Source organism: Scyliorhinus torazame, chromosome 2 (genome assembly GCF_047496885.1).
Source record: "Scyliorhinus torazame isolate Kashiwa2021f chromosome 2, sScyTor2.1, whole genome shotgun sequence".
Lineage (NCBI taxonomy): Eukaryota > Metazoa > Chordata > Chondrichthyes > Carcharhiniformes > Scyliorhinidae > Scyliorhinus > Scyliorhinus torazame.
Window position 1 is genome coordinate 389,311,708 of NC_092708.1, and position 576,716 is coordinate 389,888,423.

The following is a 576,716-nucleotide window of genomic DNA, read 5'->3' on the forward strand; positions in this document are numbered from 1 at the left end:
TCAGGATAATGCGATCGATCATTTAGGATTGAGATGAGGGGAAATTCCTTCACTCAAAACATTGTGAATCTTTGGAATTCTCTATCCCAGAGGATTGTGGGATCTCTGTCATTGAACACATTTAAGGTTGGGATAGACGGATTTTTGGCCTCTCAAGGAATTGAGGGATATGGGGAACAGGTGGGAAAATGGAGTTGAAGCCCACGATTAGTCGTGATTGTGCGAATGGCGGACCAGGCTTGGTGGGTCAAACGGTCTCCTCCTGTTCCTACTTCTGGGGTTTTTGAATGGTCTATCCATGTTTTGTGACTTTTGTATTAAAATGTAAACTGCAGAGTCAAAGCAAACAGGCAGTTGGTAATTTGTGCGATTCACGCAATGTAATCATGGATCAAATTGCTCAGTCCATAGAGACAAGAGAAGGGGTAGGTTTGAAAATTCATAACTTTCCCACATTGGACATCTTTTTTGCTCATTAACTGGAGGTCAACATTGACATGTGGGCTCCTCAGAGAGCCGGACATTTACCAATCTTGCAGTTTACCAATCAGTCAGTGGGGAGTGTGGGAAATCTACATCTGCACCTCGTATTGTACGATTGAAAGGTTGGGATCTACCAAGCTCTGTCAACTGAATAGTCCCAAATTTTACAGCAACAGAAATGCAAAAAACATTATGCTGCTACAGTAGAGAATCAGATCCCAAGATAATAGAAACACAATTCCATTTTTTCCAACTTGCATTTTGTAATATAACTTCCATTCTCCAAGTTAGATAAAATGGGAAAAGCAGGAGGAAGTTATTTACGGAAGCTCCAAGGAAAGAGGCCAACATTTTTACTGTTTGAAAATAAAACTTTACCGTAAACTTGTTTTAACATAGCAAAGGCAATTGGACTGAAGCCATTGCAATAAGTTTGGAGGATGATGAAAGAGTTGCAAAGACCGCCAATCCCCACATTCCTTGATTCTCTTAATAAAATCTCAGTAAAAATGATGGCTTGTGGTGCAGTGAGTAAAGTCCCTGGGCGGCATTCTCCCTTGGCAGATGTTGGAATCGGCAAAGGCGGTTGGGTGGAGAAGCGTGGGTGAGGCCAAAATTGTGGCGGGATATTTCATCAGCTGAAGCCGTGGGGTGGGGGCATCCAGGTACGGACCACCATTGTCACCACCTGCAAGGCGGGCATCTTGCTGCCCACCCCCCCTGACCGCCTACCGTGGCCTGTGGTTGTACAGAGTGACACGAGCCGTATGGGTGCCTCCACCCCACCACCACCGCACCCAGCCCCCACCCTCCACCACTGCACTCCACCCTCAACCCCAACACCACTCCTCCCCCCCCTCCACCGCTGGCAGGGCAGCACCCGGCCCACCCAAGGGCAACACCCACAGCAGCCCCTGGAGGAGGTCATTGGACGGAGTCCGCAGAGCCAACAGTACCCTGGCAGACACCATTGGGCCAGGGGTGCAGAGAGCAGGGTGCCGGGGAAACGGCTGGGCTGGGTTTTGAGATGGGAGAGGAACATGGGGGGGGGGGGCATGCGGGGCATGGTCTGCAGTGAAGGTCAGGGTCACTGTGCAGCCTGGTGGACCTGATTGGGCATGGGGGTACGCACCATGCTACATCATGTCTGCCTTTTACCCCCTGCAGGCAAGGGACTTCGGAATTCAACCAGGAATGACGGAATTCATCCTCATCGCCACAGCTCTGAGGGATGGACTGAGGCTGGAGTTGCTCGAGGAGGAATCTGCAGCAACGGAGCCTGCCCCAGAGAACAGCAGGCAACCGCTGAGGATGGAGAGTTGGCTGCTCAACAGGCTGAGGAGGAGGTCAGAAGGAGGCACCATATCAGGCCTCGTGGTGTTCCTGCAGCGCCTGTTGTTCAAGGACCTGCCGGACCGGCTGAAGACTCCGGCTAAGCCGGGGGACAGTGCAACACACCTGCCAGATGTGTCTACACAAAGCATAAGGGATTCCACTTGGTGAAGAGCTTGTGTGTGACCATGAGATGTCTGATACCCGGGCAATGTACATGATGCCTTCATCCTGGCACTTGACAGTTCCTCACCTCTTCAAGGCGCACACCCAGCTGAGGGGTTGACTCTTGGGTGACAGGGGTTATCCGCTGCAGTCTTGGCTGATGACGCCTATCCGGAGGCCACAGACCGCTACAACGACGCCTATGCTGCAACCAGGAACATGATCGAATGGTGCTTCTTCCTGAAGATGCGATTCAGGTGCCTGGACCAGTCCGGAGGGATCCCCCAGTATAGCGCTAGGGAGGGTCTCCCACACCGTGGTGGCCTGCTGCGTCCTATACAACATCGTGCAGCAGAGGGGCGATGTGTTGGAGGTGGAGGCCTCATCCAACGAGGAGGGCGCAGGATGGGCAGGACTTGGGGACCCGGGCAGGCACAAGAGGCCGCACAAAGTACGCACCTGCAATCGCTTCCAGACTCACCAATTAAGTGGCCTGGCCAGGGGCACAAACAACCCATCCCACCCCCACAACCCCCTGCCGACCATCCCTTCCCATGAATGCCCTCCCTGCGGGGGAGTGGGGGTTGGGGGGGGGGGGGAGGAAATGGGGTGGAGAGGGTCACTAGAGCAGTGAGCGCTGGGTGAAATGCGGTCCCTGAACCAAGCCCACCCCCAATGTCTGCCATCTCCCCCCACCCCCAGCATCCCCTCTACAGCCAGCCCAGCCGAGCCCATCCCTCACACCGTTCTGACAGAGTACCGAGGCAGGTTGAAACGTTGTGAACAGCTGTTTATTGTGATGCTATACTGCTGCACCGTGCCAGTGCAACTAGTGTATATTTTTCTGGCCTTACGGGCCTTAATGCCACGCCCACGTGTAGGGCAAAAACAACAAGATGCTTGTTTTACTCAGCACTGGATACTCCTCGGATAAGCTACTCCAGAATGCGGACAGTCTCATGGACTTGTGCCGTGTTTTTAATGTGCTGTCATAGGTGAGGTGCAAAAGTTCAGTCGCTTCATTTGGAGTCAGCTGTAAGTTAATTGACTCTGGGGTCTCGAACTCAAAGTGTTTCTTCACTCACCTCTTCTCTCTCAAAGTCTGAAACATCTCAGGAAAGTAGCGACAAAAACTGTTGATCAGCACAACTAGATGCGACTGAATGAGACTTGCCAGTCTATTGATGGTCTAAATCCCAAGGCTTTTTACACGTACATAAAAAGCAAGAGGGTAGCCAGGGAAAGGATTGGCCCACTGAAGGACAGGGGAGGGAATCTATGTGTGGAGTCAGAGGAAATGGGCGAGGTACTAAATGAATACTTTGCATCAGTATTCACCAAAGAGAAGGAATTGGTTGATGTTGAGTCTGGAGAAGGGTGTGTAGATAGCCTGGGTCACATTGAGATCCAAAAAGACGAGGTGTTGAGCATCTTGAAAAATATTAAGGTGGATAAGTCCCCAGGGCCTGATGGGATCTACCCCAGAATACTGAAGGAGGCAAGAGAGGAAATTGCTGAGGCCTTGACAGAAATCTTTGGATCCTCACTGTCTTCAGGTGATGTCCCGGAGGACTGGAGAATAGCCAATGTTGTTCCTTTGTTTCTGAAGGATAGCAAGGATAATCCAGGGAACTACAGGCCGGTGAGCCTTACGTCAGTGATAAGGAAATTACTGTAGAGAATTCTTTGAGACAGGATCTACTCCCATTTGGAAGCAAGTGGACGTATTAGCGAGATACAGCACAGATTTGTGAAGGGGAGGTCGTGTCTCATTAACCTGATAGAGTTTTTCGAGGAGGTCACAAAGATGATTGATGCAGGTAGGGCAGTGGATGTTGTCTATATGGACTTCAGTAAGGCCTTTGACACGGTCCCTCATGGCAGACTGGTACAAGAGGTGAAGTCACACAGGATCAGAGGTGAGCTGGCAAGATGGATACAGAACTAGCTAGGTCACAGATGGCAGAGAATAGCAATAGATGGGTCTTCTGATTGGAAGGCTGTGACTCGGGGTATTCCGCAGGGTTCAGTGCTGGGATCTTTGCTGTTCGTGGTATATCTAAATGATTTGGAGGAAAATGTAACTGGTCTGATTAGTAAGTTTGCGGACGACACAAAGGTTGGTGTAATTGCGGATAGCGATGAGGACTGTCAGAGGATACAGCAGGATTTAGATTGTTTGGAGACTTGGGCGGAGAGATGGCAGATGGAGATTAATCCGGACAAATGTGAGGTAATGCATTTTGGAAGGTCTAATACAGGTAGGGAATATACAATGAATGGTGGAACCCTCAAGAGTATTTACAGTCAGAGAGATCTAGGTGTACAGGTCCACAGGTCAATGAAAGGGGCAACACAGGAGAAGAATGGAGTCAAGAAGGTATACATCATGCTTGCCTTCATTGGCCGAGGCATTGAGTATAAAAATTGGCAAGTCATGTTGCAGCTGTATAGAACCTTAGTTAGGCCACACTTGGAGTATAGTGTTCAATTCTGGTCGCCACACTACCAGAAGGATGTGGAGGCTTTAGAGAGGGTGCAGAAGAGATTTACCAGGATGCTGCCTGGTATGGAGGGCATTAGCTATGAGGAGAGATTGAATAAACTTGGCTTGTTCTCACTGGAACGACAGAGGTTGAGGTGCGACCTGATAGAGGTCTACAAAATTATGAGGGGCATAGACAGAGTGGATAGTCAGAGACTTTTTCCCAGGGTAGAGGGGTCAATTAATAGGGGGCATAGGTTTAAGGTGCATGGGGCAAGGTGTAGAGGAGATGTACGAGGCAGTTTTTTTTTTACACAGAGGGTAGTGGGTGGCAGGAACCCGCTGCTGGAGAAGGTGGTGAAAGCAGGGACGATAGTGACGTTTCCAGGGCATCGTGCCATGAATAGGATGGGAATAGAGGGATACGAACCCCGGAAGTGTAGAAGATTTTAGATTAGACGGGCAGCATGGTCAGTGCAGCTTGGAGGGCCAAAGGGCCTGTCCCTGTGCTGTACTTTTCTTTGTTCTTTGTTACCAAAGGCTACGTTAGTTTGCCCACAATGGAGTTGTGTAGCAGGGGCGGTGGCTACAGAGATGGTCCAGGTGTCGGTTTAACGCCGGGTCCTGTATGCGGACTGGATATGGCATCGGCCGCACAACTCCCGGAACCCAGGTACCCCATCGCCAAAGTTTTGGACGTGGACCGTGTCCACAGGTGTGAATTGTCGGAGTAGCGTGCGTCCGCCAGAACCATGTTCCAACTGCTCCTGTCCATGGTGAACCTTCCCGCCGATATCGGCAAATACTGAGGCAAGTCAGTAGCCCATGGCCCATGGGCAACTCTACTGGCACGACACACGTGGTGGTTTGAGATGTGATCCGGTAAAAACGTGCCAACCGTGTATCGAGGGACCTTGCTGTCGGCTTCCACATCCCACATTTGAATGTTTGGCCGCTCGCTTGGTCAATCCATTGGACGCAGGGTGGTATGGAGCGGTGCAAATGTGGCGGACCCCATTTGTTTGCATAAAACCCCAAACTCCACACTGGTAAAAGGTGTCCCGTTATCCAGAGTTAAAACCTCTGGAATGCTGTGGATGCTGAAGGAGATTCGAAGTTTTTCAATCATTGCTTTGGAGGTGTTGGACGCCATACAGTGTGTGTCCGGCAACATTGAGTGGGTGTCGACGTGGATAAAGAACATCGATCTTAGGAAAGGGCTGGCAAAGTCCGCATGGAGACGAGGCCATGGGCACCCTGGACATTCCCACGGGTGTAGGGGCACTGCAGCGGGAGCTTCTGCTGCTCTCGGCACAGACTGCAGTGCTGGGTGAGCCGTTCAATCGCCCCATCTATGCCCGGCTACAACACGTAGCTGCGGGCAGACATTTTCATCTTCGGCACCCCGGGGTGCCGTTATGGAGGTCCGCCAGGATGGGATACTGTCCCTTCCTTGGAAGTCTGAAATTGTGTCCTCAGGTTCTAGCTTTCCCTACAAGTGGAAACATCCTCTCCACGTCCACTCTATCCAGGCCTCGCAGTACCTGTAAGTTTCAATAAGCTCCCCCCCTCATCCTTCTAAACTCCAACAAGTACAGACCCAGAGTCCTCAACCGTTCCTCATACAACAAGCTCTCCATTCCATTTTTGTGTACCTCCTCTGGACCCTTTCCAAGGCCAGTACATCCTTCCTTAGATACGGGGCCCAAAACTGCTCACAATACTCCAAATGGGGTCTGACCAGAGCCTTATACAGCCTCAGAAGTACATTCTGGTTCATCCTCTCGACATGAATGCTAACATTGCATTTACCTTCCTGACTGACTGAAACTGCACATTAACCTAAGAGAATCGGGAACAAGGTCTCCCAAGTCCGTGAACCTACGTCTGTAGACATATTGATGAAACTTATTAATGGCAAACACCTCGGTTTAACCCTCCTTTTCAATCATACCTGCGACCTATCATGTGAGAGTACCTTTAAGAAATGGGTGTTTATTACTGCAGTGATGTCAGAGTGTGGGTGGAGCTGGGCTGTCTGTCAGCTTTTTACTTTCGTTTTAGGCTGTTTGCTGCAGGGTGTGTTTTAGTTTAGTTTTCAGAATTGGATAGCTGCAGTCACAGCCAGAATGTGTATGAGTCTCTCTGTAATCTAAAGACTTTAATCGATCCTTTGGTGATTTAAAACTAATAACTGCTCTCAATAGTGACTTTAACCTGATGTGTTTCTGTTTAAAGATTTTTCCTAAGTCCTATGGATGCTAAAAGGACAGCTTAAGGATTGAAATGAAAAATGAAAACCGCTTATTGTCACAAGTAGGCTTGAAATGAAGTTATTGTGAGAAGCCCCTAGTCCCCACATTCCGGTGCCTGTTCGGGGAGGCTGATACGTGAATTGAACCGTGCTGCTGGCCTGCCTCGGTCTGCTTTAAAAGCCAGCAATTTAGCCCAGTGTGCTAAACCAGCCCCAGATTACTTTGTGTTATATTCTTTGGGGGTTGTATTTGAATTAATGGTTGCTAAGATGTTCACTGTATGTTTTAAAAAGGTTAACTTGAGTTCATAGAATAAACATTGTCTTGCTTTAAAAAATACTTTTCCATTTCTGCTGTACCGCACCTGTAGAGTGGGCCGTGTGCTCCCCATACAACCAGTATACTACTAGTAAAAGTTGTGGGTCAGGTGAACTCTATGATACACTTTGGGGTTCTCTAAACCCTGGCCCATTACAGACCGGGTAAAGGCCATCCCGGTCCACATGATAGCCAAGGTTAGTCGCCTCTCGGACGTGGAACATGCATTTATCCTGACGGAGACGGACATCTGCGGCTGTGAAGCACCTTGTCCAATGGAGCACCTTGTCCAAGGTTGGCCAGGTTCTCTTGGTCCAATGTCCTGGTGACCAGTACTTGATCTCAGTAAACCGCTATATGTGCAGGCCCCATAAATGTTCTCCATTACGCGCTGAAATACGCCGCAAGCCAACGGCACCCCAAAAGGCAACTGAATGTACTTGTACAACCCCCGGTGGGTGTTCACCGCCACGTACCTCCGAGACTCTGGATCCATCGCCAGCTGGAGGCACACGTGACTCATATCAAGTTTCATAAAAGAAAACCCCTCTGAGCTTCGAGTAGAGGTCCTCGCACCTAGACACGGGCAACATGCAAACTCAGTACATGCTATGCCCTGAAGGGACTCCGGCCCACACCCGGGCTGGGGTTTTTAATATCCGGGTTAATCCTTCTCTTGAAGGAAGCCCTGCCCCCTCCAGCTGGGAAATTCATATTCTTCGAGGGTCACGGGGAACCTGATCGTCACGGTCCTGTGACCCTCGGATACGTTCTGACAGATAGGCGACGTAAGTTGGCATGATGGTTGAACAGTGAGTGAGGGGAAGAGCATCATTAAACACTTTACCACCACTGGTTCGATTTGCCTCACACTGTTGTCCATGGGTGGGAAGGTTTGGCTGGGGCAAGGTCTTCCGTTGTCATGGTTTTGGTGGTGGGGGGGGATGGTGGAGGGGGTTCAGGTCGCATCGGACCCATGGACATCCCACAGGCACCCTCGCCAAGAAATGACAGTCATGGGAGCTTCAATGTGAGACAGCCTAGTATGACAGTATTCCCGGTCTATGACCCCAAAGCTTGCTCCATCTCCCCCCTCCCCAAAAATCGTATAATCGGGGATCATCCAGGCAGACAGTGGTATGTTATCTAAAGGACAAGAGTCAGACTTTGTCAGTAGGAGGAGCATCACAGCTCATCGCACCGTGAGTTGTCATCATCCTCCGTCCCCCAGACACGACCTGCTGATACCCGCTAACCCAAACCCAACACCATGTGGTGACGCTGCGATGACCCTCGGTCATGTGAAGGGGTGAAAGGCTAAGGGGAAAATGGAGAGGTGGCTATGAGACAAGAGGTAGTGAGGGCAAGATTTGGGTGGGGAGCGGGGGGGGTGTCGGCCATAGCGACGGAGCTGCCGGGCTTCGGCCTCCTAGTTGGTGACTCGGGAGTTCACCCTGGTTCAACAGCCGTGTCGGACTCATTCTCTGACCTGCCGAGTCAGCTTCAGTTCTTCGCCTGGCTCTTCCTGGACACTATCCTCATCCCACTATCCTTTTTCGAGGCCTGCCAATTGTAGCCACCTGGGTTGGCCACTTCCCGACTTAAAATGGAGATCTGCAAAGAATGCAGGGAAATTCAGTCAAGCCAGGAAAAACTAGCAGGTGCAAAGTTTCCTGTGTATTAGACTTTGCAGAAACCCAGACAGCACTGAAACCAGCAGCCATCTGCATATTAATGAGCGATCCCCGGGAACAATTGGAAACATTTAAGGTAAACAAGGCCAAGCCAGACTCCTCGGCGCCAGCAGGAGCCAAGACAAAGGAAGGCCAACGGACACCTAGGGACCGCCCAGAGATCAGGGAACGGCTCCAGTATTGGAGAAATCGATCCAAGTGATCGGAACGTAATCCAATCACTTGGAACTAGATACGGGGTCCGCCCCGAACGGCGCGAAGCCCCTGGGGACTATAAAGTAGAGTCCCCAAGTTCAATTCGTCCTTCTTGGCAGGGTCACTCAACAGCGAATCAACCCTTGACAGTGACCTGCCTAGCTGCTACATCAACCAAGTAAGTCTCCAGTCAACGCACGCTACGAGATAGGCACTCCTAGCTACCAGTCCATACCAGCTTTGAATCCTGCAGACTCAGAATCGAACGAAAGGCCATTTGTTCCCCTGACCTGGTGGGCCAGTTCCAAAGCTAAGTATAGGCCTTTTAGTGTTAGAGATAGTCTAGTAAGTGGAGTTTTATACATGAGTAGTGATTGACTGTGTATAATAAATGTGTTTTGATTTGAAACTTACTAACTGGTGTATTGAGATATTGATCAGTACTTGAACTTGAACCTCGTGGTGGTATCATAAAGATACCTGGCGACTCTAGAGCAAAGGTTATAGAAACAGAGCAAATTAAGTAAAGACACAACGGGCAACATTTAAGAGCCAACCAAAAGTTAGCAACACAATCTTCCCCCTGCTCCAGCATGTTGCCTTACTGCTGCACGTTATTGGGCAGGACGCAGCAGGCTACCACAACGTGTGTGACCATCTGGGAACTGTATTGCAGAGCCCGACCAGAGCAGTCCAGGCAGCAGAGGTGCACCTTGAGGCGACCGATTCACCACTTGATGATGCTCCTGGCTGCCGAGAGATGTCGTTATAACGACGCTCCGCCTCCGAGCTTGTATGTAGTTAACATGCAATGGAACTCACAGACATGGAAATAGTGGTTTGGGGTGGGGGGGGGGGGGGGGGGGGGTGTGAAAGAGGTCTCAAGACTGAATTTTTCTTTCCAATGGAAGGACATGGTGTCTGTACATTTGGATGATAACCAATTTTTTAAAGAAAGTCAAATGTTCACCTTGGAACTTTCAACCAACCGGCCTCTTCCCAGAAATCGCCTGCCCTTTCTGGAAGTTCTGGTTGTTTATTTTGAACAGCAACCACTTTAATTGAGGGGGGAGGAAACCAGAAAGGGCAAAAGGTAACTTGCTGGATTTGGCCAACGTGACTCCCTTATTTTAGAACACATGCCAGGAAATTTTGAGTAACCACAGACTGTTTAGTTTAAGATAATTGTTGGGTTTTAAAAACAATCAGAAAAAACATCAACTGTCTGAGCAGCAGTTTGAGTTAATTAAGGAGAAGCAGCAAATTGTGTTTGACTAATCTGATTGAAGCATTTGATGACTAACAGAGAAGGTTCATGAAGAGAACGGAATGGACGTTGTCTTCGTGGATTTTACGAGGACCTTCGACAATGCAAATTGGCATGGGCCACGAGATAGTGAGTTGTGGTAAATGGTTATTATCCAGACTAGAGGGTGCTGACATGCTCCCAAAGTTTGCCGATGATACCAAACCTGGAAGAATAGCAAACAATGAGATTAATAATAATACGTGGTAACAGGACAGAAATAGGTTGGATGGTTGGGCAGACAAGTGGCAGATGGAGTTTAATACATGTAGGTGTTAGCTGATGCACTTTGGCAGAAGCAATCGAGGGATCTGGGCGTAGTGCAGAGATCTTTGAAGGTGGCAGGACATATCGAGGCTGTGGTTAGTAAAGCATTTTAGATCTGTCATAAATAAAGGTGTTTAGTACAAAAGCAGGGAAGTTATGCTGAACCTTTATAAAGCTCTGGTTGGATTTCAACTGCAGTATTCCTTCCAGCCCTTGTCACCACACTTCAGGAAGGATGGGAGGGTCCTCGAGAGGGTGCAGAGGAGACTTACCAGAGTGGCTCTAAAAATGAGGGATTTGAACTGGAGAAGAGGGGTTGTTCCCACTGGAGAGAAGGAGAATGGGGAGAGATTTGATAGAGGTGGACAGGATTATGGCAGGTTTGAATAAGGTAGACAAAGAAAATCTCTTCCCATTAGTTAATGGCACAAGGAATAGGGGGCACGGATTGAAGAGTTTGGGCGTAAGCTACAGGATGGATGTGGGGAGGAACAGAGTGGGCGGTAGCTGGGACACTGCCAATGAGGGTGGTGGCAACAGAAACGATGAATTAATTGAAAATGAAATTGAATGGCTCATGCGGGAAAGAAAACTGCGGGGCTATGGGGATAGAGAGTGAGAGAATGAGACTGCCTGGATTTCTCTACAGAGGGCTAGTGTGGACTCAATGGGCCAAAAGGCCTCCTGTACTGCAGTGGTTGTATGACTCTACAACAACAATATATTTAGATGGTGCCTTTCTTGTAATGAAATGTCCCAAGGTGCATTGTATAATAATGTATGACCGCTCCATATACAGAGAATTAGGTCAACTGACCAAAAACCGGGTTGAAGAGGTAGGTTTTAGGAAGAGTCTGAGAAGAGGAAAGGCAGGCAGAAAGGGGTAGACATGACCACCAACAGTGAAGCGATTAGAAACGGGAGCAAACGAGAGGCCAGAATCAGAGAGCACAGCGATGTAAAGGTTGTGGGGTTGGAGAAAACGATAAAAACAGGGGGGGGGGGGGGGGGGGGGGGGCCATGGAGGGTTTGAAAACAAGGATGAGTTTTAAGACATTACTTGATTGGGTGGTAATGTACAGGGATCCAGCGAGCACAGGGATGATAGGGACCAGGCTCGCTGTGGGTTAAGACATGGCAGAAGAGTTTTCGATGACTTCAAGATTGGAATGTGGGAAACCAGCCAGAAGTCCATTGGAATAGTCAGGTTTAAAGGCAACTAAGGCATAAATAAAGATTTCAGCAGGGGGCGAGTTGAGACAGAACCGAAGTTGATGATGCTATGGAAGTGGAAATAGGCAGTCTTTATGAGAACATGTATATGAGTCAGTATCAAGTGTGCCACCAAGGTTCCAAAGAGACTGGCTTAATCTCGGCAAGGAGATGGATTAAATAGAGTTTGGAGAAGGGTCTGAAAATGGCTTCATTCTTCCCAGTATTTAATTGGAAGAAATGTATTTTCATCCCGTTCTAGGTGTGAGGTAAGCAATCTGATGATTTAATAGCATTGGAGGAGCCGAGACGCGGTGATGAGATAGAGCTGGGCGTCATCAGTGTACATGCGAAAATTAATGCTGTCGCCAAGGGGCGGCATAGAAATGGGCAGCATGGTAGCACAGTGGTTAGCACTGTTGCTTCACAGTGCCAGGGTCCCAGGTTCGATTCCCGGCTTGGGTCACTGTCCCTGTGGAGTCTGCACGTTCTCCCCGTGTCTGCGTGGGTTTCCTCCGGGTGCTCCAGTATCCTCCTAAGTCCTGAAAGAGGTGCTGTCAGGTAATTTCGACATTCTAAATTCTCCCTCAGTGTACCCGAACAGCCGCCGCAGTGTTAATGTAAGCTTACTTGTGTTATGGGCGAGGCGTTTTCAGAACCCCAAAATGTATCATGGAGTTCAACCAACCTCTCCCTTTAATGGATTTGTTGCTTTTCCTAGCACACGGCTTTTTCCCTCGGTGTGGGATTACAATTATGAACATGTGGGTTTTTAAACACAAAACACTGTCTATTCCATGAACTCAACTTAATATCTTAAATAAACATTGGATCTCTTAACACCCCTAACTTCAAAGATAACTCAGAAAATATTGCAACAGTAAATAATTCCTTAAAATGTTCCTTCAAACTTCCAAGAGACTAAACAAAAACATTTAAACAAAATCACATCAGGTTAAAGGCTTCACTATTATAAATTTAAATCACCCAAATAATCCAGAGATGGTCTTTCATGGCAGAGATCCAGCTCACTGCAAAAAACAGACACACACCCAGCTCTTTTCAAAACTGCAAAACTAAACTGCAAAATGGCTGACCTGACCTAAGCTCCACCCACTCTCTGACATCACTGTTTTCTTAAAGGTACATTGCTTAAACATCCATGTCTTAAAGGTACTCTCACATGACACTTGTGACAATAAAGATTATTATTATAGAAACAGGAAGGGACCCAGGGTGGTTCCTTGGGGGATAGCAGAGGTAATGGTACAGGAACAGGAGACAAACCACTGTAATTTCCTGGCTACAATGAATGAAAATGGAACCAGTTGGAAGCAGTTCCACCTTGCTGGATGACAGTGGGGAGGCATTGGAGGAAGATGGCATTCTCAACCATTGTCACAACTGTATAAGGTTTGAAAGCAGGAGTGAGAAGTAAAGAGCAAGGAAGATATAAGGAGGGAATTCCAGAATTTGTGATCTCGGAAACTGAAGATATGGCCAATAATAGCACGACAAAGGAAATCGGGGATGCAGAAGAATCCAGAATTGGAGGAATGTAAACTCCTTAGACTGATATCGGGCTGGAGGAGGGTACAGAGATAACGAGGGGCAGAAAATTGGAAGAATCTGAACACAAAGATGGGATTCTAAAATTCTGAAGAACTTCACTAACATTAGAAGGCAATTGTTTTCTTGTCAGACCTCCAAGAACAACAAGTTGCATTCTTGTGGTACCTTCAACATAAATGTCGTGTTAGGTACACTGGTCTAACACTGGCTGCAACTGGATGCAGCTTAGATCACAAAGATACTCCAGACCTTGAAGTTCAATCAGGTTTACTGAACTAATAGCACAGTTAGCACAGTTCTCTGTGAGTTCGACTCTCTGCTAACGTAAGTGTGGTTACTCTGTCTGACTGAACTAGACTAGCTCTTAGCCACATGGTGGAGGTGTGAGATTGTAACAACACCCTTGACTGACTCTCTAGATATTCATCAGTGGAAAGAGGCGGAGTATGAGTGCCTCGCGTCTTTTATAGTCAGATCCCACCCGAGTGTCCTGCCTGCTGATTGGTCATGTCCTGTTCTGTGTCCATTAGCTGCTTGTCTGTATATCATTGTGTGTGTATCTGCATATCATGACAATAAAGACCCTAAAGGCACGAGGAAGGTCACTGAACAAAACAGCTGATCAGAATCTCATGCTGTTTAAGGCTCACCTCAAGATCAAGAGTTGATCTTCATCCACATAACCTCTCTCAGCTCGCAAGACTCTTCCCTCCACCCTCCCCCAGGTTTGAACAGTCCTGACTGCATCTAATTCCATTGCCATAAACTCACTCTATAAGTAGGAATGATGACCTAATTCTCAAATTCCCCTAGTTTTCCATTCAGGTTTTTTGTGGTTTTGTTTCGATCTGACAAAGAATTAACTGATGAAATGAGCTGGTGGGCATTCGAGCATTACATGTGCTTTGTGTGCAATATTAACCCTGTGGTATGTTTTGTTTGATATCTGCAGGCAGTGATACTAGTCACTATTTTCAATTCCTCCACACCGCTAGACGATTAGTCACTACATTTGAAGACAGAAACTCAACAAAACAAAACACACACCAGATGTCAATTTATCCTTTCCTAAGACTTAAATGTTGGTGGTTACTTATCCAGTCATTGCAGGCAGGATTATAAGGTGGCAGAGGAGTAGAAAGTTATCCAGCCCCTCAAGTCTCCTTCCACCATTCAATCACAGCTGCACCTCAACTCCACATCCCTCTCCAACCATGCCAATCACAAAAACCTACCCATCTCAGTTTGGAAATTTTCCATCTAAGCACAGCTTAGAGAGATTTGTGAGCGAGACCTTTTGCTGGAGTGCCTTTTGACATCACCTCCGAATAGTCTGACTCTTGTTCTACGCTTGAGCCCTGTTGTTCTGAATTCCTCCACCAGAAGAGGAGCATTTAAAGCTGAATGTTTCTTTTTCGAACTGGTAGGGGCTGTTTCCCCAATTATGAGAACCACAGCTATTTCCGATATGTATCAATAACATGGATCTGGAAGTATAGGGCACAATTCACAAATATGACACAAAACCTGGAAGTATACGAAACAATAGACTTCAAGAGAATATAAGACAGACTAGTAAAGTACGCAGACACATAGAACATAGAACAGTGCAGCACAGAACAGGCCCTTCGGCCCTTGATGTTGTGCCGAGCATTGTCAGAAATCAAGATCAAGCTATCCCACTCCCTGTCAGTCTGGTGTGCTCCATGTGCCGATCCAATAACCGCTTGAAAGTTCCTAAAATGGCAGATATTTCAATGCAGAAAAGTGTGAAAGCTTTGGAGAGGGTGCAGAAAAAATTTAGGAGAATGGTTCCAGCGTCAAGGAACTTCAGTAATGAGAACAGATTGGAGGAGAAGTGGGGTTGTTCTCCTTGGAGATGATTGAGAGCAGATTTGACAGAGATGTCCAAAATCATGAGGGCTCTGGACAGTGTAGATAGAGAGTAACAATTCCCATTGGTGGAAGGATTGAAAATCAGAGGACACAGATTCAAGGTGAATGGCAAAAGAGCAAGCAGCGATGTGAGAAACATTTTGTTTTTACACAGCCAGTGGTTAGGATCGGCAATGCACTGTCTGAAGCCGAGGGGAGGCAGATTCAATCAAGACTTTCAAAAGGAAATTGGATAATTGCCTGAAGAGAAAACAATATACCAGGTTGTGGAAGGGAAATTAATGAAACTTAGAAGCATGCTGGGAATGCTTGACGATATAGTTTAACATTGCTTTTGAATGAAAATAAGTAGGTCAGGTAGCATAAACGAAATACTGCTTAATATTTTGGTCTCGGCCTTATTATGATAACACATTGTCCTCCGAAAGATAACAAAATGTGTACTCGAGTTGTTTCTAGCCAAGGGCAAGAACATACGTACTACGTATTTCATCTTACGTACTTTCCAAGGTCTATTTAATATAAACATGGCTGTTTACTTCTAGCTGTTATTTCAGACTATAAAGATATGCTTCCAGAGTGCAGTGCACTAGCTATGCAGCCAGAACACACACTCTCCACAGTATATTTGTGTAAATAAATTTCCTAAATCGAACCTCGAGGAATTTGTCTTTATTACAATTTCCGCGACAAATTGGCATAGTCGTTGCAGTTTCCCTAATTTAACGGGACGTGAACCCCGAAAGTACTCTATAAATAGGACTCTCTCAGCTTAAAGGGAGAGAGCCATAGCGCGACCCCAGCTGAATGGCGCTCGGCAGCCTTAATTACTGGCTGGTGACTCATGCTAGGATGAGTTATCTTAATTAATAAATTAACAATAGCGGCATGGGAAGATAAAAGGTGCCTTAGAGACTAAAATTTTGTTTTTAAAGACTTTGAGGTTCATGAAAGGGTAAACACTGGTGTTCGCTCTCTGTAGTATTTGTAAATTATTTCCGCAGTCGTTGTTATTGTTACATATATGTTCGAAAGTATTTTGCAGAAGGAACGATGAGCAATAAACTCGACGCCCCATCACAGGTTGCCCCGAAGCCTCGGTAAAGACATCCGGAGAAAGAAGGTGAATTCCTTAAAGAAAACAGATAAGGGAGTCAAAATGTGTAAGAAAATGAAAAGGATCAATCGTAAAGCAACGGAATGAGGTAGGAAAACCTATATGTTCCCCCATAGGAATCTAATGAAGCTGACCCCCTCTCGAAAAAAAAACTGGGGAGTAAAAGTAAATAGAGGATTAAGGTAAAAATGTAACAGATGGGTTTCTGTCCAAAATGGAATTCAGATTTGTCTGAACTGTTAACTGTGATATTTGTGAGCTGTGAGAATGTGTGTGTTTTGTTTTAACCAATTAATTTTAGTCAAAGCATGAAGTGCTAAGTGGGTTGTATTTTTGTCGTCTGTCATTGTGTGTCCAAGATTATAACTTGTGTTGAGATTTCTCTAATGCACTGAAACATTGGAAATTAAAATCAGTTTAAAAGAAAGAAAATGCCTTTACGAATAAAAGTAATTGAACATGAATAAGTTTTTAGATTACGTGAAAAGACGTAAATGGCATCATTCCAAGTTCTCCGCCCCCTTAGGTTCTGCAGGAAACATTAACCATTTCAGCAGACAGTTGACCTTTTCTGAATTGACAAAGAAAAATATAGGTCTCTAAGAATAGCTAATGCCTATAAAATCAATCATTGGAAATTGACTTAAATGTATGGTATTTATAGCCCCATCCCAGGGGATATTTTGCTGCTTCTAAAATACTCTTATGGTGCATCTTGGCCAGCTTTGAAGGATGGGATTGCAGTCCCACCCGGCATAAATGGGGGCTGGGTTCCCAATAATGATAATCATTTGAATGAAGGAAATGAGTCCCTTGAACACTGGTTAGCAAATAGAGGGAAAGAGGCTATCATGCATGGGGCCAAGAAGCATTTAACCCCCAGGAAGGATGTACCCCACCTAGCGTTACCTTCCCCTATTAGGCAGACAGACACTCTGCAAAGTAGGAGCGGTAATACATTGCATTGATAATGGAATGTTTATAGAACTGCCTCAAATATGAGCTAACCAGCTGCAAAATTTAATAACTTCTGAGCCTGCGCCCGATCGCTCTGTGTCTGTGTTGTATGCTGGCAGCTGAACGTTAACCCTTACAGTACCACTGTTAAAAAAAAAAATGTTAAACTGCAAGAAGCCTTACAAAAAATTAATGACCCTTGGGCACAACTATTAAAACACTTGATAGAGTCCAGACGAGCGAATATAGTGACCCATTGCACGGCTTGGTATGCTCATGAGGATGAGCAGGCATACAATTTACAAGCGCAATGTCACTTAGGAAAGCAGACATCATTGCATGTCACTCCCTTTTCGGTGTTGTGGGATTAGGAATGTTAGTACAGTCGATCCATAGTCAGAGGGACCTTTTTAGGATGGGTTTAATGTATCTGCTTCCACAATCTCCCCTGGCAAAGCTTTCCAGGCACTCACTACCCTCTGTAAAAAAACCTGCCTTGTACATCTCCTCTAAACTTTGCCCCATGGACCTTAAACATATGCCCCCTAGTGACTGGCCCCTCCACCCTGGGAAAGAGTGCCTGCCCAACCACTCTATCCATGCCCCTCATAATCTTGTAGACCTCTTAACAGGTCACTCCCCAACCTCCGCCGTTCTAGTGAAACAGTCTGAGTTTATTCAGCCTCTCCGCATAGCTAACACCCTGTAGACCAGGCAACATCCTGGTAAACCTTCTCTGCACCCACTCCAAAGCCTCCACATCCTTCTGGTAGTGTAGTGAACAGAATTGTGCGCAATATTCCAAGTGCGGCCTTACCAAGGTTCTATACAACTGGAGCATGACTTGCCAGTTTTTATACTCTATGCCCCATCCAATGAAGGCAAGCATTCAAAATGCTTTCTTGACTACCTTGTCCACTTGTGTTGCCATTTTCAAAGATCCGTGAACCTGTACGCCTAGATTTCTCTGACTTTCTATATTCCGAAGAGTTTTGCCATTTACTGTATATTTCCCCTCTTTGTGAGACATACCAAAATGCAATACTTCACATTTGTCCAGATTAAACTCCATTTGCCATTTCTCTGCCCAAGTCTCCAACCTATAAATGTGCTGCTGCATCCTCTGACAATCCTCAACACTATCTGCCACTCCACCAACCTTGGTGTCATCCGCAAACTTACTAATCAGACCAGCTACATTTTCCTTCAAATCGTTTATGTATATTACAGGCGGTGCCACATTAGCTATTCTCCAGCTAAGTATTCATTTAGTACCTTGCCCATTTCCTCTGGATCACCACAGAGACTCCCCCCCCCCACTATCCTTAAGTGGTCCAATCCTTTCCCTGGCCACCCTCTTGCTTTTTACATATGAATAAAAAGCTTTGAGATTCATCTTAATCCTACTTGCCAAGGACTTTTCATGACCCCCTCCTAGCCTCCTAATCTCCCGCTTCAGTACCTTACTACTTTCTTTATACCACAAGGGTTTTGACTGTTCCCACTCTTCTAGACCGGACAAAAGCCTTCTTTTTCTTTTTGACGAGGTTCACAATATCCCTCATTATCCAAGGCTCCCTAAACTTCCCATACTAATCCTTCATTCTCACGGGAAAGTGATTTTCCTGAATCCTAATCAGCTGTCACTTGAAAGACTCCCACATGTCCGATGTTGATTTACCATCCAACAGCCACACAAATCCAAATTCTTCATTCCTGTCTAATGTTATTGTAATTTGCCTTTCCGCAGTTTAGCACCTTACCCTCATCCCTATCTAAAAGTACCCTAAATTTACGGAATTACGGTCACTACTCCCAAAATGTTCCCCTACTAAAACCACAACCACCTGTCCAGGTTAATTCCCCAATACCAGGTCCAGTACTGCCCCTTCCCTAGTTGGACTATCTACATATTACATCAAGTAATCTTCCTGGATATACGATACAAACTCTGTCCCATCCAAGCCCTTAGCACTAAGTGAGTCCCAGTCAATATAGGGGAAGTTAAAATCCCCTACCACAAGAACCAAAGAGTCAATTTCAGCAGGAGCTGAGAAATTTATTTTATTTTTTTTTTTAAATTAGTGTTTTAGGCGGGAACAGGAAGTCGACCCGCGGACGTCTGGGAAGACCCTCACCAATAAATTCTGGTGGAGAGGAAACCCGAGACACTACACGTATAGTGTCTCCCACCCACCCTCCTCCTCTAACCTAATAATAAAACCCATTGGTCTGAGGTAAGTACCATATTTTATTATATTATTATTTTTTATAAAAAATTTAATTTAGTTGTTAGCCAGATCTTGGTAGAAAGTTAGAGGAATGGCAGGGAAGGGAGTGCAATGTTCCTCCTGCAGGATGTTTGAGGTGAGGGATGCAGTTAGTGTCCCTGCTGATTTTACCTGCAGGAAGTGCTGCCATCTCCAGCTCCTCCAAGACCGAGTTAGGGAACTGGAGCTGGAGTTGGAAGAACTTCGGATCATTCGGGAGGCAGAAGGGGTCATAGATAGCAGCTTCAGGGAATTAGTTACACCAAAGATTGGAGATAGGTGGGTAACTGTAAGAGGGACTGGGAAAAAGCAGTCAGTGCAGGGATCCCCTGCGGTCGTTCCCCTGAGAAACAAGTATACCGCTTTGGATACTTGTGGGGGGGACGACTTACCAGGGGTAAGCCATGGGGTACGGGCCTCTGGCACGGAGTCTGTCCCTGTTGCTCAGAAGGGAAGGGGGGAAGAGGAGCAGAGCATTAGTAATTGGGGACTCTATAGTCAGGGGCACAGATAGGAGATTTTGTGGGAGCGTGAGAGACTCACGTTTGGTATGTTGCCTCCCAGGTGCAAGGGTACGTGATGTCTCGGATCGTGTTTTCCGGGTCCTTAGGGGGAGGGGGAGCAGCCCCAAGTCGTGGTCCACATTGGCACTAACGACATAGGTAGGAAAGGGGGCAAGGATGTCAGGCAGGCTTTCAGGGAGCTAGGATGGAAGCTCAGAACTAGAACAAACAGAGTTGTTATCTCTGGGTTGTTGCCCGTGCCACGTGATAGTGAGATGAGGAATAGGGAGAGCGAGCATTTAAACACGTGGCTACAGGGATGGTGCAGGCGGGAGGGATTCAGGTTTCAGGATAACTGGGGCTCTTTCTGGGGAAGGTGGGACCTCTACAGACAGGATGGTCTACATCTGAACCTGAGGGGCACAAATATCCTGGGGGGGAGATTTGTTAGTGCTCTTTGGGGGGGTTTAAACTAATGCAGCAGGGGCATGGGAACCTGGATTGTAGTTTTAGGGTAAGGGAGAATGAGAGTATAGAGGTCAGGAGCACAGATTTGCCGTCGCAGGAGGGGGCCAGTGTTCAGGTAGGTGGTTTGAAGTGTGTCTACTTCAATGCCAGGAGTATACGAAACAAGGTAGGGGAACTGGCAGCATGGGTTGGTACCTGGGACTTCGATGTTGTGGCCATTTCGGAGACATGGATAGAGCAGGGACAGGAATGGATGTTGCAGGTTCCGGGGTTTAGGTGTTTTAGTAAGCTCAGAGAAGGAGGCAAAAGAGGGGGAGGTGTGGCGCTGCTGGTCAAGAGCAGTATTACGGTGGCGGAGAGGATGCTAGATGGGGACTCTTCTTCCGAGGTAGTATGGGCTGAAGTTAGAAACAGGAAAGGAGAGGTCACCCTGTTGGGAGTTTTTTATAGGCCTCCTAATAGTTCTAGGGATGTAGAGGAAAGGATGGCGAAGATGATTCTGGATAAGAGCGAAAGTAACAGGGTAGTTATTATGGGAGACTTTAACTTTCCAAATATTGACTGGAAAAGATATAGTTCGAGAACAATAGATGGGTCGTTTTTTGTACAGTGTGTGCAGGAGGGTTTCCTGAAACAATATGTTGACAGGCCAACAAGAGGCGAGGCCACGTTGGATTTGGTTTTGGGTAATGAACCAGGCCAGGTGTTGGATTTGGAGGTAGGAGAGCACTTTGGGGACAGTGACCACAATTCGGTGACGTTTACGTTAAGGATGGAAAGGGATAAGTATACACCGCAGGGCAAGAGTTATAGCTGGGGGAAGGGCAATTATGATGCCATTAGACATGACTTGGGGGGGATAAGGTGGAGAAGTAGGCTGCAAGTGTTGGGCACACTGGATAAGTGGGGCTTGTTCAAGGATCAGCTACTGCGTGTTCTTGATAAGTATGTACCGGTCAGACAGGGAGGAAGGCGTCGAGCGAGGGAACCGTGGTTTACCAAGGAAGTGGAATCTCTTGTTAAGAGGAAGGAGGAGGCCTATGTGAAGATGAGGTGTGAAGTTTCGGTTGGGGCGATGGATAGTTACAAGGTAGCGAGGAAGGATCTAAAGAGAGAGCTAAGACGAGCAAGGAGGGGACATGAGAAGTATTTGGCAGGAAGGATCAAGGAAAACCCAAAAGCTTTCTATAGGTATGTCAGGAATAAGCGAATGACTAGGGAAAGAGTAGGACCAGTCAAGGACAGGGATGGGAAGTTGTGTGTGGAGTCTGAAGAGATAGGCGAGATACTAAATGAATATTTTTCATCAGTATTCACTCAGGAAAAAGATAATGTTGTGGAGGAGAATGCTGAGCCCCAGGCTAATAGAATAGATGGCATTGAGGTACGTAGGGAAGAGGTGTTGGCAATTCTGGACAGGCTGAAAATAGATAAGTCCCCAGGACCTGATGGGATTTATCCTAGGATTCTCTGGGAGGCCAGGGAAGAGATTGCTGGACCTTTGGCTTTGATTTTTATGTCATCATTGGCTACAGGAATAGTGCCAGAGGACTGGAGGACAGCAAATGTGGTCCCTTTGTTCAAAAAGGGGAGCAGAGACAACCCCGGCAACTATAGACCGGTGAGCCTCACGTCTGTAGTGGGTAAAGTCTTGGAGGGGATTATAAGAGACAAGATTTATAATCATCTAGATAGGAATAATATGATCAGGGATAGTCAGCATGGCTTTGTGAAGGGTAGGTCATGCCTCACAAACCTTATCGAGTTCTTTGAGAAGGTGACTGAACAGGTAGCCGAGGGTAGAGCAGTTGATGTGGTGTATATGGATTTCAGCAAAGCGTTTGATAAGGTTCCCCACGGTAGGCTATTGCAAAAAATACGGAGGCTGGGGATTGAGGGTGATTTAGAGATGTGGATCAGAAATTGGCTAGCTGAAAGAAGACAGAGGGTGGTGGTTGATGGGAAATGTTCAGAATGGAGTACAGTCACAAGTGGAGTACCACAAGGATCTGTTCTGGGGCCGTTGCTGTTTGTCATTTTTATCAATGACCTAGAGGAAGGCGCAGAAGGGTGGGTGAGTAAATTTGCAGACGATACTAAAGTCGGTGGTGTTGTCGATAGCGTGGAAGGATGTAGCAGGTTACAGAGGGATATAGATAAGCTGCAGAGCTGGGCTGAGAGGTGGCAAATGGAGTTTAATGTAGAGAAGTGTGAGGTGATTCACTTTGGAAGGAATAACAGGAATGCGGAATATTTGGCTAATGGTAAAGTTCTTGGAAGTGTGGATGAGCAGAGGGATCTAGGTGTCCATGTATATAGATCCCTGAAAGTTGCCACCCAGGTTGATAGGGTTGTGAAGAAGGCCTATGGAGTGTTGGCCTTTATTGGCGGAGGGATTGAGTTCAGGAGTCATGAGGTCATGTTGCAGCTGTACAAAACTCTGGCACGGCCGCATTTGGAGTATTGCGTACAGTTCTGGTCACCGCATTATAGGAAGGATGTGGAAGCTTTGGAGCGGGTGCAGAGGAGATTTACCAGGATGTTGCCTGGTATGGAGGGAAAATCTTATGAGGAAAGGCTGATGGACTTGAGGTTGTTTTCGTTGGAGAGAAGAAGGTTAAGAGGAGACTTAATAGAGGCATACAAAATGATCAGGGGGTTGGATAGGGTGGACAGTGAGAGCCTTCTCCCGCGGATGGATATGGCTGGCACGAGGGGACATAACTTTAAACTGAGGGGTAATAGATATAGGACAGAGGTCAGAGGTAGGTTCTTTACGCAGAGTAGTGAGGCCGTGGAATGCCCTACCTGCTACAGTAGTGAACTCGCCAACATTGAGGGCATTTAAAAGTTTATTGGATAAACATATGGATGATAATGGCATAGTGTAGGTTAGATGGCTTTTGTTTCGGTGCAACATCGTGGGCCGAAAGGCCTGTACTGCGCTGTATTGTTCTATGTTCTAACCGTTACTTTTGCACCTATCCAAAATCTCTCTACCTATCTGCTCCTCTATCTCTTGCTGGCAGTTGGGGGGGCCTGTAATAAACACCCAACATTGTGATTGCCCCTTCCTGTTCCTGAGCTCTACCCAGATTGCCTCATTGTATGAGCCCTCCGACGTGTCCTCCCGCAGTACGTCTATAATATTCTCCTTAACCAGTAATGCTACTCCCCCAGCCCATTTACATTCCCCTTCTATCTCCCCTGACACATCTATATCCTCCAATGTTCAGATGCCAATCCTGCCCTTCCTTTAACCACGTTTCTGTGATAGCCTCAACATCATAGCTCCAAGTACTAATAAGTTCACCTGCCTTACCTGCTATACTTTTCTTTTTTCAAAAAAACATTTTGAGTACCCAATTCTTTTTTTTCCAATTAAGGGGCAATTTAACGTGGCCAATCCGCCAACCCTGCACATCTTTGGGTTGTGGGGGCGAAACTCACACAAATAAGGGGGGGGAATGTGCAAACTCCACACGGGCAGTGACCCAGAGTCAGGATCGAACCTGGGACCTTGGTGCCGTGAGGCAGCAGTGCTATCCACTGCGTCACCCTGCTGCCACTACCTGCTATACTTCTGGTATTGAAACAAATACTCGTCAGACTACTGCGTTTGAGCAGACAGGTTGTTGTTCTCTTATTTGTGTTCTCTATTTCTCCTTCAGTTATTACACCTTCTAAGCTAACGCTCTGGTTCCTACCCCCCAAACTAGTTTAAATCTTCCCAAGTAAATCTAGCAAACCTCCCAGCCAGGATATTGGTGCCTCTCCAGTTTAGATAAACCCGTCCTTCTTCTACAGGACCCACCTGCCTCAGAAGAGATCCCAATGGTCCAGAAATCTGAAACCCTCCCTCCTGCACCACCAGTTTAGCCACGTATTTAGCTGCACTATCTTCCTATTTCTAGCCTCACTGGCCGTGGCACAGGGAGTAATCCTGAGATTACAACCCGAGATGTCCTGCTTTTTAGCTTACTGCCCAACTCGCTGAACTCCTTCTGCAGGACCTCATCGCTCTTTCTGCCCATGTCGTTAGTACCTATGTGTACTACGACTTCTGGATATTCACCCTTCAGGATGTCCCATGTTCTTTCAGAGACATCCTTGACCCTGGCACCAGGGAGGTAACATACCGTCCTGTAGTCTCTTTCACGTCCACAGAAGTGCCTACCTGTGCCCCTTACTATAGGGTTCCCTATAACTATCACTCTCCTTCACTTTGCCCTCCCCTGCTGAGCAAGAGCGAGTTCTGGTGCCACTGTTCTGGCTTTTGTTTTCCCCTCTTACAGTATCCAAAAAGGTTAGAGAGGGGGACAGCCACAGGGGATTCCTGTATTGACTGCCTGCCTTTTCTAGTGGTCACCCATCTGACTGACTGCCTACACCTTGGGTGTGACCACGTCTCTATAACTCCTATCTATGATGTTTTCCACCACCTGCATACTCCTAAGTGCATCCAACTGCTGCTCCACGCGGTCTGGGAGGAGCTGCCATTGGTTATACTCCCTGTAGACGTAGTCGACCAGAATGCTGGAAACGTGCCAGATCTCCAACATCTCACAGTTAGAGCACTGCACCTCGCTGAGTGACATTTAAGCACTAATTAACTTAAAATAAATACTTATTAAATTGTTATTAGATTAAGTTAGTTAACTATATGGTTCCTGGCGCTAGATTTCTACATGTAAAATTAAATGCTAAATACTAATCTCCGCGTCAGGTTTAGTTACTCCTCTACCTAGTTAATTAGTTTAATCCCTTCTCAGTTCCCCCCCACAATTGAAACGCAGAGAGACACACAGACACAGAGTACCACTTACTCTCCCAGACAACACTCTGGATTTGCCCCACTCAGCTCCGCTCCCGATGTGAAGGATTTACCTGCCTTACCAATCAGCTCTCTCCCTTGTAGTCACCTGTAGCAGGAGGGCAAGGCCACTCACTGGAAATTTGAGTAACAAAGCAAGGGATAAAAACCACCTCCTCCCACCAATACTCGAATTCCCACCTAGCTTCAAATTCCCAGCTCCCAAACTCACTCTTCGGTATGCCTCACTCTGGATGCGTCCTCTCTCTTATTATCATTTGTATCCTTTATAGTGAAGATTGATGCAAAATACCTGTTCAGTTGACCTGTCATCTCCTTGTTTTCCATTATCAATTCTCACGACTCCCTTTCTGCAGATTTAATGAGGTGCCGCACAAAAGGCTACTTAATAAGATAAGCCAATGGTGTTGGGGGTTGTATATTAGCATGGATAGAGGATTGGCTAACTGATAGAAGCCAGAGAGTTGGGATACGAGAGGCATTTTCAGGATGGCCACCTGTAACTTGTGGCGTGCCACATGGATCAGTTCTGGGGTCACAATTATTCACAATATATATTGATGACTTGGACGAGGGAAGTGAATGAACTATTGTCAAGTTTGCAGGGGACACTAAAATAAGTGGGAAGACAAATGGTGAGGATGACACCAAGAGTCTGCAGAGGGACATAGACAGGTTAGGTGAGTTGGGCAAAAACTTGGCAGCTGGAATATAATGTAGGAAAATGTGAAGGTATGCACTTCGGTAGGAAGAATAAAGGAATAAAGAATGAGCTGAATATTCTTTAAATGGAGGAAGACTGCAGGGATTTGTTTTTTTTCCTTTATTCGTTCATGGCATGTGGCCGCCATTGGCTGGGCCAGCATTTGTTGCCCACCCCTGAGGGCGTAGAGTCAACCACATTGCTGTGGGTCTGGAGTCACATGTAGGCCAGACCAGGTAAAGACGGCAGATTTCTTTCCCTAAATGACATTAGTGAACCAGATGGGTTTTTACAACAATTGACAATGGTTTCATGGTCGTGAGAAGACTTTTAATTCCGAATTTAAAAAAAAAAAATTGAATTCAAATTCCACCATCTCCCCTGGTGGGATTCGAACCCATGTCCCCAGAGCATTATCCTGGGTCTCTGGATTACTAGTCCAGTGACAATACCATTACGACACTGCCTCCTGCATAAATCATAAAACCTAGCATGCAATTTCAGTTGGCAATTGGGAAGGCAAATGGAATGTTGCTCTTTATTTTAAAGGGAATGGAGTATATAAACGGAGAGGTTTTGCTATACAGAAACTATACAGGATTCTAGTTAGGTCACACCTGGAATGTTATGAACAGTTTGGGTCTCCTTATCGAAGGAAAGACGTGAAGCAAGAATACCCCCAGCAGTGGGAGGCTTTGTGATCCATAGCCCCAAAGTCTTCAGCTCATCCCAAATATTTATCGTGTCATGTCTCAAATTCCTTGGGAGGAAATTTGCCATCTGCGACTATGTAACATGGGGAGGGGTGAGAATGTTCAGGCCGGTGGGAAACCATGCTATATCTTCTGGTCCCAACACCGTTACTTTTATAACTGGGGGGGGTTTGCATATATTCCATGGCGGGGAGGGCATGTTGGCCCGCGACCCGCCATCATATCTGGGTGTCATATTGAAAAGGCGCCCAACATCGTAATAATATAATAATGTTTACTATCACAAGTAGGCTTACATTAACACTGCAATGAAGTTACTGTGAAAATTCCCCAGTCGCCACATTCCGGCGCATATTCGGGTACACAGAGGGAGAATTCAGAATGTCCAAATTACCCAACAGCGCATCTTTCGGGAGGAAACCAGAGCAACCGGAGGAAACCCACGCAGACACGGGGACAACGTGCAGACTCCACACAGACAGTGACCCAAGCCGGGAATCAAACCTGGGACCCTGGAGCTGTGAAGCAATAGTGCTAACCACCGTGTTACCATGTGGCCCGTTTCTCGCCACGCTACAGCGAGATCCAGGTTTCACCTACGGGAAAATCATTGACCCACCATTGAAGGAAGGGGGGCTAGTTTAGCTCAGTTGGCTAGACAGCTGCATTGTGATGCAGAGCAATGCTAGCAGCGCAGGTTCAATTCCCATACCGGCTGAGGTTATTCATGAAGGCCTTCTCAACCTTACGGCGCCTTTACTTGCTTTTACTATTAGCCGGATGCAAATCAGTCTCACGCCGGCCTCCTGCGGGTTTCCCGATTCACCATCATGGGCACCAGCAGAAGATCCTACAGCAAATTCATGGCAGCGTACAACATTTTTGGATTCCTGTCAAATTCTCCCCTCCGCTTGCCATTGAACCAGCCGGCGGGGCCATGGGAGAATTCTGCCCCTTATAAACCACGTACATGAGGCTGGTTAATGCTAAGTTTAGGATTTTTAAAGCCTTTACAGAGAACAGACTGAGGGAAGGGTGGAGCTCAATAGCTTTCAGCTTCTGGTAAACACTGATTGAGAGGAGTCAACATAACAAGGTCCAGTCTCAACGTTCAGGTCATTTGGCTTGCTTAGAAATGGAGAGCTGCATGTTGTTGTAGAATGATTTCTCAAATGTTTATTACAAACAATTAAATGTTAGTTCAAAAATTACATTTTCAATTTGTGTCATCAAGCTTTATCCCCAAGGACAGTAAATATTGACAAAATAAATTACATCAAGGTTCATCTTTCAAACCTTGTCTACAAAAGGAAATGTACAACAGAACAACCATTTTCTGTTCCTCAGAGAGCTCAAAACTCAGTGGATTCTTACAACGTGCAAGGATATTTCATCAATCATTCATCATTCCCTTTCAATAAGCAAGGAAGTCCTGCTTCCAAAGTACACTGGGGCTTTTTTATTCAAAAGGAAGGGACAGGAACCAACATGATAAATTTGCCCTGTTGCTTTTCCAGTGATCCTATTTAATCCCAAATTTGGTCCGCAAGTAAATTACCAAAAAAAAAGTCACTTGGGCAATCAGTTCGGAAAAAAACCCACACTTGGAAGTTTCCTTTCCCAGAGTAAAAATGCAAAACTTAAATGGAAGGAAAACCAGGACAACACAAGATATAATCAAGGAGTGTCACCAATTACAGACAGACTGCTTGTGGCAGAAACCCAAGATTACAGCATTGGTTCCAGTTACTATGTACAGAGAGAACAGCTCTGAGTTGTGCATATTATATTCAATCACTAAGTGAAAACAAATATCGTGCAGGATTTCAGATTAAACAATGCAAGAAAAAAATCTGATGTTGGTGCCAATGCATTCTCTCCATTTACATTTATTTACAGGATGTAGAAACAGAAATACATGCTTGAGTATATACAGGGCAGCAAAGTGGCAATATGTGCAGTGTTTGAAAAGCAAAGTCTCCCCTCTGTGATTTTCCTGGAATGGATGATTTGTGCCCTGTGGGCATTCTCTGCTTCCTGAACTGGGAAGGTGGTTGGTTGGCTGCTTTTGAAGGACAGGATATGGTGGGTTGTACATTTTTGGAACCATCTAGTGCTCTGTCCCAACCAGTATCGTTCTTCCGAACACTCCTGACCTCGGTGCCGGAGTGGAGTGGATTGACTGTGTCCATGCCGGTCCGTGTCGGTCTACCTGCATTGGTTGCAATCTGTTCTGTGGGTTTGCTGTGAACTCACCCCCTCTTAGCCACGGATTGAGTGCAAACGTGTTTTTGAGAGAAAAGGAGGTTTTGGCAGTGGAAATAATGAGAAATAATTTCCACTGGCTGAAGGGCAGTCACCAGAGGACACAGATTTAGTGTAACTGACGAAAGAACCATTTTTGGGGGTGGGGGGGGGGATAGTTGTGCTTTGGAATATTCTGCCTGAAAAAATAGTGAAAGTAGGTTCAGTGGGAATGTTCAAAAGGGGAAAGGATGAATTCTTGAAAAGGAAACATTTACAAGATTACAGGGAAAGAGTTCTTCCAAAGGGTTGGCACACTATAATGGGCCAAATGGCCTCCTTCTGTGATATTCTGGGAAAGAATTTGGAGCAAAGTGAAAGATATTTTCCTTGAAGCTAAACTCTTCAAATATTAAGAGTGTGAATGCTTTGTACAAAATTCCTTTGTTGCCTATTTTAATAAACGGTAACCAGTGTAAAATAGAACCAGTTAATAACTCTGTTAAACAGTGAAGAAAGGAATGAAATACAAACACATTAACAGTCACGCACACAATCCAAGTTGTGAGGCATTTGTTCGGAACCTCCTTGTGCTGTCCAGCTTCCCAAGGTGGTTTTACTTAACTGAATCTCAAAAGCGAATTTTCAAAAAAACCAAATTATTCTGATCCAAACCCGATTGTAGATTATTTTTGTATTCACCTGTTTGAATAAACCCATTTTCTGCCCTTTTGGATGTTGGAAAGTGCAGAGGGTTTTTAGGTGTGAATGATCCTGTGGAACAGTGCGAGCTGTTTTTATACACATCCATACTCGTACCACACAGTCTGCTGATCACCACTGGCTTCCGGAGATGCTGCTGCACTTTTGGCTCCCCCATTACTTCTTTTACTCGGGTCCTCTGTGCCAGTTACGGCGTTGCCATATTCGGGTGATTTGTTAGTGTCCAAATCTTCGCACAGCCTATGACCCCGACCTGTCTGCTCATCGCTTTGATGAGAAACTGCCCGCACGGGAGACACCAAGGCCACCTCTCCGCAGCGGGCCGCAGGCTTGCGATCGCCGGGGGGCTGGGTCAGCGTGCAGTGTGAGCCGGAAGCAGGGAGTTTGTCCAGTTGGGCGTTTGGGCTGACAGGCGAGGAGCCTGGGCCTCCGTTGCTTCTGAGGCTGCTGAGAGAGTGCTGTGGGATTGGGAGGCATTTCTCATCCTTTGGGGGAGCCAGGGAGAGACGCCTGGGATCTAGGGACCGGCAGCTGATGTTGACCATTGGATTGGAGCTCAGCACCCGAGCTGACTGTGGCCTCTCGTGCAGCACAGACTGTGTCCCACCACTTCTGCAATCACTGGTAGATTTCCAGCCACTCTTTCCATTGTCCCTGCTCAGCGAAGAAGTGTCCATCCCCAGCTTGTGCTGAGTCTCCTGCCTGTCGGGGCCATTGAGTCTCAGCAAATCAGCCGATGCCAGGCTGAACGCTCGAGTGAGTGAACAGCTTCTAGTGTTCCCAAGAGGTGGTTGCTGGGGTTGTGCTGCTTTCTCCCTTGGCTTGGGCACCTTGGGAGCGCTACTGTGACTGGGAGCTGTCAGCCGGGGAGAGGAGCCAGACTGTGCATGAGCCACTGTCGGACGAGGGTTCGGTCTCACGTACTGCCCAGGCTTGGGGACTTTCCCATCCACAGAGTCAAAAGTGCTCTTTGCAATAGGGGACACATAATTAGTCGGCATTTTTGCAGTTTCTTTTCTGTTAGGGTGCTCGCTAATCATGGATGGCTCACTCTTCTTCCTGAAGTAATCACTCAGTAAGTCATCCCGAATGCTGACCTGCAACCAAAAGAAAACCACAAAGAATGGGTTTAAAATGTGCAATCATTTTCTGGCAAGAAGGACAATATATTATCTCCAAGTCTGCTCCACTATTTACTAAGATAAGTAGTAAATACTTATTCAGCTCCAACTTCCTGCCCTCTCCCCAAATCCCAGGATTTCATTAATGTCTCAAACACCGTCTTGAATATACTCAACAACTGAAGATCCACAGCCCACAGGGTAGAGAATTCCAAAGATTCACAACCTGCTGAATGAACAAACAAAGAACAACAAAGAAAAGTACAGCACAGGAACAGGCCCTTCGGCCCTCCAAGCCTGTGCCGACCATACTGCCCATCTAAGCTAAAATCTTCTGCACTTCTGGGGTCCGTATCCCTCTATTCCCAGCCTATTCATGTGTTTGTCAAGATGCCCCTTAAACGTCACTTATTGACCCTGCTTCCACCACCTCCTCCGGCAGCGAGTTCCAGGCACCCACTACCCTCTGCATAAAAAACTTGCCTCGTACATCTCCTCTAAACCTTGCTCCTCGCACCTTAAACCTATGCCCCCTAGTAATTGACTCCTCTACTCTGGGAAAAACCTCTGACTATCCACTCTGTCTATGCCCCTCATAATTTTGTAGACTTCTATCAGGTCACCCCTCAACCTCTGTCGTTCCAGTGAGAACAAACCAAGTTTATCCAACCTCTCCTCATAGCTAATGCCCTCCATACCAGGCAGCATCCTGGTAAATCTCTTCTGCACCCTCTCCAAAGCCTCCACATCCTTCTGGTAGTGTGGCGACCAGAATTGAACGCTATACTCCCAAGTGTGGCCTAACTAAGGTACTATACAGTGCAACATGACTTGCCAATTTTTATACTCAATGCACCGGCCAATCAAGGCAAGCATGCCATATGTCTTCTTGACTACCTTCTCCACCTGTGTTGCCCCCTTCAGTGACCTGTGCACCTAGATCTCTCTGACTGTCAATACTCGAGGGTTCTACCATTCACTGTCTTTTCCCTACCTGCATTAGACCTTCCAAAATGCATTACCTTAAATTTGTCCGGATTAAACGCCATCTGCCATCTCTCCGCCCAAGTCTCCAAACAATCTAAATCCCGCTGTATCCTCTGACAGTCCTCATCGCTATCCACAATTCCACCAACCTTTGTGTCGTCTGCAAACTTACTAATCAGACCAGTTACATTTTCCTCCAAATAATTTATATATACTATGAACAGCAAAGGTCCCAGCACTGATCCCTGTGGAACACCACTAGTCACAGCCCTCCAATCAGAAAAGCACCCTTCCATTGCTACTCTCTGCCTTCTATGACTTAGCCAGTTCTGTATCCATCTTGCCAGCTCACCCCTGATCCCGTTGACTTCACCTTTTGTACCAGTCTGCCATGAGGGACCTTGTCAAAGGCCGTACTGAAGTCCATATAGACAACATCCACTGCCCTACCTGCAACAATCATCTTTGTGACCTCCTCGAAAAACTCTATTAAGTTAGTGAGACACGACCTCTCCTTCACAAAACCGTGCTGCCTCACGCTAATACGTCCATTTGCTTCCAAATGGGAGTAGATCCTGTCTCGAAGAATTCTCTCCAGTAATTTCCCTACCACTGACGTAAGGCTCACCGGCCTGTATTTCTCTGGATTATCCTTACTACCCTTCTTAAACAAAGGAACAACATTGGATATTCTCCAGTTCTCCAGGATGTCACCTGAAGACAGTGAGGATCCAAAGATTTCAGTCAAGGCCGCAGCAATTTCCTCTCCAGCCTCCTTCAGTATTCTGGAGTAGATCCCATCAGGCCCTGGGGACTTATCTACCGTAATATTTTTCAAGACCTTGAAAAACATCTTGTCTTTTTGGATCTCAATGTGACCCAGGCTGTACTACACACCCTTCTCCAGACTCAACATCCACCAATTCCTTCTCTTTGGTGAATATGAATGAAGAAATTTCTCCTCATCTCGGTCCTTAATGGCCTGGCCCTAATCTTGAGACTGTGACCCTGCATTCAGGACTCTCCCGCTAGGAGAAATAGCCTTTCTGAATTGAATCTATTAATATCTCTAACGCAGAAAAAGGTTGCATTTAAATAGCACCTTTCAGGACTCATAATGCCACTGTATTGGTCACGTGAGTTGGGAGGATGTGTAGATTCATCAATTATATGTGAATTGTGCATTTAAGTTCCTGGAGTGGGACTTGAACTCACAACCATTTTGATTTGATTTAAATTTGTCACTTGTACAGAGATACAGTGAAAAATATTGTTCTGCATCCAGTCCAGGCAGATCGCTCCATATGTGAAAACATAGGATAAACGATAAATACACAATGTAAATACATAGACATTGGGGTAAAGCACATGAGTGTAGTACTACTCAGGAGAGACGATGTGTAAAGAGATCAGTTTAGTCCACAAAAGGGTCATTCAGGAGTCTGGTAACAGCGGGGAAGAAGCTGTTTTTGAACCTATTATTGTGTGTTCTCAGACTTTTGTATCTCCTGCCCAATTGCAGAAGTTGGAAGAGTAAGCCGGGTGGGAGGGGTCTTTGATTATGCTGCCCGCTTTCCCAACGCAGCAGGAGGTGTAGTTCGAGTCAGTGGATGGGAGGCGGGTTTGTGTGATGGACTGTGCGGTGTTCTCGACTCTCTGGAGTTTCTTACGGTCTTGGGCCGACCAGTTGCCATGCCAGGCTGTGATGCAGCCAGACATGAAGCTTTCTATGGTGCATCTGTAAAAATTGATAAGAGTCAATGTGGACATGCCGAATTGTGTCAGTTTCCTGAGGTAGTGTAGGCGCTATTGCGCTTTCTTGGTCGTAGCGTCGATGTGGGGTACCATCTGGGCCACAGACGAGAGTGCCACGCACTGGGCTGTAGCTGGCACTAATGGGGCAGAGAGCAAGCTACGTGGTACAAGGTCCTGACGCAGGCTGGTGTGAGACAGTGAACTTCAGGCAGAAGATTGAGGGGAAGGTCCAAAGCACATTTGGAAAAGTTACTCGGCATATTTATTCTAAACATGCACCTACCAACAATCATTTTGTCATTCATTCTCCGAAACTGAAAACTTAACTGAAAACATGGAATTAAATCCTATTTTAAATACTGATTAACTGCTCTCGGGTGTCGAAGGTTAAATGTTTACATTTTCTTAGCTTTATTCCTGGGTCATTGATCTCACCCATGCCGTGTGAGGCCCACTGTCCTACACTGGAACACACCAGAGCCCCACTGTCCTACACTGGAACACACCAGAGCCCCACTGTCCTACACTGGAACACACCAGAGCTCCACTGTCCTACACTGGAACACACCAGAGCCCCACTGTCCTACACTGGAACACACCAGAGCCCCACTGTCCTACACTGGAACACACCAGAGCCCCACCCTCCTACACTGGAACACACCAGAGCCCCACTGTCCCACACTGGAACACACCAGAGCCCCACTGTCCTAAACTGGAACACACCAGAGCCCCACTGTCCTACACTGGAACACACCAGAGCCCCACTGTCCCACACTGGAACACACCAGAGCCCCACCCTCCTACACTGGAACACACCAGAGCCGCACTGTGCCACACTGGAACACACCAGAGCCCCACCCTCCTACACTGGAACACACCAGAGCCGCACTGTCCCACACTGGAACACACCAGAGCCCCACTGTCCTACACTGGAACACACCAGAGCCCCACTGTCCTACACTGGAACACACCAGAGCTCCACTGTCCCACACTGGAACACACCAGAGCCCCACTGTCCTACACTGGAACACACCAGAGCCCCACTGTCCTAATCTGGAACACACCAGAGCCCCACTGTCCCACACTGGAACACACCAGAGCCCCACCGTCCTACACTGGAACACACCAGAGCCCCACTGTCCTAATCTGGAACACACCAGAGCTCCACTGTCCTACACTGGAACACACCAGAGCTCCACTGTCCCACACAGGAACACACCAGAGCTCCACTGTCCCACACAGGAACACACCAGAGCCCCACTGTCCTACACTGGAACACACCAGAGCCCCACTGTCCTACACTGGAACACACCAGAGCTCCACTGTCCCACACAGGAACACACCAGAGCCCCACCCCCCTACACTGGAACACACCAGAGCCCCACTGTCCTACACTGGAACACACCAGAGCCCCACCGTCCTACACTGGAACACACCAGAGCCCCACTGTCCTAATCTGGAACACACCAGAGCTCCACTGTCCCACACTGGAACACACCAGAGCCCCACTGTCATAATCTGGAACACACCAGAGCCCCACTGTCCCACACTGGAACACACCAGAGCCCCACCGTCCTACACTGGAACACACCAGAGCCCCACTGTCCTAATCTGGAACACACCAGAGCTCCACTGTCCTACACTGGAACACACCAGAGCCCCACTGTCCCACACAGGAACACACCAGAGCTCCACTGTCCTACACTGGAACACACCAGAGCCCCACCGCCCTACACTGGAACACACCAGAGCCCCACTGTCCTACACTGGAACACACCAGAGCCCCACTGTCCTACACTGGAACACACCAGAGCCCCACTGTCCTACACTGGAACACACCAGAGCCCCACTGTCCTACACTGGAACACACCAGAGCCCCACTGTCCCACACTGGAACACACCAGAGCCCCACCCTCCTACACTGGAACACACCAGAGCCGCACTGTCCCACACTGGAACACACCAGAGCCCCACTGTCCTACACTGGAACACACCAGAGCCCCACTGTCCTACACTGGAACACACCAGAGCCCCACTGTCCTACACTGGAACTCACCAGAGCCCCACTGTCCTACACTGGAACACACCAGAGCCCCACTGTCCTACACTGGAACACAGCAGAGCCCCACTGTCCCACACTGGAACACACCAGAGCCCCACTGTCCTACACTGGAACACACCAGAGCCCCACTGTTCCACACTGAATGTAATTTACATTGAGTGATCGAGGCATGAATGTGTGCGGATGACCAGTAAGTTCACAGATGACACGGGAATTGGTGGTGTGGTAAATAAGAGGAGGAAAGCCTTAGATTACAGGACAATATGGACGGGCTGGTCAGATAGGCATAACAGCGACAAATGGAATTTAACCCTGAAAAGTGCGAGGTGGTGCGTTTTTGGAAGACTAACAAGGCAAGGGTATACACAGTGAATGGTAGGATGCTGGGATCAGAGGCACCTTGGGTGCCAAAGATCCCCAAAGGCAGCAGGACAGGTGGATCAGGTGGTTAAGAAGGCACATGGGATACTTGCCTTTATTAGCTGAGGGATAGAATACAAGAGCAGGGAGGTTATGATGGAGCTGTCCAAAATGCTGGTTAGGCCACAATGAGAGTACTGTGCGCAGTTCTGGTCACCACACTAAAGGAAGGATGTGATTGCACCAGAAAAGGGCGCAGAAAACATTCACCAGGATGTTGTCTGCGCTGGAGAATTTCAGCGATGAAGAGAGGTTGGGGTTGTTTTCCTTAGAGCAGAGAATGCAGGGGCGGGAGGGGGGGGGGGGGGGGGGGCGCCTGACTGAGATGTGCAAAATTATGAAGGACATAGATAGGTTGGGTAGGGAGAAACTTTTCCCCTTAGCAGAGGGACCAATATCCAGGGGGAATAGATCAATGGAGTGTCATTGCTGCTATACTGTAGGAAACACAGCAGCCAATTTGGCACAAAAAAAATCTCCCACAAAATACAATTCAATACCCAGCCTGAGACTTTGATCTTTTGTGATGTTAGATGAGTGATAAGTAAGGCCCAGGACACTGGGGAAAAAGCCACCCTACACACCTGCGCGCCACCCCCCCCCCCCCCCGCAACCCACCCTACACCCCTCTTCACCTCCCTGCCCCCCAACCCACCCTACACCTCAAAGTTCCCTCAGCCCCGACCCATCATGGGATCTTTGATGCCCACCCGAGAGGGGGGACAGAGTCCCGGACTAACTCCTCATCAAGGCAGAGGTGTTGTTGCAAGAACGAAGGCATCTCAGAGGGGTACGTCCCTGTGGAAAAGGCTGGGGAAGGGAGGGGGGGGTAACATGATCTGTGCAGGGGCTAGAGACAAAGTAAAAGCTGAGCCACAGGAAATGGGCCAGACACAATCGAGAGCCTGTCAATAGAAAGCTAGACAGCAGTAACTGGAAGTGAAAACAGAAGCTCTATTGTGGAGCTTCATTGGGAAAGGTGCAAGAATGACAAAGAAATGACAGGGGAAATGTGGAGTGTTACATGAAGTGTGTACGAGGAAGTAGCTGTCTGGTTCTAATTATAGAACATTGCCACATGTCTCTGTATCACTTTTCTGCTGATACATAGCACTGATCTGTGATTAAAGGGGCTGATCAGGGGGGTTGTAAGCTGCAGTACCTGATTAACCGATAGTTGGGGTTAGGTGAACAAGAATTCCCATGTCGCTATAATTGAATTGGGCTGGCCAGTCACAGAAAAGCTCCATAAGGGTTAATTAAAACAAAATAAAGTGATTTGGTGAGACGAGACCATTCTCCAGGATTTACAGAAGGTAAACCATACCCGAGAAATCGGAGGGGGTTTAGACTGTAAACCTTGCAGTGGATTTCGATCAAAAAGCATTCAACAAGGTTCTACACAAGAGGCAATGACACAGAATTAGGGTTCACAGGGTTGGGGTTAATGGATTAACAAGGATTTAGGAGAAGTTAATTGGCTGAAAACAGAGAATAGGAATAAATGGTTCACTTTCAGATTGGATGGCTCAGTGTAGATATCCTGCCTCCATCCTGACTCTCCCAATTCAGCTCCGAGCGAGAAGGGTGGAGCGAGAGATTACCATCCAGAGACGGATTGTGAACCTTCAGCAGGTTGCCACAATACTGAATTAGGCCTGTCAAGGTCTGTCCAATCACAGCAAGGCTCCATCAGGTTAACTTACCAAATCTTGACATTCTGCTTTGAGTTTAGAGCAGGGCTGGGGGCGGGGTTGTTAGGGAAGGGGGTGGGGTTGTTAGGGAAGGGGGTGGGGTTGTTAGGGAAGGGGCGGGGTTGTTAGGGAAGGGGGCGGGGTTGTTAGGGAAGGGGGCGGGGTTGTTAGGGAAGGGGGCGGGGTTGTTAGGGAAGGGGGCGGGGTTGTTAGGGAAGGGGGCGGGGTTGTTAGGGAAGGGGGCAGGGAGGGAGCGAGGGGGCAGGGAGGGAGCGAGGGGGCAGGGAGGGAGCGAGGGGGCAGGGAGGGAGCGAGGGGGCAGGGAGGGAGCGAGGGGGCAGGGAGGGAGCGAGGGGGCAGGCAGGAGGCGAGGGGGCAGGGAGGGGGCGAGGGGGCAGGGAGGGAGCGAGGGGGCAGGGAAGGAGCAGGGAGGGACGAGGGGGCAGGGTGGGAGCGAGGGGGCGGGAGGGAGCGAGGGGGCAGGGAAGGAGCAGGGAGGGACGAGGGGGCAGGGTGGGAGCGAGGGGGCAGGGTGGGAGCGAGAGGGGAGGGTGGGAGCGAGAGGGAAGGGTGGGAGCGAGAGGGGAGGGTGGGAGCGAGAGGGGAGGGTGGGAGCGAGAGGGGAGGGTGGGAGCGAGAGGGGAGGGTGGGAGCGAGAGGGGAGGGTGGGAGCGAGAGGGGAGGGTGGGAGCGAGAGGGCAGGGTGGGAGCGAGGGGGCAGGGTGGGAGCGAGGGGGCAGGGTGGGAGCGAGGGGGCAGGGTGGGAGCGAGGGGGCAGGGTGGGAGCGAGGGGGCAGGGTGGGAGCGAGGGGGCAGGGTGGGAGCGAGGGGGCAGGGTGGGAGCGAGGGGGCAGGGTGGGAGCGAGGGGGCAGGGTGGGAGCGAGGGGGCAGGGTGGGAGCGAGGGGGCAGGGTGGGAGCGAGGGGGCAGGGTGGGAGCGAGGGGGCAGGGAGGGAGCGAGGGGGCAGGGAGGGAGCGAGGGGGCAGGGAGGGAGCGAGGGGGCAGGGAGGGAGCGAGGGGGCAGGGAGGGAGCGAGGGGGCAGGGAGGGAGCGAGGGGGCAGGGAGGGAGCGAGGGGGCAGGGAGGGAGCGAGGGAGCAGGGAGGGAGCGAGGGGGTCGGAGGGAGGGAGGGAGCGAGGGTGTGGGAGGGAGGGAGGGAGCGAGGGGGTGGGGAGGGAGGGAGCGAGGGGGTGGGAGGGGTCGGCGAGTGGGAGGGTGGGAGCGAGGGGACGGGAGGGACCGAGAGGGGGCAGGGAGGGAGCGAGGGGGGAGGGAGGGAGGGAGCGAGGGGGGAGGGAGGGAGAGAGCGAGGGGGGGAGGGAGGGAGAGAGCGAGGGGGGGAGAGAGCGAGGGGGGGAGAGAGCGAGGGGGGGGAGAGAGCGAGGGGGGGAGAGAGCGAGGGGGGGAGAGAGCGAGGGGGGAGAGAGCGAGGGGGGAGAGAGCGAGGGGGAGGGAGGGAGCGAGGGGGAGGGAGGGAGCGAGGGGGAGGGAGGGAGCGAGGGGGAGGGAGGGAGCGAGGGGGAGGGAGGGAGCGAGGGGGAGGGAGGGAGCGAGGGGGAGGGAGGGAGCGAGGGGGAGGGAGGGAGCGAGGTGGAGGGAGGGAGCGAGGGGGAGGGAGGGAGCGAGGGGGAGGGAGGGAGCGAGGGGGAGGGAGGGAGCGAGGGGGTGGGAGGGAGGGAGGGAGCGAGGGGGTGGGAGTGAGGGAGGGAGCGAGGGGGTGGGAGGGAGGGAGCGAGGGGGTGGGAGGGAGGGAGCGAGGGGGTGGGAGGGAGGGAGCGAGGGGGTGGGAGGGAGGGAGCGAGGGGGTGGGAGGGGGGAGCGAGTGGGAGGGTGGGAGCGAGGGGGCGGGAGGGACCGAGAGGGGGCAGGGAGGGAGCGAGGGGGGAGGGAGGGAGAGAGCGAGGGGGGGAGAGAGCGAGGGGGGGGGAGAGAGCGAGGGGGGGAGAGAGCGAGGGGGGGAGAGAGCGAGGGGGGGAGAGAGCGAGGGGGGGAGAGAGCGAGGGGGGGAGAGAGCGAGGGGGGGAGAGAGCGAGGGGGGGAGAGAGCGAGGGGGGGAGAGAGCGAGGGGGGGAGAGAGCGAGGGGGGGAGAGAGCGAGGGGGGGAGAGAGCGAGGGGGGAGGGAGTGAGGGTGGGAGGGAGCGAGGGGGGGGAGGGAGGGAGCGAGGGGGGGAGGGAGGGAGCGAGGGGGGGAGGGAGGGAGCGAGGGGGGGGAGGGAGGGAGTTAGGGGGCGGGAGGGAGGGAGGCAGTTAGGGGGCGGGAGGGAGGGAGGCAGTTAGGGGGCGGGAGGGAGGGAGGCAGTTAGGGGGCGGGAGGGAGGGAGGGAGGGGGTGGGAGGGAGGGAGGGAGGGAGGGAGGGAGGGAGGGGGTGGGAGGGAGCGAGGGGGTGGGGGGAGGGAGCGACGGGGTGGGAGGGGGGAGCGAGTGGGAGGGAGGGAGCGAGGGGGCGGGAGGGACCGAGAGGGGGCAGGGAGGGAGCGAGGGGGGAGGGAGGGAGAGAGCGAGGGGGGGAGAGAGCGAGGGGGGGGGAGAGAGCGAGGAGGGGGGACAGAGCGAGGGGGGGAGAGAGCGAGTGGGGGAGAGAGTGAGGGTGGGAGAGAGTGAGGGTGGGAGGGAGCGAGGGGGGGGAGGGAGGGAGCGAGGGGGGGGAGGGAGGGAGTTAGGGGGCGGGAGGGAGGGAGGGAGTTAGGGGGCGGGAGGGAGGGAGGGAGTTAGGGGGCGGGAGGGAGGGAGGCAGTTAGGGGGCGGGAGGGAGGGAGGCAGTTAGGGGGCGGGAGGGAGGGAGGCAGTTAGGGGGAGGGAGGGAGGCAGTTAGGGGGAGGGAGGGAGGCAGTTAGGGGGCGGGAGGGAGGGAGGCAGTTAGGGGGCGGGAGGGAGGGAGGCAGTTAGGGGGCGGGAGGGAGGGAGGCAGTTAGGGGGCGGGAGGGAGGGAGGGAGGGGGTGGGAGGGAGGGAGGGAGGGAGGGAGGGAGGGAGGGAGGGAGGGGGTGGGAGGGAGCGAGGGGGTGGGGGGAGGGAGCGAGGGGGTGGGGGGAGGGAGCGAGGGGGTGGGGGGAGGGAGCGAGGGGGTGGGAGGGGGGAGCGAGTGGGAGGGAGGGAGCGAGGGGGCGGGAGGGACCGAGAGGGGGCAGGGAGGGAACGAGGGGGGAGGGAGGGAGAGAGCGAGGGGGGGAGAGAGCGAGGGGGGGGAGAGAGCGAGGGGGGGAGAGAGCGAGTGGGGGAGAGAGTGAGGGTGGGAGGGAGAGAGTGAGGGTGGGAGGGAGAGAGTGAGGGTGGGAGGGAGCGAGGGGGGGAGGGAGGGAGCGAGGGGGGGAGGGAGGGAGTTAGGGGGCGGGAGGGAGGGAGTTAGGGGGCGGGAGGGAGGGAGGCAGTTAGGGGGCGGGAGGGAGGGAGGCAGTTAGGGGGAGGGAGGGAGGCAGTTAGGGGGAGGGAGGGAGGCAGTTAGGGGGCGGGAGGGAGGGAGGGAGGGAGGGAGGGAGCGAGGGGGTGGGAGGGAGGGAGCAAGGGGGTGGGAGGGAGGGAGCAAGGGGGTGGGAGGGAGGGAGCGTGGGGGTGGGAGGGAGGGAGCGTGGGGGTGGGAGGGAGGGAGCGTGGGGGTGGGAGGGAGGGAGCGTGGGGGTGGGAGGGAGGGAGCGTGGGGGTGGGAGGGAGGGAGCGTGGGGGTGGGAGGGAGGGAGCGTGGGGGTGGGAGGGAGGGAGCGTGGGGGTGGGAGGGAGGGAGCGTGGGGGTGGGAGGGAGGGAGCAAGAGGGAGGGACCGGGAGGAAGCGAGCGGGATGGAGCGAGAGGGAACGAGGGGGTGGGAGTGAGAGGGTGGGAGGGAGGGAGCGAGGGGGAGGGAGCGAGGGGGAGGGAGGGAGCAAGGGGGTGGGAGGGGGAGGGAGGGAGGGGGAGGGAGGGAGGGAGGGAGGGGGAGGGAGGGAGCGAGGGGGAGGGAGGGAGCGAGGGGGAGGGAGGGAGCGAGGGGGAGGGAGGGAGCGAGGGGGAGGGAGGGAGCGAGGGGGAGGGAGGGAGCAAGGGGGAGGGAGGGAGCAAGGGGGAGGAAGGGAGCAAGGGGGAGGGAGGGAGCAAGGGGGAGGGAGGGAGCAAGGGGGAGGGAGGGAGCAAGGGGGAGGGAGGGGGAGGGAGGGAGCAAGGGGGAGGGAGGGGGAGGGAGGGAGCGAGGGGGAGGGAGGGAGCGAGGGGGAGGGAGGGAGCGAGGGGGAGGGAGGGAGCGAGGGGGAGGGAGGGAGCGAGGGGGAGGGAGGGAGCGAGGGGGAGGGAGGGAGCGAGGGGGAGGGAGGGAGCAAAGGGGGGAGGGAGGGAGGGAGGGAGCGAGCGAGGGGGAGGGAGGGAGGGAGCGAGGGGGAGGGAGGGAGCGAGGGGGAGGGAGGGAGCGAGGGGGAGGGAGGGAGCGAGGGGGAGGGAGGGAGCGAGGGGGAGGGAGGGAGCGAGGGGGAGGGAGGGAGCGAGGGGGAGGGAGGGAGCGAGGGGGAGGGAGGAAGGGAGGGGGAGGGAGGGAGCGAGGGGGAGGGAGGGAGCGAGGGGGAGGGAGGGAGGGAGAGAGGGGGAGGGAGGGAGCGAGGGGGAGGGAGGGAGAGAGCGAGGGGGGGAGAGAGCGAGGGGGGGAGAGAGCGAGGGTGGGAGGGAGCGAGGGGGGGAGGGAGGGAGCGAGGGGGGGGAGGGAGGGAGTTAGGGGGCGGGAGGGAGGGAGTTAGGGGGCGGGAGGGAGGGAGGCAGTTAGGGGGCGGGAGGGAGGGAGGCAGTTAGGGGGCGGGAGGGAGGGAGGCAGTTAGGGGGCGGGAGGGAGGGAGGCAGTTAGGGGGCGGGAGGGAGGGAGGCAGTTAGGGGGCGGGAGGGAGGGAGGCAGTTAGGGGGCGGGAGGGAGGGAGGCAGTTAGGGGGAGGGAGGGAGGCAGTTAGGGGGCGGGAGGGAGGGAGGGAGGGGGTGGGAGGGAGGGGGGGTGGGAGGGAGGGGGGGTGGGAGGGAGGGAGGGAGGGGGAGGGAGGGAGGGAGGGAGGGGGTGGGAGGGAGGGAGCGAGGGGGTGGGAGGGAGGGAGCAAGGGGGTGGGAGGGAGGGAGCAAGGGGGTGGGAGGGAGGGAGCAAGGGGGTGGGAGGGAGGGAGCAAGGGGGTGGGAGGGAGGGAGCAAGGGGGTGGGAGGGAGGGAGCAAGGGGGTGGGAGGGAGGGAGCGTGGGGGTGGGAGGGAGGGAGCGTGGGGGTGGGAGGGAGGGAGCGTGGGGGTGGGAGGGAGGGAGCGTGGGGGTGGGAGGGAGGGAGCGTGGGGGTGGGAGGGAGGGAGCAAGAGGGAGGGACCGGGAGGAAGCGAGCGGGATGGAGCGAGAGGGAACGAGGGGGTGGGAGGGAGTGAGAGGGTGGGAGGGAGGGAGCGAGGGGGAGGGAGCGAGGGGGAGGGAGGGAGCAAGGGGGTGGGAGGGGGAGGGAGGGAGGGGGAGGGAGGGAGGGAGGGAGGGGGAGGGAGGGAGCGAGGGGGAGGGAGGGAGCGAGGGGGAGGGAGGGAGCGAGGGGGAGGGAGGGAGCGAGGGGGGAGGGAGGGAGCGAGGGGGAGGGAGGGAGGGAGGGGGAGGGAGGGAGGGAGGGGGAGGGAGGGAGCGAGGGGGAGGGAGGGAGCGAGGGGGAGGGAGGGAGAGAGGGGGAGGGAGGGAGCGAGGGGGAGGGAGGGAGAGAGCGAGGGGGGGAGAGAGCGAGGGGGGGAGAGAGCGAGGGTGGGAGGGAGCGAGGGGGGGAGGGAGGGAGCGAGGGGGGGGAGGGAGGGAGTTAGGGGGCGGGAGGGAGGGAGTTAGGGGGCGGGAGGGAGGGAGGCAGTTAGGGGGCGGGAGGGAGGGAGGCAGTTAGGGGGCGGGAGGGAGGGAGGCAGTTAGGGGGCGGGAGGGAGGGAGGCAGTTAGGGGGCGGGAGGGAGGGAGGCAGTTAGGGGGCGGGAGGGAGGGAGGCAGTTAGGGGGCGGGAGGGAGGGAGGCAGTTAGGGGGAGGGAGGGAGGCAGTTAGGGGGCGGGAGGGAGGGAGGGAGGGGGTGGGAGGGAGGGGGGGTGGGAGGGAGGGGGGGTGGGAGGGAGGGAGGGAGGGGGGAGGGAGGGAGGGAGGGAGGGGGTGGGAGGGAGGGAGCGAGGGGGTGGGAGGGAGGGAGCAAGGGGGTGGGAGGGAGGGAGCAAGGGGGTGGGAGGGAGGGAGCAAGGGGGTGGGAGGGAGGGAGCAAGGGGGTGGGAGGGAGGGAGCAAGGGGGTGGGAGGGAGGGAGCAAGGGGGTGGGAGGGAGGGAGCGTGGGGGTGGGAGGGAGGGAGCGTGGGGGTGGGAGGGAGGGAGCGTGGGGGTGGGAGGGAGGGAGCGTGGGGGGTGGGAGGGAGGGAGCAAGAGGGAGGGACCGGGAGGAAGCGAGCGGGATGGAGCGAGAGGGAACGAGGGGGTGGGAGGGAGTGAGAGGGTGGGAGGGAGGGAGCGAGGGGGAGGGAGCGAGGGGGAGGGAGGGAGCAAGGGGGTGGGAGGGGGAGGGAGGGAGGGGGAGGGAGGGAGGGAGGGAGGGGGAGGGAGGGAGCGAGGGGGAGGGAGGGAGCGAGGGGGAGGGAGGGAGCGAGGGGGAGGGAGGGAGCGAGGGGGAGGGAGGGAGCGAGGGGGAGGGAGGGAGCGAGGGGGAGGGAGGGAGCAAGGGGGAGGGAGGGAGCAAGGGGGAGGGAGGGAGCAAGGGGGAGGGAGGGAGCAAGGGGGAGGGAGGGAGCAAGGGGGAGGGAGGGAGCAAGGGGGAGGGAGGGAGCAAGGGGGAGGGAGGGAGCAAGGGGGGAGGGAGGGGGAGGGAGGGAGCAAGGGGGAGGGAGGGGGAGGGAGGGAGCGAGGGGGAGGGAGGGAGCGAGGGGGAGGGAGGGAGCGAGGGGGAGGGAGGGAGCGAGGGGGAGGGAGGGAGCAAGGGGGGGAGGGAGGGAGGGAGGGAGCGAGGGGGAGGGAGGGAGGGAGGGAGGGGGAGGGAGGGAGGGAGGGGGAGGGAGGGAGCGAGGGGGAGGGAGGGAGCGAGGGGGAGGGAGGGAGCGAGGGGGAGGGAGGGAGCGAGGGGGAGGGAGGAAGGGAGGGGGAGGGAGGGAGCGAGGGGGAGGGAGGGAGCGAGGGGGAGGGAGGGAGGGAGAGAGGGGGAGGGAGGGAGCGAGGGGGAGGGAGGGAGCGAGGGGGTGGGAGGGAGGGAGCGAGGGGGTGGGAGGGAGGGAGCGAGGGGGTGGGAGGGAGGGAGCGAGGGGGTGGGAGGGAGGGAGCGAGGGGGTGGGAGGGAGGGAGCGAGGGGGTGGGAGGGAGGGAGCGAGGGGGTGGGAGGGAGGGAGCGAGGGGGTGGGAGGGAGGGAGCGAGGGGGGTGGGAGGGAGGATGGGAGGGAGGGAGGGAGCGAGGGGGAGGGAGGGAGGGAGGGAGGGGGAGGGAAGGAGGGAGGGAGCGAGGGGGAGGGAGTGATGGGGAGGGAGGGAGCGAGGGGGAGGGAGAGGGAGGGAGGGAGGGTGAGGGAGGGAGGGTGAGGGAGGGAGGGGGAGGGAGGGAGCGAGGGGGAGGGAGGGAGCGAGGGGGAGGGAGGGAGCGAGGGGGTGGGAGGGAGGGAGGGAGGGAGCGAGGGGGAGGGAGGGAGCGAGGGGGAGGGAGGGAGCAAGGGGGAGGGAGGGAGGGAGGGAGCGAGCGAGGGGGAGGGAGGGAGGGCGCGAGGGGGAGGGAGGGAGGGCGCGAGGGGGAGGGAGGGCGCGAGGGGGAGGGAGGGCGCGAGGGGGAGGGAGGGCGCGAGGGGGAGGGAGGGAGCGAGGGGGAGGGAGGGAGCGAGGGGGAGGGAGGGAGCGAGGGGGAGGGAGGGAGCGAGGGGGAGGGAGGGAGCGAGGGGGAGGGAGGGAGCGAGGGGGAGGGAGGGAGCGAGGGGGAGGGAGGGAGCGAGGGGGAGGGAGGGAGCGAGGGGGAGGGAGGGAGCGAGGGGGAGGGAGGGAGCGAGGGGGAGGGAGGGAGCGAGGGGGAGGGAGGGAGCGAGGGGGAGGGAGGGAGCGAGGGGGAGGGAGGGAGCGAGGGGGAGGGAGGGAGCGAGGGGGAGGGAGGGAGCGAGGGGGAGGGAGGGAGCGAGGGGGAGGGAGGGAGCGAGGGGGGGGGAGGGAGCGAGGGGAGGGAGGGAGCGAGGGGGAGGGAGGGAGGGAGGGGGGAGGGAGGGGGGAGGGAGGGAGGGGGGAGGGAGGGAGGGAGCGAGGGGGAGGGAGGGAGCGAGGGGGACGGGGGGAGGGAGGGAGGGAGGGAGCTAGGGGAGGGAGGGAGCGAGGGGAGGGAGGGAGCGAGGGGGAGGGAGGGAGCGAGGGGGAGGGAGCGAGGGGGAGGGAGGGAGCGAGGGGGAGGGAGGGAGCGAGGGGGAGGGAGGGAGCGAGGGGGAGGGAGGGAGCGAGGGGGAGGGAGGGAGCGAGGGGGAGGGAGGGAGCGAGGGGGAGGGAGGGAGCGAGGGGGAGGGAGGGAGCGAGGGGGAGGGAGGGAGCGAGGGGGAGGGAGGGAGCGAGGGTTGGGAGGGAGCGAGGGGGAGGTAGGGAGCGAGGGGGAGGGAGGGAGGGAGGGGGTGGGAGGGAGCGGGGGGTGGGAGGGAGGGAGCGAGGGGGTGGGAGGGAAGGTGGGAGGGAGCGAGGGGGTGGGAGGGAGCGAGGGGGTGGGAGGGAGCGAGGGGGTGGGAGGGAGCGAGGGGGGTGGGAGGGAGCGAGGGGGTGGGAGGGAGGGGGAGGGAGGGAGGGAGCGAGGGGGTGGGAGGGAGCGAGGGGGTGGGAGGGAGGGAGGGAGGGAGCGGGAGGGAGGGAGGGAGCGAGGGGGAGGGAGTGATGGGGAGGGAGGGAGCGAGGGGGAGGGAGGGAGCAAGGGGAGGGAGGGAGCGAGGGGGAGGGAGGGAGCGAGGGGGAGGGAGGGAGCGAGGGGGAGGGAGGGAGCGAGGGGGAGGGAGGGAGCGAGGGGGAGGGAGGGAGCGAGGGGGAGGGAGGGAGCGAGGGGAGGGAGGGAGCGAGGGGGAGGGAGGGAGCGAGGGAGCGAGGGGGAGGGAGGGAGCGAGGGGGAGGGAGGGAGCGAGGGGGAGGGAGGGAGCGAGGGGGAGGGAGGGAGTGAGGGCGAGGGAGCGAGGGGGAGGGAGGGAGCGAGGGGGAGGGAGGGAGCGAGGGGGAGGGAGGGAGGGAGCGAGGGGGAGGGAGGGAGGGAGCGAGGGGGAGGGAGGGAGGGAGGGAGGGGGAGGGAGGGAGGGAGGGGGAGGGAGGGGGAGGGAGGGGGAGGGAGGGAGGGAGGGGGAGGGAGGGAGCGAGGGGGAGGGAGGGAGCGAGGGGGAAGGAGGGAGCGAGGGGGAGGGAGGGAGCGAGGGGGAGGGAGGGAGCGAGGGGGAGGGAGGGAGCGAGGGGGTGGGAGGGAGGGAGCGAGGGGGTGGGAGGGAGGAAGCGAGGGGGTGGGAGGGAGGGAGCGAGGGGGTGGGAGGGAGGGAGCGAGGGGGTGGGAGGGAGGGAGCGAGGGGGTGGGAGGGAGGGAGCGAGGGGGTGGGAGGGAGGGAGCGAGGGGGTGGGAGGGAGGGAGCGAGGGGGTGGGAGGGAGGGAGGGAGGGAGGGAGGGAGGGTGGGAGGGAGGAAGCGAGGGGGAGGGAGGGAGGGAGGGAGCGAGGGGGAGGGAGTGATGGGGAGGGAGGGAGCGAGGGGGAGGGAGGGAGGGTGAGGGAGGGTGAGGGAGGGTGAGGGAGGGTGAGGGAGGGAGGGAGGGAGGGAGGGAGGGAGGGAGGGGGAGAGAGGGAGGGAGGGGGAGGGAGGGAGGGGGAGGGAGGGGGAGGGAGGGAGCGAGGGGGAGGGAGGGAGCGAGGGGGAGGGAGGGAGCGAGGGGGAGGGAGGGAGCGAGGGGGAGGGAGGGAGCGAGGGGGTGGGAGGGAGGGAGGGAGGGAGCGAGGGGGAGGGAGTGATGGGGAGGGAGGGAGCGAGGGGGAGGGAGGGAGCGAGGGGGAGGGAGGGAGCGAGGGGGGAGGGAGGGAGCGAGGGGGAGGGAGGGCGCGAGGGGGAGGGAGGGCGCGAGGGGGAGGGAGGGCGCGAGGGGGAGGGAGGGCGCGAGGGGGGAGGGAGTGCGCGAGGGGGAGGGAGTGCGCGAGGGGGAGGGAGGGAGCGAGGGGGAGGGAGGGAGCGAGGGGGAGGGAGGGCGCGAGGGGGAGGGAGGGAGCGAGGGGGAGGGATGGAGCGAGGGGGAGGGAGGGAGCGAGGGGGAGGGAGGGAGCGAGGGGGAGGGAGGGAGCGAGGGGGAGGGAGGGAGCGAGGGGGAGGGAGGGAGCGAGGGGGGAGGGAGGGAGCGAGGGGGAGGGAGGGAGCGAGGGGGAGGGAGGGAGCGAGGGGGAGGGAGGGAGCGAGGAGGGGGAGGGAGGGAGCGAGGGGGAGGGAGGGAGCGAGGGGGAGGGAGGGAGCGAGGGGGAGGGAGGGAGCGAGGGGGAGGGAGGGAGCGAGGGGGAGGGAGGGAGCGAGGGGGAGGGAGGGAGCGAGGGGGGGGAGTGAGCGAGGGGGGGGAGGGAGGGAGCGAGGGGGAGGGAGCGAGGGAGCGAGGGGGAGGGAGCGAGGGGGAGGGAGCGAGGGGGAGGGAGCGAGGGGGGAGGGAGCGAGGGGGAGGGAGGGAGCGAGGGGGAGGGAGGGAGGGAGGGAGCGAGGGGGAGGGAGGGAGCGAGGGGCAGGGAGGGAGCGAGGGGGCAGGGAGGGAGCGAGGGGGCAGGGAGGGAGCGAGGGGGCAGGGAGGGAGCGAGGGGGCAGGGAGGGAGCGAGGGGGCAGGGAGGGAGCGAGGGGGAGGGAGGGAGCGAGGGGGAGGGAGGGAGCGAGGGGGAGGGAGGGAGCGAGGGGGAGGGAGGGAGCGAGGGGGAGGGAGGGAGCGAGGGGAGGGAGGGAGCGAGGGGGAGGGGGAGGGAGGGAGCGAGGGGGAGGGAGGGAGGGAGGGAGGGGGAGGGAGGGAGGGAGGGGGGAGGGAGGGAGGGGGAGGGACGGAGGGAGGGGGAGGGAGCGAGGGGGTGGGAGGGAGCGAGGGGGTGGGAGGGAGCGAGGGGGTGGGAGGGAGCGAGGGGGGTGGGAGGGAGGGAGGGAGCGAGGGGGTGGGAGGGAGGGAGCGAGGGGGTGGGAGGAGGGAGCGAGGGGGTGGAGGGGGGGAGCGAGTGGGAGGGTGGGAGCGAGGGGGCGGGAGGGACCGAGAGGGGGCAGGGAGGGAGCGAGGGGGGAGGGAGGGAGGGAGAGAATGAGGGGGGGGAGAGAGCGATGGGGGGAGAGAGCGAGGGGGGGAGAGAGCGAGGGGGGGGAGAGAGCGAGGGGGGGAGAGAGCGAGGGGGGGGAGAGAGCGAGGGGGGGAGAGAGCGAGGGGGGGAGAGAGCGAGGGGGGGAGAGAGCGAGGGGGGGGAGAGAGCGAGGGGGGGAGAGAGCGAGGGGGGGAAGAGAGCGAGGGGGGGAGAGAGTGAGGGGTGGGAGGGAGCGAGGGGGGAGGGAGGGAGCGAGGGGGGGGAGGGAGGGAGCGAGGGGGGGGGGAGGGAGGGAGCGAGGGGGGGAGGGAGGGAGCGAGGGGGGGAGGGAGGGAGTGAGGGGGCGGGAGGGAGGGAGGCAGTTAGGGGGCGGGAGGGAGGGAGGCAGTTAGGGGGCGGGAGGGAGGGAGGGAGGGGGCGGGAGGGAGGGAGGGAGGGGGCGGGAGGGAGGGAGGGGGCGGGAGGGAGGGAGGGGGCGGGAGGGAGGGAGGGGGCGGGAGGGAGGGAGGGGGCGGGAGGGAGGGAGGGAGGGAGGGAGGGAGGGGGTGGGAGGGAGCGAGGGGGTGGGAGGGAGGGAGCGAGGGGGTGGGAGGGGGGAGCGAGTGGGTGGGAGGGGGGGAGCGAGTGGGAGGGAGGGAGCGAGGGGGCGGGAGGGACCGAGAGGGGGCAGGGAGGGAGCGAGGGGGGGAGGGAGGGAGAGAGCGAGGGGGGGGGGGAGGGAGGGAGAGAGCGAGGGGGGGGGAGAGAGCGAGGGGGGGAGAGAGCGAGGGGGGGGAGAGAGCGAGGGGGGGAGAGAGCGAGGGGGGGAGAGAGCGAGGGGGGGAGAGAGCGAGGGGGGGAGAGAGCGAGGGGGGGAGAGAGCGAGGGGGGGAGAGAGCGAGGGGGGGGAGAGAGCGAGGGGGGGGGAGAGAGCGAGGGGGGGGGAGAGAGCGAGGGGGGGAGAGAGTGAGGGTGGGAGGGAGCGAGGGGGGGGAGGGAGGGAGTTAGGGGGCGGGAGGGAGGGAGGCAGTTAGGGGGCGGGAGGGAGGGAGGCAGTTAGGGGGAGGGAGGGAGGCAGTTAGGGGGCGGGAGGGAGGGAGGGAGGGGGTGGGAGGGAGCGGGGGTGGGAGGGGGGTGGGAGGGAGGGGGGGTGGGAGGGAGGGAGGGAGGGAGGGGGTGGGAGGGAGGGAGGGAGGGAGGGGGGTGGGAGGGAGGGAGCGAGGGGGGGGAGGGAGGGAGCGAGGGGGAGGAAGCGAGGGGGAGGGAGGGAGGGAGGGGGAGGGAGGGAGGGAGGGGGAGGGAGGGAGGGAGGGGGAGGGAGGGAGGGAGGGGGAGGGAGGGAGGGGGAGGGAGCGAGGGGGAGGGAGGGAGCGAGGGGGAGGGAGGGAGCGAGGGGGAGGGAGGGAGCGAGGGGGAGGGAGGGAGCGAGGGGGAGGGAGGGAGCGAGGGGGAGGGAGGGAGCGAGGGGGAGGGAGGGAGCGAGGGGGAGGGAGGGAGCGAGGGGGAGGGAGGGAGCGAGGGGGAGGGAGGGAGCGAGGGGGAGGGGGGAGGGAGGGAGGGAGGGAGCGGGGGGAGGGAGGGAGGGAGGGAGCGAGGGGAGGGGGGGAGGGAGGGAGGGAGGGAGCGAGGGGAGGGAGGGAGCGAGGGGAGGGAGGGAGCGAGGGGGGAGGGAGGGAGCGAGGGGGAGGGAGCGAGCGAGGGGGAGGGAGGGAGCGAGGGGGAGGGAGGGAGCGAGGGGGAGGGAGGGAGCGAGGGGGAGGGAGGGAGCGAGGGGGAGGGAGGGAGCGAGGGGGAGGGAGGGAGCGAGGGGGAGGGAGGGAGCGAGGGGGAGGGAGGGAGCGAGGGGGAGGGAGGGAGCGAGGGGGAGGGAGGGAGCGAGGGGGAGGGAGGGAGCGAGGGGGAGGGAGGGAGCGAGGGGGGTGGAAGGGAGCGGGGGGGTGGGAGGGAGGGAGCGAGGGGGTGGGAGGGAAGGTGGGAGGGAGCGAGGGGGTGGAGGGAAGGTGGGAGGGAGGGAGGGAGGGAGGGAGCGAGGGGGAGGGAGTGATGGGGAGGGAGGGAGCGAGGGGGAGGGAAGGAGCGAGGGGGAGGGAGGGAGCGAGGGTGAGGGAGGGAGGGAGGGTGAGGGAGGGAGGGTGAGGGAGGGAGGGGGATGGAGGGAGGGAGGGGGATGGAGGGAGCGAGGGGGAGGGAGGGAGGGGGAGGGAGGGAGGGGGAGGGAGGGAGGGAGGGGGAGGGAGGGAGCGAGGGGGTGGGAGGGAGCGAGGGAGGGAGTGATGGGGAGGGAGGGAGTGATGGGGAGGGAGGGAGCGAGGGGGAGGGAGGGAGCGAGGGGAGGGAGGGAGCGAGGGGGAGGGAGGGAGCGAGGGGGAGGGAGGGAGCGAGGGGGAGGGAGGGAGCGAGGGGGAGGGAGGGAGCAAGGGGGAGGGAGGGAGCAAGGGGAGGGAGGGAGCAAGGGGGAGGGAGGGAGCAAGGGGGAGGAAGGGAGCGAGGGGGAGGGAGGGAGCGAGGGGGAGGGAGGGAGCGAGGGGGAGGGAGGGAGCGAGGGGGAGGGAGGGAGCGAGAGGGAGGGAGGGAGGGAGGGGGAGGGAGGGAGGGAGGGGGAGGGAGGGAGGGAGGGGGAGGGAGGGAGGGAGGGGGAGGGAGGGAGCGAGGGGGAGGGAGGGAGCGAGGGGGAGGGAGGGAGCGAGGGGGAGGGAGGGAGCGAGGGGGAGGGAGGGAGCGAGGGGGATGGAGGGAGCGAGGGGGAGGGAGGGAGCGAGGGGGATGCAGGGAGCGAGGGGGTGGGAGGGAGGGAGCGAGGGGGTGGGAGGGAGGGAGCGAGGGGGGTGGGAGGGAGGGAGCGCGGGGGTGGGAGGGAGGGAGCGCGGGGGTGGGAGGGAGGGAGCGCGGGGGTGGGAGGGAGGGAGCGCGGGGGTGGGAGGGAGGGAGCGCGGGGGTGGGAGGGAGGGAGCGCGGGGGGTGGGAGGGAGGGAGCGCGGGGGTGGGAGGGAGGGAGCGCGGGGGTGGGAGGGAGGGAGCGCGGGGGTGGGAGGGAGGGAGCGCGGGGTTGGGAGGGAGGGAGCGCGGGGGTGGGAGGGAGGGAGCGCGGGGGTGGGAGGGAGGGAGCGCGGGGGTGGGAGGGAGGGAACGAGGGGGTGGGAGGGAGGGAACGAGGGGGTGGGAGGGAGGGAGCGAGGGGGAGGGAGCGAGGGGGAGGGAGCAAGGGGGAGGGAGCAAGGGGGAGGGAGGGAGGGAGCGAGGGGGAGAGGGGGAGGGAGGGAGGGAGGGAGGGAGGGAGCTAGGGGGAGAGGCAAGGAGGGAGAGACGGAGGGGGGAAGGAAAGGGTGAGGGACAGAGTGCAAAAGTCTGGCTTATTCTCAGTCTCAGGTTTCCGAGGTTCCCCTTCGGAATCAGCGGTAAAATATCCCAGCAAACTCTTCAAAGGTTGATGTCCTAATGAACACTTGGCACTGCTCAAAGGAAAGCAGGGCATTTTAAGATCCCATGACAGTATTTGATAAGCGGGGGTTCTCATGAAGCCCTGGCCAAGAACCCTCTTTGTTCAAATGCTTCAGTACGCACTGCATCACAAAACTCTCACAGTGAGATAACAGAATACAAAAACACAAGAAATAGGAGTTGGACTCGACCCTATGAGCCCTTATCTTGTCTATTAACATTTTGTGCGTCACTGTCACTGAGTTGCGACACAAATGCAAGTCTCTTCCTTGCATCGGGATAGCAAGAAGGAAAATGGAGGCAGACTCACATGGGAAGCAGGGAAACTATTTTCAGCTATTTGGAAGAGGGCCAAGGATGGACATGAGCAGGGCACAAGGTTGAGAGCTCCGGAGGGTTACTTACATTGTTTGGTGACTGCCCACTTTCCTGCAGGAACTCCTCCAATGTCACCATTTCACTGCCAGGCGAGGATGCCCCAGTGCGGCTGGAAGGATGACTTTCCTTCACCCTCTGTAGCGTGCTGTAGGATCCTGGGCTCCGCCGTGATATCATCGGGTCTGATTTACTGCCAGCAAGCAAGGCCAAACTGGAACGATAAGGATAGATTTCTTTGGATCCTGTTCCAACGTCTTGACTAGGCACAATGTCATCACTCCCGTGACTCTCCAGTCCGCTCTCAATAGGATCTGTAGAACCTATAAAACAAGTTACATAAGCACGTAAGAAATAGCACGTAAGACTAATGGAATAACTCAGTCAGCACAGCTACAATGTACTGAATGGCCTCTTTCCACACGGTACCTTGCCCTGATCCTAAATTTGAAGCTGGAGTCAGTTAAAGTGAATTTGAAGTTGTCAGATTGTTGCAAGACCATGTTAGGAAAACAAAGGTAGTTTTAAGGGATTTATATTTGTATTGGTAAACATTAGAAATAAGGTATAGATTTAGATGGGTTTAATTTAATGCTTCTGTGTCTGGAAGGGACCTATAGTTAGATTCATGCTGGACGAAGGTGTTTGTATGTGTGGCGAGGGTTGATCAAAATCTTGAAACTCCCTCCCTAACAGCACTGTGGGTGTACCTACATCTCAGGGACTGTAGCGGTTCAAGAGGACATCTCACCATCACCTTCTGAAGGGCAACTAGGGATAGGATACAAATGCTGGCCTAACCAGTGACACCCACATTCCATAAATGATGTTTAAAAAGAGAGCTAGGTGTGAACTAGAGGCCATTGTAAGAAAAAAAAGATTTCCTTTGTTCTTTAGTTTCAGAGAAGAACATCTCTCTCAGCTTTGCTAGAAGAAAAGCCATACAATGGAGTAATGGTTAAAAAGCCAGTGTCAGAATGCTAACGGACAGCTACTTAAGGAAACTAGAGAAATGAAGAGTAGTTTCCAGGAGCCTGAAGTTACAGGAACAAAGAGGAACAGAACAGGGTATTGTTCATTTGGCTAGTGAGAAGTCAGAGGTAGGGATGTTGCCCACTGCGCCACAAGACCTCCCTGGTATCAACAACAGATCCCATTAAAATCCAGGTACAAGTCAGAATCCTTATAAAAAGCTAGATTCTACTTGATGCTGTTCTCACGAACCCACAACTCTGTCTCCCTCTCATCATGTACAGCAGACCCATATGAAGAGGGTAGTGTATTGTGTTAAGAGACTGAAGGTCTGAAAATGCACAGCTTACTGATGTGTAGCGATAGCTCTGAAGTTCCAAAAGGTCACATCATTATTGCAAACTGGGAACCAGTAAGAGGACAAACCAGCAAAGACCCCCAACCAACTGAAACAAAAGTGTTTTTTTTACAGATAGATGTGTACATTACAATGGGATTAATGGGGACTATTTTCAGGGCAGCAAGTGAATAAACTTGCAGACAATTTGAAGACTTATTTATATTAGCTGTTCAGTTACAATGAGCACTTTGGCACGGAGACCAGGCTGGAACAGTTTCAGCTGTTCTCCAAACACCAAGCTCAACAAGAGAAATTAACTGGTTGCTTTGATCCTCAGTCAAGCACAACACAGTCACAGCTCAAACCAATCACTACTTCCAGGCACTCTCACCTCCAATTTAGGAGAACTTGGATTCAAGTCCTACCCAAGAGACTTGAGCACATAATCTAGATTGATCATTTCAGTGCAGTACTAGGGAGTGTCAGGGTTACTGTCTTGGTGAGACACGGTCTGTCTTGTCAGGTTGAATTAGAATCGATGGAATAGCAGGACTCTCCCCAGGGTTGTGGGGCCGATTTTTAACATTCAGCCAACATCAACAAAAACAGATCAGATCATTGGCACGTTGCTGCTTGTGGGAGCCTTCTGTCTGCAAATTGGCTGCCATACTTGCTACATTACACCAGTGACAACATGTCATTGGCTGTTTTGCACCAAGATCTTGAATGGTGCTGGAGAAATGCAAGTCTTTCTCGCACCAGAGATGGGGCGAGTATGAGCAGATCCCCTGGGTCTGTAATCATTTGGACTTCAGAATGACATTCGCCATGACGACCCCCCCCACCCCCGGCGACTGCGGCAAACCAGAACTTGATTGCTTTAAAACGAGACTTCCGCTCTATCTCGGGAGGAAGTACCACCTTAAAGAGCTGGCTGCCAGCTGTATACAGTCCCAGCTGCACCAGGTCAGAATGTTGGCCACTGCTGGGATTACAGCCACTCCCAAATAGGAGAAATCTGCAATCACAGGGTCAGGCTGGCAAGTCCCAGAGGGGGTGGGAAAATAAAGGGGTAAATATGACCTTGGCGATGGTGCCTCTGAAGGGCCCGCAAAGGAGGTCCCCCCCCCCGCCCCCCCGGCAGCAGAGTATCAAATCCAGCCCACAGTCCGAAGCTGCTTATGTTAGTTAAATAAGGCAACAGAATTTCAGATGCACACGATGACCTCAAACACTTTACTCCACAAGAATGGCAACCAGTTAAGCCTGGTTAATTAGCATTGGGCAAAGTACAGCAGGAAAATCTCTACCTTGGCTTGTGTTCCTGTTATTGGGAAGCTCCACTTCAAGTGACTGTGTCCGGAGGTCGTCATCAGAGTTAAAACCTATTGGACCAGAATTGTGACAAAAAGTATGAGAGAAGTAATCAGTTGTTGACCTTGCTTCACCCATGTCAGCAAATACTGTACATGTTTCTATTTATAAGACTATTCTATCCTTTACAAAATTGAACTGTGCTATTGGCACCAATGTCAGCCAACACATTGGAAGTGGAGTGGAATTTACAGCAGATCTTGCAGTAAACAGTCGACTTCGACAGTCGAGTCTATTTATTCTTAGCACACAGGTATTTAAAAAAGAGCTTTTAAAAATTCATTCCTGGGATGTGGGCATCGTGGCTCGGCCAGCATTTATTGCCCATCCCAAGCTGCCTTGCGAAAGGTGGTGGTGAGCTGCCTTCTTGAATCGCTGCAGTCCTTGAGGTGTAGGTACACCCACTGTGCTGTTAGGGAGTTCCAGGATTTCACCCCAGCGACAGTGAAGGAACAGGGATATATTTCCAAGTCAGGGTGATGAGGGACTTGGAGGGGAGCCTCCAGGTGGTGGGGTTATCTGCTGCTCTTGTCCTTCTAGATGGTAGTGATCGTGGGTTTGGAAGGTTCTGTCTAAGGAACCTTGGTGTTTTACTGTAGTGCATCTCGTCGATGGTACACACGGCTGCCACTGTTTGTCGGTGGTAGAGGGTTTGAATGCTTGTGGAAGGAGGAGCAATCAAGCAGGGCTGCTTTGTCCTGGGTGGTGTCGAGCTCCTTGAGTGTTGTTGGAGCTGCACTCATCCAAGCAAGTGGAGAGTATTCCATTACACACCTGACTTGTGCCTTGTAGATGGTGGACAGGCTTTGGGATGTCAGGAGGTGAGTTACTAGTCATAGGATTCCTAGCCTTTGACCTGCTTTGGTAGCCACAGTATTAATGTGACTAGTCCAGTTCAGTTTCTGATCAATGGTAACCCCGAGGATGTTGATTGTGGGGGATTCAGCGATGGTAATGTCATTGAATGTCAAGGGCCGGTGGTTAGATCCTCTCTTGTTGGAGATGGTCATTGCCTGGCACTTGTGTGGTGCGAATGTAACTTGCCACTTGTCAGCCCGAGCCTGGATATTGTCCAGGTCTTGCTGCATTTGGACATGGACTGCCTCATTATCTGAGGAGTCACAAATAGGGCTGAAAATTGTGCAATCATCTGCGTACTTCCCCACTTCTGACCGTATGAAGGAAGGAAGGTCACTGATGAAGCAGCTGAAGATGGTTGGGCCGAGGACACTACCCTGAGGAACTCCTGCAGTGATGTCCTGGAGCTGTGATGATTGACCTCCAACCACCACAACCATCTTCCTTTGTGCCGGGTATGACTCCAACCAGCAGAGAGTTTTCCCCTCGATTCCCACTGACTCCAGTTTAGCTAGGGCTCTTTGATGCCATACTCGATCAAATGCTGCCTTGATGTGAAGGGCAGTCACTCTCACCTCACCTCTGGCATTCAACTCTTTTTGTCCATGTTTGAACCAAGGCTGTGATGAAGTCAGGAGCTGGGTGACCCTGGCGGAACCCAAACTGAGCATCCGTGAGCAGGTTATTGCTGAGTAAGTGCCATTTGATAGCATTGCTGATGACTCCTTCCATCATTCTGATGGAGAGTAGACTGATAGGGTGGCATTGGCTGGGTTGGATTTGTCCTGTTTCTTGAGTACAGGACACACAGGGGTAATTTTTGACATTGCCGGGTAGATGCCTGTCTTGCAGCTGTACAGAACAGCTGCGGCAAGTCTTCATTACGATTGCTGGAGTATTGTCAGAACCCAAAGCCTTTGCAGTATCCAATGCCTTCAGCTGTTTCTTGATATCACGTGGAGTGAATCGTATTGGCTGAAGACTGACATCTGTGATGCTGGGGACCTCCCGAGGAGACCGAGATGGATCATCCACTCGGCACGTCTGGCTGAAGATTGTTGCGAGTATCTCAGCCTCGCCTTTTGCACATATGAGCTGGGCTCCTTCATCATTGAGGATGGGGATATTTGTGGAGCCCCCTCCTCCAGTGAGTTGTTTAATTGTCCACCACCATTCACAGCTGAATGTGGCAGGGCTACAGAGCTTAGATTTGATGCGTTCATTGTGCAATCGCTTAGCTCTGTCTATTACTTGCTGCTAATGCTGATTGCCACACAAGTAGTCCTGTGTTGAAGCTTCACCAGGTCGAAACCTCATTTTTCTGTACGCCAGATGTTGCTCCTGGCATGCTCTCCTGCATTCTTCATTGAACTAGGGGTGATCCCCTGGCTGGGTGGTAATGGTAGAGTGGGGGATATGCTGGGCCATGAGGTTGCAGATTGTGGTTGAATACAATTCTGCTGCTGCTGATGGCCCACAGCGCCTCATGGATGCCCAGTCTTGAGTTGCTAGATCCCATTTAGCACAGTGGTAGTGCCACACAACACGATGGAGGGTATCTCAGTGTGAAGACAGGACTGTGTCTCCACCAGGACTGTGTGGTGGCCACTCCGACCGATACTGTCATGGACAGATGCATCTGCAGCAGGCAGATTGGTGAGGATGAGGTCAAGTATATTTTTCCCTCTTGTTGGTTCCCTCACCACCAGCTGCAGTCCCGGTCTAGCAGCTCTGTCCTTTAGGACCTGGCCAGCTTGGTCTGTGGTGGTACTACCGAGCCACTCTTGGTGATGGACACTGAAATCCTCCACCCAGTGCATAATCTGCACCTTTGCCACCCTCAGTGCTTCCTCCAAGTGGTGTTCAACATGGAGGGGTACTGATTCATCAGCTGATGGTGGACGGTATGTGGTAATCAGCGGGAGCTTTCCTTGCCTATGTTTAACCTGAAGCCATGAGACTTCATGGGGTCCAAAGTCGATGTTGAGGACTCCCTCCCGTATAACACTGTGCTGCTACCTCTGCTGGGTTTGTCCTGCTGATGAGCAGGACATACCCAGGAATGGTGATAATGGTGTCTGGGACATTGTCTGTAAGGTACGATTCTGTGAGAATGACTGTCAGGCTGTTGCTTAACTAGTCTTGTGAAACAGCTCTCCCAATTTTGGCACAAGGCTGGATTTGCCGTTGTTGTTTCTGGTGCCTTGGTCAATGCAGTGCGGTCCGTCCAGTTTCATTCCTTCTTTGTGTTTTTGTAGCGGCTGAATAAAACGGAGTGGCTTGCTGGGCCATTTCAGAGGGCATTGCTGTGGATCTGGAGTCACATGTAGACCAGGCGAGGGTGGTAGATTTTCTTCCCTAAAGGATAGTAGTGAACCGGATGGGTTTTTAACGACAATTGACAATGGTTTCATGGTCATCATTAGACTTTTAATTCCAGATATCTCGTAGAGTTTAAATTCCATCACCTGCCGTTGTGGGATTCAAACCCGGGTCCCCAGATCAGAATTGAATCTGCAGCAAAATCTTCTGATAAAAGCAAGAATATTTCTGGAACAAAATGCAGTGAGTGGGCGGCACGGTGGCTATCCTTGTTGCCTCAGAGCGCCAGGGGCCTGGGTTCGATTCCAACCTTGGGTGACAGTCGGTGTGGAGTTTGCACTTTCTCCCCGTGTCTGCGTGGGGTTTCCTCTGGGTGCTCCGGTTTCCTCCCACAGTCCAAAGATGTGCAGGTTAGGTGAATTGGCCATGATCAATTGCCCCTTCGTGTCCAAAAGGTTAGGTGGGGTTACGGGGATAGGATGAGGGCATGGGCCTAGGTAGAGTGCTGTTGCGGAGGGTTGGTGCAGACTTGATGGGCCAAATGGCCTCCTTCTGCACTGTAGTGATTCTATGTGAAATGACGTAGGAAAACCAGTCCCAATCATTTCCTGCTGTGGATTAACAAGGGAGATTAATCAACCATCTGTTTTGTGGTTTCTTTTAGGCAGCTGAACAAAATTTCATGTATTTCTGTTCATTCTGTCTGAGGAATCTTCATCTCCTCTCCTCATGTATTTATACAGGGGGAGCGTTCTTGCCCCTGAATGTTGCAGTTTTCACAATGCAGTGTTTAGGAGGCCCATCCTATTGGACAATGGTGGCCAGGCATTCAGCTGCCTGCCCACAAGACCCGCTCGCTAAACCTTCCCACTCCTTGTCCTCACATCCATAAAACCTCCCATGACAAAGCTTTTTAATCATCTGATCTCGTATCTCAATTTTGTTTGTTGGTGGCCCATGTGAAGCAGCTTGCAACGTCTTACAACATTAAAAGGTGCCACATAGAAACAAGTTGTAGTTGTTGAAGGTTTCACAGGTTTCAACTCTTTGTGTCTTTATAGAAAATATTTTATGAAAGCATTTGCCCCTCTTACAGCTGACATTCAGTTTTCCTTGAAGAAGTCGATGAACGGCTGCCATATCCGGGCGAATCCCCGAGTTGATCCTCTCAAGCCGAACATAATTTCTTGCAGGCTGAGAAACCCTGTCATATTGCTGACCCACACTCCTGCCTTCGGGGGCACCGAGTCCCTCCATCCCAGCAAAATCCATCTCCGGGCCACCAGGGAGGAGAAGGTGAGGACATCCCCCCCCCCCCGGCCCCTGGATCTGCCAATACCCCAACTATTGCCAGTTCTGGACTCGGAGTTATCCTCCCTTCCAGGACTTCTGACCTAGCGTCCGCAAATCCCTGCCAGAATCCCAACTTCAGACATGCCCAGAACATATGCACATGGTTCGCTGGGCTACCCCCACACCGCCCACATCTGTCCTCCACCTCCTCAAAGAACCTGCTCATCTGGGATAGTGTCATGTGGGCCCTGTGGACCACCTTGAACTGGATCAAGCCAAGTCTGGCACACGACGAGAATAAATTGACCATCTTCAAGGCTTTTTCCCACCGTTCAATTTCCAGCTCTCCTCCCAGCTCCTCTTCCCACTTCCTCTTCACCTCTCTGATAGGGGCCCCTTCCCACTCCACCAACTCGTTGTATATCTCCGAAATCCTCCCTTCTCGAACCCCTGTTTTTGACACCACCTTGTCCTGTAGTCCCCTCAGGGCGAGGCGAGAAAAGCTTGGAACTTGCCTCCGTACAAAGTTCTGCACCTGAAGGTACCAAAACCCGTTCCCACACGGGAACTCAAACTCCTCCTCTAGTGCCCCCAAGGTTGGAAAGCACTCCTGGATGAATAGATCCCCAAAACTCTCAATCCCTGCTCGCTGCCATCTCTTAAAGCCCCATCCAACCCCCCCGGGGCAAACCGATGTGTTGTGTTATGCTGTTTCGGATTACACAGGCTGCTACTTGATGCAGTCTTAATTAAAGGATGCTCCAGACTATGAAATGAGTTCAACATGTTTATTGAACTTTTAACACAGCTCTCAAATGAGTTTGACTCTCTGCTAATCTAACTGCAGTAACTCAGTCTAACTGTAGCAGCTTGCTCGAAGCCACGTGCTGGGGTGTGATGCTGCTGATCAACCCTGTCTAACTCTCTAGATATCTGTCTGTGGAAGAGGCAGGGTGTGAGTGCCTCATCCCTTTTATAGTGTTTATGTCATGCCCCCTTGTGGTGATGCCACCTCTGAGTGTCCTGACTGCCCATTGGTTGTGTCCTATTCGGAGTGTTCATTGGTTGCATGTTTGCATATCATGACACGGTGGTTGTCATAAATCGGTGACCACACTGACGCCCTCTCCAGTCTCATGTGCTGCCTCCATTGCCCCCACACCCTTCGGGCTGCCACCACCACAGGGCTTGTAGAGTACCGAGCCGGCGAGAATGGCAGAGGCACCGTTAGTAAAGCCTCCAAACTCATACCCTTGCAGGATGCCGCTTCCACTCGCACAAAAAACCAACCCCTTCCCCACTACCTGTGATAGCGTTGGGGGAAGCAGCCCCAGTAGCCCAGAAAACATTTTTAAAAATTCCACTGGGAATCCATCAGGTCCCGGGGCCTTGCCTGATTGCTCGCCCCCAATCTGTCTATCACCTCCCCAAGCCCAATTGAGCCCACCACGACTTCCACCAGCTCCTGTTCTACCTTCAGGAACTCTAGCCTCTCCAGGAATTGATTCATACCCCCCCCCTCGTCTGCCGGAGGTTCCGACTCATATAGTCAACTATAGAATTCACAGAACACGTCGTTAACCGCCCCCCCGGGTCCATCACTACCTTCCCCCTCATATCCTTGATTTTCCCTATTTCTCTCGCCGCCTCCTGCTTCCTCAGCTGATGTGCCAGCATCCTGCTAGCTTTCTCCCCATATTCGTATATTGCCCTTTTTACCCTCCTCAGCTGTCCCTCTGCCTGACCCGTGGAAAGGAGCCCAAATTCCATTTGGAGTCTCTGACATTCCTTCAGGAGCTCCTCATTCGGAGACTCCGCATATCTTCTGTCCACCTGCAGGATTTCTCCTACCAACCTGTCCAGCACCGCCCATTCAGTCTTCTCCCTACGGGCCCGAATCGAAATACATTCCCCTCTAATAACCGCCTTCAATGCCTTCCACATCACCCCAGCCGCGGTCTCTCCCGTGTCGTTGTTCTTTATCGACCACCGAATCGTCTCCCTCACTCGCTGACAGATCTCGTCGTCCGCTAACAGCCCTGCATCTAATCTCCACTGCGGGTGCTGGGACTTTCCTGGGCTTACCTGCAGGTCTATCCAATGTGGTGCGTGGTCTGACACCACAATTGCCAAGTACTCCGTGACCTCCACCCCCGCTAACGGTGTTTTATCCAGTACAAAGAGATCTCTCATAGAACAATACAGCGCAGTACAGGCCCTTCGGCCCACGATGTTGCACCGAAACAAAAGCCATCTAACCTACACTATGCCATTATCATCCATATGTTTATCCAATAAACTTTTAAATGCCCTCAATGTTGGCGAGTTCACTACTGTAGCAGGTAGGGCATTCCACGGCCTCACTACTCTTTGCGTAAAGAACCTACCTCTGACCTCTGTCCTATATCTATTACCCCTCAGTTTAAAGTTATGTCCCCTCGTGCCAGCCATATCCATCCGCGGGAGAAGGCTCTCACTGTCCACCCTATCCAACCCCCTGATCATTTTGTATGCCTCTATTAAGTCTCCTCTTAACCTTCTTCTCTCCAACGAAAACAACCTCAAGTCCGTCAGCCTTTCCTCATAAGATTTTCCCTCCATACCAGGCAACATCCTGGTAAATCTCCTCTGCACCCGCTCCAAAGCCTCCACGTCCTTCCTATAATGCGGTGACCAGAACTGTGCGCAATACTCCAAATGCGGCCGGACCAGAGTTCTGTACAGCTGCAACATGACCTCCCGACTCCGGAACTCAATCCCTCTACCAATAAAGGCCAACACTCCATAGGCCTTCTTCACAACCCTATCAACCTGGGTGGCAACTTTCAGGGATCTATGTACATGGACACCTAGATCCCTCTGCTCAGCCACACTTTCAAGAACTTTACCATTAGCCAAATATTCCGCATTCCTGTTATTCCTTCCAAAGTGAATCACCTCACACTTCTCTACATTAAACTCCATTTGCCACCTCTCAGCCCAGCTCTGCAGCTTATCTATATCCCTCTGTAACCTGCTACATCCTTCCACACTATCGACAACACCACCGACTTTAGTATCGTCTGCAAATTTACTCACCCACCCTTCTGCGCCTTCCTCTAGGTCATTGATAAAAATGACAAACAGCAACGGCCCCAGAACAGATCCTTGTGGTACTCCACTTGTGACTGTACTCCATTCTGAACATTTCCCATCAACCACCACCCTCTGTCTTCTTTCAGCTAGCCAATTTCTGATCCACATCTCTAAATCACCCTCAATCCCCAGCCTCCGTATTTTTTGCAATAGCCTACCGTGGGGAACCTTATCAAACGCTTTGCTGAAATCCATATACACCACATCAACTGCTCTACCCTCGTCTACCTGTTCAGTCACCTTCTCAAAGAACTCAATAAGGTTTGTGAGGCATGACCTACCCTTCACAAAGCCATGCTGACTATCCCTGATCATATTATTCCTATCTAGATGATTATAAATCTTGTCCCTTATAATCCCCTCCAAGACTTTACCCACTACAGACGTGAGGCTCACCGGTCTATAGTTGCCGGGGTTGTCTCTGCTCCCCTTTTTGAACAAAGGGACCACATTTGCTGTCCTCCAGTCCTCTGGCACTATTCCTGTAGCCAATGATGACATAAAAATCAAAGCCAAAGGTCCAGCAATCTCTTCCCTGGCCTCCCATAGAATCCTAGGATAAATCCCATCAGGTCCCGGGGACTCATCTATTTTAAGCCTGTCCAGAATTGCCAACACCTCTTCCCTACGTACCTCAATGCCATCTATTCTATTAGCCTGGGGCTCAGCATTCTCCTCCACAACATTATCTTTTTCCTGAGTGAATACTGACGAAAAATATTCATTTAGTATCTCGCCTAGCTCTTCAGACTCCACACACAATTTCCCATCCCTGTCCTTGACTGGTCCTACTCTTTCCCTAGTCATTCGCTTATTCCTGACATACCTATAGAAAGCTTTTGGGTTTTCCTTGATCCTTCCTGCCAAATACTTCTCATGTCCCCTCCTTGCTCGTCTTAGCTCTCTCTTTAGATCCTTCCTCGCTACCTTGTAACTATCCATCGCCCCAACCGAAACTTCACACTTCATCTTCACATAGGCCTTCTTCTTCCTCTTAACAAGAGATTCCACTTCCTTGGTAAACCACGGTTCCCTCGCTCGACGCCTTCCTCCCTGTCTGACCGGTACATACTTATCAAGAACACGCAGTAGCTGATCCTTGAACAAGCCCCACTTATCCAGTGTGCCCAACACTTGCAGCCTACTTCTCCACCTTATCCCCCCCAAGTCACGTCTAATGGCATCATAATTGCCCTTCCCCCAGCTATAACTCTTGCCCTGCGGTGTATACTTATCCCTTTCCATCATTAACGTAAACGTCACCGAATTGTGGTCACTGTCCCCAAAGTGCTCTCCTACCTCCAAATCCAACACCTGGCCTGGTTCATTACCCAAAACCAAATCCAACGTGGCCTCGCCTCTTGTTGGCCTGTCAACATATTGTTTCAGGAAACCCTCCTGCACACACTGTACAAAAAACGACCCATCTATTGTACTCGAACTATATATTTTCCAGTCAATATTTGGAAAGTTAAAGTCTCCCATAATAACTACCCTGTTACTTTCGCTCATATCCAGAATCATCTTCGCCATCCTTTCCTCTACATCCCTAGAACTATTAGGAGGCCTATAAAAAACTCCCAACAGGGTGACCTCTCCTTTCCTGTTTCTAACTTCAGCCAATACTACCTCGGAAGAAAAGTCCCCATCTAGCATCCTCTCCGCCACCGTAATACTGATCTTGACTAGCAGCGCCACACCTCCCCCTCTTTTGCCTCCTTCTCTGAGCTTACTAAAACACCTAAACCCCGGAACCTGCAACATCCATTCCTGTCCCTGCTCTATCCATGTCTCCGAAATGGCCACAACATCGAAGTCCCAGGTACCAACCCACGCTGCCAGTTCCCCTACCTTGTTTCGTATACTCCTGGCATTGAAGTAGACACACTTCAAACCACCTACCTGAACACTGGCCCCCTCCTGCGACGTCAAATCTGTGCTCCTGACCTCTATACTCTCATTCTCCCTTACCCTAAAACTACAATCCAGGTTCCCATGCCCCTGCTGCATTAGTTTAAACCCCCCCAAAGAGCACTAACAAATCTCCCCCCCAGGATATTTGTGCCCCTCAGGTTCAGATGTAGACCATCCTGTCTGTAGAGGTCCCACCTTCCCCAGAAAGAGCCCCAGTTATCCAAAAATCTGAAACCCTCTCCTGGAGTATGCCTTGCACACGAGAGTAGAATGAATATTCCTTGCTCCTTGGCCTCTCGAATCACCACGGATAAACCTACTGTTCCTCCCCCTGCGCTCCATGAATCCCCGCAGTTCCTTCGCCATTGCTGATACTGTCCCTGACCTAGAACACGACCGGTCCATCCTCGGATCTAGGGCCGTGTTGAAGTCACCCCCCATAACCAACCGGTGCGAGTCAAGGTCCGGGATCTTTCCCAGCACCTTCCTGACAAACGCGACATCAGTGGTTTAAGAAGGTGAGATGACCACCACTCACTCAAGGGCAATTAGGGTTTGCCAGGGACTTTCACATCCCATGGATGAATTTTAAAAAGTGTATAATCTCACTCACATTCTCGCCCCTTCATGCTTCAATCAAGGACATGTGTGACAGAGAGGAGGAACAACCTCTCTACCCACTCTTTCCATTCCGAGGTTTCTTAGCAATATTCTGAGGGAGCTGATTCTTGGTCAATAATGCTGCAACTATGCATCCACAATTATGTCCCAAGTATTCACCCTTTGACCAGAAAAATATTTGTATGATTAATGGCACTTCAATTGATGATGATATAGAACAAATGTCTTGAAGCTGGGCAATCTCTTTAGCATGTCACCAACTGGCATTCCACATTCCTCCCCCCCCCCCCTCTCTCACCAATGATGCAGGACACTGACGCAGATACAATGTCCCTACTGCTACTGGAGTTAAACTAATCCGGTGTTGTCCAGTACTATTGCTAGTAGTCACAAGGGACTAAACTGGTAATCCAAATGTGGCTGATTGTATTTCTGGTTCATAAATAAAAAGTAAGCAGTGGTCACTTGTCTTTGGGGCTGTGATCTCAGTATACATATTCACATGGCGTGGAGAACTTATGTTTCCAAAACCCTTTCCATCTCAAAGCATTTGAAAACTAATTACGTGCCTTCTGAAGCATTGTTACTGTTGTAATGTGAGGAAATGCGTCAGTCAATATGTACACAGAAAGCTCCCAGAATCGGCAATGAGATGAATACCCAGACAATCTGATTTTGTACCAATGTTGGTGAACATTAACCTTTGCACATTTGTTAGTTGAACGCTAAAAGGAAAAGCAGATTTTGCAAATGTCTTTCCCCTCCTCTGAATGTTCTCCTTCCTTGGTTAGTGAATGGCGTGGGAGGTTTGTTAAGCACACATAACGGAGCAAAGTGCATTTACCTATATCGATGTATCACTTTCAACCAAACCGCAACCTGGTGTCACTGTGGCCTAACCAGTGGTCTAGTCAGCGATTTCCATTAGACAACAGTGTATACTAAAGCTAAGTTTTATGCCAAGATTGTCAGTACCAGAACGATTTCCTGGACCAAAAACTCTTCAGCACTCCAATTTCTAACGAGTGATGAGAGAAGGTGCATAATAACATTTACAAGGCTGATATCAGAACAGTGTGGCTGTGCCCATTATGAATGATTAAACAGGCTGAGGCTCTTTTCTCCAGAAAATGGAAGGGTAGATATAGAGAAGATGTTTCCACTTGTGGGGAATCTAAAAGACAACATGCCATAAATATGAATAACTTAAAAAAAAAGGAAATTTAGGAGAAACGTCTTTAGACAGAGAGGGTGATTAGAGAGTGGTTGAGGTAATAACATAGATGTACTTCATATGACGGAGTGCGGAAGAGAAGGATATGGTGATAGGGTGAGATTAAGTAAGGTAGGAGGAGACTCGTATTGGGTATAAATACCAGCAAAGACCTGTTGGACTGAACGGCATGTTTCTGGAAACTTTATGAAACCCGTACCTTTGGTTTGGACTTGTCGTCTGCAGCTGAACGTGGGGGTGGAGTTTGAGGCGGTGAGGTGGATGGCGGAGGTGGAATACGCCATGGCTCCCAGCTCAACACGACGGCGTTGGGTCGCAGCAGCGCCCTCTGGACTTGGGGTCTTGGAGTGGCCTGCACTCCCCAAGAGCTCTCTCTGCTTCTGCACATCACTGGCGACTGGAAGAAAAAAAGACGCAAGAGCCAAGCACGATTATTATTCCCCTGATCGTAACCAAAACGGGCGCTCGATGCCACGAGGAGTAGCGGGTGACAAAAACCTTGAAGCACAAACTCAGCAGCTGAACTAGGCTCCAAATGCTTGGCTTTGCAGTAATTAATAGAGGCGTGACAGTACCAAGTGGGACTCACAGGGGCAAGGGGGCAATGGAATCAAGTAACCAACAGCGAATACTTTCGAGTGAGCAGCCTCAAAGAGGGAATGAAAGAACCAATCAGTGCTCGGATCAGAAAGATAGGGTTTCAGCACGGATAACGGTCGTCAACTCTGCAGAATTGCCCTGGAGCCGCCAGGAATTGGTGATTAATCTCCAAGACGACAGAGTGAGGAGAAAACGCAGAGGAGGCAATAAAACAAAATTGTCTTTTAAAAGGTGACATTTTGGATACCTTTGCTCATTAGTTAGAAAACACATTGGAGATGCTCAGTGAAAGGTTGCTTGGCAAAGACCAAGAATCACCCAACTGGCTAATGTGAAGAGTCTGCTTGCTACCTGATTGGCCAAAGGAAGGCAGGGCACCATGACGATGGGCGACCAATGGCGTGAGTGTGGGGGTGGGGCAGTTGGAGGCAAGAGTTAATGTGATGACACCTCCCAAAATATGTCTGACCTGAACGGCCAAGCCCAGTTACAAGTGGCCCCAATTCTGATCATAGGATTATTGTCCAAAACATCTTTTTCAGCGACTGAGTGACCCTGTGCATTTCCAGAAGCCCCCCGTGTTCCTCTCTGGCTGCCAGAATCCTCTATTGCACCGTTCTGGGATGGGGAGTGGGGCATGATATTTCAAAAAATTACTGAGCTCAGTATCCATTAGCTATAGGAAGAGAGCAAAAATAAACAGCCAGTTTGTCCAAGGTAATTCTGGCCAGAAAATGCACATTGGAAGGTTTGGAGAGAACAGGGTCAGTCCGGAGGCAACGATTGAATAGCCTGCTGGCATTCTCTGTTGGCAAGCTACAGTGATGTGAGTCAGCTCCAGGAGAGTGGACAGAAAACCAAAAGACCCACATGCGGAGAATTGTTGCTCAACGGTTTCGAAATCCTGTGCTGTTCATTTCACAGAGCAGATCGTTTCAACGGGTGAAATGGACTACAGCGTCACCTACTGGTAACGCGACAGGGCAGCAGCTTAGCCCACGGGAGAAAAATAAACCCTCTGGTGTTTGGGTTAGGACAGCTAAATAAAAATGCCATTTATCAACATTTCTCTTCACTGGAAGGTTTTATAGTGCGCTGGAAACACAACACATGGTGTTTCGGCACTAGTTTCCGCAGCCAGTCTAGAAAACGTTGCCCTTCAGGTGAAAGATGGTGATTAGAGGCCAACATGCAGGCATAAACCCTAATAGTTTTCTGTATGTAATATATATTATATATCTTATATCTGAATACTCATTACAAATTCCTAAACCCACATTTATAACATGAACAACCCATGTAAACTCATACTATTGTGGCTCCAGTTTTATTAGGGTTTATTTACAGCCCGACCTGCTTACATTGGAAATTTTGATTATAAATGTGGATGTAAGGATATATATGACTGGGAAAGGTGCCAGATGCTAGATTTAGAAATTATTGAAATTGATCAACACCATCCTTGCAATCAGATAAGGCCTGGATTTTAAATCATTTTCCATTTGAAAAATAAACAGTATGAGGTGGGTAATAATCCTTCTGGAGCCCAGTTCAACTACTGTGAACAATTAGCAATACTCAGAATAACATGAGGACTGAGAGCTGTGAGCAGAGTCAACAAGACAGGCACTTGCATTACTAAAGATCCAGGGAGTAAGGATAAATAAGCTTTCTCACCTTCCTTCTATTGACTATTGTCCAATCCCAATGGTGCTGGTCACTCACTCTCAAGTAGCTATTTGTAACGATAAGTCCTCAGCCAATGAGAATCAGTATTATCCTGGTTAACCATGGGGAGGTTGCAGCAAAGTCTTGCCGTCAGTCAATGACTGCACACTCTTCTTTAACATTAGTTACTGAGGAGTGCTCAGAAGTGAGAATCTGGTCCATTTCCTTTCTGGCTGTAACATTCCACCCAAACAATGGGCGGGATTCTCCGACCCTCCGCGCCGAAATCGAGCTCTGGCAACCGGAGAATCGCCGGCAGTCGCGCTCGCACGGTCGACGTGGCGCCGATCGGGGGCTGTTGAAAGCGGCCCCCGCGGCAATACTCCGCGCTCGACGGGCCACGTGCCCGCCAAGTTCCACTGGCGTGGTTCACATGTTCGGTGTTCTGGCTGCGGGGGCCATCCTGGGGGGGGGGGGGGGGGGGGCTCTGACTCTGGCGAGTGGTGGGGTGGGGCTCCACGGTGGCCGGGCCCGCGATCGGTGGGCACGCTCATTCCGGGGGGGGCCTATGTTCCTCAGCACTGGGCCCCTGTAGGGCGCCGCCATGTTGTGCAGGGGCCGGCGCGAAGATGTCGGCCGTGCGGGCGTAACTGCACGGCCCAGCCAGCAGCAGGAGCTGCAGGACTCCGGGGCCCTGTTGGCCACCTTGAGGACGGAGAATCACCCTGGACTTTCTAGGAAAAAGTCCGGAGTGATTCCCGCCCGTTTTCTGGCGGATGTGGGGACTTAGTTCCCAGAAGAGAGAATCCCACCCAATAACCTTTTTAAATTTGAAATTTAGAGTACCCAATTCTTTTTATTTTCAATGAAGGGGCAATTTAGCATGGCCATTCCACCAACCCTGCACATCTTTTGCATTGTGGGGGTGAGATCCACGCAGACACGGGGAGAATGTGCAAACTCTACACGGACAGTGACCCGGAACCTGGATCGAACCCGGGTCCTGGGCGGCGTGAGGCAGTAGTGCTAACCAATGCTGCAAACAATAACTTGATCGAGATCTAACACAGTACAGGCCTCGTTCTGAAGCTGGGACATTCTTGAGCTGCTCACTAAATCCATTGGGGAAGCTCCCAGAATATTGAACCCTTCATAGAAAATGGCTGGAAGGCACAATGTATCCTGAAATACCTATTACCTCCATCACCAAGAACTAGTGTAGCAGTTGCATGGGAACATCACCACCTCCGTGTTGTTCTCTAAGTCACACACACCATCCTGACTTTGACAATGGGAGTTAAATTCCTGGAACTCCCTCTCCAATGACAATGCAGGAGCACCTTCACCACACAGGCTGGTGTGGCTCAAGGTAGTTGCTCACTAGCACTAGGGATGGGCAATAAATGTCAGCCATGCCAGTGATGCTCCCATCCCATCATTGATCTTTTAGAGGTCTGGAACTGGTTACTTCCCACATGGAACTGTCCTGTCCACTAGAACCCCCGCCACACCACTAAATCGTCACCGAATACATACCAAAAAGGTTGGCAGCATTTAATTAAAATTCTCCCCGACCAGCTTGAGTGGGGAGTCAAACACTGAATGACAGGCTGTTTGGTGACCTGCTGGAAAGAAAGTAAAGCTGTACAGGGGTAGTAGGGAAAGCGTAGTAGGGCACGACGAAAGCAGCAGACTGATGGGGTAGGCGAGGGAGACGGGGGTCAATCCTGAGGCACACACACAACCCGCTGAAGGGGGTTGAAGAAAGGCGGGCACAAGGCAGGCAGCTTTAGGGGGCAACATTCATCGCACAGCAGCTGATCACCGATAAACAAATGTTTAATAAGCTGAAGCAATACAGTCTGAATTACTCACATACAGTGAAGCCTGTAAGTCACGGAGATTTTAGAGAATGCGTCAGCTGTCTTTTTTCTCTGCAGGTGGCCTCATTATCCAAACGATCCTTTATGTCAAGAGAATTTCTATAGTCCAATGGGGAGTACAGAGATACCCACTCTAAACCTAGGTCAGGACCTTTCAAAAGCATTCCATTCCAGAGATGGAGCCATTTCTCTGCCACTGTGCATGCTGGGTAAAAAGTTCCCCATTGCACTAAAGTCATCTCCTTCGTATAAGGAGAAACGGGAATTTATAATGGGGAACAAAGAAATGGCTGACCAACTAAATACATACCTCACAAAGGGGGGCACAAATAACATTTCAGAAATGTTGGGGAAAACCGGGTTTAGTGAGAGGGAGGAACTGAAGGAGATCGGTATTGGTAGAGAAATGCTATTGGGGAAATTGATGGGATTGAAGGCCAATAAATCCCAGGGTCTGATAATCTCCATCCCAGAGTACTTAAAGAAGTGGCCCTAGAAATAGTGGGTGCATTGGTGGTCATCTACCAAGATTCTATAGATTCTGGAACAGTTCCTGCAGATTGGAGGGTAGCTAATGTAACCCCACTATTTAAAAAGGGACGAAGAGAGAAAACAGGGAATTATAGACCAGTCAGCCTGATGTTGGTGGTAGGGAAAATTCTATAATCAAAGATTCATATCAGAGCACTTGGAAAACAGTTGCAGGATCAGACAAAGTCAGCACGGATTTACAAAGGGGAATCTACTGGAATTCTTTGAAGATGTAACAAGTGGAGTTGATGAAGGGGAGCCAGTGGATGTGGTTTCTTTGGACTTTCAGAAAGCTTTGTAGTCCCACATAAGAGATTAATGTGTAAAATTAAAGCGTAGTGTATTGAGATGGATAGAAAACTGGTTGGCAGACAGGAAACAAAGAGGAGGGACAAACAGATCTTTTTCCAAATGGCAGGCAGTGACGAGTGGGGTACCGCAGGGATCGGTGCTGGGACCCAGCTATTCACAATATATATTAATGTTTTAGATGAGGGAACAAAATGTAATATCTTGAACTTCCGGGTGCGGCGATGACCAGCTGAGTCGCACGTTTCGGCAGCTCCCGGTGGAACGGACTTTTGGGCTCTTAATAAGAGCCCCAACGGCAATTTTAACGGCTAAAAGTACTGTGCGGTGAACCAGAAGGGAATCCCCCCTGGATACGGATGAAAAAAGGAGAGGAAGGTGGCCGGATTGCAGTGGATCCTTTAGAGCAGTGGCAAGGAAGGCAAGCAAAAACCAAGATGGCGTCGGAAGGTGGCAGTTTAATATGGGGCCCTGAGCAACACGAGTTTTTGAAACGCTGCGTGGAAGAACTCAAAAAGGAAATGAAGAAGGAGCTGTTGGCCCCGATATTACAGGCGATCAAAGGGCTAAAGGAGGAGCAAAAGACCCAGGAGCGGGAGCTTCGGGTCGTGAAGGCAAAGGCTGCCGAGAATGAGGACGACATACAGGGCCTGGTGGTGAAGACGGAGATGCACGAGGCACACCATAAACGATGTGTGGAAAGGCTGGAGGCGCTGGAGAACAACGCGAGGAGGAACAACCTAAGGATTCTTGGTCTTCCTGAAGGTGTGGAGGGAGCGGACGTCGGCGCATATGTGAGGACGATGCTGCACTCGTTAATGGGAGCGGAGGCCCAGGCGGGTCCGCTGGAGGTGGAGGGAGCATACCGAGTGATGGCGCGAGGACCGAGAGCAGGCGAAATGCCTAGAGCCATAGTGGTGAGATTCCTCCGTTTTAAGGATAGAGAGATGGTCCTTAGATGGGCAAAGAAAACTCGGAGCAGTAAGTGGGAGAACGCGGTGATCCGCGTATACCAAGACTGGAGTGCGGAGGTGGCGAGAAGGAGGGCGAGCTTTAATCGGGCCAAGGCGGTGCTTCACAAAAAGAAGATAAAATTCGGAATGCTGCAACCGGCAAGACTGTGGGTCACATATCAAGGGAGGCACCACTACTTTGAGACGGCGGATGAGGCGTGGACTTTTATCGTGGAAGAAAAATTGGAATGAGCGGGTTATTAAAAAAAAGAACGTTTGAAACAAAGTGGTGGGGCGAGTATGGGGGGGCGAAGAGGGGGGTAAAAAGGGGGGAAAGAGGAGTTTTATGTTATTAATCCTGCGATGTGGTAACTTTTCTCTCTTCCACAGGAGGTGGTGGGGGGAGGAAAGGAGGTGGAGGAGATGGGGCGTTGGCCATTGGGGGCGGGGCCAAGGGGGAAGCGCGGGCTCTGTTACCGCGCTATGATAATCATGGCGGGAATAGGGAAGCAGGAAGGAGGGGGCGTCGCACGGTGCGAGCCGAGGTCACGGGGGGAAGCCGAGGTCGGCCAGAGTTTGCTGACTTCTGGGAGCAACATGGGGGGTGTAACTACGCTACTGGGGGATCTAGCGGGGGGGTGTGGGAGGGGGGAATTATTGGGCTGCTGCTGCTGGGGAGAGGGGGGAGCTGGCATGGGGTGGGATGGGCGGGGGGGGGCACCGCCTGGGGGGGACACAGCTGCGTGGGAACCGGGTGAGGAGCTGGAAAAAGGGGATGGCTAATCGACAAGGGGGGGGGGGGGGTAAAAAGCCCCCCAACCCGGCTGATCACGTGGAATGTGAAAGGGCTGAACGGGCCGATAAAGAGGGCACAAGTACTCGCATACCTTAAGAAACTTAAGGCAGACGTGGTTATGTTACAGGAAACGCACTTGAAACTGATAGACCAGGTGAGACTACGCAAAGGTTGGGTGGGGCAGGTGTTCCATTCGGGGCTAGATGCGAAAAACAGGGGGGTGGCTATATTAGTGGGGAAGCGGATGTTTGAGGCAAAGACTATAGTGGCGGATAGCGAGGGCAGATACGTGATGGTGAGTGGCAAACTACAGGGGGAGACGGTGGTTTTGGTAAACGTATATGCCCCGAACTGGGATGATTCCAATTTTATGAGGCGTATGCTAGGACGCATCCCGGACCTAGAGGTGGGAAAGTTGGTAATGGGGGGAGATTTCAATACGGTGTTGGAACCAGGGCTGGACAGGTCGAGGTCCAGGACTGGAAGGAGGCCGGCAGCAGCCAAGGTGCTTAAAGATTTTATGGAGCAGATGGGAGGAGTAGACCCGTGGAGATTTAGCAGACCTAGGAGTAAGGAGTTTTCGTTTTTCTCCTATGTCCACAAAGTCTATTCGCGAATAGACTTTTTTGTTTTGGGAAGGGCGTTGATCCCGAAGGTGAGGGGAACGGAGTATACGGCCATAGCCATTTCGGATCACGCTCCACATTGGGTGGACTTGGAGATAGGGGAGGAAACAGGAGGGCGCCCACCCTGGAGAATGGACATGGGACTAATGGCAGATGAGGGGGTGTGTCTAAGGGTGAGGGGGTGCATTGAAAAGTACTTGGAACTCAATGATAATGGGGAGGTCCAGGTGGGAGTGGTCTGGGAGGCGCTGAAGGCGCGTTAGGGGGGAGCTGATATCAATAAGGGCACATAAAGGAAAGCAGGAGAGTAGGGAACGGGAGCGGGTGCTGCAAGAACTTCTGAGGGTGGACAGGCAATATGCGGAGGCACCGGAGGAGGGACTGTACAGGGAAAGGCAAAGGCTACACGTAGAATTCGACTTGCTGACAATGGGTACTGCAGAGGCACAGTGGAGGAAGGCACAGGGTGTACAGTACGAATATGGGGAGAAGGCGAGCAGGTTGCTGGCCCACCAATTGAGGAAAAGGGGGGCAAGCGAGGGAAATAGGGGGAGTGAGGGATGAGGAAGGAGATGGAGCGGGGAGCGGAGAGAGTGAATGGAGTGTTCAAGGCATTTTATAAAAAATTATACGAAGCTCAACCCCCGGATGGGAGGGAGAGAATGATGGGCTTTCTGGACCGGCTGGAATTACACTGAGTGCTGAATTTGGTGCATTTGAGTGCGATAGTGAGAGTTTGGTGACCGAGGGAGTTAGGTGAGGAGGGAGTAAGGTGCTCCTTTCATTTTGTTTCCGACATTTCCGCAAAGAGTGAGAAGAGAGCCAGGAGTTTACAGAAAGTGTAGCTGACTGGGAGCAGAGTCTGAGGGCGGAGATCTAGTTAGTCCACACAGCAGCTATATTCTGTAAGGTAAGAGGGGATGGAGGCTAGGCCAGTTACATGCTCCTCCTGTAGGATGTGGGTGGTGAGGGATAACACCGGTGTCCCCGCTGACTATACCTGCGGGAAGTGCACCCAACTCCAGCTCCTCAGAGACGGTGTTAGGGAACTGGAGCTGGAACTGGATGAACTTCGGATCATCCGGGAGGCAGAGGGGGTGATTGAGAAGAGTTACAGGGAGGTAACCACACCCAAGGCACAGGACAAGAATAGCTGGGTTACAGTCAGGGGGAAAAAAACAAACAGGCAGACAGTGCAGGGATCCCTCGTGGCCGTTCCCCTTCAAAACAAGTATACCGTTTTGGATGCTGTTGGGGGGGATGACCTACCGGGGGAAGGCCCTAGCGGCCAGGTCTCTAGCACTGAGTCTGGCTCTGGGGCTCAGAAGGGAAGGGGGGAGAATAGAAAAGCAATAGTTGTAGGAGATTCAATGGTTAGGGGAATAGATAGGAGATTCTGTGGTCGCGAGCGAGACTCCCGGAAGGTATGTTGCCTCCCGGGTGCCAGGGCCAGGGATGTCTCGGATCGTGTCTTCAGGATCCTTAAGGAGGAGGGTGAGCAGCCAGAAGTCGTGGTGCACATTGGTACCAACGACATAGGTAGGAAAAGGGGTGTGGAGGTAATAAACAAGTTTAGGGAGTTAGGCTGGAAGTTAAAAGCCAGGACAGACAGAGTTGTCATCTCTGGTTTGTTGCCAGTGCCACGTGATAGCGAAGCTAGGAATAGGGAGAGAGTGCAGTTGAACACGTGGCTGCAGGAATGGTGTAGGAGGGAGGGCTTCAGGTATTTGGATAATTGGAGCGCATTCTGGGGAAGGTGGGACCTGTACAAGCAGAACGGGTTGCATCTGAACCAGAGGGGCACCAATATCCTGGGAGGGAGGTTTTCTAGTACTCTTCGGGAGGGTTTAAACTAATTTGGCAGGGGAATGGGAACCGGATTTGTAGTCCAGCAACTAAGGTAGCCGATATTCAGGACGCCAAAGCGTGTAATGAGGCAGTGGGGAAGGGAACACTGACAAAGGAGAGTACTTGCAGGCACGGAGATGGGTTGAAGTGTGTATACTTCAATGCAAGAAGCATCAGGAATAAGGTGGGTGAACTTAAGGCATGGATCGGTACTTGGGACTACGATGTGGTGACCATCACGGAAACTTGGATAGAAGAGGGGCAGAAATGGTTGTTGGAGGTCCCTGGTTATAGATGTTTCAATAAGATTAGGGAGGGTGGTAAAAGAGGTGGGGGGGTGGCATTATTAATTAGAGATAGTATAACAGCTGCAGAAAGGCAGTTCGAGGAGTATCACCCTATTGAGGTAGTATGGGTTAAAGTCAGAAATAGGAAAGGAGCAGTCACCTTGTTAGGAGTTTTCTATAGGCCCCCCCAATAGTAGCAGAGATGTGGAGGAACAGATTGGGAAACAGATTTTGGAAAGGTGCAGAAGTCATAGGGTAGTAGTCATGGGCGACTTTAACTTCCCAAATATTGAGTGGAAACTCTTTAGATCAAATAGTTTGGATGGGGTGGTGTTTGTGCAGTGTGTCCAGGAAGCTTTTCTAACACAGTATGTGGATTGTCCGACCAGAGGAGGGGCAATATTGGATTTAGTACTGGGTAATGAGCCAGGGCAAGTGATAGATTTGTTAGTGGGGGAGCATTTTGGAGATAGTGACTACAATTCTGTGACTTTCACTTTAGTAATGGAGAGGGATAGGTACGTGCAACAGGGCAAGGTTTACAATTGGGGGAAGGGTAAATACGATGTTGTCAGACAAGAATTGATGTGCATAAGTTGGGAACATAGGCTGGCAGGGAAGGACACAAGTGAAATGTGGAACTTGTTCAAGGAACAGGTGCTACGTGTCCTTGATATGCATGTCCCTGTCAGGCAGGGAAGAGATGGTCGAGTGAGGGAACCATGGTTGACAAGAGAGGTTGAATGTCTTGTTAAGAGGAAAAAGGTGACTTATGTAAGGCTGAGGAAACAAGGTTCAGACAGGGCATTGGAGGGATACAAGATAGCCAGGAGGGAACTGAAGAAAGGGATTAGGAGAGCTAAGAGAGGGCATGAACAATCTTTGGCGGGTAGGATCAAGGAAAACCCCAAGGCCTTTTACACATATGTGAGAAATATGAGAATGACTAGAGCGAGGGTAGGTCCGATCAAGGACAGTAGCGGGAGATTGTGTATTGAGTCTGAAGAGATAGGAGAGGTCTTGAACGAGTACTTTTCTTCTGTATTTACAAATGAGAGGGGCGATATTGTTGGAGAGGACAGTGTGAAACAGATTGGTAAGCTCGAGGAAATACTTGTTAGGAAGGAAGATGTGTTGGGCATTTTGAAAAACTTGAGGATAGACAAGTCCCCCGGGCCTGACGGGATATATCCAAGGATTGTATGGGAAGCAAGAGATGAAATTGCAGAGCCGTTGGCAATGATCTTTTCGTCCTCACTGTCAACAGGGGTGGTACCAGGGGATTGGAGAGTGGCGAATGTCGTGCCCCTGTTCAAAAAAGGGACTAGGGATAACCCTGGGAATTACAGGCCAGTTAGTCTTACTTCGGTGGTAGGCAAAGTAATGGAAAGGGTACTGAAGGATAGGATTTCTGAGCATCTGGAAAGACACTGCTTGATTAGGGATAGTCAGCACGGATTTGTGAGGGGTAGGTCTTGCCTTACAAATCTTATTGAATTCTTTGAGGAGGTGACCAAGCATGTGGATGAAGGTAAAGCAGTGGATGTAGTGTACATGGATTTTAGTAAGGCATTTGATAAAGTTCCCCATGGTAGGCTTATGCAGAAAGTAAGGAGGCATGGGATAGTGGGAAATTTGGCCAGTTGGATAACAAACTGGCTAACCGATAGAAGTCAGAGAGTGGTGGTGGATGGCAAATATTCAGCCTGGATCCCAGTTACCAGTGGCGTACCGCAGGGATCAGTTCTGGGTCCTCTGCTGTTTGTGATTTTCATTAATGACTTGGATGAGGGAGTTGAAGGGTGGGTCAGTAAATTTGCAGACGATACGAAGATTAGTGGAGTTGTGGATAGTAAGGAGGGCTGTTGTCGGCTGCAAAGAGACATAGATAGGATGCAGAGCTGGGCTGAGAAGTGGCAGATGGAGTTTAACCCTGAAAAGTGTGAGGTTGTCCATTTTGGAAGGACAAATATGAATGCGGAATACAGGGTTAACGGTAGAGTTCTTGGCAATGTGGAGGAGCAGAGAGATCTTGGGGTCTATGTTCATACATCTTTGAAAGTTGCCACTCAAGTGGATAGAGCTGTGAAGAAGGCCTATGGTGTGCTCGCGTTCATTAACAGAGGGATTGAATTTAAGAGCCGTGAGGTGATGATGCAGCTGTACTAAACTTTGGTAAGGCCACATTTGGAGTATTGTGTACAGTTTTGGTCGCCTCATTTTAGGAAGGATGTGGAAGCTTTGGAAAAGGTGCAAAGAAGATTTACCAGGATGTTGCCTGGAATGGAGAGTAGGTCTTACGAGGAAAGGTTGAGGGTGCTAGGCCTTTTCTCATTAGAACGGAGAAGGATGAGGGGCGACTTGATAGAGGTTTATAAGATGATCAGGGGAATAGATAGAGTAGACAGTCAGAGACTTTTTCCCCGGGTGGAACAAACCATTACAAGGGGACATAAATTTAAGGTGAAAGATAATAGGAGGGATATCAGAGGTAGGTTCTTTACCCAGAGAGTAGTGGGGGCATGGAATGCACTGCCTGTGGAAGTAGTTGAGTCGGAAACATTAGGGACCTTCAAGCAGCTATTGGATAGGTACATGGATTACGGTAAAATGATATAGTGTAGATTTATTTGTTCTCAAGGGCAGCACGGTAGCATTGTGGATAGCACAATTGCTTCACAGCTCCAGGGTCCCAGGTTCGATTCCGGCTTGGGTCACTGTCTGTGCGGAGTCTGCACATCCTCCCCGTGTCTGCGTGGGTTTCCTCCAGGTGCTCCGGTTTCCTCCCACAGTCCAAAGATGTGCGGGTTAGGTGAATTGACCAATGATAAATTGCCCTTAATGTCCAAATTGCCCTTGGTGTTGGGTGGAGGTGTTGAGTTTGGGTAGGGTGCTCTTTCCAAGAGCCGGTGCAGACTCAAAGGGCCGAATGGCCTCCTTCTGCACTGTAAATTCAATGATAATCTATGATTAATCTAGGACAAAGGTTCGGCACAACATCGTGGGCCGAAGGGCCTGTTCTGTGCTGTATTTTGTATGTTCTATGTTCCCAAGGTGGAGGAGCAGGAAAGGGTGGGACTGGGAGCACAGATTGAAATAGAGGAAGTAGTGAAAGGAATTAGGAGCATGCAGGCAGGGAAGGCTCCGGGACCGGATGGATTCCCAGTTGAATTTTACAGGAAATATGTGGACTTGCTCGCCCCGCTACTGATGAGGACCTTTAATGAGGCAAAGGAAAGGGGACAGCTGCCCCCGACTATGTCTGAGGCAACGATATCGCTTCTCCTAAAGAAGGAAAAGGACCCGCTGCAATGCGGGTCCTGTAGACCTATTTCCCTCCTAAATGTAGACGCTAAGATTCTGGCCAAGGTAATGGCAATGAGGATAGAGGATTGTTTCCCGAGGGTGGTCCATGAGGACCAAACTGGGTTTGTGAAGGGGAGACAGCTGAATATGAATATACGGTGGCTGCTAGGGGTAATGATGATGCCCCCACCAGAGGGGGAAGCGGAGATAGTGGTGGCGATGGATGCAGAGAAAGCATTTGATAGAGTGGAGTGGGATTATCTGTGGGAGGTGCTGAGGAGATTTGGTTTTGGAGATGTGTATGTTGGATGGGTGCAGCTGTTGTATAGGGCCCCAGTGGCGAGTGTGGTCACGAATGGACGGGGATCTGCATACTTTCGGCTCCATAGAGGGACAAGGCAGGGATGCCCTCTGTCCCCATTATTGTTTGCACTGGCGATTGAGCCCCTGGCAATAGCATTGAGGGGTTCCAAGAAGTGGAGGGGAGTACTTAGAGGAGGAGAAGAACACCGGGTATCTCTGTATGCGGATGATTTGTTGTTATATGTAGCGGACCCGGCGGAGGGGATGCCAGAGATAATGCGGACACTTCGGGAGTTTGGAGAATTCTCAGGATATAAACTGAACATGGGGAAAAGTAAGTTGTTTGTGGTGCATCCAGGGGAGCAGAGCAGAGAAATAGAGGACTTTCCGCTGAGGAAGGTAACAAGGGACTTTCGTTACTTGGGGATCCAGATAGCCAAGAATTGGGGTACATTGCATAGGTTAAATTTAATGCGATTGGTGGAACAAATGGAGGAGGACTTCAAGAGATGGGACATGGTATCCCTGTCACTGGCAGGGAGGGTGCAGGCGGTTAAAATGGTAGTCCTCCCGAGATTCCTCTTTGTGTTTCAGTGCCTCCCGATGGTGATCACGAAGGCTTTTTTCAAAAGGATCGAAAAGAGTATCATGAGTTTTGTGTGGGCCGGGAAGACCCCGAGAGTGAGGAAGGGATTCTTACAGCGTAGTAGGGATGGGGGGGGGCTGGCACTACCGAGCCTAAGTGAGTACTACTGGGCCGCCAATATCTCAATGGTGAGTCAGTGGATGGGAGAAGAGGAGGGAGCGGCGTGGAAGAGATTGGAGAGGGCGTCCTGTAGGGGGACTAGCCTACAAGCTATGGTGACGGCCCCATTGCCGTTCTCACCGAAGAAATACACCACAAGCCCGGTGGTGGTGGCGACTTTGAAAATTTGGGGGCAGTGGAGATGGCATAGGGGAAAGACGGGAGCCTTGGTGGGGTCCCCGCTAAGAAATAACCATAGGTTTGCCCCGGGGAGAATGGATCGGGGATTTGGAATATGGCAAAGAGCAGGAATAATGCAACTGAAAGATCTGTTTGTGGATGGGAAGTTCGCAAGTCTGGGAGCGCTGACCGAGAAATATGGGTTGCCCCAAGGGAATGCATTCCGGTATATGCAACTGAGGGCTTTTGCGAGGCAACAGGTGAGGGAATTCCCGCAGCTCCCGACGCATGAAGTGCAGGATAGAGTGATCTCAAAGACATGGGTGGGGGACGGTAAGGTGTCAGATATATATAGGGAAATGAGGGACGAGGGGGAGATTATGGTAGATGAGTTGAAAGGGAAATGGGAAGAAGAGCTGGGGGAGGAGATTGAGGAGGGGCTGTGGGCGGATGCCCTAAGTAGGGTAAACTCATTGTCCTCGTGTGCCAGGCTAAGCCTGATTCAATTTAAGGTGTTACACAGGGCGCATATGACTGGAGCACGGCTCAGTAAATTTTTGGGGGTAGAGGATAGGTGTGCGAGATGCTCGAGAAGCCCAGCGAATCACACCCACATGTTCTGGTCATGTCCGGCACTACAGGGGTTCTGGGTGGGGGTGACAAAGGTGCTTTCGAAGGTGGTGGGGGTCCAGGTCGTACCAAGCTGGGGGTTGGCTATATTCGGGGTTGCAGAAGAGCCGGGAGTGCAGGAGGCGAAAGAGGCTGATGTTTTGGCCTTTGCGTCCCTAGTAGCCCGACGCAGGATACTGTTGATGTGGAAGGAAGCCAAGCCCCCGGGGGTGGAGACCTGGATAAATGACATGGCAGGGTTTATAAAGCTGGAACGGATTAAGTTCGTCCTAAGGGGATCGGTCAAGGGTTCACCAGGCGGTGGCAACCGTTCGTCGAATACCTCACAGAAAGATAGAGGGAATGGAAAAGAAGAAGGCAGCAGCAACAGCCCGGGGGGGGGGGGGGGGGGGGGACCAGAAGGACTCTCAGGGTTGTTAATATATATGTATAATATGTATAGGTCGTTGCTATAAATAATTGTATATTGGACTGTTAAATCATATTTTTGGAGAGTGTTTATCTGAGACAAGGCAGTTGCCATTTAGTTTTAGATTTTGTTATATATTATTTATTCTTTGTTTATAAAACAGGTCATTGTTATTTATACTGTTATATTATTGTGTAAAGGATACACAATGTACTGTGATGGTTGACCAAAAATTTTCAATAAAATATTTAATTAAAAAAAAAATGTAATATCTTCAAATTTGCAGGTGGCACAAATCTGGGTGGGAGGGTGAGCTGTGAGGAGGATGCAGAGATGCTTCAGTGTGATTTGGACAAGCTGAGAGTGTGAGCAAATGCATGGTTGATACAGTATGACCTCAATAAATGTGAGTTTATCTACTTTGGTCGCAAAAACGGGAAGGCAGATTATCATCTGAATGATCATAGGTTAGGAGAGGGGAATGTGTAATGAGTCCTGGGCGGCCTGGTACACGAGTTGCTGAAGGTAAGCATGCAGGTGAAGCAGCAAATGGTATGTTGGCTTTCATTGCGAGAGGATTCAACATTATGGATGTTTTGCTGCAACTATACAGGGCCTTGGTGAGGCCACGCCTGGAGTATTGTGTGCAGTTATAGTCTCCTTATCTGAGGAAGGGATGTTCTTTCTATAGAGGGAGTGCAGCGAAGGTTTACCAGACTTATTCCTGGGATGGCAGGACTGACACATGGAGAGATTGAGTCAGTTAGGGTGATATTCGCAGGAGTTCAGAAGAATGAGGGGGGGGACTCACAGAAACCAATAACAGGACTAGACAGGGGAGGTGCAAGAAGGATGTTCCCGATGGTGGGGGTGATCAAAACCAGGGGTCACGGTCTGAGGATACGAGGGGGGAGGAATCATTTAGGACTGAGATGAGGAGAAATGTCTTCACCCAAAGTGTGGTCGGCCTGTGGAATTCACTGACACAGAACGTAGTTGAGGCCAAAATACTGGGGCCAGGGTTCTCTCTCAAGTCAGCCTCGCTCCCATTGCCAGCTAGAAAGCAGATCTTGGCACTCAGCCAAATCTCCATTCACTGCAGAAAGACCTGAGAAGCCTCCCCCCCCAGCGTGAAGGAACAGAGAATATCGCCTTGTATATTTTCAAGAAGCAGTTAGATGTAGCACTTGGGGCAAAAGGGATCAAAAAATATGGGGGGTGGGGTGGAGGCAGGATCTGGCTATCGAATTGGATGATCAGCCATAATCATTTTGAATGGCGGAGCAGGCTCGAAGGGCCGAATGGCCTCCTCCTGCTCCTATTTTCCATGTTATGCATGGCCCATGATTTGTGTTTGGTGCAACTGAGAGCGGTCCATCGTTTGTAATTTGTCAGCGCCCGTGGTCCCGGAATGTCTCTTGTAGATGCAACTTACTCCCATCCTGCAGTAAGTGATTGTGTTTGGTTGGTCATAAAGTCGGGGTGTCCGCTTATACAGGCTTCACCGTTTAGTAAAAATGCCGAAACATAGGCAACTGTTAAAAGTAAGATGTCCCCACCCCCACTTCCTTTACTGGGACTGGATGAGTTTCCAATATTTTCTTTGGTAACAGGATGAATTTGAATATGGCTTTTTAAATGAAATAAAAGATTGCAGTTGAATGCGTAACAGCACAGACGGACATTACTACTTACGATTGAAGTGTCTGGAGACCCAAATTGTGGTTTTTTTAGCGGTTGAACAGTCAAAAATGATGGGAGAAAGGATCAGCATTAAAACGTCAGGTGTCTCAGGTGTAGTCTTTCAATTTCTTTTTTTTTTTCAAATTAACTTTAATTGGTTTACATATTTGGGATCAGCATCAGAATCAACATCGCAACAATGTGAGAGGCAACTATGGCCCGAGGTCGGTCACGGCAGAGGGTCCGTTTATGTGACAGACGGGGATAACGGTGGGACATGACAGGCAGAGGAGGGAGAAAACCCTGACTCGGGGAGCTGAGGGGAAGAGTCGTTGACGGAATCCGACATGTCACTGGACGACCATAACCGCAGGCGCTGGGACAGCATTTGGCGTTGGTTGTCCGGTGTCGATTTGGTCTTGAGCTTTTCTTTGCTCTTTCTCTTCAGAAATGCAAACCTTTTCCGGGTGGACACTTAATAGAAAATCAGAAAGGAGAAAACACCACCCCAAGAGTTGGGGAGCAGAGAGAGAATAAAAAAGGGAGAGATGAAACTTTTAAAATAAAACACGATGTAAACCAAAGTACATGCAATTAAAGAGCGCTCACTCCCCACCACCAAGGATAAAGGGCGCACAAAGTTAGAATCACCACAGAAAGAAAAACAGGATTCAGTTCATCATTTCTGCAACAGTGGGGAGAACAGTGTAGATTATTCAAAAATATTAATTCCTAAGGAATGTATTCCTTAGCACCTCTCTGCATTATTACAAAAAAGGTTAAAATTTGGACATGTGTCAATATTTCACGATGCAAGTGCAGATCGCCAGGCTGGAATACATGCTCTAGAGTCCCTGAGTGGCATTTCCAACCCACAACCTTCTGACTAACTGATGAGAAAGTGTAATTATCGAGCCACAGCTGACACCCACAATTAAACCATTTTCTGACAACAGATATGAGTGAAGGGTTGTTGCCTTATTATCAATTACAGCAGAAAGGCTCACACCTTATATTCACAATAGTCCAGTGGATCATAGAATCATATAATAGAATCATAGAATGACTACGGTGCCGAAGGGGCCATTCGGCCCATCGAGTCTCTGCTGACCCTCTGAAAGAGCACCCTGCCTATCGCCGTAACCCAGTAACCTCACCTAATCTTTCAGGACCCGAAGGGACAATTTAGCATGGCCAATCCACCTAGCCTGCACACCTTTGGACTGTGGGAGGAAAACGGAGCAGCTGTAGGAAGCCCACACACACTACACGGAGGGGCGGGGAAAGTGCAAACCCCACAAAGACAGTCACCCGAGGCTGGATTGAAACCGGGTGCCTGGCGCTGTGAGGCAGCAGTGCTAACCTCCGTGTCACCGTGCTGGATAAATTCGAAAAATGTTGAATAAGCACAAGCCATTAGCTGTCAAGTCTATTCCTTTCACAGTGAATGAACACCATCCGTCTCACATTCCAACAGAATATTCTGCAGAAATACTCACTATTCTGTGAAGACATGTTCACCCATCTAACAATTATTGCACCAGCCAAAAACCACCATGCAAGTCACCAGCACCCCACAAAAACTCAACTACTTGATTAATTTTCTTCTGGAGAGCGAACATTTGCACATCCTCTACCTGCTCTTCAGTCCCACGTTGCACAACTGACTCTTAAAGCCCTGGGAGACAAACAAAAATAATCAATGACCGCATTCCAAAACAAGTCAAACATGGACAGTTAAGACCGAGCTGAAGATGACCAATCGGGTAAGTTCTCCTCATAAATCACACACCGAGAAGTCGAACAAATCAACAATCCAAAAGGTTTGAGAGGCAAGTGAGCACAGACCAATGAAACAGCTCCAGGCCAACAACCTCTAGGTCTGGCCAATTCAGATGGCTGGACTGCTTTGGAGTAGACTCTCTGGACGTGTTTACCTTGACTGGTTGGGCTCAGGCCATTTTCCTCGAATGAATTGGATCCCAGCGAGGAGTTGTCAAGACTCGCTCTCTGTGCCCGAGGAGGAGGCAATGCTGCTGTCACTTCTGTCGACTCCAGTTGGTGAACTTGGCTCTCTGGCACAAGTTTCTGCCGCTCCTTGGCACTCTCCTTCCTGGGTTTCATAAATTTCACAAGGGCCTTTGCAGTCACCCAGTTACTCTTTCTGTGACAAAGTACAGTTAACAGTTTTGAATGACCGTCGCAATGTAAATAGTGCTTCTTTTTTAAATTTATCTGCTCTCAGGATATGGGCGTTGCTGTCTAGACCAGCGTCTATTACCCATCCCTAATTGCCCTCGAGAAGGTGGTGGCGAGTTGCCTTCTTGAACTGCTGCAGTCCATGCGATGTAGGTACACCCCTCGTGCCGTTAGGGGTGGAGTTGAGCCAGTGAAAGTGAAGGAACAGCGATATATTTGCAAGTCAGAATGGTGTGTAGCTCGAGGAGAACTTGCAGGTGGTGAATTGCTGCCTTGTCCTTCTAGATGGTAGAGGTCGCAGGTCTGGAAGGTGCGGCCTAAGGAGCCCAGGAGAGTTGCTACAGTTCATTCTGTAGATTGTGGACACTCCTTCCACTTTGCGTCAGTGAATGTTTAAGTTGGTGGATGGGGCGGCAATCAGGCACGGCTGCTTTGTCCTGAATGGTGTTGAGCTTCTTCAGAGTTGATGGAGCTGCACTCATCCAGGCAAGTGGAGCGAACATGTTCACTCACTGTCCCTGGAGCAAAATCCTGCAACTCCAATCCTAACAGCACATTGGGTGCACCTACACCGCATGGACTGCAGCGGTTCAAGAAGGCAACTCACCACCACCTTCTCAAGGGCAGTTAGGGATGGGCAATAAATGCTGGGCTAGCCAGTCATGCCCACATTCCGTAAATTAATTTTTTTTTGACTTGTGTCTTGGAGATGGTGGTCAGGCTTTGGGGAGTCAAGAGATGAGTTACTTGCCTCAGAATTGCCAGCGTCTGACCTGTTCTTGCAGCCACAGTATTTATTTATTTATTTTAAAATAAATTTAGAGTACCCAATTCATTTTTTCCAATTAAGGGGCAATTTAGCGTGGCCAATCCACCTACCCTGCACATCTTTAGGTTGCGGGGGCAAAACCCACGCAAACACGGGGAGAATGTGCAAACTCCACATGGACAGTGACCCAGAGCCGGGATCGAACCTGGGACCTCAGCGCCGTGAGGCAGCAGTGCTAACCACTGTTCCACCATGCTTAGCCACAGTATGTATGTGGCTAGGGATGGTCAATAAATACTGGCCTAACCAACGACGCCCACATCACATAAATTAATTTTTAAAATTATATTTATATTGTGCCTTTTGCAGTATTCCAAAGCGCCTTCCAGCCAATTAAAAACTGCAGCCGCGCATACACATTACACTCCCCACACACACAAGATGATGGGTCGGCCGGGGCCAGAAGGCTTCGAGGGGGGTGGCCTGGGGGGGGGGGAACACCTATCCGACACACTGTTCTAAGTGGACTGTTAGCGGCGTGCACAGAGGCATGGCTGCCTTGCCGGTTGCGGTAATGGTGTTCCGTGCCCGCCCACGCCGACCCCACAGCCACCACCCCCCCCCCCCCACCCCCGGCAGAAGCCCCCCAGCCAATGGTACAACGGTTAGCAAACTATGGCGATGTTGGACACCTTCTGTGCCCCTTCTCTCCCTCAGCAGCCACAATGCTGATACTTGCAATTTGGCGTCAAATTGGTGCCCGCCATACTTTTACCGTTGAACCTATTCTCCGCCCAATCATGTTTCACGATTTCTGCGTCAGCCGACAGAGAACCTGCCCATAGCCCTTGGAGCTAAAGGGATCAGAGGGCATGGGGGGAAAGCGGGAACAGGTTATAGAGTTGGATGACAAGACAAGGTCATAATAAATGTTAGAGCGAGCTCGAAGGGTTCAATAGACTCCTCCTGCTCCTATTTTCTATGTTTCTAACAGAGTATTTTCCACAGCTCTGGACTTCATACAACAAAAAAAGATATAGATGCACTGCAGAACTTTCAAAAAGCATTTACTTAACTGATACAGTAACGGAGGGATTATCGTTACAGGAAAGATTTAAGATGACTTTTCTGCAGGAAAGAGAAAGCTGAGGGCTAATCAGGTGGAGGTCTCTGAGGTTATTAAAGGGTTTGATCAGGGAAGTGCAGATTTCCTAGGAAAGCAGAACTCAGGAGCAGAAATATAAGATAGTCATCGAAAAAACCAATAAGGAATTCAAAAGAAACCTCTTTAACCAGAGAGTAGAATGTGGAACTCACTACCACAAGGAATGCTCAAGGTAAATAGCATAGAGGAAGCAGAGGATATATACATGATGCAGGCTCGAAGGTGATGCCATTGAGATTAGACAGATGTGGTAAGGCAGGGGGGCCATGTGGACGATAAACACTAGCATGGAGCTGCTGGGTTCAGACTGAGATGTAAATACTTGACTAATTTGTCCTTCAAAAAATAACCAGGTACACAGGGAATTCTCACTGACTTTGTCAAAAAGCTTAATCATAAGTAGATGTTTATTTTCAAGGTCAAAAGAAGAGTTGTTTTTGCTTTTCTACCTGTCTTGGTACAGAGTGCTAACAGTGCACTGTACAGTGGGGTACAGAGTGCTAATGGTGGACTGTACAGAGTGTGAACGGTGCACTGTACAGTGGTAACGGAGCACTGTACTGTACCAACGGTGCACTGTGCAGTGGTACAGAGTGCTAACGGTGCACTGTACAGTGGTACAGAGTGCTAACAGTGCACTGTACAGTGGGGTACAGAGTGCTAACAGTGCACTGTACAGTGGGGTACAGAGTGCTAACAGTGCACTGTACAGTGGGGTACAGAGTGCTAACAGTGCACTGTACAGAGTGTGAATGGTGCACTGTACAGTGGTAACGGAGCACTGTACTGTACCAACAGTGCACTGTACAGTGGTACAGAGTGCTAACGGAACACTGTACAGTGGTACAGAGTGCTAACGGTGCACTGTACATTGTTACAAATTCCTCAAGAAGAGTGATGGCCTAATAAAGGTCTTTACAATTATTGAGGGACTTCACAGGGTATGAAAGTAGAGAAAATGCTTCCACTTGCAGATAATTCAAAACAAGAGTTGATAAATATAAGATCATCGCTAATGAATCCAATAAGGAATTCAGGTGCAATTTCCTTCACTAACTGTGGTTAGGATTTTGAACTTGCTACCACCTGGAATTGTTTAGGTGAACGCGAGAGATTCATCTAAGGTGGCAAGAACGCAGGGAAAAAGGAAGAGGATGATATGTTAACAAAGTTTGATGAAGTGGGTGGGCTGGGGAGAGCTCACACAGGGACATAACCACCAGAATAGCCGCTTTGGGCTGAATGTCTGTCGGCTGTGTTGTCTATGTCACTCTCTGTATAGGAATTGCACAATTCAGCGATCACTTTGTACACAAGATGGTTTTGTTTCTACCTTCTGAGTTGGAAGCAGTGAATGAAATATCCCAAGTGGTAGATGCAGTTAACTAAAAACTGATTCAATGAGGGTTTAATTTGCAAAGTAAGAGACAGTACCTTTTAGGAGTTGGTTCGTAGAATTTGTACTGGTCCATTATTTTGTCTTCCAATTTCTCTTTCTGCCTTCGAAGGGAATTTAACTTGTCACTAAGGAAGAAAATGAAAGCAAGAAGCCTGATCAGTATTGGATTTCAAAAAGTGATATATCAGATCTGAATGAGGGGCTACGGATACAAATTTACTTTCATTCATTACTGCGGTGTGGGCATCGTTGCCCATTTCTAATTGCCCCGAGATTCTACTTGAATCCACTACCCTCAATGTGGTGAAGCTGCAAGGGGGGGAGACCCAGGTGTTGCACCCAGTGCCAGTGAGGGAACAGCAGGTATATGTCCCAATTGGGATGCTCTGGGACATGGCGAGGAAATTGGAGGTGATGGTGCTGCCATGTATAATACCACACCGTTGTCGAACGCAAGACCACAGGAAATCGGAGGAGGTCATTCTGCACAACAATCCTGCTCCGCCATTCAATATGATATTGGCTGATTTGAAGCCTCAACTCCATTTCCCTCCTGCTCCCCGTATCCCTCAATTCACTGAGAGTCTGAAAATCTGCCTATCCCAGTCGTAAATATATTAAAAGATGGATAGAGAATTCCAAGATTCACAACCGGGGCTGTGGTCTATACATGTGTCTGTGCATGTGTGGATACGTGTGCATGTGCGTGTACATGTGCGCGCGTCTCCATGCATTTAACTGTGTGAGTATGGATGTGCGCATGTTCATGAAGAAGACAACAAACATCAGCCAGGATTCCTGCCCCCGATTGCTATGTAATTGGACCATGTTGAGTTGAAGTTGCTGATTTGACATTAAAGGGCCCCCTTCATTGTGAATGACTAACATCCCAAAGTTAAATCCCAATTTAAACACAAGGGAACGGAAGGTGAACCTGACCAAGAGCTAAAGCCAGAAAAAGAGCATGACAGAAAATCCAACCTGATCTCAGTACAATTATATTTGAAATGAGTTTGCAGGAAGCCAGCGAAACCCAACGTTGTGGAATGAAATAACTCAAATTGTTCATTACCAATTCCAAAACGTCGGCGGAATCTCCCCCCCCCCCCGCAGGATCTTCTAGTCCCACAGTTGTCAACGGAATTTCCCATTGAAAATACGCCCCCCGGTTGGGAAATCCGCGGCGGGGGTTGTCGTCGGCAGAACCGGCACGAACAGCCATATGATCCTGCCCAGTGACTCTCATTACACGCAAACGAAACACAAGAAATGGGAGCAGAAAAGGACCAAATGGGCCCTTGAGCATGTCCAGTCAGTAATGGCCAATTTCCTACAACTCCAGTCCCACTGTATCCCCAAATCTCTAGTACCCACAGATTCAGTCTTGAACATATTGAGCAAATCGGCATAGACAGTGCTCTGAGGGAGGATAATCCAAAAATCCCATACATGTAGAAACTTCTCAACGTTCCTTATCCTGCGGCTCTGTTCACTTGTCCCAGACTATCAGGCTGGGGATACAGCCCCTCAGCATCCACCCCGTCGAGCCTTCAGGGAACAAATGTGTGATGGTGGCAGCACAGGGCCTTTGTAGCTGTAATCCAGCACAGTAGGGATGGGCAGAAGGGCCGTCACTATTGTCCATTGGCTATGCAGCTCCTCACTCACATATACTGCTTCTGTTCCTCGTGGTAGTGTTCCTTGCTCTCCATGGACTGCTCGAGCAGGTTTTGGTTTTGCTGGTTCAACATCTGAACCTGACTCAGCAAATAATGGTTCTCTTCCTCCAGGTTTCCCTTCAGCTGCGTCAGAAGCTTTCGTGACAGAGAAACAAAAAGAACAGAGTGAGGATCGGCAGGTGGGATTGTTATGACTGAACGCGCCAATGGTTTAAACGGACGGCTCCAACAGACACTGAAAGACACTCAACAAAGATGGGAAAATGGAGTTTGCAGAACAGTTGAGAAGAATTACATCGATACATTTGAGGAGAAGCAAGATGGCTTGGTAGTGCAGAGCTTGAATGTTGCTGAAAAAAGAGACGTGTTGCCAAAGTTTTTCTTCCGGCACTCATCAGACAAACAAGAATTGTAAATTTCAAATGATCACAACAATTTATACTGCAGGAGAAAAGGAATATTTTCAAGGATTGTGCTTGTTTTGAACTACCCAGAAGTTTGGGGAGCCATTGCTTTCTCCATGGCCACACCTCGACCAGAGATGACTTGCCAACCAATCAGCACCCTTTCCTCCTGTAGTAGAAATTGTTGAGATTGTTTGAAATTTGGCATTCTTGCATTTGCCCTGATGAGTGCGAAATGAAAACCTTCGGCAATACGTCCCTCCTCAGTGTTAAAGAGAAACACGAGGGAGACAATAACAGAAGAAATGAAGTAGGGTGGGAGGAGTATCATGTGGAACATCAGCACTAGCAGAGACCAGTTGTGGTGAATGACCGGTTCCTGTGCTGTACATTCTACAAAACAATTCATTTTTACCATGGGTTTCCCCGGTCCGCTCACTGCTGCACAATGAAAGGCTAAACGAGCGACACCATAGGAACCATTTAAGGGGTAAAACACACTTGGATTTTTAAACATAGAATTGTTGCGAGCTCCGATCGAGATTTACTGGAAAGGTATTGGGATGGAGAAGTTCAGCTATGTGGAGAGGTTGGAGAAACATGGGTTGTTCTCCTGAGAGCGAAGGAGGTTCAGGGGAGATTTAATCGAGGTTCAAAATTATGAATGATTCTGATGGTGTTAGTCAGGAGAGAACAGTTTCCACTGGCAGGAGAGTTGGTAACAATGGGGAGCAAATTTAAGATGGGAAGATGTTATTTTTTTTTAAACGCAGTGAGTTGTAACAGTCTGGAACAGGCTGCCTGAGAGGGCGGCAGGAACAGATTCAATCGGAACTTTCAGAAGGGTTCATGCTGGAATGTTGACTTTATTACAATGGGGATGGAGTATAAAAGCAGGGAAGACTTGCTACAATAGTGCAGGTGAGATAGCACTGGAGCCACTGTGTACACTTTTGGTCTCCTTACTTAAGAAGGGATATCCTTGCATCGGAGGCAGTTCAGAGTCGGGTCACTGGGCTGATTCCTGGGATGGCCTTATGAGGAAATGTTGAGCAGGTTATACCTGTACTCATTGGAGTTTAGCCTGCGGAATCACAGACACAGGCGCTGCGGAATAACAGACACAGACGCTGCTGAATCGCAGACACAGACGCTGCGGAATCGCAGACACAGACGCTGCGGAATCGCAGACACAGACGCTGCGGAATCGCAGACACAGACGCTGCGGAATCGCAGACACAGACGCTGCGGAATCGCAGACACAGACGCTGCGGAATCGCAGACACAGACGCTGCGGAATCACAGACACAGACGCTGCGGAATCACAGACACAGACGCTGCGGAATCACAGACACAGACGCTGCGGAATCACAGACACAGACGCTGCGGAATCACAGACACGGACGCTGCGGAATCACAGGCACAGTAGAATCACAGACACAGACGCCGTGGAATCACAGACACAGGCGCCGTGGAATCACAGGCACAGACGCTGCGGAATCACAGACGCTGCGGAATCACAGACACAGACGCTGCTGAATCGCAGACACAGACGCTGCGGAATCGCAGACACAGACGCTGCGGAATCGCAGACACAGACGCTGCGGAATCACAGACACAGACGCTGCGGAATCACAGACACAGACGCTGCGGAATCGCAGACACAGGCGCTGCGGAATCGCAGACACAGACGCTGCGGAATCGCAGACACAGACGCTGCGGAATCGCAGACACAGACGCTGCGGAATCGCAGACACAGGCGCTGCGGAATCGCAGACACAGGCGCTGCGGAATCGCAGACACAGACGCTGCGGAATCACAGACACAGACGCTGCGGAATCACAGACACAGACACTGCGGAATCACAGGCACAGTGGAATCACAGACACAGACGCTGCGGAATCACAGGCACAGACGCTGCGGAATCGCAGGCACAGACGCTGCGGAATCGCAGGCACAGACGCTGCGGAATCGCAGACACAGGCGCTGCGGAATCGCAGACACAGGCGCTGCGGAATCGCAGACACAGACGCTGCGGAATCGCAGACACAGACGCTGCGGAATCGCAGACACAGACGCTGCGGAATCGCAGACACAGACGCTGCGGAATCGCAGACACAGACGCTGCGGAATCACAGACACAGACGCTGCGGAATCACAGACACGGACGCTGCGGAATCACAGGCACAGTAGAATCACAGACACAGACGCCGTGGAATCACAGACACAGGCGCCGTGGAATCACAGGCACAGACGCTGCGGAATCACAGACGCTGCGGAATCACAGACACAGACGCTGCTGAATCGCAGACACAGACGCTGCGGAATCGCAGACACAGACGCTGCGGAATCGCAGACACAGACGCTGCGGAATCACAGACACAGACGCTGCGGAATCACAGACACAGACGCTGCGGAATCGCAGACACAGGCGCTGCGGAATCGCAGACACAGACGCTGCGGAATCGCAGACACAGACGCTGCGGAATCGCAGACACAGACGCTGCGGAATCGCAGACACAGGCGCTGCGGAATCGCAGACACAGGCGCTGCGGAATCGCAGACACAGACGCTGCGGAATCACAGACACAGACGCTGCGGAATCACAGACACAGACACTGCGGAATCACAGGCACAGTGGAATCACAGACACAGACGCTGCGGAATCACAGGCACAGACGCTGCGGAATCGCAGGCACAGACGCTGCGGAATCGCAGGCACAGACGCTGCGGAATCGCAGACACAGGCGCTGCGGAATCGCAGACACAGGCGCTGCGGAATCGCAGACACAGACGCTGCGGAATCACAGACACAGACGCTGCGGAATCACAGACACAGACGCTGCGGAATCACAGACACAGACACTGCGGAATCACAGGCACAGTGGAATCACAGACACAGACGCTGCGGAATCACAGGCACAGACGCTGCGGAATCACAGACACAGATGCTGCGGAATCACAGACACAGACGCTGCGGAATCACAGACACAGACGCTGCGGAATCACAGGCACAGTGGAATCACAGACACAGACGCTGCGGAATCACAGGCACAGACGCTGCGGAATCACAGACACAGATGCTGCGGAATCACAGACACAGACGCTGCGGAATCACAGACACAGACGCTGCGGAATCACAGACACAGACGCTGCGGAATCACAGACACAGACGCTGCGGAATCACAGACACAGACGCTGCGGAATCACAGACACAGACGCTGCGGAATCACAGACACAGACGCTGCGGAATCACAGACACAGACGCTGCGGAATCACAGGCACAGTGGAATCACAGACACAGACGCTGCGGAATCACAGGCACAGACGCTGCGGAATCACAGACGCTGCGGAATCACAGACACAGACGCTGCGGAATCACAGACACAGACCCCGTGGAATCAGACACAGACGCCGTGGAATCACAGGCACAGACGCTGTGGAATCACAGACACTGTGGAATCACAGACACAGACGCTGTGGAATCACAGACGCTGTGGAATCACAGACACAGACATTGCGGAATCACAAACACAGATCACTGCAACCTGCAGAATTGCTGATAATTGCCCTTAAGCAAAACATGAATTGAGATTGCAAGGGATAGTTTGATCCTCACTCACCCCGCGAGACACAACACTAGGGACGTTTTGCTGCTTTAAAGGTGCTATATAAATTTTAAGTTGTTGTTGAAGTCACACAATACAGGTGAGGCTGCCCTGTTTATATCAGAATGTCTCTGCCTCCAGACCTTACACTACAACCTGTCAGACTCCCTCAGAATCTTAACTTTCAATCAGGTCACCATTCATTCTTCTAAACTCCAATGTGTACAGGCATAACCTGCTCAACATTTCCACATATTGACCACAGCAGTCACCTACATACCCACCAGAACCCTACCAAACATCATAGATAATGAAGGCCAAACAAGAACATGGCTGGGATTCTCCCCTACCCGGCGGGGCAGGGGAATCTGGCGTAATGGAGTGGTGTGAACCACACCGGCGTCGGGCCGCCCCAAAGGTGCGGAATTCTTCGCACCTTTAGGGGCCAAGCCCTCACCCTGACGGGCCAGGCCTGCGCCGGAGTGATTTCCGCCCCGCCGGCTGGTGGGAAAGGCCTTTGGCGCCTCGCCAGCCGGCGCCAAAAGGACTACACCGGGCGACGCATGCGCGGGAGCGTCAGCGGCCGCTCATGGCATCCCCGCGAATGCTCAGTAGAGGGGGTCTCTTCCACCTCCGCCATAGTGAAGACCATGGCGAAGGCGGAAGAAAAAGACTGCCCCCACGGCACAGGCCCGCCCGCCGATCGGAGAGACCTGATCCCGGGCCAGACCACCGTGGGGGCACCCCCCGGGGCCAGATCGCCCCGCGTTCCCCCCAGGACCGCGGAGCCCGCCCGCGCAGTCTGCTCCCGCCGGTAAGGTAGGTGGTTCAATCCACGCCGGCTGGCGAGGGTTGACAGCGGCAGGACTTCGGCCCATCGTGGGCCGGAGAATCGCCGGGGGGGAGCCCGCCGACCGGCGTGGCGCGATTCCCCCTCCCGCCGAATCTCTGGTGGCGGAGAATTTGGGACATGGCGGGGGCAGGATTCACGCCAGCTCCCGGCGATTCTCCGACCCGGTGGGGGGTCGGAGAATTGCGCCCCATGTATTTGACAAAGAGTCATCCAGACTCGAAACGTTGACTCTGTTCTCTCTCCACAGATACTGTCAGGCCTGCTGAGATTGTCCAGTATTTTCCATTTTTGTTTCAGATTCCGGGAGCTGCAGTAATTTGCTTTTATCTTAAGGACATGTATTCATTGTTTTGTATGAGTCTCCTATCTCTCCTTACATAGAACATACAGTACAGAAGGAGGCCATTCGGCCCATCGAGTCTGCACTGACCCACTTAAGCTCTCACTTTCACCCTATCCCCGTAACCCAATAACCCCTCCTAACCTTTTTTTTGGTCACTAAGGTCAATTTAGCATGGCCAATCCACCTAACCTGCACGTCTTTGGATTGTGGGAGGAAACCGGAGCACCTGGAGGAAACCCACGCAGACACGGGGAGAATGTGCAGACTCCGCACAGACAGTGACCCAGCGGGGAATCGAACCTGGGACCCTGGCGCTGTGAAGCCACAGTGCTAATCACTTGTGTTACTATGCTAAAAGAAGCAAATTACTGCGGATGCTGGAATCTGAAACGAAAGAGAAAATGCTGGAGGATCTCAGCAAGTCTGGCAGCATCTGTAGGGAGAGAAAAGAGCTAACGTCTCGAGTCCGATGACTCTTTGTCAAAGCTAGGCAATGGGCTCCTAGCCGCTCGGCATACTCCGCGAAAACGCCGATCCCCGGGTCCCGGAGAATCGCCGGACCGACGCCGGGCTCGATTTCGGCGTGAAAGTTGATTCTCCGCCCCAGCGCCAACGCGATTTTGGCATGTGGCTGCTGAGAATCCAGCCTCATATCTTTGTTACATGGCACCAAATTTTAAAGAAGATTAATTTGTATTGTCGGGTTTTCCTTAAAACTGCAACTTATAATTATACAGCACCTTCAACATAGTGACGTAGTCCAGGCCGGTTCACTGGAGAATTACAAAACAGAATTTGACACCAAATCAATAAAGAAATATTGGAACAGATACCCACAGTTTGGTCAAGATTATGAGGTGCCTGTTAGAAGATAAGAGGGAGGTAGAGAGGTGCAGGGAAAGAACTCCAGAGCTGAGCGAGCTAAAGGCACAGCCACAGTAACTGGGAATTCTCAACAGACCAGATACAGAGGAGCGCAGAGATCTCAGAGAGTTGTTGTAGAATTAAGGGTTAACTCTAATATTAGCCACTGAGGATGTGCAGAAGGAGCTATGTAATAATGATGTGAGTCAGGAGAGGGATGAGGAGAATCTGAGAGAACAGCAGTGGCTCTGTCCTCGTGCTTTGTAGTCCTGCACATGGTTAAAAAGGATCAGTGCCTCCGGCCACCTCTCTTGACAAGAGCAAGACATCCAACATCTTCCAAGCTGACCAATGGCAATAATAACATTGTGAGCAACCACAGCCCCGACAACAACAGAGCTGGGAGGCGAGAAGAGGTCACAGGGATAAGGAGGGGTGAGGGTAGGGAAGGATATTAAACAAAAGATGAGAATCTTTAAATGTGGCGTTGCCCAGGCACGGGCCAGCGTAGCTCAGCGATTACAAGGGTGGTGGGTTAATGGGAATTAGTGTGAGTTAGGACTCGGGTAACAGAATTTTAAATGACCTTGAGTTTATACATTAATGAAAAGAGCTTTTTAAAAAAAAAAGCTTCCACAAGTACCTCACAGTGATTGTCCATTTTGGTGTGCGAGATATCTAGAGTTTGGTGCTGCTCTTTTAAGCCGTGGTATTCAGCTTGCCACCTCGCCAGTTCCAATTCTGTGGTGTTCAGGGTGCTCTTGAACTCCTTGGTGTGGGTCTGCAGTCCATCGTACTCCTCTTTCAACTGTGCATTCATCGATCTCAACCTAAAACACACAGGTTTTACGTTGTGTGAATCATCAGCATCAAAAGACTTCTCTTTAGTAAGACAAGAAACCGAAGTAGGAGTAGGCCAAAGGGTAGAGCAGCATGGTGGCACTGTGGTTAGCACTGCCGCCTCACAGTACCAGGGACCTGGGTTAAATTCCAGCCGTGGGCGACTGTCCGCGTGGAGTTGCAGTTTCGCCCCGCATCTGCGTGGGATTTCTCCGGGTGCTCCGGTTTCCTCCCACAGTCCAAAGATGTTCAGGTTAGGTGGATTGGCCGTGATAAATTACCCCCGAGTGTATAGAGATGTTGAGGTTAGGGTACGGAGATGCAGGGATAAGGCAGGGGAGAGGTCACAGGTAGATTGCTCTTTCAGAGGGAGGGTGCAGACTCGGTGGGCCAAATGGCCTCCTTCTGCACTGTAGGATTCTGCTCGGTCATTCAGTTAAAACAGATCAAATTCTTTGCAAGCTTTGACAGATGAGAGACTGTTTCCGCCTGGCTGGAGAATGCAGAAGCAGAGATCAGAGCCTCAGGATAAGAGGGCAGCCATTTAGGACTGGGATGAGGGTTAGGGCCATGGTTAAAAATGTCTTCTCTCAAGAGGATTGGGAATCTTTGGCATTCTCTGCCCCAGAGGGCTGTGCATGCTCAGTCACTGAGAATACTGAAGACAAAGAATGATACAGTCATGGGGAACTAAGGGAATCAAAGGATATGGCGAGAGGGCAGCAAAGTGGGGTTCAGACAGAAGACTAGCCATTCTTATTGAACGGAGAAGCAACCTCAAGGTCTACTGCTACACCTATTTTCTATGCGATTTTGTATTGTTCCTCTGTAGTAATTAAGGCAGCTAATGGAATACTTTATTATGAGATGAATTGAACATAAAATGATGTTATGCTTCAATTATACAGGACATTGGTGAGAACATATCTCAAATACTGCGTGCAGTTATGGTCTTATTAAGGAAGGATGTAAATGCGTTGGAGGCAGGTCAGAGGAGGTTTATTAGAATCTGTACAGTACAGAAAGAGGCCATTCGGCCCATCAAGCCTGCACTGACACTCCAAAAACGCCAATCACCTAACCCGCACACATCTTTGGGAGGAAACTGGAGCACCCGGGGGAAACCCATCAGACACGGGGAGAACGTGCAAACTCCACACAGTCACCCAAGGCCAGAATTGAACCCAAGTCCCTGTGCCACCATGCTGTCTTCAGATTGATACCTGGAATGAATAGGCTGTCTTATGAATAAAGGTTGGACAGACTGAGCTTGTTTCCACTGGAGTTTTGTAGAGTAAGGGGGGGGGGGGGGGGCGGGGTGCGGGGTGACTTGATGAAGTATATAAGATTCTGAACGTTGCTGACAAGATCGATGGGAAAAGGATGTTTCCTCTTCTGGGCAACTCCAGAACTAGGAGCACGGTTTTAAAATGAGGAGTTGCCCTTTTGGGGCAGAGATGAGGAGAATTTCTTTCTCTGGGGGTTGTGCGACTTTGGAACTCTGCCTCAGAAGCTGGTGGAGGCGGTGCGAAGGTCATTGAATATTTTTAAGAGGCATGTGGTTAGATTCTTGATAGGCAAGAAAATCAGGGGTTATCGGGTTAGATTGGAATGTAGAATTCAAAATACAAACAGGTCAGCCATGATCTTATCGAATGGCGGAGCAGGTTCGAGGGGCTGAGTGGCCTGGTTCGGCTCTTATTTCTATGTTTGTATCCATTTCCACCTGGGGTTGTTGTAGGCACCTTCCTCCAGTCTGGCCTACACTCCGCTGCGGTAGTAGAATGGGAAGTGTGTGCCTGTAGCCACCTCAACAGGCTTCTAACATCCTCAAGAAAGATTGTTTTTAAAGTGGGCATCACGGAGAAGGCCAGCATTTATTGCCCTTCCTAACTGACCCCCGAGACTAGCCGAATGCGCTTGTTCTGTCGCAGGTGCCATCTTTCGGATGATATGTTAACCCAAGGCCCTATCTTCGCTCTCAGATGGATGTAGAAGACCCATGGTACTATTCTGAAAGAGCAACAGAGGGTTCTGCATGGTGTCCTGGCCAATATTTATCACTTCACCAACATCTGGTCATTATTACAGTGCTGAGTGGGAACTTGCTGTATGCAAATTGGTTTCCATGTTTCCTTCATTGTAAAAGTCACATTGTAAAAGGGGCTGGTTTAGCACACTGGGCTAAATCGCTGGCTTTTAAAGCAGACCAAGGCAGGCCAGCAGCACGGTTCAATTCCCGTACCAGCCTCCCTGAACAGGCGCCGGAATGTGGTGACTAGGGGCTTTTCACAGTAACTTCATTTGAAGCCTACTTGTGACAAGCGATTTTCATTCATTTTTCATTTCACAAGGACTGAATTGGTTTTGAAGCATTTTAAAGATGATTTAAGGTTGGGAAAGTATTTATTGTACTTTTCTTGGAAAGTTCTAGTGACATACTTCCCGATTCCGAAACATAAATTGATGAGAGCCGAGGAATATATGTCCGTTGCTCCAGTCTGCACTGCTGAATCCTGAGCTGCTGCATTCTTTCATGGTCCACGCGCTTGCAGGCCCGTGCTTGCAGACTCCCCCTCGCTGAGCTGCTCACAGGATATCTCACCTGTCCAGGTCAGCCTGCAGCTGTCGGTTCTCCTCCGCAACAGCCGCACTCCTCTTGGTCTCGCGCTGCAGCTTCTCTTGCTGGGCTCGGAATGTGCAGTCCAGCTCCTCCATCTCCCTTTTCTGCTTCAGCAGTCCCATGTACCTGTCAGTGGAAGGACAGAAAAGGACATTACTGCATCAGAACACTCGTGCGCGCGTGCGCGCACTCACACACACAAAGTGAGGGACAAAGACACCAGGAGCCCAACACTCAACCAACCCAAGTTATACTACAGTGAAGGGGAGGGATTAACCAGGAACTAGTGGTCTTGCCAACAGCTTGTGCATCGCAACCACCACCAATCAATGACAGGGAACCAGGTTCATGGTAAAAGCAGAAAGACAACAGATTATTTGTAACTTTTTTTTAAAAATCCCAATTAAGGGGCAATTTAGCGTGGCACATCTTTGGGTTGTGGGGGTGAGACCCACGCAGACACGGGGAGAATGTGCAAACTCCACATGGGCAGTGACCCGGAGCCGGGATCGAAACCGGGTCTTCGGCGCTGTGAGGCAGCAGTGCTTCTAATGTGATTATATCCCCTCTGAAATAATGAGCCAAAACTATACACAGTTATTGGGGGCGGCAGCAGAAAAGTGGAATCGAGGCCACAGCTAGATCGACCATGATCTTATTGAATGAAGGAACAGAGTCCAGAGGTGAATAGCCTACGCTGGCCCCTATCACTCTCATTTCACAGGGTTGATTTCCCCTGGTGGGTGGAGCTGGAGAAATACAGAACTAGGACCAAATCTGGAAACAATTCTCCACACATTCTGGAACGTTCTTCCCCTAAAAGCCTGTGGATGCTGCGGCTCAATGACTGTGCGGTCGATGGACCTTTGTTGCGCATCACTCTGTGGTGAGGGGAGTCTTTGTCCCTTCCAAAAATCCCTTCCTGAATAAATCAGGAGTTTCCAATTTATAAACTTGGAAGATGCGTTCCCTTGAGAGGGGAGTTTGGGATGCCAATTGGAAAGAATAGCAATATTCAGCTTATTCCCTTTGGAAAAGCAGAGATCCCAAGCTGCCTGAAGACTGTGAACAAGGTTAAAAAAAAATTCAGGAAGCAAGTATGTTGGAAGATCAGACAGAACCTTTTGCATTCATGACTAATGAGTGTTATGGTCGAGTGAAGGCCTTTGAGGCATGTGGGTTAACACGGCAATTAGATATGCTCTCCTTTCCACCCACTTCCACCTCATCCACCTCCAACCCTGATTCAAAGAACAAAGAAAATATAGCACAGCAACAGGCCCTTCAGCCCTCCAAGCCTGCGCCGACCATGCTGTCTGTCTAACCTAAAACCTTCTACACTTTCGGGGTCTGTATCCCTCTATTCCCATCCTACTCATGCATTTGTCAAGACGCCCCTCAAATGTCACTATAGTCCCTGCTTCCACCACCTCCTCCAGCAGCGAGTTCTAGGCACCCACTATCCTCTGTGTCAAACACTTCCCTCGAACATCTCCTATAAACATTTCCCCTCGGACCTTACACCTATGTCGCCTAGTAATTAACTCTTCCACCCTGGGAAAAAGCTTCTGACTATCCATTCTGTCCATGACCCTCAGAATCATGTAGACCTCTATCAGCATCAAGCCCTTGCCTAAAATCCCATCCCGGTCTTTAATACCTCCACCTGTTCTAATCCTCCCACTGACCACATTTTTCAGGTATCCACTTATCCTAAATCTTTGCTTCCCCCATCCTATCTTGCGCCAAATTCTGTTCACCCACCCATCACCTCCTGCCCCCTGTCAACGCCTGCAATTTCAAACTCTCATCACGGTGTTGTCAACAAAGAACAAAGAACAAAGAAATGTACAGCACAGGAACAGGCCCTTCGGCCCTCCAAGCCCGTGCCGACCATACTGCCCGACTAAACTACAATCTTCTACACTTCCTGGGTCCGTATCCTTCTATTCCCATCCTATTCATATATTTGTCAAGATGCCCCTTAAATGTCACTATCCTCCCTGCTTCCACTACCTCCTCCGGTAGTGAGTTCCAGGCACCCACTATCCTCTGTGTAAAAAACTTGCCTCGTACATCTACTCTAAACCTTGCCCCTCTCACCTTAAACCTATGCCCCCTAGTAATTGACCCCTCTACCCTGGGGAAAAGCCTCTGACTATCCACTCTGTCTATGCCCCTCATAATTTTGTATACCTCTATCAGGTCGCCCCTCAACCTCCTTCGTTCCAGTGAGAACAAACCGAGTTTATTCAATCGCTCCTCATAGCTTATGCCCTCCATACCAGGCAACATTCTGGTCAAGTATTGATTTCAGCCGTACCTCAGTCTGTGACTCCCTCCAGCCTCACAACCTGTCCAGAAAAACTGTGAACCTTCTACTTCCTGAGCGTTCCCACACCCTTTGCATCAACTAGGGTGGTACAGTACTGCTGCCTCATAGCAACTGGACTCAACTTTGGCCTCGGGTGACTGTGTGGAGTCTGCATGTTCTCCCCTGTCCGCGTGGGTTTCCGGTTTCCTCCCACAGTCCATTGGTGTGCAGGTTACATGAATTGGCCATAATCAATTGCCTTAGTGTCCAAAGATGTGCCGATTTGGGATTACAGGGATAGGCGGGTAGGTAAGGTGCTTTTTCAGAGGGTTGGTGCAGAATCAATGGCTTCTTTCTGCACTGCAGTGATTCAATGGATCTTTCCCGAGTCGTTACCCAACAAGGCCGGAAGCTCTAGAATCTACAAGGGTGTCCAGGGTTATAGGTGGGAGAGGTTCTGGCAGGAAAGTGGATTTAAGGCCATAATCTGATCGGCCATGGCTATAGTGAATGGCAGAGCAGATTCAATGGGTCGAATAGCTTATCCATGCTCCTACTCCTCTGAATCTAACTCTGTGAACCTCTTCACCTCTCTCCCTTCTTGAAAATCCAATCCAAAACCCATTCACTGACTGATCTTTCCGTCATCCTGTCTGACATTTGCTTCTCGATGGCATGCCAAATGTAACCCCGCTATTCAAAAAGGGAGGTAGAGTGAAAACAGGGAACTATAGACTAGTGAGCTGGTAGTAGGGAAGTTGCTGGAGTCCATTATTAAGGATTCCAAGCACAGCATTTGGAAAGCAGGGGTGTAATCAAACAAAGTCAGCAAGGATTTACAGAAGGAAAATCATACTTGACAAATCTACTGGAATTCTTTGAAGATGTAACGTGCAGAGTTGACCAGGGAGACCCGGTGGATGTGATTTATTTGGACTTTCAGAAGACTTTCGACAAGGTCTCACATAGCAGATTACTGTGTGGTTAAAGTGCATGGGATTACTGGTAGTGTCTTGAGATGGATAGAAAGTTGGTTAGCAGACAGGAAGCAGAGAGTAGGAATAAATGGGTCTTTTTCTGATTGGCAGGCAGTGACTAGTTGGGTACCGCAGGGATCTGTGCTCAGACCACATGATTTGGACAAGGGAACGAAATGCATTGTCTCCAAATTTGCAGATGATACAAAGTTGGGTGGGAGGATGAGTTGTGAGGATGAGTTGTGAGGAGGATGCAGAGATCCTTCAGTGGGATTTGGAAAGGCTGAATGGATAAATGGGAGGTTATCCACTTCGGTAGCAAAAATTGGAAGGCAGATTATTATTTGAATGGGTGTAAATTGAGAGAGGTGGATATTAAGCGATACCTTGGTGTCCTCGTGCATCACTCGCTGAAAGTAAGCTCGCAGGTACAACGGGCAGTAAAGAAGGCAAATGGTATGCTGGCCTTCATAGCAAGAGGATTGGAGTATAGGAATAGAGATGTTTTACTGCAATTGTATCGGGCATTGGTGAGGCCACACATGGAATATTGTGGGCAGTTTTGGTGTCCTTATCTGAGGAAGAATGTTCTTGCTATGGAGGGAGTGCTGATTCCTGGGATGGCAGGACAGTCATATGAGGATTATATTCATTGGAGATTAGAAGAGTGAGAGGGGATCTCATAGAAACTTATAAACTTCTAACAGGATTAGACAGGGTAGATTCAGAAAGAATGTTCCCGATTGTGGGGGAGTCCAGAACTAGGGGTCATAGTTTGAGAATTAGGGTTAATCCTTTTAGAACTGAAGTGAGGAGAAATTTCTGCTGAGTTTTAACTATTTTCTATTCTTGCATCCTTTCCCTGGTGTTACCTTGCCTCAACCAAGCTTTTAAAGAGAGACGCACAGATCAAATGAGTTGGAACCAAATCTGTGCCAGTACAGCCCTAGGGTATTGGCGATCTTAAAGACATAATAACGAGGCCACAACCCTTTTTGCCCATTATGACTCAATTGGTAACAACCTCTCACCTCAGTGCCACTTCAGAGACTTGAACTCAAAACCAAGGCTGATGAGAGTACAGCACAGAGGGGGTGTGGTGCTGTCAGGGGGGGCACACCGCGTTGTCGGGGGGGGGCACACCGCGTTGTCGGGGGGGGGCACACCGCGTTGCCAGGGGGGGCACACCGCGTTGCCAAGGGGGGCACACCGCGTTGCCAGGGGGGGGCACACCGCGTTGCCAGGGGGGGCACACCGCGTTGCCGGGGGGGCACACCGCGTTGCCCAGGGGGGCACACCGCGTTATCAGGGTAGGGGGCGCACTGTCAGGGGGGGGGCGCACTGTCAGGGGGGGCGCGCACTGTCAGGGGGGGGCGCGCACTGTCAGGGGGGGCGCGCACTGTCAGGGGGGGCGCGCACTGTCAGGGGGGGGCGCGCACTGTCAGGGGGGGGCGCGCACTGTCAGGGGGGCGCCGCACTGTCAGGGGGGCCGCCGCACTGTCAGGGGGGGCGCGCACTGTCAGGGGGGGGCGCGCACTGTCAGGGGGGGGCGCGCACTGTCAGGGGGGGCGCGCACTGTCAGGGGGGGGGCGCGCACTGTCAGGGGGGGCGCGCACTGTCAGGGGGGGGCCGCACTGTCAGGGGGGGCGCGCACTGTCAGGGGGGGCTGCGCACTGTCAGGGGGGGCGCCTGCGGGGGGGCGCACTGTCGGGGCGGCGCGCACTGTCAGGGGGGGGCGCGCACTGTCGGGGGGCGCGCACTGTCAGGGGGGGGCGCGCACTGTCGGGGGGGCGCGCACTGTCGGGGGGGGGCGCGCGCTGTCGGGGGGGGGCGCGCGCTGTCGGGGGGGCGGCGCGCTCGTCGGGGGGCGGTGGGGGGCGCGCTGTCGGGGGGGGGGCGCGCTGTCGGGGGGGGCGCGCTGTCGGGGGGGGGGCGCGCTGTCGGGGGGGGCGCGCTGTCGGGGGGGGCGCGCTGTCGGGGGGGGCGCGCTGTCGGGGGGGGGGCGCGCTGTCGGGGGGGGGCGCGCTGTCGGGGGGGCGCGCTGTCGGGGGGGCGCGCTGTCGGGGGGGCGCGCTGTCGGGGGGGGGCGCTGTCGGGGGGGGGCGCGCTGTCGGGGGGGGGCGCGCTGTCGGGGGGGGCCGCTGTCGGGGGGGCGCGCTGTCGGGGGGCTGTCGGGGGGGCGCGCTGTTCGGGGGGGGGCGCGCTGTCGGGGGGGGCGCGCTGTCGGGGGGGGGCGCGCTGTCCGGGGGGGGGCGCGCTGTCGGGGGGGGCGCGCTGTCGGGGGGGGCGCGCTGTCGGGGGGGGGCGCGCTGTCGGGGGGGGGCGCGCTGTCGGGGGGGGGGGCGCGCTGTCGGGGGGGGCGCGCTGTCGGGGGGGGCGCGCTGTCGGGGGGGGGGCGCGCTGTCGGGGGGGGGGGTGCTGTCGGGGGGGTGCGCTGTCGGGGGGGGGGCGCGCTGTCGGGGGGGCGCGCTGTCGGGGGGGCGCGCTGTCGGGGGGGGGGCGCGCTGTCGGGGGGGGCGCGCTGTCGGGGGGGGGCCGCACTGTCGGGGAGGGGCGCGTTGTCGGGGGGGGGGCACGCTGTCGGGGGGGGGCGCGCTGTCGGGGGGGGGCGCGCTGTCGGGGGGGGCGCGCTGTCGGGGGGGCGCGCTGTCGGGGGGGGCGTGCTGTCGGGGGGCGTGCTGTCGGGGGGGCGTGCTGTCGGGGGGGCGTGCTGTCGGGGTGGGGGCGCTGTCGGGGGGGGCGCTGTCGGGGGGGGGCGCGCTGTCAGGGGGGGGGGGCACGCTGTCAGGGGGGGGGCACGCTGTCAGGGGGGGGGGCACGCTGTTTGTGAGCGTTTGCTGTGTGCAGATTGGTTGTTGTGTTTCCCACACTGTGGCTACACCACATTGGCTCTGAAGCAGTTTGGGAAATCCTGAGCGCTTGTGGATGGTGCTATGGAAATGCAAAGTTTCATTAAAAAATAACAGACATGTTCGGCAAACAGCCCATCTCCTAAAGAGAGAATTTCCATTCAGCTGCTGGCTGTGAAGGATTCTATAACCCACCTGAACATTGCTCAAACAGAGAATGAGAGTTTACACAGAGGGTGATGGATGCATGGGCTGGGCTGCCAAGGGAGGCGACTGTCTCCAGCAAATTCAGCAGGGGTTGGGGAAGGAGCAGGTTTCCCCCCCTCACAGGCAGAATACCAGCTCCACAATGAGGACAAAACTGATAAGTGTCCTTGCTCATCAAAGCTCGAAATTCACTCTTGGCTTTTGGTGAAGGGAATTATTGGATGAAGCCTAAAATCAGGAATTTAATTTAAAAAAATAAAAATTTAGGGTTCCCAATTCAATTTTTCCAATTAAGGGGCAATTTAGCGCGGCCAATCCACCTACGCTGCACATCTTTGGGTTGTGGGGGGTGAGACACACGCAGACACGGGGAGAATGGGCAAACTCCACACGGACAGTGACCCAGAGCTGGGATCGAACGAACCTGGGACCTCGGCGTTGAGAGGCAGTAATGCTAACCACTGCGCCACCGTGCTGCCCCTCGGAATTTAATTTCCTGCAGTCTTGGGCAGAGCAGGTTCCAAGAGAACAGACCAGGAAGCTGGAAACGCGTGGAGTGGCAGAATGATAGGCAAGGTGCTGGATCTGTTCATTTCAGTCACAGGAAGTTCTTGGAGGATTTAATGGGTCCATGCTCCATCTAGTGGTAAAACTGGAATAGTGCACGGCTGAAGGGTTTCTTCCTCCAATTGCTACAAGGATAAATTTCACAACCGTCACTCCATGAGTTATGTCTGAGTAGCTGATCTGTACAGAAGATCCCTGCTGGGAGCTCAGACACGGTGAATTTATCTTGGAATTTATCTGGATTGGATTGGATTAGATTTGTTTATTGTCACGCGTACCGAGGGTGAAAAGTATTTTTCTGTGAGCAGCTGAAACAAATCATTTAGTACATGAAATAAGATAAAATAAAAAGAAAATACATAATAGGGCAACACAAGGTCCACAATGTAAACACATAGACACCAGCATTGGGTGAAGCATACAGGGGTGTAGTATTAATCAGGTCAGCCCATAAGAGGGTCGTTTAGGAGTCTGGTAACAGCGGAGATCAGCTGTTTTTGAATCTGTTAGCACGTGCTCTCAGACTTTTCCTGCTATCTCCTGCCCGATGGAAGAAGTTGGAAGAGTGAGTAAGCCAGGTGGGAGGGGTCTTTGATTATGCTGCCCGCTTTCCCCAGGCAGCGGGAGGTGTAGATGGAGTCAATGGATAGAAGGCAGGTTCGTGTGATGGACTGGGCGGTGTTCACGACTCTCTGAAGGTTCTTGGGCCGAGCAGTTGCCACACCAGACTGTGATGCAGACAAATAGGATGCTTTCTATGGTGTACCTGTAAAAGTTGGTAAGTGTGGACAAGCCGAATTTCCTTAGTTTCCTGAGGAAGTATAGGCGCTGTTCGGCTTTCTAGCTGATAGCGTCAACATGGGTGGACCAGGGCAGATGTTTGATTTGATTTATTGTCACATGTATTAGTATACAGTGAAAAGTATTGTTTCTTGCATGCTGTACAAACAATGCATACCGTACATAGGGAAGGACAGAGAGACTGCAGAATGTAATGTTACAGTTATAGCAAGGTGTAGAGAAAAGATCAACTTAATACGAGGTAGGCCCATTCAAAAGTCTGATGGCAGTGGGAATAAGCTGTTCTTGAGTCGGTTGGTACGTGACCTCAAACTTTGGTATCTTTTTCCTGACAAGAAGGTGGAAGAGAGTATGTCCGGGGTGCGTGCGGTCCTTAATTATGCTGGCTGCCTTTCTGAGGCAGCGGGAATTGTGGACAGAGTCAATGGATGGGAGGCTGGTTTGCGTGATGGACTGGGCTACATTCACAACCTTTTGTAGTTTCCTGCAGTCTTGGGCAGAGCAGGTTCCATACCAAGCTGTGATATAACCAGAAAGAATGCTTTCTATGGTGCATCTGTAGAAGTTGGTGAGGGTCGTAGCTGACATGCCAAATTTCCTTAGTCTTTTGAGAAAAAGTCGTTGGTGGGCTTTCTTAACTATAGTGTCGGCATGTGGGGCCAGGACAGGCTGTTGGAGATCTGTACACCTAAAAACTTGAAGCTCTCGACCCTTTCTACTTGGTTCCCATTGATGTAGACAGGGACTCCTTCATTTTGTTGACATTGAGGGAGAGATTATTGTCGTCGCACCAGTTCACCAGATTCTCTATCTCATTCCTGTACTCTGTCTTGTCATTGTTTGAAATCCGACCCACTACGGTGGTGTCATCAGCAAATTTGAAAATTGAGTTGGAGGGGAATTTGGCCACAGAATCATAGGTGTATAAGGAGTATAGTAGGGGGCTGAGGACACAGCCGTGTGGGGCGCTGGTGTAGAGGATGATCGTGGAGGAGGTGTTGTTCCCTATCTTTACTGATTGTGGCCTGTGGGTTAGAAAGTTCAGGATCCAGTCGCAGAGGGAGGAGCAGAGGTGATGTCCACTCCGAGGAATTTGAAGCTGTTAACCATCTCTATGTATCTGACAAAAGGCCATACTCTACATCTCCCCCTCAACCCCCCCGAATGCTTCTAAATATCCCTCAGTTAAGGCCAGACAAAGGCACACACTGCAACGAGTAACTTGCATTTTACAAAGAATTTCTCAGTTGGAACATCTCAGAAAGAGGAGGAGAAAATATTGTAGAACAGGAAATGAGACATTTAAAAAATCCCTGGGCACTGCTTTGAGGAAAGCAAGGGGAGTTCTCCACATTGTCCTAACCAATACTCACTCATTTAACATCACAAAAACAGATCATCAGGTCACTGTCTCAATGCTGCTCGTCTCTCGCAATGCGCAACCTGGCTGTTGCCTTTCCAATGGTTACAACAGTCGAAATTACATCATTGGCAGTAAAGGGCAAGCACTACTGCCTCACAGCACCAGGGACCTCGGTTCGATTCCGATCTCGGTGACTGTGTGGAGTTTAGTACTTTCTGCCAGTTTCCTCCCACAGTCCAAAGATGTGCAGATTGGGTGGATTGGCCATGCTAAATTGCCCCTTAGTGTCCAACGGTTAGGTGGCGTTTCGGGGATAGGGCCGAGGTTAGGGTGCTCTTTCGGAGGGCCAGTGCAGGCTCAACGGGCTGAATGGCCTCCTTCTGCATTGTAGGGATTCTATGAAAATGCTTTAAGGAGTGTCTGGTGGAAAGGTGGAAGGTGAAAAGAGGATGAGAATTCAGGGGCATTGTGAAAAGGTTAGTGTAGTGTATGCTCTCCAGAGGTATTAGCAGATAGGGGCTGAGCTGGCAAAGGGAGATGGCACTGATAGAGCTGAGACTACCTATTGGGAAAGGCTGTAGCACGCATCAGAAGACAGACACAAAGGACACGGAGCAGGAGTAGGCCATTCTGCCCGTCGAGTTTGGTCCGTAAGTTCATAGCAAGTCTGATTTTAGCCTCAACTCCACTTTCCAGCCCAGTCCCAAAGTCCTCAAGACCAACCTGTCACCCTCAGCCTTGAACACATTCAATGGCCCAGCCTCCACAACGCCCTGGGCTAGAGAGTACCAAAGATGAACAACCTGCTGAGAGAAGAAATTCCACCTCATTCCCTTCTTTTGAAACTGTTCTCCCTAGTTCTAGATTCCCTCACGAGCAGAAACATCCTCGAAGCCTCTCCTCTGTCAATCCCGCCTCAAAATCCTATCGAGGGGAGGTGATGGTAGAGTGGTCACAACACTGGACTAATAATCCAGAACGCCAGGCTAGCCCTGGGGTCATGGGTTCAAATCTCACTGTAGGAGCTGGTGGAATTTAAATTTGGTTAATAAAATCTGGAATTGATAATATATATATATATATATCAATAAAAAAAATTAAATAGGATAACTGGTAGTGGAATTGAAAGTTAGTCAGGATAGCGGTCATCGATTGTCATAAAAACCTGGCTGGTTCATTAATGCCCTTTAGGGAAGGAAATCTGCCATTCCTACCCAGTCTGGCCTCCGTGTGACTCGAAACCCACAGCAATGTGCTTGGTTGACTCTTAAAGGACCCTCTGAAATGGCGAATAGGGTGGGTAATAAACACTGGTCTTGCCAGACACGCCCACATCCCAGGAACGAATAAAGGTAAATGAAAACACATCTTCACTCTTCCGAACTTTAATGGGTACGAGGAGTGCAATAGTTCTCTCGGGACAACCCTCGCACACACCGGAGAGAAGAGAATGAGTTACCTTTCCTCCAGCTTTTTGTGCTGGGACTCCAGGTTCCTGTACGCTGCCTTCACGCCTGCCTGCTGGCCGATTAGCGTCTCGCACTCGGCAGACTGCCGCTCATTCAGCGCAATCAGCCGTTCGTGGTCCAGGAGCAGCGAGTCGTACGTGGCCTTCTGCTCTTCCTTCTGCCGGCTCAGGCTTTCGTTCTCCGCCTCCAGGCTGGACTGCAGGTTCTGCAGCAAAGCGTTCTGGCCCATCAGAGACGCACCCTGGGAATTCAACGTCGAATTCTCCACCTGCACAACAGGGAAACCCCAACCCCCGTCACTCCAAAAATTATACATTGGAGCTGTTTCATTAGCAAAGCTCAAAGATCTGCGGCTAAAGTGGCAGCAGCCACATCACCCAGACAGTCCCTATCGAGTCCATTTCTCAATCTGCCATATACCCACACAGCGCCTTGACTGGTCCTTACTTGGGAGGGCTACGAATAGAGGCACGATTAACCGATGGGTTAATTGTTAAGGAGTGCACAGGGACCTGGGGGCACACGTGAATAAACCATTAAAGGCAGCAGGGCAGGTTGAGACAGCAGTTAAAAGACATACGGGGCCCTCAGCCTGAGGGGCGGAGGAGGGACAGCCGAGGGGCGGAGGGGGGGAAACCGAGGGGCGGAGGGGGGGAAACCGAGGGGCGGAGGGGGGGAAACCGAGGGGCGGAGGGGGGGAAACCGAGGGGCGGAGGGGGGGAAACCGAGAGGCGGAGGGGGGAAACCGAGGGGCGGAGGGGGGAAACCGAGGGGCGGAGGGGGGAAACCGAGGGGCGGAGGGGGGAAACCGAGGGGCGGAGGGGGGAAACCGAGGGGCGGAGGGGGGAAACCGAGGGGCGGAGGGGGGAAACCGAGGGGCGGAGGGGGGAAACCGAGGGGCGGAGGGGGGAAACCTAGGGGCGGAGGGGGGAAACCTAGGGACGGAGGGGGAGAAACCTAGGGACGGAGGGGGAGAAACCGAGGGGCGGAGGGGGGAAACCGAGGGGCGGAGGGGGGAAACCGAGGGGCGGAGGGGAGAGTAGAATCGATGACAGGTGAGGGGTGCAGTGGGGGGAGGCAGAGAGAGAGTAGATGTATTTACCTGAAGTTTGGCATTCTGAATCTGGAGAGTGGTGCTTTGTTCCTGCAGGGATATAGTCTGTCGCTGCAAGGTGACTATCTGGGAGTTGACAGCACTGTTCTGTGCTTCCAGCTGCTTCAGCTGATCCTTCAGTAGTTCTTTTTCCGCCTGTAATGCTGCGTTCTGCCAACAGAACAAGCAGCAAATTAGAATTGACTTCAGGTACAGAGCAAGAAGATAATGACTGAATTATATTTTAAAAGCTGGGATTTTCAATCCCGGGCACCAGAGAAGTGGAGTTAAGAAACTTCTCAACTTCACAAACCCAACCAGGGAGAAAGGCCCCCACGCACCTCCTCACCACTGCCCCTGTTGCCACACAAATGTTCTAATTTTTGTTCTGGGGTAGCAGCGGGGGGCGCTGGTTAACGGGGGTTTGGCTCATCACTGCGGAGCCAGCCACAGGTGCCCTGGTGAAAATGGCAGGTGCTGAGTTTAGGGAGGCAACTTCCAGAATCGGGGTTTCATCGCTATTTGACTGAGCCAGACGACCCTCTCCGTCCGTGAGAAACATCAGGCCAAGTGTCAGAATGAACTGAAATCTGTGTGGCTTTCAGACGCAAACAATTTATATCACAGTGCTGCTACATTTACAATAGCGACGACACTGCAGGTGTACACTCATTGACTGAATGCTTTGAGATACTGGCCATGAAAGGCGCTATATAAATGCAAGACTTTCTTTTCAAGTGATGGAATATTAGAAGATCGATTCCAAAAATGATCAAAGTTTGGCTGTGTCCAAAAGAGAGCTGCATTTCTGGAGCAGCTGTCACAGCCTTGAAGCATTCTAGCCAATTAAGCACTTGACGTTTGGTCACTAATTAAATATCGGAAACATGGCAGCGTGTACACAGTAAGCTCCCACTAATCGAAACGTGACCACGATGAGATCATGTGTTTTTTGATCGTCACTGATTGAGGGATGTACACGGAGCAGGAACATTCTTCTGAAAAATGCAAGCCACGGGATCTTTTAATGTCGTAACAGTGTTTGTGAGCCGAGGTTCAGCTGGCAGCACTCCCACTGCTGAGTCACAAAGCTCTGGGTTCAAGTCCCACTCCAGGGCCAGAGTACAAAAGTGAAGGCTGACACTCCGGTGCAGTACTGAGGGAGTGCTGCACTGTCAGAGGTACTGCCTTTTGGATGGGGCGCAAAAACGGCAGGCCCACCTGCCTCTCCGTATCGTGGCTAATATTTTGAAGAAGAGCAGGGGGGTTATCCTGTCCTCTGACCAATACTCATCCCTCAATCAACAGGGGGAATTCCCCGGCTGAGATGCACCCGGCGTAATGCTCCTCACACCCTGCAGCTGATGTAATTTGGGTCTTCACCGGCCTCCGGGCATTTACCCCCCCCACCCCCCCCCAATGTGAAGCTGGCAGGAAACACAGCAGGTCTTCACCACCAGAGACCAGGCGTGATGACCATGCATTGGAGCCAGGTCCATCTGAAAAGTCAGTCAGTCCTGGAACTCTAATCTGGACAGAGGTGTTTTAGTTTGGCCCTGAAAGATGTTCTCTCCAAAGATTCTGCTCCGAGAAAAGCAAGTAAAACTCTGGTTATTAACTTTATTCATGATTGGTATTTAATATATATATTGGTTTTCTTAATTAGAATATAGTGGCAGATTTAGGATGTATTCTCAGGTTCCTTCTTTTGCTAAAAAACTTGAGCAACTGTTAACTAAAGCTATTTCCTTGCTGCCCATGTGGTTAATTCTGTATGCTGTAACATAAAAGATATGTATTGGTCAGTGTTAACACTCCTGTGGGGCATACATTTCCTCACAGTTTTACAAATTGAATTAGTGATACACCCAAGCCCCCCATGGCGCCCACTGGAAATCTGGAGTCAGGGAAAAGACCTTTAAAACTGTCCAGTACCAGGGCACCTTGGCTGCCTCCGCAGCAGTTCTAGCGGTGAGGGTGGGGGGCTGGGTGGGGGGGGGGCCTTTCTCCCTGGTTGGGTTTGTGAAGTTGAGAAGTTTCTTAACTCCACTATTACTATCAGTCACTATCTTCTTGCTCTGTAACTGAAGGGGGGGGGGGCTCTGAGGATAGTGGAGCCCCTAGGTGATCTGGGAAGTGGCAGGGCAGTATCATGGCACTGCCAGGTTGGCACTGCCAAGGGGTGGAGCCTGAAAGGGATGGGACCCGATGCCGGTGAGGATGGTGGTGTTGGGGAGTAGAGGCACTGAAGTCCTGATGTCGGCGATGCTGTGGGCGCTTTACTATTACTTTGAGGTCCAGGTGCCCTTTAAAAACGACACTCCGAATTCTATGGAGCTGGGCTTGCTGGCTTGTTTAGGCTCCACCTAATCCTCATTTGCGGAAACCTGTCCAGCCTTACAAGAAATTTCAACGTTGTTTTACACATTTGACATTGCCAAACACTATTTTCATTTTATGTACGCCAAAATTTTATATGTAAACACATAAAATACTGTCCGCGGGATCTTTTAATGCCGTAATCGTGTGTCAGCCGTGGTTCAGCTCTGGGTTCAAGTTCCACTCCAGGACCCAAGTACAAAAATCAAGGCTGACACTCCGGTGCAGCAGAAGATCGCGACGTTGTCACATTGCTATTTGTGGGATCTTGTTAATATTACAGCTATTGTGTTGCTAAGGTTAATGATAAACAGCTGGAGGGTATTGATGGGATTAAGTATCTTGAGCACATATAAAGCGGGACTGATGGGGAGGCGGAGGCATAGTAGCATTGCCACTGGACTAGTAATCCATCACGCCCAGGGTAATGCACTGGGGTCCTGCGTTCAAATCTGACCACAGCAGATGGTGACATTTTAATTCAAGCATCGTTTCTGTGGTGTAGTGACTATCACGTTTGCTTTACACACAAAAGGTCCCCAGTTCAAAACCAGATAGAAACATTATAACGCGGGCTGACCCTGTATTCATGGCCAAGTGGTTAAGGATTTGATAATCCATTGGGGGGGGGGTCTCCCAACTTAAACTCAGGTCCTGCCAAGAACGCTTTTTCATCATTCCAGATTTCCAGTGGGCGCCATGGGGGGCTTGGGTATATCATCAATTCAATTTGTAAAACTGTGAGGAAATGTATGCCCCACAGGAGTGATAAAACTGACCAATAGATATCTTTTATGTTACAGCATACAGAATTAACCACATGGGCAGCAAGGAAATAGCTTTAGTTAACAGTTGCTCAAGTTTTTTTTAGCAAAAGAAGGAACCTGAGCATACATCCTAAATCTGCCACTATATTCCAATTAAGAAAACCAATATATATTAAATACCAATCATGAATAAAGTTAATAACCAGAGTTTTACTTGCTTTTCTCAGAGCAGAATCTTTGGAGAGAACACCTTTCAGGGCCAAACTGAAACACCTCTGTTCAAATTAGAGTTCCAGGACTGACTGACTCTTCAGATAGACCTGGCTCCTCCCATCAAGCATAAGGCATTCTTTTGTCTCTTCTTACAAAATGTCCCTTGATGTGTTGAACCAGGACCAAACACAATACTTCTCGTAAATTATCTACACCACTTTGGGGCAGCACGGTAGCATTGTGGATAGCACAATTGCTTCACAGCTCCAGGGTCCCAGGTTAGATTCCGGCTTGGGTCACTGTCTGTGCGGAGTCTGCACATCCTCCCCGTGCGTGTGTGGGTTTCCTCCCACACTCCAAAGATGTGCAGGTTAGGTGGATCGGCCATGATAAATTGCCCTTAGTGTCCAAAATTGCCCTTAGAGTTGGGTGGAGTTACTGGGTTATGGGGATAGGGTGGAGGTGTTGACCTTGGGTAGGGTGCTCGTTCCAAGAGCCGGTGCAGACTCAATGGGCCGAATGGCCTCCTTCTGCACTGTAAATTCTATGATAATCTATGACCTCAGTTGCCCTTAAACAATATTCCATTATTTACTTACCTACCTGTAAACGAGTAAATGGTTCTCAAGATCAATTAGCAGAACACTTCATCTGCAAATCAATAATTATCTCACTTTTACAACATCTTAATGACTGCTCGAGCAGTCATACTGTCTGTATGCATCTTAACCCGGGTTTTAATAACATAGCAGCATGGTAATAACGTAGGGCAGCACAGTAGCACAAGTGGATAGCATTGTGGCTTCACAGCGCCAGGGTCCCAGGTTCGATTCCCCGCTGGGTCAGTGTCTGTGTGGAATCTGCAAGTTCTCCCCGTGTCTGCGTGGGTTTCCTCCGGGTGCTCCGGTTTCCTCCCACAATCCAAAGACGTGCAGGTTAGGTGGATTGGCCATGGTAAATGGCCCTTAGTGACCAAAAAGGTTAGGAAGGGTTATTGGGTTACGGGGATAGGGTGGAAGTGAGGGCTTAAGTGGGTCGGTGCAGACTCGATGGGCCAAATGGCCTCCTTCTGCACTGTATGTTTTATGTTCTTAATCAGAATGTTCTATGTTACTGCAAAAAATATAAAATATGACAACTTATTTCATTCATTGCAAATTTAATTACTTGAATTTCCTTTTCATGTTTCTTTTAGTTACAGAGCCCCATCAGGGACCGTCACCCCTGTCATTTTTGTTTAATTTATTGATGGTTGTTTTATTCAAAAAGAGTATAAAGAGGAACTTCCACTGACACTTCAGGCCTTCTGTGATCAGTGGGCACCGCGGGGGCTGGGGTGCATTGTTAACACTTGGGAATGACATTTCAATTTAATTAGTTACGTTTCCTTTTGACGTTTTGTGTTAGTTGCAGTGCCCCATCAAGGGCTGTTGCCACTTACATATTTGTTTCATTTATTGATCTCTGTGTTTTATTTAAAAGAACAGATAGAGGGTTCGACCTTTAAAAAGGGTTATTCATTTTTGTTTAATGTTACTTTAAGAGTGTAAAGAAAGACTGCTGGGACACTGGGTTCGCAGGCGTATGTAATGCTGGATTATGTAAATAAATGAGATTTTATACTTCACCACCTAATTTGGGACTTATTTACCATTGCTGTGCTGTCACATTTTCTACATTATAACAGTGACTACACTGCTAACATACTCCCATTGACCGTAAAACATTTCAGGACATCCAGTGCTGATGGAAGACGCAGTATAAACACTCACATTCCGCTCCACCTCGATAATGTTGTCCTTTACTCTCAGCAGCTCCAAGGTGGTCTCCCTGTTTTCCTTCTCCCACTTTTCTTTCTCCGTGCTTTCAGGCCGGGAATGATGGAGACAGTTTGGGACAGGGTTAGGTGCTAGCCTTTCTTCATCCTGACGCTGCAGCAGAGACTCCAGATTCCACTTTACCTGAAAAACGGAGGGAGGGAATTAATGCACGACGGGGATGGGAATGTTCGAGCAAAACGTGCCGCGGAAACAGCGACAACAATCGCAGCAGCATAAAGATAACCATCGTAACGAGCAACAGAACCGAACATAGATTGGGGGCTCGGAACTTAGGGACTGAAATTCTTGTCATTTCTGCTGGGGAATATTCTCTCTTGTTCCACGGCTTTCCATGGAGAATTCCGTATATATACCTCTCACCCGGAAACCATCAATTTAACTAACTCAATCTGACAGCATAATCTGTGGACTTTAATACAAGGCCCGCCAGTCTATCAGACCTTTCATTTTTATTCTGTAAATTAAAGATACCTGCATTTTACAGCATATTGTAATTATTTGTATAATTAAATGCTATTAATTGTGCAATTCTTTTATTATATCCGACTTATTTTTATTTAAATGATTGTCTGTAACTACGTTATGAATGATGATTATTTGTATCATCTCATTTTAGCACCTGTCAAAATAAACCAATTTGCTTTTCTCCTTCTTCAGGGACTGTGGTCCTGAGAGGGTGTTGGCGACCGTGGACTCCCATTGGATCGGTCCATGATTACGCTTCGCAAAATATGGCAGTGGCTGCCGCTTCCTTTACAATAAGGCTGACCAAGAAACTCTCCCACTCTTATCACCTGCCAACAGGTGTATTGGAATGTTTGCAGGCTGATAATTGACCACAAAGTGAACGCACCTTCCACAGCCTTGTGTGGGACTTGAACCTGGAGCTTCTGGTGCATTGGCAGGGACAATACCCATTGTGCTACAAGACCTCCAATTATCTATCTATCAAGTACCTTAGGCATGCTAGAAATCTAATTTTGCACAAAGCTTGTCGTGTTGCATATCCTCCAACTGCAACAGCAACTTGCATTTATATAATGCCTTTAAACCAGTAAAATGCCCCGAGGCATTACATAAGAGGAGTTATCGGACAACAGATGCCACCGCACCAGAGGAGATATTAGGGCGGCTGACTAGCCACTATCGGACATTTTAAAAGAGGAGAGAGAGAAAGAGGTTTAGTGAACCAATAAGGTTTTTTAAAACCCGTCAGTTTTGTAGCCAGTTTCTAACCACACTGTGGGTGTACCTACACCACATGGACTGCAGCGGTTCAAGGAGGTGGTTCTTGGGGATGGACAATAAACTCTGGTCTAGTCAGCGACGTATACATCTCATGAATGAATAAAGAGAAGGTTTTACTGCTAATTTCCAGACTTTTAAAAATTGAATTCAAACTCTCAATTTCCAATGAACTAATGTTCTGGAGATAATTAGTCCAATATCATCACCACTTCATTGGCATTCAGGCCTGTCTTTGCGGAGTTCCTACTGGTCACACAGGTACAGGCCAAAAACCTGGCAATAGCTGGGCACTGCCAGCAATCTCACCCAAGAAACACAAGGATAGAAGTATCAAACTTGTACATTGTGGGCAGAGATACACAATTGACACAGAATTACACAGGAACTGCTAGAGGTGAAATGACCTGCTACCATTCCAGTAGTCACACGATACAGTGACAATGGAGTTCTTGACTAATCCTAACATCAATCAGTCAATAAGAGACTCGGATATGAGACAATAAAAACTCCCAGTCATGGGGATCTTTTGGAATCATAGGTCAAAGTCAACCCACTCCTCCCAAGCGTGTTGCACCCGCCACATACCAGAACTCAAGTTACTTGTATCCCAAGATGTTACTTTTTGAAAATAAATCTATTCAATTTGCATTTGAATGAATCAACACTAATTTCTCCCACTGTCTGCTCAGGGATACCTGTTCTGCAGAGTGACCACTGGCTTCTACCAGAGTGGCCACTGGAAATCTGCCAGAGCAGCAACTTGGCTCGCACCAGAGCGGCCACTGGCTCGCACCAGAGCGGCCACTGGCTCGCACCAGAGCGGCCACTGGCTCGCACCAGAGCGGCCACTGGCTTTCACAGATTGACACTGCCTCTTACCGTGCACAGCTCAGTGCGCAGTTGCTGGTTTAGGTTGCTAGACTCGACCAGTCGAGATTCCAACGCCTGAATCTTCTCCTCTTTAATCTCTAGTGTTTTCTTCAGCGTTGATTCAATCTTGGTCTCCAGGATCTTGTATTTGCTGAAAAATAAGAAAAATCAGCGTGTTTTTGTTTTGAAGTTCAGACCTCAACAATTCTTTGGTTAAGTTCAGAACCACGCCATGCTGGGGAGACAGGAGTTTTCTTTCCCTCAGCCTCATGGGAACCCGTTCCTCCTGCTCCCCCCCGCGCAAGGTCAGTAAACCCAGGACAAGGAGTTGGATTACGATCAAAATGATTAAACTCAAGACTATGATCAATGTCCTGTGCAGATTGCGCAGTGTGGTAAATAAGATTGGCGAGGGCAGATAGCCGTGTGTGAATATGATGCAGTGGGGGTAATGGCGACCCGGTCAGCAAAGGGCAGGATGGGGTATTAAATATTCCTGGGTACAAGATGTTCCGAGGTGGAAACGGCAGGAAAGGGGGTGGATTAATTAGAATTGCAGTGCTGACCAGAGAGAGGATATCGCAGGGTGCAAAGGTGCAATCGCATTTAAACTCATGTTCAATTGAAAGAGAGAAGTTTACTCATTATAAAACAGTGAGTGCCTTCCAAACAACTGTTGAGGTAATTTTTGATCACTTTGGGGCATGGCCAGTAGATGGCAGGCTTCACTCCATCATGGGCACTCCAATCTCAGCCAGTCTGCTCCACACACCTGATCAAGGAGCAACACAGACGCCAATTGCAGCTCGATGACCCACGGGTCAAGCTGGCCCAGCCCGTGGGCAGCTGCAGCCCAGCTGACAGCTAGTGGCTTCAGAGGACACATCACAGCCTCATCACCACACTCACTCTCGCAAAACAACATATTTTTCACTCTTACGCTCATACACAGGGACTTGTTCCCTGCGAACAAAAGGGGGTGGGATTCTCCGTTTCTGAGACTAAGTGTTCACGCCAACGGAGAACCCGTGGATTCTTACGACAGAAAAACCGGTGCCGCATCTTGACCTAGTCAGCAACCGCTGAGGGGCTAGCACCAGTGCCGCGTGGAACACAATCGATTCCAATGAAAAATGGTGCAGGATATGGCGGGTCCATGATGGACACTCGCAGGGCTGACAAGCTGTAGCCGCACATACACATCACACTCGCACGCAAAAAAGGTAGCACTGGTTGTGATGGAGCACACCCATACAGCTGTGGGTCGTCTGGAACGAGAGGGCACCCCCAGGGGGACACTGATATGACCCGTGGCACCAGGTTCAAAGCAGGCTGTTAGCAGTGTGCGCAACTGCATGACAGCCTTGCCGGCTGCGGCAATGGTGCTCCGTGTCCGTCCACCCTGGCCACCCCCCACTGCTCCCCCCAGCCCTGGCAGAAGCCCCCTGGCCAGCGGCACAACTGTCAGCAAACTATGGCCATGTTGGACATTTTCCGTGCCCCCTCTCTCTCCCTCAGCAGCCGCCACGCCGGTTTCACGATTTATAAAAGCACCAGTGAAGCACATCATCTGGAACTCAGCCCATCGGAGGCGGATAATCACGGAGGCCCTGGAGAGTACCGGGCCGGGCGAGCTAACGATATGCAAACAGTGACTACTGTACGTGCGGAGTGAAATGCATTGACGCCTTTTTCGAGGTGACAGAGAATCGCGATTGCGCGGTTTTGACAGTGGAAACTAATCCCCGCCAAATCGCACTTCCCGGTTTTGCTGTCGGCTAACGGAGAATCTTGCCCAAGGAATATGTTCAAACCTTGCTGCTTTTTTGAATTACCCGGAAGCTTGGGGAGCCTATAGTTCTCCATTGCAACACTGTGGCCAATTAGAATTGAGTTGCCAACCAATGAACACCCCCTTATCTCCTACAGTTCAAACTGTTGTGATTGTTTGAAATTTGGTATTCTTGCCTTTGTCCTGATGAGGGTGAAATGAAAAGCTTCAGCAGCATGCCTCTCTTTTCAGTAATACTCAACAAATTCTTTGTAAGACAGCAATGAAGCTGAGAAGAGAAGCCAGGGACATCTCAGTGAAAGAGGGGCAAGTGGAAGAAAGAAAAAGTAAAAGATCCTGTATTTATGCAGCACCTTGCATGCCCTCAGTTTTATAGCCAGTGGAGATACGTCTGAAATATGCGGGGTAATTTAATCCAGGTGACGGGGTCTTGCCTGCCTGCCACAGAGCCAGTGAGAGTCCTCATCTCTTCATCACAGGAGTGGGTCGAGTGAACCTTCTCTGAACTGCTGCTAAAGCAATTATATCTTTTTCTTAAATAAAGAAACTAAAGCCACACGCAGTACTCCGGATGTGGTCTCACCAAGGTCCTGTACAGCTGCAGTAAAGCTTCCCAGCTTTTATATTCCATTCCCCTTGCAATAAACACCAACATTCCATTTGTCTTCTTCGTCACTTCCTGTACCTGCAGACTAACCTGTTGTGATTCATGTACCAGGACGCCCCGATCCCTCTGTACCTCTGAGTATTACAATCTGTTTCCATTTAAATAATATACTGCTTTCCTAATCTTCCTGCCAAAGTGAACAAGTTCACATTTATCCTCGCTATACTCCATCTGCCAGATTTTTGTCCACTCACTTAACCCGCCTATATCCCCTTGCAAACTCTCGACCTCCTCTTGGTAACTTACTTTCCTATTTTGATGTCATTGGCAAATCTAACCACCATACATTTACTCCCTTCATCCAAGTCATTGATATAGATTTTAAATAGTTGAGGACTCTTAATTTTTCACTCTGTAAATAAATGTCAGACTGAGTAATTATTGGCTCCAATTCTATCCTTCACTAATTTTCTTTCTTTGAAAAGGAACGAGTTGACCCAGAAGTACACATTCAATAGGCTCTGTGGTGACTTATGAACCATTACATGCATGGCAGATAATGGAGGACAGACTCGAGGACGTATTCTTCTGTATTCTTGTATAATCAGATGACTCCAATAGAATGAGGTGTCTTACTTATCATCGTTGTTGTGTTCCTCTTGTAGAAGTCTTTCTGTGGTGAGACCAATTTTCTCCAACTCCTGGTTAAGCTTTTCCAATTCATTGGACAGCTGCTGGCTCTTGAGTTTCTCATGGACAAGTTCCTGGGACACAGACGGACAGATTAGGTCAGATCAACGTTAAAAGTTCACCAACATTAACGCACTGGTAATCCACATAATCAGAGAAGTCGAGAGAAAATAACCCAGAGCAGGTTCTGGTTCCCAAGAGGCACTTGTAGAGTACAATGTACATATAAAAGAGAAGGTGGAGGATGCAGAAAAGATTCATGAGGATGATACCAGAACAGCGGGGCTACACCTATCACAAGAGGATAAACAGACTGGGTCTCTTTTCCCTCGAAAAGTGAAGGCTGAGGGGTGACCTGATAGCGACTCTTAAAATTGTGAAAGGTTTTATAGAACAGGCACAGAGTGTTTCTACTTGTGAGCAGAGTAAAACTAGAAGCATCAGTATAAAATATTCAACAAAAAAATCCACTTGGGAGTAGTGAGAATGTGAAACTCACCACCACAAGGAGTAGTCGCGGTGAACAGCATTAGATACGTTTAAGGGGAAGGTTGCTAAACATGTGAGGGAAAAGGGAACAGAGGGTTACGCTGGTCGGGTTTTTAAAATTCATTTACGGGATGTGGGTGTCGCTGGTTAGGCCAGTATTTATCGCCCATTCCTGGCTGCCTTCTAGAGAAGGTGCCGGTGAGCTGCCTTCTTGAACTGCTGCAGTCCATGATGTGTAGGTACACCCATTGAGCTGTTAGGGAGGGGGCTCCAGGAAGCTGCCCCAGTGACAGTGAAAGAACGGCAATATATTTCCAAGTCGGGATGGTGAGTGACTTGGAGGGGAACCTCCAGGTAGTGGGGTTCCCTGGTATCTGCTGCCATTGTCCTTCATTGTCCTCCATTGTAGTGGTCATGGGGTTGGAAGGTGTTGTCGAAGGAGCCTTGGTGAGTCCCTGCAGAGCATCATGTATATGGCACCCACAGCTGCCAGTATTCATCGGTGGCGCAGGGAGTGAATGTTTGTGAAAGGGGTGCCAATCAAGCGAGGCTGTTTAGCTTCTTGAGTGGTGTTGGAGCTGCACTCATCCAGGCAAGTGGGGAATGTTCCATCACACTCCTGACTTGGCCTTGTGGATGGTGGCCAGTTTGGGGAATCAGGAGGTGAGTTACCCACCGCAGAGTTCCTAGCCTCTGACCTGCTCTTGTAGCCACTGTATTTATATGCCTTATCTAGGGGCTCAGCAAGTTCTGGAGCACAAGTCTTCAGTACTATTGCCGGAATGTTGTCAGGGCAGTATCCAGTGCCTTCAGCCGTTTCTTGATATCATGTGGAGTAAATTGAATTGGCTGAAGACTGGCATCTGTGATGCTGGGGACCCCAGGAGGAGGCCGGAATAGATCGTCCACTCGGCATTTCTGGTTGAAGATTTTTGCAAATGCTTCAGCCTTATCTTTTGCACTGATGTGTTCGCCTCCTTCATCATTGAGGATGGGGATATTTGCGGAGCCTCCAGCTCCAGTGAATTGTTTAACTGTCCACCACCATTCATAGTTGGATGCAGAGTTTAGATCTGATCTGATGGTTGTGGAATTGCAAAGATGTGCAGGTTAGGTGGATTGGCCATGTTAAATTGCCCCTTATTGTCCAAAGATGTGCAGGTTAGGTGGGGGTACAGGGATAGGGTGGGGGAGTGGGCCTAGGTGGGGTGTTCTTTCAGAGGGTAAGTGCAGATTCAATGGGCCGAATTGCCTCCTACTGCACTGTCAGAATTCTATGGTCTGCTAGGGATGTGGATTATATATCCGTCTAAATCAACAACAAACATTGACACTCCTCTTAGACGTTAAGTTCATGTGTCAACCACTCTCTATCAAGATGTTCTTCACGTATCAGCCCAACCCTTGGTAATTCTGGAGTTGTCTTTCCTACATGGAGTATCTCATACATACAAGGTTCCTTCTCAATCAACTGCTTTTCAGCTACAGAACCAAAATTTTTTTTAATCCTCTATATTACCTCTCAGGTTCGAATGGTTTTGATAACAAAGATGGACATGGTACTCCAGGTTTGGCCTGGCCAAGCATAGACCTCCTCTAACTCTTACCCTGACCCACACGTTTCTGCTTTATCTCAATAGTTCAACATTCTGTTCATTGTTGCTCACTGTGGCTGAACATGTTACAACACTGCAGTCTCCGAAAGTTTTCTGGATCTCTGAATTACATTTCCACCCACTCATGGGGCATGCTGCCTGTTTTTCCTTCCTTCTTTATATATACCAGCATTGAATTTCATCTGCTATTGTTCGACTGACTTGGGTGTTACCAAGTTCATTCTGTGCATCCTCAATACCAACTGCCTTGCTCCACACGTTTATTAAGAATTTCACCAGTTTGAGCTTCTGAATACAGAACTTTACCAAGGTCCCAGCTTCAATTGCTGGCAGGCTGTCTAGCTCCTTGACCTCCCCTCCTACACCTAGAACAGTGTGTCTATAAATGGGAGGCATGATTAAATGTTATCATTCCAGTCAAGCTTGCCTGCCAAATAAACCAGCTTTAAAGTCAAAAATTCCAAACAAAAAATGGTCTCCTTCCTTCTATCTCTTATTTCTTTGCCTCGCTTACTCCAGGTCGGCCCTTCACAAACCCTCCAAAGATTTCAACACTTTAGATATAAAATAATTGCCATAGTCCCAGATGACCGTAGGCTGCTTTCCCCTTTGAAAGGTGGCGATTTAACCGGAGGGTCACCAAACCTCAGGTGAGGGGCAAGGTTGAGAAGGCGGGGCCTTGATGAATAAACTCTACCGGTACGGGAATTGAACCCGTGCTGCTGCCTCACTCTGCATCACGAACCAGCTGTCCAACCAACTGAGCTAAACCGACAGTCTCATTTTGAACTGTTCATATTCACCTCAGAGATTTTCTGCCCCTTTCCCCCCCCTTTCCTATTCTCTCCTCCTGCTGCAATGAGAACATGGGGTTGGGTTAACTCTGGCAATCTTCTCTCAATATTCATGCAGAGGGTCAAGAGTGATACTGGCAGGATTATCAAAGATAAATCCCACTCCAGTCTTGTCCTTCACCGACTGAAATTGGCATCCGAGGATCACTTTTTACATGTACATGGTCTATCTGCCTCAGTGCCATAGTGGCTAAATCAGGAAACCAGAAGCAAGACAAATCAACACTTGCCACATTTGGGGATCGGTACAAGAAGGTGTGGACCCTGGGGCGTAATAGTTTGTGTTCTTGTCTCTGAACCAGAAGCTCCAGGTTAGAGTCCCACTCCAGGACTTAATGGCCAAGGGTGCCAACATGGCCAAAGAAGTTAAGTATCTCATGTCAATCCTTCCACCACCTGCTAATGGCAGGCGATATGGGAGAGATTCCTGGCCAGCCGTGAGATGGAAAGAAATTGAAACCTCTACTATCCCATAGCTGCCAACCACAGTGCAACACGCGTGTAAAAGTGTTCACCACCACTGAAACTCAGACTCCGAGTGAACTGGAACACACCACCACAAGAAGGTGCCTGCATTTACTCCCGTGAAAGAGATCTAATCAAATTGAGGGATCATTCAGCATCAGTAAAGGCCGCTTATCACCAACCTCTCTCAGCGTCACCAGTGTCCTCTTATTAATTGTAGCTTGCTTGAACAGTTCTTTATTGTCAACTTCCAGTTCCTTCACCTTGCTTGTGGTTTCCTTGTATTTGCCCACTTCCTTTTCCAGTGTTCTCTTTTCCTTCTCCATGCTCGATAGTTTTAGACTATTCTCGTCCAAGATGGCATCTTTCAGTTCCACCTGCTGCCACAAGCGTTTGTTCTCTTTGTCCAACGTCTTCTTGTCCTTTTCCAGTTGTGCAGCTTCGTGCTCCATCACCTTGTTGTCCTTTTCTAGTTTCTCCAGTCTTTTGCTGGATATCTTCAACTCATCCAAACTCTTCTGTAGAATGTGATTCTCGTTCTCGGTCTCCTGCAGCTCCTTCTCCAGTTGCTGGATCTTTGTGTTGGTGTTATCCAGGGACTGTTGCAGTCTCTGGTTTTCCGAATCCAGGCTTTGATAGCTAATCTCCAACCGTTCCGATTTCCGAGTCGAAGCCCTCAACAGTTCCACATTTTTCCTCAATTCGTCCTTCTCCTTTTCCAGTTCTCGGTTCTCCATTTCCACTTTGATTAGTTTTGTTCTCGTGAACTTTAATGTCTCCACCATCCTCCTCAACTCCAAGTTCTCCTCATCTAACTGCTTATTGTCATTCTCTACACTTTCCAACTTGATCGACACGTTCTGCAAACTATTGAGAGACTTCCTGAGTTTGCTGTTCTCCAACTCGAGGTTGGAATTCTCTTGCTCAAGGAGCCCAACGTTCTCGCTGGTGATCTTCAAGGAAGCCACATGCTTCTGAAGTTGCTCATTCACTTGCTCAAGTTTGTGAACATCTTTCTCCAGTTCTTCTGCCTTTTCCTCCTTCTCTTGGTAGTGTAGGAGCTCCTTGTGAGCTTGTTTCTTTTCAAACTCCAGTTTGGCCAGCTTGCCACTCGTCTCTGTGACAGTCTCATGAAGGATTTTGTTCTCCTTCTCTACGTTCTTTACTCGAGCATCTGCGTTGATTTGGGAACGTTCCCGGAGAGAACAGACCGTCTGCTTCAAGTGTTCATTCTCTTCCTCCAGCTCCTTCACCTGGAGAGAAAGGATCAGAGAAAGTGTCAGAAATAGTCACAGAGACCGAAGAAAATTAAAATTGTGAGGAGTCAAGTGTCAGAATAAAGGTCAGAATCATGGTCCTAACCCCTGGGATTTTACTTTCCCCACACAGAGAGTTGGCATGAACTGGAACTCGTTACATGAAAGTTTGATGGATTCGGATTCCACAGGAAATTCCAAAAGGCAACTAGACTTGTATTTAAATTTGACTGATTAGTGGGGTAATGAGGGAAAAAGCTGGGGGCATGTGATTAAATTGGATAGCTCTCTCAAGGGGCCAACACAGGCATGATGGGCTAAATGGTCTCTTTCCTTGTTATGAAGTTCTATGACTCAAGGGCGGCACGGTGACACAGTAGTTAGCGCTTCTGCCTCATGGCGCCGAGGACCCAGGTTCGATCTCAGTTCCATGTCATTGTCCATGTGGAGTTTGCACATTCTCTCCGTGTCTGCGTGGGTCTCACCCCCTTAACCCCAAAAGATGTGCAGGGTAGGTGAATTGGCCACACTAAATTGCCCCTTAATTGGAAAGAAAGAATTGGGTATAAAAATAAAATTCTATGACCCTGAGGTGAGAGCAAAAAGCAAGTCAACAGGAGGCACTGTACCTCCAGAGCAATGGAACTTTAGTACTTGAAGGTGACCCAACATACACTACTTTTGTACCTCCTCTAAGGAGCAGTTAGAAAAACATGAGAGTAGATTATTGGCCAGATATCTTTCGAATGAACAATGGGGGAATACGTCTTCTTTGTCAATCAATATCAGTCAAATATCTATTCCAGAAAAATCAGGTGCTTTTAAAAGTCAACATTGTCTATCAGATTCTGCTTGTGCAAGGGATGAATGAATTTTGGATTTTGTGCCACTATAGAATAAAGTTTTCATCCACGATAACACTTGGTCAGAGCAGTTTGGCTTCCCTATCCTCTCAATGCTGCCGCCCTTCAAGGAGCTTCCTCGTTGAAACACAGTGTCATAATATTATGGTGGATTCGCCGTTTTGTACTTTCACACACACTTTCCACCCCTTGGGGAATAGTGGGGGAAGTGCTGGAAGGTTTAGCAGGGTGATTAGCACGCTTTTAAACGACATCAGGAATGCTCCTTCTGTCACCAATAAGTCCTGGGCCGAGACTTGAACCTAGAACTTTGGTTCTAGCACTCCACCCCCTGCAGCTAGACAATCAACAACTCAAGGTGTTCTACAGAAGCATAATCAAACAAACCTCGGCACTGAGTCACGCAAGTCACTCGTTTCTAAAAGGAGGAAAGGGGTGGGAAGGTGCAGGGAGAGAATTCCACAGCTTAGGGTCTAGTCAGCTGGAGGCATGGCTATTAATGATGAAGCCATTTTCTAAAATGTGTTCATTCACAGCAAGTGAGGCATTGGTGCCTCGGCCAACCCTAATTGCCCTTGAGAAGGTGGTGGGCGGCCACCTTCTAGAACCGCTGCAGCCCATGTGGTGTAGGAACACCCAGAGTGCTGTTAGGGAGAAAGTTCCAGGACCGTGAACTAGAAATAATAAAGGAACGTTGATATATTTCCAAGTCAGGGTGGTGTATGGCTTAAAACAAAAAAACAAAGGGAAGTACAGCGCAGGAACAGGCCCTTCGGCCCACCAAGCCTGCACCGACCATGCTGCCCGTCTAACCTAAAACCTTTTACACTTGCGGGGTCGGTGTCCCTCTATTCCCATGAAATTAATTTTTGTCAAGACGCCTCTTAAATGTCACTATTGTACCTGCTTCCACCACCTCCACCTCCTTCGTTAGCAAGTTCCAGGTACCCACTACCCTCTGTAAAAAAAACTTCCCTCGCACATCTCCTCAAAACTTTGCCCCTCACACCTTAAACCTATGTCCCCTGGTAATTGGCTCTTTCACCCTAGGAAAAAGCTTCTGACTATCCACTCGGTCCATGCCCCTCATCATTTTGTAGACTTCTATCAGGTCGCCCCTCAACATCCGACGTTCCAGTGAGAACAAACCAAATTTATCCAACCTCTCCTCATAGCTAATGCCCTCCAGGCAACATCCTGGTAAACCTCTTCTGTACCCTCTCCAAAGCCTCCACATCCTTCTGGTAGTGTGCTGACCAGAATTGAACACCATAATCCAAGTGTGGCCTAACTAATGTTCTATACAGCTGCAGCATGACTTGTCAATTTTTAAACTCAATGCCCTGACCGATGAAGGCAAGCATGCCGTGTGCCTTTTTGACTACCTTCTCCACCCGCATTGCAACTTTGTGACCCGAGTACATGTATACCCAGATCCCTCTGCCCGTCAATACTCTTAAGGGTTCAGCCATTTACTGTCTATTTCCCATCTGTATTAGATCTTCCAAAATGCATTGCCTCATATTTGTCCGGATTAAACTACACACATTTCTGCGTAATCAAAGGTCCACCTTTTTTTAGATACAAATCATTACACGTGACACCTACTTTCCTTTTAATTGAAAATGTGTACAAAGCATTGTGAAATTTGAAAACCTCCACATTAAAGGAATTTGAAAAGAGTGTTGGTTTCGATAGGTATGAGGTGGAAGGCACATAACAGAAAAAGATTTTCCTGCAATCTATTCCTTGGCCCAAACATTTTTTTCCCAATTCATTCATAGAATTTGGATGTCACTGGAAATTCAATAACTTATTGCCCATCTCTAATTGTCCTTGAGAAGAAGGTGACAAGTGTCTTCTCAACGACGGAGTGGTTTGCTAGGCCATTTCAGAGGCAGTTAAAAGTTAACGACATTGCTGCGGGTCTGGAGTCAGACATAGGCAAGAATGGTACGGATGGAAAGTTTCCCTCCCTAAAAGGCTTGATGGGGAACTTGCAGATGGTGGTGCGATTGCCCTAGGTGGTAGAAGATGTGGGTTTGGAAGGTGCTAAAGGAGCCCTGTTGAGTTGCTCCAGTGCATCTTGAAGACAGTACATCACTCAATGGTGGAGGGGGAGCCAATCAAGCTAGCTGCTTTGTCCTGGATGGTGTCGATCCTCTTGAGTGTTGTTGGAGCTGCACTCACCCAGGCAAGTGGAGAGTATTCCATCATACTCCTGACTTGTGCCTTGTCGATGGTGTACAGGCTTTGAGGAGTCAGGAAGTGAGTTAATCACTGCAGAATTGGCAGCCTCTGACCTGCTCTTGTAACCACTATTTATATGGCTAGTCAGTTTCTGATCAATGGTAACCCCCAGGGTGTTGATAGTGGGGGATTCAGAGATATAATGCCATAAGACCGTAAGACATAGGAGCGGAAGTAAGGCCATTCGGCCCATCGAGTCCACTCCACCATTCAATCATGGCTGATTTCAACTCCATTTACCCACTCTCTCTCCTTGTCCTTAATTCCTCGAGAAATCAAGAATTTATCAACTTCTGTCTTAAAGACACTCAACGTCCCGACCTCCACCGCCCTCTGTGGCAATGAATTCCACAGACCCACCACTCTCTGGCTGAAGAAATTTCTCCTCATCTCTGTTCTAAAGTGACTCCCTTTTATTCTAAGGCTGTGCCCCCGGGTCCTAGTCTCCCCTGCTAATGGAAACAACTTCCCTATGTCCACCCTATCTAAGCCATTCATTATCTTGTAAGTTTCTATTAGATCTCCCCTCAACCTCCTAAACTCCAATGAATATAATCCCAGGATCCTCAGCCGTTCATCGTATGTTAGGCCTACCATTCCTGGGATCATCCGTGTGAATCTTCGCTGGACCCGCTCCAGTGCCAGTATGTCCTTCCTGAGGTATGGGGCCCAAAATTGCTCACGGTATTCTAAATGGGGCCTAACTAATACTTTATAAAGCTTCAGAAGTACATCCCTGCTTTTATATTCCAAGCCTCTTGAGATAAATGACAACATTGCATTTGCTTTCTTAATTACGGACTCAACCTGCAAGTTTACCTTTAGAGAATCCTGGACTAGGACTCCCAAGTCCCTTTGCACTTCAGCATTATGAATTTTGTCACCGTTTAGAAAATAGTCCATGCCTCTATTCTTTTTTCCCCAAAGTGCAAGACCTCGCACTTGCCCACGTTGAATTTCATTAGTCATTTCTTGGACCACTCTCCTAAACTGTCTAAATCTTTCTGCAGCCTCCCCACCTCCTCCATACTACCTGCCCCTCCACCTATCTTTGTATCATTGGCAAACTTAGCCAGAATGCCCCCAGTCCTGCCATCTAGATTGTTAATATATAAAGAGAACAGCTGTGGCCCCAACACGGAACATTAAGGGGTAATGGTTAGATTCTCTCCTGTTGGAGATGGTCATTGTTTAGCACTTGTATGGCACGAGTGTCAAGGAAGCACAAGAGGCCAGAATAGGAGCTGCAGGGATTTGGGTGGCTTGCGATTACTGGGATAGGGAGGGGCGAGGTCCGCTTTCACTGTAACTATCTACTATTTGTTTTTGCCTACAGTGTACGTAGTGTGTACGTTTCCTTAGCCGCAGAAAAATACTTTTCACTGTACTTCAGTACATGTGACAATAAATTAATCAAATGAAAGCAAAATCAAGAGAGTTTGGAAATCGAGGTGTTGTCAGAGAGACAATTATAGATTGGCGAGCACAGTGGTGGTAGGTGTATGGGATTGGTGGGGGCTAAGATGCGCTTACGTTTATTGTAAGGAGGGAAACAGAAGCAAAATGCATTTCAGAGTGGCGCAGCTGTTAGTATAACTGCCTTTAATGATCACTGCAGCTGCTTATTGATGTTGTTCCGTTTTACCTGTCTCTCTTTTTCAGCTCGGAGAGTCTCCATACGTCCCTTTAACTGGCTTTTGTCTTGCAGAAGTTCCTCACTCAGGGTGCCCATGTCTTGGTTACTCTGTTTCTCCTGGTCGAGTTCGGACTGAAGTTGCCGCAACTGAAAAGAAAGTCGCGATCAGAAACAGATTTGGTCAACATGGAAGAAAGGTTGGCAATTCTATAGCACCTTTCACTACCCCAGGACAGTCTAAAGCACTTTACAACCGACTAAGTGCTTTTCAACTGCTGTTGCAATGTAGGCTGTCAACTTGTGCACAGCAGGATTGCACGCACAGTAATGTGTTGAAGATTAGAAGCTCTGGTTTTAGTGCCAGTGGTTGAGGAATAAATGTTGGCCAAGGCACTGGGTAGAACTCCCTGGCTCTTCTGTGAACTGGCGCCATGGCATCTTTCAGTTCCACCCAAGAGGGTAGGTAGGGCCTCAGTTTGACTGTGTCATCAAAGGATGACGCCCCTGACATTGCAGCACTCTCCCGGTACTGCACTGAACCATCTGCCTGGATTAAGCGTACAAGTTCCGACTGTGCAACTTAAACCCATGACCTTCAGATTCAAAGGCGAGTGTGCTACCAGCTTGCCTGTGAGTGAGAATGGAAAGGCACTGATCCAATAGAGTACGTAAAAGTTCATATGCCCCAGTGCAATCTCTTATGGTGGGGTGGGGTCGGGTGGGAGGGAAACAGATACTTTTGGCTACAGCAACATTCAAAAGCAGCCTGAAATTAATATTCACTGAATTGCTTGGCTCAATAATGATTGGTGTGCCCAAGGCTTCCTAGACTGCATGTCCATAATGTCCAGATTCCTGTTTCAACCTTAAATATTGCTGAAAAGAGAGATGTGTTGCTGAAGCTTTACAACTTGCACTCAAAAGGTCAAATTCAAGAATACCAAATTTCAAATGATCACGACAATTTACATTACAGGAGGAAATAGTGCTGATTGGTTGGCAAATCAAACGATGGTCAGAGCGTTGCCATGGAGAAAGCAACGAGGAACATTTGGCTCCCCAAGATCCTGGGTAATTCAAAAAGGCTTGAACATATTCATTTTGTTTGTAGAGAACGGGTCCCTGCATATAAATGTGCCATTTCCCAAAAGCATAAATGAGCCACATCACAAACTCAACTGATTATCTTAAGAATAACAACTTTGTTATTGTAGATATTGACACACTCAGGATTGTTCAACAAATGCTGCTCAAGGTCATCACGGTGGCGCAGCGAGTCGCACTGCTGCCTCACGGCGCTGAGGTCCCGGGTTCGATCCCGGCTCTGGGTCACTGGCCGTGTGGAGTTTGCACATCCTCCCCGTGTTTGCGTGGGTCTCGCCCCCACAACCCAAAGATGTGCAGGGTAGGTGGATTGACCACGCTAAATTGCCCCTTAATTGGAAAAAATGAATTGGGCACACTAAATTTATACAAAAAAACAAATGCTGCTCAATCACAGAACCACATCTACCAGTAGACATTTTGCATACGCGGGCTGGTTTAGTACAGTCTGTACTCTGCAAACAACCAAAACAAACTTGCTGTTTGATTCAATCAACCGATATTTCAAACCTTTATGGTGAGAAGCTCGCGCTCTTTCTCCACCTCCACAATTCTGGCATTGCTTTCTTCCACTGCCAGTAAACTTTGCTGGAGCTTCTGAACGTCGTGTTCCAGACTCTGGTTCTCCATCTCCAGCTTCAGGATCCGGCTCGATGCCGACTCATTCATCTCGAGAACAAATGACTTGCGACTAGCTGCAAAAAGATAAAATACAAAGGGGAGACTTATTAGAGACGTTTAAAAATGAGCAGCAGCAGCATCGATAAAGGAAATAATGAGGAGCTGTTTCCACACCAATAACCAGGGGGCTCAGATTTAAGGTAATCGGAATAACAATCAGAGGGGAGGGGAGGAGGATATTTTTATGCAGCGAATTATTATGATCTGGAATGCATTGTCTGAAAGGGCAGCGGAAGTAACCTCAATAGTAATGTTCAAAGGGGAATTAATAAATACTTTGAGGACAAATATTTACAGGGCTACGGGGAAAAGGAAAGGGAATACAACTAATTGGAGAGCTCTTTCAAAGAGTTAACATAGGTATGATGGGTTGAATAGCTTTTTTTATCTGTGCTACAAAATTCTATGGTTCTGAGGAGAGGGCAGAGAAAGACAGTCAAAATGAGACACCATGATTTCGCCCAGCGCGACAGATCAGAAGTACACTAAAATTAAACAATACGAGATCTGTTGGTATATAGTGTTTCAACATGTAGATGGAGCATTTAGTGGTAATGTTGCTGGACTAGTATTCCAGAGGCCCAGGCTTATGTTCTGGGGACGTGGGTTCAAATCCCACCATGGCAGCTGTTGAATTTAATTCAACTAATAATTCATGGGCGCAATTCCCCCAAGAGGGAACACAGTCCCCTAGCAGGCGCGTTTAGCCGCGTGTTTATCCCGGAGTGCGCAGTGCATGCAGCTGGGTTCCTCTGAGATCCTGGTAGACCCCCACGAGTGCTGTTCCTGATCCTCTTTTGTGGGGGCCAGTGCTGAATGGCACTCACCTGAGGTTTTTGAGGCAAAGGGGATGAATCCCAAAGCCTCGGGTATCTGCACATTAGAGTGAGAATGACTGCCTCGCTCTAATATGCAGATTTGCCAAAAAGTGACCCCGCCCATTGTGGGCGGGATTTACATCGCAACGTCTCGCGAGGTCACGTTGGATTCCGCAAGGCGTTATGAACCGGGTATATCCCGGGGAGGGGGTCTCCTGGTTTTCATTGGTCAGGCTTCGCTGTGACAAGCTGCTTTTCTGGCGCAGCGTGGCCATTGGATGGCGCCCCGTGTCTCCAGCTCCATAGCTAAGTAAACCCACCTGTTCTATCACTTCTCGTCTGACTTTATTAAACAAACCGGCAGGGGGGTGGGGGCATAAGAATGGCATTTTTTATTCTGACGATCTCCACAGTCCAGCTTGTTTACGTTACGTTTACCCCTTTTTTATGGTTAAACTTTAATCCCTGAAACCAAAATCTATGCTCCAAAACACATGGACCACGAACTAGATATTCACAACACTTTGAACGGAAAGGGAACTAGGTCGTTCCATTCCGAAGGAGCTTTTTGTTGCAGGATTTAAAGAGCTCAGTTGCTTTCAGGGCTACGAGAAGACCCTTTGTTAGAAATCTAAGCTCCGATTAGGAGCTTGTTAACGGGGATTGCTGAAGGGAATGTTTGTTCGATCGTCAATTCATTTCTCATCCATTCTACAAGCAGTTGTTCAGTGTTGGAATAAAAGATTTTTATCCATCAAGGGGTTGTGCACATTATAAGAATTCTAATGAATTCCCTCTTGATTGAAATCACTGCCGCAGGTCAACATGCCAATGGAGTTCTGAGTAAAAGTTTCATTTTCAAATTAATCCTTTTTAAAATTTTACTCCATTCTCAGGATGTTTGCAAAGTTACAGGACGCGATCGAACGTCCACGTCGCACCTGACTCGCGAAGCAACAAGGCCGTTAGATCTCGCGAGTGGCCTCCTGTGAGATTTGCGACGCTGGGGATGCCTCACGGGATCTTGTTGGACCTTGGACCCCGTCGCGATCTGGATTTCACCCTCACTGGACGGGATCCAGATTGGCAGATTTAAGTGAGCAGTTCGGCAGTCTCACTCACATGTCTGTGCCAGAGTCTCCCAAGGCCCAGGATAGAACCCCTTTACACAGGAGGCCTTGCCATGGCGATGTTTGGTACTGGTGCACATAAACGTGGACCAGGTGTAACGGCGCCTGGAGGGTTCTCCCAGGCCATCACAGGCCCCCAGGTGGTCGGGCTCTGGGCAGGGTGGTACCCCGGCATTCCCACTGCCACCTGGGCCCTCCCTGGCAGTGTCACATGGCACTGCCAGGCTACCAATGCAAAGGTGACTGGGTGCCAGGTTGACACTGCCAGGGATCGGGTCCACGAGTATCCGGCCATTATGAGGTAGGGAGAGGTAAACTGGGGCATGGGGGGGGGGGGTTCCGGAAGCTGTGGTGGAGAGTCCGAGTGGGTCCTGAGATCAGCGGTACCCTGATCTCTTCCTGCATTGTTGATGAGCTCAGCTCAGTTTGTCGATGCAGGAAATGAAGTCAAGTGCGGCCTCGGTGGTGCGTTCCTCAGGAGGCCAAAAAAAAGAGGCCCCTTTGACACAAGATCGTTTTTGGTGCTCCAGGTGCCGTGAAACGCACCGCTACATGAGCCCAAAACAGGGTTTTTTCCCCCCGTTAAATTGTGCCCGTAAATTTTAGCGTCCTGCCCCTAGAGCATTTGTGACACAATTGGCTTTTTGGAGGGCAGTTAAGAGTCAACCATTTTGGTGCGGGACTGGAGTCACATTTAGGCCAGACCAGGTTTCCACCGCTAAAAACAAGGACGAGGGTAGCAGTTACAAGGTGAACACCACCACCTGCAAGTTCCCCTCCAAGTCGTGCAACATCCTCACTTGGAAATATATCTCTGTTGTTGGATCAAAATCTTGGAACTCCCTCCCCTAATATCACCGTGGGTGTAGCAACTCCACATGGACTGCAGTGGTTCAAGAAGGTAACTCAGCACCACTTTCTCACAGGCAATTAGGAATGGGTAATAAGTGCTGGCCTATCCAGCAATGCCCATTCCCTGTGAAAGAATTGTTAGAAAGAAAGTTGGGAAGCAGCCACGCTTTTGTGACAATCCGAAAGTTTCCATGGCCATTTTCATTGTCACCAGCTTTTTAAAACTGATTTCAAAGTCCCAAATTGTCACAGATTCACAGATGCACATGAACTCTCATCCATAGTTCTTATCTCTGAATCACTCGCACCACAAACTAATCGCTACACTGCTGGACTCTGCTTTCTTAAACACCACCCCCAGCATTATAGCATTAGAGTTCAATGACCTCTAGCCGCCATTTAATCAATGATTGAACAACTCAGTTACTCAAGCATTAAGTGAAACATACCATCCAGGAGGTCAGTGCTCTTTGACATCTGCTCGAGCTCCCAGCCCAGATGTGCAGACTCATTCATGCTCTGTTTCTTCTCAATTTCCAGCACCATGTTCTCCTCCAGAAGCTCTTCAATGCGTTTCCGATCGGTCTCCCGATCCTGCAAAACAGGGAAGGTGAACACAAGGACCTTAGGAGCACACCAGAATGCCAGGGAGTGGGATAGCTTGATCTTGGTTTCAGACAATGCTCGGCACAACATCGAGGGGCGAAGGGCCTGTTCTGTGCTGTACTGTTCCATGTCTGGAACTTGAGCCTTCAGCCAGAGCACAAGTGTCAGGTGGGTAACAGCAGACAATACCCAGCCACCTCCCAGCACATCCAACCATCAACCAATGAAAGCACCCATCACCAGGTCCACGCGGATGAGTGCGGTTCCACACTCAGTTAGCCAATCTCAGCTGGAGGGCTGTGACAATGGCTCACGGTTCCTGTTTGTAACCGGTCCACCTGGGTGATGCAAGTGTGAGCTCCCAGTGCGGAACATTGGAACAGGAGAGCCCATTCAGCCTAACCAGCTCATTCCACAATTCAATTAGATCATGGCTGATCCCTATCTAAACTACATCCACCCGCCCTGGTTCTGTAATCCGTGCCGAGGGAAAATCACAGGGGCTGTTTAGCACAGGGCTAAATCGCTGGCTTTGAAAGCAGACCAAGGCAGGCCAGCAGCACGGTTCAATTCCCGTAACAGCCTCCTCGACAGGCGCCGGAATGTGGCGACTAGGGGCTTTTCACAGTAACTTCATTGAAGCCTACTTGTGACAATAAGCGATTTTCATTAATTTCATTTTTTCATTCATGTGGAACTGGAGTCATATATAGTGCAGAACGAGCAGACATCAGGATAATCACAGAGTGAAGACCAGCGACTCACCACAGAACATAAATCCTCAAGAATACCCATGCATCTTTTAAGAACATCATAATCAAGAACCTCAATACTGAGATGTTAACACATTGTTGGCCTTTAATAATAGCTAGTCCAGTGTAACGGAAGAATTACCATCAGGTCCCGTGAGAATGTTGGGCAGCACTTACCATTTCAAGGTCCTGTAGTTTGGATTTGAGTTGCAGGTTCTCCTTCTCCAAGTCGTGCAGCTTGTCACATCGAGCTCGTGCTATGATCAGCTGCTCTTCCAGCATAGTCTTGGTCTCGATTAACACCATATTGTCTTCGCGAAGTTCCTACAAGAGAAATTCCGTTTAAAGTCCCTGTTGAGATATTCTCTAAGCTTTCCCCCATTCCCAAGTAAATTAAAATACTGCATTTTTGGAGCATTTCTGTACTGACTCGCTACTCAGTCTGAACGCAGTGACCTGTATAACTGTTCTGGTATCCATCATGCACGAGCCTGGTCACCAAGGGAATAATTTTACCCAAACCAGCCAGTAGGAAAGTGATGGATTTGGATCATCCACCCTCTCACACACTCCTCGAGTTTACTTTCTGTTAACTTCAATGGAGTGTAAAGCGGGGAGGGTGTAAACAGGAGGCTGAACTGCCGATCCCTATTTTGCCATGGCAGGAACATTAACACCCACCACCCCACTCCGTCCTTTAACAGTACCTTTGAGTGATTCAGCTATCAGCGGACATCTGAGAGTTGTACCAAAACTTTGCATTATTTACAATGGGTGGAATCTTGTATAGCCAATGGGGGTCTCGGCCATTGACTGGAAGCCGGTGAGAGCCCTGCGTTGCATCTTTGAGGAAGACCTGCCACATCTTACCTGGTCTGGCTTGCCTGCAAGTCCAAACCCACAACAATATGGTTGGTTGACTCTTAACTGCCCTTTCAAATGACCTAACAAGCCATTCGATTCAAGGACAATTAGGGATCTACAATAGATGCTAATCATGCCGATGACAACCACATCCCATTCAAAAATCAGGAAGCCAAAACTTGGTGTGTGTGTGCATGCACGCGTGCCCGTGCAGCCTGAGTGCACCCACGTGCGCGTGCAGTCCGTGGTGCGCGCACGTGCGCGTGTAGTCCGTGGTGCGCGCACGTGCGCGTGCAGTCCGTGGTGCGGGCGCGTGCAGTCCGTGGTGCGCGCACGTGCAGTCCGTGGTGCGCGCACACGCACGTGCAGTCCGTGGTGCGCAATCACGCGCGTGCAGTCTGTGGTGCGCGTGCAGTCTGTGGTGCGCGCAGGCGCACGTGCAGTCTGTGGTGTGTGGGGTGAGCGCGTGTGCGGGGTAAGCGGGGGGGGGGGGGCAAGCAGCTAAGTCCATCGATCAGGCACTGCTCCTCCCGCCACTCCCCAGTAAGAAACCAAACCCTGCCCGGGTTTGCTCGTCACGTTTCTCACATGATGAGTTAACACTAGCAGCTGCAGGGAAGCCCTTAAGTGGGCATTAATTACCCAATTAAGGGCCTCAATTGATGGCAAAGTGGGAAGTCCGCCACTGGGCCTTGCTGCCATGGATTGAATCGAGATAGAGACAGGGAAACCCCGCCACAAAACGTGCCGTGGTGGAGGGCACAGAATTCTGCCCACTGTTTTTCCTGGTTAGTCGTGTTTCTGTTAGTCCAGTACGGGCTGAAGGCAGAATATTGGCCAGGATATAGGGAGATCTCCTTACTGCTTTGTTAACAATAGTTTGTTACTCGGCAGGCTGGATGGAATTTGTGCTGACGACGGGTGGGATTTAGCATGCTACCCACCGCGTGCTTCGCAGCGGCGGGCCACGGCCTGCCATTGGCAAGTGGCAGCATCTTCTGGTCCGGCCACTGTCAACGGGGTTTCCCGCTGAATGCACCCCTCGTCGGGATGATCCCACCAGTGTGAACAATCAGAAATTGACAATGTAGCACACGCTCCCCACTACACTGACCTGGTTTGTAGATTCAAATTTCAGCTAAAACCGCAACAGTGGATATTACGGCCAATTTTAACTTTTGGTGCTGATGATTTCGACCACCATCAACCCACCCAATGTCCCCACCTTTTGAAGTCAGAGGAAGGGATATCATTATGTGTTGTTAGTCTGTGACCACTCATTATACATCAGCACCGAGTGTTAAAATCAGTTCCACTATTTCAACTCGGAAACTAAATTTGCTCTCAAGTTCAATCGGGAATTCAGGAAAACGGTCTTTACCAAGAGAGTGATTAGAATGTAGAGCAACACTGGCACAAGGAGTTGTTGGGGTGAATTTCATTATTATACAAGGGGAAGCTGAATAAACACATGAGAGAGAAAGCAAGAGAATGGTTCCTGGCAGGGTGTAATGAAGGATGAGAGGAGCTCATGAGGAGTTTAAACACCAGCAGAGCCCAGCTGGCCAGTTTCTACACAGCAGATTCCATACACAACAAATGCATTTGTACACTCACACACGTGCAGACACCATTTTTAATTTACACTGTGCCCTCTCTCTTAAAGGCAGCAGCAGCTAACTACTTATTATTTAGCTTGGCATAGAGCCAGTTGATAATGGCGCTGTCAGACTATCGACAACAAAGATGGGAACACTGCACAAACATTCTATATCTGCTTATGTCACCATGCAACCCGAGGAGGGACAGCTCTCCACCCAGACAGTCTCACATGACTATTAGCACTGACTTGCCCCATTTCAAGAGGGAGAGTCTTTTATGAAGACAGGGGCAGTCCACACCGAATTGTATTAAATGAAACAAAGGTTTATTTACATGGTTTAAGGTGCACTGCACCTGGTGGTACCCAACTGGGTCTGAGCAGCCTGGTCCATAACTGGCTGAATTTATATGCAATCTTAGTTTAGCTTCCCCCAACCCCTGAGTGAGGAAACCCGTATTCCACAAGGGACACGAGAAATGCAGATCCCACCCTGAAAGTCCAGTGCAGTGCAGGTTAAGACAGTCAATTATTTAATCAGGGGCACTATCCCCTCAATCTCACTGTTTAATCAGTGACCCTCCCTCAATCTCATTGTTTAATCAGTGACCCTCCCTCAAATCTCATTGTTTAATCAGTGACCCTCCCTCAATCTCATTGTTCAATCAGTGACCCTCCCTCAATTTCACTGTTTAATCAGTGACTCTCCCTCAATCTCAATGATTAATCAGTGACCCTCCCTCAATCTCAGTTTAATCAGTGACCCTCCCTCAATCTCACTGTTTAATCAGTGACCCTCCCTCAATCTCACTGTTTAATCAGTGCCCCTCCCTCAATCTCACTGTTCAATCAGTGGACCCTCCCTCATTCTCACTGTTTAATCAGTGACCTTCCCTCAATCTCACTGTTTAATCAGTGACCCTCCCTCAATCTCACTGTTTAATCGTGCCCCTCCCTCAATCTCACTGTGTAATTGTGCCCCTCCCTCAATCTCACTGTTTAATCAGTGCCGCTCCCTCAATCTCACTGTTTAATCAGTGCCCCTCCCTCAATCTCACTGTTCAATCAGTGACCCTCCCCCAATCTCACTGTTTAATCAGTGACCCTCCCTCAATCTCAGAGTTTAATCAGTGACCCTCCCTCAATCTCACTGTTTAATCAGTGACCCTCCCTCAATCTCACTGTTTAATCAGTGACCCTCCCTCAATCTCACTGTTTAATCAGTGACCCTCCCTCAATCTCACTGTTTAATCAGTGAACCTCCCTCAATCTCAGTTTAATCAGTGCCCCTCCCTCAATCTCACTGTTTAATCAGTGACCCTCCCTCAATCTCACTATTTAATCAGTGACCCTCCCTCAATCTCACTGTTTAATCAGTGACCCTCCCTCAATCTCACTGTTTAATCAGTGACCCTCCCTCAATCTCACTGTTTAATCAGTGAACCTCCCTCAATCTCAGTTTAATCAGTGACCCTCCCTCAATCTCACTGTTTAATCAGTGACCCTCCCTCAATCGCACTGTTTAATCAGTGACCCTCCCTCAATCTCACTGTTCAATCAGTGACCCTCCCTCAATCACACTGTTTAATCAGTGACCCTCCCTCAATCGCACTGTTTAATCAGTGACCCTCTCTCAATCTCACTGTTTAATCAGTGACCCTCCCTCAATCGCACTGTTTAATCAGTGACCCTCCCTCAATCGCACTGTTTAATCGTGCCCCTCCCTCAATCGCACTGTTTAATCGTGCCCCTCCCTCAATCTCACTGTTTAATCAGTGACCCTCCTCAATCTCACTGTTTAATCAGTGACCCTCCCTCAATCTCACTGTTTAATCAGTGACCTTCCCTCAATCTCACTGTTTAATCAGTGGCCCTCCCTCAATCTCACTGTTTAATCGTGCCCCTCCCTCAATCTCACTGTTTAATCAGTGACCCTCAATCGCACTGTTTAATCGTGCCCCTCCCTCAATCTCACTGTTTAATCAGTGACCCTCCTCAATCTCACTGTTTAATCAGTGACCCTCCCTCAATCTCACTGTTTAATCAGTGACCCTCCCTCAATCTCACTGTTTAATCAGTGACCCTCCTCAATCTCACTGTTTAATCAGTGACCCTCCCCCAATCTCACTGTTTAATCAGTGCCCCTCCCTCAATCTCACTGTTTAATCGTGCCCCTCCCTCAATCGCACTGTTTAATCAGTGCCCCTCCCTCAATCGCACTGTTTAATCAGTGACCCTCCCTCAATCTCACTGTTTAATCGTGCCCCTCCCTCAATCGCACTGTTTAATCAGTGACCCTCCCTCAATCGCAAGGTTTAATCAGTGACCCTCCCTCAATCTCACTGTTTAATCGTGCCCCTCCCTCAATCGCACTGTTTAATCGTGCCCCTCCCTCAATCTCACTGTTTAATCAGTGACCCTCCTCAATCGCACTGTTTAATCAGTGACCCTCCCTCAATCTCACTGTTTAATCGTGCCCCTCCCTCAATCGCACTGTTTAATCGTGCCCCTCCCTCAATCTCACTGTTTAATCAGTGACCCTCCCTCAATCTCACTGTTTAATCAGTGACCCTCCCTCAATCTCACTGTTTAATCAGTGCCCCTCCCTCAATCTCACTGTTCAATCAGTGAACCCTCCCTCAATCGCACTGTTTAATCAGTGACCCTCCTCAATCTCACTGTTTAATCAGTGCCCCTCCCTCAATCGTACTGTTTAATCAGTGACCCTCCCTCAATCTCACTGTTTAATCAGTGCCCCTCCCTCAATCTCACTGTTCAATCAGTGACCCTCCCTCAATCTCACTATTTAATCAGTGACCCTCCCTCAATCTCACTGTTTAATCAGTGACCCTCCGCAATCTCACTGTTTAATCAGTGACCCTCCCTCAATCTCACTGTTTAATCAGTGACCCTCCCTCAATCGCACTGTTTAATCAGTGACCCTCCCTCAATCTCACTGTTTAATCAGTGACCCTCCCTCAATCGCACTGTTTAATCAGTGACCCTCCCTCAATCGCACTGTTTAATCGTGCCCCTCCCTCAATCGCACTGTTTAATCGTGCCCCTCCCTCAATCGCACTGTTTAATCGTGCCCCTCCCCTCAATCGCACGACGCGGTGTGAGACACCACACTTTGTTTCTGATTGAATGAAATTGGCAGGTTCTTTCTGGTCGTGCAGTTGCCAAATTAATGTCATTCATTTTGTTGCTGCTGAGCACAGCTGTGCCAAGCAGACACTCCGCTGTGTTTGGATCCATTAGGACCTGTTTTTTTTTCTTGTGTCCTCCACTTACTGCTTATTTCACAAATATTTGGTTCAATAATCGAAAAGTGAGCAGTCGGTGCCTTAATTTCTCATTTGTACAACTTGTTTTACATGACCCTGTTTTGCTGCTCACTATCTGCCCAGAATAGTCTCTCCTCTGATGAAAAATATAAACCCAAGCCATATTTTGTTTTAGAAAAAGGATCGCATCCTCGAGACAACTAACATATTGATGTAAGTGGAAATCCCGCCGAATAGAAAACAGTCGAAGAATGTGGAATGTGTGTGCACACTCAAACTGCAGGTGGCAAGCTCCGCCCAATCATTAATGCTGCCACATTTCAAAGGGAGTTTTAAAATGCCTCCAACTTGTCCATCAAGCTGTGAGCCCAAACTCCTTAATGCCCAGGCAGGGTGGAGGCAGAGAAGACGAAACGAGAAGGAGGCCATTCCTGCAGTCCGGATTGCACTACCTTGTGGGGTGTCCTGCCCAGAAACGTAGCACAAACCGGATGTGTATAATATATGCAAATTTATAATGTATTTATTGCTTGCAAAGATAATAAACAAATGTCTTTAAACTATCCAGAGATGATATATGCCTTGAATTCCTTTCCCTATGGAATGTAGATAGCTTCCAATATTGAATTTGTGGGTCGAGAGTCGGCCTGACCAGTCACATGAAGACTCATGGTAGAAAGGCGTGACCCCGAGCAGACGTCACCCTCGAATGGAGGGACAGACAACAACGATGACCCAACAAATTAAGGCGAGTGATTTGATAAGATCTCGCACCACTAATTTATACATTTATCACCGTTACATAGTGGAGACAGGCGAAATGAACAATTACGAATCACCTGCTCTGATCGTAACGAGAGAATGCCAAATGTTTTGTCATTATTACGATGTGGATGTCGCTGGCCCGGTTCCGCCCCATCACTGGCTTGTCTCAAACTAAAGCAGCTCGATGCAGTTGAGGGCAATTATGGGCCAGCCGCATCAGTGGGAGGACTGAAGTCACACTCAGCCAGCTCTGACATTCATCAGTGGACTAGCTGAGGTTTTGCCATCGCCGTTAAACTTCTCTGTAGGGGGAAGACGTGCAAGGGGCCGCTCCCGGCAAAGGACTAAACTTTCTGGGGTTTTCTTTTGTTTGTTTAGTCCGGGGGGGCTTTGTTTTTCTTTTTTATTCTTGTGCTTTTTTTTGTGTGAATATTTTTTAAAAAGAACTCACCCGAAGGTACGAGCAGGGGAAAAAAACAAAAGCCGCAAGGGACCGGACCGACGGTAAGCTGAGGCCTGTGGGAGGAAAAGAAAGTGTGCGAGAGGAGCCGGAGAGTCAGAAACGGCCGAGGAGAGTCGCGTCCAGAACAGAGCTAGCGCCTAAGAGCGCAAGCCTGCCTGACCGAGCCCACCCCCCCCCACGGCACAGCAGGGCATGGGCGGCAGAAGAGAAGAGGCACCAAAGCGGAGACCGAGAGACCGAGCCAGCAGGAACGACCGACGACCCCCCCCCCCCCCCCCCCCACGGCAGCAGAACGCAGGGCAGGACGAGCGGCGGCCCAAACCAAAGCGGGGACCCCACAGCTTACGTGGCCAAGATGCTGGGCAACTTACTGGGGAGGAAAACCTTGCCCAACCCATCAGAAATGGACAGAGCACACAGTTTGCTGCGCCCAAAGACCAGGGCAGGGGACCACTCGAGGGCAGTTATAGCTAAACTGCACCGATGCCAAGACAAGGAAACAATCCTGCGCTGGGCCAGGAAAAACAGAACCTGCAAATGGCAAGGACACTTCATTAGAGTTTACGAGGACATTAAGGCAGACCGCGCCAGGAGACGGGCCGAATTCAATTGAGCGAAAGCAGCTCTTCACAAGAACGAAGTGCGTTTTGGTCCCCCCGCGCTGAAGCAAACAAGTTTATCGAGGAACACGGGCTGGAAAACTAACAGCTAAGGTAGAAAAAAGGGGTCCCTGGCAAGGGGCAACGTCAGGCCCCCCCCCCGTCCCAACCCCGGCGAACACACCCTGAACAAAAACCAAACCACTACCCGAGGGACTGCTTCAGGTGGGAGGCCAGGCCCCAGCACGAGGGAACGAGAGTAGCAGAGAAGGGAGAGCAAGCGAGAGGAGCGGCGGGTAGGATGGGGGAAGAGCGGACGGAAAACCGCAGAGGTCGGGCAAGGGAGAAGTGAGACAGTAACTCCCGAGAGAGGGGACACTGCACCAGCAGGAAAGCTAGGGCCGGGGACATGCAACAAAGCAGGGCCGCAGCGCGCCCCCAACAGGGGTTGGGGGGGGGGGGGGTTGGCGCCAGGCGGGGACACACACACACATCACTAAACAGAGGCGGGAGTGCAAACGGGGATAGGAACAGGGGAAAGAGGGACAAAGGAGGGGTATATGGGAGAGGGGGGAAAAAGGGAGGGAAGGGAGGGACGGGGGGGTAGGGAAGGAGGGACAAACAAGGCTAGAAAAGGAATAGCAATAGGGCTACAAAGTGCCACAAGCAAGGACTCGGAACAAGGAATCGCTGCAAGTATCCATCCAGTACGGTCTCTGGGCGAAGGGAGACCCCTGAATGCAGGGGGCTACCCGCGTGGCGGACGCACAATGGGCGGCCATGTCGGGTGCCCCCTGGACAAAGGGAAACCCCGGAGCGCTGGGGCCCGACCACATGGAGAGAACAGTGACAGCGGCCATCCTGGACGGCCCCCTAACAAAGGGAAACCCCGGAGGGCAGGGGCGCGTCCACCAGGTAATATGGTTAATCCCACAGGAGCGAGGGGACAGAAGCCCCCCACCAGGATAGTCACTTGGAACGTAAGGGAACTCAACGGCCCAGTGAAAAGATCCAGAGTCCTCACCCACCAGCTGGTTTAGCACAAGGCTAAATCGCTGGCTTTTAAAGCAGACCAAGGCAGGCCAGCAGCGCGGGTTCAATTCCCGTACCAGCCTCCCCGAACAGGCGCCAGAATGTGGCGACTGGGGGCTTTTCACAATAACTTCATTTGAAGCCTACTTGTGACAATAAGCGATTTTCATTTCAATATGAAGGCTGACATAGTCTTCCTCCAAGAGACACACCTGAGAGAGCAGGACCGACTACGGATATGAAAGGGCTGGGTGGGACAGACCTACTATTCCTGTTACGGGACGAGGACCAGGGGGGGTGGCAATACTGATCAGCAAAAAGACGTTATTTAGGGCGACAAGGACGGTTATGGACCCATGGTACCTCATGGTCAGCGGATGAGGCACCGGGAGTACTACTTAACGTGTACGCACCCAACTGGGACGACACAAGCTTGATCAAGACCACCATGGCAGAAATCCCTGACATAGCGACGCACCAACTAATCATGGGGGGCGAGGGGGGGGAACGAGGGACGACACACGACTCCAACTGTGTACAGGATCCAACGACTGACAGATCAAACCCCAAAACGGGGAAAACCTCAAGCATGGCAAGGGAACTCGGTCACTTTATGGAACAGACGGGAGTGGTGGACCCCTGGAGGTTCACCCACCCAGGGGAGGAGTTCTCCTTCTTCTCCCAGTACACAACGTATATACCAAATAGCACATGACTGGAAAGGGATCAACAAATGGAACCTCACCAGTCTAATAGAGGAAGTAAAAAAGGACCTACAAAGATGGAACACACTCCCACTCTCCCTCGCAGGGAGAGTCCAGAAGATCAAAAAGAACGTGCTGCCCAGGTGCCTCTTCCTACTCAGATCCATTCCGATCTACATCCCCAAGGTCTTTTTCAGAGCACTAGACAAACTAATCATGGCGTTCATATGGGGGGGGGGGGGGGGGGGGGGGAAGAATGCTAGGATCCCAAAGAAGGTCCTACAAAAAACAAAATCCAAGGGGGGGGGGGCTAGCCCTCCCAAACCTACAACTTTACCACTGGGCGGCGACGGCCGAGCGAATAAGGGGATGGATCAAGGAGCCAGAAGCCGAATGGGTGCGGGGGGACCTCCCTCCGGGCCCTCGCCACGGCAGCACTCCCATCCCCACCCAAAAAACACTCCAGCAGCCCAGTGGTGATAGCCACCCTCCAATCCTGGAACCAACTATGTCGAACAAAGCTCCCATCTGCAACAACCATAGGTTCACACCAGCGCTGACTGACCCACCTTCAAAAGGTGGGGACAGGGCGAAGGGACACCGACAGTCAGGGACCTCTTCACAGACGGCAGGATTGCAACACTGGACAAACTGACAGAGAAATTCCAACTAGCCAGGGGGAATGAGCTAAGGTACTTGCAACTCAAAGAACTTGCTATAAAAGGAGACAAGGACGTACCCACAAACTCCACAACAGACATTACTGGAAGAGTTACTGCACGCAAGCATACTAGATAAAGGAATCTGTAGCAACATGTATGATCGACTGGTAGAAAGGGCAGACACCGTACTGGATGCAACAGGAAAGAAATGGGAGGAGGACCTGGGGATTGAAATAGGGTGGGGACTCTGGAGCGAAGCACTGCATAGGGTCAACTCCACTTCCACAAGGCTCAGCCTGACGCAACTAAAAGTGATACATAGAGCCCACTTAACAAGAACCCGTATGAGTAGGTTCTTCCCGGAGGTGGAGGACAGATGTGAACGGTGCCAAGGAGGCCGGCCAACCATGCCCACATGTCCTGGTCTTGCCCCAAACTTGCAGGGTACTGGATAGCCTTCTTCGAGGCAATGTCCAAAGTGGTAGGGGTGAGGGTGGAGCCATGCCCGAAAGTGGCGGTCTTAGGGGTTTCAGACCAGCCACATCTATTCCTGGGGAGGAGGGCGGACGCCCTTGCCTTTGCCTCCCTGATCCTCTGCCGCAGAATCCTGTTCGGCTGGTGGTCAGCAGCACCACCCAAAGCTGCAGACTGGCTGTCCGGCCTCTCGGAATCTCTCCAAAAGGAGAAAATCCAATTCACCATCCGAGGGTCAGACGGCAGCTTCCACAGAACGTGGGAGCCATTCACCCAATTGTTCCGGGACCTGTTTGTGGCCAACGAACAAGCAGAAGAATAGCCAGGTAGCCAAGAATCAGGGGAAAGTAGCCAAGGCATGAGAGGGAGAGATAGACCGGGAAAGGGGGGGGGGGGGCAGCTAAACCCAAGAGGAAAGAAAGGCGAACCACAGGAGTGGGGGGAGGAAGAGGGAAGAGACAGAGAACAATAGAGGAGAACCAGGGAGGTTGGGGGTGGGGGGAGGCAGGGAAATGATAACAAACTTGGCATCTAGAGGAACAGAGGAAAAGGAGAATCCAGGCTGGAGACAGCAGCAAAATCTGTCTGGAAGAAGCAAGTGCCAACACCAACACCAGACCCATTCGAGTATTGCCCTCTGTAATTGTTTCTCCGGCACCCAAATGTATATCTAACCCCCAGTCTCCACACCCCCCCCAAACAGATGCCTACTTATGTGTTGTAAATAATTTTGCCAAGTGTACAATACCATACCAGTTTCTTTATCTGATTTTATATTTCTTTCTTATTACTACTTTTTTGTGATATGTTTGTGTGTGCCCTTCTCTTCTATATATCATATCCTGTGTACATAACGGCAAATATACTCTGTTCAAAAACCCAATAAAAAATAATTTATTTAAAAAAAAAAATTCTAGGCTCATTTAAAAATTGGAAAACTGCCACGTGGGAATTTGAACACTGAACATTTGCTGGAGAAGGGATTCGGTAACAAACGGGAGCCAACAGCAGTCACCAGTCGATCCAACAGGAGTTACTTCTTTAGCCAGCGCATCGTTCGAATGTGGAACTCACGCCCACAAGGAGTAACTGAAGTAAATAGCATGGATACATTGAAGAGGAACTGGATACGTGCATGAGGGATAAGGGAACAGAGAGAGTTAGATTTTTAAAATGCGGCGCATAAATAAATGGTCTGTTACGGTGATGTAGAATCTGTGACCAGGATTTTATGGCCCCTCCCAGCCGTCAGGATATTAATGTTGCGCAGAACAAGATTTAACTGGCAAGCCCCATTGGGGGGGGGGGGGAGCACAGGGGCCTGTAAATTCCCGGCCTATGCAACTACTGTACCCATCCACACAAAGTCGTGAAGTGAATAGATATGAACTCCATATTGTGTCCCATTTGATCTACTGAGAGAAAACTTTGGAGCTTCGATTTCCTGATTCCACCCTCGACCCTGTCAAAACAAGTCTCTGAGCGAGAGCGTTGAAGGTGTTATATTATCAAGATGTTGCTGAAGCAGTTTTAGATTTGATACAGGCATTCACCCAGCTCCCGCTACCCACAAAACAACAAGATGCAACATAAAAAGGGGATTTTCATTGCAAGTTATTCTTCAATTTTCTAATTAATGTTCTGGAAATAGAAAGGGGAGGTTTTATGGTAGTTTGGTCGGTATGGTGGTGTCCCAAGTACACAAACCAGTGTGCAGAGAGATGTGGCGTAACAGAAATTAACTGCGCTGAATTTATTTGGAACTAACGAACTGTAAAAAAAAAATCAGTACTAAAATGTCTTGACCATAAAAGCAAAATACTGTAGATGCAGAGAATCTGAAATAAAAATAGAATGTGCTGAAAATATACAGCACGTCTGGCAGCATGTGTGGAGTGAGAAATAGAATTAACATTTTGAGTCAAATCTGACTTTCCAGAACTGGAGGTAGAATTTCTAGCAGGGATGCTAGTGAGTGAGTTGCACAGTAATATGTGGGAGATGGGGCAGGATTCACAGCAGGAACCAGAACGAACAGTCAATTTGATAGCAAACAAAGTCTGTTCAAACAGTCTACAGAGTCGATTTCAAGAGGGTTTCAACAAACCGCAGCAAATGGAACACATGATCAAAACTGCAGTAACTTCTGATAAAAGCAGGGTGATTTCTCCAACAATGTGCGCAGTAAGTGGAGGATAGTTACACAGGGTGTGTAAAACCCAATCTCAGCCACGTCCAGCAGTGATGGGACTGGGAAATTACCCAATCATCTACAATGTGTCTGGGAACAGTGCTCTCACCCTCCTCTGCCATGAATGAAAGTGATTAAGAGGGGCAGCTCACCTCCATTCTGGCCTTGTAGAAATCCACATCGTGTAGCCTCTCCCTGCACCGAATGAGCTCGTTCTCCAGCCTGTCGACCCGGCTTGCTTTCTCTCTTAGTGAGTCCAGCTCATCCCGATACGCTCTAACTGAGCGGGCCTCTGTACTCAACTGCATGTTCTGTGCAAGATCCAAAAGAATTTGCTTTTAATCCATATTCCCCTTCCTTTTCCACCTTGGAGGACAATGAGAATCCAAACACGATAATTATAAAGTAAACTTACGTGGTACATTTCACATTCTATAGCCAGAGAGTGGTTAGAATGCAGAACCCACTATCACGTGGTTAAGGAGAAGTTAAGGAAGCAGGGAATAGGAGAGTATCTTGATAGGGCGAGACAAAATAGGGGAAGGAGGAGACTCGTGTGGAGCTTAAACATTGAAATGGACCAAGTTGAATAGCTTGTGGTGTAAATAGTGAAATGTTTCAAGGTGTATCACAGTGTAACTGTACACCAAGAAATAGTTAGAACAGGGAGGTGGGTGGCACTGCTACCTCACAGAGCCAGGGATCCGTGTTCAATTTCGGCCTCGGGTGACTGTCTGCATGTTCTCCCCATGTCTCCGTGGGTTTCCTCTGGATGCTCCGGTTTCCTCCCACTGTCCAAAGATGTGCAGGTTAGGTGGATTGGCCATGATCAATTACCCCTTAGTGTCCAAAAGGTTAGGTGGGTTTACGGGGGGGGCCTAACCCTAGGTGGGGTGCTCGTTACGAGGGCAGACATGATGGGCCGAATGGCCTCCTTCCGCACTGTAGTGATTCTGTGGTTGGCTGAAGGGAAGGTCAAAGAGACAAGTTTTCAGACAGTTTTGAAGCTGGTGGGGAGGGGAGTGAGAAAGTTCATTGGGGCAGCAGAAAGGGGCGAGGTGTATTGGGTGTTATGGAAAAGGACTCCAGTATAGGATGTTACAGACTGTATATTGCATCATAATAAAATCTGACATTCACCTTGGTTTTTCTTTATTGAAGTCAGTCAACTCAGAGTATGGACTTCAAGAGCAGCATTGCTGGGTCATGGGTCAACAGGCATCAGCAGCTCCCTTAACAACTTTCACACATTGGCGATATTCATGATTTGAGTCGACATGTTGGAAAGCTCATTGATTCTCTGAGCAGTGACACCAGAGCCCCTTATCCAACGGAAATGTCCGGACAGACACCTTGTCCAATTTCCTCCCCAACACTAACATCACAGAGCTGAGACCGACCAGCTCACAGTAGAGTGAGGCATTGAAGCAAAGATGTTCTGGTCTTTGTTTTTTAAATTTAGAGTTCCCAATTCTTTTTTTTCCCAATTAAGCGGCAATCGGGTGCAATTTAGCGTGGCCAATCCACCTACCCTGCACATCTTTGGCTTGTGGGGATGAGACCATGCAGACACGGGGAGAATGTGCAAACTCCATGCGGACATTGAGCCGGGGCCGGGATCAAACCCGGGTCCTCGGTGTTGTGAGGCAGCAGTGCTAACCACTGTGCCGCCCCAGATGTTCTGGTCTTAATGCTCAGCAGCAGTCTGAGTAATGAAAAAGACAACTTGCATTTCTATAGCGCCTTTCACAATCTCAGGACATCCCAAAGTATCTTACAGCCATGAGAGTATTTTAGAAATGTAATCACTGCCATTACGTACAGATCTCAGCGGCCAATTTACACACATCGGTGAGACTGACCAGATAACGAGGTTGGTGAGGGATAAATATTGATTAACGCATCAAGAAAAAGTAGCTTTGAAATAGGAATTTTTTACATCCGGGGAAAAATGACGGGACTCGATTTACTGCTCATACAAAAGATGTCACCTCTGACAGTGTGGCACTCCGTCAGTACTGCACTAGAAATGCCAGTGGATTTTGGGGTTCAATTGTCTGCGGTGGGACCTGCGTGCACAAACTACTGACTCAGAGGCGAGAGTAAGAGCCACTGTGCGTCCACACCTGGAGCCAAGGGGGCCCGGGGCAGCTCTCCTTACCTCTTGCCGTAACCTCTGTAACTCCAGGTCAAGCCGTTCCACCTCGTGCTTGGAGTCTACGAGCTGCTCGGCCTTTTCTTCCCTGGGATACATTTCAGGAGAAAGGAAACACGTTTGTGAATAGAGAAAGCATTTTGTGTTTAAGATCGCGTCATGTCAAGTGTGCCAGATGCGCCGGTAGGCCGGCTAATCACGTGCACATGTTCTGGTCGTGCCCTAAACTCGGGGGGTACTGGCAGGGATTCGCGGACATCATGTCCCGGGTTTTGAAAACTGGGGTGGTAATGAGTCCCAAGGTGGCAATCTTTGGGGTATGGAGGACCCGGGAGTCCAGGAGGAGAAGGAGGCCGACATCTTGGCCTTTGCTTCCCTGGTAGCTTGGCGATGAATACTGTTGACATGGAGGGACTCAAAGCCCCCGAAGACCGAAGTATGGCTATCGGACATGGCAAGCTTTCTTGGTCTAGAGGAAGTTAAGTTCGCCTTAAGAGGTTCACTATTGGGGTTTGCCCAGAGGTGGCAGCCATTTCATTGACTTCTTCGCGGAAAATTAATCGTCAGCAGGGGGGGGGGGGGGGGCTAGGGTAGAGTAGAGTAGGGGGTGGTTTAGGCAGGTCCTTGCGAGAATGGAGTTGGGGGTTGTACTATATGTTATTTGCTTTTCTTTTTGTATAGTACTATACAATGTCATTGTTTTATATGCCAAAAATACCTCAGTAAAATAGTTTATAAAACGAGAAGATCGCGTCGTGCATTGTGAAATGTCATCTGCCTTGCAGACAACTCCCGCCAAAATCCTTCATCATGCCTTTGAGACGTATGCACAGATTTGCCTGTATGGCAACTCCACCACAGTGGACAATGACCAGTGAGCAGGTGCAGGCTCGATAACAGTAGTGTTCACTGTGCAATGATTAGTTGATTACTTTAAGAGCACATGTGGCTGTTTGAAAAGGAGAGTTTGGCAATTCAGCACCTTGCATGGGCAATCAGGAATGTCTAAATTATGGCTCTTGCTGCATTTGCAATGTCTTTGTAATGAAGTGAACAGAAGCTGTGCTTCTTGTGTGGGTTTCGCTGCAGTCCTCAGCCAATAGAAACTGGACATCATAAATACCTGTAACCCAATACCGTAAATACTGAACATCAGACAATTGAACATCAATGAGGGAGCCAAACCTCTGACTCAACATTATAATTATCAAGGTGCCAGCTTTAATGCGCTGTTTATATCGAGTAGTCTCCGGAACCTGTATTGCAATATTAATGAGGACAAGATCCATGAGAGTAGGAGCTTGCATTTGTATAGCACCTTAAACGCCAGGGGCTGGTTTAGCTCACTGGGCTAAATCGCTGGCTTTGAAAGCAGACCAAGGCAGGCCAGCAGCACGGTTCAATTCCCGTACCAGCCTCCCCGAACAGGCGCCGGAATGTGGCGACGAGGGGCTTCTCACAGTAACTTCATTGAAGCCTACTTGTGGCAATAAGCGATTTTCATTTCATTTCATTTCATACCAAAGTTACTTTTGCAGCTATTACAAAAAGGAAAATATTATAGATCCTGGAAACCTGGAATAAAACGGGGAATGCTGGAAATACCTGGGAGGCCTGGCAGCAACTGTGGAGAGAGAACGTTAAGAGTTTTAGGTCGCTGACCTTTCGTCAGAACGTCATTGACCTGAATCGTTAGCTCTGTTTCTTTCTGCATTTGTGCTGTCTGACCTGCTGAGTGTTTGGGGCACTGTGGAGGAATCACCTCATCTTAGTCATACAATAGAATCATAGAATCCCTACAGTGTAGAAGGAGGCCATTCAGCCCATCGAGTCTACACCAGCCCTTGGGAAGAGCACCCTACTTAGGCCCATGTCTGCACCCTATACCCGCAACCCCACCTAACCTTTTGGGCATGAAGGGCAATTCAGCATGGCCAATCCACCTCACCTGCACATCTTTGGACTGTGGGAGGAAACCGGAGCACCCGGAGGAAACCCACGCATAATTGGGGAGAACCTGCAAACTCCACACTGTCACCCAAGGCTGGAATTGAACCCGAGACCCTGGAGCTGTGAGGCAGTAGAGCTAACCACTGTGTCACTGTGCTGAGAATACTGTTGCATGTCTACCCACCTGGGAGGGCGAACTGAGGCCTCCTCATAACACCCCCATCTGAAAGACGGCACTTCTGACAGTACAGCACTCCCTCGGTACAAAAGGAACTGCAGGAAACAGGGGTAGTGGCAATGTGATAACTTAGGTTTTGAGCTCAAGTCTCTGGAATGAGACTTGAACCCCCGACTTTCTGATGAAGAGGTGCGAGTGCTACCCCTGAGCTATGCCATGCCCCGGGTGTATAACTGAAGCAAATCCTCGTGGATACTAACAGTTCTTGTCTGATCCTCCTGAGTTTTGCCTTGGTGTCCGCCAAGTCCACCGCAAGGTGCTGCTTCTCTTCTTTGCTGAGTTTCCCATTGGGACTAGTTGAATAGTCAGGACTCGAGGACTTGACGGGACTTGGGAGTTGTTGTTGAACCTGTAGGTAGTCCCGCTCTTGGGTGAGCTCCACAATCGCCTGCCAAAGCAGAAAGAAAACATTAGCAAGGATCACAATTGTTTCTTCTCATTGGTGAAAAAGTTCTAGAAACGATAATATGGGACAAAATTAACAGGCACTTGGGACAAGTGTAGATTAATTAAGGAAAGCCAACCTGGATTTGTTAAAGGCAAACTGTGTTTAACTGATTTGAATAAGTATTTGCAGGAAGCAACAGAGGGTTGATTACGATAATGTATTTGATGTGGTATACATGGATTTCAAAAAGGCATTTGCCAAAGTGCCACATGGTAACCTTGTCAGTAAAGCTGATGCCCATGGGGTAAATGGGGCAGTGGCAGCTTGTATATGAAGTTGGTTGAGTGACAGGAAACAGGTTACTGTTGAAGAGTTGGATTTCAGTCTGGAGGTAGGTAGATACTGGGGCTCCTCAGGGGTCAGTATTAGGGCCAGTATTTTGCTTGACCTATAAGGCACCCTGGATTCTGACCTTCGTGAATAGGGGCATAGCGTAGAAAGAGCAAGGAAGTTATGGCGACTCTTTATAAAACGCTGGTTTGGCCTCAACTGGAGTATTGCGCCCAATCCTTTCGGGAGGACATAAAAGCAATGGAGAAAGTATAGAAAAGATTTACAAGAATGGTTCCAGGAATGAGAAACTTCCGCGACATTGTTAGATTGGAGAAGCTGGGGCTGTTCTGCTTTGAGGTTGTGGGGAATTTTGATAGAGGTGTTAAAATCATGAGGGGACTGGACGGAGTAGATAGAAGGGAGTTGTTCCCAATGGTAGAAAGGTAGAGAACCAGAGGGCAGTGAAAAATGGTAAAGAAACCAGAGACAACATAAAGAAAAATATTTTTTTTAAAGCAAAGTACATGGTTAGATTGTCCAATGTACAATTTAAACAAACTTTATTACTAACACGGTATTACTAACTTTACCATAAAGACAATGGGCGGGATTCTCCGTTACCCAGCGTCAAAATTGGGAATGGCCATTGGGCGGAGAATGGCTCCCGACGTCTAAATTGCAGGTTTGACGCCTGGTCGCAATGCTCTGTCCACTCCAAATTGGCGTCATCGAGATGCACAGTCTCAACCCGTTTGAATATTATTGGGCCCACCCGCGATGCCCTGTCTCCGATGGGCTGTGTTCGCAACGGCGCGGGCCATATTTGGTCTCAGCAGTCGTGTGCCTGGCGTGGCGCTGCAGAGAGAGAGTGAGGGCGAACGGGCAGTGTCCAGCACCGCCATACTCCGCCAAGAGTCGTGCCGCAGGCCGGGGGGGGGGGGGCTTCTGCCGGGGCTGGGGGTAGTAGTGGGGGTTATCCAGGAGGTGGGCTGTGGGGCTGGGGTGGACACGTCCAGCACAACCGGCGCCATCTTTTCAAATGCGGAATCTCTGGCTGCTTTTTTCAGAAACCATCTCACCTCACCTTCTTGCCAAAATTAAACTCTGCCTGCCTGCTAGAGACCTGGTATAGCTCCAGCTCCTCCCACACAATGTCACTAATTTTCTACTACCCAGGGAACCCTCTTTCCATAAACAAAGTCCCACTAGCCCAAGTTTAGCAAACAATATCCATGGCTGAAATGAATTATGATCTTACTTCGATGATGCTTTCATTTCATTGCTGTCTCCAAAAAGTGAATGCTGTCTTTCAAACCAGGATTTTAAAAAACATGACTGCAGCAGTCACACACTAACCCAGGCTTTTAACTCTTACTGCACCAAATACAATATATCTGAAATTCCTACATCCAGGCCGAAGGGCCTGTTCCTGTGCTGTACATTTCTTTGTTCTTTGTTTGTTTTGTTATTACAAGGGCGAGGGGCAAATAGGGCCACAGTACAAAGAGAAGTTATGATTAAAAATAGCAAAAAGGCAAGCTCAAAGACTTTGCACCTTAATGCATGAAGCATTCGGAATAAGGTAGATGAACTGACGTCGCAAATTTGGTAAATGGATATGATCTCATAACCTTTACAGAGATATGGTTACAAGGCGATCAAAACTGGGATCTTAATATTCAGCCTTTTTGATCTTTCGGAAAGACGGGGAGGTAAGGGTGGTGGGGCAGCATTGCTAAGAAGAGATGAAATGAAGACAGTTGTGAGAGGCGATCTAGACTCAGATGATGTAGAGTCTATTTGGGGGTAAAAAACAGCAATGGAAAGAAGACATTGGTAGGAGTAGTAGCCACACTATAGGAAAGAGTATAAATCAACAAATAATAGGAGCATGTAAAAAAGAATAGTCCAATAATTATGAGTGACTTTAATCTTCATGTTGATTAGGTTAATTAAGTTTGAAAGGATGTGCGGCGTGGTGACGCAGTGGTTAGCACTGCTGCCTAAGGCACTGAGGACCCAGGTTCGATCCCGGCCCTGGGTCACTGCGTGTGTGGAGTTTGCACATTCCCCCCATGTCTGCATGTGTTTCAGCCCCACAACCCAAAGATGTGCAGGTTAGGTGGATTGGCCACGCTAAATTGCCCCTTAATTGGAAAAAAATAATTGGGTACTCGCACAGCAGCACCGTGGTTAGCACTGTTGCTTCACAGCTCCAGCGTTCCAAGTTCGATTCCCGGCTTGGGTCACTGTCTGTGCGGAGTCTGCATGTTCTCCCCGTGTGTGAGTGGGTTTCCTCCGGGTGCTCCGGTTTCCTCCCACAGTCCAGAAATGTGCAGGTTAGGTGGATTGGCCATGCTAAAGTGCCCTTAGGTTAGGTGGGGTTACTGGGTTACAGGGACAGGGTGAAGTTGTGGGCTGAAGTAGGGTGCTCTTTCCAAGGGCTGGTGCAGACTCGATGGGCTGATTGGCCTCCTTCTGTACTGTAAATTCTATGATTCGATTCTAAATTTTAAAAAAAGGAAAAAGTTTGAAAGGATAATCAAGGGTGTTACGATCCCGGACCAGAGTGCATTAAGGGATTGTTTCCTGGGAACAGGCCATCTTGGATCCAGTAATGGGTAATGAGGCAGGTTTAATAAATGATCCAAGTAAAAGATCCCTGAGGAAGTAGTGATCATAACATGATAGAAATTCATATTCAATTTGAGAGCAAGAAACTTTGGTCAGAAACAACTGTGTTTAACTTAAATAAAGGGAATAACAATTAAATGAGGATGGAACTGACTAAAATGGATTGGGCAGATAAATTAGCAGGAAAGACAGTAAACAAAGTGGCAATATTTAATTCATGAATATCCCAGTATGGAGGAAAGATTCAAAAAGAGGGAAAAACCAAGCATGACCAACCAAGGATGTTAAGAAGAGTATCAAGTTGAAAAAAAGCAAGGGCTACCCTGGCATTCCTGCTGGCACTTGGGCACCTTGGCACTGCCACCTGGGCAATGTCGCCCATGGCAGTGCCAGGGTGCCCAGGTGGCACTGCCATGGTGCCAGGCCGGCAGTGCCAAAGTGCCTGTGCCACGGGAGGTCCTGGGGATGCCTTGCCCATATGAGGTGGGGTGAGGGGAGGGTTTGAAGATCCTAGAAGAGGTAGGTTGGTTGCAGTGGGGGGGAGGCAGAGGCAGAGGCCACAGTAAGTCGCTGAGGGGGGTTGAAATATCCACCTCAATCCGTGGGTTGTCTTCCTGCACTGGTGAGGAAGTGACGCAAGTGCAGCCTCGGCGGAGCATTCCATGCTGAGCAAAAAACACGGCAAAGTGCCATTGGATAGCGGGGTCATTCACAGCACATGAAACCCGACTTAGAAATGTGCAGTTGAATTGCGCCCATTATTTCATTGGAGGCGGTTCAGAGAAGGTTCACCAGGATGATCCCAGGGATAGAGGGATTGTCCGATGAACAAAGGTTAAACAGGTTGGGGCTCTACTCATTGGAATTTCGAAGAATGGGAGGTGATCTCATTGAAACATATAGCATTCTTAAGGCTTGGCAGGGTAAATACTGAGAGGATGTTCCTCCTCATGAGAGAATCTAGGACCAGAGGGCATAGTCTCAGAATAAAAGGATGCCAATTTGACTCTGAGACGAGGAGGAATTTCTTCTCTCAGAGTTTGAAAGTCTTTGGAACACATTGCCACAGAAAGCTATGGGGGCTGAGTTGTTGTATATTTAAAGTTGAGATAGATAGATTTGTGATCAGTAAGAGAATCAAGGGTTATAGGGAAAGGGCAAGAAAGTGGACGCGAGGCATTCGGATCCGCCATGATCCTATTGAATGGTGGAGAAAGCTGAAGGGGACAAATGGCCTCCTCCTGGTCCTATTTCGTATGGTTGATTTGATTGAAATTTTCCAGATATTAAGGCAAACATATTCTATTGATTGTGGGAATCTAAAACTAGGGGGCAGAGTCTAAACATTAGAGGCAGGCATTTCAGAAGTGAAATTGAGAAACACTTGCTCAATTGGCGAGAGAAGTTTAGAACTTGCTTCCTCAGACAGCTTTTGATGTTGGGTCAATCATTAATCTGAAATCTGAGATTGATTGATCGACAGAGTAGATAGGGAGAAACTTCCCCTTGGGACAGGATCGAGGATGAGAGGACACAGATTTAAAGTAATTAGTATAAAAGACAATAGTGATAAGAGGAACAACTTTTTTCACGCAGCGAATGGTTAGGGTCTGTAACGTACTGACCGAGAGTGTGGTGGAACATTCAAAAGGGAATTCGACTGTTATCTGATAAGGAAGAACGTGTCGGGTTACAGGAAGGAGGAGGAGAATGGGACTAGGTGAGATGCTCATTCAGAAAGCTAGTGCAGACACAAGGGGCCAAATGCTTCCCGTCCGTTCCATAACAATTCTGTGATTTCTGTTAACCATAGATAGGAATGGCAACAATGCAGGCCTAGCTAGTGGCATCACATCCCATGAAATAATAATTACATATTTAAAATCTCGTTAAATTGTGGGTCAAGGACGGCATGTGGTGCAGTGGTTAGCACTGGGACTGCGATGCTGAGGACCCGGGTTCGAATCCCGGCCCTGGGTCACTGTCCGTGTGGAGTTTGCACATTCTCCCCATGTCTGTGTGGGTTTCACCCCCATAACCCAAAGATGTGCAAGTTAGGTGGATTGGCCACGCTAAATTGCTCCTTTATTGGAAAAAGAAATAATTGGGTACTCTAAATTTATAAAAGAAAAAAATTGTGGGACCAGCTTGGGAAAATGGGGTGGTGGGGTGGGAGGGATGAAGGGTCTGTGATAGGGTGGAGGATACGATAGACAAAAGGATGATTGTACAATACAAAATTAGATAACAGTAACATAGGAACAAGAGTTGGTCATTTTGGCCCTCGAGCTTGTTCCAACGTTAAATGACTGATCCAGAACTAACTCCATGTATCCCCATATCTTTTCCCCATATCCCTTAATACCTACGGTGAACAAAAAATGTAGTAATTCCGGATTTAAAATGAAGTGATCTAGCGTCAATTGTCATTTAAGGAAGAGAGTTTCAAACTTCTACCACCCATTTTGTGTGTAAACGGTTTTCCAATTTCATTCCGGAAAGCTCCCCCCTCTGACCATCAGCTCAATTCAATTCACTTTTATTATCCGTTTGTTTGTTTCGGGTCATTGTTTGTTCATTGAAACCAAACAAGTGAATAACAATAAAAGGAAAATCACCCCGTCAGAAAGTTCTAACTTTAATTAAATATGTATTTAAAACTATTCCAATGCATTACAATAATCAGTCAGTGAGTCCCCCTCACATTTGCCTACACTGCGACCCATTTGCCAGTTTGACGAGACCAGTACAGAGACTCTTGCTAACGCAAGGTGTAGTTGAGGTGAATAACTTGGATGGGTTTAAGAGGAAATTAGGTAAACAGGTTTTCAGCGTCTAAAGCATTTTCTTTTTGTACTGCGGAGCTGGTGGATTAGAGCAGCAGATTACGGACTCTGCCACAGAGAGCTTCAACTCGGCTTTGAACTTTCATCAACCTGGAGGGGGGTACATGAGAGATTTACTGGAATAGTCCCAGGACAGACATTGCCATGAACAGGCTGAGGAAGCTTGGGAGGTTGCAAAGAGCAGAGAGAAATAATGACAAAACTAAACCACTGTAAACACTCAGCAGGTCAAGCATTATATGTGGAGAATGGAACCAAGTTCACTTTTCAGGTCATTAACCCAGCTAGAGTTTAGCTAGAGTAAATAAAGGGAAACGGTTTCCAATCTCGATAAACAGAGAGCACAGATTTAAGTTGATTGGCAAATGAAGAGGATGCAATGAGGAAAATATTGTTCATGCAGCTAATTGTTAGGTGTGTTGCCTGGTGGAGGGTTGGATACAGTTTCAATAGCAGCCTTCAAAAGGGAATTTGATAAACACTCACAGGAGAAAACCTTCCAGGGTCATGGAGTGGAACTGATATAGATTGCTCTTCAAAAGATTACTCTCCTGTGCTGTACCGTCCTGTGATTCCGGGACTACGTTATCTTGACGTCACCTCTACACATTGATATCCTCCACACTTCCCTCTCCCAAAGTAGCACAGTCATTAATTGCTATCATAGTTTTGCACTTCACAATCGTTGGTGAGAATGTTCTTAAGAGGTGCTACAGCCTTCCTCGGACAAGTGGAATCATTACACAATCAACTCAACTCCTGTTCGTTAAAAATTTCCCGCACCATTAGCTTGTCCCTCTCTTCTCCATCCCATTGTTTTGTCCTTGAGCACTGGTCCCCATCAACCTCTTTCAGGTTACCAATGATGCAGAGACATGTTGTTAAGTTACAAATTACAGTGCATGCATAAAAAATATATTCTGTATTTATTTGGCATATTACTGATGATTCCCACTGGCAAGGAGTGTTGTAGAAGTCAGCTGCAAAGCGACAGCCCTGTTAACTCAAGGCAGCTTGAAAGAAAAAGCGCAGATTAGTGTACCTTAAACATCTGTTATTTAAAAGAAACATTTAGAGTACCCAATTCTTTTTTTTCCAATTAAAGGGCAATTTAGCGTGGCCAATCCACCTAGCCTGCACATCTTTTTGGGTTGTGGGGGTGAGGCCCACGCAAACACGGGGAGACTGTGCAAACTTCACAAGGACAGTGACCCGGGGCCGGGATCGAACCCGGGGGGGGGGGGGGGGGTCCTCTGCGTCGTGAAGCATAACCACGCATTATTATTTGTTATGTGCTTAGAGTGGACTCTCTATCCCTGTAGCAATGGAAAGGATCTCCAGAAAAAGCTTTTCAGAGCGAGGTGATTAATTCCTTCAAAAGAAAGAAAAACAAAAGAAAAAAACTGGCTAAATTCCAACTGGGAACAGGACTGCTGATGACAGGGAGAGGTGTAGAGGGATGATCACAGAGAGAAGGGTTTCTGTACTGTTGGGGCCACGGCTGGGAAAATGTGGAGTGCTGCAGGTCAGTGCTGAACAGTAGAGAGAGGGGGACAGCTAAATACTCCAGAGGTTTGTTGAGTTTCTTTGGGGCAGGGACAAGTCGAATGGGTCTGGACGCAGTTGTGCAGAACCTGATGTTAGAAAAGAGGTGGTTGGAGTCCAGGCAAGTCATGGCCTATAGGTGGATGGGTGTTCATCAGCTAAACAGCCTCTTTTCTTGGCCCCTATTTCGAGATTTAGGAAGTGTATCCAACAGTCATGTCCTTATCAGGGAAAGAATTAAAATATTCTTAAAAGCCTGAAGGAGCTAAGTCAATAATAACACCATTAGTGGGTCGCCGCTACACACTCCTCTTGAGAATGGTGTGTTAACGTGAGTGAGAGGTTCATCAAACTGAACGATGGCCGTAGTTGGAGTCGTCAATGGTTTGAGTGAATATTCTCACCTCTGAGTAATCATCCCGGTCTTCAAGAAGTCTCTTCAGATGGAAGACCATTGACCTAGATAGAGTCTCCAGATCTTCTGTAGGCATCTCAGTCAGTTCCATCCACTGAAGGTCAAACACGTTCTCCTGGTTGTGAGTAATCTGCAAGGGTGAGGCAGAAAGTTACATCAAGTCATTACAATAATGGAGCAGGGTATTCCACCCAAATGGTCTCTCTCGTGAGTTTATCTAGCTTTCCCATAAGTACACCCTGCTCAGGGCAGCATGGTGGCGCAGTGGGTTAGCCCTGCTGCCTCACAGCGCCGAGGTCCCAGGTTCGATCCCGGCTCTGGTCACTGTCCGTGTGGAGTTTGCACATTCTCCCCATGTTTACATAGAATTTACAGTGCAGGAGGAGGCCATTTGGCCAATCAAGTCTGCACCAGCTCTTGGAAAGAGCACCCTACCCAAGGTCAACACCTCCACCCTATCCCCATAACCCAGTAACCCCACCCAACATTAAGGGCAACTTTGGACACTAAGGGCAATTTATCATGGCCAATCCACCTAACCTGCACATCTTTGGACTGTGGGAGGAAACCGGAGCACCCGGAGGAAACCCACGCACACACGGGGAGGATGTGCAGACTCCGCACAGACAGTGACACAAGCCGGAATCGAACCTGGGACCCTGGAGCTGTGAAGCAATTGTGCTATCCACAATGCTGCCCCGTGTTTGTGTGGGTTTCGCCCCCACAACCCAAAGATGTGCAGGGTAAGTGGATTGGCCACGCTAAATTACCCCTTAATTGGAAAAAATGAATTGGGCACTCTAAATTTAAAAAAAAAAAGAAAAAAGTACACCCTGCTCAACTACCCCTTGTCATAGTGAGTTCCACATTCTAATCAGTCTTTGGGTAGTGAAGTTTCTTTTTTGTAATTAATTCATGGGATGTGGGCTTCGCTGGCTGGGCCAGCATTTATTGACCATCCCTAATTGCCCTTCAACTGATTGGCTTGCTGGGCGTTTCAGAGGGCATTTAAGAGTCAACCACATTGCTGTGGATCTGGAGTCAACATGTCAACCAGACCGGGTAAGGGTGGCAGATGTCCTTCTCTAAAGGACATCGGTGAACCAGATGGGTTTTTAACAGCAATAGTCATCTTTAGACGTTTAATTCCAGACTTATTTTAAATTCAAATTTCACCACCTGCCGTCCCCAGGCATTACCTTGGGTCTTTGGAATACTAGTCTGGTGGTAATGCCACTATACCATCACCTCCCATTCCAACTACAAGAGTTTACCTTTTGTCTTATTTAAAAAGTTATTTCATATACAAATATAGTCATTTATAAAGTACTATATTTAAACTTGAAGGGTACAATGCTTTAATGTTGGAAAGGATCCTACTGAACGGAATTCAAACTTTTACATCGGTTATAATGGGAAAATCTGATTAGTTTACCCTTATTTAATTTAAAGTTGCACTTTTCAGGAATGTCAACAAAGAACAGTGCAGCACAGGTACAGGCCCTTCGGCCCTCCACGCCTGCCTGTCTAAACTAAAACCTTCTGCACTTCCGGGGTCTGTATCCTTCTATTCCCATCCTATTCATATATTCGTCAAGATGCCTCTTAGTCATTGCTATCGTATCTGCTGCCACAACCACCCCGCAAAAGCGAGTTCTAGGCACTCACCACCCTGAGTAAAAAACATGCCTCGCACATCTCCTCTAAACTTTGCCCCTTGCACCTTAAACCTATGCCCCCTGGTGACTGATCCCTCCACCTTAGGAAAAAGTTTCTGACAATCCATTCTGTCCATAATTTTGTAAACTTCTATCAGGTCGCCCCTCAACCTCTGTCGCTCCAGTGAAAACAATCCAAGTTTGTTCAACCTCTCCAAATAGCTAACACCCTCCAGGCCAGGCAACATCCTGGTAAACCTCTTCTGCACTCTCTCCAAAGCCTCCATATCCTTCCGGTAGTGTGGCGACCAGGCAATCCTAGGAAGCATGCTGAGTCCAACCGAGTTTTAAGTCAAAAGCTAGACCACAAACTACAACAAAAAGCACTTGAGCACTTCGGTCATCATTCGGGTTCGGTAGCTGGGGCAATACAAGATAGGGTTGCCAATACTCCGGGATTGGCCAGCAGTCTCCAGGAATTGGGGATCAATCTCCGGGACACTTCTCTGTGCAACGCTGGAGAAATATCATAGCGACATTAAAAAAGATGTTTTTAAAAAATATTTTCTTTGAGCATTTTTCTCTACCAGAATGGGCAGCACGGTAGCATTGTGGATAGCACAATTGCTTCACAGCTCCAGGGTCCCAGGTTAGATTCCGGCTTGGGTCACTGTCTGTGCGGAGTCTGCACATCCTCCCCGTGTGTGCGTGGGTTTCCTCCGGGTGCTCCGGTTTCCTCCCACAGTCCAAAGATGTGCAGGTTTTGTGGATTGGCCGTGATAAATTGCCCTTAGTGTCCAAAATTGCCCTTAGTGTTGGGTGGGGTTACTGGGTTATGGGAATCGGGTGAAGGTGTTGACCTTGGGTAGGGTGCTCTTTCCAAGAGCCGCTGCTGTCTCGATGGGCCGAATAGCCTCCTTCTGCACTGTAAATTCTATGTTAATCTATGTATATGAAAATATTGAAAATGGGAAAATAGGCAAGCATCATCCAATTGATGAATGAGTCTTTTTGCTTTCCAATTGGAAACATCAATGACCGATGTGTTGGCCGACGAATGGCTGGAGCCTGTGTTGAAATCTTCAGCAATATATTTATCCACAATTGTCAACCCTACTCCAAAATCATAGACGGTTTACAATCAGGGAGTGATGATTTTTTTTGTAAATTCCTTTACATTGTAGGAGGAAGATAAAGTTAAATAAAAGCAGAAAATGCCGGAAATGCTCAGCAGGAAATACTCTGGCAGCATCTGTGGAAAGAGGGAGGGGTAACGTTTCAGGTTGTGTCCTGTGGGAGATGGGTTTCCCAGACTGGGATGCTGGTGAAGAATGAGGTGGTACCTAGGCAGGTGATGGAAGCAAATCAAATAGTGACTTGCAGAAAGTAATTGGACGTATACCTGAAAAAGAAAAACTGTATTGACCCTGAGAAAAGAACAGGGGTGTGCTGCTCAAGGAATCAATAAGAAAAGAGACAGCACAGTACAGAGAGGCTGAATGGCCTCTTTGTACGCTGCAGGAATTTATAACTCTGAGTATGGGTCAGTGGCGTGAACTTCGATGTGAAGACAGATGTAGTAAGGAGTTAGACTGCACAAGGTATGGGTACAGCAACATTAACGTGTTAATGGTGGGGTGGGGAAGACAGGTGCGTGAATGGGACACCAGAGGTGACAGAAGTTGCATTTTCTCTTCTTTGGAAGCTGTTTTTTTAAAAACAGATCAGTCCACACATGCTGACTGGCTATTTATTTTCACATTCTGGTTTTGCAATCTGATACTGCTGATTGGTATCTACTCTACATTGCCAATGATATACAGGATCTGATGTTTAAACCATAGCTCTCAGCAAAATCTCACTGCAGGGAAAACACACACACCACAATACCTTTCAGAGACGAAAACTAAAAGATCAGATAGGGGGAAAAAAAAACAGCTGTAAATTTGCAAACTGCCCAATAGCAAACTATTGAATTAAAAGATAATTTTAGCGAAAGGCAGACAAGCAGGGGAGACAGTGGTGTACTCGTTGTACAGGAAGACAGTTCCGCACACATCAATGAGATGAGGGCCAGATTATGACTAAATCTCTGGAGTGGAACTTGAACTCACCATCTTGGGCAGTGGAAATGTATTTTAAGGAGAAGAGAACAAGCAAATAATCCTGTTACAAAAATCAAGAAAGGAGAAAAAGTTACAAACAACAACTTGGAAATAAGGGAATGACTACCAAGAAAGAAATAGACTTGTATTTGTATCACCTTTTCCATAACCATTGGATCTTCTCAAAGTGCTTTACAGCCAGTGAAATATTGACCGGGATTCTCCAGTTGTTCTGATTCAATTTTCTCACCGTCAGCGCACCCTCGCCAGCGGGCTTTGTGGCGACGTGGGGTGTGGGGGGGGGGGGGTTTACAATGGAAAATCCCACTGATAGTGGAATCCCACTGCCAATGAACAGCACAATGAAGCTGCCCGTTATTGAAGTAGTCACTGTTGTAATGGAGACTAAAAAGAGTGGCGCCAGTGGAGGAGGTATCGATTCAAGGAGGTTTCCCACCACCACCTTCTCAAGCAGCAAAGGATAGGCATTCATTGTCAGCCTTGCCAGTGATGGCCACATCCCTGTAATTATCTTCCCTTCCAGCAGAAAACTGGCATGTTATTTGCCCTCCCCCCACTGGGCACTTGCTTAGTGTTTTTCATGGTCCACTGGCCCATTATAGAATCAATCAGAGGTTTTCACACTGACTCACCTCTTGGATGTGAGTAACAATGGCTGTCTGAGTTGTAATGTCCAGTTGCTTGATCTTTTCGATGAATTCCTCCTTTCGCTCACACTGTGGAGTGGGTGAGTACATTTGCATTACTGGGATAGAAATTCACATCAACACTTCAAACATTTAATACAAATAAAATGGAACTGAGTGGTGGGTCCTCTATTGACTAGTCTGTAACTGTTCACACACAGGAGTTCTCAAGAAGATTCCTGTTCTTCATCTTCAGCCAGGTACAAACACTTCAACCATCTCCGCTACCCTGATCGAGGAACGGGACAAGAAATCCTGACCCACCCCAAATATCCTATCGTGCTGCCCTACTTACCACAGATCTCCTTTGCATCTGAACCTCCCTTCTTGCATTGCACAGTGTAATCCCATCCAAAACATGTGAGACAGTACGTCAGGCAGGCTGTAGCATCATGAAACAGAGTACATCCTGAAAGCAGATGGGAGCTTGTCCAGGGAGGTCTGGTCCCTCTGTCTGGATGTGCCTATTGTCATTAGAGAGTACCCTTTAAGAAATGGGTGTTTAAGAAATGTACCTTTAAGAAATGTTTAGCTGCCCATGTTACTGGAATGATGTCAGAGTGTGGGTGGAGCTGAGCTCTACTTCTGCTTTTTAGTTTCAGTTTGAGGAAGAGCTTGGGTGTGTCTGTGTTTTTCAGTGAGCTGCATCTGAAGGTGAGCTCTGCCATCCAAAGACTATCTATGGATCATTTTGCGAACTCAGAATTGTAAAAAGGTCTCAGTATTAAATGTAAACCTAATGTGCTCCTGTTTGAAGGTTTATTAAGTCTTTTGGGTGTAAAAGGACAGCATACAGGTTACTTAGTGTTGTATTCTTTGGGGGGTGTATTTGATTTACTGGTTGCTAAGATATTCACTGTTTGTTTTAAAAAGGTTAACTTGAGTTCATAGAATAAACATGGTTTTGTTTTAAAAACCACTGGTCTATTTTCTGCTGTACCATACCTGTAGAGTGAGCCGTGTGCTCCCCATACCACAATCTTAAAAGTTGTGGGTCAGGTGAATCTCCATGATACACTTTGGGATTCTCTAAACCCTGGCCGATAACACTATCCAGCTAGTCCTGTTCAGCGGCTACCACATTATTGAGGCAAGTATCACAAAGCAGCAAGGGGAACATCACTATCTGGAAGTTACCATCCATGTCACTGACCACCGACTTGGAAATATTAGGGCAGCATGGTGGTGCGGTGGCTAGCATTGCTGCCTATGGCACTGAGGACCCGGGTTCGATCCTGGCGCCGAGTCACTGTCCGTGTGACGTTTGCACATTCTCCCCGTGTTTGCATGGGTCTCACCCCCACAACCCAAAGATGTGCAGGTTAGATGGATTGGCCACGCTAAATTGGACCTTAATTGGAAAAAAAATAATTGGGTACTCTAAAAAAAAATTTTTAAGACTTGGAAACGTATCGCCGTCCTTTCATTTTTGCTGGGTCAAGATCCTAGAACTCCCTCCCTAACAGCACTGTGGGTGTACCTACACCTCAGGGGCTGCAGCAGTTCAAGAAAGCAGCTCACCACCACTCTCTCAAGGTCAACTAGGGATGGGCAATAAACGCTGGCCTAACCAGCCATGCCCACATCTCGGAAATGAATGAAGAAAGAGCAGGTGGAGTGGAACTGATTGGATAGCTCTTTCAAAGAGCTGAACAGTCTCATTCTCCGATATAAGACACGACGATCCAGTGGAACCAAATTAAAAGTTGCTGCAGAAATACTGGTGTGGCTTAGATACAATTGGAAACCGTACAGAGTCCCGTCTTTCAGAAGTTCACAGCAGGCTTCGAATCGGTTCCCAGAATTTTTTTAATAATAAATTTAGATTACCCAATTCATTTTTTCCAATTAAGGGACAATTTAGCGTGGCCATCTAGCCTGCACATCTTTGGGTTGTGGGGGCGAAACCCACGCAAACACAGGGGGAATGTGCAAACTCCACTCGGACAGTGACCCAGAGCCGGGATCAAACCTGGGACCTCGGCGCCGTGAGGCAGCTGTGCTAACCACTGTGCCGCCGTGCTGCCCAAACGTTTCCCAGAATTAAGCTCCTATTAGGATTTAGGTTCCTCCGGACACTTTTTTTTAATCCTAACAGATGAGAAATAATCAACGAGAATGCCATCCACCAATTTCCTTCTTATACTTCATGTCACAGCTTAAGGATCAATACAGTAGTGACTCTCAAACCCGACTGACCAAAAACCGAATATTTTTAAGAACATGCAAAGCGACTTCCGATGAAGACGGGCGGGCGGGAGGCAGCCGTACACTGGAGGGCTCCCGTTCAGGATCAGAATTTTCGGGGTCTTAACGCCCGGTCCCAGGGGCAATGGAGGCTGCAAAAGCAGTAAAAAGGCACAGTGAGGTGAAATGTCCAAGTTGGGGAAAAAAACGGCCGTGAAAAAAGTGATTAATGAAAGTCCGCCGGGGAGTGGAAAGGTCAGCATGGGAACTGCAAGGAAAGCGGAGGCTGGGGCACTAGGGGAGGCCACATTGCTCAAGGCAGAAGAAATTACCAAGGTGATGGCCGTGGAACTTGAAAAACAGTTCACAAAGCACATGGAAGCGATGAAGGAGGAGATGGGGGAGGTACTGAAAGTGCTGGTGGAGGAGGCGATTTCCCCGGTGAGGGCGGCGGTATCGAGCGCAGTGGCGGAGGCGCGGGAGCAAGGTGAGACACTGAAGGAAGTGGAAGAGGCATTATCGCAGCACAGTGATCAACTCACCTCGATGGTGAAGGAGCTGCGGAAGGTGATAGAGACCAACAAGGGTCTGCGAGCCAAAATGGAAGACCTGGAAAACAGATTCAGGCGACAGAATCTGAGGATTGTGGGGCTGCCCGAAGGGGTGGAAGGCCCGAGGCCGACGGGGTATTTTGCCACGATGTTGGCAAATCTATTGGGGGAGGGGGACGATCCCTCCCAATATGAACTGGATCGGGCTCATCGGTCGTGGAGGCCTACACCAAAGGCGAGTGAGCCGCCAAGAGTACTGACTCTGTGTTTCCGGAGGTACAGCATTAAAGAGAAGGTCCTGTGCTGGGCAAAGCAGAAGCGGGTGGTGCAGTGGGCTGGAGCTGTTATACGCATATACCAGGACTTTACAGTGGAGCTGGCGAGGAGGCGTTCTGCCTTCAGCCGGGTGAAGGCACTGTACATCAGCAAGGTGCAGTGCGGCATAGTGTATCCAGCTAAGTTGAGGTTGACCTACAAATTCAAGGACTTTTATTTTGGGACGGCAGACGCAGTGGAGGAGTTTGCAAAGGCAGAAGAACTGTGGCAGAATTGAGAAATGGTCATGTACCGATGTAGCCTCATGTAACTTTATTTTTTCACTGCGTGTTGATGTATGTACCAAATGAGTCAACGCTGTATATATTTGGACAAGGGAAGAGATGGGACTTTCATTTGCAATTATGGTTCTTTGGGGCTTGGGTGTGTATGCGGGGGGTTGTGTGCTAAAGGGGATTTCTCTACAATTCATGGGTGTCATTCACGGTACTCTTTCGAGGATTGGATGGCATCGAATATTAGCCATGGTGTGGAGATGCTGGCGTTGGACTGGGGTGAGCACAGTAAGAAGTCTTACAACACCAGGTTAAAGTCCAACAGGTTTGTTTCGAACACTAGCTTTCGGAGCGCTGCTCCTTTCACCTGAGGAAGGAGCAGTGCTCCGAAAGCTAGTGTTTGAAACAAACCTGTTGGACTTTAACCTGGTGTTGTAGGACTTCTTATTGAATATTAGGGGGAGGGTTGGGGGGTGGACTCTATACGTCAATGGTGACCATAGGCAATTCCTGATTCCTTTTTCCTTTTTTTTCCCCACCATGTGAGGGTTTGTTTTATTTGATGCTTATATTGCCAGGTGGGCCGTTGTTTGGGGTGGTGGGAGAATGGGATCGTTGTTGTTGAGAAGGGGATTGACATTGTATTTGTTACCGTTTACTGTTTGTTGGTGGGGTGTAAACTCTTGACGAAAATGTGAAAATGGAGAATAAAAATATTTTAAATTTTTTTTAAAAGAACATGCAAAGCATCATATGATCGTAGGAGAAGTAGTTCATTCGGTCCCTCAAGCAGATCTGTTTGTGTTTCAATTTCTATGTTTCCATCTGCCCCAAACATTTGATTCCCTTGCCTAACAAGAATCTATCCACCTCCACCTTAAAAATATTCAATGACCTCCACCTCCATCGTCTCTCTGAGGCAGAGTTTCAAAGTCACACAACCTTCAGAGAAAGAAATTCTCCTCAACTTTGTCCTAAAAGAGCGACCCCTAATTTTAAACGAGTGACCCCAGTTCTAAACTCACCCATGAGAGGGAAACATCCTTTCCACATCCATCTCGTCACTGCCATTCAAGATATTGGGCGCGAATCAACTGAAAGGGAACAAATTCCCATAGCGAGCGCGTTTAGCCACGTGTTTCCTGGTGTTCACAGCAGCGGTAAACACAGGGCTACAGTAAGGGGCCTCGGTGGGGCAAGCATGACCGTCCATACAAAGCCCCCTTTTCTACAGCAAGGAGTTCCGCTCGCCGGAATGCCTCAGTATAGTGAGAGATAGGGGCGGTACATGGCACAATGGTTAGCACTGGGACTACGGCGCTGAGGACACGGGTTCGAATCCCTGCCCTGGGTCACTATCCGTGTGGAGTTTGCACATTCTCTCCGTGTCTGCGTGGGATTCACCCCCAACAACCCAAAGATGTGCTGTTTAGGTGGATTGGCCATGCTAAATTGCCCCTTAATTGAAAAAACTAAATAATTGGGTACTCTAAATTTATATTATAATTTTTTTTTTTTAAAGTATAGCAAGAGGGCTGCCCCCAATCACCCACCCCCAACACAGTATGGGAGGGTCTCTGATCCCCCTTGCACTCTTTCCCCCCCCAAAACATCTGCACAGGGCATCCCTGGCCCGATCACCTGAACACAAAATGCCAGCTTGGCACCTTGGCAGTGCCCCCGAGTTCCACCTGGTACCTTGGAAATGCCAGGCTGGCACACAGAAAATACAGAGGCATGGGATTCAGGGTGATTTAGCAGTTTGGATCAGAAATTGGCTAGCTGGAAGAAGACAAAGGGTGGTGGTTGATGGGAAATGTTCAGACTGGAGCCCAGTTACTAGTGGTGTACCACAAGGATCTGTTTTGGGGCCACTGCGGTTTGTCATTTTTATAAATTACCTGGAGGAGGGCGTAGAAGAATGGGGGAGTAAATTTGCAGATGACACTAAAGTCGGAGTTGTGGATAGTGCGGAAGGATGTTACAAGTTACAGAGGGACATAGATAAGCTGCAGCGCTGGGCTGAGAGGTGGCAAATGGAGTTTAATGCAGAAAAGTGTGAGGTGATTCATTTTGGAAGGAATAACAGGAAGTCAGAGTACTGGGCTAATGGTAAGATTCTTGGCAGTGCGGATGAGCAGAGAGATCTCGGTGTCCATGTACATAGATCCCTGAAAGTTGCCACCCAGGTTGAGAGGGTTGTTAAGAAGGCGCACGGTGTTAGCTTTTATTGGTAGAGGGATTGAGTTTCGGAGCCATGAGGTCACGTTGCAGCTGTATAAAACTCTGGTGCGGCCGCATTTGGAGTATTGCGTGCAATTCTGGTCGCCGCATTATAGGAAGGATGTGGAAGCATTGGAAAGGGTGCAGAGGAGATTTACCAGAATGTTGCCTGGTATGGAGGGAAGATCTTATGAGGAAAGGCTGAGGGACTTGAGGCTGTTTTCGTTAGAGAGAAGAAAGTTAAGAGGTGACTTAATTGAGGCATACAAGATGATCAGAGGATTGGATAGGGTGGACAGTGAGAGCCTTTTTCCTTGGATGGTGATGTCTAGCGCGAGGGGACATAGCTTTAAATTGAGGGGAGATAGATATAGGACAGATGTCAGCGATAGGTTCTTTACTCAGAGAGTAGTAAGGGTGTGGAATGCCCTGCCTGCAACAGTAGTGGACTCGCCAACACTAAGGACATTCAAATGGTCATTGGATAGACATATGGACGATAAGGGAATAGTGTAGATGGGTTTTAGAGTGGTTTCACAGGTCAGCGCAACATCGAGGGCCGAAGGGCCTGTACTGCGCTGTAATGTTCTATGGTCTATGGTCTAAGTGCCAGGGGACCACCCTGCCAAAACAGTATGCACCCGAGGGCTTCTGATCCCCTGGGAGACCCCCACGAGTGCCGTTCCATCTGGTCCCTGATGTGGGGACCAGTGCTGAACAGCACTCGCCCAAGGTCTACGAGACCAAGGGGATAGATCCTAACACCTTGGTTGCCTTGGGAAGCTGCACATTAAAGTGAGACTAGCTGTCCCACTTTAATATGCAGATTTGATAAAACAAGTGATCCCACCATTTACATCGTAATGTCTCGCAAACTCACGTTAGATCTCACGAGGCATTGCGAGCCGGGTAGATCCCGGTAAGTGGGGTCTTCTGGTTTTTAACCGGCCACGCTGCACCGCGGGTGAGCTTCCTTTGGGGCGTAGCGTGGTCATTGGATCACGCCCATTACGTCAATCAACTCATCTATCACTCTTCTAAACTCCAGAAGAAATAAGCCAGTATCCTCATCAGTCAATTTCTTTTTATTTTACTCAATTTTAACTGAGTAAATTAACTTACCAGGACAGTTTGGGTGCCACATCAGCGCAGTGTGGTGCCGAATTGCGCCCCAGTCTATTCCCATGCTCTGAGTGACCTTTAACCCTACACCTGGCCTCGCTTGACCCAAGCCACCCGACACGAAATTTGGAAAAATCTGAAATCCGGCCTCGATCCTGGGATTGCTGGATTTGAGACTCTAATTGCACGTCGCAGGTGCAGAAGACCCATCACTGAGCTCAGAAACACACTGGAGTCAGAACTCAATTTTGTCGCATATCTCCAAGTTTATTAGGACGAGACGTTACTATTTACCTGAACAGCACATCCCAGCATGAGTAACAGCACCTTCTTCATCTCATCCATACTCTTTCCTGCAGCAAACATGAAGGGGAGAAAGCTTTAGTATGGGACACTTAACCAAAACAACACCGCAAATTTGTATGTTTCAGCTTTGTCAAAGTAACAGTGAAATTTCAAACCAGATTACTGCCCAGTGACTTTAGATTGAAAACAAATACACAACTATCAGCCGGGTAAAAGATTCAATCATGGCTCAGCGGATAAATAAAGTCTTGCATTTATATAGAGCCTTTCATAATCTTGGTTGAATCTCTACAACCAATAAAGTGCTTTGTGAAATGCAGTCACTTTTTTGCACTGCAAGCTCGCACAAACAGCAACGAGATCATCTATTCTCTGTGATGTTGGTTGAGGAATAAATATTGACCAGGACCCCGCTCCCGCTATTCTTTGAATCGTGCCATGGGATCCTTTACAACCTCTCTTTACAAGGGGCAGACAGGGCCTCAGTTTAATATGTCCACCGAAAATGATCTGCCAATCGAGCCATGCCCAACACTAGCACTCTCGCCCCTTTGGGTCTGAAGGTCGTGGGCTTGTGTCCCATTTCAGAAACCTAAGGAACAGCGGGTGGGAATTTCCTGCCCCGCCCCACGGTGCTTTCCTAAGAAGAGTAATCGCGGAAACAGATTAACCGATCCTTCATTTCATTGCTGCCTGTGGGATACTGCCGTGCACTAATTGACAGCTGCATTTCCCTCATTATTTAAAAAGGAGTAGGTGGTGGTGTTGAGGTGGTGCTATACTAATGCAAGTTTTTTAAATAATGAATCTGCAACAATGTTTTGAGAGTGAGAAATCAAAAGCCTTTAAGTAACAAGTTTTCAGCAATCAGTTAAGTTGGTCGGTCTAGTTCAGTTGACAGAATAGAGTTTTTGATGAACTATAATGCGCTCCAGTCAGTTGCCGTCTGGATCACAGCTGAAGCCCACACCCATCTTTCACACTGCACGTGACAAGTTATTAAAACCACTTCCTCTGCAATATCAGACACATTGTCTTTTTATTAGTTAATTAACACCGCAAGCTTCTATACTCCCATCGCTAATCTAACGGCCTACAATGTGGTGGTGAATCGGTCATTTACTGCGTCTTTATAGATTGGCGCTATTGACTGCTCTTTGGTATTTTCAGTGCAGGTGAGCCTGGGTTGGAAGAGGAGAGAAATAACTGTGAGCGAAGGAGACTATACAGACTGTTCAGAATCGATTAGATAAAAGCGAGAGACTCGTTTGCAAACCTTCTCTCGCCCCCTAATAGCCTTCACTTGGTCCAAAGCACTCAGTAGTTGTTGGTGAGCAAAAAAGCTTGATGCATGGCAAGATCATATAAGCAATATTGTGGTCAGTTGCTGTAATTGTTCAACGCGTTAGAAAAGTTAAGAACAAAACTATTCTTTAAATTTGTACCGTGGTGTCTTGAGCAGCCGCTTGAACCCCCGGAACAGGCGGACTCAGGCCTCCGCTCCAATGTCATCAGCAAGGACCTTAGTGGATACCGCTCGTCTCTGAAGAGCCAACCCGTCACCCTGGGGTGGTCCTCGAAGACACCTCAGAGTGACCCAGGATGCAGCTGTCATGCACACTCCCTGGGTAGCGGGCACACACATGAATGATACGGAGTGGTGGTCGCAACCAATCTGATCATTCAGGGAGTGAAACCCCTTCCTGTTAATGAAGGCTGTCCGATACTCCGGTGCGCACAAGGTAACATGTGTGCCACCTTTTGCCCCCTGGACCTGGGACATCCCGGCGATGGCAAAGAATCCTGCAGCCCGGGCATCTTGGTGGGCCTGATCCAGTTCAATGATGTAGTTGGATGCCCGGGCATACAGGGCATCCATAACGCCCTGGATGCACCTGTGAACTATAGTTTGAGAAATGCTGTCCGGCATCTCATCAAAAGATCAACGACACCTGTACACCGTGGGCTGTCGCTGGCCTCCCCCTCGGAGTTCCTCCCCGGCCTGATGGGTGGCCAGGTCTCCAGGGTGCTTGGCGGCCCCCTGTACATGGGGTGCCATCTCCAGCCCGTGTCATCGCTGATGCCGCCTTCTCCAGCGCCTGCCTGCCTAGGCTGTGACAGCAACATAAGGGCAGCCTCTGCGGAATCCACACAAGTAAACATTTTTAATCTGGAAGGAATTAGAGTAGGAGAGAGGTTGACAATCCATTAGGGCTTCCAACCCGTGACCCCACCTTTATCATGTCTCTCCTGCCTTCACTCGGAGTGCCAACCAGTGAGATAGTTGTACTGGCAAACCTTGCTCTGCACACTCACCCCAGGCCACAGCAGGAAGCCCGAGACCAGAGACCTCTGCCGGGAACATTATTGAGACCATGCTCAGGTGCCCATCCCTAATACACACATTTAACCTTTGGCAGCGAGAGGGTCTTCAGTGCTGAAGGCCTACTTTTCAGTGTTTGATTGTTGCCAGCTAGCTCTCTGGTGCTGATGCTCCTAGAGTTCAGGCAGTGTTCAGACTTCAAAGTTTCCTTGAGATGCTCTGCACCAATTCTCCTCCGAGACATGGCACATGTACCCTGGAATAGGCACTTGAGAGCTGAGAATATTTTGTTTATTAAACAGTAACAGAGATTTGAAAATCAATTAGGTAACATTCCACATATCACACTAACCATTAAATAACAAGGAAATGTCACCATTTCGTATTGGTACCAATACAAAGCTATATCAGCTCATTTTCACAGAAAGCCCAAATACACAGCATCACCCCTCGCAGGTTCCTCAACAGAAATGGAGGATAAGCCTGAGAATGTGTTATCATGTCCAGAAATTTGTCATAGAAATGATCTGTCCATCAATGTGTTGCTTCCACGTACCAGTGCCAATTTCCTTCCAGAAGTCGCAGCTGTGCAGGCCCCTCCCACACAGCCCAATCTCACCGGATCCAAATCCTGGCATCTACATATTCCACTGGCGCTCAAGGTGCAGTTGAACATTCTTGACTTCCAGCGTGTTTAACCCGTGGTGACATGCCAGTTACACGCAGCACTCACCACACCAGCAACAAGAGCAACAACAATCTGTGAAAGCATTTCTTCAACAGCGTCATCAGGTTCAGATCAATGTCGCGCACCAGGTCGTGCAGCATCTTCTTGCTTCAAACCGGATTGCCTTCCGGACTCATGCATACCATTGAGCCCGATGTTCCAGGACCCAGGTATCTCAGAAAAGATAGCTCTTCTTTCTGGCTACATAAAAGGATGGAAACAGCAACAGAAGCCTCCAGGCATCCGCAGCCACCAGCAGGAGCAGGCAACAAACACAACCTGCAGCTGTGAAGTGCTCTCACAACTAACCAGGCTAATTCATCATTTGCAGCCTTCGGCTGTGAAGCTAGAGACTGCTCACAGTCAAAGGGAGTGAAACTGACTTTCAGCATTGAAAGAACAGCAAGGCTCTGTCCTGGAAGTGTTTGGTGGGACAGACAGGCTACAGCTTGCCCTTGTTATGCGTCTCTGCAATATTTAAAGATGGCTTGAAGGCCTTATAGATGCAAAGACCCTAACCTCCCTCTGCCGCCCCCAGCCCAGGGGCGACCCTGACCTGGAACGCTTCAGTTCCCCAACCAAGCCCAACTCCCAAGGGTGCCCTTCACACCAAGCACTAGGCCAGCAGCTCCGGTGCCCTTGAGCCATTTGCCAGAAAATGGAAATGGCTACTCACCTCTTCACTTCCCATCAGCAGCCATTGCGCCAGCTTCACATTTTTGACAAGGAGTACGAAACGACGCCCAAGTGATTTCTCACTGGGGAGATGATTAATTCAATCTTCATTCAATCTTGCGAATGAGATTGAAATGAATGCAAATGAGGGTTAATTAGATTCTCACCATCTTTGGGCGAGTTCTGGACCTTACCATCGAGAGCAAGCTGGGTGATTGCAAACTGGTTCGTGCCTGGCATGAGTCTGGATTTTGGCCTTTCCCACTATTAACCCAGCGCACGCAGATGTGCGCCGGGCGCACTGTGATGGTTGAATTATAGAATTTCATAGAATTTACAGTGCAGAAGGTGGTCATTCGGCCCATTGGGGTCTGCACCGGCGCTTGAAAAGAGCACCCTTCCTAAGCCCTCACCTCCACCTTATCCCCGAAACCCAGCCCAATCTTTTTGGACAGTAAGGGCAATTTTGCATGGCCAGTCCAACTAACCTGCACACCTTTGGACTGTGGGAGGAAACCGGAGCACCCGGAGGAAACTCACGCAGACACGGGGAGGACGTGCAGACTCCGCACAGACAGTGACCCAAGCCGGGAATCGAACAGGAGACCCTGGAGCTGTGAAGCAACTGTGCTAACCACTGTGCTACCGTGCCTGCCTACATGTCATCGCGCCCATTAACTCGGTTTCTCTTTCCACAGATACTACCAGGCCTCCTGAGTTTATCCAGCACTTTCTATTTTTATTTGAGATTTTCAGTATCCGCAGTATTTTACTTCTATTAAATCACTTCACGTTTAGTTGTCACAGGACGTGGTCATTTCAGAAGGTTAACAACTGACTGACGAAATTTTCCTACTATTTCGATTAAATCCAACGTCTACAAAAAGAAAACGGTAGAGCCAGTGTTAAACTAACAAAAACATTCACAGCCCCATTGAGGTCCCTCACATCACAAACACTTCAATGTTTCAAAGGGCTCCCACCCCACAAAAACTATTAAACCCTTGCGGATCTGAAATAAAGTACAGCCAGTTCGGTAAACTGACTTATTTGGTCTTCTAATGAGGAAAGGAAATGTTTCGATGTATCAAATAATCTCCTAAATCTGCTCCCAAACTCACAAAGGAAGGTTTGGCCTTGTGCACAGACAAGGTCATTCAAACCCAGCAGTCTGTGCAGTGTGGAAAAATACATGAGTTCACTTTCAAGCTCAAACAAAGTTATTTTAGAGAACACTGTTGGATAAATCAAGTCATTGTTGGCACCCATTTAAGGGCTGGGATCGTTTGTGTTAAGTTTTAATAAAAGGAAACATTTCAACATGACAGTTAGCAAAATCGAAGAGGCTTCCTGCAGAGGTCAAACAACATGTGTATCTTACAGCAAAGGTCAAGGGACCCTTTGATTCATATCAGAAGTGCCATTTCCTTTTCTGTGCTTGAAAATTTGCAACCTGCAGTTGCTGATTCAAGCTCAACATCCAACCAATACATTCTTTCTAGTGGTTTGATGCAACTGAGCGTCTTACGAGGACACTTTTAACGAGTCAACCATGCTGCTATACGACTAGAGTTACATACAGTCCCAGACTGGCTAATAACAGAAGATTTCCTTCCCTAAAGGAGATGAGTAAAGCAGTTGGGTTTTTACAAACATGGTCTTTTTTTTTCTCCATTTACAAATTTTGTCGTACAAAATTATCGAATTACCAGGGTGGACTTCAAACTACACGAAGGATCATAGGAAGTAGGAGCAGGAATACACCTCACGGCTTCTGGAGCCTGCTCCACCATTCAATATAAACATGGCTGATCTTCTACCTCAATGCTACTTTCCTGTCCTGTCCCCCAATTCCCTTTTGTTCAGGCATCTGGACTACTATTCCAGTAACATAGCGACGACAAATGGCCAATGATTACCTTCCCAGGAAACTAGGGATGGGCCATGAACATCAGGCCTCACAATTCCTCAAAAATAAATACAACGAGTAATCAGACTGGTAGAAAATAAATCCATGTTTTAAGGAATAAACTGCAATTTCAACAAGACCCCCCCAAACAGGATTATGGATCTCAATTCACAGTCAGCAACATTTTGACATTGATCCAGTTCAAAACAACCGGAAACATAGGAAGGCAGGAACATAGGAACAGCAGGAGATCTTGCATTTCAGCCTCTTGCACTCCTCAATTAGATCATAGCTGATCTGTATATCCACGCTTGGTTCCATATTCATTAACTGTTGGACGAACAGAAATCTCAAATTTATGCCCCCTTGTTCTAGACTCCACCCCCCCAGGAAAAAGTTACCCCTTTCTACCCCATGAACTATAATTAAGTAGCTGAATTAACCATCTACAGTCAAGGAAACGGTCCTGATGCTGCCAGAGGTGGTTTCCAATGAGTGGGTTGCATGGCCTAATGGACAGGGGTCTGACTTTGATGTAATCTGTGATGTAATCAGGGATTGCAGGTTCAAGCTCTGTTTGCCCGGTTTCTGTGGTGTAGTGGTTATCATGTTTGCTTTACAGGCAAAATGGTCCTCGGTTCGAAACCAGGCAGAAACATTGCCAAAGCCCATTCTTCATGTACGAGGAAATGTTACAACCCTAGACCGGAGTTCAAACGAGGAAGTCAATAGGTCAATTGGGTAGTTCACGCGATATAGAGTTGCTCGGAGAGCACGGTGGCACAGTGGTTAGCACTGTTGCTTCATGGCACCAGGGACCCAGGTTCAATTCCCGGCTCGAGACACTGTCTGTGCGGAGTCTGCATGTTCTCCCTGTGTCTGCGTGGGTTTCCTCCGGGTGCTCCGGTTTCCCACAAGTCCCGAAAGACGTGCTGTTAGGTGAATTGGACATTCTGAATTCTCCCTCAATGTACCCTCACAGGCGCCAGAATGTGGCGATTAGGTGCTTTTCACAGTAGCTTCATTGCAGTGTCAATGTAAGCCTACTTGTGACAGTAATAAAGATTATTATTTAAGTTTCGCAGGAATGCCAGCTGTGGGAATAACATGGGAATGAAGTTGGCCAAAATTCGGCAAGTAGAACAAAATTACCTCTAGGAAGGCCCTTTGCATTTGTAACAGAGACAATGGGTTGGTGGTGGGGGTGCAAGGTGCATACTGTTCTAAGCCCACTGACATTTAAAACAAATTTATAACTCGACACAGTCTAAACGAACAGAAGAATCCATATCCAAACAAAGATTTAAATTATATTTGACCTTCGTTGTCAGATATACAATCTTCATTGAAATCTAGGTAAGGCACATTTCACTTACTGACACAAAGAAATTAGGAGGATAGGGGATCTATTTATAGACGGGAGCTTCCCCAGCTTGAAAGCCTTGGAGGGTAAATTTGAATTGCCAGCAGGGAATGCGTTTAGGTATTTGCAGGTGCGAGACTTCTTGAGAAGGCAGGTTCCAGCCTTCCCACTGCTGCTGCCATGGGGGATACAGGACAGAGTAGTCTCCAGTACCTGGGTGGGAGAGGGGAAGCTATCAGATATTTACCAGGAGCTTTTGGATGCGGAGGAAATTCCAGTGGAGGAGCTTACGGGCAAGTGGGATGACGAGCTACGAGGAGGGATAGAGGCGGGTCTGTGGGCGGATGCCCTAAGCAGGGTTAATACATCCTCATCATGTGCCAGGCTTAGCCCGATACAATTCAAGGTGGTCCACCGGGCACACATGACAGTGGCCCGGATGAGCAAGTTTTCCGAGGTAGAGGTAAGCGAGGTGCGCAGGAAGCCCAGCAAATCATGTCCACATGTTTTGGGAATGCCCAAAGCTTAGAGGGTTTTGGCAGGGTTTCGCTAAGGCAATGTCCACGGTACTCAAAACCCGGGTGGTGCTGAGTCCGGAGGTGGCGATCTTTGGAGTGTCGGAAGAGACAGGAGTTCAGGGGCGAAAGAGGCCGACGTCTTCGCCTTTGCCTCCCTGGTAGCCCGGAGACGGATCTTATTAATGTGGAGGGACTCGAAGCCCCCCCCCCCCCGCCGAGTGTAGAGACCTGGGTTAGTGACATGGCTGGGTTTCTCAGTTTCAAGAAAATAAAGTTCGCCTTAAGAAGGTCAATGGTTGGGTTCACCCGGAGGTGGCAGCCATTCGTCGACTTTCTCGGGGAAAATTAAAATGTCAGCAGAAGCAGAATTCCAAAGGGGGGGGGGGAGAAAGAGGGCCAGACTGTCGCTGAGGTGTGAAGATTATGATGGGGCGGAAATGTTTATTGTACCATGTTTATGTCGCTGTTATTGTTATTATTATAAAAACTTGTAAATACCCTTATAAAAATATATATTTTTTAAAGACTGAACGGTGACGTTAATACAGGTCTTTAAAATGATGAAGGGAGTTGATAAGATAGAAGTGGAGAAGATGTTTCCACGTAGAGGAATCTGGAGCCAAGGGCTACAAATATAAGATCCCATTCCATTCGCCCTCTGCCCTAAGGCAGGTTCCTTGGCATATTGTCGGCTGGTGCTGCATAGTCTTGGCAGTTTGCCACAGACGCCCTCTCTCGGGGGCAGAGCAAGGAGACTAGTCCCAGGTCTGCCTCAGTCAGAAAGAAAAACATATAATAGTCACTAATAAATCCAACAGGGAACTGAGAGTAAACTATTTACCGGATAGGCTGGTGAGAACATAGAACATAGAACAATACAGCGCAGTACAGGCCCTTCGGCCCACGATGTTGCACCGAAACAAAAGCCATCTAACCTACACTATGCCATTATCATCCATATGTTTATCCAATAAACTTTTAAATGCCCCCAATGTTGGCGAGTTCAATACTGTTGCAGGTAGGGCATTCCACGGCCTCACTACTCTTTGCGTAAAGAACTTACCTCTGACCTCTGTCCTATATCTATTACCCCTCAGTTTAAAGCTATGTCCCCTCGTGCCAGCCATTCCATCCGCGGGAGAAGGCTCTCACTGTCCACCCTATCCAACCCCCTGATCATTTTGTATGCCTCTATAAAGTCTCCTCTTAACCTTCTTCTCTCCTACGAAAACAACCTCAAGTCCATCAACCTTTCCTCATAAGATTTTCCCTCCATACCAGGCAACATCCTGGTAAATCTCCTCTGCACCCGCTCCAAAGCCTCCACGTCCTTCCTATAATGCGGTGACCAGAACTGTACGCAATACTCCAAATGCGGCCGTACCAGAGTTCTGTACAGCTGCAACATGACCTCCTGATTCCGGAACTCAATCCCTCTACCAATAAAGGCCAACACTCCATAGGCCTTCTTCACAACCCTATCAACCTGGGTGGCAACTTTCAGGGATCTATGTACATGGACACCTAGATCCCTCTGCTCATCCACACTTTCAAGAACTTTACCATTAGCCAAATATTCCGCATTCCTGTTATTCCTTCCAAAGTGAATCACCTCACACTTCTCTACATTAAACTCCATTTGCCACCTCTCAGCCCAGCTCTGCAGCTTATCTATATCCCTCTGTAACCTGCTACATCCTTCCACACTATTGACAACACCACCGACTTTAGTATCGTCTGCAAATTTACTCACCCACCCTTCTGCGCCTTCCTCTAGGTCATTGATAAAAATGACAAACAGCAACGGCCCCAGAACAGATCCTTGTGGTACTCCACTTGTGACTGAACTCCATTCTGAACATTACCATCAACCACCACCCTCTGTCTTCTTCCAGCAAGCCAATTTCTGATCCACATCTCTAAATCACCCTCAATCCCCAGCCTCCGTATTTTCTTTTTTTTTTTACAAATATTTTATTGAAAATTTTTGGTCAACCAACACAGTACATTCTGCATCCTTTACACAATATTATAACAACACAAATAACAATGACCTATTTTATAAACAAAAAAAAAACAAAAAAATGAATAAATAATAAATAACAAAAATGAAAACTAACCCTAATTGGCAACTGCCTTATCACGAGTAACACTCTCCAAAAATATAATTTAACAGTCCAATATATAATTATCTGTAGCAACGACCTATACATATTATACAGTATATATTAACAACCCTGAGAGTCCTTCTGGTTCCCCCTCCCCCCCCCCCCCCCCCCCCCACGATCCTGGGCTGCTGCTGCCTTCTTTTTTCCATTCCATCTATCTTTCTGCGAGGTATTCGACGAACGGTTGCCACCGCCTGGTGAACGCTTGAGCCGACCCCCTTAGAACGAACTTAATCCGCTCTAGCTTCATAAACCCTGCCATGTCATTTATCCAGGTCTCCACCCCCGGGGGCTTGGCTTCTTTCCACATTAACAAAATCCTGCGCCGGGCTACTAGGGACGCAAAGGCCAAAACATCGGCCTCTCTCGCCTCCTGCACTCCCGGCTCTTGTGCAACCCCAAATATAGCCAACCCCCAGCTTGGTTCGACCCGGACCCCCACTACTTTTGAAAGCACCTTTGTCACCCCCATCCAAAACCCCTGTAGTGCCGGGCATGACCAAAACATATGGGTATGATTCGCTGGGCTTCTCGAGCACCTCGCACACCTATCCTCCACCCCAAAAAATTTACTGAGCCGTGCTCCAGTCATATGCACCCTGTGTAATACCTTAAACTGAATCAGGCTTAGCCTGGCACACGAGGACGAGTTTACCCTGCTTAGGGCACCTGCCCACAGCCCCTCCTCGATCTCCTCCCCCAGCTCTTCTTCCCATTTCCCTTTTAGTTCTTCTACCATAGTCTCCCCTTCGTCCCTCATTTCCCTATATATATCTGACACCTTACCATCCCCCACCCATGTCTTTGAGATCACTCTGTCCTGCACCTCTTGTGTCGGGAGCTGCGGGAATTCCCTCACCTGTTGCCTCGCAAAAGCCCTCAGTTGCATATACCTGAATGCATTCCCTTGGGGCAACCCATATTTCTCGGTCAGCGCTCCCAGACTCGCGAACTTCCCATCCACAAACAGATCTTTCAGTTGCGTTATTCCTGCTCTTTGCCACATTCCATATCCCCCATCCATTCCCCCCGGGGCAAACCTATGGTTGTTTCTTATCGGGGACCCCCCCAAGGCTCCAGTCTTTCCCCTATGCCGTCTCCACTGTCCCCAAATCTTCAGTGTAGCCACCACCACCGGGCTTGTGGTGTAGTTCCTCGGTGAGAACGGCAATGGGGCTGTCACCATAGCCTGTAGGCTAGTCCCCCTACAGGACGCCCTCTCTAATCTCTTCCACGCCGCTCCCTCCTCCTCTCCCATCCACTTACTCACCATTGAAATATTAGCGGCCCAATAATACTCACTTAGGCTCGGTAGTGCCAGCCCCCCCCCTATCCCCGCTACGCTGTAAGAATCCCTTCCTCACTCTCGGGGTCTTCCCGGCCCACACAAAACCCATGATGCTCTTTTCAATCCTTTTAAAAAAAGCCTTCGTGATCACCACCGGGAGGCACTGAAACACAGAGGAATCTCGGGAGGACCACCATCTTAACCGCCAGCACCCTCCCTGCCAGTGACAGGGATACCATATCCCATCTCTTGAAATCCTCCTCCATTTGTTCCACCAACCGCGTTAAATTTAACCTATGCAATGTGCCCCAATTCTTGGCTATCTGGATCCCCAGGTAACGAAAGTCCCTTGGTACCTTCCTCAACGGTAGGTCCTCTATTTCTCTACTCTGCTCCCCTGGATGCACCACAAACAACTCACTTTTCCCCATGTTCAATTTATACCCTGAAAAATCCCCAAACTCCCCAAGTATCCGCATTATTTCTGGCATCCCCTCCGCCGGGTCTGCCACGTATAGTAGCAAATCGTCCGCATACAAAGATACCCGGTGTTCTTCTCCTCCTCTAAGTACTCCCCTCCACTTCTTGGAACCCCTCAACGCTATCGCCAGGGGCTCAATCGCCAGTGCAAACAATAATGGGGACAGAGGGCATCCCTGCCTTGTCCCTCTATGGAGCCGAAAATATGCAGATCCCCGTCCATTCGTGACCACGCTCGCCATCGGGGCCCTATACAACAGCTGCACCCATCTAACATACCCCTCTCCAAAACCAAATCTCCTCAACACCTCCCACAAATAATCCCACTCCACTCTATCAAATGCTTTCTCGGCATCCATCGCCACTACTATCTCCGTTTCCCCCTCTGGTGGGGCCATCATCATTACCCCTAACAGCCTCCGTATATTCGTGTTCAGCTGTCTCCCCTTCACAAACCCAGTTTGGTCCTCGTGGACCACCCCCGGGACACATTCCTCTATTCTCATTGCCATTACCTTGGCCAGGATCTTGGCATCTACATTTAGGAGGGAAATAGGTCTATAGGACCCGCATTGTAGCAGGTCCTTTTCCTTCTTTAAGAGAAGCGATATCGTTGCTTCAGACATAGTCGGGGGCAGTTGTCCCCTTTCCTTTGCCTCATTAAAGGTCCTCGTCAATACCGGGGCGAGCAAGTCCACATATTTTCTATAGAATTCGACTGGGAATCCATCCGGTCCCGGGGCCTTTCCCGCCTGCATGCTCCTAATTCCTTTCACCACTTCTTCTACCTCGATCTGTGCTCCCAGTCCCACCCTTTCCTGCTCTTCCACCTTGGGAAATTCCAGCCGATCCAAAAAGCCCATCATTCTCTCCCTCCCATCCGGGGGTTGCGCTTCATATAATTTTTTATAAAATGTCTTGAACACTCCATTCACTCTCTCCGCTCCCCGCTCCATCTCCTTCCTCATCCCTCACTCCCCCTATTTCCCTCGCTGCTCCCCTTTTCCTCAATTGGTGTGCCAGCAACCTGCTCACCTTCTCCCCATATTCGTACTGTACACCCTGTGCCTTCCTCCATTGTGCCTCTGCAGTGCCCGTAGTCAGCAAGTCAAATTCTACATGTAGCCTTTGCCTTTCCCTGTACAGTCCCTCCTCCGGTGCTTCCGCATATTGTCTGTCCACCCTCAAAGGTTCTTGCAGCAACCGCTCCCGTTCCTTACTCTCCTGCTTCCCTTTATGTGCCCTTATTGATATCAGCTCCCCTCTAACCACCGCCTTCAACGCCTCCCAGACCACTCCCACCTGGACCTCCCCATTATCATTGAGTTCCAAGTACTTTTCAATGCACCCCCTCACCCTTAGACACACCCCCTCATCTGCCATTAGTCCCATGTCCATTCTCCAGGGTGGGCGCCCTCCTGTTTCCTCCCCTATCTCCAAGTCTACCCAGTATGGAGCGTGATCCGAAATGGCTATAGCCGTATACTCCGTTCCCCTCACCTTCGGGATCAACGCCCTTCCCAGCACAAAAAAGTCTATTCGCGAGTAGACTTTATGGACATAGGAGAAAAACGAGAACTCCTTACTCCTAGGACTGCTAAATCTCCACGGGTCTACACCTCCCATCTGCTCCATAAAATCTTTAAGTACCTTGGCTGCTGCCGGCCTCCTTCCAGTCCTGGACTTCGACCTATCCAGCCCTGGTTCCAACACCGTATTAAAATCTCCCCCCATTATCAGCTTTCCCATCTCTAGGTCCGGAATGCGTCCTAGCATCCGCCTCATAAAATTGGCATCATCCCAGTTCGGGGCATATACGTTTACCAAAACCACCGTCTCCCCCTGTAGTTTGCCACTCACCATCACGTATCTGCCCCCGTTATCCGCCACTATAGTCTTTGCCTCGAACATTACCCGCTTCCCCACTAATATAGCCACCCCCCTGTTTTTCGCATCTAGCCCCGAATGGAACACCTGCCCCACCCATCCTTTGCGTAGCCTAACCTGGTCTATCAGTTTCAGGTGCGTTTCCTGTAACATAACCACATCTGCCTTAAGTTTCTTAAGGTGTGCGAGTACCCGTGCCCTCTTTATCGGCCCGTTCAGCCCTCTCACGTTCCACGTGATCAGCCGGGTTGGGGGGCTTCCTAACCCCCCCCCTTGTCGATTAGCCATCCCGTTTTTCCAGCTCCTCACCCGGTTCCCACGCAGCTGTATCTCCCCCAGGCGGTGCCCCCCCGCCCATCCCCTCCCATACCAGCTCCCCCCTCTCCCCAGCAGCAGCAGCCCAGTAATTCCCCCCTCCCACCCCCCCCGCTAGATCCCCCGCTAGCGTAATTACTCCCCCCATGTTGCTCCCATTCTGGCCGACCTCGGCTTCCCCCCGTGACCTCGGCTCGCACCGTGCGACGCCCCCTCCTTCCTGCTTCTCTATTCCCGCCATGATTATCATACCGCGGGAACCAAGCCCGCGCTTCTCCCTTGGCCCCGCCCCCAATGGCCAACGCCCCATCTCCTCCACCTCCCCTCCTCCCCCCATCACCACCTGTGGAAGAGAGAAAAGTTACCACATCGCAGGATTAGTACATAAAACTCCTCTTTCCCCCCTTTTTAACCCCCCTCTTCGCCCCCCACATTCGCCCCACCACTTTGTTCAAACGTTCTTTTTAATAACCCGCTCATTCCAGTTTTTCTTCCACAATAAAAGTCCATGCTTCATCCGCCGTCTCAAAGTCTCAAAGCCTCCCTCGATATGTGACCCACAGTCTTGCCGGTTGCAGCATTCCAAATTTTATCTTCTTTTTATGAAGCACCGCCTTGGCCCGATTAAAGCTCGCCCTCCTGCTCGCCACCTCCGCACTCCAGTCTTGATAAACGCGGATCACCGTGTTCTCCCATTTACTGCTCCGAGTTTTCTTTGCCCATCTAAGGACCATTTCTCCATCCTTAAAACGGAGGAATCTCACCACTATGGCTCTGGGAATTTCTCCTGCTCTCGGTCCTCGCGCCATCACTCGGTATGCTCCCTCCACCTCCAACGGACCCACCGGGGCCTCCGCTCCCATTAACGAGTGCAGCATCGTGCTCACATATTCCCACCGTCCGCTCCCTCCGCACCTTCAGGAAGACCAAGAATCCTCAGGTTGTTCCTCCTTGCGTTGTTGTCCAGTGCCTCCAACCTTTCCACACATCGTTTCTGATGTGCCTCATGCGTCTCCGTCTTCACCACCAGGCCCTGTATGTCGTCCTCATTCTCGGCTGCCTTTGCCTTCACGACCCGAAGCTCCCGCTCCTGGGTCTTTTGCTCCTCCTTTAGCCCTTCGATCGCCTGTAGTATCGGGGCCAACAGCTCTTTCTTTATTTCCTTTTTGAGCTCTTCCACACAGCATTTCAAGAACTCTTGTTGTTCAGGGCCCCATGTTAAACTGCCACTTTCCAACACCATCTTGGTTTTTGCTTGCCTTCCTTGCCGCTGTTCTAAAGGATCCACTGCAATCCGGCCACTTTCTCCTCCTTTTTTCATCCGTATCCAGGGGGCATTCCCTTCTGATTTACCGCACAGTGTTTTTAGCCGTCAAAATTGCCGTTGGGGCTCCTATCAAGAGCCCAAAAGTCCGTTTCACCGGGAGCTGCCGAAACATGCGACTCAGCTGGTCATCGCCGCACCCGGAAGTCCAGCCTCCGTTTTCTGCAATAGCCTACCGTGGGGAACCTTATCAAACGCTGAAATCCATATACACCACATCAACTGCTCTACCCTCGTCTACCTGTTCAGTCACCTTCTCAAAGAACTTAATAAGGTTTGTGAGGCATGACCTACCCTTCACAAAGCCATGCTGACTATCCCTGATCATATTATTCCTATCTAGATGATTATAAATCTTGTCTCTTATAATCCCCTCCAAGACTTTACCCACTACAGACGTGAGGCTCACCGGTCTATAGTTGCCGGGGCTGTCTCTGCTCCCCTTTTTGAACAAAGGGACCACATTTGCTATCCTCCAGTCCTCTGGCACTATTCCTGTAGCCAATGATGACATAAAAATCAAAGCCAAAGGTCCAGCAATCTCTTCCCTGGCCTCCCAGAGAATCCTAGGAAAAATCCCATCAGGTCCTGGGGACTTATCTATTTTCAGCCTGTCCAGAATTGCCAACACCTCTTCCCTACGGACCTCAATGCCATCTAATCTATTAGCCTGGGGCTCAGCATTCTCCTCCACAACATTATCTTTTTCCTGAGTAAGTACTGACAAAAAATATTCATTTAGTATCTCGCCTATCTCTTCAGACTCCACACACAATTTCCCATCCCTGTCCTTGACTGGTCCTACTCTTTCCCTAGTCATTCGCTTATTCCTGACATACCTATAGAAAGCTTTTGGGTTTTCCTTGATCCTTCCTGCCAAATACTTCTCATGTCCCCTCCTTGCTCGTCTTAGCTCTCTCTTTAGATCCTTCCTCGCTACCTTGTAACTATCCATCGCCCCAACTGAAACTTCACACCTCATCTTCACATAGGCCTCCTTCTTCCTCTTAACAAGAGATTCCACTTCTTTGGTAAACCACGGTTCCCTCGCTCGGCGCCTTCCTCCCTGTCTGACCGGTACATACTTATCAAGAACACGCAGTAGCTGATCCTTTAACAAGCTCCACTTATCCAGTGTGCCCAACACTTGCAGCCTACTTCTCCACCTTATCCCCCCCAAGTCACGTCTAATGGCATCATAATTGCCCTTCCCCCAGCTATAACTCTTGCCCTGCGGTGTATACTTATCCCTTTCCATCATTAACGTAAACGTCACCGAATTGTGGTCACTGTCCACAAAGTGCTCTCCTACCTCCAAATCCAACACCTGGCCTGGTTCATTACCTGGGATTGGCTGGGATTGTTTTCCTTGGAGCAGAGAAGGCTGAGGGGGGACCTGATTGAAGTGTACAAAATTATGAGGGACATAAATAGGGTAGTTAGGAAGGAACCTTTCCCCTTAGTAGATGGTCAATAACCAGGGGCCACAGATTTATAACTATATCTAGGTTTCAGGATACATCATTGGTCTTCCTGCTGCCAGGTTACAGACCCCAGCAAGGGTGGGAAAGTGCGCGGGCATCTTGACAGAGTTGGGGTGGGAGGGGAAGATGGAAATGTTAGGGGTAATATTTTGAGGAACCTCCGATTGGCACAGGGAATCCTTGCCCAGTACATCACATCTCACTGGGCGGGCTGTAAAATCCAACCCCTTACAGTGCCATCTCTGGGCCAGAAACTCCAGGTTCGAGTCTCACTTCAGGACTTCATGGCCAAGAAAGGAGTGTTGGTGATGTGACCAAACAGGTTGCTGGCCTGCCTGTAAATCTCTTCCAAAATGTCTGATGTCAGGCGTGAGTTTCCTGGTCAGCCATACTGCAGAGGGCAATGGTAAACCCACTGCACTTTGTCCAGCATAATCATGGGACAATCCAATGAAGTCCGTGGCCACCAACCCCTGGGTAGGACCTGGTACTGGAGGAGGAGGATGTAATGTAACAGTAATGTAATGTACTGGAGGTTAAAAATCAAACACCAGGCCTGGTGAATATTTCCAGCATTTTCTATTTTCACTTAAGGTTTCCAGCAACTGCAGTATTTTGCTTTCATCTCAGCCTCTGGCCTGCCCGTACAGCCACAGTGCTTATATGACTGGCCTGGTTAAGGGTCTGGTCAATGCAAGTCCCAGGATGTCGATGGTGGGCAACACAGCGATGGCGATGCCATTGAATGTCATGGGGCAGTAGTTGACTTTCTCCTGTTATAAACCAAGATAGTCCGGAATTTGTATGGTGCAAATATTACTTGCCACAAGAACACACGAAATAGGAGCAGGCATAGACCATATTGGCACATCAAGCTTGTTCGACCATTCAATATGTTCATGACCAATCTTGTGTTTCATTCCACATTCCAACCAACACCCCATATACCTCGGTTCCCCAGAAGACAAAATTCGATCTCCCCCAGTCTTTATTACATTCAATGATGGAGCATTTCAACCCTCGCAGCAACTCCAAAGATTCACAACCCTTGGAGGGAAGTAACTTTTCCTCATCTCAGCACAAAATCATCAACCTCTTATCCGGAGACTGTAACTCGAGTGTTTTAGATTTCCCCGACCGATTTTGAAAGTAGACCAGATCTAGCTGCCTGTGGGTGCAGTCTGCTTCATCATTTGAGGAGTTGGTAATGGAACTGAAGACTGCACAATTATCGTCAAACATCCTCATGATGGAGGGAAGGTCACTGACGAAGCAGCTGAAGATGGTTACGCTGAGGATAATACCCTGAAGCGTTCCTGCAGTGATGCCCTGGAGCCAAGGTGATTGACCTCCAACAACCACAAGCATCTCCCTTTGTGCCAGGTATGACTCCAACCAATGGAGAGTTTTCCCCCTGGTTCACATTGACTCTAATTTTGCCAGGGATCCGTGATGTCACACGGTCAAATGCTGCCTTAATGTCAAAGGCAGTTATTTACTTTCACCTCCGGAATCAGGCTCGTTTATCCATGTTTGGACCAAGGTCAAGAGCTGAGTGGTGGAACCTAAACTGAGCACGGTCAGGCAGGTCATTCCTCAGTAAGTACCATTTGATGGGCCTGTCGATATCTTCCACACTTTGCTGATGATCGAAAGTCAAACGATGGGACAGTAACTGGCCAGATTGGATAGTTCTGAGTTTTGTGGACAAAACATAACTGAGCAATTTTCCCCATTGTCGCCAATGTTGCAGCTGTACTATAACAGCTAGGCTCGAGATGGGGCTCGTACCACTCTTCAGCACAACACCTGGATGTTATTGTCTGTCTCCAGTACTTTCAGCCATTTCTTGAGATGATGTGAGTAAATCGAAATGGCTAAAGAGCTGGCTGACCGTGCCATATTCCCGAGCCCCGGCCTCATTAATTATGCAACTGGGTGTGTTAGGCTGTATTCCGTGGCGGAATGGACATGATGACACGCAGCTCACCGTCTTATCTGGTCTGGGTGCCATATTGAAAGGGCGTCCAACATCTCTGACCCACTATTGAAGAAAGATGATGGACCTCCTGAAAAAGAGGGATCTCCAGGAGCACTCTGAGGCTGGAAAAGCAATTCCTTAATGACAGTTAATGTGGAAAATTCACCTGTAGATGTCCCCGTCCCCGTCCCCCCCCCCCCCCCCCCCCCCCCCCCCACTGCTGTGGTATTCCGGGGTCCAGGGTTGCCAGCGGCCACCTTTCCAAACTCTGGAAGCAGCCTCAGGCATTGTCCAGGCAAGTCTCAACATCTACACGCCACTTTGTTCTAGACGTGTTTTGCACTGGCGTTGATTCCTGCTGCCGTCCTGGAGAATCAGGCGTGGTTAGAAGATTCTTATCGGGCCTTCATCTGCACCCCATTAGCAGGATACAAATCACTTTCATGCCAGTCTACAGCCAGATTCCTGGATCACCATGAAGATCCCGCAGGAAATTCATGCCGACGTGAAACAGATTTTTGCACTCCAGCCACATTCTAGACATTTTGGACCATTGAAACCACTGTCTTTTTTTGTCCAGCATATCCTAGTCCACCGCCATCATTCTGGTAGCCATGTGATACAGCAATAATGGAGTTGTTGACTAATCCTAGCAATCAATCTCTATCAACGAGTCTATGACAGATGCAGACACAAGGTGAGGTAAACCCCCAGTAGTGGAAAGCTCATAGTTAGATCATTAGCTGTGGTCCAATAGGGGTTGTAGACATCGCTCTCTATTAGAGAGAGCTGCAGGAAAGGATGTCCCGAAGCGTGGTACATTGGCGAGACCATGCAGACGCTGCGACAACGAATGAACAGACATCGCGCAACAATCACCAGGCAGGAATGCTCCCTTCCAGTCGGGGAACACTTCAGCAGTCAAGGGCATTCAGCCTCTGATCTCCGGGTAAGCGTTCTCCAAGGCGGCCTTCAGGACGCGAGACAACGCAGAATCGCCGAGCAGAAACTTATAGCCAAGTTCCGCACACGAGTGCGGCCTTAACCGGGACCTGGGATTCATATCGCATTACATTCATCCCCCACCATCTGGCCTGCGAAATCCTACCAACTGTCCTGGCTTGATACAATTCACACCTCTTTAACCTGGGGTTACCCCATCTCTGAATCTGTAAAGATTTAATCACCTGCTAATGGTCGCATTCCAAGCATTGTTTGGCATCTTTGAATTTGTCTATATATGTGTTTCTGGAAGAGACCTCTTCATTCACCTGAGGAAGGAGCAGCGCTCCGAAAGCTAGTGACATCGAAACAAACCTGTTGGACTTTAACCTGGTGTTGTAAGACTTCGTACTGTATTAGAGAGAGGCAATTGGTTATATAGTTTGAGCGGACACCACTCAGCATTGGGGAGGCAAGGAGGCAGGTCCCAAATCCATTTTAGCAAGCTGGGAATTGAACCTGCGCTGCTGGCATTCTAAACCACATGCCGACTATCTGGACAACTTCACTAACTGGCTGCACTCACCTTATCTCAAACTATATACTGTTATTTTCTGTTGAAAATGCATGGCTGTTAATTCAGAGATGGATCAAGATTATCTGAATAATATTCGATGTTTGGATCCCTCATTGACTCTGAACATTCCCAGGCTCACTCATTAAGGATGAACAACTTGTGCAAGAGGCCAAAAGGTGTCCGGAGTCAGTTACCCCCAGTGTGAGCAATACAGGCCCAGAGAGAGAGAGAGGAAACAAAACCAGACCTCGCACTGAACCCATCGTTGGTTAAGGATTGAACTCACTCACCTGAGAGGGGATCTTTTGCAATCATTAGCACATTTGGCAAAGTCATTACCACCAATTGCTGCAGACACTCCTGTTAATAAAACAAACAGTACAATTCCTGGATTACTTTCAAAGGAGTGAACTTCCTGTCAATATATTCACAATCAAATATCCAAATTCGCCAATTTCATCGCCTATTTCATCCCCCATTTTAATGACTCTGGACTCTATCCTTAAAGGCGATGGAAAGTTACTGAATGAAAAGGGGAAGATGAACACTTTCCCCAGTGGAAACACCCAGTTCCTCCATTGCGTCGCACAACCCTGTTAAAGAAAAATATTGTTTTTGCTGAAGTATCTGGACATTAGATGCAGAGCCCCAAGGTTCATCAGTCAACGTGTCATCAATTAATTAGGTGGGAGGAGGAGTGAGCGGGTTGGTGATGAGCGTCTGTCTTGTTCCTGATAAATATATTACCAGTCACCCTCTCTCTTAAAATGTACAGGTTCTGGGGTTTTGTTACAGCTCAAACTAAATAATGCACATCATCTTTTCCATCAATGGGAGCTTTCCTTCCACATGGAGCGTGTTGGGGGGGGGGGGGGGGGGGGGGGGGGTAAAAGGAATCTGAAGCATTGCTGCTACATTACTGTGGTGTTTTGAAGGCAGCACTGTAACATAATGCAGTATTCATAGAATCATAGAATTTACAGTGCAGAAGGAGGCCATTCGGCCCATTGAGTCTGCACCGGCTCTTGGGAAGAGTACCCTGCCCAAGGTCCATACCTCCACCCTACACCCATACCCAGTAACCCCACCCAACACTAAGGGCAATTTTGGACACTATGGGCAATTTAGCATAGCCAATCCACCTAACCCGCATCTCTTTGGACTGTGGGAGGAAACCGGAGCACCCGGAGGAAACCCACGCACACGCGGGGGGAATGTGCAGACTCCGCACAGTGGCCCAAGCCGGGAATCGAACCTGGGACCCTGGAGCTGTGAAGCAATTGTGCGATCCACAATGCTACCGTGCTGCCCCAAAACCTTTTCTTATGCGAAGGAGTTCCCTATATTGAAGGTTTCCCTCTCATAGCCAGAGCAAGAGTACTGAATTTTTAAAAAATTCGATTCACAGGATGTGGGCATCACTGGTGACTCTGGTATTATTGTCCATCCCTAACTGCCTTCGAGTAGGTCAGATCCCTTCTTGAACCGCAGCAGTGAACATGGTCCCCTTATCCTGGCTGATCGAGGTTGGCCCCCAGCCACCATCACATCCAATTTGAAATTATCCTCATGGCCCTATTTATATTACTGCCCAAATCACCCACCGTTCCACAATCTTCTCCAGGAAAAATCTCAACTCTTGAGCATCTCCCGTCCCTTCGTGCAACGTTACCATTGGCTGCTGCACCCTCAGCTGTCTGGCCCCACACTCAGAAATTCTCCACTAAATGTCTCCACCTCTCTGCATTCATCTCCTTCTTTAAAACCCTTCTTAAAACACACCTCCTTGTCCAAGTTCTAAGTCACTCCCTTCTAATACATCTGTTTGGGCTTGGTGTCCATTTTATCTGATTATGTCTCTGCACAGTACATTGCGTTTATTTTCATAATAAAGACGTTGGGTGGGATTTAACCAAACGGGAACTATGACCCATAGCGAGCGCATTTAGCTGGGTGTTTCCTAATGCTCGCAGTGCCTGGAAACACACCGCTATCTAACGTGACTCCGGTTAGATATGGGGCCTCAGCAGGGAACACGCGGCCAAAGCCGCACTTAGTCCCATTTCCTGCACGGAGGAGCCCTGCTCACCGACGCTCCTCAGTGCAGGGAGGGATTGGAACTGGCAGTGCCAGGCTGCCACCCAGGTGGCACTAGCAGTGCCAGGGTACCATCCTGCCCAGAGGGCATGCACCTGGGGGCCTCCAATCCCCAAGGAGACCCCCATGAGTGCCGTTCGTCTGGTCCCCGTTTGTGGAGGCCAATTTTTTAAAAAAATTATTTCAAAAAATATACTTTATTCATAAAATCTATCATAAACATTACAGAACATTTCGAATTGTCTTGACTGTACATTTCCATCAGAGTTACACATTCCCTTGACTTTCTTCCATTCAATTTTGATAACCTTACACACATATCGCTCTTTACGTTACAGTCGCTCTTTATGCTACAATTCCTTCTTCAATATTTACATTGTCATGTTTCTTTTATACATTGGAGTATTAATGACCCAGACCGAGGGGGATTTACACTGTTACCCGCCCCTTGGTGTACATTTGCTGGTAAGACCTTACACAGTGGTCTTTCCCCATTGCACCTTGGCGGCAGCTGTGGAGGCCAATACTGAACGGTGCTCGCCCGAGGTCTCCAAGGTGGAGTGGATAGATCCCAACGCCTTGGTTACCTCAGGGAACTGCATATTAGAGCGAGACTAGCTGCCTCGCCCTAATATGCCGATTTGCTGAAATGTGATCTCACAAAGCGTGGCGAGCGGGCAAATCCTGGGAGCAATGTCTCCTGTTATTTACCCGCCATGTTGCACCGCAATGCGATGCTTTTCGGGCGCAGCGTGGCCAGTGGATTGCGCTCGTTATATTAATGCACAAAATTGTAAACCTTGCGACACTACATTGGAACACTTCACCCAATTCTAAAATGCAAAAGACTCAATACCATGGAAACTTTAGCAAACTCCTGCCTTTCTTTCTAGCCTACTGTCTTTGAATTTGTTTATAAATGATACGTTATCCTTCACTCGGCTCAGTGGATACCAGTCCTTCCTTTAGTTGTGGGATCAAGTCCCACTCCACAGATAATTCAGAATGCCAATCCCAGTGCAGTACGGAGGGAGTGCTGCTGCAATGCCAGAGCTATCATAGGAACATAGTCATCTTTTGCATGAGGCATTAAACCAGGGCCTCTTCCCATCAATACGATCCATGCCACTATTACGAAGAGGAGCTGGTTATTCTTCTTGGTGCCCTGACCAATTTATCCCTCAACCACACCTAAAACAGATTACCAGGTCATTCATCACATTGCTGCTGATGGAAGCTTGCTGTGCGCAAATGAACCACTGTGCTTTCTTCAACAGTGACTAAACTTAATTGGCTTAGGAAGTCCAAATGGTAATGACAGGCACTACGTAAATGCAGGTAATTCCATCCAAATAATTTTTAGGACTCTTGTATTTTAATAAACTCATTGTGCACAAAGTCTCCAGCGCAGATGCACACACTAGTAGAACCAAGTTATGGGGAGTTCCAGTACTTCAGTTATACTTTAGCCTGTGTTGTTTGTCGGTTGCTGTAGCATAGCAACGTGACCATTACCATATACCCAATGCCAACTGAAAAGATCTGGTGCTTGACAAATAAGATCATGCAAAACGATAGCAGTAGTAAAAGAACAATCAACACTTTGATCTCAACAACATCTACCAAAGTAATAGCAAAGGAAGACTGGTTTTCATGCCCTCGGGACATTTCACAAACTACACAGTATGGTCATTGTTGTAATAAAGGCAAACTCAACACCAATTGGTGCTCACCAAGATGCCACAAGCCGCAGTGAGAATAAATGATCAGTTAATCGGTATCTAGAGGTGTCACCTCTATTTTTAATAAATTTAGAGTACCCAATTTTTTTGTCCCAATTAAGGGGCAATTTAACATGACCAATCCACCTACCCTGCACATCTTTGGGTTGTGGGGGTGAGACCCACGCAAACACGGGGAGAATGTGCAAACTCCACACAGACAGTGACCCGGATTCGAACCCGGGTCCTCGGTGCCGTGAGGCAGCAGTGCTAACCACAGCACCACCGTGCTGCCCTTAGTGGTATCACCTCACGCGCAGAATTCCCTCGGTATGGAATTGGAATGGCAGGGTGAATTTTATGCTCGAATTTCTGGAGTGCGACTGGGACTGACGACTCCCTTGCTCAAGAGAGTGTGTGCAATGGAGCAAAGCTGACATGACCACAGTGGGAATACTATGTACAGAGCATTCCATACAAACAAAAGTTCAGAGACTTAATCAGCCTGCTCATTCGGTAGCTCTGAAACATCATAATGAAATGAAATTTAATGAAAATCGCTTATTGTCACAAGTAGGCTTCAAATGAAGTTACTGTGAAAAGCCCCTAGTTGCCACATTCCGGTGCCTGTTCGGGGAGGCTGTTACGGGAATCGAACCGCGCTGCTGGCCTGCCTTGGTCTGCTTTCAAAGCCAGCGATTTAGCCCTGTGCTAATGACGAACCCTAGATTTATCAAAGCTCTCATCAGTTCCAGTGGCTGGCAATCCTTTCAGATGCTGGTCGCACCTCTTTGTTTGACTGAATTTCATGGTGTCCGTTCTACCTTCGGGTCCTCTCGCTGGTGGAATTTGGCGTTCAGCGAGTTGCGTTACCCAAACGGCAGAAATATCAACCGTCATCATTACTACTCTTTCACCTACGCCTGGGCAGCACAGTGGCACTGTGGTTAGCACTGCTGTCTCACAGCTCCAGGGACCCGGGTTCAATTCCGGCCTCAGGTGACTGTGTGGAGTTTCCACTTTCTCCCTGTGTCTGCGTGGGTTTCCTCCGGGTGCTCCGGTTTCCTCCCACAGTCCAAAGATGTGCAGGTTAGGTGGATTGGCCATGATCAATTGCCCCTTGGTCCAAAAGGTTAGGTGGGGTTACTGGGATAGGGTGGAGGAGAGGGCTTAAGTAGGGTGCGCTTTCCAAGGACTGGTGCAGACTTGATGGGCTGACTGGCCTCCTTCTGCACTGTAAATTCCATGATTCTATGGCCCCATAGGTCTGGAACTTTGCTCTCAATTTTCCCGTCCTTTAAAGATGTTCCTTAAATCCTCTTGAACCAGGTTTTTCTTCCTCTGTCCAAATGTCATCCTTTGGTGTCAAATTCAGTCTGTTTTGTGCTGCTGTGAAGCACCATGGGACATTTTACTACACTAGAGGCACAACATAAATGCACCTTGTTGTTATCCCAAATCCCTGCCATTAGCAAGGATGACAACGAGTGCGATATCGGGTGGCCATTGCTGACAGGCACACCACTCCAGCAAGGAGTCAACATCTTCAAGGGAGGAAAGAAACAAAAAATAATTTTTGAAATAATATTAGACTTGAAGAAACATTTCAGACGGTATTATGTGCATGGCAGAAGATTTATACTCAAGATTTAGGATTTCAGCTGGTTGATTAATTAGTGCTTTGAAAATCATGCCATTTACTTATTATCCTTTACTAATTGATCTCATGTGGTGTTACACAAAGAGTGAAGACAATTGGAGCTTTCAGATGGAATCAGGGATTTGCCTCAATAGCCATGCTATCGTTATTTATTCGCTCCTTATTTTGCTATTTCTAATCTAAAAACTTACATAGGTGTTTACATAGTCATAGATGTTTACAGCATGAAAACAGGCCCTTGGGCCGAGCTTGTCCAAGCCGAACATATTTATAATGAAAGCTACCTATGTTAACTTGTGGTGTCGTAATCGCACAAGCCTTCCCGGCCCTCCCCCTTATAATCTCCACTTCCCTTCCTGCCCTACCCCCTTCATAACCTCACCACGCCAGCAAAGGCCAGATGGTGCAAGTGGCCTGTTACCACGGGGTTACTCGATGTAACCCAACTTCAGAATCAACTCTCCCACTTGGGTTCCAAGGACTTTCGAAAGCGCTATGTAAATGCAGTTTTGTACAATGTGAAAGATAGGGTGGGTTAGGTTAGAACGAGAGAGAGATGGGAGGGGGCATATTTAAGTGGTCTCCACTCTGTGTGCTGAGCCTTATAAACTGTGACCCCTTTGTCTGTGTTCAGATACCGTGAATTCTTCTGACAGTTTGAAATTTGACCCTTGCAAATCAACTCACTCAAAGGCAAAAGCAATAAAAGTCGAGACTGTGCAAGTCAGCACATGCTCACAGGAGCCCAACCCCCATCACCAAACAAAGCTCCATCAATGCTGCTGTCTCCATACTGGTGCTCCCACCGCTTCGCAACTTGATTTGGGTCAATTAGGAAACTAAAAAGTAACAACAGACAAAGAGTGAAAGGCAATAACTAAGTATCGGACACAACTTTTCAATCTCTCCTTTCCTCTGAACCTTCATTGCTCCAATTTTCTTCACTCTTCTGAGGACGGGTTTCTTAGAAATAGCTAAGGACATGAATTGAAGTTAATGGATTTATTTTATCTCCTGACAGAAACTGGAAAATGCTTCCGATTTAATCATGTTAACATATATTTATATAGCACCATTGGTTGATAAACTGCTCCGACGGGCTTCACAGGATTATTTTAATACTAATGAGGACACTGAGTCATAAAAGATAATTATTAAGACAGGTGAAACTTTTGATTAAGACAGTAAATTTTAAAGAGTGTCTTAAAGTAGGAAACTAGTTATAGAGAAAGACGGAGAGGTGTAGGGAGGGAATTTCAGAGCTTGGGGCCCAGACAGCTGAAGTCACAGCCGCCAATGATAGAATGAATGAAATCAGGGATGACCCCAGATGGTTGGAGAGCTGGGAGATTACAGATAGGGAGGGGGCGATGGGTGTGGAGGGATTAACCGGGAGCCAATGTAGGGCAGCAAGCACAACGGGCAGTGGGTGAATGGAATTTTGATTTGGCTTTGAGCAATTTACATCTTGGCAAAACTGATGGGCCTTTTTTTTGGCCCATCCACCAGCATTAGCCACAGTCTCCAATAAACCCCAGCACCCGGGGGTTTCACCTCCAAGCCACTCACCGTCCTGACTGGGAATATATCGGCGTTCCTTCACTGTCGCTGGGTTTTAATCCTGGAACTCCCTCCCTAACAGCACTGTGGGTGTACCTATATCACATGGACTGCAGCGGTTCAGGAAGGCCGCTCACCACCACCTTCTCAAGGGCAATTAGGGATGGGTGACAAAGGCTAGCCTTGCCAGCAATGCTCATATCACAAGAATACAGAAAAAGCCCCAAGGTGTTTCCCAGGAGTGTGATCGAGTAAAGTCACATAGGGGGATATTAGGTGACCAAAAGCTCGGTTACTTGTTTCCGAATCCCCAGATTCTAACCTGCTCTTGTAACCACAGTATTTATAGGGCTGATCCAGTTCAGTTTTTAGTCAATGGTTAAACACCCCCCCCCCTCCCACCATCCGAGATATAGGCAGTGGGGGACTGAGCAATGATAATGCAACTGAATGTCAAGGGGAGTTGGTTAGATTCCCTATTGTGGGAGATGGTTAGTGCCTGGCATTTGTGTGGCGCGAATAGGAACATTGGAAATAAGAGGAAGTGGCCATTTAGCTCCTCAAGCCTGCTCCACCATTTAACGAGATCATGGCTGATCTCCTCAATGTCATTTTCCTGCACTATCCCCAGATCCCTTCATATCTTTACCATCTAGAAGTCGGTCAGTCTCTATTTTTAACATACTCAATGACTCGGCCTCCGGGACCCTCTGGGGTAAAACATTCCAAAGATTCACCACCCTCAGAGTGAAGGAATTCCGTCTCATCTCAGTCCTAGATGGCTCACCCTTTATTCGGAGACCTTGGCTCCCACCTCTCCCCCCAGCCAGGTGAAACATCCTTCCTCCATCTACCTTGTCGATCCCTGGAGGACAAGGACCTTAAAATCAGAGTGAGGCCATTCAGGAGAGAAGTTAGGAAACTCTCCTTCATGCAAAGTGTACTAAAAATGTGAAACTTCCTCCTACAAAAAGCTCAATTATTAATTTTCCATCGGAGAGCATTAGATCTTTGCTGGCGTTGAGTATTCCAGGAAATGGAGCCAAGGTGAGTGGATAGAGTAAATGTACAGAGCAGTCATTGATTGGTGGAGAGGCTGGTGGGGCCGAATTGACCTCCTCCTGCTCCAATGATAGCAAGATACCGAGGTGAGATTCCAAAAGTCTGCAGGTGGTTAGGAGATGGGTGAGGAACTTCCTTTAGTCCTCGACAGTTGTCTATTGCCACTTTAAGATGTAAAACATGCAAACATGTGACGTGGTGCTTTTTTAACGTCTCCCACACACACTGGCTGCCACAGCTGCTTATTTTATCGAGAGAACAAAGTAACCAAAACTTACTGATGTGAAAAGGATGCTGGATCTGATCCAACATGCCAGCCAAGAAGGTTACAATCGGCGAGGAGCCCAAATGGAAAACAAGTTAAATTTACATAGGGAACATCCCATATTTGTAACTTCGAAATTCATATTAACATTTCTTATTTCAACAAACTCATGAGGGCCCAAGCAGTGGGTATGGTCGATGGAGGGGTTACGAGACCCTGTTAGTAATTCAAATCACAAATTGTCAACAAGTTGAGAATTTGAATTCAATGGGCGCACTAAGAGGACTAAATTAGAGATCAGCTTGGATAAGCTGATAGCCCATTCGGCAATTCTGGTCCCGATACGTTAATATGCGCAGAGGATGTAGCGAGGGACAGCACTGCGTGCCAACCTGCACGCTGACAAGAGCCGATGCCTTCAGGGGGGGAATTGGAAAATTGGGGCTTAGTGGAGCTGGCTGCAGAGGTGAAAAGAGAAAGAGAGGGGCAGAGAAGGATATTAAATCAACCCCCAGGCTCATCCACAAAACCCAGCTACACAGTAAAGCTCACACAAGTCGACAACCTATCAGTACTGAGGTGGAGCAAAATGTAGGCACTAAGAGAGAAACTGAATATACAGGGAATATATATAGGGAATATACAGTGAATGGTAGAACCCCCAAGAGTATTGACAGTCAGAGAGATCATGGTGTACAGGTCCACAGGTGACTGAAAGGGGCAACACCGGTGGAAAAGGTAGTCAAGAAGGCATACGGCATGCTTGCCTTCATTGGCCGGGGCATTGAGTATAAAAATTGGCAAGTCATGTTGCAGCTGTATATAACCTTAGTTAGGCCACACTTGGAGTATAGTGTAAATTCTGGTCGCCACACTACCAGAAGGATATGGAGGCTTTAGAGAGAGTGCAGAAGAGATTTACCAGGATGTTGCCTGGTATGGAGGGCATTAGCTATGAAGAGAGGTTGAATAAACGGTTTATTCTCACTGGAACGACGGAGGTTGAGGGGCGACCTGATAGAGGTCTACAAAATTATGAGGAGTATAGACAGAGTGGATAGTCAGAGACTTTTTCCCCAGGGTAGAGGGGTCAATTACTAGGGGGCATAGGTTTAAGGTGTGAGGGGCAAGGTTTAGAGGAGATGTAAGAGGTAAGTTTTTTTTTTTTTTATTACAGAGGGTAGTGGGTGCCTGGAACTCGCTGCCGGAGGAGGTGGTGGAAGCAGGGACGATAGTGACGCTTAGAGGGCCAAAGGGCCTGTTCCTGTGCTGTACTTTTCTTTGTTCTTTGTAGTAAGAAAGGACACACTATGTTAACATGCTACAGTAGAATGATGCAGTGTACACAACGCTGAATACACAACAGGACCCGTGAGCTTCATTGCTACTGCTAAATGGTAAAAGAATTCCGGCTTCAACAGTTCATTACAAATGGTTCCAGTGATATTAGCATGTTAATTATATTTTAATTAAGTTAATTGTATTATTAAGGTGCACAGGTGAAGGGCATTGTTTAACTAAGTGCTGAGAGCATTTGTAAAGAGAGACTGCTAGGACCCTAGGTTTGAAGGTAGGAGCTTGACATATGTAATGCTGCATGTTGTAAAGAAATAAACCATCAAGAAAAGGATTTGCGGGGGCAGCATGGTGGCGCAGTGGGTTAGCCCTGCTGCCTCACGGCGCCGAGGTCCCATGTTCGATCCCGGCTCCTGGTCACTGTCCGTGTGGAGTTTGCACATTCTCCGTGTTTGCGTGGGTTTCACCCCCACAACCCAAAGATGTGCAGGGTAGGTGAATTGATCATGCTAAATTGCCCTTAATTGGAAAAAATAGTCTTTCAATTAAGGAATAAATCTGGGATTGGCATTACATGCTTCACTTCCCCCGGGATACTCAACAAAAATTAATAAGCTCAACCACACCTTCTGGTGTTTCGTGCTCCAAAGATCACAGATCTGAGCTTCCATTCCTGAGGTTGCCCAGAACCTGAAGCAGTGGGAACTTGTTTGGGAAGGGAGACAGACAGAGCAAAAGCAAATAAAAAATGGATTGGGTATTCTAATAAAAAATGTAATCCAACGTTAACCATAGGCTGACTGCACACAGGGTCCCTCGGACCAGCACTTACTGGTGCATTCAAATCTTCAAGCAGATGTTTAGAGAAAGTGCTGCAACGTGTCCGGGAATTCCACTGTGTGCTGCAAAGGGTTACAGAAATGAAACCCAAGCAATGATGCTTGATTTCATCAGAATACTGAAATTCTGCCCATATGATAAGTCAATTTCTCATCCGATTGGAAGATTCAAGCCTGGGCATCCTAATTAGTTATTTTAAGGCAGGAATGCGTGAAGGCATCCATCGCCTTTGTATAACTGTCAGTCCGTTACAAACCCATAACTGTCCTGTCTGCACTGATCTAAATTATGGGTTTGTGTTGGCTGAAGTCAGTGAGACTCACCCTTGCTTCTGGATCAGAAATCTGTGTGCAAGCCAGAATTCAACCATGTTTTTAAAAATTCGCGCACAGGATGTGGGTGTCGCTGGCTAGGCCTGCATTTATTGCCCATCCCCAATTGGTCTTGAGAAGGTGGTGGTGGCGAGTTCAATAATGATGCTCACAGGGTGTAGGTAGATGGGCTGGGTCCTGCACTGCCTGAGGTCGGCAGAGAGATACGCGATAGGGCGGAGAATCTAGTGTCATCGGGGGTCAAGGGGTAAGTCTTTAATGTTTAATAAAACATTTTCTTGTGTCAAAACTAATTAGTGGTCCTGTGAATCTATTCCTCCAGGTTTTATTAAAAACAAGTCAAAGTTACGACATTGAGGCAGGGTTCCATTCTGGGATCTTCCTGTCCAGGTATAACATCAACTGGGATCCTAACACAAAACTTGGTCAATAAACGTAGTTTTGATTACAATCATGGGCAGATCACAAAGCAGCCACTGCTTTATACAGTACATGTCAGAGTAGCAGTGCAGCACAACTACAGTTTAAAATACAATGCAGGTATTCCAGCCAGTTTTTTATTAGTTCATGGGATGTGGGCATCGCTGCCCATCCCTAATTGCCCTTGTACCGAGGGGTTTGCTCGGCCATTTCAGAGGGCTTTTAAAAGACAACCACATTGCTGTGAGTCTGGAGTCACATGTAGACCAGACCAGGAGGCGGTGGCGTACGGGCATTGTCACTGGACTAGTAATGTAGAGACCCAGGATAATGCTGTGGGGACCCAGGTCCAAATCCCACCGCTGGAGATGGTGAAATTTGAATTCAATAAAAATCTGAAATTAAAAGTCTAATGATGACCATGAAACCATTGTCAATTGTTGTAAAAAGAACCATGGGCTGGATTCTCCATTCCTGCGGCTACGTGCCGATGCCAGCGTGCCCGTGGTGTTTCACAACCGGACGCCAGCGTTCCCAGCTGGGCTTACGTTTGTATCCCGAGAAGGCTCCGAACTCCCTCAGGAGTTCCATTATCTCACCCATCCTGACTAGGGGGGTTTAAGCAAAAGCAACTTTTGTGTTTTGCTGGCCAATAAAACTCGACCATCGGCAACAGCAACCAAACAGCCTCACTGGCACCCAACTCCCAATCCTCAGCAAAACCTCAGCACTAACAAAAAGGATTTTTGACACTGGAGAACTCACTTTTCGGCACCTTGCAATTGATTCAGAACGTGCTGACTGCCCAATACCTTCAAAGAAAGCACACAAACCGTCGGAGGCACTGATTTGTGACCCCAAAGCAAATCTGCTCGCCCACTATTACAGTTAGTTTAAGATAATCAAGATGGGTTGGAGTTAATGTCCGTCGCAGCCTCAATATGTGGGACAGTGATTCAATTGGAAAATACTGGTCTTATACAAAGGAGACCCTCTCCCCTCCCCACTAATTCAATTCAGAGTAAGAGGCCTGGGGGAAAGGTGGAGACCATGAATCACATGACCCAAATGTGTCAGCTGTAAGCCAAGTCCTCAGTGTGTGCTGGAAGCAGTTTGAGGGGATCTGGCCGTACCTCCCAATTTGCAGAGAAAGACCTCCCAGCCATACTCGTCAGCCATGATGATCTGTTGACATTTGCTTCAGCGTGTACACATCTATATAGAATCGACAGTGCAGAAGGAGGCCATTTGGTCCATTGAGCCATCACCGGCCGTTGGAAAGAACACCCTACCGAAGCCCAAACCTCCACCCTATTCTCACACCTTCACCCTATCCCCGTAACCCCACCCTAAACATTTCCACCAAGGACAATTTAGCACAGCCAATCCACCTAACCTGCACATCTTTGGACTGTGGGAGGAAACCGGAGCACCCGGAGGAAACCCACGCACACACGGGGAGAACGTGCAGACTCCGCTCAGACAGTGACCCAAGCCGGGAATCGAACCTGGGGCCCTGGAGCTGTGAAGCAACTGTGCTAACCACTGTGCTGCCCAAACTATTTTAATGTTTGGTTAGATCTATCTGATGGGAGGTCTTGAGGAACAGTGGGCAGTGGTCCTGCCTCTGGGTTCAAGTCCCGCTCCAGAACTTGACAGCCATGGGAGGTGTGTGGCCACGCAGGTCATCAACCTGCAGACCCTTCCAAAAAGCCTATGCCAGGTGATAACTGTGGGACAGTCTCCTGCTCAGCCCTGCCTGATGTGGAGAGGTGCCCCTCCAGCTGTAGTTTCTTTTATTTTTATTTTTTAAATAAATGTAGAGTACCCAATTCATTTTTTCCAATTAAGGAGCAATTTAGTGTGGCCAATCCACCTACCCTGCTACAACTGTGTGTTGTGGGGGCGAACCCATGCAAACACGGGGAGAATGTGCAAACTCCACACGGACAGTGACCCAGAGCTGGGATCGAACCTGGGACCTTGCCGCTGTGAGGCAGCTGCGCTACTTCCCCAGCTGTAGTTTCTGGTGACCGCAAGTTGTAGAAACAGATTTTGTCTGTCTTTGTGCATCTCAGATGGGAAGCTTTCAGAGTCTAAATCTGTCTGAACGTGAATCTTCACGTTGCCTATCCTTTTGGGTAGAAGACGTCTGCTGCAAACGATGGGAGTAATTGGGTCAGGTTCAAAACACACATAATGAGAACAGAGATAGTCTGACTGCTTTGTGTCGTTAGAGTAACCCCCAGTACAGTCTGCCACAATGTTATATGGTAGAGACTGAAAACATTGAAAGGTCTAGTGAAATAATTTAAAGAGTCAGTAGGTTGAGAATTGATTACAACCACAATTGATCAGATATACTGAAAACGGCCTCCTCAACATTCTGTTGGAAAACAGCGTTTGGCAACACTTCATGAAATCATAAAATAACTTGGGAGTCAAACAACTTTAACTTGGTGTCCAATTTTGTTTGATTACGCTCCTGTGAAGCACCTGGGGACAATTTACCACATTAACAGCACCAAATAAATGCAAGTTGTTGTTGCTCCTCCAATCCGAGTGAACTCAGAACAGCTGTAAACAGCTGGCTCGGTTAAGTTAATCATGGTGGAACAGACAGGTCAAAGGGCTGGCCCATAAACATCTCCGCTCACTGACCTGTGACACCCTGTCCACTCTTACACCTTGTTCACTCTCACACCCTGCTCATACACAAGAGACGTTGTAACAGTCAACGACTCCCCCAAGAGCGCTCCACTCCGAAGCGACGGACAGCTTCCAGGTCACCGCACATTCTTGGGTCACTTTGCCCCTTGAGACAATTTCAGATCCAGCTGGTGACCTTTGCTCGGTTTTGTTCGCACTGACTCACATCTGGCCGGTAGACCATGTTTTACCTGCCACTCTCTCTGCTGCTGCCCAGCATGTGCAGCAGCGCCTGAGTGAACGGACATAATCAGGAAAAGAATGCTGGTTCAGTGAGTGAAAGGAGAAAATCAGGAATGATCGCTGGTGGAATTAGGTACAATTATCACATTCGGCAATCGCTCATCTGCATTACACCAGTAAAGTCACTTTGAAATGAATTCTCGACAAAATGCTTGGCATGTTTTGAGATCGCAAAAGGCGCTATAGTGGTGCTTCCCAAATCTTTTCCTGATGTGGCCCATTTTAATGCCTCAGACATGATGTGGCCCAGGCAGGGGTGTTTTAGCTCCTGAACATGTTGCCGGGGGGGCGGGGTCGTGTTCAACGCATCTAACATCCCAAGAGGCTTTTTTTGCTGCAGCAATCAGGCCTCAAAGGCCTGTCCGTTAGGTCATGCCCACCAATGGGAAACAAGGATTTAAAGGGGCTTCTAAGCTGTTAGCATTCAGTCCGAGCTCCATGGCAGCCGTCGCGGTCTTGGAAGTCGTGACCCCAATCTCATCAGTTTGGGAAGCTCTGTGTCGGTCTTTCTTCCCAATCAATGAGAAGCTGCCTCACCTGATTAGTTTGTTCAAGCTGCAATTACAATGAGAGGAATTCAGCCGACTGCAGATGTACCATTCTCCTTATCCTAAACTCCCAGAGCATAAACAGTAATAGCAGCATCTATACATGAAAATCTACTCAGCTTCCTGCAAAGCAAAGCCAAGGAGAAAAGGCTGAGAAGCGAGTCGATGTAAAATCTGTAAAATTCTGAAGGGGTTTTATAGGGTAGACATAGAGATGTTTCCATCTCTAGGCCTAAACCAGAGGCCGGGGGCTGGATTCTCCATTATTATCCCCCACGCCGGCGTAAAAACGGTGGAGTTTTACTCCTAAAATTCCTGCAAAAAAGTGAAACGAATTCATAGCCCTGCAGGGGCTAGCAGGGACCCGGAATGAATCTCGCAGCTTTTGCTGCAGATACGGGCCAGAGGCCGCGCATGCACACGGCGGCGACCTCCAGCGCCGCACCGTGCTCCATGGCAGACTCAGACCGCGAAGCCAGACCGAAGGAAGAGACCCCCCCACCCAATCGGCCGTGCGCCTGGCCCTCAACCCCCTCATATTAAATCCCCGGCCGCCTATAAGGCACTCCTCAGATCTCCGATCCGCCCGCCCCCGACCAGGGCAGCCACGGACTGAGTCCGCAGCCGCCACGCAAGCAATCCGACCGACAATAGCAGGTTTGTTCCACGCCGTCGAGAACTCGGCCGGTCGGGAGCGGAGGTTTGCTGAGCGGGCCTCTGACAATGGCCCCCCGGCGGCGTAGCGTACACCACGATGATGCCAATTTTCGGTGTCGAGAGAATCGCCGAACCCATGCTGGGCCCGATTATGGCATCAAACTGGATTCTCCGCCCCACGTCGGCCGCAATTCTCGGCGTCGGGGTGTGGAGAATCCAGCCCCATAAATTTAACATAGTTACTAATAAATTTAGGAGGAAGTTCAGGAGAGGCTGCCTCACTCAAGAGTGGCTAGAATATGGAACTTGCTACCACATGGAATGATTGAGACAAATAGTATGGAGGTATTTCAGGATAAATGCACTCGGGAAAAGGAAGAGAGGATATGTTGATGAAATGGGATCGCACAGGCCAGCTGACTAACCTGTTCCAGTTCTGTAAAATTCTATGCAATTCAAACCTGTTTTTTTAAAGGAAACATAGATAAGCCATAAATGTTAATTAAATAGGGTTGCCGGTTTCTGTAGAAAAGGTTCTGCATGGTCTGATTACATAGATTTATTGTGGTATCGTTTGGCTAATTAGATCAGTTGGTTAGGCTACCTTCCCCACCCAACAGTCCCACCTTTACCAAACTTCAAGCTTTTAAACCACAAACATGAGGTCACCTAATTGGCTCAGTTGGTAGCAGTGTACCTTCTCAAGCAGGAAGCAGTGAACTCGAGTCTCATGCTGGGACACCGATGCACAATGTAGGCCAACCTGCGAGTGCACATTGAGGGAATTCAGCATGTCCATTGAACGGGACAGAAAAGGAGTCTCCTGTCAGTCATGAATGTCAAAGATCCCCGTGTCACATTTAAAAGAGCGAGTGGGAGGTCTCCTCTGAGTGCCTTGATCAAAAGCTGTTCTCTTAACTGCAACACCAATCCCCTTGCTGTTTGTGGCAGCTTGCTGAGCATAAACCTGCTGCATTACAATGGTGGCTACATCGAAAAAGCACTTTGTTGACTTTAGTGCTTTGGGATATCTGGACAATGAGAACATGGTTATGTAAATGCAATATTTCCTTCAATAAAGAATTGTTATGTCAATGTATTTTACTCTTGCGTTTATCAGCTAGGTACAGTCATAAAATCTCAATTGTTTGAAGACATAACTGAACAAAGGATTGAATCCACATCTAACCAGAGGGGGAAGGCTACGTAATGCAATGAATTTAAAGCAACTGAATCAAGGACAAATGTCTTACAACAAGAAACTCTGAGGCTGTTAACAGTAAAACAACTGTGCTGCATCTGTGTGTAAGACTTGCAGTTATTTCAATTTGCATCGCTTACAACCTCAGCATGGCCCAAAGCACTTTACAGTCAATGAGGTATAGTCATTGTTGTAATGTAGGGAACGTGCAAGGCGACTTGGTGACAACACGGCTTTCAAATTACACACACACACACACACACACACACACAGAGACTGCACCTCTGGCGGTGAAGCACTACCTAGGAGTTGGTCAGAATTGTGTTGAAAAAGGAATGGTGGGCAGAAATAGCTGGGGAGTAAATGTTAATGCAGAAGCAGTCCCCACTCACTGATCCCCACCCGCTTGTCAGCTGTTACAGTCTCTGACTGGGGAAATGGAGGGGGTGGGTTCAGCAGACTGGATAGGGGGTGGTGGGTGTGGGGTTTGTGCCGGGGTGATTTGCAGAGGATGGTCCTTGGTCTTTCCAGTGGTGACACTATCAAATCTCCCATCTATAGAAGGTGGACGTTCAGCTGTAAGTTAACGTTGTCTTCAAACTTAGGGACTAGAATTAATATCCTGGGAGTCCTGGGTTCTAGGGAATAGGAATTCTATTCTCAGTTTCATGGCAGGATCTGTTGTTTCTGTCTATACTGTACAGGAGGAACAAAGGGATTAGTTATCGGCTGCTCTGTCTGGACAGCAGGCACTGAGTGTGTCCCCAGTTGCTCAGTCTGGACCTGTAAAGACCTAATTACCTGCAACGACTCGCATTCAAAGTATCATCTTGCATCGTTGACTTTGTCAATATATGTTTCTGGAACCTTTTCATTCACCTAAGGAAAGAGCAGCGCTCCGAAAGCTAGTGAATCGAAACAAACCTATTGGACTTTAACCTGGTGTGCAAGACTTCTTACTGTTCTCACCCCAGTCCAACGCCGGCATCTCCACATCATCTGCAAAGGATGGCAGTCCAGTGTCTTGGTGGAGCCCAGTCCTGGTTTTGTTTTACACGGGGAGTTTCGCGCCACTTTACACCTCTTTGTATGTAAAATAAATCTCCTGTACTACAGGACACTGCATTGGGTGTCATTGGAATTTAGATCCAGCCATGGCAGAGAGCAATAATCAGCCTGGTGTGGATCACTCTGAGTGGCGATCACTGTACTGATAGGCACAAATTAAAACAAGTTATTTTACTATCAACTTTCCTTGTAACTGCCTGGCTGACAGAGGGGCTGTGTATATTGTGGTTTGGTCACTCTCAATGCTTTTTAAAGGAAAGTTAAGTGTCTTGATCTTTAATGTCACAGGATTGAGCGACAATGGACGGCTATAGAACCGACAGCTACCCTAACTTGAAAGGAGCTGGGGCCAAATACTACAGGGGAATGAAAATATAGATCTCAAAAGTTTAAGACTTAAAAAATACTTCCATGTGCAGCATAAAGAGTTGGGCTAAAGTTGCATTGCTGCCTCACGGTGACAAGGACCCGGGTTTGATCCCAGCCCCGGGTCACTGCTGCTTGGAGTTTGCACATTTTCCCAATGTCTGTGTGGGTCTCACCCCCACAACCCAAAATGATGTGCTGGGTAGATGGTCTGCCCACGATAAATTGCCCCCAAATTGGAAAGTAAGAATTGGGCACTTTAAATGTTAAAAAAGAGTTGAGCTGAAGGACTTCTGTGCTTTATGTTCCGTGTACTTCAAAATAAAATGAGAATGGGCAGCACGGTAGCACAAGTGGATAGTACTGTGGCTACACAGCGCCAGGGTCCCAGGTTAGATTCCCCGCTGGGTCACTGTGCGGAGTCTGCATGTCCTCCCCGTGTTTGCGTGGGTTTCCTCCGGGTGCTCCGGTTTCCTCCCACAGTCCAAAGATGTGCAGGTTAGGTGGATTGGCCATGATAAATTGCCATTAGTGACCAAAAAGGTTAGGAGGGGTTATTAGGTTGCAGGGGTAGGGTGGAAGTGAGGGCTTAAGTGAGTCAGTGCAGACTCGATGGGCCGAATGGCCTCCTTCTGCACTGTATGTATGTTCGAAGTAATAGGGCAAGGGGACACGAGGTCAATCCGGCAACAGTCAAGTTTTGGTCAGATATCAGGAAACTCTTCTCCAAAACAGGTGAAGTAACACCTGGGGTGGGCTTCATAGATCATAGAAGATCACACAAACCTACCTCCCATCCATTGACTCCATCCACACCTCCTGCTGCCTGGGGAAAGTGGGAAGCATAATCAAAGATCTCTCCCACCCGGCTTACTCACTCTTTCAACTTCTTCCATCGGGCAGGAGATACAGAAGTCTGAGAACACGCACGAACAGACTCAAAAACAGCTTCTTCCCCGCTGTTACCAGACTCCTAAATGACCCTCTTATGGACTGACCTCATTAATACTACACCCCTGTATGCTTCATCCGATGCCAGTGCTTATGTAGTTACATTGTATACCTTGTGTTGCCCTATTATGTATTTTCTTTTATTCCCTTTTCTGTCCATGTACTTAATGATCTGTTGAGCTGCTCGCAGAAAAATACTTTTCACTGTACCTCGATTCACGTGACAATAAACAAATCCCATCCAATCCAATCTATAGAATTTACAGTGCAGAAGGAGGCCATTCGGCCCATCGAGTCTGCACCTACCCCTGGAAAGAGTACCCCACTGAAGCCCATGCCTCCACCCTAACCTCAGAACCTCAGCTAATTTTTTTGGACACCAAGAGCAATTTAGCATGGCCAATCCACCTAACCCGCACATCTTTGGACTGTGGGAGGAAACCCACGCAGGCACGGGGAGAAAGTGCAGACTCCACACAGACAGTCGCCCTAAGCCAGGAATTGAACCTGGGACCCTGGAGCTATGAAGCAACTGTGCTACCGGGCTTGCATAGGATGCTGCAATTATGGATGGCAGGTTCTTACTGGAATGATGATTTAATATTTCTGATCCATGTTTATCCTGATCAACGTTCCAGTTAGCATGAAGAATATATTTTGATACCATTTTGCAGTCTTACCATGGAGTCTGAAGAACGTAGGTCCCAACCCCTATTTCATAACTTGTACACATAACACACTGAAATGGTACAGTACATTTAAATAGGGGCACAAGTGTGCATTAAAGCCTGTCCTTTGTTCTCACTTCGATATCTGACTTCTCCCACACGGCTAGCCAACGTCTCACAGCTAGTGAATTGATTAAACCAAGGCACAAAAGGAATTTAATATTTCATTAACTTGCTGCTGTCCAGCTCATATTTTATTTAGCAAGCAGGTCCGGGAGAGGGGGGGGGTCAGCTTCCACATGCACCTGTGGTTCAATATCGGTGCCCCTTGGGAATATTCCATGTGAGGGGTGGAGATGGGGCAAAATGCAACTGAATTTTTGCCAAGAATTTACCAGCTATTCAGCTGCCTTAAAGAAAGGGAATTTGTGCGCAGTCGCCTTGTGTGTGACTGGTGCCAATAACCAAGACTCCATTCCGGTAATCTCCACCGTCAGTTTATAATCCTCAGGTATATGTGCAATATGATTAACGCTGAATTTACGTAATAAATTGTACGTCATTTAGAAGGATTGTGTAGTAGTTTAGTCATCTCCTCGTATTAGTCTGGTAGTAATAATTACAACTAATGCCCTTCCTCGGTCAGTCTCCGGTTTCTGTCACTGCTCATTTGTCATCGGTGAAAGTGCACACCTGTACATGACACACAAGCAAACTGTCCGCTCCACCACATTATTTCCCATACTTCAAGTGGTCCAACAGCAGCATCCTCTCTCAGGCCAACTTGACCAGCACTGTGGCACTAATCACATGTCGTTTGTATACCTGGCTCCAGGGGCAACTGTTCTACCCGAAACTCAGTCAGGGCAGGAGGCTCTCAGGACTACAGAAATTTTTTAGGGACGTCCTCAAAGCAACCCCAAAGAGGTTAAACACGTCCACTAACTCACAGGGATCCCTGTCCAAAATGGAGAAGCTTTGTGCAGGAAGGCATTTAACACAGAGATTTTGTTGGGGACTTGAAGAGGTGAAGTCAAGGATCGGAGGAGAGGGGGGGGGGGGGCGCGCACGAACCTCAACTACCCACCTACCCCATCCTTCCAGCACAGCCTGCCCCATACGTACTGGAGTCTGCAGATCACCCACTGGACTCATCAGCCACCTCAGAAACCCATCAGATGAAAAAGGAAGCATACATAAGATCTAGGCGACTTAAAACTGATGAAGCTTTGGAGGAATATCGGGAAAGTAGGACAAATCTCAAACGCGCAATAAAGAGGGCTAAAAGGGGTCATGAAATCTCTTTGGCTAACAGGGTTAAGGAAAATCCCAAAGATAAAAAATTAACAGATATCTTTGCAGCATCTTTGAGCACGGGTGAGATCCCAGAGGACTGGAGAATTGCTAAAGTTGTCCCTTTGTTTAAGAAGGGTTGCAGGGATAATCTAGAGAATTATAGACCTGTGAGCTTGACGTCAGTGGTAGGAAAACTGTTGGAGAAGATACTGAGGGATAGGATCTATTCACATTTGGAAGAAATTAGACTTATCAGTGATAGGCAGCATGGTTTTGTGCAGGGAAGGTCATGTCTTACAAACCTAATAGAATTAGTTGAGGAAGTGACAAAATTAATTGATGAGGGAAGGGCTGTAGATGTCATATACATGGACTTCAGTAAGGCGTTTGATAAGGTTTCCCATGGCAGGTTGATGGAAAAAGTGAAGTCGCATGGGGTTCAGGGTGTATGAGCTAGATGGATAAAGAACTGGCTGGGCAACAGGAGACAGAGAGTAGTGGTGGAAGGGAGTGTCTCAAAATGGAGAAAGGTGACTAGTGGTGTTCGACAGAGATCTGTGCTCGGACCACTGTTGTTTGTGACATACATAAATGATCTGGACGAAGGTATAGGTGGTCTGATTAGCAAGTTTGCAGATGATACTAAGATTGGTGGAGTTGCAGATAGCGAGGGGGACTGTCAAGAGAATACAGCAAAATATAGATAGATTGGAGAGTTGGGTAGAGAAATGGCAGATGGAGTTCAATCCAGGCAAATGCGAGGTGATGCATTTTGGAAGATCCAATTCAAGAGCGGACTATACAGTCAATGGAAGAGTCCTGGGAAAATTGTTGTACAGGGAGATCTGGGAGTTCAGGTCCATTGTACCCTGAAGGTGGCAACGCAGGTCAATGAGTGGTCAAGAAGGCATACAGCATGCTTGCCTTCATTGGACGGGGTATTGAGTACAAGAGTCGGCAGGTCATGTTACAGTTGTATAGGACTTTGGTTAGGCCACATTTGAAATACTGCGTGCAGTTCTGGTCGCCACATTACCAGAAGAATGTGGGTTCTTTAGAGAGGGTGCAGAGGAGGTTCACCAGGATGTTGCCTGGTATGGAGGGTGCTAGCTATGAAGAAAGGTTGTGTAGATTAGGATTGTTTTCGTTGGAAAGACAGAGGTTGAGGGGGGGGGGGGGGGGAGACCTGATTGAGGCATGGACAGGGTGGATAGCAACAAGCTTTTTCCAAGCGTGGGGGTGTCAATTACAAGGGGTCACGATTTCAAGGCGAAAGGGGGAAAGTTTAAGGGAGATGTGCGTGGAAAGTTTTTTTACGCAGAGGATGGTGGGTGCTTGGAACGCATTGCCAGCGGAGGTGGTAGCACGGGGCACGATAGCATCATTTAAGATGCATCTAGACAGATACATGAACAGGCGGGGAACAGAGGGAAGTGGATCCTTAGAAAATAGGCGACAGGTTTAGATAAAGGATCTGGATCGGCGCAGGCTGGGAGGGCCAAAGGGCCTGTTCCTGTGCGGTAATTTTCTTTGTTCTTTGACCAGAGGGGAAGCAAGTCACCCTCGAACTGGAGAGACTGCCCAATCAGAAAGACTACCTACTCCCACACTTTGGGAATTATATACAGTACCGACCCTTGGGATACAAGTTAGATTTACCAGAATTAAACCATCGTTAAAAGCATTAAAATGGAATTCAAAACCAAAGGGCCTTAAAATTAGGATGTTCAGAGGTGATGTCAGGAAGCATTTTGTTTACACAAAGAGTGAGGAAAACTCGCTCCCAAAAAGGTGTGGGTGCTGGAGAACAATTGGAACTTTCAAGATGGTGTTATGGGCCAGGGTTTAGAGAACCCCAAAGTGTATCATGGAGTTCACCTGGCCCACAACTTTTAATAGATTGGGAGCACACGGCCCACTCTACAGAGTTGGTACAGCAGAAATGGAAAAGTATTTTTTAAAAGCAAAACAGTGTTTATTCTGTGAACTCAAGTTAACCTTTTTAAAACATAGTGAACATCTTAGCAACCATTAATTCAAATACAATCCCCAAAGAATACAACACTAAGTATTCCTTTAAGCTTTCCTTTTAACATCCATAAGACTTAAAACACCTTTTATCAGAAGCACATTAGGTTTACATTCACTACTGAGAACATTTATAATTCTCAATTCACCAAATAATCAAGAGATAGTCTTTTGATGGCAGAGAGAACAGCAGTACACCTGCTTGGTCTGGCTTCAGCTCCAACACTGAAAATGAAACTATTAAACACCCTGCAGCCTGCTCAAAAAGGAAAGTAAAAAGCTGACAGACAGCCCAACTCCACCCACTCTGACATCACTGCAGTAATAAACACCCATTTCTTAAAGGTACTCTCACTACAGATATTTATATACTGTAGCCAGTTAAAACGGCTAACTCCCGATTTAGAATGGCTAACCCCGATTTAAAATGGTGAACGGCAAAGGCTGATGGGAAAATCAGCCAACAGGACTAAAACAAGCAGCTACAGGTAGACTGTGTATTCACCTCTGGGAAGGCCAGACAAGATCGATACCTGTAGCCATCAGCACAACAAAACACCAGCCATTTGAATACTAATGAGCAATTCCCAGGAACAATGTGCAACAGTTTAGACACACAAAGCCAACCCAGACTCTTCGGCGCCAACAGAAGCTTACACAAAGGGAGGTGAACAACCACCTCAAGACCGCCCATCGATCAAGGAATCGCTCCAACATTGGAGAATATCGAACCAAGTGAAAGTCCAATCACTTGGAACCAGGTACAGGGTCCGCCCCGAAAGGCGGGAAGCCCCTGGGGACTATAAGAGTAGAGTCCAAGTTCAAATCGACCCTTCTGCCACCCTTCCGCACCCTTCCGCTAGCCTTCTGCACTCTTAAACAGCCACTCAAATCATAAGTCTTACTTCAACGCTCGCTACGAGATAGGCGCTCCCAGCTATCAATCTGTACCAACTTCGAATCCTGCAGGCTCAGAACCCGAACGAAAGGCCATTGTTTCCCTGACCTGGTGGGCAATTTCCAAGTTAAGTATTGGCCTGTTAGTTGTAGGAAGTAGCTTAGACGTAGAATTTATGCATGAGTATTGATTACTGCATACAATAAATGTGCTTTGATTTAACTTTTATTAAGCGGTGTATTGGATTATTGATCATTACTCGGACTTGAACCACGTGGCAGTATCAGAAAGATACCTGGCGACTCAAGAGCAAAGGTGATAGAACAGAGTAATTAAACCAAGGCTAAAGTTAGCAACAACAATACACACCCATTTATAAACACCCATTTCTTAAAGGTACTCTCACATGACAACGGAGTGTGATGAGATATCTTTACGTAAGTGTGTCAAAGACTAGAGTAAAAGATGAGTAAACAGACTTGAGGTACAAATCAGTAATGATCTAGTTGAATGGTAACACTTGTCCAATGTGCTCAATGGCCACCTCCTGCTCTTACATTCCTTATAATTTAGTACATTAAATCTGAATTTAAAGGAACTAACTCCTGTGCCGGCCCACTGTACTTGCATGCCAGGAGAGAAATAGAAAATAGTTCACGCCATCTCAGCTAATCTGATAGTTGGGAACCGATGTGTGCACAGAATCCTAACAGTGTAGAAGGAGCCCATTCAGCCCATCTGGTCTGTATCGACCCTCCGAAAGAGCACCCTACTTAGGCCCATGCCTCCATCCTATCCCCTTAACCCCACCTGACCTTTTGGACACTAAAGGGAGATTTAGCAGTTGACCCTCCATTCAGAAAGAAGTTGTGCAACGCAATGTTTTACTAACTGCCTGGTAGGGCTCCCTCTGCCCCCAGCCATTGTGATGGGTCAGGGTTTAGAGAATCCCAAAGTGTATCATGGAGTTCACCTGACCCACAACTTTTAATAGATTGTGGTATGGGGAACACACGGCTCACTCTACAGGTGTGGTACAGCAGAACTGGGCCAGTATTTTTTTTTAAACAAAACAATGTTTATTCTATGAACTCAAGTTAACCTTTTCAAAACAAACAGTGAATATCTTAGCAACCATTAATTCAAAGATAACCCCCAAAGAATACAACACTAAGTAACCTGCATGCTGTCCTTTTACACCCAAAAGACTTAACAAACCTTTAAACAGAAGCACATCAGAGTTTACATTCAATACTGAAAACATTTATAATTCTGAATTCACCAAATGATTAAGAGAGTCCTTCATGGCAGAGAGCTCAGCAGTACAGCTGCTTTGGCTGACTTCAACTGCAACACACTGAAAAACAAAACCAAAAAGACAGACACACCCAAGCTTTTCTCAAAGTGAAACTAAAAAGCAGAACCAGAGCTCAGCTCCACCCACACTCTGACATCACTGCATTAACATGAGTAGCCAAACATTTCTTAAAGGTACTCTCACATGACACCATCAGTCGTCATTTGCTGGGTTCAAAGCTCAGGGCCCATCGATCAAGTGTGGGGAAGGTGGGTACAAACGGTTATAGGTTCACTTTCCATCGGAAAGCCCTTGTTCACAGGGAATGGAGTGAACCAGTCTCACCTGGTACAATTGCTCCAGGATAAGAAAAGGGAAAATTAAACATAAATCACCTTGAATTGAACAAGAAAAAAGACAGATTGGAAAAGGCAATTAAAAATATAACAGGACAGTAAAGGTATCAAACAAAATTATCTTAAGAGGTCAAGAATGAAATTAAGAATACTGCTGGAAAGAGAGACCTGTTGCCAAAGTTTTACATCTTGCACTCATCAGGACAAATGTAACAATGTCAAATTTCAAACAACCACACCAACTTGTACCACAGAAGAAAGGATTATTTGGCTGATAAGGTGACTCTGATTGCAGAGAATGGGTCACTGCATATGAATTCATGTCGATTTTAACAAGTGAGCAACATTACTGGCTTGACTGATTATCTTAGATTCAGTTAGTGTAGCTATTAGCGCACTCAGGATTGTTCAGCAAGTGCTGTCCAGTTGCGATATCACATCTAACAGTAGACGTTTTGTTTTTGGGTTTTGCAACCATGGGCTGGTTGAGCCCAGTCTGTACTCTGCCTAGGATGGGTAGTTCACACAGATCTCATGGTCAAGACTTAATCTCATTGTATTTAGGTAATAGAACCTGGTCCGACCACTTATGCCAAAACCCCAATGGTACAGATGCGGTTGTGCTTACAGGACAGGACTGGCCAAGATGGCTTCAAATCTGGAGAACAGTGTCCCCGAACCCCGAGGGTGAATAATATCCAACATATTGCTGAAAAGACTGTGTCATCTATTGCATCTTTTCACCTTGCAATCATCAGGACTGACCCAAGGTTTGTTTATTCTTTTGAAGGATGTGAGTGTTGTTGGCAAGGCCAGCATTTGTTGCCCAAAACTAATTGCCCTTTGAACTTAATGGCTTGCTGGGGCCATTTCCGAGGCAGTTAAGAGTAAATGCTGGGCCCCTGGGCTACTAGCCCAGTGACATGACCACTTCGCCACTGTCTCAAAATGTCAAATTTCAAAGTGAACAACAATGCATATCCAAATGAGAAAAAGGTGCTGATTGGTTAGCGAGTTGACTCTGATCAAAGTGATGTCAACCAATCAGCATCCTTTTATCAGCATCCTTTTCTCAGGCAGCATAAATTGTTACTCCGTTTGAAATTTGGTATTCTTGCCTGTCCTGATGAGTGCAAGATAACAAACTTTGACAGTATAATACTATAATAATCACTTTAATATAAAAATAATTTTTTCAGCAATACTCAAAACCTGTACTACTTAGGGACTATTAATATCCATTTATGGGACAGCATTTCTTTAGTTAATTGGAAAGAGAATGCAAATTCCTCCATTTAGTCCAATATTAGTTACAGAACTGTGGGCTTTCCATTGCAGGGAGACTGCACAAGTCAACAAACGGCAGCATCAGGCTGACCCACTGACCCTTGTGGGGCTCTAACACAGGCCGACTTGTGGAGGACGAAGCTCAGAGCTGCATCATCAGCCTCTTTTACAACTCAAGCAAAGAAATTTCACACATCCAGCACTTCACACGACTGGAATCACAGCCATGTCCTCTGGCCCTGCGCAATTTTTCAAGAGCCGGTGCAGACTCGATGGGCCGAATGGCCTCCTTCTGCACTGTAAATTCTATGAATTAGAAGTGGCACAGGTTCCTATTAAAACCCACTCAGCGATGATTCAATCTCCAGCAACCTGGGGATGAGCAAAAGCCAGAGGCGGAAATTATTACAACCTGGAAATTTGTCAACTTAACTACACTGAATCAAAATGCACTTTTAAAACTTTCAATGCACATTAAAGGATTTAATCAATTTATTTGAAACATTGATTTATCTCTGATAAACTCATTAACCCTCTCAATTAAGGAAATTCTGAGTTAACCGTTCTGTACATCCAATGTCTGTGGTTAGATTAAATAAAAATCACAAAATGAAGTGGAGAGTGTCTCAACACAACCATCGTCATTGGCACCCTTCACCAGGACACAGCTCACACACATTCTCGCAAATCTCCCTCGAGACAGGGCACTAGAAATCAAGTTAAGGAGCGAGGGAAAGAGGGGGAGAGTGAGAGAGAGTGAGCGAGAGCGTGAGAGACAGAGAGAGAGTGTGAGAGACAGAGACAGTGAGACAGACAGAGAGACAGAGAGAGAGGGGGGGGAGGCGGGGGGGGGGGGGAGGCGGGGACGGGAGGGCGGCGGGGGGGGGGGGGGAGGCGGGGGGGGGGAGGCGGGGGGGGGGGGGCGGCGGGGGGGGGGGGGGGGAGGCGGGGACGGAGGGCGGCGGGGCCGGGGGGGGGGGGGAGCGGCGGGGACGGGGGGGGGCGGCGGGGACGGGGGGGGCGGCGGGGACGGGGGGGGGCGGGGCCGGGGGGGGGGGGAGCGGCGGGGGGGGGGCGGCGGGGACGGGGGGGGGCGGCGGGGACGGGGGGGGGCGGCGGGGACGGGGGGGGGCGGCGGGGACGGGGGGGGGGGGGCGGGGTGGGGACGGAGGGGGCGGCGGGGACGGAGGGCGGCGGGGACGGAGGGCGGCGGGGACGGAGGGCGGCGGGGACGGAGGGCGGCGGGGACGGAGGGCGGCGGGGACGGAGACGGAGGGCGGCGGGGACGGAGACGGAGGGCGGCGGGGACGGAGACGGAGGGCGGCGGGGACGGAGACGGAGGGCGGCGGGGACGGAGACGGAGGGCGGCGGGGACGGGGACGGAGGGCGGCGGGGACGGAGGGCGGCGGGGACGGAGGGCGGCGGGGACGGAGGGCGGCGGGGACGGAGGGCGGCGGGGACGGAGGGCGACGGGGACGGAGGGCGGCGGGGACGGAGGGCGGCGGGGACGGAGGGCGGCGGGGACGGAGGGCGGCGGGGACGGAGGGCGGCGGGGACGGAGGGCGGCGGGGACGGAGGGCGGCGGCGACGGAGGGGGTGAGGGAGGGAGAGGGAAAGGGAGAGTGAGTGAGAGGGAGAGGGAGGGAGTGAGAGGGAGTGAAAGGGAGTGAGAGGGAGTGAAAGGGAGTGAGAGGGAGTGAGAGGGAGTGCGAGGGAGTGCGAGGGAGTGCGAGGGAGTGCGAGGGAGGGAGACGGAGAGAGAGAGGGAGACGGAGGGCGAGGGAGACGGAGGGCGAGGGAGACGGAGGGCGAGGGAAATGGAGGGCGAGGGAAATGGAGGGCGAGGGAGACGGAGGGCGAGGGAGACGGAGGGCGAGGGAGGGCGAGGGCGAGGGCGGGCGAGGGCGAGGGAGGGCGAGGGAGGGCGAGGGAGGGCGAGGGAGGGCGAGGGAGGGCGAGGGAGGGCGAGGGAGGGCGAGGGAGGGCGAGGGAGGGCGAGGGAGACGGAGGGCGAGGGCGAGGGAGGGCGAGGGCGAGGGAGACGGAGGGCGAGGGAGACGGAGGGCGAGGGAGACGGAGGGCGAGGGAGACGGAGGGCGAGGGAGACGGAGGGCGAGGGAGGCGGAGGGCGAGGGAGGCGGAGGGCGAGGGAGGCGGAGGGCGAGGGAGGCGGAGGGCGAGGGAGAGGGAGGGCGAGGGAGAGGGAGGGCGAGGGCGAGGGAGAGGGAGGGCGAGGGAGACGGAGGGCGAGGGAGACGGAGGGCGAGGGAGACGGAGGGCGAGGGAGACGGAGGGCGAGGGAGACGGAGGGCGAGGGAGACGGAGGGCGAGGGAGACGGAGGGCGAGGCAGACGGAGGGCGAGGCAGACGGAGGGCGAGGGAGACGGAGGGCGAGGGAGACGGAGGGCGAGGGAGACGGAGGGCGAGGGAGACGGAGGGCGAGGGAGACGGAGGGCGAGGGAGACGGAGGGCGAGGGAGACGGAGGGCGAGGGAGACGGAGGGCGAGGGAGACGGAGGGCGAGGGAGACGGAGGGCGAGGGAGACGGAGGGCGAGGGAGACGGAGGGCGAGGGAGACGGAGGGCGAGGGAGACGGAGGGCGAGGGAGGCGGAGGGCGAGGGAGACGGAGGGCGAGGGAGACGGAGGGCGAGGGAGACGGAGGGCGAGGGAGACGGAGGGCGAGGGAGACGGAGGGCGAGGGAGATGGAGGGCGAGGGAGACGGAGGGCGAGGGAGACGGAGGGCGAGGGAGACGGAGGGCGAGGGAGACGGAGGGCGAGGGAGACGGAGGGCGAGGGAGACGGAGGGCGAGGGAGACGGAGGGCGAGGGAGACGGAGGGCGAGGGAGGGAGAGGGTGACGGAGGGGAGAGGGAGACGGAGGGAGAGGGAGACGGAGGGAGAGGGAGAGGGAGACGGAGGGAGAGGGAGAGGGAGAGGGAGGGAGAGGGAGAGGGAGAGGGAGAGGGAGAGGGAGAGGGAGAGGGAGGGAGAGGGAGAGGGAGAGGGAGAGGGAGGGAGAGGGAGAGGGAGAGGGAGACAGAGGGAGAGGGAGACAGAGGGAGAGGGAGACAGAGGGAGAGGGAGACAGAGGGAGAGGGAGACAGAGGGAGAGGGAGACAGAGGGAGAGGGAGACGGAGGGAGAGGGAGAGGGAGACGGAGGGAGAGGGAGAGGGAGAGGGAGGGAGAGGGAGAGGGAGAGGGAGAGGGAGAGGGAGGGAGAGGGAGAGGGAGAGGGAGAGGGAGGGAGAGGGAGAGGGAGACAGAGGGAGAGGGAGACAGAGGGAGAGGGAGACAGAGGGAGAGGGAGACAGAGGGAGAGGGAGACAGAGGGAGAGGGAGACAGAGGGAGAGGGAGACAGAGGGAGAGGGAGACAGAGGGAGAGGGAGACAGAGGGAGAGGGAGACAGAGGGAGAGGGAGGGCGAGGGAGACGGAGGGCGAGGGAGACGGAGGGCGAGGGAGACGGAGGGCGAGGGAGACGGAGGGCGAGGGAGACGGAGGGCGAGGGAGACGGAGGGCGAGGGAGACGGAGGGCGAGGGAGACGGAGGGCGAGGGAGACGGAGGGCGAGGGAGACGGAGGGCGAGGGAGACGGAGGGCGAGGGAGACGGAGGGCGAGGGAGACGGAGGGCGAGGGAGACGGAGGGCGAGGGAGACGGAGGGCGAGGGAGACGGAGGGCGAGGGAGACGGAGGGCGAGGGAGACGGAGGGCGAGGGAGACGGAGGGCGAGGGAGACGGAGGGAGAGGGTGACGGAGGGAGAGGGTGACGGAGGGAGAGGGTGACGGAGGGAGAGGGTGACGGAGGGAGAGGGAGACGGAGGGAGAGGGAGACGGAGGGAGAGGGAGACGGAGGGAGAGGGAGACGGAGGGAGAGGGAGACGGAGGGAGAGGGAGACGGAGGGAGAGGGAGACGGAGGGAGACGGAGGGAGAGGGAGACGGAGGGAGAGGGAGACGGAGGGAGAGGGAGACGGAGGGAGAGGGAGACGGAGGGAGAGGGAGACGGAGGGAGAGGGAGACGGAGGGAGAGGGAGACGGAGGGAGAGGGAGAAGGAGGGAGAGGGAGACGGAGGGAGAGGGAGACAGAGGGAGAGGGAGACAGAGGGAGAGGGAGACAGAGGGAGAGGGAGACAGAGGGAGAGGGAGACGGAGGGAGAGGGGGACGGAGGGAGAGGGAGACAGAGGGAGAGGGAGGGAGAGGGAGACGGAGGGCGAGGGAGACGGAGGGCGAGGGAGACGGAGGGCGAGGGAGACGGAGGGCGAGGGAGACGGAGGGCGAGGGAGACGGAGGGCGAGGGAGACGGAGGGCGAGGGAGACGGAGGGCGAGGGAGACGGAGGGCGAGGGAGACGGAGGGCGAGGGTGACGGAGGGCGAGGGTGACGGAGGGCGAGGGTGACGGAGGGCGAGGGTGACGGAGGGCGAGGGTGACGGAGGGCGAGGGTGACGGAGGGCGAGGGTGACGGAGGGCGAGGGTGACGGAGGGCGAGGGTGACGGAGGGCGAGGGTGACGGAGGGAGAGGGAGACGGAGGGAGACGGAGGGAGAGGGAGACGGAGGGAGACGGAGGGAGAGGGAGACGGAGGGCGAGGGAGAGGGAGGGCGAGGGAGGGGGAGGGCGAGGGAGAGGGAGGGCGAGGGAGGGCGAGGGCGAGGGAGGGGGCGGGCGAGGGAGAGGGCGGGCGAGGGAGAGGGAGAGGGAGGGCGAGGGAGAGGGAGAGGGAGGGCGAGGGAGAGGGAGGGCGAGGGAGAGGGAGGGCGAGGGAGAGGGAGGGCGAGGGAGAGGGAGGGCGAGGGAGAGGGAGGGCGAGGGAGAGGGAGGGCGAGGGAGAGGGAGGGCGAGGGAGAGGGAGGGCGAGGGAGAGGGAGGGCGAGGGAGAGGGAGGGGGAGGGCGAGGGAGGGGGAGGGCGAGGGAGAGGGAGGGCGAGGGAGAGGGAGGGGGAGGGCGAGGGAGAGGGCGGGCGAGGGAGAGGGAGAGGGAGGGCGAGGGAGGGCGAGGGAGAGGGAGGGCGAGGGAGAGGGAGGGCGAGGGAGGGGGAGGGCGAGGGAGAGGGAGGGCGAGGGAGGGCGAGGGCGAGGGAGGGGGAGGGCGAGGGAGAGGGCGGGCGAGGGACAGGGAGAGGGAGGGCGAGGGAGAGGGAGAGGGAGGGCGAGGGAGAGGGAGAGGGAGGGCGAGGGAGAGGGAGGGCGAGGGAGAGGGAGGGCGAGGGAGAGGGAGGGCGAGGGAGAGGGAGGGCGAGGGAGAGGGAGGGCGAGGGAGAGGGAGGGCGAGGGAGAGGGAGGGCGAGGGAGAGGGAGGGCGAGGGAGACGGAGGGCGAGGGAGACGGAGGGCGAGGGAGAAGGAGGGCGAGGGAGACGGAGGGCGAGGGAGACGGAGGGCGAGGGAGACGGAGGGCGAGGGAGACGGAGGGCGAGGGAGACGGAGGGCGAGGGAGACGGAGGGCGAGGGAGACGGAGGGCGAGGGAGACGGAGGGCGAGGGAGACGGAGGGCGAGGGAGACGGAGGGCGAGGGAGACGGAGGGCGAGGGAGACGGAGGGCGAGGGAGGGCGAGGGCGAGGGAGGGCGAGGGCGGGCGAGGGCGAGTGAGGGCGAGGGAGGGCGAGGGAGGGCGAGGGAGGGCGAGGGCGAGGGAGGGCGAGGGAGACGGAGGGCGAAGGCGAGGGAGGGCGAGGGCGAGGGAGGGCGAGGGAGGGCGAGGGAGACGGAGGGCGAGGGAGACGGAGGGCGAGGGAGACGGAGGGCGAGGGAGACGGAGGGCGAGGGAGACGGAGGGCGAGGGAGACGGAGGGCGAGGGAGATGGAGGGCGAGGGAGACGGAGGGCGAGGGCGAGGGAGGGCGAGGGAGGGCGAGGGCGAGGGAGGGCGAGGGCGGGCGAGGGCGAGTGAGGGTGAGGGAGGGCGAGGGCGAGTGAGGGCGAGGGAGGGCGAGGGAGGGCGAGGGCGAGGGAGGGCGAGGGAGACGGAGGGCGAGGGAGACGGAGGGCGAGGGAGACGGAGGGCGAGGGAGACGGAGGGCGAGGGAGACGGAGGGCGAGGGAGACGGAGGGCGAGGGAGACGGAGGGCGAGGGAGGGCGAGGGAGGGCGAGGGCGAGGGAGGGCGAGGGCGAGGGAGGGCGAGGGAGACGGAGGGCGAGGGAGACGGAGGGCGAGGGAGGGCGAGGGCGAGGGAGGGCGAGGGCGAGGGCGAGGGAGGGCGAGGGAGGGCGAGGGAGGGCGAGGGAGGGCGAGGGAGGGCGAGGGAGGGCGAGCGAGGGCGAGCGAGGGCGAGGGCGAGGGAGGGCGTGGGCGAGGGAGACGGAGGGCGAGGGAGGGCGAGGGAGACGGAGGGAGACGGAGGGCGAGGGAGACGGAGGGCGAGGGAGACGGAGGGCGAGGGAGACGGAGGGCGAGGGAGACGGAGGGCGAGGGAGACGGAGGGCGAGGGAGACGGAGGGCGAGGGAGACGGAGGGCGAGGGAGACGGAGGGCGAGGGAGACGGAGTGCGAGGGAGACGGAGTGCGAGGGAGACGGAGGGCGAGGGAGACGGAGGGCGAGGGAGACGGAGGGCGAGGGAGACGGAGGGCGAGGGAGAGCGAGGGCGAGGGAGAGCGAGGGCGAGGGAGGGAGAGGGCGAGGGAGGGAGAGGGCGAGGGAGGGAGAGGGAGAGGGAGAGGGAGGGAGAGCGAGGGCGAGGGAGAGGGAGAGGGAGGGAAAGGGAGGGCGAGGGAGGGTGAGGGAGGGTGAGGGAGGGTGAGGGAGGGTGAGGGAGGGCGAGGGAGGGCGAGGGAGGGCGAGGGAGGGCGAGGGAGGGCGAGGGAGGGCGAGGGCGAGGGCGAGGGCGAGGGAGGGCGAGGGCGAGGGCGAGGGCGAGGGAGGGCGAGGGGGAGGGGGAGGGGGAGGGGGAGGGGGAGGGGGAGGGGGAGGGGGAGGGGGAGGGGGAGGGCGAGGGAGAGGGAGAGGGAGAGGGAGAGGGAGAGGGAGAGGGCGAGGGAGGGAGAGGGAGAGGGAGGGCGAGGGAGAGGGAGAGGGAGGGCGAGGGAGAGGGCGAGGGATGGCGAGGGAGGGTGAGGGAGGGCGAGGGCGAGGGAGGGCGAGGGCGAGGGAGGGCGAGGGCGAGGGAGGGCGAGGGCGAGCGAGGGCGAGGGCGAGGGAGGGCGAGGGCGAGGGCGAGGGCGAGGGCGAGGGCGAGGGAGAGGGAGGGCGAGGGAGGAGGGAGAGGGAGAGGGAGGGCAAGGTAGAGGGAGGGCGAGGGAGGGCGAGGGAGAGGGCGAGGGAGGGCGAGGGAGGGCGAGGGAGAGGGAGAGGGAGGGCGAGGGAGAGGGAGGGCGAGGGAGAGGGAGGGCGAGGGAGGCGGAGGGCGAGGGAGGCGGAGGGCGAGGGAGGCGGAGGGCGAGGGAGGCGGAGGGCGAGGGAGGCGGAGGGCGAGGGAGGCGGAGGGCGAGGGAGTCGGAGGGCGAGGGAGACGGAGGGCGAGGGAGACGGAGGGCGAGGGAGACGGAGGGCGAGGGAGACGGAGGGCGAGGGAGACGGAGGGCGAGGGAGACGGAGGGCGAGGGAGACGGAGGGCGAGAGAGACGGAGGGCGAGGGAGGGAGAGGGAGAGGGCGGGAGAGGGTGACGGAGGGAGAGGGTGACGGAGGGAGAGGGTGACGGAGGGAGAGGGTGACGGAGGGAGAGGGTGACGGAGGGAGGGCGAGGGAGAGGGCGAGGGAGGGCGAGGGAGAGGGCGAGGGAGGGCGAGGGAGAGGGCGAGGGAAGGCGAGGGAGAGGGCGAGGGAGGGCGAGGGAGAGGGCGAGGGAGGGCGAGGGAGGCGGAGGGCGAGGGAGGCGGAGGGCGAGGGAGGCGGAGGGCGAGGGAGGCGGAGGGCGAGGGAGGCGGAGGGCGAGGGAGGCGGAGGGCGAGGGAGACGGAGGGCGAGGGAGACGGAGGGCGAGGGAGACGGAGGGCGAGGGAGACAGAGGGCGCGGGAGGGAGAGGGCGCGGGAGGGAGAGGGAGAGAGCGGGAGAGGGTGACGGAGGGAGAGGGTGACGGAGGGAGAGGGTGACGGAGGGAGAGGGTGACGGAGGGAGAGGGTGACGGAGGGAGAGGGAGACGGAGGGAGAGGGAGAGGGAGGGAGAGGGAGACGGAGGGAGAGGGAGACGGAGGGAGAGGGAGAGGGAGAGGGAGGGAGAGGGAGACGGAGGGAGAGGGAGACAGAGGGAGAGGGAGGGAGAGGGAGACAGAGGGAGAGGGAGACAGAGGGAGAGGGAGACAGAGGGAGAGGGAGACAGAGGGAGAGGGAGACAGAGGGAGAGGGAGGGAGAGGGAGAGGGAGGGAGAGGGTGACGGAGGGCGAGGGAGACGGAGGGCGAGGGAGACGGAGGGCGAGGGAGACGGAGGGCGAGGGAGACCGAGGGCGAGGGAGACCGAGGGCGAGGGAGACAGAGGGAGAGGGAGACAGAGGGAGAGGGAGACAGAGGGAGAGGGAGACGGAGGGAGAGGGAGACGGAGGGAGAGGGAGAGGGAGGGCGAGGGAGACGGAGGGCGAGGGAGACGGAGGGAGAGGGAGGGCGAGGGAGAGGGAGGGCGAGGGAGACGGAGGGCGAGGGAGACGGAGGGCGAGGGAGACGGAGGGCGAGGGAGACGGAGGGCGAAGGAGACGGAGGGCGAGGGAGACGGAGGGCGAGGGAGACGGAGGGCGAGGGAGACGGAGGGCGAGGGAGACGGAGGGCGAGGGAGACGGAGGGCGAGGGAGACGGAGGGCGAGGGAGACGGAGGGCGAGGGAGACGGAGGGCGAGGGAGACGGAGGGCGAGGGAGACGGAGGGAGAGGGAGACGGAGGGAGAGGGGGAGGGGGAGGGAGAGGGAGAGGGAAAGGGAGGGAGAGGGAGGGAGAGGGAGGGAGATGGAGGGAGAGGGAGGGAGAGGGAGGGAGAGGGAGGGAGAGGGAGAGGGAGAGGGAGACGGAGGGAGACGGAGGGAGACGGAGGGAGAGGGAGACGGAGGGAGAGGGAGACGGAGGGCGAGGGAGACGGAGGGCGAGGGAGACGGAGGGCGAGGGAGAGGGAGACAGAGGGAGAGGGAGACAGAGGGAGAGGGAGACAGAGGGAGAGGGAGACAGAGGGAGAGGGAGACAGAGGGAGAGGGAGACAGAGGGAGAGGGAGGGAGAGGGAGACGGAGGGAGAGGGAGACGGAGGGAGAGGGAGACGGAGGGCGAGGGAGACGGAGGGCGAGGGAGACGGAGGGCGAGGGAGACGGAGGGCGAGGGAGACGGAGGGCGAGGGAGACGGAGGGCGAGGGAGACGGAGGGCGAGGGAGACGGAGGGCGAGGGAGACGGAGGGCGAGGGTGACGGAGGGAGAGGGTGACGGAGGGAGAGGGTGACGGAGGGAGAGGGAGACGGAGGGAGAGGGAGACGGAGGGAGAGGGAGACGGAGGGAGAGGGAGACGGAGGGAGAGGGAGACAGAGGGAGAGGGAGACAGAGGGAGAGGGAGACAGAGGGAGAGGGAGACGGAGGGAGAGGGAGACGGAGGGAGAGGGAGACAGAGGGAGAGGGAGACGGAGGGAGAGGGAGACGGAGGGAGAGGGAGACGGAGGGAGAGGGAGAGGGAGACGGAGGGAGAGGGAGACGGAGGGCGAGGGAGAGGGAGACGGAGGGAGAGGGAGACGGAGGGAGAGGGAGACGGAGGGAAAGGGAGACGGAGGGAGAGGGAGACGGAGGGAGAGGGAGACGGAGGGAGAGGGAGACGGAGGGAGAGGGAGACGGAGGGAGAGGGAGACGGAGGGAGAGGGAGACGGAGGGAGAGGGAGACGGAGGGAGAGGGAGACAGAGGGAGAGGGAGACAGAGGGAGAGGGAGACAGAGGGAGAGGGAGAGGGAGACGGAGGGAGAGGGAGGGAGAGGGCGAGGGAGGGAGAGGGAGACGGAGGGCGAGGGAGAGGGAGACGGAGGGAGAGGGAGGGAGAGGGAGAGGGAGGGAGAGGGAGACGGAGGGCGAGGGAGACGGAGGGCGAGGGAGACGGAGGGCGAGGGAGACGGAGGGCGAGGGAGACGGAGGGCGAGGGAGACGGAGGGCGAGGGAGACGGAGGGCGAGGGAGACGGAGGGCGAGGGAGACGGAGGGCGAGGGAGACGGAGGGCGAGGGAGACGGAGGGAGAGGGGGAGGGGGAGGGAGAGGGAGAGGGAGAGGGAGGGAGAGGGAGGGAGAGGGAGGGAGAGGGAGGGAGAGGGAGAGGGAGAGGGAGAGGGAGACGGAGGGAGACGGAGGGAGACGGAGGGAGACGGAGGGAGACGGAGGGAGAGGGAGACGGAGGGAGAGGGAGACGGAGGGAGAGGGAGACGGAGGGAGAGGGAGACGGAGGGAGAGGGAGACGGAGGGCGAGGGAGACGGAGGGCGAGGGAGACGGAGGGCGAGGGGGACGGAGGGCGAGGGAGACGGAGGGCGAGGGAGACGGAGGGCGAGGGAGACGGAGGGCGAGGGAGACGGAGGGCGAGGGAGACGGAGGGCGAGGGAGACGGAGGGCGAGGGAGACGGAGGGCGAGGGAGACGGAGGGAGAGGGAGACGGAGGAAGAGGGAGACGGAGGGAGAGGGGGAGGGGGAGGGAGAGGGAGAGGGAAAGGGAGGGAGAGGGAGGGAGAGGGAGGGAGAGGGAGGGAGAGGGAGGGAGAGGGAGAGGGAGAGGGAGAGGGAGACGGAGGGAGACGGAGGGAGAGGGAGACGGAGGGAGAGGGAGACGGAGGGAGAGGGAGACGGAGGGAGAGGGAGACGGAGGGAGAGGGAGACGGAGGGAGAGGGAGACGGAGGGAGAGGGAGGGCGAGTGGGAGGGCGAGGGCGACGGAGGGAGAGGGCGACGGAGGGAGAGGGAGACGGAGGGAGAGGGAGAGGGAGAGGGAGAGGGAGGGAGAGGGAGGGGGAGGGAGAGGGAGGGAGAGGGAGGGCGAGGGAGAGGGAGGGCGAGGGAGAGGGAGGGCGAGGGAGAGGGAGGGCGAGGGAGACGGAGGGCGAGGGAGACGGAGGGCGAGGGAGACGGAGGGCGAGGGAGACGGAGGGCGAGGGAGACGGAGGGCGAGGGAGACGGAGGGCGAGGGAGACGGAGGGCGAGGGAGACGGAGGGCGAGGGAGACGGAGGGCGAGGGAGACGGAGGGCGAGGGAGACGGAGGGCGAGGGAGACGGAGGGCGAGGGAGACGGAGGGCGAGGGAGACGGAGGGCGAGGGAGACGGAGGGCGAGGGAGACGGAGGGCGAGGGAGACGGAGGGCGAGGGAGACGGAGGGAGAGGGAGACGGAGGGAGAGGGAGACGGAGGGAGAGGGAGACGGAGGGAGAGGGAGACGGAGGGAGAGGGAGACGGAGGGAGAGGGAGACGGAGGGAGAGGGAGACGGAGGGAGAGGGAGACGGAGGGAGAGGGAGACGGAGGGAGAGGGAGACGGAGGGAGAGGGAGACGGAGGGAGAGGGAGACGGAGGAGGGAGAGGGAGACGGAGGAGGGAGAGGGAGGAGGGAGAGAGACGGAGGGGGGAGGGAGAGGGAGGGGGAGGGAGAGGGAGAGGGAGGGGGAGGGAGAGGGAGAGGGGGAGGGAGAGGGAGAGGGAGAGGGAGAGGGAGAGGGAGAGGGACAGGGAGAGGGAGAGGGAGAGGGACAGGGAGAGGGAGAGGGAGAGGGAGAGGAAGTGAGAGGGAGACGGAGGGAGACGGAGACGGAGACGGAGGGAGACGGAGACGGAGGCAGACGGAGACGGAGGCAGACGGAGACGGAGGCAGCCGGAGACGGAGGCAGACGGAGACGAAGGGGGAGACGGAGGGAGACGGTGACGGACAGACAAGACAGACAGACAGACAGACAGAGAGACGGAGACAGACAGACAGAGACGGAGACAGACAGACAGAGACGGAGACAGACAGACAGAGACGGAGACAGACAGACAGGGAGACGGAGACAGACAGACAGGGAGATGGAGACAGACAGACAGGGAGATGGAGACAGACAGACAGGGAGATGGAGACAGACAGGGAGACGGAGACAGACAGGGAGAGGGAGACAGACAGGGAGAGGGAGACAGACAGGGAGAGGGAGACAGACAGAGAGAGAGACGGAGACAGACAGAGAGAGAGACGGAGACAGACAGACAGAGAGACGGAGACAGACAGACAGACAGAGAGACGGAGACAGACAGACAGAGAGACGGAGACAGACAGAGACAGACAGAGAGAGAGACGGAGACAGACAGAGAGAGACGGAGACAGACAGACAGAGAGACGGAGACAGACAGACAGAGAGACGGAGACAGACAGAGAGACGGAGACTGACAGAGAGAGACGGAGACTGACAGACAGAGAGAGAGAGACAGACAGGGACAGAGAGAGGAGGGGGTCTGGGAGCCGGGTGGGTCTGGGAGCCGGGTTCAATGGAGAAATCCATTGACCTTGGGCGGGATTCTCCGATCGCCAGGTGGACACGGCCAGAGAATCCTGCCTGGAGAGCGAGAGCAAGAGAGAGAGAAATAGATTTAATCGATCCTATCTGTCAGTATACAAAGCCCAAGACATCATTATGGTTGGTGTTTGGACGACTGCTTTGCTTGGTGTTGATTAGTGACCTCGGCCGGGATTTCGCAGCTTCGCTGTGGCAGTTCGCGCAGTGGCAATGCAGCGAGCCAGCAAAAAGTCCATTGATTTCCGAGGGACCAGAAGATCCCGCTGGCGAGCGGCACAGGAAGATCCCAGCTCCAGACCTGGGCGTTCAGGGCACAATTTAAAAACGCAGCTGACACAAATCATGGAAGGATTGTGAGCCATGAGAATGGTGATAGACTTCACGAGAACATGGACAGGCTGGTGGAATGGGTGGAAACGTAATAATTGAAAGTGAAAGCAGGGAACGGTGAGTGGTACATTTAGTAGGAAGAGGAGGAGAAGTAATATCCATTCAGGATCGAGATTGGGGAGTGCAATTATTAATATAAAGGGAGTTTAGAAGAGATGGAGGTGGGGGTATTCAAATTATTGAAGGCGACAGAGCAGGTCGAGAAGGTAGTTGAAAAGACACACCGGATCAGAGTCCTTCTAAATAGAGAGGGAGAAAGTCAAGTGACAAGCTCTGCAGGAATGCATTTAATCATAGTTGGCAACCCGATTGCAAAGGGAGCCTGAAGGAAAAAAATTGTAAGGCTATGGCAAAAGGGAGGGGAGTGGGACTGTGTTACTCGTGCAGAAAGCTGGCACAGACACAATGGGCTGAATGGTGTCCTGCGCTGTAACCATTCTGTGAAGTTGTTGTGTTTATCTGCCATCTGCACAAACACTTCTCTTGTACTGGCAGCTCCTCAAACCAAACTAACAAACTCCACAAATCTTATGCAATTGAATTAAATCAGGAAATCTGAATGGGAGCAAAGTGGTTGTCTTCCCAGATTAGTAATCCAGAGAGCTGGACTAATGAACCACAAGTTCAATTCCCACTCCAGCAGATGGGGAATGGTCCAAATGCACCCGCTTCGAACATTAGCAACTTTCTATTACCTTCCCGAGGGCCATTCTTCGCCCCCAAAGCTTGGCAACTGGCTTTAGTCTAGGGAGGTGTGACAGACAAGCCCGGCCTGCCCTTACTTTCTGCCAGTGTAATGTACTTTCCAACAGGATCTTCAGATAGTGAGACAAAGCAGGGGTGTGTGGTTGTCTCCCTCCTCCTCAAGCAGGTGTAATGAGACAGTAAAGGTGCACATTCCACCATGAAACAAATCAACTCACCCAACCACATATTGGCTCGCCCGAGTCAAGCAGTCATGCGTTCAAACCCTACTCCAATTAAATGAAAGCAAAATCAAGGCCGACACTTCCAGTGCAAAACGGAGGCAGTGCCGCACTGTAGGTTGGGTGAGATGTTAAAACCTGCTCTCTCACTCGTACAAGATCGGACGGCATTGCTTCAAAGAGCTGTGGCATTTCCCCTGGTATCTTGGACAATATTTACCCCTCCCCCCAATCAACACCATTAAAAAATAACCATCTTCTTGTCATCGCATTGCTGTTTGTGGGACCTTGCTTGTTGGACACCAGTTAGCAGAGAATCATTCCAACTGAGTAACTCTGCCATGTCCTGAAAGACTGGTATCGGTGGCGTTGCCATGGCGAAGTCTGCCGTCGGAGACACAGTCGTCCTTTCAAGCAGACAAGACTTCAGTGTTGGGATAAATGGAGACACAGGATGTAAATATACCAAAAGCATTTTAAATATTTCAATGCAGGCTGCTTAGAAAAATGTGTGGTGCACCAGTTATGAAAAAAATGCTTCTATTGCATACACCCGTCTTTGAAGCTAGCAGAACAAGTCGACAAAACACACGGGATTGTGGGCTTTGTTTGTAGAGGCACACAGTACAAAAGCAAGGAAGTTATGTAAAATATTTATTTAATCACAGGTTAGGCCTCAGCTGGGATATTGGGCTGGCTTTTAGGCTGCAGGACCGGCTTAACCGTCAGGAGCCACCTCATCAAGTCTCCCAGTGGGAACAAAGTCTCCCCTGATAGTCAGGGGACATCGCCCGCCAGCAGTGGGTTATCAGTTCAGCTCATTAATGAGCCACCTGATACCCACTGTAATTTAATAGTGGCTCCGGGATTAAATGTAAGCCACATGCCTTTTGCACCCTCAAAAGGCCACCCTTTTCTGTCCAGCATCAGGTCAGGTAGGGAGGAGGAGGGTGAGGGGATGGCTGCTGAAAGACGCCTCCTACACCCCCACCCGCCTCTTGCCCTCGCCTCCGACACTCCCCGTCCCATCCTCATTCACTTCGGTCTGGGTCCCTCGACAATCCTGGATCTCAGGGTGCAGTACCGCCAGTCGCCACCACTCCCACTGGCGGCAATGGCGAGATGCCAGCCGAGATGAAAGTTACTGATGAGAATCCATTTCCTCCCCACAAGATTTTCTCCCCACCTTTACTTCGCTTCCTTTGCCAAATTTCTGAAACCTCCGGTTACCGACTGTCCTGCCAGTGAAAACAGTTTCTCCTTGTTTACTCCATCAGAACCTTGCACGATTTTGAACACCTCTTTTGACCTCCCCTTAACCTGCTCTGCTTTAAGACCAATCCCGGATTCTCTAGTTTGTCCACATTACTGCAGTCCTTCATCCCTGGCACTGTTACAGTAAATACAGCAAATATAAGTGGGTGGCAAGGTGGCACAGTGGCAAACACTGTTGTTCCACAGATCCAGGATTCCATGTTGATTCCCGGCTTGGGTCGCTGTCTGCGTGGAGTCTGTACGTTCTCCCAATGTGTGCGTGGGTTTCCTCCGGGTGTTCTAGTTTCCTCCCACAGCCCAAAGATGTGCAGGTTAAGTGGATTGGCCATGCTAAATTGCCCCCGAGTGTCCAGGGATGTGCAGGTTAGGTAGGGTTACGGGGATAGGGCAGGGGAATGGGCCTAGGTAGGGTGCTCTTTCAGAGAGTCAGTGCAGGCTTGATGGGCCGAATGGTCTCCCTCCTGCACTGTCAAGGTTCTACGATTCTATTTTAAATATAAGGATTTGAAGGTTGAGGCATTGCTGGACTACAAGCCAATGTCAGTCAGCAAACACAGGAGAGCTAACTATGTTTGCTGCAAATTGAGTGACGAGCAGCAGAGGTTGGGATGTGCTCAAGTTAACGGACGGCATCCATTGGGGTCGGTAATGGAGAAGGGGAACAGTTGCGTCTGAAGGTTCCGACGGAACGGATGACGGTTTTCAGCAGACGAGCGGAGACATGCAGGAGATTCCCATGGATATGAATCTGGAAGCCCAGCTCAGGGTCAAATAGGATGTCTCAGAGAAGACCCAGCAAGCCACTGAGTTCAAGGGCAATTAGAAATGCTGGCCCTGCCAGCGACACCCGTGTAAGAATAAAGGAAGAAAAAGACAATGGCTGGGGAGGGGAATGGAGTCGGGGGGCTAGTGAAGGAAGTTTGTGCCTGGGACTGAACAATCCAAACAAGCACTGGCATCAAAACCTTTGCTGCAACCCAGGAACCAAATTACACCACTGCATCAAAATAAAAGCAAAGTTGCCACAGTCCCAGATGACCACAGGCTGCTTTTCCCTTTGAGGGGGAGAGCTGATTGGTGGTGATTTAACCGGGCGATCGCCACCCCTCAAGCGAGGGTCAACTATATTACACCAACTCTGGATATATACCTGCAGGATACACTGCCAATCCGGTTCCAACTAACGTTTATTCACAAAAGTTTCTATTTGCAAAACGAACTAGTCAAATTTTGATGCAAATTCAAACAGTCAGAGTCTAATTTTCCTATGCAGTCTGAGTTTAGGTTAAGTTTGCGGAGTTGAATCGATACATTTTACCCAAGCAAGAGTTAACATTGCTACTCCTTGATCAATGCCCAAGAACTAATGCTTACAAGTAATTTGGTGAATTGAGTAACTACTTTCCCACCGGAAACACCCAGTTAATCACACATGTTATGGGACACTTGCCGTTCGGGTAGATCGCACCCCTGGTCACTATTGCAGTGTAGGAAACACACGGCAAGATCTAACAAACAGCGATGATCGGATAATTGGTTTTCCTGATAATGGTTCAGTGATGACTATTAGTCAGGACATTAGGGAGAAGCTCACTGCTTTCGTAGAATTTACAGTGCAGAAGGAGGCCATTCGGCCCATCGAGTCTGCACCGGCTCTTGGAAAGAGCACCCTACCCAAGGTCAACACCAGCACCCTATCCCCATAACCCAGCAACCCCACCCAACACTAAGGGCAATTTATCATGGCCAATCCACCTAACCCGCACATCTTTGGACTGTGGGAGGAAACCGGAGCACCCGGAGGAAACCCACGCACACACGGGGAGGATGTGCAGACTCCGCACAGACAGTGACCCAAGCTGGAATCAAACCTGGGGCCCTGGAGCTGTGAAGCAATTGTGCTATCCACAAGGCTATCGTGCAGTTTCTGGATGGTGTGATAGGACCATTTCACCCACCCAAGAGGCTAGATAGAGCCCTGTTTTTTTTTTTATAAAAGATATTTTATTCCAAACATACACAATATCAACAAAATACAAACAAAACGCACAGTCCAATAAAATGTGTACAATTCCCCCCCCCCCCCGATGAACAATTCCTCAAATAAAGTCATGAATGGCACTTCAAAACCTTCTTCTGACCCTTCAGAGCGAACTTAATATTCTCTAGACAGGGAAAGTCGTGCAAGTCCCCTTGCCAGGCCTCCACCCCCCGGTGGCGTATCCAACCTCCGCTGCGGCTCCTCCGAAACCCCAAAGGTCCCCACCATCGGGTCTGGCCTGACCTCAGCCCCCACCATCCCGGATAACCTCCCAAACACCTACCAACTTCTCGCAGCCTCAGAACATGAGTGTTCACACCCATCGGTCACCCCCTGGAAGAACCCACTCATCTGCATGCTGTGTGTCTCTTTGAACTATGCATCGGCCACACCACAGTCCTCAACTCATCTCCCTCCCCAACTCCTCCTCCCACTTACGCTTTATTCCTACCACCTGTGCCTTGCCCTGCTCTCCCATTCACCCATATATATCCCCAATCCTACCCTCCCCAAATCATCAGGTGTCAGCAGTTGATCCAACAACGTGTACTCCGGTAACTGGGGGGGGGGGGGGGGGAGAAGAGTCAGCAATTCCTTTTGCACAAAGTTCCGCACCTGCATGTACCTAAACTTACTGCCCCTCGGCAGCTCAAACCTCTCCCGCAGCTCATCCAATCCAGCAAACCTCCCCTTCGAGAAGATATTCCGAACCCGCTCCCGCCACCTCCCATCCATCTTCCCCAGCTTAAATCTCTGGTTCCCATACAGTGGCGTCAACACCAACATTTTATCCAACTTAAAGTGCCTGCTCAACTGGTTCCATATCCCTTTTTTTTTTAAATTTAGAGTACCCAATTATTTATCTTTCCAATTAGGGGGCAATTTGGTGTGGCCAATCCACCTACCCTGCACATATTTGGGCTGTGGGGGTGAAACCCACGCAGACACGGGGAGAATGTGCAAACTCCACACGGACAGTGACCCAGAGCCGGGATTCGAACCCGAATCCTCAGCGCCGTAGGCAGTTGTGCTAATCACTGCACCACCGTGCTGCCCCTGACTGGTTCCATATCCTAATAGACTCCATGTATTGGGCCCCGGTTTTTAATGTCATGTCTGAAAGATAGCAACCCGCCCCCCGACAAGGCAGCACTCTCTCAACACAGACACAGGGAGAGTCAGCTTAGAACTTCAGTGCTCAAGCTTCTGATGCGGGACGGCTACCTACCAAGCCACGCTGTGTGTTTGTTAGAAAACTGCAACAGGGACTTCCGGGTGCGGCGATGACCAGCTAAGTCGCATGTTTCGGCAGCTCCCGGTGGAAAGGACGTTTGGGCTCTTGATAGGAGCCCCAACGGCAATTTTAACGGCTAAAAACACTGTGCGGTAAACCAGAAGGGAATCCCCCCTGGACACGGATGGAAAAAGGAGAGGAAAGTGGCCGGATTGCAGTGGATCCTCTAGAGCAGCGGCAAGGAAGGCAAGCACAAAGCAAGATGGCGTCGGAAGGAGGGAGTTTAATATGGGGCCCTGACCAACAAGAGTTCCTGCGGCGTTGCGTGGAAGAACTTAAAAAGGAGATGAAGAAGGAGCTGTTGGCCCTGATATTACAGGCGATTGAAGGGCTAAAGGAGGAGCAATCGGACGGACTCTTAGGGATGTTATTGTATATGTATAGGCACTTGTTTTAGGTAATGTATATTGGACTGTTGGATTGTATCTTTGGAGAGTATTTATTTTTGACAAGGCAGTTGCCATTTAGTTTGGTTTTTGTTTATATATTATTTATTTGTTTAAAACTGGCCACTGTTATTTATATTGCTTTGTTGTTGTTTAAAAGAAACACTACGTACTGTTTTGTTTGGCCAAAAAATCTTGAATAAAATATATATTTTTTTTAAAAAAGAAAACTGCAACAGCATCCCCCCCCCCCCCCCACCCCAAACTCATGCCAGCTAACTCCAAACTGAAGAAAAGACCACCAGAGCTCGCAAGATTTTCAAAACCAACAGGGCCGAGGTGAGAAACGGCATAATCGCGGGGGCCAAATGCTGAGCAGGAAAAGTGTTAAGGCCGTGACCTTGCAACTTTCTTTCTGATCCAGAGGTTTAACATACAAGGAGTTGAGTTAACATTGACTTTTCACAAGCTTTTCTGCCATCCCAGCACGACCGACTCTGGCAGCCACCGAGTTCTTTCCCGAGGTTTTTCCCAAGAGTAAAGTTTCAAGGAGGGGCAGCATACATTAATTACGGAATCGGCAATTTTGTTAAACACTGGATCTTTCCTCTGTTGATCAGTGCCTCGCTCAAGACGGTGAGGTTCATAGGGTTTGATTCGCTGTTTGTGTTAAATTAACTGCTCTCTGTCTCCGCTGATTAAAGGCTGCAACACTATGATTAAACTTCTGGGCCAAGAAGGAAAACAAATAAAAAAACCTGCCAGGAGCTCTAGGATTTAGTTTGAACTCTCTTGATTCACTGCCACAATTAAGTCATCAAATTACACAATGCAGAAGGCCATTCGGCCCATCGTGCCTGTACAGAAACTTTGAAGGAGTTATCCAATTAGCCATGATGTGGAAATGCCGGCGTTGGACTGGGGTGAGCACAGTGAGCACTGGGGTGATTCACCTAAAGGAGGAGCGATGCTCCAAAAGCTAGTGTTTGAAACAAACCTGTTGGACTTTAACCTGGTGTTGTGAGACTTCTTATTATCCAATTAGCACCCCTCCCTTGTACTTTATCCGTTGCCCTGCCATTATTTTCTTTTCCAAGTGTACATATACATCTTAAAACCTATCTTTCACCTTTCCTATGAGGCTTGGTCATCTCCGATCTTCTGAAGTACTTTAGGACATTTTAAAGGTGCTAAATGAATGGAAGTCCTTCTCCTCGGTTCGCGCACAGCGATAAATTTTCAATGGACACATCTGGAGAGTTGACAACCCTCTGCTTGGGGTAGAGCATTCCACCAATGACCCTCCTGAGAGAAGAAATTCCTCCTCGTCTCGGTCTTAAATGGGAGTTCCTTATTCTGCGACTGGGCTCCCTGGTTCTGGCTTTCCCCCACCCTGGCACGACTTCCTCACAGTCTTAGATACTTCAATAAGAGAGTTGTCAACTCCCCAGAACTGCCCAAAAGTCTCTGGCTGTGACAAGGCCAAGGAGAAAAAAAGAAACGCTTTATTCACTTGGGGCTCTTTCATTTGTCAAATAAAAAATGTTGAAGATGGAGGAAACGTTTCTTTGATTGAGAGTCAATCATCCAAAAGCAGCCACTTGCATTTACAAAGCAGTTTTAACATCGATAAACATTCAAAATAATTTGGCACTAGGCCAAGAAAGGGAACATTAGGACAGGTGATGTAAAGTTTGCACAAAGAGGTAGGTTTTTAAGGAGCATCTCAAAGGCGAAACAGGAAGTAGAGAGGCTTTAGGGAAGGAATTCCAGAGTGTTTTTGGATTGGCATGGGGAGGCAGCATGATTTTCACAGTGACTTCATTGCAGTGTTATTAACGTAATCCTACTTGTGACATTAAGGTTATTGTTATGAGGATGAACAATGTGGGCAGCCAATAGCGCAGGCAGGCAGGTCACATAATGAAACCGCCAAGCGGGGAAACCCAAGGCACTGATTAAATAAAATTGGGATAAATTACTCTCTCATCACTGTGGAATTAAAAGCGCCAGCGTGTTGTGGTTAAACAAAAGGTCAATTTAGCCAGAACATTTGGTGGTCAGATCACAGAACCTTCTGGAATCTTCTGACACTCTCCAGTGAAAACTTACACCACATCCAGTATTCTAAAGGCAGCCAGCTTGCACAGAATGGAACGAGGGAACAGGGAGACAGTCAAAACGGACTGTTCGTTTGTGTCTGAAGCTTCTCGACCGCATCAGTCCGCACCCTCAGGCAAAGGGTAGCCAAGGCACAGTGCACTCAATTCATGTTTCAAACATTAGTTAGCACTCAATAGGTGGGCAGAGAGCATGGAACACTCAACTGATAGCACACAAAGCAGCGAGGCCTGGGGGATCTCCCGTGTATAACAGCAGATGCTACCAGGAAATTCCTTTTTTCTTCTGCCTCGCGCCCATCCCCCAGCCAGCCGCAGTGCCATCTGCTGCCACCCTGCTGTGCTTCAACTGGCCAGGGACGTAAACACTCAATTAAAAACATGGGGGCTGATCTCCGGGGCTGGGCTAGTGATGGGGTGGGGCTAGTGACCGGACTGGGCTGTGGAATGTTTTGCGCTGTTTGTGGAGGTATTTTTGCCCCCCCCCCCCATCCCCATCCTTCCATTTCATTGATCCGCAGGCCACCAGCAATTGGCCCATCCAGCCAACAGGATGCCCTGTGAAGGGGCACAAGATTCTCATTAAAAAAGAGGAAAGCACCAATATGTCAGCACTCTGGGACAGTTTAGGGAGTGGGATGGGGTGGCAAATGGGAACACACTCAATTCCACATTCGACTAGTCCACCTGCCGTTTGATCGGGTGGAGTGGAGTTATTTGATAGTGGGAGTGGAGTTATTTGATAGCGGTACTGAAGAAATTTGGGACTGGGCCGAAGTTTGTGGCGTGGATGCAGCTGGTTTATAAGGAGCCCAGGGCGAGCATGCGCACAAAGAGTATGAACTCAGAGCATTTTGCATTACATCGGATAAGAGGCAGGGATGACCCATGTCCCATCTTCTGTTTGCATTGGCTATGGAGCCCTTGGCTTTTGCACTGAGGAGCTTGGTGTTGTGGAAGGGGATAATGGCCGGGGTGGGGGGGGGGTTCTTATATGTAGATGATTTGTTGCTGTTTATTGCAGAGCCAAGCACGGTGGCGAGTATAACAGGGTTGCTTTAGAGATTTGGGACGTTTTCAGGGTACAAACTGAATTTAGGGTAAGGTGAGTATTTTGTGGTTTCCCCTCCGGGAGTGGGAACAGGGCTAGGGGGGCTGCCATTCCGCCTGGCGGCATCTCATTTTAGGTATTTGAGGGTGCTGGTCGCTGGAATTGGGTAGGGCTTCGCAAGTTGAACTTCACTAACTTGGTGAGGGTGAAGGCTAATTTGCTGACTGGGACAATCTCCCTCCTGTCTTTGGCGAGCAAAGTGCAGGCAGTCAAGAGGAATGGCTTGTTGCGATTCCGGTGTTTATTTCAATGTCTGCCGATCTTACCGTCCAAGGCATTTTTCAGGAGGTGGACAGGTTGATCTCCTTGGTTGTTTGGGTGAGGAAGGTGGGCAGGATTATGAGGGGGATACTGCCGAGGAGACGTCAGGCCAGGGGCGGGGATTTAGGCCTCCCAAATTTGCTGCATTATTTTTGGGCAGCGAATGCAGAGAAGGTACGTGGTTGGAGCAGGGAGGGGGCTGCTCAGTGGGCGAGGATGGAGGCAGGCACTTGTAGGGAGTCGGGGATGTGGGTGCTGGCAATGGCCCTCTTCCATTGGCCCCAGGGAAGTATTCGGTGAGCCCGGTGGTGGTAGCCTCATTGAAGATTTGGAGACAGTTTAGACAACAGGCTGGGGGCCAGGTCCAGGGGGGGCGGGGGGGGGCGGATTTTGGAAGAGGACGGGGTGTCCTGGGGCGGGGGAGGGGGGGGGGTTTAAAGGCGAAATGGGAGGAAGAGTTGGGGGTCGTGCTGGGAGGTCTGTGGTGTGAGGTGTTGCAGAGGGTGAATGGCTAGAGTTAGTGGGCGAGGCTGGGGATGATACAGCTGAAGGCCGTGTACAGGGAGCACCTCACAAAGTCTAGGATGAGCCAACTGTTGGAGGGGGTGGAGAATGTCGGTGAGCGGTGTGGGAGGGGCCCTGCGAACCATGTGCATATGTTTTGGTCCTGCCCAAAGCTGGAAAGGTTTTGGAGGGCGGCATTCCGTACAATCTCGGGGGTCTTGCATGTGGATGGGGAGCCCGGTCCCCTAGAAGTCGTATTTGGGGTGTCAGACCGGCCAGACCTGCAGGCGGGTGCGGGGCAGATGTCTCAGCCTTCGCCTCGCTGATTGCTCGTGGGCAGGTCATGTTGGGGTGGAAGTCGGCTTCTCCACCCTGTGCCCTGGCGTGGCAGAGGGACCTGCTGGAGTTTCTGACCCTGGAGAAGGTGACCTTCACGTTGAGGAGGGAGAGTGTTGAGTTCTACAATTGTTGGGGTTTGTTGATCATGCGTTTTTGGGAGTTGTTTACCGTTGACTGTTGAGGGAGGGGGGGCTAGGGGGGGTTTTGTGGGGTTGTTTTGTATTGTAAAATTGTTGAAAAGTTGCTGAATAAAAATACTTTAAAAAGAACCAGATGAGAAAGAAAACAATGAGTTGACAATTAGTTCAATGACCTTCCACCAGAGTTCTAATGAAAGGTCATATGGACCCTGTTGTTTTACTCTCTGCAGATGCTGCCTGACTTGCTAACTATTTCTGTCACTGTCATTTGACATTTTTATATTTTACATTTCTTATTTCTCGCATCTGCAGTTATTTTCTTTTGTAAAGATATATTGGACAGGTGATTAAAAGTTTGGTTAAAGAGGCAGGTTTTAACAAACGTCTTCAAAGAGGAGAGAGGTAGAGAGGGTTTTTTTTTTTTATTCGTTCATGGGACGGGGGCATCGCAGGCTGGGCCAGTATTTATTGCACATCTCTAATTGTCTTTGAGGGGGCAGTTAAGAGTCAACCACATGGCTGTGGGTCTGGAGTCACATTTAGGCCAGGCCAGGAAAGGACGGCGACGGGATATTTCCTTTGCTAAAGGACATTAGTGAACTAGATGGGTTTTACTACAATCAACAATGGTTCCATGGCCATCATTAGACTTTTAATTCTGGATTTTTATTGAATTCAAATTTCACCATCTACAGCGGTGGGATTTGAACCTGGGTCCACAGAGCATTACTCTGGCTCTCTGGTTTACTAGTCCAGTGACAATACCACTGGAGGGAATTCAAAACTGGGACCCACGCAGCTCAGGGTGGGGCAAAGAAAATCGATGATGCACAAGAGGCCAGGATTGGAGAAGGAGCTGGACTGTAGCACTGAGCTGGACTGTAGCACTTCCCTGCTGTTACCAAACTCCTAAATGACCCTCTTATGGACTGACCTCATTAACACTACACCCTGTATGCTTCATCCGATGCTGGTGCTTATGTAGTTACATTGTATACCTTGTGTTGCCCTATTATGTATTTTCTTTTCTTCCCTTTTCTTCCCATGTACTTAATGATCTGTTGAGCTCCTCGCAGAAAAATACTTTTCACTGTTCCTCGGTACACATGACAATAAACAAATCCAATCCAGCAGGTTACATGAAGTGTGTAAGGAACTTTATTAAGGAAAACTTCAGAGATACATGTATATAGATCCCAAAGAGCCCACACAATCTGGTGAAGTTACTCAGTAATCTCGGAGGCCACATTTCTGACGTAAATTGTCTTTATGCAGATAGGTGGGGAGTGTCTGTTTTCCTCTGTGAATAACACGTTGCTAATGAAATCCAACAATTTGTTCCGCAGTATTGTACATCAAGTCACTAATACATCACAAATTACGTCAGTAAAACACAAATCTGATTCCAGTTGTCCACCAGCCACAGGGGGGGGCGGGGGGTCACAGGATGGGTAGGCAGGGCGAGGTGTGGGAATGGGCGTGGGCAGCAGGCAGGGCGTGGGCAGCAGGCAGGGCGTGGGCAGCAGGCAGGGCGTGGGCAGCAGGCAGGGCGTGGACAGCAGGCAGGGCGTGGACAGCAGGCAGGGCGTGGACAGCAGGCAGGGCGTGGACAGCAGGCAGGGCGTGGACAGCAGGCAGGGCGTGGACAGCAGGCAGGGCAAGGTGCGGGAATGGGCATGGACAGCAGGCAGGGCAAGGTGCGGGAATGGGCATGAACAGCAGGCATGGCAAGGTGCGGGACAGGGCATGGACAGCAGGCATGGCGAGGTGCAGGAACGGGCATGGACAGCAGGCAGGGCGAGGTGCGGGACAGGGCATGGACAGCAGCAGGCAGGGCGAGGTGCGGGACAGGGCATGGACAGCAGAGTTGGGGTTAAGTTTTTTTTTTAAATTTTGAGTATCCAATTTATTTTTTCCAATTAAGGGGCAATTTAGCGTGGCCAATCCACCTAGCCTGCACATCTTTTGGGTTGAGGGGGAGAAACCCACGCAAACATGGGGAGAATGTGCAAACTCCACACGGACAGTGACCCAGAGCCGGTATCGAACCTGTGATCACAGCGGCGTGAGGCAGCAGGGCTAACCCACTCGCCACTGTGCTGCCCTGAGTTGGGGTTAAGTTGATATTTGCACGTTGCGGAGGGTGGGAATTGGTCAAGAGAACAATCATGGAGTCTGGAAGGGGCAGATACACCAATGGGGAGTTTCGGCAGCTGGGCTGGGACAGAGGCGGAGAGGGACGACGTTGTGCAGGAACTTGGGCAGTATTTGCAATGGAGGCGGCATGGGTTTGGAAATGCTTTTGAAGTGTAGTCACTCGTGTAATGTCGCAACGGTGGTGGCCATTTAGTGCATTTGGAGATCCCAAATGTGCTCAAACCGCAGAGGGGGGCTTCAGACTCGGAGATAATGAAGCAATCACCGACCCTAGGAGGGACTTAAACCCCAAGCTATCAAAATTATGGAAAGTTAGGACAGTTTTTAGTCCACTTCTAGTTGGTGAATGCTTGTGCTGTAACATTATCATGCCTTACATCATACTATCTGTGACTGTTAAGATTCATACAAGGCTTCAAAGCACTGTAATTTACCTGTAAGGTGTACTAAAGAATGACATTTTTTTTTAAAACAACATCTCGGTGAATAGTTTATTGGAAATTGGACACCTCTGAGAATCAGGACATTTCTGTGGAGAGCCAGCAAAGCTAAAGGTCGCACTCATTAATTTACCGGCTCAATTAATTTAACACTTTCAGAACCATAGTGCTCACTTGCACCAGTTAACAAATATATGTCACTCGGGTAATAGTGTCGTTTTGGTCACCACCGTGAACATTTTATCCAGAAAGGTTCCTATCTCTGCCAAGATAATGAATGATGTTTGGGAAGAAGGTCCACAACAGTCCATCAGCATCCAGGGGTCACCATTGACCAGAAACTAAACTGGACTAGCCATATAAATACTGTGGCTACAAGAGCAGATCAGAGGCTAGGAATCCTGCAGCAAGTAACTCACCTCCTGACCCCCAAAGTCTGTCCACCACCTACAAAGCACAAGTCAGGAGTGCGACGGAATACTCTCCACTTGCCTGGATGAGTGCAGCTTCAACAATACTAATGACGCTCAACACCATCCAGGACAAAGCCCCGCTTGATTGCCACCCCATCCACCAAACATTCGCTCCCTCCATCCTGACACACAGTGGCAGCCGTGTGGACCATCTACACTTACCACAGTTTCTTCAGCACCACTTTCCACACCCATGGCTTCCACAATCCAGAAGAACAAGGGCAGCAGATTCTGGGGAACATCACCTGGAGGTTCCCCTCCAAGTCACTCACCACCCTGACAAGGAAATATGTCGCCGTTCCTTCACTGTCGCTGGGTCAAAATCCTGGAACACCCTCCCTATCAGCACTGTGGATGTACCTACACCTCAGGGACTGCAGCAGTTCAAGGCAGCAGCTCACCACCAGAGGGCATTTAGGGATGGGCAATCAACGCTGGCCTAACCAGCCACGCCCACATCCAATTAAGGAATACATTTTTGAAAGTTCAGCCCTCAAGTATTTCTCTCAAATAATAAACATTTTTGTGCACAAATAAGGAACTTATCCATATTAATGTAATTTACATACAAGGCTCAGCAAAAAGAACAGTCAAAAGTTCATCCTGAAAACAACAATTTGCATTCCCGTAGCACAAAGTGTTCCAAGGCACTTCACAGGAGGGTCTTCAGATAAAAAGGTCACAGAGTCACACAAGGAAATGTTAGAACAAGTGACCCAAGGGGTTGGTCAATGAGGTAGATTTTAGCAAGGGAATTCTGAGTTTAGGGCCCAGTCAGGTGAAAGTACAAGCACTATGGTAGGGATGAAAGAAATCTGGGATGATCAACAGGCTGGAATTGGAAGAATGAAAACACCTCAGCGAGCTTCGGATTAGAGTAGGTTTCAGAGATAGAGAGGGGCGAAGCGATGGAGGGATTTGAACATTAGGACGAGAATTTGGGACTGGGACTTAGTTGAGTAATGATATGGGCAGCAGAGATCAAGATTAAAAATGAATTACTGCTATGGGGAAGTGCATCCTTTAATTGTCAAAATGATGATAATAATAATCTTTATTGTCACAAGTAGGCTTACATTAACACTGTAATGAAGTTACTGTGAAAAGCCCCGAGTCGCAACATTCCGGCGCCTGTTCGGGCACACAGAGGGAGAATTCAGAATGTACAATTCACCTAACAGCACGTCTTTCAGGACCTTTGGGAGGAAACCGGAGCACCCGGAGGAAACCCACGCAGACATGGGGAGAACGTGCAAACTCCGCACAGACAGTGACCTAAGCTGGGAATGGAACCTGGGACCCTGGAGCTGTGAAGCAACAGTGTTAACCACAGTGCTACCATACCGTGCGCACACACTCGCAAGCATACACACTCGCAAGTATGCACACTCAAGTACACACACACACACCACACACAGGTGTACAGACACACACACTCAGATGTACAGACACACACTCACACATACTCACATGTGTACAGCCACACACACATACTCACAGGTGTACACACACACACACACAAACACTCACAGGTGTACAGACACACACAAACACTCACAGGTGTACAGACACACACACACAGGTGTACAGACACACAAGCACACACACAGGTGTACAGACACACACAAACACACACACAGGTGTACAGACACACACAAACACACACACAGGTGTACAGACACACAAACACACACACAAGTGTACAGGCACACACAAACACAGTGTACAGACACACACACATACAGGTGTACAGACACACACGCACATACTCGCAGGTGTACACACACACACACAGGTGTACAGACACACACACATACTCACAGGTGTACACACACACTCACAGGTGTACAGACACACACAAACACACACACAGATGTACAGACACGTACAGACACACACAGATGTACAGACACGTACAGACACACACACAGATGTCAGACACACACACATACTCGGTGTACACACACACACACACACATTCTCACAGGTGTACAGACACACACACACACATACACAGGTGTACAGACACACATATACTCACAGGTGTACAAACACACATACTCACAGGTGTACAGACACACACACGTACTCACAGGTGTACAGACACACACACGTACTCACAGGTGTACAGACACACATACTCACAGGTGTACAGACACACACACGTACTCACAGGTGTACAGACACACACACATACTCACAGGTGTACAGACACACACGTACTCACAGGTGTACAGACACACACACGTACTCACAGGTGTACAGACACACACGTACTCACAGGTGTACAGACACACATACTCACAGGTGTACAGACACACACACGTACTCACAGGTGTACAGACACACACACATACTCACAGGTGTACAGACACACACGTACTCACAGGTGTACAGACACACACACGTACTCACAGGTGTACAGACACACACGTACTCACAGGTGTACAGACACACACACGTACTCACAGGTGTACAGACACACACACGTACTCACAGGTGTACAGACACACACACATACTCACAGGTGTACAGACACACACACATACTCACAGGTGTACAGACACACACACACATATACTCACAGGTGTACAGACACTGACACACACATACTCACTGGTGTACAGACACACATACTCACTGGTGTACAGACACACATACTCACTGGTGTACAGACACACATTCTCACTGGCGTACAGACACGTACTCACTGGCGTACAGACACGTACTCACTGGCGTACAGACACGTACTCACTGGCGTACAGACACGTACTCACTGGCGTACAGACACGTACTCACTGGCGTACAGACACGTACTCACTGGCGTACAGACACGTACTCACTGGCGTACAGACACGTACTCACTGGCGTACAGACACGTACTCACTGGCGTACAGACACGTACTCACTGGCGTACAGACACGTACTCACTGGCGTACAGACACGTACTCACTGGCGTACAGACACGTACTCACTGGCGTACAGACACGTACTCACTGGCGTACAGACACGTACTCACTGGCGTACAGACACGTACTCACTGGCGTACAGACACGTACTCACTGGCGTACAGACACGTACTCACTGGCGTACAGACACGTACTCACTGGCGTACAGACACGTACTCACTGTACACAGGTGTACAGACACACATATACTCACAGGTGTACAGACACACACATACTCACAGGTGTACAGACACACACATACTCACAGGTGTACAGACACACACATACTCACAGGTGTACAGACACACACATACTCACAGGTGTACAGACACACACATACTCACAGGTGTACAGACACACATACTCACAGGTGTACAGACACACACATACTCACAGGTGTACAGACACACACATACTCACAGGTGTACAGACACACACATACTCACAGGTGTACAGACACACACATACTCACAGGTGTACAGACACACACATACTCACAGGTGTACAGACACACATACTCACAGGTGTACAGACACACACATACTCACAGGTGTACAGACACACACATACTCACAGGTGTACAGACACACACATACTCACAGGTGTACAGACACACACATACTCACAGGTGTACAGACACACACATACTCACAGGTGTACAGACACACATACTCACAGGTGTACAGACACACACATACTCACAGGTGTACAGACACACACATACTCACAGGTGTACAGACACACACATACTCACAGGTGTACAGACACACACATACTCACAGGTGTACAGACACACACATACTCACAGGTGTACAGACACACATACTCACAGGTGTACAGACACACACATACTCACAGGTGTACAGACACACACATACTCACAGGTGTACAGACACACACATACTCACAGGTGTACAGACACACACATACTCACAGGTATACAGACACACACACAACACACTCATACACACGGGTATGCGTACACATACACACACTCGCACACACAGTAAGGACAGAAAAACTACAAAGCAAAACTCTTATCTGAAAGAGAAACAGAAGTTTGCAAATTCTCCCTTTCTGCTTTATGATGCTAAATGGTTTGGGAAGTTAAGCAAGAGCAAAATCCCCCTCAGAAAAAAATTAGCCCCAGCACAAAATTAAATTACTTCACCAAAGCAGAGAGTTTTATAAAGAAATTAAAACAACAATTGGTACATGAGCCTTTATGACACACGGATTGGAGAAGACTGGAGAAGTTTTATTGCAATCGTAAAGGTATAGGGCCTTGGTAAAACTACACCTGGAAAAGGGTGTAACAGTTTTAGTTTCCTTATCTCAGGAAGGATATATTTTATGTAAAGGGCGTGTAATAAAGGTTCATTGTACTGATTCCTGGAATTTGAAAATCATCCTATGAACAGGCAAGGCCAATATTCTATGGGGATCTGAAGAATCAGAAGCGAGCTCATTGAAACATCGAACATTCTGAAACATCGAACATTCTGAAGAGTGTTAACAGAATAGATGCTGGGGATTATTTCCCTGGCTGGGGAACACTAGAACAAGGAGTCACAATCTCAGAATAAGGAGTTGACCAGTTAGGACTGAGATGAGGAGAAATGTCTTCACTCAAAGAGTTGTGAATCTTTGGAATTCTTTACCCCAGAGAGCTGTTCAAGACAGAGATGAATAGGTTTTTGGACATGAAGAGAATCAAGGAATATAATGGGGAGGTGGCAGTGTCGTGGGATTTTCACTAGTAATAACCCAGACATCTAGGGTAATGCTCTGGGGACAGGGGTTCGAATCCCACCACGGCAGATGGTGAAATCGGAATTGCATAAAAATCGGGAATTAAAAATTCTAATGATGACTATGAAAACATTGTCCATCGTTGTAAATTCCTGGTAGGGGTTGGTTTAGCACAGTGGGCTAAACAGCTGACTTGTAATGCAGAATAATGGCAGCAGCGCGGGTTCAATTCCCGTACCGGCCTCCACGAACAGGCGCCGGAATGTGGCGACTCGGAGCTTTTCACAGTAACTGCATTGAAGCCTACCTGTGACAATAAGTGATAATTATTATAAAACCGCTCTGGTTCACGGATGTCCTTCAGGGAAGGAAATCTGCCACCCTTACCTGGCCTGCCCTACATGTGACTCCAGACCCACTGCAATGTGGTTGACTCTTACTGCCCTCTGAAATGGCCCAGCAAGCCACCCAGTTTAAGGGCAATTAGAGATGGGCAATAAATGCTGGCACAGCCAGCGACACCCACATCCCACAAATTGATTTATAAAAATGAAAGTGCAGGAAGGTGGAGTTGAGGAAAATCGTCCATGATTTTGTTAAATGGTGGCGTAGGATCGAAGAGCTAGAAGGCCTCCTGCTCTTATTTCTTTCGCATCATAAGCAAAACATCTCAGATGATGGCTCAGGGAATGGACTCAATATTACTTTTCAAACTTTCTCCACAGTTCTGTTTTCTCAGCGTCAATTTATTTTCTTTCCCTAAGGGGTGGCACAGTGGTCATCACTGCTGACTCACAGCGCCAGGGTCCCAGGTTCGGTTCCCGACTTGGGTCACTGTCTGTGTGGAGTCTGCACGTTCTCCCCGTGTCTGCGTGGGTTTCCTCCGGGTGCTCCGGTTTCCTCCCAGTGCTAAATCGTCCTTGAGTGTCCAAAAATGATAGCTGGGGTTACTGGGTTACGGAGATAGGGTGGAGTTTTGGGCTTAAGTAGAGTGCTCTTTCCAGGGGCCGATGCAGACTCGATGGGCCGAATGGCCTCCTTCTGCACTGTAAATTCTATGATTCTATGAATGGGGTGCTCTTTCAGAGGGTCGGTGCAGACTTGATAGGTCAAATGGTCTCCTTCTGCACTGTAGGGATTCTATGGACAGAGATTTCAGGAATTCTGCCCTTTACAATTTGTGTTGTGTTTGGAGAGTCTGGGGAGAGTATTCGCTACTGGGAGAGCTATTTGTTCCTGGTGGCAATCGTTTTTGAATGATGAAATTTGAAGGGGGGGGGGGGGTGGAGATTAAGATGCATTCAAATTTACTTATTAATCCAGTTTCTATCATCATTCTCCCATCCAATTAGAAACAGTTTTGACAACCAGCTACCTCCTACACCACCGCTGGGTTCTGGTGAACAACGCTGGAGATACAATGACTGTCGATTGCAAACCCGGACTCCTTGAATTTAATTTGAAGTCTCGGGTGTCTTTAAAGAGAGATTCGCTGAGGGAAATGTTGACCAGCCTATGAAATTGTTGGTTACCTGAACACTGCCAAACTCGGGGCAGCACGGTGGCGCAGTGGGTTAGCCCTGCTGCCTCACGGCGCTGAGGCCCCAGGTTCGATCCCGGCTCTGGGTCACTGTCCGTGTGGAGTTTGCACATTCTCCCCGTGTTTGCGTGGGTTTCGCCCCCACAACCCAAAGATGTGCAGGCTAGGTGGATTGGCCACGTTAAATTGCCCTTAATTGGAAAAAATTAATTGGGTACACTAAATTTATATTTAAAAAAAACACTGCCAAACTCTCCGCTCGAGTTGGGCAGCCAAGGGGAGGCAGAACCAGCCATCGCCTGTAGAAATGGTTTTGAAAGTTCCAGATGACATTCAGAGGTCATTTTCAAATTGGCAGGCAGTGACTAGTGGAGTACCGCCGGGATCGGTACTCAGACCCCAGCTATTCACAATATATATTAATGATTGAGATAAGGGAACAAAATGTTATCTCCAAATTTGCAGATGACACCAAGTTGGGTGGGAGGGTGAGCTGTGAGGAGGATGCAGAGATCCTTCAAGATGATTTGGACAAGTTGAGTGGGTGGGCAAATGAATTGAAGATGAAGTATAATTTGGATAAATGCGAGGTTACCCATTTTGGTAGCAAAAATGAGGCGGCAGACTATTATCTGAATGGCCATAAATTAGGAGAAGGGAATGTGCAACGAGACCAGGCTGTCCTGGTACACCCGTCACTGAAGGTAAGCATGCAGGTGCAGCAAGAGGTAGAGAAGGCAAAGGGTGTGTTGGGCTTCATTGCGAGAGCATTAGAGTACAGGAGCAGGGATGTCTTGCTGCAATTATACAGGGCTTTGGTGAGCCACAGCTGGAGTATTGTGTGCAGTTTTGCCTCCTTATCTGAGGAAGGATGTTCTTGTTGTAGAGGGAGTGCAGCGAAGGTTTACCAGGCTGATTCCTGGGATGGAGGGACTGACGTATGAGGAGAGATTGAGTCGGTTAGGATTGTATTCGCTGGAGTTCAGAAGAATGGGGGGGAGGGGGGGGGGGGGTGGTCATAGAGACCTATAAAATTCTAACAGCGCTGGACAGGGTAGATGCAGGAAGGGAGGGAAAGCAGGTTAGGCAGATGGATTGGATGATCAGCCATGATCATAATGAATGGCGGAGCAAGCTCAAAGGGCCGAATGGCCTCCTCCTGCTCCAATGTGTCATGGGCCAAACTGCCTGGTGACCATCAGCAAAACCATACTTTGTTAGCATGGTGTTACGTAGTGTTGGTTTAAAATATAACTATTGCTGTAGAGCATTGATGTGAATGCACTGCAAACATGTGGTGGTGTCTTTGACTCAATGTCACTCCTTTACTGATGTATAGAGGTGAAATGAAGCTGTCTCGGAAGGTGACGGAGAGTCTATAGTTAGAGACTTACTCCAGGCAGAGCCAAACCTTGGAACTCAAACACAAACTGCTTGTGCTGTTGCCAGTGTAGACCCAGTGGGTGAAATTCTCCATTTGGGAGTGTAAGGGCGGGATTCTCCAGCCACACCCGCCCGGTGACCGGAAATTTCCGCCGAATGGAACTTTACATGGTCCGCGTCCCGGCCGTGGCGATCTTGCGGCAGGCGGGGCGGAAGAATCCATTCCCAAGTGTCAACGCCGGGACTGAATTAGATGCAGTTTGCATTCCCGTTGGGGGAGCTATTTCTGGAACAATTCAGGACATGTTAATGGAGCAGAACTCTGCTGGAGTCAATTGCGAGCAATTCCTGTCCAGCATGCAATCTAACCACTGGGGCCAGAATTAGCGCCAAAGAGCCTGGCGGCCAGAGCTGTTTTTAAGCGCTCAGAGAAGACCTGCCCGCCAAGGTCAGGAGCCCGAGGTGGACCCACAGCTCCATGTAAATGAGGAGGGGAGGGATACCTTCTCCAGCGTGATCTACAGACTCAAGCCTGCCTTCTGAACACTGCCTGGGAGGTGGTGACAGAGGCAGTCAGCACTGCCAGTTTCACTGGGAGGGGACAGCTGGTGATCATGAGGGGTGGGGATCACTAGTGAGCCCTTTGCCCTGAAAAGGGCAGAAAACCAGGGGAGGCCGCAATCCGGGTGTCCTCTGATTGGGTTGATCTCTGCTGATCTCCTGCTTCCTCTGCACTGGGCAGCGCTTCCGAGGAGTGCCAACACCGGGTGGGCCCCTGAATGAGCTTGGCTCATGATGATACAGCTGGGGTACGAGGGTGTCCAGAGGGGCAGCATTGGTGGGATGACCAGAGGCCCTCTCAGCATTTAAAGGACACAGGCAGCCCTCAGCAGTGTGAGCAGCCAGGAGCCTGTAAGAAGCACCAAAGGAGTGCGTTTAAAAGACAGACTGCAGCAATGGTGGTCTGAGCCAGGCCACCCCGATCACGGGGGGACCTCAATTTTGGTTGGACGCCCGATTCTCCACCTGACCGCAATTCGTCTTGGTGGCGTTGTGAGGCGGAGAATTTCACCCATATTTGTGAATTCTATCAGAGACCATGTTTATCGACTCCACTTCTGCCCAGTGCAACAGGACGTTTCTCATTTTTAAACCAACATATAAAGTAGAAAATAAATCCAACATATCGCTCATCGGTCCCACTTCCTGCTGGCCCGTTAACTTGCTATTTTAAAAATGGTTCCAGCATCAGTTTCAACAAAGCCACCCAATGCTTGAAACTCCCGTGATGTGCATTAGCTTTACATATTTGCAGGTACCAAAGATAAAAAGATGTTCAAATAGAGTCTTCAATGCCCAGATCATTAATGTCCACTTAGAATGAAAACAGAAACTGCACGCAGGGAGATAGACAATGGTTAAACACAGAAACAGACTGACATTTTGAAAAGAAAATTCCTCAGAATAAATATTTTAAATAGCACAGACTTGTACATTCAAGAAAACAGGGAGTGGAAAGTAGAAAGCGGTGTTGATCAGTTTTGTACAACTGACAGAATTAAAAATGTAGATTAACCTGATGTTTAATACATTATAATCAAACCTTCAGACGACCCAAGGGAGATAACCTAATTAAACAAAACTAGGTGCAACAAACCATTGGGAATATATTCTCTAATCCGATTTAAAATGGCCCATTACTGAGATCAAAGTCCAGAATCCAAAGATAATTACATTTTAAAGTATTCATGGCACGAGGGTAATCACATTAATTTCCATCCTCCAGGTCACCAATCACAAAGGCTTTTAACGTCTTAAGCATCTGGATCGCACCGTCATTAATGTCACTCAATGTCAGCCTGCCTACCTTGGATGCCCCCCTCTTGTATTCTGGGGTCAGAAAGTGGCCAAATAAAAGTTCACTCCCAAAATTCATGTGCAGCAATGCAGCACTCCCTCACCACTGCAGCAGCCCAACGCTTTCCTTCACGTCCTCGAGCAGGGTCTCAATCCACAACATACTGACTCAAGAATAGAGGAGACAGTCAGTGTGTGTATTTTGTGCGCGTGTGTGTGTGTGTTTGCGTTTGGGGCGGGGGGGGGGGGGGGGGAACAAACCAATTGTGTAAAGACAAATTTATACCTCAATGGTCAATGTGCTGTTAAAAATGTACGGGTCCTTCCTGTTATTTCCTTTGTTCCCATTATCTTTTCTTTGGTCCGTGGACTAATAATCGGAATGTGCCTTTAAGCAGTGGACTCGAGCTGAAGCAGCCTGCTCGTCAGGACAGTGTGTCCCAGGTTTTGTTTTCTGGAGAGGTGAAACGGACTCATCGGGACCGGGTGAATCCCAAGGACCAGCTTCGGATTAATTTGGTTCGATTACCCAGCTGGCAACCTGTCAGTTGGCCAGGGACAGTGTTCTGCCTGACAACAGTGGTGCCTCCGAGAGAGCTGGGCAGAAGGGTTTAGACCTTGAAAGTGAAAGGGACAATCTTTCTCTCTCTTGGTGCTGAAGTAAGGAACTGCTTTATTGTTCTAAAACCAGTTGAGTGCCTGGCACGTCTTTGCTGTAAACTTGAAATGATCTTGAATCTACAGAGTAAGTAGACAAACTTTCCAGAGTAAACCTTCTCAAGCCTAGAAGGAAGTACCACCAAAACAAAAGCTTGAACTCCAGAAAGACATACAGAGATACATAGAAGATAGGAGGAGGAGGAGGCCTTTTGGCCCTTCGAGCCTGCTCCGCCATTCATCACGATCATGGCTGATCATCCAACTCAATAGCCTAATCCTGCTTTCTCCCCATAACCTTTGGTCCCATTCTCCCCAAGTGCGATATCCAGCTGCCTCTTGAATATATTCAAAGTTTTAGCATCAACTACTTCCTGTGGTAATGAATTCCACAGGCTCACCACTCTTTGTGTGAAGAAGTGTCTCCTTATCTCTGTCCGAAACGGTTTACCCTGAATCCTCAGACTGTGACCCCTGGTTCTGGACACACCCATCAGTGGGAACATCTTCCCTGCATCTACCCTGTCTAGTCCTGTTAGAATTTTATAAGTCTCCATGAGAGCCCCCTTCATTCTTCTGAACTCCAGCGAGAACAATCCCAACTCCTCATATGACAATCCGGCCATCCCTGGAATCAGTCTGGTAAACCTTTGCTGCACTCCCTCGAGAGCAAGAACACCCTTCCTCAGAAAAGGAAACCAAACTGCACACAATATTTTAGGTGTGGCCTCACCAAGGCCCTGTACAATTGCAGCAACACATCCCTGCTTCTATACTCGAAACCTCTTGCAATGAAGGCCAACATACCATTAGCCTTCTTTACCGCCTGTTGCACCTGCATGCTTAACTTCAGCGAATGGTGCACAAGGACACCCAGGTCCCGCTGCACACTCCCCTCTCCCAATTTACAACCTTTCAGGTAGTAATCTGCCTTCCTGTTTTTGCTTCCAAAATAAATAACCTCACACTTATCCAAATTATACTGCACCTGCCATTGGTTTGCCCACTTGCCCAACCTGCCCAGATCTTGCTGTAGGATCCCTGCATCCTCGTCACAATTCACCCTCCCACCTAATTTGGTATCATCTGCAAACTTTGCCAATTTGAAATGGACCTATTAATCCCTACTCTTTGTTTCCTCTCTGCCAACCAGTTTTCTATCCACCTCAATACACTTCCCCCCAATCCCATGCGCTTTAATATTTGCACAATAATCTCTTATGCGAGACTTTGTCAAACGCCTTCTGAAAGTCCAAATATACCACTTCGACTGGCTCCCCCTTGTTGACTGTACTGGTTACCTCTTCAAAGAATTCTAACAGATTTGTCAAGCATGATTTTCCCTTCATAAATCCATGTTGACTCTGACTGATCCTGCCACTGCTTTCTAAATGCTCTGCTATAAAGTCCTTGATAATGGATTCAAGCATTTTCCCCACTACCGATGTTAGGCTTACTGGTCTATAATTCCCTTTCTCTCAGCCTCCCTTTTTGAATATCGGAGTGACAGGAACTGCCCTCCAATCTGCAGGGACAGTTCCAGAGACATGAACTGGAAGCCATCCGACTGCAAAGATCCTTTATCCTTTTATTTTATTGATTATATATATATATATATATATATATATATATATTTATTGGGAAAAGGCAGTATTGTCAGTTTAATTATATTACTGTTGAATAAGAAAAAGGTTATTTGTTTTTAAATTGCAGTTTATTAACTGCAGTTTATTGGGTTCAGCCAAGGTTCTCGGTTATTTTAAAATAACATCTCATTTCACTAGTGTTATGACTCCAGGTCAAGTGGAGCTGGAATTGACCACGCACTAGCCCAGGAGGTCGTGACAAAGGCAGATGCTGGGAATATTCTTAGGGAGGTATCTCAATTGGTCCTGGCCTCCAGAAGGTTGACGGAAACTCCATATAGGCGCACAAATGGGTTTTCCCCAAGTTATACCTGCCAAATGAGATACTGGTTTCGAAAAGCTGAAGAAATGCACACCCAAGGAGGACTCAGGTTTTCCAATCTCTTCCTCCTGGAGCTCCATGGGTTGCAAGTGAGGTGCTAATGGGAATCATGTGACACGGAGGACATTGGCCATTTTTACTCACACACTTGTTAAAAATCACATCGGCTGATCCTTCATCTATAACTTGCAGGTTTCTGATTCAAGAGTGCAGAGCCACTTAAACAGATGAACACCTGTGGGCAGAGCCCAGTGAGTGTGTCCCCAGGACCCGGGTTGAAGCCCACCATAATGTAAACATCATCTGTAGCTCAAGTGGATATACGTTCAAAAGTATCATGTAAAGTCCCCAACACCTGAGTACAGCCCATCCGGTCTCGTGTCACCAGATGTAGTGAAAGGCTAGTAGAGCACAGAGGCACAGTGGACAACTGGTTCATGATGCAGAGTGAGGCCAGCAGCCCGGCTTCAATTCGCTTCCCGGCTGAGGTTATTCATGAAGGCTCCGCCTTCTCAACTTTACCCCTCACCTGAGGCATAGTGACCCTCAGGTTAAATCACCACCAGTCAGTTCTCCCCTCAAAGGGGAAAGCAGATCCTCTGGGACTGTGGTGACATTTACATTTTTTGCATGCAGCTGCATTGGCCGTCCCATTGCGACCCCATCAGTACAGCGATTTATGTCGAAAACTTAAATACCTTTGCACCACTTCTAATGATTCTTGTGAAATGTCTGCAATGTTTCTTTGACTGTACTGAAGCATCTCAAGAGTGATGTGTGTAGAGAACCTGAATATTGTTGGCCATTTTGAAATGTTCTTTCAGGCATTTTATGAATAAAGTATATTTTTGCAACAAACAAAAAGATTGCCACTCGGAGAGATTCACACCAGGCTGCTTATTGCTCTCTGCCATGGCTGGATCTAAATTCCAATGTCACCGAATGCAATGTCCTGTAGTACAGGAAATTTATTTTACATACAGAGAGGTGCAAAGTGGCACAAAGCTACCAGTGTAAAACAAAACCAGAGCTAGGCTCCACCAAGACACTGGACTGCCATCCTTTGCAGTCACGCTCAGTGCCTGCTGTCCAGACAGACCAGCCGATAACTAATCCCTTTGTTCCTCATGTACAGTATAGACAGAAACAACAGATCCTGGCATGAAACTGAGAATAGAATCCATATTCCCTAGAACCCAGTTCTCCCAGGATACTAGTTCCAGTTATCAAAATGAAGACAATGCTAACTTTTAGCTGAACATGCATCTATAGGAGTAAAGATTATCTAGAGCCTTGGTGAGACCACACCTGGTTTTGGTCTCCTTATCCAATGAAAGATAGACTTGCCATTGAGGGAGTGCAACAGACTAATTCCTGGGATGGAGAGATCATCCCATGAGGAAAGGTTAAATAGACTTGGTCTTTATTCACTGGAGTTTAGAAGAATGAGCAGAGATCTCATTCAAACATACAAAATACTTACAGGGCCCGACAAGGTTGTTGAAGGGTGTTTCTCCTGGGTGAGGGGCTGGGGATACAGTCTCAGAATAAGGAACCGCCCATTTAGGACTGAGATGAGGAGGAATGTCTTCACTCACTTTGGAATTCTCTGAACCAGAGGGCTGTGGAGGCTCAGTCACTAGTATGTCCAAGTCAGAGATGGATAGATTTCTACATATTAAAAATATCAATGGACACGGGGACAGTGCCGGAAAACGGTGAAGTAGAAGATTAGCCGTGATCTCATTGAATAGCAGAGTGGACTCGAAGGGCCACATGACCTACTCCTGCTTCTACTTCTTGCATTCCACAGTTAGGAAATGTACATGCTGCCAACACTCAAGCCAAGTGTTTAATATCAACCCTGACACCACCCTCACATTCCCCCTCAGAATAAGCTGAGGGAGGGGGGAATCAGGGACAAATTGAATGCTACTTAATACATTTATTTCCTGTAAGTGCTGTCAACCATTTCTTCTGAAGGTGACCATGCTGCAAAAGGTACATAATGCAGTCGAACTCTCCGAGCGCAGTACTGAAGGAGCACTGCACTGTTGGAGGTGCTGTCTTTCAGATGAGGTGTCGAACCACGGCCTCATCTTCCCTCTTGAGGTGGATGTAAAAGCCCCCCACGGCACTATCCTGAAGAAGGGGGGGGGGGGGAAGGAGAAAAAGAGTTATCCCTCATGTCATGGCCAATATTCATTCCTCAACCAACATTAGCAAAACCAATCATTTTCTCAATGCTGTGTGTGGAAGCTTGCAGACTGGTACACCCGATTGCTACTCATGGTCTAATAAAGGGGTAGTGAATGTCAGACGAGGCTTTGCTCCAGGAAATCTTTGGTGAGTGATAGAATTTTGGATATTGTTCATGCTCAGGATGTGGGTGACGCTGGCTAGATTGCGATTATTGATTAGTTTACTCCATACAGTGTCAATCAGAGTTCGCCACACAGTCACGTGAAGACTGGGCCAGGTAAAGGTGACAGCTTGTACATTTTTATTCATACTCCAAAAATCCTGTAATTGGGAGGTGCTGGATTAAACCCAATAAAAACAGGTGCCAGGCTGACATGAGACTGTCTGCCTGGTTTATAATAAAAGTAGTTAAGCTCTAGGCCCCTCCTGCGATCTCATTTAATGCTCTGGTATTTATAGCATAAATCAAGATATGGAATGTCATAAAGGAAGCCCGGGCCATTTTATACAGCATCAATAATGCAGGACTTTGTCTCCCAACTGCGGTATCGCAACTTCAGATCTTTCACTTCAAAAACGCTCTCTGCTTCACCCTTTCACCCTCAAACAATCCCGCAGCTGCTATGCAGCACCTGGGGGAGGGGGAGGAAAGGTGCAACTCCTCGACAGTGAAGCTGTCCTACTGCTGTTGCTGGGGAGGCCCAGATATTCCTGGCAGTTTATTCCTGCCAGCGTGGCATTCAGAAAGGGGTGGAGAAGGGAAAATCGATCAGCAGCAATTCCTATTTATATAGCACTGATGGAATGGTACAAAGGAAGGGGAGAGACCTGGGGGGGGAATTTCAGAGTTGAGTTTCAAGGCAGCTGAAGACACCAGTGGTGGAATAATTAAAATCGGTGCTCACGTGGCCAGAATCGCAGGTACTACTGGGATTGGGCAGGTTACAGAGAGTGGGCGGTGGTGAGGGGGGGGGGGGGGGGGGGGGGGGGGTTGTACTCCCCGGTATGTGGCCTACTGGAAAAGACATGGGGCGTCCACGTGTCCCCTCCACCCGGGATCCCCACAGGCTCCCTCTGCCCACCATGGTCTCCCTCTGGCCCAGAGCCCCCACACGTTCCTTCCACCAACGTGTTTTGACAAGAAAGACACCGCTCTCTTTTCCTAGTGGGTCGCTGGGTCAACAGTGGAGCTGTCTGCAGCTCTGGGCGCAAGAGGTAAAATAAAGGAGCTAACAGACAAAATAATGACCCAGACTTGAGCAGGCAATCTGCTCCAGCCAAAGGAACCTTTCCATTGGGTTATGGGGATAGGGTTATGGTTATGGGGATAGGGTGGAAGTGAGGGCTTAACTGGGTCGGTGCAGACTCGATGGGCCAAATGGCCTCCTTCTGTACTGTATGTTCTATGTTCTATATGTCCTATTACTGCAAATGGGTGCCTCAAAAGATTGGGTCCAGGATCCTGTCAAAAGTCATTAGTGCTAATTAATTAATAAGTGAAAGACAAAAATGGTCTGTTGTCCCTAATCACATCAGCAGACCATACAATGAGGGGGAAGTATGTGGGTGAGGTTAATTTATTTTTTCTAGCACATCATTCACTTTGTTTCAGAGTGTGGAGTGAATTGTAGACCAGCCTCTATAACCCCTCCCCCAAAGCCAAAGCAACTTCGAGATTCACAGTGATAATAAATCACTTGCTCTAATGATAACCCACCACATTAATAACTGACCATCGAGGCCCCCGGGGATAATGACTGATGTAGTCAGCTCCCGGTAGCTACAGTGATGTCTCCCATCCATTTAGATCCGTGACATGGGTTCATATTACCCCATCAACCAGATCCTTCCCATTAAAGTATCAGTTCATCCTTCAGAATAGATTGAAGGATCCCCAACTTGGAACAAATCCTGTTTACCCAACACCCCCCCTTGTCCTCACTGACCTACTTAACCAACTCTTGCTTAAGCAGCGGCTTGATTATAAAATTCTCGTCCTTGTTTTCAGTTCTGCCCAACCACTACCCCTCACCTCCCACAAAGCCCCGTCCCTCCCTTTCTCAGTAATCTCCTCCAGTCCTTCAAACTTCACATATCTGCAACCTCTCCAATTCTGGCCTCTTGTGCATCCCCCAATTTTAATCACCCCACCATCGGCAGCCGAAACTCAGGAATCCTCTACCGAAACCTCTTCAACTCTCCCTCGGTTTTGAAGGTGCTCCCTAAAACCTACTCCTCTGATCAAACATTTGCTCGTCTTTTCTAATTTCACTTGGGGTTCAGTGTCAAACTTTGTTCCTGTCTCCTCGGGATATTTTATCATGTTCAATACAGTGCCAGGGACACAGGTTCGATGGCATTATACTGCAATGCCACTGATTTGTGAAACACCAATAACACGCTGGCTACATGGGAGGCAGTAATGCCATTGGACTAGTAACCCAGAGGCTTGGGGAACACGGGCTCAACCCCCCCCCCCCAGGGCGATTAAGGACGGACAACAAATTGCCCACATCCCATGAAAGAATAAAGAAAAACAAAATGTGCTGGTCTGTTGTTTACTGATCAGGATCTGAAGGCGGCCTGGGGCAGGTGTGGCTGCCATGCAAGTCACCAAATCTCCTCTTGCTATTCGGTCACTCGTTCCCAGTGGCGAGGATAATCACACTCGAGGTTTCTACGGGTAGGTTCAGCCCAAGGGCAGCTACATTTACTCGAGGGAAGGCCGAAAGGCACCAGGAACATCGAACTGCCTCATGCTCAGGGCATCAGCACTTCTCGTTAGCATCAACAATCGCTAGAGAAAGCACACATTCTGGGAGCACACATTAAAGAGAAATTATAAACCCCATGGATCAGTCCAGTACTAATTTTGTTCTCATATAAAAATGGAAATAATGAATGTTCAAAATAGAATCTCCCAACTTTAACGCATAATGTAGGATGACAGTCCCTGTGCAGTACTGAGGGAGTGCAGCATTGTCATAGCTGCCATCTTAAACAAGGCCCCTGTCTGCCCTTTCAGGTGGATGTAAAAGATCACAGAGCACTACTTTGAAAAGAGCAAGGGGAGTCCTCTCGGGTGTCCTGGTTGGTATTTACCCCGGAATGTCAGAAAAACAGGTTATCTGGTCATTCACGTGTCCTCTGCCTGAAGGCAGGCTCCTTGGCGGATTGACAGACAATAAACGCTGGCCATGCACATCCCCCGAATGTATTTTTAAAATTGCCATAGAAACCAAAGTGATTCACTGCAAGAATAATTTTCCATTCAGATAGCATCCTTAACGTAGTGAGGTGCCTCACGGAGAAGTGGGATTTGCCAAACTGGGAACAAATACCATTCCATATCTCGAATTAACATTGAAGCTTTAAAAAGTGCACCACTGTGTTGAGAGCACACCAACCCAGACGACAAAATGCAGGACTAGCAGTCAGGAACGGAATCCCGGCTGAAGCTGTTTCAGGAACCAGCCAGAGGAAAACCACTGAACAACAAACAAACAATACATTTTCTTTGTCCTTCTCCCTCAAGCTAACTTTAATATGATTGCGTTGTGTACATTCCCCCCATCAAGGTGCAATCTTGATGCTGCAAGTCCAGTCTTGTTTCCCATCTTCCCTTGAGCAAGGTTCATTCCACCTTGATTCAAGAGCCAGGGTCCATTAGGATGGCACACAGCCCATAATGTATACACAGATCTTTCACTTAAATCGCTCTCCTGATGTGTGGCAAGGCCAGCATTTATTGCCTGTCCCTCACTGTCTTAGAAACAAATGTGAGGCTTGTTTCTGGCCATTTCAGAGCGCAGTCAAGAGGTTTTCATTCCCTCACTTGAAAGGACTTTACAACAACAACCTAGCGAAGGAAACCTGCTGTCTGACCTCCGTGTGACTCCAGACCCACAGCAATGTGTGTTTGCTCTTAATTGCCTTCAGCAGGCCAAAGGTAATTAGGGATGGGCAATGTGCTGGCCTTGTCAGTGACAAATGTAAGAATACATTTTTGAAAATTGTAAAGTTCTTAGCAACATGTTAAAGATGCTACGTAAATACATATTGTTGCATCGAATCAGTTGGGTTTTGCTGATTCATTCAAGCAAAGCGAGTGTTGGTGGCAAGGCCAATACTTATTGCCCGTCGCTAATTTCTCTAGAGAAGGTGGTGGTGATCTGCCCTTTGAATCATAGAATCTACACTGCAGAAGGAGGCTATTCCACCCAACGAGTCTGCACCAGCCCTTGTAAAGAGCACCGTACTTAAGCCACACAATGCAGAGGCTCACTGGGCCATTTCAGAGGGCCGTTAAGAGTCTGGAGCCACATATTTACACAAGGCCGGGTAAGGACGGCAGACTACCTATTCTAAATGGCTCGCAGCTTCAATTTGACCCCTATCAGATTTTCTTTCCAGATTTTTGTTAAAGAACTGAATTCAAAATTCTCAAGCTGCCATGGTGCGCTTTGAGTTCTTGCTCTCTGAACTCATTATTCCAGTATCATAATCACCACATGTGCCCTATACCCATCCTGACCGTACCTGCCTGGGAGGCCCAACGTGACAGGTTTCCCAAAGCTTCTAGTGAATGATGGAAGAAATAACTCTGCTAATGTAAGCGCAAATTAACCACAATCAGAAATTTAAGGCTTCATTATATAGAAAAGCTGAGGCAGAGCGAGGGAAAATCAATAGGTTCATGAATATCATAGTTGCAGTTCATCACTGCAAAACGGCCCAACTTTAAAGTTGACACATAATGATTCTCTGTCACGTTAAACTAATGCACTCTGGCATGCTTCAGTGCAAAGGACAAAAATAACCTCAAAAACTTCAAAGCGAAGAGTCCCCAGGGAATCAACTGGCTACGAAAGCAAAACTCATCAGAAGCTGGAAATCTGAAAGAGCTCAATAATTTCAGGGCACAGCTACTCCTCCCATCTTTATTCAGACAGCTGCTGCCATTTCTGCCTCCTCTCTGCTCATCTTTTCAAAGTACCTTCCCACTCTTACCAATCACCCTATCACAGGGCAAAATCCTGGAACTCTCCCTGACAGCACTGTGGGTGCACCTACACCACATGGGTTGCAGCGGTGCAAGGCAGCAGCTCACCATCACCTTCTCAAGGGCAATTAGGGAAGGGCAATAAATGCTGGCCGAGCCAGCAAAGCCCACATCACATAAAAGAATTAAAAAAGACCTGCCCTTTTTCTCTTCCTCCACTCCCCCCAACCTCACCTCACTCCTGTTCTCTTCCTTTAAAGTCTGCAATGTTTTGCTCTCTCTCTACACTGCCTGACCTGGCGAGTGTTTTCCATCATTTTCACTTTCTACATCAGTTGATTACCAGATTGAAACCTTTATGGTCCCCGAGGGGTATTGACAGGGTGGATATGGAGAGGACATTTCCTCTTTCGGGAGAATCTGCAACTAGGGGGTCACTGTTTAAAAATAAGGCACCGTCCATTTAAGACAAAGGTTAGGAAATCAGAGGGTTGTGAGTCTTTGGAACTCCCTTCCTCAAAAGGCAGTGGGAAGCAGAATCTTTAAATGATTTTAAAGCGGAGGTAGACAGATTCTCGCTAAACAAAGGGGTGAAAGGGTGTTGGAGGTAGGCAGGGGGTTACAATCAGGTCAGTCATGGTCTTATTGAATGGAGGAACAGGCTCGAGGGGCTGAGTGGCCTCCTCCTGATTGGTAAGTTATGTTTGTGTGGTATGCTGGGTCAGCCACTGTTTGAGTTGATAACCGTTGGAGGCAGAAGGTTGTGGGGGTCAAGTCCCAGTCTAGAGACTCAAGTGCAAAATCCAGACCCTCCCAGACATCCACAATCAATATCTATAGACGCCCATACATGATATTTAAGCCATGCTTAAAGAGGAAGTCTTAAAACCAGAACAAACTAAACTAGCCCAATAAAGAGAGCTTGAAGGGCAGCACGGTGGCGCAGTGGTTAGCATTGCTGCCTCACGACGCCGAGGTCCCAGGTTCGACCCCGGCTCTGGGTCACTGTCCGTGTGGAGTTTGCACATTCTCCCGTGTTTGGGTGGGTTTCGCCCTCACAGCCCAGAGATGTGCAGAGTAGGTGGATTGGCCACACTAAATTGCCCCTTAATTGGAAAATATGAATTGGGTACTCTAAATTTATATTTTAAAAAAAGAGAGCTTGGAAGGCAGAACAAACTAAACTAGCCCAATAAAGATCGCAGCTACACATTTCAGAACATCATCTCCTGGAAAGTGCCATTCAATTCTACACTTGCTCATGAACCATCGGACTATTGGTTTATTGAGACAACATGCTCCCAATTATATTATACAACTCATTTCCCATTAATTTATTTTGTAACTGAACCTCTCTTTCAATAAAGACATGATACCTCCAACCTTTAAAAACGTACTGATAACCTCAACGATTTACCCGCCAGATAACACAAAGTAAAACATTTAAAGTACTCTAAAGATGTAACCGCTAATCATTTTCTAGCTTGTGCAAAGATTTCAATTGCTACACAAGGGTGGCACAAATAAACCTTTACGGTCTCGTAATGTTGCACTCTCGAGAGCCTAAATAACTGGCAGTGGCAAGTTATACTGCTGCCTCTGCTTTGCTCTGCACTTAACAGAAACTCAGCTACTCTCATCTGTCCCACTCTAAACACTCGAGTCTAGACCAGGGTTTTTCAAAGTGCGGGTCGTGACCCACGGGTGGGTCATGGAGCGATTCGTCGCGGCATCTCTGCGGTGGTCCAAATTTCTGGAGAAGCTCCCAATAGCTGCTACCGGCATTTCTATTGAGAATGACGGCCGCTGCCGCCTTTTCAATAAGAAAAGATTAGTCTGTGTGCAGCCTTCCAGCCAAAAGGGGCAGCAATGAGCGGGGCACGCACCCTGCATGTACATTTGACGTCAAGCGTCCTCCGTCTAAGTGCTTCTGGCGCCAAATCACAGAAGAGAGCTCCTTCCAATTTCTAGCTGCTGGAAAGCAAGACAAGAGGACCGTGAAGATGAATCGTTTTCTTTCAAGTAAGAGACGGCCAGAGACACAAAGAGGCAGTGTACCTACTGGACAGGATCTCACAATGAATCTGCTGGAGAGAGCCGGCATGGGTCCCGAAGGTTGGCTAAAGTGGGCCCAAGGAACAAAAGGCTTGAAGAACACTGGTCACGACGGATACTTCAGAGCAAAGCTGCTCTGCTGGAGGTGACCTCCCTCCGATGGAGGGTTACACTGGAGGTTCCACAAACCCTCTGTGCAGGTGGCAGTGAAAGATTCCGTGGGGTGGCTCTCGTCTGTGCCCTGGGCAATATTTATCCCACAACCAACAACAGGACAACAGATTAACTGAAATGATAACAGAAAATGCTGGAAAAACCAGCAGCATCTGTGGAGAGAGAAACAGAGTTCACATTTAGAGTCCAATGTGACTCTTCTACAGATCAAACAGATTATCTGGTTGTCGAGAACAAATTGCTTGTTGCGTTTCAGAGATGACCACGCTTCAAAAGAACAGCGGCTGTGCAGTGTTTCAGGGGCATCCTGAGATTGTGGGCGGTGCTATATAAATACAAGTATTTCTTTCTAGCTGAGCTCAGAGGAATCCAGCAAGCCACTGCTAACACCAGAATATCCAAGGGGTTTCTAATCGGTCAGACGGACTCTTCCTGAATTAACTTCAAGGTTTCTATGTTACCAAAGCCAGTGTGAAGCCCCCTGTTGGGGAAGTGTACCCTCACGGTGATCCTTTCTCAGGAAACCATGTTGTGCTGTTGGATTAATTTATGACCACAGGGTTTGCACCAACATGAAAGTGAGAACTGAACTGAATCAAAGCAGGAATTCCGTCCTGACTGGGCCATTAATCTGAATGATAACTGTGGGAATGAACACAACCAGCTACCCCGCCCCATCCTTTACCCCCACAGGAGATCCAGGCTCCAACCTCTGAACCAGCTTCCAACAGACCTACTTCGGAGCAACAACAACCCACATTTATGTAGCCCCTGATTATAGCAAAACATCCCAAGGTGTTTCACAAGAGTCGCAAGATTAATCAACTTAATCAGAGCCTAGGTGGTGAAATAAGTCCCCCCAAATTTCAGTGACCAAAACGAGTCCAAAATTGCAGCACTTTCTCAAAGCCATCAGGAGCTATTGGGAATGTTACAATAGACTTCGACTAAAGGATAACTGGGCAGCTCTTTCCAACAACTGACACAGCCATGATGGGCCAAGTGGCCATCTTCTGTGCTGTACGTTTTCAAGGGGAGGAAAGTACAAGTGAAACATGACTCCTGCTCCTAATCAGAATCTAGTGAGAGGAATGAGCGGAGCGGGCGAGTGAGCGAGCGGAGCGGGCGAGTGAGCGAGCGGAGCGGGCGAGTGAGCGAGCGGAGCGGGCGAGTGAGCGAGCGGAGCGGGCGAGTGAGCGAGCGGAGCGGGCGAGTGAGCGAGCGGAGCGGGCGAGTGAGCGAGCGGAGCGGGCGAGTGAGCGAGCGGAGCGGGCGAGTGAGCGAGCGGAGCGGGCGAGTGAGCGAGCGGAGCGGGCGAGTGAGCGAGCGGAGCGGGCGAGTGAGCGAGCGGAGCGGGCGAGTGAGCGAGCGGAGCGGGCGAGTGAGCGAGCGGAGCGGGCGAGTGAGCGAGCGGAGCGGGCGAGTGAGCGAGCGGAGCGGGCGAGTGAGCGAGCGGAGCGGGCGAGTGAGCGAGCGGAGCGGGCGAGTGAGCGAGCGGAGCGGGCGAGTGAGCGAGCGGAGCGGGCGAGTGAGCGAGCGGAGCGGGCGAGTGAGCGAGCGGAGCGGGCGAGTGAGCGAGCGGAGCGGGCGAGTGAGCGAGCGGAGCGGGCGAGTGAGCGAGCGGAGCGGGCGAGTGAGCGAGCGGAGCGGGCGAGTGAGCGAGCGGAGCGGGCGAGTGAGCGAGCGGAGCGGGCGAGTGAGCGAGCGGAGCGGGCGAGTGAGCGAGCGGAGCGGGCGAGTGAGCGAGCGGAGCGGGCGAGTGAGCGAGCGGAGCGGGCGAGTGAGCGAGCGGAGCGGGCGAGTGAGCGCGCGGAGCGGGCGAGTGAGCGCGCGGAGCGGGCGAGTGAGCGCGCGGAGCGGGCGAGTGAGCGAGCGGAGCGGGCGAGTGAGCGAGCGGAGCGGGCGAGTGAGCGAGCGGAGCGGGCGAGTGAGCGAGCGGAGCGGGCGAGGGAGCGAGCGGAGCGGGCGAGGGAGCGAGCGGAGCGGGCGAGTGATGCGGAGCGGGCGAGTGAGCGAGCGGAGCGGGCGAGTGAGCGAGCGGAGCGGGCGAGTGAGCGAGCGGAGCGGGCGAGTGAGCGAGCGGAGCGGGCGAGTGAGCGAGCGGAGCGGGCGAGTGAGCGAGCGGAGCGGGCGAGTGAGCGAGAGGAGCGGCCGAGTGAGCGAGCGGAGCGGGCGAGTGAGCGAGCGGAGCGGGCGAGTGAGCGAGCGGAGCGGGCGAGTGAACGAGCGGAGCGGGCGAGTGAGCGAGCGGAGCGGGCGAGTGAGCGAGCGGAGCGGGCGAGTGAGCGAGCGGAGCGGGCGAGTGAGCGAGCGGAGCGGGCGAGTGAGCGAGCGGAGCGGGCGAGTGAGCGAGCGGAGCGGGCGAGTGAGCGCGCGGAGCGGGCGAGTGAGCGCGCGGAGCGGGCGAGTGAGCGAGCGGAGCGGGCGAGTGAGCGAGCGGAGCGGGCGAGTGAGCGAGCGGAGCGGGCGAGTGAGCGCGCGGAGCGGGCGAGTGAGCGCGCGGAGCGGGCGAGTGAGCGCGCGGAGCAGGCGAGCGAGCGAGCGAGCGGAGCGGGCGAGGGAGCGAGCGGAGCGGGCGAGTGATGCGGAGCGGGCGAGTGAGCGAGCGGAGCGGGCGAGTGAGCGAGCGGAGCGGGCGAGTGAGCGAGCGGAGCGGGCGAGTGAGCGAGCGGAGCGGGCGAGTGAGCGAGAGGAGCGGGCGAGTGAGCGAGCGGAGCGGGCGAGTGAGCGAGCGGAGCGGGCGAGTGAGCGAGCGGAGCGGGCGAGTGAGCGAGCGGAGCGGGCGAGTGAGCGCGCGGAGCGGGCGAGTGAGCGAGCGGAGCGGGCGAGTGAGCGAGCGGAGCGGGCGAGTGAGCGAGCGGAGCGGGCGAGTGAGCGCGCGGAGCGGGCGAGTGAGCGCGCGGAGCGGGCGAGTGAGCGCGCGGAGCGGGCGAGTGAGCGAGCGGAGCGGGCGAGTGAGCGAGCGGAGCGGGCGAGTGAGCGAGCGGAGCGGGCGAGTGAGCGAGCGGAGCGGGCGAGGGAGCGGGCGAGCGGAGCGGGCGAGGGAGCGGGCGAGCGAGCGAGCGGAGCGGGCGAGTGAGCGAGCGAGCGGAGCGGGCCAGGGAGCGAGCGGAGCGGGCGAGTGATGCGGAGCGGGCGAGTGAGCGAGCGGAGCGGGCGAGTGAGCGAGCGGAGCGGGCGAGTGAGCGAGCTGAGCGGGCGAGCGGAGCGGGCGAGTGAGCGAGCGGAGCGGGCGAGTGAGCGAGCGGAGCGGGCGAGTGAGCGAGCGGAGCGGGCGAGCGAGCGAGCGAGCGGAGCGGGCGAGCGGAGCGGGCGAGTGAGCGAGCGGAGCGGGCGAGTGAGTGAGCGGAGCGGGCGAGTGAGTGAGCGGAGCGGGCGAGTGAGTGAGCGGGCGAGTGAGTGAGTGGAGCGGGCGAGTGAATGAGTGGAGCGGGCGAGTGAGTGAGTGGAGCGGGCGAGTGAGTGAGTGGAGCGGGCGAGTGAGTGAGTGGAGCGGGCGAGTGAGTGAGTGGAGCGGGCGATTGAGTGAGTGGAGCGGGCGATTGAGTGAGTGGAGCGGGCGATAGAGTGAGTGGAGCGGGCGATAGAGTGAGTGGAGCGGGCGATAGAGTGAGTGGAGCGGGCGAGTGAGTGAGTGGAGCGGGCGAGTGAGTGAGTGGAGCGGGCAATTGAGTGAGTGGAGCGGGCGATTGAGTGAGTGGAGCGGGCGATTGAGTGAGTGGAGCGGGCGATTGAGTGAGTGGAGCGGGCGATTGAGTGACTGGAGCGGGCGATTGAGTGACTGGAGCGGGCGATTGAGTGACTGGAGCGGGCGATTGAGTGAGTGGAGCGGGCGATTGAGTGAGTGGATCGGGCGATTGAGTGAGTGGAGCGGGCGATTGAGTGAGTGGAGCGAGTGAGTGAGTGGAGCGGGTAGAGTTATGGGGAGAAGGCAGGAGAATGGGGATGAGAAAATATCAGCAATGATTGAATGGGCTGAGTGGCCTAATTCTGCTCCTTGGTCTTATGGAGAGAGGTGAGTGAGGTGAACGAGCAAGCAGAGGGGAGCCAGCGAGGGGAGTGAACGAGGGAGGGGAGTGAGCGAGTGAGGGAGGGGAGTGAGCGAGTGAGGGAGGGGAGTGAGCGAGTGAGGGAGGGGAGTGAGCGAGTGAGGGAGGGGAGTGAGCGAGTGAGGGAGGGGAGTGAGGGAGGGGAGTGAGGGAGGGGAGTGAGCGAGTGAGGGAGGGGAGTGAGCGAGGGGAGAGAGCGAGCGAGGGAGGGGAGTGAGTGAGCGAGGGAGGGAGGGGAGTGAGCGAGGGAGGGAGGGGAGTGAGCGAGGGAGGGAGGGGAGTGAGCGAGGGAGGGAGGGGAGTGAGCGAGGGAGGGAGGGGAGTGAGCGAGGGAGGGAGGGGAGTGAGCGAGGGAGGGAGGGGAGTGAGCGAGGGGAGAGAGCGAGCGAGGGAGGGGAGTGAGTGAGCGAGTGGAGTGAGCATGTATGTGTGCTCAAGCACCGAGTTCAGCTGTGATGCTTTCCTGAGTCAAATATCCTTCCTGCTGACCGTCACCATTAAGGATCACACACAAAAAGAAAGCCAAATGTGGATTTGGGTGATAGGTCAATGGAGCAAAACATAATAACCAGTGGAGCTACTGTCACATCGCACTGAACCTGCACTGGGCAAAACATTGGGAGAGATGCTGGAAATCTAAGTGAACCATGACTCCTGCTCCTGATCAGAATCTAGTGGCCCACGACTGGAGGGAGAGGAGGCGGGTGAACGAGGCGAATGAGCCAGGCGGGTGGTCGCGGGGAGTGGTCAGGGAGGGGAGAGGTCAGGGAGGGGAGAGGTCAGGGAGGGGAGAGGTCAGGGAGGGGAGAGGTCAGGGAGGGGAGAGAGTGAGGGAGGGGAGAGAGTGAGGGAGGGGAGAGAGTGAGGGAGGGGGGGAAGTGAGGGAGGGGGCAGGTGAGGGAGGGGGCAGGTGAGGGAGGGGGAAGTGAGGGAGGGGGGAAGTGAGGGAGGGGGGAAGTGAGGGAGGGGGGAAGTGAGGGAGGGGGGAAGTGAGGGAGGGGGGAAGTGAGGGAGGGGGGAAGTGAGGGAGGGGGGAAGTGAGGGAGGGGGGTGAGTGAGGGAGGGGGGAGAGTGAGGGAGGGGGGGAGTGAGGGAGGGGGGGAGCGAGCGAGTGAGGTGGGGGGTGAGCGAGTAAGGTGGGGGAGTGAGTGAGTGAGGTAGGGGAGTGAGTGAGTGAGGTAGGCGAACGAGCGAGCGGAGCGGGCGAGGGAGCGAGCGGAGCGGGCGAGTGAGCGAGCGGAGCGGGCGAGTGAGCGAGCGGAGCGGGCGAGTGAGCGAGCGGAGCGGGCGAGTGAGCGAGCGGAGCGGGCGAGTGAGCGAGCGGAGCGGGCGAGGGAGCGGGCGAGCGAGCGAGCGGAGCGGGCGAGTGAGCGAGCGAGCGGAGCGGGCGAGTGAGCGAGCGGAGCGGGCGAGTGAGCGAGCGGAGCGGGCGAGTGAGCGAGCGGAGCGGGCGAGTGAGCGAGCGGAGCGGGCGAGTGAGCGCGCGGAGCGGGCGAGTGAGCGCGCGGAGCGGGCGAGTGAGCGCGCGGAGCGGGCGAGTGAGCGCGCGGAGCGGGCGAGTGAGCGCGCGGAGCGGGCGAGTGAGCGAGCGGAGCGGGCGAGTGAGCGAGCGGAGCGGGCGAGTGAGCGAGCGGAGCGGGCGAGGGAGCGGGCGAGTGAGCGAGCGGAGCGGGCGAGTGAGCGAGCGAGCGAGCGGAGCGGGCGAGGGAGCGAGCGGAGCGGGCGAGTGAGCGAGCGAGCGGAGCGGGCGAGTGATGCGGAGCGGGCGAGTGAGCGAGCGGAGCGGGCGAGCGAGCGAGCGGAGCGGGCGAGCGGAGCGGGCGAGCGAGCGAGCGGAGCGGGCGAGCGGAGCGGGCGAGCGGAGCGGGCGAGCGGGCGAGCGGAGCGGGCGAGTGAGCGAGCGGAGCGGGCGAGTGAGTGAGCGGAGCGGGCGAGTGAGTGAGCGGAGCGGGCGAGTGAGTGGAGCGGGCGAGTGAATGAGTGGAGCGGGCGAGTGAGTGAGTGGAGCGGGCGAGTGAGTGAGTGGAGCGGGCGAGTGAGTGAGTGGAGCGGGCGATTGAGTGAGTGGAGCGGGCGATTGAGTGAGTGGAGCGGGCGATAGAGTGAGTGGAGCGGGCGATAGAGTGAGTGGAGCGGGCGATAGAGTGAGTGGAGCGGGCGAGTGAGTGAGTGGAGCGGGCGATTGAGTGAGTGGAGCGGGCGATTGAGTGAGTGGAGCGGGCGATTGAGTGAGTGGAGCGGGCGATTGAGTGAGTGGAGCGGGCGATTGAGTGAGTGGAGCGGGCGATTGAGTGACTGGAGCGGGCGATTGAGTGAGTGGAGCGGGCGATTGAGTGAGTGGAGCGGGCGATTGAGTGAGTGGATCGGGCGATTGAGTGAGTGGAGCGGGCGATTGAGTGAGTGGAGCGAGTGAGTGAGTGGAGCGGGTAGAGTTATGGGGAGAAGGCAGGAGAATGGGGATGAGAAAATATCAGCAATGATTGAATGGGCTGAGTGGCCTAATTCTGCTCCTTGGTCTTATGGAGAGAGGTGAGTGAGGTGAACGAGCAAGCAGAGGGGAGCCAGCGAGGGGAGTGAACGAGGGAGGGGAGTGAGCGAGTGAGGGAGGGGAGTGAGCGAGTGAGGGAGGGGAGTGAGCGAGTGAGGGAGGGGAGTGAGCGAGTGAGGGAGGGGAGTGAGCGAGTGAGGGAGGGGAGTGAGCGAGTGAGGGAGGGGAGTGAGGGAGGGGAGTGAGGGAGGGGAGTGAGCGAGTGAGGGAGGGGAGTGAGCGAGGGGAGAGAGCGAGCGAGGGAGGGGAGTGAGTGAGCGAGGGAGGGAGGGGAGTGAGCGAGGGAGGGAGGGGAGTGAGCGAGGGAGGGAGGGGAGTGAGCGAGGGAGGGAGGGGAGTGAGCGAGGGAGGGAGGGGAGTGAGCGAGGGAGGGAGGGGAGTGAGCGAGGGAGGGAGGGGAGTGAGCGAGGGAGGGAGGGGAGTGAGCGAGGGAGGGAGGGGAGTGAGCGAGGGGAGAGAGCGAGCGAGGGAGGGGAGTGAGTGAGCGAGTGGAGTGAGCATGTATGTGTGCTCAAGCACCGAGTTCAGCTGTGATGCTTTCCTGAGTCAAATATCCTTCCTGCTGACCGTCACCATTAAGGATCACACACAAAAAGAAAGCCAAATGTGGATTTGGGTGATAGGTCAATGGAGCAAAACATAATAACCAGTGGAGCTACTGTCACATCGCACTGAACCTGCACTGGGCAAAACATTGGGAGAGATGCTGGAAATCTAAGTGAACCATGACTCCTGCTCCTGATCAGAATCTAGTGGCCCACGACTGGAGGGAGAGGAGGCGGGTGAACGAGGCGAATGAGCCAGGCGGGTGGTCGCGGGGAGTGGTCAGGGAGGGGAGAGGTCAGGGAGGGGAGAGGTCAGGGAGGGGAGAGGTCAGGGAGGGGAGAGGTCAGGGAGGGGAGAGGTCAGGGAGGGGAGAGAGTGAGGGAGGGGAGTGAGGGAGGGGGGGAAGTGAGGGAGGGGAGAGGTCAGGGAGGGGGCAGGTGAGGGAGGGGGAAGTGAGGGAGGGGGGAAGTGAGGGAGGGGGGAAGTGAGGGAGGGGGGAAGTGAGGGAGGGGGGAAGTGAGGGAGGGGGGAAGTGAGGGAGGGGGGAAGTGAGGGAGGGGGGAAGTGAGGGAGGGGGGTGAGTGAGGGAGGGGGGAGAGTGAGGGAGGGGGGGAGTGAGGGAGGGGGGGAGTGAGCGAGTGAGGTGGGGGGTGAGCGAGTAAGGTGGGGGAGTGAGTGAGTGAGGTAGGGGAGTGAGTGAGTGAGGTAGGCGAACGAGCGAGGGGAGTGAGCGAGCACCGAGTTCAGGTGTGATGCTCTCCTGAGTCAAATATCCTTGCTGCTGACCTTCACCAGTAAGGATCATATATGGAAAGAAAGCCAAATGTGGATTTGGGTGATGGGTAAATGGAGCAAAATATAATAACCAGTGGAGCTACTGTCACATCGCACTGAACCTGCACTGGGCAAAACATTGGGAGAGATGCGGGAAATCTAAACTAGCAGAATTTGTTCGCAGCCTCCCAATTCCATCGGCAGAGAAACCGTTCATCTCTTGCAAATGTGCAACAGCAAAACTCCCTGAAGAGCTACCTCCATGAAAGCAGAACAATAACAGCTGCTTCCAATAAAGCAGCCAATAACTAAAGGAACCACCCTGACTGCCACTCAGTCACTTTCACACAAAGCCACACGACACCAAGTGTCAGAGTCAACCCGTTAAATAGTCAGCTCACTGAGCCTCCTCTTCCAATTCTATACATTACTTCAGCTCCGTCAATGCTGCCAGCAGACGGATTAAGTATACAACATCAACATTAAAAATTGGAATTTATACATTACCTTTAATCAGGGGAAACCAAGGAATTTCTGAGGAGTGAACCCAGACCAAGTTTGACATTGAGCGAATCACAGAGGATAGTAAAGCACAGAAAGAGGCCATTTAGCCGAATGGGTCGGACGCAACTCTTCAAAGAGTAATCCACTCAGTCCTACTCCTGCACACTTGTCCCATATCCCATTTTCTTCTTGAAGTATTTACCCAGTTCCCTTGATGAATCCGAACCATCCATCCTCCTCAAGCCATGTCTATTTCTTTCACCACTCATTAACTCTGTGTCCTCTGTTGGGGGCAGTGGAGGCGGCATGGGGGGGGGGGAAGGAAATTGGAACCTTGGCGTGGACCCCATTACGGGGGAACCACTGGTTCACCCCAGGAAGAACAGGTGGAGGGTTTTCGGGGTGGCACAGGGCAGGGATACGAAAGTTGGGGGACCGGTTTGTGGACGGGAAGTTCGCAAGCTTGGGTGAGCTGGAGGAGAAGTACGGGCTCCCCCCGGGGAACACCTTCAGGTACTTACAGGTAAGGGCGTTTGCCAGACGGCAGGTGGTGAAGTGGGAGGAGGAGTTGGGAGAGGAGATTGAAGAGGGGACGTGGGCAAATGCCCTAGGGAGGGTGAATTCTTCCTCTTCGTGCGCGAGGCTCAGTCTCATACAGTTTAAGGTGCTGCACAGGGCACACATGACCGGGACAAGGATGAGCCGGTTCTTTGGGGGTGAGGACAGGTGTGTTAGGTGCTCAGGGAGCCCAGCAAACCACACCCATATGCCCAGCGCTGGAGGAATTTTGGAAGGGCGTAGCGAGGACGGTGTCGAGGGTGGTAGGATCCAGGGTCAAACCGGGCTGGGGGCTCGCAATATTTGGGGTGGCAGAGGAGCCGGGAGTGCAGGAGGCGAAAGAGGCCGGAATTCTGGCCTTTGCGACCCTGGTAGCCCGGCGAAGGATTCTCCTTCAGTGGAAAGATGCGAGGCCCCCAAGCGTGGAATCCTGGATCAGCGATATGGCAGGGTTCATTAAATTGGAGAGGGTGAAATTCACCTTGAGAGGGTCGGTACAAGGGTTCTTTAGGCGGTGGCAACCGTTCTTAGACTTTCTAGCAGAACGATAGACATTGGTCAATGGCAGCAGCAGCTCGGGGGGGGGGGGGGGGTGGGTTTACTTTATTTTTGTTTATGTTATTTACACTGGAGGGGTGTATACACCTGTTGTCTTAAGTCGGGGTGTTAATGTTAATTTATTATTTATGAACGGGGGGGGGGGGGGTTTGGGGGGGTTGCTTTTTTAGATTGTGTTTAGTACTTTACCCTGTTGGGTTCTTTTTTCTTTCTCATTTTGTTATTGATATTTTATGAAAACCTTTACTAAAATTTTTTTTTTTTTTTTTTTTTAAAAGTCTGTGTCCTCTGGTTATTGTCCCTTCAGCCAATGAGAGAAAATGTGGTGGGCGCACATACACAAATGCATGCTTAAGGCCTTATAGAATTTACAGTGCAGGAGGCCATTCGGCCCATCGAGTCTGCACCGGCTCTTGGAAAGAGCACCCTCCACCCTAACCCCGTAACCCAGTAACCCCAGCTAACCTTTTTGGACACTAAGGGCAATTTAGCATGGCCAATCCACCTAAAGTGCACATCTTTGGACTGTGGGAGGAAACCGGAGCACCCGGTGGAAACTCACGCACACACGGGGAGAACGTGCAGGCTCCGCACAGACAGTGACCCAAGCCAGGAATCGAAACTTAGAACCTGGAGCTGTGAAGCATCTGTGCTAACCACTGTGCTACCATGCTGTCATCTATTAAGTACTCGGGCCATTGTCACATCGATCGTTGTGTGAAGCAGCTTTTGCAAAGATAGGTCTTCTGATGAAGCTATCAGCCGCATACCACTTCCTGGCTCTCTTTCCCAACGGGAAAGTTTCTGATCGGAGGCATCTTCAATGGAAATGGAGCAGAGGCAAGGGTCAGTCATCATCTAATCGAGCAGTGGAGCAGGCCCTGAATGGCCCACTTCTGTAACTCTGCATGTAATAGAGACTGGCACCGTGCTGGCAAGTGAGATGCAGGAAGAATTAATTAGCAGTGCTCAGATAACGGTTAGGGAGCTGGTTTGATTGATTGATTTTTATTGTCACATGTACCGAAGTACAGTGAAAAGTATTTTTCTGCGGCCAAGGGATCGTGGTCCGATGGGAGAAGATAAACATCAAAGGGAATGCCAGCATTCAAGATCAGGGGCGTCATTCTCCGACCCCCCGCCGGGTTGGAGAATCGCCGGGGGCTGCCGTGAATCCCGCCCCCGCCGGTTGCCGAAGTCTCCGGCACCAGATATTCGTCGGGAATCGGGCCGCGCCGGTTGGCGGGCCCCCCCGCTCGATTCTCCGGCCCGGATGGGCCGAAGTCCTGCCGATAAATTGCCTGTCCCGCCGGCAACCACCTTTTGAACGGCGGGACAGGGCGGCGTGGGCAGGGTCCTGGGGGGGGCGCGGGGCGATCTGGCCCCGGGAGGGTGCCCCCACGGTGGCCTGGCCCGCGATCGGGGCCCACCGATCCGCGGGCAGGCCTGTGCCATGGGGGCACTCTTTCCCTTCCGCCTCCGCCACGGTCTCCACCATGGCGGAGGCGGAAGAGACTCCCTCCACTGCGCATGCGTGGGAAACTGTCAGCGGCCGCTGACGTTCCCGCGCATGCGCCACCCGGGAATGTCATTTCCGCGCCAGCTGGCGGGGCAACAAAGGCCGTTTCCGCCAGCTGGCGGGGCGGAAATTCCTCCGGCATCGACCTAGCCCCTCAATGTTGTGGCTCGGCCCCCAAAGATGCGGAGCATTCCCGTCTGATTGGCGCCGTTTTGGGCGGCAGTCGGCGGACATCGCGCCATTTCGGGAGAATTTCGCCCCAGATCAGGGATGTGAGAAAAGGGTGGGCAAATGTGACGAACACTATTCGTTCACATGAAAGATAGACATTTGCTGCACAGAAAGGAGGGCAACCTGCCCATCGTGGCTGGGCCAACCACAAAAGAGCTATCCAGACCAACCCTACTTCACAGCTCTTGATCTGTATGTCACCTTGTGGTTCTCACAGCACCAACACGGACTTCTGGGGCCAGATGGCCTATTTGTATGTTGTAATCTCTGGGCCAAATTAAGACATTAAGGTAAACAGCAGAAGAGTGTTTTTCTGAATGGAAGGTTGTGACTAATGGTGTTCCACAGGGTGCTGAGACCTCTGTTGTTTGGAGTACACATTTTAAAAAATAAATTGTGTACCCAATTCATTTTTTCCAATTAAGGGGCAATTGAGTGTGGCCAATCCAACTACCCTGTGCATCTTTGGTTTGTGGGGGTGAAACCCACGCAAACACGGGGAGAATGTGCAAACTCCATACGGACAGTGACCTGGAGCCAGGATCGAACCTGGGATCTCAGCACCGCGAGGCAGCAGTGCTAACCATGCTGCCGTTTGTAGTATACATAAACGATTTGAAGGAAAATGTAGCTGGTCTGATTAGTAAGTTCGCGGATGACACCAAGGTTGGTGGAGTGGCAGATAGTGTTGAGGATTGTCAGAGGATACAGCAGGACATAGTTGGAGACTTGGGCAGAGAAATGGCAAATGGAGTTTCATCCAGACAAATGTGAGGTAATGCATTTTTTGGTAGGTCTAACACAGAGTGGAAATATACAGTAAATGACAAAACTCTTAGGAATATAGAAAGTCAAGAGAGATAGGAGCGTGCAGGTCCACAGATCTTTGAAAGTGGCAACACAAGTGGACAAGGTAGTCAAGAAAGCATACGTAATGCTTGCCTTCATTGGACGGGGCATCGAGTATAAAAACTGGCAAGTCATGCTGTAGTTGTATAGAGCCTTGGTTATTGCGCACAATTCTGGTCGTCACACTAGGATGTGGAGGCTTTTGGAAAGGGTGCAGAGGAGGTTTACCAGGATGTTGCCTGGTCTGGAGAGTGTTAGCTATGTGGAGAGGCTGAATAGACTAGGACAATTTTCATTAGAACAACAGAGGTTGAGGGGTGACCCGATAGAGGTCTACAAGACTATGAGGGGCATTGATAGAGTGGATGGGCAGGCATTTGTTCCCAGGGTGGAGGCGTCAGTCACCAGGGGGCATAGGTTTAAGGTCCATGGGCCAAAGTTTAGAGATGTGCGAGGCAGGTTTTTTTTTTTTTTTTACACAGAGGGTGGTGACTGCCTGGAACGCGTTGCCAGGGGAGGTTGTGGAAGCAGATACATTAATGGTGTTCAAAAAGCATCTTGACAAACACACAGATAGGATGGGTATAGAGGGATACGGCACAAGGAAATGTTGAGGGTTTTGGCCAAGGTTAGTGTCATGACCGGTACATGCTTGGAGGGCCGAAGGGCCTGCTCCTGTGCTGTATTGTTCTTTGATCTTTGTATTACTCCTGTTAACGAACAGCCTTTAGCTGTCCGGACGACAGTGGTAGTATATTCACCCGAATGTAAAATGGCACCAATTCTCCAATTCCCTTTTTCAATAAAAAAAAGAGCTGGTTTTCTGAACTGGTCAATTTGAGAAAGGGAATGTGTGAGAAATCAGATGAGCCATTGAATGGCGTAGCAGGCTTGAGGGGCCGAGTGGCCTACTCCTGCTCCTAATCGGTATGTCCGTATGTAGGTTCAGTTCGTAAACATCAGAAACCTGCAGGAGAATTATATTTACATGCAAAACAAAAGTGCAAAAGAAAACGGGCAGTTCAGGCGCTGCAGTGGGTTATAAAAGCTCCAGTCATGAGAGTATTTCACATCTTGTACAGCTGCTTGTGGTCCTGTGTGAACCTTTAACTTGGATTTCCCCAGTCCCGACTCTGGGTGGTGATCAGCTCCCATCCGGTAATTTAAATGATTCGGCTTTAAAATCCACCTTGCTACAAAAATAAACAGCACAGCCTGACCTGGGCCTCAGCAGAGGACCTATTACTTTCTCTTCAAATAACAGGATGTTCCACAATGTTTTGTCAGAGGTTATTTTTTGCCTTTTTACATTAGACAGAATGGGTTAGCCGCACAGCGTGTTTATGTACAACGTAAAATTCGGCAACTCTGCAAAATCAGGACTGGTCTGGCAGCAGCGAACATCTGATTCACCCGGTTTCTATTTATTTATTCTTTCATGGGATGTGGGCCAGACCAGGTAAGGACAGCAGGTTTCCTTCCCTAAAGGGCAGATGGGATTTTCCAACAATCGACGATGGTTTCACGGTCACCATTCCAGATGGTTTTCTTTTAATGAAATTTAAGTTCTACCAGCTGCCTGGGTGGGATTTGATCCCTTGTGCCCAGAACACTAACCTGGTCTTCTGAAAATGAAATGAAATGCGCTTATTGTCACAAGTAGGCTTCAAATGAGGTTACTGTGAAAAGCCCTTAGTCGCCACATTCCGGCGCCTGTTCGGGGAGGCTGGTACGGGAATTGAACCGTGCTGCTGGCCTGCCTTGGTCTGCTTTCAAAGCCAGCGATTTAGCCCTGTGCTAAAACAGCCCCTTGATTACTACTGCAGTGACATCACCACTACTCCACTGCTCCCCCCAAAATGGACATCCTCGTGTATCAATGATATCTAGCACAATAACCGTTATCACTTGAATAAACAGAAGAACTTGCATTTTAAGCAGCACCCTCGGACATGGTAAAGCCTAACTTGTGTAGGAAACTTGACAGCTGACTTGCGCACAAGGTGCCACAAGCCGCAACTAGATAATGACCGGATAATCTACGGGTTTTGCAAGCGATTCAAGTTTAGGTATAAACATAGAGCCAAGACCCCGGGGAAAACTCTCTGCTCCTCTTTGAGCGGCGCCATGAGGTCTCACCAAGACTTAAAACTCACCACCTTCTGACTCAGAGTGCTGCCCACTGTACCATGGACAACACCAGTAAAACCACAAATCCCAGTGCAATTCCTCACCAGTCATTGTGTGGGACAAATAAGTCACAAAAATAGCTGCATGATGACATTTCCAGAGTCACTGAGAAACAAAAACAGTGCTCATTTCAGAGGCATAACCTCTGGGGTGAGAGAGATGAAGACACTTAGGGAGAGATACAGAAAACTCCAGTTAATTTTCTGATATGACGGCATGTTAACTAGTTATTCAACAGATTTGCCAGCAAAAATTCAAAATGGTACCAATTAGACAGATTGATTGCTTGGAGTGAGATTAGTTTGAGGATTAATTATTCCCAACAGTAATTTAATATTTGATGATAACGGGCGGTCATAAAATCTGTGTCCGCAGAGAATGTAAGACAGAACTGACTGCTGTAAATAAGCAGCTGACATAGCTGCATTCACTGAGCCAGCCTGGCCAGCACCGCAGGTCAGTGGCTGGGTAACTTGTAACAAGCCGCTCACGTCCTGACGTCCCAAATTCTTCAGCCATCTGCAAAGCTCAAGCCAGTCGTGTGGCGGAATACCGATCACTCAACTGGATTGATGCAGCAGCAACATTCAACATTCCACTGCCCATTCAGCAAGTGGACCCCACCCCCCCCAACCATTTGGGGAAAGACACTGGGGAGAGTGATACCCATTTAATGTGCTCATCTCCAACTCTCGTTCGATTAACTTTGGTTTTACAGAGGAATATCTTACAAGTATTCCAAAATTGACCTAAAAGAGTTTTCACTGGGATAATTTTACCTCTCTCAGATTGCATGTTTTTTTAAAATAAATTTAGAGTATCCAATTCATTTTTCCAATTAAGGGGCAATTTAGCGTGGCCAATACACACACCTTGGTTGTGGGGGTGAAACCCATGCAGACACGGGGAGAATGTGCAAACTCCACACGGACAGTGACCCAGAGCCAGGATTGAACTGGGACCTCAGCGCCGTGAGTCAGCAGTGCTAACCACTGCACCACCCCCAGATTGCATGGTTGATTGATGGTGGCACGGTAGGGGTTGCAGGCCTGTAAAAGTCGTACTATTCCAGTGTATGCCAACGCCAGTGCACGCCCACGGCCAATGCACGCCCACGGCCAATGCACGCCCACGGCCAATGCACACCCACGCCCAATGCACACCCACGCCCAATGCACACCCACGCCCAATGCACACCCACGCCCAATGCACACCCACGCCCAATGCACAGCTGGATTTCACTGCCCCGCCTGCTTCACGAATTTCTGTGTCTCAAAAACCAAGATGCTACCAACATCCAAACTGATGCAACTCGTTGAAAATAGAACAGTCCTGCAGCTTAACATTAACACTTAAGTACTTAGACCAGCTGGTATCTATGCCAGTCATTTCTGCAGAGGTCTGACTGGGACATTCCAACAGCAAGAGGGAAGAGTTAATCAGAAAACAAACTTGCGAGATGTGAAGGAGACAGTCTTGGGATTCACTTTGTGTTGGATGGATCCATAATAAATGCAATGTCCCATTTACACTCATATCTGGGCAACAAAAGTAACTTTAAAAGAGCCACCACAATCAGTTTCTCACAATATCCAGTCCAAACGGGGATGGTCCTGTGGACTGGTGTTAATCCAAGGTAGCAAGTGGAAGCTCATATCCCCTCACACCCCCTCCCAACACTCACCGCTATTGATATCCTTTATTTTTCTGTGTAAGAGAGCAGTAAAATAATTGACCATCATCAATTGTGGAACCTGACAATACCGAAGGAGTCCATTTGGCCCATTGTGCATGTATCGACTTCGAAAGAGCCCTCATTTAGCCCTACGTAGCCACGCTCTTTCCCCAGAGCCACGCTCTTTCCCCAGAGCCACGCTCTTTCCCCAGAGCCACGCTCTTTCCCCAGAGCCACGCTCTTTCCCCAGAGCCATTCAAATGTTTCATTTTCAGTGTTCATCCAACTCTTGTTTTTGATAATCTAATGAACCCCCCCCCCGACTACCTTGTAAATCAGAAATCTGTCTAACACAACTTGGAATATATTCAATGACCCATCCTCCACTGCCCTCCCGGGAAGAGATTTCCAAAGACGAACCACCCACTGAGGGCAGTAATCCCCCATCCCCATCTTAAATGGGAGACCCCTTCATTTTACACTGTGCCCCATGTTCTAGATTTCTCCTCTCATTATCGTCCCCGTCAAGCACCCTCACTATCGACCCTGTCAAGCCCCTTCACTATCGACCCCGTCAAGCCCCCTCACTATCGACCCCGTCAAGCCCCCTCACTATCGATCCCGTCAAGCCTCCTCACTATCGACCCCGTCAAGCCCCCTCACTATCGACCCCGTCAAGCACCCTCACTATCGTCCCCGTCAAGCCCCCTCACTATCGTCCCCGTCAAGCCCCCTCACTATCGTCCCCGTCAAGCCCCCTCACTATCGACCCCGTCAAGCCCCCTCACTATCGACCCCGTCAAGCCCCCTCACTATCGACCCCGTCAAGCCCCCTCACTATCGACCCCGTCAAGCCCCCTCACTATCGACCCCGTCATGCCCCCTCACTATCGTCCCCGTCAAGCCCCCTCACTATCGACCCCGTCAAGCTCCCTCACTATCGACCCCGTCAAGCACCCTCACTATCGACCCCGTCAAGTCCCCTCACTATCGTCCCCGTCAAGCCCCCTCACTATCGTCCCCGTCAAGCCCCCTCACTATCGTCCCCGTCAAACCCCCTCACTATCGTCCCCGTCAAGCCCCCTCACTATTGCCCCCGTCAAGCCCCCTCACTATCGACCCTGTCAAGCCTCCTCACTATCGACCCCGTCAAGCCCCCTCACTATCAACCCCGTCAAGCCCCCTCACTATCGATCCCGTCAAGCCCCCTCACTATCGACCCCGTCAAGCCCCCTCACTATCGACCCTGTCAAGCCCCCTCACTATCGTCCCAGTCAAGCCCCCTCACTATCGTCCCAGTCAAGCCCCCTCACTATCGTCCCCGTCAAGCCCCCTCACTATCGCCCCGTCAAGCCCCCTCACTATCGACCCCGTCAAGCCGCCTCACAACTTTATAGTTTCAATAAGATCACCTCTCAGTCTCCTGAACTTTTTCTGACAGTTTTTCTTCTAAACAGGTTCTGTTTATTTACTCCACAAGTCCCTCAATTATAAACAGTTTTGTTACATCTTCTCCTATGCTTCCCTCCTCCAAGGAGAACAATCCCAGCTTCTTCAGTCACTCCACACAACGGAAGTCTCTCAAACCTCCTTGTGTTGCTGGTACCATTCTGGTAAATCGCCTCCCCATGTCGTTGACACCCTTCCTAAAGCGGGGCACCGGGAATTAATTAGAAAACTCCAGCCAAGGCCTAATATTAACACTTACATACTTAGACCAGCCGGTCTCTATGCCAGTAATTTCCACAGCGGTCTGACTGGGACATTTCAACAGCAAGGGGGAAGAGTTCATCAGAAAACAAACTTGCGAGAAGCGAAGGAGGCAGTCCTGGGATTCACTTTGTGTTAAATGGATCAATAATAACCAACGCAATGTCCCATTTACCAGTGATTCAGAAAATGTTTGAAGACATTTATATAAGACACTAGTTGGGCCTCATCTGGGGCACTGCGTCCAGTTCTGAGTGTCATATTTGGAAGGCACGGTAGCACAGTAATTAGCACTGTTGCTTCACAGCGCCAGGGTCCCCAGGTTCGATTCACGGCTTAGGTCCCACAAGTCCCGAAAGGCTTGCTGTTAGGTAATTTGGGCATTCTGAATTCTCCCTCCATGTACCCGAACAGGCGCCGGAATGTGGCGACTAGGGGCTTTTCACAGTAACTTCATTGCGGTGTTAATGTAAGCCTATTTGTGACAATAATAAAGATTATTATTATTAGGATGTGAAGGCATTGAGAGGGTACAGAGGAGATTCACAGAAATAATCCCAGGGATAGTTAGGAGGATGGATTGGAGAGGTTGGGTCAGTATTCCTTGGAGAAAAGAAGGCCGAGTGGAGACTTGATAGAGGTATTCAAGGTCCGGAGGGGTATGGACAAGGTAAATAGTGAGAAACTGCCCCCTCTCAAGAGAGCATCAAGAACTAGAGGGCATAGATTCAAAATAATTGGCAAAAGGAGTAGAAGTGATGCGAGAAAGGTTTCCTTCACCCAGAAGATGGTTAGAGTCTGGAACGAGCTTCCTGAGAGGGTGGTGGAGCAGGTTCGATTGAGGTAATCTAAAAGGAATTCAATTGTTGTCTGAAGAGAAAGAATGTGCAAGGTTACAGGGATAGTGGGACTAGGTAGAATGCTCCTTCAGAGAACCACTACAGACTCGATGGGCCGAATGGCCTCCTCCTGCACTGTCTGTTTTAGTTTAGCAGAAACCATTTCTCTGACGTACAACTTTCACCACGACGGGGAAACTGTCCATTTTACACTTAGAAAATGAAGTCATCTGGGGTCTCTGAAGTCAAGGTCCTCGACTTACTGATGATGTTACTGGTCACAGACAAGACATCTCTTCATTCTCCCATGCCATCTAATCAATAAAGCTACCAGCAATCCTATAGCGCTTTCTGAACAATGTTTAACCAATTGTCTTTATTAACTATTGGGCATTGATCTGATTACAATCCTCTCCCTTCTCATCCCCTCCAGTCAATATCCTCATGAATAGAGAGCCCTTTCAGTACCTGAGCCAATAGTCTAGGCTTCACATCAGTGCACTGCTGAGGGAGCACTGCATTCTCAGAGGGTGCAGACACTCATATGAGACATTAAACCGAGATCCATCTGCCTGCTCAGGTAGAAGTAAAAGATTTCATGACATTATTGACAATACACCAGGGCATTCTCCCAGTGTCCGAGCCAAAATTCATCCCTCAAGCAACACTATTTGAAAATAATAAATACATGCATTTATATTGTGTTTTTCACTGGACATCTCCAAGCACTTTACAGCAAATGAAATGCTTTTCGAAATTCACTGTTGTAATGTAGGAAACACAGCATTTTCCAAACCTACGATCACTACCATCTAGAAGGACAAGAGCAGCAGGTACCTGGGAACCCCACCACCTGGAGGTTCCCCTCCAAGTCACACACGACCCTGACTTGGAAATATATCGCCATTCCTTCACCGTCGCTGGGGCAACATTCTGGAACACCCTCCCTAACAGTTCAGTGGGTGTACCTACGCCTCAGGGACTGCAGCTATTCAAAAAGGCAACTCACCACCACCTTCTGGAGGGCAACTAGGGATGGACAATCAATGCTGACCTAACCAGCAATGCCCATAAAGAACATAGTGCAGAAGGAGGCCATTCGGCCCATCGAGACTGCACCGACCCACTGGAGGTCAGAGATTTCTGACCCCGCCCTGGCAGGACTCACCACGGGGATGAGGCGGACCAGCCGCAACTCCACTGACTTTCAGTGGGACCTGGTGATGGGCAGGACCGAAAAATCCCAGCGTTCAGGTGGGACTGCAACCCAGAACCTTGTTACTGTTAGGAAAACAAAGGCAGTTTTCAGGGATTTGTATTTGGATTGCTAAACATTAGAAATAAGGTATGGTTTTAAGTGGGTTTCTGTGCCTGGAAAGGTAAAACCTATTGTTAGATTCATGCTGGACAAAGGTGTTTATACATGTGGGGGTTCGGGCAAGTTCTAAATGGGTTTCTATTGTGCTTAGAGAGGGCTACAGTGTGAAAAATAAATAAAAGGCATAAACATGCGACCATTGCTTAGCAACAGGGGGTACTTGTAAGGCAAAATTGTTTTTAAGTTGTTTAGGTAATTTGAGAGCAGTTGAAATCAGGTCACTGAGGTGTGAACATCTCTCAACTCTACCAGAAGCTGAACAGGACAAGGGCGTTGAAAAAAGATGCAGGCTTCCTAAGGAACAAGATACAATCCAGATGACCAGGGAGTTGGGACAGAAAGACTGTCTAATAAGTTTGGAGTTATGTGAACAGAGACCAAAGTATTGTTCAGAAGAATACAACAAAGAGTAAACAAAGTGTTCGGAGTTAAAGAGACAATTGCAGTAAATAGGTTTAAAGTAGGACAGCGGACACCAGACATAGATGAAACGTTAGTTATCAGTTTAATACAGCCTCGGAGTCTAGAGTTAAAACAATTTGAGCCGTTTGCACAACAGCCAAGATCAAGAAATCCTACAGCAGTTGGTGTGAAATCCTGGACTGTTAAAAGTGGAGCAGAAGCTTTGTTTGACAGTTTCATTTGTAGAACCTGAACTGGACTTCGGAATACAAACACCCAGTGGAAAGCATTATTATGAGCGAATAATTGAAAGCATGTTTTTGGGAGTGGAGTTTGCAAACTCTGATGTGACAATCATCTGGGGGATTCGGAGGAGAAAACCAGAGACACTAACTTGGGTTTAGAGCGGAGTGTGTGTTTGACCACAGTAATCTGGTGCGCTTAAAGGGGCCCTTTTTCAGTTAATAAGACCAATGTAGCATAAATTGTAGTTTGCAATCCATGTTAATCTTTAAATCTGTGTATTTGTTAAGCTAAATGGGAATTGTATTACAATCCAACTTTTAATGTTAAATAAATGTTTTTTCTTGCCGTTAAAAGTAATTAGCAAAACAGATGATCCGGTCATGATCATGCTGCTGTTCGTGGATTCTTGCTTTGGGCAAACAGGCTACCAGGTTTCCTACTTTACAACACTGACTGCACTGCATTTAGCTGCAAAGCACTTTGGGATATCCAGTGGCTGTCCATGGTGCTACGTAAATGCAGGTTTTTTCTTCGTCGCTCTGAGAGATTTTTCTACTGTCAGTAAGCAATAGCCTTATTGCTTGGCATCACAAGGTGAGATCAGAAGTTTGATCTCCGATTTTAATGACATGAATGAACCAAGGTAGTTGACTACACGTCTAATATAGCTGTTAACTACAGATCACATGTGGGTGTTATTCTAATTGAGGTCAGCATAGAAGTAGAAGGTTTAATCTTTTATCACACTCAATATTTCCTCCAATGTATCAGAATTCTAGTGGGATCAAGGGCAGCACGGTGGCGCAGTGGATAGCACAGCTGCCTCACGACGCCAAGGTCCCAGGTTTGATCCTGGCTCTGGGTCACTGTCGTGTGGAGATTGCACAAGTAGAGCACCTCTGTTATCAGGAAAGCAGGAGCATGTTTAACGGGAGGAGGCCATTCAGCCCCATTAACTGGTTCTGCCATTCAATCATGTCATGCCTGATCTGTATCTCAACTTCACCCTTTGCTTCATTTCCTTTGCCTAACAAAAATCAATCAATTTCATTCTTTAACACTCAGCTGTTTTTGTTCTTTATTATTTCATGTGGGCATCGCTGGCAAGGTCAGAATTTGTTGCCCTGATTACCCTTGAGCGCAGTGTCTTGCTCAGCTAGCACAGTGGTTAGCACAGTTGCTTCACAGCTCCAGGGTCCCAGGTTCGATTCCCGGCTTGGGTCACTGCCTGTGCGGAGTCTGCATGTTCTCCCAGTGTCTGTGTGGGTTCCCTCCGGGTGCTCCGGTTTCCTCCCACAGTCCAAAGATGTGCAGGTTAGGTGAATTGGCAACGCTAAATAGCCCTTAGTGTCCATAAAGCTTTAGTGGGGTTACTGGGTTATGGGGACAGGGTGAAGGTATGGGGTGTTCTTTCAAAGGGTCGGTGCAGACTCAATGGGCCAAATGGCCTCCTTCTGCACTGTAAATTCTATGTCTATGTCTAACCCCAACATCCATAGTCTTTTGGGGGTGGGTGGGGGGGGGGGGGGGGGGGGGGGGGAGTATCAAGAGAATTTCAGATCACAGTTATCCTTGGCCTTCTCTGCTCTGGCTCGGAGTAGGAAGGAGTTGGGAAATCTTTCATCAACACATTGAATTATATCAAGTCTAGGGCACAGAAACAGGCCAACTGGTCAATGGCAGCGTTACTACTACACAAGACTCGTCAATACAGTCAGTTCAAGACATACTTAACCATTTAGTGACCTGCACAGAGTAGGGTTCTGCAGATTTTCTATTTCAAATTAATTGCAAATAGGGCCTGTAAACTCTTCACTTAATATCCAGTTTATGTAGAAACCAGCAGCTTTAGCTGCTTCCCTGCAATTACAGCATTGTCCCCTTACAGCCCTGGAGAATAGGTCAGTTCATTATCACAGTGCATGTCGCTGTCTACTCAAGAGTCAGACTCTGATCTGGTCTAATTTTGCACTATGTAATGAAGATTCTTCTTGTAACTTAAGCTGGTGACACACATTTCCAACAATTTCAGAGGAAAAGTGAGCACACACCAAACTGCTCCATTAGTTCAGCAAGAATAACAGCCGACAATTGATTCTGAAATCAAGTTAGGTCACTGGCAGCCTGCTCGAGAATCTACACGTACAGAGGCCTTTACCGTCAAATTATTGGGACGGGAGGAAAAGAGAAAGAAATAGAGAGAGTGAGAAAAAGAAAGAGTGAGAAAAAGAAAGAGTGAGAAAAAGAAAGAGTGAGAAAAAGAAAGAGTGAGAAAAAGAAAGAGTGAGAAAAAGAAAGAGTGAGAAAAAGAAAGAGTGAGAAAAAGAAAGAGTGAGAAAAAGAAAGAGTGAGAAAAAGAAAGAGTGAGAAAAAGAAAGAGTGAGAAAAAGAAAGAGAGAGAAAAAGAAAGAGAGAGAAAAAGAAAGAGAGAGAAAAAGAAAGAGAGAGAAAAAGAAAGAGAGAAAAAGAAAGAGAGAAAAAGAAAGAGTGAGAAAAAGAAAGAGTGAGAAAAAGAAAGAGTGAGAAAAAGAAAGAGTGAGAAAAAGAAAGAGTGAGAAAAAGAAAGAGTGAGAAAAAGAAAGAGTGAGAAAAAGAAAGAGTGAGAAAAAGAAAGAGTGAGAAAAAGAAAGAGTGAGAAAAAGAAAGAGTGAGAAAAAGAAAGAGTGAGAAAAAGAAAGAGTGAGAAAAAGAAAGAGTGAGAAAAAGAAAGAGTGAGAAAAAGAAAGAGTGAGAAAAAGAAAGAGTGAGAAAAAGAAAGAGTGAGAAAAAGAAAGAGTGAGAAAAAGAAAGAGTGAGAAAAAGAAAGAGTGAGAAAAAGAAAGAGTGAGAAAAAGAAAGAGTGAGAAAAAGAAAGAGTGAGAAAAAGAAAGAGTGAGAAAAAGAAAGAGTGAGAAAAAGAAAGAGTGAGAAAAAGAAAGAGTGAGAAAAAGAAAGAGTGAGAAAAAGAAAGAGTGAGAAAAAGAAAGAGTGAGAAAAAGGAAGAGTGAGAAAAAGAAGTGAGAAAAAGGAGTGAGAAAAAGGAGTGAGAAAAAGGAGTGAGAAAAAGGAGTGAGAAAAAAGAAAGAGTGAGAAAAAGAAAGAGTGAGAAAAAGAAAGAGTGAGAAAAAGAAAGAGTGAGAAAAAGAAAGAGTGAGAAAAAGAAAGAGTGAGAAAAAGAAAGAGTGAGAAAAAGAAAGTGAGAAAAAGAAAGAGTGAGAAAAAGAAAGTGAGAAAAAGAAAGTGTGAGAAAAAGAAAGAGTGAGAAAAAGAAAGAGTGAGAAAAAGAAAGAGAGAAAAAGAAAGAGAGAAAAAGAAAGAGAGAAAAAGAAAGAGAGAAAAAGAAAGAGAGAAAAAGAAAGAGAGAAAAAGAAAGAGAGAAAAAGAAAGAGTGAGAAAAAGAAAGAGTGAGAAAGAGAAAGAGTGAGAAAGAGAAAGAGTGAGAAAGAGAAAGAGTGAGAAAGAGAAAGAGTGAGAAAGAGAAAGAGAGAGAAAGAGAGAGAAAGAGTGAGAAAGAGTGAGAAAGAGTGAAGAGAGAGAGAGAGAGAGAGAGAGAGAGAGAGAGAGAGAGAGAGAGAGAGAGAGAAAGAGAGAGAAAGAGAGAGAAAGAGAGAGAAAGAGAGAGAAAGAGTGAGAAAGAGTGAGAAAGAGTGAGAAAGAGTGAGAAAGAGCGAGAAAGAGCGAGAAAGAGTGAGAAAGAGTGACAGAGAGACAGAGAGACAGAGAGACAGAGTGACAGAGAGACAGAGAGACAGAGAGACAGAGAGACAGACAGACAGACAGACAGACAGACAGACAGACAGACAGACAGACAGACAGACAGACAGAAAGAAAAAGAAAGAAAGACAGACAGAAAGAAAAAGAAAGGACAGAAAGAAAGGGAAGGGGACGAAAAAGAGTTCAATTTTTAAAAATGGTGTCATAGTCATGGAAACGTTTGTAATGATGTTAGTGGCATTTGGTAGGTTGCAAATCAACCTGGATTCAGATTCCAATCCTGAGATTTTAGGACTGGGACTGGCAGGTGGTCTGGTAATCCTTCTGCAATTATAGGAAGTAGGAGGGAGAAGGAAATGTTTAGTTTTGTAAAACTCCTCCCAGGCTCTCACAGCATCCCCAAGGATTTCATTTATTACTTTCAAAAGTGCTGTGGGAACAAGGAGTGTTCAGCAGTCGCTCAATCAAGGATTCGGGCATCTGAGCTTTGTACCAGTTCAAATTTGCAGAGGGTGTAAGATGGGAGGCTGGACAGGGCAGGACTGCAAAAGTCGAATCTGGAGATAACAAAGTGATGGATGAGGGTCTCACCAGCAGATGGACTGGGGCAGGAGCAGAAACGGAAAAGTTTATTGTCACGGTCTTATTGTTGGGAGTGGATAAGTGGCCAGTCAGGACATCAAGGGCGTGAACTGGCTGGTTCAATGATCAGGGAAGTGATGATGCCTAGGGAACGGAGTTTGAAACGGGCTCTGTTCTTCCAATATTTAACTGGCTGACCCAGTTCTGGATGCGGGATAGCAGTCTAACAAATAGAAAGATGGTGCTGGGCATCATTGGCCTACATCTGAAGACCAACATGAGGGGGCAGCATTTAGACATTAACAGGAAAGGGCCAAGGATCGATCCTTGGGAATTCCATGGGTAATGATGTGAAACAGGGAGAGAAACCATTGAAGGTGTTTCTCTGGCCACAACTGGAGGAAAGAGGGCCGTTCCACTCAGCTGGACAATGGAGGGGAGTCATTGGAAGAGGATGATGTTGCCAACTACGTCAAAAAGTGAAGACAGGTTGAGGAGGTTAGTTTGCCACAGTAACTAGCATGACTACTATTGCTTTGATGAGGGCTGTTTCTGTGCTGTGGCAAGGGCAAACACAATCAGAGGGATTTAAACATGGAATTGCGGGAAAGACGGGCACAGAATTGGAATGGGACAACAAGATCAAGGACTGAGCAGAAAGTGAGGTTGGGTTCGATGTGTAGCTCGCAAGGATAGAGGAGCCAAGTGTGGCATTACAGCCAATCACATACATCTGAAGTGTAGTCAGGGCTGTAGTTTAGGAAACATACAGCAAGGCGGCACAAACAGAGAAGTGATAATGGACAGGTGATCTGTCTCACCAGTGTTGGCTGAGGGGACACCAGAGAGAACTCTCAAGTTCTTCTTCAAAGTGGTGCCATGGAGCTTTTCACATTCAATTGGAACAGGGCCTCAAAGTCACATCGGAAAGACATGAGGACCCTCCAACAGTGTAGCACTCCCTCAGTACTTGCCTAGATTTTGCACTCCAGCCTCGAGTGGGGTTTGAACCCATGATCTTCTGACTCATCAGTCCACTCTCTCAGGACCCACTTGTGACATGAAACATGCTTTTCAAACTCCTCTGAGGAAAGGTAAAAGTCACTCAACATGAATGAAAGCTACATTAAAAGCTTACGTGGTTCCAAACCTCTGATGTCAGACCTACTTTGATAAGAATCTAGTGAGGTGGAGCTTCGTTGTACCATTAAATGCCCTTTCATCCCAGACCATTTGTGTTCCTTATGCATGAGGCAATGCAGCTTGATACCTTCATTCTTCACACTAATCCTGCCCATTCAAAAAAGGATCAGGCACCAATTTTGCTGGCAGCCAACGGCACTAAGGCCTTTTAGAGATTAAAGAGTGAGTACCGAGATAGCGTGAGTCAGTTATGTTTTGTGTGTAATTAATTCCATTTGACCCGAGAGGTAGCAAGACAATTCTGCAAATCTGCACAAAACAATCTCACTCACCCTGAAAGGGAGAGCTCACGAGTGGTTAATGAGTGAATCCATCTGGACCCGCCATTTATAAGAGAGTAAACCTCAGCCATGAGCTGATTGCTCGTTCCTGATGCAGTACTATATATTCAAAACATCCCCATTCATATTATATATATATATATATATATATATATATATATATATATTATATATAAAATATTTACTTATACAATATATACAAACTCAGAAATTCGTGCAATGGAGTTCAGCTTTAATGACACTCTGTGCACCTAAATAGATAGCATTGCCACAGGATCCCCTCTAGGTCCAGCTCTCACTAAAATCTTTTGTTGGTTTCCACAAGGAACACGTCTTCGATGCAGTAACATCCAACTTCCTATCCCTTGCATATTTCCAATACAGTGATGATTAGTTTGCTATATTTGAATTCACAGCTGTATGTAAGGGTTTCCTTAGACACCTCATCAGGCTCCATCATAGTCACCTTTAAAATGGAGTGATCAAACAAGCTCCCTTTCCTTGACATGCTAGTGGAGAAATCTGCAAATGGGTTCTCCACGACGGTCTACCTTCACTGGTCAGTTGGGATGGGCAGCAAGGGGCGGCATGGTGGCGCAGTGGTTAGCACTGCTGCCGCACGGCGCCGAGGACCCGGGTTCGATCCCGGCTCGGGTTACTGTCCGTGTGGAGTTTGCACATTCTCCCCGCGTCTGCATGGGTCTCACCCCCACAATCCAAAGATGTGCAGGGTGGGTGGATTGGCCACGCTAAATTGCCCCTTAATTGGAAAAAAAGAATTGGGTACTCTAAATTTATTTATTTTGTTTTTAAAAGGATGCGCAGCAAGGTGGCACAATGCTGCCTCACAGCGCCTCGGGCCTGGGTTTGAATCCGATCCTGGGTGACTGTGTGGAGTTTGCACAGTCTCCCCATGTCTGCGTGGGTTTCCTCCGGGTGCTCCGGTTTCCTCCCACAGTCCAAGGCTGTGCAGGTTAGGTGGATTGGCCATTCATAGAATTTACAGTGCAGAAGGAGGCCATTCGGCCCATCGAATCTGCACCGGCTCTTGGAAAGAGCTCCCTACCCAAGGTCCACACCTCCCCCCTATCCCCATAACCCAGCAACCCCACCCAACACTATGGGCAATTTTGGACACCAAGGGCAATTTATCATGGCCAATCCACCTAACCCGCACATCTTTGGACTGTGGGAGGAAACCGGAGCACCCGGAGGAAACCCACGCACACACGGGGAGGATGTGCAGACTCCGCACAGAGAGTGACCCAAGCCGGAATTGAACCTGGGACCCTGGAGCTGTGAAGCAATTGTGCTATCCACAATGCTACCGTGCTGCCCTTAATTGTCCCTTAATGTCCAGGGAACAAAGAACAAAGAAAAGTACAGCACAGGAACAGGCCCTTTGGCCCTCCAAGCCTGTGCCGACCATGTTGCCCGTCTAAACTAAAATCTTCTACACTTCCGGGGTCCATATCCCTCTATTTCCATCTTCATGTATTTGTCAAGATGCCCCTTAAACGTCACTATCGTCCCTGCTTCCACCACCTCCTCCGGTTCCAGGCACCCACTACCCTCTGTGTAAAAAGACTTGACTCGTACATCTCCTCTAAACCTTGCCCCTCGCACCTTAAACCTATGCCCCCTTGTGATTGACCTCTCTACCCTGCGAAAAAGTCTCTGACTATCCACCCTGTCTATGCCCCTCATAATTTTGTAGACCTCTATCAGGTCCCCCCTCAACCTCCGTCGTTCCAGTAAGAACAAACCGAGTTTATTCAACCTCTCCACATAGCTAATACCCTCCATACCAGGCAACAGCCTGTTTAATCTCTTCTGCATCCTCTCTAAAGCCTCCACATCCTTCTAGCATTGGGGCGACCAGAATTGAACAGTATGCTCCAAGTGTGGCCTAACTAAGGTACTATACAGCTGCAACATGACTTGCCAATACTTATACTCAATGCCCCGGCCAATGAAGGCAAGCATGCCATATGCCTTCTTGACTACCTTCTCCACCTGTGTTGCCCCCTTCTGTGACCTGTGGACCTGTACACCTAGAGCTCCCTGACTGTCAATACTCTTGAGGGTTCTACCATTCACTGTATATTCCCTACCTGCATTAGACCTTCCAAAATGCATTACCTCACATTTGTCCGGATTAAACTCCATCTGCCATCTCTCCGCCCAAGTCTCCAAACGATCTGTGCAATTAAGTGGGATTACGGAGATGAGACGAGAGAGTGGGCTCTTTCGGAAGGCCAGCCCAGACTTGATGGGCCAAATAGCCTCCTTCTGCACTGTAGGGATTCTGTGCTCAAAAGCTACAAGATTGGCCTCATCTGCAACCTCGTAAATAGGGTCAATTTCTCCTTGTGCAAGCTTAATGCTGAAATAGAGTACAGAGCACATCAAAGATATACTGGGGGAATGAGCAGCATGGTGACACAGTGGTTAGCACTGCTGCCTCACGGCACCAAGGACCCGAGTTTGATCCCGGCCCTGGGTCACTGTCCGTGTGGAGATTGCACATTTTCCCCATGTCTGCGTGGGTCTCACCCCCACAACCCAAAGATGTGCAGGGGATTGGATTGGCCACACTAAATTGCCCCTTAACTGGAATATTTTCTAATCAGGGTAATGGCTACCCTGATTGGATCACTGCTCGTTATAATATTTTTTATTCTCCCCCTTTTTCACACTTTCTCCCAAACTTACACCCACTAACAATAAATAATAATCAGTAACAAATATGTCAATCCCCAAATCAATCACAACAATCCCATCCTCCCACCAAACCCCAAACATTAGCCCGCATGTTCACATAAACAAATGACAAAAAGGAATCAGGAACCACCCATAGTCACCATCAACACACACCACCCCCCCCCCCCCCCCCCCCAACTAATGTTCGATGTTATCCAGTTCTGTAAAGTGCATGATGAACAATGCCCATGAATTGTAGAACCCGTCCATCCTTCCCCTCAGTTCAAACTTAACCTTCTCAAGAGTCAAGAATTCCAACAGGCGTGGCGCCAGGGCACAGGGTGGAGAGGCTGCTCTCCAACCCATCAGGATCTGCCTTCGGGCAATCAACGAGGCGACGTAGTAAGGGCGTGGAATGCCCTGCCTGCAGCAGTAGTGGACTCGCCAACACTAAGGGCATTCAAATGGTCATTGGATAGACATATGGATGATAAGGGAATAGTGTAGATGGGCTTTAGAGTAGTTTCACAGGTTGGTGCCACATCGAGGGCCGAATGGTGTGAGGTGCTCCGCAGAGTGAATGTCTCCACCTCGTGCGCGAGGTTGCGCTATTATGTTCTATGGGGAGCTGCAGTAAAGCTGACGTCCGACACCCCGAATATGGCCACCCGGGGGCCCCGGGTCCAGTTTCACGTGCACCACTTTAGAAATTCCACTAAAAACCTCCTTCCAGTAATCCTCTAGCATTGGACAGAACCAAAACATATGAACGTGATTAGCGCCATCCTCCTCCTCTCCCTGCCCCCCCCCCCCCCCCCCCCCCCCCCCCCCCGCAATGTTCACACACATCTTCTACTCCTTCAAAGAATCGGCTTATCCTCGCCCTCGTGAGGTGTGCTCTGTATACCACCTTCAGCTGTATCAGCCCCAACCTCGCGCACGAGGTGGAGACATTCACTCTGCGGAGCACCTCACACCAGAACCCCTCCTCCATATTCTCTCCCACCTCTTCCTCCCACTTTGCTTTGATCCCTTTCAGTGGTGCGTTCTCCTCTTCCAAAATAGCTCCGTAAACCGCTGACACTACCCCCTTTTCCAGTCCCCCTGGCGTCAGCACCTCCTCCAGCAATGTGGAGGTTGGCTCCACCGGGAAGCCCTGTATCTCCTTTCTGGCAAAATCTCGAACCTGCATGTATCTAAACATTTCCCCCTCTCCAGCCCATACTTCGCTTCCAGCTCCTTCAGTCCTGCAAACCGACCCCTACGAAACAAATCTTTTAGTGTCTTAATCCCCTTCTCCTCCCATTTCCGCAAATTTCCATCCCACCTCCCTGGCTCAAATCTGTGGTTCGATTATTGCTCGTTTATATCGCGCAAACTCCTGAATGGGTCTAAGGCTGCTACTCTCGGGTCTAGAATGGGCTCGGTCTACTTCAGATTTCCCTGGAAGTGTAAGGTGTCTCAAACATTTGAGAAACAGGTGAAGCTATCTGTTTCACGCTGTTACTGTGCAGTAGCAACACGAGTGGTATTTGTTACTAACAGGATGCTGCCATCAAGCCAAAAAGACGTGCTGCCTATCACAGAAATGAGAAATGTGGCATATGAATTTCAGTGCTGGTGTGATGCCAGGTATGTGGGCTGTACTTCCCAAAGACTGGCTGATCGTATCAAACAGCATGTCCCTTCGGCGGCTTGTAACTGGCAAATTACTAGCTGTACCCAACCAGCCTGTGCTTGCAAAATTCAAAACATAATGTTCACCATTAGGTGTGATTCCATGATTGGACAGCACTTATTAATCAATCCTGAGTGTGATAAGAATTACATTGCCAACCAATTTAAGATTATCAGTTGGGTTTGCAGAGTCAACCTGCCTGGTTTGAATTTAAACAAAAGCTTGGTAGTTAACTGTGCATTTTCCATGGCAACATTTCTACCAATTAGAGTGCACTTGCCAACCAATCAGCAATCTCCTTTTTTAAAAAAAAAATAATTTTTATTAAAGGTTTTCATAAAATATCAATAACAAAATAAGAAAAAAGAACCCAACAGGGTTAAGTACAAAACACAACCTAAAAAAGCAACCCCCCAAACCCCTCCCCCCTGTACCTAAATAATAAATTAACATTCTAACCCCGACTTAAGACAACAGGTGTATACACCCCCTCAGACCCTTCCAGTGTAAATAACATAAACAAAAATAAAGTAGCCCCCCACCCCCAACCGCTGCTGCCATTGACCAATGTCTATCGTTCTGCCAGAAAGTCTGAGAACGGTTGTCACCGCCTAAAGAACCCTTGTACCGACCCTCTCAAGGCGAATTTCACCCTCTCCAATTTAATGAACCCTGCCATATCGTTGATCCAGGATTCCACGCTTGGGGGCCTCGTATCTTTCCACTGAAGGAGAACCCTTCGCCGGGCTACCAGGGATGCAAAGGCCAGAATTCCAGCCTCTTTCGCCTCCTGCACTCCCGGCTCCTCTGTCACCCCAAATATTGCGAGCTCCCAGCCAGTTTGACCCTGGATCCTACCACCCTCGACACCGTCCTCGATACGCCCTTCCAAAATTCCTCCAGCGCTGGGCATGCCCAGAACATATGGGTGTGATTTGCTGGGCTCCCTGAGCACTTAACACACCTGTCCTCACCCCCAAAGAACCTGCTCATCCTTGTCCTGGTCATGTGTGTCCTGTGCAGCACCTGAAACTGGATGAGGCTGAGCCTCGTGCATGAAGAGGAAGGGTTCACCCTCCCTCGGGCATCTGCCCACGTCCCCTCTTCGATCTACTCTCCCAACTCCTCCTCCCACTTACCTTTCAACTCCACCACCGAGGCCTCCTCCTCCTCCTGCGTCACTTGGTAAGTTTCCGAGATCTTCCCCACTCCCACCCACTCCCCCGAGAGCACCCTGTCCTGTACTGTGTGTGGCAGTAGCCGTGGGAATTCCACCACCTGCCGTCTGGCAAATGCCCTTACCTGTAAGTACCTGAAGGTGTTTCCCCGGGGGGAGCCCGTACTTCTCCTCCAGCTCACCCAAGCTCGTGAACTTCCCGTCCACAAACAGGTCCCCCAACTTTCGTATCCCTGCCCTGTGCCACCCCGAAAACCCTCCACCTGTTCTTCCTGGGGCGAACCGGTGGTTCCCCCGTAATGGGGTCCACGCCGAGGCCCTAACTTCCCCCCTATGCCGCCTCCACTGCCCCCAAATTTTGAGGGCCGCCACCACCACCGGGCTCGTGGTATACCTCCTTGGAGGGAGCGGCAGCGGCGCCGTTGCCAGCGCCCCCAGACACGTACCCACACAGGACGCCGTCTTCAGCCTCTTCCATGAAGCCCCCTCCCCCTCCATCACCCACTTGCGCACCATTGTCGCATTGGTGGCCCAGTAGTACCCACAGAGGTTGGGCAGCGCCAGCCCCCCCTATCTCTACTCCGCTCCAGGAACACCCTTCTCACCCTTGGAGTCCCTCGCGCCCACACAAACCCCATTATACTCCTGTTAACCCGCCTGAAAAAAGCCTTCGGGATAAACATGGGGAGGCACTGGAACAGGAACAAAAACCTTGGGAGCACCGTCATTTTGATTGACTGCACCCTACCCGCCAGGGACAGCGGCAACGCGTCCCACCTCTTTAACTCCTCCTCCATTTGCTCCACGAGCCTTGTAAAGTTAAGCCTATGCAGGGCCCCCCAGCTCCTGGCCACCTGGACCCCCAAATATCTGAAACTCCTCTCCGCCCTTTTTAGTGGGAGCTCGCCAATCCCCCTCTCCTGGTCCCCTAGCTGAACTACGAACAGCTCGCTCTTCCCCATATTGAGCTTGTACCCCGAAAAGACCCCAAATTCCCCAAGGATCCTCATTACCTCTGGCATTCCTCCCACCGGGTCCGCCACATACAGCAGCAGGTCGTCCGCATAAAGCGACACCCTATGCTCCTCCCCACCCCGCACCAACCCACTCGAGTTCCTCGACTCTCTCAGTGCCATAGCCAGGGGTTCAATCGCCAGTGCGAAGAGCAGAGGGGACAGGGGACACCCCTGTCTCGTCCCTCGGTGCAACCGAAAGTACTCGGACCTCCTCCTATTTGTGGCCACACTCGCCATCGGGACCTCATACAACAGCCTAACACACCTGACAAACCCCTCCCCAAACCCGAATCTCTTCAGCACCTCCCACAGGTACCCCCACTCTACCCTATTGAAGGCTTTCTCAGCGTCCATCGCCACCACTATCTCCGCCTCCCCCTCCCTCGCCGGCATCATGATAACATTCAAAAGCCTCCGCACATTCGCGTTCAACTGCCTCCCCTTCACAAACCCCGTCTGGTCTTCATGGATGATCTGCGGCACACAATCCTCAATCCTCGTGGCTAAGACCTTCGCCAGCACCTTGGCATCTAAATTTAGCAAGGAAATCGGTCTGTAAGACCCACATTGCAGGGGATCCTTGTCCCGCTTCAGGATCAAGGAGATCAGTGCCCGGGACATCGTCGGGGGTAAAGCCCCCCCCTCCCTTGCCTCATTGAAGGTCCTAACTAACAGCAGGCCCAACAGGTCCATATATTTTTTATAGAACTCGACCGGGAAACCGTCCGGCCCCGGTGCCATCCCCGCCTGCATGCTTCCTATCCCTTTGATCAGCTCCTCCAGCCCAATCGGGGCCCCCAGTCCCGCCACCAGTCCCTCTTCCACCTTTGGAAACCTCAATTGGTCCAGGAAACGGCCCATCCCTCCCTCCTCCCGTGGGTGCTCGGATCAGTACAATTCCTCATGGAAGTCCCTGAAGACCCCATTGATGCCAACCCCACTCCGCACCACGCTCCCTCCCCTGTACTTAACTCCCCCGATCTCCCTAGCTGCGTCCCGCTTCCGAAGCTGATGCGCCAGCATCCGGCTTGCCTTTTCCCCATACTCGTACACTACCCCCTGGGCCTGCCTCCACTGCACCTCCGCCTTCCTGGTGGTGAGCAGGTCAAATTCGGCCTGGAGGTTGCGCCTCTTCCTCAACAATCCTTCCTCAGGTTCTTCCGCATACCTCCCCCACCAGCCTCTCCCTCTCCCCCCGCTCCCTCCGCTCCTTGTGGGCCCTGATGGAGATCAGCTCTCCCCTCACCACCGCCTTCAGTGCCTCCCATACCATCCCCACTCGGACCTCCCCGTTGTCGTTGGTCTCCAAAGTACCTCTCTATACTTCCTCGGACCCGCTCGCTCACCTCCTCGTCCGCCAACAGCCCCACCTCCAAGCGCCACAGCGGGCGCTGGTCCCTCTCCTCCCCCATCTCCAAGTCCACCCAATGCAGGGAGTGGTCCGAAATGGCTATTGCCGAATACTCGGTATCCTCTACTCTCGCTATCAGCGCCCTACTCAAAATGAAAAAGTCGATTCGAGAATAAGCCTTATGGACATGTGAGAAGAATGAAAATTCCCTAGCCCCCGGCCTTGCAAATCTCCAAGGGTCCACCCCTCCCATTTGGTCCATAAATCCCCTCAACACTCTAGCCGCCGCCGGCTTCCTACCCGTCCTAGACCTGGAGTGGTATCCAGTGCAGGATCCAGCACCGTGTTAAAGTCTCCCCCCATTATCAGGCCCCCACTTCCAAGTCTGGGATCCGACCCAACAGACGCCGCATAAAACCCGCATCGTCCCAGTTCGGAGCATACACATTGACCAGTACCACCCTCTCTCCCTGCAAAGAACAAAGAAATGTACAGCACAGGAACAGGCCCTTCGGCCCTCCAAGCCCGTGCCGACCATGCTGCCCGACTAAGCTACAATCTTCTACACTTCCTGGGTCCGTATCCTTCTATTCCCATCCTATTCATATATTTGTCAAGATGCCCCTTAAATGTCACTATCGTCCCTGCTTCCACTACCTCCTCCGGTAGAGAGTTCCAGGCACCCACTACCCTCTGCGTAAAAAACTTGCCTCGTACATCTACTCTAAACCTTGCCCCTCTCACCTTAAACCTATGCCCCCTAGTAATTGACCCCTCTACCCTGGGGAAAAGCCTCTGACTATCCATAACTTACCACTTACCATTATGTACCTACCGCCATTATTTGCCACAATGCTCGACTCTACGAATAACACCTCCTTTCCCACCAAGATCGCCACCCCTCGATTTTTGGCATCTAGCCCAGAGTGAAACACCTGACCTACTCACCCTTTCCTCAGTCTTACCTGGTCTGCCACCTTCAGGTGTGTCTCCTGGAGCATAACCACATCCGCCTTGAGCCCCTTCAGGTGCGCGAACACGAGGGCCCGCTTAACCGGCCCATTCAGTCCCCTTACATTCCAGGTTATCAGCCGGATCAGGGGGCTACCCGCCCCCCTCCCCCGCCGACTAGCCATGACCCCTCCTCGGCCAGCCACGCGCCCGCACCCCACACCCAGCCCGTTCCCCACAGCAGCATACCCCCGTCTCGACCCACCCCACTCGCTCCAGCTCCTCCTTGATCTTAGCAGCAGCAACTCGATCCCACCCCCCCTGGGCTAGGACCCATCCTAGCTGGTTTACTCCCCCCATTGCACTTCCGCAAGTCAGCTGACTCCTGCTGACCCCAGCCACTCCCGCCTCCCCTTCGACTCCTCCCATTGTGTGGCACACCCTCCTCTCCCGCTCCCCATTCACAGGCTCTCCCCCTCCGTTCTAAGCGCGGGAAACAATCCTCGCTCCCCCCCCCCCCCACACCCAGTCTTCGGCACGGGAAAAAAGCCCGCACTCTCCACCTACCAGGCCCCGCCACCAACCAAAACAGTGCCCAACCCGCCCCATCCACCCTCCCCAACCCGAAAGAGAAAAAGAAACACAAAACAAAGCCTCCCCCCCCCCCCCCCCCCCACCCCGAACCAAAATTAGGCATAACATATCCACCGCAGTCCCCAATCGCCCATCCCGACCCTCAGTCTGTGTCCAGCTTCTCGGCCTGAACAAAGGCCCACGCCTCCTCCGGAGACTCAAAATAATGGTGCCGGTCCTTGTAGGTAACCCACAGTCGCGCCGGCTGCAACATGCCAAACTTCACCCCCTTCCTGTGCAGCACCTCCTTCGCTCGATTGTACCCGGCCCTCCTCTTCGCCACCTCCGCACTCCAGTCCTGATATATCCGAACCTCCGCGTTCTCCCACCTGCTGCCCCTTTCCTTCTTGGCCCACCTGAGCACACACTCCCGATCGACGAACCGATGGAACCGCACCAGCACCGCCCACGGAGGCTCGTTAGCCTTGGGCCTCCTCGCCAACACTCTATGGGTCCCTTCCAGCTCCAGGGGCCCCTGGAAGGACCCCGCTCCCATCAGCGAGTTTAACATGGTGACCACATGGGCCCCCGCGCCCGGCCCCTCCAGCCCCTCCGGGAGACCCAGATTCCGCAGATTCTCCATCTCCTCGAACCACTCCTGTCATTTTGTTGTGGAGCACCTCGTGCGCCTCCACCTTTACCGCCAGGACTAAGATCTCGTCCTCATTGTCAGAGATTTTTTGTTGAGTCTCTCGGATCGCCAACCCCTGGGCCGTCTGTGTCTCTAGCAGCTTATCAATAGAAGCCTTCATCGGCTCTAGCAGGTCCGTTTTAATCTCTGAGGCAGCGCTGGATACCCTCCTGTTGCTCCTCCGCCCACTGCATCCACGCTGCCTGGTCTCCGCCCGGCGCCATTTTGTCCTTCTTCCCTCCCTTCTTCTGGTCCACCACCACCTTTTTTGTTGCCCCGTTCCTAGTTAAAGCCGTATACTGACGGGGAGCTATTATTAACTCCTTCCCACAGCGGAAAAGTCGAAAAAGTGCCCTTGGGGGCCCTGAAAAGAGTCCAAAAGTCCGTTTTTGCGGGAGCCGCCGAATGTGCGACTTAGCTCCGCATAGCCGCAGGGTGAATGTAAAAGTGCATTTTCCACAGCAACCGTCACTACGGTCAGCCAGGAAAATGATCATGAATCGTCAGTGGGCTATCATGAAACTACCATTGGTTCACTGCTAACCATCCAGGTAAAGACACTACTGACCTTACCTGCTCTGGTCTAGTCTTCACGTGGCTCTAATCTGCCACCTTGCCAGCCAAGCAAGAAAAAAGATATTTGGCCAATAGTCTTCTGCCATCTTGACAGGTTTGCGACAAAGAAAACTTATTCGGGTTGGCTGAAGCACTTGCTTCTCATTTTCTTTGAAGTTGGAGATCAATGCTGGCTTTACTTTGTGTCAGCGAAAAGGAAGAAGCTGGAAGACTACTGCACAGGAGGTCTTTTAAAGGGAGAGTACAGAGATAGCAGGAGCTGGCTAAGTTTTATGTGTAACAAAGTCCATTTGACCTGGGTGCAAAGCTCAGAAGGGAATGTCCGAAGACATTTAGCAGTCGATGAACAGAGATCACTGAAGTGTACTGGTCACGTATACAAAATAATCATAAGAACATAAGAACTAGGAGCAGGAGTAGGCCATCTGGCCCCTCGAGCCTGCTCCGCCATTCAATGAGATCATGGCTGATCTTTTGTGGACTCAGCTCCACTTTTCCGGCCGGAACAGCATAACCCTTAATCCCTTTATTCTTCAAAAAACTATCTCTCTCGACATTATCGAGTGCAATATCCATGTAAGTAAACGGTCTTCTAACAGCAGTTTCAGTAGCTGAACTATCTTATAGGCAAAGCTAATATTTACATGGAATTAAAATGTTTTTTGGGTTTCACTCAACTCTCTCTCTCTCTCTCTCCTGTTGTTTGCGACAACAGCTATTATTAATTTAAATCAGCTTTTTAAAAAAAATAAGAGCAGTACACTGAATCACAAGGTGATCGAGTGGAGTCGTAGTGTCTCTTCCTCTGAACCAAAAGTTCCAGGTTCAAATCCCATTCCAGAACCTGAAGCCCACAGAAGGTGCTTTCATAATGCAGTCAAACAAGTTGACTATCAATCAGTCTGCAAATCCTTCCAATATGCCTAATGGCAGGAGACAAGGAGCGGAAGAGTTTCCTGGTTGGCCACGCAGCAGAAGGCAATGGAAAACTACTGCAGTACTTTGCCAAGTGTGATCATGGACAAATCCAAAGGACATCCATGGTGACCAACACCCTCCTAAGGGCACGGCACCTGATCTATCGGCATTCACTTATACAGTGAATGGTAGAACCCTCAAGAGTATTGAAAGTCAGAAAGATCTAGGTGTACAGGTCCACAGGTCACTGAAAGGGGCATCACAGGTGGAGAAGGTAGTCAAGAAGGCATATGGCATGCTTGCCTTCATTGGCCGGGGCATTGAGTATAAGAATTGGCAAGTCATGTTGCAGCTGTCTAGAACCTTAGTTAGGCCACACTTGGAGTATAGTGTTCAAGTCTGGTTACCACACTACCAGAAGGATGTGGAGGCTTTAGGGAAGGTGCAGAAAAGATTTACCAGAATGTTGCCTGGTATGGAGGGCATTAGCTATGAGGAGCGGTTGATTAAACTCAGTTTGTTCTCACTGGAACAACAGAGGTTGAGGGGCGACCTGATAAGAGGTCTACAAAATTATGAGGGGCATAGACAGAGTGGATAGTCAGAGGCTTTTCCCCAGGGTAGAGGGGTCAATTACAAGGGGGCATAGGTTTAAGGTGCGAGGGCAAGGTTTAGAGTAGATGTACGAGGCAAGTTTTTTTTACACAGAGGGCAGTGGGTGCCTGGAACTCGCTACCGGAGGAGGTGGTGGAAGCAGGGACGATAGTGACATTTAAGGGGCATCTTGACAAATACATGAATAGGATGGGAATAGAGGGATACAGACCCAGGAAGTGTAGAAGATTGTAGTTTAGTCGGGCAGCATGGTCGGCACGGGCTTGGAGGGCCGAAGGGCCTGTTCCTGTGCTGTACTTTTCTTTGTTCTTTGTGGAGGTTGCTGAATCACAATTAAACTAGGGCAACTCAGTAACCTCTGATCAAGAGCACTTGGCACATCTTTTCTCTGCCAACTCCAGCATCTCAGGCAGAATTCCAAAGATACAGAACAGGAGGCAACTAGTAAACATACCAAGGTGCTTCACAGCAGCATTCTCAGTTGACATTTGGCACCTTGCCAGATCAGGAGATATTAGGCCACGTAACTGAAAGCTTTGTTGAGGAGTTAAATTTTCAGGAGGAAGAAGAGGCGAAGAAACTGAACCTCAAGCTTAAAGTCTAGCTAACTGACTTTGCCCCAGGGACACATTACACTGATCAAAATCTCATATTCATAACACTATAAAACCGAAAGAGAAACTACATAATAGTGAAAAAGAAAACCTCCACTATGTGCTCCATTTTGAGTGGGTGACACCGTTTATACGAACTTACTTCCTTTGCATGACCTTTAGCAGCACCCAACGATAAACTGAAGATGGAACTGGCAATCCATGAACAGTGTTAGGCAGATGCGTGACCATACACTCCATTTATCTCTCAGTTTTAATGTATTGATGGCAGCTTTTCTGCAGTATCCCAGAGACATTACCAATTCCGCGCGCATCTGCTCTTTCCGCTGAAGCAGTTACCCAAGATTATGACAGAACAATTATGTACCTTCCAGGCAGCCTCGAACCGAACCCCTCATAAAAAAACATTGGACCCTCCAGTTAGGAGGCCATTCAGCCCATCAAGCTTGTGCTGGCCCTTTAAGAAGAGCTATCCCATTAATCTCCCTGATCTTTCAAAAGCACAAACTCAGTGATTCTGATCTTTTTTTTTTAAATTTAGAGTACCCAATTCATTTTTTTCCAAATAAGGGGCAATTTAGAGTGGCCACTCCACCTAGCCTGCACATCACGGGGAGAATGTGCAAACTCCACACTGACAGTGATCCAGAGCCGGGGTCAAACCTGAGACCTCGGCGCCGTGAGGCAGCAGGGCGAACCCACTGCGCCACCGTGCTGCCCTTGATTCTGATCTTTAACTATATTCTGTCTAGACTAATTTTGAACAGTGCGCAAAACACAAAGAACATCTGAGGGACTGCCTTTTATGTATATAAAGTAGCCAGGTGAGGGAATGTCAGCTTCTGACCCCTTCATCTCTCTGTTGCACGTTGCCATGGTTATAGCTTCAGTGGCCTGAATATTTAACCATTGATAACAGCAGGCAAATTCTCCCCCAGCCACCCCACACTTCCCCACCCCAATGCCCAATCTAAAACATCATACATCGCAGGAGAATAGTCAATGGCACATGGGGGAGAGGGAAGAAATCCCTTTGCCTGTGTAAGGTGGAGAGGGGATTAAAATGAGGTTGAGAAATGGTTTCTGTCAGTAGCATAACACAGGCTCATAAGTAAAAAGACTGCCACATCTTCAATGCAAAATGTGTTAGAGACCAGAAAACAAATTCTTTACCTGCGCTTTTGTAAACCCAGAACAAAGTATTGCCAATAAATTGTGCTACTGTTCTCCGTAGTATTCTCAAAGGTTAAGAGAACACCTCGAGGCTCCTTGTTCGCTTTGTACCTGGTGTATTCTGATGCAAACTTAACTAGCATGCAGTGGCCAAGGCCGTTACTGCCCCCATTTTTGTATGTAGAGCTGGATGTACCAACGAGGAACTGTGCCAAACTGCAAACACAGTGGCTAACAATTCAGAAGCTGAAATTTCCTCTCTGACAACAGTTTTGTAATCAAAGTAACAGTCCCATTAAAGACTTCCAGAATGCAAATCAGCCATTGAAGCTTCAGGTCACATGCAGGCATGGCTAAACACTGAGGCTTTGTTGCTGTTACTCATTCCTAACTCCATATCATGTAGCAGGATTGCTCCAGAGAAAGTTATCACCCATTCACTTTAACACATTCGGAGCGATGTTCACTGTCATTGCGTCCTTTATAGAAGGAACGTGCATTTTAAAATCATCTTTCAAACACGGAACATCCCCAAACGAGTGTAGAATTTTTAAGTGTAGCGACTGAAGAATAGGGCACGGAAGGAGCCGGGAGCAATCGAGTTGATACCACTCCAAAGCATTTTTCCCAGATCCCTGCAAATCTTTCCTCCTTCAAGTTTTCATCCAATTCCCTTTAGAAAGCTGGAATCTGCAGCAACCACCTCACCAGGCCGATCATTCCAAATCCTACTCACTCACTGGGCTAAGGTTTTCCTCACGGTTCTTTTTGCCAATCAGCTTAAATCTGTACCTGTTTTTTTTTAAATTTACCCATTGCCTATTTGACACAGTCTCTCTTTATTTCAAATCGTGAAGGGTTTGGATGGAATAACTCCAGCCGATTTAACTTCTCTGTTCCAAGGAAAACAATCACCAGCTTCTCCAGTCTATCCGAATAACTGGAAAACTCTTCATTCCCTGGAACCATGGTAGTTAAATATCTTGTGTCCCCTCTCCAAAGCCTTCATGTTCTTCCTAAATACTCAAGCTGGGTCTGAACCAGTGTTCTATAAAGGATTAGCATAACTACCTGGTTTTGTACTCTATGGGCAGGATTCTCCCATTCGGCGGCAGAGTGTCCATGCCGTCGGAAACACGACACGGACCGCTGGGAGTACCGATTCTGGCCCCTACAGGGGGCCAGCACGGCACTGGAGCGGTTCACGCCGCACCAGCATCCCATCCCGGCGCAAACTGTGCGCCGCGCCAACCCGTGCATGCACGGTGGCCTCCCTCAACGTGCCGGCCCTGATGCAACATGGCGCAGGAGTTCAGGGGCCGGCGCGTAAGAAAATAGGCCCGGGGAGTGAGAGGCCGGCCATCCGATTGGTGGGCCCCCCCCCGGGGTCGGAGCCCCCCCCCCACAGGCCATCCCCCTGACCCTGCAGAGTTCCCCTGGCTGCGGCCAGGTGTGGACGGCGCCAGCGGGACGCTGCCTTTGCTTGGCCCATCCAGGTCGGAGAATCGGCGACCTGGCTGCATACAGCGGCCTGCAACCGGCACCGCACCAAACGTGCCGGCGCCATTGAATCGCATGCCGGCGTCGGAGTGTGGTTGTGGGGCTTCTCCGGCCCGGCGCGGTGCTGGAAGAATCTCGCCCCCTGACTCTAATGATGAAGCCCAGGAACCTCTCTGCTTTTTAAAACGGTTCTTTCCCCTTCACTGATTTCTGCCCAAATATCCCCAGGGTCTCTTTTTCTTTGCGTCCCCGGTGCAGCAGCCAATTTACACACAGCAAGCCACCCCCCCCCCCCCCGTGATGTCAGCCGTGATGTAACAATTCACTCGCACTCCTGTGATTGGCTGTGGTGTCAGCTCTGATGTAACAATTCACTACTAGCAGTCCTGTGATTGGCTGTGATGTCAGCCCTGATGTAACAATTCAACAGCACTCCTGTGATCGGGAAAATTCAGGATTCTTAGTCCCGATCACAATTCCAGTGAGCAAACCCTGCCCCTCACCACCTCCAATGGAAAATTGTAAAAAATATTGGGAAATGCTTTGATAATTTGTCACCATGAGTCGAACTGGATCATGACCCTCCTGTTGAGCTTTTCATTGGGTGAAAGGCCCCTTGGGTGAGGTACAGCTGTGACTATTGGTTCTTTGGCCCCGAGAGGACACGGTAGGGGAGGAAGGACCGATCTGTCCCATAAATAAAATCTTTTCAAAATGCTTACACATTTTACACCACAATTTAATAAAACATGCACTTGTAGAGTTTGGGTGATAAATTTGGAGGGCTTTAAAAGAATGCCATCACCTTGTTCAAAGAATAAGTTTTACAGCACAAAGGGGCCCTTCGGCCCACCAGGTCAGAGCAGAGCAAAGACACACAAGTCTGAATTTGAGGCAGTTCACTCAGCACAACAGGAAGCGGTGATGTGGGGGGAGGGGGGGGGGGGGTTGGGCAGTAGTAGAAGTGTGTGAAAGAGAACAGAAATATCGCTTACATCTGGCACTGCAGTCCCTTAAAAAGACAAACCACAAGAGGCAGGAAATTGGGTGCACTAATGGAGGACGTACCTGGTAGTAACTCTTTATATGTCTGACTAATATGGTCAGGTTCTGAACACGCAAGTTGACATCATTGTTGACGTGTTTGTTGACTCTTTGATTTGTTGGCCTTGGGTCTCTAAATAAAAGAAAAAGCAGAAAGAACGTGAAGAGTAACGGAATCAATTTCTGCCCTTCCTGCCAAGTCGTTTTCTTTGAGGGGTATTATCTGCTTTATTTTATCGCCCTACACAATCGGAGGCTGAGAGCAGAGGCTCCCGGACACAAGCCAGCGCTCGATTTTGATCTTGTCACTGGGTTATTTCACACCCTATTAGAAGTTGCAATTGTCCCACCACAACCAATTTCCAGTAGAAATGTGTCTGGGAACCAACCAGCCAGTATGAGACCCAACGTCAGGGTTTTTAAACATTTGTAAATTTTCCTCCAAAACAAGTTTTGTTCAAGGAGCAAGAAAGTTTGGGAGTTGCAGGTCAATCTTAAAAAGAAAAATAACAAAACCTGCAGCACAGAAGGTGGCCATTCGGCCCATCATACTTGTGCCAGCCCTTTAAAAGAGCAGGCCAAGAGTCCCACAATCCCATCCGTTTAAAAGCACAAACTTGTGATTCTGCACATTAAAAACATCAAAGGATGTGGGGATAGTTCAGGAAAATGGTGCTGGAAGTAGAAAATCAGCTGTGATCGGATTGAATGGTGCAGCGGGCTCGAAGGGCTGAATGTTTACTCCCGCTTCTATTTCTTAAATTATGATCTGGATAGAACTTTTAATTGATCCGGATGTAACTGGAACAGCACAAAATGCACGAAGGAGCTGCTATTTTTCATAAATAAAGAACAAGTTGAAGGGAGGCCATGAAATGTTATCTTCTCGCTCTCATCAAGTTTCTGCTAAACGTTCGAATGGTCATCATTTCAGTGACCTGAATATTTAATTATTGATAGAAGCAGCAAGTGAAATACAGTTCCCACAGCCCCCTGCCCTCTCCGCACCCACAGTATTTTGTCTCTCTCTGTTTAGCAACGCTGATTCACTAATATTGATTCTCCAATTTACACTCTGTGCTTGGATCTTCACACGACACAGAAGAGTTCAAATGTGAGAGCACAATTCCCTATGCAGCAAGGTAATCACGGTACAAGTGTTTGTGGAGCATCTATGGAGACCAAGAGGAGAAATCTGCTCGTCTTAGTTCACCAAAAGGTCCATGAAAGCACAGGCCGGTTTTGCTTCACAGCTACCGTGTGCTGGGTGCTACTTATTAACTTTCCTGCTCCCAATGACTAGCCTGTGCCACAGCTCAAGGCCGCTGTATGTTGCAGTTCTAAATTCAGAATCCAATTTCCATTTCTGACCTGATTTCAAAGGACTCACTTGCTAAGGCTTCCTTTAACTGAATCAATTATCAAAACCCCTCCAACAATCTGTCAACTAAATGCACTTAAGTTTCAGAGGGCGCTGCTATTAGTCGAGAACTCACCCCGACCCAGCTTCTCACAGCCTGCAGGTTTATTTATTTATTTATTTTTAAATTTAGAGTACCCAATTATTTTTTTTTCCAATTAAGGGGCAATTTAGCGTGACCAACCCACCTAACCTGCACATCTTTGGGTTGTGGGCGGGTGAAACCCACACAGACATGGGGAGAATGTGCAAACTCCACACGGACAGTGACCCAGGGCCGGGATTCGAACCCGGGTCCGCAGCACCGTAGTCCCAGTGCTAACCACTGAGCCACGTGCCTCCCCTAGCCTGCAGGTTTAAGACCTGATTTTGGTGTCAATGAGCTACTAATTCTTGATGGATCACATTTTCCATTTACTTTAAATTCATTGAGATGGAAGGATTGTAAATCTACACCTATAGTGGGGGGGGGACAATATGTGGATGAGGAACTTACAGGGTTACAGACACAAAGCAAGACGTGGGAGCAAGTACAACTGCTGTCAAAACACCAACATGGATGCGATGGGCCGAATGGAATCCTTCTGTGCTGAATATCTGTGTCATTACGCCTGTGCGCCATGGTGCAGTTTATGGGATCTTGCAGTGCACACATTTGCTGCCATATCTCTTACATTACAACACTTGGAAAGTATTTTATCAGCTGCACGGTGCTCTGGGATGTGCCACGGTAGTGAAAGCCGCTATGTAAATGTGCCTTTCTCTTCACATCACATGTCCAACTTGGGATATATCCAGTTATTTAAAGGAAGCTGCAGTCAGCCTGGATTGAAAATAAATGAAGCAGGAACAGCCCAACAAGTGACGTGCCTCACATTTCCATCCCGGTGCACCAATGGCCACACGCAACCTGCGTTCAATTCACCAAATGTGAATGATTTAATTTGGGCAAAAAAGCAACACAGCTGGAGAAACCATTGACTGAAAAGCAGGTCTGATTAAAAACACAAGCAGTACTTCCACTGTTACCCCATTTTCAATGCGTAGCTAGTATCAGGAACAAAACAGTTTTCATTTCAACGGGAACAATAAACCCACCCTACTCAGTCCCTGTGTCCGTTGAGAGACTAAATACACTGTCTGAATAGCAGTCTGCCACAACGTCGCCAAGTTTCTTTGCATTAATCCTGCTGGTCTGGCTCCCTTCCACCTGCTTCCCAAAGACCACTCAATTCAGCAAGCCAACGTCACCATTGTTGTTAGCCACCATTCCTCAAACATCTCCATATTCCTAAAGCTTCACTTTCCAAGATAGTGTGTATCACAATTAAACACCACAAATTAATTCTACACAATGACCTTTTGGGGAGTGGAGTTCCAGCTCACAGCCCTACTGTGGTTTGAAGATGCTTCTCCCGAGTTCAATTCACAGGTTGATATTTGGTGTTGGTTTGAATTCGCCTGTTGGAAAAGGACAATGTTGTCCAACTAACCATTCCCTTCATGAGAGACATGCCCAATCACATCAATGCTCGAGTACCCGGTGCAGAGGGCAGCGGCAAGGGAGGAGGACCTGGGGAGGAGGGCCTGGGCCTGGCCAGCTATTAATACGTCCAGACAGCCAGTAAAGAGGGTCTTTCACTCCGACCGTCTGTCCCTCTTTGGCGACTATATGTGCTGCCGGGTGTCCCTGGGAAGCGAGGACACGGTGTCTGCCAGCCCCTCGAGGCTTTTCATGCCCAGTGGGCACCGTGGGGACTGGAGTGTTTTTTTGGCCCCGTCAATCACATGGTTTAAGTTTCCTTTGAAAGTTACCCAAAAGAAGCACACCAACACCCCACCTGCTCAGCCACCGAATTTCTGGCTCTCGAGGCACTAGAACCAGATTGTTAACCTAGCCCAGGAGAGCGAGGGTTAACTGAGGATCAGGTAGGGAGTATATCCCTATACATTTAATAGATGATACACATGACTGTGCACGATCAAACAAAGGCATGTAATCAACTCCAGACTAAGAATTTGAGCACGCCACATACAATCAGACAATGTTAATCACTGACCCGTGTGTTACGTAAGTGACCAGCAGTGTGTTGAAGTCTAAAGCCAAAACTGCAATTCCCATGAACTATTTATTTTTTTAAACATCACTGAGTTAACACTGAACACATTTGCGAACGGCACCAAATTTTCAGTGACCACTAATGATTCAGTGTACTTTCTCAAAAAGCTAAACCATTTTTCCTACATTGAATGTCGCGAGTAGAGGAAGAGTGGGTGGAACATACAACCAGGAACCTTCTAACCATTTGCCCCATTTACCCACCTTTAGCACCATTACCCGAAACACCCTGAACAAAACCACCAATCACAGTCGTTTTTTAAAAAAATATATTTTATTGAAAATTTTTGGTCAACCAACACAGTACATTGTGCATCCTTTACACAATATTATAACAACACAAATAACAATGACCTATTTTATAAACAGAAAATGAATAAATAATAAATAATAAAAATGAAAACTAACCCTAATTGGCAACTGCCTTATCACAAGTAACACTCTCCAAAAATATAATTTAACAGTCCAATATATAATTATCTGTAGCAACGACCTATACATATTATACAGTATATATTAACAACCCTGCGAGTCCTTCTGGTTCCCCCTCCCCCCCCCTCCTCCTTCCTCCTCCCCCACCACCTCCTCCCCCCCTCCTCCTCCTCTCCCCCCTCCTCCTTCCACCCCCCCTCCTCCTCTCCCCCCCTCCTCCTTCCACCCCCCCTCCTCCTCCCCCCCCACCTCCTCCTCCCCCACCACCTCCTCCTACCCCCTCCTCCTCCTCCCCCCCTCCTCCTCCTCCTCCCCCACCACCTCCTCCTCCCCCCCTCCTCCTCCTCCTCCCCCCTCCTCCTCCTCCTCCTCCCCTCCTCCTCCTCCCCCCCTCCTCCTCCTCCTCCTCCCCCCCCTCCTCCTCTCCTCCCCTCCTCCTCCTCCTCCTCCTCCCCCCCTCCTCCTCCCCCCCTCCTCCTCCCCCCTCCCCCTCATCCTCCTCCCCCCTCCCCCTCATCCTCCTCCCCCTCCTCCTCCTCCCCCCCTCCTCCTCCTCCCCCCCTCCTCCTCCTCCCCCCCTCCTCCTCCTCCTCCCCCCCTCCTCCTCCCCCCCTCCTCCTCCTCCTCCTCCCCCCCTCCTCCTCCCCCCCTCCTCCTCCTCCCCCCCTCCTCCTCTCCTCCTCCTCCTCCCCCCTCCCCCTCCTCCTCCCCCCTCCCCCTCCTCCTCCTCCTCCCCCCTCCTCCTCCTCCCCCCTCCTCCTCCTCCTCCTCCTCCCCCCTCCTCCTCCTCCCTCCTCCTCCTCCTCCCCCCTCCTCCTCCTCCTCCTCCTCCTCCCCCCCTCCTCCTCCTCCCCTCCTCCTCCTCCTCCTCCTCCTCCTCCCCCCTCCTCCTCCTCCCCCCCTCCTCCTCCTCCCCTCCTCCTCCTCCTCCTCCTCCTCCTCCTCCTCCCCCCCTCCTCCTCCTCCTCCTCCTCCCCCTCCTCCTCCTCCTCCCCCCCCTCCTCCTCCTCCCCTCCTCCTCCTCCTCCTCCTCCTCCCCCCCTCCTCCTCCTCCTCCTCCTCCTCCTCCTCCCCCTCCTCCTCCTCCCCCCCTCCTCCTCCTCCCCCCCTCCTCCTCCTCCCCCCCTCCTCCTCCTCCCCCCCTCCCCCTCCTCCTCCTCCTCCCCCCCTCCCCCTCCTCCTCCTCCTCCCCCCCTCCTCCTCCTCCTCCCCCCCTCCTCCTCCTCCCCCCCTCCTCCTCCTCTCCCCCCCTCCTCCTCCTCCTCCCCCCTCCTCCTCCTCCTCCCCCCTCCTCCTCCTCCTCCTCCCCTCCTCCTCCTCCTCCCTCCTCCTCCTCCTCCTCCTCCCCTCCTCCTCCTCCTCCCTCCTCCTCCTCCTCCTCCTCCTCCTCCTCCTCCCCTCCTCCTCCTCCTCCCCCCCCTCCTCCTCCTCCTCCTCCTCCTCCCCCTCCTCCCCCCTCCTCCTCCTCCCCCCTCCTCCTCCTCCCCCCTCCTCCTCCTCCCCCCTCCTCCTCCTCCCCCCTCCTCCTCCTCCTCCTCCTCCTCCTCCCCCCCTCCTCCCCCCCTCCTCCTCCCCCCTCCTCCTCCTCGCCCCCCCCTCCTCCTCCTATAGCCATATACTCCGTTCCCCTTGCCTTCGGGATCAACGCCCTTCCCAGCACAAAAAAGTCTATTCGCGAGTAGACTTTATGGACATAGGAGAAAAACGAGAACTCCTTACTCCTAGGCCTGCTAAATCTCCACGGGTCTACACCTCCCATCTGCTCCATAAAGTCTTTAAGTACCTTGGCTGCTGCCGGCCTCCTTCCAGTCCTGGACTTCGACCTATCCAGCCCAGGTTCCAACACCGTATTAAAATCTCCCCCCATTATCAGCTTTCCCATCTCTAGGTCCGGAATGCGTCCTAGCATCCGCCTCATAAAATTGGCATCATCCCAGTTCGGGGCATATACGTTTACCAAAACCACCGGCTCCCCCTGTAGTTTGCCACTCACCATCACGTATCTGCCCCCGTTATCCGCCACTGTAGTCTTTGCCTCGAACATTACCCGCTTCCCCACTAATATAGCCACCCCCCTGTTTTTTGCATCTAGCCCCGAATGGAACACCTGCCCCACCCATCCTTTGCGTAGCCTAACCTGGTCTATCAGTTTCAGGTGCGTTTCCTGTAACATAACCACATCTGCCTTAAGTTTCTTAAGGTGTGCGAGTACCCGTGCCCTCTTTATCGGCCCGTTCAGCCCTCTCTCGTTCCACGTGATCAGCCGAGTTGGGGGGCTTCCTACCCCCCCCCCCTTGTCGATTAGCCATCCCCTTTTTCCAGCTCCTCACCCGGTTCCCACGCAGCTGTATCTCCCCCAGGCGGTGCCCCCCCGCCCATCCCCTCCCATACCAGCTCCCCCCTCTCCCCAGCAGCAGCAACCCAGTAATTCCCCCCTCCCACCCCCCCCCCCCACTAGATCCCCCGCTAGCGTAATTACTCCCCCCATGTTGCTCTCAGATGTCAGCAAACTCTGGCCGACCTCGGCTTCCCCCCGTGACCTCGGCTCGCACCGTGCGACGCCCCCTCCTTCCTGCTTCTCTATTCCCGCCATGATTATCATAGCGCGGGAACCAAGCCCGCGCTTCTCCCTTGGCCCCGCCCCCAATGGCCAACGCCCCATCTCCTCCACCTCCCCTCCTCCCCCCATCACCACCTGTGGAAGAGAGAAAAGTTACCACATCGCAGGATTAGTACATAAAACTCCTCTTTCCCCCCTTTTTAACCCCCCTGTTCGCCCCACCACTTTGTTCAAATGTTCTTTTTAATAACCCGCTCATTCCAGTTTTTCTTCCACAATAAAAGTCCACGCTTCATCCGCCGTCTCAAAGTAGTGGTGCCTTCCTCGATATGTGACCCACAGTCTTGCCGGTTGCAGCATTCCAAATTTTATCTTCTTTTTATGAAGCACCGCCTTGGCCCGATTAAAGCTCGCCCTCCACCTCCGCACTCCGGTCTTGATAAACGCGGATCACCGCGTTCTCCCATTTACTGCTCCGAGTTTTCTTTGCCCATCTAAGGACCATTTCTCTATCCTTAAAACGGAGGAATCTCACCACTATGGCTCTGGGAATTTCTTCTGCTCTCGGTCCTCGTGCCATCACTCGGTATGCTCCCTCCACCTCCAACGGACCCGCCGGGGTCTCCGCTCCCATTAACGAGTGCAGCATCGTGCTCACATATGCCCCGACGTCCGCTCCCTCCACACCTTCAGGAAGACCAAGAATCCTCAGGTTGTTCCTCCTTGCATTGTTCTCCAGTGCCTCCAACCTTTCCACACATCGTTTCTGATGTGCCTCATGCATCGCCATCTTCACCACCAGGCCCTGTATGTCGTCCTCATTCCCGGCTGCCTTTGCCTTCACGACCCGAAGCTCCCGCTCCTGGGTCTTTTGTTCCTCCTTTAGCCCTTCGATCGCCTGTAGTATTGGGGCCAACAGCTCTTTCTTCATTTCCTTTTTGAGCTCTTCCACACAGCATTTCAAGAACTCTTGTTGTTCAGGGCCCCATGTTAAACTGCCACCTTCCGACGCCATCTTGGTTTTTGCTTGCCTTCCTTGCCGCTGTTCTAAAGGATCCACTGCAATCCGGCAACTTTCTCCTCCTTTTTTCATCCGTATCCAGGGGGGATTCCCTTCTGGTTTACCGCACAGTGTTTTTAGCCGTCAAAATTGCCGTTGGGGCTCCTATCAAGAGCCCAAAAGTCCGTTTCACCGGGAGCTGCCGAAACGTGCGACTCAGCTGGTCATCGCCGCACCCGGAAGTCCACCAATCACAGTCCTGAAAGCGCCAAATGACCCCCAGTGTCCACAACCTTTTGGGGGAGGAAAGTTACAGAATTCCCCCTATCCTTTGTGCGATGAAGTGCTTCCTGAAATCATTCCTGAAATGACCTGCCTCTAATTTTCAGGTTTCTGGCTGCTCATTCTGGATTGAAAATAATAATAATCTTTATTATTGTCACAAGTAGGCTTACATTAACACCGCGATGAAGTTACTGTGAAAAGCCCCTAGTCACCACACTCCGGCGCCTGTTCGGGTGCATGGAGGGAGAGTTCAGAATGTCCAAATTACCTGACAGCACGTCTTTCAGGACTTGTGGGAGGAAACCGGAGCACCCGCTGGAAACCCACGCGGACACAGGGAGAACATGCAGACTCTGCACAGACGAGGCGCAGTGAAGCAACAGTGCTAACCACTGTGCTACCGTGCCCCCCCCAATTGTTCCGCTCCCCCCCACCCCCACCCCCACAAGACCCTAATTAATTCCTTTTGACGTTCTACTTGGATTGTTCAGATTACCCCTCAATATTCCCAACACAGGGGAGTACAAGCAAGGGTTTATGAAACCTGTTCCCATAAGCTAACCCAGTACAGTATTACACTGAAACAAATTAGGCAGTCCTGGAGCTTTATCGAAGCCTTTCACAGCTTTGTGTTTTGATTCACCAGGCAATGCTCTCTGTGCTCTTCTCCCTACAGAGATTTGTCACTTAACAATGTTGACAGAGTTAAGCAACACATGAAGGTAAATTGATGGGAACGCAGCCTGTCATTAGCTGACAGTACTCTCTGAGGAACACACTGTACGCAGGAAGACTAGTCAGTGCTGGGAGAGACGAGAATCAGATTGTCAGATTGATACATCAGCCAATTAGCAATCCCGATGAAACACAGTTCCTGTACCAACCGATTCTCCAAAAAGCTCCTCGACCATAGCCAAGGCAGAGGTGATTCTGATGAATTTATATTGCAAAGTTGCAATTTTTGCAAGTCTTGAGAAGGACAGGGGGGAGATTTCTCTCAGCCTCCCCCCCCCCCCTTCACAATGCCAGGTCACTCGATTAGGCACCGAGTCCCTTTGAATGAGGGAGGGAGCACCGACAGACATTTTTGGGCTTCCCGTGTGGCAAGTCCCCATCCCACCGTCAGCGGCATTGAGATGAATCCCCAAAGTTGCCATAAACGATCCGCTTAAGGGCCTCAATTGATAATGGGGTGGAGTAGGGTAGGGGGATAGTCATCCACAGACTCCCTGCAATGGACCCAATATGGGGCAAGAACGGGAAAAGTGGCAAGGTTCCATCCCACCCGTGGGCTTGATTAAATGCCCCACCCACCCCCCCTCCTTCCACTCCTAAAGCTGCCTCAGGGTAGGGCATTAAATTCTGCCCCTAGAGTTCAAAGGTACTTCGTTCAGCCTAGCCAAGAGGCCACTTGATTTTACAAAGTTGGAGCTTGGGGCTTTTTCTTTATTCTTTCAGGCGTCTCTGGCAAGGCCAGCATTTGTTACCCGTCCCTAATTGGCAGGTCAGAGGGCAGTTAAGAGGCAGCCACATGTGGGTCACACCATGTGGAGGAGGGCAGATCCTTCCCTATAGGACATTAGTGAATACATTTTTACACAATCAGCAAATGGACCCATTTACACATGGGTCAGCATTAGAGACAAGTTTTCAATTCCAGATTTATTAATTGAATTTAAATTCCACCAGCGGTCACGGTGGGATTTGAACCCACGTCCTCAGAAACATTAGTCTTGGCCTCTGAATGACTCGTCCAGCAACTACGCCGCTGTCTTCCTCAGCTGTGCATTGCTCCAAATGGGGTCTGAACAAGGCTCCGTATAACTGAATCACTTCTTCTTTGTATTTCAGTCCCCTCGAGATAAAGGCTAATACTCCATTAGCCTTTGATTGTGTTTTTGTACCTGTACAACTGGCTTTTAATGATTTGTCAACTTGGGACACACAAATCTCCCAGTTCAGAGTTTCTCACCATTTAGAAAATACTCCAATTTGTCTTTCTTGGATACAAAGTGCAGGACTGCGTAAAACTAATCTTTCAGGAAGCAATGGATGGCCTGAGTTCCATTCACAAGACAACTGCCATTAATTCTCTCAACTGCTTATGAATTGCCAACCAGTCTCCGAGGAATAGGTCCACAACACCAAGCATCGGACAATACGCCTTCTGTATCATGAGGAGCATTATTTACAAAGCTGTTCTCGTAGATAAACCCACCATTCACACGACAAACAAATACAACTCAACACAGTTTATCATCACACAGTCTCCCCACTTGATATTTCACTTCCACTGAGATCAGAGTCATACTCGGCGCATTTATACAAATGAAATATTTGTATCTACAAATGCAAAACACTTGGGAGGTGCTTGGCTTTTTCACCACAACAGTGACTGGACATCCAAGGGACTTCACTGACTGGAAAGCACCCAGAGTCGTCCCAAGGTTGCGAACATGGACCATAGGAACAGGAGTGGACCATTCAGCCCATTGAGCCTGCTCTGCTATTAAGTGTGATCATGGCTGATCATCCACTTCAATGCCCTATTTCCCACACTATCTCCATATCCCAATCTATCAATCTCGGCTATGAACGTACACAATGACTGACCTTCCATAGCCCTCGGGAGTAGAGAATTCCAAAGATTAAACATCCTCTGAGTAAAACAGATTCTCCTCATCACAGTCCTAAGTGACTTCCCTCTTATATTGAAATTGTGTCCCCGGTTCCAGACTCCCCAGCCAGACGAAACATCACACCTGCATTTTTAAAATTTCATTTACAGGATGTGGGCATCGCTAGTTCGGCCAGCACTTATTGCCCATCCCGAGTTGCCCTACAGAAGGTGGTGGTGAGCTGCCTTCTTGAACCGCTGCAGTCCCGGAGGTGTAGGTACACCCACAGTGCTGTTGGGGAAGGGGGTTCCAGGACGTTGCCCCAGCGACAGTGAAGGAATAGCGATATATTTCCAAGTCAGGGTGGTGAGTGACTTGGAGGGAACCTCCAGGTGGTGGGGTTCCCAGGTATCTGCTGCTCTTGTCCTTCTAGATGGTAGTGGTCGTGGATTTGGAAGGTGCTGCCTAAGGAACCTTGGTGAGTTACTGCAGTGCATCTTGTAGATGGTTTACACGGCTGCCACTGTTCGTCGGTGGTGGAGGGTTTGAATGTTTGTGGAAGGAGGAGCAATCAAGCGAGCTGCTTTGTTCTGGATGATGTCGAGCTTCTTGAGTGTTGTTGGAGCTGCACTCATCCAGGTATGTGGAGAGTATTCCATCACACTCCTGACTTGTGCCTTGTAGATGGTGGACAGGTTTTGGGGTGTCTGGAGGTGAGTTACTCACCGTAGGATTCCTCGTCTTTGTCCTGCTCTGGTAACCACAGCATTACTGTGGCTAGTTCAGTTCGGTTTCAGATCAATAGTGAACCCCAGGATGTTGATTGTGGGGGAATTCAGTGATGGCAATGTCATTGAATGTCATGGGGCGATGGTTAGATCCTCTCCTGTAGGAGATGGTCATTGCCTGGCACTAGTGTGGCACGAATGTAACTTGCCACTTATCAGCCCAAGCCTGGATATTATCCAGGTCTTGCTGCATTTGGACATGGACTGCTTCAGTATCTAAAGAGTCGCAAATGGTGCAAAACAGTGTACAGTCATCCGCAAACATCCCCACTTCTGACCTTATGATGGAAGGGATGTCATTAATGAAGCAGCTGAAGATATTTGGGCCGAGGGTACTGCCCTGACGAACTCCTGTCTATTCCTTTAATATTTTGTGGGTTTCAATGAGATCACCTTTTATTCTTCGAAACTCTAGTAAGAATACTGGCCCAGTTAGGGCAGCATGGTGGCAGTGGTTAGCATTGTTGCCTACGGCGCTGAGGACTCGGGTTCGAATCCCGGCCCTGGGTCACTGTCCGCGTGGAGTCTGCACATTCTCCCAGTGTCGGCGTGGGTGTCGCCCCCACAACCCAAAAGATGTGCAGGATAGGTGGATTGACCACGCTAAATCGCCCCTTAATTGGAAAAAATAATTGGGTACTCTAAATTCATTGTTTTTAAAAAGAATACTGGCCCAGTTTAATATCGCCAGTGAAAGGATGTGATTGTACTGGAGGGCGCAGAGGGGATTCTCCAGGATGCTGCCTGGGCTGAAGGGTCCGAGTTATCAGGCAAGATTGGGTAAGCTGGGGCTGTTTTTCTCCGAGAAGCAAAGGTTGAGAGGGGCCTTGATAGAGGTGTCTAAGATTAGGAGGAGCAAAAACAGGTTAAATATGAAGGCATTTTTTTCCATTAGTAGAGGGGTCAATAACTAGGGTCGTAGATTTAAGGTAAGAGGCAGATGGCTAAGAGGGGAGTTGAGGAGATACTCTCTCACCCAGAGGGTGGTGGGAGTCTGGAACTCGCTGCCTGAAAGGGTGGCGGAGGCAGAAACTCGCGTAACATTTAGGCAGTATTTAGATATTCACTTGTGCTACCATAACCTCCAGGATTATGGATCAAGCGCAGGAAAATGAGATCAGTGTAGTCAGATCTTTGTTAACCAGCGTGGACATGTGGCCTCCTTCTGTGCTGTAAACATCTCTGCGTCTATGAAGTGAATGGGTTGTCGAAATCAGTCATTTATAACATTTTTGCCTATTTCATAACCGTCTTGGGAGTGTTTGATGGGGACAGTGTAGCGGGAGCTTTACTCTGTATCTAACCCCGTGCTGTACCTGTCCTGGGAGTGTTTGATGGGGACAGTGTAGAGGGAGCTTTACTCTGTATCTAACCCCGTGTTGTACCTGTCCTGGGAGTGTTTGATGGGGACAGTGTAGAGGGAGCTTTACTCTGTATCTAACCCCGTGCTGTACCTGTCCTGGGAGTGTTTGATGGGGACAGTGTAGAGGGAGCTTTACTTTGTATCTAACCCCGTGCTGTACCTGTCCTGGGAGTGTTTGATGGGGACAGTGTAGAGGGAGCTTTACTTTGTATCTAACCCCGTGCTGTACCTGTCCTGGGAGTGTTTGATGGGGACAGTGTAGAGGGAGCTTTACTCTGTATCTAACCCCGTGCTGTACCTGTCCTGGGAGTGTTTGATGGGGACAGTATAGAGGGAGCTTTACTCTGTATCTAACCCCGGGCTCTGCCTGTCCTGGAGTGTTTGATGGGGACAGTGTAGCGGGAGCTTTACTCTGTATCTAACCCCGTGCTGTACCTGTCCTGGGAGTGTTTGGTGGGGACAGTGTAGAAGGAGCTTTACTCTGTATCTAACCCAGGACTGTACCTGTCCTGGGAGTGTTTGATAGGGACAGTGTAGAGGGAGCTTTACTCTGTATCTAACCTGTGCTGTACCTGTCCTATAAAGTTTGATAGGGACAGTGTCGTATTCCAATCCCAGACCAGACCCCAACAGTGCCTAGGATACTGGATTGATATCCCAACATTTTATTTTTATTTTCTAAGACTGTGAGGAAAGGATACTTTGCTCCAGGAGTGATTGCACAAAGAAATAGGGATATGGTATATTAAAACAAACTGTATTATTAACACAGTATTAAAATATTTAATATATCTCTAGAAAATAACTTACTATTAACCTTTAAACAATGCTAATCAATACAGTGAATACACTACCCTTAATTGCTAACTGTATTCCCAAACAAACAACAAGAAATCCATCTCAGCTCTCAATCCACTTTAATTACCATTAGCCCCCAGGAATACCTACTGTACAGAAATGTTCTATGAGAAAGAGAGATCTTTGGCACTGCTTTAAAGACCATGCAGAAACTCTGGTTATATTTCTGAAGCCGCTGCTTCTGTTCATCTTTCAATCAGGCAAGTCTGAACTGCTTTGAAAGATTACTAATCTTCTACAGACATATCTTTTAACTGAACAGCAGAGAGAAAACAGCTTGACTTCTGTTAACAGCTTCATCTAGAACTCCACTGACCTGCTTTCTGTTTTTTTATAAATTTAGAGTACCCAATTATTTTTTCCAATTAAGGGGCAATTTAACGTGGCCAATTCACCTATCCTGCACTTCTTTTGGGTTGTGGGGGCGAAACCCACGCAGACACGGGGAGAATGTGCAAACTCCACACGGTCAGTGACCCAGGGCTGGGATTCAAACCCGGGTCCTCAGTGCCGTAGGCAACAATGCTAATCACTGTGCCACCGTGCTGCCCTCCGACTTGCTTTCTTTACTGACTGCTAGATATCTTAGCTCTACTGAGCAACGACATCATTTTACCAAGCTGAAATCAAATTAACTCCACAGGGAATCACTTTAATCCAAACAAAACTGCGTTAGCCCAATCTTTTTTACAATGGTCTAAATGCACCCCCGGCTTCCAAAATCTTTGTCGTCTTTCAAACAAGGATTTATTTTAAAACATGACCGCAGTAGTCGAACACTACCTTGGGCTTTTAACCCTCACTGCACAAAATACCGAGAATTCAATACACCAGAGAGGGAGCTTCACTCTGTATCTAACCCACTGCACCAAATACCGAGAATTCAATACACCCGAGAGGGAGCTTCACTCTGAATCTAACCCAGTGTACACACCCCTCTCTGCATCAATGGTGGTGAGGTGGAGATGGTTGACAGCTTCAAATTCTGAGGTGTGCACATCACCAACAATCTGCCCTGGTCCACCCACGTTGGCGCTACGACCAAGAAAGCACAACAGCGCCTATACTTCCTCAGGGAACTATCGAAATTCGGCATGTCCACATTGACTCTCACCATAGAAAGCATCCTATCTGGCTGCATCACAGCCTGGTATGGCAACTGCTCGGCCCAAGACCGTAAGAAACTACAGAGAGTTGTGAACACAGCCATCACACAAACCTGCCTCCCATCCATTGACTCAGTCTACACCTCCCGCTGCCTTGGGAAAGCGGGCAGCATAATCAAAGACCCCTCCGACCTGGCTTACCCATTCTTCCAACCTCTTCCATCGGGCAGGAGATAGAAAAGTCTGAGGACATGCACGAACAGACTCAAAAACAGCTTCTTCCCCGGTGTTACCAGACACCAGAATTTTCCAAAAATAAATTTGAAGTACCCAATTCTTTTTTCCAATTAAGGGGTAATTTCGTGTGGCCAACTCACCTACCCTGCACACCTTTGGGTTGTGGGGTGAGAACCACGCAGACATGGGGAGAATGTGCAAACTCCACATGGACAGTGACCCGGGGCCAGCATCAAACCCTCCTAAATGACCATCTTATGAACTGAACTGATCTCTGCACACACCTTCTCCACCGAATCCTTTTTTGGATTTCGGCGGCAGCGGTGCGCAGGGGCCTTCTTGGAGGTGAGTAGTGAATTTAAAAGCACTTACCTTTACAGGAGCAGCCCTTTGGATTTCGGCGGCAGCGGTGCGCAGGGGCCTTCTGGGAGGTGAGTAGTTAGTTTAAAAGCACTTACCCTTACAGGAGCAGCCCTTTGGATTTCGGCGGCAGCGGTGCGCAGGGGCCTTCTTGGAGGTGAGTAGTGAATTTAAAAGCACTTACCTTTACAGGAGCAGCCCTTTGGATTTCGGCGGCAGCGGTGCGCAGGGGCCTTCTTGGAGGTGAGTAGTGAATTTAAAAGCACTTACCTTTACAGGAGCAGCCCTTTGGATTTCGGCGGCAGCGGTGCGCAGGGGCCTTCTTGGAGGTGAGTAGTGAATTTAAAAGCACTTACCTTTACAGGAGCAGCCCTTTGGATTTCGGCGGCAGCGGTGCGCAGGGGCCTTCTTGGAGGTGAGTAGTGAATTTAAAAGCACTTACCTTTACAGGAGCAGCCCTTTGGATTTCGGCGGGAACCGGAAGTTCGACTTGAGGACTTCTGGCAAGTCCCCCCCCCCCAACCAATAAATTCTGGTGGAGAGGAAACCCGAGACACTACACGTGTAGTGTCTCCCACCCGCCCTCCTCCTCTAACCTAATAATAAGACCCATTGGTGTAAGGTAAGTGCCATATTATATTATTATATTATTAGCATTGTGCAGGTCAAGGATTGGAGGTGGAGGAGCAGTCTCTGTCAGCGAGAGAACCTGAGAACATCTCAGAAGGTAAGCAAGTGATTTTTACTTTTATACCTGTTTTTCAAATTGTGTGTGTCGGGGGGAAACTGAAGTGACATCACAGAAAAGCTGTGACCTGAGTGGCTGGTTGGGATTCTAACCTAAATTTTTTTGAGTATTTGGGAACTAATTAAACATAATAACTTAATTATAATTTAGAGGATATCTAAGCCAGAGATCGGAGAATATTATAGTTGGCTATCGCATTTCTATTAGAAATCTAGTGCTAGGAAACAGATAGTTGACAGTAACTTTGAAATTTAAAAAAAGTATTTAAAAAAAAAAAGACAAATTTTAATTTTAATTAATTGACGCAATGTCAGTTAGAGGGGTGCTGTGCTCTGACTGTGAGATGTGGCAGGTCCGGGAGGCTTCCAGCGTCCCGGATGGCTTCATCTGCAGAAAGTGCACCCAACTGCAGCTCCTCACAGACCGCATGGTTCGGTTGGAGCAGCAATTGGATGCACTTAGGAGCATGCAGGTGGCGGAAAGCGTCATAGATCGCAGTTATGTAAGTGTGGTCACACCCAAGGTGCAGGCAGAGAAATGGGTGACCACCAGAAAGGGCAGGCAGTCAGTGCAGGAATCCCCTGTGGTTGTCCCCCTCTCGAACAGATATACCCCTTTGGATACTGTCGGGGGGGATAGCCTATCAGGGGAAAACAGCAGCAGCCAGAGCAGTGGCACCACGGCTGGCTCTGATGTTCAGAAGGGAGGGTCAAAGCGCAGAAGAGTAATAGTTATAGGGGACTCTATAGTCAGGGGCACAGATAGGCGCTTCTGTGGACGTGAAAGAGACTCCAGGATGGTATGTTGCCTCCCTGGTGCCAGGGTCCAGGATGTCTCCGAACGGGTAGAGGGAATCCTGAAGGGGGAGGGCAAACAGGCAGAGGTCGTTGTACATATTGGTACTAACGACATAGGCAGGAAGGTGCATGAGGTCCTGCAGCAGGAGTTCAGGGAGCTAGGCAGAAAGTTAAAAGACAGGACCTCGAGGGTTGTAATCTCGGGATTACTCCCTGTGCCACGTGCCAGTGAGGCTAGAAATAGGAAGATAGAGCAGACAAACACGTGGCTAAACAGCTGGTGTAGGAGGGAGGGTTTCTGTTATCTGGACCACTGGGAGCTCTTCCGGGGCAGGTGTGACCTGTATAAGATGGACGGGTTGCATCTAAACCGGAGAGGCATAAATATCCTGGCCGCGAGGTTTGCTAGTGTCACACGGGAGGGTTTAAACTAGTATGGCAGGGGGGTGGGCACGGGAGCAATAGGTCAGAAGGTGAGAGCATTGAGGGAGAACTAGGGAATAGGGACAGTGTGGCTCTGAGGCAGCGCAGACGGGGAGAAGTTGCTGAACACAGCGGGTCTGGTGGCCTGAAGTGCATATGTTTTAATGCAAGGAGCATTACGGGTAAGGCAGATGAACTTAGAGCTTGGATTACTACTTGGAACTATGATGTTGTTGCCATTACAGAGACCTGGTTGAGGGAAGGGCAGGATTGGCAGCTAAACGTTCCAGGATTTAGATGTTTCAGGCGGGATAGAGGGGGATGTAAAAGGGGAGGCGGAGTTGCGCTACTTGTTCAGGAGAGTATCACAGCTATACAGCGAGAGGACACCTCAGAGGGCAGTGAGGCTATATGGGTAGAGATCAGGAATAAGAAGGGTGCAGTCACAATGTTGGGGGTATACTACAGGCCTCCCAACAGCCAGCGGGAGATAGAGGAGCAGATAGGTAGACAGATTTTGGAAAAGAGTAAAAACAACAGGGTTGTGGTGATGGGAGACTTCAACTTCCCCAATATTGACTGGGACTCACTTAGTGCCAGGGGCTTAGACGGGGCAGAGTTTGTAAGGAGCATCCAGGAGGGCTTCTTAAAACAATATGTAAACAGTCCAACTAGGGAAGGGGCGGTACTGGACCTGGTATTGGGGAATGAGCCCGGCCAGGTGGTAGATGTTTCAGTAGGGGAGCATTTCGGTAACAGTGACCACAATTCAGTAAGTTTTAAAGTACTGGTGGACAAGGATAAGAGTGGTCCGAGGATGAATGTGCTAAATTGGGGGAAGGCTAATTATAACAATATTAGGCGGGAACTGAAGAACATAGATTGGGGGCGGATGTTTGAGGGCAAATCAACATCTGACATGTGGGAGGCTTTCAAGTGTCAGTTGAAAGGAATACAGGACAGGCATGTTCCTGAGAGGAAGAAAGATAAATACGGCAATTTTCGGGAACCTTGGATGACGAGTGATATTGTAGGCCTCGTCAAAAAGAAAAAGGAGGCATTTGTCAGGGCTAAAAGGCTGGGAACAGACGAAGCCTGTGTGGCATATAAGGAAAGTAGGAAGGAACTTAAGCAAGGAGTCAGGAGGGCTAGAAGGGGTCATGAAAAGTCATTGGCAAATAGGGTTAAGGAAAATCCCAAGGCTTTTTACACTTACATAAAAAGCAAGAGGGTAGCCAGGGAAAGGGTTGGCCCACTGAAGGATAGGCAAGGGAATCTATGTGTGGAGCCAGAGGAAATGGGCGAGGTACTAAATGAATACTTTGCATCAGTATTCACCAAAGAGAAGGAATTGGTAGATGTTGAGTCTGGAGAAGGGGGTGTAGATAGCCTGGGTCACATTGTGATCCAAAAAGACGAGGTGTTGGGTGTCTTAAAAAATATTAAGGTAGATAAGTCCCCAGGGCCGGATGGGATCTACCCCAGAATACTGAAGGAGGCTGGAGAGGAAATTGCTGAGGCCTTGACAGAAATCTTTGGATCCTCGCTGTCTTCAGGGGATGTCCCGGAGGACTGGAGAATAGCCAATGTTGTTCCTCTGTTTAAGAAGGGTGGCAGGGATAATCCCAGGAACTACAGGCCGGTGAGCCTTACTTCAGTGGTAGGGAAATTACTGGAGAGAATTCTTCGAGACAGGATCTACTCCCATTTGGAAGCAAATGGACGTATTAGTGAGAGGCAGCACGGTTTTGTGAAGGGGAGGTCGTGTCTCACTAACTTGATAGAGTTTTTCGAGGAGGTCACTAAGATGATTGATGCAGGTAGGGCAGTAGATGTTGTCTATATGGACTTCAGTAAGGCCTTTGACAAGGTCCCTCATGGTAGACTAGTACAAAAGGTGAAGTCACACGGGATCAGGGGTGAACTGGCAAGGTGGATACAGAACTGGCTAGGCCATAGAAGGCAGAGGGTAGCAATGGAGGGATGCTTTTCTCATTGGAGGGCTGTGACCAGTGGTGTTCCACAGGGATCAGTGCTGGGACCTTTGCTCTTTGTAGTATATATAAATGATTTGGAGGAAAATGTAACTGGTCTGATTAGTAAGTTTGCAGACGACACAAAGGTTGGTGGAATTGCGGATAGCGATGAGGACTGTCTGAGGATACAGCAGGATTTAGATTGTCTGGAGACTTGGGCGGAGAGATGGCAGATGGAGTTTAACCTGGACAAATGTGAGGTAATGCATTTTGGAAGGGCTAATGCAGGTAGGGAATATACAGTGAATGGTAGAACCCTCAAGAGTATTGAAAGTCAAAGAGATCTAGGAGTACAGGTCCACAGATCACTGAAAGGGGCTACACAGGTGGAGAAGGTAGTCAAGAAGGCATACGGCATGCTTGCCTTCATTGGCCGGGGCATTGAGTATAAGAATTGGCAAGTCATGTTGCAGCTGTATAGAACCTTAGTTAGGCCACACTTGGAGTATAGTGTTCAATTCTGGTCGCCACACTACCAGAAGGATGTGGAGTCTTTAGAGAGGGTGCAGAAGAGATTTACCAGAATGTTGCCTGGTATGGAGGGCATAAGCTATGAGGAGCGATTGAATAAACTCGGTTTGTTCTCACTGGAACGAAGGAGGTTGAGGGGCGACCTGATAGAGGTATACAAAATTATGAGGGGCATAGACAGAGTGGATAGTCAGAGGCTTTTCCCCAGGGTAGAGGGGTCAATTACTAGGGGGCATAGGTTTAAGGTGAGAGGGGCAAAGTTTAGAGTAGATGTACGAGGCAAGTTTTTTACGCAGAGGGTAGTGGGTGCCTGGAACTCACTACCGGAGGAGGTAGTGGAGGCAGGGACGATAGGGACATTTAAGGGGCATCTTGACAAATATATGAATAGGATGGGAATAGAAGGATACGGACCCAGGAAGTGTAGAAGATTGTAGTTTAGTCGGGCAGTATGGTCGGCACGGGCTTGGAGGGCCGAAGGGCCTGTTCCTGTGCTGTACATTTCTTTGTTCTTTGTTCTTTGTACTTTGCCCGAAGTCTGTGTCTATGTATTTACATTGTGTATTTATCATAGGACCTGTGTATTTCATGTAAGGAGCGATCTGTCTGGACTGTACACAGAACAATACTTTCACTGTGCCTCGGTACATGTGGCAATAAATCAAATACAAATCCAAGTTCGGACCACTTGATGTCGATACTCGTGTGCAAATATATTCCAGTCCTCACTTCAAAGGCACAAAAAGCAGCTCCCTTGTGGTAAAACGAGTCAAGAAACTACACAATTCAGAAGACTAATCCTGCTGATGGAAGCACATCAGAACACTCCACAACACTGCAGTAAACCATTTCCTTCGGATTGCATTCGTTCAGATCATTGCAAAAACTCCCAACACATTAAAGATTTAGTTCACGGTCCTAGCAACTAAAGCTCTACAACATCCAAGAGGTTAGTCGCCACTCAAGTTTAATGAGGTGTTGGATAATTAAAGGGGACTCTGAAAAGTCCACATTCTAAACTGCTCCCAATCCCCAAAATAAAATACGGAGTATCACAAGCATCCTCTCCTAGAAGCAGGTAGACATAAAATAATGGAAGATCAATCCCGATCACTGAACTCGCTCACCCCAATCTCAGGAACCAGCCTCAATACTCCCAAAAACCACAGCATCCAGGATTCCTGTGAAACTGACATCCCTGTGAAACTGGCATCACTGCAAAAGTTGCACGTTGCACTTCCACTTGGCTATGGAACAAGTGATGAACCTTTGTTGAATAAATCTGAATGGATTCTGAAAGTCCTATTTTTACTATTCCTGCCTTTCTTAAACACAGGATCCAGTCTTGAATTTTAATCTCAATCACCAGCTCAACTCCAGCACTTGGCTCCTGCAGTCAGTCAGCTCCAGGTGCCACCCCTACAACGAGCTCACTCACCAGTGCCCTGTCCAAGGTTTCTATCTTAACAGATGCAACAAGGTTACAGAAAACAGCCTGAGAAAATGTGACAAGAATTCAGAATAGTTGACACACACATGACGACACAGAAACATTATACCAGTGTTTATACTGCACACTGCCCCTCACCCACTCTAATTAATCTCTTAACACCCTGTTCTATATCCCCCCCTTCGAGACTCTCAAATGCATCGAGGTCTCTGCTTCAGCCATTCAATGAGGAAGTGAGATTTTCTTAAAGACAGCAGAGAGCATGTAACCATTTAGAACCCTTTATTCAGTTTTTGCTTTATACTTTAACGATTCTCTCCTCATTCCTTCTCAGGTAGTCTCCCCATCAAATCCATTGTCTGAGTTACACTCGTCAGGTTAACTTCAGTCTCGCTGTGAAGGTTTCACATTTCAGTGACGCTTCGTAAGTGACCGCCTGGTTACAGGACTGGGCTGGTACAGGAAAGCAAGAGGCCATTCGGCCCATTTTGCCTGCGGCAACACTTTAAAAGATCTACCCAATGAACCCAACGCCCCTCCCCCTGGCTCTTTCCCCTTAGCCCTTTTTTCCTGAAAAGTATTTATCCCATTTCCCTTTTGAAGGTGATTATTGAACAGGCTTTCATTGCCCTTTCAGGCTGTGCATTCCAGATCACAACAACTCGCTGCTTAAAGAAAATCTTCTCTCATGTTGCCTCTGGTGTGTTGCCAATCTCCTCCATTGTGCCTCATATTCTTTGAGGGAGATGATTAATTAGGCAGCAACTTTGCCAACACCCTGTGGGGACTGGGCTAAGAGTGTCAATGCTCATTTCACATTAAACTCTACAGGCAGTCCGACACAGCACCTTGCATTTATATCCCATCTTTAAAATAGGAAACTGCCCCTGAAACATCAAACTTCATTAGGGGCCAAGCCACAGTGTGACAGGTGACCAAAAGCTGGGTCGAAGGGGTGGGTGAGAAGAGTTTAAACGAGGAGGTGCAAAAGGTTAGGGGAGGGAATTCCATCGAGCTGAAAGCACGGCTGCCAGTGACGGGCTGAAGGACGCGTGGTATTCAGAAGAAACCAGGAGTTGGTGGCCTCAGTTCTTGAAATGTCCTAAGGCTGGAGAAGGAGGTTACAGAGATAGGGAAGGATCGAGGCCATGGAGGGATTTCCATCTTACCAGCACCGACTGGAGTTAAATGCAACATGAGAGCTCGAAGCTCAACATGCCGAGTCCCCAAGCAAACAGACACGGAGCAATGAAATGAAATTAAATAACAAAATGAAAATTGCTTATTGTCACGAGTAGGCTTCAATGAAGTTACTGTGAAAAGCCCCTAGTCGCCACATTCCGGCGCCTGTTTGGGGAGGCTGTTACGGGAACAGCCCAGCTTCAAATAACACCAGCTCCCACCAAAAAATCTGAAGTAGCATGTTCTCCCAGTGTCCTGGTTTTCCACAAGGATTATGAGTAGGGTAGGCCATTTGGCCCTTCCAGTCTGCTGTGCCATTCAATAAGATTGTGGCCTTCTTTAGCAAGAATACATCTAGCTACGTAAACAATATTCAAAGATTCTGCTTCCACTGCCTTTTGAGGGAATCCCAAAGACTTACCACCCTCGAGAAAAAAAAAAATTCATCCGTCTGTAATGGGCGACCCTCTATTTTTAAACAGTGACCCCAAGTTCTAGATTCTCCCGCAAGAGGAAATATCCTCTCACATCCACCCTGTCAATCCCCTCCCAAGGTTCCAATCAGTACCCTGTGTTGTACACTTCTCAGTTCCTAGTTAAGGTTGTGGAACAAGGACATCTGCTTTTATGTGGTCTTGTGGTTTATAAGCGAACCCAATATACGTTTTATCAGTTAGAGCCAGCCAGAGGGTCAGCCTTAATCACTTCTGGTAAAATTCACAAGATCCCAGACAATTAAACGCATAATGAACCACTGAATATTAATAAAACCCTTCAATTATACAAGCACCGTATTTAATTACTGTAAAGACTGCTGCCGAGCCATTGTCCTATTCACAGGTGCCATTTCACTCCAGCGAGCATTGAAACAAGGGAAACCCATCACTCGATAGTCAGCACTGGTCCCTGCAGGGGTGAAGAAGGCTATTCAACCCATCAAACCTGTGCTGGTTCTTTGAAAGCATTATCAAATTTCTCCCACTTCCCTGCTCTTATGGGGCGGTTTAGCACAGGGCTAAATCGCTGGCTTTGATAGCAGACCAAGGCAGGCCAGCAGCACGGTTGAATTCCCTTAACAGCCTCCCCGGACAGGCGCTGGAATGTGGCGACTAGGGGCTTTTCACAGTAACTTCATTTGAAGCCTACTTGTGACAATAAGCGATTTTCACTTTTCACATTTCACTTCCCCGGGGCCCTGCCAATTTTTCACCCTGTCGATGTATCTTCTTTTGAAAATGATTATTGAATCTGCTCCCATTGCTCCTGCAAATCACAACCCACTGCATTAAAATAATTCTTAATTTGTCTCACTCATTCGTCATCTGCAACCTCTGGTCATCAATTCTTGTGCAAACAATTTCCCCTTATACGGTATCAAAGCCATTCATGATTTTGAACACTTTTATTCAATCCCCTGTTAACCATCTCTGCTCCAAGAATAATAATCCCAGGCTCTCAACCCAGATCACAGGAATCATTTCCGGTTTGTCCACCCCCCACCCCCCCCGGCACCCTCTCAAAGTCCTGGACTTTATTCCAAAAGTGCGGTGCCCAAAATGAGACATAATACTCCACGATTCCAACAGCAGCCTTGAATCCCAAAGTTGATCCGTATGCAGACTTGCAACCATCTCCACTGTTGACTTCTTTACGTCACCCTCTGAACATCAGCAATCAACTCGGACTTCATTTCCAATCCAAAACAACTGACAGTCCCCATCCACACATGGCATCCCTTATCAATATCAATATGAAACCAATCTGAAATAATCAAGGCTTATTCAGAAAGCAGAGGAAAAGACTCACGTTTTATTACCACCTTTCACATGTCGGAATGTCCCAGTTAGGCACTGTTATAACGCAGGAACCACAGTACCCAATTTCAGCACAGCAAGCTCCCGCAAACAACAACCTCTTAAGCGATGCCAGTTGAGGGGCAAATATCAGCTAAGATATTGGGTAACACTTTCCTCTTTTTCAGTGTTGGGCATCTTTTACTGGAGGCGGAACTCTGTTCAATGTTCCAGCTTAAAGACGGCAGCCCGATAATGCAACACTCTGTTTGGAATCTGGGTGTGCGTGCGTGAGTGGGACTTCAACACAAGACTGCTACAGACTTAACTAAATTCAACACTTTTGTGAGCAGCACGGTAGCACTGTGGCTTCACAGCGCCAGGGTCCCAGGTTCGATTCCCCGCTGGGTCACTGTCTGTGCGGAGTCTGCACATCCTCCCCGTGTCTGCGTGGGTTTTCCTCCGGGTGCTCCGGTTTCCTCCCACAGTCCAAAGACGTGCAGGTTAGGTGGATTGGCCATGATGAATTGTCCTTAGTGACCAAAAAAGGTTAGGTGGGGTTATTGGGTTACGGGGATAGGGTGGAAGTGAGGGCTTAAGTGGGTCGGTGCAGACTCGATGGGCCGTATGGCCTCCTTCTGCACTGTATGGTCTATGTTCTAACACATTAGAGAAGATTTTAAAATAACACACAATACATACACCTGAATTTTACTCAGTGTGGTGGGGGGGGGGGAAATAAAAAGGTGGGTCTAGATGAGGTGTAAACAGGAATAGCAGAATCTAACAGCTGCTGTTCTAGAAAAAGGGCTGAGGTTATGCTCTCGAGTGACTGAATTCAATGTTGATTCTAGAAGTCGTAAAACACCTAGTCCAAAGATATGGTGCTGTTCCTCAAGTTTACTCTGAGCTTCACTGGACTAGTGCTGGAGGCGTAGACAGAGGGGTCAGAATGGGAATGGGTCGGAGGATTAAAGCGACAGGCAATCTAAAGCTTGGGAATCACACATGCGGACTAAACAGGCTGCTCTTCCCCAATGCGGAGGAAGGGCAATGTGGCTAGTTTTGCCACTTTGAGGTGGTGTTTTGGGAGGGGGGGGCTTCACCTTTGGTGGCCGTGCCTTCAGCTGCTTCGGCCTGAAACTCTGGAATTCCGTCCCCTCACCTCCGCCCCCAAATCCTCAGCCTCCTCCAGGGGATTGATGCTCCTCGAAACTTGCCTCTTCAACTGAACTTTCACCTGTCTTAATATCTCCCCTTGTGGCTCAGTATCAAACTATGTCTGATAATCTCTCCTATTAATAGCCTCGGCAGATTGAGAGAAAAGCACTAAAAATCACAGTTGCCTTGGTTGTCGAGCCGGAGGAGGTTACAATTAGAAAAGGGTCGAGGTTATCTGAGAATCTGGTAACAACCATTGGATTTGCAGCCTGAAATAATTCAACAACATGAATCACATTGGCTGGATATTTTTTTTAAAAACTATTCTTTGACTTCCTTGAAGTACCTTGGAACGTTCCAATCTGTTGCAGGCGCTAGACAAATGCAAGTTGCTGTTCGCCCTTTATTAATTTGCACTGCGGGTAGATGGAGGTTGTTTATATCACCATTTTCTCATGTCTCTGACACACTAACAATGTCTTTCGGCGGGTGGGACAGACAGCAGCAACCCTTTTTCCACCACACATTACCAGCAGCTTTCCACCCAACTACACCAGCGCCCAGCCCTTCCTGAGGATCTCTCCCCTTCATCCCACTTCCTGCCCTGTCCAACAGCCCAGCAGTCACCTCAAAGCAGCGAGACAACTGATAAACACTCCACAGTAAAGCCAGTTTCTCTCTCTCCTTCTGAGATACGGAGGATTCTCACAGCATTGTCTGTTTGCCTTTCAAACCAGTCTGATTTAGGGGATATTACAATCAGAATTGACCCAGTGAACGTGGGGGGGGGGGGGCTCCCGAAACCAAACTCTCCGAATCATTTACTCAGCTTCAGAGCTGTTGAGGATGTGATTTCAAAATGATCAAACTTGCTTTGAAGCCGTTAAAATAGTAATATTGAAAACAACAGAAAAGTCAGACAAACTCACATTTGTAACATGATTTTATGTAGGAACACTCCATCCACGAGATCCATGAATACGCTCACTTTCTCACTGTTCTTTCCGCCCACTGGTCCAAAGGTTTTTACCTGAAATACGATTTTTAAAAGAAAATATTGGTACCATGTGCCATTTGTTTGTTAAATGTGACAATTTCACCGGCAGCATCTGAACTGCTTGTAAAGTGTCCACCACCAGCAACCAGACACCAGGAAAAGTTACAGTGGCAGTTTGCTGTTTACAGGAGCAGGCGCGCGCGCGCACACACAGGCACACACACACACACACAGGCGCACGCACACACACACAGGCGCACGCACACACACAGGCGCACGCACACACACACACAGGCGCTCGCACACACACACACAGGCGCGCGCACACACACACACAGGCGCGCGCACACACACACACAGGCGCGCGCACACACACACAGGCGCGCACACACACACAGGCGCGCACACACACACAGGCGCGCACACACACACAGGCGCGCACACACACACAGGCGCGCACACACACACAGGCGCACACACACACACAGGCGCACACACACACACAGGCGCACACACACACAGGCGCGCACACACACACAGGCGCGCACACACACACAGGCGCGCACACACACACAGGCGCGCACACACACACAGGCGCGCACACACACACAGGCGCGCACACACACAGGCGCGCACACACACACAGGCGCGCACACACACACAGGCGCGCACACACACACAGGCGCGCACACACACACAGGCGCGCACACACACACAGGCGCGCACACACACACAGGCGCGCACACACACACAGGCGCGCACACACACACAGGCGCGCACACACACACAGGCGCGCACACACACACAGGCGCGCACACACACACAGGCGCGCACACACACACAGGCGCGCACACACACACAGGCGCGCACACACACACAGGCGCGCACACACACACAGGCGCGCACACACACACAGGCGCACACACACACACAGGCGCACACACACACACAGGCGCACACACACACACAGGCGCACACACACACACAGGCGCACACACACACACAGGCGCACACACACACACAGGCGCACACACACACACAGGCGCACACACACACACAGGCGCACACACACACACAGGCGCACACACACACACAGGCGCACACACACACACAGGCGCACACACACACACAGGCGCACACACACACACAGGCGCACACACACACACAGGCGCACACACACACACAGGCGCACACACACACACAGGCGCACACACACACACAGGCGCACACACACACACAGGCGCACACACACACACAGGCGCACACACACACACAGGCGCACACACACACACAGGCGCACACACACACACAGGCGCACACACACACACAGGCGCACACACACACACAGGCGCACACACACACACAGGCGCACACACACACACAGGCGCACACACACACACAGGCGCACACACACACACAGGCGCACACACACACACAGGCGCACACACACACACAGGCGCACACACACACACAGGCGCACACACACACACAGGCGCACACACACACACAGGCGCACACACACACACAGGCGCACACACACACACAGGCGCACACACACACACAGGCGCACACACACACACAGGCGCACACACACACACAGGCGCACACACACACAGGCGCACACACACACACAGGCGCACACACACACAGGCGCACACACACACACAGGCGCACACACACACACAGGCGCACACACACACACAGGCGCACACACACACACAGGCGCACACACACACACAGGCGCACACACACACACAGGCGCACACACACACACAGGCGCACACACACACACAGGCGCACACACACACACAGGCGCACACACACACACAGGCGCACACACACACACAGGCGCACACACACACACAGGCGCACACTGTCACTCACTGCCATACACACTCACATTGTCACTCACACTACCATACAAACACTGTCACATTGTCACACAATACATACTGCCATACACACTCACTGCCATACACACTCACTGCCATACACACTCACTGCCATACACACTCACTGCCATTGTCACACTCACACTGCCAGTCTCACTCACTGCCATACACACACATTGTCACACACGCTCACATTGTCACACACGCTCACATTGTCACACACGCTCACATTGTCACACACGCTCACATTGTCACACAGTGCCAAACACACACACGTCACTCAATGCCATACACACACATACACCGTCACATTCAATGCCATACATACATACACACATTTTACACACTGCTATACACACACACGCATATTGTCACACTCACACTGCCATACATGTGGAGATGTTGCCGTTGGACTGGGGTTTGCACAGTAAGAAGCCTTACAACACCAGGTTAAAGTCCAACAGGTTTGTTTCAAATCACTAGCTTTCGGAGAGCTGCTCCTTCCTCGGGTGAATGGGGAAGAGAGGCTGTGTGCATGGGGCTGTGTGTGTGTGTGTGCGTGTGAGTGGGGAGGGGGGGGGGAAACTCACCTGAGAAAGGAGCAGTGCTCCGAACGTTAGTGATTCAAAACAAACCCACATGGCCCCACACTCTCTCTCACACAGCCCCACACTCATTCACTCTCACAGGATTTAAATCTACTATAATCGGGCACACGCTCACCCAGGTCACCAGCGGGCTCTCCAGAAACTGCTCCATCAGTTCAGAAATGGTCACATCCATGGTTCGCATTGGCCAGGACAGAGCCGTGGAGGGAGGGTTTTGAGGGAGAGAGCGAGGGTCTGGAGGGGGAGGGGGTTGCTGAGGGAGGGAGGGAGGGGGTTGCTGAGGGAGGGAGGGAGGGGGTTGCTGAGGGAGGGAGGGAGGGGGTTGCTGAGGGAGGGAGGGAGGGGGTTGCTGAGGGAGGGAGGGAGGGGGTTGCTGAGGGAGGGAGGGAGGGGGTTGCTGAGGGAGGGAGGGAGGGGGTTGCTGAGGGAGGGAGGGAGGGGGTTGCTGAGGGAGGGAGGGAGGGAGGGGGTTGCTGAGGGAGGGAGGGAGGGGGTTGCTGAGGGAGGGAGGGAGGGGGTTGCTGAGGGAGGGAGAGAGGGGGTTGCTGAGGGAGGGAGGGAGGGAGGGGGTTGCTGAGGGGGGGTTGCTGAGGGAGGGGGTTGCTGAGGGAGCTGAGGGAGGGGGTTGCTGAGGGAGGGGGTTGCTGAGGGAGGGGGTTGCTGAGGGAGGGGGTTGCTGAGGGAGGGGGTTGCTGAGGGAGGGGGTTGCTGAGGGAGGGGGTTGCTGAGGGAGGGAGGGGGTTGCTGAGGGAGGGAGGGGGTTGCTGAGGGAGGGAGGGGGTTGCTGAGGGAGGGGGGGGGTTGCTGAGGGAGGGGGGGGGTTGCTGAGGGAGGGGGGGGGTTGCTGAGGGAGGGGGGGGGTTGCTGAGGGAGGGGGGGGGGTTGCTGAGGGAGGGGGGGGGTTGCTGAGGGAGGGGGGGGGTTGCTGAGGGAGGGGGGGGGTTGCTGAGGGAGGGGGGGGGTTGCTGAGGGAGGGGGGGGTTGCTGAGGGAGGGAGGGAGGGAGGGGGTTGCTGAGGGAGGGAGGGAGGGAGGGGGTTGCTGAGGGAGGGAGGGAGGGAGGGAGGGAGGGGGTTGCTGAGGGAGGGAGGGGGTTGCTGAGGGAGGGAGGGGGGGGGTTGCTGAGGGAGGGAGGGGGGGGGTTGCTGAGGGAGGGAGGGGGGGGGTTGCTGAGGGAGGGAGGGGGGGGGTTGCTGAGGGAGGGAGGGGGGGGGTTGCTGAGGGAGGGAGGGGGGGGGTTGCTGAGGGAGGGAGGGAGGGGGGGGGGTTGCTGAGGGAGGGAGGGAGGGGGGGGGTTGCTGAGGGAGGGAGGGAGGGGGGGGGTTGCTGAGGGAGGGAGGGAGGGGGGGGGTTGCTGAGGGAGGGAGGGGGGGGGTTGCTGAGGGAGGGAGGGGGGGGGTTGCTGAGGGAGGGAGGGAGGGGGTTGCTGAGGGAGGGAGGGAGGGGGTTGCTGAGGGAGGGAGGGAGGGGGTTGCTGAGGGAGGGAGGGAGGGGGTTGCTGAGGGAGGGAGGGAGGGGGTTGCTGAGGGAGGGAGGGAGGGGGTTGCTGAGGGAGGGAGGGAGGGGGTTGCTGAGGGAGGGAGGGAGGGGGTTGCTGAGGGAGGGAGGGAGGGGGTTGCTGAGGGAGGGAGGGAGGGGGTTGCTGAGGGAGGGAGGGAGGGGGTTGCTGAGGGAGGGAGGGAGGGGGTTGCTGAGGGAGGGAGGGAGGGGGTTGCTGAGGGAGGGAGGGAGGGGGTTGCTGAGGGAGGGAGGGAGGGGGTTGCTGAGGGAGGGAGGGAGGGGGTTGCTGAGGGAGGGAGGGAGGGGGTTGCTGAGGGAGGGAGGGAGGGGGTTGCTGAGGGAGGGAGGGGGTTGCTGAGGGAGGGAGGGGGTTGCTGAGGGAGGGAGGGGGTTGCTGAGGGAGGGAGGGAGGGGGTTGCTGAGGGAGGGAGGGAGGGGGTTGCTGAGGGAGGGAGGGAGGGGGTTGCTGAGGGAGGGAGGGAGGGGGTTGCTGAGGGAGGGAGGGAGGGGGTTGCTGAGGGAGGGAGGGAGGGGGTTGCTGAGGGAGGGAGGGAGGGGGTTGCTGAGGGAGGGAGGGAGGGGGTTGCTGAGGGAGGGAGGGAGGGGGTTGCTGAGGGAGGGAGGGAGGGGGTTGCTGAGGGAGGGAGGGAGGGGGTTGCTGAGGGAGGGAGGGAGGGGGTTGCTGAGGGAGGGAGGGAGGGGGTTGCTGAGGGAGGGAGGGAGGGGGTTGCTGAGGGAGGGAGGGAGGGGGTTGCTGAGGGAGGGAGGGAGGGGGTTGCTGAGGGAGGGAGGGAGGGGGTTGCTGAGGGAGGGAGGGAGGGGGTTGCTGAGGGAGGGAGGGAGGGGGTTGCTGAGGGAGGGAGGGAGGGGGTTGCTGAGGGAGGGAGGGAGGGGGTTGCTGAGGGAGGGAGGGAGGGGGTTGCTGAGGGAGGGAGGGAGGGAGGGGGTTGCTGAGGGAGGGAGGGAGGGAGGGGGTTGCTGAGGGAGGGAGGGAGGGAGGGGGTTGCTGAGGGAGGGAGGGAGGGAGGGGGTTGCTGAGGGAGGGAGGGAGGGAGGGGGTTGCTGAGGGAGGGAGGGAGGGAGGGGGTTGCTGAGGGAGGGAGGGAGGGGGTTGCTGAGGGAGGGAGGGAGGGGGTTGCTGAGGGAGGGAGGGAGGGGGTTGCTGAGGGAGGGAGGGAGGGGGTTGCTGAGGGAGGGAGGGAGGGGGTTGCTGAGGGAGGGAGGGAGGGGGTTGCTGAGGGAGGGAGGGAGGGGGTTGCTGAGGGAGGGAGGGAGGGGGTTGCTGAGGGAGGGAGGGAGGGGGTTGCTGAGGGAGGGAGGGAGGGGGTTGCTGAGGGAGGGAGGGAGGGGGTTGCTGAGGGAGGGAGGGAGGGGGTTGCTGAGGGAGGGAGGGAGGGGGTTGCTGAGGGAGGGAGGGAGGGGGTTGCTGAGGGAGGGAGGGAGGGGGTTGCTGAGGGAGGGAGGGGGTTGCTGAGGGAGCTGAGGGAGGGAGCTGAGGGAGGGGGTTGCTGAGGGAGGGTTGCTGAGGGAGGGTTGCTGAGGGGGTTGCTGAGGGAGGGGTTGCTGAGGGAGGGTTGCTGAGGGGGTTGCTGAGGGAGGGGTTGCTGAGGGGGGAGCTGAGGGAAGCTGCCCCAGGCCGGCTCTCTGTGCCCCGGGGACAGATGCTCACATCCCAGAGCCGCTTCCCCGGGATTCCGCCAAAGACCAACAGCAAAAAAAGTTTAAGCCGACTCCGGGGGCACCATGGCAACGGGGCTGAGCTTCCCGCTCTCACTCCGGTGCAGGGGGGGCGAACTCCTCACTTCCTCCGGGACGGACCCCGCCGGGGACACTCGCTCGGGATGCTGCCGGGCCGGGGAACAAAGCGGCGCTGCCCCGGCAGCAGCTCGAGAACCGGTAACCAGCAGCAACCAGCCAGCCTAACTGATTGACAGCGCGGACGGCCAATCACAGCGCGGAGTCTGTCTGACGGACAGCGGGAAAGGCCAATCACAGCGCGGAGAGACTGACTGACTGACAGGAGGAAGGACCTGTCACAGCGCGGAGAGGCTGACTGACAGGGTGGAGAGCAAATCCGACCACAGGTCAGCCCGGCAAACCCCCCCATTGGCTGCTCCTGATTCACACAGCCAATCACCGCTGGACTAAGACGGGGCTTCTGCAACATGTGGCTCCCATGGATGTGAAATAACCATGAAGGCACCCCCTGAGGACACACTTATAACTGCGGAGAATTATACAGGAGCGCCCCCTGAGGACACACACTGTAACTGCAGAGAATTATACAGGAGCGCCCCCTGAGGACACACACTGTAACTGCGGGGAATTATACAGGAGCGCCCCCTGAGGACACACACTGTAACTGCGGGGAATTATACAGGAGCGCCCCCTGAGGACACACACTGTAACTGCGGGGAATTATACAGGAGCGCCCCCTGAGGACACACACTGTAACTGCGGGGAATTATACAGGAGCGCCCCCTGAGGACACACACTGTAACTGCGGGGAATTATAGAGGAGCGCCCCCTGAGGACACATACTGTAACTGCGGGGAATTATACAAGAGCGCACCCTGAAGACACACACTGTAACTGCATGGCATTCTATAGGAGCGCCCCCTGAGGATACATACTGTATCTGCGGGAAATTATACAGGAGCTCCCCATGTGTGACGCAATGCAACTGCAGGAAATTATACAGGAGCGCCCTTGAGGTCACACACTGTAACTGTCGGGAATTATATCGGAGCGCCCCCTGAGGTCACACACTGTAATTGCGGGGATTTCTACAGGCGCGCCCCCTGAGGACACACACTGTAACTGTCGGGAATTATATCGGAGAGCCCCCTGAGGACACACATTGTAACTGCAGGAAATTACACAGGAGCGTCCCTTTGTGACTTTTGTGAGGGCCACGAAGAATCCAGCACGAGTTTCAAGGATACAAAGAAATAACATTTATTTACAATAACATATATATATATAGACACACAACAGCAACAACCTCACTTGCTGCTTACTTCTTCCTGCTGGTTCCAAACTGGCCTGCTTTATTTATACAGGGAGTCTGCTAATGGTTTCCCTGCCCCCCTCATTGGGGAAGCTCATACTCCCACAGGATTGTGGGATTGTCATTAGTCCCCAGCCAATGGTAAACAGGCAGGTTATACATCCCTCCCCCCCAAAGTCCAAGGAATCCACCGAAGACCCTGGCGAAGGAGGGCGTCAGACTCGTTTTGCCGCAGGCCGGACACCATTTGCACGAGGCGCTGGATCGGACTGCGTGTAATGAGACGGAGACCGGCGCTTCTGTGATGAACGGCGTAATGGTTATACATCCACAGCTCGTGGGCCCGAGGATTCCCCCTCTGATGCACCCTGTGTCTCCATCTTGGAGTCAGAGTCTGCTGCCTCTGTCATCTCGGCGTCTCTATCTCCGCGCGGTTCTGTAACGACCTGCGCAGGCTTCGAGTGAGGCACCAGAGGAAGATTGTGAGGACTACTTTCCATTGTCTCTGCTCTCTGTGGCTGTAGAAATGAGCTCTGGGGGCGGGGAATCTTTGGAAGGGATAGTCTTCTGGACCGAACGTGGTCTACATGTTTGCGCTGGAGGCGACCCTGGGCTTGCACCTGGTAAGATATAGGGCCTGTTTGGTGAAAGATTACACCAGGGAGCCACTGGACACCACCAACAAAATTCTGAAGGAACATTGGGTCACCGGGCGCAAACTGCCGAATCAGCCGATGCCGAGAAAAACCCTGTCACTGCCGTTCTTGAGTGCGGCGTACTTTTGCGCCAATGTCCGGGAAAACCATACTAAGGCGGGTGCGAAGTCTCCGGCCCATTAGGAGTTCTGCGGGAGCTACCTCAGTCACCGCATGGGGGGTGGTCCTATACGAAAACAAAAAGTGAGCCAGTCTCATGTCCATTGACCCAGAAGACTGCTTCTTTCGGCCTCGTTTGAATGTCTGCACTGCGTGCTCTGCCAACCCATTTGAAGCCGGGTGGTAAGAGGCAGTGCGGATATGGCGGATGCTGTTCATCTTCATGAACCTCGCAAATTCCTCACTGGTGAATGGAGTGCCGTTATCCATGAACAGAACCTCAGGGAGGCCATGCGTACTAAAAGACAAACGCATCTTCTCAATTGTTGCGCAGGACGTTTTCCCCTGCATCTCATGCACCTCTAGCCACTTAGACTGGGCGTCGATTAATAGAAGGAACATGGATCCTTGAAAAGGGCCTGTGAAATCTGCATGCAATCGTGCCCAAGACCGCCCTGGCCATTCCCAGTGACGTAGGGGCGCAGCCGGAGGAAGCTCCTGATGCTCCTGACAAATGGAGCAGTTTTGGGCCACCTTCTCAATGTCGGCATCGAGGCCTGGCCACCAAACATAACTCCGGGCCAATTTCATTTTGGTCACACCTGGATGCCCATTGTGCAAGTCTCTTAGTATCAGCTCCTGTCCTTTTTCCGGGACAATCACACGCGTCCCCCACAAGAGGATGCCGTCTTCCACGCTGAATTCTGACAGCTTGGAGGAAAATGCCCGCAACTCGCCTGGGAACTGTCTATGCTGCCCACCATACAGGACTATGTGTCAAACCTCTGACAGGACTGGCTCCGTCTGGGTCCACTCACAGATCTGTGATGACGTGACAGGCAAGGTGTCCATAAAATTTAGGGTTGCAACCACCTCACCGGTCGTGGGGGTCGACATGGGGCCGGTCGATAAAGGCAATCGGCTCAGTGCGTCGGCATTTGCTATCTGCGTTCCTGGTTTGTGCTCCAGAGAATACTCTTATGCAGCAAACAACAAAGCCCAGCGCTGGATCCGTGCGGAAGCAATGGGCGGTATTGGTTTATCCTCTCTGAAAAGTCCCAGCAGAGGCTTATGATCAGTCACGATAGTGAAGTGGCAGCCATACACGTACTGGTGGAAACATTTCACCGCAAAGACCACTGCCAGGCCCTCCTTCTCGATCTGCACGTACTTTTTCTCCGCTGCAGTCAATGTGCGGGAGGCGAAAGCTATCGGCCGCTCAGCCCCGCTCTCCATCTTGTGGGACAGGACGGCCCCAATACCATACGGGGATGCATCACACGTGACGAGCAAAGGCTTTCCAGGATCCTAGTGGGTTGGTAACCCAGACGACGACAATTGTTGTTTTTATGCCGGAAAGCGGTTTCTTGCGGCTGGCCCCAAACCCAGGTGTGATTTTTCTTTGGCAGAAGATGCAACGGGGCCAGATTGGGGAGGAACATCCCGGAATAGTTTACGAGGCCGAGAAAAGAACGAAGATGCGAAGTGTCAGTCGGGGCGGGGGCCTGTTGAATCGCGCGCACCTTCACTGCGACGGGGTGCAAACCTTCGTGGTCCACCCGATAACCCAGGTAGACTACTTCCTTTGCCTTAAAGACCCATTTTGTGCGACGTAAACGGACTCCAGCCTCTGAAAAGCATCTAAGGACAGCTTCCAGATTTTCCAAATGTCCCTGCTCCGATGTCCAGGTGATCAAAACGTCATCGAAGTAGACAGCGACACGCGGTAAACCTCTCAAAATGCCCTCCATAACGCGTTCAAAAATAGCGCAGGCAGAGGATACTCCAAAGGGCAAACATGTATATTCATACAGGCCCCGGTGTGTATTAATCATTACATATGGTCGGGAGGCAGGGTCCAGCTCAAACTGTAGGTAGGCGTGACTCATATCTAATTTTGTGAACGAGAGTCCACCTGCAAGCTTTGCGTAGAGATCCTCGATGCGAGGCATTGGATATCGGTCGAGTCGGAAAACCGTATTCACTGTAAGTTTATAGTCACCGCATAAGTGAACTGTGGCATCTGGCTTCATTACAGGTACAATTGGTGCTGCCCAGTCAGCGAAACGGACGGGCCTGATAATACACAAAATTTCCAAACGAGTGAGCTCCCCTTCTACCTTCTCGAGCAAGGAGTAAGGCAACGGGCTCGCCCGGAAATAGCGCGGCGTGGCTCCTGGTTAGACTTCTACGGCCCCTTTTATTTTCCCCAAACCGGGTTGGAATACATCTGGGTATCGTCCTAGCACCTCAGTCAACCCTCCAGAAACTGTTTGGAGGATGTGCTGCCACTGCAACCGCAAATGGCGCAACCAGTCCCAACCCAACAGGCTGGGCCCATGGCCACGCACCACGATAAGTGGGAAACACCCCTCCTGGCGTCCATAAACAACAGGGGTCATTGTAGTTCCTGCCGTGTAGGTGGCCAACCTGGCCTGTGAGTCGGTTAATGTAAGGGTCTGTATACCCTGCTTGATGAGGTCGAATGTCCTCTGGGCGATCACGAAGACCGCTGCGCCAGTGTCCAACTCCATCTCAAGCGGGTGACCATTGACCCGTACTGTCACCTTAATGGGGGCCACACGGGGAGCTGCCACACAATGCAGCTGCAGGCAGTCGTCCTCCGTCTCCACGTCCTCAGGAATAGTCACCGCAGGTTCATCCACATGGAAGGTACGGCCCCTGGACTGGTCCCAGTTTCGGTCGGAAAGACGGCGCCTCTGGCGCCCCCAGGACTGGCGTCCGCGACGGGGTCGGCGCCTACAAGTCTGACACGGACATGGCTCCTCATCCATTGGTTCTGGAGAAGGCTCCCTTTGGGGAGGAATGTCCGACGGCCACTGGCGTCGATCCGGACGTCATCTCACCCAAGATACCGCAGGAGTGCGGGGGGACGTTTTCGGATGGAAGGGGTTGCGCCCCAAGGCATGCACTTCCATTCCCTGTAGCTCCTGCACTCCTCGTACTGCGCTCTCTCGGGCCAATACTATTTGAATGGCCTGTTGAAAAGTCAATGTTGGCTCCGCTAACAACTTTCTCTGGGTCGCCACATTGTTAATAGCGCAAACCAAACGGTCGCGAAACATTTCTGACAAGGTCTCACCATAGTCACAGTACTCCGCAATCCTGCGTAGCCTGGATAGAAAGTTGGCAAGGGATTCTCCTGGGGTCCTCTCAGCGGTATTAAACCAGTAACGTTGGACTATCGTGGACGGGGTTGGGTTAAAATGTTGCCCCACTAAATTCACAAGTTCATCAAACGTTTTGGTGTCCGGCGCAGCTGGGTACGTAAGGCTCCTAATCACCCCAAACGTATGCGGGCCGCAGGCGGTGAGCAATATGACCACCTGGCGCTCGTTTTCGATGATATTGTTTGCCCGGAAATAGTAACGCATCCGTTGTGCGTACTGGTTCCAGCTAGTCCCCAGCCAATGGTAAACAGGCAGGTTATAACAGTGACACACTATTAATGGGTATTTGTACAGCAGAGCTCCCTCAGGACACACGTTGTAACTGCAGGAAATTGTACAGGAGCTCGCTTGAGGAGACACACTGTAAATGCAGGAAATCATACAGTAGTGCCCCCTGAGGAGACACACTGTAACTGCAGGGAATTTACAGGAGCACCCCCTGAGGACATACACTGTATCTGCAGAGAATTATACAGGAGCGCCCCTGTGTGACACACACTATAACTGCGGGAAATTATACAGGAGCTCCCGCTGTGTGACACACTGTAACTGTAGGAAATTATCCAGGGGCGATCCCTGAGGACACAGACTGTAACTGCGGGGAATTATACAGAAGCGCCCTCTGAGGACACACACTGTAACTGCGGGGAATTATACAGGAACGCCCCCTGAGGTCTAACACTGTAACTGCAGGAAATTTGACTGGAGTGTCCACTGCGAGACATTCTGCCACGACAGGAAATTATGCAGTAGCGCCCCCTGAGGACACACTGTAATTGCGGGGAATTTTACAGGCGCTCCACTTGAGGACACACACTGTAACTGCAGGAAAGTACACAGGAGCGTCCCCTTTGTGACACAGGGGGGCGGGCACGGGAGCAATAGGTCAGAAGGTGAGAGCATTGAGGGAGAACTAGGGAATAGGGACAGTGGGGCTCTGAGGCAGAGCAGACAGGGAGAAGTTGCTGAACACAGCGGGTCTGGTGGCCTGAAGTGCATATGTTTTAATGCAAGAAGTATTACGGGTAAGGCAGATGAACTTAGAGCTTGGATTAGTACTTGGAACTATGATGTTGTTGCCATTACAGAGACCTGGTTGAGGGAAGGGCAGGATTGGCAGCTAAACGTTCCAGGATTTAGATGTTTCAGGCGGGAGAGAGGGGGATGTAAAAGGGGAGGGGGAGGTGCGCTACTGGTTAGGGAGAATATCACAGCTGTACTGCAGGAGGACACCTCAGAGGGCAGTGAGGCTATATGGGTAGAGATCAGGAATAAGAAGGGTGCAGTCACAATGTTGGGGGTTTACTACAGGCCTCCCAACAGCCAGCGGGAGATAGAGGAGCAGATAGGTAGACAGATTTTGGAAAAGAGTAAAAACAACAGGGTTGTTGTGATGAGAGACTTCAACTTCCCCAATATTGACTGGGACTCACTTAGTGCCAGGGGCTTAGACGGGGCGGAGTTTGTAAGGAGCATCCAGGAAGGCTTCTTAAAACAATATGTAGACAGTCCAACTAGGGAAGGGGCGGTACTGGACCTGGTATTGGGGAATGAGCCCGGCCAGGTGGTAGATGTTTCAGTAGGGGAGCATTTCGGTAACAGTGACCACAATTCAGTAAGTTTTAAAGTACTGGTGGACAAGGATAAGAGTGGTCCTAGGATGAATGTGCTAAATTGGGGGAAGGCTAATTATAACAATATTAGGCGGGAACTATCATAGAATTTACAGTGCAGAAGGAGGCCATTCGGCCCATCAAGTCCGCACCGGCTCCCGGAAAGAGCACCCTACCCAAGCCCACATCTCCGCCCTATCCCCACAACCCAGTTACCCCACCCAACACTAAGGGCAATTTTGGACACTAAGGGCAATTTAGCATGGCCAATCCACCTAACCTGCACATCTTTGTACTGTTGGAGGAAACCGGAGCGCCCAGAGGAAACCCACGCACACACGGGGAGAACGTGCAGACTCCGCACAGACAGCGAACCAAGCCGGGAATCGAACCTGGGACCCTGGAGGTGTGAAGCAATTGTGCTATCCACAATGCTACCGTGCTGCCCCACTGAAGAACTGAAGAACACAGATTGGGGGCGGATGTTTGAGGGCAAATCAACATCTGACATGTGGGAGGCTTTCAAGTGTCAGTTGAAAGGAATTCAGGACCGGCATGTTCCTGTGAGGAAGAAGGATAAATACGGCAATTTTCGGGAACCTTGGATAACGAGAGATATTGTAGGCCTCGTCAAAAAGAAAAAGGAGGCGTTTGTCAGGGCTAAAAGGCTGGGAACAGACGAAGCCTGTGTGGCATATAAGGAAAGTAGGAAGGAACTTAAGCAAGGAGTCAGGAGGGCTAGAAGGGGTCACGAAAAGTCATTGGCAAATAGGGTTAAGGAAAATGCCAAGGCTTTTTACACGTACATAAAAAGCAAGAGGGTAGCCAGGGAAAGGGTTGGCCCACTGAAGGATAGGCAAGGGAATCTATGTGTGGAGCCAGAGGAAATGGGCGAGGTACTAAATGAATACTTTGCATCAGTATTCACCAAAGAGAAGAAATTGGTAGATGTTGAGTCTGGAGAAGGGTGTGTAGATAGCCTGGGTCACATTGAGATCCAAAAAGACGAGGTGTTGGTTGTCTTAAAAAATATTAAGGTAGATAAGTCCCCAGGGCCTGATGGGATTTTGCTGTTTTTCAGTTAAACGTGCAGTGTAGATTAGTGTCTGATTGGCTGAAGCTGCCCCCACCCTAATTGCTGAGAGGCAGTTATCTGGCAGTCACCTGAGGCCTGTTAAGGGGCACAAAGGTACACATTGTATTCTTCTCTTTGAAGTTTTAGTGTGAGTCATCCTAAAGTCTGTATAAAAGACAGACAGAAAGCACACATTAGTAAGCATTGCGCAGGTCAAGGACACACAGCCTGAGTGAGAGAGATACAGACTGAGTGAGAATTTGGTAATTTGGTGCAGTGAGGTAATTCGGTGAAGAGTGGGAGAAGGTGCTTTTTCCCTACTGTTTTGTTCTCTCTCTTTCTTCGGGCCTAATTTCGGGAGCCGTTCGGAGGAGGAGGAGCAGTCTCTGTGAGTATAAAAACCTAACAGAAACTTCCTGTTTTCCAGTTTTTTCCACAAAAGTGACGTCAGAAGGAAGCTGTGATCTGAGTGGTTGATAGCAAATCTGCCCCAAATTTAAAAAAAAAACGCAGTTAAACTCATAAACTTAAATTAAACAAATTAATTAATTAGTGATGGCTGGTCAGGTGATGTGCTTGAGCTGCTTGATGTGGGAGCTGGCAGATCCCATTGCGAGCTGCAGCGACCACACCTGCAGTAAGTGTTGGCTGCTCGAAGAGCTCTGGCTCAGAGTTGATGAGCTGGAGTCTGAGCTTCAAACACTGAGGCACATCCGGGAGGGGGAGACTTACCTGGACACTGTGTTTCAGGAGGCAGTCACACCTGTCAGAGTAAGTAGTTTAAATCCTGCCAGTGGCCAGGGACAGCAGGGTGTGACTGCAAGTCAGGCAGGTAAAGGGAACCAGCAGTCAGGAACTCAGGAGCCTCAGCCCTTGACTCTGTCCAACAGGTATGAGGCACTTGCTCCCTGTGTGGATGGCGAACAGGGCTGCAGGAAGGATGAGTCAGCTGACCAAGGCACCATGGTTCAGCAGGCCATTCAAGGGGAGAGAGTAAATAGGCAAGTTGTAGTTGTAGGGGATTCTATTATCAGGGGGATAGATAGTATCCTTTGTGAGCAGGATAAAGAGTCCCGCATGGTATGTTGCCTGCCCGGTGCTAGGGTGCGGGACATCTCTGACCAGCTTGAAAGGATACTGGAGAGGGAGGGGGAGGATCCAGTTGTTGTGGTCCATGTCGGTACGAACAACATAGGCAAGTCTAGGAAAGAGGACCTGTTTAGAGATTATAAAGAGCTAGGATTCAAATTAAAAAACAGGTCCTCAAGGGTCATAATCTCCGGATTACTGCCCGAGCCACGTGCAAATTGGCATAGGAAGGCAAGAATAAGGGAAGTTAACACGTGGCTGAAAGAGTGGTGTGGGAAAGAGGGGTTCCTTTTCTAGGGACACTGGCATCAGTTTTGGGACAGGGGGGACCTATACCGTTGGGATGGTCTCCACCTGAACCGAGCTGGGACCAGTGTTCTGGCAAAAAGAATAAATAGGGTGGTCAATAGGACTTTAAACTAAAGATTGGGGGGGAAGGGAAAGTCAGGGAACCAAGAGGTGAAGTAATCAGTGGGAAGCGTAGCTGCTTAGGAATACAAAAAAGCACGAAAAGACAAAACTCAGGAGAGGTTACGATAGTCCCATCCCACAAAATATGACACAGTGTATGGAAAGGCTCAGTAAACCAAGGTCCACCACACTAAGAAAACAAAAAGGGACGGTCAATAGAGAATTAAAGGTGCTATATTTAAATGCGCGCAGTGTACGGAACAAGGTAGATGAGCTTGTGGCCCAGATTGTGACTGGCAGGTATGATGTGGTAGGCATCACAGAGTCATGGTTGCAGGGGGTTCAGGACTGGCATTTAAACATCCAGGGATTCACAACCTATCGAAAAGACAGGGAGGTGGGCAGAGGGGGCGGGGTTGCCTTGTTAATTAGGAATGAAATTAAATCAATAGCACTAAATGACATAGGGTCAGATGATGTGGAGTCTGTGTGGGTAGAGTTGAGGAACCACAAAGGCAAAAAAACCATAATGGGAGTTATGTACAGGCCTCCTAACAGTGGTCAGGACCGGGGGCACAAAATGCACCACGAAATAGAAAGTGAATGTCAGAAAGGAAAGGTCACAGTGATCATGGGGGACTTCAATATGCAGGTGGACTGGGTAAATAATGCTGCCAGTGGACCCAAGGAAAGGGAATTCATTGAATGTTTACAGGAGGGCTTTTTGGAACAGCTTGTGATGGAGCCCACGAGGGAACAGGCCATTCTGGACTTAGTGTTATGTAATGAGCCAGACTTGATTAAAGATCTTAAAGTAAGGGAGCACTTAGGAGGCAGTGATCATAATATGGTAGAATTCAATCTCCAATTTGAAAGAAAGAAGGTAGAATCAGATGTAAAGGTGTTACAGTTAAATAAAGGTAACTACAGGGGCATGAGGGAGGAACTGACGAAAATCGACTGGGAGCAGAGCCTAGTGGGAAAGACAGTCGAACAGCAATGGCAGGAGTTTCTGGGAGTAATTGAGGACACAGTGCAGAGGTTCATCCCAAAGAAAAGAAAGGTTATCAGAGGGGGGATTAGGCAGCCATGGCTGACAAAGGAAGTTAGGGAATGCATCAAAGCAAAAGAGAAAGCCTATAATGTGGCAAAGAGTAGTGGGAAGTCAGAAGATTGGGAAGGCTACAAAAACAAACAGAGGATAACAAAGAGAGAAATAAGGAAAGAGAGGATCAAATATGAAGGTAGGCTAGCCAGTAACATTAGGAATGATAGTAAAAGTTTCTTTAAATACATTAAAAACAAACGGGAGGCAAAAGTTGACATTGGGCCGCTCCAAAATGACGCTGGTAATTTTGTGATGGGAGACAAGGAAATAGCTGAGGAACTAAATAAGTACTTTGCGTCAGTCTTCACAGTAGAAGACATGAGTAATATCCCACCAATTCCGGAGAGTCAGGGGGCAGAGTTGAATATGGTAGCCATCACAAAGGAGAAAGTGCTAGAGAAACTAAGAGGTCTTAAAATTGTTAAATCTCCGGGCCCAGATGGACTACATCCTAGAGTTCTAAAGGAGATAGCTGAAGAAATAGTGGAGGCGTTAGTTATGATCTTTCAAAAGTCACTGGAGTCAGGGAAAATCCCAGAGGATTGGAAAATCGCTGTTGTAACCCCCCTGTTCAAGAAGGGAACAAGGAAAAAGATGGAAAATTATAGGCCAATTAGCCTAACCTCGGTTGTTGGCAAGATTCTAGAATCCATTGTTAAGGATGAGATTTCTAAATTCTTGGAAGTGCAGGGTCAGATTAGGACAAGTCAGCATGGATTTAGTAAGGGGAGGTCGTGCCTGACAAACCTGTTAGAGTTCTTTGAAGAGATAACAAATAGGTTAGACCAAGGAGAGCCAATGGATGTTATCTATCTTGACTTCCAAAAGGCCTTTGATAAGGTGCCTCACGGGAGACTGCTGAGTAAAATAAGGGCCCATGGTATTCGAGGCAAGGTACTAACATGGATTGACGATTGGCTGTCAGGCAGAAGGCAGAGAGTTGGGATAAAAGGTTCTTTTTCGGAATGGCAACCGGTGATGAGTGGTGTCCCGCAGGGTTCAGTGTTGGGGCCACAGCTGTTCTCTTTATATATTAACGATCTAGATGACGGGACTGGGGGCATTCTGGCTAAGTTTGCCGATGATACAAAGATAGGTGGAGGGGCAGGTAGTATGGAGGAGGTGGGGAGGCTGCAGAAAGATTTAGACAGTTTAGGAGAGTGGTCCAAGAAATGGCTGATGAAATTCAACGTGGGCAAGTGCGAGGTCTTGCACTTTGGAAAAAAGAATAGAGGCATGGACTATTTTCTAAACGGTGACAAAATTCATAATGCTGAAGTGCAAAGGGACTTGGGAGTCCTAGTCCAGGATTCTCTAAAGGTAAACTTGCAGGTTGAGTCCGTAATTAAGAAAGCAAATGCAATGTTGTCATTCATCTCAAGAGGCTTGGAATATAAAAGCAGGGATGTACTTCTGAAGCTTTATAAAGCATTAGTTAGGCCCCATTTAGAATACTGTGAGCAATTTTGGGCCCCACACCTCAGGAAGGACATACTGGCATTGGAGCGGGTACAGCGGAGATTCACACGGATGATCCCAGGAATGGTAGGCCTAACATGCGATGAACGTCTGAGGATCCTGGGATTATATTCATTGGAGTTTAGGAGGTTGAGGGGAGATCTAATAGAAACTTACAAGATAATGAATGGCTTAGATAGGGTAGATGTAGGGAAGTTGTTTCCATTAGCAGGGGAGACTAGGACCCGGGGGCACAGCCTTAGAATAAAAGGGAGTCACTTTAGAACAGAGATGAGGAGAAATTTCTTCAGCCAGAGAGTGGTGGGTCTGTGGAATTCATTGCCACAGAGGGTGGTGGAGGCCGGGACATTGAGTGTCTTTAAGACAGAAGTTGATAAATTCTTGATTTCTCGAGGAATTAAGGGCTATGGAGAGAGAGCGGGTAAATGGAGTTGAAATCAGCCATGATTGAATGGCGGAGTGGACTCGATGGGCTGAATGGCCTTACTTCCGCTCCTATGTCTTATGGTCTTATGGATCTACCCCAGAATACTGAAGGAGGCTGGAGAGGAAATTGCTAAGGCCTTGACAGAAATCTTTGGATCCTCACTGTCTTCAGGGATGTCCCGGAGGACTGGAGAATAGCCAATGTTGTTCCTCTGTTTAAGAAGGGTAGCAAGGATAATCCAGGGAACTACAGGCCGGTGAGCCTTACTTCAGTGGTAGGGAGATTACTGGAGAGAATTCTTCGAGACAGGATCTACTCCCATTTGGAAGCAAATGGACGTATTAGTGAGAGGCAGCATGGTTTTGTGAAGGGGAGGTCGTGTCTCACTAACTTGATAGAGTTTTTCGAGGAGGTCACTAAGATGATTGATGCAGGTAGGGCAGTGGATGTTGTCTATATGGACTTTAGTAAGTCCTTTGACAAGGTCCCTCATGGTAGACTAGTACAAAAGGTGAAGTCACACGGGATCAGGGGTGAGCTGGCAAGGTGGATACAGAACTGGCTAGGTCATAGAAGGCAGAGAGTAGCAATGGAAGGATGCTTTTCTAATTGGAGGGCTGTGACCAGTGGTGTTCCACAGGGATCACTGCTGGGACTTTTGCTGTTTGTAGTATATATAAATGATTGAGGAAAATGTAACTGGTCTGATTAGTAAGTTTGCAGACGACACAAAGGTTGGTGGAATTGCGGATAGCGATGAGGCCTGTCAGAGGATACAGCAGGATTTAGATTGTTTGGAGACTTGGGTGGAGAGATGGCAGATGGAGTTTAATTCGGATAAATGTGAGGTAATGCATTTTGGAAGGTCTAATGCAGGTAGGGAATATACAGTGAATGGTAGAACCCTCAAGAGTATTGAAAGTCAAAGAGATCTAGGAGCACAGGTCCACAGGTCACTGAAAGGGGCAACACAGGTGGAGAAGGTGGTCAAGAAGGCATATGGCATGCTTGCCTTCATTGGCCGGGGCATTGAGTATAAGAATTGGCAAGTCATGTTGCAGCTGTATAGAACCTTAGTTAGGCCACACTTGGAGTATAGTGTTCATGTCTGGTCACCACACTACCAGAAGGATGTGGAGGCTTTAGAGAGGGTGCAGAAGAGATTTACCAGAATGTTGCCTGGTATGGAGGGCATTAGCTATGAGGAGCGGTTGAATAAACTCGGTTTGTTCTCACTGGAACGAAGGAGGTTGAGGGGCGACCTGATAGAGGTCTACAAAATTATGAGGGGCATAGACAGAGTGGATAGTCAGAGGCTTTTCCCCGGGGTAGAGGGGTCAATTACTAGGGGGCATAGGTTTAAGGTGAGAGGGGCAAGGTTTAGAGTAGCTGTATGAGGCATGTTTTTTACGCAGAGGGTAGTGGGTGACTGGAACTCGCTACCGGAGGAGGTGGTGGAAGCAGGGACGATAGTGACATTTAAGGGGCATCTTGACAAATACATGAATAGGATGGGAATAGAGGGATACGGACCCAGGAAGTGTAGAAGATTGTAGTTTAGTCGGGCAGCATGGTCGGCACGGGCTTGGAGGGCCTGTGCTGTACATTTCTTTGTACATACAGTAAATGGGTATTTGTACAGCAGAGCTCCGAGGACACACGGTGTAACTGCAGGAAATTGTACAGGTGCTCCCGAGGAGACACACTGTAAATGCAGGAAATCATACAGTAGTGCCCTCTGAGGAGACACACTGTAACTGCAGGGAATTTACAGGAGCACGCCCTGAGGACATACACTGTGTCTGCAGGGAATTATACAGGAGCGCCCCCGAGGACACAAACTGTAACTGCGGGGAATTATACAAGAGCGACCCCTAAGGAGACAGACTGTAAAAGACTGGTATTATACTGGAGCTTCCCCTGTGTGGCACCCTGTAACTGCAGGAAATTATACTGGAGTACCGCCCCCAAAGGACACACACTGTAATTGCGGGAAATTATACAGGAGCGGCCCTGTGAGACACGCACTGCAAATACTGGGAATTATACATGTGCGCCTCCTGAGAACACACACTGTAACTGCAGCAAATTATACAGGAGCCTCTATCTGAGGCGAGACACTGTAACTGCTGGAAATTATACAGTAGCGTCCCCCGAGGACACACACTGTAGCAGTCGGGAATTATATAGGAGCGCCCCCTGAGGACACACATTGTAATTGCGGGGAATTACACAGGAGCGTCCCCTGGGTGACACACACTGTAAATGGGAAATTATACAGCAGAGCCCCCCTGTGGACACAGTGTTACTGCAGGAAATTATACAGGTGCGTCCCCTGAAGACACACACTGTAACTGCAGGAAATTTTACAGGAGTGCCCCCTGTGTGTCGCATACTGTACCTGCAGGAAATTATACTGGCGTATCCCCTGTGCGAGACACACTGTAACTGCAGGAAATTATACAGGAGCGCCCTCTGAGGATACACATTGTAATTGCGGGAAATTACACAGGAGCGTCCCCTGGGGTACACACAGTGTAAATGGGAAATTATACAGCAGAGCTCCCTGTGGACACACAGTGTAACTGTGGGGAATTTTACAGGAGCGCCCCCGTGAGGACTCACACTGTAACTGCGGGGTATTATACAGGAGCCACTCCCAGAGAACACACCCAGTAACTGCTGGAAATTATACAGGTGCGCCCCCTGAGGACACACGCTGTAACTGTGGGGAATCATACAGGAGTGCCCCCTGAGGACACACACTGTAACTGCGAGAAATTATACACGCGGCCCCTGCGTGACACACACTGTAACTGCAGGGAATTGTACAGGAGCGCCCCCCGAGGACTAACACAGTAACTGCAGGGAATTATACAGGAGAGCCCCCTGAGGACACACACTGTATCTGCAGGAAATTATACAGGTGCGCCCCTGCGTGACACATACTGTAACTGCGGGAAATTTTCATAGATTATCATAGAATTTACAGTGCAGAAGGAGGCTTATTCGGCCCATCGAATCTGCACCGGCTCTTGGAAAGAGCACCCTACCCAAGGTCAACACCTCCACCCTATCCCCATAACCCAGTAACCCCACCCAGCACTAAGGGCAATTTTGGACACTAAGGGCAATTTATCACGGCCAATCCACCTAACCTGCATATCTTTGGACTGTGGGAGGAAACGGGAGGAAACTCACGCACACACGGGGAGGATGAGCAGACTCCACACAGACAGTGACCCAAGCCGGAATCGAACCTGGGACCCTGGAGCTGTGAAGCAATTGTGCTATCCACAATGCTACCGTGCTGCCCATTATACAGGAGATCCCCCTGTGTGACTCACTATAACGCCAGGAAATTATACAGGAGCGCCACTGAGGACACACACTGTAATTGCAGGGAATTATTCAAGAGCGCCCCCTGAGGACACACACTGTAGCTGCGGGATATTATACAGGAGCTCCCCCCCCCCTGTGTGACATATTGTAACTGCCAGGAATTGTACTGGACCGCCCCCCCAAGGACAGACACTGTAACGGTGGAAAATTATACAGGAGCACCCCAATACACTGCAAATGTAGGAAATTATACAACAGCACCCCCTGTGTGACTCACACTTCAATTACAGGGAATTATACATGTGCACCTCCTGAGGACACACACTGTAACTACAGGAAATTATACATTACACAGGATGTCCCCGTGTGACACACACTGTAACTGCGGGGAATTATACAGGAGCCACCCCCTTAGGACACACCCTGTAACTGCTGGAAATTATACAGTAGCGCCCCCTGAGGACACATCTGTAATTGCGGGGAATTATACAGGAGCGCCCACTGAGGAGACACACTGTAACTGCAGGGTATTATACAGTGACACACACTGCGGGGAATTATACATGAGCCATGCTCTGACGGCACACCCTTTTACTGCTGGAAATTATACAGTAGCGCCCCCCGAGGTCACGCACTGGAACTGCGGGGAATTATACAGGAGCGCCCCCTGAAGACACACACTGTAACTGCGGGGTATTATACAGGAGCGCCCCCTGAGGACGAACACCGTAACTGCAGGAAATTATACAGGTGCGCCCCCTGTGTGATACACACTGTAACTGCAGGGAATTATACAGTAGCGCCCCGTGTGTCACATACTGTACCTGCAGGAAATTATACTGGAGTGTCCCCTGTGCGAGACACACTGTAACTGCAGGAAATTATATATGAGCGCCCTGAGGACACACATTGTTATTGCGGTTAATTTTATAGGCTCGCCACTTGAGGACACGCACTGTAACTGCAGGAAGTTACACAGGAGCATCCCCTGTGTGACACATACTGTAACTGGGAAATTATACAGCAGTGCCCCCCTGAGGACACACGTTGTAACTGCAGGATATTATTCAGGAGCTCCCCTGAGGAGACACACTGTAACTGCAGGAAATTACACAGGAGTGCCCCCTGAGGACACACAATATAGACGCAGGAAATTATACAGGAGTGCCCCCCGAGGCCACACACTGTAACTGCAGAAAATTATACAAGTGCGCCTCTGAGGGACACACACTGTAACTGTGGGAAATTATACAGGAGTGATCCCTGTGGACACACACTGTAACTGCAGGAAACTATGCAGGAGCGGCCCCTGAGGGACACACACTGTAACTGACGAAAATTATGCAGGAGTACCACCTGAAGACAAACAATGTAACTGCAGGAAATTACACAGGAGTGCCCCCCCGAGGACACACAGTGTAACTGTGGGAAAATATACAGTAGCGCTCCCCGAGGAGAAACAGTGTGAAATTATACAGGAGTACCCCTATAGGAGTCACACTGAGGCAATTGGAAATTCTAAAGGTGTGCCCCCCCATGAGGAATACAGATTGAAATTACAGGAAATTTTAATGGGAATGACCCTTATGGGACGAGCACTGTAACTGCATGAATGTATGTATGGGCACCTCCTGTAGGACACTCATTGTTACTGCAGGGAAATTACATTAAGAGCACCCCCGGGAGGAGAGGGGAGATGACATCGGAGCACTTAATGCAGGAATTAAAACACCCACTGGGGATATTGGAAAATTGCATCTGCTCGAGACAGATAAATGTTGAAAGAGAACTAGATTATATCAAAGTAAAGAGGAATTCACATGCTTATTATATGCTCCACCTTTTCAACAATTAAATTAACTTATTAGCCTTGGAGGACTGTGGATAGTTATTAGAACATAGAACAGTACAGCACAGAACAGGCCCTTCGGCCCTCGATGTTGTGCCGAGCTTTGTCCGAAACCAAGATCAGCTATCCCACTCCCTGTCATTCTGGTGTGCTCCATGTGCCTATCCAATAACCGCTTGAAAGTTCCTAAAGTGTCCGACTCCACTATCACAGCAGGCAGTCCATTCCACACCCTAACCACTCTCTGAGTAAAGAACCTACCTCGGACATCCCCCACCCTGAATCTTATAATTATGCCCCCTTGTAACATCTACATCCACCCGAGGAAATAGTCTCTGAACATTCACTCTATCTATCCCCCTCATTATCTTATAAACTTTTATTAAGTCGCCTCTCATCCTCCTCCACTCCAAAGAGAAAAGCCCTAGCTCCCTCAACCTTTCCTTATAAAACCTATCCTGCAAACCAGGCAGCATCCTGGTAAATCTCCTTTGCACCCTTTCCAATGTTTCCACATCCTTCCTATAATGAGGTGACCAGAACTGCACACAATACTCCAAATGTGGTCTCACCAGGGTCATGTATAGTTGCAGCATAACCCCGCGGCTCTTAAACTCAAGCCCCCGGTTAATAAACGCTAACACACTATAAGCCTTCTTCACGGCTCTATCCACTTGAGTGGCAACCTCCAGAGAGGGGTGGTACCAGGGGATTGGAGAGTGGCGAATGTCATGTCTCTGTTCAAAAAAGGGAATAGGGATAACTCTGGGAATTACAGGCCAGTTAGTCTTACTTCGGTGGTAGGCAAAGTGATGGAAAGGGTACTGAGGGATAGGATTTCTGAGCATCTGGAAAGGCATTGCTTGCTTAGGGATAGTCAGCACGGATTTGTGAGAGGTAGGTCTTGCCTTCCAAGTCTTATTGAATTCTTTGAGGAGGTGACCAAGCATGTGGATGAAGGTAAAGCAGTGGATGTAGTTTACATGGATTTTAGTAAGGCATTTGATAACGTTCCCCATGTTAGGCTTATGCAGAAAGTAAGGAGGCATGGGATAGTGGGAAATTTGGTCAGTTGGATAACAAACTGGCTAACCGATAGAAGTCAGAGAGTGGTAGTGGATGGCAAATATTCAGCCTGGATCCCAGTTACCAGTGGCGTACCGCAGGGATCAGTTCTGGGTCTTCTGCTGTTTGTGATTTTCATTAATGACTTGGATGAGGGAGTTGAATGGTGGGTTAGTAAATTTGCAGACGATACGAAGATTGGAGGAGTTGTGGATAGTAAGGAGGGCTGTTGCCGGCTGCAAAGAGACATAGATAGGATGCAGAGCTGGGCTGAGAAGTGGCAGATGGAGTTTAACCCTGAAAAGTGTGAGGTTGTCCATTTTGGAAGGACAAATATGAATGCGGAATACAGGGATAACGGTAGGGTTCTTGGCAATGTGGAGGAGCAGAGAGATCTTGGGGTCTATGTTCATACATCTTTGAAAGTTGCCACTCAAGTGGATAGAGCTGTGAAGAAGGCCTATGGTGTGCTAGCGTTCATTAACAGAGGGATTGAACTTAAGAGCCGTGAGGTGATGATGCAGCTGTACAAAACCTTGGTAAGGCCACATTTGGAGTACTGTGTACAGTTATGGTCGCCTCATTTTAGGAAGGATGTGGAAGCTTTGGAAAAGGTGCAAAGGAGATTTACCAGGATGTTGCCTGGAATGGAGAGTAGGTCTTACGAGGAAAGGTTGAGGGTGCTAGGCCTTTTCTCATTAGAACGGAGAAGAATGAGGGGCGACTTGATAGAGGTTTATAAGATGATCAGGGGAATAGATAGAGTAGACAGTCAGAGACTTTTTCCCCGGGTGGAACAAACCATTACAAGGGGACATAAATTTAAGGTGAATGGTGGAAGATATAGGGAGCATGTCAGAGGTCTTTACCCAGAGAGTAGTGGGGGCATGGAAAGCACTGCCTGTGGAAGCAGTTGAGTCGGAAACATTAGGGACCTTCAAGCAGCTATTGGATAGGTACATGGATTACGGTAGAATGATATAGTGTAGATTAATTTGTTCTTAAGGGCAGCATGGTAGCATTGTGGATAGCACAATTGCTTCACAGCCCCAGGTCCCAGGTTCGATTCCGGCTTGGGTCACTGTGCGGAGTCTGCACATCCTACCCGTGTGTGCGTAGGTTTCCTCCGGGTGCTCCGGTTTCCTCCCACAGTCCAAAGATGTGCAGGTTAGGTGGATTGGCCATCATAAATTATCCTTAGTGTCCAAAATTGCCCTTAGTGTTGGGTGGGGTTACTGGGTTATGGGGATAGGGTGGAGGTGTTGACCTTGGGTAGGGTGCAGACTCGATGGGCTGAATGGCCTACTTCTGCACTGTAAATTCTATGATAATCTGATTAATCTAGGACAAAGGTTCGGCACAACATCGTGGGACGAAGGGCCTGTTCTGTGCTGTATTTTTCTGTGTTCTATGTTCTATCTGTGGACATGAACACCAAGATCTCTGTTCCTCCACATTCCTCAGAACCCTGCCGTTGACCCTGTAATCCGCATTCAAATTTTTTCTCCCAAAATGAATCACCTCGCACTTATCAGGGTTGTTATGGACGAGGCGTTTTCAGAACCCCAAAAGGTATCATGGAGTTCAACCAACCTCTTCCTTTAATGGATTTGTTGCTTTTCCTAGCACACGGCTTTTTCCCTAGATGTGGGATTACAATTATGGACACGTGGGTTTTTAAACACAAAACACTGTTTATTCCATTAACTCAACTTAACATCTTAAATAAACATTGCATCTCTTAACACCCCTTACTTCAAAGATAACTCAGAAAATATTGCAACAGTAAATAATTCCTTAAAATGTTCCTTCAAACTTCCAAGAGACTTAACGCCTTTAAACAGTATCGCATCAGGTTAAAGGATATGTATATATTTTCTGTAGAATGGCAGAGATATATTAGCTTGGTTGACTTCAGCTCCAGCACCTTGCTTTCTTCCTGCAGCTCTCTGGACACACACAGACACACCCAAGCTGCTTTCTCAAACCTGGCTTTCTCCCTTCAAACAGATCACAGCAAACCAGAACTTCTCAGGCTGCTGTCTCAAACTGGCTTTCTACTTTTAGACTGCTCTCAGCAAAACCAGCCAGGCACTTTTTAATTGGAACTTCAAAACGGCTGAACTGAGCTGAGCTCCAACCACTCTATGACATCACTGTTTTCTTAAAGGTACATTGCTTAAACATCCAGTTCTTAAAGGTACTCTCACATGACACCTCCCCCCCCCCCCCAAGAAAAAAAATAAACCATCAACTTCAAGATGGTTTCATTTTTCACTTTTGCACCATCCACTAAGAAATGTACACAGTAAAAATACTTTTACATTTAAAAAAAAAACAACACACGCAAACAGGCATAATAATATAGTCCATTTTTCTTTGCTCTTCTTCCTCCAACCGAAATCCTTCTTGATTGACAGTCTCTTTGAACAAAGTCCCTGCATGATCCATCCGTTCCTCTACACCTTGGCATTTCTCTTTAGAATCAGATACTTTAGTTCAATCTGACCACAGAGCCCCTTGCAATTCTCCAATACAGGAGCATTGGTGATCACAGTTTTCAGGCAGTCAAATGCCTGTTGAACGTCCGCTGTCCATTGAAATTTTTTAGGTTTCTTTAGCAAGTCCATCAGTGGAGTAATCACACCACAAAACGTTTGCACAACTGTTCGATCAAAGCCATTCATGCTAAGAAATTGCATTATTTCCCTTCGTCTTGAGGATAATGGAAACTCTGCAAGGAAAGTGATTCGGGCTTCTCCAAATTCACGTTCGGTTAGGTTCATCACCAAACCCGCCTCCTGAAGTCGATCAAAGAACTCCATACGATGTTTTAAATGTTCTTTCCATGTCTGGAAGTTGGAAATAAAAGCAGATTGTCCCAATTCCTCAATGCAATCCCTCAAATATGGGATAGGATAAGAGTCCGTTCTTGTAACTGCATTCACCGTTCGATAGTCCACACACAACCATTGGGTACTGTCTGGTTTAGGTACCATCACTATGGGTGAGCTCCATTGACTGCAACCCATTTCAATTATGCCATTTTTAAGCATACTTTCAATCTCTCTGTTAACCTGTGCCAATTTTAAAGGATTGATAGGAACAGCATTTCCCACATCTACATCATGTATCGCCATTTTAGTACTTCCCAATTTATCTCTACAAACTTGCCCATGTGATATCAATAACTCTTTCAGGTCAGTTCGTTTTTCCTCTGGAAGGTAACTTAACAATTCATCCCAATTTTTAAGAACATCCTCATTTTCCAATTTAATTTGAGGTATGTCAAATTCACAGTCATCTGGATTTGGTTTGTCACTTTGAGTTAGAATCATTAAAACCTCCTTTTTCTCTCCTTCCCTTTCAAAGTACCTATTAAGCATATTCACATGACATACTCGGTGAGTTTTCCTTCTATCTGGTGTTTTTACCACATAATTCACCTCACTTAATTTCCCTTCAATCTGATATGGTCCACAAAATCTAGCTTTTAAAGGCTCCCCTACCACTGGTAACAGCACGAAAACTTTATCCCCACTGGCAAAACTACAAACGTTGGATTTCTTGTCCACTACCCGTTTCATTACATTTTGTGCAACTTTCAAATGTTGTCTAGCCAATTCACCTGCTCTAATTAATCGTTCCCTAAAATTTGATACGTAATCCAATCGTGTAATTTCTGATTTCTCACCCACCAATTTTTCCTTAATCAATTTAAGTGGTCCTCTTACCTCATGACCAAAAATTAGTTCAATAGGACTAAATTTGGTAGACTCATTAGGTGCATCCCTAATTGCAAACAATACAAATGGGATTCCTTTATCCCAATCCTCTGGATAATCTTGACAATACACCCTCAACATTGTCTTTAGTGTCTGATGCCACCTCTCTAACGCTCCCTGCGATTCTGGATGGTACGCAGTTGATTTAAATTGTTTTATTCCTGAGCTATCCATAACTTCTTTGAATAACTTTGAAGTAAAATTTGTTCCTTGATCTGATTGAATTTCTGATGGGTAGTCCATATCTAGTAAAGAATTTAAGTAACTCCTCCACAATCCTTTTAGCTGTAATATTACGTACTGGAATGGCCTCTGGAAACCTAGTAGACACACCCATTATAGTCAAAAGATATTGATTCCCACTTTTTGTTTTAGGAAGCGGCCCTACACAATCGATTATGACCCTCGCAAAAGGTTCCTCAAATGCTGGAATGGGTATTAAGGGCGCTGGTTTTATCACTGCTTGAGGTTTCCCCATCACTTGACCCGTGTGACATGATTGACAAAATTTAACTATATCTTTATGTAGTCCAGGCCAATAAAAATGTTTCTGGATTTCAGCTTGAGTTTTCCTTATTCCCAAATGACCTCCCACTGGTACCTCATGTGCAACTCGCAACACCTCCTTTCTATACCGTACCGGCAATACTACTTGATGAATTTCTGCCCACTTTTCATCCGCCTGCATATGTACAGGTCTCCATTTTCTCATCAAGACATCATTTTTATGGTAATAACACTCTGGGATACTCTCAGATTCCTCTTCCGTATATGCTTTCTGATATATCCGTTTTATTTCTACGTCTTTCTGTTGTAACTCCGCCAATCTTCCTGAACTAAAAATATCCGCCTCATCCTCCACCTGTTCTTGTTCTTTTTCAACCATCTGATCAAAAATCGTTTCTGATAATTGCACTTCAACTTCATCTTCACTCTTCGATTTCTCCTCTTGCCTTAACCTGTGACTTTGCGACCTTGTTACTACATAATCCGGAAAAATCCCAGGATATTCGTCCTTCAACACTTCAGTTGACTGATTTTCCACTGGCTTATCAACCACAGTAGGCCCCTACTCCCACCTACGATCCAGGCAAATTATTACCCAAGGTAAACTGTATTCCTGGACAAGATAGTTTATCTATTACTCCTACTACCACTTCACCACTCTTCACTGGACTGTCCAACCTTACCTTATATAATGGAATGCTACTCCTCTCACCCTGAATTCCACATATCACCACCTTTTCTGGCAACATTCTTCCCAAACTACATAATTCCTCATCTCTTACCATTAAAGATTAACTAGCCCCTGTATCTCTTAAAATTGTGACTTCCTTACCTGCTCCTCCTGATACACACGAGTAAACTTTACCCACACAAGTAAATTCTTTTTTTTAAAAAAATTTTTATTGAAGGTTTTCATAAAATATCAATAACAAAATGAGAAAGAAAAAAGAACCCAACAGGGTTAAGTACAAAACACAATCTAAAAAAGCAACCCCCCAAACCCATCCCCCCCCCATGCCTAAATAATAAATTAACATTAACACGCCGACTTAAGACAACAGGTGTATACACCCCCTCAGACACTTCCAGTGTAAATAACATAAACAAAAATAAAGTTAATCCGCCCCCCCCACCCCTCGAGCTGCTGCTGCCATTGACCAATGTCTATCGTTCTGCCAGGAAGTCTAAGAACGGTTGCCACCGCCTAAAGAACCCTTGTACCGACCCTCTCAAGGCGAATTTCACCCTCTCCAATTTAATGAACCCTGCCATATCGTTATCCAGGATTCCACGCTTGAGGGCCTCGTATCTTTCCACTGAAGGAGAACCCTTCGCCGGGCTACCAGGGATGCAAAGGCCAGAATACCGGTCTCTTTCGCCTCCTGCACTCCCGGCTCCTCTGCCACCCCAAATATTGCGAGCCCCCAGCACAGTTTGACCCTGGATCCGACCACCCTCGACACCGTCCTCGCTATGCCCTTCCAAAAGTCCTCCCACACTGGGCATGCCCAGAACATATGGGTGTGATTTGCTGGGCTCCCTGAGCACCTAACACACCTGTCCTCACCCCCAAAGAACCTGCTCATCCTTGTCCTGGTCATGTGTGCCCTGTGCAGCACCTTAAACTGTATGAGGCTGAGCCTCGTGCATGAAGAGGAAGGGTTCACCCTCCCTAGGGCATCTGCCCACGTCCCCTCTTCGATCTCCTCTCCCAACTCCTCCTCCCACTTACCTTTCAACTCCACCACCGAGGCCTCCTCCTCCTCCTGCATCACCTGGTAAGTTTCCGAGATCTTCCCCACTCCCACCCCCCCCCCCCCCCCCCCCCCCCCCCCCCCGAGAGCACCCTGTCCTGTACTGTGTGTGGCAGTAGCCGTGGGAATTCCACCACCTGCCGTCTGGCAAACGCCCTTACCTGTAAGTACCTGAAGGTGTTCCCCTGGGGGAGCCCATACTTCTCCTCCAGCTCACCCAAGCTCGCGAACTTCCCGTCCACAAACAGGTCCCCCAACTTTCGTATCCCTGTCCTGTGCCACCCCGAAAACCCTCCACCTGTTCTTCCTGGGGCGAACCAGTGGTTCCCCCGTAATGGGGTCCACGCCGAGGCCCTAACTTCCCCCCTATGCCACCTCCACTGCCCCCAAATTTTGAGGGCTGCCACCACCACCGGGCTCGTGGTATACCTCCTTGGAGGGAGCGGCAGCGGCGCCGATGCCAGCGCCCCCAGACTCGTACCCACACAGGACGCCGTCTCCAGCCTCTTCCATGCAGCCCCCTCCCCCTCCATCACCCAGTTGCGCACCATTGTTGCATTGGCGGCCCAGTAGTACCCACAGAAATTGGGCAGCGCCAGCCCCCCCTATCTCTACTCCACTCCAGGAACACCCTTCTCACCCTCGGAGTCCCTCGCGCCCACACAAACCCCATTATACTCCTGTTAACCCGCCTGAAAAAAGCCTTCGGGATAAACACGGGGAGGCACTGGAACAGGAACAAAAACCTTGGGAGCACCGTCATTTTGATTGACTGCACCCATCTGCCACAATGCTCGACGTCTCGAATAACACCTTCTTTCCCACCAAGATCGCCACCCCTCGATTTTTGGCATCTAGCCCCGAGTGAAACACCTGACCTACCCACCCTTTCCTCAGTCTTACCTGGTCTGCCACCTTCAGGTGTGTCTCCTGGAGCATAACCACATCCGCCTTGAGCCCCTTCAGGTGCATGAACACGCGGGTCCGCTTAACCGGCCCATTCAGTCCCCTTACATTCCAGGTTATCAGCCGGATTAGGGGGCTACCCGCCCCCCTCCCCCGCCGACTAGCCATGACCCCTCCTCGGCCAGCCACATGCCCGCACCCCACACCCGGCCCGTTCACCACAGCGGCATAACCCCGTCTCGACCCACCCCACTCGCTCCAGCTCCTCCTTGATCTTAGCAGCAGCAACCCGATTCCCCCCCCCACCCCACCCCCCCGGCTAAGACCCATCCTAGCTGGTTTACTCCCCCCATTGCACTTCCGCAAGTCAGCTGACTCCTGCTGACCCCGGCCACTCCCGCCTCCCCTTCGACTCCTCCCATTGTGTGGCACACCCTCCTCTCCCGCTCCCCATACACAGGCTCTCCCCCTCCGTTCTAAGCGCGGGAAACAATCCTCGCTTCCCCGCCCCGGTCCCGCCCCCCACAGTCTTCGGCGCGGGAAATAAATCCACCGATCTCCACCTACCAGGCCCCGCCACCAACCAAAACAGTGCCCAACCCGCCCCATCCACCCTCCCCAACCCGAAAGAGAAAAACACAGAGAAAAAGAAACCCAAAACAATGCAGAGGCGCCCCCCCCGAACCAAAAATAGGCATAACATATCCACCGCAGTCCCCAATCGCCCATCCCGACCCTCAGTCTATGTCCAGCTTCTCGGCCTGAACAAAGGCCCACGCCTCCTCCGGAGACTCAAAATAATGGTGCCGGTCCTTGTAGGTAACCCACAGTCGCGCCGGCTGCAACATACCAAACTTCACCCCCTTCCTGTGCAGCACCGCCTTCGCTCGATTGTACCCGGCCCTCCTCTTCGCCACCTCCGCACTCCAGTCCTGATATATCCGAACCTCCGCGTTCTCCCACCTGCTGCTCCTCTCCTTCTTGGCCCGCCTGAGCACACACTCCCGATCGACGAACCGAGGAACCGCACCAGCACCGCCCACGGAGACTTGTTAGCCTTGGGCTTCCTCGCCAACACTCTATGGGCCCCTTCCAGCTCCAGGGGCCCCTGGAAGGACCCCGCTCCCATCAGCGAGTTTAACATGGTGACCACATAGGCCCCCACGTCCGGCCCCTCCGGGAGGCCCAGAATCCGCAGATTCTTCCGCCTCGACCGATTCTCCATCTCCTCGAACCGCTCCTGCCATTTCTTGTGGAGCGCAACGTGCGCCTCCACCTTTACCGCCAGGACTAAGATCTCGTCCTCATTGTCAGAGATCTTTTGTTGTGCCTCTCGGATTGCCACCCCCTGGGCCGTCTGTGTCTCCAGCAGCTTATCAATAGAAGCCTTCATCGGCTCTAGCAAGTCCGTTTTAATCTCTTTGAGGCAGCGCTGGATACCCTCCTGTTGCTCCTCCGCCCACTGCCTCCGCCCGCCGCCATTTTGTCCTTCTTCCCTCCCTTCTTCTGGTCCACCACCACCTTTTTTGTCACCCCGCTCCTAGTTAAAGCCATATACTGACGGGGAGCTATTATTAACTCCTTTCCACACCAGGAAACGTCGAGAAAGTGCCCTTAGGGTCCCTGAAAAGAACCCAAAAGTCTGTTTTTGCGGGAGCCACCGAATGTGCGACTTAGCTCCGCATAGCCGCGACCGGAAGTCTCGAGAGGGAATCCTTTTGGCAGTGTTCGCTTCACCAATCTACCCCAAAATGTCTGTGGAAACTCCTGAAAAAGGTCTAAGTGTCCGTTCCAGACGGGAGCTGTCGAATGCGCGACCTACTCCTCCATGGCCGCCACCAGAAGCCCCGTCCCCGCTTCTTCAGTGGCCTTGGTGAGATCTTTTCACAGTTGTTCCCTCTGCTGTTAGAATTCAACTTTTGATACAGGCCCTCAGGTTAGTTTGCAGCTTTAAGCTTGCCCTTCCCCCGCCTGCATGCTGGAAGAGGCCCTGTTTATCCTGTTGCAGCCAAATCTTTTACTGTTTCTGCCGGGTCTGGTAGCCAAAAGACATAAAATTCCTGGGCGACACTGTCAGGGGAATGTTGCAGTCTTCCTGCCACACCGGGAAATGTCAAACAAATGCCGTGGGGGTCCTGTAAAAGAGCCCAAAAGTCCGTTCCAAGCGGGAGCTGCCGAATATGCGACCTAGCTCTGCATAGCCGCACACGGAAGTCCCCTAAATTCTTTAAAGACTGTAGCGCACAATGACTTACGAGAGACGAATAGAGATGAAGTCGATGAGGCTTTATTAAGTGTGACTTGTTCCCCGCAGTTCAGCAACAGACTGGAGCTGCGGGGAGAACTCCTGGTTCTTATACTCCGCCTTCAGGGCGGCACGAGAGATCAACAGCCAACCAGGACCCGGGATCTGTCAGCCAATTGCATCACGGCTTCACAGTCCCACATGACCCCTAATGCATACTACCACATTCACCCCTTGTTAAAAATGAACCCGGCGGGGTGGTGCTTCACATGGTGGTAGGGGTTTACAAGGCTGGTCCTGGGAGGAAAAAAACTTTTTGCATGTCATTACAGTGCCCTACACTTTGCCCTACACTGGGCTATGTACAGGGTTTGTGAACTATTTACAATATTCGTAAGAAGAAAAAAGAACATTCTCGTTAAAGTCCACAACATTCTTGTGTTACACCGATGCCACGAGTCGAGCGGGCGGTCTGGTCTTCCTGGTCGATCGCCTCAGCCCCGGTGGTGGTGCAGGTGCTTGTTCAAGTGTTGTCGTCTCCGGGAGCTTTACGGTGTCTGCTTCTGCTTCACTCCTGGTCGGACATGGGAGGAGGACCGATCCTCCCGGGAAGGGGGCGGTCGCGGGGTGCGCCGGTGGCAGGGAGGGGGTGATTGGTGTCGGGGGGTGTGCGTGTTGCCGGCGGGCGCCAGGTCTCGCAGGGAGACCGTGTCCTGTCGGCCGTCGGGGTACGCCACGTAGGCGTACTGCGGGTTCGCGTGGAGAAGGTGAACCCTCTCGACCAACGGGTCCGACCTGTGCGCCCGCACATGTTTCCGGAGTAAGATGGGTCCTGGGGCCGCCAGCCAGGTCGGCAGCGACGTCCCAGAGGAGGACTTCCTGGGGAAGACAAGGAGGCGCTTCAGTCTGTTGCTGAACTGCGGGGAACAAATCACGCTTAATAAATTGTAGCGCACAATGACTTACGAGAGACGAATAGAGATGAGGTCGATGAGGCTTTATTAAGCGTGACTTGTTCCCCGCAGTTCAGCAACAGACTGGAGCTGCGGGGAGAACTCCTGGTTCTTATACTCCGCCTTCAGGGCGGCGCTAGAGATCAACAGCCAACCAGGACCCGGGATCTGTCAGCCAATGGCATCACGGCTTCACAGTCCCACATGACCCCTAATGCATACTACCACAAAGACATCTGGCACCTTCTTAACAATTACTTCTTGAACAGGCTGTACAATCGTTTGCACCTCCTTCGCTTCCCTTGGGCTTTCCTTTACCACTCTAACAAACCCCACTGTCTTATCCTGTTTTACCACATCAGCCTTCCCAGTGCTTTTCTTCAACCACCAACACTGACTTTACATGGCCTAGCTTATTACAGTGAAAACATCTGAAACTTTTCATTTCTTTTACACCCTCCTGGATTTCTTTTTTAATCTGAGGTACACTCTCTTGATTGTCTCCCATCAGATCACCTTTACCACTTGAGTATTTCTCATGTCCCCAGTGTCTATCCCTCACCGGCTGAAACTGATGTCGGAAATCAATCTTTGATTTATGAACTAATTCATAATCATGTGCCATTTCCGCTGCTAATCTCGCAGTTTTAACCCTCTGTTCTTCCACATATGAGTTCTCACTACATCAGGAATTGAATTTTTAAACTCCAAAAGTATAATTTCTCCGAGAGCTTCATACGTTTGGTCTATTTTCAAAGCCCTTATCCACCTATCAAAATTACTCTGTTTGAGCCTTTCAACCTCCATGTATGTTGACCAAATTCTTTCCTTAAATTTCTAAACCTTTGTCTGTAAGCTTCAGGCACTAGCTCGTATGCACTTGAGATGGATTTCTTCACCTCCTCATACGTTCCACATACCTCCTCTGGTAGTGATGCAAACACTTCACTAGCTCTACCTATCAGCTTTGTTTGAATCAGTAACACCCACATGTCCTGTGGCCATTTCATTTGTTTAGTTACCTTCTCAAATGAAATGAAAAAGGCTTCCACTTCCTTCTCGTCAAACCTTGGCAATGCTTGGACATATTTAAATAGTTTCCTGCCAAGCCTTCGACTATGATGCTCTTTCTCACTATCCTCATTACTATCATCCAACTGTACGTTTCCCTTTACGTCTGCCAATTTTAACTGATTGTCATGTTTCATGGCCATTTTCTGAAGTTCAAACTTACTCTCTTTACCTTTTTCCCTGATCTGTATCTCCCTTTCTCTTCTCTTTTTGTTCTGCTCGGGCTATTCTTTCTTTTTTTCCTTTCTTCTTCCTCTCTCTCTCTCTCTTTCTTTTTCCTCTCTCTCGCTTTCTTTTTCCTCGCTCACTCTTTCTCTTTCCTCTCTCTCTCTTTCTTTTTCCTCTCTCTTTCGTATTCCAGCCGCTTTAATTCTTTCTCATGTTCCATTTGTTTAATTTGCAACTGAATTTTTGCCATTTCCAATGAATCAATCTGTATCTCAGGCAACTTTAAATGCTTAGCCACCGCCATAATTACCTCATCTTTTCGCATTTTGTCAGGAAGTGTTGACTGCAATGTTCTTGCCAAATCTAACAGTCTGCTTTTCGTTTCTGTCCGTAAAGTACTACGTGTGACCTTCTCCACCCCAAAACCTTCTGAGCCTCTGAAAGAGCCATTGTTCACAACACTCTCCCCACTTAAGCTAAAATACCACACTGGAAAAGCAACAATCCTTCACTGTCTTTAAGTTCACAAAAGCCAATCCAATAGATAGACTTTTATCCCTCTCGAGCCCCCAATTGTTATGGGCGAGGCGTTTTCAGAACCCCAAAATGTATCATGGAGTTCAACCAACATCTCCCTTTAATGGATTTGTTGCTTTTCCTAGCACACGGCTTTTTCCCTAGGTGTGGGATTACAATTATGGACACGTGGGTTTTTAAACACTGGGTATTCCATGAACTCAACTTAACATCTTAAATAAACATTGGATCTCTTAACACCCCTTACTTCAAAGATAACTCAGAAAATATTGCAACAGTAAGTAATTCCTTAAAATGTTCCTTCAAACTTGCAAGAGACTTAACACCTTTAAACAGTATCACGTCAGGTTAAAGGATATATATATTTTCTGTAGAATGGCAGAGATATATTAGCTTGGTTGACTTCAGCTCCAGCACCTTGCTTTCTTCCTGCAGCTCTCTTGACACACAGACACACCCAAGCTGCTTTCTCAAACCTGGCTTTCTCCCCTCAAGCAGATCACAGCAAACCAGAACTTCTCAAGCTGCTGTCTCAAACTGGCTTTCTACTTTTAAACTGCTCTCAGCAAAACCAGCCAGGCACTTTTTAACTGAAACTTAAAATGGCTGAACTGTGCTGATCTCTACCCACTCTATGACATAAAGGTTATGTACATTGCTTAAACATCCAGTTCTTAAAGGTACTCTCACATGACAAGGTTAAACTCCATCTGCCATTTTTTGGCCCAGCTCTGCATCCTATCAATGTCTCTTTGCAGCCTACAACAGCCCTCCACCTCATCCACTTCTCCACCAATCTTGGTGTCATCAGCAAATTTACTGACCCACCCTTCAGCCCCCTCCTCCAAGTCATTGATAAAAATCACAAATAGCAGAGGACCCAGCACTGATCCCTGTGGTACACCGCTGGTAACTGGTCTCCAGTCTGAAAATGTTCCATCCACCACCACCCTCTGTCTTCTATGTGATAGCCAGTTATTTATCCAATTGGCCAAATTTCCCTCTATCCCACACCTCCTTACTTTCTTCATGAGCCGCCCATGGGGAACCTTATCAAACGTCTTACTAAAATCCATGTATACGACATCAACTGCTCTACCTTCATCTACACACTTAGTTACCTCCTCAAAGAATTCAATCAAATTTGTGAGGCAAGACCTACCCTTCACAAATCCGTGTTGACTATCCCAGATTAAGCTGCATCTTTCCAAATGGTCATAAATCCTATCCTTCAGGACCTTTTCCATTAACATCCCGACCACCGAAGTAAGACTATCTGGCCTATAATTACCAGGGTCATTCCTATTCCCTTTCTTGAACAGAGGAACAACATTCGCCACTCTCCAGTTCTCTGGCACTATCCACGTGGACAGCGAAGACCCAAAAATCAAAGCCAAAGGCTCTGCAAGCTCATCCCTTGCCTCCCAAAGAATCCTTGGGTATATCCCATCTGGCCCAGGGGACTTGTCGACCCTCAGGTTTTTCAAAATTGCTAATACATCCTTCCTCAGAACATCTACTTCCTCCAGCCTACTCGCCTGAATCACACACACATCCTCAAAAACCCTCTCCTTTGTGAACACTGAAGAAAAGTATTCATTCAACGCCTCTCCTATTTCTTCTGACTCCATGCACAAGTTTCCACTACACCGTTCCTCGACCGGCCCTCCCCTCACCCTGGTCATTCTTTTATTTCTCACGTAAGAGTAAAAAGCCTTGGGGTTTTCCTTGATCCGACCCACCAAGGACTTCTCATGCCCCCTCCTAGCTCTCCTAAGCCCTTTTTTCAGCTCATTCCTTGCTACCTTGTAACCCTCAAGCGACCCTACTGAACCTGGTTTTCTCATCCTTACATACTCTTCCTTTTTCCTCTTGACAAGACATTCAACCTCTTGTGAACCATGGTTCCCTCACACGGCCATTTCCTCCCTGCCTGACAGGGACATGCCTATCAAGGACACACAGTACTTGCTCCTTGAACAAGCTCCACTTTTCATTTGTGCCTTTCCCTGACAGTTTCTGTTCCCATCTTATGCTCCCTAATTCTTGCCTAATCGCATCATAATTACCCCTCCCCCAATTATAAACCTTGCCCTGCCGTATGGCCCTATCCCTCTCCATTTCAATAGTGAAAGACACTGAATTGTGGTCACTATCTCCAAAGTGCTCTCCCACAATCTTGGCCCGGTTCATTACCCAGTACCAAATCCAATGTGGCCCCCCTCTTGTCGGCCTATCCACATTATGTCAGGAAACCCTCCTGCACACACTGTACAAAAACTGCCCCATCTGAACTGTTCGACCTATAGAGGTTCCAATCAATATTTGGAAAGTTAAAGTCACCCATGACAACTACCCTGAGACCTCCACACCTATCCATAATCTGTTTTGTAATTTCTTCCTCCACATCTCTATTACTATTTGGGGGCCTATAGAAAACTCCTAACAATGTGACCGCTCCATTCCTATTTCTAACTTCGGCCCATATTACCTCAGTAGGCAGATCCCCTTCAAACTGCCTTTCTGCAGCCGTTAAACTATCCTCGATTAACAATGCTACTCCTCCAACTCTTTTACCACCTTCCCTACTCTTACTGAAACATTTATACCCCAGAACCGCCAACAACCATTCCTGTCCCTGTTCTAACCATGTCCCAGTAATGGCCACAACATCGTAGTCCCAAATACCATTCCACGCTCCAAGTTCACCTACCTGATTCTGGATGCTCCTTGCATTGAAGTAGACACACTTCAACCCACCTTTCTGTCTGCCGGTACACTCCTGCGACCTTGGTACCCGCCTCAGTAACTCACTACTCTCGACACTGGCTACTGGAACACAGCTCGCTTTCCCAGTTATTAGGACAGAACTAAACACTTAATTATATTTAAAATAACAATTTCAAGCCAGGAGTAAGGAAATAGAATGTCATTTTAGAAACGCAGGGACTTGAATCTATACAGTCCTTGTTACAGAGGAACAACAGGGCAGCTTGAGCCCATGGAGTGCACATTCTGCTCCACATGGGAGAACCATTTGTGCAGGAATTGTCATCAGTTGGATGATCCTTAGCTCCACGTTTCTTGAGCAGCATCTGGCATTACTGCGGCACATCTGTAAGGTTGAGATCTTCGTGGATAGCATGCTTTTAGATGTGGTCAACCCACAGCTTAAGGCTATGCAAGCAGAGAGGTGTGACTGCCAGGCAGCCAAGAAGGACCAGGCATATAGTGCAGGAATCCCCTCAGTGAATCCCACTGCCCAGGCAGTATCCAGTTCTGGTAAATGTGATGGTTCATGTGGGGAGTGCAGCCAGAGCTGAACGCATGGTACCAAGGCTGTACGAGGGGGAATGAGGTAGATTGGAAAGGCATAATTTTAGGAGAACAGGCAGGCATTTTTACACCTGCAGATGTAAATCCGGGATGCCAGGGTCGAGAGTGTCACCGAGCAGCTGCAGAACACCCTGACAGGTGAACAACCAGCAGGCGTGGAGCCCATTGGTATGAATGACATTGGCAGAAAGAGGGATGCACTCCTGCAGTCAGAATTTAGAGAGCTAGGTAGGAAATTAGCACACAGGACCTCAGGGCATAATGGTAGCACAGTGGTTAGCACTGTTGCTTCACAGGGCCAGGGATCTGGGTTTGATTCCCGGCTTGGGTCACTATCTGTGCGTCTGCCCGTGTCTGCGTAGGTTTCCTCCGGGTGCTCCTTGGTGGTTAGGTGATTTGGACATTCTGAATTCTCCCTCTGTGTACCCGAACAGGCGCTGTCGGGTGGTGACTAGGGGCTTTTCACAGTAACTTCATTGCGGTGTTAATGTAAGCCTACTTGCGACAATAATAATGATTATTATTATTAAAAGTCGTGATCTCCAGATTACTGTCAATACCAATTCCGAATGAGTACAGAAATAGGAGGATAAAGGAGATGAAAGCGTGACTGGAAAGTTGGTGCAGGAGAAAGGTTTTTAAGGTTCTTGTTGTTTTGGAATCTTCAAATTTATTCAGAACTATTTGCAAAGATCTCAGAGTAAGCACATGGTTTTCAGGAGACAGACTGTTCTGTGTCTCACTCTCCTGAAGCCTCTGGGTCATCTGGCTTCTGATGTTACAGTTACATCATTAACATCATCATGGTCTCATTAGCAGATCCATTAACCCATTATTCCACATCTCCACCCAGCATGATCTCAAACTGTTACATTCTTTTGTTAAATTATTTACAATACATTTTCCTGTAAACTTCCTGAACTCTTTACGGTTCCATTTAACTCCTATTCCCCCCCCCCAAATATGTGGACATATGCAGCCGCTGGTTTTTCCTGGAAAAGAAACACACAGGCCGAGTGGGATCTTTAGGAATGCTGGCATATGGGCTGTGCTGTCTACAGTAACCCATCCAATGAAAGACAGAGACAAGAGAGACCTAGGGGCATGGACAATTGCATCTCTTGAATACTAAGGGGACATACTAACATTCGCTCTGGAATCTCTTTTCCCACTGGGGAAAGGCACGAGGGGCATGAAGCATCTCCGACTTGGGTGAAGAATCTCACCGCTGTCGCATTCACTGCTGCACGAACGATGAAGGTGGTATTAATGTCTGGGATTTGAATAAATCTGGAAGATGAGAAGAAGAATGGCAAACATTCTGAAGACGTTGAAGAAAAAACTTCCCCACCATCCTTAGGGTACGACATGCACTTTCTGTTGGTAGTGGTGACATTACCACTCTTGTTTCAGCGGGAGGCCGCTCCGCTGTCGGCAATGGGATGACGATGTCAGAATAAGAAGGTAAGACCACACCATCTCCAACAATGGAATTAAATGGGTCCAGACAAATTTCTGTTCAGGACTCTTCAGCTGTAGAAGTTCTGTCATGATTTTTTTCAATTAAGGGGCAATTTAGTGTGGCCAATCCTTTGGGTTGTGGGGGTGAGACCCATGCAGACACGGGGGGAATGTGCAAACACCACACGGACAGTGACCCGGGGCCAAGATCAAATCCAGGTCCTCAGCGTCGTGAGTCAGCAGTGCTAACCACTGCGCCACCCTGCCGTTCCCGATGCTCTGCAGTCTATGTCTCTGCTTCTGCACCAAGAGGAAGATTTAAGTCTAAAAGTGTGACTTGCTGATGAGATTTAAGTGTAGGCTGTAACTTACTTTCACACAACGTGGGGCAAGCTCTACATTTCCCCCAGTAAGCTTGAACCAACTTGGAATGACACATTTATTTCTCCCTGGATAGTTCACTGTGGTCAACCAGTTATTTATGATGCATCTCATTGGTGGGTTCAACAGCTTCTTCAACTGACTCCTTAAAAGAAATGACAGAGGGCAGCATGGTGGCGCAGTGGGTTAGCCCTGCTGCCTCACGGCACCGAGGTCCCAGGTTCGATCCCGGCTCTGGGTCACTGTCCGTGTGGAGTTTGCACATTCTCCCATGTCTGCGTGGGTTTCACCCCCACAACCCAAAGGTGTGCAGGGTAGGTGGATTGGCCACGCTAAATTGCCCCTTAATTGGAAAAAATGAATTGGGTACTCTAAATTTTTTTTTTAAATGACAGAGATTTTATCTGGATTGGCAGTGGAGTCAAGGAGCGTAACATGATCCAAGAAAAATGAAATGAAATGAAAATCACTTATTGTCACAAGTAGGCTTCAAATGAAGTTACTGTGAAAAGCCCCGAGTCGCCACTTTCCGGTGCCTGTTCGGGGAGCTGGTCTTCCAAAACATTGTCTCCTTTTCATGAACTCTGTCAGGAAAGAGCCAGCAAACGTCTAGAAGGAAACAGTCACCGTCTTTTTCAGTGCCTTCTGTTTCCACACCTTCTAGCCCGTCTACGAAAAGTAGAGAGAGATCTGCAATGTCCTCCTGTGGTCCAGTGAAGGGTTCTTTTACTATAAAATGTGATTCACTGTGCAATGACTGACTTTCACAAGCTGCTGCTGAAGCAAAGTCTGTTTGTTGCTCCTTGAAACAACTTTGCAAATTTTTCCATGAATGTTATTTTACTGCCCTCTACTGCCACTTGTCGTGATATCATGGTTGTGTTGTAATTCCCCAGCTGACCACTAGGAGTCTCACTAGTATATAAGTGAATGTTAAAGTCAGCTGAACCCTCAGTCTGGCTGGAGGAAGTCAGAGAGTCTGCTTGTGCGTGATTTTACTGTTTTTTCATCTGTTCTCTTGTATATAGTTTACCCACACTTAATGTTAATAAACCGGTTATAGCTTTAACTACGTGTTCTTGTAATAAGAACATAAGAACTAGCAGGAGTCTGGCCCCTCGAGCCTGCTCCGCCATTCAAAGAGATCATGGCTGATCATTTGTGGACTCAGCTCCACTTTCCGGCCCGAGCACCATAACCCTTAATCTCTTTATTCTTCAAAAAACTACCCATCTTTATCTTAAAAACATTTAATGAAGGAGCCTCAACTGCTTCACTGGGCAAGGAATTCCATAGATTCACAACCCTTTGGGTGAAGAAGTTCCTCCTAAGCTCAGTCCTAAATCTACTTCCCCTTATTTTGAGGCTATGCCCCCTAGTTCTGCTTTCACCCGCCAGTGGAAACAACCTACCCACATCTATCCTATCTATTCCCTTCATAATCTTATATGTTTCTATAAGATCCCCCCCGCATCCTTCTAAATTCCAACGAGTACAGTCCCAGTCTACTCAACCTCTCCTCATAATCCAACCCCTTCAGCTCTGGGATTAACCTAGTGAATTTCCTCTGCACACCCTCTGGCGCCAGTACGTCCTTTCTCAGGTAAGGAGACCAAAACTGAACACAATACTCCAGGTGTGGCCTCACTAACACCGTATACAATTGCAGCATAACCTCCCTAGTCTTAAACTCCACCCCTCTAGCAATGAAAAACAAAATTCAATTTGCCTTCTTAATCACCTGTTGCACCTGTAAACAAACTTTTTGTGACTCATGCACTAGCACACCCAGGTCTCTTTGCACAGCAGCATGTTTTAATATTTTATCATTTAAATAATAATCCCTTTTGCTGTTATTCCTACCCAAATGGATAACCTCACATTTGTCAACATTGTATTCCATCTGCCAGACCCTAGCCCATTCGCTTAACCTATCCAAATCCCTCTGCAGACTTACGGTATCGTCTGCACTTTTTGCTTTACCACTCATCTTAGGGTCGTCTGCAAACTTGGAGACATTGCACTTGGTCCCCAACTCCAAATCATCTATGCAAATGGTGTACAATTGTGGTCCCAACACTGATCCCTGAGGGACACCACTAGCTACTGATTGCCAACCAGAGAAACACCCATTTATCCCCACTCTTTGCTTTCTGTTAATTAACCAATCCTCTATCCATGCTACTACTTTACCCTTAATGCCATGCATCCATTGGCTCCCCTTTATCTACCGCACTGATAATGTCCTCAAAAAATTCCACTAAATTAGTTAGGCATGACCTGACCTTTATGAACCCATTCTGCATCTGCCCAATGGGACAATTTCCATCCAGATGCCTCGCTATTTCTTCTTTGATGATAGATTCCAGCATCTTCCCTACTACCGAAGTTAAGCTAACTGGCCTATAATTACCCGCTTTCTGCCTACATCCTTTTTTAAACAGTGGTGTCACGTTTGCTAATTTCCAATCCGCCGAGACCACCCCAGAGTCTAGTGAATTTTGGTAAATTATAACTAGTGCATTTGCAATTTCCCTAGCCATCTCTTTTAGCATTCTGGGATGCATTCTATCAGGGCCAGGAGACTAGTCTACCTTTAGCCCTATTAGCTTGCCCATCACTACCTCCATAGTGATAACAATCATCTCAAGATCCTCACCTGTCATAGCCTCATTTCCATTTGTCACTGGCATGTTATTTGTGTCTTCCACTGTGAAGACCGACCCAACAAACCTGTTCAGTTCCTCGGCCATTTCCTCATCTCACATTATTAAATCTCCCTTCTCATCCTCTAAAGGACCAATATTTACCTTAGCCACTCTTTTTTGTAGAAACTTTTACTATCTGTTTCTATATTCTGAGCAAGTTTACTCTCATAGTCTATCTTACTCTTCTTTATAGCTTTTTTAGTAGCTTTCTGTTGCCCCCTAAAGATTTCCCATTCTTCTAGTCTCCCACTAATCTTTGCCACTTTGTATGCTTTTTCCTTCAATTTGATACTCTCCCAAGACCCTGTTGAACATCTGTACAAGACGAAAATTGATTCTGTAAAATATAGAGAGTTTTGTTGATTATTTTTTCTTCTTGACAAAGGGTGTTGGTGAACTGACCCTACACTTGGAGGTTAGTGCCTCCAGGCTCTTATAGCTTTAAATCAGATGAATTTTGACCTCTTTAACCAGTCCAATCTGTTGATAAGACAAAGACTGCCGCGCCAGTGCTAATTTTAAAATCCATCTGCAGCCTTGAACTCTCAACCTCACAAACCAGAACTGTTCATCCGTTTCTTTGATCTACCAAGAAATCATCAGGTTGGAAAGGTAGATCACCTCTTTCTTGAACCTTAAACAAACTGGGAACATATTCTAATCTTCTGCCCTAGAATGTTGTCATTGATTTGCAAAACTGTTTTATTTATTTGTTTTTAAAAATCAATTTTTTTTTTTCCAATTAAGGAGCAATTTAGCATGGCCAATCCACCTAATCTGCACAGCTTTGGGTTGTGGGGGTGATACCACACAGACACAGGGAGAATGTGCAAACTCCACACGGACAGTGACCCAGGGCTGGGATTTGAACCCGGGTCCTCAGTGCTTTGGCAGCAGTGCTAACCACTGTGCCACATGCCGCCCCTTCAAAACGGTTTTAAAATGACAATCCAGCAACAGAGAAAGCATTCTGCTCCCCCTGCTGGGCAGTCTTCACAGTGCCGTTCTCTGTTAGCACCTGGAGTATTTGAATGCACATTAAAGAGTTCTCCCTGCCCCTTTGATGATTTTGGCATCTTTTCCTTGGGCTTTTTAGTGGGTGAGGCTCTTGACTTTTAGACAGGTGTTTTTGCAGGGCTTTTTTGGTGGTTTTGCTGGCCGTTTCGGTGAACGGATTCTGATCCTGAGCCTAGGTACTGAGTCAACTCCTGAACCTCAACATCGCCCACGTTACGCCCAATTTTGGCATTGAAACTCAGCCTATCATGGTCTGTTCAGCCATCTTGATAGTCAAATTCTGTTCATACTGTAAAAGTTCCGATGGCTCGTCATCAATCAATGATGCTGTGCGAATGAATGTGTTTAAGGTATTTAACCATGGGTTTGTTCCTTACGATATTAATCATTAATAAAGGAATCAATGGATTCACCCGACCTTTAGCTCCTCTGATTGAATTTTGCTCTTTTTAAACCAAATTGTTCTTGGGGCTGGAGTATATATCTCAAAGGCCCCCATAATCTGGCTGTGTTGGGTTATAGTTAATCTTTTCATGTTTAATATATTTTATACTTTTTTGTATAAAATTAATTGGTAGTCCTGTGACTCGTTCCTCCCAGTCTCTAAACAAAAAAATAAAAGTTACGGTCTCCTGAGTTAGGCTTCAATTCTGGAACCTGACTGTCCAATAGTAACATCAGCTGGGGCGGCATGTTGCGCATTGGTTGGCACTGGCACTGCGGCGCTGAGGACCCAGGTTCGAATCCCAGCCCTGGGTCACTGTCCGTGTGGCGTTTGCACATTCACCCCATGTCTGCGTGGGTTTCACCCCCACAACCCAAAGATGTGCAGGTTAGGTGGAATGTCACCGCAAAGCAACTTTTTGTGAAATGATCTGAATTTCAGACAATCACAACAATTGATACTGGAGGAGAAAAGAATTCTGATTAGTTGGCAAGTCAACTGTGATTGGCTGAAGCATTGCTTTGGAACTAATAGAATAGTAGACACTCAATGTATATCGAGGTTTCTTGCCTATAGACTTCTGCAATAGCAAGAGAGAACAGGCATTTGACTTAAAAATATATTTAATGCAATGAACATAATTTTCCGCAGTATTAAAAATAAATCAAATTTAGGAACATTGGAATTAGGAGCAGATGTGGGCAATTCAGCACTTCGAGCCTGCTCAGTCATTCAATTGAATCATGGCTGATCTCTAGCTCAGTGGGCGAAACAGCTGGTTTGTGATGCAGAACAAGGCCAGCAGCACGGGTTCAATTGCCGTACCAGCTGAGAATTCTGAATTTTCCCTCGGTGTATCCGAACAGGAGCCGAAATGTGGCGACTAGGGGCTTTTCACAATAACTTCATTGCAGTGTTAATGTAAGCCTACTTGTGACAATAAAGATTATTTATTTACAAATCCACCTCCCTCCCTATTCCCCATATCCCTTTAACCCGTTTTTAGAAATCAGAAATATATCTACCTCCTTCTTGAAACCATTCAATGATTCGGACTCCACCGCACTAGGGGGCATCGAGTTCCACAAATTCATCAACCTCTGCGAGAAGTAGTGCCTCCTCATCTCAGTTTTAAATCTACCGTTTCTCAACCTATATCGGTGACCTCTTGTTCTAGATTGCCCCACAAGAGGAACATTTGGTCTACATTTACTTTATCAATTCCTTTTATATACATCGATCAGATCCCCTCTCATCCTTCCAAACTCCAGCGGGTATAAGCCCAAACTGTTTAATCCCTGCTCATACGTCAACTTCTTCATCCCGGAATCAATCTGGTGAACCTCCTCTGAACTGCTTCCAATGCCACCACATCCTTCCTCAAATAAGGAGACCAGAACTGGACACAATACTCCAGATGTGGTCTCACCAACTATACAATTGCAAGAATACTTCTCTACTTTTATACTCCAGTCCTTTTGCAATAAACGCTAACATTCCATTTGACTTTCTTATTACATTTTGTACCTGCATAGACGTTCTGTGATTCATGAACAAAGACACCCAGGTCCCTCTGCACACTCACATTTTGAATCTGCCTTCCATTTAGATAATAACTTGCCTGACTATTTTTTCAGCCAAAATGGATAACCTCACACTTATCCACATTAAACTCTATCTGCCAAATTTTTTGCCCAATTTCCGAGCCTATTTATATCCATCTGAAAACTCTATCTGCTTTCCCACCTATTTTAGTATTATCCGCAAATTTTGCGATATTACACTCTGTCCCTGCTTCAAGATCATTTGCATTGATTATAAACAGTTGAGGTCCGAGGACTGAATCCTGTGGCACCCCGCTAGTTACAGTTCACCAGCACGGGAAGGACGCATTTAACACCAACCTCTGCTTTCTGCCAGTCAGCCAATCTGCAATCCATCTAGTATTCTACCCCCAACCCCCTGCGATCTCACCTTATGGATCAATCTTTTATGTGGCTCATAAAGAGGGTCTGAGAGAACCCTCAAAGCAATGTCATGATGAAGTGGAACAATCCTAGCCAAAGCTTTAGAAATTGCTCTGACCATGAGACTGTGAACATTATAAATGAAGTAAAAACATAAAACTACAGCATCTTTCATTACATAAAGAAGCTCCAAAACATTTTGGAGTGGATGAAATTCCTTTGTACTCTGCTCTTATGCAGCAGCCAATTTATGCATAGCAAGATCCCATAAAGAGCAATAAAATCATTATCAAGGTCGGAATTCTCCGGCCATTAGGATTCTCTTTTCCTGCGCGGGCTTCCTGGTGATGTGGGGTCAATGGGAAATCCCATTGACAAGCGGCAGGAAGAGAGAATCCTCAACCAATGTACAGCACGCCGCCAAGAAACACACACCTGGGGGACGGGGGAATCCTGCCCCAGGTCAGTTGCTTTTTTAGGGATGTTGGTTGGGGGGATAAATATTGGGTAACTCTGCTGCCCGTCTTCAAATAATAATAATAATAATAATCTTTAGTGTCACAAGTCGGCTTACATTAACACTGCAATGATGTCGCTGTGAAAAGCCCCTAGTCACCACACTCCAGCACCTGTTCGGGTACACAGAGGGAGAATTCACAACGTACAAATTACCTAACAGCACGTCTTTTGGGACTTGTGGGTGGAAACCGGAGCACCCGGAGGAAACCCACGCAGACACGGGGAGAACGTGCAGACTCCGCACAGACAGTGACCCAAGCCAGGAATCGAACCTGGGACCCAGTGAAGAAACAGTGCTAACCACTGTGTTGCCCTATAGTGCATAAGGATCTTTTACATTCAATTGAGAGGGCTAAAAGGGTCTCAGGTTAGCATCACATCTGAAATCAGCACCTCTGACTGCCCTGCACTTCCTCAGCATGACACTAAAGTATCAAATCTAGATTTTGTGCTCAAGTGTCTGGAGAGGGGCTCAGACCCTTTGAGTCAGAGTGCCAACTACAGCTGACACCTTTGAAGGGTGGAAGTGCTCACCGGAAGAATGATTCAGCTACCGAATAAGTTCCCAGTCAGGAAACTATTTCAGGGACAATTCTCTGAAGAATTATCGGATTGAGGTCAAAAGGCAGGTGGGAAAGATAAATCTTTGGTGGACAGGATGGGCTTGTTTGACCCGGGTGGTTTTTCCTGTTCCTAGCCGATCTGTTATATTCTCACGGGCAGCGTGGGAATCTGAATTCCAGTCACTTTGCGAAATGACTGCTCTAACAGGCTCTGTGTCGGTCTGAGAGTCACTGAATTTATTCGCTTTCCTCTTATGTTCATATCATGGGCTGGCGTTGACACAATGCGCCTGGACAGAGTGCTATTGTACGAAGAGGAAATTAGTTGCATCCTTTTGAGTACTGTTTGAATGATCTCTGTTTAGAGTTAAATTTGACTTCCATCACTGCACATTCATACCGAGCTGGGTGGATGCCGGTCATATTCTCTGTCCATTGGGCTCTTACATGCTAACGCAACAGATAGTTTACATCGAGCACATTACATTACAGGGCAAGGGTCTGGAGTGCAGGCAGCTGGCAGAAAATCCTGTTCAGCAACAGTCCCTCCTGCCAAAATCACACAGTTGCTCCCCACGCTCCTGATCTTTGGTCATTCGGTGCAGAGGGAAGAGCTGCAGGCAGGTCAGAAACCTCATTGTGGGTCTTTCCCCGGCCAATGTGGTCAGTCACAGGCGAGAAGAGGCCCCTGAGGATGATCACTCTGGCTGCTAGTCACTCTTTTTCGGTCTTCTGGATGTTTGCAGCACGGGACAGCAATCGGAGGTGGAAGCCGATTTCTACCTCCATTATCTCAGAGGTTAGTTGGTCAACCCCGCACGAGTCTCTCTCTCCAACCGCCCTCCCCCCTCCATCAACCTGTATGCATAAAGCACATTTATCATTTCAAACTTCCCAAGGCATTATCAAAGTTTGACACTACGCTGCATATGAGGATATTAGGAATGACCAAAATCTTGTTCAGAGGTACTTTTGAAGGGAAGGTGGAGGGTCAGAGAGGTTTAAGGAGGGAATTCCACAGCTGAGGCCCAGAGAGCTGAAGGCAAGAATTCCAAAAGGAGTTATGCACCAGTAGAGAAAGATTTGCATTCATAGCATATCTTTCATGAACTTAAAATGTCCCAGTGTTTTGCCTTCAACAAAATTGTTAGTGCTGGATTGTAGGAAATTACTATTGTTCCCCATCTTCATTTTAAAGCTTATATCCTTAATCTCTCCCTTTGCCTTGTTTGCCACATCTTTTTGTTTATCTGAAAAGTCAGTGCAAATCTCACTTTTGCCCCAATATAATTCATAAACAGCTCTACTAAATGAGAGCGAAGGCTGGGGATTTCCCAATCCCCACTTTCATTGTAATCCCCTCCTTACCCAGGAGGGGTCAGGGCTGAATACAACTGCACAGAAAGTATCATTTTATGGAAGACTGACACTTTGCCTTAACTCCCGTAAGACCAGTATCTGGTCTTCACGTTTTGTCATTGACTACATTTGACAAATGATTTTTCAAAAATACTTCAGGTCCAAATACTGGGACTTTTCCGTTCACACCAAATTTAACAATTCGTGACAGTGATTGTAACGTTACCAGTCTGTGTCCTTCTCGACTTTGCTCCACTTACCTCCACAGACTACGCCCCCTATCCTAAATCCCTACCCATACCTTTCAGCACTAACTCTTGATCTCTTGTGCATCCCTTGCTTGATGACAGAGTCCACATGACCCGCACTCTCAAACCTCCTCTCTGAACCCTTGCTGCCCCCTCGTCCTCCCAACTTCAACTGTTTCTTCAAAATGACCTGATCTTGTTTTTGTGCCTTCCTAAATTCTGACGGTTGACTCCCGTTTGTCTTCTGTGAACTGCCCTGGGAGTAAAGGCGCTTTGTAAATGCAAGTTGTTGACTTCCCCACAAACTCTGGTTGCCTTAACACAGTTTGAAGGCAGGAGCAAGTTCGGAAAACTGTATTTTGAATGGCTGACAAACAGCTTTAAAGGCCAGTTCTTTATCCACTCAAAACCAAGAAAGGCAGCTTGACTTGCATTTATGTAGCACTTTTCACCTCAGGATGTAACAAAACTTTTTAAGAGGTAAGAAAGTACTGTTGAAGCATAGTCACTAATGAACATAGAATTAGCAACAGTATAAATAGAAACAAACCAACCTTTGTGATGCCTTTCAAATCACGGTTTTCCTCCAGAGAATAGGAGCACCCAGACAAGTATTCTTCATTTCCCCTGGAACTGCTGAGGAGAGACAGCCTGAGATAAGCAGGAACTTCTTAGGGGATTGTTAGTCTTTGGAAATCTTCTCAAGAGTGGGGGCTGAATCATCGATATACTTGAGGACGGGTTAGACAGATTTTTTTATTTACCGGTTATCGGGGATGGACAGGAAAGTGGTGTGAAGGCCATAATCAAATGACCCATCTTATTATTGAGCAGACCAGTCTTGATGGGCCAAATGGTCTGGTCCTGATCCAATTTCTTATGAGTGCGATGTCTAGTGTTGAACGTTTTCCATTCACTATTTGATACAATACCATGGGCCTTTTTTCCAGCATAATTTCATTGCGGAGTCTTAACCGAACAATTTCGGACCAACCATATTGCTCTGGGACTGGAGTCACAGACTGAGTATGGATGAGATTTCTTTCCCCTAAAGTACGGCACGGTAACAGTGATTAGCATTGTTGCTTCACAGCACCAGGGTCGCAGGTTCGATTCCCGGCTTGGGTCACGGTCTGTGTGGAGTCTGCACGTTCTCCCTCTGCGTGGGTTTCCTCCACAAGTCCTGCAAAGTGTGCTTGTTGGGTGATTTGGACATTCTGAATTCTCCCTCAGTGTACCAGAACAGGCACTGGAGTGTGGTGACTACGGGTTTTTCACAGTAACTTCATTGCAGTGTTAATAAATGCCTACTTGTGACACTAATAAAGATTATTTATAGGATATTCATGAAGCAGTTGGGTTTTAGTAACAATCCAACAGCTTCAAAATCTCTTTTACTGGTACCATCTTTATAAACCTGTGGTTGCACCTAAACAGGACAGAGTGAGAATCTTGCTGGACATTCTTCAAGTGTGAATCTACTCAAATCTGTTGGATAATGGAGTACACTTTATGCTGAATTCAAATTCTTAAAGTTCTAGTGGGACTTTAATTCTTCACTTGCTGAAATGTTAGTCTAGTTTTTGCAGTAACACAACCACACTACAACACACATGTGCAAGAACTTGCAGAGAGAAAAGGACATTTCCAGTTAACAATTTGTATTTATACAGCTTTTTTAACATACTAAAATATCCAACACACTTCACAGAAGCGTTATCGAACAAAATTTGACACTGAACCACATCAGGAGATATTAGGTCAGGTGACCGAAAGCTTGGTCAAAGAGGTAGGTTTTAAGGAGCGTCTTAAAAGAGGAAAGCGGTACCGAGAATATCAGTGGGAATTCCAGAGCTTTGTGTCTGGGCAGTTCAAGACACAGGTGTCAATGGCGGAGCAATTAAAATTGGGTATGGGCAAGACAGCAGACTGGAACAATACAAAAGATTTCACATGGTTGTAGGGCTGGGAGAGATTACATAGAGAGGGGAGGCTAGACTAGGGAGGTATTTAACTTGGGAGTTTTCAGAAGTTAAAAATCAAGACTTTGCTCAACTGGGCACAACTGTTTGTCAGCAAGCAATGGGGCGGTAGTTGATTCGGGACTTGGTGAGATTTAGGATTTGGCCAGTAGAACTTTGATATGCACAAATTTATTGAGGTGGAAGATGGGGAAGGGAGCATGGTTTTGTGAAGGGTAGGTCGTGCCTCACAAACCTTATTGAGTTCTTTGAGAAGGTGACCAAACAGGTGGATGAGGGTAAAGCAGTTGATGTGGTGTATATGGATTTCAGTAAAGTGTTTGATAAGGTTCCCCACGGTAGGCTACTACAGAAAATACGGAGGCATGGGATTCAGGGTGATTTAGCAGTTTGGATCAGAAATTGGCTAGCTGGAAGAAGACAAAGGGTGGTGGTTGATGGGAAGTGTTCAGACTGGAGTCCAGTTACTAGTGGTGTACCACAAGGATCTGTTTTGGGGCCACTGCGGTTTGTCATTTTTATAAATGACCTGGAGGGCGTAGAAGAATGGGGGAGTAAATTTGCAGATGACACTAAAGTCGGTGGAGTTGTGGACAGTGCGGAAGGATGTTACAAGTTACAGAGGGACATAGATAAGCTGCAGCACTGGGCCGGGAGGTGGCAAATGGAGTTTAATGCAGAAAAGTGTGAGGTGATTCATTTTGGAAGGAATAACAGGAAGGCAGAGTACTGGGCTAATGGTAAGATTCTTGGCAGTGTGGATGAGCAGAGAGATCTCGGTGTCCATGTACATAGATCCCTGAAAGTTGCCACCCAGGTTGAGAGGGTTGTTAAGAAGGCGTACGGTGTGTTGGCGTTTATTGGTGGAGGGATTGAGTTTCGGAGCCGAGGTCATGTTGCAGCTGTACAAAGCTCTGGTGCGGCCGCATTTGGAGTATTGCGTGCAGAGATTTACCAGAATGTTGCCTGGTATGGAGGGAAGATCTTATGAGGAAGGGCCGAGGGACTTGAGGCTGTTTTCGTTAGAGAGAAGAAGGTTAAGAGGTGACTTAATTGAGGCACACAAGATGATCAGAGGATTGGATAGGGTCAACAGTGAGAGCCTTTTTCCTCGGATGGTGATGTCTAGCACGAGGGGACATAGCTTTAAATTGGTAGGTTCTTTACTCAGAGTGGTATGGGCGTGGAATGCCCTGCCTGCAACAGTAGTGGACTTGCCAACACTAAGGACATTCAAATGGTCATTGGATAGACATATGGACGATAAGGGAATAGTGTAGATGGGCTTTAGAGTGGTTTCACAGGTCGGCACAACATCGAGGGCCGAAGGGCCTGTATGGTGCTAGCTGGGAGAGCAGAGTGGTAGCAAATCTATGGAAGAGAGTTTCAGCAGCAGATGAGGTTACAACTCAGCTACTCTGAGATTCTTCACCACTGCAGCAAGTTATCAGTTGCTTAAGGTCAATAAAAAGTAAAAAGTTGTGTGTAAATTTCAGGTTCCAGCTCAGTGACTTTCCCTTTTATATTATCTTGCTAAGGTCAGCTTGGATTAAAACATTTACTAAAGGAAAAGCAAGTTGTGGTAAATAGTTATTTTTCAGACTGCAGGATAGCAGACAGTGGTGTTTTCCAAGAGTCAGTGTTTGGACCAGTGCTTTTAAAAAATGTTTAAATGACTAATATTTTAATAGAGAGTAACATTTTTCAAGATTTGCCAATACCAAAATTGGAGATGTGGAAAGCAGGGAAGGTGATATCAATTGATTATAACAGGACATTATATAGTCTAGCAGTATGTGCAGACAACTGGTAGATGGAATTCAATGCTGAGGTGTGAGGTGATGCATTTTGACAGGCAGGATGGAGGGGAGCAATTTAGACTGAATGAAATAGTTCCAAAATTTGTGCAAGTTCAGAGGGTTTGAGGTGGTGCTGGGATTCATGTGCCTAGCTCTTGCTGGCAAATTAGGCACCATGCTGTATACAAAAATGACATATTGGGTAAGTAGAAAGCAAAGTGTATGCGACCTTGGGTTTCATAGAGGTTTGTAGAAAAAAAAGCAGTCAAGTTATGCTGAACAGGTATAAAAAGCTCTGGTTAGGTCACAACTAGAGTATTTCATCCAGCTCTGTACACCACATTTGAATAAGGATGCAAGGGTCTTTGAGAGGGTGCAGAGCAGATTTACCAGAGTGGTTCCAGGGTTGGGGAAATTTCAGCCACAAAGTTAGTTTGGAAAAATGGGTTGTTCTCCTTGGAGCTAAGGAAATTGAGGGGAGATTTGATTGAAGTGTACAAGGTTAGACAAAGAAAAACTATTCCTTTTTGCCGATGGTACAAGGACTAGGGGATAGAGATTTAAGGTTTTGGACAATAGATACAGGAGGATGTGAGGAAGAACTTTCTTAAGTAGTAATGGCAATGACTTGGAACATGCTGGTGGAGGCAGAGATGATCAATGAATTGAAAAGTTGGAGAGGCATTTGAGGTAAATAAAGTTCCAGAACTAGAGGGATAGAGCAGGAGAAGGAGCTAACTGGACTGCCACATAGTCGAACATGAACTCAATTGGCCTCCTTCTGTCCCGTAATGGCACAATGTCCATTATCACATTGCTGGTTGCGGGACCTTACTCTGCACACATTGGCAGCCACATTTCCTTTACAGTATTACCAGAATAGCTAAAGTATTTAGCGAACACTGCGATCTCCTGAGTGTATGAAACGCAATATATAAATGCCAGCTGTAGTTGTAAGCCAGAAGCATGTCATCATGAATACTTTGCGTGTCTAAATTTACAAACGAGTGAAGACATTGTAGTTAAGGAGGAGTCTAAAATATGGGATGGGATAAACATGACGGGAGAATAAATCTTAAAGGGGTTTAACATGTTTAAGGGCGAATAAGATCACTAGACCTGAATCATAGAATTTACAGTGTAGGAGACCATTCAGCCCATCGAATCTGCACCGGCCCTTGGAAAGAGCACCCTACTTAAGCCCACGCCGCCACCCTATCCCCATAACCCCTAATGTTTTGGACACTAAGGGGATAATTAGCATGGCCAATCCACCTAATCTGCACTTCTTTGAGCTGTGGGAGGAAACCAGAGCACCCAACGAAACCTACGCAGACAAGGGGAGGAAAGTCCAAACTCCACGCAGTCACCTGAGGCCGGATTTGAACCCGGATCCCTGGAGCTGTGAGGCAGCAGTGCTAAGCACTGTGCCATCGTGCCACCCCCTTAGGAATGCTGGAGGACATTTTAGTGCCTTAAAGGCATGATATAAATGTAAATGTCATTGTTCTGCAATTCACTGATTGCAAGTCTTGGATGGAAAAACATGGCTCCTGTACATTCCCCAATCTGCAGAAAGGAACATCTCGTAGCGGAATTACTGAGGATGGGAAATTCCAGGCCATTCAACCATTCTGACATCACGTAGAAGTTCCATCCTAACTTGTAATTGTGGGCACTGCTGTTGTTACTCACCGCAGTCAATGTACATATATTGGATGTAGAATCTGCATTTAAAAATGTTTGAACAGAGACCAATTAACTCATGCTTAGTTGATGTAATCAATTAAATACATTGTTCATAATTTACCTTTGTATGTGATATTTAAATTGGCACTGCAATATAGTATTTATGGAGCCGAGCTAGAAACCCAAAGGATTGTGAAACAATGCAGTAATCAAACCATTTATGTGCTAGCAAGGGGGAGTGGTGGGGGGGCGAAATGCAGAAAGATTGTAGTCTAGATGGAATACTAAAGTCCTTCAGGCGAGTAAACTCCTCCCATACTATCTGCTACATTTGATTCTCAATGTTCATTGAAGTAGCCTAGCAACTTCCTCAGTTGTAAAAACATTTTCTATTGAAACACCTGGTGGCAATACAATGAATGTGGCTTTGTTCACTTTTCTACCTTTATCCCGCCCCACAAATACCCTCCCAATGTCCTTTTGAAATCATTCATCACCTTTGCTTCCACCAACCTCATGGACAGTGAGCTCTAGGTCATTACCACTTGCAATGTAAAAATGTTCTCCCTCACTTCCTCTCTACATCTCTTGCTCCAAGTCTTACATCTGTGTCGCACAAACGTGAAACCATCAACTAATTGGAATAGTTTTTGTTTATTTCTCAACTTACAATGCCGTACACCTCTAACACATCTCCCCTCAAATCTCCTTTGCTCCGATGAGAACAGCCCGAGCTTTTAAAAAAAAATTCTACTCTCCCGATCTTGTGCTAAAGCACCAATGTGAGGGGGATGTTGCTAACAATCCTGAAGGTCTTTCACACATGTTGAAACTATAATAAAAATCAGCTTTCAAGCCCAAGTCCCCACTGCACAATTCCGTTACTTAGGATTGCTTTAAAAATAAACACATTGGCTGGCTGGGATTTTCAACATTCCCCCACCCCATGGCGGGCTTTCTGGCAGCGGAGGCGGCTCACTATTGGCTGCTGGTGGGATCTTCTGGTCCTGAAGTCAATGGCCATTTGAGTTGCTCGCTGGTCGTGCCACTGGGTAACCTGATGCTGGGGGGTCAACTTCGGAGGGACAAGAAGGTGCCGCAGGGTGGAAAGGCCATAAAATCCCACCCATTGGCACCATTTCCAGGGTGGCAAAATTATAGCATCCGGGTACTTGGGCACTAGAAGCGAAGGCAACTCAGTTCTGCTTATGGACCAATCTAATGCCCTTTGGGAAAGGAAATCGGCCATCCTTACCCGGCATGGTCTACATGTGACTCCAGTCCTACAGCAACGTGTTTGGCTCTTAACTTGCTCATTTGAGAAGGCAGTTAACAAGGTAATTCAAGGGCAATTGGAGATGAGCAACACATTCTGGCCTTGCCAGAGATGCCTGCATCCCATGAAAGAATAAAAGGAAAAAAATGTTATACTCACTTGCTTGTCCTCTTTGCAATTTCCTCGGGCTGCAGGTTTGGAAAGGATGGCCCTTTGAGCTGCAGTCCCAAAGGTGAATAACTCTTATATCAGTTTGTATACACAGCTTTGATACATGCAAATTAACTTGAAATTGATTTAAAACTGATGTGGCTGGTGAAGTCCACAATAGAGGTCAAAAGGTTTCAGCAATTTGAGACTATGGTAGCTTTATTAAAGAGAAATTCAATTTGACCCACTCCCTGCTTTTCCCCCATATCCTTCTTATTTTATTTCCTCCAAGTATTTTTCCAGTTACCGTTTGAAGGCTGCTATTGAATTTGTACCCACCACTCTATCAGATTGTTCATCTTAAATGAGTCTGATAACCATAACTGGCAATTCCCAAGAATCTTTTCCCTTATGCTGCCTCCGCCTCTTCTGCCAATCATGTTAAAGCTGTGCCCTTTGATATCAGCTCATCCAAAACAGTATCTCTGTATCAAATTTATTAGCCTTCTCTGCTCAATAGAGAAAAATCTATCCTGTTAACTGCAATCTCTTATCCTTGGGACAATTTTAGTATATCTCATCCCAAACTCAAGGCAAAACCACCACATCCTTCCTGAAGTATGATTAAGCATAATTTCACGGCTTTAGTAATACCCCAGGTTCCCATAAGCTTTAACTGCTTTGTTAACCAGTTCTACCGCCATCAAGGATTTTGTACACAAACACCTCCGGTCCAAAGGTGAATGGGTTAGGTGGATTGGCCATGCTGAACTTACCCAAGTGCCCAGGGATGTGCAGGCTAGGGGATAAGGCGGGGTGGCGGAGGAGTGGATATGGGTAGAGTGCTCATTCGAAGGGTCAGCGCAGACTCGATGGGTCAAATGGCCTCCTTCTACACTGTAGGGATTCTAGGATCTCTTCCTTCATTCATCCCCTTTAAAATTGTATAATTTAGCTTATATTGTTTCACCTTACCAAAATCTTCCTGCCAATATCTGCCATGCGTCCTCGTTTTCCACCAACCTGTCTATGCCCCTAATATCTATTACTATCTTCCTTATTTGTACCACACTTTCAAGTTCCGTGGTATGCGCACCTTTCAAAGCTCTGTCCTGTACCTCCAAGTACAAGACATTAATGTATGTCAAAAACAGCAGTGGATCCCAGTAAACAACCAGGCATTTACCACAACACTTTTCTATTGCCAAATTAATTTTGTTTTCATATCCATAAGAAAGAATTTGGGGTATGCCCAATATTCAAAATACCACTGTATGAAATATGTCAGTATATACCAGCCTTTTAAAGAAAATTCAACCATCCACCTTTATATACAACTGAACAATTTCTGTTAAGAGTAAAAAATCCCATCCCCACACAAATACACGCAATGACGGGTTCCAATACAACAGGGGGAAATACATTACATCAAAATTTGTTTAATGGTCCCAAATATACTTAAACAACTAAGTGTACACTCAAGAAAAAAAATTGAAGAAAATGCAAGATATGAAACAAAAATGATCACATCTAGAAATTCCATTCACTTTTTAGTCAGAGGGGATGGGAGTTTCTTTCTCAAAAAATTATGTAGTTTTAAAGGGCACAGATTAAAAAGAGAAAAATTGTGTACTCTCAGCCCTCCCAACAGAGGTTCCTTTAAAATGTTTTCTTTCATCGTGACCATCGATGTCCTGAATATACAATGGAAAGGCAGGTCTTTGAACAATGAGAAAAACTGCTGGCACTCCAGGGAGGAAATTCTGCTCGACAACACGGTGTCCTTCCGGGTTCCCAGTGACCTTCCCACACACCGCTACAGACCAAACCAAAATGAGCCGGTCTTGCTACAATTCGTAGCACCAGAAAACTCTCCACCCTCACTGGCTGCTGTTTTATATCTTCCTTCCCTGAGAAAGGGGGTAGAGTGAGGTCAAAGCCTGGATACAGTTGAGTGTCAACTAGTTCCAATTCCTTTGTTCTGATCTGTTTTGTTTTGTTGTTTCCTGCTTTGCTGGATTGGCACTTCATCTGCAGAATTCCACGAGTACATTTATCTGTGTGGGACAGAATGGTTCAGACACCTTTGAGTCTGGTGATTTTTGCAGGCCAGTAAATGTCACTGGACAAGGCTGAAGAGGATCACCATTAGGATCCAAGCCTGGCTTTCTTTGTTAAAGGTGGCGATTGTTCTTTTTCATCACTGTCTTCCTCTTCTTCCTCTTCTTCCTCATCATCATCTGGGTAATCTACAAGGCCGATGAGACCTCCCTGCACAAGAAATAAAGAGAGTTGCTGAACAGGTGTCTATAAAATAGTCAGCAACACATTTCAAATGTTGACTGTAGAGCAAATAAAAATCTCTCAGATTATTCCCAATTGTTGCTGGGAATCAGAATTAGGTTTAAAAATAACTTAATCAAGTTTTACACCCCAGGAGGCCAGAATTAAAAATTATATATATTCTTTCACAGAATATTTCACAGAATAGCCAGCACTTTCATTTCCATTGCCACTGTGCTATTAGTGGGGAGATTTATAGTATCCACTTTCCAGCCTTATACTTGCATATAATTTAGAATTTACAGCACTGGAACAAGTCATCCTGCCCAACTGGTCCATGCCAGTATTAAAAAAAAGATATTTTATTCCAACCACAAGCAATAACATCAATTCTACATCCAATCAAAGCAAATATACAGTTTGTAGATTATTCTCCCCTTTTATTGGACCCTGAGCACTGTAAATTGTATCAAACCCATTCTTGCACCTGTCAGTATCTGAACTCCCCCCCCCCCCCCCCCCCCCCACCCCAAAACTACAATTGTGCATAATACAAGGCATCTGGTACACTTTTCCACCCGATTTGATCAGATGATCCAAACATCAGGTCAGTAGCACTAATCAGATGTAACAAATAGCTCTCGTAGTTCAAAATTTACTACTGGCTCCTGTTACTTCATAATCAATCAGAAAATCTGGCCTCACTCAAAATGGGGTAAAAGATTATAATGCTTTTCACAAACACCGGGCGTCCCACAATGCTTTAATTGTTATAACCTGCCCGGAACCTATTGGCTGGGGACAATTGGTTACCCCATGATCCTTGGGGAATATGAGCTCTCCCAATGTGGGGGAGGGGGGGTGCACAATCATTAGCAGTGCAGCTGTACATTAGGGCTGGCCAGTGTGGTACCGAATAGAAAGATAACCAGTAGTGAACTGCGGGGACTTTGTACACATTATTGTAAACAAAGTTACTTTCTGTTCAACTCTGCAATCACGTGCTGCTGTGGCCCTCACAAAAGTTAACAAAGTACTTTTGAAGTTTAGTCACTGTTGTAATGTAGGAAACACAGCAGCTAACCTGTGCACAGTAAACTCCCACATATAATAATAATGTGATAATGTCCAGGTGAATCAGTTTTTTGTGATGCTGATTGAGGGAAAAATATTGGCCAGAACAGGGATAAATCCACTGCTCTCTTGTATCTGTCTGAAGGGGCAGACGGGGCTAGGTTTAACGTCTCATTCAGCAGAAACTGGCACTTCTGACAGTGCAGCATCCCCTCAGTATTGCACTGGTCAGCCTAGGTTGTTGTGCTCAAGTCCTGGAATGAGACTTAAACCCACAAGCTTCTGACTCGGGTGAAAGCGCTACCAACTGAGCCGGGGCATATCAGAGAGGTGTTTTGACCTATGAACAGATGACACGATTGCCAAAATAATTTATCCAATCACCAATGTTCTACTTTAGACCACAGTTTTAGAAAAATGGCAGGGAGCATGCCATGAGCATTATTACAACGAAGAGTTAAAGGTTGTAGCCTCAAGGCACCATCCAGGAATGGCAAAATTAAAGATTTTGACGGTGATTCTTTACAAAAGAAGGAAAAGGGGCCAGACTAACCCAAATGCCTTCTAAGGATAAAAGCAGTTAAATGCCTCAAGTGGATGTCCCAGAGGTTTCAGGGACAGAATTAATTTGGCTAGAACTAAGGAACAAAAAAGGTGAATTAAATTGTTCAGTGTAGTCTATCAACTTCCAACTGGTGGGAAGAATGTAGAGGAACAAATCTGCAAGGAAATTACAGAAGTACATTGTTGGAGAGTAGTTCTGGGGAACTTTAATTACTTGAATGTAGACTGGGATAGTGGTAGTATAAAGGGTGGAGAGGGGCAAATGTTCCTAGATTGTGCTTAGGAATATTGTCTACAGCAATACGTGTCCAGTCCAACAAGAAAGGATGCACAGTTGGACCTGGTTCTTGGAAGTTAGACGGACCAAGTAGATCAAGTGTCAGTGGGGGAATATTTAGGAGACAGTGATCATTGTATCGCAAGATTTAGGATGACAATTGAAAAGGACAATAGGCAATCCAGAGAAAGAATTAACTGGGGAAGACCGATTTCAACGGGCCAAGAACGGAGCTGAGCTGGATAGGCCGGAATGAAAGGTTGGTGGAAAACCTTTGCTGAAGAATGGGCTACCTTCAAAAATGAAATGGTTCGGGCAGTCAAGGTATATTTCATCAAAAGGGAAAGGTAGGTTAAACAAATCTAGAGCTCCCTGGATGAAAAAAAGAGATAGAAAGTAAGATAAAGAAGTATGTTTAAAGAAGTATGTTTATGACAGGTGTCAGGTACAAAATACAATTGAGAAACAAAAGGAATATAGAATGTTTAAGGGAGAAGAAAACACACAATGGAGAAGCGAAGAGGGATTATGAGAAAAGTCTGACAGCCAACATAGAGGGGAATCCCAAAGTTTGCTGCAAGCATATAGATAGTAAGAGGGTGTTAAAAGGAGCAGGGTCGATTCGGGACCTAAATGGGAATTTACACATGGAAGCAGAGGGCATGGCTAAGCTATTAAATGAATACTTTGTATCTGTCTTTACCCTGGGGGCAGATGCTGTACAGGCCATGGTGACAAGAGGCAAAGACTCTGTCACGAGAACGGATCAAAATTGATAAGGGGGAAGTATTGAATGGACTGTTGTTAATTAAAAGTTGACAAGGCAACGGGATCGGATGAGATGAATCCAAAGAAGTTGAAGGAAGTGAGAGTGGTAATTGCAGGAGCGCTGGTCATATCTTGTGGTCTTCTCCAGGAGAGATGCCAGAGGACTGGAAAATTGCAAATATTATGTCCTTGTTCAAAAATATTTGTACGGATAAGCCCAGCAATTACAGACCAGTCAGTTTAACTTCAGTGGCGAGGATGCTTCGAGAAACAATTATTCGGTATAGAATTAGGAGTCACATGGAAAAATGTGTGTTGATTAGGCGGTGCACATGGACTTTAAAAAGGCATTTGATACAGTGCCCTACAACAGACTTATGAGAAAAGTGAGAGCTCATGGAATAAAAGGGACACAAACCTGGCTGAGCAATATGAAACAGAGAGTAATGGTCAATGGATATTTTTTGGGCTGGAGGAAGGCTTGCAGTGGAGCTTCCCAGGGGTCAGTATTGAGACCCATGCGTTTCCTGACCATATTAATAATCTAGATCTTGGGGCTGGTTTATCTCAGTTGGCTGGACAGCTGGTTCATGATGCAGGGCGAGGCCAACAGCATGGGTTCAAATTCCGTACTGGCTGAGATTATTCATGAAGGCCTCATATTCTCAACCTTGCCACTCGCCTGAGGTGTGGTGATCAGGTTAAATTACCACCAATCAGCTCTCCCCTTCAAAGGGATAAGCAGCCTATGGTCATAGCGACTTTACTTACTTTAGATCTTAGATCTAGATCTTGGTGTGCAGGGGACAATTTCAATGTTTACAGATGATATGAAACTTGGGAGTATTGTAAAATGCGAGGAGGACAGTGTAGAACTTCAAAAGGATTACTTTGCAAGTTGATGTATTGGGTAAATAGGTGGCAGGTGAAGTTCAATGCGGTGAAGTGAGAGATGATGCATTTTGGTAGGAAGAACATAGAAAGGCATTATTAAATAAGGAGTATAATTCTTAAGGGGCGCAGGAGCAGAGGGACTTGGGGACGTATGGACACAGATCATTGAAGGTGGCAGGACAGGTGGAGAAAAGTTAATAAAGCATGCCGAATCCTGGGTTTTATTAATGGGGGCACAGGGTACAAGAGCAAGGAGGTTATGCTGAACTTATACAAGGTACTAGTCAGACCTCAGCTGGAGTATTGTGTAGAGTTCTAGGTGTCACACTATCGGAAGGAATGTGAATGCATTGGAGAGAGTGCAGAAGAGGTTTACAAGAATGGATTCAGAGATGGGAAACTTCAGTTAGGTGGATAGATTGGTGAGGTTGGGTCTGTTCTCCTTGGAGAGAAGGCTAAGAGGGAATTTGATGGAGGTGTTCAAAATCATGAGGGGCCTGGATTGAGTGGATAGGGAGAAAGTGTTCCCACTCGTAAAAGGATCAAGAACGATAGGGCAGATTTAGTGATTTGCAAAAGAAGCAAATTTGATGCGAGAAAAAACGTTTTCACATAATAAGTGGTTCTGGCCTGGGATGCATTGCCCGGAAGTGTGGTGGAGGCAGTTTCAATCGAGGCACTCAAGAGGACATTAGATGATTATTTGAATGGAAATAATGTGGGTATAGGGAAAAGGTAGGAGAATGGCACCAAAGTCATGATACTCATTTGGAGAGCTGGTGCAGACACGATGGGCCGAATGGCCTCCTTCTGTGCAGTAACACATCTGTGATTCTGTGAAGTGGAAGGATGGCAAATGCCGGAAGAGTCAATTATTAAAAGCATATTCTGGCATAATTCCAAAACGATAATTACAAGTTTTAAATTAATTTGACAACAAAGTTCTCCCAATGGTCCAGTCCATAGAGTCAGCGAGTATCTGAACAGTGCGATTCCAGATTGCAATCCTGCCTCTGCTCAATTAGCCAATCTCAGTTGAGTGGTAGTAGAAATGCTACAACTAGCATCAGCAGCTCTGCAGAGTGAAGTGTAAAAATCGACCAGAGTTCTGGCTCCTGACCATAATCCAGTGAACCTGATTGCCAAGTCCACAGTGGGAGTGGTCTTGGCAGTATTACTCAGCCTGTGAATATTCAACCATGTAGGTTTGTCTCAGAAGATGCCCATTCAGCTGGGAGCCCATGGACCCAGCAGGGTGAAGAAAAACAAAGGCTGAATACATTAATCACACAAGTAGAAAATCCTATTAATCAGCAATTGTATGTAACAAATGTAAGGTAGCAGCTGTATCACAGTTGAGCTCACAAGATAACTACAGATGAGGACTGATCCAGAAAGCCCTTTGGTCCGATCATTGCAGATACATTTGGTCTCCAGAACCAGCACAAGCATATTTGTTTTGTACGCAATTTAAAAGAGACAGCAATAACCCCCAGTTATCATGATGAGTTGTAAAGTTGCACAGCAGTTAAACCTCGACTAAACTGGCAGAACAGTGAGGAAGCCCAGCACTTGCTTTATTCCTACACAAGCCATACGTTTGCAGAAAACAACTGCATTACAAGATCTGAGATTGAGCAATGATGATTTTGGAGTTAACGTTCTGTTTAATTACACAAAAGCAATGAAAATTCGACTTGATTACAATGTGAACAAATGGACAGTGAATGTTACTTTGATGCGGGAGTTAATCAGATGGAGATGACAAGTTGCAGCAATTATTTTGAAATGCCCCAGGGTTTGAAAAAAAAAAAAAATCACTTAATTCTAACACAATACCTTGGTGGTAATAGCTGCCATATGAGGTGTGCTTTTGGCTGTTGTTCCAGGTGACCCTGGAGATCCCGGGGAACCTGGCGACCCAGGTGAGTTACTTGAGGCTGATTGGCTGGTGAGGCTGGACTTGCTGCTTCCACTGCTGGTGCTGGAGAAGGAGAGCTTAAAACTTGGGCTTTGCCTCCCTGTCAGAGTGCTTTTTGTCAGGACCTCCTTCTCATCCCCGTCCTTCACTAAAAAGGGCAAGTTCATAATTTACTTCAAAAACATTTTTTTAAATTACAAAATCACCAAATTAATTTTAATACACCAAAAATGATGTTTCAATGTATACCCAAGACATCTCTTCAAAACAAGAGGTGTGATAAATTGAACTATTAGATTCACAGGAGAATTGAATGAACCAACTGCAAGATGATTAAACGTTCAAATTAAAGTGTGAATTTAACCTTTTCTCTGTCATTAGTATGTCCAGTAAATTCCTCCTGTAAAACTAAATTCACAAAAAAAAGCTAAAATAATGCAGGCAGTGAATATTATTTTTTATATAATGAATTTCATACGCTGCACAAAAGTGAAATCAGAACAGCAAGTTAACAATAATGGAGATCTTCTCAGTAGGCCCCGAAGATAGCAAGCAATCAGGATTATCCAGTAGTCAGCTATAGAGCTTGCAATAGCAACAACACAAGAACGAGGGACCAACCAGCTAAGCCTGAACTCGGTTCAGTTAGATAAATGTTTCAATTCGATGTGCAATGCATAACTTAACATTTACAAAACAATATAATAATTACTTGTTCTACCATCCTAAATTGTATCCACTAGATCTCTTCTTTCCATTTTTTTCCTTCCTCTCCTGCGGGTCCTGACTGTTGCTAAGGTGTGGCTCCCTTGATGCCAGAAACCCCCTTTGCCCATCACCCAACGGCCAATCTTCTTGTGAGGGTCGGGATCAATAAGCTACTCATCCTTTGGGTGGGACATCATTGCCAAGGCCAATTCGGTCATTTGGCATCCACAAAAGGCACACACCCCAGTAGTAATTATTGCATCGTGGTCAGAGTGGGAATTTGGATTGATTTCTACCCTCACCTCCCAAGCCCAGGAATGCAGAAACCAAATCTAACAGCCCAGTTGCACCACACGGTGCCTTTTGCCAACAGGTCACTGTGAAGCTGCTTTGTCAAATGGTGTGTCTAGCAGATTTTTCACTTTGTCAAAATGTAATCCTTGAAGTAACAGGTCATCCAGCATCATTAGAGAAGTGGCATCGGTGAAACTTGCTGCACTAGAGCAATCTGCTCAACACGAAAGCCACTTGTTTTTTTATATTCCTGCAGTCGAGTAATAAAAAAAAAAGAATTTACACTTAATTGGCAGATTCCATACATTTTTTCCTCTCCATAAATTTGCCAAAATGGTCCATGATTTCGTCATCATTTTTTGACTTGTCAGCTGGGAGAAGCCCTGGCTCTCCATCTTCCATTTCATCCTCATCCGTGTTGAACCACATCTCCTCCTCTTCCTCCAGGGTGCGGGCATCTCGTCTGTACCTGTTATTCCGTAAGATGGAGCGCATGCTGTATGCCAGAGATAAAATACAACATTAGAAAGGTTTAACATAGTAGGAATGATAGTGATTATATCACTGGAGTAGTAATCCAGATAATGGGAACTCCAATCTCACCAAGGCTACGGTAATTTGAATTTACATGGAAAAAAAGTTTAGAAATAGATTTCCTGGTTTATTAAGTTAACATGAAATTATAGGATTGTTGTAAAAACACAATTGGCTTGCTGATATTCTCTATGGAATCTGCAGTCCTTATCCAGTTTACTCTATCTGGATTCAGACCCACGCAAATCTGATTGACACTGAATAGCCCTCTGAAGTATGCAAGACATTTAGTTGTAGCAAAATAACTTGAAATGCAGCCCATAGACAAGACCAGACCAGAGAGAGAAAGGAAGTGGGAGGGGCAAGCGAGAAGGGGAAGGGCGAGCAAGAGGGGCGCGAGGGAGCAAGGGAGAGGGGCGCGAGGGAGCAAGGGAGAGGGGCGCGAGGGAGCAAGGGAGAGGGGCGCGAGGGAGCAAGGGAGAGGGGCGCGAGGGAGCAAGGGAGAGGGGCGCGAGGGAGCGGGGCGCGAGGGAGCAAGGAAGAGGGGCGCGAGGGAGCAAGGGAGAGGGGCGCGAGGGAGAGGGGCGCGAGGGAGCAAGGGAGAGGGGCGCGAGGGAGCAAGGGAGAGGGGCGCGAGGGAGCAAGGGAGAGGGGCGCGAGGGAGCAAGGGAGAGGGGCGCGAGGGAGCGGGGCGCGAGGGAGCAAGGGAGAGGGGCGCGAGGGAGCAAGGGAGAGGGGCGCGAGGGAGCAAGGGAGAGGGGCGCGAGGGAGCAAGGGAGAGGGGCGAGAGGGAGCAAGGGAGAGGGGCGAGAGGGAGCAAGGGAGAGGGGCGAGAGGGAGCAAGGGAGAGGGGCCAGAGGGAGCAAGGGAGAGGCGCGAGAGCGAGCAAGGGAGAGGGGCGAGAGCGAGCAAGGGAGAGGGGCGAGAGCGAGGGAGAAGGGCGAGAGGGAGCGAGGGGGGCTAGAGCGAGGGCAAGGGGCGAGAGGGAGAGAGAGGTGCGAGAGCGAGAGAGAGGTGCGAGAGCGAGAGAGAGGGGCAAGAGCGAGAGAGAGGGGCGAAAGCGAGAGAGAGGGGCTAGAGCGAGGGCAAGGGGCGAGAGGGAGAGAGAGGTGCGAGAGCGAGAGAGAGGTGCGAGAGCGAGAGCGAGGGGCGAGAGCGAGAGCGAGGGGCGAGAGCGAGGGGCGAGAGCGAGGGGCGAGAGCGAGAGTGAGGGGCGAGAGCGAGGAGCGAGAGAGAGGAGCGAGAGAGAGGAGCGAGAGAGATGGGCGAGAGAGATGGGCGAGAACGAGAGAGGGGCGAGAGCGAGAGAGACGGGCGAGAGCGAGAGAGAGGGGCGAGAGCGAGAGAGAGGGGCGAGAGCGAGAGAGAGGGGCGAGAGCGAGAGAGAGGGGCGAGAGCGAGAGAGAGGGGCGAGAGCGAGAGAGAGGGGCGAGAGCGAGAGAGAGGGGCGCGAGCGAGAGAGAGGGGCGAGAGCGAGAGAGAGGGGCGAGAGCGAGAGAGAGGGGCGAGAGGCGAGAGAGAGGGGCGAGAGGCGAGAGAGAGGGGCGAGAGGCGAGAGAGAGGGGCGAGAGGCGAGAGAGAGGGGCGAGAGGCGAGAGCGAGAGCGAGAGAGAGGGGCGAGAGCGAGAGAGAGAGGGGCGAGAGAGAGGCGAGTGCGAGAGCGAGAGAGAGGGGGGCGAGAGCGAGAGAGGGGCGAGTGCGAGAGCGAGAGAGAGGGGCGAGAGCGACAGGGGTAAGATTTGGGAAGCCTTGCGAGATCTTATTAGATCTCGCAAGATGTCGCGATCTGGATCTCGGACTCACTGGGCGGATCCAGATTTGCATATTTAAGTGAGCAGGCATGGGATTAAAAGCCCGCACCTCGGAGACTTCCACGCAAACTGAACCAGACACCTGGGGCATTGTCTCCCATGCCATTGGAGGCACCTGGGTGCTCGGGCTCTGGGCATGGTGGTACCCTGGCAGTGCCACCTGAGTAACCTGGCACTGCCACCCTGAGTGCCACGGTGCCAGGTTAACATTTCCAGGGATCAGACCCAGGAGTGCCCTACCCTTATGAGGTAGGTGTGGGGTGGCTCGAGGACCCCCTTGCAAGCAAGGTGGGGCATTCGGGGCAGGGGGAAGGCCATGGCGAAGTTCCAGAGATTGGGGCAGCGCTTAAAAACGGGGCCCTGATCTCTTCCTGCGCTGACAAGCTCAGCTGGTCAGTGCAGTAAATGAAGGCAAGTTGCCACGGCCAAAGAAAGGTCCCATTTGATAGCTAACTGCGCCCAAAACAGGGCTCTGTTTTCATGTTAAATTGCTCCCAATATTTATTGAAAAGCTCACCTGTCAAGTTTTGGATTATCCTGCCTTTCCCTTTGCTGCTCATAACGCAGTTTCAGTCCTTTGAATGTCTGCACATAATCCACGTCTTCAAGTGCTTTCCAGTAATTTTCTATGACATGGGCTGTAAGAGATTTGATATCTTCCTGTACAAAATAATAAGATGCCATGTTTTAGCTTTGAACAAAAACCTACAAACACTACTTTACAAGGTCACAGAATTAAGCACATTTTTGCCCACCAAAATTTACGTTCATTTGATTTTCGGTCTCAATGTGGAAATGTACTTAAGATGAACTTTGCTATCTTCCTTCATATAAATTTATTGTACGGAATTTATTGCATATTCCTTGTGGAAGTACTAAAAACAGAAAATGCCAAGATGAGGAAAATTAGTGGGTGAAGTGATGACTTCCCCTTTCAGATGTTGACAAGTTGTATCCATTTTCTCCCATGTTGTTTTACACTGTCAGTACTTGTGGCTTTTTCTTTTTCTCCAGTAAGTAAATCAAACACTTGCTTTCATAATGTGCAACCTGAAATTCACCCCTTAGGTGTGACTTGAAAGGGCAGCCAAGTGACCTGCTCTCTAACACAAAAACAGAAAAAAACTGGACAATCTCAGCTGGTCTGACAGCATCTGCGGAGAGAGAAGAGTTTTGTCAAAGCTAGTCATCCAGACTCGAAACGTTGGCTACCGTTTCTCTCCACAGATGCTGTCAGACCTGCTGAGATTGTCCAGTATTTTCTGTTTTTGTTTCAGATTCCAGCATCTGCAGTAATTTGCTTTTAGCTTTGATTTGTTTTGTCACTTGCGCGTGATGAGACCTTAAGACATTGGAGCAGAAGTAGGCCATTCAGCCCATCAAGTTTGGTCCTCCATTCAATTAGATCATGACTGAACTGATGATCCTCCTCCACATTCCCACCGTATGCCCATAATTCCCTTACTGATTAAAGATCCGTCTATCTCAGACTTGAACGTACTTAATGACTCAGTCTCTATAGCCCTCTGTGGTAAAGAATTCCACGGATTCACTGCCCTCTGGATTTAGTCATCTCTCCCTTAAATTGGGCAACGCCTTACTCTGAGATTATGTCCTCGACTTTCCCACAAAGGAAAACAACTTCTCAGCATCTACCCGGTCAAGCCCCCTGGAAATTCTATATGTCGCCTCTCATTCTTCTAAACTTCAATGGGTACAGGTCAAACCTACTCAGCCTCTCCTCATGAGAAAATTCCTCCATACACAGGATCAACCTAGGTGAACCTTCTCTAGACTGCCGCCATGCTAGTATATCTTTCTTTAGATAAGGGGAGCAAAACTGTTCACGGTATTCCAGGTGTGGTCTAATTAGTGCCTTGTATAGTTTTAGCAAGACATCCCTATTTTTATATTCCATTCCCTTTGAAATAAAGGCCAATGTTCCATTTGCCTTTTCCATTATCTGCTGAACTAGCATGCTAACGCTTTGTGATTTACACACGAGGACCCACTACCAGGAGATATGTGACACCAAACTACTCGGGACTCTCCATCCTACTTTCCCTGCGTCCTTGTGATAGTGTGTTAAGGTGGGGTGCTCAGCAGAAAAGAGAACAGAATTGCCTCTTGATGCGGTTGCTTTGAAAAAAAGTGTTAATAAGATGGGGCACTCAGAAAACTGGAGAACTGAACACCATCACCTTATTTTACTTGGCAGTAAGGTAAGGTAGTCATACTTACTACTCTGATGAACTCGAACATTTCAATGATGGCCGAATTCAGCAAGTTATACCGGGACCCGTTATTCAGAAATGCCTTTACCACGGCTTCAAACAGAAAGGCCTTCATTATGTAGCGATTATAGAACTCGTCTTTCAACCCAATTATCTTTCTCATGAAGCGAAGTGCGCCTGAAATTCAAGTAAATACAGCTTGGAATATAAAGTACTGAACATAATAAAGCTAGATTTTAGAAATGACAGCAGACCAAGTTTTTAAAAATCACCAGCCTCTGACTTACATAATGCCACAAAGGCATGCTTTGAGCTCATGAGTACAAGCACTCGGCGTAAAATGTCTTTGTTTATAATGTAGTTCTTGATATGATAGGTGTGGTGCTCCACGCAGAAGGTGAGTAATTCTAAAATTAAGGCCAAAAGCTGAGCAGTCTGGAAGTCATCTGAAGAATAAAATAAGAATGTGGTTTGAACAATTTTTAAAGCAATATTTTCTTGAGTATTGCTGAAAAGCATCATGTCAAAACTTTTCATCTTACATTCATCATGACATTTCGGAAGAATACCAGTATACAGGAAAAGTACAATTTATACTGTACGAGAGGAGAATGCTGATTGGTTGATAATTGAGAATGCACCAGTTGATGATGACTGACAGATAACTGCCAAGAATTATTTGAAATTTAAACCAGGCAGCTTGACCCCACTGATTGGTCAAGGCATTGCCTCAGGGAATGAATTGGCAAATGTCTACTTGCCCATTAATCAGCATTCTCCTCTCACAGTATAAATTGTTTCCTCATACAATATATGTTGTTTTCCGCTTATACTGGTATTCTTGCAAAGTGTCCTGATGAATGCAAAATGAGAAGTTTTGACATGTCTCTTTTTTCAGCAATATTCAAGTTCTGTACTACCAAACAACTAGCAATATTTTCTCCTAAAAAATTGCAATCAAGAGAAAAAAACCTATAAATCACTTGAATTCTGATTTTGTATCATACCTTGCTGTTAAAGAAAACAGAACTGCGGTGTAATAAAGTAAAAAAGAAAAATGGATAAAATTAATGCAATAAACTGCAAGGCATTGAAAGAGAAATCATTGTTCTTAAAAAGCTTCAAACTATATGAGTTCAAAGTTTATAACCCAGCAAGTGGCTTCACGTGTAAGTCACAAATTTATTTTCTTTTTTAACAAGTTCCCATACTGGGCATTATTTGAAAAATAAACTGAAGCTTTAAGCCAATGTCCCTTAATAGGGATACCAAACACAGGTTAACTATTAATACATGTCTTTCTAGCCTGTGGGATCTTGCTGTGCACGTCCACAAAACGGTCATTGCATAATATAATTTTGTTCAATGTGAAAATATTTTGGGATGTTGAAGATTCCAAGGGAATGCTCTATAAAAGTGATAGATGAACATTTTTACAGAATAAGTCTATAAAATAAGTCCATAAGTAGCTGCAGAAAATATATGGATGCAGTAAAAAGAAAATTATGTATAGTATAAATGCACTTTGTTTTTAGCACTCTGATGAAAATCAAATGATTACTCACTGTACTGGTCCATAGTATTGTTTAATATTCTTGAGATTAGCCAAAATTAATTATACATCATGATCATACAATGTTCAGTTTCTCAACACGAATTCAATGAAGGAAACAACAATCCACTTTTCAGATTGTCTGCTTTGCTCACTCATCAGAAGGTGGTGGATTCAAGCACACTGAAGCTAACTAGTACTGCTTTGAGGTAGGGATTGCCTGCTCCAGTGGTTCAAGGTAAAGATTCATGGCACTTTCTGAAGTGCAGGGAATTCTCAAGTGTCTTTTCTTTTTTTACAAATATTTTATTGAAAATTTTTGGTCAACCAACACAGTACATTGTGCATCCTTTACACAATATTATAACAACACAAATAACAATGACCTATTTTATAAACAAAAAAAAAAAAATAATAATAAATAACAAAAATGAAAACTAACCCGAATTGGCAACTGCCTTATCACAAGTAACACTCTCCAAAAATATAATTTAACAGTCCAATATATAATTATCTGTAGCAACGACCTATACATATTATACAGTATATATTAACAACCCTGAGAGTCCTTCTGGTTCCTCCTCCCCGCCCCCCCCCCCCCCCCAACCCCCCCCGATCCTGGGCTGCTGCTGCTGCCTTCTTTTTTCCATTCCATCTATCTTTCTGCGAGGTATTCGACGAACGGTTGCCACCGCCTGGTGAACCCTTGAGCCGACCCCCTTAGAACGAACTTAATCCGCTCTAGCTTTATAAACCCTGCCATGTCATTTATCCAGGTCTCCACCCCCGGGGGCTTGGCTTCTTTCCACATTAACAATATCCTGCGCCGGGCTACTAGGGACGCAAAGGCCAAAACATCGGCCTCTCTCGCCTCCTGCGCTCCCGGCTCTTGTGCAACCCCAAATATAGCCAACCCCCAGCTTGGTTCGACCCGGACTCCCACTACTTTTGAAAGCACCTTTGTCACCCCCATCCAAAACCCCTGTAGTGCCGGGCATGACCAAAACATATGCGTATGGTTCGCTGGGCTTCTCGAGCACCTCGCACACCTATCCTCCACCCCAAAAAATTTACTGAGCCGTGCTCCAGTCATATGCGCCCTGTGTAATACCTTAAACTGAATCAGGCTTAGCCTGGCACACGAGGACGACGAGTTTACCCTGCTTAGGGCATCTGCCCACAGCCCCTCCTTGATCTCCTCCCCCAGCTCTTCTTCCCATTTCCCTTTTAGTTCTTCTACCATAGTCTCCCCTTCGTCCCTCATTTCCCTATATATATCTGACACCTTACCATCCCCCACCCATGTCTTTGAGATCACTCTGTCCTGCACCTCTTGTGTCGGGAGCTGCGGGAATTCCCTCACCTGTTGCCTCGCAAAAGCCCTCAGTTGCATTCCCTTGGGGCAACCCATATTTCTCGGTCAGTGCTCCCAGACTCGCGAACTTCCGATCCACAAACAGATCTTTCAGTTGCGTTATTCCTGCTCTTTGCCACATTCCATATCCCCCATCCATTCCCCCCGGGGCAAACCTATGGTTGTTTCTTATCGGGGACCCCCCCAAGGCTCCAGTCTTTCCCCTATGCCGTCTCCACTGTCCCCAAATCTTCAGTGTAGCCACCACCACCGGGTTTGTGGTGTAGTTCCTCGGTGAGAACGGCAATGGGGCTGTCACCATAGCCTGTAGGCTAATCCCCCTACAGGACGCCCTCTCTAATCTCTTCCACGCCGCTCCCTCCTCCTCTCCCATCCACTTACTCACCATTGAAATATTAGCGGCCCAATAATACTTAGGCTCGGTAGTGCCAGCCCCCCCCTATCCCTGCTACGCTGTAAGAATCCCTTCCTCACTCTCGGGGTCTTCCCGGCCCACACAAAACCCATGATGCTCTTTTCAATCCTTTTAAAAAAAGCCTTCGTGATCACCACCGGGAGGCACTGAAACACAGAGGAATCTCGGGAGGACCACCATCTTAACCGCCTGCACCCTCCCTGCCAGTGACAGGGATACCATATCCCATCTCTTGAAACCCTCCTCCATTTGTTCCACCAACCGCGTTAAATTTAACCTATGCAATGTGCCCCAATTCTTGGCTATCTGGATCCCCAAGTAACGAAAGTCCCTTGTTACCTTCCTCAACGGTAGGTCCTCTATTTCTCTACTCTGCTCCCCTGGATGCACCACAAACAACTCACTTTTCCCCATGTTCAATTTATACCCTGAAAAATCCCCAAACGCCCCAAGTATCCGCATTATTTCTGGCATCCCCTCCGCCGGGTCTGCCACGTATAGTAGCAAATCGTCCGCATACAAAGATACCCGGTGTTCTTCTCCTCCTCTAAGTACTCCCCTCCACTTCTTGGAACCCCTCAACGCTATCGCCAGGGGCTCAATCGCCAGTGCAAACAATAATGGGGACAGAGGGCATCCCTGCCTTGTCCCTCTATGGAGCCGAAAATATGCAGATCCCCGTCCATTCGTGACCACGCTCGCCATCGGGGCCCTATACAACAGCTGCACCCATCTAACATACCCCTCTCCAAAACCAAATCTCCTCAACACCTCCCACAAATAATCCCACTCCACTCTATCAAATGCTTTCTCGGCATCCATCGCCACTACTATCTCCGTTTCCCCCTCTGGTGGGGCCATCATCATTACCCCTAACAGCCTCCGTATATTCGTGTTCAGCTGTCTCCCCTTCACAAACCCAGTTTGGTCCTCGTGGACCACCCCCGAGACACATTCCTCTATTCTCATTGCCATTACCTTGGCCAGGATCTTGGCATCTACATTCAGGAGGGAAATAGGTCTATAGGACCCGCATTGTAGCGGGTCCTTTTCCTTCTTTAAGAGAAGCGATATTGTTGCTTCAGACATAGTCGGGGGCAGTTGTCCCCTTTCCTTTGCCTCATTAAAGGTCCTCGTCAATACCGGGGCGAGCAAGTCCACATATTTTCTATAGAATTCGACTGGGAATCCATCCGGTCCCGGGGCCTTTCCCGCCTGCATGCTCCTAATTCCTTTCACCACTTCTTCTACCTCGATCTGTGCTCCCAGTCCCACCCTTTCCTGCTCTTCCACCTTGGGAAATTCCAGCCGATCCAAAAAGCCCATCATTCTCTCCCTCCCATCCGGGGGTTGCGCTTCATATAATTTTTTATAAAATGTCTTGAACACTCCATTCACTCTCTCCGCTCCCCGCTCCATCTCTCCTTCCTCATCCCTCACTCCCCCTATTTCCCTCGCTGCTCCCCTTTTCCTCAGTTGGTGTGCCAGCAACCTGCTCGCCTTCTCCCCATATTCGTACTGTACACCCTGTGCCTTCCTCCATTGCGCCTCTGCAGTGCCCGTAGTCAGCAAGTCAAATTCTACATGTAGCCTTTGCCTTTCCCTGTACAGTCCCTCCTCCGGTGCTTCCGCATATTGTCTGTCCACCCTCAAAAGTTCTTGCAGCAACCGCCCCCATTCCTTACTCTCCTGCTTCCCTTTATGTGCCCTTATTGATATCAGTTCCCCTCTAACCACCGCCTTCAACGCCTCCCAGACCACTCCCACCTGGACCTCCCCATTATCATTGAGTTCCAAGTACTTTTCAATGCACCCCCTCACTCTTAGACACACACCCTCATCTGCCATTAGTCCCATGTCCATTCTCCAGGGTGGGCGCCCTCCTGTTTCCTCCCCTATCTCCAAGTCTACCCAGTGTGGAGCGTGATCCGAAATGGCTATAGCCGTATACTCCGTTCCCCTCACCTTCGGGATCAACGCCCTTCCCAGCACAAAAAAGTCTATTCGCGAGTAGACTTTATGGACATAGGAGAAAAACGAGAACTCCTTACTCCTAGGTCTGCTAAATCTCCACGGGTCTACACCTCCCATCTGCTCCATAAAATCTTTAAGTACCTTGGCTGCTGCCGGCCTCCTTCCAGTCCTGGACTTCGACCTATCCAGCCCTGGTTCCAACACCGTATTAAAATCTCCCCCCATTATCAGCTTTCCCATCTCTAGGTCCGGAATGCGTCCTAGCATCCGCCTCATAAAATTGGCATCATCCCAGTTCGGGGCATATACGTTTACCAAAACCACCGTCTCCCCCTGTAGTTTGCCACTCACCATCACGTATCTGCCCCAGTTATCCGCCACTATAGTCTTTGCCCCACTAATATACCACCCCCCTGTTTTTCGCATCTAGCCCCGAATGGAACACCTGCCCCACCCATCCTTTGCGTAGCCTAACCTGGTCTATCAGTTTCAGGTGCGTTTCCTGTAACATAAGAAACTTAAGGCAGATGTGGTTAAGGTGTGCGAGTACCCGTGCCCTCTTTATCGGCATTCCACGTGATCAGCCGGGTTGGGGGGCTTCCTACCACCCCCCCTTGTCGATTAGCCATCCCCTTTTTCCAGCTCCTCACCCGGTTCCCACGCAGCTGTATCTCCCCCAGGCGGTGCCCCCCCACCCATCCCCTCCCATACCAGCTCCCCCCTCTCCCCAGCAGCAGCAACCCAGTAATTCCCCCCTCCCACCCCCCCCGCTAGCGTAATTACTCCCCCCATGTTGCTCCCAGAAGTCAGCAAACTCTGGCCGACCTCGGCTTCCCCCCGTGACCTCGGCTCGCACCGTGCGACGCCCCCTCCTTCCTGCTTCTCTATTCCCGCCATGATTATCATAGCGCGGGAACCAAGCCTTGGCCCCGCCCCCAATGGCCAACGCCCCATCTCCTCCACCTCCCCATCTCCCCCCATCACCACCTGTGGAAGAGAGAACAGTTACCACATCGCAGGATTAGTACATAAAACTCCTCTTTCCCCCCTTTTTAACCCCCCTCTTCGCCCCCCACATTCGCCCCACCACTTTGTTCAAACGTTCTTTTTAATAACCCGCTCATTCCAGTTTTTCTTCCACAATAAAAGTCCACGCTTCATCCGCCGTCTCAAAGTAGTGGTGCCTCCCTCGATATGTGACCCACAGTCTTGCCGGTTGCAGCATTCCAAATTTCATCTTCTTTTTATGAAGCACCGCCTTGGCCCGATTAAAGCTCGCCCTCCTTCTCGCCACCTCCGCACTCCAGTCTTGATAAACGCGGATCACCGCGTTCTCCCATTTACTGCTCCGAGTTTTCTTTGCCCATCTAAGGACCATTTCTCTATCCTTAAAACGGAGGAATCTCACCACTCTGGCTCTGGGAATTTCTCCTGCTCTCGGTCCTCGCGCCATCACTCGGTATGCTCCCTCCACCTCCAACGGACCCGCCGGGGCCTCCGCTCCCATTAACGAGTGCAGCATCGTGCTCACATATGCCCCGACGTCCGCTCCCTCCGCACCTTCAGGAAGACCACGAATCCTCAGGTTGTTCCTCCTTGCGTCGTTCTCCAGTGCCTCCAACCTTTCCACACATCGTTTCTGATGTGCCTCATGCGTCTCCGTCTTCACCACCAGGCCCTGTATGTCGTCCTCATTCTCGGCTGCCTTTGCCTTCACGACCCGAAGCTCCCGCTCCTGGGTCTTTTGTTCCTCCTTTAGCCCTTCGATTGCCTGTAGTATCGGGGCCAACAGCTCTTTCTTCATTTCCTTTTTGAGCTCTTCCACACAGCATTTCAAGAACTCTTGTTGTTCAGGGCCCCATGTAAAACTGCCACCTTCCGACGCCATCTTGGTTTTTGCTTGCCTTCCTTGCCGCTGTTCTAAAGGATCCACTGCAATCCGGCCACTTTCTCCTCCTTTTTTCATCCGTATCCAGGGGGGATTCCCTTCTGGTTTACCGCACAGTGTTTTTAGCCGTCAAAATTGCCGTTGGGGCTCCTATCAAGAGCCCAAAAGTCCGTTTCACCGGGAGCTGCCGAAACGTGCGACTCAGCTGGTCATCGCCGCACCCGGAAGTCATTTCTCAAGTGTCTTAACCAACATTCCTTCCTCGACCAGTAGAACAAAAAAAACAGTACCAACTGGTCATTCAACATATTGCTGTCTGTGGGATCTTCTTCTATGCAAAATGGTTGCCTCGTACAGCAATTGGCACTGTGCTCGAAAGTCATTAGAAACCCTTCATTTTTCAGAGTGGTTGAACAGAAATCCCTGTTTCAGCTTTGGCTGACTGTGTGGAGTTTGCACTTTCTCCCCGTGTCCGCGTGGGTTTCCTCCGGGTGCTCCGGTTTCCTCCCAGTCTAAAGATGTGCAGGTTAGGTGGATTGTCACAGTAAATTGCCCATCTAGTGTCCCAAAGGTTAAGTGGGGTTATGTGGTTCCAGGGATGGGGTAGGGGAGTGGACCTGGGTGGGATGTTCTTTTGAAGGGCAGGTGCAGACTCATTGGGCCGAATGGCCACCTTCTGCACTGTACAGATTCTATGGTTCTTAAGGCTTTTGAGCTTGTACAAACTGACTCATCCAGTTTAATTTAATTCCAGTCATGAAATAGCACTTGCCAATGTCTTGTAATAACAGATTAGAAAGTATTTTTTCAAATCTCATATAATGAATTGCTTTGATGTACAATATCCAATGTTCGATAAGGCAGCAACTTTGTGCACAAGATTCCATGAACAGCAACAAGATGAGCAGTCAGTTAGCAAAAATATAGACTCCAGCTGCTCCTCAAGCTCAGAACTCTTAAGCTCAAACAGGTGGGGACACTACAGGTGGTCACATGAAGTGTTCTGAAGTCCCCACAGAAATGATGCAGGAATTGAAACAGGACTCAGTTGCTCGTGATCTAAAAAATTCTACTCCCTCTTTTAGAATCAAGTTAGGAATTTATTGAGCTATTAATCTTAATTCATACCTCTAGACATACTCCACTCTTATTTATATTTTAATTCGTTCATGGGAAGTGGGCTTCGCTGGCTGGGCCAGCATTTATTGCCCATCTCTAAGGGCACTTGTCAACCGCATTGATGTGGATCTGGAGTCACATGTAGTCCAGACAAGGTAAAATTACAGATGCCCTTCCCTAAAGGACATTAGTGAACCAGCTGGGTTTTTACAACAATGGTGTCATGGTCACCTTTTAGGCTTTTAATTCCAGATTTTTATTGAATTCAAATTTCACCATCTGCCATGGCAAGATTCGAACCCGGGTCTCCAGAGCATGACTCTGGATTTCTAGTCCAGTGATAATTGCTATTGCCTCCTCCAGTTAGTTCACTTACTGTTATACTTACCCCAAATAATTTTTAAAAAATAAAAAAATTCTGGCTCCTTCTTTAAACAAGTGTCCTAGTTTAAGAAGAAAGAAATACTCACTAAGCAATCACTTACTGGCTTTCCTGTGATGTCGCACTTTGAGTGGAAGTGGAATGGAGAATTAAAATGACAGGTAACCGCAAGCTTGGGGTTAAGCTTGCAGACTCACCAGAGATATGCTGCAAAGCAGTCAGCCAAATGTGCATTTGCTTTTCTCACATTTAGAGGAGACCACATCGTTAGCAGCGAATACAGCATATTAAATTGAAAGCAACACATTTAAATCTGTTTCAACTAGAAAGTGCTTTTGGGACCCAAGACAATGAAGGAAGAAGGTAAAAGGAAGGTGTGGCATCTCCTGCACTTGCAGGTTTGTTGCTACTTCTCACTGTTAAATATGCGAAGTGAGAAGTCAACTAACATTCCACGTGTCTATAAATCTCCCCCTTGTTCAGCTCTATCTTTTAAGTGCTTTCTTTTATTTTCCAATATATGCAGCCCCTTGGCCACCGGCTATTAGTGAGCTGCCTCCACCACCAGAAAACATGCTTCGGCCCACGGGGGCCCAAAAATCTCATTAATATAGAATTTACAGTACAGGAGAACATTCGGCCCATTGAGTCTGCACCGGCCCTTGTAAAGAGCACCCTACTTAACCCCACCTAACCTTTTGGACACTAAGGGGCAATTTAGCACGGCCAATCCACCTAAACTGCACATTTTTGGACTGTAGGAGGAATCCGGAGCACCCGGAGGAAACCCACGCAGACATGGGGAGAAAGGGCAAACTCCACACAGACAGTCAGTCACCTGAGGCTGGAATTGAATCCAGGTCCCTGGAGTTGAGGCAGCAATGCTAACTGTTATTGTTCATGTTTTTGCTCCCAAAGTACCGTACTAGAGTGATGCCATGAGTTGCTCGAGTCTGCTCAAAAATTCTGGACAACTGGTGTTTTGGGACATAAACGTCTGGCTGCAGAGTTTTCAGTGCATCTGATAACTGACTAGGACACTTATGGTGTTTTCACCCCTTGAAGCTCATCTAGGACATCTACTTCATTATCAAAGTTTGATAATATATGTGCTTGATGTTGGATACTATAGTGCTCCCCATGATTATAAAAAAAAGTAGCAATTTAGTATATTATCTACCACTTGTTCAAATGCACAAGGTTCCACTGAATTTTAATGCCCTCATTACTGTGACAATATTGACTCTTCTGGAAATGTGGAGCAATGGTGAGGTCATTTCTTGTTTCTGACGAGTAAAGCAGCCAATGTCAGACCTTTACATACCTACAGCTTTTTAAGACTGTTAATCTGTCTTCTTTGGTACATGACTGTGCAGGTGTCTCCAGAGGAATTTGTTCACCTCTGGCCCATGACGGGAAGCACAGCCAAATAAAAATAAAAATATCTGTGATTGCCAAAAATGACAAACTGCGTGAATACAGGTTTCTTATTAGAGTGGGAGGTGGTGCTGAAAATAAGTAGTTGGAATAAAACCACATGAAGAAGTGAAAAGCAACAAGAATTTCTGAAATAGAAGAGCGAGCAGCACTGTCTCCTATCCTGGTTCTCAAAACATTGAATGCGTTTTCTACAAGTTCTGATAACAGTAGCTCTACTCAATTAGAATTACAGTAATTTCTAAACATACATTCAAATATTAAACAATCAGATCATTTTCCTCAAAATTCTACTTTGACACCTTTGTAACAAAACAACCCATCACCCAATATACCATTTAAACATTTAGCAGACGTGAAATCTGATGATAGAATTAGCATCCATGTGTCCAATTGTGACTGAGGACATGGAGGAGGAAGGGGGGGGGGGATAATCTTAAAACCAGATTACAAAAGTCAAACTGTGCACTCTAGACCAACAAAAGTATATAATAACAGTTCTTACAGGACTCAGAATCAAAAAACATAACTTCACCGACACATAAAACCAGCACACTAGTACAGAATTTGCCACTTCCATGTATTTGCATCAATGGAGGATATTAGTCTAATCAAAATAACCTTGGTCTGCATCTATATCTAACTTGGGTATCTTAATGTTAAGCAGGGCAAATGTGACCGAGTTACCTAATGTTGACCAGGGCAAAAGTGACTAAGTCTTCTTATAAATTTGCTGGAGTACAAAACTGGTGTCCAAATGAATTTCAAAGAATTGTAATTTACTTCAGGTAGAAACAATCCACATAAGTTGCACACACATGACTGAAATGCACTAACATTTTGTGCAACTTCAAGCCCCCTAAACACTCCTCTCATAAAACTATCTTTGCTTTCTCATTCTCTGAACCAAGCGCCACTTAACATTTAAACTGCATCATAAGTAATAAAAACACACAAAAGTTGATCAATAAAATAAACCCTTATCTTTACTCTGGAGGATTTACTTCAAGTGTGTTGTCCACCTCCAACCGTTTAGTTCCATTGACTTTCTCCCATTAAAAGCCAATCTCTTTCATTTGATTTAATCTATATAACTTTGGCAATGTGGCTCATGTAGCACAATCCATAGCTATTAGGGGACAGCTTACTTTATGAATGGCACTGTTGGGAATGCGGGAAAGGTATCAACAGAAAATAAACTGAAGAATTCCATCTCCCCAACCCCAGAAACTTTTAAAAAGTTATTACACATTGTTATTTTGCTGATCAAAGTTAAAAAAGACAGGTTTCTGACCCAATGAGAAGCAACATATTTGCGACATTCTCAGTTCCTTTCCTCAAGCAAAGGCATTCCCATCCAGAAACTGACAGAAATGCTCATCACAGCCACTGCTGTTGGATTTCAGAGACAGATAATACTGGGTCAGTCTCTTCATCACCACTCAACATTTCTTTTTAAAAAAAATAAACAATTTTGAGTACCCAATAATTTTTTGCCAGTTAAGAGGCAATTTAGCTTGGTCAATCCCCCTACCAACAGATCTTTGGGTTGTGGGGGTGAAACCCATGCAGACACAAGGAGAATGTGCAAACACCACACGGATAGAGACCCAGGGCCGGGATCGAACCCAGGTCCTCAGCGCTATAGGCAGCAGTGCTAACCACTGTGCCACCCTACCACTCACGATTTTGACACAAGTGTATTTGCATGCCACGCGCTGAAGGTAAGATGATGATTGGTACTGACCATTATATGGAGATGGCTCACCTTTGCTGGGCTTCTCCTCAGTGGTATTCGCCAGCAAGGGGGCAGTCAGGACATGCATGCAGTGTTTGTAAAAGAAACTCAGGAATTCCGTCTTCTCAGTTTTCTGCGCAAAAAAAACCATTTCAATTTTGACTTCCCTGCTATGAAGAGTGAAAAGTATACTACAAGTCCAATAGCCCAGAGGGACTGCAACTTAGAGATAATTTATTAATATTTTATTACACTTGCAATCACAGTCAAAGAAACAGGACCTTATGTTGAAAGGCTGGTCAGAGAACATTTTACACGTACTCAAAAATACTTCAAAGCCTTACAAAAGAATAGTAGATTTTGTTCTTTTAATCCGGACTGTGTTTGGACATGGGATTTACGATATAGACATAGCAGTAATTACAGATCTTTTGTTGCTGGTGGCGGCGATGGAAGGAAATTGAGGATTAAAATAAACACACATATAACAAAGAAAAATGCATCACGCATTAATGGTTACCCATCCAGATTAACATGTCAACCTATTCCACACAGTACCTTCCCAAATTGAAGATAATCCTTTTACAGTTTCAGCAACAGGATACACCATACTAAAATTATTTTTATTGGGCTACATTTTGGTTTCTTACTCTGGGAGTATTAATCAAGTACAGACCTACCTCTCAATCCAATTTTGCTTGGACATAGGGCACAGACAGAGGAGGGAGTTTGACTACCCGCATGCTGTGACCTACCTAGAAATGCTCAACAGAAACAGAGATTCGTGCATGTATTTGTTCCAAATCTAACTCCAGATTGGTTCTGGACAGACTGCCACTCTGTCAATAGTACAACAAGTTCTAATCAGTGTTAATGTAAGCCTACTTGTGACACTAATACATATTATTATTAAAACTGCATGACAGTGATCCTTTATAAATAGCAGAATGATCATTTATGTTTATGGCCCTCTTCTGCATGCAGCATTCTATGATTTTATGAAATATCAGAGCTTGGCAACTAATTTGAGAAGGGCAGGACATGTTTACAAAAACATTGGCTTGGATTCAAAATTCTGCTCAAGCGAATCAGAAATATTCACATCTGTTATTTATGTCCCTCAGCTATCCAACAGGGAACTGTTGAAGGATTTGGATCATAGCACTACAGGATTTGCAAAGGATACATTAAACATGTTTACCTTCCAGAAATCGGTCTGTGGAAGAGATTTAAGGTTTGCTAATTTTGTTCAATTTTGGCAGCATTTTAGGTTGGGAGCGGGGCGGGGAGATGCCAAGGGCTCATAGGTTTGAGCCAGGGAGGATTGACGTGTGGTTTCGGGACTGGAAAGAGTGCAGGTTAGGTGGACTGGTCATGCTAAATTGCCCTTAGTGTCGGGTGGGGTTACTGGGATAGGGTGGAGGTGTGGGCTTGGGTAGAGTGCTCTTTCCAAGAGCCGGTGCAGACTCGATGGGCCGAATGGCCTCCTTCTACACTATAAATTCTATGATAAGGGTTAAGGAGATTAAGGTTCTGTTTCTGAGAGGGCAGTTTGTGAGCCTAGAGGAGAAGTTTGGGTTGGCGCGGGGCGAAAGGTTTAGGTATATGCAGGTGCGGTCTTTCCGACGGCGTCTGCCTCCTCGTTGCTGGAGAAAGTGCCGTCAGCTGGGGGTGGTGGTGGTATTGCACCGTACAAAGTCTAGGATGAGCAGGCTTTTCGAGGGGGACGGAGAATGTCTGTGAACGATGTGGGAGGGCTCTGCGGACCATGCACCTATGTTTTGGGCATGTTTGAAGCTGTAAAGGTTTTGGAAGATTGTTTTCAGCACCATTTTGGGGGTTCTGCATGTGGATGTGGAGTCCGGTCCGGTCGCTAGAAGCCGTATTTGGGGTTGTCGGACCGGCCGGAGCAGCAGCCGGTGCCAGACCGGCCAGAGCTGCAGGTGGATGAGAGGGCAGATGTCTTAGCTTTTCCTCGCTGATTGCTCACAGGAGGGTCTTGGAGGAGTAGAAGTCAGCTTCTCCACCCTGTGGCCCGACATGGCAGGAGGGACCTGCTGGAGTTTATGGCCCTGGGGATGGTGAAATTTGTTCGGGGGGCAAGTGGTGGGTTCTACAATAGTTGGGGTGTGTTCATTTTGCATTTTTGATAGTTGGTTACCGTTGACTGATGTGTGGAGGGGCGAGAGGGGTAGGGGGGGTTAATGGGTTGGATAGGTTTTTGTGTTTTCTGTAAATTGTAAAAATGTTAACAATTTGGAATAAAAATACCTTTTTTTAAAAGGAATTGTTCAATTTTTGAGGAAGCAACATTTTGTACATGCTAATAGATTTATGACCAGTACGTGATAATGTTTAGTCTATTTCACCCCAGTACTTGGCTACTTGCCACTCGGAAACAACCGTCTAGGGTAGGAAACTGTGCAGGAAAGGATGTCAATCTGGAGAGTGAAGTGGTTGCTTGTGTGACCTCACGCCAGCTGAGAGTCATTTGCAGTAATCCAGTAGCAAGCAACTCATTCTGAACATTGGCAGAGAACTTAATAGAATCAATCGTCAAATCCATGTTAACAAAGCAATAATTTCAACTATTGCAGCTAACAAGACTTTAGGATAAAGTCAGAGAAAAGTTTGCAAAACCAAAACCGCCACATTGAAGGGATAACTTCTGGAACAATGAATAAAGGACACCAGGTTAAATTGCCAACAAGGTGAAATTTAAAGATGTGAGGAGAGTAAATGACTGAGATGTCATGGAACAGAAGGCAAAGGCAGTGTTAATGTTAGTATTAAAGATCCAAAACATTGGTCTAGAATATGACAGCACGGCGGCACGGTGGTTAGCACTGCCTCAGTACCAGGGACCCTGGTTCAATTCCAACCTTGGGTGACTGTCAGTGTGAAGATTGCACTTTCTCTCTGTGACTGTGTGGGTTTGTTCCGGTTTCCTCCCACAGTCCAAAGATGTACAGGTTAGGCCAATTGGCCATGATCAATGCGCGGGGTTACGGGGAGTGGGTCTAGGTAGAGTGCTCTTTTGGAGGGTTAGTGCAGACTCGATGGGCCAAATGGCCATTTTCTATACTGTCGGGATTCTATGTCTGCTATCAAGGGAAGTAAAAGTTGGAGAGCCATGACCATCGGAGATGTAAAATGTTGCAAGGAAAATGCAAGTATCGTGGCCTTTTTTGAAAGACTTTATTTTGTTAAATGTAAAGGTTTATGGAGTGTCCTCTTTAACTTTGGCTACCCTCAGAAATTTGTCACCATCCTCCAATTCCACAATGACATGCAAGCTATGATCTTCACCAATGGAAACACCACAGAGCCCATCTCAGTGAAGAATGGGGTCAACCAAGATGGTGTAATTGCACCAACCCTCTTCTCCTGCTTCATTGCTGAAATACTGCATCTTATTTCCAACAAATTACCCAAAATGCACAGATAATTTAGAGAACAGATGGAAAACTGTTCAATCTACACTTCAAGCCAAAACCAAATTCAATCAGTCACTGAACTTCAGTATGGAGATAATGCTTTTGTGTGCACTCACTCAGAAACGCAGCTTCAGGTCGTTGTCAATTCCTTGTCTGAAGCATATGCAAAAATCGGCCTTTCACAAAACACCCAGAAAACTGACGTCCTCCCCCAATCAGCTTCCACAGCACAACATCTGCACAATGAAATTCATCATCGCTTTCAATGCATGAGCTCAATTTTCAGTATTTGACGACCAGTATCTCAACCCTGAGACTAAGGGTCATTGCTTATTGAGCAGCAATGATTCCCAGCTCCTCTATGCTTTGGAGGATTAGGCAACCTACAGCATGAACCTCAAAGCACTGGAGAAGTACCATCACAATTCCTCCAAATCCAGTGACAAGGAGGTTGGTCCAACAGCAGCATCTCTCCCAAGCCAATAAACCTAGTGCTAATTACTCAAAACCATCTCCGTTGGGCAGGTGCCATGTGAGAGTACCTTTAAGAAATGGGTGTTTATATATATATATCTGTAGTGAGAGTACCTTTCAGAGATGGGTGTTTATTACTGCAGTGATGTCAGAGAGTGGGTGGAGCAGGACTGTGTCAGCTTTTTACTTTTGTTTTAGGCTGTTTGCTGCAGGGTGTGTTTTGGTTTCGTTTTCAGAACTGGATAGCTGCAGTCACAGCCAGAAGGTGTATTAGAGTCTCTCTCTGTAATCTAAAGAATGTAAATCGATCCTTTGGTGATTTAAAATTAATAACTGCTCTTAGTAGTGACTTTAACCTTATGTGCTTCTGCTGAAAGTTTTTTTTTAAAAGTCTTCCGGATGTTAAAAGGACAGCTTAAGAATTACTTAGTGTTATATTCTTCGGGGGTTGTATTTGAATTAATGGTTGCTAAGATGTTCACTATGTTTTAAAAAGGTTAACTTGAGTTCATAGAATTAACATTCTTTTGCTTAAAAAATACTTTTCCATTTCTGCTGTACGACATCTGTAGAGTGGGCCGTGTGCTCCCCATACCACAATCTAGTAAAAGTTGTGGGTCAGGTGAACTCCATGATACACTTTGGGGTTCTCTAAACCCTGGCCCATAATACAGGACACGCCATTCAAATGCCTGACACCAGACTCCGAATGCAGTTTCTAGACTCAGAACTCGGTTGTGTCAGGAGACACCCAGGAGAGCAGGACAATAGAAACACATCATGAATATTTTTAAAACATCCCCAAAGAGGTCAAAAGTAGAGAGGGCTATGGTGTGAAGAATAAATTGTACAGCAGAGGTAAGCGGGCGATGCTTAGCAACTGAAGGCCCAAAGTTTTAGTTGGATATATTGCAGCTGAAGACAGAACATTGGGGAGTGAACATCTCTCAGACCAGAAGAAAGACTTGACAGGATGGGAGCTGCAAAGATGCATTACCAGTTACTGTCCAGACAACCAGGGAATTGGGACAGAAATTATTTTTTAAACAACTGAAGTTAAGAAAACAGAGACCAAGGTATTGCTCAGAAGAATTCAAGGAAGAGTAAATAAAGGGTTCGGAGTTAAAGAGAAAATTGCAGCAACCAGTTTTAAATCAGGACAATAGATTTCAGAGGTAACTTAAATGTCTGATGCCACTTTACTAAGAGTTTTGGAATTGAGAGTTAAAGTAATTGTGAACAGTTTGCACAGCAGTCAAGGCAAAGAAATCTTAAAAAAAGAGTTGCTGCAAAATCCTGGAACTGAATTTGCTGTTAAAAGTGAAGTGGAAGCTTTGTTTAAAAGAGTCATTTAAAAGAGTAAAACATGGAGTGGATTTTGAAATGCAAACCGCTACGGATAAACATTATTGAGAGAACATTTTATGGAGTATTTTTAGGAATGGAGTTTAGAAAATCTGACTTGACAATTATGTGGGGGGACTCTGAGGAGACATCCACAGATATTTACTTGGGGTTCAGAGTAGAGAGTGTGTTTGACCAGTCATCTTGCATGCTTAAAAAGGGACTTTGTGCGTTAATGAGCCCATTGCAGCTTAAGATGTACTTTGTAATCCTTGTTAATCTTAAAATCTGTGTGTAGTTAAGCGAAGAGAGAGTAAAGGAGCATTGTATCATATTCCAATTTGTGTTTTTTCTTGTTGTTAACACTAATTAGTGGTCCTATGACTCTGTTACTCCGCACTTTACTAAAAAAAGTAAAAAGTTAGTCTTTTGAGCCAGGGTTCCATTTGGAAACTTCCTGTCCAGTTGTAACATCAACTGGGACCATAACGCTATCATGGATTCAAAGTTGGCATCTAGGGGAAATCACGGTGCTTAGAATTTAAGATAGATACATTATGGACTTTTTCATAAACATGGCGTTCCATGCAAATTCAGACAGGACAGGAAAGCTTGCTGCAGCAGTGATCCTGTAAAACACTGGGTGCGATTCTCCGGAAAAACTTCCAAATGCTGTAGCGAGCGGAAATTGCCACGGTTTCCCAGCGATGCCGGCAACAATATTCAACGTTAATTGGTCCATTTAACGAGGCCTCACGGCCTGCCGGCTCGCCAGCTGATTCGCTGGGTCCGCATTTGCCAGCCCCTTGCTAACAACGTGAGCTGACAACAAAGGCGCCAAGGAGACCGGCCGCAGGATTCGGCGATGCTGACGTGGGGAGGCTCCTGGATGCGGTGGAGGTCAGGAAGGATGCCCTGTTTCCCCCAAGGGTCCCAGAGGGTGAACCACAAGGCAGCCAGTGCTGCCTGGAACGAGGTAGCCAGCCGGCTGCCTCCACCACTGACATTTATCCTGGGGACACAACTAGATGTATGGTAGAGCTAGGAGAGCAAAGCACATCGTGGATCACTGGTGGCACATATTGAACAATAAACAATAATGCACAACCAGTAGGAGGCCTCTGTCACTTCCTTCCACAATGCATTGCCACGTGCAGGATGGGTGCGAGTGAGCACTCAGCAGATAGGCAGGGGTCAGATTATGGTATAGATTGAGGAGCACCTACACCCAGCTCTCTGCGGGTTATCATCATTCCCATGCCCTCCATTGTTACCCGTGGACAGTGCCAACACAGTCCCAGCACTCTGGAGTGACGTGAAATGGAGGGTTGGAAATGGGGGTGGCAGGTGGGTAAGAATGCGATGATGGACCAGGCCACGTCCTAGGTGAATCAGACTAGTACGAGGGCTTTCCCTGGCCCGTGGACTCGTTGGGCCCTCACCATCTGTCCTGCAGCCTCTGACTTGGTCAAAGGTTCCTCCCTGGCCTCGTCCTCCAGCCCCTGCAAGTCCGGTGCCTCCTCATCATCCTCATCCCCCTCCACCTCCGAGGTGGCTACATGTTCCTCGTCACCAACCTCCAGTTTGTCGCCCCTCTGCTGCGAGAGGTTGTGGAGGACACTGCAGAAAACAACAAAGCGAGCGACCCTCCGGGCGGTGCACTGGAGTGCATCTCCGGAGCGGTTAAGGCATCGGAACCGGATTGAGGAGTCCAATGCACCGCTCAATGATAGTCCGGGTGGCTGCATGGGCTTCGTTGTAGCAGGTCTCTGCTTCAGTCTCCGCCCTCCATACTGGTGTCATTAGCCAGGTCGTCAGCGGATATCCCTTATCCCCCCAAGAGCCAGCCGTCCATCCTGGGGTGCTCCTCAAAGAGAGCAGGGATGACTTACTGCCCCAGGATGTAGCTGTCGTGTATTTTTCTCACAAATATTCACATTTTCGGGAAAATCACCATGTTTGGAATTTAAGTTAGATGATGCGCATTAAAGAGCTTGCCATTGGGACAAAATTTTAAAATACAGCCTTACAGGAATATCCAAATCTATTGGGTGAAGTACAGGCAGCTTTCAACATGAAGAAAACAATTTAAGCAGGGTTAGAACACACAAAATTAAGTATTGCATCTTAATGAGTGAACAAATTAAGGCATCAATGGGTATACTAAGTAGTGTGGGTGACAGCTGAACAACCCTATGGAGTATTTATTACTGGTGTATTTCTGCACTAACCCCAAGGCAAATATACCTGAAACAAATCAGTCTCAATGCCTCACTCTCTCTGACTCGATGCCTCAAAGGGATTGTTTGGAGAGCAGCAAAATAATCTAATTCATCTCCCAAAGGCTGCTAAAAAAACGCCACTGCTAGGTTTTTGGAGCACGCATCAATATTAGCTTCTCAGAATTGAGGGATATGGAGAATAGGCAAAGAATTAGAGTTGAGAGGGCAGCACGGTGGCGCAGTGGTTGGCACTGCTGTCTCACGCCGCCGAGGTCCCAGGTTCAATCCTGGCTCTGTGTCACAGTCCCTGTGGAGTTTGCACATTCTCTGTGTTTGCATGGATTTCACCCCCACAAACCAAAGATGTGCAGGCTAGGTGGATTGGCCACGCTAAATTGTCCCTTAATTGGAAAAAATGAATTGGGCACTCTAAATTTATTTTAAAAAAGAATTAGAGCTGAGACAGGAGATCAGCCATGATCATATTAACTGGAGGAGCAAACTCAAGGGGAATATCTATGGTCTACCTCTGCTCCTGTTTCTTATGTTCTTAGCCACTTTCTTTTTCTTGTCTAGATTCACTGGTTTTGCTAAATGGACCCACACGAAGCACTCCTGATTTAATTGTGCTAAAATGGTAATCATACTCAATAGCTGGTGACACAAACATCAGCTTAATTGCCTGCTGTGCTCATTGAATCTACCTCCTACCCAATCCTACGCTGATTCACAAATTTTGCAACTTCCTTGATTTGGGCTGTATTTTCTTTGCAGAATACAACAGCAATAGATAGATGTTCCTTTTACTGGCCCTTTGAAAAGCTGAGGGTATTATCCTCATTGGCCTCAAAACTCTTTGGGTATCAGACAATCCAGTAGGCTGATAACAGAAAGAGGGGATAACTTGCTTTTTTTCTACGGCTCTCATATCACTACAATAAAGTGCATGCATTCACACACAGTTTATCAGAAAATGCATATTATTTGAAATTTGATGCCGAAAGCATTAACAATTTTTGATCAGCTAATAATAATCGCTCATATCACAAGTAGGCTTCAATGAAATTACTGTGAAAATCTGCCAGTCGCTACATTCCGGCGCCTGTTCGGGAAGGCCGGTACGGGAATTGAACCTGCGTTGCTGCCTTGTTCTGCATTACAAGCCAGCTGTTTAGCCCACTGTGCTAAACCAGCCCCTAGCAATTTTACTTGGAAAACAATTTCTATTGGTGAAGAAATCTGCAAGGGACAAAAAGAAGTGGAAATTTTAAAACCTCCTGTCCTAGGGCTTATAAGAATCAGTATCGTGGGAAAGGACTTCAACAACAAAAAAACGAGGTGAGGTATCTAATGCAAGGCACACCGCAACATCGGAATAATGTATCATTTAGGAAAATATATTGAGTATTTATCACCATATACAACCTGCGCTCGCTAACTGTGGAATGGGAAAGCAAATCCTGGAAAAAAGCTTTGCTCTGGAGAGAACAAAGAAATGTACAGCCCGGGAACAGGCCCTTCGGCCCTCCAAGCCCGTGCCGACCATGCTGCCCGACTAAACTACAATCTTCTACACTTCCTGGGTCCGTATCCCTCTATTCCCATCCTATTCATGTATTTGTCAAGATGCCCCTTAAATGTCACTATCGTCCCTGCTTCCACCACCTCCTCCGGTAACGAGTTCCAGGCACCCACTACCCTCTGCGTAAAAAACTTGCCTCGTACATCTACTCTAAACCTTGCCCCTCTCATCTTAAACCTATGCCCCCTAGTAATTGACTCCTCTACCCCGGGGAAAAGCCTCTGACTATCCACTCTGTCTATGCCCCTCATAATTTTGTAGACCTCTATCAGGTCGCCCCTCAACCTCCTTCGTTCCAGTGAGAACAAACCAAGTTTATTCAACCGCTCCTCATAGCTAATGCCCTCCATACCAGGCAACATTCTGGTAAATCTCTTCTGCACCCTCTCTAAAGCCTCCACATCCTTCTGGTAGTGTGGCGACCAGAATTGAACACTATACTCCAAGTGTGGCCTAACTAAGGTTCTATACAGCTGCAACATGACTTGCCAATTCTTATACTCAATGCCCCGGCCAATGAAGGCAAGCATGCCATATGCCTTCTTGACTACCTTCTCCACCTGTGTTGCCCCTTTCAATGACCTGTGGACACGTACTCCTAGATCTCTTTGACTTTCAATACTCTTGAGGGTTCTACCATTCACTGTATATTCCCTACCTGCATTAGACCTTCCAAAAAGCATTACCTCACATTAGTCCGGATTAAACTCCATCTGCCATCTCTCCGCCCAAGTCTCCAAACAATCTAAATCCTGCTGTATCCTCTGACAGTCCTCATTGCTATCCGCAATTCCACCAATCTTTGTGTCGTCTGCAAACTTACTAATCAGACCAGTTACATTTTCCTCCAAATCATTTATATATACTACAAACAGCAAAGGTCCCAGCACTGATCACTGTGGAACACCACTGGTCACAGCCCTCCAATTAGAAAAGCATCCTGCCATTGCTACTCTCTGCCTTCTATGACCTAGCCAGTTCTGTATCCACCTTGCCAGCTCACCTCTGATCCCGTGTGACTTCACCTTTTGTACTAGTCTACCATGAGGGACCTTGTCAAAGGCCTTACTGAAGTCCATATAGACAACATCCACTGCCCTACCTGCATCAATCATCTTAGTGACCTCCTCGAAAAACTCTATCAAGTTAGTGAGATACGACCTCCCCTTCACAAAACCATGCTGCCTCTCACTAATACGTCCATTTGCTTCCAAATGGGAGTAGATCCTGTCTCGAAGAATTCTCTCCAGTAATTTCCCTACCACTGAAGTAAGGCTCACCGGCCTGTAGTTCCCTGGATTATCCTTGCTACCCTTCTTAAACAGAGGAACAACATTGGCTATTCTCCAGTCCTCCGGGACATCACCTGCAGACAGTGAGGATCCAAAGATTTCTGTCAAGGTCTCAGCAATTTCCTCTCCAGCCTCCTTCAGTATTCTGGGGTAGATCCCATCAGGCCCTGGGGACTTATCTACCTTAATATTTTTTAAGACACCCAACACCTCGTCTTTTTGGATCTCAATGTGACCCAGGCTATCTACACACCCTTCTCCAGACTCAACATCTATCAATTTCTTCTCTTTGGTGAATACTGATGCAAAGTATTCATTTAGTACCTCGCCCATTTCCTCTGGCTCCACACATAGATTCCCTTGCCTATCCTTCAGTGGGCCAACCCTTTCCCTGGCTACCCTCTTGCTTTTTATGTACGTGTAAAAAGCCTTGGGATTTTCCTTAACCCTATTTGCCAATGACTTTTCGTGACCCCTTCTAGCCCTCCTGACTCCTTGCTTAAGTTCCTTCCTACTTTCCTTATATTCCACACAGGCTTCGTCTGTTCCGAGCCTTGTAGCCCTGACAAATGCCTCCTTTTTCTTTTTGACGAGGCCTACAATATCTCTCGTTATCCAAGGTTCCCGAAAATTGCCGTATTTATCCTTCTTCCTGACAGGAACATGCCGGTCCTGAATTCCTTTCAACTGACACTTGAAAGCCTCCCACATGTCAGATGTTGATTTGCCCTCAAACATCCGCCCCCAATCTAGGTTCTTCAGTTCCCGCCTAATATTGTTATAATTAGCCTTCCCCCAATTTAGCACATTCATCCTAGGACCACTCTTATCCTTGTCCACCAGCACTTTAAAACTTACTGAATTGTGGTCACTGTTCCCAAAATGCTCCCCTACTGAAACATCTACCACCTGGCCGGGCTCATTCCCCAATACCAGGTCCAGTACCGCCCCTTCCCTAGTTGGACTGTCCACATATTGTTTTAAGAAGCCCTCCTGGATGCTCCTTACAAACTCCGCCCCGTCTAAGCCCCTGGCACTAAGTGAGTCCCAGTCAATATTGGGGAAGTTGAAGTCTCACATCACCACAACCCTGTTGTTTTTACTCTTTTCCAAAATCTGTCTACCTATCTGCTCCTCTATCTCCCGCTGGCTGTTGGGAGGCCTGTAGTAAACCCCCGACATTGTGACTGCACCCTTCTTATTCCTGATCTCTACCCATATAGCCTCACTGCCCTCTGAGGTGTCCTCCCGCAGTACAGCTGTGATATTCTCCCTAACCAGTAGCGCAACTCCGCCACCCCTTTTACATCCCCCCTATCCCGCCTGAAACATCTAAATCCTGGAACGTTTAGCTGCCAATCCTGCCCTTCACTCAACCAGGTCTCTGTAATGGCAACAACATCATAGTTCCAAGTACTAATCCAAGCTCTAAGTTCATCTGCCTTACCCGTAATACTTCTTGCATTAAAACATATGCACTTCAGGCCACCAGACCCGCTGTGTTCAGCAACTTCTCCCTGTCTGCTCTGCCTCAGAGCCCCACTGTCCCTATTCCCTAGTTCTCCCTCAATGCTCTCACCTTCTGACCTATTGCTCCCGTGCCCACCCCCCTGCCATATTAGTTTAAACCCTCCCGTGACACTAGCAAACCTCGCGGCCAGGATATTTATGCCTCTCCAGTTTAGATGCAACCCGTCCTTCTTATATAGGTCACACCTGCCCCGGAAGAGCTCCCAGTGGTCCAGGTAACGGAAACTCTCCCTCCTACACCAGCTGTTTAGCCACGTGTTTAGCTGCTCTATCTTCCTATTTCTAGCCTCAAACTAATGTTTACAATTGTGCAAGACTTCACCTGCTGAACTAATAAAAATTCCCAGATGAGACATCTTCAAGCCAAACTGGTGTATGATAAACCAGTCAGTTAATTCCAAGGATGCAACTTCTATCTCTTCTTAAGGCATTACCTGATGCATTCTTTAATACCCCACTCAAGGAGTTACACAGGCATGGTTGCATGTATAGATTTCAATTACAACTTAATTTCTATAGGTAGATACAAACCAGGATGGGCATAGAGCAGTAAAGATGGGGGAAGTGCTAATGGAAGAGAAAAACAGGGAGAAAGTGACAAGGTGTCAGTGCTGAAGAAGGAAATTTGGAGGCAGCAGGGTTAAGTGCTGAAACAGTATCTGTCAATGGTGTTCAATAAAGGGGAGCTTGAAAGAGAGATTATGTAAAGAGGGTTAGGAAATGTCAAGGAGGAATTTTTATACAAGAGTAATTAGTTTTCCTTTAGGAACTTTTCCTTTGTCAGTCTAGGCTCAATGTGTAGCACTCTCACGTCGGAGTCAGAAAGTTGTGGTTTCAAGTCCTACTCCAGGAGCTGAGCATAACAATCTAACTGGCACACCATCATAGCACGAGGGACTACTGCTCCATGAGAGGTGCCACCTTTCTTTTGAGACATTAAATTGAGGCTCGTCTGTCCCCTCAGGTAGACTTGAGAGATCCCAAGCCACTACAGCACGGGTGTTCTCGTTGGTGTCCTGGCCAATATATATTCCTCAATTGACAACACAAAAAGTAGATACCTGGTCATTTTCATTTTGCTGCTTGTGGGAGCTTGCTGTGTGCAAATTGGCTGCAGCATTTCCTACAACAGTGACTGCACATCAGGAGTTTTCATTGACTGTAAAGTGCATTGAGATGGGCAGTGACTGCGAAATGCACTTTAAAAAAAAAATGTAAGAATACGCAATTCATTTTTCCAACTAAGGGGAAATTTAGCATGGCCAATCCACCTAACCTGCACAACTTTGGGTTGTCAGGGCGAAACCCACGCAAACACGGGGAGAATACGCAAACTCCACACGGATAGTTGTGGGATCGAACTTGGGACCTCAGCTCCGTGAGGCAGCGATGCTAACCACTGTGCCACCGTGCTGCCCCCTTTCTTTCTTTACATGGGAACCAGTGGACCTTGTCAAGGAAAGACGATTTGAGATGCAGGCTGTATAGATGTGTGCATGAGCAGAAGGGACAGGGCATTCCGCATGTTTCAGCTTATGGTTAGGAAGTGAGAAGGATGGGGGATCTTATTGAAACTTACAGGATAATGAGAGGCCTGGAACGTGGAGAGGAGGTTTCCACTTGTAGGAGAAACTAGAACCAGAGAATATCATCTCAGACTAAAGAGACAATCCTTTAAAACAGAGATGAAGAGGAATTTCTTCAGCCAGAGGGTGGTGAATCAGTGGAACTCTTTGCTGCAAAAGGCTGTGGAGGCCAAATCACGGAGTGTCTTTAAGATAGAGATAGATAGATTCTTGATTAATAAGGGCATGAGGGGTTATGGGGAGAAGGCAGGAGAATGGGGGTGAGAAAATATCAGCCATGATTGAATGGCGGAGCAGACTCGATGGGCCGAGTGGCCTAATTCTGCTCCTAAGTCTTATGGTCTAATGAGAGCATTGGTAAAATTGCTTTGTGGCAGAGGTGGAGGCAGTCTCCATATGTTTTGAAGCTCAAAGAGAGCAACCTTGGTAAAGGATAAAATGCAGTGAAGGAAGCAGAGTTCAAGACTGAGCAAAATGTCGAGGGTCAACACCATTGGACTCTTCTATACTGAAACAGAGTAGAAAATGGACACTATTGAACACCTGGATAACTGGAACATCAAATATAACTTTAAAAAATATATACTTACATTGGCTGTAGCTAACATGTTCTCGGGGTCAACTAAAGTACGGAGTAGTCCCATAAGTTGGACTGCACCGCCCAGCTCAGGATCTGGATCACAGATCATATGTTCAATGATGAGATTAATAAGGAGGATATCCTAAAATAAAGTACATCAATAGCTATTAGATTCCTAAGTAGCACACACAACTAAACACAATACAAGCGGCACAAGCATATGTTCTTAGTTTTTCTGTCATTTAATTCAGGAATGTGTGTTGACTTGGGTTTTCACCTTGGCTGTGTGTGTAATCAATGACACTTGAAAGTGCCACGCTAATTTTGTTGATCATAATCTATAATTCAGTTTTCTGTACTGCAACAAACGGTTTGTCTGATACTCAGTACAAAATTTCTGCCAACTAAATACCAATAAGGCTGAAGCCATTGTCATTGGTCCCCTCCGCAAACTCCGTTCCCTAGCTAATGACTCCAACCTACAGCTGACAACTGTCTGAAGCTAAACCAAACAATTTGCAAACTTGGTACATTTGACCCCAAAATGAAATTCAACCACATTAGCACCATCACTGCCTATTTTCAGCTCTGTAACAGTGCCCCACTCCATCCTTACCTTTACTTGATGCTGAAAACCTCATCTTGCCCTTGTCACATCTCTATTTCACTATTCTAATGCATTGCTGGCGAGTCTCTCACGTTCTACTGGTTGTAAGCTTGAAGTGATCTAAAACTCTTGTGCGAGTTAGAACACAGGCAACAAAGTCGCATTCACCCATCAACCTGTGTTTGCTGACCTGCTTTGGTTCCCAGTTAAGCAATGCCTTGATATGAAAATTCTCATCCTAGTTTTCAAATCCCTCTCTGACCTTCCCCCTTCCCATCTCCACAATCTCCTCCAGCCTCACAACCAAGGTATCTGCACTCCTCTAATTCTGGTCTGTCCCGCATTCCCAATTTTAACTGCTCTCCTATTAGCAGCGGTTTCTTTAGCTGCCATGCCGCAAGACCTGGAATTTATTTTCTTCCTCAAGGTGCTCATTAAAAACAGCCTCTGACCAAGCTCTAGCACATTTGCCCTAATATCGCTTTGCAACATTGGAATTGGGAGGTCTGGGTAAGCCTACAATAAAGATTATTAAATCATTAAAATATGGCCCCTTGAGTTTGCTCTGCCATTACGAAGATCAAGGCAGAACCTCAAGCTCAACTTCATTTCCCTGACTAACTTACATATCTCCCGATCTGCTTGGATTCCAAGAATCTATTGATCGCAATCTTGAATATACTTCATGACGGAGTATTCACACCTGTCTGGGTTGGAGAATTCTGTATGGCCCTGCAATGATGTTTGATAATGTTCCTGTAAAGTGATTTTGTATCTTTTACCACACTGAAGGCATTATATGCATACAAGCTGTTGCTGTGTTTCTGACAACCATTAATTAATTTTCTTTTATGAATATACAATTGTTATATAATTTCCTGTAAACCAGGGCTGATTAGATTATAGTGATTAAATAAGTTGAATTGTGTTATCAGGTTCAATTTGAAATATTTTGTCGTCACAGTGGGCATAAATTTCAGTGAAAACAACAAACCGGTCTGAGCTGACAAATGCAAGCCTTGTGTGGCTGCTCATTGCATTCACTATCAAAAGTAACACTTCACAATATTTTCTGCATACCCTTCAAGCAGGGCTGCACAAAGACCACAGGAGAACTCTGCAGTCCAATTACATTTCCTAATTATTTCCTGAAATATTGTAATTTCTGGTTTCACACTTCAATTTGTGCATGAGCTTCAATGGGTGATAGAATGTTTTACGATAAGGAATTGTAACTATGACATCTTTAAGCTAAGTACTTTACACAAGAAAAAGTGAGTGAATAATTGGAAATCACAAATATAGTACAGCATGTTTTGCATACTTTACATGACTAGTTTCCAAGTTCCCTATTTGTTGTTATAGAAAGTTGAAAAATGCTGGATTTTGGAATATGTGAAGGATGTACACTGTAAAATTGTCAGTATCAAATGGAGTAAAGCAGCAGATACTTTGGTGTGCAGACATAGGTGATGGCTCTACTGGATAAGGCAAAAAAGCACAAGGAATCCTGGTTCTCTATCCAGACACATATACAAAGTCAAGGTAATAATACTGATGTACTACAAGGCCTTAATTGTATTAATTAAGTAGAGTACTATATAGAAATATGGACATTCCATTATAGAAAGAATATAAGACCAATAGAAAAGGTATGCGATAAATTAATCTGGCCGTTACCAAGGATGAGGGGTTAAAGTCATGGCGAGATTTGGTAAATTAGGGTCCCCAAGATCAGAAAAGCTTGGAGGGATGATCTCAAAAATAATAATGGGGATTTAAATAGTTAACTGAAAGTGAAGGCCATGGTAAGAAAACAGGAGCGTAGGGTTAGACACCATAGCGCTACCTACTAATAGTGTGATGTAGTGATTACCAACATGAGTTCTCGGTGAGTTTCTGAATGTTCAAAATAATTGGCAGTTTTCTGAGAAAGCAGAGATTCAGTTGAGACGAATGTAAGAAATAATAATGTTTTTAATGCAGTAATGTTATTAAAACCGGAGTTAAGATGCATAGACAGTATGACTGCTAGAGCGGTGATTAGCGTGTTGTAAAAGTGAGGTAATCATTGATTTGCAGGTGAGGTGTTCTGCTAATAGATCTCAAGAACCATTTATTGTTTAGAGATAGCTAAACAAGTCAAGGGACATCTTATAGGAAGAGAAAAAAGGCCTTATGCTTTGGGTACAGAAGATATAGTTAATGGGAGGAGCCTCGTCTGTCTGAAGAGTCAGCAGGACTCTCATCTGAACAGAGGTAAATTTGGTTCTGAAAGGTTCTCTCTCCAAAGATTCTGCACTGAGAAAAGTAAGTAAAACCCTGGTTGTTAACTTTATTCATGAGTGGTATTTAATATATTTTGGTTTACTTAATTGGAATATAGTGGCAGGTTTAGGAAGCAAGTTAAGGTTTTTTCTTTTACTTAAGAACTGTCGTAACTGTTAACTGTAAAGCCATTTCTTTGTTGCTAATGTGGTTAATTCTGTGATTAGATTAAAGTTTGTTTTCACATAAAAGATATATATTGGTCAGTGTTATCACTCCTGTGGTGCAGTAACATTTCCCCAGTTTTATAAACACTTTTGTCAGAAGGAAGATCCGTCTCTGCAGTGGAAGCAGCTGCATCAACACTGAATTGGCAATACAGAGATGAGCAGCAAAGTGACATTAGGTAACAATTATAGGCCACTTTTTTTAAAGCTTCAAGTAACCAGATAGCAGCTTGCTTTCACAGTAAGGCGTCAGAGTTTACAACACAATAATAGGTAATTCTGCCGAATAAGTTTATGAGGGTATTTGCGCACTGTACAGGCCTTCTCTCACCTAACTCAACTCAGTCTATCAATGCGCCCTATCAATCTTTTCTCACTCACATACTTATCTAGCTTTGTCATGAATATATCTATGTTATTTGCCTAAACTATCCCATGTGGTAGCAGATTCAGACTTAGTAATGTTTAAATGCTGCTACACCTGGGCAAGTTCTGTTTAGATGAATTTACTTTGGAAAAGTAAGGGATGAAGTTGAAACTTATAGTTTAAGTTTTTGAAAAGTTAAAAAATAAATGTAATAAATACTTTCAAGGTGTGACCTTCTGTTCTCCTGCCCCAGGATATAAAATTAATTTATTTCCTCTTTTGAATTCGCTATCAAGGAGAAGATTACCAATGGGTGACATAGTTAAAAGTGCTAATGGAGACTTCCATTAGTTTTATTTATGGAATTAGAAGTCCAATGTGTGCCACAAAGTGTTTTATAAATTTCAGCTCTGCGCCCTTTTGTGTGCGAGAATTGTTGAAACATCAACTGTTGCCCTTGTCCAATTTCCATGCTCAGTTTTAACTATGTGCATGTATATTTTAATCATCCTCCCACAGCTCCCCGCCCACCACCCCTGCCTACTCACATTTCAGAATAGCTTCCTCTCGTATAAGAAAGTGACCTATCACTGGTAAAGTATTGGAGACGGTTTTAGCATCAATCTTACAGGACCTTGCTGCACTGCAAAAGGGGTGCTGAACTGACCCAAGTACCAATAACTCGTCCCATCTCTGTAACTCACACAAAACCCAATTCCCCAGGCAATCAAATATTAGAACAAGGAGGTGGAGGTGAAAGTGAAACTGTAAGGAAAACTAAATATAGTCTTTGCCTTACTTCTGTCTCAGGTATACAAATACCAAATACCTATTTTTATACCTAAAAGTATAGCAATGATCTCTTATGGTGAACTATTTTAGCAGATGCTGTATTTTGGTTCTTAGGAATTTGTGCTAAAATATCTCATGCTTAATACTGTACTGAAGAAGCATTATCATGTACCCAATCACTAAACTCCTTACCAAAAGGACAGTGAACCGGATGGGATTTTAAACGATACAATACTTTCACAGAAACCATTACTGATATTAGAATTAAATTCTAAACTTAATGGCTCCGTAACTTTAAAGACTTGTAATTGTTTTTCTTTTAGTCCTCGAGCGATGAGATTCATGGATTGATTTGACACCTGAAGGATAAGTGGGGATTCCAATGACATGGTAAAACCAGATAAGTACAGCATGCAGATTCGCAGTATGCGTAAACAACATTTTTGACACTTGGAGGAATCAAACCCCTACCCATACTGCAATTTTGGGAGAGCAGAAAGTTGCTTCAAAGCTCAAACACTCTGAGTGCAGAATTTAGTGAGCAAGACATCGTCAGAAACCATGCCCTTCAGGTGTGGTGCAAAACTAAGATTCTGCCTAACTGCTCATGATGAGATATTAAAAGTTGCATGGGTACTATTTAAAAATGAGCAAAGTTCTCCTGCTGCCCAAGCCAACAAAAGACAGAAAAACACAGATTTGAGTGGCACACTCAATCTTTGCCAGTGAAGTGATGCAGAACCAGAGTAGATGTTGCTTTTGGCAGCTATATAACAGTCAGTACACTTCAAAAAAAATTCTGTGTGAAGCTGAGAGCGATGTTCAGCGGTACAATAATTCGGCAATCATGAGTAGCTCCAATTTAGTTCAGTTGGGAAGTCAGCAGCTAATGCAGAACAGTACTGTAAAATGGCTCAGCATTGTGTGCAAAACACAATCCTTATTAAACCTAGAACTTAGATTGGCTTTACGTGTGTGAATGGATATTGTTTCATTCCGCAGCACAAACATCCCTCCCCTTAATGAATATGAGGTATACCAAATTATACATATTTAAAAGCAATAATATTCCAAAACAGAAGGACATAGAATTTACAGCAAAGGACAGGCTGTTTGACCCGAATGGTCCATGTTGATGTTTGTCCTTCAGGAAGAGCAATCACAATCACAGCCCCATACTTCCATATCCTTCTATTCCATTTCCTTTATCTATTCTTAAATGTTTACATGGTCTCGGTTTCAATCAGTAACTCTTGATAGTACTTTCCACACTATCATAACATTTTTAAAAACACTTCTGTCCTGTCCCAAGTTCTACATTCAATTTTATATGTATATCGTATACCCCTCAGTCCTTGGAAGCATTTTATCTACTCTGTCCCAAGCTTTCACAATCTTAAATATGTGTATCAAAAAAACAAAAACCGTAATATGTTTTTTAACAAAACGCTAACTTTTCAACTTTTATACCATATTCCCTCATACTTAGCAGCACTCTAATGAATCAGTAGTATACCACCCTCTGCTGCCTCAACACCCTTTAAAATGGTCGTAAGTCCAACAATGTCCTCCAATGAGGGGCGGCACAGTGGCACAATGGTCAACACTAATGCCTCACGGCGCCAAGGACCCGGGTTCGATCCCGGCCCCGAATCACTGCTCTTGTGGAGTTTGCACATTCTCCCTGTGTCTGCGTGGGTCTCACCCCCACAGCCCAAAGATGCAGCGTAGGTGGATTGGCCATGCTAAAATGCCCCTTAATTGGGGGGGGGGGGGGGGGGGGGAAATCGGATTCTCTAAATTCATAATGAAAAACAATGTTCTCCAATGTGATTCTAACTAAGGTTTTATAAAACAAGAACTTGCATTGAAAGGACATCTTTCACAGCCTCGGGACATTCCAAAGCACCTTACAGTCAATGAATTACTCTTGAAATATAGTCACTATTATAAAGAGGGTTTCAGAGCAACCAATATGTGCGCAGCAAGGTCCCACAAACATAAATGTCCAGACAATCTGCACTTTGGCTAAAGAATAAAAAAAATTAGCCAGGACTTCAGAACTCCCTGTTCTTCCTCGAGAATGGATCTTTTACTTTTTACCCATCATCTACCTTAAAACATTCACTCCCTCTAACACTGGCACACAGTAGCATCAGTGTGTACCATCTTCATGATGCACTGCAGAGACTCACCAAGGCTTCTCTGATAGCACCTTTCTAACTTGTAACCTCCATCTGCAAATTCAACTCCAAGCCACACACCATCCTGATTTAGAAATGTATTGCTGCACTGTTTCTTCACCGTCAAGAACCTGGAACTGCTTCCCTAGCAGTACAGGGCTCATACCTACACCACCTTCTCTTGGGAAATTATGAATCTGTAACAATTGCTGTCCTTGCCTGCACCATACACACCCCGTTAATCCAATTAGCTTGCATAGAGCAAAACGGACAATGTCATGGCAAAGTTCAAACATTTAAGAAATCCAGCTTTCAAGTACTCACGTCATCGTTTTGTTGAGCTTCCTGCATCACAAATTCTCGTACCATGGATGGATTGTACTCGACCAAATAGGAAAATATATCAGTGGCTGCACTTCGCACCTGAATGTCGTCCATACCCTGAAAAATCAATAGAATGGAATACAAAATTATCACACAATAACTAGACTTGGAAAGAAAGAATGGGATCTCAGTAAAATTCTCCCATCAAACCCTTTGATAGTGTTACACCATATTAAGTACAGTATTGTTTTCAAAACAGGAAGAGCACTGGAGACAAAGATTAAAAGTGTAGTCGCCACAGTCTCAGATGACCATAGACTTCTTTCCCCTTTGAGGGAGAGAGCTGATTGATGGCGATTTAACCCAAGGACTGCCACACCTCAGGTGAGGGGTAAGGTTGAGAACGTAGGCCTTCATGAATAACCTCAGTGAGTACAGGAGTTGAGTCCGCACTGCTGGTCCTGCTCTGCCTCACGAACCAGCTATCTAGCCAACTGAGCTAAATTGGCCCCCAAAATTATAGGCTGTTTTCCCCTTTGAGAGGGAGAGCTGACTGGTGGTGGTTTGACCTGAGGATTACCACACCTCAGGTCAGGGACAAGGTTAAGAAGGTGATGACTTCATGAATAACCTCAGCCAGTACGGGAATTGAACCCACGCGGTTGGCGTCAGTCTGCATTACGAACCAGCTGTCTAGCCAATGGAGATAAACCGGCCCTTCAACCACTTTGTTATTCAAACATTTTACACTCAGGTGGCCATATTTGCGAATACAGAAGGACAAATACAAGTTTATGATTTAACCAAATTTATTGTGAAACACAGTAAAACAGTCATCCCCCCCCCCCCACTTAAATTATCCCAACCAAATAATAATCCCAAGATTCCTAATACTGCCCCAGCTGATAAACTCAATAAACTCAGTCAAGCTACCGGTCCAATTCTCAGTTGTCTCAGGTTCTTAGTCTGCAAAAGTGGGTCTCACACTCTGCTTCCTTCCATCCTCTGCTCTGTCGTCAAATCTTCACTGATACCTTGGCGCTGAGTCTTCACTACTGAGGATTTTGAGAGGTGATCTTTATACCCCACTTTGTGCATTTTCAGAAAGCTCTTTGGCCCTCAGCCAATGAGGTCTTGGGTGGGGGGCCGCAACACCCAATGGAATTGCCGACTGAAACTCTGCAGGACACCAGGAACTCACCCCCAGGGGTTCATCTCCAGGTACATTGTCCACACAAAACCTTATCCCATATAAAGTGATCTAGGTGCCAGAAAGTCTGGCTTGATCTGGGCAATCCACAGCAATCGATCCATTTGAATGGGACTGATTATCTTCCAATGCCTTGTTTGCTGAGCAGGTGCAGACTTGCCCGGGCTGTCTGTCTCTGTCCAGTGCATTAGAACCTGGCTGTTCAAAGTCCCATCAGGCCTGTTTGTGGTTTAAGTAAAAAAAATCCAATTCTTAATTTAAAGTGTCCAATTCTTAATCGGGCTGTTGGCCTTTTCACCACATCTTTGAGTCGAGACCACACTGCATGAAGCAGCCAATCTGGCATTGTTTCTAACTGCAACATAACACAACTCAGTTCAAATTCCTTGCAGCTGTTGTCATATTAAAACCGGATGTCTGTGAAACACTCCTGCATAAATATTACACTTCCACAGACCCTGCCCTATACTAGATTCTGAGAGAATAATGGTCAGGGCGGCAGAGGGAAGATAACCAAAGTGTATAAGCAGCCGGAACAATGATTGCTGGCACTGTTGTTCAGGTCTCCTGCAGCTGTAGTTCCAAAGTCTGTGGCTCTCCTCCGTGCCCAACAGATGCATTCCATGCTATTTCTGGAGTCTGATTGGTTCCTCCGAACACTCATTTCCATAAAACAGACTAAATATACTTGTAGTAGAAGACAGTCCACATTATAAATACTCCTTTACATGTGCGGAGCTCCCACTATCCCCACATATGGTATGGCAATGTTTCATTCATGTTGAGAAAATAGCTCAACTATTTTAAGATGAGGTGCTCTGCATTTGAGAGTTAAAAGAGAACTTTAAATTAGCAACATAAATGGAAGGCATATAATCCATCCCATGTTGCTCTAATTTATGAGAACAACTGTGCTTGCATAGCAAAGTAACACACACCATCAACATTAACATCCTTAGCACACAGCAAACTTCAGATCGGGCGTGTTGTGTGAAATGCTCCTGTCGCTCAGTCTAAATGGATGTAAAAAAATCTTGGATTGTTTTTTTCCTTTTTAAAGTTTTTTACCAATTAAGGGGCAATTTAGCTTGGCCAATCCACCTACCATGTACATCTTGAGCTGTGGGGGTGAGACCCAAGCAGCCACAGGGAGAATGTGCAAACTCCACACGGACAGTGACCCAGGACCAGGATCGAACCTGGATCCTCAGCGGTGAGGTAGCAGTGCGTACCACTGTGCCACCGTGCTTCCCTTAAATCTTGGATCGTTTTTAATTAAAAGTAAACAAGCATTTGGTCAAAGTGGGTGGTGGTCAAAGAAACCATGTCATTTCCTGGTAAAGACTCTTTCTCAATGGGCAACTGCAGCATTGGGGATGGGGATGAGGGAGTCACTGAAAGGGACAATCAGGCAGGATTAAAATTGACTCCTTCAGTCTGATCAAGACTTGGGTGGAAGTGGTGTAATATAATTGGCCTCAGTACTCCTGGACTGGAGGGGGAAAAAGGTAATTAGTCAGGCTTCCTATTGCCATCCACCAACTCCCCCTGAAAACATTTTCAGGTGTGGATGTCAGGTGAGGATAGAGGTTGTCATGGTCAAACGGTTTCCCAATGCCCACCGTGAGGCTGACATGAAACATTTATGAAATACTAGAGGGCTTAGGTTTTGTTTGAAATTGTACCCTCTACAATTTGCATATTTTGATTAACAACTTACCAAAATGACCTCAAGAGCTGGCAGTATACCCATATTTGACAATGTCTTGAAGAAAGAGTCCCTGTTCTGAGGTTGTAAAGTTTGAGAAAACGCACAAAATTCTTTCAGAAAATTCACCTGAAACAAAAGCAAAATTATATTTTGGGGACCAATTAAACCACCAGGCAACATTCATTCCACTCATTCACTCAGCCCAAGGCACTCATTAAGTTTGCTTTGAGCACTACAATCGCAATTCCATTGCTATTAATAATACTCCTTACACACTTCACAAGTGGAAGGACATGGGTTGGTGTCTGGAGTTCCCCATGTGTAGCTTGGGAATCCAAGGGCGGGATTTTCCGCCCAACCTTCCACGTGTTTTGCGGCAGTGGATGCGGCTCGCCATTGACCAGTGGTGGGATCTTCTGGCCTGCCATTGACAACTGGGTTTCCTGTTGAATATACTCCTAGGCTTCGGGAAACTGGAAAAGCGGCGGACGTGCACGCACCACTGGCGGAACTGGAAGATTCCGCTGTCATGAACAACCGGAAAGTTCCAGCCCAAATGTGCCATTCACAGTTCCTGACAAATGAAACCAAAGTGCTTCTCCATAGGACAGGAGAAAGAGCTTTATACTCTGCAGTATACTTTGATTAGGGCCCATTCGCTTATCCTATGTATGCTGGTATTGCCATGCCTCCTAATAGCATCTTCTTCCGTTTGGTTCAACGTCTTCTATATCCAACAGCTGTGCATGCTAGATGAAAGGCTCAGGTAAAAGGAAGCATCAAATCTGCTCAAAGGTTGTATGAGAACATCTGTCAGAAGTCCTCCAAACTACTATTCTTTACAATTTCTATTTTAAACAACTGTGCAAAATAAGAACTCATCTGATTCACTGATGCCCTTCAGGGAAGGAAATTGGCCACCCTTACCTGGTCTGGCCTACATGTGACTCCAGACCCACCAGCAATGTGGTTGACTTAAAAACATTTTTTCCAATTAAGGCAAAATTTTAGAATGATCAATCCATCTAGGCTGCACATCTTTGGGTTGTGGGGATGAGACCTACACAGACACAGGGAGAATGTGCAAACTCCACACAGACCGTGACCCAGAGCCGGGATCGAACCCGGGTCCTCCGCGCAGTGAGGCAACAGTGCTATCCACCGAGCCACCGTACTGCCCATGGTGGACTCTTAAATACCCTCAGGGATAGCCAATGAATGCTGGCCCAGCCAGCAACGCCCAAATCCCATGGATGAATAAATCACATTTAAAAAAACCTTGTTCAGAGTATTCACGTATGTAGGGCTAGATCTTGTGAAACTTCAGATATAGAACAGAGAGTCTCCAATATTAAAAGTACACCGATTAGCAGAAAATAGTTACTTCCAAAGATTGTGTACAGGAACACTGACAGCTGCCTCATGACGCCGAGGACCTGGATTTGTTCCCGCCCCCGAATCTCTGTCCATGTGGAGTTTGCATATTCGCTGTGGCTGTGTGGGTCTCACACCCACAAACCATCCCCACAACCCAAAGATGTGAAAGGTAGGTGGATTGGCCAAGCTAAATTGCCCCTTAGTAAAAAAAAAAAGACATTTAAAAAAAAAAGGAACACTGACAGCTCTGGTCCCATATATTATTCAATCAATTACGTCTTAGCTTTGAAATGCCATCCCAAAATGAAATGTGGCTATGATCAACCCCTGCGCATATCTGCAATGGCACATATTCACTCTCAGACATTCCCACACTTACCAGTTCCTGTCTCTTATCATCATCGGTGGCATCGTCCGTTAACTGTGCAAAAAGTTCTGTTAGGAACTTCTCATCTTCCTGGAAGATTTAAAACAAAAAGTGCAAGATTTCTGACAAAATACAGACAGAAGGCCACCGGTGACCGACTGAACAGGGCTTTTTCTCCTTTACTGTGTGACTAAAACACTTGTTAATACACTAGCACAATAAAAAATAACTCACGACCATAACCAAAGAAGTGAAGGGAAGTAGATTTATACTTTCAAAGCTATAATCTCTGAGAAAAAACAGATGCTTAGCCACTGCCTGCAGGTGCTTCGCCAGTCAGTTGTATTGATTTAAGAAAATCTTAAACCCACTTGAACACAATGGGCATAGCAGCCTGGTGGTCACGGTACTGGTCTATCAACCCTGAGGAAATAAGCTCAAATTGAGTTGAAGTCAATAAATAGTGAATTTGTAGGCAGCCAGCAATAAAAACAACAAATACCTATGAGGGCTGCCAAATTGTTGTCAAAATTGAACTGCTCACCCTTTGCTCTGGCCTGCATAAGACTCCAGTCCCACATTATGCAGTTGACTCAATTTTCTGAGGGCAACGAGGCATGTGCAATAAGGACATTTTGACTAAAGTCAATTCCTATTATCATTTGGATTTGTTTATTGTCACACGTACCGAGGTACAGTGAAAAGTATTTTTCTGCGAGCAGCTCAAACAGATCATTAGTACATGAAAATAAAATAAAAAGAAAATACATTATAGGGCAACAGAAGGTACACAATGTAAATACATAGACACCGGCATTGGATGAAGCATACAGGAGTATAGTATTAATCAGGTCAGTCCATAAGAGGGTCGTTGAGGAGTCTGGTAATTCTCACTGTATGCAGAAAAGACATTTGACAATAACTTCCAACCTGTGAACTCTACCACCTATAAAGAAAAGAGAAGAAGGCACATGGGAACACCTAACCCTTCGTTGCCTTCCAAAGCCATACCAACCCGACTTGGAAAATTATAGCTATTCATTCATTGTCACTCGGCCAAAATTCTGGAACCCTACCTAAAACAGCACTATGGGTGTTCCTTCACTGTACGGACTTCAGCAGTTCAAGGTGGTGGCTGGCCAGCAGTTCCTTGAGCACAATTCGGGAGAGGCAATAAACACTGGCTTTGCCAGCGACACCCATATCTCATGAATGAATGAATTACACACATCTGTTAAGATGGATTTATTACTGATAACAATTAGTCTGGTTTGGCCTCGCCTGAAAATTAAGATATATTGAGGGCTTAAAATAAAAATAAATAGCCTAGTTGTGCAAACATTGTTGCAATATAAAATTGCTGTCCAAACTTGCATTTGCTTATGATGTCAGCAATAATTTGTAAGAGTTGGTGCTGTGAAGTTAGACCAAGATACCAATTCTGGCACAGCACATTGCAAGAAAGGGCTAGGAGGCATTTGGCAGAGACGGAGAAGACAGTGGATATGGTTATATTGCAGAGTTAAATCGTGCAATGAGGATAGCCAGTGATATTTTTATTACACCTCCTATTTTTCACCACCACTAAAAACTATTTGGCAGAACCGGACTTAAGAACATTCAGCATTTTAATTGAAAAAAAGTAGCCACTTTTATACAAAAAAAGTATAAAAACTAGTAGTGTTATTACTAGGATTTAAAAAAACTTTGCAAAATGCTCAAATTATGTCCATTTGACATGCAAAAACACTCAGGAGTACCATGATTGATTTTCATTTCCTGTATCGAGAGAACACAATCTGAGCTGTACAGAATAGGCTACATTACGGGTGGCTACAGGTATGTCAAGTTATTGGTAATCATGGCAATTGAAGATGATAATTACTGAATGACTTTCGTTCACATAGCACACCATCCAAAACATTTTAAAGTTCTTCACATAGCACTCTATTCTGAAGTGCAATGGCTGTAACAGCTATTTTTCATACAGCAAGTTGAATGACCAGATAATCTGTTTACTGGCACCACTGTCTGAGGAGGAAATGTCAGTTTGGACTCTGGGAAATGTCCCTCCTTCTTTTAGAAAGTGTTATTTGTCAAATAAGTGTTTTCTCTAAAGGAAAAGAGTTGAGCAGTTATTGCTGATCATTCACCAACTATTTTCAGTCAACTCAGATGATTGAGCAAAGTTAAATCACAATATCAGAATACAGTTTGAGAGCATCTGATAAGTCAAAATAAGTTAATCTAGCCTTGTGCATACCATCGGTGAAGTCATAGCTAGAATATGGATATGTTGGAGATACAGAGAAGAGCAACAAGGTTAATTTAAAATAATTAAGTTACACATTACCGTCAATCGAAACATCTTAAAAGCACTTCACTGGATTGAGTATGAAGATGGTGACATAGGCAAAAATCATCCTGAAATGTTAACTTGATTTCTATCTCCAGAGATGCTGCCAGATTTGTTGAATATTTTTCAGTTTTTATTTCATATTTCCAGTATTTGCAGCATTTTGCTTTAGCATCTATTTTGGAGTTTCTTTTAACCAGGAAAGGCCAAAGCCAAACCATTAGTGAATGTTCCTCATCTTAAAACTTCTTTTGACATGACTTCTGGAATAATTGGATTTCTATTAAAACCAGGGCCCCAATGTTGCACTAACAACTATCTCATAAGCCACAGAAAATTGTAAATTCTATCTCTTTAAAAACAAAAAGCGAGGCGTGAATTAGCATATGCAAATTCTGCATATGCTATCAAATATTTATTAATATAATTACAAAAATTATGTTCCATTAGCTATGTAATTTTGTCAATCCTGAAATAATTGAGGAAAAGTAATTTTCCAAAGGTCAGGAATGAGCTAGCAAAAGTAGTTTATTACTGGAATCTGCTAAGGGCCTGCCAATTTTGTTAATGAGCTGGCATCACAAAAGCTTTACAATCCTCTTCAACTTGGTCGAAGTTATTTTTAAGCTACTGAAATCATACACGAATGCACAAGCAATGTAGTGCATACATCATAACTCGTGAAATCTTAAACACCACTCTTTCTAGTAGGTCAAGACTTGCAGTTTTACCACAAATAGAAAACTTTCAAATGTCTTAAAGTGAAAATGCAAAAACTCTGGAAATGCCTTCTACTGGATTTTCTCCCCTGCATTGAAATTAGGACTCTCATCCCCAACACTTCAAAACCCATGGAATACCTTCCCTTCCCACAAGCTCAGTGCCCATCATCGAACCACTAAAGCACAAATTTATCTTTTAACCTTTGAGGTGTCTGGTATTATGGACCCTCGCCTTTACTTCAATATTGTTCAATATTATATAAACGGCAGGATAAAAGCACAGATTATTTCAGAAGCTTTCAAATGTATGCTGGTAATTAACCAACTTTCACAACATACCTTATATTGCACCAACAGGTTCTGGGCTCTGTCCACAACACATTTACATAATTACTCTAGTCCGCATAAAGAATACCTATAAAGCAGATTCTTGAACAGTAATCAACTATCATTCATGAGCTGCAGGAAATTGGAGATTATGTGAGGAATTTTACTGCAGCAATTGTGCTGCATCGTGACATCATGCAGACTCACTGGCACTTTCTCATCTTCAACATCATAAACTAAATTATATAGAATACATTAGGACCCAGTAAATGCTCCAATACATCTTTTAAAATAATTTACTTTCAGCTAATGAGAAGACATTCAATGAAAGACAAGATTTTGTTCCTAACATATTATTTGGTGCAGTCATTTGAATAGAGTGTTCTCCATTATATCAATTCAACAATTGATGCCAGTTAACCATCTGAAAGATATTAGCAACCTACTCATTGCAAACTAAAAGTCTTCATGATTTTCATCTCAAGTATATTGTTTTGAAAGGATGTGCATCATTTAAACCCCTGTACCAAGTATTATTTTTTATTAAAAATACAATTTGCGAAGAACTTGTTCAAGCGTCTCATCTTGAATTCATATACTGTACAGACTAGTTTCCATTTCGAACCAGTATCATTTTGTTCTAATTAGCAGCGAGTCTAATTTAAATAATTCAAAATGACCTTTGTTGCAACAATTAAAGAAAGAAAAAAAAACCCTCACGTCCTCAAAGCTCCTCATGTTCAATAAAATACTTTTGAAGTGTTAGTACTTTTGTTATACTGGCAAACACAGCAGCTTATTTTTACACTCAAAGATCTCACAAAAAACAATGAGATAAATGTCAGTTCATTGGTTTCAGTAGTGTGGGCTGCAAGGTAAATGACAAAAGGACACAGTGAATTCCCCTGCTCTTCTAATACTGCCATAGACCTTTTCCTTCCATCTGAACATGCATGATATTGATCAAAAAGATGGCATTTCCAACATTGCAGCACTCAATTGCACTGTACGGATTTGATTTTGATTTGATAAGGTGCTGCACAGAAGGTTAATACACAGGGTGAGATTACATGAGCTTAAGGGTAATTTATTAGCTTGGATAGAAAGACTGGCTAACCAACAGAAGGCAGAGAATTGGGATTAATGCGTCTTTTTCTGGTCTGCAAGATGTAACTAGTGGGGTGCCACAGGGTTCTGTCCTCATTCCCCAACTATTTACAATCTACATTAATAACTTGGATTTAGGGATAGAAGGTACCAAAGTCAAATTTGCAGCTAACATTAAAATTGGTGGGTTAGCAAGTTGCAGAAATTTGCAAATGGATATAAATAGAAGTGGGCCAAAATTTGGCAGATGGAGTTTAACGTGATTAAGTATGAGGTTATCCATTTTGGTCAGAAAAATGGAAGGGCAGCGTTTTATCTAAATGGAGAAACTTCAGAATGCTTCGGTGCAGAGGGGTCTGGGTGCCTTTGTACATGATTCGCAGAAAACTAGCATGCACTGTACAGTAGGTAATAAGAATGGCAAATGGAATTTTGATCTTTATAGCTAAAGGAATAGAGTTCAGTCCCAAGATTTTCCCACCATTTAATGCAATTATGGCTGATATGTGACCTAACTCATATACCTGTCTTTGACCCATATCCCTCAATAGCTTTGCTTAACAAAAAAACTATCTATCCCTGATTTTAAATTAACGGATCTAGCTTCAACTGCTGTTTTTGGGAGAGTTCTCCAAACCTCTACCACCCTTTGCATGAAGAAGTTCTTCCTAACACATCTCCTGAACAGTCTCGCCCTAATTTCTAGTCTAGGCCCCCCTAGTTTCAGAATTTCCGACCAGTGGAAATAAATTTAGAGTACCCAATTCATTTTTCCAATTAAGGGGCAATTTAGCGTGTTCAATCCACCTACCTTGCACATTTTGTGTGTTGTGGGGGCGAAACCCACGCAAACATGGGGAGAATGTGCAAACTCCACACGGACAGTGACCCAGAGCCGGGATTGAACCTGGAACCTCGACGGAGTGAGACTGCAGTGCTAACCACTGTGCCGTCCCTCCCAGTGGAAATAGTTGATCTTTATCTACCCTGTCTTTACCTGTTAATATCTTGACTACTTCGATCTGATCACCCCTTAACCTTCTAAATTCTAACAAAAACAGGTCTATTTTGAGTAATCTCTCCTTGTAATTCAACCCCTGCAAATCCAGGTATCATTTTAGTAAACCTACGTTGCACTCCCTCCAAGGACAAAATATCCTTCCTAAGGTGTGGTGCCAGGACTGCTCACAGTGACCCCAAGTGGGTTGAACCAACGTTTTGTGCAGCTGCATTACCCTCGTGTCTTTATTATTCAATCCTCTAGACATAAAGGCTGGCATCCCATTCGCCTTTTTGATTATTTTCTGCACTTGTTCCTGGCATTTTAAGGACCATTACACCTAAACCCCCAAGTCTCTTTGCACATCCACTTTACCTAACCACTTAGAAAGTACACTGCTCCATTGTTTTTTGGTCCAAAATTGATAACCTCACACTTGCTTACATTAAACTCCATCTGCAACAATTTTTCCCATTCACCTAGTCTGACGATATCTCCATGTAAATTTAAGAGGGCGGCATGTGGTGCAGTGATTAGCATTGGGACTGCGGCGCTGAGGACCCGGGGTCGAATCCCAGCCCTGGGTTACTATCTTCAGTGAGCCAGAGAAGACACAGCCAGAGTGAGACAGCAAAGAGTGAGTTTGGGGATTTGAATCTAGGTGGGAATTCGAAGCTGGGTGGGGAGGAAGTGCTTTTTATCCCTGGTAAGTGACTGGTAAGCAGTTCTTCGGTTTTCTTTTCATTGTTATATTTATTTATTTTTTCTTTGTTGTTTTTTTTCTTTTTGGAAATTGTAGTTGTTGAAGTTAACCGAGGGTTTAAGACATGGCAGGAGATCTCAGACCCGTGTCATGCTCCTCGTGTGCGATGTGGGAGCTCAGGGACACGTCCACGGTCCCTGGCTCCTTCACGTGCAAGTGTGTCCCGTTGCAGCTCCCGTTAGACCGCTTGAAGGCTCTGGAGCTGTGGATGGACTCACTTTGCAACTTCCACGATGCTGAGGACGTCGTGGATAGCACGTTCAGCGAATTGGTCACACCGCAGATGAAAGGTACTGAGGGAGATAGAAAATGGGTGACCAAAAGACAGAGCAAGAGTAGGAAGGCAGTGTAGGTGTCCCCTGTGGTCATCTCCCTGCAAAACAGATATACCGCTTTGGATACTGTTGAGGGAGATGGCTCACCAGAGGAAGGCAGCAGCAGCCAGGTTCATGGCACCGTGGCTGGCTCTGCTGCGCAGCTGGGCAGGAAGAAGAATGGCAGGGCTATAGTGATAGGGGACTCGATCGTAAGGGGAATAGACAGGCGGTTCTGCGGACTCAATTGAGACTCCAGGATGGTATGTTGGTGCAAGGGTCAAGGATGTCTCGGAGCGGCTGGAGAACATTCTGGGGGGGGGGGGGGGAAGAGAACAGCCAACTGCCGTGGTGCACATAGGCACCAACGATATAGGTTAAAAAAAAACGGGCCGAGGCCCTACAAGCTGAATTCGGAGTTAGGAGTTAAACTAAAAAGTAGGACCTCAAAGGTAGTAATCTCAGGATTGCTACCAGTGCCACGAGCTAGTCAGAGTAGGAATGTCAGGATAGATAGGATGAATGCGTGGCTCGAGAGATGGTGCAAGAGGGAGGGATTCAAATTCCTGGGGCATTGGAACCGATTCTGGGGGAGGTGGTGTTTCCTGGGGCTGTGGGGGGAGAGTTTAAACTAATGTGGCAGGGGGATGGGAACTGATGCAGGGAGTTGGAAGGTAGTAAAACAGGGACAGAAACAAAAGGCAGTAAGGGGGAAAGTGTAAGGCATAGTCTTAGTCAAAAAGAGAAGTCAGAGTCTAAAAATCAAAAAGGGCAACAATACAAGGTACAGTGACTGAGGGGAACTTAGTGAATAGGACCAGGAAGACTAAAAGGAATAAAACGGGAAGTAAAAACATTAATGGTAAGCAACGCGGCAGGTTGTTACATGAAGATATGGGTTCAACGACAGGGACAATTAGGAGAAATGTTAAGAGGAAATATAACTTAGGAGAGGTTACTGAGCGAGGGGTTAAGATTCGGAACAGACGTAAAAAAATCCAACATAAGTGTACTTTACCTGAATGCTTGTAATATTCGGAATAAGGTAAATGGCGCAAATCATCATGAATGACTATGATTTAGTGGCCATTACTGAAACATGGTTAAAGGATGGTCACGACTGGGAGTTAAATATCCGAGGGTATCAAACTATTCGGAAGGACAGAGTGGATGGTAAGGGAGGTGGTGTAGCTCTGTTATTTAAGGATGACATCCGGGCAATAGTAAGGGATGATATTGGTGCTATGGAGGACAAGGTTGAATCAATTTGGGTGGAAATCAGGAATAGTAAGGTGAAAACGTCACTGATAGGAGTAGTCTATAGGCCACCAAATAGTAACATTATGGTGGGACAGGCAATAAACAAAGAAATAACTGATGCATGTAGAAATGGTACAGCAGTTATCATGGGGGATTTTAATCTACATGTCGATTGGTTTAACCAAGTCGGTCAAGGCAGCCTTGAGGAGGAGTTTATAGAATGCATCTGCGATAGTTTCCTAGAACAGTATGTAATGGAACCTACGAGGGAACAAGCGGTCCTAGATCTGGTCCTGTGTAATGAGACAGGATTGATTCAGGATCTCATGTTAGGGATCCTCTTGGAAGGAGCGATCACAATATGGTGGAATTTAAAATACAGATGGAGGGTGAGAAGGTAAAATCAAACACTAGTGTTTTGTGCTTAAACAAAGGAGATTGCAATGGGATGAGAGAACTAGCTAAGGTAGACTGGGAGCAAAGACTTCATGGTGAAACAGTTGAGGAATAGTGGAGAACCTTCCAAGATATTTTTCACATTGCTCAGCAAAGGTTTATACCAACAAAAAGGAAGGACGGTAGAAAGAGGGAAAATCGACCGTGGATATCTAAGGAAATAAGGGAGAGTATCAAATTGAAGAAAAAAGCATACAAAGTAGCAAAGATTAGTGGGAGACTAGAGGACTGGGAAATCTTTAGGGGGCAACAGATAGCTACTAAAAAAGCTATAAAGAAGAGTAAGATAGATTATGAGAGTAAACTTGCTCAGAATATAAAAACAGATAATAAAAGTTTCTACAAATATATAAAACAAAAAAAAGAGTGGCAAGGTAAATATTGGTCCTTTAGAGGGTGAGAAGGGAGATTTAATAATGGGAGAGGTGGAAATGGCCGAGGAACTGAACAGGTTTTTTGGGTCGGTCTTCACAGTGGAAAACAATAACATACCAGTGACTGATGGAAATGAGGCTATGATAGGTGAGGATCTTGAGATGATTGTTATCACTATGGAGGTAGTGATGGGCAAGCTAATGGGGCTAAAGGTAGACAAGTTTCCTGGCCCTGATGGAATGCATCCCAGAATGCTAAAAGAGATGGCTAGGGAGATTGCAAATGCACTAGTTATAATTTACCAAAATTCACTAGACTCTGGGGTGGTCCCGGCGGATTGGAAATTAGCAAATGTGACACCAATGTTTAAAAAAGGAGGTAGGCAGAAAGCGGGTAATTATAGGCCAGTGAGCTTAACTTCGGTAGTAGGGAAGATGCTGGAATCTATCATCAAGGAAGAAATAGCGAGGCCTCTGGATGGAAATTGTCCCATTGGGCAGACGCAGCATGGGTTCATAAAGGGCAGGTCGTGCCTAACTAATTTAGTGGAATTTTTTGAGGACATTACCAGTGTGGTAGATAACGGGGAGTCAATGGATGTGGTATATCTGGATTTCCAGAAAGCCTTTGACAAGGTGCCACACAAAAGGTTGCTGCATAAGATAAAGATGCATGGCATTAAGGGGAAAGTAGTAGCATAGATAGAGGATTGGTTAATTAATGGAAAGCAAAGAGTGGGGATTAATGGGTGTTTCTCTGGTTGGCAATCAGTAGCTAGTGATGTCCCTCAGGGATCAGTGTTGGGCCCACAACTGTTCACAATTTACATAGATGATTGAGTTGGGGACCAAGGGCAATGTGTCCAAGTTTGCAGACGACACTAAGATAAGTGGTAAAGCAAAAAGTGAAGAGGATACTGGAAGTCTGCAGAGGGATTTGGATAGGTTAAGTGAATGGGCTAGGGTCTGGCAGATGGAATACAATGTTGACAAATGTGAGGTTATCCATTTTGGTAGGAATAACAGCAAAAGGGATTATTATTTAAATGATAAAATATTAAAACATGCTGCTGTGCAGAGAGACCTGGGTGTGCTCGTGCATGAGTCACAAAAAGTTGGTTTACAGGTGCAACAGCTGATCAAGGAGGCAAATGGAATTTTGTCCTTCATTGCTCGAGGGATGGAGTTTAAGACTAGGGAGGTTATGCTGCATTTTATAAGGTGTTAGTGAGGCCACGCCTGGAGTATTGTGTTCAGTTTTGGTCTCCTTACTTGAGAAAGGACGTACTGGCACTGGAGGGTGTGCAGAGGAGATTCACTAGGTTAATCCCAGAGCTGAAGGGGTTGGATTACGAGGAGAGGTTGAGTAGACTGGGACTGTACTCGTTGGAATTTAGAAGGATGAGGGGGGATCTTATAGAAACATATAAAATTATGAAGGGAATAGATAGGATAGATTGTTTGCAGGCAGGTTGTTTCCACTGGCGGGTGAAAGCAGAACTAGGGGGCATAGCCTCAAAATAAGGGGAAGTAGATTTAGGACTGAGTTTAGGAGGAACTTCTTCACCCAAAGGGTTGTGAATCTATGGAATTCCTTGCCCAGTGAAGCAGTAGAGGCTCCTTCATTAAATGTTTTTAAGATAAAGACAGATAGTCTTTTGAAGAATAAAGGGATTAAGGGTTATGGTGTTTGGGCCGGAAAGTGGAGCTGAGTCCACAAAAGATCAGCCGTGATCTCATTGAATGGTGGAGCAGGCTCGAGGGGCTAGATGGCCTACTCCTGCCCCTAGTTCTTATGTTCTTATGCTATCACCTAGACTTTTTACAATGCCACCCAACCTTGAATAATCCACAAATTTGGATATATGACTTTCTATGCCATCTTCTAAGTCATTAATGAATGTGAATAATTGAGGCCCCAACACAGTGGTATATCACTAGTAACCTCCTGCCAATTAGAGTAATTGCCCATTATTCCCATATAAAATTAGCGAGGAGTTGTTGCAACTGTACAAGGCATTGGTGAGGCTGCACCCGGAGTAGTGTGTGTAGTTTGGTCTCCTTATTTGTGGAGGGATGTAATTGCATTAGAGGCAGTTCAGAGGAGGTTCACTGGATTGATTCCAGAAATGAGGGGCTTGTCTTATGAAGAGAGATTGGGGAGTTAAGGCCTATACTCTCTCGAGTTTAGAAGAATGAAAGGAGATCTAATTTGAGTTATTTAAGATGATAAAAGGTATTAACAAAGTAGATGTAGAGTGGATGCTTCCTCTTGTGGGGCAGTTTAGAATGAGAGGTCAAGAGAGGAGGAGAAATTACTTCTCTCAAAGGGTCATGAATCCTTGGAACTCACTTCCCCAGGGTAAAGGTGGATGGCGGGACATTGAGTAAATTTGAGGAGATTGACAGATTTTAAATTAGTAATTAGGGTTGAAGTGCTATGGAGAATGGGCAGGAAAGTGGAGTTGAGGCCAAGATGAGATCGTATCGAATGGGGGAGGGGGCACAGGCTCGAGGGGCTGAATTGCGTAATCCTGTTCCTGGTTCTCAGGTTGACTTTGGACTAGTTAATGAAACATGTATGAGTTGCATATTGCACAGCATAGCAGCCAGTGCTTAATTATATACTGGATCTGTAGAGACCCTAGTCAATTTTATGTTTGTATATTTTGCACTGTTAGTCCGAGAACTGGTAACTCTTTAATTCTAACGGTTGATGACGCACTAAAATGTAGAATTCAACATCTAGTTATTGTAAAACCTGGCACACTGGCCCAGCAGTATATAAATCACAAGACTGGGCAATTCACTGGAAAAACAAAGCTCAAAAATCAAGAGAAAACCTGTATGTTCAAATTGTGGAGGATGGTACTTTCAATTTTATGGAATATATTTAAATTCAGCAAAACGGCGGTTGTTGTGATGACAAAGGATGGCAATCTGGATTGATTTTACTGCCTTTACATTTGCTTTAAACACTAGATGGACAGTTGTACTGCCCAACTTCAGCCACAAAAGGATAGATCAGCTAATTGTGCAGACCAGAGGTCAACCTTCCTACATCTACTCACTGGATAAGCCTAGCGAACCACCAGGGCTCCATCTCCACAATTTAACTGTTTAACTTTATGTTCTGATCCCAAACGCAGCTTGACCATTTGTTCCACAGTGCTGAAATACTCACAAATCACCCTGATATTTTCTGCATCTGTACTAATCCCCTGCTTCTCAACCCACCAAGTACAGGCAAGAGGCCACTTCAGCTGATTAACCCCTAAACAAGTTCTTGACGAGTTGGTCTTCAGGTCCTTGAAAGCTTGATAATTTCAGTTCAGTGTAAAAGCAAAGCCCTTACAATTCACAAATAATGCAGACTCTGGCTATCACACAATAAGTAACAACGTACAGGTTGCAACATGTGTTGTGTTGTAAAATTCTACAGTAAGACATTAAAAAATAGTTGCTAAATGTCTGTGAAAACAACGTACATTTTTACTGCATCTTTTATCACACTATAGTGCCAAAGGCACTTTCTATAATCCAGCAGTCGAAAATCAACACTGAGCTAGAGGTTTCATGGGAGCTCTTAAAAGTGATCAGGTGTGAGAAGGAAATTCCAGAGCTTAAAACCCAAAGGTAGAACTGCCAATGGTTGGGAAAAGAAACAGAGTGGGGTTGAAGTATGTGTCGAACTAAAGCCAATGGTTTCCTCCTAGGGTTTAGGACTGGCAAAGCTGGTGGTGAGGAGGGCTGGCTTCATGACTAGGTTTTAACAGGGGTATGAGAAATGTTAAGTGGAAGACTGTGAGCCAATATAGATCAGTACAGACAGGCGTGAAATGAGAGTGTGACAGAATGAGGAGCATGTGTTGCAGATGATCTAAACGTAATGGAAGCTGCGGCATGGTGTAGCCACCTAAAATGACTGATTCCCGATTAATTTGGCCAAAATCCGATGTAAAATGGCTAACCGAAAAGGCTGATGGGCAAAGCAGCCAACAGGGCACAAACGGACAGCTGCAGACAGAACAGCGTATTCGGCTCTGGGGAAGTCGGCCCAGATCAATACCTGCAACCATTAGCAGCACATCAACCAAGCCATCTGCAGTTTAATCGGCGATCACTGGGAACAATTGCAACAAATTCGCAATTGAAAGCCGATCCAGACCTCTCGGCGCCAGCAGTGGCCAAGACAAAGAAAGGTGAATGACCACCCCCCGATCAAGGAATCGCCCCATTATTGGAGCATATCGAACCCAGTGATTGGGACCAAGTCCAATCACTTGGGACCAGGGTCAAGGTCCGCCCCGAGAGGTGGGAAGCCCCTGGGGACTATAAAGATAGGGGCCAAGTCCAGATCGACCCTTCTCTCCCTTCTTCTCCTGCTCGCAACCTTCGCAAGAACCATCGACAAGAAACCGTAACTTTGACTCCAGCGATCGCTACCCGATAGAGACTCCTAGCCATCGACCTGTATCAGCCTTTGAATCCCGCAGGCCAGACCCAATTCGATAAGCCATTCGTTTCCCTGACCTGGTGGGCCATTCCCAAAGTTAAGTATTGGCCTGTAGTGGTAGGTAGTAGTCTAGAAAGTAGGATTATTGTATAAGTATTTATTGCTGTATATAATAAATGATCGTTGATTTAACATTTACTAAGCGGTGTGCTGTCTTATTAATCATAACTAGAGCTTGAACCACGTGGCGGTATCAGAAAGATACCTGGCGACTCGTGAGCAAAGGTGACAGAATTAGAGCTAATAAAACTAAGGCTAATAAGAGCAACAATGGGATGCCGACCAGGAGAGTATTGGAAACGTTGTTTTTGGAGGTAACAATTCAGCAGCCGATGGATTGAGGCAGAGGTGGACCAGATGTGTCATAGAGGTGAAAATAGATAATGCTTGAGATAGAGGTGGAGGTTGTTAAGCAGAATGTTGGTCTTACGTTAAAGTAAAGCAATCTTCCCAATTTGAGGCAGACATACAGAAATAAAATCAGTTACAAGGGAAAATAATTTTTCGTGTTTCCGGATCAGTAAAACAATTTGCTGCCAATCTCCATTTTGGATGCAGGCTCGGTTTAAGCACCTAGCTGGCAGACTGTTTCACTGATACGGAGATCCTTGCAAGAAGTTATTGTTTCCTATTATATATTACAGGTACAGTATCTTAAAACTGGTTACGCAGGACCGAATCCGTGCCGCAGTTTGGACCTTGCCGGCTTTCATACAAAGGTTCGGAGACATTCACAGCACCTCTAATGTAATCAGATAAAGATTGGCAGTGATCAAGTCCATCTATGTGTTGTTCCACAGGGATCAGTGCTGGGACCTTTGCTCTTTGTAGTATATATAAATGATTTGGAGGAAAACGTAACTGGTCTGATCAGTAACTTTGCAGACGACACAAAGGTTGGTGGAATTGCGGATAGCGATGAGGACTGTCTGAGGATACAGCAGGATTTAGATTGTCTGGAGACTTGGGCGGAGAGATGGCAGATGGAGTTTAATCCGGACAAATGTGAGGTAATGCATTTTGGAAGGGCTAATGCAGGTAGGGAATATACAGTGAATGGTAGAACCCTCAAGAGTATTGAAAGTCAAAGAGATCTAGGAGTACAGGTCCACAGGTCATTGAAAGGGGCAACACAGGTGGAGAAGGTAGTCAAGAAGGCATACGGCATGCTTGCCTTCATTGGCCGGGGCATTGAGTATAAGAATTGGCAGGTCATGTTGCAGCTGTATAGAACCTTAGTTAGGCCACACTTGGAGTATAGTGTTCAATTCTGGTCGCCACACTACCAGAAGGATGTGGAGGCTTTAGAGAGGGTGCAGAAGAGATTTACCAGAATGTTGCCTGGTATGGAGGGCATAAGCTATGAGGAGCGATTGAATAAACTCGGTTTGTTCTCACTGGAACGAAGGAGGTTGAGGGGCGACCTGATAGAGGTATACAAAATTATGAGGGGCATAGACAGAGTGGATAGTCAGAGGCTTTTCCCCAGGGTAGAGGGGTCAATTACTAGGGGGCATAGGTTTAAGGTGAGAGGGGCAAGGTTTAGAGTAGATGTACAAGGCAAGTTTTTTACGCAGAGGGTAGTGGGTGCCTGGAACTCACTACCGGAGGAGGTAGTGGAAGCAGGGACGATAGGGACATTTAAGGGGCATCTTGACAAATATATGAATAGGATGGGAATAGAAGGATACGGACCCAGGAAGTGTAGAAGATTGTAGTTTAGTCGGGCAGTATGGTCGGCACGGGCTTGGAGGGCTGAAGGGCCTGTTCCTGTGCTGTACATTTCTTTGTTCTTTGTTCTATGTCAGCCAAACTGAAGAGAGATAGTGCTTTGGTAACTTAAAAACTGTGTTCACTTCAGACCACTGGAGAAACCTTTGAGATGGAAGTCATACAGAGAAGTGCAACTCCCCGACTTTTCCGAGCTGCGTCAAGTGGGGTCAAGAGTCACTGTCAACCCAAGAGCTCAGGAAACAACAGGTGCACAAAGTTGATAAATATACCGCACAGATGTTGCTCAACAAGCCAGTAGGTTTTTTCACTCATTCAATAGTACTCAAAACCCTTGTGTGGCTCACTTTAAAATAAAAGCGGTTTTCAGATAGTTAGATTTGAGGTACCGTACCTGTATATATCACACATGTATATATACACAAATTGATGCCTCTAGTTCTGCTCTTCCCACAAGTGGAAACATTCTCTGCGCCAACTCTATCAAAATCTTTCATAAGTTTGAAGACTGGGTCACTCCTTGACCTTCTTCAAGAGAAGCAACCCACCATCCTTTCCCGATAGCTATAACCTCAGCTCTGGTATCATCCTTGTAAATCTTATTAGCATCCTCTCCTGTTCCCAAATCATTTTTTCGAACATGGCAACCAGAACTGCACACAGTACTCCAACTGCGGCCGAACTAAGATGCTATACGAGCCTCGGCATTTCAGTATTATCCCTCCTGCCTATTGTTTTTTTTTATTAAATATTTTATTGAAAATTTTTGGTCAACCAACACAGTACATTGTGCATCCTTTACACAATATTATAACAACACAAATAACAATGACCTATTTTATAAACAAAAAATGAATAAATAATAAATAACAAAAATGAAAACTACCCCTAATTGGCAACTGCCTTGTCACAAGTAACACTCTCCAAAAATATAATTTAACAGTCCAATATATAATTATCTGTAGCAACGACCTATACATACTATACAGTATATATTAACAACCCTGAGAGTCCTTCTGGTTCCTCCCCCCCCCCCCTCCCCCGATCCTGGGCTGCTGCTGCTGCCTTCTTTTTCCCATTCCATCTATCTTTCTGCGAGGTATTCGACGAACGGTTGCCACCGCCTGGTGAACCCTTGAGCCGACCCCCTTAGGACGAACTTAATCCGCTCTAGCTTTATAAACCCCGCCATGTCATTTATCCAGGTCTCCACCCCCGGGGGCTTGGCTTCTTTCCACATTAGCAATATCCTGCGCCGGGCTACTAGGGACGCTAAGGCCAAAACATCGGCCTCTCTCGCCTCCTGCACTCCCGGCTCTTGTGCAACCCCAAATATAGCCAACCCCCAGCTTGGTTCGACCCGGACTCCTACTACTTTTGAAAGCACCTTTGTCACCCCCATCCAAAACATATGGGTATGATTCGCTGGGCTTCTCGAGCACCTCGCACACCTATCCTCCACCCCAAAAAATGTACTGAGCCGTGCTCCAGTCATATGCGCCCTGTGTAATACCTTAAACTGAATCAGGCTTAGCCTGGCACACGAGGACGACGAGTTTACCCTGCTTCGGGCATCTGCCCACAGCCCCTCCTCGATCTCCTCCCCCAGCTCTTCTTCCCATTTCCCTTTTAGTTCATCTACCATAGTCTCCCCTTCGTCCCTCATTTCCCTATATATATCTGACACCTTACCATCCCCCACCCATGTCTTTGAGATCACTCTGTCCTGCACCTCTTGTGTCGGGAGCTGCGGGAATTCCCTCACCTGTTGCCTCGCAAAAGCCCTCCGTTGCATATACCTGAATGCATTCCCTTGGGGCAACCCATATTTCTCGGTCAGCGCTCCCAGACTCGCGAACTTCCCATCCACAAACAGATCTTCCAGTTGCGTTATTCCTGCTCTTTGCCACATTCCATATCCCCCATCCATTCCCCCCGGGGCAAACCTATGATTGTTTCTTATCGGGGACCCCCCCCAAGGCTCCAGTCTTTCCCCTATGCCGTCTCCACTGTCCCCAAATCTTCAGTGTAGCCACCACCACCGGGCTTGTGGTGTAGTTCCTCGGTGAGAACGGCAATGGGGCTGTCACCATAGCCTGTAGGCTAGTCCCCCTACAGGACGCCCTCTCTAATCTCTTCCACGCCGCTCCCTCCTCCTCTCCCATCCACTTACTCACCATTGAAATATTAGCGGCCCAATAATACTCACTTAGGCTCGGTAGTGCCAGCCCCCCCCTATCCCTGCTACGCTGTAAGAATCCCTTCCTCACTCTCGGGGTCTTCCCGGCCCACACAAAACCCATGATGCTCTTTTCAATCCTTTTAAAAAAAGCCTTCGTGATCACCACCGGGAGGCACTGAAACACAGAGGAATCTCGGGAGGACCACCATCTGAACCGCCTGCACCCTCCCTGCCAGTGACAGGGATACCATATCCCATCTCTTGAAATCCTCCTCCATCTGTTCCACCAACCGCGTTAAATTTAACCTATGCAATGTGCCCCAATTCTTAGCTATCTGGATCCCCAGTTAACGAAAGTCCCTTGTTACCTTCCTCAACGGTAGGTCCTCTATTTCTCTACTCTGCTCCCCTGGATGCACCACAAACAACTCACTTTTCCCCATGTTCAATTTATACCCTGAAAAATCCCCGAACTCCCCAAGTATCCGCATTATTTCTGGCATCCCCTCCGCCGGGTCCGCCACGTATAGTAGCAAATCGTCTGCATTGTAGCGGGTCCTTTTCCTTCTTTAAGAGAAGCGATATCGTTGCTTCAGACAGAGTCGGGGGCAGTTGTCCCCTTTCCTTTGCCTCATTAAAGGTCCTCGTCAGTACCGGGGCGAGCAAGTCCACATATTTTCTATAGAATTCGACTGGGAATCCATCCGGTCCCGGGGCCTTTCCCGCCTGCATGCTCCTAATTCCTTTCACCACTTCTTCTACCTCGATCTGTGCTCCCAGTCCCACCCTTTCCTGCTCTTCCACCTTGGGAAATTCCAGCCGATCCAAGAAGCCCATCATTCTCTCCCTCCCATCCGGGGGTTGAGCTTCATATAATTTTTTATAAAATGTCTTGAACACTCCATTCACTCTCTCCGCTCCCCGCTCCATCTCTCCTTCCTCATTCCCCCTATTTCCCTCGCTGCTCCCCTTTTCCTCAATTGGTGTGCCAGCAACCTGCTCGCCTTCTCCCCATATTCGTACTGTACACCCTGTGCCTTCCTCCATTGTGCCTCTGCAGTGCCTGTAGTCAGCAAGTCAAATTCTACATGTAGCCTTTGCCTTTCCCTGTACAGTCCCTCCTCCGGTGCTTCCGCATATTGTCTGTCCACCCTCAAAAGTTCTTGCAGCAACCGCTCCCGTTCCTTGCTCTCCTGCTTCCCTTTATGTGCCCTTATTGATATCAGTTCCCCTCTAACCACCGCCTTCAATGCCTCCCAGACCACTCCCACCTGGACCTCCCCATTATCATTGAGTTCCAAGTACTTTTCAATGCACCCCCTCACCCTTAGACACCCCCCCTCATCTGCCATTAGTCCCATGTCCATTCTCCAGGGTGGGCGCCCTCCTGTTTCCTCCCCTATCTCCAAGTCCACCCAGTGTGGAGCGTGATCCGAAATGGCTATAGCCGTATACTCCGTTCCCCTCACCTTCGGGATCAATGCCCTACCCAGCACAAAAAAGTCTATTCGCGAGTAGACTTTATGGACATAGGAGAAAAACGAGAACTCCTTACTCCTAGGTCTGCTAAATCTCCACGGGTCTACACCTCCCATTTGCTCCATAAAATCTTTAAGTACCTTGGCTGCTGCCGGCCTCCTTCCAGTCCTGGACTTCGACCTATCCAGCCCTGGTTCCAACACCGTATTAAAATCTCCCCCCATTATCAGCTTTCCCATCTCTAGGTCCGGAATGCATCCTAGCATCCGCCTCATAAAATTGGCATCATCCCAGTTCGGGGCATATACGTTTACCAAAACCACTGTCTCCCCCTGTAGTTTGCCACTCACCATCACGTATCTGCCCCCGTTATCCGCCACTATAGTCTTTGCCTCGAACATTACCCGCTTCCCCACTAATATAGCCACCCCCCTGTTTTTCGCATCTAGCCCCGAATGGAACACCTGCCCCACCCCTTTGCGTAGCCTAACCTGGTCTATCAGTTTCAGGTGCGTTTCCTGTAACATAACCACATCTGCCTTAAGTTTCTTAAGGTGTGCGAGTACCCGTGCCCTCTTTATCGGCCCGTTCAGCCCTCTCACGTTCCACGTGATCAGCCGAGTTGGAGGGCTTCCTACCCCCCCCCCCCTTTCGATTAGCCATCACCTTTTTCCAGCTCCTCACCCGGTTCCCACGCAGCTGTATCTCCCCCAGGCGGTGCCCCCCCCCGCCCATCCTCTCCCATACCAGCTCCCCCCTCTCCCCAGCAGCAGCAACCCAGTAATTCCCCCCTCCCACCCCCCCCCCGCTAGATCCCCCGCTAGCGTAATTACTCCCCCCATGTTGCTCCCAGAAGTCAGCAAACTCTGGCTGACCTCGGCTTCCCCCCGTGACCTCGGCTCGCACCGTGCGACGCCCCCTCCTTACTGCTTCTCTATTCCCGCCATGATTATCATAGCGCGGGAACCAAGCCCGCGCTTCTCCCTTGGCCCCGCCCCCAATGGCCAACGCCCCATCTCCTCCACCTCCCCTCCTCCCCCCATCACCACCTGTGGGAGAGAGAAAAGTTACCACATCGCAGGATTAGTACATAAAACCCCTCTTTGCCCCCCACATTCGCCCCACCACTTTGTTCAAACGTTCTTTTTAATAACCCGCTCATTCCAGTTTTTCTTCCACAATCAAAGTCCACGCTTCATCCGCCGTCTCAAAGTAATGGTGCCTCCCTCGATATGTGACCCACAGTCTTGCCGGTTGCAGCATTCCAAATTTTATCTTCTTTTTATGAAGCACCGCCTTGGCCCGATTAAAGCTCGCGCTCCTTCTCGCCACCTCCGCACTCCAGTCTTGATAAACGCTGATCACCGCGTTCTCCCATTTACTGCTCCGAGTTTCCTTCGCCCATCTATGGACCATTTCTCTATCCTTAAAACGGAGGAATCTCACCACTATGGCTCTGGGAATTTCTCCTGCTCTCGGTCCTCGCGCCATCACTCGGTATGCTCCCTCCACCTCCAACGGACCCACCGGGGCCTCCGCTCCCATTAACGAGTGCAGCATCGTGCTCACATATGCCCCGACGTCCGCTCCCTCCACACCTTCAGGAAGACCAAGAATCCTCAGGTTGTTCCTCCTTGCGTTGTTTTCCAGTGCCTCCAACCTTTCCACACATCGTTTCTGATGTGCCTCCTGCGTCTCCGTCTTCACCACCAGGCCCTGTATGTCGTCCTCATTCTCGGCTGCCTTTGCCTTCACGACCCGAAGCTCCCGCTCCTGGGTCTTTTGTTCCTCCTTTAGCCCTTCGATCGCCTGTAGTATCGGGGCCAACAGCTCTTTCTTCATTTCCTTTTTGAGCTCTTCCACACAGCATTTCAAGAACTCTTGTTGTTCAGGGCCCCATGTTAAACTGCCACCTTCCGACGCCATCTTGGCTTTTGCTTGCCTTCCTTGCCGCTGTTCTAAAGGATCCACTGCAATCTGGCCACTTTCTCCTCCTTTTTCCATCCGTATCCAGGGGGGATTCCCTTCTGGTTTACCGCACAGTGTTTTTAGCCGTCAAAATTGCCGTTGGGGCTCCTATCAAGAGCCCAAAAGTCCGTTTCACAGGGAGCTGCCGAAACGTGCGACTCAGCTGGTCATCGCCGCACCCGGAAGTCCCCTCCTGCCTATTGTTATGGACGCATTAACCTTCATCACAAACTTTGGTCATTTGAGTATTTGTATTACAAATTTGTATTCCTTTGCTCTTCTACTCCATTTAGGTTCTCAATTTCCAAGCAATGCATGACCTCAGTTTTCACAATAAAATGTAATACCTTTAACTTTATGTTCATAGAGTCATAGAGGTCCACAGCACAAAAAAGGCCCTTCAGCCCATTGTGTTTGCACAGGTCAAAAACAACCACCTGACTATTCTAATCCCATTTTCCAGCATTTAGACCTTGTATGCCTTGGTATCTAAATACTTCTTAAAATGTTATGAGGGTTCTGTCTCCACCACCCCCTAGGTGAAAAGGTTTTCCTCGCATCCCCTCTAAACCTCTTGCCCCTTACCTTAAATCTATACCCACTGGTCATTGATCCCTCCACCAAGAGAAAACGTTTCTTCCTGTGTACTCTATCTCTGCCCCTCATCATTTTGTACATCTCAATCATGTACCCCCTAACTCTCCTCTGCTGCAAGGAAATCAACCCGTCTATCCAATCTCTCTTCAGAACTAAAATTCTCCAGCCTAGGCATCATCCTGGTAAATCTCCTCTGCATCCAATGCTCACATTCGCCCTATACGGCTGTTTAGCACAGGGCTAAATCGCTGGCTTGGAAAGCAGACCGAGGCAGGCGAGCAGCACGGTTCGATTCCCGTAACAGCCTCCCCGAACAGGCGCCAGAATGTGGCGACTAGGGGCTTTTCACAGTAACTTCATTTGAAGCCTACTTGTGACAATAAGCGATTTTCATTTCATTTCATGTGGATTCCAGAACTGCACACGACACTCTAGCTGTGACTTAACCAATGTTTTATATACAGTTCCAGGAAAACATCCTTACTCTAAACTGTATGCCTCAGCTAACAAAGACAAGTATACCATATACCTCCTTAACCACTTTATCCACCTGCCCTGCTACCTCAAGGGATTGGTGTATATGCACACCAGGGTCCCTCTGATCCTCAGTGCTTTCCATCATCCTGCTGTTCATCATCTATTCCCCTGCCCAAGAGCATCACTTTGCACTTATTTGGACTAAATACTTTTGCCACTGATCAGCCTATCCGACCAGCCCTTCTATATGCTCCCATAATCTAAGGCTATGCTCCTCACTATTTACCACCCCACCAATTTTCATATCATCTGTGAAATTGCTGATCAACCCTCCTACATTCAAGTGCAAATCATTTATATAAACCACAAACCCAAAGGGCTCCAACACTGATCCCTGCAGGACCCCACTGGACACAGGCTTCCGGTCAGAAAAACACCCCTCGACCATCACCCTCTGCTTCCTGCCACGCAGCCAATTATGGATCCAATTTGCCTAATTTCCTTGGATCCCTTGGGCTCTTATCTTCAGCCTCCCATGCGGAATCTTATCAAAAGCCTTGCTGAAGTCCAAGTAGACTATGTCAAATGTATTGCCTTCATCTACACACCTAGTCATGTCGTCGAAAGATTTAATCAAGTTGGTCAGAGATGACTGCCCCTTAACAAAACTGACTCCTTCATTAATCCTTGCCTCTCCAAATGCAGATTAATTCTTCTCTCTCTCAGAATTGCTTCCTATAGTTTCCCCACCACTGAGGGGAGACTGACTGGCCTGTAGTTTCTTGGTTTATCCCTTCCTCCCTTCTTGAATAATGGTACCACATTGGCTGTCCTGCAGTCCTCCTGCGACTAGGGGCCTCTCCTGTGATCAGAGAGGAATTGAAAATTATTGCCAACACCCAATTTCTCCCTTGTCCCACTCAACAGCATGAGATACATTTCATCTGGCCCTGGAGATTTATCTACTTTCAGCCTACCAGACCACTCAGAACATCCTCTCTGCTTATGTTAATTGTTTTCATTTTATCTCACAGTCCTTCTCCCTGATTTCTATACCCACACCACCCCTTTCACTAGTGAACACTGACACAAATTATTCATTTAGAAACATACCTATGTCCTACGGCTCCACACACAAACTACCATTGTGGTCCTTAATGGGTCCTACTCTTTCCCGAGTTATCCTTTTACCCTTAAGGTACTTGTAAATTAACAGGATTTTCCTTTATTTTACCTGCCAATATCGTTTCATGTCCCTTTTTTGCTCTCCTAATTTCCTTTTTAAGTTCCCTCTTGCTACTCTCGGGCTTTTGATGTTTTTAGCCTTCAATATCTGTCAAAAGCCTCCCCTTTTCTCTTTATCCAATGCTGTGTATCACTCAATATCCAAGGTTCACTGGATTTGTTGGTCTCACCCTTTTTCTTTATTGGAACATGTTGGCCCTGTACTCTCCCCATCTTCTTCTTGAATGTGTCCCACTATTCTGTCACAGATTTACATAAAAGAGTCTACTCCCAGTCCACTCTGATCGTTTCTGACCTTATTAAAATCGGTCTTCAGGCCCATCCATGTCCTTTCCCATAATAATCTTATACATAGAAAATAGGAGGAAGCAATTCAGACCTTTGAGCCCACTCTGCCATTCATTGTGATTCTGGCTGATCGTTCAACTCAATAGCCTGATCCTGCCTTCCCAACAGACCCTTTGATCCCCTTCGCCCCAAGTACCACATCTAACCGATTGTTATTGGCAAAATGCTCTCCCACACATACTTCAACCACTTGCCCGACTTTGTTACCTAATATTAAGTCCTGGACTGCCCCCTCTCATGTAGGAACTGTCCTTCTCTTGTAGGAAATTTGTTGACCAATCATATGCTGATTCTGTTGCTCTGTAATTCCTTGCAATCCTTCCCAGTGTTGACATTGTTTCAAAATTTATAAATTGTGATTTTAATTTGAACATTAATATAAATTGTGAACACAGTTGTACTGAACTTTGTGGGACCCCACTTCCCATCCTCTGGCACGCAGAATATATAACCTTAACCCAGACTCTCTGCTTTGTCTTCTAGCCAGCCTTCTAACCATTCTGCAAGGAGGTTTATAATTAATTATTTTAAGTACCAAAACAATTTATGCTTTTTCTTCAAAACTTATGACAAACTTACAAAACCCTTTCCGTGGCTCCAGAAGTAACAATCCCCATCTCCTTCTAAGATGGGCAGAAATCCAGAATTTGAAGAGGACGTTTTATGTGTTTCTCAATTCAGAAACTATATATACACAATACAATAGCAGACAAGGATAAATGTTGCTTAATCAACATATATTAGTACCAGTGTGAGAAAAAAATTGCACATAAGTCAAATTGCACTTCCAATGTGCTATTCTTAATTTAACACCTCAAATTGATTCTAAACTGTCATGACTAGCGAGAGGTGCAATTCACCATGATGTTACATGGCTCAAAATGGTTAATCCAGGGGCGGCATAGAACATAGAATACAGCGCAGTACAGGCCCTTCGGCCCACGATGTTGCACCGAAACAAAAGCCATCTAACCTACACTATACCATTATCATCCATATGTTTATCCAATAAACTTTTAAATGCCCTCAATGTTGGCGAGTTCACTACTGTAGCAGGTAGGGCATTCCACGGCCTCACTACTCTTTGCGTAAAGAACCTACCTCTGACCTCTGTCCTATATCTATTACCCCTCAGTTTAAAGTTATGTCCCCTCGTGCCAGCCATTTCCATCCGCGGGAGAAGGCTCTCACTGTCCACCCTATCCAACCCCCTGATCATTTTGTATGCCTCGATTAAGTCTCCTCTTAACCTTCTTCTCTCCAACGAAAACAACCTCAAGTCCATCAGCCTTTCCTCATAAGATTTTCCCTCCATACCAGGCAACATCCTGGTAAATCTCCTCTGCACCCGCTCCAAAGCCTCCACGTCCTTCCTATAATGCGGTGACCAGAACTGTACGCAATACTCCAAACGCGGCCGTACCAGAGTTCTGTACAGCTGCAACATGACCTCCTGACTCCGGAACTCAATCCCTCTACCAATAAATGTGGCGCAGTGATTAGCACTGGGACTGTGGCGCTGAGGACCCGGGTTCGAATCCGGGCCCTGGGTCACTGTCCGTGTGGAGTGCATTCTCCCCATGTCTGCGTGGGTTTCACCCCCACAACCCTAAGATGTGGTATGGTGGATTGGCCATGCTAAATTGCCCCTTAATTGGAGAAAGAAAATAATTGGCTATTGAAATTTAACAAATTTTTTTTTTTTTTTTTTTATAAATGGTTAATCCAGATAACCAAAGTCTGGAAGGACAAAATCTATATTTGCAATGTTGGGTGGTTTTACCTCAGTATAAATATTTCACAAACACACTTAACAGAAACTAGGAGTGGCAAAATAAAATATCATACTCGAACATGCTTCTCAACTTTTCTTCTATATCATGACAGATGTTGACTGCTTACCTGAAGCATACCAACTATTTCAACTTTATTAAAAAAGATGAATGAGTGAAGTGTTGATAACATGTTTTCCTCAAATACAGATGGTGTCGGCAGAACCATATCCTGAATGTACTGTACTCTGTATGTCTGGTGGATTTTCTGTTTAAGTTCTGGATCAGATATGGGAATCACCTCTTTAAACTTAGCCGTTTTTGTCAGAAATTCTCGGTGTTTTCTTGGCAGGGATAAAGAAGGGTCATATTCTAGACATCCTATTACGTCCATTATACATTCTTCTGAAAACATGACTTCAAAAAGTGCAGTTCTGTTCAAAAGGAAAATTCCCTTGATTATTTCGTACAAGTGGTGTAGTCCTTCAACGTTTTCTAAGTCCTCACACACATGAAAGAGTTCCAAGAGCTTCTTAATGTAGCCCTCATTTTCCAGTGCAAGTGCAAGCTTCTCCCGCCGCAAGGGTGAAGGTAGTGATGTCGCAACTAGTTCTGCTAGCTCTTCCAATCTGCTCAACTCACAAGGAGGAAGTTCCAACCCTGGTGATGACATGTCATCGAAACGTTCCTCCTCAGACTCATCCACGAGGTCCTGCGTGATGTCCACTGAGGGATCCTTTCCTTGAACCTGACAAAAAAAGTACAGACAAAATTATTCTATTGCAAAACTGCCATCAGAATTTCTTTTCTGATCAAGTAATTCCATGCAAGTAAGTGTTTGCTGTGAGCGTGCCATATTGATTTTAAGTAGCTCCTGTAGTTCCAAATATTACAGAAATTTTTTTGTAGGGCCTTGCAGTCAATTAGAATAAATGAACAAACCATCGCAAACATCACCTTCTTTCCAACACATAACAAGAGACAGTCAATAATGGCCCTTACAATAACCTCTCACATACAAAAAGGTAAAAGCTTGCAAACGCTTGTTAAGGATTATATTTGTGCCAAAATTAAGCAATGTATTTATAATTCTGTAACATTGCGAAACACATCATACATAAATACATGAAAAAGGTCAAGCTAAGCATTGTAATTACATTGAAAATTTAAATTAACAGCACCAGTGCATAAGCTGAACCACAAACAATTGACAAAGGGTTCAGATATGAAATGAGTTTCTATTGTATGGAAATACTTCTGGATCACAGTGAAACTGAAAACTAACTCAATGTCAGCACATTTATAGCATTCATGACGAGAGGGCTAGAAAACAAGAGCAGGGTTGTACTTCTGAGGCTGTACAAGGCTCTGGTCAGACCTAATTTGGAGTATTGTGAGCAGTTTTGGGCCCCGTATCTAAGGAAGGATGTGCTGGCCTTGGAAAGGGTCCAGAGGAGGTTTGCAAGAATGCTCCCTGGAATGAAGAGCTTGCAGTACGAGGAACAGTTGAGGACTCTGGGTCTGTTCTCATTGGAGTTGTAAGTGGAAATTACAGGATACTGCGAGGCTTGGATAGTGTGGACGTGGAGAGAATGTTTCCACTTGTAGGGAAAAACTAGAACCAGAGGACACAATCTCAGACTAAAGGGACAATCCTTCAAAACAGAGATGAGGAGGAATTTCTTCAGCCAGAGGGTGGTGAATCTGTGGAACTCTTTGCCGCAGAAGGCTGTGGAGGCCAAATCACTGAGTGTCTTTAAGTCAGGGATAGATAGGTTCTTGATTAATAAGGGGATCAGGGGTTATGGGGAATAGACAGGAGAATGGGGATGAGAAAAATATCAACCATGAATGAATGGCTGAGCAACCCAATGGGCCGAGTGGCCTATTCTGCTCCTGTTTTATGGTCTTATTTTTATGTTGACCATTGTAAGGTTCCTTCCTGTGTGTTCCTATTAATTCCCTTATTTCCTCTTTCTTTTATTTTTGTTGTTACATCTTTGATCCATGGATGTTTAACAGACATGTGACCTTAAGGCAAAGGAGCCTTTACCTTTAATTCAAACAGAATGATCCAGAAGGCTGTGCTGTTTTAGGCTGGTGATTGCAGACTGGCTGGACTCAGGGATGACTCAGTTTGATTGATTTGGCTAATGGCCAATGAATTGCTCCAAAAGGCGGTGTTCTGCCTGTTAAGAGGTGGTGATTAGATCAGATCCCATTGGAATGTTTCAGAGCTTCAAGGGTTGAGTTTTGGTTTCATTTTATGTGTTGACCGCTCAGAGGAAGGACTGCTCTTCCCTCTGGTTTTTCCAGAAAGGCTGCGTTTCTGAACTGGCAGGGAGACTGGAAGAATCTATGTACAGGCTGTGCAAGCAGGGGAGAGCTGACCAACTCTCTCTGCAGAAAAGGCTGCCTTAACCGACCCACTCCTTTCTCTCTCCAGAAAAGGCAGAGGCCTGGAAATAAACCATGAACTGAAACCAGAGTATGATGTGAAGCAAAAGGGCCTCTCCAGGAAAAGCTGTGAGTAATAAGTTTCTAAACTAAGAGAAGATTATTACAGGCTGCATACCGAGAACTTTGATTAACCAGCGTGCTGTGAGGGAAGCATGCTAAGGACCCACAATTTTAGAAGCAAAGACTTATCTTTTGACCTTTATCCTTATTATTTTGACATCCTTCTCTCTTTTCCCCCCCCTCCCGCTTCCATGTTTCTGTCTTGCGTGTATGGGTAGAGGGTAGGACAATTAAATGGGGTAGTAGATTAGCTTGTTATCCTGTTGTACTTACTACATATTTCATTATTATTCATGTTATAAATAAACAGCAATTGCATTTCAACGTACAAACTTGGTGACTGTAATTATGGGGTAGCTAAGGACCAAAAACTTTAGGATTTTAAAAACAAGATTATTAGTTAATTCATTTGTGTTGTGACTCCGCGACGAGTGGGACTTGAACTGACCGCATATTTGCCCAGGGAGTCGTAACACCATCAGTTTTCAACTGTACAGCAAACTCCTCCAAACAATGCGCTGATCTCATGTGCTAGCTTGCTTGTACTGATACATACTCCATTGTGATGCAAGTAAACACATCAGTATGGGAGAAGACAATAAGACTATCACTGAAGTATCACAAGTTCAGTTCATGTACCACACGTTGGCATGGAGCTGTGCTATTAAATCACGAAGGAATACTCAACTGGACATCTATTTTGACAAGTTTCATCCCCTGAAAACTGTACTAAATTGCTAAAACACATTGATATTACAGATATGCACAGAAGAAAGACAATCCGGATCTGCTATAGATATTGACAAACTTTTGTGAACACAGAATTACAATTTGGTTGCATTCACTCTCCCTCAATTCACTTTCCCCAAAGCAAGCACCTGCGCACTTAATTCAAGTAACTTATTCTACAATAATACTGTTAACATAAATATCAGGCCACTCAGTTTCAAAACCTGACATGATGCAGTGTACAAAATTCTTATAGCACAGAAGGAGGTCAATTGGCCCACCCTATCTGCACCTGTTCCCAAAATAATCAATTCACTTAGTGAATTAGTACTATAATTAGTATAAATTAATTTAAAAAAACAATTAGTTGTAAGGACCCTTCCTGTTGATTCGCTTATTTCACATATCTATTAGTTTGTCATGATCATTTTTGATCCAAAGCTACATTTCCATCTTTTGACTAAGCTTTTTACATCTTTGGGGCCTCAACAATCAGTCTAGCAATTTCAGTTCACAACAACCACTCCATTTTTTCCCAGACAGCACTTTTAGCACGAGTACACTATTGTCATTTACGTATCCTCTCGTCCCAAGTTTTGTTTCTTTAACTTGTCGCATTACCATTTCTTTTGTCTTGTTTCATCATCTTATGTCATTTAATCTCGATTGCCTGAAGCCCATCACACACCTTTCACCCCTTTTCATCTAATTTTTCCCAATTCCGATGAACAGAGGGCAGAATCTTCACTCTAGGTGAAGGGGTAGGGTGTGCGCAATGTGGAGTTTTTCCAGTTAGAGAGTGACAGCTGCTGTTGCGACAGCAAGGAAAGAGTCAGGGCATCTCCATTTTGAGGCACACATTCAGGGGTGGCAAATAATTAATTTTGTTTTGCTGAGGCCAAGCAGGCAGACCGGAGCAATCAAAATGGAAACCCTTTCAGTGGTGGCACGGGACTGTGGGGGTTGTCTTTACCACAGTTAGCCCCCTCTTTGAGCCATGGGGCCCCTGGCTCTGATGCCGCATCCCCACCCCATCCCATCCCATCCAAAACACTCGCTGGGAGGCCACAGGGAGACTACCACGTTGTATTGAATAGCCTCCCCACTTGGTGGGGAGCAGCTTTGCCACTGCTGGTAATCTCCCTGATGACGAAACTACATCATGGACCCATCTCACCGCGGTCCCCTGTTATTTATCCGGCCCACTGACTCCTTGCCCACCAGCTGGGAGGCAATAATATTTCAGCCATTAACTTTGTTCCTCGTCATAGACGCTGCCAGTTTTGCTTAGTACTTTCCAGCCTTTTCTGTTTACATTTCAGGTTTCTAACATCTACAATGATGTTTTCTCCAAGTTGTGCAGGTCTCCCTTTGCTCAGAAATTAGGAATGTGCCGTATAAGGGATAAATAGTCCAGGGACAGTTTTTGAGATGTGTACATGCCCGACAATCTCAAAGGGACCATGTATTGTAAAAAATGCGCCGCCAAAAGCAAAAGTAGAGAGAAACCCCTTTTTAAAAGAATCACGGTTTTTTGCTTTTGTACATTTACACCTTTGTTGCTATCCTGAATAAAATTTCATTCAGCAGAGAAGGAACTTTTATTTTAAATTATTAAGGGCAATAAATACTGCCATGATGTGGAGATGCCGGCGTTGGACTGGGGTGAGCACAGTACGAAGTCTTACGACATCAGGTTAAAGTCCAACAGGTTTGTTTCGATGTCACTAGCTTTCGGAGCGCTGCTCCTTCCTCAGGTGAATGAAGAGGTATGTTCCAGAAACACATATATAGACAAATTCAAAGATGCCAAACAATGCTTGGAATGCGACCATTAGCAGGTGATTAAATCTTTACAGACCCAGAGATGGGGTGACCCCAGGTTAAAGAGGTGTGAATTGCATCAAGCCAGGACAGTTAGTAGGATTTCGCAGGCCAGATGATGGGGGATGAATGTAATGCGACATGAATCCCAGGTCCCGGTTGAGGCCGCACTCATGTGTGCGGAACTTGGCTATAAGTTTCTGCTCGGCGATTCTGCGTTGTCGCGCGTCCTGAAGGCCGCCTTGGAGAACGCTTACCCGGAGATCAGAGGCTGAATGCCCTTGACTGCTGAAGTGTTCCCCGACTGGAAGGGAACATTCCTGCCTGGTGATTGTTGCGCGATGTCCATTCATTCGTTGTCGCAGGGTCTGCATGGTCTCGCCAATGTACCACGCTTCGGGACATCCTTTCCTGCAGCGTATGAGGTAGACAACGTTGGCCGAGTCGCACGAGTATGTACCGCGTACCTGGTGGGTGGTGTTCTCACGTGTAATAGTGGTATCCATGTCGATGATCTGGCACGTCTTGCAGAGATTGCCATGGCAGGGTTGTGTGGTGTCGTGGTCACTGTTCTGAAGACTGGGTAGTTTGCTGCAAACAATGGTTCGTTTGAGGTTGCGCGGTTGTTTGAAGGCAAGTAGTGCGGGTGTGGGGATGACCTTGGCAAGATGTTCATCGTCATCAATGACGTGTTGAAGGCTGTGAAGATGATAGTTTCTCCGCTCCGGGGAAGTACTGGACGACGAAGGGTATTCTGTCGGTTGTGTCCCATGTTTGTCTTCTGAGGAGGTCGGTGCGGTTTTTCGCTGTGGCGCATTGGAACTGTCGATCGATGAGTCGAGTGCCATATCCCGTTCGTACGAGGGCATCTTTCAACGTCTGTAGATGGCTGTTACGCTCCTCCTCGTCTGAGCAGATCCTGTGTATACGGAGCGCTTGTCCATAGGGGATGGCTTCTTTAATGTGTTTAGGGTGGAAGCTGGAGAAGTGGAGCATCAGGAGGTTATCCGTGGGTTTGCGGTAAAGCGAAGTGCTGAGGTGACCGTCCTTGATGGAGACGAGTGTGTGTCCAAGAATGCAACTGATTTTGGAGAGTAGTCCATGGTGAGTCTGATGGTTGGATGGAACTTATTAATGTCATCGTGTAGTCGTTTCAGTGATTCTTCTCCGTGGGTCCAAAGGAAAAAAATGTCATCGATGTATCTGGTGTATAACGTCGGTTGAAGGTCCTGTGCGGTGAGTAGGTCCTGTTCAAACTTGTGCATGAAGATGTTGGCGTATTGGGGTGCGAATTTGGTCCCCATGGCTGTTCCGTGCGTCTGGATGAAGAACTTGTTGTCGAAGGTGAAGACGTTGTGATCCAGAATGAAGCGGATGAGTTACAGAATTGCGTCTGGAGATTGGCAGTTGTCGGTGTTGAGTACTGAGGCTGTTGCAGCAATGCCGTCGTCTTGGGGGATGCTGGTGTAGAGTGCCGAGACGTCCATTGTGACGAGGAATGTTCCTGGTTCAACTGGTCCATGGGTGCTGAGTTTCTGTAGGAAGTCCGTCGAGTCGCGACAGAAGCTGGGCGTACCTTGTACGATGAGTTTCAAGATGCCCTCGATGTAGCCAGAAAGGTTCTCACACAAGGTCCCATTGCCTGAAACGATAGGGCGGCCTGGTGTGCTGGCCTTATGTATTTTCGGGAGGCAGTAGAGATCTCCAATGCGGGGAGTACGTGGGATGAGAGCACGTAGGGTGCTCTGAAGATCTGGATCCAAGGTCTTGATCAGTCTGTTAAGTTGGCGGATGTGTTCCTTGGTCGGATCTGCGGGTAACTGTCTGTAGTGTTCTTGGTTGTTCAGTTGTCGGTATACTACTTTGCAGTCGTCCGTTCTGTTCAGTACGACAGTGGCCCCTCCTTTGTCTGCTGGTTTGATGACGATGCTGCGGTTGGTCTAGAGAGCGCGGATGGCATTGCGTTGTGCTTGGGTGAAGTTCGGGGCTGTCTTGTGAATGCAACTGATGAATCTGGCATTGACGCGACTCCTGACGGCTTGGGCATACATGTCGAGTCTAAGGCGGATGAGCCTTCCGGAGGGGTCCAATTCGACTCTTTCCTCTTCGGTTGCCACACCACAGAGCTCTCGGTCTGCTGTTCCGGTTCATTGGTAGTCTGCTTGGGTTCGCTGTTGGCCTCTTGGGGTCTGTGGAAGAATTCCCGGAGCCTCATTCGCCTGATGAATTCCTCCGTGTCTGCCGCGAGACTGATGGGGTCCATTTTGGTGGTGGTGCAGAAATTGAGCCCTCTGCTGAGGACTTCGATTTCGTCTGGTTGAAGGGTGTAGTCTGACAAGTTGACAATAGATTTCCCTGTATTGTTTTCTACTGTGGCACCGGGGGTGGCTTGGTTGCTGCCGGTGGTGATGCCAAGTTTCTCAAGCTTTCTGTTATTGGTGTGCATATAGGTGGCATAGTATTGTTGTCTCATCTGTTTGGCGGTGTTCCGCAGCTGGTCTGCTGCGTCCCCATCTCTGGATCTGTAAAGATTTAATCACCTGCTGATTGGTCGCATTCCAAGCATTGTTTGGCATCTTTGAATTTGTCTATATATGTGTTTCTGGAACAGACCTCTTCATTCACCTGAGGAAGGAGCAGCGCTCCGAAAGCTAGTGACATCGAAACAAACCTGTTGGACTTTAACCTGGTGTCGTAAGACTTCGTACTGTGCTCACCCCAGTCCAACGCCGGCATCTCCACATCATGGCTACCATCGACACCGCAAACTGCCGGCTCAAAGTGGAGAGGAACTCCAGGAAGATCGCGCATATAGACACTGACATTAAGTTTCTACAAAGATGCAAGAAAGCAGACAAGATCCCGAAAGGGCTACAGATCACAAACCCACTCAAGTCGACCTACAACACAGACTACGCTGAGAGACTCTGCCGTCGCACCTCTCTCACACTCCTCAACCACCTCGTCCGCCAGCTCTACAGCAGACGACGCAACCTGGAAACCAAGATAGAGGCCATATTCTCAACTTGCGCTCGGGATGCAGCAGACCAGCTGTGGAACACCGCCAAAGAGATGAGACAACAATACTATGCCACCTATATGCACACCAAGAACAGAAAGCTTGAGAAACTTGGCATCACCACCGGCAGCAACTAAGCCACCCCCGGTGCCACAGTAGAAAACAATACAGGGAAATCAATTGTCAACTTGTCAGACTACACCCTTCAACCAGACAAAATCGAAGTCCTCAGCAGAGGGCTCAATTTCTGCACCACCACCAAAATGGACCCCATCAGTCTCGCGGCAGACACTGAGGAATTCATCAGGCAAATGAGGCTCCGGGAATTCTTCCACAGACCCAGAGGCCAACAGCGAACCCAAACAGACTACCAATGAACCGGAACAGCAGACCGAGAGATCTGTGGTGTGGCAACTGAAGAGGAAAGAGTCGAATTGGACCCCTCCGGAAGGCCGCTGCCTTAGACTCGACGTGTATGCCCAAGCCGTCAGGAGTCGCGTCAATGCCAGGTTCATCAGTCGCATTCACAAGACAGCCCCGAACGTCACCCAAGCACAATGCAATGCCATCCGCGCTCTCAAGACCAACCGCAGCATCGTCATCAAACCAGCAGACAAAAGGAGGGGCCACTGTCGTACTGAACAGAACGGACTACTGCAAAGAAGTATACCGACAACTGAACAACCAAGAACACTACAGACAGTTACCCGCAGATCCGACCAAGGAACACATCCGCCAACTTAACAGACTGATCAAGACCTTGGATCCAGATCTTCAGAGCACCCTACGTGCTCTCATCCCACGTACTCCCCGCATTGGAGATCTCTACTGCCTCCCGAAAATACATAAGGCCAACACACCAGGCCGCCCTATCGTTTCAGGCAATGGGACCTTGTGTGAGAACCTTTCTGGCTACATCGAGGGCATCTTGAAACCCATCGTACAAGGTACGCCCAGCTTCTGTCGCGACACGACGGACTTCCTACAGAAACTCAGCACCCATGGACCAGTTGACCCAGGAACATTCCTCGTCACAATGGACGTCTCGGCACTCTACACCAGCATCCCCCATGACGACGGCATTGCTGCAACAGCCTCAGTACTCAACACCGACAACTGCCAATCTCCAGACGCAATTCTGCAACTCATCCGCTTCATTCTGGATCACAACGTCTTCACCTTCGACAACAAGTTCTTCATCCAGACGCACGGAACAGCCATGGGGACCAAATTCGCACCCCAATACGCCAACATCTTCATGCACAAGTTTGAACAGGACCTTCAACCGACGTTATACACCAGATACATCGATGACATTTTTTTCCTTTGGACCCACGGAGAAGAATCACTGAAACGACTACACGATGACATTAATAAGTTCCATCCAACCATCAGACTCACCATGGACTACTCTCCAAAATCAGTTGCATTCTTGGACACACTCGTCTCCATCAAGGACGGTCACCTCAGCACTTCGCTTAACCGCAAACCCACGGATAACCTCATGATGCTCCACTTCTCCAGCTTCCACCCTAAACACATTAAAGAAGCCATCCCCTCTGGATAAGCGCTCCGTATACACAGGATCTGCTCAGACGAGGAGGAGCGTAACAGCCATCTACAGACGTTGAAAGATGCCCTCGTACGAACGGGATATGGCACTCGACTCATCGATCGACAGTTCCAATGCGCCACAGCGAAAAACCGCACCGTCCTCCTCAGAAGACAAACATGGGACACAACCGACAGAATACCCTTCGTCGTCCAGTACTTCCCCGGAGCGGAGAAACTACGTCATCTTCGTCACAGCCTTCAACACGTCATTGATGACGATGAACATCTTGCCAAGGTCATCCCCACACCCCCACTACTTGCCTTCAAACAACCGCGCAACCTCAAACGAACCATTGTTTGCAGCAAACTACCCAGTCTTCAGAACAGTGACCACGACACCACACAACCCTGCCATGGCAATCTCTGCAAGACGTGCCAGATCATCGACATGGATACCACTATTACACGTGAGAACACCACCCACCAGGTACGCGGTACATACTCGTGCGACTCGGCCAACGTTGTCTACCTCATACGCTGCAGGAAAGGATGTCCTGAAGCGTGGTACATTGGCGAGACCATGCAGACGCTGCGACAACGAATGAACGGACATCGCGCAACAATCACCAGGCAGGAATGTTCCCTTCCAGTCGGGGAACACTTCAGCAGTCAAGGGCATTCAGCCTCTGATCTCCGGGTAAGCGTTCTCCAAGGCGGCCTTCAGGACGCGCGACAACGCAGAATCGCCGAGCAGAAACTTATAGCCAAGTTCCGCACACGAGTGCGGCCTCAACCGGGACCTGGGATTCATGTCGCATTACATTCATCCCCCACCATCTGGCCTGCGAAATCCTACCAACTGTCCTGGCTTGATGCAATTCACACCTCTTTAACCTGGGGTCACCCCATCTCTGGATCTGTAAAGATTTAATCACCTGCTAATGCTCGCATTCCAAGCATTGTTTGGCATCTTTGAATTTGTCTATATATGTGTTTCTGGAACAGACCTCTTCATTCACCTGAGGAAGGAGCAGCGCTCCGAAAGCTAGTGACATCGAAACAAACCTGTTGGACTTTAACCTGGTGTCGTAAGACTTCGTACAATAAATACTGCAGCAGTGCAGTGTTTAACCAGCAACTGGTGCAAATAATATTCAGCAATCATTAGGACATTTGGGAAGGCACTAAGGCATTCTTGGTAATGAAAACTGTGAGTAAACAGTCCTAAAAATAGTCATTACATCATTCTGCACAAACAGCATCAGAGTGTTATCTCAGGTTGAAAAAAAAATCAAATATATTCCTGCTGCAATATTAGACCTTGTAATTTGTTTTTAGCACACTCCCTACCACACCTACTTACTGATTCGGGATTTAGAATACGGTCGTCAGTTGCACCCAGTCTGTGCTTTTCCAGGCCCAAAACAGAGAGTTTAATCATAAGTAATTTTAGGAGATAAGTACAATGCAAATAAAGCAAATTGCAAAATACGGCATAAAAAACAGCCAGGTAACCACTCCTATTTCATGAGAAGAGCCATGGGTTTGCCCCAGTGTCAGCAAGCAGGACTATCGAGACACACACCGGAAGAATGGCAAGGTATTTGAGAATGGTAGTGTTTGCAGAGGAAACAGGAGTAAAACAACACCAAATTGTCTATTGGCTCAATAACATTGAAGTATAAAGAAAATATATATCACATATTTGCTCATTTAAAAAATATTTTATTACGACTTGACAATTAAAGTAGTGACACGGGTTAATCAGGCCATTAAAAGAGGCAAACAATATTTTGGGTTGTAAACAAATTGCTAGGGTTCATTTCTAGAGGGACAGAATTGAAAGCAGAAGAGTTACATTAATTTTCCATAGAATCTTGGTTCAACCATGCTTGTTCAACCATGCTCGAGAGTATTGTGCACAGTTCCTGTCTCCATGTTATGGATAGAATAAAAAGCCACTGGAACATATGCATACATGTTACAAAGACATTACCAGAATGGAGAGGTTATAAGTTGGTAAAGATTAAACTAGCTGACGTTCTTTGGGGAAAAAAGGCTGGGGATTGCAGGGGCAGGGGGGTTTGGAGCTGACAAGAGGGCTTTAGGATTTGAAAAAAAGGTTTGTACATTAGATATGGAGCTATTTCCACTTGTGGGAGAGTTCAAAATTAGGGACCACAAGTATATACGGTAGTAATTAATAAGACAACCCAGAATGTGGTTATAATGTTAATATCTACTACAAAGAGTAGATGCTGTGAATAGAATTACTGAAAGGAAATCCTGATGAACACTTGGGTGAAAGGCGTAGATTTTACTGCCAGAGTTAGAACATAGAATTCCTTCATTGCAGGAGGTCATTTGGCTCATCGATTCTGCACCGACCCACTGAAAGAGCATCCCCCCCCAAATCCTAATAACCCCTAATCCTAACCTAACCTAACCTGCATATCTTTGGACACTATGGGACAATTTAGCATGGCCAATCCACCTAACCTGCACATCTTTGAATTGTGGAAGGAAACCAGAGAACCCAGAGGCAACCCATGCTGGCAGAGAGAACGTGCAAACTCCACTCAGTCACCCAAGGCTGGAATTGAACCTGGATCCCTGGCACTGAGACAACAGTGCTAACCATTGTGCCACCAGGTTAGATGAAGTAGGGTGAGAAAGGGCTCGTGTGGAGGATAAACACAGGTGTAGATTAGTTGGACTGAATGGCTTCTGTGCTGTACAGTATAACTTTATTGATGTTCATACATAGAAGAATCAACTTTTAGCCAAAAATGTGTATTTCCTGCTCACAGCAGGAACAGTAAACAAATACTTGGATAAATATGTAACCTTCTAAGAATTATAATTAGTCCTTCAGGAGTCTACACTGTTGACAATAATGAAATGAACAAAGTTTTGCAACAAATAATTTAATTCTTGATTGATCTGCTGCATTTAAAAGCTCGTTCACCCGCCCATCCTGTCGAGGGCCTGAAACTCTACAGCAGTGGTGCTTGGGTATTCTCACAAAATCCTTCGCTAGAATCCTTCACATTTTCACTCAAAATGTTGGTACTGACTACCCAACAGCATTGTGGAGGTAATCTTTGTCAAGATGACAGCTCACCACCACCATCTTAGGGAACATAGGGATGGGAATAAGTGCTGGGCTTTCCAGCCCTAGCCAGCAATCCCCTGATCCTGAGAATACATTTTAAAAAGTGTTTTTATGTACTATAGATAAAGAGAGAGTAGATATTAATGCATATTGTGGCAGGGAGGATTGTAAACAATATCAAAGGATTATTAGAACCATATATGTCTTAAGATTACCTGAATTTAGTTATGTTTAAGTTTGCAGACAACCCCAAAGTAGAGAACCATAGAGACGATTACATAATTTTTGGAACATTGATGGGACTGTTGAAAGGGAGAAATATGTCAGTTGAAACCTAATACAGAGAAATATGTATCGGTGACAAGACTTTCAAAGGCTGGGTACATATATCTTTAAAAAGTGAAAAACCGGTTTAAACCCCCGCCCCAAAATATTGAATCCCAAGTTTTATGAATAGAAGCATAAAATACTAGGAGATAATACTAAAGGAAACCAAGAATGTGGGTTTTACTTATCAAGAGTCTGTGCAGAAGGGTCCATAAAGCCATTTCAAATTATGAATGGTTTCATCGAAGTAAATACAGAAAAGCTACCTACACTTGGTTTGGTTATGAGCGAGCACAAATTTCAAGAGATAAAAGAGTTTCAAACTCCACTTCCTAGCTACTCATTCCATCCTTCTCCCTGGCAAGAGCCAGGATTAAGCCAATCTTGGTTTCACCTTTGACCCCAAATTGTGCTCCAGACCTCACACGAAGATCACTCATTTCCAGCTCTATAACATGGTATAACGGAATCTGTCTCGGCCCACATGCCGCTGAAACTCTCATTCGTGCCTTTATTTCCTGGAGTTGACTATTCCAATGCACTCCTCACTGGCTCCCACATTCTACCCTCCATAAACTGGAGGTCATCAAAAACTGTGCTGCCCATGTCTTAATCCACGTCCTATCACTCCTGTGCTCGCTGACCCACATTGGCCTGGTAAAACACCTTGGTATTAAATTTTCATCCCGGTTTTCAAATCCTCCATGGCCTCACCCCCTCTCCTACCTCTGCATTCTCCCCCAGATGCTCAGGAAATATAAGCTTTCTCTAATTCTGACCTCTTGAACATTCCCAATTTTAATCACTCCATCATTTGTGGTCATGCCTATAGCCAACTAGGTTCTAAGCTCTGGAATACACTTGTATTTTTTTATAAAACATTTTATTGAGGTATTTGTGATTTTGTAACAATAACAGAAGAAACAGTGCACATGCAAATATAAACATAGTGCAAAGGCAGTCTTCCTCCCTCACAGGTCCCACCTTTCTTACACACGAGTCTAAACTAAACCCCGCCCCCCTTCTCTGCTGACTGTTAATTTTCTCTAAAGAAGTCGACAAACCCGGACATTGACCCTCTCAGGGTGAACTTGATTTTCTGCAGACAGAGAAAGCTAGCCATGTCAGTGAGCCACGTCTCTGACTTCAGGGGCTTTGAGTCCCTCCAAGCTAATAGTATCCGTCTCCGGGCTACCAGAGAGGCAAAGGCCAGAACGTCTGCCTCTTTCTCCTCCTGGACTCCCGGATCCTCCAACACTCCGAAAATCTCCACCTCTGGACTCGGTGCCACCCTTGTTTTTAACACCTTGGACATGACACCCGTAAACCCCTGCCAGAATCCCCTAAGCTTCGGGTATGCCCAGAACATATGAACATGGTTTGATGGTCCTCCCGCACACGTGCCTTCTATCCCAAAGAACCTGCTCATCCGGGCCACTGTATTGTGTGCCCAGTGAATGACCTTAAATTGTATCAGGCTGAGCCTGGCATATGATGTGGACTCTACTCAACGCATCCGCCCAGAGACCATCCTCTTCCCAGTTGTGTTTCAGCTCCTTGGTCTGCGGTTCCTCTGACCACATGAGTTCTTTATAAATGTCCGAAACCCTTCCCTCTCCCACCCATACTCTGGAAACTACCCGGTCCTGTATCCCCATTGGTGGTAGGAGCGGGAAGGTTGAGACCTGCCTGCGTAGGAAGTCCCGCGCCTGCAGGTACCTAAACTCATTCCCTCCCGTCAATTCAAATTTCTCCTCCAACTCCCTCAGGCTGGGAAAGCTCCGCTCCATGAACAGATCTCCCATCCTCTCGATCCCTGCCCTTTGCCATCTCCGAAACCCTCCATCCAGCCTCCCAGGGGCAAACCGTGATTATTGCAGATTGGAGACCAAACCGATGCTCCCTCTGCTCCCACATGTTTCCTCTATTTCCCCCAGACTCTCACGGCCGCCACCACCACGGGGCTGGTGGAGTACCGTGCCGGCGGGAATGGCAGAGGTGCCGTTACCAATGCTCCCAAACACATGCCCTTACATGATGCCGCCTCTACTCGCTCCCACACCGACCCCCCCCGGCTACAGTCCAGCATCCCCTTTTGGACTCCCGGGGTCTTGACCGCCCATACAAAGCCAGAGATCACCTTGTTTACCTGTTTAAAAAAAGGCCCGTGGAACAAAGATGGGGAGACACTAAAAGACAAACAGGAATCTCCGGAGGACCATAATTTCCACTGTCTGTACCCTCCCAGCCAGTGATAGTGAGAGCATGTCCCACCTTCGGAAGTCTTCCTTCATTTGGTCCACCAGTCGGGTCAAATTTAGCTTATGTAGATGTTCCCACTCCCGTGTCACCTGGATGCCGAAAGCTTCCTCCTACCACTCTAAACGGCAACTCCTCCAGTCGCCTCTCCTGCCTCCTTGCCTGGATCGCCAACATCTCACTTTTCCCCCATGTTCAATTTATAACCCGAAAACCGGCCAAATTCCCCCAGAATCCTCAATTTCTCCCATCCCCTCTAGTAGGTCAGAAACATATAGGAGCAGGTCACCTGCATATAGTGAGACTGTGTTCCACCCCTCCCCGAACCAGCCCCTTGAGGCTCTCAACACAATTGCCAGCAGCTCTCTGGCCAGCGCAAACAGCTGTGGAGGGGACATCCTGCCTCGTCCCCCGGTGCAGCCCCTCATCCCCTGGTGCAGCCTAAAATAGCCCAATGTCAACCTTTTCGTCCGTACACTTGCCACAGGCGCCTGATACAGCAGCCTAACCCAGTCAATGAAGCTCCGTTCAAACCAACCGCCCCAGCACCTTCCACAGATAGGTCCATTCCACTCAATCAAATGCCTTCTGTGTCCATTGCGACCACTACCTCTATGTCCCTACCCTCTGGGGCATCATGATCACATTCAACAGTCTTCCAACGTTGGCCGCCAACTGCCTGCCCGTGACAAATCCCGTCTGGTCCTTCCCAATCACATCCGGAACACTGTCTTCGATCCTAGAGGACAAAATTTTGGCCAACAGTTTGGCGTCAACATTTAATCAGGCAATCGGTCTGTAGGACCCTCAAAGCTCCGGGGTCCTTCTCCCGCTTCAAGATCAGTGAGATTGTGGCTTGTGACATAGTCAGGGGAAGCACCCCTCTATCCCTTGCCTCATTAAATGTCCTCATCAGCAGCAACCCCAGCATCCCAGAGAACTTTTTGTAAAGCTCCACTGGGTACCCATCCGGTCCCGGGGCTTTACCCGACTGCATGGCTTTTAGCCCTGCTGCTATTTCTTCAATCTCAATCGCAGCCCCCAGCCCTTCCTCCACCTTCGGGAACCTCCGCCCCCTAAGAATTGCCTCAACCCCTCTGGCCCAGCTGGGGTGTCCGACTCATATAGCCTGCTATAAAACTCCTTGAACGCCCTGTTAACCCCTTCTGAATCTCCGACCAAGTTCTCGGCTCTGTCCTTCACTTTCCCAATCTCCCTGGCTGCCTCCCTCTTTATGAGCTGCTGCGCAAGCATTCTGCTGGCCTTCTCTCCATACTCATAGCGCCCCCCTCGCCTTCCTCAACTGCTCCACCGCCTTCCCTGTAGTTAGCAAGCCAAACTCCGCCTGTAGCCTCAGTCGTTCCCTTAAAAGCCCTCCGCATATCTCCTGTTGACCTGAAGTACTTCCCCTATCAGTCGAATAGTCTCTATCTACCTTCTCCCTGTGGGCCCGCATCGAAATCAGCTCCCCTCTGACCACCGCCATCAGCGCCTCCCAGACCATTGCTGCTGAGACTTCCCCCGTGACGTTAACTTCCAGATAGTTCTGGATGCATTTCCTCACCCGCCCGCACACTTCCTCATCCGCTAACAGTCCGACATCCAATCTCCAATGCGGGCTCTGGCCACACTCCTTGCTCACCTGTAAGTCCACCTAGTGTGGGGCATGATCCGAGACCGTGATCACTGAGTACTCAGTGTCCACTACCCCCGTCAGCAAAGCCCTGTTCAAGATGAAAACGTTGATCCGGGAGTACACTTTATGTACGTGCGAGTAGAAAGAGAACTCCTTCACTCTCGGCCGCCCAAACCTCCATGGGTCCACTCCCTCCATAAACCCCTTTAGGTCCTTTGCCATTGCTGGCACCCTGCCTGTCCTTGAGCTCGACCGGTCTAGCCTTGGGTCAATGACTGTGTTGAAGTCCCCCCTCCGCGACCAGCTTATGCAAGTCCAGGTCCGGGATCTTCCCCAACATCCTCCTTCTAAACTCCACATCATCCCAGTTTGCCGGGTAAACATTCACGAGTACCACCGGCAGCCCTTCCAGCTTCCCACTAACCATGATGTACCGACCTCCCACATGCGCAATTATTCTTCCCACCTCGAATGACATTCGCTTATTAATCAGGATCGCGACCCCTCTAGTCTTAAGAGTCCAGCCCCGAATGAAATAGCTGCCCGACCCATCTAGTCTGATTGATTACCCTAAGATGCGTCTCCTGTAACACTGCCACGTCTGCCTTCAATCCCCTCAAATGCGCGAACACGCATGCCCTCTGAACCGGCCCATTTAGCCCTCTAACGTTCCACGTGATCAGTCTGGTCGGGAGACTTCTCGCCCCCTCCCTCCGACGATCAGCCATCACCTTTCTTAAGCCAGTCTCCAGCTCGCGCACCCGCAGGCCCACCCCCAGGCAGCCTCCATCCCTTTTGTCCCCCAGCAACAGTCCCTCCCCCGTCAGCAGAGCAAATCCCCCCCCCCCCCAATAACAGCACAGTAAAAACAGTCCCCTTCAACAAGCATAACATCTGCTCACCCCCCCACTACACTTCCGTGAGCCAGCCCAGCTAGCTTGGTAGCCTCTGCCCATGGCGCCAAATATTTTCCCACCTATTGTTCTTTCCTCCCCCCCTCGGGACACATATTCAAGAGAAAACATTCCCAGCCCAGTTAACCGAAAGAAACAAAAAGAAAAGAAAAACCCCACATTGAAAATTCACACCTCCATCCTCCACCAGTACAAATGCAAACTTTAACTTACAACAAAAAAATACACAGCAGCTCAAGGATCGACACAGGAGGCATTACAAATATAGTGCAAAAACAAAAACATTAACGTGAACACCGCAGCAAAGTTCAAGCACCTCAGTCCCTGCCAGCCCTTTCCTTCTGGCGAAGTCCATCGCTTCCTCAGGCGACTCAAAATAGAAGTGTTGCTCCTCATAGTTGAACCTAAGACGGGCCAGATACAGCAGTCCAAACTTCACCTTCTCCTTGAAAAGGGTCGACTTTACTTGGTTGTATCCCAGTCTTCTCCTGGCTACGTCCGCGCTCAGGTCTTGGTAAATGAGCAGGATGCTGTTCTCCCACTTACAGCTCCATCTGCGTGGCCCACCGTAAAATACGCTCCTTATCCAGGTACTTGTGCAATCTCACCACCATTGCCCTCAGGGTGGGGGGGGGGGGGGGATCACCTACACGCAGTTTCTTCGCTAGTGTTCTGTACGCCCTGTCCACCTCCAAGGGTCGGGTGAACGTCTCATTCCCCATTAGCTTCTCAGGCATACCCGCTATATATGCCCCTGCATCCGCTCCTTCGGACCTCTCCGGGAGACCAACGATCCTCAAGTTCTGCCGGCGGGAGCTATTCTCTAGATCCTCCACCTTCTCCTGCAGCATTTTCTGCTGGTTTCTCAGCATCCCCATCTCAACCTCCATTACTGTTTGGTGTTCCTCATGCTCGGTCAGTGCCTTCCCCACTTTCTGGATCGCCTGATGTTGAGCATCCAATCCAATGTCTGTTCCAGTCGAGCAATCAATTCCCTAATCGGGTCCAAGCATTCCTGTTTCTGCTTGGCGAAGCCCTCTGCTTGGTGAAGCCCTCTTGGATAAACATCATCAACTGCTCCATCGACCGCTGGGTTGTCGAGTCAGGACTCAGATCGTCCGCCATGCTTTTTCCCGCTTCAGCCCAGGTCTTCTCGGTTCGCTTATTTCTTCCTTTGCGAGTACTCCTGGTCCGCCTCTCCATGCACTGGTGGCGCCCACTATCAATTTTTCAAGTAAAATCCGAGAAAAAAAATCAGGGCCAAGGTCCGACGCGAGCGGGAGCCACCAAATGTGCGACCTACTCCTTCATGGCCACCACCAGAAGTCTCCCTGGAATACACTCTTTACCACCTCCCCTACCTTGCTTTCCCTCTTTAAGACTTTCCTCAAAAACCACCTCTTAGACAATGCTTTTGATCACCTGGCCCAATATATCCTTCTGTTGTGTCATATTTTGTTTCATAACGCTCCTGTGAAATATCTTGGGATGGTTTATTACATTAAAAGTGCAATATAATCATAAATTGTGTTTGTTGTTGCTAAATGTAAAGGGTTGGTTGGTTGGACATGGAATGCCCCATCAGAAACAAGTGGAAGCTTTTAAAAGGGAAGAGAAATGGGCCTACCTCCATTAGAGAGCCACCACAGAATTATTGTATAATGACAACTTTCAAAATAAAGCTATTTATGCTTAAATTCATAGTAGAGTGATTAATAAATTTTAATCTCGTCTTTGGAAGCTCAAAAATAAACTTTTCACCGAAACTGCAACATGTTATCACGCACCAAGCAGAAAGTACTAATATACAAAACTAGATTTTATTTTCAGCAGCAATTGACACCTGTGACCTTTAGAAATGACACACTTAGCAGATACAGTCAAATAGACATTGGCTAAAAACAGGCTGCAGCAAAGAGACAGCCAGGTCACTGGAGATTAATGAATACCCACAATCACAAACTAAAAATGGAGTAAATATGTGTTATGTGCGAGATATAACTATAGAATTTTAGCATATCAAAAATATATTGGGTCAAGTATCACTTATTAATATTTGTACCAATATGCCTAGCAATGAGGTCAATGAAGGAAATAAAGCTTTATGAAATTACGGAGAAGGTCCATTGGCATTATGGAATATCTTACGATATGTCAGTTTGGAAGTTTAAGTATCAGTTTTAATGATAAAATGTCACTATTTAGTATCGAAAGCTAAGGTACTTGCCCAATGTATTAAAAACCACAGGAGGAGGAAATCACGCACCATTAAATGGCACTAATAAAATAGAAATCAAAATAACGGCTGTTGATTTGGCCCATTTAAAAAAATCTTTAGGATTTGTACAACACTGGCAAGACAATAATGTCCACCCTAGTTGCTGAGAAGCAATTAAGAGAGAACTATAAAGTGTGGGACCAGAGTAATGTGTAGACGTGACTGTGTAGAGGTGGCATGGTCCGTTCTATTAAGGACAGCACGGTAGCACAAGTGGATAGCACTGTGGCTTCACAGCGCCAGGGTCCCAGGTTCGATTCCCCGCTGGGTCACGGTCTGTGCGGAGTCTGCACGTTCTCCCAGTATCTGTGTGGGTTTCCTCCGGGTGCTCCGGTTTCCTCCCACAGTCCAAAGACGTGCAGGTTAGGTGGATTGGCCATGATAAATTGCCCTTAGTGCTCAAAATGGTTAGGAGGGGGTTATTGGGTTACGGGGATAGGGTGGAAGTGAGGGCTTAAGTGGGTCGGTACAGACTCGGTGGGCCGAATGGCCTCCTTCTGCACTATGTTCTATGACAGCATAGAAACTTTGCTTTGAATGATAATCTGGACGGTTACAAATTTTCTGTTGTTACTTTAAGCAGATATACTGAATGTAATTTATGAAATTGCAACCTCAACCTTCTAGTAAAGTTTAATTTCATTAACCCAAAGATCCCTTTAGGTTCAGCCCAGAAAAACATACATTAAAAATATCCCCTCCTCATAGGGTTGTTGCTCTCAGCACTTGATTTAGAAGTCCATTCATCTTATCGATCACTCTCTGTGGAAACTGTCCCAATATGAATCCTAAATTTGTCTTTCACTGTTTGAACCGGTTACCATTTGTCCTGCATTTGTAATTTAATTTGTAGTGATGTTCTGGGTTTACTTCAACTTTCTGGCTCCCCAGCATCAGATTTGGGGGTATTCCAAAGATGCACTGGGGAATCCCTCTTGGAAATTTCCAGGTTGTGGTTTATGTGGCACTAATTTCTCCTGGACAATTGCGGTGTGCTGGGAACCATCCGCCAAAGGGATTATTTAATTTTCTAACTTATTTTAAAACACAAAATCAATGCCCACATAGGACTTCCCCCACCCACCTAACCCCACAGGGGACTCCCCAACACCCACAGCCACCCAACCTGACATTTTGAGCCCCGCCACCATCCAATGCCGATTGCCACTCCTAGGAAGTTACGGCCTAATATGTTGACTATAATTTAAATACTAATATAAGAACAAAACTTGAGTGTTCCAAAACATTTTACACTCAAATGGAAGTACCTTTTTGAAATGTAGTTACTATTATGTAGGCAAGGACCAAAAATGACACAACAGCTTCATCTTACTAATGAATGCAGTTTCCATCACCAGTCATTAAAAATGGGTCTGTTCAGCGATTATTATATAAAGTACAGTGCTATTTTTATTTTAAACCAGACTCTTACATACAATAACTGAGCTGCTCATGTTGAATCAATGCACATTGAGTCAGAGAGAAACCTAACTTTGTGAAGTACATTTTGAATAATGGTCAGACTTACAGTACCATTTTTGCTTTGTGATACTCACCTGACATATCTTTTCCCAAATTTCATCACAGCCTGCTTTTTCTTGAAAGCTAAGGGCCAAGTCATAGTTTTCTGCTTCTGACCACACAATCAATGTATCCTAAAAAATATCAAAATTAGAAAAACAATGAGTGCATAAATATTAACACATCAATAACATTACACCACTTGGTCCTCTTCATGAATACCAAAAATGGCATGATATTTGTTCTACTATTTATGAACCACAATAATGTTATTTTAAAAAATTCTTTCATGGGATGTGGGCGTCGCTATCAAGGCCAGCATTTGCTGCCCATCCCCAATTGCCCCTGAACTGGGTGGCTTGCTGGGCCATTTCAGAGGGCATTTAAGAGTCAAACACCTTGCTGTGGATCTGGAGTCACATGTGAGCCAGACCAGGCAAGGAAAGCAGATTTCCTTCCCTAAACAGCATTCATGAACCAGATGGGCTTTTAAGTCAATCTATGACAGTTTCGTGGTCACAATCACTGAGACGAGCTTTACATTCTGGAATTATTAACTGAATTTGAATTTCATTAGCTGCCATGGTGGGATTGAAACCATGTCCCCAGTACAATGGGCCTCTGGATTACTGGTACAGCGACATTACCACTACCCCATCAACTCCCAATTTACGAAGAGTTAGGACATGGTAGACACAAATATTAATGAAATAAGGTCTTGTAGGTGTCATGTGAGAGAACCTTTAAGAACTGGGTGTTTATTAAATAGCTGCAGTGATGTCAGAATTTGGGTGGAGCTGGGCTGTCTGTTTCACTTTCGCTTTGAGCACCAGCTACATGGTGTGTTTAGTTTCATTTTGAGAGCTGGATAGCTGCAGGAAAAGCAAGCAGCTGTATAAGGATGTCTCTGCAATCTAAAGACTGTCTCCAGATCATTTGGGTGATTTCAAAGTGATATCTGCTCTCAGTAGAGAACTTAAACCTGATCTTGGAGTTAAAAGGTATTTTGTCTTATGGATGTTGCAAGGAAAGATTAAGGGTTACTTATGGAATTTGTATCTGTGGGGATGATTGGTGTTGATAGTTAAGATGTTTACTGTGGGTTTATAAAGTGTTAACTGGTTTCATAAATAAACATTGTTTTAATTTAAAGTACTTTAACTCTATGTTGCACTACACCTGTAAAGTAGGCCCGTGTGCCTCCCATAACCACCATCTATTAAAAGTTGTGGGTCAGGTGAACTCCATGATACACTTTGGGGTTCTCAAAACCCTGGTCCATAACATAGGCAACAAAACTGTGACAAACACCTGCAGAATACACAAGACTGCAATATCTCTGTTCAACACCTCAGTAAACACATCTTCCTTCAACTAGATAGTAACCTGTTATTTTATCATGGATGCCATAAAGCTAGTCAAACTCTCTCCAGAATGGGTTGAATCTCCGAGAACTGATCAACATGTATCAGCAGCTCTCTAGAAGCATATTATTAGCTGGCTGTACATCATGTGTAAGCTATTCAACTGTGAGGGCAGAAACTCAAAAGCATCATGTCCATACTGTACTTTGCAGCACTGGCACTGGCCACTATCAAGAGTATGAACACTGGATGACAAATTATTGACTTCTTTAACAGAAATACAGAATATAGATATATTTTCCTCAGTGTTCTTATTTAGTTAACGAAGCACATACAACAGCAGTGAACATCACTTCATGGCCTTGAAGAAAACACAATCAACCTTTCTGGGAAAGTACTAAAATACTAACTTTCAAAGTATTGTTCCAATGCAAAAATCACAGGCAATGAATGTTATTAGTGTGAAAGGTACTCATTTAATATAGAATTTACAGTAAATTGCAAGTTTTCTGACAGCTAAATTAAACTGGTGCTACCTATTCCAAGTTAAAAAAATATAACTAATAACCTGTACATTAAACTGCAAGTAAGTTGGGAAATCGTTTCTCCATTAAGTCATTTGGTTTCCCATGACAACGTTTGAATTTAATACATCTGTTTACAGTAAATTCAAATAATTCTACACAGGTGAGCAAAGAGTTCACACGATGGAGCTAATGTGAACACTACATAGTGCACCATAATAGTATGCTTAGCACAACACTCGGGCCAGAACTGCAGATACAATAATGCACGCTTGTTATCGCATAAGGAATGTATCATTTGCTCTGTGTAATGGAGATAGCAATCTGGCCAAAACCGTTTTCCCCTAGCCATCAGCAGTTTAAAAATATATCAAAACAGCTGTGCACTCACTCTCTAAAGTGCATTGCTGTATCCATAGCAACTCTCTTCATTATGATTGCCCTGGAAGCATTCTGAAGCAGAGAAAAAAATCTGCTAACACAGCTGATTAATAAGAACTCAAAACCAGCATCTAAACTAAAATCAAACCTTCAAACCAAGATCTCATGTGCCAAAAGTCTAGCATTGCAATCAAGGGACTAACTAAAAACATTTAATTTTCTTTGGTGGTGATGTGGAGTGGGGATAAAGGTGAGAAAGTGAATGGAAACAAAGCTACATTCAATTGCATTGCCTTAGCTGCCACCAGGTGTTTCAATAGAAAATGTTTTTACAACAGAGGAAGTTGCTAGGATACTTCAATGAACATTGAGAGTCAAATGTAGTGGATAGTATGGGAGGGGTTTTCTTGCCTAAAGGACTTCAGTATTCCAGTTAGACTACACTAATATTCATGCTTTCTGCATTTCGTCCCCCGCTGCTCCCTCTTGCCAGCACATAAATGGTTTGATTACTGCATTGTTTCACAACCCTTTGAGTTTCTAGCTCAGCTCCATAAACACTATATTGCAGTGCCAATTTAAATATCACATACAAAGATAAATTATGAACAATGTATTTAACTGATTACATCAACTAAGCACGAGTTAATTAGTCTCTATTCAAACATATTTTTTAATGCAGATTCTACATATGTACATGGACTGCGGTGAGTAACAATTAACCTCAATGCCCACAATTAAAAGTTAGGGTGTGATGTCAGAATGGTTGAATGGCCTGGAATTTCCCATCCTCAGTAACTCCGCCAAGAGATGTTCCTTTCTACAGGAGTAGGGGAATGTACAGGAGCCATGTTTTTCCATTCAAGACATGCAATCCGTGAATTGCAGATCAACGACAATTTACATTTATATCGTGCCTTTAAGGCAGTAAAACGTCCAAAGGCATTATCAGCGAAAATGTGACATCAAGTCACACAGAGCTTTTAAGGCAGCTGGCCAAAGGTATGGTCAGACAAGCAGGTTTTATGAAGTGACTTTAAGGGGAGAGGCCAAAAGATTTAAGAACATAAGAAATAGAACAAGGAGTAGATCAGTCTAGTCCTCAAGCCTGCTCCCTAATCAACAAGATCATAGTTGATTTTTGATGTCAATTCCACTTTCCCACCTGATCCAAAAAAATCTATCTCAGCCCTTAACATACTGAGCATCCAAAATTCACTAGTCTAGAGTGAAGATTCACAACCCTCCAACTAAGAAATTTATTTTCATGTTAGTCTTAAGTAATCGATCTGTTATAAAGCCCTCTAGTTGCAGATTCACCAGCCATGGAAACAACCACTTAGCGTTCACCCTGTAGAGTGCCGTTGAGTATCTTACAATGAAATCACCTCTCATACTGAAACAAATACCTGTATAGGCATAATTAACTCAATCTACCATCTCAGTGGTTAGCACTGCTGCCTCACAGTGCCAGGGACCTGGATTCAATTTCAGCCTTGGGTGAGAGTTTGCACATTCTCCCAGTGTCTGCGTGGGTTTCCTCCGGGTGCTCGTTTCCTCCCACCGTCCAAAGGTGTGCAGTTTAGGTGGATTGGTCATAATAAATTGCCCCTTAGTGTCCACTGGTTAACCGGGTTATGGGGCTAGGGCGGGGAGAGGACCTGGCTAGGGCGCTCTTACAGAGAGTTGGTGCAGACTCAATGGGTCAAACAGCCTTCTTCTGCACTGTAGGAATTCTATGATTATACTCAATCTGCCAACTTATCGCCCATTCACTGAACTGTCTGTTTCTCAATGCAGCCTCTTTGTGTCCTTGCTGTCCCACCTAGTTTGTATAATCAGCAAATTTGTCATAAATAAGATTTTATCCAAGTCATTAATATAAATTGCAAGTATCTGAGGCCCTAGCAGTGATCCTTGCTGCATCCTACAGGTTACAACTTGCCAACTTGAAAATGCCCCATTTATTCCTTACTCTATTTCTGTTGGTTAATCAATTCTCGGTCCGTGCTAATATATGACTCCAACCTCATGAGCACATATCTTGTGTAGTAACCTTTTATGTTGCACCTTGTTGAAAGACTTTTCAAACTCCAGATATACTACATCCACTAGTTACATCCTCAAAAATGTCCAATAAATTTGTAAGATATAATATGCCTTTCACAAAACCATCTTGATTCTGTCTTATCCCATTTTGACTTTTGGGATACCTTGTTAGCATGTCCTTTATCAGACATTCCAGCATTTCCAGAATGATATTTGCTACTACTCCACAGGCAATTCTAGAACACTGCAGAGCTTTAGGACATGACAACAAATTCACTACCTCCGCAGCGACTTCTTTTAAAACCTTAGGATGGTCCAGAATCCCATAAGTTCTGATTTTTCCTTTCTGATATTATCTAAACTTTCACATTCTCATTGGTTCCCTACTATTTTTGGTATGATTTTTGTGCCTTCTACTTTTGGGGACGAAATTCTGTTAGTAGCATTTTTTAGGAATTCATTAGACAGCTGAAAGACAACAAAGGAAATCACGGACGCATAAGGAGCAGTGCAGATATCTCTTATGGATAGTGGAGATAGAAGAGAAAAAGCCACGGAGAAATTTAAACATACGGCTAAGAAATGTTTTAATTGAGGTGTTGTTAGATCTGGAACTAACACAGGTCAGCTTATAATATGGTTTCAATGCTAAACTATAATACAAGTTAACCTAGGGTCCTTACCTGTTGTTTTTGATACGCTGTATTAGAATTTATTTTAGATTCAAGAAGAAGAGAACCTAAAAGAGAAAAGAAAAACATTAGGTGGTAAATCAGTACGGCGTACATGTTTTTTGTTATCTGAACAAAAAGGATAGTTTAAAACTGCCTTCTTCAAGCACAAAAAAATTATTTTCCTAAAGGCAATGATTAAATGTGGCAAATAGTTCCTTCGTCCCTCTAGCCCCTTAGCAATGTCATAACTTCATAGATCAGATCATAGATATCATAGAATTTACAGTGCAGGAGGCCATTCAGCCCATCTATGGCCGATGCAATGAATACTGGCACGATAGGGTAAAGCTGTTAATAAGGGATGAGATCAGTAAGAAAGGATCATCAATTGAAGGATCAAGATGTAGGAGCAGTTTGGGTGAAGAAAGAAACAGTAAGGGGCGGCAAACATTGGTGGTAGTTGTTTATAGGCCACCAAACTGTACTGGTAATGGGCACGGTATAAATCAGGAAATTAGAGCTGCATTTAGCATAGTTAATGGGTGACTTTAATGTACATATAGACTGGGTAAAGTTAATTAGCACTAATATGGTGGAGGATTTGCATTAGAGTTTTACATGAAATTTGAAAGTGATTTTTTTAAATTCATTTATGGGATGTGAGCGTTGCTGGTGGGGCCAGCACTTATTGCCCATCCCTGAGGGAATTTAAGAGTCAACCACAATGCTGTGGATATAGAGTCACATATAGGCCAGACCAGGCAAGGACGTCAAATTTCTTTCCCTAAAGGACATTAGTCAACCAGATGGGTTTCTATGGCAATCAACAATGGCTTCGTGGTCAGCTTTAGACTTTTATTTCCAGATTATTATTTTTTTAATTGAATTAAAATTTCACCATTTGCCATGGCGGGATTCGAACCCGGCTTCCCAGAGCATGACTCTAGGTCTCTGGATGACTGGTACCACTATGTCACTGCCTGTGAACAATGGAAATTATGAAGGTTACGAGGGAAAAGTTGCCTGTGATGGATTGGGAAAATGCATTAAAGTTTTTTAGGGTAGACAGGCCATGGCTAGCATTTAAATAAGTGCTAAATGTTCTACAATAAAGATGTATTCCTCTCGGACACAATCATCCAACAAGAAAGGTGAATTAATCATGGCTAACAAATTAAATTAAAGATTGCATTAGATCAAAGGAAGTGGCTAAAATGGCTGCAGAAAAAGTGGTAAACCCAAGGATTGGGAGCAATTTAGAAGCCTGCAAAGGATGACCAAGAAACTAATAGAGAAAAGGGAACATAAATGCAAGCTAGCAAGTAACATAAAAATGGATTGTAAAAGCTCCTTTAGGTATGTGAATAACTCAGACAAATGTGGGTCCATTACAGGCGGAGGTAGGGGAATTTAGAATGGAGAATAGGGAAATGGTGGAGAAACGAAATTATTTTTCATGCCGAGCGATGCAGAAAATCTCCCAGAAACACAAGGAAACGAAGGGATTTGTGATAATGAGGAGCTGAAAGAAATTAGTATTAACAAAGATTACATGAAAAATTTGATTGAAAGTTGATAAATCCCCTGGACATACATCCGAAAGTACCGAACAAGGCGGCTATAGAGATTGTGGTGGCATTAGTGGTTACCGTTCAAAATTCTGGAGCTTCAGGAAAGGTTCCTGCAAATTGGAAAACAGCAAATGTAACCCCACTATTTAAAAAGGGTGGGAGAGAGAGAGAGAAAAAAAAATTGGAGAATTGCAGGCCTGTTAGTTTGTCAGCAGTGGGGAAAATCTATTGTAAAGGATGTGATAATTGGGTACTTCGAAAATAATATGACTGGGCAGCATCAACAAGGATTAAAGAAAGGGTAACCTATTCTGAGTTTTCTGAAGATGTTACTTGCAGCATAGATAAAGGAGAATTAATGAATGTGGTGCATTTGGATTTTCAGAAGACTTTCTAAAAGGTCCCATAATTGAGGCTGGTAAACTAAACTAGAGCACACACGATTGGAGGTAATATACTGCTATGGATGGAGAATTGGTCAACAGGCAGAACAAATAACTGGGTCATTCTCAGGATGGCAGGCTTTTACTAAAGTGCTACTGCAAGGGTCAAAGCTTAGGCCACAGCCGTTGACATTTTATATCAAGTATTTGGAAGCAAGGACCAAATGTAATATTTCCAAATTTGATGACAAAGCTAAGTGGGAATGTGAGTTGTGAGAAGGATGCAAGGGAATTTGGACAGACTAAGCGAATGGGCAAGAACATGGCAGATGGAATATAACGTGATAAATGTGAAGTTATCCACTTTGGTAGAAAAAACAGAAAGGTAGAGTATTTTTTTTAAATGGAATGGGGTTGGGAATGTTGATTCCAAAGACCTAGATATTATCCTTGTTCATGAGCCACTAAACATTAGCATGTAGGTGCAGCAAACAATTAGGTAGGCAAATGGTATGTTGAAATTCATTATAATGGGCTTTGGATACAGGAGTAAGGATGTCTTGCTGAAATTGCATAGAGCTTTGGTGAGACTACACCTGGAGTAGTGTGCAGAGGTTTGGTTTCCTTATTTAAAGGAAGGATGTATTTGCCAAAGTGAGAGTACAACGGAGGTTGCCTTATGAGGAGAAACCGAGGTAAATGGGCGTGGGCCTATATTCTACAAAAGCTTTGAATAACAAGAAGTAATCTCATTGAAACTAACAAAAGTGTGACATGGTAGATTTGGCTGTTTCCCCTGGCTGGTGCGTCTAAAACAAGGTGACAGTCTTTGTATAGGGCAGGGCATTTAAGATTGAGATGATGGGGAATTTCTTCGCTCAAAGGGTGATGAATCTTTGGGACCCTCTACCCCAGAGAGCTGCAGAGTATGTTCAAGAGATACGGGGACAGCAGGAAAAAAATGTAGATGATCAGCCATGATCTGTTTGAATGGTGGAGCAGGCTCAACAGGCCAATGGCCTACTCCTGTTCCTATTTTCAAGTATAGTCTATTCTTGTCCTTCCTGATATCCACATTAGCACTTTCCAATAGGTAATACTTAAAAGAAAAATGATTGAGAAGCTTAATTGATTGTTCCTCCCTTGCCCATAGCACTAATAATGTCTGCAGTATTCCAACTGCTGCTCTGAGGGGTTAGCTAGAACAAGGTTTGAAACTAGAGGTTTCTGATCTGTGTGTTACAGTTACACCCAACACATTAGATTCCAAAGCTGAGCATCAAGAAAAGACAGTGTGTTGGGAAGAAACATTCATGACTGAGCAATTTCTTCAGTGTTACTGGTAATAAACATTGAGTCACAAAATAGAACTTTCCAAATTTGTAAGTTCTACATATACCTTAGTTATGACAAAAACATGATAGAACATTGCTCTTTTCCTTCTTTAAATAATGTTTGTGTCACATCCTTTTAAAATAATCAGTCAAATCTGTAGTGTGTTCCCCACCCAAGGGACAGAATTGTGCAGCAGAGCTGTGCCGAGCTACTTCCCTTTCATCAGTGTAACCAATCTGGTTTCAACTTAAATTGATGAGGATCAGCTCCTATTACATAATGCATTTTTGGTTCCTCCAACAGTAAACAGAAGCCAGAAAAGCAAAGTCCACCAGTCACAGGATGACGGACTCCCTTCATTCACAGTGCAAAATCCAGGAAATCCGAAGAACATAACATTTTAGAATTTACGTTTAATAATTCCAAAAACACGAATTACTCTTTTAATGAACACCTGCCTAATCATATCTAACAGCTTTGGGCAGTTCTGCATTTCATATTTGCAGAGGATTAAAGACTCAAATTGATCTTGTAACCATTGCAACTATTCTTCTGCCAATGCTGTTTGCTCCCTCACCCCACCAACCTTTGCTGGTTCCAGTACAGATCCAATCATTTGACACATCACTCAAAAGCCATTCCTCATAATTAAGAAGCACTTTAAGAAAGGGTGGTAAAGGAGGAGGCAGCAGTCTTAAAACAGATTTACAGTGGTCAACAGTAGAGGATAAAGGGCAGGATGGAAAGTGCTAAATGATTAAGCACATGGCAGAAATGTGGTAGTTAGGTAATGTTTGAGGCAAAGTCATAGTGGCGGATAGTGGGGCAGATACGTGATGGTGAGTGGCAGATTGCAAGGGGAGGTGGTGGTTTTAGTGAACGTATATGCCCCGAACTGGGATGATGCCAATTTTGAGGCGTATGTTGGGACGCATCCCAGACCTAGAGGCGGGAAAGTTGGTAATGGGTGGAGATTTTAATACGGTGCTGGACAGATCGAGGTCCAGGACCGGAAGGAGGCCGGCTGCAGCTAGGGTGCTCAAGGACTTTATGGAGCAGATGGGAGGAGTAGACCCCTGGAGATTTGGTAGACCTAGGAGTAAGGAGTTCTCGTTTTTCTCCTATGTCCACAAAGTCTATTCACGGATAGACTTTTTTGTTTTGGGAAGGGCACTAATCCCGAAGGTGACGGGGACGGAGTATACGGCTATAGCCATTTCGGATCACGCTCCACATTGGGTGGACCTGGAGATAGGGGAGGAAAAAGAACAGCACCCACCCTGGAGAATGGACATGGGATTATTGGCAGATGAGGGGGGGTGTTTAAGGGTGAGGGGGTGTATTGAAAGGTACTTGGAACTCAATGACAATGGGGAGGTTCAGGTGGGAGTGGTCTGGGAGGCGTTGAAGGCTGGTTAGAGGGGAGCACATAAAGGAAAGCAGGAGGGTAGGGAAAGGGAGAGGTTGTTGAAAGAACTTTTGAGGGTGGACAGGCAATATGCGGAGGCACCGGAGGAGGGACTGTACAGGGAAAGGCAAAGGCTACATGTAGAATTTGACTTGTTGACTACGGGTAAGGCAGAGGCACAATGGAGGAAGGCACAGGGTGTACAGTACGAATATGGGGAGAAGGCGAGCAGGTTGCTGGCCCACCAACTGAGGAAAAGGGGAGCAGCGAGGGAGATAGGGGGGGGGGGGTGAGAGATGAGGAGGGAGGGGTGGAGCGGAGAGTGTGAATGGAGTGTTCAAGGCATTTTATGAAAGATTATATGAAGCTCAGCCCCCGGAAGGGAAGGAGAGAATGATGTGCTTTCTGGATCAGCTGGAATTTCCTAAGGTGGAGGAGCAGGAGAGGGCTGGACTGGGAGCACAGATTGAGACGGAGGAAGTAGTGAAAGGGATTGGAAGCATGCAGGCGGGGAAGGCCCCGGGACCAGACGGATGCCCAGTGGAATTCTATAGGAAATATATGGACTTGCTGGCCCCGCTACTGATGAGAACCTTTAATGAGGCTAGGGAAAGGGGGCAGCTGCCCCTGACTATGTCAGAGGCAATGATATCGCTCCTCCTAAAGAAGGAAAAAGACCTGCTGCAATGCAGGTCCTATAGGCCCATTTCCCTCCTGAATGTGGATGCTAAGATTCTGGCCAAGGTAATGGCAACGAGGATAGAGGACTGTGTCCCGGGGATGGTACATGAGGACCAAACTGGGTTTGTGAAGGGGAGACAGCTGAACACAAATATATGGAGGTTGCTAGGGGTAATGATGATGCCCCCACCAGAGGGGGAAGCGGAGATAGTGATGGCGATGGATGCCGAGAAAGCATTTGATAGAGTGGAGTGGGATTATTTGTGGGAGGTGCTGAGGAGATTTGGCTTTGGAGATGGGTATATCAAATGGGTGCAGTTGCTGTATAGGGCTCCGATGGCGAGTGTGGTCACGAATGGACGGGGGTCTGATTACTTTCGGCTCCATAGAGGGACGAGGCAGGGATGTCCTCTGTCCCCGTTATTGTTTGCATTGGCGATTGAGCCCCTGGCCATAGCATTGAGGGGTTCCAGGAAGTGGAGGGGAGTACTCAGGGGAGGAGAAGAACACCGGGTATCTTTATATGCGGATGATTTGTTGTTGTATGTGGCGGACCCGGCGGAGGGGATGCCAGAGATAATGCGGATACTTGGGGAGTTTGGGGATTTTTCAGGGTATTAATTGAACATGGGGAAAAGTGAGTTGTTCGTGGTGCATCCAGGGGAGCAGAGCAGGGAAATAGAGGATTTACCGTTGAGGAAGGTAACAAGGGACTTCCGGTACTTGGGGATCCAGATAGCCAAGAATTGGGGTACATAACACAGGCTTAATTTAACGCGGTTGGTGGAACAGATGGAGGAGGACTTTAAGAGATGGGACACTGTGTCCCTGTCACTGGCAGGTAGGGTGCAGGCGGTTAAAATGGTGGTCCTCCCGAGATTCTTTTTGTGTTTCAGTGCCTCCCGGTGGTGGTCACGAAGGCTTTTTTCAAGAGAATCGAGAAGAGTAGTATGAGTTGTGTGGGCCGGGAAGACCCCGAGAGTGAGGAGGGGATTTTTGCAGCGTAGTAGGGACAGGGGGGGGGGGGGGGGGGGGGGGGGCTGGCACTACCGAGCCTAAACGATTATTACTGGGCCGCCAATGTTTCAATGGTGTGTAAGTGGATGGGAGAAGGGGAGGGAGCGGCGTGGAAGAGATTGGAGAGGGCGTCCTGCAGGGGGACTAGCTTACAAGCAATGGTGACGGCGCCGTTGCCGTTCTCACCGAAGAAATACACCACAAGCCCGGTGGTGGTGGCTACATTGAAAATTTGGGGGCAGTGGAGACGGCATAGGGGAAGGACGGGAGCCTCGGAGCGGTCCCCGATAAGAAATAACCATAGGTTTGTTCCGGGGAGAATGGATGGGGGATTTGGAGCATGGCAAAGAGCTGGGGTAGTACAATTGAGAGATCTGTTCGTAGATGGGACGTTTGCGAGTCTGGGTGCACTGACGGAAAAATATGGGTTGCCCCAAGGGAATGCATTTCGGTATATGCAACTGAGGGCTTTCGTGAGGCAACAGGTGAGGGAATTCCCGCAGCTCCCGATGCAGGGGGTGCAGGATAGAGTGATCTCAGCGACATGGGTGGGGGATGGTAAGGTGTCGGACATATATAGGGAAATGAGGGACGAGGGGGAGATCATGGTAGATGAGCTGAAAGGGAAATGGGAAGAGGAGCTGGGGGAGGAGATTGAGGAGGGGCTGTGGGCTGACGCCCTACGTAGGGTAAACCCATCGTCCTCGTGTGCCAGGCTAAGCCTGATACAATTCAAGGTTCTACACAGGGCGCATATGACTGGAGCATGGCTCAGTAAATTTTTTGGGGTAGAGGATAGGTGTGGGAGGTGCCCGAGAAGCCCAGCGAATCACACCCACATTTTCTGGTCATGCCCGGCACTACAGGGGTTCTGGGTGGGGGTGGCAAAGATGCTTTCAAAGGTGGGGGGGTCCGGGTCGAACCAAGCTGGGGGTTGGCTATATTCGGGGTTGCAGAAGAGCCGGGAGTGCAGGAGGCGAGAGAGGCTGATGTTTTGGCCTTTGCGTCCCTAGTAGCCCGGCGCAGGATATTGTTAATGTGGAAGGAAGCCAAACCCCCGGGTGTGGGGACCTGGATAAACGACATGGCAGGGTTTATAAAGTTAGAACGGATCAAGTTCGTATTAAGGGGTTCGGCTCAAGGGTTCACCAGGCGGTGGCAACCGTTCGTCGACTACCTCACAGAAAGATAGAGGGAATGGAAAAGAAGACGACAACAGCAGCAACCCAGGGGGGATATGGGGGGGGGGGGGGAGGAGAACCGGACGGACTCTCAGGGATGTCATTGTATATGTATAGACACTTGTTATAGGTAATGTATATTGGATTGTATCTTTGAAGAGTAACTATTTTTGACAAGGCAGTTGCCACTCAGTCTTGTTTATGTTTCTGTTTATATATTATTTATTTATTTGTTTAAAATTGGCCACGGTTATTTATATTGCTTTGTTGTTGTTCAAAAGAAAAACTATGTACTGTTATGTTTGGCCACAAAATTCTGAATAAAATATATTTTTTAAAAAAGAAATGTCGTAGTTACAGTCCAGTATAATCAGACGCAACAGTCGCAAATGGGAGTATAATCCAAATGTTGGGAAAATAAACATGAAAAATAAAGTGGTTTTGAGGTCCAAATCGCTAAAAGCTATTTACAGGTACAAAAAGTAACCAAGAAGTTAATAGATGCTTGGCTTCATCACAAGTGGTTTAGAATAGAAAAGCAAGGGAGTACTACTACAATTATCCACAGGGTGAAAACATTTGGAATATTGCATTGTTAGGAAACTTCAACTGTGAAAAGATACACTGGTCTTGGTGAATCACTGCTAGTCTTTCCAAGAAAATACCTAGAATGAAGAGACTGGAACTTATGGTGAAAGTTTAGAGTTATATTCCCTGGAGGTGACTGATATTTCCTGAGAGGCGACTAGGCTGAGGATGCTGATGACTGTGATGTTTAAAGTAATAAAAGGAAATTGACTTTGTTATAAAAAGGAACTATTTCTGGAAGGAAAATCCAGAACACGGGAACATAATCTTAGGCTACTTAAGTTGAATCCGGAAAGAAAATATTCAGATAAATGATTGAGAGTACTGTAAAAGATCAGCCATGATCTCATCGAATGGCAGAGCAGGCTCGAAGGGCCTACTCCTGCTCCTAGTTCTTATGTTCTTATAAGAACTAGGAGGAGTAGGCCATCTGGCCCTTCGAGCCTGATCTGCCATTCAATAAGATCGTGGCTGATCTTTTGTGGACTCAGCTCCACTTTCCCGCCCGAACACCATAACCTTTATTCTTCAAAAACTATCTATCTTTATCTTGAAAACATTTAATTAAGGAGCCTGAACTGCTTCACTGGGCAGGGAAATCCATAGATTCACAACCCTTTGGGTGAAGAAGTTCCTCTAAGCTCAGTCCTAAATCTACTTCCCCTTATTTTGAGGTTATGCCGCTAGCATATGCAGCACACTATCATAAAAGGCCATAATTTTATTTTTAAAAGGGCCATAATTACATAGGTTAATCAGCCAAGCAAATACATAAATACATTGGAAGCAACCAATATGGATTAAAGGAAGGATAGCCACAACAAATATGGCACTGCGTGCTCGATGAGCCAACTAACCCACTCAGTTAAGCTTGGATAGAGTGGGAGAAAATTAAAACAGAGGGAATATCATCTAAATCCAATCTGGTTTGAATGCCAACAAAAACCCAATTAAGAAAAGAAAATCTCCATGGTTTAACCTTTTTATTGCAAGTTATTTTGAGGTGGATTAACACTATTCACTGAGGAGCTAAGACATACAGACTATGGGCCAGCCTGCATCTGGTCAGTGACGGGATGCGTGCCCTCCATAATTAAAATGGACTTGGATGTCCCCTGTGCTGCAGGATAGAAGGAAACCAAAGAGCGGGTTCCCAACTCCTTTTTGCGAATGTCAACAAGGATCGAATAAGTCAAGTTTAACTGTTAAACGATCCGACAATCCAATAGCCCAAAAGCCCCGATAAGTTCATGTCTTGGCAGCCACATATGAAGTTTAAATTGGTTAAGTAATATGTGGCACAGAAATCTTCACATTAACACATGCACCCACAAATGTAGAAAGCTTGGGTACTTACGATTAAATGAAATGAAATGAAAATCGCTTATTGTCACAAGTAGGCTTCAAATGAAGTTACTGTGAAAAGCCCCTAGTCGCCTGTTCGTGGAGGCTGGTTCGGGAATCCCTGGTAATAGCTGGCATTTTTGTATTATTTCTGTTTTTATATATTTTTTTTTATAATGGGGTGGCTGTCCAAAGAGCCACAAAATATTCCAATTGCATCTATTAACATCTTTTTTTGTAACATTCTCTCCAGTTTTAAAGCCTTTCTAATTTTGCTGTGAGCGAATAAAAACATAATAGTCTCCTCATGACTGAAGTGCCAGACTAAAACAGACTGTGACAACACTATACTAACTGTTCCAAATAGGACGTTTACACTGAATAACTTTGCAATACTCTACAATCTAGTGTTCTAATTTGAATCCTGCAAATTTAAGCTAATAATGCAATGACATTCTGCAGTTGAATTTAGAGTGAATGCAAGTCTATGGAGATAATTTAGAAGAGATTCCCTGATCTTACAGACGAGAGGTTCTGGTTATGAGGAAACTAGTGAAACTGAGGCTCTCCTTATCTGAATAAAGGTTATGAGAAATCTAACAAAGATGCTCAAAATCTGGCGGGTTTCGTCAAGATAAAACTTGTCAATGAGTTGTAAAATAGAGGTCATAAATTTAATATCATTGAAATAAATTAAGGGCGCAGTAAGGACCTTTTTTTCTTAAAAATACAGAAGATCATTAACGTACGGAAATTTAGGAGGAAACAATGGAAGTAAAATTGCTTGCAAAACGGAAGCGAATAAAAACATGAAAAAAAAACTAAAACCAGAGGACATAATCTCAGACTAAAGGGCCAATCCTTTAAAACAGAGATGAAGAGTAATTTTTTCAGCCAGAGGGTGGTGAATCTGTGGAACTCTTTGCCGCAGAAGGTTGTGGAGGCCAAATCACGGAGTGTCTTGAAGACAGAGATAGATAGGTTCTTAATTAATAAGGGGGTCAGGGGTTATGGGGAGAAGGCAGGAGAATGGGGGTGAGAAAAATATCAGCCATAATTGAATGACGGAGCAGACTAAATGGGCCGAGTGGTCCAATTCTGCTCCTATGTCTTATAGTCTTATGAAAAATTAAAATGTTGAATATAGAAACATCGGAAATAGGAGGTCATTGGCGATCTGGGATGTGCGGCAGAGGGCCTCGGAGAATGAGGACTAGATATTGGGCCTGGCGGTGAAGGTGGAGGCGCAGCATAAGAAATGGCAGGAGATGTTCGAGGACATGGAGAATCGGTCGAGGAGGAAGAACCTGCGGATTCTGGGTCTCCTGGAGGGAGTGGAGGGGTCGGATGCTGGAGCATATGTGGTCACGATGCTGAACACGTTGATGCGCGCGGGTGCCTTCCCGAGGCCCCTGGAGCTGTATGGGGCCCACCGAGTCCTGGCGAGGAGGCCCAAGTCTAATGAGCCGCCGCGGGCGGTATTGGTGCGGTTCCACCGCTTGGTGGACAGGGAGTGTGTCCTAAGCTGGGCAAAAAAGGAGCGGAGCAGCAGGTGGGAGAATGCAGAGGTCCGTATATACCAGGACTGGAGCGCGGAGGTGACCAAGAGAGGGCTGGGTACAATCGGGCTAAGGCGGTTCTGCATCGGAAGGGGGTGAAATTTGGGATGCTGCAGCCGGCGCGACAGTGCTCACGTTGTGAGGACCGGCACATTACTTTGAGACGCCGGAGGAGGCGTGAACCTTTATTCAGGCCGAAAAGTTGGACACGGACTGAGGGTCGGTCGCAGGGGGGCTACTGTGGTTACTGTACTTTGGGGCATGTTCTGTTCTGTATTGTTTCCTTGGGTGCTGGGTGGGGTAGGGTGAAATGGTTCGAAGTGGGTGTTTTGAGAAAGTGTGGGCGTCGGTGGTTGGAAAGACGGGGCCCCGTGGGGGGTGGGGTGGGGGGGGGAGGGGGAAAGAGAGGCCCGAGGTGGGGGAGCTAGGATTAGGCCGCAAAAGGGAGCTGCGCCAGAGAGGGCGGGGCCGGTTTGATGGAAAGCGGGGGCTTTTTCCCACGCTAGGGAAGGAAGGGGGCAGGGCCGGGGGGGGGGGGGGGGCGGTGTTGGAGAGGAGCACCCGCTGATGGACGGGGGGGGGGGGACCACCACACTGGGGGATTCGATGGAGTGGCGGGGTCAGCAAGAGTCAGCTGACTTACGGGACTGCTATGGGGGGAGCAACGCAGCTAGGGGGGGGACCTAGCTTTGGGGGTGGGGGGGCGGTGGGAGAACTGGGTTGCTGCTGCATTGGTCAAAGGGGAGCTGGAGATCGGAGAGAGAGTCGAGGCGGGGGTCTGCCGCTGGGGGGAATGGAGAGTGCGGGAGGCGCGGGCACGTGGCTGGCCTAGAAAATGGGATGGCAAATCGGCAGAGGGGGCCCTGATCCGGCTGATAACTTTGAATGTGAGAGGGCCCGTGTGTTCGCCCACCTGAAGGGACTGAAGGCAAGTGCGGTTATGCTCCAGGAGACGCATTTGAGGGTGGCAGATCAGGTTAGGCTGAGAAAGGGGTGGGTAGGGCAGGTTTTCCACTCGGGATTGGACGCAATTAATCGAGGGGTGGCGATTTTGGTGGGGAAGCGGGTGTTTTTTGAGGCGCTGAACATCGTGGCAGACAATGGAGGTAGGTATGTGATGGTGAGTAGTAAGCTGCAGGGGGTATTAGTGAATGTATATGCCCCGAATTGGGACGATGCCGGATTTATGCGGTGCATGTTGGGCCGGATTACGGACCTGGGAGCCTGATAATGGGGGGGGGGGGGGGGGAGGGAGATGCCGACTAGGTACACGACGAGTCCGGTGGTGGCGGCGACTTTGAAAATTTGGGGGCAGTGGAGACGCCACAGGGGTGAGGTAGAGGCTTCGGTTTGGTCCCCGTCCGGGTGAACCATCGGTTTGTCCCGGGGAGAATGGATGGAGGGTTCCTGAGCTGGCACAGGGCAGGAATTAGAAGGATGGGGGACCTGTTTTTAGATGGGACGTTTGCGAGCCTTGGGGCGCTGGAGGAAAAATTTGGGCTACCCCCCCGAAAATGCCTTCAGGTACATGCAGGTAAGACGGCAGGTGAGGGAGTTCCCGCTACTTCCAGCACATAGGATCCAGGATAGGGTGCTCTCGGGGGTGTGGGTCGGAGAAGGCAGTGTCTCGGCGATCTACCAGGATGAAGAGGAGACCTCGGTGGAGGAGCTAAAGGGTAAATGGGAGCAGCTTGGGGAGGAGATAGGCGAGGGTGCGTGGGCGGACAGCCTGGGTAGGGTTAATTCTTCCTCCTCTTGCGCCAGCCTTAGCCTGATACAATTTAAGGTTCTTCACAAAGTGCATATGACAGGGGCGAGGCTGAGCAGGTTCTTTGGGGTGGAAGACTGGTGTATTCTGGCCTTTGCGTCCCTGGTAGCCCGGCGGAGGATTCTGCTACAGTAGAAAGATGCGAGGCCCCCAAGCATGGAAGCCTGGATCAGCGACATGGCAGGATTCATTAAATTGGAGAGGGTAAAATTTGCCTTGAGAGGGTCTGTGCAAGGGTTCTTCAGGCGGCGGCAACCGTTCCTAGACTTTCTAGCGGAGCGTTAGGAGGTGGTCAGCAGCAGCAGAGGGGGGGGGGGGGGGTCTACTTTGTGTTTTCTACGGTGTTCATTATTGCTTAATGGGGGGTTTGTATATTGGGGGAATTCGTGATGTAGTTGTAAGATGTTTATTTGTGTTCTTTGTTTTTCTTTTTTCTGTAAGGGGGGGGGGGGGTTGTTGAAAATATGTAAAAAATTTGAATAAAAATTTTTTTTTTTTTTTAAAAAGAAAATAAGAGGCCATTCAGCCCTTTGAGCCTGCTCCGCCATTCATTGTGATCATGACTGCTCATCAAGTTCAATACCCTGAATCCACCTTCCCCCCCCCCATATCCCTCGATCCCTTTAGACCCAAGAGCTGGATCAAATGTCTTCTCGAAATTCCACAAGTATATAGAGACAGTAGAGGAATGGACAGCTTCTTATAGAATCACAATAGAACAAATAACCACTTTCAATTTTCTGCTGTATGGCCCTATTCTCTTGGCCCCAATGTTTAAGTGTTTTTAAGCGTATGTATTAGAAGAAAAAAGGAAGGGTTAATGTGTGTACAAGACAAAGTCTCTGGACGTGCAGCAAGATAATGACAGCACAGAGATAGTTAAATAAATTAATACTGGATAAACTTCGATCCATGAGCACATTCGTAAATTTAGGAGATCAAAAAGCAAGGTTTGCTAGTTCCATCAAGTTTAGAGTCGAGAATTAAAGCAGTCATGCAAGAGAAACATTTGGTTTCTACAACAATAAACTCAAGGGAGTAACTTAAATAGATAACCCTCTAGTTCCTCCATAGCTGGTAAAATAACATAAACCAATCAAGGGGCATTAAGATTGACGGAGCACCGTTATGGAAGGAACAGTCAGTTGAGATTTAGAAGGGGAAGCCATACTTCATAAATTTTGAGAATTAGGAGCACTGCTTATAAGTTGTGGGACACCATTGCTTATTTATATTAAGAATGCTTACTTTTATTTCCAAAAATCTTTGGCAAGTTCCCAACAAACTCCTGATAAAACCAAAATTGTGCAAATTCAGTTAGGTGGAATATTAGATTGGATTTATTAGTGAAATATAACACGTGTGAGAGAGCGAGGGTTGAGCACGTGAGTGAGAGAGAGCGTATGTGTGAGAGAGCGTGGAGCGAGCGAATGTGTGAGAGAGCATGGGGCGGGCGTATGTGTGAGAGCATGGGGCGAGCGCCTGTGAGAGAGAGAGCGTGGGGCGGTGAGAGCGAGCGTGGGGCGAGCGCCTGTCAGAGAGAGCGTGGGGCGGTGAGAGAGAGCGAAGGGCTAGCGCCTGAGCGAGCGTGGGGCGAGCGCCTGAGAGAGAGAGCGTGGGGCGGTGAGAGAGAGCATGGGGCGAGCGCCTGTGAGAGAGTGCGTGGGGTGGTGAGAGAGCGTGGGCCGAGCGCCTGAGAGAGAGGCGGGGCGAGCGCACGAGAGAGATTCCCCGAGCGCGTGTGAGAGAGAGGGGGCGCACGTGTGAGAGAGAGGGGGCGAGCGTGTGAGAGAGAGGGGGCGAGCGTGTGAGAGAGAGGGGGCGAGCGTGTGAGAGAGAGGGGGCGAGCGTGTGAGAGAGAGGGGGCAAGCGTGTGAGAGAGAGGGGGCGAGCGTGTGAGAGAGAGGGGGCGAGCGCGTGTGAGAGAGGGGGCGAGCGCGTGTGAGAGAAGGGGCGAGCGCGTGTGAGAGAAGGGGCGAGCGCGTGTGAGAGAAGGGGCGAGCGCGTGTGAGGGGGGTGAGCGTGTGAGGGGGGTGAGCGTGTGAGGGGGGTGAGCGTGTGAGGGGGGGGTGAGCGTGTGAGGGGGGGGTGAGCGTGTGAGGGGGGGTGAGCGTGTGAGGGGGGGGTGAGCGTGTGAGGGGGGGTGAGCGTGTGAGGGGGGGGGTGAGCGTGTGAGGGGGGTGGTGAGCGTGTGAGGGGGGGTGAGCGTGTGAGGGGGGGGGTGAGCGTGTGAGGGGGGGGGTGAGCGTGTGGGGGGGGGGGGTGAGCGTGTGAGGGGGGGGGGTGAGCGTGTGAGGGGGGGGTGAGCGTGTGAGGGGGGGTGAGTGTGTGTGAGGGGGGTGTGAATGTGTGAGGGGGGGTGAATGTGTGAGGGGGGTAAGCGTATGAGAGACGGGGGTGAGCGTGTGAAAGAAAGGGGGGGGGACGAGTGTGAGACAGAGAGGGCGAATGCGTGAGAAAGATAGGGGCGAATACGAGAACGAGAGGGGGAACGTTCGTGTGAGAAAGCGAGGGACGAGTGCATGAGAGAGCAAGAGGGAGGGGAGAGCGCGCGTGAACAAAAAAAACACTCACCAAAGTCACTGCCCCACCGAAACCCACCCCAAAATACCCACCCCAGGCATTGAACCATAACCCCAAAAGCTCCTCTCCAGAGTTCAGTGTCCTCACACACCTCACAATCTCTCAAAAGTCCATTGCCTTCTCTGACAAGTCAACTCTTGCTTCTGACAAGTCACGCACAAGCAGGCAGGGTACAAAATCCCAAACTTCACTCCCTTGTTGAAGAGGGCAGCCTTTTCGTGGTTGAACCCAGCTCCCCTCTTCGCCAGCTCTGCACCCAGGTCCTGACAGATCTGCAGCTCACTCCCTTCCCAGGTGCACTTCCTGGTCTGCCTCACACACTGCAAAATCTTCTCCTTGTCCAATAACCAGTGCAACCACACCACCATCATCCTCAGCAGCTACTCCACCTGCTTCCTCAGCGCCCTATGCGCCTGATCCACCTCGAAGGGTCGATCATAGGCCCCCTCCCCCATCAACTGCTCCAACATCCTTCCAACGTACTTGGCGGCACCTGGTCTCTCGATACCCTCGGGCATCCCGACTATGCTTAAATTCTGTCAGCTTGAGCTATTCTGCAGGTCCTCCAACTTCTCTCTCAGCCTCTTCTGGCTGTCCAACATCATCCTCAACTCCCACCACTAGCGAGGACATCTGTTCCTCATGCTCCCCCACTACCTCCTCCACCTTCTGGATTACCAGGCCCTGAGCCTTCAGCCTCTGCCCCACCTTCTTATTTGCCTCCATGAGCAGCTCCACCACCTTAGCCAGGTCCTCCGAGGCCTCCTTCCTCTGCTGCTGGAAATTAGTTTAAAACTCTGCCAGTTGCTCCGGCGACCACTGGGCGGGCAGCGCTGTCCCCTTGCGTTCCGCTGTCTTGACCTGTAGCGCACCACAAGACCTACCCTGCTCCAACTGCTCGCTCTTTCTTGTACACTTCTTGTCCTCTAGCCCATGCACCAGACATGTATTACCTTCCCTGGGCACTCACACACCTTTCGCCCTCAAAAAGACCCCATGCAGGTGGAGAAGGACCAACAAAATCCACCTTCAGCAGGAGCCACCAAATATGCGACACTCACTCCATTACCGCCACTGGAAGTCGAAAATGTTTTAATTATAACCAGATTTCCCACTCCTAAAGCGGATATTACGGAGAACCATAGAAAAGTTACAGTACAGAAGAGCCCGAGGACACCCAGGTGCCCTTTATAATCCCACTTTCCTGCACGCGGTCCATAGTCCTGTAGCTTACAGCACTTAAGGACTTTTTCTTTTTTTTTTTTAATTTAGAGTACCCAATTCATTTTTTCCAATTAAGGAGCAATTTAATATGACCAATCCACCTGCTCTGCACATCTTTTGGTTGTAGGGGCGAAACCCAAAACCAAATGCAAACACGGGAGAATGTTCAAACTCCACGGACAGTGACTCAGATCCGGGATCGAACCTGGGACCTCGGTGCCATGAGGCAGCAGTGCTAACCACTGTGCCATCATACTAACCATTGTGCCACTGTGCTCCCCTTGCACTTAAGGCTTTTAATAATAAGAAGAATCTTTATTAGTGTCACCAATAGGCTTACATTAACCTGCAATGAAGTTACTGTGAAAATCCTCTCGTCGCCACATTCCGGTGCCTGTTCAGGTACACCGAGGGAGAATTCAGAATGTCCAAATTACCTATCCGCACGTTCAGATCTAGGTACTTTTAAAAAAGAGTTTAGAGTCTCTGCCTCCACCACCAACTTGGGAAATGAATTCCAGACTCCCACGACCCTCTGCATAAAAAAGTTCTTACTCGTGGCCCCTCTACACCATTGCTTTTCAAACCTTTATGCCTTGGATCCATTTTCACCAACTGGCCATCCTTTGGGACCCACGCCGGGCGACCTTCACTACCAACCATTTTCACTTACCTTTAATGTGAAGGGTGAGCCTGCTTGGTCCTCATGATCTCAGTTGCTTTGTTATTCAATGTAACATTTCTGATAATGACTTCAGCGGATTTAAGATTTGCATCCGTTGAAAAAGCATTTGTCGTTGAACTCACCATGCTTAGTTTTCAAATGTCTTTTAAGTTTGGAGGGTTTTAAACTTTCCTTTGCCAGTGCTCCACTGCATATATCACACATGAACTTTGAATCCGGATTTGCAGTGGCACAATTAATAACCCAAACATCAAGAAATCATGCTTTGTTACTGTTTTCAGCTTCTTTTTCATGGCATGAGGCCCTGGAGATCACACCAGAACTGCTGACAACTGCAAAATGGAAGAATCGATTTCACGCCACAACGCATGACATCATTGTATGGGGCATATGACCTGCTCTCTGCCCCGCTTCCGGTGGGAGGACTCTGGTGTTTGCTGAAAAAAAGCTGGCCCTGGACAGCACGCTGACGTCAGGAGGAGGAAGTCCACTCCTTTGGGCTCCAGGCCTGTGCACTGCTTGATCCGGCATGCATGCTTGGGATGGCCAACAATCTCAAAAGTCCGTTGCGGCCGGCATTTCTAAAAGCCAGTAGCGGCCGTTGGACGTTCCTCCCGTGATCAGAAACGCTGCGACCAATCGCGTTGCGACTCTCCCGAAATCCACCAATGGGTCACAACCTGGAGTTCTGCACCTCCTTTCTGCCACTCATCTTCAATTTATGTCCCCTGGTTCTCGAGTTGTCCACCAAAGGAAACAAGTACTTCTGAGGCTGTATAAGGCTCTGGTCAGACCCCATTTGGAGTATTGTGAGCAGTTTTGGGCCCCGTATCCAAAGAAGGATGTACTGGCCTTGGAAAGGGTCCAGAGGAGATTCACATGAACGATCCCTGGAATGAAGAGCTTTTTGTATGAGGAACGGTTGAGGACTCTAGGTCTGTACTCATTGGAGTTTAGAAGGATGAGGGGGCACCTTATTGAAACATACAGGATACTGCGAGGCCTGGATAGAGTGGACATTGTCATGTGAGAGTACCTTTACGAAATGGGTGTTTAAGAAATGTACATTTATCAGTGATGTCAGAGTGTGGGTGGACCTGGGCTGTCTGTCAACTTTTTATTTTTGTTTTAGGCTGTTTGCTGCAGGGTGTGTTTTAGTTTCGTTTTCAGAGCTGGATAGCTGTAGTCACAGCCAGAAGGTGTATTAGAGTCTCTCTCTGTAACCTAAAGACTGTAAATCGATCCTGGTGATTTAAAACTAATAACAGTAGTGACTTTAACCTGATGTGCTTCTGGTAAAAGGTGTTTTAAGTCTTATGGATGTTAAAAGGAAAGCTTAAAAGATTACTTAGGGTTGTATTCTTTGGGGGTTGTATTTGAATTAATGGTTGCTAAGATGTTCACTGTATGTTTTAAAAAGGTTAACTTGAGTTCATAGAATAAACATTGTTTTGCTTTAAAAAATACTTTTCCATTTCTGCTGTACCACACCTGTAGAGTGGGCCATGTGCTCCCCATACCACAATCTAGTAAAAGTTGTGGGTCAGGTGAACTCCATGATACACTTTGGGGTTCTCTAAACCCTGGCCCTTAACATCATGGAGAGGATGTTTTCACTTCAGTAATATGATCAGCTCCATTTCTTAAAGGTACATCCCTTAAACATCCATTTCTTAAAGGTACTCTCACATGACATGTCTAATCACGATGACCAGGACCACCTTGCTACTGCAACTTTATGTCCCCACAATTCCTTCATCTGTTCTGCCATGAAAACTTTTTGGACTGCACTTAGTCTTGCACCCCACCACCCCCCAGATCTGATGGCCATGGGTGCCGCTACCAGGAGCAAGGATCGCCACAGCAGACAATCCTCGCCACCATGTCAAGAGTTAAATCAGTAATAATTGATTGTACTATTTTATTTTATTTTGTCTCACATGTATAATGGTATTGACTTTTTAAATTCCATAATGATACACACATTAAAAAAACACAACTTAATTAATTGGGAGATGTAATAGTTATGCCGCTTAAATATTTATTTTATTAGATACATGTTAAGGGCATATATTTAGAAAGGGCCTTTCACAACCACAGCTCGTTCTGAAACACTTTATAGTCAATAAAGTACTTTTATAGTGTAGTCACTGCTGTAATGTAGGAAACCGGCAGCCAGTTTATACACAACAACCTCCCACAAATAGTAATGTGATAATAACCAGATAATCTGTTTTTATGATGTTTTGGATAAATACCAGCCAGGGACTCCCTGCTCACCCACCAGGTGGTGAATGTGGAGGCAATGAATGATAGCAAAAGGAAATTGGATGGGCAGTTAAGGGAAATAAATTTGCAGGGTTATGGGAACAGAGCAATGAATGGAACTGATTTGATTGTTCTGCAGAGAGCTAGCACGGACTTGATGGGTTGAATAGCCCCTCTGTCCCGTAATGACTATGATTCAGTCAATGAATTTAACTTCCTCGTGTGCTGCCTATGTGAACGTTCAACATGATTGGCTCCAATCTTTCTTGCTGACATCACTGTTGTTGGATGTCTGGGAATCCTCTTGAAATCAACACCAGATTTAAATTGCTGCTTGGAAAGGGGGTATCTTCACCATAGAGGTTGAGAGAATTTTGTGGACAACTTTCAACAAGTTCAGCAGCAAGCGTAAAGTCCAGCCATGCTATAGAATGTTAGCCAGCTTGAGAATGAAGGATAAACTGCAATCCAATCAGATTCTGGTGACTGCTAAAACTCTCAATTTTGCTTGTGTTGTCGATTAGATTTCTGCTACATAATCATTCTTGCACTGTTCTCCATTTACTAAGCAGAACAATTTAAGCTATACTGAAGTGTAACCAACTAAAATAAACTTGTCAAATACCTCAAGGTAAGCAGAATGGTTTAACCGGGATCAGTATTTATTCCCCCAAAATCAATAGAAATGAATAACGTCCAAAGTCGATTTGACTGTTGTGAGGAGGGATTTGGAGTACAGAAACATAGAACATAAGATTTACTGCACAGGAGGCCACTTGGCCCAACATACCCATGCTGGAAATGCTATCCAACTGTATCCATCTTCTAAAGTAATAAGTAAAGTCACCATAGTCCCAGATGATCATCGGCTGCTTTCCCTTTTGAGGGGCAAGGTTGAGAAGGCGGGCCTTCATGAACAACCTCAGCTGGTAAGGGAATTGAACCCGCGTTGCTGGCCTTGTTCTGCATCACAAACCAGCTGTCCAGCCAACTGAGCTAAACTGGCCCTCACCTTTTAGCTCCAGGTTCATAGTCCTACAGGTTATACAGCACCTAGAGAACACAGGAACAGGCACTTTGGCCCTCCAAGCCTGCTGCCCGTCTAAACTAAAATCTTCTACACTTCCGGGGTCCGTATCTCTCTATTCCCATTCTATATCTGAATATTCCGGACCTCAATGTACCTCTGGGTGAAAAAGAATCACTCAACTTCCCTGTAATCCTTCAGTAATTATTGTAAATCTTTGCCCCCTGGTTATTAACCTCTCTAAAAGGGAATAAATCAATTCTACTTACTCTATCAAGATCCCTTATTATTTATATATCTCACTTAAATCACCCCTCTGCTCCGAAGAAAACAACCAGGCCTTCCAATCTTTCGGCATAGCTCAAATTCTTCATTCCTGGCAACCATCTCATAAATCTCCGTTGTATTCTTTCTAGTGCAATCATACTCTTCTTGTAAAGCTGTGACCAGAACCTACAGATTTACCAATATATTAGCATACACATGTAAAAGCGTCTACAGAAAACTAAAATCAATTGCTGGGCAGTGCGCATGCACGATGTTCAATTTCTACAGAAGAGATGGATTTCTTCAAAAACAGGCAAATGATTCACCACTGTTCCTATTTTTGATTATTCCGCTGATTGAGATGGCCAGATATTCAAAATGGGTCCTGCACTCACACAACATTTGCAGTTTTTGAGAAATATTATGCAATTAACCAGGAAGTGGTCAAAATAAGACCCAACTTGTCTGGATTACACTACGATGTTGGTGAATATCAACTACTCAGCTAGCAAATTACATTAAAAACATTGTTCATTTTTTTCCCCAATCGTATAACATTGGCATTTTGTTTTGTCAGGATAGGATCAGATTTGAATTCTCAAGCGAATCACAGCCATTTGCAAATATTTGCCCCAACAAGACAGGTTAGATTCTGATCAACAGAATCTATTTGCCTGTCACAATCCTAAAAGAGCAAGAAACAACATATCATGAATGCATATTTTATTCAAAATAAGATAAAAGACATCATTAATGGATATATGAATGAGTTACTCTTTGTGCTTTTACCTATCCTATCGCATTAATGATGTCTTTTATCTTATTGTGATAACATCTCACTTATTCTTTCGATTTATCAAAGGGCCGACACTGTAGAAGCCAGCTATTTCTAATACATCTGATAGGTAAAAACATTAAGCCCCATGTCTATTAAACCCCAGTTTACCCATTTAAAATTAAGAATTTCAGCACTCTCATAACCTCAGGTCATTTCAAAACACATTCAGCATTTCAAACCATAGCTTCAACAGAACACAGAAGCAGATAGATTAAAACAGCATTCTTATTCAGCTAATAAATACATTTGCAAGATAAAATGACCAAGGACAGGGCAGGCTCCATGGCAATGCCACAGGAACCTAAAGGCGCTATTGTCCTCAGCAACAAACCAGTTCAAGCCACTTGCGATAACAGCGCTAAATCGCATTCCATAACTCATACAGGAATTCATTTTAGGTTCATGTTGCATATTAAAGATGGACAGCTTACCATCAAATCAAATGTATTTGGCTCTAACCCAAACCAATTAGGATTACATTGGGGTGGAATTAGATGGCTAAAGACAGATATGATACAGTATAACCATTATGGATTTTCTGGATCACTCACTTTCTTTCATAAATCATCTATACTTTGACTTACTATTCGCTGTCTCCATATTTCATTTTCAGACTTTGACTTCTAAAGTTATTGTGAGCTGTTTGCCTAAGCAAGAAAATCATTTCGGTGACTCTTTGAAAGCTTCAAGTGTCTACAAATTGCCTCTCTGAGAGTTCTATGTTGGTTGGACTTATTAGAGAATTAGACTTTTAAATGACTCAATTGTAATCAATAGAAGACAAATAAAAAAATTCTTATTTGCACCAGAGAAGTTTTAACTTAAATTTCTACTGAGTTCTAGTAATCGCAAAGTGCTGCTAGTCCCGCATGGTAGATCTAACAACTTCTGCTTGTACCGCATGGTAGATCTAACAGTGCACGACAAGTGACATAATGAATACTGATGGCTTTCTAACAAAGTAGTGTGCATATTTAGATTTAATAAATTTTACTATTTAAGTTGCCAAGAGCTGGTTGACAGCGTGGGCTTACAATGCCAATTCTTTCCATATGGTGCTTCCTTATTGAAGACTTCAGATACAGTTCGAAATAGTAATTACTGTTGGTATTTCATTAAACACATAAGAGCAGATTATGCAAGTTAATGGGCGCAATTCTCCCATCGGGAGACTAAGTGCCGACGTCGGAGTGAAAACAGGAGTGTTTCACTCCGGCGTCGGAGGCCGTTCCCAGCCCCCTATTCTCCCGCCCCCGGAGGGCTAGGAGCGGCGGCGCGTCATTTACACGTGCCGGGCCTTGCCGCCGCGTAAAAGCGGCGCCACGTAAATGACGTCATCCGCGCATGCGCAGGTTGACTGGCGCCAACCCGTGCATGCGCGGTTGCCGTCCTCCTCGCGGCCACCCCGCAAGATGTCGGATGGATCTTGCTGGGCAGGGGAGGAAAGGCGGTCCTCCTTCAGAGAGGCCGGCCCGCTGATCGGTGGGCACCAATCGCGGGCCAGACCCCTTTTGAGTACCCCCCGGGTGCAGGAATCCCCCCCCACAGCACCACCCCCCCCCCCAACGTTCTCGCGCTGTTGCCGCCGGCAGCGAACCAGGTGTGGACGCCGCCGGTGGGAACCTGTCGTGTTGGGCAGGCGGCTCGGCCCATCCGGGCTGGAGAATCGTCGCTCACCCGTTACAAACAGTGAGCGGTGATTCTCCGAGCAGCCAGCCATGATTCTCGCCGCGCCGGTTTGGGAGGGGGGGGGGGGTGGGAGAATCGCGTGCGGGTGCCGGGGCGGGACTTGCACGGCATTGGGGGGGGGGGGGGGGGGGGGGGGGGGAGAATTCCGCCCAGTATATACGTTTTAGAATGAGACCAAGACACGGAGAAATTTTACCCGAAACCACTATCATCTGAAGTTCAAATGACACAATGTACAAGGGACATTTGACAACTATGCTTAGCTGCTTTACTGGTCTCCAAAAATATATGGACATAGATAGTCATTCGGATGCTATTGCGAATCGGACATTGGTCTTTCATCTCTTGGATCAGAATCTGTTCAAGTTATGAAAGTTTATTTTTATTACCATCATTAAGCAGCATTCAATAGTTGCACATGCAAAATTATTCTGCAGAAACATACATTTCATGAAAGAAACTTCAAATTGAAAAAAAGTATGATAAAATATAGGTGGATTCTCAGAACATTCTAACATTAATCTGAAATCAATTATAAATTTCAGTAAAAAGGACATTCTCTTTGATTGTTCTTTAAATTTTCATAATGGTCAGAAAGGTTGCTGAAATTTCAATCAATTGCAACTTTCCCAATAGGAAGGAAGAGTGGAATTCTGGCATGCTTTAATTTACTGCAGATTTATACTGTTCCGTGCTAACTTTTAATCCAATACCAAACAGAGATAGTCTGAAAAACTACATTTATTTTTTAAAAAGTGATCAATAACCAAGCATATGCAAAACTGATTATGCTGATTGACCAAAGCGGTGACCATAATATATAGTTTCTTGATGCAAACTGACAACTGAAGTTTTGAATTACAGTTAAGAGACATAAGCACATCCCTTGAAAGGCAAGACATTCTCCTCGTCAAAAGTGCACAGAAGAACTTCAATTTCACAGGCCACCTTTGGAATCTAGTAGGATTTGAGTACCCAATTCATTTTTTTTTCAATTAAGGGGCAATTTAGTGTGGCCAAAACACCTACCCTGTCAATCTTTGCGTTGTGGGGGTGAGACCCATGCAGACATGGGGAGAATGTGCAAACTGCACGTGGACAGTAACCTGGGGCCAGGATCGAAACAGGGTCCTCGGCGCTGTGAGGCAACAGTGCTAACCACTGAGCCACCCTCTAGTCGGATTTTTAAGCTCATTCATCTATGCAACTGAAAAAAGTGTGCATAGCAGTGGCATTCAAATCTTCAGTTCTTGTTTTTTCACAACAGCTTCCAGATGTTGAGGAACAGCTGCTAAATTCAGGGCTTTGTGCTGTAAATACTTTTGACAGAATAAAAAAGAATCACTGCAGTGATTGAAGAATCACCACTTGATGTGCATGAAGCAAATGAAACAACGGGCATTCAGCAAAACTTTTAGTTTTACGCAACCAATGGTCAATGAGGCAAACTCACTGAAAACACTCCATGGTACATCTGACACTGCTCATATGTGAGTCAGCGAAGAAGTATTTTCATACTTTCCTTGGCCACATAATAAAATTTGACAATGAGTCACCCAGATTTGAAACATTAGTTCCATTCTCACGCCACAGATGCTGTCAGACCAGCTGAGATTTTCTAGCATTTTCATTTTTTTGTAACAAAATTGAAGAATAATTTCAGGCTTAGTTATAGGAACCAACAATAATACGATGGAATATTTTCCACTTCCATGACGAAATCATGATCTAGCATAGGGCAATTTGATTGATTATTTAGCCCTGTCTGTCACCCTCCCCTGCCCCACCCAATCCTGGACATAACATTGGTTACCTCCATCATGGGTAACAGTGTGATAACAATACTTAACACCTGCCAGAACAGTAATATCGTGAGAACATAGAGCATCACCTCCAAGGTCACACACCTTCTCATTATTGGTTCATCAGAAAAAATGCATCATCCTAATATGAGATCTGTATCACTTTCCTGTATTGTCACTGGGTCAATATTCTTGAATTTCCTACCAAATGCAATGAGAGAGCAGTACCCCCATAAGGACTCCAGTGGGTTTGGTTGGCCCATCACCTTCCAGGGCAATTAATTAGGGGCAAATAAGCGTAGTCTTGAGAGAATTATTGAACAACGGGACTATTAAAAAATTTAAGACAATCCCATGTGCAACAAATCTTTCAGAAATTAAAGGAACACCATCAAACTTAAAGAGCACAGGGTTGAAAACACACTACCAAGCAAACAAGTTTGGGGATTCCAAAGGTCAATTTTGAGTCAATCCTGTAAATCCTGACGTAACACTAAAGAGAGGAGTACCTTCATCACATGGAGTGCAGTAGGACCTTCGTCACATGGAGCAGGTGGTCAAGAAAGCAGATCACCACCACCTTCCCAAGGGGAACTAGGGATACGTAATATACACTTGCCTCGTTAGCAACACCCACATCCCATGAATAAATAAAATTTTGCCTTGTGAAGTTAAACATCAGTAACTTTCAGAGTTTCTCAATTACTTGAAACAACTGTCCCATGCGATAAAACCCTTATAATAATGCACACCAGTGCACAGTTTACAATAGTAATTCACGTTGGTTCCTTGGTGTCCAACTGTAACAAAGAAGGGCCAAGCCTTAATTTATTGCTCCTTTACAACATTCGTAGAACCTTAGAATAATTACAGCACAGGAGATCTTTCAACCCGTTGTGTCCGTGCTGGCTCTCTGCAAGAACTCAGCTAGCCCTATTTCCCTGCCTTTTCCCCCCATAGGTCTGCAAAATTTTATCTCCTCAGATAATTATTCAGTTCCATTTTGAAAGTCATTACTGAATCTGGACCCCACCACACTCCGAGGGAGTAAATTTGAGATCCTAACCACATGCGGTGTTAAAAACATTTTTCTCTTATGTCGTCTTTGATTTTCGTCATTCACGTTAAATTGGTCTCCATTGGTTCTTTACCGTTTTGTTAATGGGAACAATTTCTCTGTCTCCTCTGTCGATTCCTCAGAATTTTGAACACCACTTGGGCAAACTTTGGAAAAAATGTTGCTCTTCCCACTTAGTGATTTCACAAAGATAAGCCAAATTGATCAGATTGTGGGTAAGAGTCATAATGGCACAGGAGGCGGCTATTTGGCCCATCGGGTTTATGGTGGCTCTCTGCAGAGCAACCTAATCAGTTCTATTCACTGCTCTAACCCATGATCCTGCAAATTTATTTCCCTCAATTAAAAAAAATATTTCCGTCAGAAATCGCTTGAATTTATTGATGTTCCTTCAAGCTGGTGGTGTGCTTGATGGTCCAGTTTTAGAACAAATTCACTTTCTGGGTTTGTGCAATGCAACTGTCACGACTGTTAATGCTCACTATTACATCCTTTTGCCCTTCATAACTTGGCTCTACTCACTGGTAAAATTTGTGAAACATTGACAGTATTTTTTTGAAACTTACTGCTAAAGTAATGAATACTTTGTTAAATGCCCTTCAGGAATTAGTCGTCTTTTTTATTTACCAGCCTAGGCAGTCGCGTCGACCACAGGAAAGTTTCACAGCCAAACTTGATTATTTCCACAGTACTTTTCCAGTCAAGGTAAGAGTTTCTGACTGGCAATTAGCAGTGACAACACAAGATGATTTTTTTTTCTTTCTGCTCCCGAGGTCACTCCCCACTCTGCCTTGGTTCAAACAGACAACTTTTCAGACAGCACGGTGGCACAGTGGTTAGCACTGCTGCCTCAGCGCCAGAGTCCCGGGTTTGATTCTGACCTCGGGTGACTGTGTGGAGTTTGCACTTTCTTTCCGTGTCTGCTTGGGTTTCCTCCAGTTTCCTTCCACACACCCAAGATGTGCAGGTTAGGTTGATTGGCCATGATAAATAATCTTTCTAAGTGTCACAAGTAAGCTTGCACTAACACTGCAATAAAGTTACTGTGAAAATCCCCTAGTCGCCACATACCGGCACCTGTTCAGGTACACAGAAAGGGGAGAATTCAGAAGGTCCAATTCGCCTAACAAGCACATCTTGTGGGAGGAAACCGGAGCACCCAGAGGAAACCCACGCAGACACGGGGAGAATGGGCAGTTTCCGCACAGACAGTGACCCAAGCCGGGAAGCGAACCCAGGTCCCTGGTGCTACGAAGCAAAGTGCCAACCACTGCGCTACTGTGCCACCCATAAATTGCCGCATGTGGGGTTACGGGGATAGGGTGGGGGAAATAGGGCCGAGGGAGTGTGCTCTTTTTAATTTGCATATGCAATGAGTTACTGATCGTTAATTAGTTTGGATACTACATTCAAACCATTTCTTACATTTAATATTTCCAATTAAGGGCTATTTGGCGTGGCCAATCCATCTACCCTGCACATCTTTTTGGATTGTGGAGGTGAGACCCACACAGACACGGGAAGAATGTGCAAACTTCACGTACAGTGGCCAGGATCGAACCAGGTCCTCGGCGCCGTGAGGCAGCACTACTCACCACTGCGCCACCCTCAAACCATTCCTTATTTTGAGTCACACAATACATGTGCACCCATAAATTGCCCCAGGTGTGGTTACGGATTGGGCCTAGGGATGGTGCTTTTTTTTCCAAATATATAAAAGGTAAGAGAGGCAAAAATAGACATTGGACCACTAGAAAATGTGGCTGGAGAAGTAATAATATGAAACAAAGAAATGGCAGACGAACTGGATAGTTACTTTGCATCAGTCTTCACGGTGGAAAACACCAGTGGGATACCAGAACTTCAGGAGAATCAGGGGGCAGAGGCAAGTGCAGTGACCATTACCAAGGAAAAGGTTCTGGGGAAACTGAAAGGTCTGATGGTGGACTTGGACCGGATGGACTACACCCCAGGGTTCTGAAAGAGACAGCTCGGGAGGTTGTGGAGGTATTGGTGATGATCTTTCAGGAATCACTGGAGGCAGGAACGATCGCAGAGGACTGGAAAGTGGCTAATGTAACACCACTGTTTAAGAAGGGAGGGAGACAGAAGACGGGAAATTATAGGGCGGCTAGCCTGACTTCGGTCATTGGGAAGATTTTAGTGTTCATTATTAAAGATGAGTTCGCTGAGTACTTGGAAGTGCATGATAAAATAGGACTGAGTCAGCACGGCTTCGGTCAAGGGGAGGTTAAATCTGACAAATCGGTTTGTGTTCTTTGAGGAAGGAACAAGAAAGTTAAACAAAGGAGAACCAGTGGACGTGATTTACTTAGATTTTCAGAAGGCCTTTGACAAAGTGCCGCATAGGAGACTGTTAAATAAGTTAAGAGCCCATGATGTTATGGGTAAGATCCTGGCATGGATAGAAGATTGGCTGACTCGCAGCAGGCAGAGATTGGGGATAAAGGGGTCTTTTTCAGGATGGCAGCCGGTGACTAGTGGTGTGCCTCAGGGGTCGGTGTTCGGACCACAACTTTTTACAATATACAGTGATGATCTGGAGGAAGGAGCTGAAGGCACTGTTGCTAAGTTTGTAGATGATACAAAGTTCTGCAGAGGGGCAGGTAGTATTGAGCAAGCAGGCTGCAGAAGAACTTGGACAGGCTAGGAGAGTAGGCACAAAAGTGGCAGATGGAATACAATGTGGAAAAGTGTGAGGTTATGCACTTTGGAGGAGAAATGGAGGCAGACTATTTTCTAAATGGGAAGGTGCTTAGGAAATCAGAAGCGCAAAGGGACTTGGGAGTCCTTGTTCACGATTCTCTTAAGGTTAACGTGCAGGTTCAGTTGGCAGTTAGGAAGGCAAATGCAATGTTAGCATTCATGTTGAGGGCTAGAATACAACACCAGGGGTCTGGTACTTCTGAGGTTATACAAGGCTCTGGTCAGACCCCATTTGGATTAACCCTAATTGTGAGCAGATTTGGGCCCCATATTTAAGGAAGGATGTGTTGGCCTTGGAAAGGGTCCAGAGGAGTTTCACAAGAATGATCCCTGGATTGAAGAGCGTGTCGTTTGAAGAATGGTTGAGGACTCTGGGTCTGTACTCGTTGGAGTTTAGAAGGATGAGGGGAACTCTTATTGAAACATACAGGATACTGCGTGGCCTGGATAGAGCGGACGTGGAGAGGATGTTCCCACTTGTAGGAAAAACTAAAAGCAGAGGACACAATCTCAGAATAAAGAGATGATCCTTTAAAATAGAGATGAGGAGGAATTTCTTCAGCCAGAGGGTGGTGAATCTGTGGAACTCTTTGTCGCAGAAGGCTGTGGATGCCAAATCACTGAGTGTCTTTAAGACAGAGATAGGTAGGTTTTTGATCAATAAGGGAATATGGGGTTATGGGGATGAGAAAAATATCAGCCATGATTGAATGGCAGAGCAGACTCAATGGGCTGAGCGGCCTAATTCTGCTCCGATGTCTTATGGTCTTATGTATTGCCCGTTGCTGTCCAAATCACCTACATTGAGAATTTTAGAAAGTAAGAAACAGTGAATAAATAATACAGAACTCCCGACAGTTCAAAGCGATGCAGATATGTCAAACATTGCGATTTTTAAAAATTCATTTTACGGGATGTGGGCATCGCTGGTTAGGCCAGCATTTATTGCCCATCCCTAGTTGCCCTTCAGAAGGTAGCGATGAGTTGCCATCTTGAACCGCAACAGTCCTTCAGGTGCAGGTACACTCACTATGCTGTAAGAGAGGGAGTTCCAGAATTTTGCCCAGGCGACAGTGAAGGAACGGCGATATATTTCCAAGTCAGGGTGGTTAGTGACTTGTGGGGGGGACCTCCAGGTGGTAGGGTTCCCAAGTACCTGTTGCTCTTTCTTGTCCTTCTAGATGATAGTGGTCGTGGGTTTGGAAGCTGTTGTCTAAAGAACCTTAGCAAGTTACCATGGTGCATCTTGTAGATGGTACACATGGCTGCCACTGTTCATCGGTGGTGGAGGGAGCGAGTATTTGTGGAAGGAGGAGCAATCAAGTGGGCTGCTTTGTCCAGGATGGTGTTGCGCTTCTCGAGTGTTGTTGGAGCTGCACTCATCCAGGCTCAGGGCAATAGTTAGAACAACATCACAAGCAGTCAGTAGAGTTTGAGTTTTCTAAAAACCTAAAATATCCTCATGTCAGTAAACTAAATCTCAGCTGGACAATTTATTCAACTAATCACACCTAAGCACGATAATATTTTTCATTGTTTTGTTTTGTGGTAGAAGATCTTGAAGTTGAGATGATGAACCACTGAAGCTTTCAGATGAAGTTATAAACTACAGAAGCATTATTCAATGCACTATTTCCATGCACCATTGGAGATATTTTAACAGATGCAAGATTAATTCCTGCATTTCCCTCAATAAACAAGAATGGAACCCAATGACTGAGCTACAGATGATCCAACAGGTGAAGTTGTTAAAAATAATCTCAACGCTGCAATAATCTCAACCTTCAATTCAAATAATATTTCAACCAGAAAGTTTGGAACTTGTAGGTATATGCTCTTATTGCACGGTATATTTTTATTACTCCTTCAATTGGAAATAAACACAAGTACCATGCTGTCACTGATGAGGCTCTAAATAAATTACTGGAAGCAAGGTCTGGAGGTGGTGAGAAATGGGAACTAAGAGAGAAAGCCAATGCACGCTAATGCTGTGCAATAGGCTTGTGTGTTGCTCCTAATTAATCACTTCAAATTGCTTGCACCATTGGAAAACCTCCAACCAATATTTCATCTTAGAATTATACACTCAAAAGCTTCTCTCCACATAAGACTGGAAAAACAAGACTGCACAGATGCAATAATGGGTGTTTCATACTTTTCAAATGGAAATGCATGAAAATGTATCATACCTTGTATTATGATTTATCAAAACCGAACATGAAATGAGGAAACCCATTGACTGCAGGTACGATGAAAGGGAAAAAGTAAGATTCAGATGGAGCTATACACCTACATTATAAAGAAGTGGGTAAAGACAACAAAAACTGATAAAAATACAGAAACTGACATCATTGATAAACACTAGAATAATAAAATTTACAGTGAAGAAGACGGCCATTTGGCCCATCGAGTCTGCACTGGCCCTTGGAAAGAACACCTTACCTAAGCCCGCACCTCCACCCTATCCCCGTAACCATACCTAACCTTTTTGGACAGTAAGGGCAATTTAGCACGGCCAATCCACCTAACCTGCACATCTCTGGACTGTAGGAGGAAACTGGAGCACCCGGAGGAAACCCACGCAGACACAGGGAGAACGTGCAGATTCCGCAGACAGTGGCCCAAGCCGGGAATCGAACCAGAGACTTTGGAGCGGTGAAGCAACTGTGCTAACCACTATCGAAACAGTGCCGCTAACGCCTTCTTATACCTGCGTTTATCAGCCATGAAGGGTGAAAAAAATCTGCTCGCCTACCTAACTTTTATTGCCACAATTCTATGTCCATTTACAGCTGCTTCATAAGCTTAATTCCATCCCACAAAAACCATCCAGAAAAATCTCTTCCAAATTGGAATGGCAGGTAGATTTGCTAATGCAGTCCCTCAGAACTGCATGTCAACAGTTGTGTCAGGTATTGGCCTCAAACTTTACCTGTAAATCGTGATGTTCAGTGAGCAGATCCCAGCCACTGCCAGTTGTGTGTGAAAATTTGGTCATGAAGAGCTATGTGTGGAAAAACATGCCCACCTTTCGCTCTGTGTCGCTCCGGTTCATTTTTTCCCCCAAAACAAAAAGATGATTGAAAAAACGTAGGGATTTAATACCTTTTGCATCCCCAGGAAATTACAAAGTCCTTCACTGTTAATAAATCAAACGTAGCCAGTGTTATGGAAGCAAAACACAGCAGCCAAATTGCACCCAATGTCCCACCAAAATAAAAATAAAATACAAAATTCTGTTTTGGTACTGTTATTAGAAAATAGTACGAAGTCTTACAACACCAGGTTAAAGTCCAACAGGTTTGTTTCGAAGTCACTAGCTTTCGGAGCGCTGCTCCTTCCTCAGGTGAATGAAGAGGTCTGTTCCAGAAACACATATATAGACAAATTCAAAGATGCCAAACAATGCTAGGAATGAGAGCATTAGGTGATTAAATCTTTACAGATCTCTCCGCCTCTCCAAGGCAGCCTTCAGGACCCGCGACAATGCAGAATCGCCGAGCAGAAACTTATAGCCAAGTTCCGCCCACATGAGCGCGGCCTCAACCGGGACCTGGGATTCATGTCGCATTACATTCATCCCCCACCATCTGGCCTGCGAAATCCTACCAACTGTCCTGGCTTGATACAATTCACACCTCTTTAACCTGGGGTTACCCCATCTCTGGATCTGTAAAGATTTAATCACCTGCTAATGCTCGCATTCCTAGCATTGTTTGGCATCTTTGAATTTGTCTCTATATGTGTTTCTGGAACAGACCTCTTCATTCACCCGAGGAAGGAGCAGCGCTCCGAAAGCTAGTGACATCGAAACAAACCTGTTGGACTTTAACCTGGTGTTGTAAGACTTCGTACTGTGCTCACCCCAGTCCAACGCCGGCATCTCCACATCATGGCTACCATCGACACCGCAAACTGCCGGCTCAAAGTGGAGAGGATCTCCAGGAAGATCGCGCATATAGACACTGACATTAAGTTTCTACAAAGATGCAAGAAAGCAGACAAGATCCCGAAAGGATCACAAACCCACTCAAGTCGACCTACAACACAGACTTCGCTGAGAGACTCTGCCGTCGCACCTCTCTCACACTCCTCAACCACCTCGTCCGCCAGCTCTACAGCAGACGACGCAACCTGGAAACCAAGATAGAGGCCATATTCTCAACTTGCGCTCAGGATGCAGCAGACCAGCTGCAGAACACCGCCAAACAGATGAGACAACAATACTATGCCACCTATATGCATACCAAGAACAGAAAGCTTGAGAAACTTGGCATCACCACCGGCAGCAACCAAGCCACCCCCGGTGTCACAGTAGAAAACAATACAGGGAAATCTATTGTCAACTTGTCAGACTACACCCTTCAACCAGATGAAATCAAAGTCCTCAGCAGAGGGCTTAATTTCTGCATCACCACCAAAATGGACCCCATCAGTCTCGCGGCAGACACGGAGGAATTCATCAGGCGAATGAGGCTCCGGGAATTCTTCCACAGACCCAAAGAGGCCAACAGCGAACCCAAGCAGGCTACCAATGAACCGGAACAGCAGACCGAGAGATCTGCGGTGCGGCAACCGAAGAAGAGTCGAATTGGACCCCTCCGGAAGGCCGCTGCCTTAGACTCGACATGACGCGACTCCTGACAGCTTGAGCATACAACACCAGATTCATCAGTCGCATTCACAAGACAGCCCCGAACGTCACCCAAGCACAACGCAATGCCATCCGCGCTCTCAAGACCAACCACAGCATCGTCATCAAACCAGCAGACAAAGGGGGGGCCACTATCGTACTGAACAGAACGGTCTACTGCAAAGAAGTATACCGACAACTGAACAACCAAGAACACTACAGACAGTTACCCGCAGATCCGACCAAGGAACACATCCGCCAACTTAACAGACTGATCAAGACCTTGGATCCAGATCTTCAGAGCACCCTACGTGCTCTCATCCCACGTACTCCCCGCATTGGAGATCTCTACTGCCTCCCGAAAATACTCCCCGCATTGGAGATCTCTACTGCCTCCCGAAAATACACAAGGCCAACACACCAGGCCGCCCTATCGTTTCAGGCAATGGGACCCTGCGTGAGAACCTCTCTGGCTACATCGAGGGCATCTTGAAACCCATCGTACAAGGTACACCCAGCTTCTGTCGCGACACGACGGACTTCCTACAGAAACTCAGCACCCATGGACCAGTTGAACCAGGAACATTCCTCGTCACAATGGACGTCTCGGCACTCTACACCAGCATCCCCCACGACGACGGCATTGCTGCAACAGCCTCAGTACTCAACACCGACAACTGCCAATCTCCAGACGCAATTCTGCAACTCATCCGCTTCATTCTGGATCACAACGTCTTCACCTTCGACAACAAGTTCTTCATCCAGACGCACGGAACAGCCATGGGGACCAAATTCGCACCCCAATACGCCAACATCTTCATGCACAAGTTTGAACAGGACCTACTCACCGCACAGGACCTTCAACCGACGTTATACACCAGATACATCGATGACATTTTTTTCCTTTGGACCCACGGCGAAGAATCACTGAAACGACTACACGATAACATTAATAAGTTCCATCCAACCATCAGACTCACCATGGACTACTCTCCAAAATCAGTTGCATTCTTGGACACACTCGTCTCCATCAAGGACAGTCACCTCAGCACTTCGCTTTACCGCAAACCCACGGATAACCTCATGATGCTCCACTTCTCCAGCTTCCACCCTAAACACATTAAAGAAGCCATCCCCTATGGACAAGCGCTCCGCATACACAGGATCTGCTCAGACGAGGAGGAGCGTAACAGACATCTACAGACGTTGAAAGATGCCCTCGTACGAACGGGATATGGCACTCGACAGTTCCAACGCGCCACAGCGAAAAACCGGACCGACCTCCTCAGAAGAAAAATATGGGACACAACCGACAGAATACCCTTCGTCGTCCAGTACTTCCCCGGAGCGGAGAAACTACGTCATCTTCTTCACAGTCTTCAACACGTCATTGATGACGATGAACATCTTGCCAAGGTCATCCCCACACCCCCACTACTTGCCTTCAAACAACCGCGCAACCTCAAACGAACTATTGTTTGCAGCAAACTACCCAGTCTTCAGAACAGTGACCACGACACCACACAATCCTGTCATGGCAATCTCTGCAAGACGTGCCAGATCATCGACATGGATACCACTATTACACGTGAGAACACCACCCACCAGGTACGCGGTACATACTCGTGCGACTCGGCCAACGTTGTCTACCTCATACGCTGCAGGAAAGGATGTCCCGAAGCGTGGTACATTGGCGAGACCATGCAGACGCTGCGACAACGAATGAACGGACATCGCGCAACAATCACCAGACAGGAATGTTCCCTTCCAGTCGGGGAACACTTCAGCAGTCAAGGGCATTCAGCCTCTGATCTCCGGGTAAGCTTTCTCCAAGGCGGCCTTCAGGACCCGCGACAACGCAGAATCGCCGAGCAGAAACTTATAGCCAAGTTCCGCACACGAGTGCGGCCTCAACCGGGACCTGGGATTCATGTCGCATTACATTCATCCCCCACCATCTGGCCTGCAAAATCCTACCAACTGTCCTGGCTTGGTACAATTCACACCTCTTTAACCTGGGGTTACCCCATCTCTGGATCTGTAAAGATTTAATCACCTGCTAATGCTCGCATTCCTAGCATTGTTTGGCATCTTTGAATTTGTCTATATATGTGTTTCTGGAACAGACCTCTTCATTCACCTGAGGAAGGAGCAGCGCTCCGAAAGCTAGTGACATCGAAACAAACCTGTTGGACTTTAACCTGGTGTTGTAAGACTTCGTACTGTGCTCACCCCAGTCCAACGCCGGCATCTCCACATCATTAGAAAATAGAGATTAGAAAGTACTCAGGTGGATTATGGACGGTGTGTGCATTTCCAAAATACAAATTTGCACCTGCCTAAAAGGTATACTGCTGCTGATGTGAAGTTGATGCATTTAGCACCAGCATGTTTAGGAATCAATTCTCTGACTTCAAAGTTGTACCACCACTTTCATATCTATGTATACCCAAAACTGTACATGCAAAACTAATTAGTTGCACCCTCAAGGACAATACGATCATGTCTCTATCGAAATTTGACATACACTGACAATGTTAATCAAAATGTGAACCACTTATTTTTTTCCAATTCAAGGACAATTTAGCATGGCCAATTCACCTACCCTGCACATCTTTTTGGGTTGTGGAGGTGAGAACCATGCAGACACAGGGAGAATGTGCAAACTCCACACGAACAGTGACCTGGGGCCAGGAACGAACCTAGGCTACCCACCGCACCACCATGCTCCCCAAAATATTCACCAATGTTAAACCGAAATGAGGATGTCTGATATTCCATGATATCGTTAGGTAAACTGAACACTATTATTTCCAGAAGATGGATCAATCAGTCAGGGTGAAGCAACCAACTTAAAGTTCAGGGCAATAGTTAGGTATGGTAGCACAGTGGTTAGCACTGTTGCTTCACAGCTCCAAGGTCCCAGCTTCCCGGGTTGGGTCACTGTCTGGGCAGTGTCTGCACGTTCTCCCTGTGCCTGCATGGGTTTCCTCAGGGTGACGGGTTCCCTCCCACAGTCCAAAGATGTGCAGGTTAGGTGGATTGGCCATGATAAATTGCCCTTTGTGTCCAAAATGGTTGGGTGGGGTGACTGGGTTACGGTGATAGGGTAGAGGTATGAGCTTGGCTCGGGTGCTCTTTCTAAGGGTCAGTGCAGACTCGATGGCCCGAATGGGCTTCTTCTGCGCTGTAAATTCCAAGTAGGAAATGAAAGATATTATCTTCACATCGAACTAAATAAATGTTGGGTTATTGGGGGGGGGGGGGGGGGGGGGGGGGGGGCGACATGTTGTTGTTACATTTTATGAACAGCACGATACAAACCAACCTCACTCACTTGATTATGAGGTGGGTGATTGGGAAATGATTATAAGCACAATCAAATATGCTCCCCCCCCCTCCATCCAAGGGCACTAGGGGTGATTAATAATAATCTTTATTAATGTCACAAGTAGGCTTGCATTCACACTGCAATGAAGTTACTGTGAAAATCCCCTAGTCGCCACACTTCAGCACCTATTCAGGTACAGGGAGGGAGAATTCAGAATGTCCAATTCACTTAACAGCACTTCATACTTGGGGGAGGGAACCGGAGCACCCGGAGGAATCCCACGCAGACATGGGAAGAATGTGCAGACTCCGCACAGACAGTGACCTGACCTGGGAATCGAACCCAGGTCCCTGGAGCTGTGAAGCAACAGTGGTAACCACAGTGCTCAAAACAGCTCACAAAGCAGAAGGAATTATACCCCGTCGAGTGCGTCATAAAAACAGAAATACTCAGCAATAGTGAATGCACGTGTGGAGAGAAGAAAAAAAGAGTTCACAATCTAGGTCAATGGCAGTTTGTCAGACCTAACATCTCAGGCCCGAGGACCCCACTGGCTCAGTATTTATTTTTCTAAGTGATCAGGGAAAACGTCGGCTGCAGTTTTTGGGATTCAACTGCATCATTAGGAGTTACAAAACTGAAGGGAGATTAAGATGCTTCAGAGCTAAAGGTGAAGGGTATCCTTTTGTTCATTTCAATGTCCGAACCCACAACATCACCTGACACTAATTTAGCAGATGAAATGAAATGAAAATCGCTTGTCACAAGTAGGCTTCGATGAAGTTACTGTGAAAAGCCCCTAGTCGCCACATTCCAGCACCTGTTCGGGGAGGCTTGTACGGGAATTGAACCGTGCTGCTGGCCTGCCTTGGTCTGCTTTAAAAGCCAGCGATTTAGCCCGGTGTGCTAAACCAGCCCCCATTGTGAATTTTTCCACTTAGCTCAAAACATCAAGCAAGCTATTCATGGTCAATGACTGTCGATTTGGCGATGATGTCTACTCAGGGTTGTGTGTTTTGCCATGTCTTCATGTGACTGAGCGGGCTGTTTTTTGAATTGCAGATCTTTAGAAACAAGGGCAGGACATCTTATGAGGTAACGTGATCTGAAATGCAGGATTTTTCTTCCTTTTCCTTCCTTCACCACCACTCCGTCTCATCATTAAGAAGCTGCGACGTGAAGTATAATGCAGATTGACAGATATGTTGTTGCCATTCCCAGGAATTGATAGTAAGCTCCTCACAGGCATTAAGGCCAATGCTGTTGCACTTCCAAGGAGATCTTCAGAGTGTCTTTGAACTTGTTTTCTTTGTCGTCCCCTGAACATTGGCCATTTGAGAGTTGAGAACACCGGGCCTGGTGGGGGAGGCAATTTTCAATCGTGTGGACACAGTGGCCCGTCCCAAAGTACACACTACCAAATGAGCAAAGAGAGGGTTGGAGAATGGTATTGTTGAAACAGAGCAGGTTGTGAGGACATATGTCCCAAAGTAACAGCTTTTGAAGCAAAATGTAATATTGGAAAAATAATATAGAGCATACAGTGCAGAAGGAGGCCATTCAGCCTATCAAGTCTGCACCGACCCACTTAAGCCCTCGACTTCCACCCTATCCCTGTAACTCAGTAACCCCACATAACCTTTGGGCAATTTATCATGGCCAATCTAGCTAACCTGCACGTCTTTGGACTATGGGAGGAAACCGGAGCATCCGGAGGAAACCCACGCAGACACAGGGAGAACATGCAGATCCGCACAGACGTGACCCGGCAGGGAATCGAACCTGCGAACCTGGGACCCTGGTGCTGTCAAGCCACAGTGCTAGCCACTTGTGCTACCGTGCTGCCCCAAAAAATTATGTAAGGACATAAATGAAGCCACAGCCCTTGCAAACTGCCTAGGCAAAAAGTCTGGACTGGAGAACTTTATGATACTAAGTCATCACTCCTTTCAAATACTAATTGACCTTTGAAGAAAACAACCTTCCACGTATGTTGACACAAATCAAAAACAAATCTCCCAGCAGTGGATGAAAGAAAACTGGTACTCAAAAGGCATCGACTACATTCTTTGCAGCATTGAGAGGCAACTCAATATGACCATCAACATCAGAAAACACAGAAAAATCAACCGTGGAGCCAGAGTGTTTTTCCTTTTAACAACAGAGCTGCCTGCATGAGGCAGCTGACCAATACAAATGAGAGGCAGGCAAACCACTCGAGGGTTAATGACTGATGAGGGAGAGATTTGCAGCAAGACTAAAACTTCTTTCGAGTTAGACCAGGCAATAAGGAAGGTCTCAGGGAAGATGTTCAGCACCAAAACTATGTATTTCCAGATAAAAATAATACCCCAATTCACTCTGATCTATTAAGTAGACTCGAATTTCGGTTGTCAACACATAACAGAGAGCACAGACCCATTGCTGGATGGTTGAGGCCTGTAATTTGCCACCAATACCCCCCCCCCACCCCCCTGTCAGGGAGCCCCAGCTCTCTTACCATCAGACTCGGCCCGGACGAGGAGGGACATTCCCTTCAGCCGCTCCACGTAGCTGGACGAGACGTGCCCGGTGCCACGATCGTCCCACTGCCTGTCCTCGTTTAGAGTGTAAACCTTCACCCGCCTCCGGGTATCCGCCATGGCCACGGCTCAGGCCCGGACGGGAAGGAGGAAGCAAAGGGAGGGGAGGCTGCGGAGGGGACCCGGTACTGAACTCGTCGCCCCCCCCCCTCCTCTCACTTCAAAAAATAACAATAAAAATCAAAGAAATTAAAACCAAAATAAACCGCAAGGCCCGGCTCACACAGCGCACATCCTTCTGAGGCCTAGGCCCGGGCCTCAAGCCCCCGTTAACAGGGGCCCGGAAGAATATCTTCCCCCTGAGCTGCTCCGTCCGGTCCACACCGCTTCCTCACATCGGAGACGCGCCGCTGCACTGGTTTTAAATCTTCATCCCGGGTTGGTTTGTTTGTCTGTCTGTCTCCGCCTTGCCTCCACCCGACCTCCCCCCCCTCAGCACGGGCTCCGTTATTTATTGCTGCTGGAGGCCGCCCACCAGGCCCGCTCTCCCTCCTGCCCCCCCCCCTCCCCGCTCCTTCAGCCAGCGTCCGCCATCTTGCCGCCTCCCCGACTGGCGGCACGGGGTCTCCCGCCAGGCGCCGTGCGGCAGGGCCGCCTTTCCCGCCCAAAGCGGGCGCGCCACGCCGCCCCGCCAAACCGACATCGGCGGCGGGGGGAGCGGCTGTGCCCAGCAGTCAGTGAGTGACCATCGACATGTCTCCACAGTGAGGTGTCAGTAAGTGACCATCGACATGTCTCCACAGTGAGGGGTCAATAAGTGACCATCGACATGTCTCCACAGTGAGGGGTCAGTAAGTGACCATCGACATGTCTCCATAGTGAGGGGTCAGTAAGTGACCATCGACATGCCTCCACAGTGATGTGTCAGTGAGTGACCATCGACATGCCTCCACAGTGAGGGGTCAGTGAGTGACCATCGACATGTCTCCACTGTGAGGGGTCAGTAAGTAACCAACGACATGCCTCCACAGTGAGGGGTCAATAAGTGACCATCGACATGCCTCCACAGTAATGTGTCAGTGATGTGTCAGTGAGTGACCATCGACATGCCTCCACTGTGAGGGGTCAGTGAGTGACCATCGACATGCCTCCACAGTGAGGGGTCAATAAGTGACCATCGACATGCCTCCACAGTGATGTGTCAGTGAGTGACCATCGACATGCCTCCACAGTGAGGGGTCAGTGAGTGACCATCGACATGCCTCCACTGTGAGGGGTCAGTAAGTGACCATCGACATGCCTCCACTGTGAGGGGCCAGTGAGTAACCATCGACATGCCTCCACAGTGAGGGGTCAGTAAGTGACCATCGACATGCCTCCACAGTGAGGGGTCAATAAGTGACCATCGACATGCCTCCACAGTGAGGGGTCAGTGAGTGACCATCGACATGTCTCCAGAGTGAGGGGTCAGTGAGTGACCATCGACATGTCTCCACAGTGAGGGGTCAGTGAGTGACCATCGACATGTCTCCAGAGTGAGGTGTCAGTGAGTGACCATCGACATGCCTCCACAGTGAGGGGTCAATAAGTGACCATCGACATGCCTCCACAGTGATGTGTCAGTGAGTGACCATCGACATGCCTCCACAGTGAGGGGTCAGTGAGTGACCATCGACATGCCTCCACTGTGAGGGGTCAGTAAGTGACCATCGACATGCCTCAACTGTGAGGGGCCAGTGAGTAACCATCGACATGCCTCCACAGTGAGGGGTCAGTAAGTGACCATCGACATGCCTCCACAGTGAGGGGTCAATAAGTGACCATCGACATGCCTCCACAGTGAGGGGTCAGTGAGTGACCATCGACATGTCTCCAGAGTGAGGGGTCAGTGAGTGACCATCGACATGTCTCCACAGTGAGGGGTCAGTGAGTGACCATCGACATGTCTCCAGAGTGAGGGGTCAGTGAGTGACCATCGACATGCCTCCACAGTGAGGGGTCAGTGAGTGACCATCGACATGTCTCCAGAGTGAGGTGTCAGTAAGTGACCATCGACATGTCGCCACAGTGAGAGGTCAGTGAGTGACCATCGACATGCCACCACAGTGAGGGGTCAGTGAGTGACCATCGACATGTCTCCAGAGTGAGGTGTCAGTAAGTGACCATCGACATGTCTCCACAGTGAGGGGTCAGTAAGTGACCATCGACATATCTCCACAGTGAGGGGTCAGTAAGTGACCATTGACATGTCTCCACAGTGAGGGGTCAGTAAGTGACCATCGACATGTCTCCACAGTGAGGGGTCAGTAAGTGACCATCGACATGCCTTCACAGTGAGGGGTCAGTAAGTAACCAACAACATGCCTCCACTGTGATGTGTCAGTGAGTGACCATCGACATGCCTCCACTGTGAGGGGTCAGTAAGTGACCATCGACATGCCTCCACAGTGAGGGGTCAGTAAGTAACCAACGACATGCCTCCACAGTGAGGGGTCAATAAGTGACAATCGACATGCCTCCACAGTGATGTGTCAGTGAGTGACCATCGACATGCCTCCACTGTGAGGGGTCAGTAAGTGACCATCGACATGCCTCCACAGTGAGGGGTCAGTAAGTGACCATCGACATGCCTCCACAGTGAGGGGTCAATAAGTGACCATCGACATACCTCCACAGTGAGGGGTCAGTAAGTGACCATCGACATGTCTCCACAGTGAGGGGTCAGTGAGTGACCATCGACATGTCTCCACAGTGATGGGTCAGTAAGTGACCATCGGCATGCCTCCACAATGAGGGGTCAGTAAGTGACCATCGACATATCTCCGCAGTGATGTGTCAGTGAGTGACCATCGACATGTCTCCACAGTGAGGGGTCAGTAAGTGACCATTGACATGCCTCCACAGTGATGTGTCAGTGAGTGACCATCGACATGCCTCCACTGAGGGGTCAGTAAGTGACCATCGACATGCCTCCACAGTGAGGGGTCAGTAAGTGACCATCGACATATCTCCACAGTGAGGCGTCAGTAAGTGACCATCGACATGTCTCCACAGTGAGGGGTCAGTGAGTGACCATCGACATGTCTCCACAGTGAGGGGTCAGTGAGTGACCATCGACATGTCTCCACAGTGAGGGGTCAGTGAGTGACCATTGACATGTCTCCACAGTGACGGGTCAGTGAGTGACCATCGACATATCTCCACAGTGAGGGGTCAGTGAGTGACCATCGACATGTCTCCACAGTAAGGGGTCAGTGAGTGACCATCGACATGTCCACAGTGAGGGGTCAGTGGGTGACCATCGACATGTCTCCACCGTGAGGGGTCAGTGAGTGACCATCGACATGTCTCCACAGTGAGGGGTCAGTGAGTGACCATCGACATGTCTCCACAGTGAGGGGTCAGTGAGTGACCATCGACATGTCTCCACAGTGAGGGGTCAGTAAGTGACCATCGACATGCCTCCACAGTGAGGGGTCAATAAGTGACCATCAACATGCCTCCACAGTGATGTGTCAGTGAGTGACCATCGACATGCCTCCACTGTGGGGTCAGTAAGTGACCATCGACATGCCTCCACTGTGGGGTCAGTAAGTGACCATCGACATATCTCCACAGTGAGGGGTCAGTAAGTGACCATCGACATGTCTCCACAGTGAGGGGTCAGTGAGTGACCATCGACATGTCTCCAGAGTGAGGGGTCAGTGAGTGACCATCGACATGCCTCCACAGTGAGGGGTCAGTGAGTGACCATCGACATGTCTCCAGAGTGAGGTGTCAGTAAGTGACCATCGACATGTCTCCACAGTGAGAGGTCAGTGAGTGACCATCGACATGCCACCACAGTGAGGGGTCAGTGAGTGACCATCGACATGTCTCCAGAGTGAGGTGTCAGTAAGTGACCATCGACATGTCTCCACAGTGAGGGGTCAGTAAGTGACCATCGACATATCTCCACAGTGAGGGGTCAGTAAGTGACCATTGACATGTCTCCACAGTGAGGGGTCAGTAAGTGACCATCGACATGTCTCCACAGTGAGGGGTCAGTAAGTGACCATCGACATGCCTTCACAGTGAGGGGTCAGTAAGTAACCAACAACATGCCTCCACTGTGATGTGTCAGTGAGTGACCATCGACATGCCTCCACTGTGAGGGGTCAGTAAGTGACCATCGACATGCCTCCACAGTGAGGGGTCAGTAAGTAACCAACGACATGCCTCCACAGTGAGGGGTCAATAAGTGACAATCGACATGCCTCCACAGTGATGTGTCAGTGAGTGACCATCGACATGCCTCCACTGTGAGGGGTCAGTAAGTGACCATCGACATGCCTCCACAGTGAGGGGTCAGTAAGTGATCATCGACATGCCTCCACAGTGAGGGGTCAATAAGTGACCATCGACATACCTCCACAGTGAGGGGTCAGTAAGTGACCATCGACATGTCTCCACAGTGAGGGGTCAGTGAGTGACCATCGACATGTCTCCACAGTGATGGGTCAGTAAGTGACCATCGGCATGCCTCCACAATGAGGGGTCAGTAAGTGACCATCGACATATCTCCGCAGTGATGTGACAGTGAGTGACCATCGACATGTCTCCACAGTGAGGGTTCAGTAAGTGACCATTGACATGCCTCCACAGTGATGTGTCAGTGAGTGACCATCGACATGCCTCCACTGAGGGGTCAGTAAGTGACCATCGACATGCCTCCACAGTGAGGGGTCAGTAAGTGACCATCGACATATCTCCACAGTGAGGCGTCAGTAAGTGACCATCGACATGTCTCCACAGTGAGGGGTCAGTGAGTGACCATCGATATGTCTCCACAGTGAGGGGTCAGTGAGTGACCATCGACATGTCTCCACAGTGAGGGGTCAGTGAGTGACCATTGACATGTCTCCACAGTGACGGGTCAGTGAGTGACCATCGACATATCTCCACAGTGAGGGGTCAGTGAGTGACCATCGACATGTCTCCACAGTAAGGGGTCAGTGAGTGACCATCGACATGTCCACAGTGAGGGGTCAGTGAGTGACCATCGACATGTCTCCACAGTGAGGGGTCAGTGAGTGACCATCGACATGTCTCCACAGTGAGGGGTCAGTGAGTGACCATCGACATGTCTCCACAGTGAGGGGTCAGTGAGTGACCATCGACATGTCTCCACAGTGAGGGGTCAGTAAGTGACCATCGACATGCCTCCACAGTGAGGGGTCAATAAGTGACCATCAACATGCCTCCACAGTGATGTGTCAGTGAGTGACCATCGACATGCCTCCACTGTGGGGTCAGTAAGTGACCATCGACATGCCTCCACTGTGGGGTCAGTAAGTGACCATCGACATATCTCCACAGTGAGGGGTCAGTAAGTGACCATCGACATGTCTCCACAGTGAGGGGTCAGTGAGTGACCATCGACATGTCTCCACAGTGAGGGGTCAGTGAGTGACCATCGACATGTCTCCACAGTGAGGGGTCAGTGAGTGACCATCGACATGTCTCCACAGTGAGGGGTCAGTGAGTGACCATCGACATGTCTCCACAGTGAGGGGTCAGTGAGTGACCATCGACATGTCTCCACAGTGAGGGGTCAGTAAGTGACCATCGACATGCCTCCACAGTGAGGGGTCAATAAGTGACCATCAACATGCCTCCACAGTGATGTGTCAGTGAGTGACCATCGACATGCCTCCACTGTGGGGTCAGTAAGTGACCATCGACATGCCTCCACTGTGGGGTCAGTAAGTGACCATCGACATATCTCCACAGTGAGGGGTCAGTAAGTGACCATCGACATGTCTCCACAGTGAGTGGTCAGTGAGTGACCATCGACATGTCTCCACAGTGAGGGGTCAGTGAGTGACCATCGACATGTCTCCACAGTGACGGGTCAGTGAGTGACCATCGACATGTCTCCACAGTGAGGGGTCAGTGAGTGACCATCGACATGTCTCCACAGTGACGGGTCAGTGAGTGACCATCGACATGTCTCCACAGTGAGGGGTCAGTGAGTGACCATCGACATGTCTCCACAGTGACGGGTCAGTGAGTGACCATCGACATGTCTCCACAGTGAGGGGTCAGTGAGTGACCATCGACATGTCTCCACAGTGACGGGTCAGTGAGTGACCATCGACATGTCTCCTCAGTGAGGGGTCAGTAAGTGACCATCGACATCTCCACAGTGAGGGGTCAGTGAGTGATCATCGACATGTCTCCACAGTGAGGGGTCAGTGAGTGACCATCGACATGTCTCCACAGTGAGGGGTCAGTAAGTGACCATCGACATGTCTCCACAGTGAGGGGTCAGTGAGTGACCATCAACATGCCTCCACAGTGATGTGTCAGTGAGTGACTATCGACATGCCTCCACTGTGAGGGGTCAGTAAGTGACCATCGACATGCCTCCACAGTGAGGGGTCAGTAAGTGACCATCGACATGCCTCCACAGTGAGGGGTCAATAAGTGACCATCGACATACCTCCACAGTGAGGGGTCAGTAAGTGACCATCGACATGTCTCCACAGTGAGGGGTCAGTGAGTGACCATCGACATGTCTCCACAGTGATGGGTCAGTAAGTGACCATCGGCATGCCTCCACAATGAGGGGTCAGTAAGTGACCATCGACATATCTCCGCAGTGATGTGTCAGTGAGTGACCATCGACATGTCTCCACAGTGAGGGGTCAGTAAGTGACCATTGACATGCCTCCACAGTGATGTGTCAGTGAGTGACCATCGACATGCCTCCACTGAGGGGTCAGTAAGTGACCATCGACATGCCTCCACAGTGAGGGGTCAGTAAGTGACCATCGACATATCTCCACAGTGAGGCGTCAGTAAGTGACCATCGACATGTCTCCACAGTGAGGGGTCAGTGAGTGACCATCGACATGTCTCCACTGTGAGGGGTCAGTAAGTGACCATCGACATGCCTCCACAGTGAGGGGTCAATAACTGACCATCGACATATCTCCACAGTGAGGGGTCAGTAAGTGACCATCAACATGTCTCCACAGTGAGGGGTCAGTGAGTGACCATCGACATGTCTCCACAGTGAGGGGACAGTGAGTGACCATCGACATGTCTCCATTGTGAGGGGTCAGTGAGTGACCATCGACATGTCTCCACAGTGAGGGGTCAGTGAGTGACCATCGACATGTCTCCATAGTGAGGGGTCAGTGAGACCATCGACATGCCTCAAGTGTCAGTGAGGGGTCAGTAAGTGACCATCGACATGCCTCCACAGTGAGGGGTCAATAACTGACCATCGACATATCTCCACAGTGAGGGGTCAGTAAGTGACCATCGACATGACTCCACAGTGAGGGGTCAATAACTGACCATCGACATATCTCCACAGTGAGGGGTCAGTAAGTGACCATCGACATGTCTCCACAGTGAGGGGTCAGTGAGTGACCATCGACATGTCTCCACAGTGAGGGGTCAGTGAGTGACCTTCGACACGTCTCCATAGTGAGGGGTCAGTGAGTGACCATCGACATGTCTCCATAGTGAGGTGTCTGGAAGTGACCATCGGCATGCCTCCATAGTGAAGTGTCAGTGAGTGACCATCAACATATCTCCATAGTGAGGTGTCAGTGAGTGACCATTGACATATCTTCACAGTGAGGGGTCAGTGACTGACCATCGACATATTTCCAGAGTGAGGTGTCAGTAAGTGACCATAGACATTTCGCAATAGATAGAATTCAGTCAGTGATCATCGACATGTCTCCACAGCCAGCAATCAGTGAGTGACCATCGAACTGTCTCCACAGTGAAGGGTCAGTGAGTGACCATCAACAAGTCTCCACAGGGAGCTGTCAATGAGCGACCGTTGACATATCCCCACAGCCAGGGGTCAGTGAGTGACCATCAACATGTCTCCACAGTGAGGGGTCAGTGAGTGACCATCGACATGTCTCCACAGTGACGGATCAGTGAGTGACCATCGACATGTCTCCACAGTGAGGGGTCAGTGAGTGACCATCGACATGTCTCCACAGTGACGGGTCAGTGAGTGACCATCGACATGTCTCCACAGTGAGGGGTCAGTGAGTGACCATCGACATGTCTCCACAGTAAGGGGTCAGTGAGTGACCATCGACATGTCTCCACAGTGAGGGGTCAGTGAGTGACCATCGACTTGTCTCCTGTGAGGGGTCAGTGAGTGACCATCGACAAGTCTCCACAGTGAGGGGTCAGTGAGTGACCATCGACATGTCTCCACAGTGAGGGGTCAGTGAGTGACCATCGACATGTCTCCACAGTGAGGGGTCAGTAAGTGACCATCGACATGCCTCCACAGTGAGGGGTCAATAAGTGACCATCAACATGCCTCCACAGTGATGTGTCAGTGAGTGACCATCGACATGCCTCCACTGTGAGGGGTCAGTAAGTGACCATCGACATGCCTCCACAGTGAGGGGTCAGTAAGTGACCATCGACATGCCTCCACAGTGAGGGGTCAATAAGTGACCATCGACATATCTCCACAGTGAGGGGTCAGTAAGTGACCATCGACATGTCTCCATTGTGAGGGGTCAGTGAGTGACCATCGACATGTCTCCACAGTGAGGGGTCAGTGAGTGATCATCGACATGTCTCCATAGTGAGGGGTCAGTGAGACCATCGACATGCCTCAAGTGTCAGTGAGTGACCATCGACATGTCTCCATAGTGAGGGGTCAGTGAGTGACCATCGACATGTCTCCATAGTGAGGTGTCTGGAAGTGACCATCGGCATGCCTCCATAGTGAAGTGTCAGTGAGTGACCATCAACATATCTCCATAGTGAGGTGTCAGTGAGTGACCATTGACATATCTTCACAGTGAGGGGTCAGTGACTGACCATCGACATATTTCCAGAGTGAGGTGTCAGTAAGTGACCATAGACATTTCGCAATAGATAGAATTCAGTCAGTGATCATCGACATGTCTCCACAGCCAGCAATCAGTGAGTGACCATCGAACTGTCTCCACAGTGAAGGGTCAGTGAGTGACCATCAACAAGTCTCCACAGGGAGCTGTCAATGAGCGACCGTTGACATATCCCCACAGCCAGGGGTCAGTGAGTGACCATCAACATGTCTCCACAGTGAGGGGTCAGTGAGTGACCATCGACATGTCTCCACAGTGACGGATCAGTGAGTGACCATCGACATGTCTCCACAGTGAGGGGTCAGTGAGTGACCATCGACATGTCTCCACAGTGACGGGTCAGTGAGTGACCATCGACATGTCTCCACAGTGAGGGGTCAGTGAGTGACCATCGACATGTCTCCACAGTAAGGGGTCAGTGAGTGACCATCGACATGTCTCCACAGTGAGGGGTCAGTGAGTGACCATCGACTTGTCTCCTGTGAGGGGTCAGTGAGTGACCATCGACAAGTCTCCACAGTGAGGGGTCAGTGAGTGACCATCGACATGTCTCCACAGTGAGGGGTCAGTGAGTGACCATCGACATGTCTCCACAGTGAGGGGTCAGTAAGTGACCATCGACATGCCTCCACAGTGAGGGGTCAATAAGTGACCATCAACATGCCTCCACAGTGATGTGTCAGTGAGTGACCATCGACATGCCTCCACTGTGAGGGGTCAGTAAGTGACCATCGACATGCCTCCACAGTGAGGGGTCAGTAAGTGACCATCGACATGCCTCCACAGTGAGGGGTCAATAAGTGACCATCGACATATCTCCACAGTGAGGGGTCAGTAAGTGACCATCAACATGTCTCCACAGTGAGGGGTCAGTGAGTGACCATTGACATGTCTCCACAGTGAGGGGACAGTGAGTGACCATCGACATGTCTCCATTGTGAGGGGTCAGTGAGTGACCATCGACATGTCTCCACAGTGAGGGGTCAGTGAGTGATCATCGACATGTCTCCATAGTGAGGGGTCAGTGAGACCATCGACATGCCTCAAGTGTCAGTGAGTGACCATCGACATGTCTCCATAGTGAGGGGTCAGTGAGTGACCATCGACATGTCTCCATAGTGAGGTGTCTGGAAGTGACCATCGGCATGCCTCCATAGTGAAGTGTCAGTGAGTGTCCATCAACATATCTCCATAGTGAGGTGTCAGTGAGTGACCATTGACATATCTTGACAGTGAGCGGTCAGTGACTGACCATCGACATATCTCCATAGTGAGGTGTCAGTAAGTGACCATAGACATTTCACAATAGATAGAATTCAGTCAGTGATCATCGACATGTCTCCACAGCCAGCAATCAGTGAGTGACCATCGAACTGTCTCCATAGTGAAGGGTCAGTGAGTGACCATCAACAAGTCTCCACAGGGAGCTGTCAATGAGCGACCGTCGACATATCCCCACAGCCAGGGGTCAGTGAGTGACCATCAACATGTCTCCACAGTGAGGGGTCAGTGAGTGACCATTGGCATATCTCCACAGCCACGGGTCAGTGAGTAACCATCGACATATCTCCACAATGAGGAGTTAGTGAATGACCATCAACAAGTTTCCACAGTGAGAGGTCAGTGAGTAACCATCGACATGCCTCCACAGTGAGGGGTCAGTGAGTGACCATCGACCTGTCTGCACAGTGAGGGGTCAGTGAGTGACCATCGCCATGTCTCCATAATGAAGGGTCAGTGCGTGACCATCGACCTGTTTCCACAGCGAGGGGTCAGTGAGTGACCATAGACATGTCTCCACAGCGAGGGGTCAGTGAGTGACCATAGACATGTCTCCACAGTGAGGGGTCAGTGAGTAACCATCGACATGTCTCCTCAGCGAGGGGTCAGTGAGTGACCATCAACATGTCTCCGCAATGAGGGGTCAGTGAGTGACCAACGACATGACTCCACTGCGAGGGGTCAGTAAGTGACCATCGACATGACTCCATGGTGAGAGGTCAGTGGGTGACCATCGACCTGTCTGCACAGCGAGGGGTCAATGAGTGACCATCGACATATCTACACAGCGATGGGGTCAGTGAGTGACCATCAACATCTCCACAGTGAGGGGGATGGAGAGATCATTGACATATCTCCAGAGTGAGGGGTCAGTGAGTGACCATCGATATATCTCCACTGCGAGGGCTCAGTGAGTGACCACCGACATGACTCCATGGTGAGGGGTCAGTGAGTGACCATCGACCTGTCTGCACAGCGAGGGGTAAATGTGACCATCGACATATCTACACAGCGAGGGGGTCAGTGAGTGACCATCAACATCTCCACAGTGAGGATTCAGTGAGTGACCATTGACCAGTCTCCATGGTGAGGTGTCAATGAGTGACCATCAACATTTTTCCACAGTGAGGGGTCAGTGAGTGACCATAGACATGTCTCCATGGTGAGAGGTCAGTGAGTGACCATCGACCTGTCTGCACAGCGAGGGGTCAATGAGTGACCATCGCCATGACTCCATGGTGAGGGGGTCAGTGAGTGACCATTGACATATCTACACAGCGAGGGGGTCAGTGAGTGACCATTGACCTCTCCATGGTGAGGGGTCAGTGAGTGACCATTGACATGACTCCATGGTGAGAGGTCAGTGAGTGACCATTGACATATCTACACAGCGAGGGGGTCAGTGAGTGACCATCAACATATCCACAGTGAGGGGGGAGGGAGTGACCATCGATATGTCTCCACAGCGAGGGGTCAGTGAGGGACCATTGACATATCTCCATAGTGAGGGGTCAGTGAGTGACCATCGACATGTCTCCACAACGAGGGGTCAGTGAGTGACCATCGACATGTCTCCACAGCGAGGAGTCAGTGAATATTCTATTTTTAAAAATAAATTTAGAGTACCCAATTAATTTTTCTCAATTACGGGGTAATTTAGCGTGGCCAATCCACCTACTATGCACATCTTTGGGTTGTGGGGGCAAAACGCACGCAGACACAGGGAGAATGTGCAAACTCCACACGGACAGTGACCCAGAGCCGGGATCTAACCTGAGACCTCGCCGCCGTGAGGCAGCAGGGCTAACCCACTGCGCCACCGGGCTGCCCTCTGAGTGAATATTGACATTTTTCCAAAGTGAGGGGTTAATGAATGACCATCGATATATCTCCATAGTGAGGGGTCAGTGAATGACCATTGACATGTCTCCACAGTAATGGGTCAGTGAGTGACCATCGACTTGTCTCCATAGTGATGTGACAATGAGTGACCATTGGGAGTGTCTGTATTGGTAGGTCAGTGAGTGACCATCACTAAGTGCCTGCTGAGGGGTCATTGAATGACCATCAAGAAGTGTGTCTGCTGAGGGGTCAGTGAGTGACCAGGGAGTGTATATCCTGAAGGGTCAGAGAGTGACCATCAGCAGGTGTCTGTGCTGAGGGGTCAGTGAGTGGCCATCTGGGAGTGCCTGTGTTTTAAAAAAAATGTTTTATTCTCATTTTCAACAATAAACAACCAAAGAAAAAACAAACAAATATAATAACATCCCCCACACTCAAACCGCACCCCGCTCAATATACAGACCAAAACATCCACCTGTACATTCCAGGTAAAAAACACAAATTAACAACCAATCCGTAAACAGTGAAACCAAAAACAACAATACCGCCGAACCCCTCTTCCCCCCTCAATGTTCAATGGCAACCAATTCTGGGAAGTGCAGAATAAACAGTCCCCATGAATTGTGAAACCTTTCCTTCATCCCCTTCAGCTGAGACTTCACCTTCACGAGTCAAAGAAATTCAAGTAGGTTCCCCCCCTGCCAAGCCATGTCACAGTGTGTAGAAGCTGGCCTCCACCCTAACAGGACCCACTTCCGGGCAATCAGCGAGACAAAGGCTAACATCTGCTCCCGCGCCCGCCTGTAGCCCCAGCCGGTCTGACCCCCGAAAAAGCCCTCTCGGGGCCCTGGTTCCAAGTTCACGAGCACTACCCCCGAGGTGACCCTGAAAACCTGCCTCGAACAAACCCCTCACATTCCATTCGGCCCGCCCCGACTCATTGTTACAATCGCGCCCCTGCCCCTCCCAGAATCCTCCCATCCACTTCCTCTCGAAAACACCTCACCATATTGGTCCCCTCCTCCAACTTTGCACATCTCCTAGACCCATTGAATCCTGTTCTACCAAGCTCCGATGGCCGCTACCCCTTCCCCACCACCCTCCCGTTCACTGGCCAGCTTGAGCTAGCCAGTGTGGAGGCCTATGCACAGGCCTCACTCCCCTCCCCTGGCCCGATCCCAGGAACGAGGTGCCCTGGTTGACGGATCAGTGAGTGATCATCGGGGAGTGATGTGTTGAGGGGCCAGCGAGTGGCTAACGGAATACCCTGATATTGAGGATCAGGGTCTAAAACTCAGGGAGTGTCTATGCTGAGGGGTCAGTGAATGGTTACTGGGGAGTGTTTGCGCCAAGGCATCAGTGAATGACCATCGAGATGTGTGAAAGCTGAGGGATCAACGAGTCAGTGACCATACTGGGAACTCTTTTTTTTAACTTCTCCCTGTCTTCTCTCCTGTTTTTTGTTCAACCTCTCTCTGAAACTCTTACTTCCCAGGCTTTTGTTCCCTTTTTGTGTTTTTGCATTTTACAATTTCCAAAACACCAGGGATCTCCTGTGCATGTGTCAGCCAATAAAGGGTTGCATATGCACGGTTCGGAATATTTCATGTGATTTACCATTGAGGAAGGTAACAAGGGACTTCCGGTACTTGGGGATCCAGATAGCCAAGAATTGGGGTACATTACACAGGCTTAACTTAACGCGGTTGGTGGAACGGATGGAGGAGGACTTTAAGAGATGGGACACGGTGCCCCTGTCATTGGCAGGTAGGGTTCAGGCGGTTAAAATGGTGGTCCTCCCGAGATTCCTTTTTGTGTTTCAGTGCCTCCCGGTGGTGATCACGAAGGCTTTTTTCAAAAGAATCAAGAAGAGTATTATGAGTTTTGTGTGGGCTGGGAAGACCCCGAGAGTGAGGAGGGGATTCTTGCAGCGTAGTAAGGACGGGGGGGGGGGGGGCTGGCATTACCGAGCCTAAGTGAGTACTACTGGGCCGCCAATGTTTCAATGGTGTGTAAGTGGATGGGAGAGGGGGAGGGAGCGGCGTGGAAGAGATTGGAGAGGGCGTCCTGCAGGGGGACTAGCCTACAAGCAATGGTGACGGCGCCGTTGCCGTTCTCACCAAAGAAATACACCACAAGCCCGGTGGTGGTGGCTACATTGAAAATTTTGGGGCAGTGGAGACGGCATAGGGGAAGGACGGGAGCTTCGGTGCGGTCCCCGATAAGAAACAATCATAGGTTCGTTCCGGGGAGAATGGATGGGGGATTTGGAGCATGGCAAAGAGCTGGGGTAGTACAACTGAGAGATCTGTTCGTAGATGGGACGTTTGCGAGTCTGGGAGCGCTGACGGAAAAATATGGGTTGCCCCAAGGGAATGCATTTCGGTACATGCAATTGAGGACTTTCGCGAGGCAACAGGTGAGGGAATTCCCGCAGCTCCCGACGCAGGAGGTGCAGGATAGAGTGATCTCAGAGACATGGGTGGGGGATGGTAAGGTGTCGGACATATACAGGGAAATGAGGGACGAAGGGGAGATCATGGTGGATGAGCTGAAAGAGAAGTGGGAAGGGGAGCTGGTGGGGAGGAGATTGAGGAGGGGCTGTGGGCTGATGCCCTACGTAGGGTAAACCCATCGTCCTTGTGTGCCAGGCTAAGCCTGATACAATTTAAGATGTTACACAGGGCGCATATGACTGGAGCATGGCTCAGTAAATTTTTTGGGGTAGAGGATAGGTGTGCGAGATGCTCGAGAGGCCCAGCGAATCACACCCACATGTTCTGGTCATGCCCGGCACTACAGGGGTTCTGGGTGGGGGTGGCAAAGGTGCTTTTGAAGGTGGTGGGGATCCGGGTCGAACCAACCTGGGGGTTGGCTATATTTGGGGTTGCAGAAGAGCCGGGAGTGCAGGAGGCGGGAGAGGCTGATGTGTTGGCCTTTGCGTCCCTAGTAGCCCGGCGCAGGATATTGTTAATGTGGAAGGAAGCCAAACCCCCGGGTGTGGAGACCTGGATAAACGACATGGCAGGGTTTATAAAGTTAGAACGGATTAAGTTCGTGTTAAAGGGTTCGGCTCAGGGGTTCACCAGGCGGTGGCAACCGTTCGTCGATTACCTCACAGAAAGATAGAGGGAATGGAAAAGAAGTAGACAACAGCAGCAACCGGGGGGGGGGGGGGGGGGCGCGGAGAAGGGGGGGGGGGAAGGGGGGTGGGGGGAGGAATCGAACGGACTCTCAGAGATGTTATTGTATATGTATAATATGTATAGGTAGTTGTTATAGGTAATTGTATATTGGATTGTTGGATTGTATTTTTGGAGAGTATTTATTTTGGACAAGGCAGTTGCCATTCAGTTCTGTTTTTGTTTATATATTATTTATTTATTTGTTTAAAACTGGCCACTGTTATTTATATTGCTTTATTGTTGTATAAAAGAAACACTACCTACTTGTTTGGCCAAAAATCTTGAATAAAATATATTTTTTAAAAAAAAGAGATGCTGACCACAGAGCTGAAAACAAAGATTAAATTTAGTATTTACTTTGGGAGGTAGGTTGACTGGACGACTGGTTAGGGATGCAGAGCGATGCCAACAGCACAGGTTCAATTCCCGTAACAGTTGAGGTTACCATGAAGGCCCCGTCATCTCAACCTTGTCCCTCGCCTGAGGTGTGGTGACCCTCAGATTAAATCACCACCAGTCAGCTCTACCCTTCAAAGGGGAAAGCAACACCGTGGTCCTCTGAGACTATGGCAGGGTGGATGTGGAGAGAATGCTTCCTCTTGTCGGACAATCTAGATCTAAGGGTCACTCTTTTAAAAATACGGGGTTGGACATCCGGTGGTGGCCATGGAGCGAGTGGCCGCAACTAAGGTGGCTTCTGCCTGACGACTGGATTTGTGCAAGTCCCTTTTTGGCCGTTTTGCGGGAGTTGTGCAGGTGGTAAAATGTACATTAGAAGAACTAAGATTCTTTCTCCAGCAGGACATTTTGAAGAGTTATCAAATGAGGAGTGTGTTGAATAAAGAGCACTGTTCAGTCTCGGAGGATATGCAGGAGGGGAAACATGGCAGAGGGACCTCTGGTGTCATTGCCCGCTCAGTGGTCGATTGACAAGTTGGTGGGGTTCCTATCGACAGAATTTAAAAAGCATGTAATAATTACCCCTTCCAGGGTGAGAACACTAGAGGTGATTGTAATAACCTGCACAGGGCTCATCCAGCAGGGGATGATTGTTCAATGTGTTCAATTGGACTGAGTTAACCCAGCACTAGCATAAAAGGCCGGCAGCTGTAGAGCCAGCTAAAAAAGAAATGAGGACCCGGTGAAAGGTAACCGGGCCCTGTGCATATAAAATTTTTTTAGAGTACCCAATTCACTTTTCCAGTTAAGGGGCAATTTAGCGTGGCCAATTCACCTACCCTGCACATCTTTGGGTTGTGGGGGTTATAGTTAACTGTAGCGCACAAAGACTCACGAGAGACGAATAGAGATGAAGTCGATGAGGCTTTATTAAGCGTGACTTGTTCCCCGCAGTTCAGCAACAGACTGGCCTGCGGGGGAGAACTCCTGGTTCTTATACCCCGCCTTCAGGGCGGAGCTAGAGATCAACAGCCAACCGGGATCTGTCAGCCAATGACATCACGGCTTCACAGTCCCACATGACCCCTAATGCATACTACCACATTCACCCCTTTTTAAAAATAAACCCGGCGGGGTGGTGCTTCGCATGGTGGTAGGGGTTTACAAGGCTGGTCCTGGGAGGAAAAAAATGTTTGCATGTTATCACAGTGCCCTACACTGGGCTATGTACAGGGTTTTTTGTTTTGAACTATTTACAGTATTCGTAAGAGGGAGAAAGGAAAAAAATTCTCGTTAAAGTCCACAACATTCTAGTGTTACACCGATGCCACGAGTCGGTCGGGCGGTCTGGTCGTCCTTGTCGATCGCCTCAGCCCCGGTGGTGGTGGTGCTTGTTCCAGTGTTGTCGTCTCCGGGAGCTTTACGGTTTCTGCTTCAGCTTCACTTCTGGTCGTACCTGGGAGGAGGACCGATCCTCCCGGGAAGGGGGCGATCGCGGGGTGCGCCGGTGGCAGGGAGGGGGTGATTGGTGTCGGGGGGGGGGTGTGCGTGTTGCCGGCGGGCGCCAGATCTCGCAGGGAGACCGTGTCTTGTCGGCCGTCGGGGTACTCCACGTAGGCGTACTGCGGGTTCGCGTGGAGGAGGTGAACCCTCTTGACCAACGGGTCCGACTTGTGCGCCCGCACATGTTTCCGGAGCAAGATGGGTCCTGGGGCCGCCAGCCAGGTCGGCAACGACGTTCCAGAGGAGGACTTCCTGGGGAAGACAAGGAGGCGCTCATGAGGTGTTTGGTTAGTGGTGGTACACAGTAGCGACCGGATGGAGTGGAGGGCGTCCGGGAGGACCTCCTGCCACCGTGAAACTGGGAGATCCCTGGACCGTAGGGCCAGTAGGACGGTCTTCCAGACCGTGCCGTTCTCCCTCTCTACTTGCCCGTTCCCCCGGGGGTTGTCGTCCTGCTCGAGGCTATACCCTTGCTGAGCAGGAACTGGCGCAGCTCGTCACTCATGAAGGAGGACCCCCTGTCGCTATGGACGTATGCGGGGCAACCGAACAGTGTGAATATGGTGTTAAGGGCTTTAATGACTGTGGCCGCTGTCATGTCAGGGCAGGGGATGGCGAAGGGGAAACGGGAGTACTCGTCCACCACGTTCAGGAAGTATGTGTTGCGGTCGGTGGAGGGGAGGGGCCCTTTGAAATCCAGACTGAGGCGTTCAAAGGGACGGGAGGCCTTGATCAGGTGCGCACTATCCGGCCTGAAAAAATGCGGTTTGCACTCTGCGCAGATGTGGCAGTTCCTTGTGACTGTACGGACCTCCTCCACGGAGTAGGGGAGGTTGCGGGACTTTATAAAATGGTAGAACAGAGTGACCCCCGGGTGGCAGAGGTCCTTGTGGAGGGTTTGGAGACGGTTAATTTGTGCGTTGGCACATGTGCCGCGGGATAGGGCATCGGACGGCTCGTTCAGCTTTCCGGGATGGTACAAGATCTCATAGTTGAAGGTGGAGAGCTCGATCCTCCACCTTAAGATCTTGTCATTTTTAATTTTGCCCCGCTGTGCATTATCGAACATGAAAGCTACTGACCGTTGGTCAGTGAGGAGAGTGAATCTCCTGCCGGCCAGATAATGCCTCCAATGTCGCACAGCTTCCACTATGGCTTGGGCTTCCTTTTCCACTGAGGAGTGGCGGATTTCTGAGGCGTGGAGGGTTCGGGAGAAAAAGGCCACGGGTCTGCCCGCTTGGTTAAGGGTGGCCGCTAGAGCTACATCGGAGGCGTCGCTCTCGACCTGGAAGGGGAGGGACTCGTCGATGGCGCGCATCGTGGCCTTTGCGATATCCGCTTTGATGCGGCTGAAGGCCTGGCAAGCCTCTGTCGACAGAGGGAAGGTCGTGGTCTGTATTTGGGGGCGGGCCTTGTCTGCGTACTGGGGGACCCACTGGGCGTAATATGAAAAGAACCCCAGGCAGCGTTTTAGGGCTTTTGAGCAGTGAGGGAGGGGAAATTCCATGAGGGGGCGCATACGTTCGGGGTCGGGGCCTATTATCCCATTGCGCACTACATATCCCAAGATGGCTAGCCGGTTTGTGCTAAAAACGCACTTGTCCTCGTATGTGAGGTTCAAGGCTTTAGCGGTCTGGAGGAATTTTTGGAGGTTGGCGTCGTGGTCCTGCTGATCGTGGCCGCAGATGGTTACGTTGTCGAGATACGGGAACGTGGCCTGCAACCCGTGTTGATCAACCATTCGGTCCATCTCTCGTTGGAAGACCGTGACCCCGTTTGTGACGCCAAATGGGACCCTTAGGAAGTGGTATAATCGCCCGTCCGCCTCGAAGGCTGTGTACTTGCGGTCACTTGGGCGGATGGGGAGCTGATGGTAGGCGGACTTGAGGTCCACGGTGGAGAAGACCTTATATTGGGCAATCCGATTGACCATGTCGGATATGCGGGGGAGAGGGTACGCATCTAGCTGTGTGTACCTGTTGATGGTCTGGCTATAGTCTATGACTATCCTTTGCTTCTCCCCTGTCTTTACTACTACCACCTGTGCTCTCCAGGGACTATTGCTGGCCTGGATTATGCCTTCCTTCAGTAGCCGCTGGACCTCGAACCGAATGAATGTCCGGTCCTGGGCGCTGTACCGTCTGCTCCTAGTGGCGACGGGTTTGCAATCCGGGGTGAGGTTTGCAAACAAGGATGGGGGCTCAACCTTGAGGGTTGCGAGGCCGCAGATAGTGAGTGGGGGTATTGGGCCGCCGAATTGGAAGGTTAGGCTCTGCAGATTGCACTGGAAGTCTAATCCCAGTAATGTGGGCGCGCAGAGTTGGGGAAGGACGTAGAGCCTGTAGTTTTTAAACTCCCTTGCACCGTTAGGGTCACTATGCAGAAGCCTTTGATCTGTACGGAGTGGGATCCTGCAGCTAGGGAAATCTTTTGCGCACTGGGACGGATGGTCAAAAAACAGCGTCTTACCATGTCGGGGTGGATGAAGCTTTCTGTGCTCCCGGAGTCGAACAGGCATGGTGTCTCGTGCCCGTTGATCAGCACCGTTGTTGTCGTCGTCTGGAGCGTCCGGGGCAGTGCTTGGTCCAGCGTCATTGAGGCCAGACGTGGTCGTAGTGCTTCAGCGTCTTCCTCGAACCCGGTGGACCCGTCGATGCTGGGGTCCATTGTTGCCGTCCAAGATGGCGGCGGGGGTGAACAAAATGGCCGCCCCCATGCACCGCACATGGCTGGGGGGTCACAAGATGGCGGCGGGGGTGGACAAAATGGCCGCCCCCATGCGTCGCACAGGGCTGGGGGGTCCCAAGATGGCGGCGCCCCTCCTTCCCTCGTGGTGGCCGGGACCCAAAATGGCGGCGCCTGCGGGTCGCACATGGGGCGCTGGGGAGCGTTTGAAACGCGCAGGACTCCTTGTTCTCCGGGGACAGCGGTGGCCGGGACCCAAAATGGCTGCGCCTGCGGGTCGCACATGGGGCGCTGGGGGGGTTGGGGAGCGTTTGAAACGCGCAGGACTCCTTGTTCTCCGGGGACAGCGGTGGCCGGGACCCAAAATGGCTGCGCCTGTGGGTCGTACATGGGGCGCTGGGGGGGGTTGGGGAGCGTTAGAAACGCGCAGGACTCCTTCTCCGGGGACAGCGGCGACCTCCCGGGACCGGCACACAGCTGCAAAATGGCCCTTTTTCCCGCAGCTCTTGCAAGTCGCTGCGTGGGCCGGGCAGCGCTGCCGGGGGTGTTTCGCCTGGCCGCAGAAATAGCAGCGGGCTCCCCCGGGACGACTTGGCGTCTGAACCGCGCAAGCCTGTGGGGTGGGGGGGGGGGGGTTTGTCGCGACGGGGGTCCACGGAGCCCAAGGGGCTGCCGCGCGGTCGGGGACGTTCGCGCGGGCGTTTCGCGCGGCCACATCTAGTGAGGCTGCAAGGGCCCGTGCCTCTGAGAGCCCTAGCGACTCTTTTTCTAAAAGTCTTTGGCGGATTTGGGGAGAGTTCATACCAGCCACGAACGCATCGCGAATTAACATGTCCGTGTGTTCAATCGCGTTTACCGGCGGGCAGCTGCAGGCCCGTCCCAAAATTAGGAGCGCGGCGTAGAATTCGTCTCGCAATTCTCCGGGACTTTGCCGTCTCGTTGCGAGTTGGTAGCGTGCGTAGATCTGGTTCACTGGGCGAACATAGATGCTTTTTAGTGCTGCGAACGCCGTCTGGAAATCCTCTGCGTCTTCTATGAGAGGGAAAATTTCCGGGCTTACCCTCGAGTGCAGGACCTGTAGTTTCTGGTCTTCTGTGACCCTGCCGAGGGCCGTTCGGAGGTATGCTTCGAAACAAGTCTGCCAGTGTTTGAAAACTGCTGCTGAGTTCACTGCGTGGGGGCTGATCCTTAGGCATTCCGGGATGATCCTGAGCTCCATAGTCCTTTAAGCACGCTTAATAAATTGTAGCGCACAAAGACTCACGAGAGACGAATAGAGATGAAGTCGATGAGGCTTTATTAAGCGTGACTTGTTCCCCGCAGTTCAGCAACAGACTGGCCTGCGGGGGAGAACTCCTGGTTCTTATACTCCGCCTTCAGGGCGGAGCTAGAGATCAACAGCCAACCAGGACCCGGGATCTGTCAGCCAATGACATCACGGCTTCACAGTCCCACATGACCCCTAATGCATACTACCACATTAACCTTGTAATAAAATAGAGTTGCACCACTTCCAGTGCTGGTGACCTGTTTGTGATCCAGAACACCCAACACATCAGGGGTGAAACCTGTTGTGTTATGTAATTTGGAATAACACAAGCTGCAGTTTTGATTAAAAGATGCTCCAAACTTTGAAGTGAGTTCAATGTGTTTTTTTGAACTATGAGCACAGTTCTCAATGAGTTTGACTCTGCTAATCTAAATGTAGTAACTCAGTCTAATTGAACCAGCCTTGCTCTAAGCCACGTGCTGGGGTGTGATGCTGAGGATACACCCTGTCTCACTCTGTAGATGTTGGTCTGTGGAAAGAGGCGGGGTGTAAGTGCCTCATCCCTTTTATAGTGAGATACCACCCCTGAGTGTCCTGACTGCTCATTGGTCGTGTCCTATTCTATGTGTTCATTCGCTGCATGATTGCATATCATGACATCTCTCTTTTTAAAAATGTTTTGTTGGCGTATGTGAATGTATTTACATGTGAATGAGTCTGTCAAACGTGACTGATGGAGGACAACAGAACAGAGCAAACAAAACAACGTTCACAAGTCCAGTCTCTGAGGCTTGTGTCTGATCCTGGTCAACCGCCGGAGAGGGGACGACAGGCGGGATGGAAGCCTGACTGGGGCCTCGTGGTGCGAGGTATCAGGAGGTGGCAATTCAACATATGGAAATGGAGGAGAAAGTGGTTGCGGGCAGGCAACTTTACGCAGTGCCCGTCGATTCCTTCGTACGATGGACCCATCAGCCATACGTACAACATACGTAAGAGAGGGGCCGGCCTGTCAACAACGACAGCCGGGGCAGACCACCCACCATCCGGTATCTTGATCCTGACAGTGTCTGCCGGGGATAGCATGGCCAGATCGGTGGCATGGGCATCATAGCCCTGCATTTGACGGTCTCTGAGCTTCTGCATCTTCTGCAGCACCAAGAGGTGATCCAGGTTGGGCAGGGGAATGGCCAGAAGCGTCGTCCGCAGGTCCCTGTTCATCAGGAGTTGAGCCGGCGACATGCCAGTGGACAATAGAGTAGCCCTGTACGTGAGCAGTGCAAGGTGTATGTCAGAACCAGAGACCGCGGCCTTGCAGATGAGCTGATTCACAATGTGCACGCCTTTCTCGATTTTTCGATTGGACTGCGGATAGTGCGGACTGGAGGTGACATGCTGGAAATTGTATGACCTGGCAAATGTGGACCATTCTCGACTGTTAAAGCACGGGCCATTGTCGCTCATGACGGTGATTGGGATGCCATGCCTTGAGAACGTCTCCTTACAGGCTTGATGACGGTCCAAGAGGTGAGGTCCGGGAGCTTCAGCACCTCAGGGTAATTCGAGAAATAGTCGATGATCAATACGTAGTCGCGACCATTCGCATGAAAGAGGTCGATGCCAACCTTGGACCACAGAGAGGTCACTATGTCATGCTGTTGAAGCATCTCCTTGCTCTGCGCTGACTGGAACCGCTGACAGGTAGCACAGTCAGGACCATGTTCGTGATGTCCTGGCTGATGTCGGGCCAATAGACAGCTTGCCGGGCTCTGCGTCTGCCCTTCTCGACACCCAGGTGTCCCTCATGAATCTGGCGCAGCACCAAGCTCTGGAGACTGAGCGGAATGACAATACTGGTCAGCTTGAAGAGAATACCATCAATCACCGTCAGGTCATCCTTCACATTGTAAAATTGTGGGCACTGCCCTTTCTGCCAGCCATTGGTGAGGTTGTGGATGACGTGCTAAAAGAGGGAGTCTTTGGCTGTCTCATCACGGATAAGAACTACCTTCTCATCTGTTACCGGGAGAGTGCTAGCACACAGCTGCACCTGCGATTCGATGTGCTGGATGATCTCCAGCGGCTCACTGGGCGAAGTGACGGAGCGGGACAATGTATCAGCTATGATGAGCTCCTTGCCAGGTGTGAACACCAAGTTGAAGTCATACCTCCTAAGTTTAAGCAGGATTCTCTGCAACCGAGGCATCATGTCGTTCAGGTCCTTGTGGATGAAGTGGACCAGAGGCCTATGATCTGTCTCGACAGTGAATGTCAGCAGGCCGTAGACATAATCATGAAATTTGAGGATGCCGGTGAGAAGACCCAAGCACTCCTCAATCTGTGCATATCTGGTTTCAGTGGGCATCATCGCCCTTATGCGTAGGCTACTGGTGCCCAGGATGATGTGTCATCTCGTTGAAGCAACACTGCACCGATGCCATCCTGACTCGCATCTGTGGATATCTTTGTCTCCCGGTCCGGGTCGAAGAATGCCAGGACTGGTGCAGTGGTGAGCTTGGCTTTCAGCTCCAGCCACTCTGTCTGGTGTGCCGCCTTCCACTCAAAGGCAGTTGACTTTTTCACCAGGTTGGTAGGACCGTGGTGTGTGTGGCGTTTGGAATGAACTTGCCCAGAAAATTGACCATACCCAAGAAGCGCAGCACCGCCTTTTTGTCCTCAGGGACCTTCATCGCCTCGATGGCCTTGATTTTGTCTGTGTACGGGCGCACACCATGCTGTGAGATCTGGTCGCCGAGGAACTTGAGCGTCGATGTGCCAAAACAACATTTGGACCGGTTTAACTTTAGGCCGTTGGCATGTACACGGCGGAATACCTTCTGGAGACGGGACACATGTTCTTCAGGGGTCGTGGACCATATGATGATGTCGTCCACGTAACACAAACCCCTTCAATGCCTTCCATCATCTACTCCATGATGCGATGGAATATCTCCGATGCCGAGATGATGCCAAATGGCATGCGATTGAAGCAGTATCTGCCAAAAGGCGTGTTGAAGGTGCAGAGCCTTCTGCTGGACTCTTCCAGCTGGATTTGCCAAGATCCCTGTGATGCATCCAATTTGGTGAAGAAGCGCGCGTGTGGCATCTCACTCGTGAGTTCCTCCTGCTTCGGGATGGGGTAGTGTTCCCGCATGATATTCTTATTGAGATTCTTGGGATCAATGCAGATGCGCAGGTCCCCCAATGGCCAGACAATCAGAAGCTGGCAATTCCTCAGACCGAGCAGCGCTTTTGGGAGTTGTGATCACTGCTGTGACTGCAGTCGACCCAGGACAAGAAGTAGCCATTGAGGCTCCCAAGGGCAGGTAAGTGGGACAGGACTTTGTCAGGCCAGTCAGGCAGGAGGATTGGTGTGGGGTGCAGGGGAAGGGTCTTTCTACAGGGGGTTCATCCAGTGTGGTAAGCCCTTGTGGCCGTTAGAACATGCTGGGGGATCAGGATACCTGAATGGGAGGACCTCTGATTTCCCCCAAGCCTCAGTTGGACTAGGGTGGGAAGTACGATTTTGACCTTGTCCATTCCTGACTTAATTAAGAAAACTCTCCACTCCGCACATTCTCATCTTCCGTAAACGTCCACCTCTCTCTCATTCCACTCACTTGAGGGGTTCAGCATTAAATTCCACCCACTATGTGGTTGAGTCTTAAAGCTCTATGAAATGGCCAATCAACAACTCCTAAAAGCAGAAAATGTAGGAAATACCCAGCAGGTCAGGCAGCATTGTGGAGAGAGGAAGAGTGAATATTTGAGAATGATGACCTTTCATCAGAAGTTGAAAATGAGAAATATAATAAAATAGATTCCTGGTGTACATTAGCTGACACCACTCTGGACTGTGGATTTATTGATGAAAGAATCAGAATTTTCTCTTTTCCTTACAATAGCAGAATGAGCTAGTGTAATCTTTGGAGTGGTTGATAATCTTCATCCATATACTTATACCCATAGCAATCTCATTCTCAAGTACAAAGAACAATACAGCACAGGAACAGGCCCTTAAGCCCTCCAAGCCTGCGCCAACCATGGTACCTGCCTAAACTAAAACCATATGCACTTACAGAGTCCGTATCCTTTCATTTCCACCCTATCCATATATTTGTCTAGATGCCCCTTAAATGCCACTATCGTACCTGCTCCCACCACCTCCCCAGGCATTGCGTTCCATATATTTACCACCCTCTGTGTAAAAAACTTGCCTCGCACATCTGTTCTAAACTTTTCCCCACGCACTTGAAACCTATGTCCCCTAGTACTTGACTCTCCTACCCTAGGAAACAGCATCTGACTATCCACTCTGTCCATGCCACTCATAATCTTGTACACTTCTATCAGGTCGCCTCTCAACCTCCATCATTCCAGTGAGAACAGACCGAGTTTAACTAATCTCCTCATAGCGAATGCCCTCCATACCAGTAAACCACTTGTGTACCCTCTCCAAAGCATCCACATCCTTCTGGTCATGTGGCGACCAGAGTTGTATATAATATTCCAAATGAGGTCTAACTAAGGTCCTGACTTGCCAATTTTAATATTCAATGCCTCGACCGATGAGGCCCTCCTTCAATGCTCCTCCTTCACCTGAGGAAGGAACAGTGCTCCGAAAGCTAGTGATTTGAAACCTGTTGGACTTTAACCTGGTGTTGTAAGACTTTTTACTGTGCCGACCGATGAACACCAGCATACCATATTCCTTCTTGACCACCTTATCCACATGCGTTGCCACTTTCAGTGATCGGTGGACACGCATGCCCAGATCTCTCTGCTTGTCAATACTCACAAGAGTTCTACCATTTATTGTGTAATTCTTACATGCATTGGACCTTCCAAAGTGCATTACCTTACACTTCTCCGGATTAAACTCCACCTGCCATTTCTCCGCCGAAGACTCCAACCAGTTTATATCTTGCTGTATCCTCTGACAATCCTCTGCACTATCCGCAACTCCACCAATTGTTGTGTTGTCTGTGAACTTACTAATCAGACCAGCTACATTTTCTTCCAAATCATTTATATACACCACGAACAACAAAGGCCCCAGAACTGATCCCTGTGGAACGCTGCTAGTCACAGCCTTCCATTCAGAAAAGCATCCTTCTACTGCTACCCTCTGTCTTCTGTGCCCAAGCCAGTTCTGTATCCAACTTGCCAGCTCTCCTCTGATCCCATGTGACTTCACCTTCTGTACCAGTCTACCGTGAGGTACCTTGTCAAAGGCTTTACTGAAGTCCATGTATACAACATCTATTGCCTTTCCCTCATCTATCACCTTTGTCACCAAGTAGGTGACCACATTATCAATTCTCATTCATTTTAACCTAGACTTAAACATTCCCTTATCTTTTCTCTGAATTTAATTATTCAATCTCTGTTTATCCATTTAAAATCAATGATCTATAACTTGGGCAACTGTTTTGTTACTCATCTTTGAATCCTTTCCAGAGCATGGGGAGGTTCTGGGGGTATGGAGAGAAACTAGATAGGTAAAACATCCCATAGAACTCCCATCTGAATAGCTGACTTCAGAAAGAGATCTTTATACACGGCTCCCTTGGAAAAGCTCTCAGCCAGCCAATATTGAGATTGATTACCTTTGGCGAGATGGAAATAAAAATAACACATGACTTCAAGTAGATTCGGTTTTATTACATGTTCCTGTTCATTTGAGTTACAGAATGAAACTTCTCTGACGTTGAAAGAGTGAACAGAACCATTATGTTATTTTTGATTGGACTTCTACTCTCCACAACCATTTCTAGTGGATTGGTACAACATGAAGCTTGGGACAACATCAAAAACCCTGTGATCACCAGTAATCAACAGGGCAGGACTGAGGTGGGATAGAGGGAGGATCATGACTAAGGGCCCTGATGGTTGCAAACATTCTGTTAGTCCAAAGCTGAACATTTAGCAACACTGCATGGATCCAGGTTAATTGAATTATCTGAGTACAGTGCTTAAGATCTTTGCTTATACCTGTGTATTAGAGAATGGTTAGAAAATGGCTAGTGTATTGAGATGGTTAGAAAACTGATTGGCAGACAGGAAACAAAGAGTAGGAATAAACAGGTCTTTTTCCAAGTGGTGAGCAGTGACTAGTGGGGTACTTCAGGGGTTGGTGCTAAGATCCCAGCTGTTCACAATGTATATTAATGATTTAGGTGAGGGGATAAAATATATCTCCAAGTTTGCAGATCACACAAAGCTGGGTGGGAGGGTGAGCTGTGAGGAGAATACAGAGATGCTTCAGAATGATTTGGACAAGTTGAGTGTGGACAAACACCATGGCAGATCCAGTATAATGTGGATAAATGTGAGGTTCTGCACTTCGGTATCAAAAACAGGAAGGCAGATTATTATCTGAATAATAGTATAGATTGAGAGAGGGGAATGTGCAATGAGACAATGTCCTTGTACACAAGTCGCTGAAAGTAAGCATGCAGGTGCAGCAGGTGGTTAAAAAGGCAAATGGTATATTGGTCTTTATAGCAAGAGGATCAAGTACAGAAGCAGGGAGCATCTTGCTGATGTTATATAGGGCCTGCTGAGACCTCACCTGGAATATTGTGTGCAGTTTTGGTTTCCTTATCTGAGGAAGGATATTCTTGTTATGGAGGGAGTGCAGCGAAGGTTTATCAAACTGATTCCTGGGCTGGTGGGACTGAGGTAGGAGGAGGGATTGAGTCGGTTAGAATTATATTAGCTGGAGTTTAGAAGAATGAGGGGATTTCATAAAAACCTCTAAAATTCTAACAGGCCTAGACAGGGAAGTTGCAGGAAAGATGTTCCCGATGGCAGGGGAGTCCAGAACCAGAGGTTGCAATCTAAGGGGTAAACCATTTAGGACTGAGGTGAGGAGAAATTTTGTCACCCAGAGAGTGGTGAGCCTATGGAATTCTCAGCCACAGGAAGCAGTTGAAGCCAAAACATTGTATGTTTTCAGGAAGCAGTTAGATATAGCCCTTGGGGCTAAAGGGATCAAAAGATATGGGGGGGGGGGGGGGGGGGTGGAGAGTAGGAGCAGGTTACTGGACGATGAGCCAAGATCATAATGAATGAAGTCCGAATGGCCTCCTCCTGTACCAACTTGCAATGCTTCTACGTTTCTATTTAACAGCTGTCTGAGAACCAAAGTGGAAACAAGTTATCCTCGATCATGAGGGACCGTCTAAAAAGAAGAAAGGTAGAAGTTGAAAAAATGTAAAATTTAGCCTCAACAGAAAAGGATTTTATAGTGCGGATTGTCCATGTCTTATTGAAATGGGGAAAGGGAGGGCAATGATGCATCAAGGCTCTTGTGGACATGTCTAATTGAAATGAATTGACATGAATTTGCCGCTAAGGCCCTTTAGGTTTGAGCTCAATGTTATAGAACACCAGGTATCCAACATTGAACATATACAGTTTGTGATCTGAAGGATTGTAATGGAGACTTATGACGTTTTCGTACTTTTTGAAAAGGGATGTTGATAAAACTCTCCTTTCCTGTCTTTGTATCAAAGGTGTAAAAGATCTCTTCCGTTTGAATTGTCAATGTCTGTGTCACGTAGAGAACGCCACAGAGCATGAAGGCATTGCTGGCTGCCCTTTTAAACTGATTGGTCTCCCAAGTGGCCTGCACAATGAAGGATTCTTCATTGATTTTACTCACTACAATCTTCCCCTTGCTTTTTTCAGTGGCATAAATCACCCACAGGCCATTTTCATCAACAGAAAAGTTGAGATTTTGATTGTCAGAAGAGCTGTATGAGAATCTATTTCCAGTGACTGCATCTTCTAACAGAACTGACTGATACTGGTTTGGAGATGATGCATTTGCTCTTGTGATATATCTGTTATCTGAATAGTAATTATAGTAAAAATAATTTTTAAACATCACAACGCCAGACCCATAACCAGGAGTACTGAAAGCAGAGGACTGAAAATGCTCTTGGACAACTAGATGTGTGTAGTTTGAGTAAAGTCGAAACTGGTTCATTGTCGGAAATGAATTCTGTGAAGTCACCCAATACATGTTCTTTCTGCCAGGGACTGGATTAGGGTCTTTCCCCCATGCGCCATATCGATAGCTGCTTGATAATTTTTCTGAACGATAAATGGTTTGCTCAATTTTGCAATCCCTCCGTGTTCACAAGATCCTGGTAGGAGGAAAGGACAAAAGGCAGGATACAAAAACAATTTAGTCTGATTAAATTCTCCTCAAATTTCCAAACTGGTGTTTTTGTTCATTTGCTTTTCTTATTCGTTCATGGGATCTGCGTATAACTGGCAAGGCTAGCATTTGTTGCCTGACCCAATAACTCAATCGTTTGTTAGGATATTTCAGAAGGCAACTAATAATCAACCACATTACAATGATCTGGAGTCACATTTAGGGCAGGCTTGGTGAGCAAAGTAGGTTTGCTTCCGTAAAAGATGTTAGTAAATCAGATATATTTTACAACAGTCCAGTAGTTTCATCGCCATCACGCTAGCTTTTTGATATAGATATATTAAATTAACTAAATTTAAATTCCCTGGGTGCCATGGTGAGAATTAAAGAGCGTTCGACCACGTTTCTGGATTGCCAGTCCAGTGATTTAACTACTACGCTACTGTTCCCCTGCTGAATGTGGTAGTCACCACTGTTGTATATATCACATACGAGATGTAATACGGTAAGGCTCCTGCATTACAGGTACGGGGGTAGATCCCTGCCTGCTGGCTCCGCCTAGTAGGCTGAGTATAAATGCGTGTGCTCACCGAGCTGCAGCCATTTTGGCAGCAGCTGCAGGAGGCCACACATCTCAGCTTAATAAAGCCTCAATTACTCTCTACTCTCGTCTTGTCGTAATTGATAGTGCATCAATTTATTAAGCTGAGATTTTACAACGATGGACCTCCGCATCAAGCCAGATCGCCTGCAGCTGCACCCTCAAGCAGACAACGCCAAGTCGGCCTTCGCCCATTGGCTATGCTTGCTTCAAAGCCTACATCGGATCTGCGACAGAACCACCCTCAGAGGCAATGAAACTCCAGATCCTGTACACACGGCTGAGCTCCGATATCTTTCCCCTCATCCGGGACGTGCCTACCTACACTGAGGCCATGGCGCTTCTGAAAGAGAACTACACCCAGCACACCAACAGACCCTATGCCAGGCACCTCCTGCCCATGCGGCATCAACTCCCCGGTGAGTCTGGAAGATTTCTGGCGAGGGACTGTGACTGCCAGGCCGTTTCGGCCGTCGAACATTCCCAACTCCTAATCAGGGACGCTTTCGTTACGGGCATAGGGTCGTCGTACATCAGCCAACGCCTCTTAGAAGGGGCTACCCTCGACCTCGCGGCGACCATGAAACTCGCAATCTCACTGACGGTCGCCTCCCGTAATGTACAAGCGTACGCCCCCGACCACACAGCGCCCCCTCCTGGACATTGTGGACCCCACCAGTGAACACCCCGTCGTGGACCCCACCAGCGACCGCCCCCAGCCAACCCCAAGCCTGCGCGGCGCGCCAGCCAGCCAACCCTGGGGGACGCAAGTGCTACTTCTGCGGACAGACAAAGCACCCCCGGCAGCGCTGCGCGGAGCGCGCTCTGCAAGGCCTGCGGGAAGAAAGGGCATTTCACTGCTGTGTGCCAAGCCCGCTCGATCGCCACGGTGACCAGGGCCATTGTTCCTGCACCCCCCACGTGCGGCCCGTGGGTGCTGCCATCTTCCTCGCCTCAGAACACGTGCGGCCCTTGGGTGCCGCCATCTTGCTTGCCTCAGGACACGTGCGGCCTATGGGCGCCGCCATCTTCCCCGCCTCAGGACCCCTGCTCCTCGGACACCTCATCGGGCTGCTCATCGCCTGCAACCGCCTTCCAACTCCAGCTACAGCTCGCCTCCATCACAATCGACCGGTCCCGGCCGTACAACCTAGCGACCGCGTCGACGACGGTAATGGTCGACGGGCACAAAACATCATGCCTTCTTGACTCTGGGAGCACAGAGAGCTTCATCCACGCCGATATGGTAAGGTGCTGCTCCCTCGCGGTACACCCCATTAACCAGAGAATCTCCCTGGCCTCCTGATCCCACTCCGTGGATATCCGGAGGTACTGCACCGCCATCCTCACCATCCAGGGCATAGAGTTTAGCGACCGGCTCTACGTCCTCCCCTTATTACTTGGCCCGAACTTCCAGTGCAACCTCCAAAGTCTCACCCTGAAATTCGGCGGGCCCCTACCACCCCTTACAGTATGCGGCCTCACGACCCTTAAGGTTGACCCGCCTTCTCTGTTTGCAAACCTCACCCCGGATTGCAAACCCGTCGCCACCAGGAGCAGACGGTACAGTGCCCAGGACAGGACATTCGTCAGGTCTGAGGTACAGCGGCTGCTGTGGGAAGGCATCATCGGGGCCAGCAACAGCCCCTGGAGAGCCCAAATGGTAGTTGTGAAAACTGGGGAGAATAACAGGATGGTCGTTGACTACAGTCAGGCCATCAATCGGTAGACGCAGCTCGACGCGTACCCACTCCCACGCATATCTGATATGGTCAATCAGATTGCACAGTACCGGGTCTTCTCGACAGTGGACCTGAAATCTGCCTACCACCAGCTCCCCATCCGCAAGGCGGACCGCCCATACATTGCATTTGAAGCGGACGGCCGCCTTTATCACTTCCTTAGGGTCCCCTTCGGCGTCACTAACGGAGTCTCGGTCTTCGAACGGAAGATGGACTGAATGGTTGACCGGTACGGACTGCGGGCCACCTTCCCGTACCTGGATAACGTCACCATCTGCGGCCATGACCAGCAGGACCACGACGCTAACCTTTCCAAATTCCTCCACACCGCCAAACTCCTCAACCTAACGTAGAACAAGGAGAAGTGCGTGTTCAGCACCAACTGCTTAGCCATCCTCGACTATGTGGTGCAAAATGGAGTTCTAGGGCCCGACCCTGACCGCATGCGCCCCCTCATGGAACTCCCCCTCCCCCACTGCCCCAAGGCCCTCAAACGATGCCTGGGGTTCTTCTCATATTATGCCCAGTGGGTCCCTAACTATGTGGACAAGGCCCGCCCACTCATTCACTCCACCGTTTTCCTCCTGATGGCCGAGGCTCACCAGGCCTTCAACCGTATCAAGGCCGCGATGCACGCGGTCGACGAGATGCTCCCCTTCCAAGTCGAAAGCGATGCATCAGACGTTGCTCTGGCCGTCACCCTCAACCAGGCAAGCCCGTGGCATTCTTTTCACGCACCCTCCATGTCTCTAAAATTCGGCACACCTCCGTCGAAAAGGACGCCCAAGCCAACGCCGAAGCTGTGCGACATTGGAGGCATTACCTGGCCGGCAGGAGATTCACTCTCCTCACTGACCAACGGTCGGTTGCCTTCATGTTCAATAATACACGGCGGGGCAAGATCAAAAATGATAAAATCTTGAGGTGGAGGATCGAGCTCTCCACCTACAACTACGAGATTTTGTATCGCCCCGGTAAGCTCAACGAGCCCCCCTCTCCCGAGGTACATGTGCCAGAGCAGAAGTGAACCGACTCCGGACCCTACACGACGCTCTCTGTCACTCAGGGGTCACCCGGTTCTTTCAGTTCATAAAGTCCCGCAATCTGCCCTACTCCATTGAGGAGGTCAGGGCTTTCACCAGAGACTGCCAGGTCTGCGCGGAGTGCAAACCGCACTTCTACCGGCCAGACCGCGCGCATCTAGTGAAGGTCTCCCACCCCTTTGAATGCCTCAGCGTGGATTTCAAAGGGCCCCTTCCCTCCACCGACCAAAACACATACTTCCTTGACGTGGTCGACGAATACTCCAGATTCCCCTTCGCCGTCCCATGCCCCGATATGACGTCTGCCACCGTCATCAAAGCACTCAACACCATCTTCGCCCTGTTCGGTTTCCCCGCCGACATCCACAGTGACCGGGGATCCTCATTTATGAGCGTTGAGCTGCATCAGTACCTGCTCAGCAAGGGTATCACCTCGAGCAGGACGACCAGCTACAACCCCCGGGGAAACGGGCAGGTGGAGCGGGAAGGCCGTCCAGCTGTCCCTACGGTCCAAAACCTCCTGGCCTCCCGCTGGCAGGAGGTCAACCCAGACGCCCTTCACTCCATCCGATCGCTACTTTGCACTACGACTAATGCAACCCCCCATGAACGTCTCCTTGCCTTCCCCTCCGGGGTTTCGCTCCCAACGTGGCTGGCAGCTCCAGGACCCGTTCTCCTCCGAAAGCACATGCGGCTCCACAAGGTGAACCCGTTGGACGAGAGGGTACAGCTACTCCATGCAAACCCGCAGTACGCCTACGTGGCGTACCCCGACGGCCGCCAAGACACAGTCTCCCTCAGGGACCTGGCACCAGCTGGGTCCCGTCCCCCCACTCTACCCCGGCGCCACCCTTCCTCCCCCCAGCGCACCCCACCACAGCCCCCGCTCCAGGACGATCCGTCCTTTTCTTGGTCCCACCCGGGGATGAAGATGAGGTCTACATGCTCCCGGAGTCACTGGTGACCGAGCTGATGCCTGCATCGCCACCGGGACTGGCGCTCACAATGGAGCTCACAATGGAGAATCAAGGCACCCGATCGGCTGAATTTGTGAACTTTCCCCAAAATGTTTACCTTAAAATGCATGTAAATAATTTTCCACCACCCCTGCTGGACTCTTTTTTAACAGGGGGTGAATGTGGTAGTCACCACTGTTGTATATATCACATACGAGATGTAATACGGTAAGGTTCCTGTACTACAGGTACGGGGGTAGATCCCTGCCTGCTGGCTCCGCCCAGTTGGCGGAGTATAAATGCGTGTGCTCACTGAGCTGCAGCCATTTTGGCAGCAGCTGCAGGAGGCTGCACATCTCAGCTTAATAAAGCCTCGATTACTCTCTACTCTCGTCTCGTTGTAATTGATAGTGCATCATTGAACCACAGTTCAGACTGAAGGTTAATTTTCCCGATAAGTTAACTGTAGAACTCCTTCCCTTGCTCCCTCTTCCCTTCCCAAATTTGTAGGATTTCAAACTTTCTGCTTGGAATAGACTGAAAACCAGATCCTAGAACAAAGCAGCATCAATCTCATACTGTGTGGCAAAGGGTCCACCTGGCCTAATTTTGAGGCAAAAGCAGCACCAAATTTATGTATAGCTGTGTATTTATTTCTGAGAACAGGTAAGAAGTCTTACAACACCAGGTTAAAGTGGAAGCTAGTGAATCGAAACAAACCTGTTGGACTTTAACCTGGTGTAAGACTTCTTACGGTGCTCACCCCAGTCCAACACCGGCATCTCCACATCATGGCTATTTCTGAGAAATGATTAATAATGGATTGCTAAAGCTGATATCACCCCTCCCTCCCGCCCGGTTATGACGGTATTTATTATAAAAGAGATAAGGAGGTAGTAGAGGAGGTGCAAAAGGGATTTTCAGGGACAATACTTCTCAGGACAGGCTGAACTGGCTGGGATTATTTCTCTAGAAAATAGAAGGTTAAAGGGGGATTTGATAGAGATCTTCAAGATTATGAAATGATTTTCGAGGACATAGATGTTTTCATTTTCAGAGAAAACTAAAACTAGGGGTCGTATAAGATAATCAGTAAATTTAAAAAGGAATTCAGGAGATGCTTCTTTACCCAAACAGTGGTTAGAATGTGGAATTTGCTACCACTTTGAGTAGTTGAGGCGAATGGTATAAATATGTTGAAGGAGAGGTACATGAGAAAAGGAATAGAAGGATATGCTAACAGAGTTAGATGAAGAAGAGTATGAAATGATACATGTGGAAAACAAAAACAAATAGACTGGTTGGGAAAAATGTCCTATTTCTGTACTGTAAATTCTGTGTAAGACGTCATTACCAAAATCTCCACCCTGGAATCCATTGTGAAGTTGCTGACATTCCTCCAGACGCTGCTGCAGTTTCTTAATTTCACGCCGCATAAGGAGCACGTTCTTATCGTAGTGTTCCAGCTGGTTGACGATGGCAGCCATGTTTCGAATCTAAAGATACATTTGTGTTAGTAACGTTATTCATGCCCATGTTAATAACATTCAACTACTGAACTGGCTGAGACTCTTGGCCGGGATTCTCCGAGCCCGCGCTGGGTCGGAGAATCGGCGGGGAGGCGCGAGATTCCCACCACGCCGCTCCGAAGCCGGGCCACCAATTCTCCGGCGACCGGAGAATCGCGCCCGCGCAGTCGCCGCGGCGCCGGTCGGGGGCTGCTGAAATAGGCCCCGTGGCGATTCTCCGCGGGCGACGGGCCGAACTTCCGCCGAGTCCCGCCGGCGTGGTTCAAACTTGGTACCACCAGGCGGGAGCCCGGACCCATGGCCGATATGGCCGTCCTGGTAGGGGGGCGGTAGGGGGAATCTGACTCTTGGGGGGGGTGGACTCCACGGAGTCCAGGCCCGCGATCGGGGGCTTCCGATCGGCGGGCGGGCAGCCGCGATCTGGAGGGGGCCTACCTCCTTCCGCGTGGGCCCGCTGTTCGGTCGCCGACATGTTGCTCCACACCAGCGCGGAGATGGCAACCAGGCGCCAGCCGTGCAGGGCCGGCTTTCAGCGCCGGAGCAGCGCACAGCACTCCGGTGCCATTCCAGCCTCTGAAAAACAGGAGAATTACTGTGCCATGGGCCCATTGACGCCGGCATCGCGCGTGCCGGTTTTGACGCTGGCGCCAACACTTCGCCGCGGTATCGGAGAATCCTGGCCCTAGTCTCTGGAAAATTGTAGCTGAAGGGTGAGACAATTATGAGTTTGATAGGGTAGATGTCAGTAAAACTTTTCCATTGTTGGGGACTCAAAGACCAAAACAAGTGGTGATAAATACAAGATGGTCACCAGTAAACCCAAAAAGGAATTCAGGCCAAACGTCTAACCCAGAGAGTGGTAGAATGTAGAACTTGCTGCCAGAGTGAGTGATTGAGACAAAGAGCATAAATGCATTTAAGGAGAAGCTAGGTAAGTGCATAAGGGAAAATGCCGATCGAGTTAGGTGAAGAATGATGAGAGGACTTCAGGAGAAATGCCTTCACCCAGAGAATGATCAGAATGTGGAAATCGCTACCAAATGGAGATTTTGTTTCTTTATTCATGGGATGTGGGCATCATTGGCTATTGCCCATCCCCGGGGGCATTTAAGAGTAAACCACATTGCTGTGGGTCTGGAGTCACATGTAGGCCAGACCAGGTAAGGACGGCAGATTTCCTTCCCTAAAGGACATGAGTGAACCAGATGGATTTTACAACAATCGACAATGGTTTCATGGCCATCATCAGACTTCAAATTCCAGATTTTATTTTTATCAAATTCAAATTTCACCATCTCCCCTGGCGGATTTCGAACCATTTCCCAGCGTAAAGTGGAGGAACAGCACCTCATCTTCCGATTAAGCATGTTACAGCCTTCCGGACTTAATGAGTTCAACAACATCAGACTGTGATCTCTTTCCTCCACCTTCCATTTTTATTTCTATCAGTTTATTTTAATTTCTTCCATCGATCTGTTTTCCTACACCATTGTTCCCCCCTCCCCTCCCCTCCCCCAACCCCACTTGGGCCATCTGTTCCTAATTGTCTTTTGACACGCTACTTCCATTCGTTCTGCCAGTAACACATTCTAATCTCTTAATGTGCCACTATCAGCATCCTTCTTAGCCTTGATCACCCCCATTTACATTCACTTTGTCTTTCTGTCTACAACATCTTTGTCAATCGCCACCTATCATGCGCCCTCTATCCACCTCCACGCCTCACCAACCCCCCCACACAACAGTATAAATCTGACCCCACTTCCAGTCCCTCTCCAGTTTTTACAAAGAGTCATCCCAACTCGAAACGTTAACTCCCATCTCAGTCCACAGATGCTTTCAGACTTGCTTAGATTGTCCAGTATTTTCTGTTTTGCCCCGAGCATTACCCTGGGTCTCTGAATTACTAGTCTAATGACAGTACCAGTAACCCACTGCCTTCGCAGCTGCCTCCAAGTAGTTGAGATGAATAGTATAAAAGCATTTGAAGGGAAACTAATGAGAAGATAATCACCTGAGGAAGAATTTTAAATGTTGACAAGGTGAAGTAGGAGGACGTTCATGTTGAACATGAAGTCTGCCATTGACCAGTGGTTCAAGTGGTGCAGTCGACATTGTCTACATAGACTTTAGCAAGGCCTTTGACAAGGTACCTCATGGTAGGTGTTGCATAAGGTTAAATCTCACGGGATCCAAGGTGAAGTAGCCAATTGGATACAAAATTGGCTTGGCGAACGAAGACAAAGGGTGGTTGTAGAGAGTTGTCTTTCAAACTGGAGGCCTGTGACCAGCGGTGTGCCTCAGGGATCAGTGTTGGGTCCAGTGTTATTTTTTATCTATATTAATGATTTGGTTGAGAATTTAGGCGGCATGGTTAGTAAGTTTGATGATGACACCAAGATTGGTTGCACAGTGGACAGTGAAGAAGGTTATCTAGGATTGCAATGGGATCTTGATAAATTGGGCCAGTGGCCTGTGAATGGCAGATGGAGTTTAATTTAGTTAAATATGATGCATTTTAGTGGATAGAATCGGGGCAGGATCTACTCAGTTAATGGTAGTGTGTTGGGGAGAGTTAAAGAACAAAGAGATCTCGAAGTACAGGTTCATAGCTCCTTGAAAGTGGAGTCACAGGGGGACAGGGTGGTGAAGAAGGCATTCGGCACGCTTGGTTTCATTGTGGAGTCACAGGTGGACAGGGTGGTGAAGAAGGCATTCGGCACGCTTGGTTTCATTGGTCAGAACATTGAATACAGGAGTTGGGATTATCATAGATTATCATAGAACTTACAATGCAGAAGGAGGCCATTCGGCCCATCGGGTCTGCACCAGCTCTTGGAAAGAGCACCCTACCCAAGGTCAACACCTCCACCCTATCCCCATAACCCAGTAACCCCACCCAACACTAAGGGCAATTTTGGACACTAAGGGCAATTTATCATGGCCAATCCACCTAACCTGCACATCTTTGGACTGTGGGAGGAAACCGGAGCACCCGGAGGAAACCCACGCACACACGGGGAGGATGTGCAGACTCCGCACAGACAGTGACCCAAGCCGGAATCGAACCTGGGACCCTGGAGCTGTGAAGCAATTGTGCTAACCACTATGCTACCGTGCTGACAAGATGTCTTGTTGAAGTTGTACAAGATATTAGTAAGGCCACACATGGAGTACTGTGTAAAGTTCTAGTCACCCTATTATAGAAAGGATATTATTAAACTAGAGAGAGTGCAGAAAAGATTTACGAGGATGCTACCGGGACTTGATGGTTTGAGTTATAAGGAGAGGCTGGATGGACTGGGACTTTTCCTCCTGGAGCGTAGGAGGCTTAGGAGTGATCTTATATATATAATGATCTATAAAATAATGAGGGGCATAGATAGATAGATAGTCAACATATTTTCCCAAAGGTAGGGGAGTCTAAAACTAGAGGGCACAGGTTTAAGGTGAGAGGGGAGAGATACAAAAGGGTTCAAAGGGGCAATGTTTTCACACACAGGGTGGTGAGTGTCTGGAACGAGCTGCCAGATGCAATAGTAGAGGCGGGTAAAATTTTGTCTTTTAAAAAGCATTTAGACAGTTACATGGGTAAAATGGGTATAGCGGGATATGGGCCAAATGCGGGAAATTGGAACTAGCTTTGTGGTAGAAACTGGGCGGCATGGACAAGTTGGGTCGAGGAGCCTGTTTCCATGCTGTAAACCTCTATGACTCTATGACCTGTTACAGTGCTGAAAATTCAACATTATTGCATCAGAAGCCACTTGAGATCATTTATGTTTACAAACATTCATTTGTCCTGCCACTCCACACCACCACACCTATGCTGTAGGGTTGTCACTTTTAATACAAGTCAAAACAGGGATAGCAAATCAGAGGTATAAAACAAAGTGTCTTGAATGTGGTAGAAGTTCTGATATTTGTTTTTGTTAATGAGAAAAACATACTGAAAGCCGATAAGTCCCCAGGACCTGATAATCTACATCACAGGGTACTAAAGGAGGTGCCCAAAGAAATAGTGGATCTTCCAAAATTCTGTAGATTCTGGAACAGTCCCAGCAGATTGGAGGTGGCAAATGTAACCCTGCTATTTAAAGAAGGAGTGAGGGAGGGAACAGGGAATTACAGATTGGTTAGCCCCACATCATTAGTAGGGAAAATACTAAAGAGTATTATAAAGGAGATGATAACAGGACACTTTGAAAATATCAACGGGATTAGATAAAGTCAACATGGATTTATGAAAGCTAAGTCATGTTTGACAAACCTACTGGAGTCTTTTGGGGACATAACTAGTAGAATAGATAAGGGTGAACCGGTGGATGTAGTGTATTTGGATTTTCAGAAAGCTTTTGATAAAGTCTCACATAAAAGATTAGCATGCAAAATAAATGGGATTGGGGGTAATATTGGATTGAAAATTGGTCAGCAGACAA

The 576,716-nt window shown here is 48.9% G+C and overlaps 2 protein-coding genes across 7 annotated transcripts; both read right to left on the reverse strand.

The window, feature by feature from the left end:
• Nucleotides 1-27,895: 27,895 nt before the first annotated feature.
• Nucleotides 27,896-340,735, reverse strand: ccdc88c (coiled-coil domain containing 88C). Of its 3 annotated transcripts, none has more exons than XM_072494152.1 (29): nucleotides 340,590-340,735; nucleotides 337,907-338,007; nucleotides 311,795-311,903; nucleotides 194,529-194,598; nucleotides 174,266-174,324; nucleotides 167,284-167,367; nucleotides 162,857-162,997; nucleotides 154,907-155,094; nucleotides 152,525-152,606; nucleotides 150,516-150,674; nucleotides 137,900-138,046; nucleotides 136,814-136,958; nucleotides 133,394-133,578; nucleotides 131,789-131,926; nucleotides 125,957-127,027; nucleotides 122,297-122,424; nucleotides 119,271-119,412; nucleotides 117,075-117,263; nucleotides 111,953-112,114; nucleotides 110,841-111,118; nucleotides 100,286-100,429; nucleotides 97,484-97,670; nucleotides 90,758-90,903; nucleotides 89,125-89,214; nucleotides 85,495-85,670; nucleotides 67,000-67,197; nucleotides 55,360-55,434; nucleotides 52,768-53,060; nucleotides 27,896-30,809 (listed from the first exon to the last, which is right to left on the reverse strand). In XM_072494152.1, the coding sequence occupies exons 1-29, from the start codon at nucleotides 340,656-340,658 to the stop codon at nucleotides 29,787-29,789; spliced, it is 5,979 nt and encodes a 1,992-aa protein (XP_072350253.1). In that variant the 5' UTR covers nucleotides 340,659-340,735; the 3' UTR covers nucleotides 27,896-29,786. The 3 variants fall into 3 exon arrangements, with proteins under 3 accessions (XP_072350253.1, XP_072350251.1, XP_072350257.1); XM_072494150.1 differs by having other exon boundaries at nucleotides 85,495-85,721; XM_072494156.1 differs by lacking the exons at nucleotides 194,529-194,598; nucleotides 337,907-338,007; nucleotides 340,590-340,735 and having other exon boundaries at nucleotides 85,495-85,721.
• A 55,822-nt stretch (nucleotides 340,736-396,557) lies between these two features.
• smek1 (SMEK homolog 1, suppressor of mek1 (Dictyostelium)) lies at nucleotides 396,558-537,729 on the reverse strand. 4 transcript variants are annotated; one of them, XM_072494174.1, is made up of 15 exons: nucleotides 537,165-537,726; nucleotides 497,687-497,742; nucleotides 492,721-492,819; nucleotides 471,120-471,737; nucleotides 446,008-446,085; nucleotides 444,261-444,377; nucleotides 441,331-441,447; nucleotides 434,573-434,704; nucleotides 420,546-420,648; nucleotides 408,923-409,081; nucleotides 408,643-408,812; nucleotides 406,919-407,061; nucleotides 404,362-404,552; nucleotides 402,973-403,202; nucleotides 396,558-397,544 (listed from the first exon to the last, which is right to left on the reverse strand). In XM_072494174.1, the coding sequence occupies exons 1-15, from the start codon at nucleotides 537,304-537,306 to the stop codon at nucleotides 397,422-397,424; spliced, it is 2,478 nt and encodes an 825-aa protein (XP_072350275.1). In that variant the 5' UTR covers nucleotides 537,307-537,726; the 3' UTR covers nucleotides 396,558-397,421. The 4 variants fall into 4 exon arrangements, with proteins under 4 accessions (XP_072350275.1, XP_072350269.1, XP_072350279.1 ...); XM_072494168.1 differs by having other exon boundaries at nucleotides 420,525-420,648; nucleotides 537,165-537,724; XM_072494178.1 differs by lacking the exon at nucleotides 497,687-497,742 and having other exon boundaries at nucleotides 420,525-420,648; nucleotides 537,165-537,304.
• Nucleotides 537,730-576,716: the final 38,987 nt, after the last annotated feature.

Coding starts and splice junctions, on each gene's coding strand:
- ccdc88c (XM_072494150.1), bottom strand. CDS start 340,658: ATGCGAACCATGGATGTGACCATTTCTGAACTGATGGAGCAGTTTCTG. Junction 90,904..97,483: donor AAATGGACAATCACTGTGAG/GTACTTGTGGAA, acceptor CTGTCACGAAAG/CTTCTGACGCAGCTGAAGGG. Junction 89,215..90,757: donor GAGGAACAGAAGCAGTATAT/GTGAGTGAGGAG, acceptor TTTCTTCCTTAG/TGACAAGTTAAATTCCCTTC.
- smek1 (XM_072494168.1), bottom strand. CDS start 537,306: ATGGCGGATACCCGGAGGCGGGTGAAGGTTTACACTCTAAACGAGGAC. Junction 444,378..446,007: donor ATGATAAGAGACAGGAACTG/GTAAGTGTGGGA, acceptor CTTTTGTTTCAG/GTGAATTTTCTGAAAGAATT. Junction 407,062..408,642: donor TGTTCGAGTTCATCAGAGTA/GTAAGTATGACT, acceptor TATTTTGTACAG/GAAGATATCAAATCTCTTAC.